Source organism: Bubalus kerabau, chromosome 16 (genome assembly GCF_029407905.1).
Source record: "Bubalus kerabau isolate K-KA32 ecotype Philippines breed swamp buffalo chromosome 16, PCC_UOA_SB_1v2, whole genome shotgun sequence".
Classification (NCBI taxonomy): Eukaryota; Metazoa; Chordata; class Mammalia; order Artiodactyla; family Bovidae; genus Bubalus; species Bubalus kerabau.
The window spans coordinates 62,623,846-63,200,561 of record NC_073639.1 but is presented as its reverse complement, the minus strand read 5'-3'; the positions used below and the strand labels follow the sequence as shown (position 1 = coordinate 63,200,561).

Below are 576,716 nucleotides of genomic sequence, written 5' to 3'. Positions count from 1 at the left end.
AGAGTCAGACACGACTTATTGACTAAACGACAACAATGAAATATTTATACCAGTGTACACATATCCAGCAGCAGCAGCAGCAACACATATCCAATAGTTATAAAAGCTAACCCAGAGGTGATACTGTGCATCAGGCACTTGCTGTTTTATTTGTTTGAATTCATTTAATCCTCACAATCACCCCGACCAGGTAGGGACATTTTTTTATCTCCATTTTCCAGATGAGGAAACTGAGGCACAGAGATTAAGTGACTGCCCAAGATGATAAAGTTGACACATGGCAGAGTTAGCCTTCAAACCAGGTGGTCTGGTTTCACATCTGTGACCTTAATCACAGAGCACCCCAGCCTCCCCATCACTGGCCAACTCACTGCTTTCCTGAGAGTTTATCTGAACACAGTTTTGTTTAGTACAGCATGATAGGATACAAGCGTACATGAACACACACACACACACACACACACACACACACACACACCAGTCAAGCACATTTAGCTGTGCTTCATGGCTCAGCAAATTACCTAAGTCCTTTCCATTTAAGGCACACAATTCAGTTGGGTTCAAGACCCCATACCTGAGAGGGTGCACCCTTCTTGTAAACCTCAGGAGGAAGACCGGAGAAGCTCCATAAGTTCCGGGGTGGGGCAGTGACCCTTATGCTCTTGGACGGAGGGTAGGGTAAGCAACCTATTCATATTTTATAAGTTTGTTTAATGGAGCTTTATTTTGGGGGTTTATGTATTTTTAAAGACCATACAGCTTAGACTGATGGAGATGCAATGTTGATTCTCCTCTGAAAGCCAGAGAGCTAGAGGAAGCTCAGCTCTTCTGGGCCCAAGGAAGGACAGGGAATAGTCGCAAATGGATAAATGCCCATCAGAAGGAAACTGGTTAAATAAATTATGTTCATCCCCATAATGGAATGTATGCAGCTGTTAAAAAGAATGAGCTCAGGCTATAGGTCCTGTCAAGGAAGGGTGTTCGTGATATACAGCTAAGGAAAAAAGACAAGTTGCAAACCACTGGGGATAATATGACGCTATCTGGTGATAGGAAATTGTGATGGGTGTGTTGTGCTTGCGTAATAATCGCTAAGGATATGGACCCTGGTCGAACCAGCTGGAATTTACATCCCAATTCTATTACTTCCTAGCTTCATAACCCTCGATTTTCTTAACCTCTCTGAGCACCAGATCTTTCACCTGTAAAATAAAGAGAAATCGTACTACCCATCCAATCCATGATGTGGTGTGAGGGTGAAATGAGAAATGGATGGAAGAGATTTACATTGGCTTGGCACACAAAGCACTCAAAAAGTGCTTCTAAGATTATGATGATGATATTTAGAAGGTCCATAAGGAAACCTAGCAAATTTTTCATAGTGTTCACCCCTGGAAAACAGGATCGATGAGAGCAAGGCTCTTACTGTTTACATCACACATTGTAATTCTATCATATTTGAATTTCTATCATGTATATATTTGACTTTTCTCATTAAAATACAATAAAGTGGAGTTTTGTTTATTAACGAATAAAGCTGATTGCTCTCCTGAAAGAAATCATAGGACTCCTGAAGTTTTCAATTGGCTCATTCCTGGTGAGCTGCTCGTGTTATGGCCGCAGTCCTGGGACAAGTCTTCTCTGTGAGGTAGAGAATAACAGTGAGTCTTCCTGAATTGCTTAGGTGGGAATCAGCAAGGTCGTTTGCAAACTCCCAAGACATAGATGTTGGCAGTAAAATCTGCCCTAACTTGATTGCTACAGTCCCCTTATTTCAGTTCAATCCAAGTGCTCTAAACAGATAAAGCTGAGCCAGGTGAGCAAACCTACAAAAGTACAGGGGCTTTGAGAAGAAATCAAATAGCAGCAATAATTTCTCAAATCCTTAAAAGTGTCAGGCATGATGCTAGATACTTCTGTACCATCTCATGTCATCTCTCATAGAAACCCTTTATGGTAAGTACTGATTGATCCCCTGTTTTACAAATGACACAGTAAAGGCTCAGAGAGTTGAAGACACTTGCTCAAGGACTCACAGCTGAGAGCATCAAAGCCAGAATTTAATTTGATGCCTACCTGGACACAAAAAGAAATGGACTTCCCTGGTGGCTCAGACAGTAAAGCGTCTGTCTCCAATGCGGGAAACCCGGGTTCAAGTCCTGGGTTGGGAAGATGCCCTGGAGAAGGAAATGGCAATCCACTGCAGTACTATTGCCTGGAAAATCCCATGGACAGAGGAGCCTGGTAGGCTACAGTCTATGCGGTCGCAAAGAGTCGGACACGACTGAGCAACTTCACTTTCACTTTTGGCCACAAAATCTAAGCCTTCCAGGGTCCACAACCTGTGTACTCTGTCAGAGGGAAAATGGATGGACTCTTAGATGGTCAGTTAAGACCTAGACACCCTCTACTATATAAATAATACCAAAGATGAGTATAAAATATTTCATGTTCACAAACTCTCTTGAAACTTTATGCCGGCTCAAATTCATTGATTCTGGGATCCCATTCTGTTTTGTTTTATGTCATGGTGATAAGTGTTTTGCAAGAAAAGAGTTTGAAGTTCTAGTGATTTTAGAAATTTCTATTGGTTTTGTTGAGCACGTTTCCTTATTGCAAGACTTGTCGAAATCGTTGCTGTGCCAAGTATGTTTGATTATCCAAGAAGGCATGACTGAGTACAGTGTTACCCAGACTTACTGGTCACAGAACACTTGAAATCCTTTTCCTTATGAAGCATCTCCCAGAGCAGAATTCACTTTGGAAAATGCTATCCCAAACCAGACATGCCTTCTTTTTTTCTTGCTTGCTTTTCCAAGCATGTTAAAAACACAGAAAAGTTTTAAAACATTTAAATCTAAGCCCCAAAGAAAAATGATACATGTCTCTCCTCATATCATCCCTGTGCCTTCAAAGATCCTGTGTCCAAGATCCTTAGACATACATCTGAATATAAGAGAACTCCAAATGTAATGTAACCCTACCTATAAGATGAGCCTATGCTTCTCCCAACAGGAAAATCTAAAACTAATTTTTAATTATATTAAAATTTAATTATTAAATTGTTAATAATTAAAATTTAATTATACCTTTAACTTAATTGTATATATATGGGCTTATATATATACATGTATGTATATGTATATACATATTTGTATGTGTGTGTATATATATACACAAGCATATATATATATATATATAGGCTTCCCAGGTGGCTCAGTGGTAAAGAATCCACCTAGGAGGATTCCAATGTAGGAGATGCAAGAGATGTGGGTTCAATCCCTGGGTCAGGAAGATCCCCTGAAGTAGGACATGGCAACCCACTCTAGTATTCTTGCCTGTAAAATCCCATCGACAGAGGAACCTGGCGGGCCACAATCCATGGGGTCACAAAGAGTTGGACATGACTGAGAGATTGAGCATGCATACATGCACATTTATATATATATATAAAAATTATATATAATATATATTATATATATAACATATATTATAAATTATATTATATATATATATATATATATATATATATGCTGCTTAGTTGCTTCAGTCATGTCCAACTCTGTGTGACCCTATGGACTGTAGCCCACCAGGCTCCTCTGTCCATGGAATTCTCTAGGCAAGAATACTAGAATGGGTTGCTTTGCCCTCCTCCAGGAGATCTTCCCGACCCAGGGATCAAACCCAGGTATCCTGCATTGGCAGGCAGATTCTTTACCACTGAGCCACCAGGGAGGTCCATATATATATATACACACACACACATAAACATATATATATAACTTGACTTTACAACTTTTAAGGATTAGATGGAGTCAAATGTTCATACTTATCATAGGTGGCTGGATGGCATCACTGACTCGATGGACGTGAGTCTCAGTGAACTCCGGGAGTTGGTGATGGACAGGGAGGCCTGGCGTGCTGCGATTCATGGGGTCGCAAAGAGTCGGACACGACTGAGCGACTGATCTAATCTGATCTGATCTGAATGTCAAATAATGTTGATGTAGACAATTTACTTTCTCCCACTCTCTCATACCATGAAACAATTTCATTTAAGCTCTTTGCCTGCATCTTTGTCTTAAGAAAGTCCCTTTTAGTGCTTCCCTGGTGGCCCAGTGGTAAAGAATCTGCCTGCCAATGCAGGAGACACAGGTTCGATCCCTGGTCCGGAGAGATCCCACATGCAGCAGAGCAACTAAGCCCAGGCACCACAACTACTGAGCCTGTGCTCTAGAGCCTGGGAGCCACAGCTACTGAGCCCATGAGCCACAACTCCTGAAGGCCGCATGCCCTAGAGCCTGTGCTCTGGCACAAGAGAAGCCAAAGCCCCAAGAAGCCTGAACACCACGACTAGAGAGTGATCCCCGCTTGCCGCAACTAGAGAAAAGCCTGTGCAGTAACAAAGACCCAGCACCGTAAAAAATAAATAAACTTTTTTTTTTTAAGTAACCATTCTCTTTTAAAAAAAATAAAAGAAAGCCCCTTCGTGTACCATCTCACACAGTGTTCAGCTAAATTACATTCACTTCAGCCCAAGTCATTTAGAATCGCAGCCACTTTAAACCTATGCAACGTGCCATCCCTGGAAATGTTACTCCAGACCATAAGTACTGGTACAGATAACATGGTGACAGTCAGGACAGTTGTGTTTTCCCCTCATTCATCTTGTAGGTGTCTCAACATGACCTCTGTGATACCACTACTTTCAGAGTTGTTTGTAAAGTCAGCTTTGGAAGGCTGGTTTACATGGACATCAAACACTGGCATCCCTGAGTCATAGCTCCTGGAATTGCTGTTACATCTTTTTGGTTCTGACAGGTGAATGCTGGAATCTTCCAAAGACCCAGCTTTGGTGTCCAAGTCATTCTTAAACAGGGCTTTGCTAGTCTAAATAAAATCGTTGCAGGAGTGTCCCGTCATGTAACACACTTTGCAAGGACCTAAGTGTCTGCAGCATTTTCTCCCCTACGGCGTCGATATGGGAAGAACCTCTCATGTTATAGTTGGGCAGGTGCCGTGGATACAAAGGAAAGTTGTTGTTTTAGTCACTAAGTCATGTCTGACCCTTTGCAACTCCACGGACTGTCGCCTGCCAGGCTCCTCTGTCCATTCTTATCTCTGGGATTCCCCAGGCAAGAATATTGGAATGGGTTGCCATACCCTCCCTCAGGGGTTCTTCCCAACCCAGGGACTGAACCTTCATCTGTTGCATTGGCAGGCAGATTCTTTACTGCTGAGGCACGTGGGAAGCCCTTTATACAGGAAAGACCTCCCCTCTAAATGGAAGGCTGTGCTCTGTCAGCAATGAGCGGCTTAAGCACAAGCTATGCACCCCAGCTTGAGAAGGAGTCAGGCCAGATATGGCATGGGCCTCTTTCTGCCCAGGACCAGGAAGAGTGAGGGCAAGAGAGGAAAAATTATTGACCTAGGGAGAGCATTCAATTGCAACCTCATGAGTAAATGGGCCATTTATCCCCCAGTCCGGAGCTCCTTGAAAAGGTGACCGTCCATCAATCCCTCGTCCGAGCTGCCCCTTGATGAGCTGTTCTATCAATGGGCTAATTTAGCTGATTACAGAGGAATTTGAGAGGAACGGGCCGCCAGAGCCTGGGTCTGGGCCAGCAGTGCATTAAGTCCACCAGTGTCTCCATCAGCCCCCACTTGGGACCGATAGGGGCGTCTTATTCCTGAAAACATGTCCCATCTGATGGGCTTTCTTTAAATTCAGCTCCAGCTTATCAGGTGCTAGGTGGAAACCCTGCTGCTACAGGGCATGGATTGTTCTGTCCTCCAAGTCCTTGATGGGGTAGGACAGCCTCTGGGACCAATGCCAGGCTATTCTCGGCTGCTGGTCAGCAGCGTGTCAACGCCCAGCTCCATAGGATGGAAGTGCAGGGAGAGATGCAGAGGCCCAGGTTGGACTGTCCTTGCTCCTTTACCCCTCTGACTTTTTACAGCACACAAGGTTTAGAAAATGCCCCCACCATCCTCCAACACAGGGGAAACTAAACTCACATACAGGAGGAATAGGTACACAACCACGCTGGGAATCCCTCCACTCCTTCCAAAAGGGATCACCTTCAATTGCCTCTAAAATTTCCTACCATTCCCATCTTTGAATTAAAGTATTGCCCCATTCAAATATTCCACTTAAAATATGGAGTTGTTAGCCATTTACACTTTAGTATGATGTAGCCCCTAATAGTTTCCCTAATGGCTCAGTTGGTAAAGAATCCACCTGCAATGCAGGAGACCCCAGTTTGATTCCTGGGTTGGGAAGATCCGCTGGAGAAGGGATAGGCTACCCACTCCAGTATTCTTGGGCTTCCCTTATGGCTAAGCTGGTAAAGAATCCACCTGCAATGTGGGAGACCTGGGTATGATCCCTGGGTTGGGAAGATCCCCTGGAAAAGGGAAAGGCTGCCCACTCCAGTATTCTGACCTGGAGAGTTCCATGGACTCTATAGTCCTTGGGGTCTCAAAGAGTTAGACACGACTGAGTGACTCTCTACACTATGATTTAACCTGCCCACTCTTATTTAAGGTTCAGAGAACAGGACATACAAGGATATGTCCAGAAGATAGAAATCTTAGATAGTTGGAAATCTAGAAAGGAGGGCTGAGGGTTGCTATATGGAAGAATATTAAGGCATTTAATTCTCTGCACAGTTGGGTCACAACAGGTTTCGATGGAGGGGGCAGTTCAGTCAGTTCTGTTCAGTCGCTCAGTTGTGCCCGACTCTTTGCGACCCCATGAATCACAGCACGCCAGGCCTCCCTGTCCATCACCAACTCCCGGAGTTCACTCAAACTCACGTCCATCAAGTCGGTGATGCCATCCAGCCATCTCATCCTCTGTCATCCCCTTCTCCTCCTGCCCCCAATCCCTCCCAGCATCAGAATCTTTTCCAATGAGTCAACTCTTCGCATGAGGTGGCCAAAGTACTGGAGTTTCAGCTTCAGCATCATTCCTTCCAAAGAAATCCCAGGGCTGATCTTCAGAATGGACTGGTTGGATCTCCTTGCGGTCCAAAGGACTCTCAAGAGTCTTCTCCAATACCACAGTTCAAAAACATCAATTCTTCAGCACTCAGCCTTCTTCACAGTCCAATTCTCACATCCATACATGACCACTGGAAAAACCATAGCCTTGACTAGACAGACCTTTGTTGGCAAAGGGAGGTACTAAAAGAGGAGGAAAAAAGGACCCTAGCTCTTTGACTGAGAGGGATCCCAAATTCAGAAAACCATGAACCTTCCTGCTCAAACTTCTATTTAAAGGAATAAGAGCACAGGCTCACAGAAGTAGCTATAACATGACTTGAGTATCATTCATTTCTATTAAGGAGGGTCTGAAACGACCCTCTCCCTTTCAGTGGACCTTCCTATTAGGACTGTGTTGATACACAAGTAATCCCCCTTGTTTATTTCTCCAACTCAAAACCCAAGCCCTTTTGTATTATGCAGAAATCATTTTGTGGCAAGTGACAGAAATCGAATTGAAAAGTTCTGGTGTTAAATAAGATGGTCAGGGTGAGTCTCACTGAGAAGGTGATACCTGAGCAAAGACTTGAAGAAGGTGGGTGAGGGGGTGAGGAGGTGGGGAGAACGGTGTTCCAGATGGGAGAAAGCAGCCAGCATCAAGGTCCTGGGCAGGGAATGTGTCTGGTATAGTCAGATACGCCAAGGAACGCAGTGTGGCTGAAGAAGAGTAAGCAAGAAGCTGGACAGAGAAGAAACAAGGAATCAGATCCCATAGGAGCTTGTGACCATTCTAAGGACGTAAGCGCGTGAAATGACTACCACAGCTTAGCCCAGAGAAGAGTCCAAGAAGTGGAAGAGTGGTGACAAAGACAGCGATCAAGATGCTGGTGCTGATGGCAAAGATGCTAATGCTAATGGTGAAGATGCCGAGGTGGCGATGATGGCCGTGACGACCGCGATGTGATGTGATGTGGCACCCAGCCGCCCAGCAACAGCATCCTGGCTTCACACAGACATACTCGCACCTTTCTGAGCTGTGCTGAGGATTTCCAAATTAACACAGGCAATTTGCACTTTGAACCCATGCTGAGAAAATTGCTGTGTCAACACAGGGTTTTCCTGCCACCAAGAGTCTTTATCAAGTGCCTGACACCATTATCACCGAGAGGTCACCAGGTGGCACCCATTAGCAGGGCTCACACTTGTTCTGCTCGCACCTCTCTGTTCTTCATTTCCTCCTGATATCGGCAGAAATTCCCTGAATCCAACTAACTGCCCCAGTGGATATCGTGTATTCCTCACGCATGGCCTTTTGCCCAGACCAAGTGGATCATATCACAGGGTAATAATATGTGGTGTGTGGGTCCAAATTATCTGCATGTTATTAACAATCACTGACAAGGCTCCAGGCTATCGGTATGGACATCAACTAACTGAGCGCCTGCCTCACCCTGACTCTTGACTCCTGGAAGCCATTCCAAAGTGTAACTAATCCTTCTCAGACGCCCAGCGCCCCAGCGGAGTGGTACCACAGCACTGCTTGTTCAGAAAGGGGTTTTCCCAACATTTCCAGCGCATGGACACACACACGTGGGAGGCTGTTGAGCTATCCTTTGAGAACGTCTCCTCCCCTTACCTGTGACCTGGCTAAGTGTGCTCCTCCTTTCACCTACACTCATTTCCCAGGGACTTCCCTGGTGGTCCAGTGGTTAAGCATTCACCTCCCAAGGCAGAGGGTGTGGGTTTGACTCCTGGTCTGGGAGCTAAGAACCCACCTGCCTCACAGCCGAATAAACCAAGTTATAAAGCAGAAACAACATAACAAATTCTAGAAAGACGTTAAAAATGGTCCACTTTGCGGGGGGGTGGTGGGAAGAACATATCTTAAAAAAAATTTTTTTAAGAAATTCATTTCCCAAATCCATTGTGGCAGAAAGTCCCTTTTTGAAATTTAAACATGGAATTATCAAACTATTCAGCTTCCCAGACGGCACAAGTGGTAAAGAATCAGCCTGCCAATGCAGGAGACACAGGAGACGTGAGTTGAATCCCTGTGTTGGGAAGATCCCCTGGAGGAGGAAATGGCAAGCCACTCCAGTATTCTTGCCTAGGAAATCCCATGGACAGAAGAGCCTGGCAGGCTACAGTCCATAGGGTTGCAAAGAGTCAGACATGACTGAGCACATACCTACATATCAAATTATTCAGCATGTTCCAAACACCTTTAGGAAGGTCCAGACTTCTTAGAACACTGGCAAGGCTCCCCATGACTTGGCCTCTGCCTTCCTCTCCTGCTTCATCTCCCACCAGGCTGAGAATGCAAGAGCTTCGGTACATACACTTCCCTATTGTCCAGGCCATTCAGGTCTCACGAGTCCTCCTCCTCCACAAATCCTCTGCAGAACTCCTCAGCCTGGCAGGGGCCCCTGCCCTGTGTGCCTGGGTAACCAGTCCAGAATCCCATGTCGGCTCTTACCACCTGTCCTCTTGTGTTTGGAAGACACTTTCCCATCTGCCAGGTGTCCCGTCTCATTCACCCGTGGGTCTCCATCTCTGAGGAAGGGGTCTACTTGCAGCAGATGCTCTATAACTGCCTGTTGCTTGAACAGCAGAACTGGTCGTGTGTTTAGTCAATTCCCTCCTCACCTTGCCTTCTGAAGCACATGCAGATGTACCGTCCACAGGACACAGTAGCAGGCTGGTTCGGCAGTCCTGGGTCCAGATCTCCACTCCATAACTTATCAGCCGTGACTTCGGGTAAGTCAACTTTTCTAGTCCCAGTTTTCCTGTCTCTAAAAGGGAAGGGAAACACTTCTTACAGCTACACGGAGGATTTTTTTTTTAATTTATGAGTTTTCTTTCTTTCTTTCTTTTTCACGGTGCTTGGGTCTTCGTTGCTGCATAGGCTTTTCTCTAGTTGCAGCAAGTAGGGAGTACTCTTCCTAGCGGTGCACAAGCTTCTCATTGCGGGGCCTTCTCTTGTTGCAGAGCACAAGCTCTAGGTTGCGTGGGCTTCAGTAGCTGCAGTTCCCAGGCTCTAGAGCACAGGCTCAACTCTTGCGGTACATGGACTTAGTTGCTCCTCAGCATGTGGGATCTTCCCAGAACAGGGATCAAACCTGTGTCTCCTGCATTGGCAGGCAGACTCTTTACCACTGAGCCACCAGGGAAGCCCTACACTGAGGATTAAATAAGATATTCTACTGAGTATTCAAGAAGTGCTAATAATCACTATTATTATATTCTCCATAATCGATGAAGGGGGTCACCGTATCCTCAAAGCTAGAGATTCTTGTCTATTTGTTCACTGATATACCCGAGGCACCTACCATGGTACCTGACACATAGTAGGTATTCAACAAACATTTGTTGAATGAATAAATAAGCTAGTCTTGATAGACTGAAGGACAAATTCCCTGTATCCCTGTAATCTTTGGATTCACACATAGGATTCTCAGGGCTTCCCAAGTAGCTCAGTGGGTAAAGAAGCTGTCCTCATTGCAGGAGATGCATTTGACCCCTGGGTTGGGAAAATCCCCTGGAGGAGGGCATGGCAACCCACTCCAATGTTCTTGCCTGGAGAATCCCAGGGACAGAGGAGCCTGTCAGGCTCTTGTCCATGGGGTCACAAAGAGTCAGACACAACTGAAATGACTGACAGGTACAATTAGGGGTAGAATTCTCAAGATGTCTTTTTCCTATTCCCAGAGGTTCTAGTTTGGCAGGGCATGGATGAAACCCGGAAACCCAAATTTGAATGGGTTCCTCATGATCACCCCAATCTCTATCAGTTCAGAAACCTCAGAGCTACATGATTTACGTCTCCATCACCTCCCCCTCTTTCTCAGCTCATCCCCTGTTCCTTTCCAATTGCAGTCATCTGACAGTCCACTCTTAGTCGCAGTAATGATCATTGCGCTGGGGCTGATATTACTTGTGTCGGACACAGAGACCCAGCAGAGGCTTTTAAGTGAATACTTGGTAACAGAACAATCAAGTTAAAAGAGCAGTGTGACGCAGAGCATGAAATAGGAAAGTCTCGTGGCCAATTGATTTGGACCACACTTATGGGTTTGTGAAATGAATTTCATTTTCTGGACCAAATGGAAGCCCATCTTATAAATCACTGCCGCTCTTAGAGATTAATAAAGGAAACAGGCTTGATTAAGAATTCAGAGCATTGGTCCCATTGCAGATTTATAGACCCAGAGGTCTTGCCACAGGGATTTCCCACCTGTTGTCATTTAGGAAGATTAACCCTAGGGCTTCAAGCTAAAACCTTCAGGCCCAAGCCCTCCTGGGACAGTAAAGGTCGATTCTAGGAAACGCATTTCTCCATGTACTTCCAACCCTTCCCAGAAATGAACTAGTTATGTGGCCTCTGACATAACGTTCTCTGGGATTTTTCCTAGATTCTGGACAGGTGGGGAATTTGATTTAATGTCTTTCTGCACATCTGCTCAAACTTGGCAGAACAAGGTTGAGTCGAGATTTAAAAATAAAAGCAACAAGAGTAAAAGGTGTTTAGGGGAATCAACTAAATGCAAAATAATCCCCATTAGCCCCAGTGTTTGCACACTCTTTGTGTAGGAAGGTTTACAATGAGTGCTGAGGCATTTAGTGTCCAAGACTATCTTTGGTATTCCTTATCTGTCAAAGCCTGTCTGTGCTGTGTGCTCAAGTCATGTCTGACACTCTGCAACCCCACGGACTGTAGCCTGCCAGGCTCCTCTGTCCATGGGGTTCTCCAGGGTTGCCATTTACTTCTCCAGGGGATCTTCCCAACCCAGGGATCGAACCCGTGTCCCCTGCATCGGCAGGCGAATTCTTTACCACTAGAAGCCTGTTTACTCAAGACCAAAAAGAGATGAATTCATGAAACGGATGTAGGGGAGGGCACGGGACCATACTAACAAGCTTTTGGGGACAGAATCAACTCCTGTTATTCTAGCGAAATGTCCTGATTTGAGAACCAGTACTTGTAATAAGTGTGCTCTGCACATAGGAAGTCACGCTAGTTTGACATACATTTTACTCTATAATATTTGGAGCCCTGGTGGTTTACCCTGCAGCAAAAGTTAGAAATCAGGAAGATGTCCATACCAGTGAAAAGGGAACACAAGAGAGGCTTTTGAGGTGCTGAGAATGTTTCATTTCTTGATCTAGGTGTGTTCAGTTTGTGACTTTTTCTCAAGCTGTACACTTAAGATGTTCACTTTTCTGATATTTTTTATATTCAATAAAAAGCTAAACATTTAAAAAGTAGCACAAGGCTGTTGGAACCAAACGAGTATGTCTGATGCTTCTGCAGGGTTCTGACCGGTTACTTAAGTCAAAACAGCAGTGAAGAAGCCTTCTGTATAATTTGTTTCATTCATTCACACATTCTTGCACTCATTCATTCAATAGATGCTATGTGCCTACTCTGTTTATTCAACATGATTCTGTTTTACCTTCTTCAGGAAATTTGTCATTATCAAAAATTATCTTATCATTTATTTGTTTCATTTACCTTTATACCATCTGTCTCTGCTCCAATAGAATGCAACCTTATGAGAGCAGGAACCCCAGAGCCTAGGAAGTGCCTGGCACATAGTAAACACTCAGTGAATATTGGTCAGTTTCCCAAATGAGAGAATCAAAGTAGTGCCTTTAGCTCTGGAGTATCCAACTCAAATCTCTATGGTAGCACTAAATCACATGGTTATTTTAAGCCAGTGAAAATCGCTGCTAAGACCTCTCTGGTGGTCCCAAGGCCGGGAAGATCCCACAAGCCTCAGGGCAACTAAGCCCGTGCACCACAACTACTCAGCCCAATGCAGCCAAAATAACTTGTTTTCCAAAAAGGAATATGTGTGTGTGTGTGTGTGTGTGTGTGTATTAATTTTTAATAATTTTTTCTCGCTAAGTCGTGTTCAACTCTTTGGGACCTCATGAACTATAACCCACCAGGCTCCTCTGTCCACGGAATTTTCCAGGCAAGAATACTGAAGTGAGTAGCCGTTTCCTTCTCCAGGGGATCTTCCTGACCCAGGGATCGAACCCAAGTCTCCTGTGACTCCTGCATTGTAGGCAGATTCTTTACCACTAGCGCCACCTGGGAAACCCTGTGTGTGTGTGTGTGTGTGTGTGTGTGTGTGTGTGTTTCTTTAACAATTAAAAAAAAAAAAAGACCACAATGAGATCTCACCTCATGGATGATAGGGTGAGTATCAACAAAAAGACAAGACTAGAAAAATGCTAGTAAGGATGTGGAGAAAAAGGAATCCTTTTGCACAGTTGGTGGGAATGTAAACTGATGTAGCCACTATAGAAGACAGTACAGAATTTCCTTAAAAAAATTAAAAACAGAACTACCAAATTCTGGGTATATATCCAAAGGAATTGAAATCAGGATCTCAAATAGATACCTGCATTCCTGTGTTGATTGCAGCATTATCCACAACAGCCAAGACACAGAAGAACTTAAATGTCCATTAGCAGATGACTGGATACAGAAAATATGACATATACATGTTGTTGTGTGGTCACTAACTTGTGTCTGACTCTTGTGACCCCCGTGGACTGTAGCCTGCCAGGCTCCTCTGTCGATGGGATTTTCCAGGCAAGAATACTGGAGTGGGTTGCCATTTCCTTCTCCAGGGGATCTTCCCAACCCAGGGATCAAACCTGCATCTCCTGCATTGACAGATGGATTCTTTACCATTGAGCCACCAGGGAAGTCCCAGCTTATACAGACAATAGAATACTATCCAGCCTTTGAAAAGAAAGAAATCCATTCTGCCATTTTCAACAACGTGGATGAACCCAGAGGACATTATGGAAAGTGAAATAAGCCAGACACAGAAGAACAAATACTGCCTGATCTCACTTATATGTAGAATCTGAAGTAGTCAGACTCAGAGAAACAATGATGCTGACCAAGGCTGGGGGAGGGGAAACAGAGAGGTGATGCTCATATGGTACAAAGCTTCAGTGATTACAGTTAATGACACTGTATTGTATAATTCAAATTTTGCTAAGAGGATAGATCCTATGCTGAGTGTTTGAAACTTCTGAAGATGATGGATATGATTATAGCATTGATTATGGGGATGGCTTCATGGGTACCTAGTTATCTCCAGACTCATCAAGTTGTACAACAAAAAGGTACAGCTTCATGTATGTCGATCAAACCTGAATAAAGTGGTGGGGTTTCTTTGTTATTGTTTTTTTATACTGTGCCTCTTGCCACATGGGATCCTATCTCCCCAACCCATGTCCCCTTCAGTGGAAGTGCAGAGTCTTACCCATTGGACTGCCGGGGAAGTCCCAAAGTAGTTTTAATAAAAGAAGTGAGATGGGAAAAAGTGGATGCTCACTGCATACACTAGCTGTTACTTGGAACTTCCCAGCATGCCGCTTAAGTCTGGATGTTCGCTGGCCCAATTTGGGGATGTATGTGCTGCTACTCTTCTCTATTGTTTCTATTTCTCTTTTCTTCTAATGATTGCATACTGAAATTAAGTTAAATATTAAAACAAGATGAAATCATTGTTAATGCTTTAAAAAGGAAAACAGCCAAGTGACCTTCAGGGTAGAAGCTAGAATATAAAATCACAGACTAGCTTCTGAGGACCCTAGGGCCTCTTCCACCAAGAAGTCCTCCTGAATTCTCCTTATATTCCCAGAATAAGTCCTTTTACCTCACATTAGCCTAAGTCAGAATCTGTTCAAGCCAAGCATTATTATCAACTGAATTTTGTCTCCCTGTCCCTCCCCCATTTCCTACTCAAAGCCTTAACCCCCAACTAAGGGAATTAAAAAGTGAAAGTGTTAGTCACTCAGTTGTGTCGGACTCTTTGTGACCCCATGGACTGTAGCTCACCAGGCTCCTCTGTCCATGGAATTCTCCAGGCAAGAATACTGGAATGGTATCCATTCCCTTTTCTGGTAGATCTACCCAACCCAGGGATTGAACCCAGGTCTTCTGCATTGCAGGCAGATTCTTTACTGTTTGAGCCACGAGCTTTTAAGGGAGGAATTAAGACTAAATGAGATCATAAGGGTGGGGCCTTCACCCCATAGAGCTGGTGTCTTTACAAGAAAAGGAAGAGACTGCAGTGCTCTCTCTCTGGGTGCACACACAGGGAAAAGGCCCCGGGAGGACATAGCAGGCAGGTGCCACCTGCAAGCCAAGGAGAAGAGTCTCACTAGGAACCCACCCTGCTGCTCTGGGCTTTGATCTCGGGCTCAAGCCTCCAGAACTGTTTGAAAATAAATTTCTGTTTTGTAAGCCACCGTGTCCAGAGTATCTCGTTACAGCAGTCCAGGCAGGCTTACACACCAGGTGACTCTGGTTTTGTGGTTTTCAATTATGCATATTAGCTGAGGCTCCACTAACACCGACGTACCACAAGAGGTCCTCATGGGAGCAGACTTTATTGGCCCTTTAAGAGGAATTCCGGGACCTCCCTGGTGGTCCATTGGTTAAGAATCTGCCTGCCAGTGCAGGGGACGTGGGTCAATCCCTGGTCCAAGAACTAAGGTCCCATATGCCATGGGGCAACTAAAGCCCACGCACCACAACGACTAAGCCCATGAGCTCAGGAGCCCTTGTGCTGCAAATGCTGAAGCCCATGCCACAGCTGGAGAGTCCGTGAGCCTCAGCCAAAGATCTCACCCCACTTGACACAACTAAGATCTAATGCAGCAAATTAATATTTCTCAAAAAAAGAGTAATTCACCATCAGTACATTAGCAGATGTCCCATAATCCTGCTACGGGTGATCAGAGTGGGTTGCTAAAAGCAGCATAAACATCGTCAGTATTTACTTTCCTCTGGATCATTCATTCCTCCAACAAACATTTATTGAGCACCAACTGCATACCCAGGGCTTCCCTGGTGGCTCAATGGTAAAGAAGGCGCCTGCAATGCAAGAGACATGGGTTCCATCCCTGGGTAGGGAAGATCCCCTGGACGAGGAAATGGCAAACCACTCCAGTATTCTTGCCTGAGAAATCCCATGGACAGAGGAGTCTGGTGGGCTACCATGCACAGTGTCACAAAGAGTCAGACGTGACTTAACGACCAAATAACACAACGTGACACAAAACTGCGTATCTAGCAGCGTGCTAGGCCCTGGCGACGCAACAGTAAATGAAGCACAGCAAATCCTGCTGTTGAGGGGCTGATGGTCTAGTGGACAGAGATAGAAAATAAACAAGTGAGTGAGACCATGTCCAGGAGTGATAAGGGCTCTGAAGGAAATAAAATAGTGTGGCTCACAATGAGCCTGAAAGAACTGTAGGGGCCAGTCAACAGGAAGACCTGAAGACAGAACGTTTCAAGAAGGGGGTACAGGGACTTACTGGAGGGCCCAGTGGCTAAGACTTCACACTCCCAATGCAGGGGACCTGAGTTCAATCCCCTGGTCAGAGAACTAGATTCCAACCTCCTACTTCACATGCCGAAACTAAAGAAAGATCCCACGTGCCACAGCTAAGACCTAGTGCAGTCAAATAAATAAATATTAAAAAAAAAAAAAACAGTCTCCTTACTTTAAAAAAATGGGTGGGGGGTGAGTATGACTTCAAACACCCTGAGACAGAAATAAGGACATGTGAAACCTCTCAAGCCAAAACTTAAAATCATCACTGGGCTTGAAAAAAAGAACTCAGTGCTCAGTACCTATTTGTTGCTTGAACAGAAGAACCATTCATCTGTTTAGTCCCATGCCATCCTTACTTTCCCCACCCAAGCCATTGAAAATATACCAGAAGTCCCTAGAGCACTGTAGCAGGCTGGTCCAGCAGACTTGGGTTTGAGATCCTACCCTATTTCTTGAGTTTGCCTGGTGGCTCAGTGGTAAAGAATTTGCCTGCAATGCAGGAGACTCGGATTTGATCCCTGGATCAGAAGATCCCCTGGAGAAGGGAATGACTACCCATTCCAGTACTCGTGCCTGGAGAATCCCATGGACAGAGGAGCCTGGCAGGCTACAGTCCATGGGGTTGCAAAGAATTGGACACAACTGAGCAACTAACACTTTTGCTTTCACTTTTCCATTTCTTAGGGTCTAGTATACTTGCAAGAGTGGGGAGGACCATGTTTATCTAGATGGATGCCCTTTATTCAAAGCTTACCCAACCTTGATATTCAAAGTCCTCAGACCAGCAGCACCGGCATCATGTGGGAGTTTATTAAAAGTGTAGCCTCCCTGGTCCCACTCAGATGTACAGAGTCAGAACCTGCTTTTTTAAAACAGATCTGCGTGACCATTATAGGTTGAGACTCATTGCTCTATGAAACACTCTGTACCCATCATTTAATTCCATCCTTGGAAGAAAGACATTAAAAGATATGGACCCATAGGCAAAATATGACTACGTCATCCTCCCCCTCATCTTTGACTCATGGTAATTCTTTTAATAGCCCAGAGAAATATTAAATGACCATGTGGACTGCAGAGGTACAACTCAGGAGAAAGACATGGATCTGAAAAGGGCTTGGAAGGAAGGAAACTCAGAAATATTTGACCTTTGTTTTCTGTTCAGTTTATTCCTGAAATCAGAGTCAAAAGGGGACAATCAAAGGAAATCAGAGTCAAATTCCCCTGAGAACAGCCCAAACCACACAGCCACACTGAGTCATGACTAGCATGGGTTACACACAGCTTCACACTGAGTCATGACTAGCATGGGTTACACACAGCTTCAGCATCTCCAGGCCTTCAGGAACAGAAGCCTGTCTTCCCCGAGGAATCAGGTTGGGATACCTGGGAGTCAGTGTTATCTTTGGTGGGGAGGAAGCCCTGGAATTTGATTGGACGCAGCTGGTGCAGCCAGGGGTCATTTACCCGGAAAATTAGGGCTGTCTTGCTTACACAGCCCTAAGTGGGGAAAGTGCAGGGTTGGTTGAAATGGCTTCAGCATCCATGGGACAAATTAAAAGGCAAAGAGAAGAATATAATCTATAATTCACGAGGCCAACCAGAGCAGGAGAACTATAACAGAAGGAAAAGTACCCGCACATGCAGGATGGGCTCCGTCGCCCAAACATCTTTGGGGAAATGATTATGATTGTTCTGTACGGGAAGGAAAAATGTTTCCAAGAATCAGTGAAGATTCTTATTCAGAAATGTCCATAAGCTGGCGTAAGAGATGGGACAGGAAGGATCTGAGTATCTATTTTACAGAGCATTTAAAGGTGCTGATGGCATGATCAATTACTCAGGCCATTTTCTAATTTGAAGAGCATCATGCACGAGGCAGATACTTCCATGCCCACCCCTCGATTCCCTCCTCCCAGGTCAATTGATTCTGCTCACCCTCCAGCAGCAGATCAGGAGACAAAGGGGGTGAACCCTGCCTTAGAGTTGCTCACAGAAGTTCAAAGGCCACCCTTGCCCACCCTCCCTCCCTGTCACTGCATTGAGATGGGAAGCTGCGAGGGAGGAACATACATACCCTACCCCCAAGGTCACAGGAGTGGAAAACCAAACCCTAAACAGTACAGATTCCCATACAGATTTAATTGAGAGTCCTCTAGACCAAAAGTCAGCAAACATTTTCTGTAAAGGCCCAGATAGTAAATATTTAAGACTGCAAATCATAAGGTCTCTGTAGCAACCACCCAACTCTGCTAAGGGTGGCATGAAAGCAGCCGTAAATGATGTTTTGAGAAATGAGTGTGGGTTATTCCAATAAAACTTTATTGACAAAAACAAGCAGTGGGCCAGATTGGACCCATGGGCCAGAGTTTACCAACCCATGATCTAGAACAATTTGGTCCTGTCTTCTCATTTTACAGATGGAAAAACCAAGGCTCAAGGGGGAAATGACTTGCCCAAAGCCACACACCTAGATCAAGACAGAGCATAAGCTGAAAGCTTAAAATGTTGACTGCACCTTTTAAAACTCTCTCCACTGTACTAGATGGTCCCTTCCTCCCTTCCCTCCTGACTTCTTCCTTTTATTATGTGCAAAACAACTAGGGATATGGTACACAAACACACAGTACATGCATTCATGCCTCCAGCCTAGTGTTATACTGAGAAACCAGTTTAAAAATAAGCTTACTTTCAGAAGTAGCCTTAAGTGCATGCTGATTTGTAATTATTAATATTCTAAAGCCACTGCAATTAAAGTATTAGAATAGTGCTGACCTGGAGCATGCAAAGCATCAAAAGATGCTTGCACCTCAGAAGAAAAACTATGACCAACCTAGACAACATACTAAAAAGCAGAGACATTACTTCGCCAACAAAGGTCCATCTAGTCAAAGCTATGGTTTTTCCAGTAGTCATGTATGGATGTGAAAGCTGGACTATAAAGAAAGCTGAGCACTGAAGAATTGCAATGCTTTTGAACTGTGGTGTTGGAGAAGATGCTTGAGAGTCCCTTGGACGCAAGGAGATCAAACCAGTCCACCCTAAAGAAAATCAGTCCTGAATATTCATTGGAAGGACTGATGCTGAAGCTGAAACTACAATACTTTGGCCACCTGATGGGAAGATCTGACTCATTTGAAAAGACCCTGATGCTGGGAAAGATTGAAGGCAGGAGGGAAAGGGGACGACAGAGAATGAGCTGGTTGGAGGGCATCACCAACTCGATGGACATGAGTTTGAGCAAGCTCCAGGAGTTGGTGATGGACAGGGAAGCCTGGCATGCTGCAGTCCATGGGGTCATAAAGAGTCAGACACGATTGAGCGACTAAACTGAACTGGAGTGTGCAATACTCTTAGAAATGTATTTTCTCTTTTCACAGGTATGTTTGCTGCTTAGAAAACTAATCATGCTCATTGAAGGGGAAAAAAAAGCTCTTCAATGTAAATAACAGATGGAAGGAGAAATTGCCCATTATCTTGTTATTCACAGATATCTACATTAGCAATTTGATGTATATTTTACTTTTCTATATAGACATGGATATATATGTGTGTATATACATATGAGGAGCTTCCCAGGTTGCACTAGTGAATCTGCCTGCGAAATGCAGGAGACATAAGCAACACAGGTTCGATCCTTGAGTTGGGAAGATCCTCTGGAGAAGGACATGGCAATCCACTCTAGTATTCTTGCCTGGAGAATCCCATGGACAGAGGAGCCTAGCAGGCTACAATCCATAGGGTCACAAAGAGTCAGACACTACTGAAGTGACTTAGCATGCAGGCACACACACACACACACACACACACACTCACACATATATATATGCACACAGATATATGTATACACACACATACATATATATATACATATATATGTATATATATATGTATATATGTATATAAGTCTCCTTCCATCTTATATATATAAGTTGCTCAATCGTGTCCAACTCTTTGCGACCCCGTGGACTATAGCCCACCAGGCTCCTCTGTCCATGGGATTCTCCAGGCAAGAATACTGGACTGAGTTGCCATTTCCTTCTCCAGGGGATCTTCCCAACCCAGGGATCTAACCCAGGTCTCCTGCATTGCAGGCAGACACTTTATCCTCTGAGCCACCAGGGAAGCCATATATACATATACACACACACACACACACATATATACATACACACACATGTGGGTATGTGTGTGTATGTATATGACGGGGGTTAGGAGGGTGGTAACAGAAATGAGATCTTTCTAAGGGTACCACTCTGCACAGGTATAATATTGCTTCTATGGTAAAATGCCTATTCATTTCCATCCACTGAGTTACCGTAAATTTTTGAAACACAGCCCATTCATGAGTTGGCATTTATCTGGATCTCTCAAGAGCTTGAGGGGCCTCAGATGGAATGGTGGTGATGGTGGTGGGTGGAAAGAAGCAGGAAGACCCACGGAGATGCTCACCATTTTAGGAAAGGTGAAAGGTGAAGGTAGTCGGCTAATCCTTGAGTGTTTAATTTTTTAACAAGTTGCCTAATGAGCTCACTGTTTAGGATGACTTTGATGGTCCAGAAATAAGCATGCCACCATTACTAGAGGGTAACTTTTCCAAAGATCCAGACCAAAGAGCATCTAAAGCTAAACAATCCATGGCAGGGAAATATTTGGAATGGGCCTCCAGGGAATGTACTGAGGGTTTGTTTGTTTTTTTAACCTTCTCCATCTCAGATTTATGAATCTGACAAGCAAGTAAAACATGAGACCCTCTTAGTCTAGGGGACTCAGGGTTGTGACATATAAAACCCCATGAGCTCAGAGGTTCCCTCCTCTTTGAATGGTGCCTCAGGTCAACATAAATCATCCATGTCCTGACCCAATTCAAACACAACCATTTTCTGAAGCTGGTGAGGGGAGGGCTTCATGATCCACATTGATTAATTCCATTTATCTATTTTGGAGCCCTGGCTCTACACAAGCAGAGTCATTTAGGGTTTTTTCAGTTGTAAATGTGCCTGCATGCTCAGTCATTGAGTCGTGTCTGACTCTTTGTGACCCCATGGACTGTAGCCCACCAAGCTCCTCTGTCTATGAGATTTCCCAGGGAAGAATACTAGAGTGGGTTGTCATTTACTTCTCCAGGGGATCTTCCTGACCCAGGAACTGAACCTGCATCTCCTGCATTGGCAGGCAGATTCTTTACCACTGAGCCACCAGTGAAGCCCTCAGCTGTAAGGAGCAGATGCCACCTCTGGATTCTGTAACCAAAGCAGGACCTTCTTAGAAGATTACTGGATAGATCACAAAGCCTAAAGATAGGACTCAGCAAAGACAAGAAGCAGAGACTGTGTCCCAAAGCAGGAACTTATGATGACACTCTTCAAGGCATCACAGTTTGGATGAATCAGCTCCAACCATTTCTACTCCTTGCACCAATCTATTCAAGACTTCAATTTTCCAGACATCACAGCTGATCCTTCTTTCTGGTTCTCATGCTAACCCTGTGACTCAGGGAAGATGGAACTTTGATTGACATGCCCACCCATGGGAGAGGTGTAGCTTCCCCAAAGCAAAACCAGACAGATATTACTGGAGAGAAAGGTGAATGGATGCCAAGTCAGTGGAATTCACAGATGTCTGCCCCTGCAGGGGATATGCCAGGGCTCACAGCTGAAATGGACAGCATCAGAGGAGCTTACAGTGCACATGGTTGATTGTCCCTTCATATCCTAGTCTACGATAATGTGATCACTCACCTAGAGCCAGACATCCTGGAATGCAAAGTCAGATGGGCCTTAGGAAGCATCACTATGAACAAAGCTAGTGGAGGTGATGGAACTCCAGTTGAGCTATTTCAAATCCTAAAAGACAATGTTGTAAAAGTGCTGCACTCAATATGCCAGCAAATTTGGAAAACTCAGCAGTGGCCACAGGACTGGAAAAGGTCAGTTTTCATTCCAATCCCAAAGAAAGGCAATGCCAAAGAGTGTTCAAACTACCACACAATTGCACTCATCTCACACGCTAGCAAAGTAATGCTCAAAATTCTCCAAGCCAGGCTTGAACAGTATGTGAACCGAGAACTTCCAGATGGTCAAGCTGGATTTAGAAAAGGCAGAGGAACCAGAGATCAAACTGCCAACATCCGATGGATCATCAAAAAAGCAAGAACGTTCCAGAAAAATATCTATTTCTGCTTTATAGACTACTCCAAAGCCTTTGACTGTGTGGATCACAACAAACTGTGGAAAATTCTTAAAGAGATGGAAATACCAGACCACCTGACCTGCCTCCTGAGAAATCTGTATACAGGTCAAGAAGCAACAGTTAGAACTGGACATGGAACAATAGACTGGTTCCAAATTGGGAAAGGAGTACATCAAGGCTGTATATTGTCACCCTGCTTATTTAACTTATATGCAGAGTACACCATGTGAAATGCCAGGCTGGATGAAGCACAAGCTGGAATCAAGATTGCCAAGAGAAATATCAATAACCTCAGATATGCAGATGACATCACCCTTATGGCAAAAAGTGAAGAAGAACTAAAGAGCCTCTTGATGAAAGTGAAAGAGGAGAGTGAAAAAGCTGGCTTAAAACTCAACATTCAGAAAGCTAAGCTCATGGCATCTGGTCCCATCACTTCATGGCAAATAGATGGGGAAACAAAGGAAACAGTGAGAGACTTTGTTTTGGGGGGCTCCAGAATCACTACAGATGGTGACTGCAGCCATGAAATTAAAACATGCTTGCTCCTTGGAAGAAAAAGCTTCCAAACTAGACAGCATATTAAAAAGCAGAGACATTACTTTGCCAACAAAGGTCTGTCTAGTCAAAGCTATGGTTTTTCCAGGAGTCATGTAGGGATGTGAGAGTTGAACTATAAAGAAAGCTGAGTGCCGAAGAATTGATGCTTTTAAACTGTGGTGTTACTGAGAAGACCCTTGAGAGTCCCTTGGACTGCAAGGAGATCCAACCAGTCAATCCTAAAGGAAATCAGTCCTGAATATTCACTGGAAGGACTGATGCTAAAGCTGAAACTCCAATACCTTGGTCACCTGATGTGAAAAACTGACTCATTGGAAAAGACCCTGATGCTGGGAAAGATTGAAGGTGGGAGGAGAAAGGGACGACAGAGGATGAGATGGTTGGATGGCATCACCAACTTGATGGACATGAGTTTGACTAGGCTCCGGGAGTTGGTGATAGACAGGGAAGCCTGGCGTGCTGCAGTCCATGGGATCACAAAGAGCCAGACACGACTGAGTGACTGAACCGAACTGAACTGAATCCTAGTCTACCCTTCTTCCTCAGGCACATGTTGCCTAGGGGTAGGAGGGGAGGGAATGACTTGAAAGTGGCCTTTTAAGTCCCAAGAGCAATTAAGGGACTTAATGGAGATCCAGTGGTTATGAATCCATCTTCCAATGCAGGGGACATGGGTTCAATCCCTGGTCAGGGCACTAGATCCTGCATACTGCAATGAAGACCTGGCTCAGCCACATAAATGGATAAATAAAATATGTTTTTAAATGTCACTTAGAGACATTTTAAGACAGAAGACAGTCAGTCTTCTCTGATTACCCAGGCTAATTAGCTCCCCTACCTCTACCCTTATACTCATTGTACCCCCTGTTCAATGTAAAATGTACATTTTAAGACATTTAGGAGGTAGTCAGTCTTCTCTGATTCCCCAAGCTATGTAGCCCCTCCACCCCCATACTCATTGTACATGTGCCTTCCCTCTGTAGCACTTCAAAGCTCAAATCGATGATTTGTTTTATATTTATCTCCCACCACCAGGTTAAGTCCCATGGTGTAGGGACTGTACCACCATCTTTATATATCATTTCTGGTGATCAGCACATATTACGACCTCCACCCATATTTGTCCAATGAATGAATCAGTCACAAACTAGTCACAAACAGTGTTGTATGAAGTTTACAGGCTCAGGTTTCAGAGGCAGATGCACGAGGTGTGAATTCCACCTCTACTCCTTCCCAGAGGAATGCTCTCAGTCTACGACTCAGTCTTCCCCTCTGTAAAATGGGAATAATAACATTACCTCCTTCCTCAGGGTGTCCAGCAAGTTAATGCACATGGAAAATGTACAACTTGCCCAGGGCAGGGCAATTACACAATAACATTAGTCCTTCAGGCAGGAAACACCAAAATAAGCATAGGAATGATTTTTCAGCGACAAAAAGTATGTTGCTTTTACTAACTTTCAAGGCAATGCTCTCTCACATCTCACAAGGTCTTGGGCCCCGGTCTCCTTTTATCCCTGCATTTTGTATTTCTGGTTGGTTTGGCCATGCTTCTCCCTGGAATGCAATTTCACACGGTGTGGGAAGAGATGATGTTCCTTGAAACTTCCGCCCTGTGGCTGTCCCGAGAGGACTCAGAGATACAAAGACAGATATGGCTCTGTTCAAAACCTGTTTTGAACATTCGTTGCACATACTTCAAAAACCCTGGTCCCTTGGACTTCTCACCCATTTACTCTTGGCAGAAAGCAGTTTCCTGCTTCTGTGACATTAAGGCTTTCAAGCTTAGGGGGAAAAGCTTTTTGGACAACAAACAGCCCTTTAAAAAACAATATTTTGATGAGTTAAGTGTAAATGAATCAGAAACACATGGATTAAGCTTCTCTTGATGTACACATGGGTTTAATAATTATCGGAGGTGGGGGAGAAGGGAAATGGGGCTGGAAAAGCCGTGTCTTGGGTTTTATCAAATCTAAAATGTTTGAGAAGTAATTCAAGACATTCTGCACACCCCCAAATGTAGCCAGATTTTCCGATTCCACTTCCAAGGAGCCACACCGGATCTTTCTAGTAATGATCTGAGTGTTCCAAAGCGCCAGGTTTTTGCGGCTCTGATTGGCCGGGCATGAAGCTATGATTTATGAGACCATGCAAAGATTTATATATTGCCATTATAAAAAATCCCTTCCAAACTGAACGGTACCCAAATGCAGCTTTATAAATATCTTTCCTGTTAGAAGCCTCCTTTCTATTCACAAAACTCTCCTTCTTTGCTTTTTTCCTCCCCCCAGCACCCCCTTAAGCCACAGATTCCCCCATGAGGTCTCAGGCCAATGAAGAGAGAGGGAATTAATTTTACCACGGCTGAAACGTGTTTCGCTTTGGATTGAGTTTTAAATGACTTGGGTCCATATAAGCTGCGGGTCATAAGAAGGTTATAGCTAAAGGGCTCATAAGTTAGGTGAAGGGTGGAAGGGCTGGAATTTTATAAATGCTTATTGCTTTCATAAAAAGAAAAGCGAAGTTGTGTTCGTGACGAACACAGCCAAACACTCAATACATCAGGGCTCGCTGTTTCCTAGAGGAAATGTCCTTCGCTGGTTTGGCCGGCTTCTGTCATCCTCCACTTCAATGACGTCATTAGCATTGGGTGAGTAACTTTTTCCACATGGCACCCTCCATGGGTCCATCCCCCAAATAAATTTTGAGTTACTCATAGCTCAGAGGTACTCTGAATTGCATGGCTTAATGGGCAGCAGGGAGGTGGGTGAAAAGTGGTGGAGGGAAGGACTTTCTGATTTTCTAATTCAGTATCCCATAGGTCTTGTTTCCAATGATGGGTTCACAAGCCCCATCCACCATGGAGTACAGAAGTTATCAGGAAAAGAAGTAACAGAGTCAAATCAGCATGGGTTTCAGAGGCGGGTACGTGATTGCAAAGTTGGCAGAGTTGGCTGATTTATCAAATACAATATATAGGGGCCACTGACCCAATAGTGCTGTGTAGGAGAGCCGTTGCTCAAGAAACCTAAGTCATCTGTGTTAGTCAGCCATGCCACAGCAGTGCCGCATAACAAAATATCCCAAAATTCAGTAGATGGTAAGGACAATCAGGTATTCCTATGTTTTCACATCAGTGAGTTGAACACAATCAGCAGAGATAATATAGACTTCAGCCTCCAGATTCTGACCATGGGCTCCAGGCTGTGAGGCCATATATGCTTGGTCATGTCTGTCTCTTTGTGACCCCATGGACTGTAGGCCACCAGGCACCTCTGTCCATGGGGTTCTTCAGGCAAGAATACTGAAGTGGATTGCCATTTCCTTCTCCAGGGGATCTTCCCAACCCAGGGATCAAACCTACATCTCCTGCATTGGCAGGTGGATTCTTTACCACTGAGCCATGAGCCTGTGAACTGAGGTCAAATCTGTTTCAAGTGTCTTTCATCTTCCTTGTACCAGTGGTCACTCAGATCATGTGGCCTTCACCACATGTCACATTCCAGAGCTCAGATCTGCAATTCATTCTCAGATATAATATTTTTCAGATATTCTTGTGTCTATAATTCATGGTTTTCCTCTTCTGTAAGACAGGGTAATCTGATCTCCCCTGCACACCTCAGATGGTTGTCACCTGAAGTCCAAATGACCAAACAGTTGGGAAAGCATGTATACTTCATGAAGGCAGATTTTTATTCTTTATTTATGCTGTATCTGCAATCCCTAGAACAGAGCCTAACACATAGTAGATGCTAATACATATTTGTATAATAATAATGAAGTTGAAACCCAAGCCATGTCTTCTAGAATCCCACTGGAGTGGATTGATAGCCCCATCTACCTAATAATGGGGTGGATTGTACAAACTGAAATTTCCCTGAGGCTATAGTCATTAGATCTGCCTTATTAATAGACTATGCATTCAGGATTGGTCATTTCATAAATTGAGTCATGATGGTGATGGTGAGTGACAGTAACAGAATCATATCATCCTCTAGAAAGAATAGAAACCCAACTCTAGTTCCACCAAAAAGGGGTGGGGAAGATTGGGATTGACATACATACACTACTGATACTATGTATAAAATAGATAACTAATGAGAACCTACTGGATAGCACAGGGAACTCTACTCAGTGCTCTGTGGTGACCTAAATAGTAAGGAAACCCAAAAACGAGGTGATATATGTATACATATAGCTGAAGCACTTTGCTGTACAGTAGAAACTAACACAACATTGCAAAGCAACTGTACTCCAATAAATGCTTTTAAATAAATGATTTTTTTTTTAATGAGATGAGGGATGTATTGTTCCACCTAACCAAAAATTCCATGTCAGGTCAGGCAAATTAAAACAAGGACCCAGGAATTAAAACAAGCACCCAGCTGCTCTCCATCTTTCCATTCTGTCTTGGAAAGTGACAGCTTAAGATGGTGTTAGTTCACTGCTGGACTTCTGAGCAAGACCCTGTGATGCTCAAAAAGCATGGTTGCCAATGGCTCATTCTGAGGAAGTAAGAGCATCTCCACTGGGCACCCCTGCAGAAGGGGAAGGAACCCTAATCTTCAGAAACCCAATCAGATGACTTCCCACACTTCACATGCTCTGATTGGTTAGATATTCAACCCTGAGCCAATGACTACAGTCTGGATAGAGACCTGCTCATTTCTTGTGCAAGTTGGACCTGGGAGTTGGGTGTCAGGGACATCCCACCTGTGCTCAGTCGCACAGTCATATCTGACTCTTTGTAACCCCATGGACTGTAGCCCACCAAGCTCCTCTGTCCATGGGATTTCCCAGGCAAGAGTACTGGAGTGGGTTGCCATTTCCCTTTCCAGGGGATATTCCTGACCCAGGGATCGAACTTGTGCCTCCTGCATATCTGTATTGCAGGCAGATTCTTTACCATTTGAGCCATCAGAGAACCCCTCCCACCAAAACCTTGTGGCTGAAAGGAATAAATACCTGCAGAGAGAAACTCTAGGTAGTGCTAGTGGGGAAAGAGTGGCCTGAATCCTGGTATATTCCATAGATGTCACCACTTCACAGTCAGGTTACCTTTTCACAATTTCAAAAGCTCTTTCCCACACATGGTTCCTATGGAACCCTACAAAGGCTCTGTAAGGGACATAATAAAGTTATTTGGCTCTGGCATTTCCCACAGTGCTCCCCAAGAGGGCATCCATCTCTTCTCAACTCTGCATTTGTCAACATAACATTGGGCGTCAGAATTAGCCATGGTGGGATATTTACCTGGAATGGGAAAAAGCTACAAATCATGACCTTTTTTATTTTTTCATACCCACCAAGAGGATCAGAGAAGGATCTGTTTAGCATCCCCAGTCAATCCTCCACTCCACCTCCATAACAGGCTTCAGAAGACACAAATCTGATTAAGGCATTCCTTATCAATCCTTAGCTAATTTGCCTTCAAATAATCTTTCCAGATTCATTCCCTTATTTATCCTTTGAGCTCCAAGCATAACAAGTCATTCCCTATTCCTTAAAATACCAGGTGCTGTCTCAGCTCTATGATTTTGCACGTTGCTCCCTCTGTCAGAACATCTTTGCCACCATTCTTCACCTGGTGGACTCCTACTCCTCCATCAAGACCCAACTCAAATACTCCCATACTTTGCAAGCTCCAAGCAGAGCTGGTCAATTGTTCTCTGGAGTCCCATTTCACCTCTACTCCGAGACTTGTCATTGCAAACTTAATTACTCATTTACACATGTGTCACCCTCCTAAAAGACTGACTATTTTGGTTCCCTGTTGTCTTCCAAAGTCTTGCACAGAGCCTCACATACAGTAGGTCATTCCAAAATAATCCTCAAATTAACAATAGATAAATGGCAAAACCAATACAATATTGTAAAGTAAAATAAATTAATTAATTACACATACGTATTTATCAGCCATTATGTGTCAGACTCTAGACTTTGTGACGGTGACCAAACATGGTCCCTGACCTCAAAAAGCTCAGATGAGGCAAATAAGCAAATAAGATAGAGACCTAGCCTAATCATCATGACATCCCTCCCACCTAGCCTCTATTATGTGCTGAACATCTGTTTGTGGTAAGAATGACAAGTCAAACTCTTTTTTTTTGGCCGATTGGAGCCAGTGGGAGAGCATTCTTGACTCAGCTGTCATATGTAATACACCAGCGTCACCCAACACTATTAAGCATCCTTGCGGTATAAATACAAAACAGGTTACAGACACGCGGACCTTGATGTCTGGGAGCCAGCATGAAACGAATGACATCAACCCTCAGCAAATAGGAAAGAACAAACAAGCAGAGAAAGAGCTGCATGCTTCTCGGGGAGACAGAATGGGTGGCACTGACTTGTGATGGGATCAGAGTACAGGGACACAGAGTACCAGGAACTCCGGCCAGCTGCCCTATTGGGGTGGGAGAAACAGCATGAGTCACCACCTCGGTCACACTCGAAACTCTAAGGAGTGTCTGGGGTAAGAGGTGTGTAAGGCACGGAGATGATAATTAGCCACAGCCAACATTTTTCTTTTGGAGAGCTGTTGTATGCACCAGGCATTGTTCTGAGCATTCTCTCTACCAGGTCACTGAATACCCACAGTTAGCCTGATATGAATATTCACTTGATACAGGTTAAAAAGTTGAGCCTCAGAAGTGTTAAGTCACATGCCTAAGATTGCCCAGCCAGTAAACTAGAGGGCTGGATTTCCAACTCAGATTCTGTTGATTACTGAACCTGATTTTTCGCCATAGCTTCACACTAATTCAGAGAAGTTAGCCAAGAATATGGAGAAGGCAATGGCACCCCCTCCAGTACTCTTGCTTGGAAAATCCCATGGATGGAGGTGCCTGGTAGGCTGTAGTCCATGGGGTCGTGAAGAGTCGGACATGACTGAGAGGCTTCACTTTCACTTTTCACTTTCATGCATCGGAAAAGGAAATGGCAACCCCCTCCAGTGTTCTTGCCTGGAGACTTCCAGGGACGGGGGAGCCTGGTGGGCTGCCGTCTTTGGGGTTGCACAGCGTCGGACACGACTGAAGCAACTTAGTAGCAGTAGCAGCAGCCAAAAATATAAGACAAGATTTGACCCTCTTCTGCCAAGAGTGATCAAGTCTGGGCCAAGTGTGTGTAAAAGTTTGTGAATCAGTCAACCTTCAGTTTATTCTTGACTCTGAAGACCCTTTGCTTGGCCTTTCACATGCTCCTGTTCCTCGTCCTCACTGATGTTTTTTTCTCCTTTATTTCTGGGCTATTGAGGGAGTAGATAAAAGAAAAGATTCTAAAATCCTAAAGGGAGAAAAATCTACAATATAAATCCATAGCCTGAACAGATGGCCGGGGTAGACTATCTTGTCTGCCTCTTTGTTCAGGATCGTTTGGGGAGTGACCTTTATTGTATGGCAGAGTCCTGGAAAGACAGAAATGACCCCTCCATCTGAGTTGCTGAGAGGGTTATTTACAAAGGTTTAGCAGATCAGGGAGAATCTATGAGGGACAATGTAGTACCCAGGGGCTGAGCACAGCTGGGAAGCATTCCTACCCTGGTTCTCAAGAGGGAAGGGGGGAAATGGTTACTAGAACCTGAAAGAAAACTGTAGATGAGGCAGCCTTGATTAAGAACAGAGTGTTGGTGGAGGGCCATGATCAACCTGGCAGGAGGAACCTGGATTATAAACACTCTGAGCTCCACCTCTCCAAAACCAACACACACCTCATGCTGGTTACTCCCAACAGCTGAATTCAGTCCAGAATGCAGATAACCCTACTGACACAGTCCAGTTGGAACAGCTTCCCAGGAAGAGAATGTGGATCTGGAAGGACTAACGGAAAAAAACAAACAAACAAAAAAGGCACACCCGCTTTATGAACTCAGTCTCCTAGAGGCGGAGCCCAAAACTCACTTCCCAGCTTCCCTTGCAGCTAGAACCTGATCATGTGGCCCAGCCTTTCAATCAGATGTGTTCAGGTGTGATTTCCATGGGGCTGAACGGGGATGGCCTGGAATGCATTCTGACATGTGGCCTCCAGTGGGACCAGTGACAGCTGTCTTTGTGGTGGTGTTTTCAGTATTGTTCGTGGGGCACTTTGCCCAGGTCTAGTGTAGCAACCTAGGAGTACAATCCAAATGGTACAGGTTTTAAGCTTTATTTTCTGTCCTGGAAATTCAGTGAAATTTCTGATATCCTCAACACAATCCTTTTCTGCCTAAACTAAAGTGGATGCTGTTGCTGACAACCATAAGCTCAGACTGATGCACTTCTCTTCTCCAGAATATTCTATGGCTCCCTCTTGCCCTTGAAGTGCTAAACCCCTTCACAGGATTCTCCAGAACTCAGATCAAATCCAACTTATGTTACAAGCCTGAATAAAATCCTCTCTACAATCCCACCTTCCCCTCAAGTGCCTCTCCAGTCACAAGCTCCCTGCCTCGGTGCCTCCATAAAGGGTCACTCCCTCCCTGCCTGCCTAAATCACCATTTTCCCTCCTCCTTATTTAAAAAATTCAGTCTTTGAGAATGCAGCACAGTCACCTCCTCCATGAAGCCTTCCCATCCAGCTTCTAGGAAGATTTTGTGATCCTTTCTCTGTGCTCCTTCAGGGCTGGACTGACATGTCTACTGACATTCTTATTAAACTTTCATGTGTCAATCTGCTCCCAGTGAGGATGGGAAAAGGGTCTGTGTCTTAGAGTCTGTCATAATTTCCAAGGACTGTCAAAACAAATTACCACAAACTGGGTGACTTAACAGAAACCAGATAGTCTCTCACGATTCTAGAGGCCAGAAGGCAAAAATCAAGGTGTCTACAGGGTCTGTTCCTTCCAGAGGCTCAGTAAATACTTCTCTCTCTCTTTAGTTGCTAAGTCGTGTCCAACTCCTCCAACCCCATGGACTGTAGCCTGCCAGGATCCTCTGCCCATGGGATTCTCCAAGCAAGAATACTGGAGTAGGTTGCCATGTCCTTCTCCAGGGGATGGGGTGGCGGCAAGAACACTGGAGTGGGTTCCATTCCCTTCTCCAGGAGATCTTCCCGACCCAGGGATTGAACCCAGGTCTCCCGCATTGTAGGCAGATGCTTTACCATCTGAACCACCAGGTAAGTTCAGTAAATGCTTAGACAGGGTAAATGAGGGAATGGAGTAGATGGAAATTTTCCTTGTGGATCAAAACTCAGTGTCTCCTACCAACATTCCCTTTCCTTCATCCATGCCCTCGTCCCACTTCTCCACCAGGGACCAGTCAAGTGTATAGAGCATCTGTCAGGAGAGAAGGCAGCTGCATGTCTATTTCTCCTGCCCCCACCTCCAACAGCACCCACCAACTCTTTTTTTGTATTGTTATTATTGTTCAGTAGCTCAGTCATGTCCAACTCTTTGCAACTCCATGGACTGCAGCACGCCAGGCTTCCTCATCCTTCACCAACTCCCAGAGCTTGCTCAAACTCATGTCCATTGAGTTGGTGATGCCATCCAACCATCTCATCCTGTCATCCCCTTCTCCTCCTGCCTTCAGTCTTTCCCAGCATCAGGGTCTTTTCCAATGAATCAGTTCTTCATATCAGGTGGCCAAAGTATTGGAGCTTCAGCATCAGTCCTTCCAATGAATATTCAGGGTTGATTTCCTTTAGGCTTGACTGGTTTGATCTCCTTGCTATCCAAGGGACTCTCGGGGGTTAACCTTATTTCTTTTTTACTTTATTTTTGACGGCACTGGGTCCTCGTTGCTGCACATGGGCGTTCTCTATGGCGACGAGCAGGGGCTACTCTCTGGTTGCGGTGCATGGACTTCTTACCGCAGTGGCTTCTCTTGCTGCGGAGCACAGGCTCTAGGGTGTGCCGGCTTCTGTAGCTGAGGCTCCCAGGCTCCAGAGTGCAGTCTCAGTAGCTGTGGTGCTCTGGCTTAGTCACCCCTTGGCATGTGGGATCTTCCGACCAGGGATCAAACTAGCGTCCCCTGCATTGGCAGACAGATTCTTAACCATTGAACCACCAGGGAAGTCCCCCTTCACCAACTCTTGAAGTCGAATGTTTTTATCGTTGGTGAATCCAGCCAGGCAAATAGGGTTGGCAGAAATTTCCCTTTCATTCCTAGACTATCTAATTTCCATGTTTCCCAGCTTTACTGAGGCATAATTGACACATAAAAATTGTATATATTTAAGGTGTAAAATATGATGTTTAGATACATGATATGTTATGAAATAATCACCATAGATACATGTGTATGTTATGAAATAATCACCACAATTAAGATAGCCATCACTTTACTCACCTAGTTACTAATTTCTTTCACTTCTGTGTTGTGTGATGAGCACACTCAGGATCTACAGATTTATTCTCTTAGCAAATTTCAAGTATACAGTACAGGCCTGTCAATTCTAATCATCAGGTGGTACATTAGGTCTTCAGAACATATTCATCTTGCATAACTGAAATTTTGGAGTGGGCAAAAGGATTTGCAAACCATCTATCTGATAAGGGGTTAGTATCCAAAATGTATATAAGAAATACATACAACCCCAAAACAAACACACACACACAAAAATCATCATCATTATCTGATTAAAGAAACAGGCACAGAGATGGAATAGATGTTTCCCCAAACAAGAAGTGCACATGGCCAACAAGTATATGATAAGGTGCTCAACATCACTTATCATCAGGAAAATGCAAATCAAGCCACAAGACATTATCTCACATCTGTTAGGATGGCTGCTATCAAAAAGACAGGAGATCTCTGGGCTTTCTATTTTGTTCCATTGATCTATATTTCTGTCTTTGTGCCAGTACCATACTGTCTTGATAACTGTGGCTTTGTAGTAGAGCACATATGGACACCTTATCTTTGACAAAGGAGGCAAGAATATACAATGGATTAAAGACAATCTCTTTAACAAGTGGTGCTGGGAAATCTGGTCAACCACTTGTAAAAGAATGAAACTAGAACACTTTCTAACACCATACACAAAAATAAACTCAAAATGGATTAAAGATCTCAACGTAAGACCAGAAACTATAAAACTCCTAGAGGAGAACATAGGCAAAACACTCTCTGACATACATCACAGCAGGATCCTCTATGACCCACCTCCCAGAATATTGGAAATAAAAGCAAAAATAAACAAATGGGACCTAATTAACCTTAAAAGCTTCTGCACATCAAAGGAAACTATTAGCAAGGTGAAAAGACAGCCTTCAGAATGGGAGAAGATAATAGCAAATGAAGCAGCTGACAACTAATCTCGAGAATATACAAGCAACTCCTACAGCTCAATTCCAGAAAAATAAATGACCCAATCAAAAAAATGGGCCAAAGAACTAAATAGACATTTCTCCAAAGAAGACATACAGATGGCTCACAAACACATGAAAAGATGCTCAACATCACTCATTATCAGAGAAATGCAAATCAAAACCACTATAAGGTACCATTTCACACCAGTCAGAATGGCTGCAATCCAAAAGTCTACAAGTAATAAATGCTGGAGAGGGTGTGGAGAAAAGGGAACCCTCTTCCACTGTTGGTGGGAATGCAAACTAGTATAGCCACTATGGAGAACAGTGTGGAGATTCCTTAAAAAACTGGAAATAGAACTGCCTTATGATCCAGCAATCCCACTGTTGGGCATACACACTGAGGAAACCAGTAGGGAAAGAGACACGTGTACCCCAATGTTCATCGCAGCACTGTTTATAATAGCCAGGACATGGAAGCAACCTAGATGTCCATCAGCAGATGAATGGATAAGAAAGCCATGGTACATATACACAATGGAGTATTACTCAGCCATTAAAAAGAATACATTTGAATCAGTTCTAATGAGGTGGATGAAACTGGAGCCTATTATACAGAGTGAAGTCTGCCAGAAAGAAAAACACCAATACAGTATACTAACGCATATATATGGAATTTAGAAAGATGGTAACAATAACCCTGTGTACGAGACAGCAAAAGAGACACTGATGTATAGAACAGTCTTATGGACTCTGTGAGAGAGGGAGAGGGCGGGAAGATTTGGGAGAATGGCATTGAAACATGTAAAATATCATGTATGAAACGAGTTGCCAGTCCAGGTTCGATGCACGATACTGGATGCTTGGGGCTGGTGCACTGGGACGACCCAGAGGAATGGAATGGGGAGGGAGGAGGGAGGAGGGTTCAGGATGGGGAACACATGTATACCTGTGGCGGGTTCATTTTGATATTTGGCAAAACTAATACAATTATGTAAAGTTTAAAAATAAAATAAAATTAAATAATAATAAAAAAAAAAAAGACAGGAGATAAGAGTTGGTGAGGGCGTGGAGAAAAGGAACCCTTGTGCACCGTTGGCGGGAATGTGAAGTGGTGCAACCTCCATGGAGAGCAGTATGGCAGTTCCTCTGATTTCTTTCGCACTTCTGGGCAAGCGATTGCCTTGGTATAAACAGAGTGTTCTCACGAGAGGTAACCTCAGCACTTCCCTTCACCACCCTTCTGTTCCAGCCAAAAATGCCCCCATAATGGTGTCCATCTGGGAGAGGAAGTAAGAAAGAAGGAGGCAGCTGGGGATGTGAAGGAAGTTAGAGTGTGGAGACAGCAGCAGCTCAGACACACACCTAGTGAATGACTGGACCAGGCTGTAAGGTGGAGACCAGAGAAAGAATGAATCTAAATGCAAAGTCAAGTTTCTTCTCTCTCGCTCAAAAATTAAGAATCTATGCTTGACTCAGACAACTTCATGCAAAAAAGAGAAGTCAAAAGCAAGCCAGAGGCCCCAGGTCTCTGGTAAAGGAAGCTCACCACCACTCTAAGCTTTCTAAGGAACAATCCTTGTAGCACGTGTCAGTTAAATGCATGGGCTTTGGAGTTAGTCCCATCTGGTGGTGATTCTCTGCTCCAGCACTTGGCAGAGATGTTGTACTGGGTTAAATACCAGTGCCTCCAAATCTATGTCTACTTGGAACCCCAGAATGTAATTTTGTTTGCAATAAGGATCATTGTAGAGGTAATTAAGGTAAGGATAGCAGGATAAAACCATCCTGAATCTGGGTGAACCATCTATCCAATGAAGGGTGCCCTTATACAGGAAAGAAAAGAGAAGACACACAGAGGAACCCAGAGGAGAAGGCCGGCTGAAGACAGAGGTGGAAGCGGGTGTGATGAGTCTTCAGCTCAGAGAATGCCAGGCATCACTAGAAACCAGAGAGACAAGGAAGGATCTTCCCCACAGCCCACAGAGAGAACTGTGACTCTGCTGACCCCTTGACTTTGAACTTTTCACCTTCAGAATTTAAACAATTTCTGCTGTGTTAAGCCACCAAGTTTGGTGATCCGAAAATCCAATAACAGATGTGATGCCAGGCAAGCCATTTTATTTCTCCTCTCTAAGCCTCTGTGTTTCTCATCTTTAAAATGGGTACAATAGAGGATTTCCCTTGTGGTCCAGTGTTTAAGACTTGGCCTTCCAATGCAGAGGGTGCAGGTTCGATCTCTGCTTGGGAAACTAAGATCCCACATGCCTCCCGGCCAAAAAACCAAAACATAAAACAGAAGCAATCTTGTAACAAATTCAGTAAAGACTTTAAAAATGGTCCATGTCAAAAAAAATCTATAACAAAAAGGAAAAAATGGAAACCAAGAACAGTGTTTAAAAAAATAAAATGGGTACAATAGTAACATGAGGCTGTCTTCAGGGACGAGGTCTTTACAATTCTTACAAGCTCATCAACTACAGAGGGGAAACCCATGAACAGACTATCTCCACACCTTGAGACAATTGTCTAGCACAGATATAGAGAAGAAGAGAGAGCAATGTATGTATCATTTTTGTGAATCAGTTCCAGACATCAGAGGGGCGAGCTGGAAAGGGCAGGATAAAAGCAGAGAAGACCTCAGATGATGTGGAGAGAAAAGGGACCCCAGAGATAGGCAGGAGAAAAAAAAAAAAAAGGATCATGCTCCTTCTGGTGCTTCTAAGAGGGCCTAAGACACAGTACTTCATCTCTCTGAGCCAGTTTGTTTTTCCATAAAATGGGGATAATAATAGAATCCCTCTTGCAATATTTTTCTGAGGATAAAATGACAGTTGGTATAGCAAGTCCTTAAGACAATGCCTGGTATTCATTCATTCATTCCACACATAACTCTTGGACCCAGATTTGGGCCAGGCACCAGGCAAGTAAGAAGCACCCAGTAAATTCTATCTGTTGTTGTTATTGTTATTGGGTGAGCTGGGAACATCTGTGTTGGTCAAGGGCTTCCCTGACTGTGAAAGAAGGATGAGAAGGGACTAGCCATTTTCCTCTGCCTCAATCCCAATCAGCCTTCAAATGTTCTCCTCGGCACCCTGCTGAAGTACCCATCCATCAGCAAAGATTTTTCAGGACCACAGAGGACTGGGGGTAAAATTGTCCCACCCCTGCACATGGACATCTGCCCTGAGGACACAGCCCTCGCCTCCCAGAAATGCAACAGGAGTGATGGAACAGCCATAAATCTCACACGTGACTTCAAGTTAATCAGTCATGCCGCTCAGCTGAGAAACAGGACGCAGGGACTTCGCAAGTTCCCTTGTGCCCTCAGACCCATGAAGAAAGATCATTTCATTTGTTCATTCATTTGTTCCTTCTTTCAGGAGAGGGGACTGATGAAGGCCAAGAGCTTAAGAATAATATGTAGGAGTTAAGCAGGCCAGGAGGGAAGTGGGAAAGTGTTCCAGGCAGTGGGAATAGCTGGTGCAAAGCCCTGTGGTTACAGGGAGGATTGCTGGAGGGTAGAGAAGGAGGAGGGCTATGGAGAGGAATAAGAGCTGGAAGGAGGCAGCAGGCTTGTAAAGTTAATGCTATATCTCAGCTCCATTTCACAGGTAAGAATCCAGATGTCCTTGACCTGTCTTAACTTAGGACTTTTGGTTTTTTCTTTGCTTGCTTCCATAATCAAAGGGAAGATAAGGAGAGATCTTGGAAAGGAGATTGGAATAAGGATGGACATGCATGGCTTAAGCACATCTCCCCTCCTCCATCCCAGACAAGCTGATGGGCCAGAATATTATTATCACTTTGCCTTTACACAGCACTTTTGCTTTTCTTTTTAGTTTATTTTGTTTTAGGGTGTTTTGGGTTTTTGTTTTTGTTTTTGTTTTTTTTTGGTGGTGGGCAGGGAGGGTTTACTGCTCCAGCCAGCATGTGAGATCTTAGGTCCCCTACCAGGGATCAAACAGAGCCTTAACCCTCTGGAGCACTGGGGAAGTGCCACACTTATGCTTTTCTATCTGTGATTTCCTTCAGTTGTCAAAGTAAGAATTATTATCCCCATTTTCCTGGAAGGGAAACTGAAGCAATGAAAAGTGAAATGTCTTGCTCTGAAGCAGAGGGCTCCTGGGGCTGAAGCCAGGGTTGAACTCCACTTTTCTGACTCCTAATCCAGCGGCCTCCAACTGCGCCTCTTGGGCAGCCATCTGTCTTTTCCCCACTTGTCTCATGCCAGACACCATCCCGTGCTGAGCCTGTTCTCACAAACACGTGGGTGACCCTGGAAGAGAACATCTTCATTCGGAGCCTAATTAACTCTAATCTGATTCCCACTCTCACTTTTCAAGTGGCAAAGGTTAAAAAATGAATAAATAATTGGCAGGAATTTCATTTTCAAGTACCTCTCTGTGGATCACGATGCATATTTTCATCCTCATTCCCATACTTTTCACACCTGTAATGTTAGCCAAGTTTAGCCTTATGTCGCTGAGCCTCCTTTTGTAAAAAGACCACTTGCCTGAGAATCACATGAAAAACACAAGTGGAGACCTGGACGCCACCCCTGGTGAATAGACTATGGTCTGCAGAGTTAGACTTTACTGTTGCTGTAAGGATGATCAGAGCCATAAATGAGCTTTCCTGAAGAATGTCCCTCATAAAGAGTCAAGGGCAAAGATTTCGCTGGTAGTCCAGCAGTTAAGAATCTGCCTTGCAATGCAAGGGCCATGGGTATGATTCCCAATCCAGTAACTAAGATTCCACATGCTGATGGGATCTGTAGGGAGATCAACTAAGTCCAGTTGCCTCATAGGTTCCGAATGAAGATGTTCTCTTCCAGGGTCACCCACGTGTTTGTGAGAACAGTCTCAGCACGGGATGGTGTCTGGCATGAGACAAGTGGGGAAAAGACAGATGGCTGCCCAAGAGGCGCAGTTGGAGGCCGCTGGATTAGGAGTCAGAAAAGTGGAGTTCAACCCTGGCTTCAGCCCCAGGAGCCCTCTGCTTCAGAGCAAGACATTTCACTTTTCATTGCTTCAGTTTCCCTTCCAGGAAAAAGGGGAGGCAAGTGAGCCTGCGAGCTCTGGAACCCATGAGCCACAATTGGAGAGTGTGCGAGGCAAAATGAAAGATCTCATGTGCTGCAAGCAACAAAGAGCCGACACAGCCAAATAAATAAACATTAAAAAAAATAAAGTGTCAAAAATACTCAAGTCACAAGGCAAGGCATCAAGCCATTTTGGAAAGACCCTTAGCAAACAAGCTTTGGGAAAACAACCACAGAAAATCAATTATCTGATGAACTATTGATTAATCACAGGGGAAGATATATATGAACTTAAATTATCTGGGAGTGTTCTGCTCAAACGGCTTCTAAGTGAGCAGACAGACAGATGTCTGCTGAAATATTCCATGTGGCCACCTCTTCCCTGTGATCATACTTCAAGGATGCTGTGTTTCCATTAGACACCTCAGCTCTCCTGGCTATGAAAAGAAAAATGGAGTTAACAACTCCCGTTTATTGAGCACTTATTCTTCCCAGATACCATGCTGGCGGTTACACGTTGCATTGGCAAAAAAGTTCATTCGAGATCCATACCATCTTGCAGAAAAACTCAAACGAACTTTTCAGTCAACCCAACACTTTAACATATGTTACATCTCACATAAGCATCATGTCAATCCTCTGTAGTGTATATTCCTATTACCCGCACTTTACAGATAAGAACACTGAGGTTGGTTAAGCCATTCGCCCAAGTGGCAGAGGCAGGTTTGGAACCTTGGGCTGTTTGAGCCTACATTCTTAGAGCATTTTGCTCAATAGCCCCACGGATTGACATCCAAGCCCTTTCCAGATCTCAGAATTTCTGAGTTCTCAGGTGTAACCCCACCCTTATCCTTGCTTCCTGGAAACCCTCTCATACACATTATTCTTTCATAGGTCAGTCTTGGCAGCCCCAGGCAGGGTCAGGGGACAGGCAGGTCAGGAAAGTTGAGTTACTCGGCTATAAATTCTCATCTCTGACACACCCCTTAACTGCTTATCTTTGGAAAACGTGACCTGGGATAAGCCTGGGGGATGGCAACCCAAGTCATAAAGCAGATGGCCGGGGACACTGGGTGTCTGGGCGATGCTCCTGAAATTCTAGCCAGGTGATAGCAGCAGAGCAGCCCACTCTCCCCTCCCCCTGCCAAATGACCTGACCCAGAGAGACGCCACAGGGAAGTCACCAGAGATCTTCTCTCATCTGTCCCCATTCTTGCCAGATCCCCTCTGAGCCCTTACCTCATCGTGTCTGTCCTTCACCCTCTGATGTGTTTCAGATGTGTGAATATGATATGAAAGCTCCGATTTCAAAGCCTCTGTGGACCGAGGCTCCAGCCTCTTGGGCCCCAGGCTCTTCATTAAGATCCTTTCCCATGGATGGATGGATGGATGGAACCATCACATATCACCGCAATGGGGCCATCTTCCCAAAGGTCTCCATCATTCTGACAGAAAGGGCACCAGAAACCCCTCTCTTCAGAGTAAGGCTGGTGGAAGAAAGCTGGGGAAAAGATTAACCTCCAGCTAAACCCAGGAATGGGGCTTCCCTGGTGACTCAGTAGGAAAGAATCCACCTGCCAAGGCAGGAGATGCAGGTTCGATCCCTGAGTCAGGAAAATCCCCTGAAGAAGGAAATGGCAACCCACTCCAGTATTGCTGCCTGAAAAAATCCCATGGACAGAGGAGCCTGGTGGGCTACAGTCCATCAGGTCACGAAAGAGTCGGACACGACTTGGCGACTAAACAACAGCAACAACCCAGGGATGAGCAACCAGAAAGCTCAAATGACCACACACTGGGGTGAGGTGTGGGGAAGAGTGCCCAGGGAGCCTACAATCACTGGAGACTGCTTTCCAACAGCAGTATCTTGGGCAGGACTCCTCAGCCTCAGTTGTGCACCATCAACATGTGGGAAGAGCTTCTTAAATATCATTGCTTGGATCAACCCTGGTGACTCTGGTTCAACTGGTCAAAAGTCAGACTTGGATGTTAGCAGTTGTAATTGTGTTTTTTCTCTAAGTTCCTTAGGAGACTGTGTTAATTCTCTATTGCTGTATAACAAATTATCACAAATGTAGGGACTCAAAAAAGACACATGCGTTGTCTCTTAGTTTCTGTGGGTCAGGAATCTGAGCATGACTCAGTTGGAGCCTCTGCTTCAGTTTCTCTCAGGAGGCAACCAGGAGTGTGGTCTCATCTGAAGGCTCGACTGGGGAAGGATCCATTCTCGAGCTCCTGTGCCATGGGCAGGATCCAATTTCTGGCAGGTTGTAGGACTGATAATCTCAGTTCCTTACTGGTAAGTGGGACCAGTCAAATCTGTATTTCTCATGCTTTAAAAAAGCCTATAAATCTCCCAGGGACCTTGCAAAAATTTAGATACTAGCTGGTGCCTGGAACTCTGCATTTCTTTCAAAGTCCCATGTGATAGGCATGCTGCTGGTCCTCAGATATTTAGGAGCAGCAAGGATTCAAGGAGTGTCATAGGCCCATGCAGATGTTTTTAAGGTCCAATTCCTACCTCCTCTTTAGCATCATTATAGTTAAGGTGCCATACCCAGATATTGTAAAGCTTAAAGCTGAATCCCCTAGCACATTGGATTAACCAGAATCTCATATTCAGTAATGCATCATTGAACACATCTCCTATTTCCAGTCAACTGAGGTAGTCCCCAGACCCTAATGATTTGGCTTCTGAGATTTCACTTTATAGATGAAAAGAGTTGATACATGTAAATACATACACATAATGTATTACACAGTGGAACTCCAATGATGTTACAGAAACATAATTTTTACTCTCAACCACCTAGAAGCGAAAAAAGACAAAACTTGGAAATAAAGAGAACAAACGTTGAGTTCCCACTACAGATTCTTTCAATTAAAAACAGCCAGTGCATGTGTGCATGCTAAGTCGCTTCAGTTGTGCACAGTGCAATGGACTGTAGCCCCCCAGGCTCCTCTGTCCATGGGATTCTCCAGGCAAGAGCACTGGAGTGGTTGCCGTGCCCTCCTCCAGGGGATCTTCCCAACCCGGGGACTGAATCCGAGTCTCTTACATCTCCTGCATTGGCAGGCACGTTGTTTACCACTAGTGCCACCTGGGAAGCCCTAAAAAACATCCAGTGCCCTAAAATTGAAAAAAGAAATTAAACTTGTTGTTTTTTTTTTAATTAAAAAAAGAAAAAGAAAGAGACTTCCCTGGTGGTCCAGTGGTTGAGACTCCAAGCTTCCAATGAGGGTGTCATGGGTTCAGGTCCTGGTTGGGGAAGTAAGATCTCCCATGCCATGAAGTATGGCCAAAAAAAAATTTTTTTAATTAAAAAAAAAAATAGATAAAAACATTCAGTGCCCTATTTTCTTGATTCTGAAAAAAAAATATTCTGAAATCCAAATATGCATTAAAACTGATGTGTACAGTTGATACAGTGATGTTCTTGTTTCCCTAAAACATGGCTAAAACTTGATTATATTATGATTTTAATTTCGTGGCCGCAGTCACCATCCAATCATCTCGGAAGTCTCCCTGCCTCCACATTTGCACCCTTCCCTCCATCCACTCAGTGCTTTCTTGGTGGCTCAGTGGTAGAGAATCTGCCTCAATGCAGGGGACCCGGGTTCAATCCTGGGTTGGGAAGAGCTCCTGGAGGAGGGCATGACAACCCACTCCAGTGTTCTTACCTGGAGAATCCCATGGACAGAGGAGCCTGGCGGGCTACAGTCCATAGAGTTGCACAGACTCAGACATGACTGAAGTGACTTAGCAGCAGCAACAGCAGTCTATCCACTCAGCAAAGCCACCAGAGTGGGCCTCATCCTTTATAAGGATGAGGTAAGTCGGATCAGATCCCTCCTCTAAGCACATCCCTGCCATAGGTCCTGTCTCACTCAAAGTAGAATGCAGAGTCCTTACTGCTGTCTGCTATGTAACCAGGTCCCTCGACCTCTGACTTTGTCTTCCTCCCCACCTCCCGTCACTCACTCTGCTCCAGCCTTTTGGCTCTCCTGGCTGTTCCCTGAATATGCCGAGCACAGCCCACCCCAGCGCCTTTGCACTTTTTGCATTTGCACATCCTTCTGCCTGAAACACCCTAGTACAATATTCGCATGTCTCACTTTCCTCACTTCCTCCACATCTCCACCCAAATGGCACCTTATCAGAGAGGTCTTCTAGGACTACCCTGCTTATGAAGACCCAGTATCCTACCCTAATTGACTTTATAGTATTGGGTTGGTCAGAAAGTTTCTTCAGGTTTTACCACGAGATGTTACAGAAAAACCCAAACGAACTTTTTGGAAAATCAGATACTATCCTTTGCTTCTCATCTGACTCCCCAAAGCAGAAGGTAGATCCCCCGAGATGAGGGCCTTTGCTTACTGCTGTGTCGTCTCCATCTAAATACTGCCTGGACGACACTTGGAAGTCAAATACTTTTAGAAGAAATGATATGATAAATATGATCTTTAAAAAAAAGAAAACTTCTCTATAACATAGTTAAGCAAAAATTGCTAACAGTGACAGATTTTATTTTCTTGGGCTCCAAAATCACTGCGGACTGTGACTGCAGCCGCGAAATTAAAAGACACTTGCTCCTCAGAAGAAAAGCTATGACAAACCTAATAGGTATATTAAAAAGCAGACATCACTTTGCCAACAAAGGTCTGTCTAGTCAAAGCTATGGTTTTTCCAGTAGTCGTGTATGGATGAGAGAGTTGGACCATAAAGAAGGCTAAGCACCAAAGAATTGATGCTTTCAAATTGTGGTGCTGGAGAAGACTCTTGAGAGTCCCTTGGACCACAAGGAGATCAAACCAGTCAATCCTAAAGGAAATCAACCCTGAATATTCATTGGAAGGAATGACGCTGAAGCTGAAGCTCCAATACTTTGGCCACCCAATGGGAAGTGCCAACTCATTGGAAAAGACCCTGATACTGGGAAAGATTGAAGGCAGGAGGAGAAGAGGGCAACAGAGGATGAGATGGTTGGATGGCATTTCTGACTCAACGGACATGAGTTTGAGCAAACCCCAGGAGATGGCGAAGGACAGGAAAGTCTGGCGTGCTGCAGTTCATGAGGTCACAAAGAGTCAGACATGACTAAGCGACTGAACAACAAATGAATAAAAGCTATTTATGACTATAAAGAGGAGAAATAGTATCATTTCAACATGCAATCAAGTGAAAAATAATAGAGATTTTACATGTTATATCATTTATGAGTCACATGCATTGCACTTAGCCCATCTCAGTTCGGACCACCCACACTTTATGTGCTTGATGGCCATGTATGGCCGGTGGATGCTGTATTGGACAACACAGGTTGTCCTGGATGCAAATTCTCCTGCATGACTGTCATCTGAGATCAAGATAATTCTCAACCCGGCAATCCCTTCCCTCTCCCCACGGAAAGCTCCCGTGTGTCCAGCTCCCTGTAGCTTTGTAGAACCACAGAGGAGTCTCTCCTGGCATTCCACCTGGGATAGGACAAGCTGAGCCCAGCCCAAGCATGCAGAAGGAGACAATGAGAGCATGGGTACCATGAGGTCAGCACCCTCTGCCAACTCTGCTCCCAGGAAGATTGCCCTGCCCTGCATTTCTGTGCCCTTCCTTATGTCTGTCTTCTTCCTCTGGGTCAACATCAAGTGAGGAACACAGACCAGCAGAGAAGGCATTGAGTATAAATATATAGGTGCTTATAGCGGAGTGGTGGGGACTGTGGCTAACTAGAGCCACGTGCCCCGTCGGAAAGGGCTGCCTCTGCTCACCTTCTACCAATCTTGCTGGCAATCAGGACATGAGCCCAGAGTGGCTAGGTTGCCCATCTTTTTAGGCTGAGAGGTTAAGATTATTAAATGTGATCTGATATTTAGTGTTGGATCAATAGATCTTTTTTTTAGCAGACTTCATTTTTTTAGAACAGCTTTTTTAATAATTTTTTTAAATTTAACATTTCGGTACTGGCTGGGCTGGGTCTTTGTTGCTGCGTGGGCTTTCCTCTCGTTGCGGAGCACGGCTTTCTCACTGTGCTGGCGTTTCCTTGAGCTGGCTTCTCTCGTTGCTGAGCACAGGCTCCAGGGCGTGCAGGCTCCAGCAGCAGTTGTGGCACGCGGGCTGAGTTGTCTGCTGCGTTTGGGAACTTGCTGGACCAGGGATCAAACCTGTGTCTCCTGCATTGACAGGCGGATTCTTTACCACTGAGCCACCAGGGAAGCCCTTTCAGAACAGTTTTAACAACTTGTTGACCAGAGACATATTAATACATCTTTTGTTACTGAATGTTATTCACCAGAGACGTTTCGATATTCACTTACTTAACAAATCACTAAGGCCACAGGCGTTAGTTTCTGCAGAAATCCCCTGGCCAATAATGTGTTACGTTCACAGCAATAGTGAGCAGAAGGCACAGAGGCTTCCTATATAACCCCCCTAACTCCCTCACACACACAGCCTCACCCATTCCCAGCATCCCCACCAGAGGGGGACATTTGTTACGAGCCATGAAATACACTGACTCACCATCATCACCCAAGTCCACAGTAGACACGCTGTGGGTTTGGACAAGTGTATAATGACAGGTATCCACTATGACAGGATCATACAGGGTAGTTTTGCTGCCCTAAAAATCCTCCATGCTCCACCTGCTCATCCCTGGTCAAAAGACTTAACACACCAAATTTAACTATTTCATCTCTAAAATCTGTCAACTGTGCCCTTGACTGTTGCTGGACCTCTTTTGAGTCATTCATGTACCAAATATTTATTGAGTGTCTACTCTGAGCTTGGTCTGTATGCAGGCGATCTGGGTAACATTTCAGCTCCTGCCTTCCAGCAACTTACAGGTTGTCAGAAGAGCCAGGCTAGAAAAGCCACAATGACAATTGTGAAACAATCTTGGGATCCTGATGACGGGCTGAACAAGACTTGGGGGTCAGGAAGGCTGCCTGGAGGAAGTGACATCTGAGGTTAGAACTGAGGATGCATGGAAAGAAGGGGATTGCAGGGGGAAGAAACAGATGTGAAAAGTCCTGGAGCAGAAGGGGAGAGGGGTTAAGTAAACATAGGGCTGAACGAGACAGAGAAATTAGTGGGATCTTCCTGCTGGTCCAGGGGTGAAGAATCCTCCTGCCAATGCAGGGGACACGGGTTCGATTCCCGGTCTACATGCCACACGGGGCAGCTAAGCCCGTGAGCCACACATACTGAGCCTGCACTCTGCCGCCCATGCTCTGCAACAAGAGAAGCCACCGCAACGAGAAGCCTGCACGCTGCAACAAGAGAGGAGCCCTCACTCGCCACAACTAGAGAAAAGTCAGCAGGCAGCAACGAAAAACCCAGCACAGCCAAAAATAAACAAATAAATCAATAAATAAAATAAAAAAGAAACCGATGGCATAGAGCATCATTTCTAGCATGTAGCCTGCTAGGAAGCCCCCGTTGCTGGCTGCTGTGATGAGGAAAGCCATAGACATTCTGCCAGTGCCTAAACTGTCCCTGACACTTCCAAATGCAGGGGGCTCTTTCTGCTTTAATCCACAGAATTAGCTTCTGGCCCCACCACTGCCATTCCCTGAATTGCTGGAGGGCAAAGGTCAATGCATTAAGCAGGGCCGATTAATACCCAGCCGTAAATCCCACGAGCACCATTTAAACAACAGTAATATTTCACATGGGATTGCTCCAGACATCGATCAGCCCATCTTCGGGAGGGTGCGTGTTGTGTCCTGGGCCGGCTGTGTTTACGAGGCTCGCCAAGCCCTCCTGGGCAGCGCCCCCCACACATCGCCCTTTGATCAGGGAAATCCAATAGCTGAGGTCTGGGCTTTATGGGCAAGCAAGTCTAGATTAAGGGAATTAACCACAGTTGATCACAATTAATAAAACGGTGCCTGGGCCCCACCGCAGCGTGGCCCTGGGGGACAGGTTGGGAGGGGGGAGCGGGTGGAATAACCACCTGGGATCCCACCCAAAGGCCACCACTTCTAGCCTCCTCCCAGAGCTGCCCATACAAGGACACTGAGAGAGAGAGTGTGTGTATGCACGTATGTGTGTATTTCACCCAAACACTTCCGTATATTTTATTTTCCTATTCTCAACTTCCTCGCACCAACTTCAGTCTGAAATTTCCTGGAGAAACAGGGACCCTGAGACAATCAATTCATTCATTTCTCCATACAGTCATTCCTTCATCAAATATTTAGGATGAATAGATGTGGCTGGCACTGTTGTGAGCTGAATTATGTTCCCCAAAGGATATGTCTAAATCCTAACCCCATTTACCTGTGAATGTGAGTTAATTTAGAAATAGGGGGAGCTCTCTTCCCTGGAGGTCCAGTGTGTAAGACTCTGCACTCCCAATTCAGGAGGCATGGGTTCAATCCCTGGTTGAGGAACTAAGATCCCACATGCCACACAGTGGCAAAAAAAAAAAAAATAGAAATGGGGTCTTTGCAGATGTCATCAGGTTAAGATGAAGGAATACTGGATCAGGGTGAGCCCTAAATCCAATGACTGCTGCCCTTCGAGGAAGACGGACACCCAGGGGTGAGGCCACGGGACAAGGGAGGCAGAGATTGGAGTGATGCAGCCACAAACCAAGAAAGGCGAAGCATCATTGGTGACACTGGCCGCTGGGTCAGAAGCAATGGACTGATTCCTCCTCGGAGGTCACCAGAGGGAACCAGCCTTGATGACTGGTTTAGATGCCTGACTTGCTGCATCGTGAGGGAATACATCTCTGCGTTTCAGTTTGTGGTGACTTGTTACAGCAGCCCCAGGACATGAGAACAGGCATCATGGTCTTAGCGATGAGTCAACCAGACCCAGCCTCTGCCCACAGGAGCCTCCAGTGTCCCTGGGAGACAGATAAAGATGAGGCCATTAAAACGCAATGTGGTGAGTTCTGGGAAAGAGAAAGCCCAGAGCTATCTGGTGGGCAGAGGAGGGGCACTGAGCATGGAGGAACCTGGGCACCCTCTCACATGTGCACTGTGCTCAGCCGCTACCTGGGCACCCTCTCGTGTATGCACTGTGCTCAGCTGCTACCTGGGCACCCTCTCATATGTGCACTGTGCTCAGCCTCTAGGTTGTGTCCAACTCCTGGCAACCCCATGGACTGGAGCCCACTGGGCTCCTCTGTCCATGGGATTCCTCAGGCAAGAATACTAGAGTGTGTGGTCATTTCCTTCTCCAGGGGATTCTCCTGACCCACGGATCAAACCTTCGTCTACTGAATTGGCAGGCAGATTCTTTACCACTGAGCTATCTGTGAAGCCCTTAAAGTGCACTAAGACAAGTCAAACACATTATCCAGTCTGCAATCACGGAGCACAGACCTCCCTGGAATAACATAGAGTGCAGTCATGTCCAGAACAGGGTAGGGACACCTGGAAGGAAGTCCCGATTGAGGAGGTAAATTTTGAGCTGGGGCGTGAAGCAGGTAATTTCAAAAACACAAAAGCAATAATCGCAAGACTGAGCATTTACTGAGTGCCCACTGTATGCAGCAATCACCTTGCAGAGGGCTTTCCAAATGGCTAGCTCTTTTTTTTCCTAACTTTTTACTTTATATTGGAATATAGCCGATTAAGAATGTTGTGATGGTTTCAGGAGGACAGCAAAGGGACTCAGCCATACTTACACATGTGTCCATTCTCCCCCAAACTCCCCTCCCATCCAGGCTGCCACATAACATTGAGCAGAGTTCCCTGTGCTATACAGTAGGTCCTTATTGGTTATCCATTTTAATTATAACAGTGTCTGCATGCTGATCCCACACTCCCTATCTCATCACCCTTTCTCCTCCCTCCAACCCCCACCATTTGACCATAAGTCAAATGGCTACCTCTTTTAATCCACCCGACAGGCTGTGGGTAGTCCTGCCACACCCAGTGGCCAGATGAGGAGTCTGGGCTGAAGGTAGGTGACCTCATAAGGTCACACAGCTCTTCAGTGGCACAGCTGGGCTAAAAGCTCAGTTATGTCTTAACCTAAAGTCCATGCATTTAATCACCCACGCCATGCCCTGCCTCCTCTTCTTTTTCCTGAGTTTTGAACCAGAGGGTGAGGGAGGGAGAATCTAGGAGAAGAAATGCAAATCAGGCAGCAGTTAAGCCTCTGTTTAATTAAGGAGGGTAGTGGGGAGAAGGGAACCCTGACCTCACACCACCATGATATGACAGCATCCCAGTATCTCCCATGAAAGAGGTACCAAGCTCATCTATCAGCACCAGGTGGACCAGGTGGGAAAATAAACCCCAGCCGTCAATTCATATGGGCTTCCCTGGTGGCTCAGACAATAGAGAATCTGCCTGCAGTGCAGGAGAACTGGGTTCAATCTCTGGGTCAGGAAGATCTCCTGAAGAAGGGCATGGCAACTTACTCCAGTATTCTCGCCTGAAGAATCCCCATGGACAGAGGAGCCTGGTGGGGTTCATGGGGGTCAGAAAGAGCCGGGCATGATGGAATGACTAACACCACCCATCAATTCATGTGTCCCATCCTCTTTAAAGGAGATCCATTCTGGGGTCTGAGAAGCAGGAGAGACATCAACTCTTCAAGACCAGTCTGATGCTTTGGAAACAACCCCAATATTCTAGAAAGATCAATGGAGGAAAGTCTGCCCACCATGGGCCCTTGCCCCTCCCCTCCTTCTCTGTTCCTACTGCACACATCATGACTGCAGGTTTATTTGAAAGTTGAAAGTGTTAGTTGCTCAGTCGTGTCCAACTCATTGCGACCCCATGGACTGTAACCCACCAGGCTCCTCTGTCCATGGAATTTTATAGACAAAAATACTGGAGTGGTTTGCCATTCGCTTCTCCAAGAGATCTTCCTGACCCAGGGATCGAACCTGGGTCTCCTACATTGCAGGCAGTTTCTTTACTGTCTGAGCCACCAGGGAAGCCATAAGGAAATTAGTGAGGTGTAGTAAGCATCCCTAAAGATGGCCACATCTTAATTCCCAGGACCTGTGACTCTGCTATGCTTCCATGGCAAGGGGGGATTCGGGTAGTGGGTAGAATTATGGCTGTTGCCCAACTGACGGTAACATACCCTGGCTTATCCAGGTGGACCCAGTGTAATCAGGGGATGTAAAGGGAGGTGAGCAGGAGGAAGAAGAGTCAGTTTCAAAGTGATATGATATAAAAGGCTCAACCAGCCAGTGTTGCTTTGAACATGGAAGGGGCCACGAGCTAAGGAATGAGGGCAGCCTCAGGCAACTAGAGAAGGCAAACAAATGAATCCTTCCCTAGAGCTTCCAGAAGGACCACAGCCCTGCTGACACCTTGATTTTATTTATTTTAAAACTTATTTATTTTTATTTATTTATTTGGCTGCACCAGGTCTTCATTGCAGCATGCGGGATCTTTAGTTGCAGCATTCAGACTCTTAGTTGCAGCATGTGGGGTCCAGTTCCCTGACCAGGGATTGAACCCAGGTCCCCCACATTGGGAGCTCAGAGTCTTAGCCACTGGACCACCAGGGAAGTCCCTGATACCTTGATTTCAGCTCAGAGAGACCACGTCTGACCTCCAAAGCTGCACATCCTGAGAACCCGGAGCAGTGCTTCAGGCATAGGAGCTGCTCAGTAATGACCTGTGAGTCACTTAGACCCCTCTTTCTTCCCATCTTGCTAAATATTACCACTTTCTGCACCAGCACTTATTCTAGAAACCAGGTCTTCACGAGCGTCCCCTGCTCAGTGCTGTCGAGGCCCCCACCTCAGCAGTGCTTCTGTTCATCCCCTCCTCTACATTTCCCTGCCCGTATGCTAGTTAAGACTCTCAGCACATCTCGTCTGGAGTACTGCAACGGCCTCATGGTTAATTTCATGTGTCAACATGGCTAGACTATGATACCCAGATATTTGGTCAGACGTATGTCAGTTCATATGTCACCATAAAGGCATCTTAAAAAAAATGAGATTACCATTTAAATCTAGATGTAGAGAATGGATTTGTGAACATACCAGGGGAAAGAGAGGGTGGAATGAACTGAGAGAGTAGCATTGATATACATATAAACACTACCATGTGTAAAATAGCTAGCTAGTGAAGATGGAAGGGGCCACGAGCTAAGGAATGGTTGGACAACATTGTGAATGCACTCCATGTTACTTAACTACATATTGAAACTCGTTAAAGTGTTCAATTTTATGGTATGTATATTTTAGCAGAATAATTAAAAAAAAAAGAAATACAGTTGTGAAGAGTTGCTGTATAGCACATAGAGCTCAGCTCGGTGCTCTGTGACAAGCTAGAGAGGTGGAATAGGGGGTGATAGGAGGGAGCTGTATGTGTATATACATATGGCTGATTCACATCGTTGTACAGCAGAAACTAATACAACATTGTAAAACAAGTATCTGCCAATTAAAGAAGTAAAAGAAGAATTTAAATATGAAATTACCATATGATCCAGCAATTCCACCTCTAGATATAGACCCAAAAGAATTGAAAACAGGAACTCGAACAGATATTTGTACATCCTCGTTTCTACCAGCATTATTCATAATAGCCACAAGGTGGAAACAACCCAAATGCTCATCAGATGATGAAAAAACACGAACAAAATGTGGTATCCATTAATACATACCATGCAGCATTATTCAACCTTTCAAAGGAAGGAAATCCCACCGCATGCTGCCACATGGATGTACCTTGAAGACATTATGCTGAATGAAACGAGCCAGACACCAAAGGACAAGCATTGCACAATCCCACTCATATGACCCCAAATAGTCAAATTTATGGAGACTAGTGGTGGCTGCCAGGGACTGGGGGAGAGGGGAATGGGGAGTTACTGTTTTCAGAGTATGGAGTTACAGTTTGAGATGACAGACGGTGATGATGGTTGGACAACATTGTGAATGCACTCCATGTTACTTAACTACATATTGAAACTCGTTAAAGTGTTCAATTTTATGGTATGTATATTTTAGCAGAATAATTTTTAAAAAAAGAAATACAGTTGTATCTAATTTCCTTACCATTTCAGCCACTGGAAAGGCCCTAGTCTCCATGTCAAGGCAGAAGAATAAGTTTGCCAGAGGACACATAAAGAAGAAATCATTCCAGGCAGAAGTGAGGCAAGGAAGAAAAACCACTCTGCCCAAGTCATGGAGCAATTTTCATTTTCTTCTGTTGTTGCCACTCATGTTTTCAATTTTCTTAAATTGCTACATCTCTGGATTTTCAAATGTCAGAGGCAGAAGTTTTCTCCCCATGCAGAATCTCCCAGAACCCTGTCGTCAAATTATACACTGGACAATAATGCCGCTAACATTCATCTATGTCACCGATGAACAACATGTTTTATAGCAACTAGTCTTTTTTCAAAAATGCAACTTTAGGCTAAAGGACATAGACTTGGCCAAGGGAGTGGAAAAAGAAGCAAGCAGAAAGGGAAATGTTTTTCAAAGAGCTTTAAAGATGGGGAGAAAGCGATATTGGTGAGAAAACGTGAATTCTGTGGGAGGAAAACAGTGTAGTTTAAAGGACAGTACGGATTTACCCACTGTCATAGGCAAAGGGGAGAAGGGCTGGGGATACACGTTGCAGAATTTAGCACAGTCATACAAGTAAAAAACTGACTACCATTACATAGACTTAGGGCTTCCCCGGGAGCTTAGCGGTAAAATATCTGCCTGCAATGCAGGAGACACAGGAGACTCAGGTTCGATCCCTGAGTTGGGAAGATCCCCTGGAGGAGGGCATGGCAACCCACTTCAGTGTTCTTGCCTGGAGAATCCCACAGGCAGAGGAGCCTGGTGGACAGGATCTGGTCCAAGGGATCCCAAAGAGTCGAACACGACTGAAGCAACTGAGCACACACGTGCGCACACACAGACTTAGGTAGTATGTAATTTTTTGACTCTTCCTCTTTATGCTTCCAAATCAAGGAGCCAGTGTGATCCAAGTTGTGATACGAAACAGCAGGAATCTCATCAATGAGGGCTCTACCCTCTTGACCTCATCACCTCCCAAGGGCCTCATTTCATCATACCATCACCTATGGGTGGAGGCAATAAGTTCCAATCTGGGAATTTGGAGAGGGACACAAACATTCAGACCATAGCAGAGGGAAAGACAGCCAGTACATAGAGGAACTTCCCTGGTGGTTCAGCGACTGAGACTCCACACTCCCAACGCAGGGGACCAGGGTTCCATCCCTGGTCAGGGAACTAGAGCCCACATGCCACAACCAAGAGTAAAACAGGCTACAACAAAAGATCCCAAATGCTGCAACTAAGATCCAGTGCAGCAATAATAAAATTTGAAAAGCACGTTATATGGGGTGCAACATCTTAATAGACAGGAATTTCATTTGGAGATGATGAGAATGTTTTGGAACTAAAAAGAGGTTGGGCCACTGAATCATTCAGTTTAAAATGGGTAATTTATGTTATACGAATTTTGTCTCATTTTTGAAGCAAATGATCAAACCAACCACACTGTGGATAATTTAATCTCTTAATTACTTAAACTCAGTGCAGAACTTAATCTTGCTGGAGAAACTTGAGCTCCACATACATCAGTTATCTCCCCCATGCAGTGAGGGACCTGGGGCATCAATTTTCAGTCCAGGGTTGAGAACACTCCCTCTTGGGGATGTTATTTCCTTTTTTATTTTTCTTAATTAAAATTTTTTTTTAATTTTATATTGGCATATAGCCGATTAACAATGTGATAGTTTCAGCCACAGCACAGGGACTCAACCATACATGTATCCATTCTCCCCCAAACTCCCCTCCCATCCAGGCTGCCACATAACATGGAACAGAGTTCCCTGTGCTATACAGTAAGTCCTCGTTGGTTATCCACTAAATATAGCAGTTCCAGCCGGCAATGGGAATAGCAAAATAAGAGCGCTCCAGCTGGTGGCGCTGAAGAGAACAAAGTGCAGGGTCATGGGTGGAACAGGTGTCCACAGTGGCACCTGTGCCAAAGGTGTTGCTAGCAACATCCTTGATTTTTTTTTTTTTTTTGCCCGCTGTATTACATTTCATTGTTTGCAAACACCTCACGCCTTTCGTCCACTCTATCACCCATGGGCATTTAGTTTGTTTCTAGCCATTATTGTAAACAGTAGCTGAGAACATTCTTATTTCTCCTGGACATCCCTGCAGGATAAAAATTACTAGGTCAGGGGATCATGAATTTTCAATGTGAGATGATGACACGAAGCTGTTTTTCAAAGCACTTGCACTGATTTGCATTCCCTCTGCACCTCACATCCTTTCTAACCCTGACTTGTCAGATTTTTTAAAATATTTTACCAAACAGATGAATGTAAAATACTATCTCATTCTGGTCTTGATGTGCCTGACAGTTAATTGTTGTACAATCTCTCTTCATGTATTTATTAGCCACATATATCCTTCATTTAAAATATCTGTGTATTTTGCCCATTTTTCTATTGGGTTGTTGAGCTATACTCATTGATTTCTAAAAAATTCTTTACATATGCTTGATAATACTCTGCTTTGTGAGTTGTGTGTATTGCATTTTCTCCCAGTTGGTAATGTATCTTTCACCCTTTAACCTTTTAAAGTGTCTGTTGAGAGCAAAATTCTTGATTTTAACAGTGAAATTTATTCATCTTCTTTGTTTTTTTTTTTTAAAAACTAAATATCTGACAACAGGGAACTGATAAGTAAATATGGTATGCCCATGCAATGGGATATTGTATAGCTATAAAAAATTATTTTGTTAAAAAATATTTTTTGAAACAGAAAGATGTTTGCAATTTAATATTAAATCAAAAAGCAGTATGTATAACAAGATCTCACAGTATGTTTTTGTTAAGTTTGATAATTTACCATGTTGACAAAGTTGTGAGCTGATAAGCTGTCTCATTCATTACTGATGGATGGTGTACATTGATACAATCTCTAGGAAATGCAACTTGGCAATGTCTATCTAAAATTTTAATGTATGTATAATTTTTAATATTCATTTTCATTTATTTATTTGGCTGTGCTGGTCTTAGTTGTGACTTGTGGAATCTTTAGTTGCAGCATGTGGGATCTAGTTCCAGGGATTGAACCCAGACCTCCTGTACTGGGAGCCCAGAGTCTTAGCCACTGGACCACCAGGGAAGTCCCAAAGATGGTATCTATCATACCCAATTTAGAGAAAACTGAGGCTCAGACAAGGTTAAGTCCATCAGGGCTCCTCACCCAGCTTTGCAGAGCATACATGGGGGCCTCCTGGAGCAGTAGTGCCTGACCACAGGTTCTGTCGCCAAATGAAATGAGATCAAATCCTGGCTCGACCTCGTTCTCTGTAGGAGCAAGTTGCTTAGGCTCTCTGTGCCTCAGTTTCTGCATCTATAAAATAGGAGCAATGAAAGCACTGCCTCCTAGAATTATGAAGATGAGATACGCTCAGACGTGTTCACTGCTGCAGCCAGTGAGCCTTTTAAAAACATATATCAGATCACATCACTCTTCCACTCAAAGCCTTTCATAGGCTCCTATCTCACTTGGAATAAAAGCCAAAATCCTTACAATGAAGGGCCAGTTATCTCCCTCTCTGGTCTCATCCTTTAACTCACTCATCACTTTAACTCAGTCAACCAGCTTCCTGGTGGTGCCTCCGACACACCCAACTCCTCCCTGCCTGCAGGCCCTTGGACACTTTTTTCCCTCTGCCAGGAGGACTCTTCCCATAATACCCACTTCGGATCTTACTCAAGTGTCCCTTTTCGAGCCCATCCTTCCTGACCCCCTACCTCCTTATCCTGCTGGGTTCTCTCTCCCTGGCACTTGTCACCACCACATATCTGTTCATTGGTGTCTTGTCCTTAAAGATAAACCTGATGGAGGCAGGTATGTCCTCTGTTTCATTCATCACTGCATCCCGGACACTTAGAACAGGATCTCTCATCCTTGGGGCCCCTGGTAAAGAATAGTTCTTGCAAAAGGTGGGAGGGAAGGGTGTTTCAGGCAAAGGGGCAAAGCTTGCACAAAAGCTAGACCATGGGGGACAGTGCATGACCTCAGCAGGGAGACATGGACGGTTCCTTTAACCTGGCTCCACCACCTTGAAATGGAAAATGGCCTCTGAGCACCAGCAGCAGCTCAGATGTGTTGATCTCTTAGAATCCAAATCCTTCTTTCGTTCTTTCCTGGGGCTGCTGCTGCCTTAGTCTCCAGCCCCCAAGGCTAGAGGTATAGCCGGTACTCCCAACCAGCAGTGTAGGGAATCTTGGGAGGACCTGTAGCTAACAGAATGAGAGGGAGACATTGGGGGATGGGGGAGGCCTCCCTGGAGCAAAGCCTCCTAGTGGAACATTGTCAGCTCATAACAAATACACAGAAAAAAAAAAAATAGGATGGCCAAATTCATTTGGGTTTGTCAGTACAATGTTGCGCTAAACCCAGACGACCTTTTTGGCCCACCTATTATATATATATATATATATATATATATAGGAAAAGGCCTGCATCTCTTCTACGCCTTTAAGAAAGACACCTTTGGACTCAGGCTGGAGGTCTCAGCAGGAAACCAACACACACAGAAGGGTGGTCCAGCCAGATAAATAGACATTTATTAAGGTACTTGTCTCCGCAGCAGGAAACCAGCATGCGGGTCGGAACCTTCCCTCCCTAAAAGAGCAGGCATCTTTAAGAGAAAGCAGGGAAGAAAGCTTGATTTGAAACACTTGTCTCCAGATGGGACCAGTAAAAACAGCGGCTCTCAACCTGGATTCAAACCTCGCAGGAAAAGTAAGTGCAATGAATGGTTTCCTAGAACCTCCCAGGGCAGAAAGACAGGCCTTCTCCAGGCCACCAGGCTGGGTACACAGCCTGAGCCTCCATTCCACACAGCTTCCTCTGACTTTCTGGCTGGGGCTAAAATGATAGCCCCGCAGCACACTTTGTTTCTGCAAAGGGAGGTTGTCTGTGAAATGGAGCCAAGACGAGGTCTGAACAGGGAATTCCTGGCCCCAGTGCATCCAGGAGGGGACCTCTCCAAGAGCCAGGTTGCCTCGCGCACTGGTGCTTACCTATCTTGAAAGCTTCATGCTCTCTCCTTCCACAGAGCCAGGCAGACTTTTCTCATTTCGTCTGGAACATTCTCAACATTCTCTCCTGACCACCTCCACTACCTCCACCACCACCACCTCATCTTTTAGACCTCAGTCCACCAGGGAAGCTTCCTCTGATCACTATGACAACTCAGATGCTGTGTAACGGGCTCTCCTGTACCTGCCCTGTCTCCACAATGTACACTGTCCATGCTTATCACAGCGGACATTTCACACCTGATGCAGGTGTGACCATTAATTGCCACGCTCACCATGAGGACCACAGTGCCTGACACATAGTAGGCCCTCAATTAATATCTGTTTGATGAATAAATAAATGGACCCTGGAGGGAAAAAAATGTGAGTATACCTTAGGTAAGTGTCCAAACCCTTGATTGTATGCCTCAATGAGCAAATGAAAGAATGAATGAATGAGAGATGACTAAGAGAATGAATGAATGAGTGAGTGGATGGATGAGAGAATGAATGAGCCAAAGAACGCATGACAGATGAATGAATGAGTGAATGAGAATGAATGGGTGCGTGAATGAATGAGTGACTAAATGAGTGAATGAGTACGTAAAAGACTGAGAAGGAATAGTGATGGTTCCCTCAGGGATCACCCAAGGATTCCCATGTTTTTTCTGTCTTTCCTTTAGGTAGTAGAGTTTGGGATGAATATGACTCTAACCAAAACCTCTAAGAGAAGGAGGTCATTTCTCCAAGGGGCACCTGGTTTGGGGGCTTCCAGGCAGAAGCTGATCCCCAAGGGGCATCTCTGTCCCTGACCCCTTTCACCTTCCCTTGTTCTGATCTTTATGGGGCCGTCTGCCTTTTAGCATCAAAGGAGACAGCAGGCCCGTGATTTGTCCCACAACCGCTCTATAAAAATGTAATTACCCAATAACCCGCTGTCTGCAAAACAAGCCATCTTCCTGTTTCTTCTCCCATAAAAAGCATTTGACAGCCCTGTTCTATCAGCTTATAAAACCTGGAGAGAGTTGACTTAGCCCTCTCTGGAATGAAAACCCTCAAGGCGGGGGAGCGTCCAAAGTGGGGAGAAACAACACCTCTGATCTCCTAGGCAGTCTGCTGCAAAGTCTGTTGGAGGCTTCTAGGGAAGGCAAGGGAAGGAAGTCATTGTGACCTGATCTGGGACTGGACAGTGCCAGACTCGCCTAGAAAGGATGGGGGGTGGGGCTCGGAAATGCTAAGAACCCAGGCCTGCCACAAGCAGCACCCTCAGAGCTTTCTGGAAGGTCATGCCTCCATTTAATCACTCCACAAACACGGCTCAGGAGCCTACTACACACTGGGCAATAGGCGAGACCCTGAGGGTTCAGTACACCATGTCATTCGAGAAACTCATATCTATAAATATGTATTTGTCTATGGAGCACTTTGATCTAAATGGATTGACGTGCAAAAGGTGGGTAGAGTCCAGCATTACCTGGATGAGGCAGGTTATAAAACAGTAAGGAGGGGACTTCCCTGGTGGTCCAGTAGTTAAGAATCCACCTTGCAATACAGGAGACATGGGTTTGATCCTTGGTCAGGGAACTAAGATCCCACATGCCATGGGGCAACTAGAGAGACTGCATGTCACAAAAGAGCCCAATGCTCAGCAACTAGAGAAAGCCCACGTGCCAAAACAAATACCCAGTGCAGTGTGGCTCCATCTAGATTATCTGTGTGTTAGTCACTCAGTTGTGTCCAACCTTTTGCAACCTATGGACTAGAGTCTGCCAGGCTCCTCTGTCCATGGGATATCCGAGGCAAGAATACTGGAGTGGGTGCTCATTCCCTTCTCCAGGGAAGCTTCTCTACCCAGGGATCAAACCCAGGTCTCCTGCATTGCAGACAGACGCTTTACCATCTGAGCCATCAGGGGAAATAATGGAATCTGAGGAAAGCGTTGATACAATTGTTCTTTATCTTGATTGGGGGAGCTATGCCACAGATTGAATTGCATCCCCTGAAAGACATGTCCAAGTCCTAGCCCACAGTACCTGTGACTATGATCTTATTTGGAAATAGAGTCTTTACAGATGTAATTAAGACAAGGATCAAGAAAGATCATCCTGGATTAGGGATGGTCCTAAATCCAATAAGCATGTACTCAGAAGAGGACAGGAAAGGAGATTTGACACACACAGAAAAGGCCATGGGAAGACAGAGGCAGATATTGGAGGGATGCAGCCACAAACTAAGAAACACCCAGAGCTGGAAGAGGAAGGAAGGATCCTCCCTGGAGCCTTCAGAGAGCGCTCATGCTTGTGTGCCTGCTCCCATGTGCTCAATTGTTTCCAACTCTTTGCGACCTCATGGACTGCAGCACACCAGGCTTTCCCGTCCTTCACTATTCTGTCTCCTGGAGCTTGCTCAAACTCATGTCCATTGAGTCAGTGATGCCATCCCACCATCTTATCCTCTGTCGCCCTTTTCTCCTCCTGACCTCAGCCTTTCCCAGCATCAGGTCTTTTCATTAGTCAAGGGAAATGCAAATCAAAATCACAGTGAGATACCACTTCACACCTACTAGGATGGCTATTACCAAAAGGAAAACAAAAATAACAAGTGTTGGTAAAAATGCAGAGAAATCAGAGCCCCCATGTGTTAATAGTGAGAATATTAAATGGTGCAGCCATTGTGAAAAAATAGTTTGGTTGTTTCTCCAAGAGTTAAACATAGAATTACTATATAATCAAGCAGCTCCACTCCTAAATATATGCATGATAGAACTGAAAACAGAGGCCCAAACAGATACTTGTACATCAATGTTTACAGTAGCATTGTTCACAAAAGTCAAAAGGTGGAAACAACCCAAGTGTCCATCAACAGATGAACGGATAAACTCACCTACAATGAAATATTATCCAGCCTTAAAAACAAATGACGTTTTGACACCTTACTCCTTGGAAGGAAAGTTATGACCAACCTAGATAGCGTATTCAAAAGCAGAGACATTACTTTGCCAACAAAGGTTCATCTAGTCAAGGCTATGGTTCTTCCAGTGGCCATGTATGGATGTGAGAGCTGGACTGTGAAGAAAGCTGAGCGCTGAAGAATTGATGCTTTTGAACTGTGGTGTTGGAGAAGACTCTTGAGAGTCCCTTAGACTGCAAGGAGATCCAACCAGTCCATTCTGAAGGAGACCAGCCCTGGGATTTCTTTGGAAGAACTGATGCTGAAGCTGAAACTCCAGTACTTTGGGCACCTCATGCAAAGAGTTGACTCATTGGAAAAGACTCTGATGCTGGGAGAGATTGGGGGCAGGAGGAGAAGGGGACAACAGAGGATGAGATGGCTGGATGGCATCACTGACTCGATGGACGTGAGTCTGAGTGAACTCCAGGAGTTGGTGATGGACAGGGAGGCCTGGCGTGCTGTGATTCATGGGGTCGCAAAGAGTCGGACATGACTGAGCGACTGATCTGATCTGACCACATAGAGGAACTTGAAAATATGATGATTAATAAAAGAGGTGAAGCACAAAAGGACAAATATTATATGATTTGGCTTATACGAATTATCCAGAACAGAAAAATTCATAAAGATAGGAAGTAGAATAGAGGTTGCCAGGAGTTGAGGGGAGTAAGAGTTAGTGTTTAATAGGTATAGAGTTTCTGTTTGGGATGATGAAAAAGTTCTGAAAACTGATAGTGGTAATGGTTGTACAATATTTTAAATGTACTTAATGTCACTGAATTATATACTTAAAATGATAAATTTTATGTTATCTATCTTATATATATATATATATATATAATATTTCTTTTAAAAAATAGGAGAGATGCCTAGATGCTACTGAGGACTGGAGTGGTTTTTCTTTTCTTTCTTTTTTTTTTTTTTTGCTTTCTTCTTTATACTTTATGGTATTTTCAATACTTGGTTTACATGAATATATAATGTATGAAGAATTCACAATCTGGTTGGGAAATAGATTAGGAAGTCAGCTATTATGGTACATGGTCATATACACACAGAGTTGGGGCATATGAATCAGATTGTGGGAATGCCATGGAAGAGTCTCCAGAGAGAGGGCAATAAGCAGGAATGAGCCAGGCAAAGAAGTGTAGTGGAGAAGAGAGGGTGTTCCAGTGGAAAACTGATATTGGAAATGCAAAAGACTGCCTAGTTTGATTCTTGGCCTGGCTACCTACTTGCTGTGTGTCATTGGGTCAGTTGATTAATGTCTCTGTGCTTCAGTTTCCTCTTCTGTAAAACAAGGCTCTATCATTGTGCTTACCTCATATGGTGTGGTGAGAATTGAATTAATACATGTAAAGCAATTATAACAGAATCCAGCATATGGTAAAGACAATGTAAGCATTAGACTTTTTTTTTAATGACTGTAAAGGACATGAAATTTCTGAAAATAGTATAAAAGAGAAATGGAGTGGCTAAAGGAGCCTGGGAAAAATGCAATGTAAGAATTATCTTCAGTGAAATGTAAAGCAAATAAAGCCTTGGGGGAAAAGAAACAAAGGGAAATCACAAATCTGAAAATAAAGTATCTCATGATGATGGGATTACATTTTGGACCAAGATATTTATAGCTAAGAAAATTGAGTTAAAATGGGTTTGGACTACGTGAAAAGATGCTGAAAATGTATAAAGGAGTCAGGCTTGAAAGGCTGAATATAAGTCAGCCTCTTTGTTAGAGAAAGCTCCACTGTATTCAACATTTGGAATTGATGACTTGGTGGTTTCCTTTGGGGGAGAAAACATCTAGACATTTCCTGGTAAGTCTTCCTTCCTACCCCCCCTTGCTCTCAACGACCTTCTCTGTCAGCATAATGTCCCAGCTTGAGCATTGATGGGTGTGCGTATGTTGATGATATACAGGATATTAACAGTTTGGAGGCTCAGATCAGTGTCTGCCATCTTCATGAAGATGCAAGCAATTCTACTGCCTAAGGACCCCTTACAGTCACAAATCACCATTCAATGAATTCCAGGATTTCAAAGCTGTGGCATAAATTTCCAAGCCAGAAGAGCAGTGTGGAAGCTTTAAGTGCTGGGTTTCAACCCTCCAGACTCCCTGGAACCACTGTCTGGGGTTCTGGCAGCATCAATGTGGCCCTTTCATCCTTCCAGGGGATATGGATAGTGTGTTAAGCCAATGAGAGACAGACAGCATGTGGTCTGTGAGTGGAAGCCACATCATGTACTTCAAGGCTCTTGGACTCTCTTTGAAATTCTGAATGGCAAATCTCTGCCCCTCACTCCTCTGCATAATCATCTTTTAGATGGGTACAGCAGTGTTTTATTCTGGCACAGAATGAAAGGTCTTAAAGTCTTTGAGGGAAGGAGGCCTGGGTCAGTTTAAGTTCATAAATATTGGGACTTCATTTCACATTTAAGGGAAAGGGTTGGGAACACCCCTTTATCCATTAGCAATACATTCAGCTTCAAGTCATAGACTATTTCACCACAGTGCCTTAAATTAATAGGCATTCATTTTTCTTACACAGCAAGAATTCAGGGGAAATCGGTGACATACTCTGATTCAGCAGCTCAATCAATGTTTTGACAAAAGAGCTGCCACAGCTCCAGCCACCACATCTAAATTTAAGACAGGAAAAAAAAAGAAGAAGAAGAAGAGGGGGAAGGCACCACATGTGCCCCCTTTTTCTAGGAGAATAAGGTTTTCCCCAGACTCTCTTGCAACAGACCTTTTGGGTAAAACTGGGCCACATTCCCTCCAGCTATAAAGAAAACTGGGAAAGAAGGAACAGAACTTAGAATGATTATGATCCAGAGCCTGGGTCTGAACTCACTAGTCATCATTGTACTGCCTTCACAGACTGGTAGAGACAATGAAATGAAATGATCTATAATAATAATATACAATGATCTACTGGCGCTGTGCTTGGCACACAGTGTATTAAACAACTGATAACTAGTACTCAAATTCTGAATTTCTGAAGTTCATTTCATGTCTTCTTTAAGTCTTCTTGGCCCAGGCTGTCTTTGGACCCAGCCATGCCAACTAAACAATCTCTAATAAGCACTTTGAGATGTCCAAGATCAAAATATGCCAGAGGTCTGTTCCTTCTTTTTCCTTTCTACACAAATCAGGAAGTACCTAGACTAACATCTAACAACCTGTACATGAAGAAATACATAAAAGAGTGATGAGAAGTTTAATTCAAAATAGAGAAAGACAACGCACCCCCCAGATCTCTTAAAAACCATGGCTGTCGGGGACACCTTGAAATTAGACTCCGAGACTTTCTGCCTGGTTTGAACTATACATTTCTCAGGTGATGGAATTGGGAACATGTGTCTTGGTTCATCATCTGGGGCTTTGCAACCTCCTTGGGCCAAGTCTGGCGTGCTGCAGTCCATGGCGTGGCAAAGCATTGGACACAACTGAGCAACTGAACTGAACTGGGCCAAGTCGATAAGAGGAGTTATTTAAGTGACTTTGTATTCCATACCTAGGAGAGAGACAGAGGAACAGAGGAGGAGGAGAAGAAAAAGGAGGAGAAGGAGAAGAAGGAGGAGAAGGAAGATAAGGAGAAGAAAAAGGAGGAGGAACAGGAGGAGAAAGAGATTGAGCACATGTGTGGGGGAGGGGGGATGAGCAAGCAGAAATGGACCTTTGCCTAGAACCCGTGGTAGGCGTGGGGGTGTGTCTGGTATCTAATTTCTGTTGACATGTGCAGGAGAAGCACATGTGTGACCTGTCCTGGGAGGAGGTCAGAATGACCCACAAACAGCTGAACATTCCTGATCATTCCATTTTCAATCCAGGGGTTGTTTCCAGGAGCTCAGTAACTTCTGCCCTGCTCCACAGTGCCCCCCCAACCCCCAACAGTCATGACCTCCTATGCACCCACTTCCAGCACCTCTCCCTGCCCATGGGAGAGCTCACTCAGACATCAAGAGGTGGTCCAAAGGACCAGGAGGTGGGGGCGGGGGTGTAACACTGCAGGACTCAGAAGGTGACACTAGACGGCTTACTCAGAAGAAATGGAATCTGTCCTCCCAGGACAGGCACCACTCACTCAGAGGCCATGAGCCACCGGGTATAATTAGACTAAAGCCCCAGCAACAGGCTGCGTGCCCCGTTCATGTCAGGACCCTATTCCTGGCATGTGTTTCTGGTGCATAGGTATTTCTGGCGTTATCTGATCACTGATCCAGGGGACCCTCCCAGCAGAGAAGGGGTTGGCAGTGTGCTTTCTGGCAGTTGTTGTGTTTTTTTTTTGGCCATGGGCATGGCCATAACCATAATTCTAGGAAAACTAATAATAATAACAACAAATAGTTCATAGTAACAATTGATGAGGAGAATTGAAATAATGATATTACAATCATAATGACCACCTTTGGAGGAGAGATTTTGTGACAGGTACTTGGCAAGGTATAGGTACTCAGTCGCTCGGTGGTGTCTGACTTTTTGCAACCCCATGGACTGTTGACTGCCAGTCTCCTCTGTCCATGGGATTCTCCAGACAAGAATACTGGAGTAGGTTGCCATTTCCTCTTCCAGGGGATCTTCCCAACACAGGGATCGAACCTGTGTTTCTTGTGTCTCCTGTACTGGCAAGTGGATTCTTTACCACTGAGTCACCTCGAAGCTCTGGCAAGGTATCGGGTTGGCCAAGAAGTTCATTTGAGTTTTTCCATACAAACGTACGTAAAAATCCAAATGAATTTTGGCCAACCCAATATTTAACCCATGTCATCTCATTGAACCCACCCAAAAAACCCCCTGAGGGAGGTAATATCCTCATTTTCCAGATGATGATAGAGAGGCAGGAATTGAACTCAGGTTTTCTGGACTTTCGAGCACAGATTCTTTTTTTTTAATTAATTTTTATTGGAGTATAGTTGTTGATTTACAATGTTGTCCTAGTTTCTGCTATACAGCAAAGTGACTCAGTTACACATAACATATATCCATTCTTTTTAAAATTCTTTTCCCATATAGATCATTACAGAATATTGAGTAGAATACCCTGTGCTATATAGTAGGTTATTTATTTTTAATTGTAGGCTAAATACTTTTACAATGTTGTGGTGGTTTTTGCCATCAGTCAGTTCAGTTCAGCCACCCAGTCATGTCTGACTCTTTGCAAACCCATGAACAGCAGCACGACAGGCCTCCCTGTCCATCACTAACTCCTGGAGTCCACCCAAACCCACGTCCATCAAGTCGATGATGCCATCCAACCATCTCATCCTCTGTCGTCCCCTTCTCCTCCTGCCCTCAATCTTTGCCAGCATCAGGGTCTTTTCCAATGAGTCAGCTCTTCGCATCAGGTGGCCAAAGTATTGGAGTTTCAGCCTCAACATCGGACTTTCCAATGAACACCCAGGACTGATCTCCTTTAGGATGGACTGGTTGGATTTCCTTGAAGTCCAAGGGACTCTCAAGAGTCTTCTCCAACACCATGAATCAGCCATAGGTGTACATGTGTTCCCCATCCTGACCCTCCCTCCCACCTCTCTCCCCATCCCATCCCTCAGGGTCATCCCAGTGCACCAGGCCTGAGCACCCTGCCTCATGCATCGAACCTGAACTGGCAATCTATTTCACATATGATAATAGACATGTTTCAAAGCTATTCTCTCAAATCATGCCACCCTTGCCTTCTCCCACAGAGTCCAACAGTCTGTTCTTTACATCTGTGTCTCTTTTGCTATCTTGCATATAGGGTCATCATTACCATCTTTCTAAATTCCATATATATGCATTAATATACTGTATTGGTGTTTTTCTTTCTGACTTACTTCACTGTGTATAATAGGCTCCAGTTTCATCCACCTCATTAGAACTGATTCAAATGCATTCTTTTTAATAGCTGAGTAATATTGCATTGTGTAAATATACCACAACTTTCTTATCCACTCGTCTGCCGATGGACATCTAGGTTGCTTCCACATCCTGGCTATTGTAAACAGCAAGCACAGATTCTTAACTGCTATGTTCTATTGACAGATGACGGCTTTCAAAATATGCTGCTATTCTTCCAGTTTGAGAGTGTGTTCCAAATTCCAACCTAGGATTCTGAGAACTGGCTTTGCTGGATTCTAACCCAAAATTACTAGCCTTTTATCCTCTGCTTGGAGGCAGCCTTGCATACATGGTGGTAAGCAGTAGGAGAAAGTTTAAAAGGAAAATTGGGCCCTGATCTTGGGAGGCATTAAATAAGGTGCGTGATAAAGACACTCAAACAAACTGAGCTGGTTTCTCTTTTTATGTATGTATTTCTGAACATCCTTCTCTGAGTCCAATTTTTGTAACAAGCCTCATATGCAAGTACTGGGACCCACGGAGTATTTACTAAGTCCTTGTTGGACACGGTGGACTTCTCAGGTGGCCCAATGGTGAAGAATTCACCTGCCAATGCAGGAGATGCAAGAGATGCAGGTTCAATCCCTAGGTCAGGAGGATCCTCATGGAGTAAGAAATGGCAACCCACTCCAGTATTCTTGCCCAGAAAATTCCATGGACAGAGGAGCCTGGCAGGCTACAATCCATTGGGTTGCAAAAAGTCAGACTCGACTGAGCATACACTGGACACGGCAGGTGCTATAAGCACTCTATAAAATGCAGGCAGAGTCCAAGGAATGACTGTCTAGGATGATCGAATCATCGTAAGATAGCAAACAGTTTCCCTACACAATGCAAAGATGCTCATCACTGCCTGCACTTCTTTTTTAATTTTTTTGGCCACACTGCATAGCACATGGTAACCTAGTTCCCCTACCAGGGATCAAACCCCTGTCCCCTGCAGTAGAAGCAAGGAGTCCCAACCACTGGACCACCAAGGAAGCCCCTGCACTTCTAATAGCTACAAATCGCTGTTTTGTAGTGCCTGAAGCAAGGCAGGTGAGTGGAAAAAGCAGATAATCTCATCTCTCAGGGTTTAGCATCCACAACCTTCCCACCTGTTCACGAAACAAACTTTCTCTGCATCTTCTTCCTGCTCTGAATGCATATCCTTAAGGGGAGAATGAACTGCCCTCCCCCATAACTTCAGAACCATCCGTGTCACTGGGGGCAGAGGTGCGCGTGGAGCCTGACAGTCTTCTCCGATGGGTCCCAGCCTGATCCCTCTTATGTCAGAATGCCTTGTTTACCCATTAGTGGAGCATTGGACACCAGCAGCAGACAGGCTGGCTCCAGGGCATTTAAAAGGTCACGAATTGAGAGCCCAGGAAGGCAATCAGCTGGGATTCTGATCAACAGAGCTTCCAGAGATGAGCATCATTTCCTAAATGCACCAACGATGTGCTTTGTCCTAGAGGAGAAGGGGACCCATCAGTCAGAGGTGAGCCTCTCTAGGAAATTATCTTTCTTGATAGCCCTCCTTGGCTAATAACCCAGGGGCGCCTGAATCACTTTGACCTTGGGGAAACTGAGATAATGGCCTTGGGGGAATTTTCTTGGTAAAACCACTGCCTTGGAGAAACTGAGGCAGTAAAACTAAGTCTGACTCGTAATCCTCATACAGCTAGCAAGAACCTACTATAGAGCACATGGAGCTCAGCTCAACACTCTGTGATGACGAAGAGAGGAGGAAAGGGCAGGAGTGGGAGGGAGGCTCAAGAGGGAGGGGATATATATGCACTTGTGCCTGATTCATGGTGTTGTACAGCACAAACTAACACAACATTGTAAAGCAATTATATTTCAATTTTTAAAAAAGAATAATCTCTAATCCCAAACAGTTGAAATAATAAGGACTTAGACATAACAAGCACAGCTCTTATAAATCACTTGCAAGCATGGACCTAGTGGTAAAGAACCCACCTGCCAATGCCGTAGACATAAGAGTTTGATCCCTGGGTTGGGAAGATCCCCTGGAGGGGGTCATGGCAACCCACTCCAGTATTCTTTCCTGGAGAATCCCACAGACAGAGGAGCCTGGCAGGCTACAGTCCATAGAGTTGCAGAGTCAGACACAACTGAAGTGACTTAGCATGCATGCACCAAACATTCTTGCTGAGCTCTCTTGGTGTATTCTCTCATTTAATATAAAAGCCCTAAGAGGTACTTACTTTTATTGCTATGTTACAGGTAATGCTAGAGAGGTTAAGTGACTCACCCAAAGTTAGTCAGCTAGTTAGGTGGTGGAGTTGGAATTTGAACCCAGGTCTCTAAATCTAGGTTGGCCTCATCCAACCTAGAAGGGAGAAAATGGATGGAATCTAGCAGATAGGAATTATAAAGTGTTAGGACAGAGAGCTTTGTTTGTTGTTTTAGACGCTAAGTCATCTTCGACTCTTTCGTGACCCCAGGGACTATAGTCCACTAGGCTTCTCTGTCCATGGGATTTTCCAGGCAAGAATACTGATGAGAGTTGCCACGCCCTTCTCCAGGGGATCTTCCCCACCCAGGGATCAAACCTGTGTCTCCTGCACTGGCAGGTGGATTCTTTACCGCTGAGCCACCTGGGGAGCCCAGCACAGAGAGCTTGGTGAGGCCCAAATTGGAAAGAAATGGTATTTTTGTTCATTGTTTGTTTTTCCCAGCACAGTGCAGGTCAGAAAGTGCCCTGACAGGCTGAACTGGTCAGACTGGGGGTAATGGTATGATGGACATAGCAGATAAATGCTGATTCACCACTTAAATGTTTTATAGCTAGTAGAAAACACAGGGAGGGAAACTTGTTGGCTAGTATCCTAGAAGAAACTCTCCTTATTTCATATTAATAGATGTGGAAACTGAGACACAGATGGAAATTGTCCTGACTTAAATGTAGACTGGGATTATTGATTTTCTGGTTGCTAGAACACTCCTTTTTCAAATAACAACAGTAATAGCCATAATAACAATAAAGGCAGCCCACAATTTTCTGTGTGCTTCGCATGTGTCAGGCTCTGTGCTAAGCATTTTATATACCTATAAATAACAGCATTCTGCAAACTTCGTCACAGCCTCACAAGTAAGGTCTAAGGCTCAGAGAGGTTGAGTCAACTGCCCAAATCACACAGTTAGTAAATGGCAGAAATAAGATTTTAAAATGTAGACAGCTTGACTCCAGAATCTGAGGTATTTTCTGTTTTTTTTTTTTTAATTGTTTGGTCACACCATGCAAAATGTAGGATCTTAGTTCCCCAACTAGGGATCAAACCTGTTCCCCCTGCACTGGAAGCACAGAGTCTTAACTACTGGACCACCAAGAAAGTCCCCGGAATCTGAATTTTTAAAAACTCTTTGACTCTGCTTCTTTATAAAATAGCATTCATCAACAAATATTGATGGAGCCCCCATAGGATTCTGGATGAGTGACAGGTTCTGTCTCTCCTCCATGAACTCACCACTTCATCAGAGAAACAGATTCATATGTAGAGAATTGAATACAGTATAAAATGCTTCAATGAGGGGACTTCCCAGGAAGTCCAGTGGTTACGACTCCGCACTACAATGCGGGAAGCACGTCTGAGCGCCAGTCAGGGAACTAAGAACATGCACAGGGGTCTAAGGCCCCACATGCCGCGTGGTACTGTCAAGAAAAAGAAAAAAGAAACAGAAACGGTGGGCAGTTATAGGAGTTACCCCTGAGAACACACTTCCCACATGCATGACATCTTGTTACTAAGTCCAGGCTCGCTCTGCTCATCACACAAGATGCCAGCAAATCCGAGAGATGAGAGGCTGAGGCAAGGAATATGCAGAAAGCTTAGCATAAGAAGCTTGACTAAGAAGATGGCAGACTAATGTCTCAAAATAACCATCTTGTTGGGGTCTTGACACCAGGTTCTTTTATGGATCAGAGATGGGGGGTATGTGAAAAAAACAAAGTAAAAAGGCCATTTAATCTTGCAAATATCTCCTAGAACGGCAAGCTTCAGGCAAGGGGATGTGTTAATTTCTTCATTCCTGCCATCTACAGGTGGAAAGGCTTCTCAACAAAGCCTCTTTAGTTAACAGTCAGGCAGAGGGGCAAGATTCTCTGAGGCAGGCCATTATGTATGATTATAATAACAAAAGCAGTTTAAAAAAGGGTGGGGGGTTAAAATCAAAGAAACAGATCTAGCATGGAAGAGTCAAAATTGACTCTTCCCTGTTACAATCTCTTGATCCTCACAACACACCCTGACGAAGCTATCTCCATAGAAGGACATATGATTTGCTCAAAGTCACCCAACTGGTAATGCAAGGAGCCAAGATTCAAACTTGGGATAACTGACCCCAGTGCTAAGGAAAGTTCCTGACCACCATGCCATAAAAGTGTACAGGATCCCTCCAGGAAAGCATTCATCAAGGTAAGGCAGACTTTCCATTGGCCCATAGCTTTGTTGTCCGAAAGTTATGGTCAGCTTGGAGAAGGCAATGGCAACCCACTCCAGTACTCTTGCCTGGAAAATCCCATGGACAGAGGAGCCTGGTAGGCTGCAGTCCATGGGGTCGCTAAGAGTCAGGCACAACAGAGTGACTTCACTTTCACTTTTCACTTTCATGCATTGGAGAAGGAAATGGCAACCCACTCCAGTGTTCTTGCCTGGAGAATCCCAGGGACGGGGGAGCCTGGTGGGCTGCCGTCTACGGGGTCGCACAGAGTCAGACACGACTGAAGCGACTTAGCAGCAGCAGCAGCATGGTCAACTACTTCCTCTCAGAATGCAGTTCAAATCAACAAAACCCTAGGCTTCAGGAAACACTCCATTTTATAGGACAGACCTTGTCCTTTAAAGGACACCTTCCCTTCAAGGTGTTTATAAATTCAAGGCCATTTTTGGACTCATGCATTTGAGGAAACCCTGGTGGCTCAGATGGTAAAGAGTCTACCTTCAATGCAGAAGATGCAGGAGACACAGATTTAATCTCTGGGTCGGGAAGATCCCCTGGAGGAGGAGATGGCAACCCACTCCAATATTCTTGCCTGGAGAATCTCATGGACAGAGGAGCCTGGTGGGCTACAACGCATAGAGTTGCAAAAAGTTGGACATGACTGAAGTGACTTAGCCCAGCACAGCACATATCATGAAGGGGTTTCACAAGACCAAGTTTAAACTTGGTTCTCAAAATAGATTCACCTCTCCAATAAACCAATTCAGAATATAAACCAGTCTTGTTTAGGTAGCAGCAACCTGCATTTGTCCTGAAGACACAGTTTTTCCATATATTTTCCATATATTCACTCAAACAAATGTTTTATTAATTGCTGGCAACGTGATAGGCATTGTGATAGGCACTGGTGAACACATGTTTTTAAAAGATAGAACTTAAAGTATCAGCAAAACAAGCGCACCAAAAAATTAAGAGGAAAAATTTTTGAGTATTTCATGTTTTATATCCCCCCCAAAAAACCATACAAGTAATCATAATAGCAAAAATTGAATTTAAGGCAATCATAATGTTTTCAGTACTCTAGGTCTCCAACTAGTTCCAAGAAAAAGACGTTAGTCCCTAGTCTTTATGGAGCTGCATGAAATATATGTAGAAAATGTTTGAGCATGGTCATTTTTGAGTCAGACAGGACTTGGTTCAAATCCCATTTCTGCTACTTTCCAACTATATGATTTTGGACAAGATCCTTAAATCATGAGTCTTGTTTTCTTCATCTATAAAATGTGAATAGTAACAACTTGCTCTTAGAGTTGTTATATGGATTTCGTAAAGTGATGTCAATAAAGTGTATAGTCTAAATCAATATAAATGGAACCTCTTTTATGAGACCTTTCTTATCCATGGTTCTATTAGGTATCTATTTGTGCATAACAAATCATAAATGTAGTGTCTTAAAACAATGCACACTTATTACCTCACAGTGTCTGCACATCAGGAATTCAGGCATAATTTACCTAGGTTCCCTCTTTTCCAATCTCTCACAAGCTTGAAATCTAAGTACTGGCCAAGGTTGGAGTCCCATCTGAAAGCTCAATTGGAGAAGGTTTTTCTTCCAAACTTACTTATGTTGCTGTTGTCAGGATTTAGTTCCTTCTGGGCTATTGGACTGAAAGCGTCAGTTCGCAGCTGGCTGTTAACCAGAAGACACCCTCAGTTCCTTGTTACATGGATCTCCCCAACATGGCACGTTGCTTCATCAAAGCCAGCCAGGGAGAGAGTCTGAGCAGGACAGAGTTTACAATCTTAAATAATACAATCATGGAAGTTACATCCCATCACGTTTCCTATTTTACCTTGGTTAGAAACAAGTCATAGGTCTTGCCCATCCTCCAGGGGAGGGAATTACACAAGAGGTGGGAGTTCAGGCTGAGGGAGTGGTGGGGGGCGGCAGGGGGGTGGGGAGGGGGCGGGTGGTGCCGTGGGAACCTTTTAGAAACTGTCTGCCACACCAGCTGACATTTCTCTCACCTTCAGCAGAGGTTCCTACTACTGGTGTCCTGCTTGAAATTAGGTGGTGTCAAACAGAACTCAGGACACCTTTGAACCCAAGTTATATTTATTCATCCAGCAAATATTTACTGAATATCTACTTATTCAACTCTACTGGTCTAGACATTGGATATACTGTTTAAAAAACTGTTTAGAAAATAAAAAACAGGTAAAATCTCTGTCTTCATGAAACATACTATATTGGCAGAACAGGGAGGAGGGTTACAGAACACTCTCTGCACTATCAATAATTTATCATATGTGACTCAAGTGTAAAGTTTAAACATAAAATTTGAAATCCATGGTTTATTTCCAGAGAATTGCTTTAAAATGTTTATTGACAATTGCAGTAACCATTGCCTCGGCAGAACAAGGTCTCTCCAAAAAGAAATTAATTTTTAAATAACTGGAAACCTTAACTCATGCTAATTACATGAGCACATACATTTGTTACAGCTCATTGAAATGCCACAACTAGAATGTGCGCATGTTATTGCATGTAAATTATAGCCCATTAAATAAATAAATAAAAATTCGTTTCAGAAAAAACTACCTAAGAAGTGCCTTGCCTGATGAAAGATTTTTCTAAATTGGCAGGATCATCAATAGACCACACATTATCAGAAAATATTGATTATAACCTATAATTCATCATTTTCCTGAAATGAAAGTAAGAAAATACATTTTTTACATTACGAATATAGAGCAATTTGCAATTATATATATCTTTATTTTACAGCTCATCTACCCATTAACAGAGGACCAAGTCTTCCATGATTGTAATTAAATTCAGTCATCTTTGCTATTTTGCTGACTTTTCAGTTATTAAAAAACACATCACACACAAAATTTTTTATTTTGTTGTTATGAGTTGTATATGTCAAGATGGGACCCCATGGAGGCGGGGGGGGGATAAATTGAAAGACTGGGAATCCCATATAAAATATATAACTAATAAGGGCATACTGTATAGCACTCTACTCAATATTCTGTAATGCCCTATATGGGAAAGAATCTTAAAAAGAGTGGCTATATGTGTACATATAACTGATTCAATTTGCTGTACACCTGAAACTAACACAACATTGTATTGGGTTGGCCAAAAAGTTCATTTGGTTAGTGAATATGTTGTTCAATAAAGTTCTCGGTGAAAATGAAAAATATGTCTTTTATTTTTACTTAAAACCAAACAAACTTTTTGACCAACCCAATAAATCAACTATACTCCAATAAAAAAAAAAAATTTTTTTTAAGGGACCCCAGAACATATTTTATTTTAACAGTTTTTTAAAGTACATTACAACATGTAAATTTTAGCCTTTTGGGTATGTGGGTCTCCCTATGTCCTCTTGCCCTGGGTCTCAGAAATGTCCAGGGCAAGCCTGCCAAGGGGCTCAGCTTCCAGCTCTGAAGGTCACACAAGAGCGATGGTTGAAAGTGAAACCAGAAGAATCACTACATGAAATCCAGCCATGCCCCTACACAGCTGTGTGACCTGGGCAAGGCCCCTGCCACTTAGAGCCTCAGTTTCTTTACCTGTACAATGGGGCTAACAACAAAATAATCTAGTAGAGATGGTGGGAGAGGTAAATTAGATAATGGTTTGTCAACCAGTTAAGCACTGGACCTGGTGAAAATGAGAAAGCCCCTGGCCTTTCTTTAAAAAAAAAAAAAAAAAAAAAAAAAACATCCTTTTGGGGGTTTGTGGTGGGGCAAATCTGGGAGTCAAAGAGTTTAGAGAAGTGGGAATGATTATGGGATAATATTCCCAGATGGTGCAGTGGTAAAAAGTCCACTTTTTCGATCCCTGGGTTTGATCCCTGGGTCGGAAAGATCCCTTGGAGAAGGAAATGGCAACCTGCTTCAGTGTTCTTGCTTGGAGAATTCCATGGACAGAGGAGCCTGGCAGGTGATAGTCCATGTGGTTGCAGAGGGTCGAACATGACATTCAAGGCAGAGGTAAGCAGTCTTTAGTGAGAACTAAGAAATAATTGGGGCTTAGCTCTACCCATGGTTCAGAGAATGACTCAATGTAAGTGTGATTCCCATGGGGCCCAGGCCCACCTGGGGACTCAGGAAAACTGCATCACACACACTGGTGGCCACTAGCCCCTCCTAGGAAGCTTACCAAAATGCTGACTCCAGGGGCCCACCCCCCAAAAGTCTGATTTAGTAGGTCCTTGGGATGGGGTCCCAAGACTGATTTTTTTTTTTTTTTAACAAGTATCTGCTTGTAAAATTACAAGCATTGTTTTCAGGGCAATTGCAAGAATCCCTGCCCTTCTCAGGTTCTAAGTGACCCTTATTCATGTCACCCTTTAAAAATATGCATACTCGGTAATCAGAACACCCGCACCCCTCAAACTCCTGCATCTACCCAAGAGGGGCAGGAAGCCACAGGAGATAGCTTCTCCACCTCTGGCTAAGATCAAGCTGCATATCAGACCAGTGCATTGGAACCACCAGCCTTGGCAATCATGGTACATAGAAGAGCAAGAGATGAAAGCAAGCTGAGAACACAGGGCCTGGAGTAGGGGGGAACAACTTCTGTAAAGAACCAAACAGTATATAAGTTCCCTGGTGGTCCAGAGGTTAGAGCTCCGTGCTTCCAGTGCAGGAGTCATAGGTTTGATCCCTGGTTGGGGAACTAAGATCCCACCTGTGGCATGGTGCAGTCAAAAGGGGGGAAAAAAGGACCAAATGGTATGTATTTCAGCTCCACAGGCCAGACAGTCACAAAGGCGATGCACAAGCAGCCACAGGCAACACACATACAAATGGGTGTGGCCAGTTTCCAATAAAACTTTATTTACAAAACAGGCAGTGGGCCAGATTTGGCCCATGGGCCATAAGCTTACCAACCCAGGATCCAGATTCAAATGGAATATCTGTGAAATCCCAGCTGCGCTGTGCTGTGTGTCCTTGTATAAGTTACCTAACTTCTCTGAGCCTCAGTCTCCCCGTGTGAAATTCAGCAGAATAAGAGTACCAGATCCACAGTGTTGGTGTGAGAATCCTCACATTTTAAATACAAAGTATTTCACATCATTCTGGGAACTCAGTATACCGGGATAAAAGTCAGCTGTTAACTACTGTCTGGTCTAGAATGAGCGAGGCTCCATCCCTTCCCAGCTGGGTGACCTCATGCAGGTGATATAACCTCTCTGTGCCTGAGTTTCCTGGATATAAAATAGGAATAAAAACAGTTGTGAGAATTAAATGAGACAATTAATGCAAAATGCTTAGAAGAATGCCTGTAAAAAAAAAAAGCACAACTGGAAAGTTAGCTTATTATTGTGTTATAATATGATAAATTATAAATTATTATTTTGTTATTATGTTTCTTACAGAGAAGAGATTGAATCAACAGAGTAAGGGGGAAAGTTCCTTTATAGCAAAGAAAAGATCACCAAGATTCTTGCCTTTCCCAAAAGCTATTAAGACTTGAGGCTTTAGCCAAAGACACTGAGTGTAAAAATGTCTTTCTTTGCACCCACAGGTCAGCCAGAAGACAGCCACACTGAAACCAGCAGACTTGAAGCTGAATTGTATTTACCACACTTAGCTTTGCCTCTAAATTCCTACTAAAGATGAAACACAATATCTAGAACCTTCGTGGGAGCTTTGAGACAAAGCTATGGGATGAGATGGGAGGGGTATTTTAATGAAAACCCCCCAGATTGTTTTTACCTGGTTTTAATCTTAGTTTCACATTTCTTCTATCCTTTATTTAGTCTCTAGAATTTGCCATCAGCTTGTCAAAGACCAGTGATGCCTCTTCAAATATATTCTCTTTTGTAATTTATATATCGAATATATGAAGGTCTCTTTGGCTGGGGGTTTTCCCAACACACACAGAAGCCAACTCAATTAACTTTCCTTAAGGAAATTCCACCGCCTTTGAGAAAAACAGTTCTTGATCCTCTCCTCTGGGCTGCTGCTCCAACACATACACACACACAGACACACACACACACACACACACACACACACAAACACACAAACGCAAGTCCAAACAGCACTAAAGTAATTAAAGCAGCTGGGATTGATTGGGGTTCTGAGTGACCTTTTGGTAACTTACCTACGCCTGCCATTTAGAGAAAGAATAATTTATGATGCAAGTCGAAGTGCAGAAAACCAAGGCAGACAGAAAGAGAATTCTGATTAGCCAAGAGGGGTGAACTGTCAGGAAGGGGCCCCAGAGCCCCTTGTCAAAATAGGGAACAAAAGCAGTAAATGTCCAGGTTCGCCCAGACACAGACGCCTGCGGTTCCCAGGGTGAGTCTGCTCTTCTGGTTTGGAGAATCCAAGAAGTTCAGGGTTGGGAAGGTCTTAAAGGTCTCACTCAGCCCACTCATTTGAAAAATGAGGAAACTGAGGCTCGGGGTAGAGGCTGACTCACTCCAGATTTGACTGTAGGTCATCTGCCTGTCGGATGCTACGAGTTTCCCACTTTATCTGGACCAATGTATTCAAACCAGAGGGATCTTCAAATTCCAAAATGCCCTTTACTTGTAAATTATAAATAAGTTCGCGATTCAGATCACAAATTAAAATTGCAGAAAGCAAGCGCGACAACACATGGATTATTTTCTGCTTTGTTCACTACTGTACCCAGCACCTAGATTAACAGCTGCCATGAGGAAAATAATGTATTTCTCTAGAATGAGCTTTCAGGAGCCACCTTTCCTGGATTCAACAGATGAACGTAGGGCTGGGGCAGCTCTGTATCCAAAGTGCTACCCATTTGAGGGTCAGGAAAACAGAAGATCTAGATGCCACAGTATTGCAGCTGCATTAAGACTATTCCATAGCCTCTCCACCAGCAGTCCCACAGGCAGGAATGGCCACTGATGAAATCTGTGCCGCTACGAGAATAGATCAAACGGCTGAGACTCTCCTTAATGAACTCCCACCAGTGCCCCGCCTTGGCTTCGGCTGTTACTTTCACCTGAGAAATGCTTCGCTGGCCTCTGAGTCTTTACATCTCACCCACACTTTAAAATCCAGCTTGTAGGACTTCCCTGGTGGTCCAGTGGTTAAGACTTTGTGCTTTCAATCCAGGGGGTGTGGGTTCGATCCCTGGTCCAGGACCTAAGAGCCTCCATGCCATGTGGCATGGTCAAAAAGTAAAAATGTAAAATTAAACCCAGCTCATGTGCTACCTCCTCCAGGAAGCTTTCTTTTCTTTTTCCTACACAGAAGCAAACCTTCCCTCTTTTGAGCTAACTTCCACACATCTTTTGGGACTTTGTTTAAATGTTACTTTGTCAGGGAAACCTTCTCTGACTTTCTGGATAAGGTTAGATTTTCTTACTTCTTATACTTTTACTATCACAGCACTGATTGTGCTTTCTTTATTATCTGTCTTTCCCCTTTGGATAGTAAGTGTCTTGAGAAGAGAGATCATTTCTGCTCTCTTCCACCATGTGTATTCCTAGAACCTAGCACAGTGCCTTAACCACAGGAGGCATGAACAAACTGAAGGATGGATGGATGGATCAATGAATGGTTGAATGAATCAATCAATGAATGAATCAACATATGAATCACTTACATATTATTATCCAACCTCTAGCATGCTGTTGAATTTACTTCTCAAAGACAGAAGAATGCAGTGGTTAAAAGCGTGGTTTCCAACAGACTCATAAACACAGAGAACAGCCCTGTGGTGGCCAAGGGGACGAGGGTAGGAGAGGAATGGAGCGGGAGTGTGGATTAGCAGAGGCCAACTATTATTACAGAATGGATAAACAAGGTCCTATGGTATAGCACAGGGAACCACATTCAATATCCAGTGATCAACCATAATGGAAATGAACATGAAAAAGAATGTAAATATGCATGGCTGAATCACTTGGCTGTACAGTAGAAATTAGCACAGCACTATAAGTCAACTGGAGAAGGCAATGGCACCCCACTCCAGTACTCTTGCCTGGAAAATCCCATGGATGGAGGAGCCTGGTGGGCAGCAGTCCATGGGGTCGCTAAGAGTCGGACACGACTGAGCGACTTCACTTTCACTTTTCACTTCCATGCATTGGAGAAGGAAATGGCAACCCACTCCAGTGTTCTTGCCTGGAGAATCCCAGGAACGGGGGAGCCTGGTAGGCTGCCGTCTATGGGGTCGCACAGAGTCGGACACGACTGAAGTGACTTAGCAGCAGCAGTAAGTCAACTATACTTCAATAAAATTTTTAAAACTGTGTTTTCTAGAGTGAGGCTGCCTGAGACCAAATTTTAACTTCATTTACCTGCATGATGTGGAAGAAGCTCCTTCACACTTCTGAGCCTCAGTTTCCCCATCTCTAAAGGAGAACCATTGTACTGCCCACACCTCATAGGACTGTTGTGGGTTTAAATGAGATCATGCATGTGAAGTGCTCGGCGCATCACAAGTACTCGGGAAACGTTAGCTTTATTGTTCTGATAACTCTTTTGGAAAGAGTTGTCAAATTCATCTTTGTAAGGCCCAGTACCTGGCAGATACACACGTTTGGGTCTCAAAAAGACTGAACACTTACATGGATATTTTAAACCTCTCTGCCAGGACACTTCAAAACTCTGAGAATGTCAAATATGTCAGCTACATGGAAGGAAGCTAAAGGAAAATGACAGCTAAATGTAATCCCTGACCCTGGACTGGGTCCTAGAAGAATGCTGTAAAGAACATCCTTGGGTCCACTGACAGAGCTGATCTACAGATGAAGACAAGATGAAGGTACTGTATAAATGCTAAATTCTCTGAAGTCGACAGCTGTAATGTGGTTACATGAGGCTATCCACATTCTTATACGCTGAAATATTTAGGGGTAAAAAACCTTGATATATGCAACTTACTCTTACATGGTTCAGAAAAATTATACACATTTGAGAGAAAAGGAAAAAGCAGAGTAAAATACAAGTGACTCCAGCTAAAGGAAGGATACACTTCATGCTGTTTTTGTTCTTGAAATTTTTCAACAAGTTTGAAATTCTTTCCAGACGGAATGAGTTTTGCAAATTATGGAATGAATCTGGAATCACCAGATTACAGTTCTGGATTTTCAAATAATATTATAAAAACAATCTAGTAAACTAATAATCTCCAGGCTTCCCAGGTAGTGCTAATGGTAAAGAATCTGCCTGCCATTGCAGGGGGAGATATGAGAGATCTGGATTTTCGATCCCTGGGTCGGCAAGGTCCCCTGAAGGAGGGGATGGAAACCCACTCCAGTATTCTTGCCTGGAGAATCCCATGGACAGAGGAGCCTCATGGGCTACAGTTCACAGAGTTGCAAAGAGTCGGACACGACTGAAGTGACTTAGCACACGACTCAAACTAATCTCAGCAGATAAGCCTGCAGAGGAGGCAAACACTCGACTCCCCAACCCTTTCTCAGGGCAGACATTACTAATCAAGATGGCATCCTTAATTAGTAAATCCACACACAACCTCAGAATCCTCAACACAGCTACCAAGCAAATAAAACAACTCCCTGGATGAAATAACCATGGACTTGACCTCCTTCCGAGAGCTTTCTGTTCTAATCAGGGACTCATCAGACTTCAAAGCCTTTCTAGTGGAGGCACCATAGCCCCTGGAACATCTAGATGGATAATCTACAAAGTACCACTCAAAATCTTCTATACGTTATTCCCATCGAAACCTAGGATTTTACTTTGGTAAATTTACTAAGGCTCTATGTGGTCGGAAGATTCTAGCAGTCAGATTTCTTCGTGTCTGAATAGCATCTCTCTAAGGCCTTCCCAGGTGGCACTACCAGCGGTAAAGAACCCGCCTGCCAATTCAGGAGACATAAGAGATGCGGGTTTGATCCTCAGGCTGGGAAGATCCCCTGGAGGAGGGCATGGCAACCCCTCCAGTATTCTTGCCTGGAGAATCCCATGGACAGAGGAGCCTGGCGGGCTACAGTCCACAGGGTCACAGAGTCAGATATGACTGAAGCGACTTAGCACACATGCACACCATCTCTTCAAACACACCTTCCAACTTGAGAAGTCACTTTAACCTCCATGCACCTCAGTCTCCCCATCTACAAAAAGGAACATACAATAACCCTCCAGGCTGTTATGAGGACTGGCTAAGGTAATGATTGTGAACATCTTATACCCTTTACAGCTAAATTATATGATTACAGTCATGGTGATTAACCACATCATCATCCTTCCATCTTTTTCTGCTCTCCAATTACCACCCCCCCCCCCACCCCAGTTAATGGAGTCCTGTTTCTCTTTAGAAAGTAGAAAACAGCCTCTTCCCCAAACATCTCCAGCCTGGATTCTTCAACAACCCATGGAGCGCTCCTGCCTTGAACCTGAACCATGCCTGAGTTTCGAGAGAGCAGTTATGTGTCCATTTTCTTCGATTATCAGTGAAAGGTTAAGTGCCCCGGGCCTTAGCTCCCAGATATCCATCTAGGTTTTCCATTATGAGCGGAGGTAGACCAACCGGATCTGTGAGTTTCATTCTCTGGCCCTGGGCTCTCCAGCTAATAGAACCTCAGCCACTCTCTTGAAGGTAAAGCTTTATCTCCGGGCAAAGCCAACCAATTTAAATGGCACTCACAGCTCAGGCCCGCATGTTCATGGGCTCTGAGTACTCCAAGGAGCCAGAGCAATAAAATCTATTAGGTCTCCTTTGTCCCATCTTGTTGTGAACTTATAAGAAAAAGCCACTAAGAGGATCAGTACCCAGAAAAACCTTCATAATTGTGGCTTCTATGCAGCGAATGAGGACAATTACCAAGGCAACCGGCCAATCATTCTGGTTAAGGGCAGAGGGAGTTTGTTCCAGAAGAGGCTGTTTCGAACCTCTATGGCACTGTAATCAGAGAGTAACCAACATTTTAAAAGGCCCTTGTGTAAAAACAGGAGGAACAGCAGGGGAGGAAAAGAAGGGAGGGGGGGAAGAAATTAATTTCCTCTTATTTCCTGCCTGCCTCATTGATTGCAGTCCAAAGGCAAAATGATGCACTCACCCTGGTGCACCTGGGGCCACAGGGGCTGACAGCCAAGCCCGCGATGCTGTCTGATTTTATGCATGCGTTTATTTACTTCTTTTCCCCTCTGGATCTGGCACCTGCAGTGTCGATCTCAAGACAGGTGCAGCCAGGGTGTCGGTAAGAATTACCAAAAAAGGTATGGAGCTTCTTTCAGTACCTTCTGGTCCCGTGAGAATAAAAACAGTAGCCCATCCTTCCTGACCCTGCCTCCATCACCTCAGTTGCTGATTTTGGCAGATCATTTTGTGATGAAAGTTGTTTTGCTCAGCAGAGTGTCTCCTATGAGTTTATGTTGGAAATCAGGGGAAATTGGGAAAACTCTAGATGCTTTTCCATCTTGGGGACTCTGGAGATTTTAGCTGATACTGAATTGGGGACTGACTTTTCCTGCTGGGCCATGCGAGGCTACTGGGATGGTTGAGGACGTGGGTGAGAATATATCTTTGGTCTACAGTCTCTGTGTTCTCAGCTCTGTGTCCCTATGATTCCTCCCTGCCTCCAACCCTCCCAGCCATAGGCAGTGACACACTAGATAACCTGCCCCGTGTTGCTCATCTTCCTGGTAGGACTAGCAAAGCCATCCAATGAAACAAGAGGCTATCTTTTCCATTAGTGAGCCCCCATGGTGTGAGGTGTGAAAGAGAGGTGTGCCCCATTGAAAAAAGTCCCTGATTCACTCAATAAACACAGGCCAGGCACTATTCTCTTAGCACCATGTAGGAAATCATTTCCTTGTTTCTCCCCAACTAGCAGAGTCTATCATTCTAGTTACACTGAGATAACAGTAATGAAAACAACAGGAGTATAATAATATGACCCCAGCAACAGGTGAATTGAACATTTGCCCTTATGTCACGATCTCCCTTAAGCCTCTAGGATATTATGGCATCAGTCAGGGTCCCAGCAGGAAATAAGTGGCACATTCAAAGGGTTTAACTGATGAGGGTTTAATAAAGGGTCTCTCTTTTTTGTAGATGTACAGCCATGTTTTTCCCCCCAGCTTTATTGAGATGCAATTGACGTGTGCATGTGTGTGTATGCTCAGTCGCTGAGTGTGACTCTTTGTGATCCTATGCACTGTAGCCCTTCAGGATCCTCTGTCCATGGGATTCTCCAGACAAGAATACTGGAGTGGGTGGCCATGCCCTCCTCCAGGAGATCTTTCTGACCCAGGGATTGAACCTGTGTCACCTGCATTGCAAGCAGATTCTTCACCCACTGAGCCACCAGGGAGCCCAAATGACATGTAACATTGAATAAATTTAAGGTGTACAAAGTGTTGATTTGAGACATTTATATATGGCAGTAAGATAACCACCACTACTGGCTTCCCTAACAGCTCCTTCATGTCACATACTAACCATTTCCTTTTTGTGGTGAGAACATGTAAGATCTCCTCTCTTAGCAAATTACAAGTACATAATACAGTGTTGATAAGTTCTGGTACTCTAATAAAGGGGTCTATTTTCACAGGTGTGAACAGGGTTAAAGGAATCAGCAAAGGATATTTAAATTCCTGGGGTCAGCCTTGGGTGGGGAGCTGTTACCACCTGCAGCCAAATGAAGGGGCATAGGGTTCCCAGGTGAAGGACATGGGAGAGAGGCCCCCCAAGAGGAGCTGGAGAAATAGAATAGCCCAATCATTCCCTCCCTCCTGACCTCCAGTCTTTCTCCAATGATTCCCACTGGCCAATCAGTTGAGGTTGAATCAATCACCAACAGCCAGTAAGTTAATCAATCATGACTATTTAGTGGAGCCTTCTTAAAAGCCCAAAAAGGAAGAGGTTGAGAGCTTCCTTGCTGTGGAACCAAAACACATCCAAGTGCCATTTGTGCTCGGCTCCAAGTCCCAGGAGGCCAGAAGCCTCTTTTTCAGTATCTTGCCCTATGAATCTTTTCCATTAGGCTGTTCCTGAGTTGTTTTATAATAAACTAGAATCATAAACTGTACAGTCAAAGCTATGGTTTTTCCAGTAGTCATGTATGGATGTGAGAGTTGGACCATTAAGAAGGCTGAGCGATGAAGAATTGATGCTTCTAAACTGTGGTGCTGGAGAAGACTCTTGAGAGTCCCTTGGACTGCAAGATCAAACCAGTCAATTCTAAAAGAAATCAACCCTGAATATTCATTGGAAGGACTGGTGCTGAAGCTGAAGCCCCAATACTTTGGCCACCTGATGTGAATAACCAACTCATTGCAAAAGACCCTGATGCTAGATAAGACTGAAGGCAAGAGGAGAAATGGGGGGTGACAGAGGATGAGATGGTTAGATGGCATCACCAACTCAATGGACATGAGTTTGAGCCAACTCTGGAAGATAGAGAAGGAAAGGGAAACCTGGCTTGCTGCAGTCCATGGGGTCACAAAGAGTTGGACACGACTTAGTGATTAAACAACATTAATAAACTGGTAATCTAGTGAATTCATGGATTCCTTGAGTTCTGTAAGCTATTCTAGCAAATTTAATTGAGCCCAAGAAATGGGTCAACTGGAACCTTCCATCTGTAGCCAGTGGGTCAGAAGGACGTCTGAACCTGGGCTTGCGATTGGATTGGTGTGTAAAGTCTTGCACGACTGAGCCTTTGTTTTTTTTTTTTAATATTTATGTATTGATTTAGCTGTGCTGGGACTTAGTTTCAGTTGCAGCATGTGGGATCTAGTTCCCTGACCAGAGATCGAACCCTGGTCTCCTGCATTGGGAACACGGAGTCTTAGCCACTGGACCACCAGGGAAATCCTAGGACTGAGCTCTTTACCTGTGAAATCTGATTCTATCTCCACAAAGTTAGTGTCAGGATTGAGCTGACAACCTGCTGGTGTCTGAGAATTGCTTGTTGGTGCCGGAAAGTTGAATTTGGGTCCAGAAACCTAATTTAGTTGGGATACTATTAGATGATACTATGGCCAGAGGATTCAGGAATATTGGAACCCTGTCCCAGACCATATGAGGTCCTGAGGCAATTCCATGCGAGGGATGGACACATGGAAGGTGAATTTGGAGACTGACACTAAATTCTCATGCATAACTCAAATTATCCCGGGGGCTCATGGAAAGACCCATTGGTAACAACAGCCCTGGAGCTTCCCTAGTGGCTCAGTGGTAAAGAAACCACCTGCCAATGTAGGAGACAAAGGTTTAATCCCTGGGTTGGGAAGATCCCCTGGAGAAGGAAAGGGCAACCCACTCCAATATTCTTGCATGGGAAATCCCATAGAGGAGCCTGGAGGGCTGCAGTCCACGGGGTTGCAAAAAAGTTGGACATGACTTAGTGACTAAACAACAACCACCATAGCCTTAGAACAAAAGCAGACCAGAGCTTTTTTTCATTTATTTCATTCCCTACATTTAAACTTACATTTCAGCATCACCACTTTTTTTAATTGAAGGACAATTGCTTTACAATGTTGTGTTAATTTTTGCTGAACAACGTGAATCAGCTACATGTATACATTTCTCCCCTCCCTCTTGAGCCTCCCTCCCACCCACCCCCCCAATCAGTCATCACAGAGTACCGAGCTGAGCTCCCTAAGCACCTCCACTTTTAATGCAGGGGTTCACCTTTTATTTCCCACCTGGATGATCACAACAGTCTTCTAATTGGGCTTCCTGTGCATTTTCCCTGAACTTTCTCTAATGTTGTTTGCTACTGCTTTCTTGACATCTTTATTGAGGTACTGACAAATAAAGATGGTATATGGTATATGATTTGATGTCTGATATATGAATAATTATGAAAATAACTGCCACAATTAAGCTAATTAACATACTTCTGGTTGTGTGTGTGTGTGCTGAGAACATTTAAAGATCTACTACTTGGCAAATTTTAAGCATACTATACATTTTTATAATTGGAGGATAATTGCTGTACATCGTGGCATTGTTTCTTTTGCACAACATGAACCAGCTATAAGTATACATATGTCCCTCCTTCTTGAGCTTTCTATCACCCCCATCCCATCCGTCTAGGTCATCAAAGAAAACTGGGCTGAGCTCCCTGTGTTATATCACCTTCCCACTAGCTGTCTATTTTACACATGGTCGTGTATGTACATCAATGCTACTCTCTCAATTCATCCCCCCCTCTCCTTCCCCCACTGTGTCCATAAGTCCATTCTCTACCTCTGCATCTCTATTCCTGCCCTACAAATAGGTTAATCAGTACCATTTTCCTTGGTTCCAAATGCACGGATTAATATATGGTATCGATATTATTAACCAAAGTCATCCTGCTGTACATTAGATCTCTAGAACTTACTCATCTTGCATAATTGGAACTTTGTACCCTTAGACCATTGACCACATTTTTCCCTCCCCCACCCCTGGTAACAACCATCTTTTACAATTTCCATGAGTTTGACTATTTTAGGTTCCACATGTGAGTTCATGGCTTATTACCCTTAGCATAATGTCCTCATGATCTGCTTTGCCTAATAGAAAATGGTTAGGAATGACATTTGGGGGTCCAGCTTCCACATTCATCCCCTGGGGACCCAGCACCATGCGGCAAAGACGCTGGTCCAGAATGCTGGAGGGAGAGAACACACAGAGAACCGAGACCCCCGTCTAAGAGCCACACCAATGGCCAGTTGTGTAAATGAAGTCCCCTCAGACATTCTGGCCCCAGCCGCACTCTCAGCAGATTGCAGCCGTATGAATGACCCTAGCCCACAACCCCACAGAGAAGAGGTATGTGGTCCTAGCACAGCCCTGGGAAAGTCACAAAATTGCGAGCTAAAAAACAGTTGCTGTTTAAGCCACTATCTCTTGTTTACAGCGAGAGATAACTGAAATAGTGCCTTTTAAATATCCATCCCCCAAGAAAGAGTTCTCCAGTCCAATGGACTGGAACCTGAATTATGCAAATCAGTGATGCCCATCCCTGAGGTGGAGTAAAAGGGAAGGGAAGGGGGGTGGGAGAACCCTTCTTGTAGAAAGGGACAGAAGGACCAAACCTTTCATCTTTCAAAGTCCTGATATGTGGGTGTAGTTGTCCTACAAGCCAGTAAAAGCAGTTCACATGAGCTGTTGAGTTTTTTATTGTATCAAAATACACATAACATAAAATTTAGCATTCTAACCATTTCAAGGTGTACATTTCAGCAACGTTAGGCACATTCACCATGCTGTGTGACCATCACCACTACTCAGTGCCCAAACAGAAACCCCACAGTTATTAAGCAATCATTCCTCACTCTCTCTTCCCCTCAACCCAAGATAACTACTTACCTACTTTCTGTCTATGGATTTACCCATTTGGAACATTTCATATAAATGGAAACATGCAATATAATGATCTTTTTTGTGTCTGGCTTCTATCACTTAGAATGATGCTTTCAAGATTCAGCCATGTTGTAGCATGTATCATTACATCATTCCTTTTTGTGGCTGTATAATACTACTTTGCATGGATAGGCCACATTTTATTTACCTTTTCATCCACGGATGGACATTTGGGTTGTTTCCACCCTTTAGCTTTATCATACAAATTTTGAACTAATTCAGTAGTTGTCAACCAAGGGTCCTTGTGATCCACCCTCAAGGGGACATTTGGTCCCGTCTGGAGACACTCCTGATTGTCAAAAATGAGGCAAGGTGCTACTAACATCTACTGAACAGAAGCCAGAGATGCTGGTCAATGTCCCACGATTCACAGGACAGCCCCACCACGAGAATGCTGCTGCTGCTCTGACTATTCAGTTGCTCAGTCGTGTCTGACTCTCCTTGATCCTAAGGACTGTAGCCCACCAGGCTTTTCTGTCCATGAGATTTTCCAGGCAAGAATACCAGAGTGGGTTGCCAATTTCCTCCTCAAGGGGATCTTCCCAATCCAGGGACTGAACCCACATCAACTGCATTGCAGGTGGATTCTTTACTGCTGAGCCATCAGGGAAGCCCTCACCACAAGAATACTCAAGACACAAATGTCCCCAGTGCTGTGGCAGAGAGACCCTGCCCTAATCCAACCTCTCCCAGCCACCACGGAGGTATAGGGACTATGCCACACTTTCCATTTAGTGTGGATTCTTTCAGAGCCCTCTTCCAATAAATGATCAACCTTCTCTCCTTCCCATCCCAGAATTCACAGCCTGGTGACCAGTTTAGAAATGTGAGATTCTTTTTTAACACCCACTATTTCCAAGAGGGAAATCAAAACAAAACCCTCGAAATCAATTTGCAGGAAAAAAAAAAAATAAAAGGATATTTCTGATGTTTTTCTAAGCTTTTCATCCTTTTTAAAAACAGGGGGTCAAGTGGCAACTGAAGAATAAAAGCAAGTGTTCAAAAGCATGAGCGACCAAAAGTCCACAGAAAATCAAAACAAACCCAGCTCTCAGTGTGCGTAATTACGGGTACAACCCAGTAATGAAAGCTTTATTGGTTTAATGTGATTCCATCAAGTACCAAAAAGCGGGAAGGAGTGGGAGAAAGAAAGAAAATGGATATGAAAGAGCAGAGGGAGGGAGGAGACATGAAAGAGGAATACGAGGGAGCAGAGAGGGTGAAACTAGGAGGCACTGGTAATTAAACTGCACGTTCCGGGTGTTGGACCAGCATTTATTCAAAGGAGCAGCAGGGACAGACCTGAACACCTTCCCCAAAATGTGCACCTCTTCATTCAACCAACAGATCACCTGCCAATGCTGTGCTTGACCCTGGTTTCGGTAGGGGGGATCCAGCAATGAATAAATTGGACAAAAACCCTGCTGCTTCCCCCTGGAGCTTACATTCAAGCAGGGAAAACAGCCATTCAATGAAATAGTAGGTGTGGGCCTCCCTGGCAGTCCCGTGGTTAGGCCTGTGCACTTCCACTGCTGGGGGCCCAGGTTTGACCCCTGATCAGGGAACTAAGATCCTAAAAGCCACATGGTATGGTCAAAATAAAACAACAACAACAACAACAACAAAAAAAAAGAAAAGTAAGTAAAATACATTGTACTTTTGCAGAAAAAAACAATAAAGCAGGGGGAGGGGACAGGAAGCACCAGGGATGGGGGAGATGCTGGAATTTTAGAGCAGGTAGCCAAGGAGGGGGTGATAATTTTTTTTGACCATGCCACATGGCATGTGGAATCCAGTTGTCTGATTAGGGATCAAACTCATAACCCCTGCAGTGGAAGCACAGGGTCTCAACCACTGGACCACCAGGGAAGTTCCAGGAAGGGGTGATAGATGGCAAAGATCTGAAGGAAGTGAAGGAGTAAGCCAAGGACAGATTTAGGGAAAGATCATTCCAGGTCGGGGGAAAGGATGTGCAAATGTCCTGGAGTGAGATGTGCCTGTGGAGGAAGAGTGAAGGGGTTAGTGTTGGGACAGAGCAGCGGGGAGGCCAGTGGGAGACAGGTCAGAGCCCAGGAGACCTCAATGGGCACAGGAAGGTCTTTGTTTTTCCCCTGAGTGAGAAGTGGGCCCTGGGTGGGGGCAGGGGGTTAGACATAAGATTACTGTCATAGGAATTAGCATGAGGCACCAAGGGAGTGGCTGGTCCTGGGAGGGTCAGTTCCTCCAGGGTCAGCAAGAGCCCAGATATAGCATCAGGAAATAAAAACATACTTAATACAGGGTGACCCATATCCAAGGACTGATCCATGCAGGAGTGTGAAGGTCTGGGTCTCCCATTTTCGTTGCTGTATAGTATTCCTTAGCACAAATGTACCCAAATTCCCATTCTTCTTTAATGGACTTTGAGTCAATAGGCTGTTAGCAAAAATAATTTCTCCAAATGGCTAAAAAACACATGAAATATTCTCAATATCATTAGTTCCCAGGGAAATTCTAGTTAAAATCAAAATGGGATGCTGCTGCTGCTGCTGCTAAGTCGCTTCAGTCGTGTCTGACTCTGTGCAACCCCATAGATGGCAGCCCACCAGGCTCCCCCGTCCCTGGGATTCTCCAGGCAAGAACACTGGAGTGGGTTGCCATTTCCTTCTCCAATGCATGAAAGTGAAAAGTGAAAGTGAAGTCGCTCAGTCATGTCCAACTCCTAGCAACCCCATGGACTGAAGCCTACCAGGCTCCTCTGTCCATGGGATTTTCCAGGCAAGAGTACTGGAGTGGGGTGCCATTGCCTTCTCCGAAAATGGGATACTAATATATACCAACCAGAATGGCTAATATTAAAAGTTGGAAAATACCAAGTGTTGGTGAGGATGTGGTCCCACAGTATTCCTCTTTCATCAAACCAAGCTGTGTGGTAACTGTGTTCCCCAAAACCAAAGGAAACCAAGAACCACAGCAATTGATTACAGATTTCAAATCAACCAATTAGCTCTTCAGTATAATCACAGACAGCAGGCAAATTCACTAGCCCTCCCTCCTAAGCCCCTCATCCAGCCTGCTGTTCCCTGTTAAGGCTATAAACCCAACCACAGTTGAATGTTGTTGTTGTTGTTAGGTTGCTAAGTCGTGTCTGACTCTCTGTGACCCCATGGACTGCAGCACACCCATCTCCCATAGTTCACTAAATTCATGTGCATTGCGTCAGTGGTGCCCTCTAACCATCTCATCCTCTGTTGCCTCCTTCTCCTCTTGCTCTCAATCTTTCCCAACATCAGGGTCTTTTGCACTGACTCATCAGCTCTTTGCATCAGGTGGCCAAAGTCTAGGAGCTTCAGCTTCACCATCAGTCCTTTCAATGAATATTCAGGATTGGTTTCCTTTAGGATCAACTGGTTTGATCTCCTTGCAGGCCGAGGGACTCTGAAGTGTTTTCTCCAGCCCAATTCAAAACCATCAATTCTTCAGCACTCAGCCTTCTTCATGATCCAACTCTCACATCCATACATGACTACTGGAAAAACTATAACTTTGACTAGACAGACCTTTTTGGCAAAGTGATGTCTCTGTGTTTGAATATGCTGTCTAGGTTTGTCATAGCTTTCCTTTCAAGGAGCAAGTGTCTTTTAATTTCGTGGCTGCAGTCACCATCTGCAGTGATTTTGGAGCTCAAGAAAATAAAATTTGTCACTTCTCCTTTTTCCCTTCTATTTGCCATGAAGTGATAGAACCAGATGCCATGATCTTAGTTTTTTTCATGTTGAGTTTTAAGCCAGTTTTTTCATTCTCCTCTTCCACCCTCATCAAAAGGCTCTCAACACCAAACCAAAGGGGCAAAGATGGATATGCCATCTCTGACATAACTGTATGCTTGAACCTTGAGGCTGGAGAGCCAGCGGGCACGTGGACAGTCATCTCTCTTTGACATATTGCCTGAATGCAGGTCTGGTTGTTTTGATAGGCTTTCAAAAAATAAAAATTATAATCTAAAAGGTTACAGTGATGGATATTGAAATCCAAACCCTAAAAGCCTTCTGACTATGGTGTTCCAGGTGGCTCCGAGATATTTTTTTTTCCTTCTTTTTAATCTAAATCATGTTCTCAGACAGCACAGAGCCTGGTATAAATTCTCTTCTGCACTAATCTTTTATATACTTTTATGCTTGTCTGAGATGATTGAACATGACTCATTCATGGTTCTGTTTTCCACCACCGCTGGTCTCTTCCAGTCGGCAACATCTGGTTTTTTGCAGTAAAAGTTTCCCTTTGTCTGTCACATAACTCTGCGGTGTTCTGAGGAGAAGAGGAGTCTACACCAGGGGCTGGTCAAGTGCCAGGAACTGCCATGGATGATAGCAGGGCCGGGATCATCTCTACTATTTATTGATGGTGATATGAAACTGAAAGTCGGCTGAATAAAAACTGTCAGCTCTACAGTGTAGACTGATAGATTTCAACCTTTTATAGAGAGAGAGAGAGAGAGGGTTTTTGCTGTAAATCCTTTTTTTCAAACAAAATTTCAATAAAATTGTGAAAAGAGTTCCTGTTCTGGGGGAGACACACCCTCCCCTTCACTCTCAAGACAAGCCATGAAGCCCCTTCTCTGAGACGCCAGTGCTCCCAAGAGATTCTCAAAAGCCACTGTGCAAAGCAGGTTCACAGCATAGTTCTGGTTACCATAGGTTATTGCCAGGTGATCTTGATTTTTTTCCCCTGCTTTTTCTATATTTTAAATGCTCTACAATGAACATTTATAACTCCATCATCATAAAATAAATTGGAACATCTTAAAAAACTGGTATCGTTTGATACTCCTTAAACATACCCCATAAAGCATCAAGTCAGTCTCTGGCAATCGGTTTGTAAGTATAATAACCAAGTGGTAAATACATGCCAGGTACTGTTCTTGGCATAGAAGATACAGTGGTGAATACTGAGAGAGCAGCTGACTCCAAAGGTCTGACAGTTTAACAGCAGGAAGACAGATGCAGGAGGCTTCTGCCCGGCATGACTCCCCAGCAACTCACTTAAAGAATTCCCTGTGACTTGGAATTCTCTGGGTCTAGAGACCCTAGTACTCAGAGGGAGGCTCAGTAATAATCCCAGGACTCAACAGTAATCCCACTCAACTCAAATCTATGGCTGCTTCCTGGTCACTTTGTGGAATTCACACCAGTCCTCCAGAAGGCAGAGAAATCAGCATGCTGGCATGGGTCACTGACCTTGATCATCATCAGGAGAGAGGGCTGTAGCACAATGGAATTTTTATGTTTTTTGTTTTTGTTTTTTAGTCACTAAATTGTATCCAACTCTTGTGACCCCATGGACAGTATAACCCATCAGGCTCTTCTGTCCATGTGATTCTCCAGGCCAAGAATACTGGAGTGGGTTGCCATTCCCTCCTCCAAGGGATCTTCTAGACACAGGGATTGAACCCATGCCTCCTGCATTGGCAGGTGGATTCTTTTATCTCTGAGCCACCGGGGAAGCCCAACACAATGGAGATAGGGAGGTAATTGCTTGTGTTTGGCAGTTTGCTAGGGCATCTCCTGTTGTCCCCATGCCTAGGAGTAACTGAACATGGATAATACAGCCACCCCGGCCTGATAAGGATGGGGTCACCATGGGCTCAGACTCCTCCAGGATGAGGATCTGAGTCACCCCACCAGGCCAGCTGCTCAGACCAGAAGAGGGAGAGGGGAACCTGGAATGAACAGTGAGTGGGAGGAAGATGATGAGTGTTTGACATGGAAATACTCATGCATGTGATGGTTGATGACATGGAAACACTTGTCCATGGGATGGTTGATAACATGAAACCATCTGCAACAGTGGGGACTCTCATCCAGCCCACTTCCCCTCCTCTTAGAAATGTCTCCAGGAATTTGTGACCAGAGTCCTGGAGAAACTCCACCTAGATGAAATGAATGTATGTGAGAAGCGAATGGCTCCAAAGGGTGGATTGTAGCAGACAATGTTGGTGTCCTATCCGAACCCTCCCAGCTGGACTGTGCACCCATTCCCCCAGCTGCACTGTTGTTGGCTGAATATAACTCAGAGCTGACTCATTCTCCATATAATTGGCCAAAATGAAACCACCTCTTCCAGGAGGCTAAGCTATCCTTCTGTAGGGGAGGCTGGCATGCTGGTACAAAAGCCCATAATGGGGTACCAATTCCATGGAGCAACTTACGTTCCAGATCATGAACTCTTTATTGCAAAATTCAGAGTTAAATTGAAGAAAGTAGGGGAAACCACTAGGCCATCCAGGTATGACCTAAATCAAATCCCTTATGATTATACAGTGAAAGTGACAAATAGACTCAAGAGATTAGATCTGATAGAGTGCCTGAAGAACTATGGACAGAGGTTCGTAACATTGTACAGGGCAGTGATCAAGATCATCCCCAAGAAGAAGAAATGCAAAAAAGCAAAATGGCTGTCTAAGGAGGCCTTACAAATAGCTGAGAAAAGAAGAGAAGCTAAAGGCAAAGGAATAACAGAGATATACCCATCTGAATGCAGAGTTCCAAAGAATAGCAAGGAGAGATAAGAAAGGCTTCCTCAGTGATCGAAAGAAGTAGAGGAAAACAATAGAATGAGAAAGACTAGAGATCTCTTCAAGAAAATGAGAGATAACAAGGGAGCATTTCATGCAAAGATGGACACAATAAAGAATACAATATACAACAAAGAAGAGAAACAGTACGGACCTAACAAAAACAGAAGCAATTAAGAAGAGGTGGCAAAACACACAGAAAAACTACACAAAACAGATCTTATCGACCTAGGTAACCACAATAGTGTGATCACTCACCTAGAGTCACACATCCTGGAGTGCGCAGTCAAGTGGGCCTTAGGAACTATCACTACAAACAAAGCTAGTGGAGGTGATGGAATTTCAGCTGAGCTATTTCAAATCCTAAAAGATGATGCTGTGAAAGTGCTGCACTCAAAATGCCAGCAAGTCTGGAAAACTCAGCAGTGGCCACAGGACTGGAAAAGGTCAGTTTTCATTCTAATCTCAAAGAAGGGCAATGCCAAAGAATGTTCAAATTACCGCACAATTATACTCATTTTACATGCTAGCAAAGTAATGCTCAAAATTCTCCAAGCTAGGCTTCAACAGTATGTGAACTGAGAACTTCCAGATGTTCAAGCTGGATTTAGAAAAGGGAGATGAACCAGAGATCAAATACCCAATATCTGTTGGATCATAGAAAAAGCAAGAGAATTCCAGAAAAACATCTACTTCTGCTTCATTGACTATGTTAAAGTCTTTGACTGTGGGAATCACAACAAACTGTGAAAAAGTTTTAAAGAGATGGGAATATCAGACCACCTTACCTCCTGAGAAACCTGTATGTAGGTCAAGAAGCAGCAGTTAGAACTGGACATGGAACAATGAAATGGTCCAAAGTTGGGAAAGGATTACATCAAGGCTGTATATTGTAACCCAGCTTATTTAACTTATATGAAGAGTACATCATGCGAAATGCCAGGCTGGATGAAGCATAAGCTGAAATCAAGATTGCCAGGAGAAATATCAATAACCTCAGATATGCAGATGACACCACCCTTATGGCAGAAAGCGAAGAGGAACTAAAGAGCCTTGTGATAAAAGTAAAAGAGGAGAGTGAAAAAGATGGCTTAAAACTCAACGTTCAAAAAGCTAAGATCATAGCATCCAGTCCCATCACTTCATGACAAATAGATGGGGAAAAAATGGAAACAGTGACAAGAGTTTACTTTCTTGGGCTCCAAAATCACTGCAGATGGTGACTGCAGCCATGAAATTAAAAGACGCTTGCTCCTTGGAAGAAAAGCAGTGACAAACCTAGACAGCATATTAAAAAGCAGAGACATTACTTTGCCAACAAAGATCCGTCTAGTCAAAGCTATGGTTTTTCCAGTAGTCATCTATGGATGTGAGAGTTGAACCATCAAGAAGGCTGATTGCCAAAGAATTGATGCTTTTGAACTGTGCTGCTAGAGAAGACTCAAGAGTCCCTTGGAATGCAAGGAGATCAAACCAGTCAATCCTAAAGGAAATCAGTCCTGAATATTCATTGGAAGGATTGATCTGAAGCTCCAATATTTTCGCCACTTGATGTGAAGAACCAACTCATTGAAAAAGACCCTGATGATGAGAAAGATCTAAGGCAGGAGGAGAAGGGGATGACAGAGGACAAGATGGTTTTATGGCATCACCAACTCAATGGACATGAGTTGAGCAAGCTCCAGGAGATGATGAAGGACAGGGAGCCTGGTGTACTGCAGTCCATGGGGTTGCAAAGAGTCAGATACGACTGAGTGACTGAACAACAATTGAGGTTTCTTTTTTCAAACATTTATCCAGTTGAAAAGACTTTCCTTTCCTAATGGAATTGGGGCATTTGCTAAAAATTGTGTCTGTGTGAATTTGGCTTCTGTTGCATTGATCTATTTGTCTATCCCTGAGGTCATACTCTTGCTTAGATTTTTTTCCCCCTGACTTACCATCTTCCCCTCATGCCTCATCTCCTAAGAGAACTCTCTTAATAAATTGGTTGGCTAACATTCCCATCACAGGCTCCATTTTCAGGGAACTAGATTTAAGATTGCAACAGACATGCAGGTTAATTGTCAAATGAGATACTTCCAGGTGCTAATCAGTACTGGGAATAAGTTAAATATGGTAATACTGCAGTGAAGGACTGGCTTGCCTGTGGAAAGCTAGTTTAGCAAAGGTGTCTCTGAGAAAGTGACATTTAAGTCAAGTCCTGAGTCATGACAACATAAGTGGATGGTTGAAAGGCAAGGAAAATAATCACTGGAGCCAAGAAGGTCTAGGAACTGAGAGGGAAGAGTGTTGAATGTTGATCTTCAATGTCATGGCTGAAGCCAGAAGCATGATGGTCAGAGAAGTGGTAGAAACTGGGGCAGAGAAGAAGCTGCCAAGCCAGGCAAGAGTTTATTGAAAAGCCCTTCATATTAGCTGGGAGTTTTGATGAGGGAAGGAGTAGAGATCATTTCAAAGTGTCAGTCGTGCGGGAGGGAGGCTCAAGAGGGAGGGGATTTATGTATACATATAGCTGATTCACGTTGTACAACAGACAACACAACATTGTAAAGCAATTATCCTCCAATTAAAAAAAGATTTTAATGTTTTTAAGTGTCAGTGGAAAGCAAAGAGTACACCCACCACATCTGCAGGTACTGAGTTCTCCAGGAGCTGGGAGAAACTCACAATCTCCCTGAAGAGGGCTGTAGGGGAAGGTGTCCTTAGGGACAAGATATGCAGCCAAGATGCATATGGAGAAAGAATTTGATCAGAATTTGAACTTGAGCATGTAGCAGAATCAAGTGGAGGATTTGCTAAAACACAGATTTCTGGGTCCCACCCCAGGGTTTCTGGTTCAGAAGGCTTGAGGTAGGGACCCAAGAATGTGTATTTCTAACAAGTTCCCAGGTGACGCTGATGATGGGAGACCAAGGACCACTCTTTGAGACCCACTGGCTCAGACAATACCACGTCAGGAGACAGATAGTGGCTCAGCATTGGCAAGACCACGGACTGTTTTTGTTAACAAAGTTTTATTAGCACACGGCCACGCCCATTTGCTCACGTGTCATCTGCAGCTGCTTTCCCGGTTTAGGGGCCGAGATGAGTAGTTGCAACAGAGGCTGTGTGACCTGCAAAGCCAAATATATTTATTAATACAACTCTGGCTCTTCATAGAAAAAGTTGGCTGATCTCCATTCTGTTTTATCACTAGACTTCTGGAGTTTCTTGATGGTGTGCCTGGAGAAGAAAGGCAACAAAGTACCCCAGATAAGGGTCATGATCTTTTGTAACCTAATCTTTCCTGTTCTCTTCGAAACGGTAGGTCTGTACTCTTAAAGATTATTTAACTATCTTTTTTAGTGACCTTCCAGTTAGAACTGGGGGCTTCTCTGGTTGGCTCAGTTGGTAAAGAATCTGCCTGCAATGCAGGAGACCAGGGCTCAATCCCTGGGTCACGAAGGTCCTCTGGAGCAGGAAATGGCAACCCACTCTAGTATGCCTGCCTGAGATATCCCATAGATAAAGGAGCCTGGCAGGCTCCAGTCCATGGAGTCGCAAGAGTTGGACAAAACTGAGCGACTAACACTCACTCACTCAGTTGGAACTGAGATATATGTTTTCAATCCACCAAGGTAATGATATGGATTTTTAATAGAAGTATCTATGGGCCCATCAGACATGAGTCTTTACAAAACTCTAAGATGTAAAGAAATGCCTCTACAGAGAGAGTTGAACACATTGAGGTGGGGGGCTTCCCTCTTTACCTGGACCACCATCTGAACTGCTGTCAATTCATAATGAAGACTTTAGGTGTCTGGAGCAAAATGAGAAGAGAAAGAAAATTTTTCTTTTTAAAATGAAGCTAATCATGCTTATTGTCCTTTCTTCTGAAAGCGTTTTCCAAATGTTTTGGTGTTAAAAATGTACTTTCTTAAAAAAAAAAAAAATGTATGAATGGTGGTTTTTAAACAGCAGCTTTTGTTAAATTTTTCTAGTACCTGCCAAACAGAGAAGGCAATGGCACCCCACTCCAGTACTCTTGACTGGAAAATCCCATGGACAGAGGAACCTGGAAGGCTGCAGTCCATGGGGTGGCTGAGGGTCAGACACGACTGAGCGACTTCACTTTCACTTTTCACTTTCATGCATTGGAGAAGGAAATGGCAACCCACTCCAGTGTTCTTGCCTGGAGAATTCCAGGGACGGCGGAGCCTGGTGGGCTGCCGTCTATGGGATCGCAGAATCGGACACAACTGAAGCGACTTAGCAGCAGCAGTACCTGCCAAAACAGAGTTGACACCTAACATTAGTCCAGGGCTCAGATGGCAAAGAATCTGCATGCAAGGCAGGAGACCCAGGTTCAATTTCTAGGTTAAGAAGAGCCCCTGGAGAAAGGAATGGCTACCCACTCCAGTATTCCTGCCTGGAGAACCCAAGGATAGAGGAGCCTGGTGGGTTACAGTCCATGGGGTCACAAAGAACCAGACACTACTGAGGGAGGGACACTTTCACATTAATTCATCTGATTTTTCAGGAATTCCACTGATCCGTAAAATACCAAAGCGTGAGAAACAGTATACTAAGATACTATAGCAGAACTGCAGTGCATGTCACCTCCTTTGCCCACACCCTAGTACATTACATTGAGTGGGATTCTAAGGTCTGTCTGATCTCACAGGAAAGTGTGCAATGATCGATTGATTAGTGCTGTCTGCACAGGTGCAGGAAGTCAGCCTGAAGCCTGGGCTGCCTTCACCTGCCACCTTTAACGAACACCATTATCAGCAAATACACATTTCTAGATCTGATCTTGAGATCCAAGAGGTTCCATGAGCACAAAGCGTACAGCTTGCTCGTAAACATGCCCTAAGACAATAAGAGGGAAATTGGGTGTAGCCACTAATACCCCCCACAGCTCATTTAAAGACCCCAGAGATGGCCTCAAAAAATAGAAGCAATCGAGTTATCATAAAGCAGATCCCACTTCCCCAGAGGAACAATGTTATACTTGGTGCACCCAGCTGATGACTGGGTCCCAAGCAAACCAGAACAGGACACAAAGTGGAACCGTACCTACACAATGATAACGCAAATAACATCTAAGATCTTTTTAACTCCCACCCTCACTGCTCTGCCGAAGAACCAAGTTTTGCCCCATTAGGAACGATGTTGCCCTCTTTCCATGAGCATGCACGGACTAGACTAGGTTACGAGCAATTTAAAAGAATCTGCCTCCTTCAGGGAGAGACACGGATGACTGAGAGTCAGGGAAGGGAGGGAGATTCACTTTATTTATCTTTGGAGCCCTTTGAACTGTCTACGTATATTGCCTATTCACTAATAAGTTTCCAAAACTTAAAACCGTCACCACTATCATTTCTTAAGAGAAAGCGTGTTTTCTAACCATGAAAAATAAAAGGACACCACCACAGAATATAAGATCATCTTTTTCCACAAAGAAGGGGTGGCAACTTAACACGGACTAAGAAATAAAACATGCAGTATAGTTTCATGTTTTGTTCAAATGCAAAAATAGAAACTTTCATTTTGCAATATACATTACATATAATTGTCTTAATAGAAGGTTGTTTTATGGGGGGAACACTTGGTGATATATTTTGAAGTTAAACTCACCTAATTTCTTCCAGCCAATTATTTTCATATTGTTGACTGAAAAGCCGCTTTCCCCTATGAATGTAGAAAACACCCACAGCACCTTCACTGATCTTTCAGATCTTAACTATTTTGGGCAAAGCCAGAAAAATTCAGGAACCAGGCCTATAGGTTTCTGGCTATTTCTCCTGACTTCTCACTGCAGAGTCATTTAGAAAAAACAGTGGCTACAGGTGTGAGTCGAAGAAGGCAATGGCACTCCACTCCAGTACTCTTGCCTGGAAAATCCCATGGATTGAGGAGCCTGGTAGGCTATAGTCCATGGGGTTGCTAAAAGCTGGGCACAACTGAAGCGACTTAGCAGCAGCAGCACAGGGGTGAGTTCCAACCAGCAAGTTTTACAAATGAATACACAATTTTTCAACTAAATAGTCTATTAAAAAAAAAAAAACTAACCTACTAGCAGGCACTTTAAAGCCTATGAAAGTCTAAAAAGAGCCACGTGAAGTACATCCTATAGGACCCACTTCCCAAAGGAAACGATGAAAGCTCAGAGCAGTTAAGTGACTTGCCCAGGAACACACAGCATGAAAGCAGTAAAGAAAAATTCAAACCCAGCTCAGCCAGACAGCCAGGCTTACCCACTCAGAATGCATGTAGCTGGTGTTCACTCATGGCTGGCTCCCTTCTTGAACTTCTACTCCCAGTGGGTCCTGCCAGGAGTCTGCCAACTGAGGGAGAGAGCAGACAGTCAAGACACACAGGCCTGGAACTGTTGGGGCTGGGAGTAGGGTTGGACACTGGCCCTCGGACTTGGCACTGCTTCCAGTACATGGCCGGAGTCCAGTTGGGCTTCTCCATAAATACAATCCCCAGTCAGGCCCCCTGGTCCAGGTACAAGTGAACTTCAACCTAAAGGAACGACTTGGGAGACACCAGGCCCCATGGGCCTGAAGAGCAGAAAAGGCCTCTGAGGATACATGCATTCAAAACCCACTAGGCCAGGCCCCGTGTACCACTCCCTCCTCCCAGCCCCAAGCCTGGAAACCATTTCTTAAATATTCAAACATGGCCTCTAAGCTGGGAGATTAACTGAGACGCAGCCTTCTTATCGCAGGTAGGACTTTCAGAGGCCCTCCTGGTAGAACCGTAACAGGATCCCTCCAGGAGGGGAACTAATCACCCTGAAAGCTTCTGAGCGTGGAGGGGAGGCAGGAGCAGAGAGTCTGCCCCACCCGGGCCAGCCTCATCCCCGCAGTGACCCACATACAGAGAAGAAACCTACCTGCCGCAAGACTGGGCCCCAGCCTCCCCGAATGTGCAGAACCCAGAGCTGTGGACATGAGACGCAAGCGATAGCCAGACCCATTTCATAGATGGGGTTCATCGAGTCACACTCAGAAAGCCCTCCAGGGCCCAGGACACCCAGGGTCCTCTTGCAGTTGTCCTAACCAGCATAGCCGGCCCATCTGAAGGATGCTCCAGGTGCATGCTGGAAGCAGAAGGTTACAGTCAGGAGTTCTGTGAGTCAGTAGCTTGAATTCAGCCTCAGCAATTGTTCTCCTGGCGGTTTTTTGTTTTTTACAGCCCAGATTGTGGGCATTCTTTGAAAGCCCACATGCTTGGGTTATCATGCAATGCAGGTAACTGGAAGAATTTGAACTTTAGAACCCCAAACACCTGGGGCAGGGTCTCAGCGCCTTAGGAACCGACTAGCTTCAGGTGCTTGATTAAGTCACGTGACTGCTTGGCCCCTATCCTCATCTCCTGAGTTAAAGTGAGAAAGGACCCCTCCCTACCAGCGAGGCTGCTCCAAGGATTAAAAGAAACAAACAATTGTAAATCAAATGCATGGCCTTGCTGAAGGGCAGGGTGGCTGATGAAACTGACACAGGGGTCATTTTCAGGCAGGTCCCCTCTACCGGATTGTGAGTCCTGCTAAGGCAGGGTCTGGTGCTCAGTGAATTCTAATTGAAGGAAATCAACACAGAGGTATTAACAACTGCCTTTCTCATCTTCTGTTGCCAACAGCAGAATAAACATTCTCTTCAGGGGAGCCAGAAGAATAGATACTCACCCGGGCGTTGCCCTTCAGAAACCAGTGGCATCATGGAACCTAAGCTGCTATTCTAATCAATACCTCTTTTTTTTTTTTTTAAACTCAAAAGATCTAAAGCCTGTATTTTTCCTATGTCCGTCTTTTTTAAAAGTTCTTTTTAGTTGCAGGATAATTACAATATTGTGTTGGTCTCTGCCATACATCAACAAGGATCAGCTATAGGTATACATATGTCCCCTCCCTCCGGAGACTCCCTCCCCCCTCCCACCTCATCCCACCCCTCTAAGTTGTCACTGAGCCCTGGTTTGAATTCCTTGAGTCATACAGCAAATTCCCACTGGCCATCTATTTTACAAATGCTAGTGTATATGTTCGGAGAAGGCAATGGCATCCCACTCCAGTACTTTTGCCTAGAAAATCCCATGGACGGAGGAGCCTGGTAGGCTGCAGTCCATGGGGTCGCTAGAGTCGGACACGACTGAGCGACTTCACTTTCAATTTTCACTTTCATGCACTGGAGAAGGAAATGGCAACCCACTCCAGTGTTCTTGCCTGGAGAATCCCAGGGACGGGGAAGCCTAGTGGGCTGCCATCTATGGGGTCGCACAGAGTCGGACACGACTGAAGTGACCTAGCGGCAGCAGCAGCAGCAGTGTATATGTTTCCATGCTACTCTCTCCATTTGTACCACCCTCTCCTTCCTTGGGCTTCCCTGGTAGCTCAGCTGGTAAAGAATCCACCTGCAATGAGGGAGACGTGGGTTTGATCCCTGGGTTGGGAAGATCCCCTGGAGAAGGGAAAGGTACCCACTCCAGCATTCTGGCCTGGAGAATTCCACGGACTGTATAGTCCATGGGGTCACAAAGAGTCAGACATGACTGAGCGACTTTCACTTTTTCCTTCCTAAGCAACCCCTGCTGTGTCCATAAGTCTGTTCTCTATGTCTGCGTCTCCATTGCATCTTTTTTTAACTTTTTATTTTGTATTGGGGTATAGCCAATTTAAAATGTGATTGTCTCAATTAAACAGCAAAGGGACTCAGCCATACATATACTTATATGCATTCTGCCCCAAACTCCCCTCCCATAATCAATACCTTCTATCACAAGAGGTACACAGGGGCCAACTGGCGGAGGCAATGGTTTTTTTCATAATAATCCCCAATTTCCCAATGAAACAGACACTGTGTCATCTCCACGAGTTTGCCCAAGCCCTATCCTGCTCTGGGAGTCTAGCCCATCCTTCCAGACTCAGTTCAGGTGCTTCCTGCCCAGTGAAGCTTCCCTACAGAGGAGGGACCCTCCCTCTGGCTCCGGACATGCTGACCTTCTCTGCTCTGGGCCGAGACACAAGTTCCAGACACACAGACCTGGTTCCCATCTGCTCTGGGTGACTGGGCAAACCACTTGATGCCCCAGAGGCTTGAGATTCCTGAAAAAATTCCCTAGAGCTACTGTAGACCTTAAACAAAAATATGTAAAGCACAAGACCTGGTACCTTAGGTACCCCTTCGATTAATGGGAGTTGTTATTTTTACTGTGGACAAGGCCCATTTTCTCCAACTAAACACCCACTCCCCAACAGACACACACACGTGCACCCCTCTAAACATGGGGTGCTCTGCTTGCCCTGGTTGGTAAATGGCTGGTGATGTAAGACAGCAGACAATGAATATCACACGCTCTCTCTCTCAAGCACCTACCATGTGCAAGAATCGCACAAGGAGAAAAACGGGAATAAAGGAATGAGTTGGGGTCTGGACATGAGCGAGGCCGATTTGCAGGGAGAACAGGATTTGTCAGCTTCAGGAAACAGGACCAAGCTCTGAATCACCAATCTACAGAACTTCCCTGAGTCCGAGGCTTCCTCATCTGTAAGCATGTTCTAGGATCCACACCGTGTGAGCATTAAACATCCCGCATAAAGAGCTAACACAGAGAAAATGTAAAAAATGTTAGTATTTATAAATGTGCTTGTTATTAGTGGTAATAAACCCCAGGAGGTATTATCACTGCGTACCTTGAAGTCAAGGGAGAAAAAAAGTGATGAAAGGAACCCAGGGCTTTGGGCTCTCCTTCTGTCTTCAAACAGAGCAAGGACCTGGGCTGGGAAGAGTTGTGTGTGCTCAGTTAGGGTGTGCTCAACTGCAGGTCACAGACTAGATCACCTTAAACAACCAAGTACAATTTCCCACCTATCAAGTCCAGAGCAGGCTGCCGGGGTTCGCGAGCTCAGGGAGGCCAAAGTTCTGGATCAATATCACTGCAACTCTCTAGTCCTCTATTCCTAGACTCAGCTCCACGGTAGCCCTCGCCTGCCAGCCTCCAAAAGCAGTGGGGGTGGGGGAAGGGACATTTCCCGGAACCCCCCACAGTCCCAGAGCTGCCATCAGGTCCCGCTGACCAGAACTGGATCACGTCGGTACCCAGAAGCCAAGGATACCTAGGCAACGGGACTGGGTTTACCGTGACTACGCAGAGTCTCGCGATATTTCATCCCTGGGGCTGGGCCCAGCTTCCCTGCAAACTTGACACGCCCCTTTTTTTCCCGCAAGTGAAGAGGTTCTGTTAGCAGGAGCATCAAGGAAGAGGTTGGCAGTGCCCAACACCTGGATGTACACATGGAAAGAGCAAAAGGCGGGGGCAGAGAGGATCCTGTCCCCAGTGCCCCCAGGAACTGAAGGTCAGTCAGAGCCTCAGGTGAGACTTATAAGATGCTTACTGTGTTCCAGGTCCACATGCCTGACACAGTAGGGGGTACAGGAGACCTGACTCCTGCCCCTAAAAGGACAATAAGGTCAAGTCACAACTACAAGACATGCCCACAGCTGTCTAAAGAGTGGACCCTTCGATGGCTCCAGGCTGGTTGATTGTGTAGGTCTCAGTGTCCCGGGTCTGCAGAGTAAGGCCAGGGTGGCGGAAGAGGCAAGGGGGTCAGCCAGTGCCAGCGCAGAGAGGGTCAGTGAGCCCAGCCAAGAGCCTGTTCCCCACACTGAGAACACTTACTTCTATGAAATGTCAGGGTTTGCCCCGGATGCTGGGCACAGAGGGAGGAGCCCTCGGCCCTGGCCTTCATGAGCTCACAGCCTTCCTGCACCTCACTCGTTTCTGTACCCCAAGTACATGATAACAACAGCAACAGTAAATGCATATCATTTGCTGTAAACCAAGCCCCACTTTGAGCACTTCACAGGTATAATCTCAGTTGGTCAGACAACCACCCTATGAGGAGGTACAGTTAAGGTCCACATGTAATAAATGAGGAAACTGAGGCAGAAGACATTACATACCTAGAAAAGCAGTGGGATGAGAGCAATGTGAGTGAGAAGCAGGAATTCTAGTTCCAGTCTTGGCTCAGCCACAGACGTTCTGTGTGAGCCAGGAAGGCTGTCTCTGGACCTCAGCTTTTCTGCCTGTAAAAGGAATGATGCTCCATGAGCCAGAAGGTTCTGAGCAGGGGTTCTTGAACTTTGCTGCCCAGTAGAAACACTTGGGATCTTCCAAAACTCTGATACCTTCATCAGATCACAGGTCAATTAAGTCAGGAAGTCTGGGCATGAGAGCCAGGAATCTGCGATTTCTTGTTTTGCTTCATTTTTAAGTCATCAGGTGATTCCTACTTGCAGCCAAGTCTGGGGACAAGGATGATGATTTCCTGGCATCCTGTGAGAACGCACAAGGATGGCCTGGTACAGAATGAAGACTGAGCCACAATTAAATATCCAGAATGGTCAAATCCATAGAGACAGAAAGCAGATCAGTTGCTGCTGGGGGCTGGGAGGAGGGAGAATAGACTGTTCACTGGGTCCGAGTTTCTAAAAGGAAATGGAAATGTTCCGGCCCTAGATCCAGGTGGTGGTTGCACAACATTGTGAAGGTACTAAATGCCACTGAATTGCACACTTCAAAATGCTAAATTTTGTAATGTATATTTTACCACACACACACACAGAAAGGTTGAAAATGAATACAAATTCAACTAAAAATATGGTGTGTCTCTCAGAAGGTCAGAACTTTGTGCACAAGCAAGGGAAGGAACAAGGTCAGAGCTGTCTCTGCAGGCAGACCTGAATTCAAATCCCTAGTCTGCGACTTGCTAAGTGGATGCTGTGTGACCCTGAACAAGTGACCTCACCTCTCTGATGCTCTTTCAGGCCTCCTCTGTAAAATGGAGGTAAGAAAACTACTGACCTCAGAGAGCTATGCTGAGGCTGGAATGGGACATGTACACAACATAGTGCTTGATGAATGAAAATTATTACTCAGAATCACAGGAAAGCACTTCAGGGATTTGGCAAAGACAGAGAATGCTGGGGCCCAGAGAGGGAAGGGACTTGAGCAGAGTCACCCAGTGGGGATGAGAGCCAAGGAGCACGAACATCCGGGTGCCAGCCTGGCCACCTCCCTCCACCCGCGGGGCCAGGGAGCCTGACTCACCTGGTCCCCAGGCGCGGGGCGGGGCTGCCAGCTCTCACCTGGCGCTGCAGGCGGCCCGCACCCGCCACCCGCCTTTCATCTCCCCTCCTCGTGGCTCCGGGCGCCGCTTTCCCAATTGTCCAGGTGACGCCAGAGCCCGGGCTCTTGGCTTCCGCGGGGGGCGGGGCGGGCAGGTGAGGCCGCCACCAGGTGAGGCCGCCCCGCGGGAGGCCCGCCCACCGCACCGCCTCGCCTCCTCCCGGTCTGTGGCGACATCTGCTGGCCGTCTCTGGAGGGACACAACCTCTGCTCTGATTTCTGCTTCAATTCAGATTCAGTTCAGTTCAGTCTCTCAGTCTTGTCTGACTCCTCGCGACCCCATGAGGAGGCCAGGCCTCCCTGTCCATCACCAACTCCCGAAGTTCACCCAAACTCGTGCATCGAGTCGGTGATGCCATCCAGCCATCTCATCCTCTGTCATCCCCTTCTCCTCCTGCCCCAATCCCTCCCAGCATCAGGGTCTTTTCCAATGAATCAGCTCTTCGCATGAGGTGGCCAAAGTATTGGAGTTTCAGCTTCAGCATCAGTCCTTCCAATTAACACCCAGGACTGATCTCCTTTAGAATGGACTGGCTGGATCTCCTACCATCCAAGGGACTCTCAAGAGTCTTCTCCAACACCACAGTTCAAAAGCATCGATTCTTCGGTGCTCAGCTTTCTTCACAGTAATCCCCATTAATCCCTGAGCACCTCCTAGGGGCCCCGCACGGTGTTAGGTGTCTAGGATTCGCACCATCCCATGTCTCCAGGAATCTTAGACTACTGAAAGTTCAGATGCAGAGAAGACAAAGAAAAACTCGCAAGTTGTAATCATTCTTTGCTCAGATACAGAATAACATTAGTTGGGGAGGTACCAGCTCATCCTCTCTGAGGAGATGTCCGTGGGAAGACTTAAAAGAAACCCAGAAAATCTCAGGGAAAGGAAGTGAAAGTAGTCCAGGCATAGGAAGACACCTGGCCTTTTAAAGGTGAAAAGCCCAGAGGCTGGAACACCATGGCTGTGGTATGAAGTAGGCAGAGATCAGATGAGACCTTCTATCTATACTCTCAGTGTTCCCACGGGAAAACTAGGCCCCGGGAAAAGGACTTTCCCTCTTAACAGAGTGAGGCAGTGACAGCCAAGCCTGGAGGACTCTTAGGCTCCACCACCCTCTCCAGCCTGGACTGCTATTGGTATCCAAGGATCCATTCAAACACTTCTTGAGCAGTTATTTGTGTGCCAAAGACTGTGCTAAGCATTAAGAACAAAGTAGTAAATGAGACATATTCCTTGAGATCCTCCTAATCTAGTGAGGGCATCAAATCTGTCTAGGATGGTTAGACAAGGTTCTCTCTCCCTGACAACATACAAACCCAAAGGAATGAATCTCTAACGGTAGAAATCTGGGACAAGTAGAGGCCAGTAGAGGAGGTATCTCGGCACTCTCTAAAGCATACCATAGGAACAAATCATTTTAATCCATCCCTAGCCCCAGGTTTTTTGTTTGATTGTTTTTGGCAGAAGGGATACAGTAGGTCAGAGGGATGGAGTCAGGATACACAGCTGGACCTCTTCTGAGATCAAAATCCTTGTGGTAGATTCAGCTCAGGGAATGTGTTAGTAATAGGAATTCACCCCCAGGTTCCCAGAGGAGAGAACTTGCGCTCAGAATTCTGTGAGAGGGTCCTTATTACATACCGGGTGGTCAGGCTGATGGGCTAGTGTGATCCACGCCCTCCTCCTCTTCATTGTCATCGTCTGGAATGATCATCATTGGCACTATTGAGAATTTACTCCCAACCAGCTTCCAGTCCTTGGTTTATTAAACCAAAGGAGGTTTATTAATCACCACTGCTGTCCCAGCATTCATTTGAGGTTGGGACAGGCTCAGAAAGGTGAAAGCCACCTTTCAACAGCTCACAGAAGAGGCAGGTTGGTGTTTAAGCAAAGTATTTCAACCTGGTGTGATAAAGTGATTGCAACAGTGGTAATTTCCACTTGGGAGGAAGGACAGAAGGCCGTGGATTCACTCTGCCTGGAGAGGTCTTAAGAGGGAAGTCCTACTGAACCTTGAAAACCTTCATCTGAATCTCCAGTCCCGTGGTTCTCAGGCTGTGGTCCTGAAGCAGCAGCATTTTCACCACTCAGGCACTTTGTTAAAACTGGGGTGGGTCCCAGTGATCTGTGTTTTAGCAGCCCTGAAGGTGATTTTGATGCTCCCTGAAGACAGAACCTCTGCGTGAGGCAGAAAGACGCAGCACGCCTGCGTGCTCAGTTGCTTCAGTTATGTCGGACTCTTTGAGACCCTATGGACTGTAGCCTACCAGGCTCCTCTGTCCATGGGATTCTTCAAGCAAGAAAGAATACTGGAGTTGGTTGCCATGCCCTCCTCCAGGGGCTCCTCCCGACCCGGGGATCAAACTCACATCTTCCTGTGTCTTCTGCATTGCAGGCAAATTCTTTACCCACTGAGCCACCTGGGAAACCACCTGGGAAGAGGCAGAGGAGCCTATAAATTGGTGTCTTCAACAAGGGAACACTACTAAAGTTGAAATTACTAATTATTTTCACCCAGCTTTTACATTCCTTTTTATTTCTTTTGTCTCAGAATATTGTCTCATCTTAATTCTACATGTGTATCTGTTCTCATAGACTGTCAGGACCACACCAAAAAGAACAAGTGTGGTCAAATAGGGGACTGAATGACCAGTCATTAACTTGGGACACTCCTGTTACAGCATTGAAATTATCACATCCCATAAGACCTTTAAGTCATGGACAAACCAAGACAGTGGGTCATCTTAAGTAGGAATTTATAGTTGTGCCTTACTGTGACTAAGTATCAAACAACCCAAACACTGAGAGTATTGAATTATAATGTTGGCAACCTTTTTACGCCAGTCCTAATCCCAAATTCAATTGTGTAATCTTCATCATAATCATCTTCATGGCTTCTGATCCACTTTAACAAAACTCATAGGCAAAATGTTACACACTTCATTTTTATGACTCAGGAGTATCCTTAAAACTTGACCATAAGGTCGAAAATGTACATTCTATGGTAGAGCGATTCTGCTTTTAGGAGAAACTTCTAGAGAAATTAGGTGGAAGAAAAGTTAATTGGTATGTTGGTAGTCAGTGTCTTGAGAGATCCTTTTGCAGTGAGATATGGAAACAATGTAAGTTATCATCAGGAGAATGGACCATCACATGGTACCAAAAAACAAATGAATCAAAGTTATGTATTTTAATTCAGCAGGACCCTAGGGGGCAATCCCAGGACAGACCCCTCCCCCAAATCCTCTGCTTTAGCTCCTCTCTTAAGTACCTACATAACAGTACCTGATGCATATTTCCTGGGTAGTTTTTCATCTCCTAAAACCCGCCACCACATGGAAGAAATTAAGGACTTGAAGATCACGAGCACGTAGCCCTCGACCTTCTGGCCCTTCAGGATTGGTCACAATCAACCAATCAGAGAATTGTCGGGAGCTGATCAGGTACCCTGGGACGCCCCTCCCTCACCTGGTCTTTTCTAAATGATTTGCTGGAAGCCTGGAGCTCAAGGAGCTCGAGGAGCTGGGGGGGGGGGGGGGGGGGGGGGGGGGGGGCGGGTTTACCACGAGCCACCTGTCCTCCCTGCGTAAAGCTATACTTTCCTTCACTACAACCAGGTGTCAACGGCTTGGCTTTTACTGAGCATGAGCGAGGAGTCCGTGGAGGCCTGTCTCGCGTGGATTCCTCGCGCGTGGACGCCTCGCCTGTGGTGTGTCAGAACCCGCAGCGGCGGCGGCGTCTCCCGGGACCTAGCCAGCGGCTGGCTGAGAACCTTTGCCTCCAAGTCACCCCCAGAACTGGCCGGCGGGCGTCCCTGGCCCTTGGCACTTCGGAGTTTAGAGGTGATGGAAATGAGGCCCTCGTAGTGGCCGACCGAGACGTCTTCGGTGAGTAATGGCGCTCGAGTATGATGACGCCCGGGTACCCAGCGCCATAACGTTGGTCTTGCCTGAGGTAGAACTTAACTTGGGTCTTTCCCCCCTTGGACTTTCCTTCAGCCTCATCTCTGATGGGACTGAGGTTCTACCTCTCTGGGGCTAGGAAACTTTGACCCTGAGAGACCGTTTGGCATTGCGGTAGATTTCACAACACCTGCGGTGAAGAGTTAATTATGGGTATTCAGATCTCTGTTTTCCATCTTAAAATCCCCCTACGGGTGAACTTTGCGAAACTGGGAGAACTTCAGCTATGCTATCAGAAATGAAAGACAGTGATGTTTTTGTTGTCAGCACTGTGGGTCTCAGTTCTCCTTGAGATCTGGAGAACAGAGGCTTCAGCCGTTCTGCTATCATATCAAAGTGAGCATTTTCCATAGCTTTGGCTTTTATTAATATCTTGGGGGGAGAGGGGGTGTGTGTTTCCATACCTAAGTCAAAATCCTGTTCTCTCGTCCTGGTTTTGCTGAAATTGAGGCATGTGATTCTGAGCAAATGATAGATATATTCTTTTCTATAACTTGTTTGTTTCAATTGAATTGGGTGTTTGGAAACTGGGGGAACGTTTCTGAAAATGGTCAAGGTGGCCGGACAGTTTGTAAGGAGGAAGCTGCATTTCTCTTGTGTCTTTGAGATGAATATATCGGCCTGGAACCTCAGGAACTTACCTAGTAATCTGTGTTCCTGAGGCTGAAGAAAAATATATATTTTAAACTCAAGCAGAAAAATTGAAATCCCTGGTTCTGTCTTGATGTATTTGTAAAAATTAACTTGTAAAAATGCTCTATTTGAGTTAAAAGTAAGTGCTTACACAATACTGCTAAGTATAAAAGATGCTAGCCAGAAAAATTGCAGGTTCACTTGGTCTAGGAAATATGTAATATCTAATTAGTATCTGGTATTGTCGCTTCTTGGCCTTTTGGCTAAGATATAGTGTAATATCTGGTATTGAAGCCAGTATAAGTTTGGTAGAATCAATACAGACATATATTTTGTTCTACCAAAATCCCATGGATGGAGGAGCCTGGTGGGCAGCAGTCCATGGGGTCGCTAAGAGTCGGACACGAATGAGCAACTTCACTTTCACTTTTCACTTTCATGCATTGGAGAAGGAAATGGCAACCCACTCCAGTGTTCTTGCCTGGAGAATCCCAGGGACGCCGGAGCCTGGTGGGCTGCCTTCTCTGGGGTCGCACATAGTCGGACACAACTGAAGCGACTTAGCAGTAGCAGCAGATTACTGAGGATAGATAAATTTGTTACTTTTGTTGCAATTTGTCAACAGAAAGAAACATTTAATTACCTTGTATGATGAAATTCTTATATGTAAATTACATGCAAATAAAATAACAGCTTTTGGGTGAACTTTTTACAAATAATTGTTTTAGGAATGTCTACTTAAAAATGATTTCTCTAGATAATGTGGTAACTTGAAATTTCAGAGTTGTGCTAAATTAAGTTAAATAATGGAAGTTTATTTTATAGTTAAGTCATTAGCAAGCAAAATTAATGAAACATTAATAACTGGATGTTGGCTTCCCTTTACAGAGAAACTAAATGTGTTTAGGACTATTACTACATGGTGCCACTGAGATGTTTTCTATTAAAAGCACATGTTTTTAGAGATTATTATTGGTATTTGTTTGCCAAACTACAGAATGCTAATGTAAATGTTTATAAATACTTCTTGGTTTTCACTAGAGATTAAGACTCGTAAGAGTTGATTCTAATTTAAATATGTAATTAAAGCGGTTAGAATAATAAAGGAAACACTTCAGTATACAGTAGGAAAATAGGATATATGTTTTAAGTAAAAGAAGGTATGAGGAAAGGAATTGCATCTTGTTAAGAAAAAGAAAGGGATTTGGTTCTGGAGCTGGTTGTTTCTAGATCGGGAAAAAAATAAAGGACAAAGCTAAGATGGATACAGAAAGCTGTGGAAGGTTTGTGGAAAGGGAGTCCTGAAAAAGGAGTTTTATGAATGGTCAGGCTGAGATTATATTAAACTAAGTAAATGGATTTTATTAAAAGTAGGCTGGTACAGGACTAGATTTTGTTCCTCTCTTGAGAGAACAAGTTTACTTAGAATGCTGATTTTGATAACAGATTGTGTGAATTTCCTTGCCTTTAAGTGATCTGTATTTGCTTTTCTTAAATTGAAGAATAGTTGATTTACAATGTTGTGTTAGTTTCTGGTGTACAGCAAAGTAATTGTTTTGTGTATATATACACACACACATACATATGCACATATATCTTTTTCATAGTCTTTTCCAATGGTTTGTTACAGGATATTGAATTTAATTCCTTGGGCTATACAGTAGGACCTTGTTGTTTATATACTAGTATCTGTTTATATGTAGTTTGTATTTGCTAATCTCAAACTCCTAATTTATCCCTCCCCTCACCCCCTTCCCCCTTTGGTATCCATAAATTTGTTTTCTATGTCTGAGTCTGTTTTGGTGGTAAATAAGTGCATTTGTATCATATTTTAGATTCTACATATAAGTGATATGGTATTTGTCTTTCTTTTCCTGACTTCAGTCGCTCAGTCATGTCTGACTCTTTGCAACCCCATGAATTGCAGCATGCCAGGCCTCCCTGTCTATCACCAACTCCCGGAGTTCACTCAAACTCACATCCATCGAGTCAGTGATGCCATCCAGCCATCTCATCCTCTGTCATCCCCTTCTCCTCCTGCCCCCAATCCCTCCCAGCATCAGAGTCTTTTCCAATGAGTCAACTCTTCGCATGAGGTGGCCAAAGTACTGGAGTTTCAGCTTTAGCATCAGTCCTTCCAATGAACACCCAGGACTGCTCTCCTTTAGGATGGACTGGTTGGATCTCCTTGCAGTGCAAGGGACTCTCGAGAGTCTTCTCCAACACCACAGTTCAAAAGCATCAATTCTTCGGCGCTCAGCTTTCTTCACAGTCCAACTCTCACATCCATACATGACCACTGGAAAAACCATAGCCTTGACTAGATGGACCTTTGTTGGCAAAGTAATGTCTCTGCTTTTGAATATGCTATCTAGGTTGGTCATAACTTTCCTTCAAGGAGTAAGCGTCTTTTAATTTCATGGCTGCAATCACCATCTGCAGTGACTTCACTTAGGTCCATTCATGTTGCTACAAATGGCATTATTTCATTTTTATGGCTGAACAGTACCCTTATATATATATAATATATATTATTTATATACATATATCACAGCCCCTTTATCCATTAAATTGTTAATGGACTTTTAGATTTCTTCCTTGCCTTGGCCATTGTAAATAGTGCTGCTGCAAATATTGCAGTACATGTATTTTTTTTTAATTAGAGTTTTCTCTGGGTATCTACACAGGCATGGGATTGCAGGATCATATGGTATTTCTATTTTTCTATTTTTAGTTTTTAAAGGAACCTCTATACTGTTTTCCATAATGAATCAATTTTCACTCCCAACAATGTACGAGGATTCCCTTTGCTATATATACCCTCTCCAGCATTTTTATTTGTAAACTTTTTAATGATGGCCATTCTGACCAGTGTGACATGATAACCTCATTATAGTTTCGATTTGCATTTCTCTCAGTGATGTTGAGCGTCTTTGCATGTTCCTATTGGCTATGTCTTCTTTGGAGAAATATCTATTCAGTTTTCTGCCCATTTTTTATTGGGTTGTTTGCTTCTTGTTATGGAGTTATATGAGCTATTTCTGTATTTTAGAAGTTAAGCCCTTGTCAGTTGCATTATTTGCAAATATTTCCTCCCGTTCCATAGACTATTTCATTTTGTTTAGGGTTTCCTTTGCTGTTCAAAACCTTAAAATTTGATTAGGTCCCATTTGTTTTTGTTTGCTTCTGTTTCTGTTGCCTTAGAGACTGACGTAAGGAAACATTGCTGCAATTTGTGTCACTGTTTTGCCTATGTTCTCTCCTAGGAGTTCTGTGGTGTCATGTCTTTCAAGCCATTTGGAGTTTATTTTTGGGCTCGGTATGAGGTTGCGTTCTAACTTCATTGATTTACATGTGACTGTCCAGCTTTCCCATCACCACTTGCTGAAGAGACTGTCTTTTCTCTGTTGTATATTGTTGCCCTTTGTTGAAGGTTAATTGACCATAGATGTGCTGACTTATTTCTGGGCTCTCTGTTCCGTTCTATTGAGCTACATGTCTGTTTTTGTGCCCAAAATACCATGTTTTTTTGATTAATATTGCTCTGTAGTATTGTCTGAAGTCTGGGATAGTTATGCCTACAACTTTGTTCTTTTTCCTGAGTATTGGTTTGGCACTTCTGGGTCTTTTACAGTTCCATATAAATTTTAGGATTATTCTACCTAGAGCCAGACATCCTGGAATGTGAAGTCAAGTGGGCCTTAGAAAGCATCACTACGAACAAAGCTAGTGGAGGTGATGGAATTCCAGTTGAGCTATTCCAAATCCTGAAAGATGATGCTGTGAAAGTGCTGCACTCAATATGCCGGCAAATTTGGAAAACTCAGCAGTGGCCACAGGACTGGAAAAGGTCAGTTTTCATTCCAATCCCAAAGAAAGGCAATGCCAAAGAATGCTCAAACTACCACACAATTGCACTCATCTCACACGCTAGTAAAGTAATGCTCAAAATTCTCCAAGCCAGGCTTCAGCAATATGTGAACCATGAACTTCCAGACGTTCAAGCTGGTTTTAGAAAAGGCAGAGGAACCAGAGATCAAATTGCCAACATCCGCTGGATCATGGAAAAAGCAAGAGAGTTCCAGAAAAGCATCTATTTCTGCTTTATTGACTATGCCAAAGCCTTTGACTGTGTGGATCACATAAACTGTGGAAAATTCTGAAAGAGATGGGAATACTAGACCAGCTGATCTGCCTCTTGAGAAACCTATATGCAGGTCAGGAAGCAACAGTTCGAACTGGACATGGAACAACAGACTGGTTCCAAATAGGAAAAGGAATACGTCAAGGCTGTATATTGTCACCCTGTTTATTTAACTTCTATGCAGAGTACATCATGAGAAACGCTGGACTGGAAGAAGCACAAGCTGGGATCAAGATTGCCAGGAGAAATATCAATAACCTCAGATATGCAGATGACACCACCCTTATGGCAGAAAGTGAAGAGGAACTCAAAAGCCTCTTGATGAAAGTGAAAGGGGAGAGTGAAAAAGTTGGCTTAAAGCTCAACATTCAGAAAACAAAGATCATGGCATCCGGTCCCATCACTTCATGGGAAATAGATGGGAAAACAGTGGGAACAGTGTCAGACTTTATTTTTCTGGGCTCCAAAATCGCTGCAGATGGTGACTGCAGCCATGAAATTAAAAGACACTTACTCCTTGTAAGGAAAGTTATGACCAACCTAGATAGCATATTCAAAAGCAGAGACATTACTTTGCCAACAAAGGTTCATCTAGTCAAGGCTATGGTTTTTCCTGTGGTCATGGATGGATGTGAGAGTTGAACTGTGAAGAAGGTTGAGCGCTGAAGAACTGATGCTTTTGAACTGTGGTGTTGGAGAAGACTCTTGAGAGTCCCTTGGACTGCAAGGAGATCCAACCAGTCCATTCTGAAGGAGATCAGCCCTGGGGTTTCTTTGGAAGGAATGATGCTGAAGCTGAAACTCCAGTACTTTGGCCACCTCATGCGAAGAGTTGACTCATTGGAAAAGACTCTGATGCTGGGAGGGATCGGGGGCAGGAGGAGAAGGGGATGACAGAGGATGAGATGGCTGGATGGCATCACTGACTCGATGGACATGAGTCTCAGTGAACTCCGGGAGTTGGTGATGGACAGGGAGGCCTGGCGTGCTGTGATTCATGGGGTCGCAAAGAGTCGGACACGACTGAGCGACTGATCTGATCTGATTTCTGTGAAAAATCTCATGGGGAATTTAATAGGGATTGCATTAAGTCTGTAGTTTGATTTGGGTTGTGTGGCCATTTCAATAATGTTAATTTTTCTAGTCCGAGAGCACGGGATACCTTTCCATTTCTTTGCATCATCTTCAGTTTCCTTAATAAGTGCTTTTCTTCTAATTCTTGGCATGTAAGTCTTTCAACTCCTTGGTCAGGTTTATTCCTAAGTATTTTTATGCAATTTTAAAAAGAATTTTTTTTTAATTGGAGTATGGTTGCTTTACAATGTTGTGTTAGTTTCTGCTGTACAGCAAAGTGAATCGGCTATATATATATATATCCCCCTTTCTTGACTTCCTTCCCATTTAGGTCGTGACAGTGCATTGAGTAGAGGTCCCTGTGCTATACAGTAGGTTCTTACTTGTTATCTATTTTATACATGGTGGTGTATATATGTCAGTCCCAATCTCCCAATTCATCCCACCTGCCTTTCCCCCTTGAGAGCCATACATTTGCTTTATACATCTGTTTCTACTCTGCTTTGTAAATAAGATCATCTATACCAATTTTTTTTCTGATTCCACATATATGCAGTAATACGATACTTGTTTTTCTCTTTCTGACTTCACCCTGTATGACAGTCTGTCTATATCTCTACAAATGACCCAATTTCATTCCTTTTTATGGTTGAATAATAATATCCCATTATATATATATATACACACACACACACACACCCCACATCTTCTTTCTCCGTTCCTCTGTTGATGGACATTTAGGCTGTTTCCATGTTCTAGTTATTGTAAATAGTGTTGCAGTGAGCATTGGGGTGCATATCTTTTTGAATTAATGGTTTTCTCTCAGTATATGCCTAGTAATGGGATTGCTGGGTCAGATGATAGTTCTATTTTTAGTTTTTTAAGGAACCTCCATATTCTTCTCCATGATGGCTGTATCAAATTACATTCCCACCAACAGTGCAAGAGGGCTCCCTTTTCTCCACGCCCTCTCCAGCATTTATTGTCTGTAGATTTTGTGATTACGGCCAATCTGACCAGTGTGAGGTGATACCTCACTGTAGTTTTGTTTTGCATTTCTCTAGTAATTAGTAATGTTGAGCTTCTTTTCATGTGTTTTTTGGCCATCTGTATGTCTTCTTTGGAAAAATGTCTATTTGGGTCTTCCACCCAGTTTTTGATTGAGTTGTGTTTTTTTATATTGAGCTGTTTGTATATTTTGGAGATTAACCCTGTTTCAGTTGCTTCGTTTTCAAGTATTTTCTCCCATTCTGCGTGTTCTCTTTTTGTTTATGATTTCCCTTGCTGTTCAAAAAGCTTTTAATTTTAGTTAGGTCCCATTTGTTTGTTTTTATTTTTATTCTCATTACTCTAGGACTGCAGTCCCCAACCTTTTGGCACCAGGGACTGGTGTCATGGAAGACAATTTTTCCATGGACTGGGGAGGAGGGTTCTAGTTTCACCTGCCATTCAACTCCTGCAGCCCAGGTCCCCTAACACCCAGTGTTGGCGACCCCTCCTATAGGAGATGAGCCAAAGAACAGCTTGCTGAAATTTATGTCAAAGTGTGTTCTGCCTGTTTTCCTCTAAGACTTTTATAGGGTCTGGCCTTACATTTAGGTTTTTAATCCATTTTGAGTTTACTTTTGTGTATGGTGTTAGAGTGTTCTAATTTCATTCTTTTACATGTAGCTATCTAATTTTCCCAGCACCACTTATTGAAGAGACTGTCTTCTCCGTTGTGTATTCTGGCCTCCTTTGTCATAGATTAGGTGACTGTAGGTTTGTGGATTTATTTCTGGATTTTGTATCCTGTTCCATTGATCCATATTTCTTTTTTTGTATAGAAATATAGTACAGTCTGAAGTCAGGGAATATAGTCTGAGGTCAGGGAGCCTGATTCCTGCAGCTCCATTTTTTTGTTTTTTTCTCAAGATTGCTTTTGCTATTTGAGGTTTTTTGTGTTCCATACAAATAATAAAATTTTTTGTTCTAGTACTGTGAAAAAATGCCATTAGTAATTTGATAAGGGGGCTTCCTAGGTGGCTCGGTGGTAAAGAATCCACCTTCCAATGCAGTAGACTTGGGTTCAATCCCTGGGTCAGAAAGATCCCCTGGAAAAGGAAATGGTAACTCACTCCAGCATTCTTGCCTGGGAAATCCCATGGACAGAGGAGCCTGATGGGCTACAATCCATAGGGTCGCAAAGAGTCGGACACAACTTTTTAGCGACTAGATGACAATAACAATTTGATATGGATTGCTTTGAATCTGTAAATTGCTTTTGGTAGCATAATATTGATATCTATTTGTATTGTCTTTGATTTCTCTCATCATATCTTAGTTTTCTGTGCACAGGTCTTTTGCCTCTTTAGGTTTATTCCTAGGTATTTTATTCCAATGGTAAATGGGATGGTTTCCTTAATTTCTCTTTCTGATCTTTCATTATTAGTGTATAGGAATGCAAGAGATTTCTGTGTATTAATTTTGTATCCTGAGACTTTACTAAATTCATTGATTATCTCTAGTAGTTTTCTGATGGCATCTTTAGGATTTTCTATTAGGTTGGTATAAAAGTAATTGCAGTTTCAGACCATAAATTTTAAGTCATTATAACTAGGCCCAAACACATCTTTATTAATCAAGATAGGAACCATTACAATCAACACATTTTTGCCAACAAGAAATAAGACTTCTCATTCCTATAGCATAAAAGTCCATGCTTCGGGATTCGATGAACTCTTGGTTGGTTGTGGAAGCATTTTCCCTGAAAAAAGTTGTCAAGATTCTTGTAGAAGTGGTAATCGGTTGGTGAGAGGTCAGGTGAATATGATAGATGAGGGAAAACGTCATAGCCTAATTTGTTCAACTTTTGAAAAGTTGTTGCGTGACGTGTGGTCAGGTGTGGTGGTGGAGAAGAACTGAGCCCTTTCTGTTGACCAGTGTTGCTGCAGGCCTTGCGGTTTTCAGTGCCTCTCATTGATTTGCTGAGTATACTTCTCTCAGATGTATGGTTTCACTGGGATTTAGAAAACTGTAGGATCAGACTACCAGTGACCATGACCTTTTTTTGGTGCAAGTTTGGCTTTGGGAAGTGTTTTGGAGCTTATTGTCAGTCCAGCTACTGAGCTGGTCATTGCCAGTTGTGATATAAAACCCACTTTTCATCACAGTCCAATCAAGAAACGGTTCGTTGTTGCATAGAGTAAGAGACGATGATATTTCAAAATGATGATTTTTTTTTGAATAGCATTTGGCTCATGAGATACTCACTTATCAAGCTTTTTCAACTTTCCAGTTTGCTTCAGATGCTAAACAATCATAGAATGGTTGATGTTGATTTCTTTGGCAACTTCTCGTGTAGTTGTAGGAGGATCAGCTTCCATGATTGCTTTCAGTTGCTCACTGTCACCTTCCATGGCCAGCCACTATGCTGCTCACCTTCAAGGCTCTTGTCTCCCTTGCAAAACTTCTTGAACCACCACTGTGCTGTATGTTCATTAGCAGTTCTGGGCCAAATGCCTTGTTGATGTTGCGAGTTGTCTCTGCTGCTTTACAACCCATTTTGAACTAAATAAGAAAATTGATTTTTATCTAACATTTCCATAGTCTAAAATAAATATGAAATAAACAGCAAGTAGTAAGTCTTTAGCAAAAAACATAAAGCAAGAAATGTGCATTAAAATCATATGTAACATAACCATATTTATTGAGATTGTGTCCCAATATCAAGAGCAAATTTCAACAAAAACCATAGTTATGTTTACACCAACCTACTATGTGTAGTATCATGTTATCTGCACTTCTTCAGTGCTAGTTTGGATTCCTTTTATTTCTGTTTCTTCTCAGATCGCCATGGCTAGGACTTCCAAAACTACAGTGAATAACAGTGGCTAGAGTGGGCATCTTTGTCTTTTTTCTGATTTTATAGGAAATGCTTTCAATTTTTCACCATTGAGAATAATGTATGCTGTGGGTTTGTCATATATGGCCTTTATTATGTTGAGGTAGTTTCCCTCTATGCCCACTTTCTAGACTTTTTTTTTTTATCATAAATCAGTGAATTTTGTTGAAAGCTTTTTATGCATCTATTGAGGTGATCATATGGTTTTTATTCTTCAGTTTGTTAATAGGGTGTATGACATTGCTATTGTGTATATTGAAGAATCCTTGCATCCCTGGGATAAATCTCACTTGATATATGATTCTTTTACTGTGTTGGTGGATTCTGTTTGCTAGTATTTTCGTGAGGATTTTTGCATCTCTTTTCATCAGTGATACTGGCCTGAAATTTTCTTTGTAATATCTTTGTCTGGTTTTGGTATCAGGGTAATGGTGGCCTCATATGAATTTGAGAGTGTGCCTCCCTCTGCAATTCTTTGGAAGAGTTTGAGAAGGACAGGTTAGCTCTTCTCTAAATGTTTGATAGAATTTTCCTGTGAAACCATCTGGTCCTGGACTTTTGTTTGTTGGAAGATTTTTAATCACAGTTTCCATTTCATTACTTGTGATTGATCTGTTCATATTTTCTATTTCTTTCTGATTCAGTCTTAGAAGGTTGTACCTTTCTAAGAGTTTGTTTGTTTCTTCCAGGTTGTCCATTTTATTGGCATACAGTTGCTTGTGGTAGTCTCTTATCCTGTGTTAAAGGGATTTTTTTTTAACTGTTTATTTTCTGATATTTCGTTAGTGTAAAGGAATGCAAAAGATTTCTTTATGTTAATCTTGTGTCCTGCTTTGCTGAATTCATTTATTCTAGTAGTTGTTGTGTGGAGTCTTTAGGGTTTTCTGTATATAGTATTGCCTTATCTGCATATGATGACAGTTTTACCTCTTCCATTCCAATTTGCAGTCCTTTTTATTTCTTCTTGTCTGATTACTGTGCCTAGGACTTCCAATACTATGTTGAATAGAAGTGGTGAGAGTGTGCATACCAGTCTTTTCCAGATTTTACCGGAAGGTTTTCAGCTTTTCACTGTTGAGCATGTGGGTTTGTCATAAAAATTTATCATGTTGAGATATGTTCCCTCAATACTCATTTTTGGTAAGAGTTTTTATTATGAGTGGATGTTGAATTTTATCAAATGCTTTTTCCTGCATCTATTGAGATGATCAAGTGGTTTTTGTCTTTTCCTTTGTTCGTGTGGTTTATCACATTGATTTGCACATGTTGAACAATCCTTGTGACCTTGGGATGAATTTAACTTGATTGTATGACTTTTAATTTTATGTATTGTTGGATGTGGTTTGCTAATACTTGAGATTTTTGCATCTATATTCATCAAAGATATTGGCCTGTAATTTTCTATTTGGGTAATATCTTTGGTGTTAGTATCAGGATGATGGTGGCTTCATAGAATGACTTGCAGAGTGTTCCCTCCTCTTGAATCTTTTGGAAGAGTTTGAAAGGATCAGTATAAATTTTTTATATGTTTGGTAGAATTCCCCAGTAAAGCCATCTGGTCCTGGACTTTTCTTTAACAGATCCTCTTTCACTTCTAGTAATTGGTCTGTTCAAATTATCTGTTTTTCTTCTTTCAGTTTTTGGTTGTATGTTTCTAAGAAATATTTCCATTTCTTCCAGGTTGTCCAGTTTGTCCTCATATACTTGCTCACAGTGTAGTACTTGTTATTTCTCGTCTTTCATTTCTTATTTTGCTTCTTAGGCTCCTCTTGCCTCTCTTCTTGGTGAGTCTGAGCAAGGATTGTTGATTTTGTTTATTCTTTCAAAGAACTAGCTCTTGGGTTTATTTCCTTTTTTTTTTTTTTCAGTCTTGATTTTATTTCTTCTCTGATATTTAGTATTTCCTTCCTTATGCTGACTTTGGGTTTTGTTTATTCTTTTTCCAGTTCTTTTAAGTGGTAGTTTAGGTTTTATGAGATTTTTCTTGTTTGCTGAGAAAGGCCCATATGGGTATGAATATCCTCTAAGGACTGCTGCTGCCAATAAATTTTGTATGGTAGTGTTTTCATTGTCAAATTTATCTCAAGGTATTTTTAAATTTTCATCTTTTACTCCCTCATTGACCCATAAAACTCTTCATTTTATAGATGAGAAAGCTGTGTCTCAGGGTGAAAGGGTTTAGCTCAGACCAGGTGCTAATACTACACTGGGAACATCATGCTGATTGATTCTGCTAAAATCTCTTGCCTAAGGTGAGAGACAACTTACTGCACCTCCCACCTGCTGCCACCCAAAGCCAGATGCCGTGTATTGCAGGTCCCTCTTAGATTCTGGAGGCAACAAGAACACGTCTGAGTGAGCTCCTTATCCACCTACAGAGCCACTCAGAAGGCTTCCAGCTTCAGTGGGAACCAGAGCAGAGAAAGGCTCTGCAGAGCGTCCAGGATACAGCACGAGCTGCTGACAAGCCAGGTCCATGGTCTGGTGGACACACCAGTGCAGCAGAGGTTGCGCAGAAGAGGGAAAGAACACTCCCTGGATATTGTGGACTCCTTATACCGCTGAACTGGCAAAGGAAACGAGTTAATTTACTGACAGAGGTTGATCCCTATTAGCAAGTGAAAATTAATAGGGATCAGTTTGAAGTGGGTGGCTTCAGTTCAGTGAGAGTAAGGAAGATGGTGTAACAAGGGTTTGGGTCACAACCACCAAATAAAGAACCGCCAGCAGCTGGCTGAGAGTGGAGGAAACACAGAATGAGGGGTGGAAGGGAGGATGGCAGCCTCACGACCACAATTCAGAAACAAGGATATAAGGACTTCGTATATTTTCTTTAGCTATGTTATAGGGATGTGTTTATTTTTATATACTAACAATTATAGTTTCCTCCTTCCCATTATTTTACACATGACTGTTGGAAATTAAGTTTATGATTTAGCCATTAGGGACTAGAATATTCAGCAGCACTGTGACTGAATTTCAGGGGTAATGTGTATATTATTTAATCAGCATAGATTCAGTGACCCTTGAAACTGTGCATCCTGTCAATTTGGAAAAAAGAGTGAGAATTTATTTGTAAGAAGCATGGCTGTATCTTTTTTCAGATAAGAACATAAAGTTAATCAATTGTATATAAAATTGTGTAAACAGGGTACATATGGAAGCTGAATCATGGAAGGAAGAGACTGTGTTTTCAATTTATTGCCTCTAGTTCTAAATGCACCCTTTTTTGCCTGCTCTGTAGAGAGGAATCCGAGCTTCTAAACCCTTTTCCTTTCCCACATGGCACAATGTTACGTGTTGCCAGCAGAGGGCGCTAGAGAGACACTGAAGGAGGAAGGTTCTAGTGCTGATGGGTTGTTTACCAGGTTTCTCCTGCGCGCCCTCCAGTGGCCGACTGCTGCTGTGCGCAGCAGTCAGCAGCATCTAGGCTCCCTTCACTTCCAACCCGATCCGCAGGGCACTTTCTGAATGGAGTGCCTCCAGGGAGACCCCACCCTATAATCGCTTTCCATGACACCCTGGGAGGAGCGTCCACTGTGGTCCACCAGCCAGCAGGTGAACCACAGCCATGTCCTCCCAACAAAGCCTGGATCTCAGCCCTATTGGGGGACCTGGGTATGGGAGTCTCTTGGGAGGTCTACCTCCGCCCTAGGGGGAGGAGCTGCTCCTTAGGGCTGCTCTTCCTGGATCTTTAGATGTCTGTACTTCTTATTCAGTTCATGCTAACAACTTAGGGCAAATTCAGACTGCCTGTGAGGAAGGGGGACTACCCGGCGCCTCTCAGGACTGTCCCCCCTCCCCTTCCCCCTCCTGTTTTCTTTGCCTCTGACTATCCCCCCACCACTGTTTCTCATCTGTTCCTCTCCGTCCCCTTCTCCTTCCTCCTCTTCCTTGTCTTATCACCACCCACCCTCCCTCTTGGAAAAGTAAGCAGCTCAGATTTTTGTGCACTTAAGATGACTATTGCTTCAGAGCCTGGCAGAGGGCTCCTCTCTTTCCCTGTGATGACCCACCAAGAAGGGGTGGGCAGAGGCACAGGGCAGTCACAAAGGGCTGCATGGTCACCGCCCCAGCCAAGAGGCCCACACAGCACTGGCCTCCCTTCAGGCACTTCCTGACACCTGCCTCTGCAGAACTCCTTCAGTGAATGTGGATTGAAAGATCTACACAGAAAAATCTGAGATCTCCAACCTGAAAACTGAACGTATGAAATGCACAACCAGACTTCAAACTGGCTAAATCCCCTCTCCAGGCCTCAGTTTTCACATATGTAAAATGGGGAGGACTTTCTTTTCTTCACATAATTTTATCTTTATCTTAAATATTTATTTATTTGGCCTTGCCTGGTCTTAGTTGCAGCATGTGGGATCTAGTTCCTTCACCAGGGACCAAACCCAGGTCCTCTGATTAGGAGTGTGGTGTCTTAGCCATTGGACCACCAGGGAAGTCACCTTCAGATAGTTTTACCTATTTAAAAGGTTTGTAGAAAGTTTCTCTGTTCCAGATACCATTCTAAGCACTGTATATTGCTGCTGCTGCTGCTGCTGCTAAGTCGCTTCAGTCGTGTCCAACTCTGTGCGACCCCAGAGACGGCAGCCCACCAGGCTCCCCCGTCCCTGGGATTCTCCAGGCAAGAACACTGGAGTGGGTTGCCATTTCCTTCTCCAATGCATGAAAGTGAAAAGTGAAAGTGAAGTTGCTCAATCGTGCCCAACCCTCAGCGACCCCATGGACTGCAGCCTTCCAGGCTCCTCCATCCATGGGATTTTCCAGGCAAGAGTACTGGAGTGGGGTGCTATTTCCTTCTCCACTGTATATTGATACATATTAATTGAATCAATATAACAAGCCAACACAGAGAAGCCAACAGCACCGCACTCCAGTACTCTTGCCTGGAAAATCCCATGGACAGAGGAGCCTGGTAAGCTGCGGTCCATGGGGTCGCTAAGAGTCGGACACGACTGAGTGACTTCACTTTCACTTTTCACTTTCATGCATTGGAGCAGGACATGGCAACCCACTCCAGTGTTCTTGCCTGGAGAATCCCAGGGATGGGGGAGCCTGGTGGGCTGCCGTCTATGGGGTCGCACAGAGTCAGACACGACTGAAGCGACTTAGCAGCAGCAACAAGCCAACAAGGGAGGGACTATTCTTCCCATTTTATAAGCATGTCTATGACACATTAATGAGGAAACAAAACCAGTGTTTAAAAGTGTATGTGAACATGACATTTACTATTAAACCTGAAAGGGTTAAGCCCCACCTTGTTAAAAATCATAATCTCAAGGATGAAGGTGTTGAATGCAAACACCGTCACTTTCAAACTAGGCTCTGGTGATGTTTGACTATAATTGGCATACAAGCATTTTGTAATAAGACAGATATTTCCAATCTGAATAATGAATGCATGAAATGCACAAACAGACTTAAGGCTGGCCAGGTCCTCTCTCCAGGCCTCAGTATTCCCATCTGTAAAATGGAAATGGCCTCTTCTTCGTGTTTTATGTATTTAACAAAGATTTGTAGAAACAGTGTCTTTGTGCCAGGTGCCATTCTAAACACTTTGATTCGGTTAATACGTATAATCCTTACAACAAGCTAATGAAAGAGGGGCAATTATTCTTCCCATTTTATAGATGGAGGAACTGAGGCACAGAGAGATTGAGTGACTTGGCCAAGCTTACCTAGCTAATAAATGCCAGAGCTAGGATTTGAACTCAAGCAGTCAGGCTCCAGAGCCTTGCTATCATACAGTGTAGCAAAGAGTTGGTGAGAATGTATGTGAAATGCTTTTCATGTAATGTGTCACCCAATACTTGTGGAAGGTGAGAGGTGCTTCTTAGACTCTGCCTGCAGCGTGTGCTCCCCACATCCCCCTAGAGTAGTCCCTGGCCCATAAAAGCCTCAGAACCCAACTGCTGGGTTAATGAATGTGCACATGAACAAACCCACAGATGCCTGGACCATCACCTTACTTCTCTAAGCATATTTCGCATGGCAGCATCTAGTCCAGGAGCTAGGACATAGTAAGGCTAAGGGATAAATGGGTGGAGAGAGCATTTGGGACACAAGTAGGGCATCAGGAAATGACTGGCTTACAGCAGGATGGTTATTCTTCTGTTTCCTTAAAGCCACACTCTGACTCTTCTGGGAGCTCCAAGCAGGCAGGGACCCTAGCCCAGGGCCTGGCACACAGTAAGTGCTCAGGAATGGGTGAAGAACAAATGGCTGAGAGTGGGGCCTGAGGGAACAGAGGGAATCAGAGCTGGGTGAGCCTCTGTCCTGAGAGCTCAGGCAGGATGACCCCAAGGTGCCAGCCTGCAGCCTCCGTGGGCAGCTCAGCATGGTGCCTGGCCATGCGTGTCCTGGGAGAGAGGAGGCAGGATCTGCTCTGTGAGGGGAGGAACATGGAGAGGAAGGAGCCGAGGGGGTGGCGAGAGCCCAAGTCCAAGCAGGGCTGGGAGGAAGCCTGCTGGCTGTCAGCTGTGGGTCTGCAGCCAAGAAGAACTTCCCTCACATTGTCTTCATGGGGCCCCTCCTAGGCTCCTGAAAGAACATACATGCAGCACCCCTAGAATCCGCCTTCCACACCCACAGCCCCAACATCCACCCTCTAAGGTAAGTGCACCCCAGGAAGAATCTCTCCCTTCCTGAAGTCCCCAGAGACAGAATTAAAATCAAGCCTTCCTTCTCCCTGTTCACCAGGACCTGTCCACTTCCCCTCCCCTCATGGAACCAGATCCCTTTCAGCCTCCCTCCACCTCCTGCGCTCCTGGAGAGCAGGCTCCCATTACTCATTCTCACAAACGTCCCCATGCTGCCAAGAACGTGAGTGTCTAATTGTGCGGTTCTAGACATGCCCATTAGAGCTGGGCTGTTAATTGTGCTGTTCCAGTGTCTTCTGTGTTCTTACTTATTATACAGCTGTCAACTGCTAAGAGGCCTGTGAAAATCTTCCACTGTCATTGTGCACTTGGGCCGTGTGATGTGCACCCAAGTTGGAAATGATTGTAGCTTCCAGTGAATTGAGTCTTAACATTACATTGTAAGCCTCTTCTTTTCTGACAGTGCTCTTTGCCATAAAGGCTATTTGGCTGGATATGAATATAGTCATATAAGCTTGCTAGTATTTGCCAGGCGTGTGTGTATTATGTACATTATCCTTGAACTTTGACGTGCCTTGTAGGTTTAGCTGCATCTTCTATAAACAGTTTATAGCTGACTTTTATTTTTGTTTTTCATCCAATAAGATACGGCTTCTTCTTGTTATTCCTAATATACTTAGATTTATTGTAATTGCTGATATATTTTAATCTATATCTACCATCTTCTGTTTGCACTTTTTTCTGTTTTTCCTATGCACTTCTTTTTTTCTTTTTCTGTCTTCAACTTGACAGTTTTCTGTTTCTTTTATTTTTCATGTTGGAAGCTATACATTCTGGCCCTTTACTATTGATTTTTAATTTTTCTCCATGGCTTCTAGCTAATTGTGGGTAACTGAGTTAATATGTATACCTTCCTCTCTAGCAATACAAAGATTTAGATCACTTTTATTCAGATTATCCTGGGGTAGGTTTTATTTCCAAATGGTTTTATAACCTCAAAGTACTCTATCATTTTTTTATAACTTGTACATTTTGATTTACCCATATTTATGGATTTCTCTTCACCTCTTCTTGCTATGGTCCATGCTTCCTCCTGCATTTGTTTTCCTTCTTCCTAAAGGATGTGCCTCAGTATTTCTGTGTCTCAGGTAATGATTAAAGCTGTTCTTTTGTCTGTTTGAAAATATCTACTTCAGCTCTCATTCTTCACTTGATAGTTTCCCTGGGTATAGAGTTCTGGGTTGTCAGTTACTACGTTCTCAGCACTTTGCAAACGACTTTTATCCTCTGTTGTTGCTATTGAGACATGTGATGTCAGGACTTCCTTGCCAATCTTTTGTTTCAATTAAGGTTGTTTCTTTTGCTCTGTGTTCTGCAGTTGTATTATGATGTGGATTTATTTTTATTTATCCTTCTTGGTTTTTATATATGATCCAAAATTTCTAGGTATTTTGTAAACAGGGGGTTTGGGGTTTGGTGGTTCAGAGTCTAGCGGGGGTGGATCCAGAATCCCTCCTGGAGGAGCCCGTGTGTCCCCAGCACTGCCTGGCCCAGAGCACACAGGCAGCTCGGGCAGGACAGGGTGCAGTCAGAAAGATCCCAGCCTCAGCTCTCAAGGGAGCCAGGCCTTCAGTTAGCGCCCTGGGAGCAGGACATCAGGGTGGGAATAACTGACACAAGTAAGTAAGATCACTTGATAGACACTCAGTGATGCTTCCTCTGGAAGGGGATTCTCCTGACTGAGAGCAGAGAGAGGGAAGAACTCCTGCCTGAGGTACTGAGAGAACAGGGATGGACTAGGGGAGGACCCCCCTTGGGGAGCACACAGTCCAACAAAGCAGGGCTGCTCTATGTAACCGGGAAGACGAGTCTCCCAAGTGCCCGCCCCCTGCAGTTGTTAGCGAACATGCACCCTAGTGGTAGGTGGTGCCTAGGCTGGTGCTCAGCAGCAGCAACACACTGATGAAGCACTCTTCATAGCTACAAATTGATTTCATCCTCACAACAGGCTACTGAGCCCCCCATTTAAACGTGGAGAAACTGAGGCTCAGAGGGCAAATAGTGTAACTTCTCTGTGCCTTAGTTTCTTCTTCTGTCCTGTGGGATAATAATGGTGACAACCTCGATGGGCTGGTGTGAGAATGAAATGAGTTGATGTCTATGAAGTATGTTCTGTAGAGCAGGAGAAGATAATAGGTGTTAGTGATGAATATTATCCACCTCACCCCAGAATCCAGCCTTCTCTTGGCCCCTCCCCACCCTCCACACAATGTCCTGTATCACTGTCTTCATTACATTTATCCCTGTATGAAATTACACATTCATTCACTTGTGTGCCTGTTTACTGTGTCTTCCCCATAGATTCGGTGTGCCATGGGGACAGAGCCTCATGTTCGTTCACTCTGTCCCTGACAAGGTGGCACTCCATAGATGTTTCTGAGTCTGAGAGTAACTAAGCAACTGATGGAGCCTGGATTTCAAGGAATCCCCAGTTAACCTAGATCCATGGGCCAGCCACTCACTCTGACCCATAGAAAGTGGCCTCTGAAATGCACATCCCTGGTCAGCCACAGCCACACTGAGAGTCAGTGTTAACCCATGCAGCTCTCTCTCCTCCAAGGGCATCCTCATCCCTGGGCTACATTTATTTTCTGCTTCTGGTACTCTCTGTTTGGATCTCTTTATAACACCTGTTGGCAATTATTGATTCCCTGCACAGCTGGGGAAGGTTCTCATAGGCAGAAACTAAATCAGTCATCTCTGAGTCTCCAGCACGTGCCAGGTATCTAGACGGTATTGGAATGAAGGACAGAATATTGGATGACACCAGGAAAGGGTCACCAGATATAAGACACCAAGTTAAAACTGACTTCCCTGGGGGCTCAGTGGTTAGGACTCCATGCTTCTGCTCCAGGGGGCATAGAAAGGAACTAAGATCCTGGGTGTCATGTGTCACAGTTTAAAAAGGCAAAATGAATTCTGATGTATATTTTTAGTATTAGTATGGCCCAAGTATGGCATGGGATATACTTAAATGGAAAACCATTTTTTTGGTTCTCTGAAATTCAAATTTAACTTGATAGCCTGTACTTCCATTTGCAAATTGTAGCAATCTTATAGGAGAGGCACATGCAAGGGACAGGAAGGGGAGACAGGTCAAACGTGCCTGTGGGGCTGGGCTTGCTGGGGAGGTGGGCACAGCCAGCAATGCAGCCGCAAGATCAGTGGATTCTAAAGTGTGACCTCCAAGTATCTGATCAAGAAAGGTGGCCAGGGCTTCCTTTCAACCCCTCTGCCTCTGGCCTTGTGAAGGGACAGTCAGGGCTACTCAGGGAGTGTGGCTGGGGAAGAGAAGTGGGATATCAGGAGGATCACTCTGGAGAAGGGGGATGCTCTCGTTTTGTCGTCTGGACCTCTCAGCGGGTCATATCCCAGGTCCTCAGGAAAGGCATGTCAGCTGAAAATACACACCCCCTAAGGCCAGCTCCACCCTGCCTTCCCCAAAGTAACCACATGCTTCAGGCATCAGCAGGGGTGTGACACATTGCATTCATTATGAGGAAACCTCCACACCTTACACAATTCAAAAATAAATACTCTCATGCATTTCTACATATTTGGACAGATTTTCAAATTTAACTTCATTAGGTAATTTTCAAACATGCATTAAAGTAGACAGAAGAATGTAACAGTCACCCATGTATTTGTCACATGATTTCACAATTATCAAAATTTTGCCACCCTCCTTATACTGATATTTATACCCTCACCCTTGCCCCACAAGCACACACTTACTTCCTTTGTGAGTTTTCTTAAAGCAGGTCTCAGACATCATATAATTTTATCCAGTTTACAATTCTAAGGGGTTTACAAAAACACCACAGTTTCTCATGAGTGTTGTAATCCCATTTTACACATGTGCAAACTGAGGCCTAGAGAGCTGAAGTTCTTGTCCAAAGTGACAAGGAAATGGTGGGGTTGGCACCAAGCCATCAGGACCCCCGAACCTGAGACTCCCCTTCCTCCATGAGGCCCCCCAACCAGCCCTCCTCCTTTCCCCCATGGCAGGGCTCCCAAGTCAGACTTTGATCTCTGCCAGGGCCAAATTCCAGGCAGAGGTCTGGCTAGCCAGCTCAGGCAAGGCGATTGATGGGGTGCTGATGATGTCAGGGTTTACAGACAAGAGCCGGGCTGGCCCAAGCCAGGCTGCTGAGGGCCGATTGTCAACCGTGATGGGAACCAGACACCTCAGCCCCCTGGGGCCTGGAGGAGAAGGTACAGGGCCAGGAGAGGGCCTGGGGGTTTCTCACCCTGCAGCAGCCACAGACTCGAGAGTACGCGTCAAGTGGGATCAGATGGTCTCTGTTCCTCAAGGAGCTCAGGGAGGCCCTGGGGGTGTCAGGGGTGTCCTGAACCTCCTCCACGTGGGATCTAGCGGGAAGGGCTCTCGACTCAGAGTCCAGTGTTGGCCTCTGAAAATGACCTCAGACCCTCTTTCCCTCTCTGGGCCTCAGTCCGCTCGCCAATAACAAAAGAAGCTGAGACTAGATCAGGGGTCAGCACACGTTTCCCATAAAGGGCCAAATACTTCAGCTTTAGGAACCACACAGCCTTTACTGTAGCTACCAGGTTCTGCCACTGTAGCCTGAAAACTGCCAGAGATGAGACCTAATGGAGTGGGCATGGCTGTGTTCCAATAAAGCTTTATTTACAAAAAGAGGTAGAGGGCCACATTTGCCCTCCAGCTGTAGTTGGCTGACCTATGGACTAGCCAGTCACTAAAGGCACTTTGATGGGCTTCTTCGATAGCTCAATTGGTAAAGAATCTGCCTGCAATGCAGGAGACACGGGTTTGATTCCTGGGTTGGGAAGATCTGCCACAGAAGGGATAGGTTACCCACTCCAGTATTCTTGGGCTTCTCTTGTGGCTCAACTGGTAAAGAATCCACCTGCAATGTGGGAGACCTGGGTTTGATCCCTGAGTTGGGACGATCCCCTGGAAAAGGGATAGGCTACCCACCCTAGTATTCTGGCCTGGAGAATTCCATGGACTATAGAGTCCATGGGATCGCAAAGAGTTGGACGCGACTGAGCAACTTTCACTTTCACTTTCAAAGGCACTTTGAACTCTGAAAAATATGTACATCAGAGATTAGGGTTGACAAACTCCTATGCTTACAGGAGCCGGGCAGATAATGTGGATGAAGCAAAAGCCAGTGGAAGGCATTCAGGAGTGCTGAGGACAAGCAAAAACTACAGGCTGTGCCCTGATGAGAGGAGATGGCCTGGGGTGCTCCCTGCTTTAGCCAGTTGTTGCCAGGTGGAGACCAACTTACTCCCAAATATAAACGATTATTCAAAAGATGCTGGAAATCTGCTTGTTAAAAAATGTGAGTTGCCCCATTTTGAAAGGTTGGTTACAAACTCAAACTTGTAAGAAACATAGCGTGGCCACAATCCCATCACACTGTGTGCCATGTTTGGCCCAAGGGCCACCTTTTGCCCTTCTTTCAGATCCTCCCCTCACCTCCCCACCTCCTGCAGACACCGGGTTAGTGTTTGCAGAAGCACAGAGACTGTTTTGGGGACTCACCTCGGTGGACTGGTGTTTTCACCCAGCCTTGGACACATACAGGCTAATGGGAAAGTAAGAAATACTGATAAGGAAAGAACCCTGGCTCAGTCATGGGCCTTCATCCCTTGGGGCCTGGACCAGAGAATCTCCTGGGGAAGCAGCTCTGCTGCTGGCCTAGAACCAGTCATCTGCAAGGCTTTCCATCTGAGATGGGGGAGCACCGAGGCTTCTCCTCTTGGCGGGAAGCAGGCAAGGCTGTCACCCCAGCCACTTGCCCTGACGTCCCCCATGGCCACCGGCTCAGCCTTGGAGGTGTGTCCCTCTGTACCGGCTCTCCAGGAAGGCCCACATTGCTCTGGTCCATCGTTTTCCTGGCTGACACAGAAGGGGCCACGTTGCCAGCCTATGGGTGTTTTATTGCCAACTGTCTCAAAGGCAACATCCAGCCAAGATGTGCAACTCTAGAAGAGCTGTGAGAGGCAGGGGACCATGGGCAGAGACTTGGGGCTAGGCTGGGATGGGGTTGTTTAGCTTGGGGCCTATTGGCCTGGGAGCCATAAAAAATGCTAATTAATCTTCCTGCTGGTCTCAGGGGATAAAGCTAGAGCCAGAAATGAGTCTGGCGCTATGAAGACTTCAGAAAGATACACAGAAGCTCTGCCCGTGTGAGCTGAGGAGAAAACAAGACACCTGCCATCTCCCTCCAGAGCCATCCAGTGGGGTCTGTCTTCTCAGCCACCTTTGAAAATCAGGTTTACTGAGGTATCATTTATTTTTTAAAAATACACCCACTTTGGTGAAGCTGCTGTAGAAAACAGAAGGGAGCTTCCCTAAAAAACTATAAACAGAATGACCATGCCAGTTAGAAATCTCACTTCTGGGTATGAACCCCCAAAACTGAAAGCAGAGTGTCAAAGGGACACTCGTGGCCATGTTCAAAGCCACATTATTCACAGTAGCCAAAGGTGGAAGCACCCCACCCGCCCATGAATGGACCAGCAGAGTATGGTCTATTCCAACAATGGAATGTTCAGATCAGTCAGTTCAGTCACTCAGTTGTGCCCGACTCTTTGCAACCCCATGGACCGCAGCACGTCAGACCTCCCTGGCCATCACCAACTCCCAGAGTTTACTCAAACTCATGTCCATCGAGTCAGTGATGCCATCCAACCCTCTCATCCTCTGTCTTCCCCCTCTCCTCCCACCTTCAATCTTTTCCAGCATCAGAGTCTTTTCCAATGAGTCAACTCTTCGCATGAGGTGGCCAAAGTATTGGAGTTTCAGCTTCAGCATCAGTCCTTCCCATGAATATTCAGGACTGATTTCCTTTAGGATGGACTGGTTGGATCTCCTTGCAGTCCAAGGGACTCTCAAGAGTCTTCTCAAACACTACAGTTGAAAAGCATCGATTCTTTGGCGCTCAGCTTTCTTTGTAGTCCAACTCTCACATCCATATATGACTATGGAAAAACCATAGCTTTGACTAGTCGGACCTCTGTTGGCAAAGTAATATCTCTGTTTCTTAATATGCTGTCTAGAATAGAGGGTTGCTGGTGCTATGCTGCTAAGTCACTTCAGTTGTGTCCGACTCTGTGCGACCCCATAGATGGCAGCCCACCAGGCTCCCCCATCCCTGGGACTCTCCAGGCAAGAACACTGGAGTGGGTTGCCATTTCCTTCTCCAATGCATGAAAGTGAAAAGTGAAAGTGAAGTCGCTCAGTCGTATCCGACCCTCAGCAACCCCATGGACTGCAGCCTTCCAGGCTCCTCCGTCCATGGGATTTTCCAGGCAAGAGAGTGTTACCCAACCTTAAAAAGGTTAAAAAGGTTTTAAGATTACTCAAACCTTAAAAGGAAGGAGATCCTGACATATGTACCACCTGCACAGACTTTGACGACATCATGCTCAGTGACTTAAGCCAGACACAGAAAGACAAATACTGTACAAGTCCAAGTGTATGAGGTTCCTAGAGGAGTCGTATTCATAGAGACAGAAAGTCAATGGTGGTGACCAGAGGCAGGAGGGGGAGGGAGAGTGGGGAGGTGTTGGTTCATGGGGGCAGAGTTTCCGCTTGCAAAATGGAAAAGTTCTGGAGATCAGTTGTTAGCAAACTGTGAATATAATGCTGCTGCTGCTGCTAAGTCACTTCAGTCGTGTCCGACTCTGTGTGACCCCATAGACAGCAGTCCACCAGGCTCCCCCGTCCCTGGGATTCTCCAGGCAAGAACACTGGAGTGGGTTGCCATTTCCTTCTCCAATGCATGAAAGTGAAAAGTGGAAGTGAAGTCGCTCAGTCGTGTCCGACTCCTAGCGACCCCATGGACCGCAGCCTACCTGGCTCCTCCGTCCATGGGATTTTCCAGGCAAGAGTACTGGAGTGGGGTGCCATTGCCTTCTCCGTGAATATACTGAGCACTACTTAAGAGTGGTAAGGTGATAAGTTTTATGTTGTACCTTTTTTTTCCTACAGTTAAACTTTAGCATTTTAAATGATGCACCCATTTCATGTGTACTGTTCCTTGGGCCTCACTGTAGTCTAAGGTGGTTTTAAACTTTTTGCTGAATGAAAGTCTAATTTAAAGGAAATGATTCCCCCCATCCCCCAGATCTGGGCCAAGTCTAACCCTCTGTGGCTACAAGGAACTGCTCCTACCTAGACTTCTAATCTGTCTGTGGGAGGGGACAGGAGGGAACCAGGGAAAGACATTTACTTTGGCTTCTTGATTTCTAATCAGCTGCCCAGGGATTGAAAGTAGCAGTATGAACCACTGGGTCAACAGACACACCCAGACAAACACAGCCCCCAAACACACCCACACCCAGACACACACCCCCCCCCCAGACACACACCCACACACTCCCCAGACACACACCCACACACACCCCAGACACAGCAACCCCCCTTGGCAGCTGCCCAGCCTGAGCACACTCCCCCATGTGCTGTAAATTTGCCAGATAGGAGCCAGGCTGCTCTTGAAAACCACCCCACGCTGGTCCTTGGGTGTTGCCGAGAGTTGGTCCCCTGGGGCTGTTCACCCCAGTGAGAACTTCCCTGGAGAGTGAACTCAGATCAGCCTCCTTGACTTCTCCCTTCATACCCTCCTCCCAGCCAGCCTTGAAGACCTTTGACTTTTGCCAGTAAAGAGAGGTCTGTAAATATCGCCCCCTGGTGGCACATCTGGGACAAAACAAAAATATGTTGGTGCTTTTGTGTTTCATTGAATTCATTTAATTCCAAATATTTGAGGGGGGGGGGATCATGACAGTGGAGAAAGCCAGAAGACACCTTAACGAAGTGATCAGATTCACGTCACCTTCCAGAGGACAGGGGGATAACATGTACCCCTGACGATGGCTGTCTCAGGTATTCTTACCCCTCAAATCCCATTACTTTTGCAACTTCTTCATGATCCTAAATTATTTCAAATTTATTCCAAAATTTCAAAGTTATTTCAACATTAAAAGTTAGTGTGGGCTTCCCTGGTGGCTCAGTGGTTAAGAATCTACCTACTGTTGCAGGAGACATGGGTTTGATCACTGGTCCCGGAAGATCCCACATGATGCACAGCAAGGAAGCCTGTGCCCCACAATTATTTTTTTTAATTGAAGGATAACTGCTTTATAGTGTTGCGTTGGTTTCTGCCATACATCAACATCAATCAGCCGTAGGTACAGAACTACTGAGCCTGTGCTCTAGAGCCTGGGAACTGCAACTACTGAGCTCATTCACCACAACTACTGAGGCTCGCACACCCTAGAAGCCCTGCTCTAGAGCGAGAGAAGCCACCACCACGAGAAGCCTGCACAGGGCAACATAGGGTAGTCCCTGCTTGCTGCACCTAGAGGCCAAAGACCCAGCACAGCCAAAAATAAAAGAAATAAAATTATTTTTTTAAAATAGAGTGTTTGTGGGCCTTCTTGCTTATGTGGAAGGCACTGATCTTTAAACTGGGGATATCTGCCTTCGTGGAACTTATGTTTTCATAGGAGAGAAAACACACAAACAAACCCAGCAGTTGCATCTGTGTCAAATGAAAGGGCTGGAAAGCAAAGTAAGGAAAGACAAAGGGTCGCGGGGAGCTGGTGGCTGGGGGTCAGGGGTGAGCTTTCCGTGGAGATACTCAGTTTCAGGGCCCCAAGTGGCTTAGGGGAGGCCCCATAAACTCCTTCATTAGTGAGTACTGTCGTTTGTTAGATCACATGAGTGCCGTGGATGAGAAGGGGGTGCGTGTGTTTTTTAAGGGCTTCCCTGGAGGCTCAGCTGGTAAAGAATTCAACTGCAATGCAGGAGACCCTGGTTTGATTCCTGGGTCGGGAAGATCCCCTGGAGAAGGAATAGGCTACCCACTCAGGTGTTCTTGGGCTTCCCTGGTGGTCAGACGGTAAAGAATCTACCTGTAATGTGGGAGACCTGGGTTTGAGCCCTGGTTTGGGAAGATCCCCTGGAGGAGGGCATGGCAACTCTCTCCAGTATTCTTGCCTGGAAAATCCCATGGACGGAGGAGCCTGGCGGGCTACAGCCCATGGGGTCGCAAAGAGTCGGACATGACTGAGCAACTAAGCACAGTGCTCTTTAAACAGCTGGTGTGTGACACAGACCTTACTAGGCAAGTGGTGGGTGAGCAGAGGCCTGGAGGGAAAGGTCTGAGAGTTTCTGGTGCCAGAAACAGGACGCGCAAAGGTCCAGCGGTGGGCTTCTCACAACACTGAGCACAATGGGACACTCGGTGTTACCCATGGACTTAATTCCTTTCTCTGCCCTCCTACAAGGGGCACACAAGTCTGCTTACTGCTGTGTCCTCAGCCGCCTGGCACATAGTGAGCTCGGGGATGATAATCTGCTGAATTAATGCATGTGTTTATGGAAGAGCTCGCCCTGACCCTTCACCCCTAACCCTTGTCCTTGCTTTTTTTGCTTTCCGGTTCTTACTGTTGACATAGATGCGACTACTGGGCTGGTATGTGTGTTTTCTCTACTTTAAGAACGTAAGTTCCATGAAGGCAGGTATCTCCAGTTTAAAGATCAGTGCCTTCCACATGTGCAGAAGGTCTCACAAACACTGTAATATTTATTTTGAAATACTTTTGTATCTTGGAAAATTTTTTGAAATAATTTAGGGTCACAGAAAAGTTGCAAAAAGTAGGGATTCAAGCATTAAGGATACCTGAGAAAGGAGGTACTCTACTCAGTGTATCACGTCGGAGATATATGACGTCCCCCTGTCCTCTGGAAGGTGATGTGGACCTGATCACTTGGTTAAGGTGTCTTCCAGCTTTCTCCACTGTCATGATTTCCCCCCTCAGATACTTGGAATTAAATGAATTCAATGAAATACGAAGGCACCAACATATTTTTGTTATGTCCCAAATATTCCACCAGGGGGCGACCTTCAGCTACCAATGTTCACAAGCAAAAGGCAGGGAGTTTGAGAACTAAAGGTCAAGGCTGGGGGCGGGGGGCGGGGCGGTTGGTGAGTGGAGGGTTAGCTGACGGAGGCTAGCCTGAGTTTGCTTTCCCAGGGGAGCCCTCACGGGTGAACAGCCCCAGGGGACACACTACCGGCTACACGCTAGGGCCAGTTGGAATAGTTGGGGTGGTTTTCAGGAACAGCCTGGCTCCTACTTGGCAAATTTATAGCACACAGAGGAGTGAGCCCAGGCTGGACAGCTGCCATGGGGGTTGATGTGTCTGGGTGTTGGGTGTGTGGGGGTGTGTGTGTGTGTGTCTGGGTGGGTATGCGTGTGTCTGTCGAGCCAGTGGTTCATGCTGCGACTTTCAATCCCTTTGCAGCTGATTAGAAGTTAAGAAGCAGAAGTAAACGTCTCTCCCTGGCTCCCTCCTAATCCCTCCCACAGACAGAAGTCCAGGTAGGAACAGCTCCTTGCAGCCGCAGAGAGTTAGACTTGGCGAAGATCCTGGGCAGGGGTGGGGAGAAGATAAGTTCCTTTAAATTAGACTTTCATTGGGCAAAAAGTTTAAAACCACCTTAGACTGCAGTGAGTGAGGTATAAGGGGCTTTATGAATGAGGGCATGCCCAAGGAGCTCCACACATGAAATGCGTGCATCATTTAAAATGTTGAAGTTTAATTGTAGGAAAAAAGGCACAACGTAGAACTCACCACCTTACCACTTTTCCATAGTGCTCAGTATATTCACGGTTTGCTAACAGCTGATCTCCAGAACTTTTCCATTTTGCAAGTGGTCACTCTGCCCCCATGAAACAACACCTCCCCACTCTCCCTCCCTCTCCTGCCCCTGGTCCCCACCATCTTACTTTCTGTCTCTCTGAATCCACCTCCTCTAGGAACCTCGTATATGTGGACTCATACAGTATTTGTCTTTCTGTGTCTGGCGTAAGTCACTGAGCATAATGTCCTCAAGGTCTGTCCGGGTGGTGTGTTTGTCAGGATCGCCTTCCTTTTTAAGGCTGAGCAACATTCCATTGTTAGAACGGACAGTACTCTGTTAGGCCATTCATGGGCACATGGGGTGCTTCCGCCTTTGGCTACTGTGCATAAATGCGGCTTTGAACTTGGCCATGAGTGTCTCTTGACTCTGCTTTCAGTTCTTGACGGTCAATACCTAGATGTGGGATTACTTGTCATTCTCTTCATAGTTTTTTAGGGAAGCTCCCTCCTGTTTTCCACAGCAGCCACACCAAAATGGGTGTATTTTTTAAAATAAATGATACTTCAGTAAACCTGATTTTCAAAGGCAGCTGAGAAGACAGACCCCACTGGATGACTCTGGAGGGAAGATGGCAGGTGTCTTGTTTTCTCCTCAGGTCACACAGGCAGAGCTTCTGTGTGTCTTTCCCCGGTCCGCATAGCTCCAGACTCATTTCTGGCTCTAATTTTATTCCCTGAGACCAGTGGGAAGAATAATCAGCATTTTTTATGGCTCCTAGGCCTATAGGCTACCCTCCCCACTCCAAAAAATAAACACCTCCATTCCGGCCAAGCTCCAAGTCTCTGCCCATGGTCCCCTGCCTCTCACAGCTCTTCTAGAGTTGCATGTCTTGGCTGGATGTTGCCTTTGAGACAGTTGGCAACGAGACACCAATAGGCTGGCAACGTGGCCCCTTTCGTGCCAGCCAGGAAAATGGCAATGGACCAGAGCAATGCGGGCCTTCTTGGGGAGCCAGCGCAGAGAGACACACCTCCAAGGCTGAGCTGGTGGCCATCAGGGATGTCAGGGCAAGTGGCCGGGGGTGACAGCCTTGCCTGCTTCCCGCCAAGGGAAGCCTCGGTGCTCCCCCATCTCAGACAGAGAGCCTTGCAGATGACTGGTTCTAGGCCAGCAGCAGACCTGCTTCCCCAGGAGATTCTCTGGTCCAGGCCCCAAGGGATGAAGGCCCATGACTGAGCCAGGGTTCTTTCCTTATCAGTATTTCTTACTTTCCCATTAGCCTGTATGTGTCCAAGGCTGGGCGAAAACACCAGTCCACCAAGGTGAGCCCCCAAAACAGTCTCTGTGCTTCTGCAAACACTAACCCGGTGTCTGCAGGAGGTGGGGAGGTGGGGGGAGGATCTGAAAGAAGGGCAGAGTTTGCAGAGGGTGGCCCTTGGGCCAAATACAGCACGTGGCCAGTGTGATGGGATTGTGGCCACCCTGTTTCTTACAAGTTTGAGTTTGTAACCAACCTTTCAAAATGGGGCAGCTCACATTTTTTAACAAGCAGATTTCCAGCATGTTTTGAATAATCACTTATATTTGGTATCCACTTGGTATAAATTGGCCGAAGAAGGGAGTACCCCAGGCCATCTCTTCTAGTCAGGGCACAGCCTGACTAGTTTCCCTGCAGTCCTCACCACTCCCTAATGCCTTCCACTGGCGTTGCTTCATCCACATGATCTGCGCTGTGGACCCCAATCTGACTTGCACATTTTGCAGAGTTCACATCACCTGTAGTGACTGGCTACTCCACAGGTTAACCAACTACAGCTGGAGGGCAAATGTGGCCCTCTACCTCTTTTTGTAATTAAAGCTTTATTGGAACACAGCCATGCCCACTCCATTAGATCTCATCTCTGGCAGTTTTCAGGCTACAGTGGCAGAACCTGGTAGCTACAGTAAAGGCTGTGTGGTTCCTAAAGCTGAAGTATTTGGCCCTTTATGGGAAACGTGTGCTGACCCCTGATCTAGTCTCAGCTTCTTTTGTTATTGGTGAGCGGACTGAGGCCCAGAGAGGGAAAGAGGGTCTGAGGTCATTTTCAGAGGCCAACACTGGACTCTGAGTCGAGAGCCCTTCCCGCTAGATCCCACGTGGAGGAGGTTCAGGACACCCCTGACACCCCCAGGGCCTCCCTGAGCTCCTTGAGGAACAGAGACCATCTGATCCCACTTGACGCGTACTCTCGAGTCTGTGGCTGCTGCAGGGTGAGAAACCCCCAGGCCCTCTCCTGGCCCCGCACCTTCTCCTCCAGGCCCCAGGGGGCTGAGGTGTCTGGTTCCCATCACGGTTGACAATCGGCCCTCAGCAGCCTGGCCTGGGCCAGCCCGGCTCTTGTCTGTAAACCCTGACATCATCAGCACCCCATCAATCGCCTTGCCTGAGCTGGCTAGCCAGACCTCTGCCTGGAATTTGGCCCTGGCAGAGATCAAAGTCTGACTTGGGAGCCCTGCCATGGGGGAAAGGAGGAGGGCTGGTTGGGGGGCCTCATGGAGGAAGGGGAGTCTCAGGTTCAGGGCTCTTGACGGCTTGGTGCCAGTCTACTGTGCCCCTCTCACTTTGGACAAGAACTTCAGCTCTCTAGGCCTCAGTTTGCACATGTGTAAATTGGAATTACAGCACCCATGAAACTGGTGGGTCTGAAAACCCCTTAGAATGTAAAGCTGGATAAGACGATGTCTCAGATTTAAGAATACTCAAAGGGGAATTAAATGTGTGCTGTGGGGAAGTGGAGAAGACATAAATAAAATGAGGTTGGCAAAGCAATAATCACTAAATCTGAGTGAAGACTATGTGGGTGATCATTACACTTTTCTGTTTTGTGGATGTTTGAAAATTTCCTAAAGAGTTCAATTTAAAAATTCTGTATAGGGCTTCCCTGGTGACTCAGTGATAAAGAATCCACCTGCCAGTGCAGGAGACAAGGGTTCGATCCCTGGGTCAGGAAGATCCTGCGTGCTGCAGAGCAGCTAAGCCTCTGTGCACCACAGCTATTGAGCCTGTGCTCTAGAGCCCAGGCGCTGCAACTACTGAAGGCTGCATGGACCCTAGAATCTGTGCTCTGCAACAGGAGAAGCCACCACAATGAGAAGCCCACACAGCGCAACTAGAGAGGAGCCCCAACTTCACCACAACCAGAGAAAAGTCCATGCATAACAGTGAAGACCCGGCACAGCCATAAATAAATAAAATTATTTTTAAAAATCTGTATAAATCTGTAGCAATGTATGAGATAGTTTTTTGTTTGTTTTTCAGTTGGGGAAAGTAGCAGGGTTCCCTGGTGATAAAATGTCTTACACCCCTGCTGATGTCTGAAGCCCGTGGTTAGCGTGGGGAAGGCAGAGTGGAGCCGGCCTTGGAGGTGTGTGTTTTCCCCTGACGCACGTTTGTTAAGGACCTGGTATATACTAGAGGCTGAGAGTGCCAGGTGATGAGATGAGAGTGTCCACCTTCTCCAGAGTGATCTGCCCAGCACTCCCTGAGCCGCCCTTCCTAAACATGCCCTGACTGTCCCTCAGGAGACCAGGGGTGGGGGGTCAGCCCATGCCCTCAGCTACCTTCCATGGCCAGATATTACGAGGCCGCAGTTGATAACCATCTTGCTGCCGCACTGCCGGCTGTGCCCACCTCCCCAGCAAGCCCAGCCCTGCAGGCACGTTTGACCTCTGTCACCCCTTCCTGTCCTTTGCAGGTGATTCTGCTATAAAATTACTAGATTTAGCAAATGGAAACACAGGATGTCCAGTTAAATTTGAATTTCAGAGAACCAATAGATGATTTTTAGTGTAAGTTTATAGCATACCATATTTTGTTGTTGTTCAGTCTCTCAGTCGTGTCCGATTCTTTGTGACCCCATGGACTGCAGCACACCAGGGACTTCACCACCCTGCCCTTCACCATCTCCCGGAGTTTGCTCCAAACTCGTGTCCATTGAGTCGGTGATGCCATACAACCATCTCATCCTCTGTTGCCCCCTTCTCCTCCTGCTCTCAATCTTTCCTAGCATCAGGGTCTTTTCCAATGAGTTGACTCTTCACGTCACATGACCAAAGAATTGGAGCTTCAGCTTGAGCATTAGTCCTTCCAATGAATATTCAGGACTGATTTCCTTTAGGATTGACTGGTTTGATCTTGCTGTCCAAGGGACTCTCAAGAGTCTTCTCCAGCACCACAGTTTGAAAGCATCAATTCTTCGGTGCTCAGCCTTCTTTATGGCCCAACTCTCACATCCATATGTGACTATTGGAAAAACCATAGCTTCGAATATACGGACCTTTGTCAACAAAGTGATGTCTCTGTTTTTTAACATGCTACCTAGATTTGTCATAACTTTTCTTCCAAGGAGCAAACATCCTTTAATTTCATGTCTGCAGTCACCGTCCACAGTGATTTTGGAGCTAAGAAAATAAAGTCTGTCACTGTTTCCATTTTCCGCATCTATTTGCCATGAAGTGATGGAACCAGACGCCATGATCTTCATGTTTGTAATGTTGAGTTTTAAGCCACCTTTTTCACTGTTCTCTTTCCGTTTCATCAAGAAGCTCTCTAGTTCATCACTTTTGGCTATTAGGATTGTTATCACATGCATATCTGAGGTTAATGATCTTTCTCCCAGCAATCATGATTCCAGCTTGTGATTCATCCAGCCTGGCCTTTTACATGATGTACTTTGCATATAAGTTAAATAAGCAGGGTGACAATATACAGCCTTGACGTGCTCCTTTCCTGATTTTGAACCAGTTTGTTGTTTGTCCAATTCTGTTTCTTCTTGACCTGCATACAGGTTTCTCGGGAGACAGGTGAGGTGGTCTGGTATTCCCATCTCTTTAAGAATTTTCCGCAGTTGTTGTGATCCACATAGTCAAAGGCTTTAACATAGTCAGTGAAGCAGAAGTAGATGTTTTTCTGGAAGTCTCTTCCTTTTTCTATGAACTAACAGATGCTGGCAATTTGATCTCTGGTTCCTCTGCCTTTTCTGAATCCAGCTTGTGTATTTGGAAGTTCTCTGTTCACACACTTGAAGCCTAGCTTAAAGGAGTTTGAGCCTTACTCTGCTAGCATGTGAAATGAGTGCAATTGTGCAGTGGTTTGAATATTCTTTGGCATTGTCCTTCTTTGAGATTAGAATGAAAACTGACTTTTTCAGTCCTGTGGCCACTGCTGAGCTTTCCAAACTTGCTGGCATATTGAGTGTAGGACTTTAACAGCATGATCTTTCAGGATTTTAAAAAGTCCAATTGGAATTCCATTACCTCCATTAGCTTTGTTTATAATAATGCTTCCTAAGGCCCATTTGATTTCACACTCTGGGATGTCCAGCTTTAGGCGAGTGGCCACACCACTGTGGTTACCTAAGTCATTAAGACCTTTTTTCTGTACAGTTTTTCTGTGTATTCTTGCCACCTCTTCTTAATCTCTTATCCTTCTGTTAGTTGCTTATAATTTCTGTCCTTTATTGTTCCCATCCTTGCATGAAATATTTTCTTGATATCTCCAGTTTTCTTGAAGAGATCTCGAGTCTTTCCCATTCCATTGTTTTGCTCTATTTCTTTGCATTGTTCACTTAAGAAGGGTTTCTTATCTCCCCTTGCTGTTCTTTGGAATTCAGCATTCAGTTGGGTATATCTTATCCTTTCTCCTTTGCCTTTCACTTCTCTTCTTTTCTCAACTATTTGTAAGGCTTCTTCAGACAACCATTTTGCCTTCTTGTATTTCTTTTTCTTTGGGATGATATTGTTCACCACCTCCTGTACAATGTTATGAACCTCTGTCCATAGTTCTTCAGCCACTCTATCATATCTAATCCCTTGAATCTATTTGTCACTTCCACTGTATAATCATAAGGGTTTTGATTTATGGCCTAGTGCTTTTCCCTACTTTTTTCAGTTTAAGTCTGAATTTTGCAATAAGGAGCTCATGATATAAGACACAGTTAACTCTAGGTCTTGTTTTTGCTGACTGTTTAGAGCTTTTCCATCTTCATCTGCAAAGAATAAAATCAATCTGATTTCAGACATGCTTATACTAAAAAATATCCATCATTTATCTGAAATTCAATTTTTTTCCATACCAGGTGACATATGGGATCATAGTTCCCCTTCATGTCCCCTGCAGTGGAAGCATGGAGTCTTAACCACTGAGCGCCCAGGGAAGTCAGTTTTAAATAGGGGTATTATATCTGGTGTCCCTTTCCTGGTGTCATCCAATAATCTGTCCTTCCTTCCAACACTATCCAGATACCTGACATATGCCAGAGACACAGAGATTACTGACTTAGTTCCTGCCTATGAGAACCTTCCCTGGCTGTACAGGGAATCAATAATTGCCAACAAGTGTTTAAAATAGAGGTCTAAGCAGAGAGTATTAGAAGCAAAAAATGAAAGTAGCCCGGTAGACATTTCTCCAAAGAAGACATAGACATTTCTCCAAAGAAGACATACAGATGGCTAACAAACACATGAAAAGATGCTCAACATCACTCATTATCAGAGAAATGCAAATCAAAACCACTATGAGGTACCATTTCACACCCGTCAGAATGGCTGCGATTCAAAAGTCTACAAGTAATAAATGCTGGAGAGGGTGTGGAGAAAAGGGAACCCTCTTACACTGTTGGTGGGAATGCAAACTAGTACAGCCACTATGGAGAACAGTGTGGAGATTCCTTAAAAAACTGGAAATAGACCTGCCTTATGATCCAGCAATCCCACTGCTGGGCATACACACTGAGGAAACCAGAAGGGAAAGAGACACGTGTACCCCAATGTTCATCGCAGCACTGTTTATAATAGCCAGGACATGGAAGCAACCTAGATGTCCATCAGCAGATGAATGGATAAGAAAGCTGTGGTACATTTACACAATGGAGTATTATTCAGCCATTAAAAAGAATACATTTGAATCAGTTCTAATGAGGTGGATGAAACTGGAGCCTATTATACAGAGTGAAGTAAGCCAGAAAGAAAAACACCAATACAGTATACTAACGCATATATATGGAATTTAGAAAGATGGTAACAATAACCCTGTGTATGAGACAGCAAAAGAGACACTGATGTATAGAACAGTCTTATGGACTCTGTGGGAGAGGGAGAGGGTGGGAAGATTTGGGAGAATGGCATTGAAACATGTAAAATATCATGTATGAAACGAGTTGCCAGTCCAGGTTCGATGCACAATACTGGATGCTTGGGGCTGGTGCACTGGGATGACCCAGAGGGATGGAATGGGGAGGGAGGAGGGAGGAGGGTTCAGGATGGGGAACACATGTATACCTGTGGCGGATTCATTTTGATATTTGGCAAAACTAATACAGTTATGTAAAGTTTAAAAATAAAATAAAATTTAAAAAAAAAAAAAAAAAGAAAGTAGCCCGGGGATGAGGATGCCCTTGGAGGAGACAGAGCTGCATGGGGTGACACTGACTCTAGATGGAGCTGTAATTGACCAGGGATGTGCATTTCACAGGCTGCTTTCTGTGGGTCAGAGTGGGTGGCTGGCCTGTGGATGTAGGTTAATCAGCAGTTCCTTGAAATCCAGGCTCCATCAATTGCTTAGTTACTCTGAGACTCAGAAACAGCTATGGAGTGCCATCTTGTCAGGGACACCGAGTGAATGAACAGGTGAGGTCTTGTCCCCGTGGCACAAGGGATCAATGGGGAAGACACAGAAAACAGGCACATTGGTAAATGAATGTGGGCTTTCACGCAAGATAAGTGCTATGAATAAAATGATACAGGACACTGTGGTGGAAGGTGTTGAGGGTCTGAGGGGAGGGCTGGATTCTAGGGTGAAGTGGATAATATTCATCACTAACATTTTAACATTCCTTTTACTATTTCCTCCTGTATTCTTGCCTGGAAAATCCCATGGATGGAGGAGCCTGGTAGACTATGGTCCATGGGGTCACAAAGAGTCAGACACGACTGAGTGACTTCACTTTCACTTTTCACTTTTCCTACTCCTCCGAATGCTCTTCATAGATGAACTCATTTTATTCTTACACCAGCCCAAAGAGGTTGTAACCGTTATTATCCCATATGACAGATGAAGAAACAGAGGCACAGAGAAATTACACTATTTGCCCTCTGAACCTCAGCTTCCCCATCTTTAATGGGAGGCTCAGTAGACTGCTGTGAGGATGAAATCAATTTGTAACTATGAAGAGTGCTTCATGGGTGCATCACTGCTGCTGAGAACCAGCCTATGCACCAACCATCTATCACGTGGATACATGTTTGCTAACAATTGGGGGAAAAGTGAAAGTGAAGTCACTCAGTCATGTCCCACTTTTTGTGACCCCATGGACTATAGCCTACCAGGCTCCTCCATCCATGGGATTTTCCAGGCAAGAGTACAGGAGGAAATAGTAAAAGGAATGTTAAAAATGTTAGTGATGAATATTATCCACTTCACCCCAGAACCAGCCCTCCCCTCAGGCCCTCAGCACCTTCCACCAACAGGCTTCCACTTGGGAGCCTCCTTGGCTTCCCTGTTACATTAGAGCAGCCTGCCTTGTTGGACTGTGAACTCCCAAAAGGGTGTCCTCACTTCATCTATCCCTGTTCCCTCAGCATCTGGACCAGCATAGGCATGTTGCAGGAATTCTTCTCTCTCTCTGGTTTCAGTCATGGAGAATCCTCTTCCAAGAGAAGCATCACTGAGTGTCTATCAAGTGATCTTACTTATTTGTGTCAGTTATTCCCACCCTGATGTCTTGCTCCCAGGGCACTAACTGAACATCAGCCTCCCTTGAGAGCTGAGGCTGGGCTCTTTCTGATTCCACCCTGTCCTGCCCAAGCTGCCTGTGGGCTCTGGGCCAGGCAGTGCTGGGGATACACAGGCTCCTCCAAGAGAGATTCTGGCTTCCCCTCCCTCTGCTATCCCAGAGAAGGGAATGTCAACCCACTCCAGTATTCTTGCCTGGAGAATTCCATGGACAGAGGAGCCTTGTGAGTTAAAGTCCATGGGGTTGCAAAGAGTTGGACATGACTGAGTGACTAACACACACACCGTACTGTACTGTGGACTATCAAACCAAAAACCCCTGTATTTACAAAATACCTAAAAAGTTTGCATCGTATGTAAAAAACAAGCAGGATAAATAAAAATAAATCCACATTGTAATACAACTGTAGAACACAGAGCCAAAGAAACAACCTTAATCAATGAAAAGATCACCAAGGAAGGACTGACATCACACATCTCAGCAGCAACAACAGAGGATAAAAGTCACCATCTGCAAAATGCTGAGAACACAGTAACTGACAACCCCAAATTCTATACCCAGTGAGACTATCATGTGAAGAAGGAGAACTGAAGTAGATGTTTTTATTTTCAAATAGACAAAAGAAACGCTTTAATCGTCACCTGAAATGCTGAAATAACTGCTGGGGCATATCCTTTAGGAAGAAGGAAAACAAATGCAGGAGGAAACATGGATCATAGGAAGAAGAGGTGACGAGAAAGCAGTAAATATACGGGCAAATCAAAATGCACAAATTAGAGAAAACAGCGACAGTGTGCTGAGGTTGTAAAACCATGCAGAAGTAAACCCTTCATGGGATTATCTGAATTAAAGTGCTCTAAATCTTTGTATTACTGGAGATATGTATTGATATTAACAAACTTAGTTACCCACAGTTATCTTGAAGCCAGGGGGAAAAAATCTTGAATTTCAGTGTCAACATTAAAATAATTGAGCAAAATACACAGCTTCAGTACTCTTGCCTGGAAAATCCCATGGACGGAGGAGCCTGGTAGGCTGCAGTCCATGGGGTCACGAAGAGTCGGACACAACTGAGCGACTTCCCTTTCGTTTTTCACTTTCATGCATTGGAGAAGGAAATGGCAACCCACTCCAGTGTGCTTGCCTGGAGAATCCCAGGGATGGGGGAGCCTGGTGGGCGGCCGTCTATGGGGTCACAGAGTCAGACATGACTGAAGCAACTTAGCAGCAGCAGCAAAGGACAAAAAGAGGACATAGAGAAAACTCAGTCAATCCAGTAGAGGGAAGAAAAAAGAAATATATAGAAAAGACATGAAAGTAGCACAAAAAGATGGTAGATATAGATTCAGTTATATCAGCAGTCACAGTACATCTAAGTTTATCAGTAACAGCAATAAGAAACCATGTCTTATTGGGTGAAGAACAAAAATAATAGTCAACTGTTCATTGTTTATAGAAGATGCAGCTACAACTATAAGGGCACAAAAAGATTAGAAATGCAAGGACTAATCTGGCAAACACTAAGAGCAAACTTGCATGACTATATTCATATCCAACCAAAAAGACTTTATCTCAAAGAGCACTGTCAGAAAGGAGGCTTACAATGTAATGTTAAGACTTAATTCACTGGAAGCTATAATTATTTCAAACTTGAGTGCACTTAACATCCCCAATCCACAATGACAGTGGAAGATTTTCACAGGCCTCTCAGCAGTTGACAGCTGTGTAATAAGGAAGTAAGAAAACAGAAGACACTGGAACAACACAGTTAACAGCCCAGCTCTAATGGACGTGTCTCGAGCCACACAGTTACAGATGCGTGTTCTTGGCAGCAGAGGGACATTTGTGGAAATGAATGAGACTCTGCTCCCCAGGTGGGCAGAAGGCGGAAGGAGGCTGAACGGCATCCAGGTCCAGGAGAGGAGGCGAGGTGCGCAGAGCCTGGGCAAACAAGAAGGAAGGCTGGATTGTTTTGTCTTCATATATATATTTTATTGAAGTACAGTTGATTTACAGTGTTTCAGGAGCACAGCAAGGTGATTCAGTTTTTATATACATACATATATTATTTTTGAAATTATTTTCCATATAGGTTATTACAAGATATTGACTGTATTTTCTTGTGCTATACAGTAAACCTTTGTTGCTTGATACATACCTATTTTTTTAAATTAGAAATCGAGCATTCTATTTATATCAAGTCAACAAGTGGCATCAAAATGTCATACATTTTTTAGTTCGGCAAAAATTCATAGTTTTTCTAAAATATATATTATACATATTACTTAGTTCAGTTCAGTCACTCAGTCATGTCTGACTCTTTGTGACCCCATGAATCACAGCACGCCAGGCCTCCCTGTCCATCACCAACTCCCAGAGTTCACCCAAACCCACGTCCATCGAGTCGGTGATGCCATCCAGCCATCTCATCCTCTGTCGTCCCCTTCTCCTCCTGCCCTCAACCCCTCCCAGCATCAGGGTCTTTTCCAATGAGTCAACTCTTTGCATGAGGTGGCCAAAGTACTGGAGTTTCAGCTTCAGCATCAGTCCTTCCAATGAACACCCAAGACTGGTCGCCTTTAGGATGGACTGGTTGGATCTCCTTGCAGTGCAAGGGACCCACAAGAGTCTTCTCCAACACCACAATTCAAAAGCATCAATTTTCGGTGCTCAGCTTTCTTCACAGTCCAACTCTCACATCCATACATGACCACTGGAAAAACCATAGCTTTGACTAGACGGACCTTTGTTGGCAAAGTAATATCTCTGCTTTTCAATATACTATCTAGGTTGGTCATAACTATCCTTCCAAGGAGTAAGCGTCTTTTAATTTCATGGCTGCAATCACCATCTGCAGTGATTTTGGAGCACCAAAAAATAAAGTCTGACACTGTTTCCACCGTTTCCCCATCTATTTGCCATGAAGTGATGGGACCAGATGCCATGATCTTTGTTTTCTGCATGTTGAGCTTTAAGCCAACTTTTTCACTCTCCCCTTTCACTTTCATCAAGAGGCTTTTTAGTTCCTCTTCACTTTCTGCCATAAGGGTGGTGTCATCTGCATATCTGAGGTTATTGATATTTCTCCCGGCAATCTTGATCCCAGCTTGTGCTTCTTCCAGCCCAGCGTTTCTCATGATGTACTCTGCATGTAAGTTAAATAAGCAGGGTGACAATATACAGCCTTGACGTACTCTGTTTCCTATTTGGAACCAGTCTGTTGTTCCATGTCCAGTTCGAACTGTTGCTTCCTGACCTGCATATAGGTTTCTCAAGAGGCAGGTCAGGTGGTCTGGTATTCCCATCTCTTTCAGAATTTTCCACAGTTTATCGTGATCCACACAGTCAAAGGCTTTGGCATGGTCAATAAAGCAGAAATAGATGTTTTTCTGGAACTCTCTTGCTTTTTCCATGATCCAGCGGATGTTGGCAATTTGATCTCTGGTTCCTCTGCCTTTTCTAAAACCAGCTTGAACGTCTGGAATTTCACGGTTCACATACTGCTGAAGCCTGGCTTGGAGAATTTTGAGCATCATTTTACTAGCATGTGAGATGAATGCAATTGTGTGGTAGTTTGAGCATTCTTTGGCATTGCCTTTCTTTGGGATTGGAATGAAAACTGACCTTTTCCAGTTCTGTGGCCACTGCTGAGTTTTCCAAATGTGCTGGCATATTGAGTGCAGCACTTTCACAGCATCATCTTCCAGGATTTGAAATAGCTCAACTCGAATTCTATCACCTCCAAAGCTTTGTTCATAGTGATGCTTTCTAAGGTCCACTTGACTTTACATTCCAGGATGTCTGGCTCTAGGTGAGTGATCACACCATCGTGATTATCTGGGTCGTGAAGCTCTTTTTTGTACAGTTCTTCTGTGTATTCTTGCCACCTCTTCTTAATATCTTCTGCTTCTGTTAGGTCAATACTATTTCTGTCCTTTATCGAGCCCATCTTAGCATGAAATGTTCCCTGGTATCTTTAATTTTCTTGAAGAGATCTCTAGTCTTTCCCATTCTGTTGTTTTCCTCTATTTCTTTGCACTGATCACTGAGGAAGGCTTTCTTATCAGTACTTGGATGCAATCTCAAAAACAACAGAATGATCTCTCTTCCTTTCCAAGGCAAACCATTCAATATCATAGTAATCCAAGCCTATGCCCCAACCAGTAACGCTGAAGAGGCTGAAGTTGAACGGTTCTATGAAGACCTACAAGACCTTTTAGAACTAACACCCAAAAAAGATGTCCTTTTCATTATAGGGGACTGGAATGCAAAAGTAGGAAGTCAAGAAACACCTGGAGTAAGAGGCAAATTTGGCCTTGGAGTACAGAATGAAGCAGGACAAAGGCTAATAGGGTTTTGCCAAGAGAATGCACTGGTCATAATAAACACTCTCGTCCAACAACACAAGAGAAGACTCTACACATGGACATCACCAGATGGTCAACACCGAAATCAGATCGATTATATTCTTTACAGCCAAAGATGGAGAAGCTGTATACAGTCAGCAAAAACAAGACCAGGAGCTGACTGTGGCTCAGATCATGAACTCCTTATTGCCAAATTCAGACTTAAATTGAAGAAAGTGGGGAAAATGATTAGACCATTCAGGTATGACCTAAATCAAATCCCTTATGATTATACAGTGGAAGTGAGAAATAGATTTAAGGGACTAGATCTGATAGACAGAGTGTCTGATGAACTATGGACGGAGATTCATGACAGTGTACAGGAGACAGGGATCGGGACCATCCCCAAGGAAAAGAAATGCAAACAAGCAAAATGGCTATCTGAGGAGGCCTTACAAATGGCTGTGAAAAGAAGAGAAGTGAAAAGCAAAGGAGAAAAGGAAAGATATAAGTATTACTTATATATATGTATGCAAAAATTTTCTATGTTTAATAAAGGCTTGAGAGAGAACATAAAAAGAAGAGATGTAGATATTGGAAAACATAAACTAAATGAAATGGGAGCACTGAATATGAAATAGAAAAAGTGAAGCAAACTAGATAAAAGTAAAAGATCATCATGTAGTGCAGTTGTTTTTAAACATGACTTGCTCATTAGAAACATATCTGGAGCTCTGGAGGAAAAAAGGCAATGCCTGGGCATTTGAATATTTCAAAAAAATTCAAGATAATTCTGATATGCATCTGAATTTTAAAAAGTGATTACAGGTTTGTCTATTAAATCCTAGTTTTGACAATACAGAGTTCTATTTTTCTGCTGACTTATCATGGGACAATGGTATTAAATGAGTAATAGTTACTTAATCACAATAGTAAAAGATGTTATCAGTTTTCACAGTCAATAGCCAGACAAAAAATAAAAGATAATTACTATTGTAAGCCATAATAGGAACATGATTAACTTAACAATATAAAATAATTGCATACAATTTGGGGGATCAAGCAGAATGATGTGGTAAGTGCAAGTGTATACAAGAATATGTTTTGATCAGACTGCTCAGCTAGTTTCTGTCTTTTGGTTGGTGCATTTAATCCACTTACATTTAAGGTAATTATCAATATGTATGATCCTATTACCATTTTAATTGTTTTGGATTTATTTTTTGTAGGTCTTTTCCTTCTCTTATGTTTCCTGTCTAGAAAAGTTCCTTTAGCATTTGTTGTAAAGCTGGTTTGGTGGTGCTGAATTCTTTTGCTTGTCTGGAAAGCTTTTGATTTCTCCATCAAATCTGAATCAGAGTTTTGCTATGTAGTATTCTTGGTTATAGGGCTTCTCTGATAGCTCAGTTGGTAAAGGATCTGCCTGCAATGTGGGAGACCTGGGTTTGATCCCTGGGTTGGGAAGATCCCCTGAGGAAGGGAAAGGCTACCCACTTCAGTATTCTGGGCCTGGGGAGTTCCCTGGGATCGCAAAGAGTCAGACATGACTCAGCGACTTTCACTTCGATTCATTCTTGGCTGTAGATTCTTCCTTTTCATAATTTTAAATATATTATGCCATTCCCTTCTGGCTTGTAGAGTTTCTGTTGAGAAATCACCTGATAGCCTGATGGAATTTTCCTTATATGTTATTTATCATTTCCCACTTGTTGCTTTTAATATTTTTCTTTGTCTTCAATTTTTGTCAGTTTGATGTGTTCCTCCTTGGGTTTACCCCATCTGGGACTGACTCTGTGCTTTCTGGATGTGGTTGACTATTTCCTTTCCCATATTAGGGAAGTTTTCATCTTTTATCTCTTCAAATATTTCCTCAGGTCCTTTCTCTCTCTCCTCTCCTTCTGGGACTCCTGTAATGCAAATGTTGGTGCACTTAATGTTGTCCCAGAGGTCTCTTAGGCTGTCTTCATTTCTTTTCATTCTTTTTTCTTTATTCTGTTCTGCAGTGATTTCTAACATTCTGTCCTGCAGGTCATTTACCTATTCTTGTTGTTGTTCAGTTGCTCAGTTGTGTCTGACTCTCTGCGACCCCATGGACTGTAGCATGCCAGGCTTTTCTGTCCTTCACCATCCCCCAAAGTTTGCTCAAACTCCTGTCCATTGAGTAGGTGATGCCATCTAACCATCTCATCCTCTGTCATCCCCTTCTCCTCCTGCTCTCAGTCTTTCCCAGCGTGAGGGTCTTTTCCAGTCAGTCAGCTCTTCACATCAGATGGACAAAGTATTGGAGCTTCAGCAGCAATCCTTCCATTGACTATTCAGGGTTGATTTCCTTTAGGATTGACTGGTTTGATCTCCTTGCTGTCCATGGGACTGTCAAGAGTCTTCTCTGGCACCATAGTTCGAAGGCACCAATTCTTCAGTGCTCAGCTTTTTTTATGGTCCAACTCTCACATCCATACATGACTATTGGAAAAACCATAGCTTTGACTATGTGGACCTTTGTTGCCAAAGTAATGTCTCTGCTTTTTAATACAATGTCTAGGTTTGTCATTGCTTTTCTTCCAAGGAGCAAGCATCCTTTAATTTCACGGCTGCAGTCACCATCTGCAGTGATTTTGGAGCCCAAGAAAATAAAGTCTGTCACTGTTTTCACTGTTTCTCCATCTATTTGCCATGAGGTGATGGGACCAGATGCCATGATTTTCGTTTTTTGAATGTTGAGTTTTAAGCCAGCTTTTTCACTCTCCTCTTTTACTTTCACAAGAGGCTGTTTAGTTCCTCTTTGCTTTCTGCCATAAGGGTGGTGTCATCTGCATATCTGAGGTTATTGATATTTCTCCTGGCAGTCTTGATTCCAGCTTGTGATTTATCCAGCCCGTATGTACTCTGTATGGTAGTTATATAAGCAGAGTGACAATATACAGCGTTGATGTACTCCTTCCCCAGTTTTGAACCAGTTTGTTGTTCTGTGTCCAGTTCTAACTGTTGCTTCTTGGTCTACTTACAGATTTCTCAGGAGACTGGTAAGAAAGTAAGGTGGTCTGGTATTCCCATGTCTTTAGGAATTTTCCATACTTTGTTGTGATACACACAGTCAAAGGCTTTAGCATAGTCAATGAAGCAGAAGTAGATGTTTTTCTGGAATTCTCTTGCTTTTTCTATGATCCAACAGATGTTGGCAATTTGATCTTTGGTTCCTCTGCCTGTTGTTCTGCCTCACTATTCTCACTTATGCTGTTGATTCCTTCTCGTGTATTATTCATCTCTGTTTGCTTGTTCTTTAGTTCTTATAGCTCTTTGGTAAACATTTCTTTCATCTTCTCCACTGTTTTCCCTAGATCCCGGATCATCTTCACTGAAGAAGTGAAGTGAAGTTGCTCAGTTGTGTCCGACTCTTTGCGACCCCGTGGACTGTAGCCTACCAGGCTCCTCTGTCCACAGAATTCTCCAGGCAAGAATACTGGAATGGGTTGCCATTTCCTTCTCCAAAAATATTTCTTTGAGCCCCCCCTTTTTTTTGCGGGGGGGGGGGGGGCAAGAATACTGGAGTGGGTTGCTATTCCCTTCTCCAGGAGAGCTTCCTGACCCAATAATTGAACCTGGGTCTCCCCCACTGTAGGCAGACGCTTTACCGTCTGAGCCACCAAGGAAGTCGAAAATTGCTTATCTCCACTTCATTTAGTTGTTTTTCTGGGGTTTTATCTTGTCCCTTCATCTGGAACATAACTGTGCTTTTTCATAGTGAGTAACTTTCTGTAATATGGTTATTGTTTTAGCTGCTGTGGGATAGTGGTTCGTCTTTCTTATTCTGTCTGCCCTCTGATCAGTGAGGCTAAAAGGCTTGTGTAAGCTTCCTGATGGAGGTGACTGGCTATGGGAGAAACTGAATCTTGCTCTGGTGGGTAGGGCCTTGCTCAGTAAAGCTTTAATCCAGTTATCTGCTGATGGGTAGGGTTGCACTCCCTCGCTGGTAGCTGTTTGGCCTGCTTTATGGTAGGTGGTGAACTCCAAAGGGGACCTTCCCAGCCACTGCTGCCAGTGCCCCTGTCGGCGCAGGAGGCCCTCCAACATCAGCAGGGAGTTTTGGTTCAGTCTCCTGTGGGGTCACTGCTCCTTTCCTCTGGATCTTGGTGCAGGCAAGATTTTGTTTGTGCCCCCCAAGGGTAGGATCTGTTTCTCCTAGTCCTGTGGAAGTCCTGTAATCAAATCCCACTGGCCCACTGGCCTGTGTCGACTGAAACAAAGATGTACAACTTAAGAGTTGTGAGTTAAGTTTTATTTGGGGCAAAATGAGAACTGCAGCCGGGAGGCAGCATCTCAGATAGCTTGTGGAGTCTGCGCCAAAGCCGCAGTGGGGGGAAGTCAATATGTAAGGTTTTGATGAAAGGGGAGTTCAATACCATGAAGCACTCATTTTACAAAAGGTTTCTGTTAGTCATGAGAATCTGATGTCACCATGAAGGGATTTACTGCTTCTCTAGATATGAGGAGATGCAAGGATTGAGATCACAAAATCTGTTCCTAAAAACATCCAACTATCTAAAACCAGCCCCACCAGATTCCCTGGAGCACAGAGTGCCTCACTCCACCCTGAACCCTCAGGGGTTGTTGGAGGTCAGCAGCTATAGCAGCATGGGGTTCAGTCTCCATAGAGGCAGATGGCAAATGCCTTTGTTGTTCAATTGTTGGCAGTGCTCTTGGTAAGTGCCAATTTGTAGTTGACACCTGCAAGGCCAGATTCCCTGGGGATTCCCGACCCTCTGTTGGATCCGCAGGCTGGGAATCCCGACATGTGGTTCAGAACCTTCACAACGATGGGAGAACTTCTTTGGTATTATTGTTCTCAGTTTGTTACCATACCACCCAGTGGGTATGGAATTTCAGTTTATTATGATTGTGCCCCTCCTACCCTCTCACTGTGGCTGCTTCTTTGTGTTTGGACATGGATATCTATTTTTTCGGTGGGTTCCAGCATCCAGCATCCTCCATGGAAAAGAAATGCAAAAAAGCAAAATGGCTGTCTGAGGAGGCCTTACAAATAGCTGTGAAAAGAAGAGAAGCAAAAAGCAAAGGAGAAAAGGAAAGAGATAAGCATCTGAATGCAGAGTTCCAAAGAATAGCAAGGAGAGATAAGAAAGCCTTCCTCAACAATCAATGCAAAGAAATAGAGGAAAACAACAGAATGGGAAAGACTAGAAATCTCTTCAAGAAATTAGAGATACGAAGGGAACATTTCATGCAAAGATGGGCTCAATAAAGGACAGAAATGGTATGGACCTAACAGAAGCAGAAGATATTAAGAAGAGGTGGCAAGAATACACAGAAGAACTGTACAGAAAAGAGCCTCACGACCCAGATAATCACGATGGTGTGATCACTCACCTAGAGCTAGACATCCTGGAATGTAAAGTCAAGTGGGCCTTAGAAAACATCACTATGAACAAAGCTAGTTAGTGGAGGTGATGGAATTCGAGTTGAGCTATTTCAAATCCTGGAAGATGATGCTGTGAAAGTGCTGCACTCAATATGCCAGCACATTTGGAAAACTCAGCAGTGGCCACAGGACTGGAAAAGGTCAGTTTTCATTCCAATCCCAAAGAAAGGCAATGCCAAAGAATGCTCAAACTACCGCACAATTGCACTCATCTCACATGCTAGTAAAGTGATGCTCAAAATTCTCCAAGCCAGGCTTCAGCAGTACGTGAACCGTGAAATTCCAGATGTTCACGCTGGTTTTAGAAAAGGCAGAGGAACCAGAGATCAAATTGCCAACATCCGCTGGATCATGGAAAAAGCAAGAGAGTTCCAGAAAAACATCTATTTCTGCTTTATTGACCATGCCAAAGCCTTTGACTGTGTGGATCACAATAAACTGTGGAAAATTCTGAAAGAGATGGGAATACCAGACCACCTGACCTGCCTCTTGAGAAACCTATATGCAGGTCAGGAAGCAACAGTTCGAACTGGACATGGAACAACAGACTGGTTCCAAATAGGAAACAGAGTACGTCAAGGCTGTATATTGTCACCCTGCTTATTTAACTTCTATGCAGAGTACATCATGAGAAACGCTGGGCTGGAAGAAGCACAAGCTGGGATCAAGATTGCCGGGAGAAATATCAATAACCTCAGATATGCAGATGACACCACCCTTATGGCAGAAAGTGAAGAGGAACTAAAAAGCCTCTTGATGAAAGTGAAAGGGGAGAGTGAAAAAGTTGGCTTAAAGCTCAACATGCAGAAAACAAAGATCATGGCATCTGGTCCCATCACTTCATGGCAAATAGATGGGGAAACGGTGGAAACAGTGTCAGACTTTATTTTTGGGGGCTCCAGAATCACTGCAGATGGTGATTGTAGCCATGAAATTAAAAGACGCTTACTCCTTGGAAGGATAGTTATGACCAACCTAGATAGTATATTGAAAAGCAGAGATATTACTTTGCCAACAAAGGTCCGTCTAGTCAAGGCTATGGTTTTTTCCAGTGGTCATGTATGGATGTGAGAGTTGGACTGTGAAGAAAGCTGAGCACCGAAAATTGATGCTTTTGAACTGTGGTGTTGGAGAAGACTCTTGTGGGTCCCTTGCACTGCAAGGAGATCCAACCAGTCCATCCTAAAGGCGACCAGTCCTGGGTGTTCATTGGAGGGACTGATGCTGAAGCTGAAACTCCAGTACTTTGGCCACCTCATGTGAAGAGTTGACTCATTGGAAAAGACCCTGATGCTGGGAGGGGTTGGCGGCAGGAGAAGGGGACAACAGAGGATGAGATGGCTGGATGGCATCACCGACTCGATGGACATGAGTTTGAGTGAACTCTGGGAGTTGGTGATGGACAGGGAGCCCTGGTGCGCTGATTCATGGGGTTGCAAAGAGTCGGACACGACTGAGCAACTGAACTGAGCCTCCTCCTATTGATGGTTGTTCAACAGCTAGTTACAGTTTTGGTGCTCTCATACGAGGAGATGAGTGCACGTCCTTCTACTGTTCCATCTTGGAAGGCTGGGTTTTTAATTCTGCCTCTGGGGGCTTCAGGCAGGGAGAGACACTCTCTGGGGTGCAGATACTTGTAGGGTGGGTGTTGGAGTTTTTTTGGGGAAGGAGGACTTTGGGTGGGAGCCTGCATGTATTTTCCTCCAGAAACCTTTTCCTTGAGGTCAGGAATCTGTTTTCTGGAGGAAACTGGGAGGAGGTCCCCCCAAAAGACATGGTGGGGGGAAGCTCTTGGCCTCAGTCCCACAGGTGACAGCCAGCAGGCTTCTTCTCCAGCCACCCCCTCAGCTCCTCCAGTAGGGTTGAGGTAGACCCCCACACACCCAGGGCCCCCAACAGGGCTGAGATCCAGACTTTGTTTTCTGAAGGGCATGGTCATGGTTCACCAGATGGCAGAGAAGTGCTAGGGTGCCATGCTGGTGAAACAGGCCAGAAACCTGCCCCTCCCAGGGTGCCAGGGGTCTTCCTGGAGGCGCTCTGTAAGCGGAAGCTGCCCTGCGGAGAGGGCTGTTGGTGGAGGGAGCCTCTGGGTGCTGCTGACTGCCCTGCACTGCAGCAGCCGGCCACTGGAGGGCGCACAGGGGAAGCCTGGTGAGCAACCCATCGGCTCCAGGAAGAGCCCTGTCCTCCTGCAGTGTCTCCAGCGCCCTCTGCTGGCAACATTGAACATTGTGCCATGTGGGTGGCTCACTGGGTAAAGGGTTTGCCTGCAGTGTAGGAGACATGGGTTCAATCCCTGTGTCAGGAAGATCCCCTGGAGAAGGAAACGGCAACCCACTCCGGTATTCTTGCCTGGAAGGTTCCATGGACAGAGGAGCCTGGTGGGCTACAGTCCACGGGGTCACAAAGAGTCAGACCCAACTGAGTGACTAACACTTTCACTTCATGTGGGAAAGGAAAATGATTAAGAAGCTCAGATTCCTCTCCATAGTGCAGGCAAAACTGGGTGCATTTAGAACTAGAAGAAATAAATTGAAAACAGCACAGTCTCTTCCTTCCATGATTCAGCTTCCACAGGTACCCTGCCTCCACATTGTAATTTTATATACAACAAACAACTTTATGTTCCTGTCTGATACAGCCGTGCTTCTTACAAGTAAATTCTTGCTCTTCAAAATGAGGAGATGCACAGTTTCAAAGGTCAGTGAATCTATACAGACTAATCACATACACATCACCCTGAAATTCAGCCACAGTGTCACTGAATATTCTAGTCCCCAAAGGCTAAAGTTTAAACGTATCGGCCAACAATCATGTGTAAAATAATAGGAAGAAAGAAAAAGACGACGGTTAGCATATAAAAACACACACATCCCTATAACACAGCAATAGAAAATATACCAAGTCCTTACAGCCTTGTTTCTGCAGTCGTGGTCGTGAGGCTCACTGATACGTACAGCTTCACCCTTCCACCTCTCATTTTCTCTTTTCCCTACTCTCAGCTGGAACTCCAGCTGTTGGAGGTTCTTTACTTGGTGGTTGTGACCCAAACCTTCATTTCTGAGTTTTTTGAGTCCTCAACCACCCTGACATTGTTGGCTGCCGTGTTTCTCTACCCACCTTCACTGTCTGGCGTGGAAATGCTGGGGTCCACAGTACCCAGGGGGTGGCCTCCTTTCCCACTTCCATGCAGCCTCTGCTGCACTGGTGTGTCCACCAGACCATGGACCCTGGCTGTCAGCAGCTTGTGCTGTAGCCTGGACGCTCTGCAGAGCCTTCCCCTGCTCTGGTCCCCACTGAAGCTGGCAGCCCTCGGGTGGCTCTGGACATGGGTAAGGAGCTCACTCAGACATTGCCTCCAGAATCTAACAGGGCCCGCCGCACATGGCATCTGGCTTTGGGTGGTAGAGGGTGGGAGGTGCAGTAACTTGACTTTCACCTTGGGCGAGAGATCTCCACACATTCCAGATCACTGTGCCCCAGACTCCTTACCGAGGAGGGGTCCCTGAATGTTTGTGGTGGTTGTCTTCTCTCTCTCCTGTTTGTATGACTTTTGAAAGCATTTCAGACCTTGCTACTTCCTGCTCAGTAGAGCCGATCAGCATGATGTTCTCAATGTCGTAAACCAGGAGTATCAAGGTCTCTGTGGGCTTTATTAGGGCAGAGAACTGGAGAATTGGGGCATAAAAGGTTGAAGACATTGCAACTGGAAAATTTTTCTCAGCATTTTGTGTTGTTATTTAATCACAATTCAGTCACTCAGTCGTGTCTGACTCTTTGTGACCCCATGGACTGAAGCATGCCAGGCTTCCCTGTCCATCACCAACTCCTGGAGCTTACTCAAACTCATGTCCATAGTGTCGGTGATGCCATCCAACCATCTCATCCTCTGTCGTCCCCTTCTCCTCCTGCCTTCAATCTTTCCCAGCATCAGGGTCTTTTACAGGGAGTCAGTTCTTTGTATCAGGTGGCCAAAGTATTGGAGTTTCATCTTCAGCATTGGTCCTTCCAATGAATATTCAGGACTGATCTCCTTTAGGATGGACTGGTTGGATCTCCTTCTAGTCCAAGGGACTCTCAAGAGTCTTCTTCAATGCCACAGTTCAAAAGCATCAGTTCTTCAGTGCTCAGCTTTCTTTATAGTCCAACTCTCACATCCATACATGACTACTGGAAAAACCATAGCTTTGACTAGACAGACCTTTGTTGGCAAAGTAATGTCTCTGCTTTTTAATACGCTGTCTAGCTTGGTCATAGCTTTTCTTCCAAAGACCAAGTCACAGTAAAGCACATATATAAATGCCTGCTAATGATGACTATCCTGGCTTGCCCAAAACTTAAAGGTGTTCTAGAACATGGGCCTTTTACTGTTAAAACAGGACTGTCCCATGCAACTCAATGGTTAGTCACTTTATCCCCTGTTTGACCACCCTTGTTCTTTTTGGTGTGGTCCTGACAGTCTGTGAGAACAAATGCACTCGTAGAAGTAAAAGGGAATGTAAAAGCTGGGTGAAAAGAAAAATCAGGGGTTTCAACTTCAGTACTGTTCCCAGACCCTGGGGTCATGGGAAATTGTCTTGATGCTTAATGAAAACACCTATTTAGAGTCTTCTTTGGTCTTTCTGCCTCACGCAGAGGTTCTGTCTTCAGGGCACATCAGAATCACCTGCAGGGCTGTTAAAATGCAGATCACTGGGACCCTCCCCAGAGTTGCAGATTCAGAATCTGCAGTTCTAACAAAGTGCCTGAGTGGTGGAAATGCTGCTGCTTCGGACCACACTCTGAGAACCGCAGGACTGGAGATTCAGATGAAGGTTTTCAAGGTTCGGTAGGACTTCCCTCTTAAGACCTCTCCAGGCAGGGTGAATCCACGGCCTCCTGTGTTCCCCCCAAGTGGAAATTACCAGCTGGCAGCACTTTTGTGGCACTTTTGTGACACTTTTGTGACACTGTGTTGAGATGACGCTTCAGCATCAACCTGCCTCTTCTGTGAGTTGTTCAAGGGTGGCTTTCACCTTTCTGAGCCTGTCCCAACCTCAAATGAATGCTGGGACAGCAGTGGTGATTAATAAACCTCCTTTGGTTTAATAAACCAAGGACTGGAAGCTGGTTGGGAGTAAATTCTCAATAGTGCCAATGATGATCATTCCAGACGATGACGATGAAGAGGCGGCGGCCGTGGGTCACACTAGCCCATCAGCCTGACTGCCCCGTATGTAATAAGGACCCTCTCGCAGAATTCTGAGCACAAGTTCTCTCCTCTGGGAACCTGGGGGTGAACTCCTATTACTAACACATTCCCTGAGCTGAATCTACCACAAGGATTTTGGTATCTCAGAGGAGATTCAGCTGTGTAACCTGACTGCATCCCTCTCTGATCTAATGTTTCAATTCTGTGAAAACCTGGGGCTAAGGATTGATTAAAATGATTTGTTCCTATGGTATGCTTTCGAGAGTGCTGAGATACCTCCTCTACTGGCCTCTCCTTGTCCCAGATTTCTACTATTAGAGATTCATTCCTCTGGATTTGTCTCTTGTGGGGGAGGGAGAACCTTGTCTAACCATCCTAGACAGGTTTGATGCCCTCACTAAATTAGGAGGATCTCAAGGAATATGTCTCATTTACCACTATGTTCTTAATGCTTAGCACAGTCTTTGACACATAAATAACTGCTCAAGAAGTGTTTGTTGAATGAATGAATGGATCCTTGGATACCAATAGCAATTGAGACTGGAGAGAGTGGTGGAACCTGGAGAGAGCTCTGGGCTTAGTCCTCCAGGCTTGGCTGTCACTGCCTCACTCTGTTAAGAGGGAAAGTCCTTTTCCCGGGGCCTAGTTTTCCCGTGGGAACACTGAGAGTATAGATAGACGGTCTCATCTGATCTCTGCCTACTTCATACCACAGCCATGGTGTTCCAGCCTCTGGGCTTTTCACCTGTAAAAGGCCAGGTGTCTTCCTATGCCTGGACTACTTTCACTTTCTTTTCCTGAGATTTTCTGGGTTTCTTTTAAGCCTTCCCACGGACATCTCCTCAGAGAGGATGGGCTGGTACCTCCCCAACTAATGTTATTCTGTATCTGAGCAAAGAATGATTGCAACTTGCGAGTTTTTCTTTGTCTTCTCTGCATCTGAGCTTTCAGGTAGTCTGAGATTCCTGGAGACATGGGATGGTGCGAATCCTAGACACCTAACACCGTGCGGGGCCCCTAGGAGGTGCTCAGGGATTAATGGGGATTAATCTGAATTGAAGCAGAAATCAGAGCAGAGGTTGTGTCCCTCCGGGGACGGCCAGCAGATGTCGCCACAGACCGGGAGGCGGCGAGGCGGTGCGGTGGGCGGGCCTCCCGCGGGGCGGCCTCACCTGGTGGCGGCCTCACCTGCCCGCCCCGCCCCCCGCGGAAGCCAAGAGCCTGGGCTCTGGCGTCACCTGGGCAATTGGGAAAGCGGCGCCCGGAGCCACGAGGAGGGGAGATGAAAGGCGGGTGGCGGGTGGGGGCCGCCTGCAGCGCCAGGTGAGAGCCGGCAGCCCCGCCCCGCGCCTGGGGACCAGGTGAGTCAGGCTCCCTGGCCCCGCGGGTGGAGGGAGGTGGCCAGGCTGGCACCCGGATGCCAGTGCTCCTTGGCTCTCTTCCCCATTGGGTGACTCTGCTCAAGTCCCTTCCCTGTCTGGGCCCCCCGTTCTTGGTCTTGTCAGATCCCTGAGGTGCGTTCCTGTGGTTCTGCGTAATAATGACTTTGACTCTTTAAGCAATGTGTGGCGTGCATTTCCCATTTGAGCTTCAACACAGCTCTCTCCACCTGGGTTCCATCCCTGGGTTGGGAAGATCCCCTGGAGAAGGGAACGACTACCCACTCCAGTGTTCTGGCCTGGAGAATTTCATGGACTATATAGTCCATGGGGTTGCAAGGAGTAGGACAGGACTGAGCAACTTTCACTTTCCATAACTCTCTGAGCTTGGTAGTTTTCTTATGTCCATTTTACAGAGGCCAGAGAGAGGATCAGAGGTGAGGTCGCTTGCTCAGGGTCGCACAGCATCCACTTCGCAAGTTGCAGACTAGAAATTTGAGCCCAGAGTCCGAGTTCTGATGCTGTTCCTCCCCTTGCTTGCTCACCCTGTGAGAGAGAGACCCTATTGTATTTTCACAATTCTATATCAATGTATATCAAGAAAAAAATTTTTTTACATATCCACTCTTTAAAAAACTCTTTTCTAGGACTTCCCTGGTGATCCAGTTGTTAAGAATCCACATGCTCATGCAAGGGACACAGGTTCAGTCCCTGGTCAGGGAATTAAGATCTCACACGCTTCGGGGCAACTAAGCCTGAGTGCTCTTGAGCTCATGCTTTGCACGAGAAGCTACCACAGTGAGAAGCCTGAGCGCCACCACTAGAGGGCAGCCCTGCTCGCTACCGCTGGAGAAGCTGCACACGGCGGCAAACACCCAGCACAGCCAAAACAAGTGAACGGGAGAAAATGCTTTTCCACGTGGGTCATTACAGAGTATGGAGAAGAGTTCCCTGTGCTCTACATTTTCCCTGGTGGCTCAGACAATAAAGAATCAGCCTGCAACGCAGGACATCCGGGTTAGATCCCTGGGCTAGGAAGATGCCCTGGAAAGGGGAATGCCTTCCCACTCCAGTATTCTTGCCTCTAGAGTTCCCATGGACAGAGGAGCCTGGCAGGCCACAGTCCATGGGGTCGCAAAGAGTAGGACTTAACTGAGCAATGAATACTTTCAACTTTTTCACCTTCAGTGTGTATATGTCGATCCTAATCTCCAAATGTTTACCTCCCCTGCCATTCCCCTTTCCCCCTGGAACCATAAGATTTTTTCCCTACATCTGTGACGCTATTTCTGTTTTGTAAATAATTTCATTTGTACCGTTTTTTTTTTTAAGATTCCGCATAACACCCTATTTTGGTTGAATTACTTTTTATTTACTCTCAATGCCCTCACCTCTCCCACCCCCTCACTGCTTTTGGAGGCTGGCAGGCCAGGGCCACCTCGGAGCTGAGTCCAGGCATTGAGGTCTAAGAGAGTTGCAGTGATATTGATCCAGAACCTTGGCCTCCCTGAGCTCACAAACAACCCTGGACTGGACTTGTGAGGTGGGAGATTACTACTGACTTGGTTGTTTAAGGCCGGCTAGTCTATGACCTGCTGCTGGGCACATCCTAACTGAGAGAACTCTTCCCAGAAGGGAGAGCACAAGGGCCAGCGTTCCTTTCATCACTTTTTTCACGCTTCACTTCACAGCACCCAGTGCTGTGCCTTCTGGGGCTGAGGGCCACTGTTTAGTGCCTGTTGAGGGTGTTCATTGGAGGGACTGATGCTGAGGCTGAAACTCCAGTACTTTGGCCACCTCATGCGAAGAGTTGACTCATTGGAAAAGACTCTGATGCTGGGAGGGATTGGGGGCAGGAGGAGAAGGGGACGACAGAGGATGAGATGGCTGGATGGCATCACCGACTCGATGGACGTGAGTCTGAGTGAACTCCGGGAGTTGGTGATGGACAGGGAGGCCTGGTGTGCTGCGATTCATGGGGTCACAAGGAGTCGGACGCGACTGAACTGAACTTTTTTTTAACACTTTCTCTGTGTTAATACTTTATGTGGGTTGGTTTTTTTTATTGGACAATTATTGCTGTACAGTATTTTGTTGGTTTCTGCCGTACATCAGCATGAACCAGCCACAGGTATACATATCGATTGTCTCATCTGTTGCTCACAGAATCCCACGACGTGAATCCTGGAACTTGTTTACAGATGAGGAAGCCTGGGACTCGGGGAAGACCTGAAGCTTGATGGTTGAGAGCTTGGTCCTGTTTCCCTTGCAAATCCTCAGCCTCCCTCACGTCCAGACACCCCAGCTCATCCCTTTATCCCCATGTTTCTCATTGTGTGATTCTTGCTCACAGTATATGCTTGATAAGAGGCAACGTGGAGTTCTAAAGTTCAAATTCTTTGTTATCTCATTCTGCCTTTAGGGTGATAACCCAGGCATGTGGGCTTCCAAAGGATGCCTGTGCTCTGAGCAACAAATGCCAGGAGGATTGCCCTGGTTGAGTTCAAGCTACCGACAGTTCAACTACTGACTCACAAAACCCCTGACTCTCTAACCATCCTTGTCCAGCACGCACCTGGAGCATCCTTCAGATGGGACGGTAGGCCAGCCGTGCTGGATTGGACAACTGCAAGAGGACCCTGGGCATCCCGGGCTTTGGAGGGCTTACTGAGCATGATTTGATGAACCCCATCTGTGAAATGGGCCTGGCTATCGCTTGCGTCTCATGTCTTCAGCTCTGGGTTCTGCACGTTCGAGGAGGCTGGGGCCCAGTCTTGCAGCAGGTAGGTTTCTTCCCTGTATGTGGGTCACTGCGGGGATGAGGCTGGCCCGGGTGGGGCAGACTCTCTGCTCCTGCCTCCCCTCCATGCTCAGAAGCTTTCAGGGTGATTAGTTCCCCTCCTGGAGGGATCCTGTTACGGTTCTACCAGGAGGGCCTCTGAAAGTCCTACCTGCGATAAGAAGGCTGCGTCTTGGTTAATCTCCCAGCTTAGAGGCCATGTTTGAATATTTAAGAAATGGTTTCCAGGCTTGGGGCTGGGAGGAGGGGAGTGGTACACGGGGCCTGGCGTAGTGGGTTTTGAAGGCATGTATCCTCAGAGGCCTTTTCTGCTCTTCAAGCTCGTGGGGCCTGGTGTCTCCCGAGTTGTTTCTTTAGATTGACATTCACTTGTAGCTGGACTAGGGGGCCTGACAGGGGCTATATTTACGAGAAGCTCAGCTGGACGCGGGCCATGTGCTGCAAGCAGCGCCAAGTCTGAGTGCGGGCCAGTGTCCAATCCTGTTCCCAGCCTGAACGCGCCCAGGCCTGTGTCTCTTGACTGTCTCCTCTCTCCCTCAGCTGGCAGACTCCTGGCAGGACTCACTGGGAGTAGAAATTTGAAGGGAGTCAGCCCTGAGTGAGCTGACCATATGCATGCATTCTGAGTATGCCTGGCCATCTGGCTGACCTGGGTTTGAGTTTGTTTTTACTCCTGTCCTGCTGTGTGATCCTGGTCAAGTCACTTAATTGCTCTGAGTTTTAATTGTCTCCTTTGTGAAGTGGGTTCTGTATTATGTACTTCACATGGCAATTTTCAAACCTTAGGTTGTTTAAGTGCCTGGAATAGGTTAGTTTTGTTTTTTTAATAAATTAGTTGAAGAAATATATATTCACCGTCTTGCTGATGGGAACTCACACCTGTAGCCATTCTTTTTCTTTTTCTTTTCAAGTCCCCAAAGGGATAAGGCATAAGAAATAGCCAGAGACTGGCTGAGAACAGGCTGTTTCTGAATTTTTCTAGCTTTGTCCTGAATAGTTAAATTTATGAAAGATCAGTGAAGACACTGTGGGTGTTTCCCACATTCATAGGGGAAAGCAGATTTTCAGTCAATGATATCAAAATAATTGGCCAGAGTAAATTACATGAGTTTTACTTCTGTACCTCACCACACTTGGATCTGCTTACCCGTGAGCAGTAAATCCCATCTACTGACACCTGGTGGTCGTGACGGAAAGTGCAGCTTTAGTGTAAAGGTGCCAATAGAAGGCAGGCAGGTGGTCCCCCAAACCCTGAGCTCCCTGAAGGCTTTCAGCAAAGCCCTTTAGGAGTTGAGGTGAGGGAGGGGCTTCCCGGGTCTGTGATCAAGTCGTGCACAATTCTGTTACTGGTTGAGGTGAACAGTCCTTAGACACCAGAAGGTCAAGGACTACATACTCATGATCATAAAGTCGTTAAATTCTTCCATTTGGTGGTTTTAAGAGCTGAAAAATAACTCAGGAGATATGCATCAGATACTGTTATCCAGGCACTTCACAGAGGAGCTAAAGCAGAAGATATAGGGGAGGGGTCTGTCCCCAGGAAGGCCCCATAGGGTCCTTCTGAGTTAAAATACGTATAGCTTTGGTTCATTTAGTTTTGGGTAAATGAACGTGATGATCCAGTCTCCTGTTGACAACTTATGTGTTTTCCTAATTTACCTCCCCACTCACGCTATCCGCTTTGGTAACCATCAGTTTGTTTTCTGTGTCTGTGAGTCTGTTTCTGTTTGATAAATAAGTTCATTTGTATCATTTTTTTCAGATTCCACATATAAGTGATATCGTGTGAAATTTGTCTTCCTCTCTGTGACTTACTTTGCTTAGTATGACAACCTCCAGGTCCATCCATGTTGTTGCAAATGGCATTATTTCATTCTTTTTTATGGCTGGGTAATATTTTATTGTTTATTGTGATCCACACAGTCAAGGCTTTGGCATAGTCAATAAAGCAGAAATAGATGTTTTTCTGGAACTCTCTTGCTTTTTCCATGATCCAGCAGATGTTGGCAATGTGATCTCTGGTTCCTCTGCTTTTTCTAAAACCAGCTTGAACATGTGGAAGTATATGGTTCACGTATTGCTGAAGCCTGGCTTGGAGAATTTTGAGCATTACTTTGCTAGCGTGTGAGATGAGTGTAATTGTGCGGTAGCTTGAGCATTCTTTGGCATTGCCTTTCTTTGGGATTGGAATGAAAACTGACCTTTTCCAGTCCTGTGGCCACTGCTGAGTTTTCCAAATTTGCTGGCATATTGAGTGCAACACTTTCACAGCATCATCTTTCAGGATTTGAAATAGCTCAACTGGAATTCCATCACTTCCACTAGCTTTGTTCATAGTGATGCTTTCTAAGGCCCACTTGACTTCACATTCCAGGATTACCTGGCCTCTTGAGAAATCTGTATGCAGGTCAGGAAGCAACAGTTAGAACTGGACATGGAACAACAGACTGGTTACAAATAGGAAACGGAGTATGTCAAGGCTGTATATTGTCACCCTGCTTATTTAACTTCTATGCAGAGTACATCATGAGAAACGCTGGGCTGGAAGAAGCACAAGCTGGGATCAAGATTGCCAGGAGAAATATCAATAACCTCAGATATGCAGATGACACCACCCTTATGGCAGAAAGTGAAGAGGAACTAAAAAGCCTCTTGATGAAAGTGAAAGGGGAGGGTGAAAAAGTTGGCTTAAAGCTCAACATTCAGAAAACAAAGATCATGGCATCCGGTCCCATCACTTCATGGGAAATAGATGGGGAAACAGTGTCAGACTTTATTTTTTTGGGCTCCAAAATCACTGCAGATGGTGACTTCAGCCATGAAATTAAAAGACGCTTACTCCTTGGAAGGAAAGTTATGACCAACCTAGATAGCATATTCAAAAGCAGAGATATTACTTTGCCAACAAAGGTCTGTCTAGTCAAGGCTATGGTTTTTCCTGTGGTCATGTATGGATGTGAGAGTTGAACTGTGAAGAAGGCTGAGCGCTGAAGAATTGATGCTTTTGAACTGTGGTGTTGGAGAAGACTCTTGAGAGTCCCTTGGACTGCAAGGAGATCCAACCAGTCCATTCTGAAGGAGATCAGCCCTGGGGTTTCTTTGGAAGGAATGATGCTAAAGCTGAAACTCCAGTACTTTGGCCACCTCATGCGAAGAGTTGACTCATTGGAAAAGACTCTGATGCTGGGAGGGATTGGGGGCAGGAGGAGAAGGGGATGACAGAGGATGAGATGGCTGGATGGCATCACTGACTCGATGGACGTGAGTCTGAGTGAACTCCAGGAGTTGGTGATGGACAGGGAGGCCTGGCGTGCTGCAATTCACGGGGTCGCCAAGAGTCGGACATGACTGAGCGACTGAACTGAACTGAATTGGAGTATTTTATTGTATCCATGCTGCTGCTGCTGCTAAGTCACTTCAGTCGTGTCCGACTCTGTGCGACCCCATAGACGGCAGCCCACCAGGCTCCCCCGTCCCTGGGATTCTCCAGGCAAGAACACTGGAGTGGGTTGCCATTTCCTCCTTCAATGCATGAAAGTGAAAAGTGAAAGTGAAGTCGCTCAGTCGTGTCCGACTCTTAGCGACCCCATGGACTGCAGCCCACCAGGCTCCTCCATCCATGGGACTTTCCAGGCAACAGTGCTGGAGTGGGGTGCCATTGCCTTTCCATTGTATCCATACCACATCTTATTGATCCATTCATCTACTGATGGACATTCAGGTTGCTTCCACGTCTTGGCTAGTGTAAATAGTGCTGTAATGAACATCGAGGTGCATGTATCTTTTCAAATTACAGTTTTATTCAGATATATGCCCAGGAGTGTGATTGCTGGATCATGTGTCAACTCTATTTTTAGTTTTTTAAGGAACCTCCACATATTTTCCATAGTGCTGCACCAATTTGTATTACCACCGGCTGTATAGGAGGGTTCCCTTTTCTCCACACCCTCTTCAGCATTTATGATTTGGAGACATTTTGAAGATGGCCATTCTAGCTGGTTTGAGGTGATGCCTTATTGTAGTTTTGATTTGCGTTTCTCTAATAATTAGCAGTGGTGAGTGTCTTTTCATGTGCCTGTTGTCCATCTGTATGTCTTCTTTGGAGAAATATCTACCTAGGTCTTCTGCTCAATTTTATTAGGTTCTTTGTTTCTGCCTTTTTTTTTTTTTTTTTAATTAGGCTGTATGAGCTGTTTGTATATTTTGGAAATTAACGCCTTGTCAGTAGCATCATTTTCCAGTGATGCTCGGTCTGTAGGTTGTCATTTCATTTTGTTAATGGTTCCTTTGCTGTGCAAAAGTTTTTAAGTTTAATTAGGTCCCATTTGTTTATTTTTTGTCTTTACTTCCATTACTGTAGGAGATGGGTCCCCCAAAATATTGCTGTGTTTTGTGTCAGTGTTCTGCTTACATTTTCCTCTAAGGAGTTTGGTCGTATCCGGTCTTACCTTTGGGTCTTCAATCCATGTGAGCTTATTTTGTATATGGTGCTAGACGACGTCCTGGTTTTGTTATTTCACATGTAGCTGCCCAGTTTTCCCAGCACCAGTTATTGAGGAGACTGTCTTTTCTCCATGTGTATACATGCCTCCTTTGTTGTGGATTAATTGATCACAGTGTGTGAGTTTATTTCTGGGCTTTCTGTCATTCCATTGATCTATGTCTGTTTTTGTGCCAGAACCACACTCCTTTGATTACTGTAGATTTGTAGTATACTTGAAGTCAGGGAGAGTGATTCCTCCAGCTCTGTTCTTCTTTCTCAAATTTGTTTTTGGTTTTCAGGGTCTTTTCTGTTTCCATACAGATTAAAATTTTGTTTTAGTCCTGTGAAAAATGCGATCGGTTATCTGGTAGGGATTGCCTTGAATCTGTAGATTGTTTTGGGTAGTATGAACATTTTTACAATATTGAGTCTTCCAATCCAAGAAATTAAGGGATTCTCCAGTCCCTTTATTTTCTGATATTCTGTTGATAGTGTATAGAAATGTAACAGATTTCTGAACATGAAGTTTGTATGCAGCAACTTTACTGCATTTATTGATGAGCTCTATTGGTTTTCGGTTGTATCTTTAGGATTTCCTATGTATAGCATCGTGTCATCTGCGAGCAGTGACAGTTTCGCTTCTTTTCCAGTTTAGATCCCCTTTCTTTTTCTTCTGATTGCTGTGACTGCGGCTAAGTCGCTTCAGTCGTGTCCGACTCTGTGCGACCCCAGAGACGGCAGCCCACCAGGCTCCCCCGTCCTGGGATTCTCCAGGCAAGAACACTGGAGTGGGTTGCCATTTCCTTCTCCAATGCAGGAAAGTGAAAAGTGAAAGTGAAGTCGCTCAGTCGTGTCCGACTCTTGTCGACCCCATGGACTGCAGCCCACCAGACTCCTCCATCCATGGGATTTTCCAGGCAAGAGTATTGGAGTGGGGTGCCATTAGGACTTCCAAATCTGTGTTGAATAAAAGTGGTGAAGGCACGTATCTTTGATTTGTTTATGATCTTAGAGGAAAACCTTTCAGCTTTTCAGCATTGAAAATGATGTTAGCTGTGGGTTTGTCATATATGGCTTTTATTCTGTTGAGGTTGAGTCCCTTTATGCCCAATTCCTGAAGAAATTTTATCATAAATGGATGTTGAATTTTGCTTTTTCTGCATCTATTGAGATGATCTTACAGCTTTTATTCTTCAGGTTGTTGATGTGGTATAACACATAGATTTTAAGAATATCGAAAAATCTTTGCATCTCTGGGATAAATCCCACTTGATCATGGTGTATGATCTTTTTAATGTATTGCTAGAGTAAGTTTGTTAGTATCTTGTTGAGAATTTTTGCATCTATCCTCATCAGTGATATTGCCTGTAATTTGCTTTTTTGTGTGATATATCTTTGTCTGGTTTTGGTATCAGGGTGGCTTCATAAAATGAATTCAGAAATATTTCTTCCTCTGTAATTTTTTTGGAATAGTTTCAGAAGCAGAAGTATTAAGTTTTTCTGTAAACGTTGGGTAGAATTCAACTGTCAAGGCCGCTGGTCCTGGACTTTGGCTTGTTGGGAGTTTTTAAATTACTAATTCCATTTCAGTACTGGTAATTGGTCTGCTCATATTTTCTACTTCTTCCTGGGTCAGTCTTGGGAGATTATACCCACCTGTGAGCTTGTCCATTTCTTCCAGGTTGTCCACTTTATTGGCACACGGTTGCCTGTGGTCGTCTCTTACCCTTTATGTTTCTGTGGTGTCAGTTGTTACTTCTACTTGGTCATTTCTGGTTTTATTGGTTTGGGCCCTCTCCCTTTTTCCCCTGATGAGTCTGGCTAAAGGTTTATCAATTTTCTTTATCTTTTCAAAGAACCATCCCTTAGTTCCATTGATTTCTTTTTTTTTTTTTTTTTTAATCTCTATTTCATTTATTTCTGCTCTGATATTTATGATTTCTTCCTTATATTAACTCTGGATTCTGTTTGTTCTTTCTGTAGCTGCTTTCGGTGTAAGATTAGGTGCTAAGTTGAGATTTACCTTGTTTCCTGAGGAAAACATGTCACTGTGAACTTTCCTCTTACAGCTGCTCTCACTGTAGCCTAGAGGTTTTAGATCGTCAGGTTTTTGTTTGTGTTTGTCTGTCGATACTTTCCGATTTGCTCTTTGCTTACTTCAGTGATCACTGGTTGTTTAGTAGCCTGTGGTTTAGCAGCCTCTGTGTGTGTGTGTGTGTGTGTTTTTTTTTTTCCTTGCTGTTGTTTTCTTTGTAGACATCTAGCCTCATAGAGTTGTGGTTGTAAGAGGTACTTGATATGATTTCAGTTTTCTTAAATGTACCAAGGCTTGCTTTGTGGCCCAGAGTTTGATCTGTCATAGAGAGTGTTCCATGTGCATTTTAAAAGAATATATATTCTGTTGCTTTTAGATGGAATGCTCTATAAATATCAGTTCAACTGTTCTGATATCATTTAATGCCTGTGTTTCCTTTTTGCTTTTCTGTCTGGCGTAACTGCCCATTGATATAAGTGTGTTGTTCAAGTCCCCACTATTATTGTTACTGTCATTTTCTCCTTTAATGTCTGTTAACATTTACCTTATACATTGAGATGATCCTATGTTGGGTACATATATATTTATAATTGTTATATTTTCTTCTTGGGTTGATTCTTTAATCATTGTGTAATGATTCTTTAATCACTGCCTCTTGTAATAGTCTTTATTTTAAAGTCTATTTTGTCTGATTAAATATTACATCTCTGGCTTTCTTTTGATTTCCATTTGCATAGACTATCTTTTTCCATGCCCTCACTTTCAGTCTATATGTGTCTCTAGATCTAAAGGGAGTCTCTTGTAGGCAGCAAATATATGACTTAGTCTGTCTTTTGGTTGGAGCATTTAGACTATTTACATTTAAGGTAATTGTTGATATGTGTGTTCCTATTGCCATTTTGTTAATTGTTTTGGATTTTTTGATGTGGACCATTTTAAAAGTCTTTATAGAATTTGTTACAATATTGTTTGTTTTCTGTTTTGGTTTTTGGCTGCAAGATACATGGGATCTTACTCTCTGAACAGGGATTGAACCCATACCCCCTGTGTCAGAAGGTAAAGTCTTAACCACCAGGGAGGCCCCTGGATTTGCTTTTATAGGTCTTTCCCCCTGCTTCCTTTGTTCTTTTCTCATTTGATGACAATTTTTAGTGTTATCTTTGGATTCCTTTTGCTTTTGTCTGTTTTTTGTTTTGTAGTTACCATGTGGTTTTTGTATAGGAGACTTTATTTAGATGTGCTTGTTTTAAGTTGATAATCTCTTAATTTCAGACACATTTTAGATACACTGCATTTGTAATCTCCTCTCATGATTACTATTTTTGTTTTTGTATTTTACATCTAATCATTTTCTGTATCCCTTAACTGCTTGTTTGTGGACACAAATGATTTTACCCCTTTTGTCTTTTAACCTCCCTACTAGCTTTGTGCATGGATGACCTGCTACCTTTATTGTATGTTTGCCTTTACCGGTGAGCCTTTCTATTTTGTAATTTTCTTGTTTCTAGTTGTGGCCTTTTCTTTTCTGCCTAGAAAATTCCTTTGGCATTTGCTGTAAAGCTGGTTTGGTGATGCTGAATTTTTTTGGCTTTGCTCATCTGTAAAGCTTTTGATTTCTCCATCAAATATGACTAGATCCTTGCTGAGTCGAGTATTCTTAGTTGTATGTAGTTTTTTTCTCTTTCATCACTTTAAAAGCCTTATGGGAATTCCCTCACCCAGAAGTGCTCCAGGTACCTCCTTCACCCCACAGATCTGAGGGCTTCAACGCCAGCGACTGAGGAGCAGACCCTGAGCCCCAACAAGGGCTGTGACAACCGCAGAACAAAGAGGAGGCCTTGCCGACGCCCGGCGCAGGCTCTGGTCCCCACACCACCGGCCACACCCCCTCTCAAGGGGTGATGCCCAGCACACACTGAGGACGGACACGGACACTAAAAACAGCCTTTGCACCAAAAGTATTAGACTCCCACAAGCTACACAGGGATGACCCACAGGAAGAGCAGCCCTCCAAGACCACAGTAGATGGCTGTCTCTTCTAAACCCAAAGAAATATAAGTAAAATGAAGAAATAAACCCATACACATATGATCAACTAATCTTTGACAAAGGTGGCAGTATATACAAGGGCTTCCCTGGTGGCTCAGATGGTAGAGAATCTGCCTGCAATGCAGGAGACCCAGGTTCGATCCCTGGGTTGGGAAGATCCCTGGAGAAGGGAATGGCAACCCACTCCAGTACTCTTGCCTGGAGAATCCTATGGACAGAGGAGCCTGGTGGGCTGCAGTCCACGGGGTCACAAAGAGTCAGACACGACTGAGTGACTAACACTTGCACGTTCATATACAATGGAGAAAAGATAGTCCCTTCAGCGAGTGGTATTGGGAAAGCTAAATCTACAGTGATACCCATTTCTCTAGTTTAGCCATTTTACCTGTGGTTTAATTATTCCAAATGTAGCCAGTACTTTGAAATAGCACAGCATTTGGGAGGTCGCTTAGATTTTTTTTCTTTAATGTGGACCAATTTTTTTGTCTTTATTGAATTTTTTCAGTATGGCTTTTTTTCTATGTTTTGGTTCTCTGGCCACAAGTCATGTGGAATCTTAGCTCGCTGACTAGGGATTGAACCCCCACCCCCTTGGCTGGAAGGTGATGTCTTAGCCACAGGACCACTGGCAAAGTCCCTGGGAGGTCACTTTAAAACAGTTTTATTTTTGTTTTCCGCTGACCCCTTAAATTTATTCTACAGTTACAGTTATTCCCTTGCTCCTAGATAGAATTTAGGGGAGGCCTCATAACTTCTCTGGTCACTATTAGGTAATGGTAAGTGTTCTGGTCCCTTTAAGTTACAAAACATAGGGACTTCCCTGGCAGTCCAGTGGTTACAACTCCACGCTGTCAATATAGGGGGTGCAGGTTTGATCCCTGGTCAGGGAATTGAGATCCCGCTTGCCTCATGGCATGGCCAAAAAAAAAAAAAAAACCAGTAACAAAACACACTCTGGGCAGGCATTTGAATCTCACTGTCATGGAATGCTTCTGTGAGTTCTTTGGAGACTTGCCAGCCCATAATGGAGGTCCCTCCCTGGGTTTCTCTGATATGGCAAAAGTATCGTTCACAAAGCTGGATAGCTGCATGCCCACAAATGAAGTTAGAACCCACCCTAGCACCAACACAAAACCAGTCTCAAAAGGGCTTAAAGACATAAATGTAAGACATGACACCATAAAACTCCTGACACCATGACACCATAAAACAGAGAACATAGGCAAAAATTCTCTGACTGGTAGCATAAATCATACCACTGTTTTCTTAGGTCAGTCTCTTAAGGCAATAGAAAAAAAAGCAAAAATAAATGGGATCTAATTAAACTTCTAGGCTTTTGCACAGCAAAGGAAACCATACCCAAAATGAAAAGACAGATGACCGAAAGGGAGAAAATATTTGCAAATGATGCAACTGACAAGAGCTTAACTTCCAAACGATACATACAGTTGATGTAACTCAGTAACAAAAACCCAAAGGATTCAGTCAAAAAAGAAGGCCGAAGACCTAAATAGATATTTCTCCAAAGAAGATAGACAGATGGCCAACAGCACATGAAAAGATGTTCAACATCACTAATTATGAGAAATGCAAATGAAAACTGCAGCCAGGTATCACAGCACCGACTCGATGGACGTGAGTTTGAGCAAGCTCTAGGAGCTGCTGATGGACAGGGAAGCCTGGCGTGCCGCAGTCTACGGGGTTGCAGAATCGGACATGACTGAGTGACTGAACTGAACCGATCACCTCATACCAGTCAGTGCCCATCATTAAAAAGTCTACAAATGACAAATGCTGTGGAGGATGTGGAGGAACGAGAAGCTCTCCTACACTGTTGGTAGGAATGTAAATGGGTATAACCACCATGGAAAACAGTATGGAAGTGCCTTTAAAAACTGAAAGTAGAATTATCATATGATCTTGCAATCCCAGTCCTGGGTATATATCTAGAGAAAACTGTAGTTTGAAAATATACATGTACCTCCATGTTCATGGGCTTCCCTGGTAGCTCAGATGGTAAAGAATCTGCCTGCATTGCACAGACCTGGATTCAATCCCTGGGTTGGGAAGATCCCCTTGAGGAGGGCTTGGCAACTCGCATATTCTTGCCTGGAGAATCCCCATGGGCAGAGGAGCCTGGGGGGCTACCGTTCATGGGATTGCACAGTCGGACACAACTGAGTGACTAGGCACACCATGCCATAGCAGCACTGTTTACAGTAGCCAAGACATGTTCAGTCAGTCAGTCATGGCCTACTCTTTGGGCCCCCGTGGACTATAGCACGCCAGGCTTTCCTGACCTTCACTATCTCCTGGAGTTCGCTCAAACTCATGTCCGTTGTGTTGATGATGCCATCCAGCCGACTCATCCTCTGTCGCCCCCTTCTCCTCCTGCCTTTAATCTTTCCCAGCGTCAGGGTCTTTTCCAATGAGTCAGCTCTTCACATCAGGTGGCCAGAGTATTGGAGCTTCAGCATCAGTCCTTCCAATGAACAGTCAGGGTTGATCTCCTTTAGGGTAGACTGGTTTGATCTTGCAGTCCAAGGGACTCTCAAGAGTTTTCTCCAGCACCACAGTTTGAAATCATCAGTTCTTCGGTGCTCAGCTTTCTTTATGGTCCAACTCTCACATCTGTATACGACCACTGGAAAAACCATAGCTTTGACTAGACGGACCTTTGTTGGCAAAGTGACGTCTCTGCTTTTGAATACACTGGGCAGTTTGTCCTGACTTTTATTCTAAGGAGCAGGTGTCTTTTAATTTCATGGCTGCAGTCATCGTCTGCAGTGATTTTGGAGCCCAAGAAAATAAAGTCTCTCATTGTTTCAATTGTTTCCCCATCTATTTTCCATGAAGTGATGGAACCAGATGCCATGATCTTAGTTTTTTGAATGTTGAGTTTTAAGCCAGCTTTTTCATTCTCTTCTTTCACCTTCATCAACAGGCTCTTTAGTTCTTCTTCACTTTCTGCCTGTAAGGTTGGTGTCATTTGCCTATCTGCGGTTACTGACGTTTTCCCCAGCAATCTTGATTCCAGCTTGAGCTTCATCTATCCCAGCATTCCACATGATGTACCCTGCATATAAATTAATAAGCAGGGTGACAATATACAGCCTTGACATACTCTTTTCCCAATTTGGAACCAGTCTGTTGTTCTATGTCCAGTTCTAACTGTTGTTTCTTGACCTGCATACAGATTTCTCAGGAGGCAGGTCAGGTGGTTTGGTATTCCCATCTCTCTAAAAATTTTCCACAGTTTGTTGTGATCCACACAGTCAAGGCCTAGTCAATGAAGCAAAAGTAGATGTTTTTCTGGAGTTCCCTTGCTTTTTCTATGATCCAAGAAATGTTGGCAATTTGATCTCTGGTTCCTCTGCCTTTTTAAAATTCAGCTTGTACATCTGTAATTTCTTAGTTCACATACTATTGAAGCCTAGCTTGAAGGATTTTGAGCATTACCTTACTGGCATGTTTTGAAATGAGTGCAATTGTGTGGTAGTACGAACATTCTTTGGCATTGTCTGTCTTTGGGATTGGAATGAAAACTGACTTTTCCAGTCCTGTGGCCACTGCTGAGTTTTCCAAATTTGCTGGCATATTGAGTGCAGTATTTTAACAGCATCTTCTTTCAGGATTTTAAAAAGTCCAGTTGGAATTCCATCACCTCCACTAGCTTTGTTCATAGTAATGCTTCCTAAGGCCCACTTCACTTTGCATTCCAGGATGTCTGGCTCTAGGTGAGTGGCCACACCACTGTGGTTACCTAAGTCATTAAGTCCTTTTTCTGTACTATTTTTCTGTGTATTCTTGCCATTATTTCTTGGTATCTTCTCCTTCTGTTGGGTCCTTACCATTTCTGTCCTTTATTGTGCCCATCCTTGCATGAAATGTTCCCTTGGTGTCTCTAATTTTCTTGGAGAGATCTGTAATCTTTCTCATTCTATTGTTTTCCTCTAATATTTTTGCATTGTTCACTTAGGAAGGCTTTCTTATCTCTCCTTGATATTCTTTGGAACTGTGCATTCATATGGGTGTGTTTTTCCTTTTCTCCTTTGCCTTTCGCTTCTCTTCTTTTCTCAACTGGTTGTAAGCCCTCCTCAGACAACCATTTTGGAAGAAACCTAAATATCCATCAACACAAATAAGTATTACTCAGCTATTAAAAAGAACAAAATAATGCTATTTGCAGCAACCTGGATGGACCTAGAGATTATCATACTAAGCAAAGTTAGAGAAAGACAAATATCATGTGATATCACTTAATCACTTATATGTGAAATCTAAAATATGATATAAGTGAACCATTTACAAAACAGACTCACAGACTTAGAAAAGAAACTCTGGTTGTCAAAGGGGAAAGTGGAAGGAAGAGAGATAAATTAGGGGTTTGGGATTAACATATACACATTACAAGATATAAAACAAACAATAAGGACTTACTGTATGGAACAGGGAACTATGTTCAATATCCAGTAATAAACCATAATGGGAAGAACATATATACACACACACACACACACGTATGTATACACATATATGGAGCTTCCCAGGTAGCGCTGGTGGTAAAGAATCCACCTGCCAATGCAGGAGACACAAGAGACACGGGTTCAATGGCTGGGTCAGGAAGATCCCAGAGGAGGAAATGGCAACCTGCTCCAGTATTCTTGCCTGGAAAATTCCATGGACATATAATATATAACTGAATCGCTCTGCTATATTACCAGAAACTGAACATTGTAAATTACATATCCTTTGTTTAAAGAAGATTCCAAACTGGAGACAGGACTGGGTTTGCCCATTGCCCAGACTGGTTTGGGGAGTGCATTTCTCTGCGGGGCTCTTTTAGAGGCTGGTCCACTCTATGTCACAGATGCTGGCCGCCTCGGTGCTTAGGATATGGGAGCGCGGGGGTTATCTCTTCACCCCCTAGCACAGGGCCTGGCACCTGAGAGGCACCGAGTATCTGTTGACAGAATCCTCAAATTCCTTCTGCAGATGTGTTACCGTTCTGTGAAGTGGCTTCTGCCTTTGCTATGGAGAGAAGCGTGTAACTAAGGGAGCTGCTCAAACCTGCAGGGCAGTATCCAAGGGAAAGGGGGACAAAGACAGACAAAAATTCTGCTCTGATTCACAGGTCTCCACAGGGCCTGGGAGATGCATACAGCTGCGTGAGTCTTGAGAGAACAGGATGGAGGTGGAGTTAGGACTCGTGGTTAAGGAAGGATTTTTTTTTTTTAGATGGGTACATGTAGATAAGTGCATTGTGAATGTTTGTGGATTGTTGTAAGGCAGTCACTAACTGAAAACTAAGGTTTCTCTTCAAAATGTTTTTAAAGATAAAAACAATTGAGTTCATACACAAAAAGGTTAAACTGAAAAGAGCAAGGAAGCAAACAAATCATATGTGCATTTTTAAGAACTGGTTGACAGGTCAAAGGGCAGCACAGACCAGGAAATGCAAATGGTAGAAATGGCGCTGTTGAAAGGAGATTGTAATTCTATGAAGCAATGAGCCGCCGTGACTTGTATGAAGAGCAACTAACACAGAAAGACAAAGGTGGGAAATAAATGGTCGGTCAAAGATAGAACCAGAATTCCAACTAAAGGAAATAGGGTTGGTAATATTCATACCAAAGGATAATTTAAAGTGAAAAATCTATGCAGAATTCATTATACAGAGATAAATTATATAACAGATACATCATAAACCTTTATGCAGCAATAATGTAGGGTAGAGGGAAAAAAGGACAGCCAAATTGCAGTGGGACATTTAACTCCTACTATCTGGACATCAACTGAGGTCCAGACAGAAGATATAGAAAATATATTGATACTTGAGACAGAATTAATCCATCTCAAATCTTACATTCTGGCACTGTACTGTCCAGTGGGATAGTAAGTGTGTGACTTGGAAATGTGAACATGGCTGAGGGGACTAATTTTTAAATTTTATTTTCATTAAAATTTAAAACCTGAAGCAGCTTACAATTTTTTGGTTAAATTCAGCCTGTTTTGATACAATTGTATTTTCTTTAACCACTGAAAATTTAGCATCCAAATTAGATACACTGTAAACAAAATATTGAATTTTGAAGACTTAACTGCAAAAATAAGAATGCTAAATATCTGATAACTTTTATTTCACATTGAAATATAAAAATTTAGCTATATGGAGTTAAAGAAAAATATTATTCAAAGTAATATCCCCTGTTGTCTTCACTTTTTAAATGTGGCTACTAGAAATTATAAAACTACATTTATGTGGCTCACGTTATATTTCTGTTGTGTTAGTTACTCAGTCTTGTCCAACTCTTTGTAATCCCGTGGATTGTAGCCCACCAGACTTCTCTGTCCATGGAATTCTTCTTTTTTTAATTACTTTAATTGGAGGGTAATTACAATGTTGTGATGATTTCTGCTGTACATCAGTGTGTATCGGCCATAGGTATACACGTGTCCCTGCATCCTGAACCCCCTCCCACCTTATCCCTCCAGGCTGTCACGGAGCACCGGCTTTGGGTGCCCTGCACCATACATTAAACTCCCACAGGCTGTCTGCTTTACGTATAGTGATGTATGTGTGTGTGTGTTAGTCACTCAGTCGTGTCCGACTCTTTGCGACCCCATGGACTGTAGCTGGCCAGGCTCCTCTGTCCCTGGGATTCTCCGGGCAAGAACACTGGAGTGGCTTGCCATTCCCTTCTCCAGGGGATCTTCCCAACCCAGGGATCAAACCTGGGTCTCCCAGATGGCAGGCAGAGTCTTTACCATCTGAGCCAACAGGGAAGCCCAGTAATGTCTATGTTTCATTGCTATTGTCTCAAGTCATCTCACCCTCTCCTCCTTCCACTGAGTCTAAAAATCTGTTCTTTGTCCATGTAATTCTCCAGGCAAGAATACTGGCGTGGGCAGCCATTCCTTTTCCAGGGGCTCTGAGGGACAGAGCTGAATAGGACACACCTTGTTTTGAAGGTTTTGGAGACTGTTTGCAAAACCCAGTCATTATTAGATTATGTGTAGTAAGAGAAAATTACAGTCCAAGAGACTTGAAATCCAAAGAGAACTTTCCTTTATTTAAAAAAAAGCAGATCCAAAAAGAAAGAAAACATCCAAGTCTAAAAATAAAAATGAAAACATTAAACATCAAAACCTGTAGGATGCAGTCAGCTTTAACATAGTCCCAGAGCAGTCATTTTTATCCCTTTAAGGATCAGATACCGCTGAGAATCTGATACAATAGATCCCCGCCCTAGAAAAAATGCAAACACAAAGAATTTTGCTTGTAACTCCAGGAGGCCCACACACATCCAGAAGCCCCTAGGCTGTAAGCGCCTGTACCATCAAAACAGAAAATAAATTAACTAAGCAGGCAATTAAGATTCAAGGAAAATAAAACCCTCAAGGAAACTAGGAAAGGGAACAAGATTAAAAGCCAGGATAAATAACAGCAGAATTGTTAAATCCATGAGCTATTTCTTTGGAAAAAATCAAAACTAAAAAACAGCAACTGCTAGAATAATCCATCAAGAAAGGAAAAAGAAAAAAATGCATAAACAGAAATGAGAAGGACCATACATTACCCAAAACAGCAGGTTCAAAATTAAGGGAATACTGTGCACAATTGCATAGTAGTAATATGTTGGAAAACTCAATTTTTTCCCTGTAAAAATTCAAATTTCCAAAATTGGCATAAGAAATAGAAAACCTAAATCAATAACAGAAAAATAAAAGGAATTCTTCTATTTTCTAGTATATAAAATATATATTTTCTGCTCCTCCAAAAAGCAGCAGCAGGTGGTGAATTTGCTGGTAAATTTCAGTTTTGATGTGTAATTCATTCCACTCTTTCAACAAACGTTTCCCGTGTGCCTACTCACAGCATTAGTATATAGTCAGCCCAATCTAAGGTCGTTTTTGTCATTTTAAGTAAACTCTCCTGTTCACAGAAATGACTGGAAAGTCATTAGTTCATCCCATGAGAAAAAAAATGACCTTGATTCCTAGACCTGATAGGGAGATAAATTCCTAAGTTTTATAGTGGTAAGAGGTCAACAGGAAAAAAAAAACAAAACCTGGCGGGTGCACATAGATAAAACTACATAAACATTCTCTTCTACAATTAAAAATCACACACTTAAAGGAGGCAGATAGTAAATGATTTTATATATTAAATAACATAAATTAGTAAGAGCTCCATCAAGCCTCTAAGTAAACAAGATTTAAGTAAGAGAAGCTAACTTGTAAATGCTTTCTGAAAAGTGTTGGAGCTCAAATTAAGTAAGACAATGACCATCTTACATGTTAAATGGATGACCCTCCCACAGCAAACATTTCCAAGTCAGCCCTCTCATCTTAGCTCTGGCAGGGCCAGTTCTCCTGAATATCATGTGGTTTTATGAAACAGGTAAATTGAAACCTGCTTAATTTGCAAGCAAGGAGACAAAGGCATAAAATAGGGAGCACTGGCCAGAGAGATGCTGAAAGGGGCTGTTAATTTCAACATGTCTGCCTGTTCTGAGGTGTGGGTGATTTTAAACACACCGCGACACACCTGCTTAGACTCCAATCTGAGCAGAGCACCAAGTTGCAGCCCGGATAAACGCTGTTTCTAGATTACTAAAACATTCTTTCCACACCTCCCTGCTTGCCTTAAAAAGAAAAAAGTGAGACTGACCCAGTGTCTGTCTGCATCTGCATCTTCTAGGTAACTAATGTTCACTGAGGAAAATAACCGTAACAGAGAAAAATCAATACTTCAGTCTTGCCAAGCTTTCTTCCTCAACTTTTATTCTTACCTGCTTTATTACTTTGTTCTGACTAGAAGCAGTTAAGTGCCAAAAAAAAAATCTTTTTTTAAAGTTGACCTGAGAATTTCAAGTGAAGTGGTGGGACTTGGTAAATCTGGTTCCAAGCAGAGTTAAGACGCCCAGGGCAACTGTTGCAACCCTGTAATTACCCGACATAACGGAATTTTCTGATGGTGTCTCATTAGGTATTAATGACATGAACTAATTCCTGGTAGAGTGACCTTTCCTTTTTGTCAAGGGGATATAAACAAACTAATCATTTAACACCAAGATAATGTAATACATGAAAATCGCATCTTGTTACTACTGTAGCAAGAGATACATTCAAAAGGGAAAGAAATCTTTATAGAACGGCTGGTGTTGTGTAGATGACAAGGAACAAAATCTGTTTCCAGTATGTCTCACACACTCAGACACCAAGTCTTATGACAGATCTGTCCTTAAGAACTATTGACAAACTGCACTTTTTTATAAAGACTTTTCGTGAGCTCTTTGATACCAGTTGGGAACAAATTCCTGGCCCCAAAACAGGGGCCAGGACATAAAACTATTGGATGGCATGGTTTGGGGGGAATGAACTGGTTTAAGCAGAATCTGAGCAGAGCAAATGCCTGGAGGCAAATGGCTGGAATGGCAGGTCAGACTCACCTACACGGAATCTGCAAAATGAATGAATTTGATAGTTTTTTCTGTCTTAGAGATTTCGCTACTGTTGATGTTGGTATGGCTAATAATGTTATGAAAACAGAGTTCCTAGTATAAATAAAGTCAGCATTCATTGGTTGTTGGATTAAGTGCCATCGGATGTATGAGCACAGAACCCAAGAAAATGAATTGGTTGGAAAAATACCACCTAGTTCTGATTTTTACAGGGACACAGCAACAGTTGGACTGACCCGAATTCACAGAATCTACGACGTGTGCAGTTGTCAGTGCTTTTTGGCCAGGGGCGTGTCCAAGAGGGCTGGGAACTAGGTATAAAGCCGTGGTAACTGGACAGGACAGAGATCAACATTATCTGTTAACCGCAACGGTCTCCCTTTTCTCAGCCTTCCACACTAGTACAACTGTAGTAACAGACACAGCTTTTCCGCTGGTATGGAGCTGCCCTCAACTCAATCGCGGAGGAAATAACTGAGGCTCAACAGTGGCAACAGTTTTATCTATAGGTTCAGAGTTAGAACAGTGTATATTGCCCATGAGCTGGAGGAAGATTAAAGGCAAGGTCTTTCAACTTACTCAGATTTTGACAGTAGGCTCTGCCAAGTCCTGGTGTTAAAACTACTAGCAAGCGCTTCTGCCCCGATGGTGGTTTCTCCTACGGAAAGGATCCAAGGAGAGCACAAGGCAGTGGGGCCATGCAGTCAGTGAGTGTCTTGTTCGTATGTGTGTTGGGGGCACACAACTGTCATCAGCCTGTGTGCTGGGAAAACAGTCGAGTTGGAGCTGCTGTTTCTAAGGAACAACAAAAGGGAACTGGCTGAGCCCATGGAGAGAGAGGAGCAGAAAACAGACTTGTAGTCCAGGACCGACTGCAGCCTTAAGAGCTGGAAGACAGTAGATCACTGTTAGAGCGATCCACTCAAAACAGTGAAGGAAAAACACCAGAGCTCCAATTCCAAAGCTGTGTATGTGTGCTCATTCTAAACCCTGCTCCCTGAGTGCACTTGTATCCTGGAGTATGTGAGAACTGTGACAGCCAGCAGATGTGGTCGGGGCAGTAAAACCTGACGCTGGAAGGTCGAGCCTGGCTCCTGGTCAAGGACTGTTCAATCCATAGTGCGTAACACCTTTTGAATAGGCGTAATCATTTTTATTACAAAAGCAGGATGGAAGGGGGAAAAAAAGCCACTCAATGTTTCAGTAATTCAATAATTTATTCCTCTAAAAAAGTGTGTAAAAGTATATAGCTCTCATTCACAAGGTATATATGAATGACATTTAAAATGGAGGCTTTTTAGTATTGTTTCTTTTATCAAAGTCTTTTAGTGTACTGTACCAGCGCTATACTGTAGTTTTTTTAAATGAACTTCACATATTTTTGTATTCTTTCAAATTGTTTGCTATATATAAAAGAAGCTCACTGCAAAATGCTTGAAGGAAAAAGGAAACAAAAGAAATTCAGAACTTCCCAGAAATGTACAGCTTTTACATTTAAAAAAAGGTTCTGAAATATACATACAAGCATGCTGGACAAACCCACCCCTCTCCCCTCCCCATGTCCCCTCTTTAGTTCAAACCAAGGTAAGAGTTCTGATTTCTGCAGAATTTCCAAAATTAAAAATAAAAAAAAAATAAAATAAGTTCTCACTCTGTAGCAAATCCAGGGCTTGTACATTTCAGATTAATTCAGTAAAAAACTCACAAGTAAAATAATGCATATTTAAGGGAAATATTATACAGACTTTTTCACACAGAAGTACATAATAAGATTTTTTTAAAATCTATTGCCATTCATTTATTTTTGCACAAAAACGTATAAATATGTCACCAGCTTTTTCTTAACTTAAAAAACTTAAATAAAAGACACCAGATGAAAACTACCCTTTGCTGCCTTTTTTTTTTTTTAAGTTTTTGTAGGGGTTTTTTAGTTTTTTGTGTTTTTTTCTTTTTTTGCTGAGAATTGGGTTTCTAGGGAAGAAAAGCCCCTGCATTAAAAACAGCCCATTAAAAAAAAAAATTCAAAGTTCTGATGAATTCTGGGAAAAAAAGCAACCCCAAAGTGGTAAAAGATTACAAATATCTACTTTACAATTTGTCTTCTCACCAAGATAATTTTATACAAGTTTACAATCTTCATCATCTTATGCTCTTCAAAAGGCCTTGAGAATTTTTCCTTTCTGATTAAGAAAAAATAGCACTGCAATATTTTTAAAGTCAATTTTACACTGTACACATTAGATACAAATGGTTTGATATATCAGATTTTTTAACCTATACATTGCGAAAGTCAACCCCTCCCCCTCAATTGGTGGTACAGAGAACAAAATTATCCATTTACAAGTGATTTCTCTGCTTTCACATTCCCACCACACATTTTTTTTTAATGTTTTAAACGTTAGATTATTTCAAGAAAAATACTTTTACAAAATCATCAGTTATTAATTTTTTTTTTTTTTTTTTGTTAATAACCAGAGTATGGAAGTTTCTTGGAAGAACTTTTAAAATCTGCATGATTCTCTCTACAGGTGACTAGAACTCTACAGCCTGACCAGAGTGGCTCACGGGAGGCAAGCCCACACCCACTGCCCTCAGACAGAAACGCACAGCAAGGTAGGGGGTAGAGACGGGGTCTTCAGGACACCGGCTCAGGCCTGGGATGAGGAGTCATAAAATACTTCAGTTAGCCTTAATGCTTTAAAAAGGCATGTTTGTTTGTTTTTAAAAAGTTCCACCACAAAGGCTCAACTTCAAGTACTAATTTAATGGTTATGTTGTAATATTTCTTTGAAATAATATTCCTATGGTCCAGAAAAAATTCACCATATTTATAACTGATGTTATGAATGAACACTTTTGATTGTGATATGTACATGAGTCCCTTTTGATCTAATGAGAGGAGAGACCTGGCTTTCAGTAAGAATTCACTAGAAAATATGTTTCCACTGTGCCTATATAAAACTAACGAAGGTACTTGCCTCCACGGCTCTGGGGGAGCCTACCTGCCTTCTGTGTAAAAACGTCCTTCATGAAACGCTGGCCACTTCCAATAAGGAACATGGCAGAATGTTTACCCAGTTTGTTCTCAACAAAACCTACTGCTGGGTGGTTTGAATATATTATTACTTTGTAGGCATGATCCTCCCCAATTTGTATTCACTCCTTTTCCAGCTTCTAGGACAGAGGTATGTAGTCAAAGAATCCTATGGTGGATCTGAGTTGGGTTTTAGCTACTGTACCTGGTCCTCTCGAATTAAAAAAATAAAAATAAAAGAAAGTCACATGACAGAACAACCTAAAATAAATAAACAAAACGAAGACGTCTCCAGACCGCTTGTATCCACACACAGGTATAAAGTCAACCAAAGCACTCACGCCAGTCTAGATGGGAGCACGAGGGAGACAGAAACCCTATGATGAAATCATGCCCTTGAGCTGGTTCTTATTTTTCAAAAGTCCCAGATTATGGAGTTCAGGTAACCCACAGGCCATACACCAGGAACTGGAGGGTTTCCTCGAGGGCTACACTGCCCATGTTAAACAGAGACTGAAAACACAGACTCTTGTGCAAAAGGACACCGTCTCTTCTATTTCCCTCTTAAAAACCAACAGAAAAACTTCCTGTGGCCCAGTGGTTGGGGCTGCACACACTGTAACACTGGCTGAAAGTCACTGCTCGTGGAAGCTTCCAGGTCCATGAGAGGAGTGTCAGCGAGTCACTCTGGTACTGAACACCGCAGAAATGACATGTGCCTGCTGAGAAGGAATCACAGTGCGGGACTGTGCCGAGTGGTCTCCAAAGGAGGAAGTGGGGTATTTCAGAGTGTCGCAGGTTCCTTGGACTGAGGTTGCAGGGAGGAGGAACTGAGCCAGAGAGAACAAGTGCTTTTCCAATTAGAGTATGTTCATGATGGCATTGTACAACTGAGTGAGCACCACAAAGTGGACGGGAAGGCAGGAGGTACGGTCCTGGGTGGCCGGATTGCACGTGAGCCACGACAGAGCGTTGTACTGCTCCAAAACAAACCTGCCGGAGAGAACACACAGGTCAGGTGCCGGCGGCCGCAGGGGGAAGGCGTGACCTCGTTCTGTAAGCGGTCCCGTGCCCTACAGGCGCTCCTGTCCTGACTCCCCTTCCTTCCAAACCTGCACTGTCCGATATGGCAGCCACCGCCCCTCATCAACTCAGACACGGTATATGCAGAGAACAGACTCGGGGTTTTAGGGACTATTTAAAAAAGCAGAGAAAATAGCTCATGACTATTTTTACATTGATTACCATTCAAATGATACTATTTATATGATCATTATCATATATTTTTATATATTACTAAAATTCCGAAATTTTTCTAGTAGCCATATTAAGATGGTAATTATGTGACTCACTTCTATTGGATGGTGTTGCTCTAGAGGCTCTGGAAGCCAAAATCATGTAGATTAGGTTCTTGCTTTAATTATAATTTTCAAATCATTTAAGAGTTAGGAAACATTAGAAAAAGCTTGCATATCTTCTCAAGGTATATGAAGCATGTTTATAGCTCGCTAAAGTGCAAGAGAATTCTGAGAGGTATTTCCCAACCATGGAATTTGTTTTACTTTATTTATATAATCTATGTCAGGGAGGGTAGAAAATGTGTTCAAAGTCAAGTGCTTTAAGCTTCAGACGTGGTTTTCTACCTCTCCACGCCTAATCTGATCCACTTTCATCACCATGACTGCTCACGTGAGCTGGTGCTCACGCCCAGCTACCGGTGTGACGACGTCTGCTGCCCTGTCTGTCTGTCTTTCTGTCCAAGGCATGCTTTGGACGGATGTGGTTTCTCACTGGCTAATCCGACAGTGCTCCACTGCACAAAAGGTAACATCTCTTCCACAAACACCACATTTTACTCGTTTTTCCAAGGTGTTTTTCATTAAAACATATAATTTCAAACTGTACTGCTATGTTGTCTAGGTCTGAATCTACCTTAAAACATCAGAGGTGGTTTTGGAGTCAAGAGGATGTGGAACCCGCTGAGAATTCCTGGCGGGGAGAAGTTCATCCGTCTGTGCTACAGAAATGTGGTGATGCAGCGAAGCCTGGTAAAAGAACAGAGAATGTTACTGTTCGGGCCTAGTCAACTTGGGAAGGAAGCCCACGTCTGCCAGCAGCAGATACTGTCTAAAGTCCCTTAGGAGTCAGGGCTTCTGTAAGTCCCTGGATTCAAGCTGCTCAGTAACCCCAAGGTGATTCCAAATAACTCCATATCCTAGAATAGAGAGAGGGAAAAAGCTATTTTTGCAAATGCCCTACAAATAATTAAATAGTGTCCCTCTACAGGTTTTAATCTGCAGAGGCCCACCGTCTGGGTGTGGCTGATGGTGTCACTGTGATCCTCTCTCCTGACCTCCGTGCTCCATCACTGGTGTGCTGCCCTTCCAGCGTCACGTCCAGAGGCACGCGCTATCCCACCTGAAGCACCATGCCAGAGCCCTGGGTTCAGCAGGTACCAGCATGTTCTATCTACTATGAAGTTCCCCATCAATCTTTAACATAAGGGTTTTAGCATAGTTTTGCTTTATTAATCTTGAAATATTTAAAGCAGAGGCCACATAAATGCTTGATTCTCCTTCAAAAGGTGACTTATTTTAAATGTTTTCTTTTCCAGCACAACTATGAACCCATAGACTTAGCAGTCTGTTGCCACCACTGTTCACTCTAATGACCAAATGAGTGATCCCATCCCTGGGCAATGGGAACCCCTCCAAGTTGGCTCTTGGTTCTTTGAAAAGACTCGAATAATCTTTGGTAATAACTTCCATGCTTTTAGGCATGAAAAGATGTCTCAGGACATCATGAATTTCTTACTTTAGTCCTGGAATCAGTCATTCCTTAGAGAACTCTTATTCTTTTGAATGGTAAGTGGTGTTGAGAAATCATACATGTGTCAAGAAAGGTGTTTATTGCTACTAAGCTATCATCTCTAAGTCTTTTCAGTAAACAGAGCTTAAAAATGTATATTTCTTTAAGAGAGGAAAAGATAATTCTAACTGATAGTAAAGATTATGGATTTTTAATATAAATTCTTTGATTTCATAATACTGTGTTAAAGACATCAGGAAAAGAAAACTGTTTTGGTTTTAACCATCCAGGTGTATGTGTGTGTATCACGTGGATTCCTCTGTGGTGGGGCTTCTGCATCAGAAGGGGAATGCCACAGTCCTCCCGAAAGAGTATGATATTCAACATCTGCATTTTTGCTAATCTATGGATTTCTTCTAGGTTCTTTCACCCAAAGTGAAGTGAGAGATCTTTTGCTTTTAACTTTAATTTGGAGTAAAAATTTCCAAGAAATATACAGGAAAGGCATGCATAAACATAGGGTTTTTAGCTCACTGCTGCCCTACTCTAAAAAAGAAAGCTGGCCCCCACAAAGGGGAGGAGGAGGACAAGCAGTCATTACTGACCTTCCCCTCCCCAGCGTAACTTCCCTGACAGCAGTAATCCTATACAGAACCACGGGGCGACCTGAGGTCTCCTCCCTGGGGAAATGTCATTCCTCTGTGACATGGTTTTGGGTTCCTCTCCTAAATTCTGCTCTCTGCCTCTAGCTGTAAGTAAAACAGCCTCAGACTTCAAGTAGACACGAGAGAATCAGGGAACAAATTTTGCGTGTTAAGTCATTCATCCCCCCCGCCCCCCACCAAAACTTCAAACATGACACCAAACCAACCTTTAGGAAGAGGGGACACTGGTTCTGAGCCTGGGGACATGATGACCAAAACCACTGGGGGAGATTCTCGGCTTTGGCGGTTGACACAAAATACCCAAGGGCTAGAGGCTGCTGTTTCAGCTCCTCGGGCGCTTCCCTAGAAAGAAGACGCTCACCCTGGCTCTGAAAGACAAAGTCCCAAAGCGTGATCAGCATTTATCACCAAAGAAAGCTTTCTGTAAAATCTTTTCAAAAGAAATCCATATAACTGCCATGCACACTAGTTTCAGGTGTGCCACATGACGGCTCTAATTGTGGGAGATCATCACGTAAGTCTAGTGAACATCCCCATACACAGAGCTGAATGGTTTTTCTTTTGATGAGAACGTTAAAAAAAAAATCTACGCGTAGCAACTATCAAATATACAATATGGTGTTTTTAAATGATTTATTTCTGGCTGTGGAGCACAGGCCGAGCTGTCCCGCGGCACGTCCTCCTGGACCAGGGATGGACTCTGTGCCCCTGTATTGGCAAGCGGATTCTTAACCACTGGACCACCAGGGAAGTCCCTACAATATGGTATTAACTCTGCATTATTACATCTGCAGACACTTCTTGTGTAACTGGAAGTTCGTCCTCTGACACCGTCACCCAGGTTTCACCAGTTCACGGTGCGCACTGTAGTGACTAAGCTGGCAGCACCTCCCAGAGATGAACTGATGGGGAGAGGGCAGCAGGGGAGGCAGTGCCTGCCGCACGCGGACATCTGGTGAGGTACATACATAAAACTAACATCAGCCAAGTAAACAGACTTATTTTCTCTGCTTCCTTTTCTGCAGAACATAAAATCTGCTCCGTGGCATTATTAGATAATAAACTAAAAATGGAAGGAGTGGACTCTGACAGCTGAAGGCGCCGCACCACCACACCCATCTGTTCTTTCCCCTGCAGTCACCCAAAAACACACGCCTGACTGTCCACTGTCAACAGGTCGTAACAACTCAAGGGTCTCTGACCTGCCAGCAGTGGGAGGTCTGCTCCTGAAGAAGTCTTGTTTCAATTTACAGCAATCCCAGGAGTAAGAGATTTTTGTGAGAGCCTTACTGGGCGTTTTTGTTTTTGTTTTTTTGTAATTGACATTTTCCTCATCTTTGACTCTCTTAGCTAGCTTCAAGAGTTGAAAATGTACCTTTTATGCAAGCAATGATAAGTAATTCATTTGTTCTCAAAAGCCTTCTGTTTCAAAGAAAAAGAAAAAACCCTCAACTACTACCCCAAGTTGTAGCAATTCTGAGTTACTTAAGAAAAACTAACTGCAACTTTGAATGCTTTCTCCTGTTGTAGCCTCTTAACTGAATATCAAAGAAGGGTTAATGGTTCAGAAGGAGGAAATGCTGAAAGCCCGTCCGAGTTACCTAGCTGCAGGCGTTCAGGAGTGGAAAAGGCCACCTGACCAGCTTCAGCACAGAACTGTTTGAAGTGTGACATTCAATGGCTTGAGGCACCAACCAAGGGAGAAAAGACAGCACACCTCTGCTTCTCACAAAACTAACATTATACTTCAGTTACCAATTCTTTGTTAATGGACAGGCTGAATTACAACAACCAGTACTGGTAGATAGTTGCTAGTATTTCCATTTCACAGTTAAGGTAACTATGGCTGAGAAAAGTAGAGTAAACTTGTCTAAGGTCGCACAAGCTAGTGAGCTGTAACTCAGAGCAGTGTTTATCAACCTCCAGGGCACACACTCCTAGCTGCAGTGCTACCGGCCTCGAGAATCACAGTTATCCTAATTAAAACCACTCAATGTAAAAGTTGTGTTCTTGGTCCCCATCACAACAATCTCCAGTGAACCAATAAATTGTCATTAACTGGCAAATGCTTGAGGAGGAAGTCAAGACACTTACAATCTCTTCCTCCAGAAGGGAAAATTAGGGGGCAGGCAGTAACATGAAGGCAGACTACTGAGTTGCCGTTCCTTGGTCTCATCTGCTCTGTAACTAAAGTTTTCCATCTTCTCTTCTCTTGATTGTCCTTCAGTGAACTCAGGGCTGGCAATAAAAGTCCCACCTGACAGAAACCTAAGTCCTTTAAGAACATCTTTGTGTCTAAATGAGGGTAAACAGATTGCTTTTACTTGTCCAGTTTGAGGTATTGGACAGCTATTTTTCTGTGTCCAACCCCTCAGTCTCTTAGTATTTTAAGTATAAGACCAGGATAAGGCATGCATCACCTAGCTTTATGGCAGAACCTTTAATGCTTCAATCTTCTGCTAGTTAACCTCTAATATCCCTAGGATATTTAAAGATGAAACTAGTTGTAAGCTCTGTTTTGTCCCTTAATACTCTGGCATTAACGTGGACACGTCTCCTGTGGGCTCTTCCCATTCCTGCAGGCTGGCTACACAGGAGGTCGGACTGCCTAAAAAAGGTGGCAAAACACAGACCAAGACAAGGGAGGCCTCTTTCCGAATAACCATCAACAGTGTGTCCTTCAGTTAACACCGTTATTCTGCATGTTGAATAAGCAGGATTATTGAACTAGTCTCTGAAAAGCTGCTGTTTTGGCAAAAATATTACAATTAACTGGGAAACGGCAAGCAACCAAAATTAATTTTTGCTCAGAAAACAATTGCATAAAACTCTGACAGCTGTAATGGACTATTCTTCTGATTAAACACAGTCATCAGGAATGGTAATACATTTCTTTAGAATTCCTGCCTTTGCTCAAAATGAAACAACAGAGCCACACTGACTTCACTTGTATCAGGACCACCGGGAGGAAAGGCGGATGTGGTAACAGAGGTCAGCACCTCTAGGGGCCTTCCCTCAAGGCTGCGGTGGGTTTAAACGTGCCAAGTTTCCCAAGTCATGCTTACCCGACTGTGCTGAAAGTGAGAGCCCACGCCGATTCCAGAAGGAGAGCCTGGGGAGGGGACTGGGGAGGAGTTGGGAGAGGAATGGAGATTCCCAGTCATTAATATGCCAATATCATTGTCCATATCATCTGGGAATGGAAGGTCAACAAACATGTCATCTAGAGGGGAGAGAGAAAAACACAAAAATTAAAAAGCTCATCCACAGCCCCGACTTAAAGCAAAACACAGTTTGTTGGCCTAGGGCTGTTCTAGGTATGTATCATTAACCACTTAGACTTAATGTGTGCCCTTTGGGTTCAAGGTGCTGCAAATAAGCCTTTCATTGTGTCCTGTCTCTAGTGATCTCCTAGTGTGAAGTATGCACAGAATGGAGAAATAACATAAAACTCCAGCCTCCAAAGGCACATAAAAGATGGCAAAACAGCTAAAGAAGCAATTTAATTATTAAACAAAATTAAAACTGACGCCATCCAAGAAAACAGCACACTCCATCTATATATCCAATTAGCATCTAAAAACACTTAAGGCTGAATTAATGCATGCTAATAGGTGTGAACTTGGCCTGAAACTGGAGGCCTCTTACACCAGCAGATCAAAGCACACTGATTTCCCTACGAAATCCTCTCCTATATCATAGAAGTAAGGCACACACACAGTAGAGAACCTGGAAAGTATAAAATGGGAAGCCTAGTCACCAAGAACAGTTCCGCTGGTTCTGTTTCTGTATTATGACACCACGATCATGCTACACATCTTACCTGTGTGCATACATGCAGGGTGATAGCCTTTTACCCTCCCCATTTAACGGGAGGAAATGCTGTGAAAAATTCCTCAAAAAACACTGTAAATGGCTGTGTAATATTGAGCATTTTACAGTTTTTTTAACAAATGCTTTAAGATATTCAAACCAAGAATATCTATTAAGAATCATTAACTAAGGAGTTGTTTCAGAGCGAATTAGATGCTATCTGACTACTGCCCAGTAGTCTTCACCCATTTCAAACCAGCTAAGAAATATTCATTGAAAAAGTGACATCACAGCACACAATCAGATACTTTCTGCCTTTCATTTAATGAAAAACAGGAGAAAGTGAACTACCCAAGAGAGGAAAGTGTTTATATGGCCTTGGCAATAGTATAAATGAAATCCTCAAGACCGAAAAGATTCTTAGCCCTTCAGTTCCCTCATGCTCTATAAGCTGTTCATTACAACACAGAAGAACCCGCCGCAGTGCAGTGACTCCTTGCTATAGCACGGCATTTTGGTGAAGGAGTCGAGCTGCACTGTGCCCACTCACCATTGTTGGGGCTAAACCCATCTTCATTGGGATAGTTGGCTGGAGCCACCTGGATGGTTGACGATGTTGGGAACACCAAGATGTGTGTACAGGAAGCATCTTGAGGGGTGTTAAGCTGAGATGACTGCATGTTCAGTGCAGTACTTCGACCAAAAACAGAGCCCATTGTGACAGCATCTTAAAAGGCAGGGAAAAGGTATTCATTCCTTTTGTGTAGCAGTGAACAACTCCAGAAATACATTTTAAGAGGACCTGAGCTGGACTGATATGAGTCTGACACAAGTGCTATGATGGACACACATTTAAAGTTGAGCCCATTTGTTTAAATATTTTCAAGAAACTGACTCAGAGCATTTACCCATAGCCCAAGCCAGATTTCACATTAGGAAAGTTAAGATAAAATTGGACTGAGCCAACCAAGTATGATTTAATTAAATAAGTATTTCTAAAAATAAAACCTTCTATACTCCTGTGATTGCTAATAATTTATAAAGGACTGTTCTCCCAACAGCGCAATTCTGTAGAAATGATACCATTCAACTAAAAATTGTTAAAATGCATATTTATTGAATGCACACTATATGCTAGATTCTTTACTAAATCTTTACTCACCTCATTCAATCATCAAAGCCAACATCATGAGGTAAGAACTACTACCCCATGTCATAAGGAGGACAGAGCACAAAGAAATGATGTAACCTGCCCAAAAGGCCGGGGTCAGGCAAATAATTCGCCATGACTCTAAGAGCTCTCGATCACACTCAGGACTCAGGCTCTCTCCCAAGTGATGGTTAACAGATAATAAAGTCACAAACCACTCCCTTGGAAGAGACCAAACGGTTTCCACTTTTGAGCCTTGAGTACAATTGTTTTTCATAAAGATACAATCTATATTTGTGTGTGAACTTCAGAATAAATGGACTGAAGTACTCTGATACCTAATTAAGAAAACTGACAAGAGAGTTACCTGGCATCACTACAAAGGAGCCCTGGGGCTCCATGGCAACCAGGCAGGCACTAAGGATAGAAGGCGAGTCTGCGGCAGAGATTCCACACATCCGGCACACGTCCTTGAGCCGTTTACTGATTGTCTGTAGTGAACATTCTCCGAGGAGGATACTCCAATCTGGAATCAAATACCACAGTCTCACACAGTCTTTGAAATGCATACTGATGTGAGCTTTGAGTGTTTTACCAGTTCTGCCTGATAATTGAATTTCCAGGATTGGGCCCTAAAGGGAATATGTCTTTATACAGGTTCCCCTCCTTGCTACAAAGAAAATGTTACTTGACCTCGATTACACTTCATTAACAAGGGAACAAAGGCCTACCATTATGGAGGCTGAGGTCACGTGGGGGCCCAGCACAGACGCAGGCAGATGTGCACATACTTTCTGTTGGGGATACCAGTCTATTCTGCCCTTTCTCCTTCTCCAGGCCTGGTTCTTTCACACCCTCATGGATACTTTTCCTCAGAAGAGAGCACAGCTGGGGGCGAACCTCAGTTTGGTTTACTGCTCTAGGTTGGTGGTTTCATCAAAGGTGAGCAGCAGAAGGAACCAAGGGGACCCTTTCCTGGCATGCCCCGAACAGCTGGTAAGCAATGGGTGCAAGTAACATGCTCCAGATAACGCCACATTAGCTGTTCAGATTAAAAAGGTGGCACAAATTTTCTATTGTTTGTTTCTTGCCCCCAAACAAAGGCAGGATATCTCATCACAGAACTGTGGAGGGTGATGTTACTCTGGGAATTGAAGAGCACTTGGCCCTCCCTTTATTCTGACCCTGGACACACAGGAGCCCATCAGTGTGACGTGAGTGCAGCTGTACACTGTCACACCCCAGAGGCAACACCACTCCACCTCTCCACTGCCACATGCTGCTCTCCCTTAAAAAGTTTAAAAAACCCCAAAACATTCACGAAAATTTCATACTCCCAATGAACAGTGAACAGAAGTGGCTGAAATAAAAAGGGTCAAGGAACATGGAGGAGGTTGTATGTTGAAAAAACCACAGAAAAACCCAAGAGATGTGAATTCAGTATTTAAAAACCAAATAAGAAAGAAAAGCCAGTATGATTCTTTTTATCACAAACACCGTGGTGATAAAGAACAGAGATTCACAAAACTGAAATCTGTGGACCCGTATCTGCTACTGCTCCACAGAAATGCAAAGTGGTGCAGAGCTCGGTTCCCCAAAGGAAGAAACTCGTGTCCTGGACACTAGGCTGTTTCCTGTGTTTACTCCTTGAAGGTACATTTTCTCTCAGTCTTTTGATGGAGCTCTTGGTCATACTTGTGTCCCTTCTAAAAAATCATACAAGGGAGGGCAACAGCTCTAATAATTCTCCAAAACACCAGATAACTAGACTACTAGGCTATACTTTCATCCCCTCTACTTCTTTTCTATTATATTCTAACTTTTCCCAAGGGTTAAGAGTAGCTTAAAGCCTTTAAGAAGTAAGATTGACTAAAAGGTATACTATGAGAGAAGATAGGAATTCTGACATAAATGAAATGATGAATCCCCTAATGAATTAGACCTCCAGGCTACTGATACATTCATTATAAGTATAATATTCTTTTAAAAATGAAAAGTGATATTTTTCTCTTGGCCTAGAGTATGATTTAATAATAATAATAAAAAACTCTGTATAAGAAGATTCCTAAACAAACACTTAATACATATTATATATTTGTATAAACTGCTGTTAAACCCTAATAATTAACCCCTCTGGGCACTTGATACAAGACGAGTTATCTCCATATCAGGGGGTTTATTTCAGGGTTTCCCCAAATACCTGATATAAATTTCACGTAAAGAAATACTATGCACACTCCAATACAAGGGTCCGCAAGGCCAGGTCGTGCCCACCACCTGATGTCAGCAAGGTCTCTGGGAACACAGCCATGCCCACTCAAGGGGGTACTGTCTGGCTATTCTGACAGTACAATAGAACAGCTGGGTTGCTCAACAGTGACCAGCTAGCCTGCCCGGTCCAAAATATTTACTATCTGCCCCTTTACAAAGAAAGTTTGCCAACTCTGCCCTAATATACACATGAAACATGAAAACTACCAGGCTAATTTGTGACACATGCTTGCTTTTGCACACACCTTAGAAAAAATTCACATCTATATGCGTATACTGGACTTTTTATAGATATGCCATTGATAGGCCTTAAAAAAAGATAATCTAGGCCTGTTCAAATAAAACTCTACAAGTAGCTCCACGAGGATAATCAATGAGCTGGGCTCAATGTCAGGCAAGGCAGCTGCCAGTGGTCAGTGGTGTTACACGGCACTTATTTTTATTCCTTTGTTGTATTTCTTATATTCCTTATAAGTTGGGGGATTCAACTTTAAAAAAAAAAAAAACAAACAAAAAAAAACACCTGTTCTCTTAAATTTCCAGACCACAGACTATCAGACAGTGGTGATGTTTTATAAAGACGGTTCAAATTTGCAACTACTTGTCCTTGTCAACAAGGATTATCTTGTTATCACGCCACTGAAACAATACAATCTCCTCACCATCAACCATCAAAAACAAACAAGCAAATGCAAGTAAAGGCTGTATATGACGTTTACTATCATCCATAATCTGATATAAAATTTTCCAGGTAAAACTGACTTGTTTAAAAAAAAAAAAACAAAAACCACTTGTTCTTCTCACTGACTCAATACACAAATGTTAGAAATTCTAATTTAGTGTCACTTTTATAGATTAATATAAAGAATTATTTTTCTGCTAGGTTCAATATTTAAAATTTTCTTTGTAAATGATTCTGTTGCTAATAAAAAGTCTAAAAATCACAAGTTTACCCCGTACATTTAAAAGAATCAGAAAATATAACCTGCTCTATCTACTCTTACTCCCAACTTTACTGTTTCCTCCCTCAGCTTAGTTAATGATGTTAGCTCAGCCCTCTTCCTCTCCTTTGCTTCAGGAATTTCTCACCTTTGAGTTCCCCGTGGCCTAGACGCCCGAGTCGCCCGATCACAACTCTCCAGGGCAGAGATGTCATCTGGACAATACCGACGCACCATTCCCACAACTTCTGTAATCCGATCTTACGTGCAGATACTTTACTCCTCCGTGACCTCAAATAAATGGAAAAGGGTCCCCAAATGAGTCACAGCTATTACTCAGTATGACAAAACCAAGAAAATTCCAAAGAACCCACCCACATGGTACCCACTGCATTTAGGTGGGAGAGTTAGAAATATCCATTAGCTGAGAAAAGGCACAGTGTCAGTTTCCATGCACCATGAACACCAAGGCTCCTCACCTGTTTGGTAAAGCAATATTTACAACACAAGTTTCTAATAATTCTCCATGGAGATCAGTGCAGGAAGCCAAAAGCCAGCGCTGGTCGTGAGACAGACAATAGCCCACAAAGAGCACGTTGTATTTCTGGCTCGCTTCACCGAGTGTCTCTCCCGGCTCTGTCTGCTTGTCTTTGATTGGGGCCAATATAAAAGGAGGGGAGTAAAGCTGGATCGGGCTGGGCCGCTGAAATAAGAATCAAAATCAGAATCAGTAACAACACAGAGCAACTCAATTCGGTGTTCACAACAAACCCCATATAGCACTGAGGGAAACCAACAGGGAGAAATGACAACAGACTGCACCCCGACTAGTCCTATAAATAAATAATGATACAAAAAGACTGTATAAGTCACATGAGCTAGGGAACTCAAGCCAGTATTTCTTTATGAAAATAAATAATTGGCCCAACTTAGTCATTAGGAAAGTCATTAGGAAAGTCATTAGGATTAAAACTACTATATACCCACCAGAATGTCTGAAATGCAAAAGACAGACAACATCAAGTACTCATGAGAACAGGGTGACTAGAACTCTCTCTCACTGCTGGTATATGATGTGCTTTGGGAAAGTATTGACAACAGCCTTAAAAGCGGAACAAACATGTACCCTCTGATCCCCACCCCACAAATGCACATATATGCTGACAAAGGACAGGTATAAGCATGTTCATAACAGTATCCATTTTAATAGCTCAGAAAAAGGCACACAAAACTAACAAGCCATGTGGGATGTGTTACTTCTACCTTCTGATCAGCAAGATGTTTGTGGAAGCAGGAAAAAAGAATTCCAAAAAGAAATGGAGCAACCAGAAAAAAGATGAGTTAATGTTTGCAAATGCAGAAGAAGAATTTTTCTACGAGAAGACAATCCTGAAATTCAACTACTCGGTGCAGGAGGAGAGTGACACGTGTCTGGGAGGCCGATGGTCCTTTGATGATGTACCAATGAAGCCCCTGCAAACTGTGATGTTAATTCCAAGCAACAAAATGAATGAAATTATGGAAAAACTGAAAGAACATCTGTCTGTCTAACCCATCTCCCATGGACCATGGTGGGCTTGCTTCTGTTCAATTACCAGAAGACTTGGTGGAGGCTTACTTAAAAACTCATGATTTTATTCAGATGAAGGTCCTCTTAGAAAAAGTAGGGTTCTGTCACCCGTGTCTGTGACACATTTACAAAATATCTTTGCTTTTTAAAATTTTGGTCAAGTTAAGAATGGCTGCTTAAAAACTTTTCTAGTAATAAGAAAAATATGGAGTAGTAATTTAAAGAACTCAATAAAAACTTCTACTTTTAGTTTTTAAATTAAAAAAAAAAAAAAAAAAAGCTCAGAAGAGAAAACAACCTAAATAACCATCAATAGTAACATGGATGCTAAGCTGTGATAAAATTACACAAGCAGGGCATTAAATGCCAAGAGAATGAAAAAACCATCACAGGCGACAAAATGGGTAATTCTCAGCACTGAATCAAAGTCACACAAAAGACTGTAAATTATAATTCCATTTATATAAAAGCCAAAAAATGGGCAAAATTACACTGTTACAAGTCAAAATAGTGATTACCACTGGAGTGACTAGAAGGGATGTTAGAGATGGATGCTTGTTATGCTTTATTTCTGGCTCTTAGTTACATAATATTTTTACTTATAGAAATTCAGTAAGCAGTACACTTATTGACTATGCCAAAGCCTTTGACTGTGTGGATCACAATAAACTGTGGAAAATTCTGAAAGAGATGGGAATACCAGACCACCTGACCTGCCTCTTGAGAAACCTGTATGCAGGTCAGGAAGCAACAGTTAGAACTGGACATGGAACAACAGACTGGTTCCAAATAGGAAAAGGAGTACGTCAAGGCTGTATATTGTCACCCTGCTTATTTAACTTATATGCAGAGTACATCATGAGAAACGCTGGGCTGGAGGAAGCACAAGCTGGAATCAAGATTGCCGGGAGAAATATCAATCACCTCAGATATGCAGATGACAGCACCCTTATGGCAGAAAGTGAAGAAGAACTAAAGAGCCTCTTGATGAAAGTGAAAGAGGAGAGTGAAAAAGTGGGCTTAAAGCTCAACATTCAGAAAACAAAGATCATGGCATCCGGTTCCATCACTTCATGGCAAATGGATGGGGAAACAGTGACTGACTTTATTTTTCTGGGCTCCAAAATCACTGCAGATGGTGATTACACTGATGAAATTAAAAGACGCTTGCTCCTTGGCAGGAAAGTTATGACCAACCTAGATAGCATATTAAAAAGCAGAGACATTACTTTGTCCAGAAAGGTCCGTCTAGTCAAGGCTATGGTTTTTCCAGTGGTCATGTATGGATGTGAGAGTTGGACTGTGAAAAAAGCTGAGCACCTAAGAATTGATGCTTTTGAACTGTGGTGTTGGAGAAGACTCTTGAGAGTCCCTTGGACTGCAAGGAGATCCAACCAGTCCATTCTGAAGGAGATCAGCCCTGGGATTTCTTAGGAAGGACTGATGCTAAAGCTGAAACTCCAGTACTTTGGGCACCTCATGCAAAGAGTTGACTCATTGGAAAAGACTCTGATGCTGGGAGGGATTGGGGGCAGGAGGAGAAGGGGACGACAGAGGATGAGATGGCTGGATGGCATCACCGACTCGATGGACGTGGGTTTGGGTGAACTCCGGGAGTTTGTGATGGACGGAGGCCTGGCGTGCTGCGGTTCATGGGGTCGCAGAGAGTCGGACACGACTGAGCGACTGAACTGAACACTTAAGACTGGGCACTTTTCAGTATGTATATTATACTTTACTATGTGTATGTGTGTGCAGTTTAAGAAATCAAAGCATTAGCTGTTACCGAAGACAAATATTTTAGATAGACTGTGGTGAAATTTAACCTTTTTGTTTACAGCTATTACATACATATCGGTATTTAGTAGACTACAGCAGGGGTCAGCAAACTTCTGTAAAGGACTGGACAGCAAACACTTTAGGCCTTGCAAGTCTCTTTCACATAATCCTCTCTTTGTAAAACTGTAACCATCACTCCCATCTGACTGCTCATACACATGCAGGCTGCAGGCTGGGTTTAGCCCACAGTCAGAGCTGCCAGCCCATGAACTACAGCATAATAAACAGTAATAATGCAATTACAGAATTTTGAAGTTAAAGGAGACTTTAGAGATAATTTAACCGAATTCCTTTATTTCAGGGATACAAAGATATTCAACAATTTGTTCAAGTTTTAAACCTAACCTTATCACTGATCCATTCACTCTCCACAGACCTGGAAATTTCACACCAGAAAAACCAAAAACACATAGCCACATAAAAACTCATACACAACTATTTAGAGCAGCATTAGTCAAGGAAATGGCAACCCACTCCAGTGTTCTTGCCTGGAGAATCCCAGGGACGGGGGAGCCTGGTGGGCTGCCGTCTATGGAGTTGCACAGAGTCGGACACGACTGAAGCGACTTAGCAGTAGCAGTCACAACAGCCAGAAAGTGGAAAAGTCCACACGTCCATCCACTAATGGGATAAACAAGTTGTGGTCCATCCATATAATGGAGCATTATTTAGCCAAAGAAGAAGTGCCATATGTGCTATGACATGGAGGAACCTTGAAAACATGATGTTAAGTGCAAGAAGCCAGACATAAAAACTTACATGTGGGATGATTTCATTTATATAAAACACCCAGAACAGGCAACCCTACAGAGACAGCAAGTGGGATCGTGGCTCCAGGAGCTTGCATAAGGCTGTGCCACTGCAGAAACTGCGAATCCCTGGAAGCAGAGGACTGGCATCTCGCTCACCGCTGCATAGTCGACACCTAACACAGAGTCTGGCAGCAGACACTCAGCTCCAGCCACGGAGTGAAAGTGAAATTCTACCCGCAGACTGAGGGAGAGGCCACGCCTAGCGGTGAGCCAGGACCCTCACGCAAGGGAAGACTCAGAGACCTCAGCAAGTATTCATGATGTTTGGTTCTTAGGTTTTTAATTAAGTCAAACAATTGATTTCTCTCTTCCTGTTCCAAAGCAAAAGGAAAGCATATTTTTGCAATTTATTTTCATCTGAGCCTTACTTTGTCTCATGAACTCTCACGGTGTTCTGCCAGTACGTTATATAATCTTTTAAAACATTACATAATGCCTTGGGATATCTTAATATAGGTAGTCAGCCTTTACTCACTTCTATGAAAATGCAGACTGCTATTAGCTGTCACTTGAAATTGTGGTAGCTTCTTATGAAAGCATAAGGAATGACTGCATCTGAATTGTACAATAACCACAAGAGGTAAAGAACTAAAAGATTTAAAATGTATACAGAAAGGACAAACTCTTGATTTCCAGACACAAATAAGAAGTAGAAACGGATTTATTACAATTCTAGAAAAAGCTAGTAGAGAAAATAGATGACTTGCTCACCAAAGTAAAAAAAAAACACAAACTCAACAAACTAACCTAGAATTGCCAAAGACAGAACTTTTCTATAACCCCAGAGTTGGATGTAAGCTGTCAGCTAAGCAGTTCCTTTCCCTGGGACCAAGCTGACTTGAACCAGGTTACAACAAATGCGGTATTAAGTAGTACATCATTTTTTTTTTTTAGTTTTCCAGAAAAACATTACCGACTAAAACTAGCTATTTTGGGTATCAAGTTCTCTAACAGTAAAGCATTGTTTGCTGGCTCTTATTAATGGCTAATTTTTCATGCAAAAGTTGTGGAATTGATTTTTGAAGGCTTTGAAAGTCCTCAACACTGCCCTGTACATCTATCTTCAGGAAAAGACGATTTAGTAAAACAAGAGCAGTATACAACTCTTGTTTAAAGCACGTTTGCCTTGGTGTTTTGGAGGTACACATTTGTGGAAGATAGGGTTAGGAAGATGGAGAGAAAACACATTCATCCACACACACAAGCACAGAGACCAGGGAAAGAGAAAGCATCAGAAGGAGAGGGGTCCGTGTGGAGTGAACACACACAACAGCTGCTCCAGGAGGAAAGAGCTGGGGGAGGTGGAGGTAGAGAGTGATTCGAGACACAGATCAGCTTCCAAAACTAATGAGCAAAATAAACATAGGAAAGCTGAACATTAGTAAGTAAAGTAAAAAGGATAAGCGTATTGTTGCCTTAGGTGTTACATCAAGAAAAAAGCAGGAGTTTGCTTGCCTCCTTTCTCAAAAAATTATACAAGTTCAGAGAAGTTATCTCCTCTATTTCAACTTAAGGATTAGAGAAATCTACCACTCTTATATAAAGGGAGAAGACAGAACAAGCAAGTAATTCTCCTGGCTTGCATCTTTAGTATAAAAGCAGTCTTTGCCAATTTCTGCCCTGCTGCTGCCTACCTCCGGGTTCTTGAGAGTCATCTCAATGCTGGCGGCAGGCCCGAATCCTGTGAGGGATTTAATGTGGATCTGTGTAGGCAGAGGTCGCCTGCACTGGCAGTACACTGAAAATGCCATGGACTTCAAGTATTGAATGTAGAAAACTTGCTCATCCTTCATTGTCTGCAGCATGTACTGGCAAGGCACAATCTACAGACACAAATACAAACAAGACTGGAAACAGATCTAACATGCTAACAGGCAGCTGGAAAATGAAACGGCATGCATTCTTTATTTGAATGGGGGAAGCAACTTTAGTCTTAAAATACAGAAATGCCAAACAATATAATTCAATCTTAATTCCTTTCAGTGACACAAAGTCTTATATTACAACTAACAGCAGTTTAAGAAGGGGTGTCACTCTGCTAGGCAAGTTACACTGTCACTTAGAAATTACCCTGTTCCCATTTTAAGGATAAATTCTCAATTTATTGTTGCTATGCCCTCAAATTTTAAAACTTGCTTTAAAATATATTTCTCAGTTCTTACACTTAATATGCATGGCATCACTGGAATTACTGTCTAATCATGTGAGATACAAACTTCGATGAAAAACTATCAACAGACTACACCAGGAGCTTTAAATTAATTCTATAGAAATGACTTGAGTTAAAAGGGACAGTAATACAAAAATCTAAACACCCATCATTTTTCACCTATTAAATTATAAACTTAAAAAATTATTACACTATGAAGCTGGTAAAGGTGCAGTGAAAATGAGCATGCTCATTCACTCCTGAGAGAACTGTAAATAACTATAACCTTTTGGGAAAGGAATCTGGCGTTATTTATCAGTATCTTTATCTAAGAATCCATTTTAAGAAATACTTGAAATGTAAACGAGAGATTACACATAAAGATGTTTATTCTGGCAGTATTCATTTATTTACTAGTCACACTATGCAGTTTTCGGGACCCTAGTTCCCCAACCAGGGGCTGAACCTGGCCCTGGCATTGAAAGCACAGAATCCCAACCACTAGCCTGCCAAAACAGTGAAACGGTAGAAAAAAATTACATGAAAACATGGTCTCAATTGTGTAAACAAACACAGAAAGGAGGTTAGAGAAACATCAAAATACTAACTAACAATGTCTGAATCTAAAAGGTAGAATTAAGAATAATTTTTTTTCTGTTTTCATATACATACAGTTAAAAAAAATGTATTCACATTCATAAAAACAACAAAGTAAATAAACTTGCAGTTAGTTACCTGGAGAATGAAAGAATTTCTCATATGCTCAGGTAAATTATCCAGCATTTCTGTGTAGCAGCGCATTAAACTCAACAGCCAAAAGTTTCCGGAAGTGGAGTCTTCCTCCGCAGTGTACGTGAAGGGGTCCACCATGTAGATGACGACAGCCGGAGGGTAGGCTTGGCTGTCTGCAGAGTCGGGCTCCGTGGGAATGCCTATTCTCTCCCTTTCTGTAACACTGTACACAGAGCCACTTATGAGACGTGCAACATAAATTATAAAAAATACATCAACTCCAGAGCAGACCGACTCCCTGGACAGAGATTACAGAGTAAATGCAACATCAACAGGGAACAAAATGAAGGCAAACCCAATCAGTCAGCACCAAGATAGATGGAAAATGACAATGTGCTTCTCTAAAATGGGAGATCTCTTTTCACCGCCATGGTTTCCTTCTACAAGGATGTTTTATAATGCTGTTATGTTAATACGAAGAGGTTGAAAGTGAAAATGTTAGTCACTCAGTCGTGTCGGACTCTTTGTCCAACTGTAGCCCACCAGGCTCCTCTGTCCATGGGATTCTCCAGGCAAGAATACTGGAGGGGTTGCCATTCCCTTCTCCAGGGCATCATCCCAACCCAGGGATCAAACCTGGGTCTCCTGCGTTGCAGGCAGATTCTGTACCATTTGAGCCACCAGAGAAATATTATTCATATAGTATTAATAGTAATATTAATTACACTAAGTATATTAATTAGTAAGTACATACTATTATACTAGTAATAGAATAATTACTAGTAAGTTTATAAGAAGTTCTCAAATTTCTTAACACTGAACTATAGACTGACAGGTGTTACCTTCTTTGGGGAAGAACAGAAATACAGTGCTTCACTAGGTTTAGAGACGCATGAAGTTGAGGGGGCTGGGGCACAGAGGAAGGGTAGCCCAGGGGTCCAAGCCGAGGCCACTCGGCTCGGTCAGAGTACTGTACCTTTCCTGTCCGTCCTGGGAGGGCTGCGAGGAGCTCTGCCCAGGCTCGGTGTCTCCAGCGCAGCCCAGGCTCCCTTGCGTTCTCTCTGCAGCGTTGGCCCCAGTGCTGGGGTTCTGCCCCCCAACACTACCGCTGAATCCTGAGGAAGAGGTAGTGCTGATCTGGTTGATGATGGGAGCAGAGGCCGATGTGGAGACTGGGGGCCCGGAAGAGCCAGAGGCTGAACTGCTTGCAGCCGGGTTCAGAGAACTGCCGTTGGAGGTGGGATTAAACGCACTGCCCGCCGAGGGCGTGGCCGAGCCTGGATTTGAAGCTAAAGGCCCAGCGCTCCCAGGTGGCACTTGCGCCTGTGCTGCTGCTGGTGGGGTCTGGTACTTAGGTGGTATCAACAGGCTGCTGTCGAGCTGCAGAGTGGCCAGATAAGGTGCTGAAAGAGGACACACAGAGAAGTGACTTCAGGGACGTCCTGCAGGTCTGGCTGATGCAGACACTCAGAACAGTCACTTTCTAAAGAGCTATGCTTCCAGGCTGCAATACTCTGGTTCTGACACCCAAAATGCTATCTCCACACTGAAACACAAGCTTGTAGATAAACAGGGAATAAACATGGGGCCACGTATTATAAATTCTGCAAGAGCCTTATTTGGAGAACAGAAGAAAAAGGACAAAACCAATCATTTTCCTTTCAGACCAATTCCACACACCTTCACTAAAAACTGAGAGGCCATGTATTCTCAGACATCATGGTATATTATGCTCCTATGTGTTTAACGCCTTATAAGCTACGTCTAAGATTCTCTTGATAATCTGGGTTAAAATTAACCAGTTAATACCAAATCATGCTGCTACATTTTTGAAATGTGGAGTAAATTAGATATGACTTCTTTAGGCTACTTTAAATTGCTTTTCAAGAATATACATGCACATATATAAAACTAACATTTAACTACTTAGAACAAAAAGATTGTGCACTCAGCCGCGTACAATTCTTTGTGACCCTATGGACGGTAGCCCGTCAGGCTCCTCTGTCCATGGGATTTTTTCAGGTAAGAATGGGGGAAGGGGGAAACAATCTGCTAGTCTACATCTCAAATTTGACTTTGTCACGTAAATCTCCATTTACCTAGGTGATGGCGGCAAACTTGCGCATAAAGTTTGAGTCTGGAATGATTGTCACTCTCCTCGCTGCCCCACGGCTGGCTGAACCACTCGCTCACGAGCTCTTCCGTCAGCTTCTGCGCCACAGTCCTCCCCACGCGCATGATCCCGTCGCGCAGCACTTTGCAGATGGGCTTGTGCTGCCCGAGTCGGCACATCTGACAGAACACAGTAGACCCCACTCAGAACAGGGACCCTCCCTCCTCAGAGCGCACCGTCAGCCACTGAGATGCCTGACATACACATGGAGGCATCTTCCTTCTTCGCTCAGCGTTTCCACGTGCAACCAGACCAGTAATGTATTTGAATCTGCTCTCCCGTCTTTCCAAACCCTGGACCAGCCTCTCTAAGGAAAAATGTTCTTTCTGAAGAAAAAAATAAATGCTTGTTCACCCCAAGCACCTCCTCCCCAACAAGGGAACACTGCTGAGCGCTACCTGACTGCTAATGGTCAAATAAAGAGCCGGATTCCTGCCTATGAAGGCTGACGGAGACATATGTCCACTGAAATCTCTTAAGTAATCCCTACTCTGGATGTTCTCCCATAGGATAACACTAACATTTTATGGGCCATCTGCTACACTGCTACATTTGGAGATCCCCAAGAGCAGAGGCCACTAAAGCAGTAGACATGCTGACCACTTTTTAAAAGTAAATAGTTGTTTTAGCACAATGAGATCCTATTATTAACCTCCAGAACATTAAAGGGGTGCTTATGGTAAAGAATGAATACAATATATCTGCAAAAAGTAAGCTACTTAACTACATGTTCACTGGCAGGAGAGCCCATATAACTAGCCCATATTAGAGTTGATGAACAGAAGGCTTACCAAACCCCTAAAAAATCCTCTAGTGTACACTCCTCTGAAGCAGGTATACATTACTGCCAAAAGAGCAATTCTGAAGTGATCGGGTAATCCTTTTATGTTCTGTTAACTTATGCTGAGAGCTTCATTTAAAAGGATGACTGGGCTTTAAAATTGCTTAGACAAGTTTTCTGCATTAGGGTAATTGTGATTCAGTATTATTATGCATCATGGACCATGCACTGTTTAGAAATTACTGTTTCCAAGGATTTCCTTTGGTGGCTTAATTGATGCCATTATTTCAGACATAAGCACCTTCTCTTTTCTCTGAAGCAACATGTAAATTTACTATTTCATGTGTACTCATACATTTATAGATGGTCAATTTCTGTTATGGAATATTTTTGAAATTCAACTTGGCATCTTATTTAATAAACATTTTGGTAATGCTTATATTATGTCACAGCTCCAAACACTTTATAAGCATTAATTTCATTTACTCTCATCAAATATGAAGATTAATTGGGAGTATAAGGTACAGAAACTTTAGTGTATATGTACTTTAGCAGAAGAAATATACACTAACTCTTTAAAGACAGGTATGATTCTAATTTTTCAAAAGTAACAGGACTTTATATACTAAATATACAAAATTATCTAACATTACTAGGGTTATTACATTATTAATCTGTACCAAAACTGAGTTTAAGATGTTTAAATAAAACATAACAGGGACATGAGTCACTAAACTTCTATGTGATTCAGGAATTTTCCAGCTAAACACTTTTATACTGTTTTCAGGAACTCCCCCCACCCCCAAGAGTAGATGTATTTTCTTTTTGTGAAGTTCTTCTGAACAACCACTAACCCCCGGTGAGTAATCCTTTTAAACTCAAGCACATAAACGGGGGAAAAAAACAGCTAGTAAGACTGGTAAAGGAAAATCTTTTCAATCTAATAAAATATAAAGCTATGATGGGAAAACAATGTACTTCCTGAAAAACTTGCAACTTATCCTTTTCTTCATCCTCCAACTATGTGCAAATTTTCCTGGAGATCTATTTTGAAGATATTTATCCTTTAAAATTTAGCCACAACTAGAAACAATCCGAGGCCCTGCATCATACAGACGACTTTCACCTCTCGTGTCTCTCTCACCTCATATACAGCGCTCAAGTCCCTGAAGAAAGTTTTGGCTCCTTCGAGCAAGGCCTCGTTTTCTGGACACACCACAATATAGGCAACATCACGGTGGCCCCCGTATGGGTCCAACAACAGCCTCTCCCAAAACGGCAAGGAGAACGGCGAGATGGTGAGGAAGTCCTTGTCGTAGCCTACCAGCAGGGTGGGGATGGGCAGTGGCTCAGGAGACTCTTCAGAACCTAAAACAAGACTGCAGCTTAGGAAAGCTCTTGCGGGTCCGTTTCCCGCTACCTCCACAACTGCGCATTCTCTGGCGATTCGTCTTAATTCTGGCATCGGACATTTTATTGTAGGCTGACATGATACTCTTAAAAGTAGTCTTCAAATCCTCTAATTAAATGGCCCCTGATGAAGAACTTTAATTAAATGAGTCAGAACATGCTTATAAAGGTTCAGTGAATGCAGAGCAGAGCAGGTTAGTGTTAGTTCTCTGAACAAAACTATCTACCTGCCTCTAAGACAGGCACTATGGTCCTGACTACAAAGAAGCTGTCAGAACTAGTTCAGAGGTTCACCCAGATGAAACGGCAGTGAGGACTGGAAGACGAGATTCTAACAAATAGTCTAGTTAGGCATTATTTGCCCCACTGACCTTGATTATGCCAAAGGCATTAAGAAATAAGTTATCTCCAAAACTGACTATTGGAAAACAGGGAGATTATAAAATGTAGTAGTCAGGAGGGAAAAGATTCTATTTTGTCAGCAAAGGAAGACTTGACAGTAACTAAAGCTGCTCTTTTCACAGAAGAAAAAAATCCGAAAGAACGTCACAAGGGAGAAAGGTCTACCGTAGGTTCCCCGTCCTGCCATCTTGTGGAACTGCTGCCAGGTGAGTGGCCCCTGCACGTGCTGGATGTTCTCCCAGGTCCTGCCCGTGCGCTTCTTCTGGATGGCGTCCTGGAGGAAGGGCTGCAGGGACAGCAGCGTACGGACCACGTCCTGGGAGGACAGCATGCTGATGTCCAGCACTGCAAGGAAAGCGACACAACAGGACCCGTCAAGGCGGGCGGGCACGGCCTCAGCGACAGGCCCTGACAGAGATGGCACCAGCAGGAGAGACTCTAAAATACTTAGTAAATAATAAATTTTATTATTATTGGAAATAATAAAAGGGGAAATAAAGTTATTCTATATAATCAAGGCTAACTATAGAACTGCCTAAAAGTGGAAAGGTAAATAGGTCTGATTTTTTAAATCCATACAGACCTGTTTCCAAGGGTATTCACAAGAAAAGAGAGCTGCAAAAATTTCTTAATGATTGCTTCATAATTACTTTTAGTTTCTTAATTACTTTTCAAAAAATTATTTATTTCCGTATGGCTATGCTGGGTCTCTGTCGCCGTGTGCAGGCTTCTTGTTGCAGTGAACAGGAGGCTGCTCTCCAGTTGCAGTGGGGGCTTCTCACTGCAGTGGCATCTCACTGTGGTGGCGTGCAGGCTCCGAGTACAGGCTCAGCAGCTGCGGCGCACCGGCCTAGTGGCCCCACGGCAGGTAGGATCTTCCTGGACTAGGGTCAAACCCGAGTCCCTGCACTGGAGGTGGATTCTTAACCACTAGATCACCAGGGAAGTCCAGTTAATTACTTTTGTTTACAAGTATCAATGTTTATCTGATTATATGATAAGTGGGAAAAGGAATTTAAAAAGAAGCTTAGAACAGCTGGAGAGTCACGGTTTCATAACACACATTCTTCCTGCTAGCAGGACTCCTTAACCTCGAACACGAAAACCTCTGAAACTCTCCCCAAACTGCACATGCATGCATGAACACAGGTGTATTTTTTTCCCAGGGGGGAGAGGGTACATAGTGCTCATCAAATTCCCTAAAAGATCTGAAGGAAGCAGCACTGAAGTTGGAGGTGGTCAGCTATGCGCCTGCAGAGCGGGGGCCTCGAGACCTTTCCTTGCTCTCACTTCCCCGGCTGGCGAGGACGGCGGCACACACGGAAACCTGTGACCTATTTACCAACTGAGCCTGGGACACACGGTGCTGAAGGGTCTGGAGACATTCTCAGGGGCGCCCTCAAATCAAAACACAGGCTGCAAATCCATGGCACAGAGATTTTGTTTTCATTTTTCAATCTGAAATGGACTTCTCAGGAAATTTCATACACAAATCTGGATTTCCAGCTTCTCTTGAAAAACTGGAAAACGATCTGACAACCCTGGGGCTGAGACCACCGCATTGCTAGAGGACCACCATCTAGAGTCGAGGAGGTGCCTCTTTCAGGCAGTTTTTGACACCCCTGCTCTGCTGCCTGCCTGAGACTGAAGCAGAATTAACCTCCTTTATCTTCAAGCCTGTGCTTCTTTTCTTCTTACAGTAAAGAAAAAAGTAAAGTACTTCTTGTACCCATGGTTCTATCTAATGTAGGAAAATGACAAACCAAGAGAGTTACAGGTTAAAGAAAAATAAAAGCAGAGGCAATTCTTTGTGAACTCTATTCCTATGCATGCAGAATAGGGTACTGTGGAAAGACACTGCTTTTTTGCAAAGCTGGCTCTCCACATCATTTGTTTACATGATCTGTCTGGTACTTTCAGCATCTGAATTTAGAACCCACGTCTCATCTGCAATATAACATGCTATTCTTCATATCCAAAGATGACACTACTTATCCACCCACCCAGACTGCTTTTCTATCTGAAGGCCACTATCTAATAAAAGAAACCACGTAAGATAATCACCCATAATTCTTTAGGGCAAAGACTTTAATTCATAAATTCATGCAGCAGCCATTAATCCAAGGCTTGCTAAGTATAAGGCATTGTACTTAAACCTTAAGGAGTTACAAAAATGAGTATAACCCTTGAAATCTTTTCTCAGGTGTCTCTACCTCCCAGAAGTCTCCTTGCTTACATAACCTTCTCCTCTGCAAGACTGAGGACGATTCCAAAAGTAGGGTCCATGTGTCTTCCATCCATAGAATCCCTCCAGCTTGGCCTCTGCTCCCACAAACAGCTCTCACTGTGGTCAAAAGACCTGTTTAATACTTATCTTAAAAGCCTGGCTTACTGAATGCCTGCTGACCACTCTCTTTGTGGAGCTTGGTTACACAGCAGAATGCAGTAAAGCTCTAAGTCAGGCCCTCCTCTGGCTCCACACCTGCTTCCTCCTCAATGAGGCCTCCTCCTTCACCACGCCCTGACCTGGGCTATCATCCCTGTGCCGTCCACTCCCCTTCCCCTGAGCTCCATGCCATAAAGTCCCAAGTGTCCACCTGGACATCTCAAAGGAGATCTTTAAAACTTACTTCCCAAACTCAATTATGACCTTTAGACCTAGTCTTTCCCCAGAACACTCATTTTTGACCAACATGCCACTGTCTGTCCAGGTGTACAAGTCACAAACCTGGGTGTCTTCCTTAATCTCTCTCTCTCTCTCTGATCCCCAAAACCCAACGCGTTACCAAGTCCTGCCATAATACCTCCCAAACGGCCCCTGACTGTTCCCACTTCTTGTCCATCTCCTGTGCTGGGACACTAAGCCAAGCTACTGGTTCTTCATCTGCGGCAGGAACTTCTCAGTGTCCTTCAACCCCCTCTTGCCGTTTTCTAATCCTCAGTCCGCGTTCCAGTCAGAGTCCACTGTTTCTGAGTACACAAATCTGATGGCAGTGTCACTTCATAACCCATCAAGGACTTGTTAAAACTGAAGACCCAGGGCCCAGCGTGTTCCCAAAGGCTCTTGATAATCTAGCCCTGCTGGCCTCTGGGCTCGTCTGAAGGCCCCGCACCCTACTTAACTCTGGCCCTGCACACTCGCCACTCCTGCCCTCAGTTAACCTGTACCCAGCGTTGCAATCTCGAATATCACTGCTTCTTCAAGCAGTGTCCTCTGACACCCCATGCTTTCATCACTTACAATGGTTTGCAGTTATATGCTTATTTGTTTAATTATGTGATTCATGTCATTTTCCAAAATAGATTAGAAAGTCCCTGAGGGCAGGTACCTTGTCTCTTTCATTCACCACTTTCTCCCCCAGGACACATCACAGCATAGATAAGAGAGTGAATAAAGAAAAGGAAGAGTCAGGTGCTCAGCACTCTTAGAGCCAAACTCCAAAAACGTTTATCACCTGGAGTTTTTAAGACAGTGACATCCCCAGGAGCCCCAACATAAAGTAAAACGTGATTACTGTCACCAGAGACGTAAAATACTGGAAAATCAGAGGAAAGAGAAAGTACTCTGTAAATGGACAGAAGGCTTCCTGGAAGAAGTATCATGGAAACTTGACCCAGAAGGGTGTGCAGATTATCAGTCTGTATAATCTAGATCAGGGCCCCCCAATCCCTGGGCCACAGACAAGTACCAGTCCGCGGCCTGTTAGGAACTGGGCTGCACAGCAGGTGAGAGCCGGGCAAGCGAGTGAAGCTTCATCTGTATTTAGTCACTCCCCATCACTCATATCCTCCTGGTCGGTGGAAAAATTGTCTCCCATGAAACCGGTCCCAGATGCCAAAAAGGATAGGGACCGCTGATCCCGATGACTTTTATCCCACAACGTAATTACTCTTCTCCAAATGTGTTTCAACATGAAACATTTCCCCATCCTTAAATTTCGAATTTCAAGATAGCTCTCACTTCAGTTGTGTCTATTTTTTAAGAAATAAAACTTAAAATTTTGTCACATAAAGTAAGGCAAGTGTGCGAGTTATCGTCATGCCGAGACAGTTCTCAAAGTAAATCTGTATTCCGGGAAACCTACCATTGCTGTGAGGCCAGGAGTGCACAGTGGCGCTTCTCACCAGGGCTTCATCCACTTTGCCACCCGTGGGATTATCCACATACTGCCGACCCTGCTCCAAGGCATTAAAACATTCCGTCCAGTAATCATTATTATCTGCCTGCACCCGGTCGTAACTCCAGCTCACGCAGGGAAGGGTCTGGCGGCTGCTGGAGGAAATGTAGTCTAGGAAACTCAGTGAAGCAAAAGGCTGTGTGTGTTGGTTCTGCAAGAGGAGGAGAAGGCTTATCGGTGGCTCCTGGGGTTTTCTGGCTCCTTCCATGTGAGGAAGGAAGGTGGTCTGACACATCATTAGGCGCCTTTCAGCAGCCTGACCAATGTCAGAATTCTTCCCAAAAATATCCAACTCATCTTCCAGGAAGAGTCCCGAATTGTAACCAAGTTTGCGATTCATGATCGCACTAAACCCACAGGTGCAGCGGTACTGGTCCTCGTTGGAAGAATCGGGGATGTAGAGCCCGACATCCGCCCCTTTGATGTTCATGTTGCAGGCACAGATGCAACAGCTGTCAAAGTTTCTGTCTTTAAAGATATTCATTACGGAATCCGAAAGAATCAGGGTGACATAGAGACTGTGGGCTTCGGGGATTGGCTGCATGGTGGCAGGCTCCACAGAATTGAGAGGCCGAGTGGTAGAGGGGGTAGAGGCTGGTGAGCCCTGGTCGGTGCTGTCATACTTCACAGAGCCCTGACCACTGGCAGTGCCCCCTCCTCTGGGAGTTCTTGGTGTCCTGGGGGTTCGTGGTGTGGGGACAGAGAAGCGAGGGGTTGCTGGGGATGGTAAAACTCCTGCTCCACTGTTGCTGGCTGGGGCAGCGCTGTTGAGCGTCACCGGCGTGTTCATCTGTGGCGTGTTCAGATAATCTGGATCTGCCAGGCTCCCGACACTAGGCACATTGCTGCAAGAGAGATGGCACCTCGTGAGAACAGGGGGCAGGACACGGGTGCCAGACACACGCCTCAGCACCCCAGCCCGGCCCGGCCATTTCTTATTTATGCATGCTATTGCTTGGTTTATTTGGTTTTCTTTTCTTTCTTTTTTTTTTTTTTTAAGGATTCAAAGGAGTCAGTGCAGTGTGTGGAAAAGCAAGCAGCAAGGTATGAAGAATAATTCAATATAGCAGTGCCCTTCCACTTAGTCCACACTTCAGTAAGCCTCCTCTTCATCTTTTGAGGAAACTTTGGCTATTTTTAACAAGAAAACATGATGCTGCGTTTGGACAAAGTAGTTCTGAAAAACTCTAACTACTAAATAGAACTTTAACACATGAGTTCAGATGCCAAATTAGCTAGAAGACCATAGATGAAATTCCCATCTAATTTGCAATTACAATTTTGTCCTTTTTTGAGACTGAAAGTCTGCCAGTGTACTTGTTCTCTGAGGCTATAATCTACATATGATTCTACAGTAGTTATAATCAAACGCACATGAAAATTTAACATTTTTCTAGTTTCCAAAAAACGCAGTCCTATCTAGCTAGCATTTTTATTGTAATGAGTGACCATGAGGGAATTCTATTTGAGGAACCCATTGGCCAGTCATATATTACAATTAATACAAATGTTACACATGCTGCCAAGAGGACTTGGTCTTAATTAGGTCTGTGCATGTAAGTATACATGCCACATCAAAGTGTCCCAACTGCTAATAGGCTTCTGCGGTAGGCAACTGCAGTTCATTTTCTATTTTCCATACACCATGCAAAACAGCACCATGATTTTGAATTCCCAGAGACAATCACACTGTGCTGTTTTCTTATAAGCAGTGACTTCTGTCTGGAATAGCCACAAAGAAAACAAAACAGTGTCCATGATTTTGTAATAAAAGTTCTTATTGTAATAAAATGTTCTTGATATACATTCTTAGAGGTACCCATAAAACAGATTGGGATCACTCTTTCCAATTAGAAGGTATCAAAAGAAATAATATTTTTTAAATGCTTAAAATTCTTCTATTAATACTGTGCTTAAACTAATGTTCCTCCAATAAAGTACATATTCATTCACTTATAATTTGAAAGAAGAATGTCATAAAGTAATGGCTCTTTGAACCATTTTCTTTTGATTTTCAATTAGCTATGCCTAACCTACCAACCTGAAAATCCAAATCAGGCTCTGCAAAGAAATGTTCAATCTGAGGCACAGTGGTGTCTTTGAGTACAGATAACGAGTGACCCAGAAACCCTGATCAGCAATCACTGCTATCTCAGAGAACAAAATAGTAAGTGTGTAATAATGATCTTTACTCTAATTGGACTCCTTTCAAATTTTCCTGTTCAACAAAACTCTAAAATGATAATGCAGTTCAGATCAGAAAAGGAACTACAACGATTAACTGCAAACCTAAATAATTAAATTGCTCCCGAGGCAGTAAAATGGTTTATTGTGTATAGGAACCTGACTTTTCCCATTCAAGAAAAATGAACTGAGGACCAACCAACCCCATGCTAGTTGCTGGGTATGCAACAGTGAAAAAAAAAAAAAAGAGGAAGGAAAGTCAGTGCATGGCAAGTATGAGAGGCATCAAGAGAGTGCTGGTGTGTTCTGTTAATAAAGCGGGAGGACTTCCCTGCAGCTCAAACAGTAAAGAATCCGCCTGCGATGCAGGAGACCAGGGTTCAATCCCTGGGTCGGGAAGAGGCTCTAGAGACAGGAATGGCAACCCACTCCAGTATTCTTGCTTGGAGAAGTCCATGGACAGAGAAGCCTGGAGGGCTACAATTCGTGGGGTTGCAAAGAGACACGACTGAGCAACTAATACACACACACACAGAGACACAATGACACACCCACACACACACACACAGTGACACACCCACACACACACAGACACCCACACCCACACCCACACCGAGTGAAGGAGACCACAGCAGGACGACTTCCCACAGTCCACAACTGTGCAGTCCAGGAAGTAAGGGAACCACCAGCCCCATGTGCTGCACTTAAATGCAGTCTTGGTCTCAACGAGCCACATGCTCAGCTACAACACGAGGTGGTAGGTGCCACACTGGAAGGTACAGGTACGCTTATTTCATCCCAGAGGGTTCTGTTAACAGCGCCAGTTTCGAATACCAAGAATCTCTGGGGTGGCAGACAACAGATTTAACAGATCTAAACAATGATCTACATTATCTGTTACAGAAACTATCATGCAGCAAAGGGTGTGTTGCTGTTTTGAGGAGCTTGTGTGTGTAAGAGGCTAGGCGGTGGAACGGCTTCTGAGGCGGCTGCACCGCTCGTGCTCAGCACACTAAGCCCTGGGGTGCAGTCGCTGCAGCCGTGCGCGCCAGTCTGAGATGAAACAAGCTGGGACACAACTGGAGAACGGCAGCCGAGGATAAGCCAGGCCCTGCGCTACAGCGTGCTTCTGGGCACACACTTTCATACTACTGGTGGCATGCTGCTTCCACAACCATTAGTTCTCAGAGCATTTCAAAAATCTTGTGCCTGAAACTCCATTTTAAACAGAAGAAGACCTAGGTAGAAGGATCCCTTAAGGTCATACAGACACTAAACAAAAAAGGCAGGAATTCGAGTCCTGTGACTCCATGTACTTCTCCAAGTCTAAGGTTCTTTTAAAGTACTTCGCTGTCAGTTTCTCATTCCAATATAGACTTTACACAAACATAGGCATACAGCCTGCTTATAAAATTAAAGTTGATTTCATTAAGATGATTTCTATACAAGGTCACGAAAGTGGCCCACAAACTGGACCTACAGTATAAATTTGTCTTAGCTTTTAGAATGTAACTCTGAATTAACTGTCAACAACTTTTTCTTTGGCGGGGGGAGGCGCGCCACACGTCTTGCAGGATTTTAGTTCCCTGACCAAGGATTGAACCCAGGCCATTCACAGTGAAAGTGCCGATTCCTAACCACTGGACTGCCAGGGAATTCCCAACTATCAACATTTCAAAAAGGAAATGTACATTAAAATCTCTCACATTCCTGCCTGAACAACTCCCTAAGGTTGAATAGCAAAAAGAAAAGCAAAAAGAAAAAAATAAACGTCCCTTTAAAGGGGGCAATACACACTCAAACCGTTTACTGATGGCCCCACTCGCCCCACTGTCCCCACAGTGACACTGGGTGTCAGGAGCGGCCAGTATTTTGCTCTGCCCAGTCCACTCCATCCACATATTGCTTACTTGGTCCTGACAGACATTTGAGTTTGTGGCCTTTTACTTTAAAGCATTTACATTATGTCATTAAGAAATTATCAATCAAAGGGAAAACTAATTCTGCACTGTTGAAGTCAGAATGACAGGATGAACTATGTACAAGCTATGATAAATACTTCCTTTTCCCTCCCTGTATCATGGCACCGTTCTATTGCTGCTTTCTTGTATGACAAAGGGTCAGCAACAGAAAGTAGCATATGAATACTTAACCTTAAAGTGCCTTAAGTAAACACATCTGAAATCCTCAAAGTACGTATTAAGGAGTACTTACCACCGTCACCCTAAAAATATTACCCACTCCAATCTACTGCTTGGTTCTGTGACAGACACTGATTTGACACTGAATGACCATAAACACCATGGTTCTCTACACAAATAACCTCAATTTTCCCATATATATGAAATTTAGTTTAGAAAATAATATTTTCAACACAAAAGAATATGCACAAAAACATGAATGGCCGATAAAGTTTCAAATGAAATGCTGTCATCATGTAAAGTAAATACTTAGGTTAAATGATAGAAATCCTATTAAATATGGCAGCCGACTTGACACAATCCCAGCACATACTTGTAGCCATCTCTAATGAAAGTGGCCGCAGGTGGCATGGGCAGTTGTTCAATTTTAGGAGGGATTGCCCATGAAGGCCGAAACAGACAGGCATCAGGAATCTTCAGAGGTAGCAGGCATTGGCTGGGCAACATCTTCAGTGGAGCAAACATGGAGGATCCCACAAAAGGCTGAAAAGTTGGAACTTTGTGCACGTACGAAAAGTCCTGTGACAACAAAGTGGGGTTGGTGATCAAGCTGGTAAACAACTCGAGGACATACCATAATAGCAATAAAAATGACTGAATTCACTATTTCTCTTATCTGATTAATGGAAAAATGTGAATGCCAACATTTAAATTAATCAAAAGACACTAATTAATACGCCAAGTGACATACCACATGATCTAATCCAGAGAACCCTTAGGAATGTATGTATATATTGCATACAGACAGTACTATTTTAAAGAAGTTGTAGAAAAATGTGCTTTAAAATCACCCTGTCTTTGTATGGGCTTCCCAGGTGGCGTGAGTGGTAAAGAGTCCGTCTGCTAATGCAGGAGATGTGAGAGATGTGGGTTCGATCCCTGGGTATTCTTGCCTGGAGAATCTCATGGACAGAGGAGCCTGATGGGCTGTGGTTTATGGGGCTGCACAGAGTTGGACATGACTGAAGAGTCTGAGCATGCATGCATGTCTGTGTACAGTAATATCCCGGCAATTACCTTTACTTCCTCTGGCTTGGGACTTCCTAATCCATCTTCCACTTCCATCTTGAATTCAGTGAGCTGTGTTGAAACCATACTGACCATCGGGCTTTCCATCATGCCTAATGCTGTCACTGTCTCTGAGCTGATCCCATCTTTATAATTCATCACAGGAGAAAATGCGGGGTGCTGTTCCAAAGAAGGAGGGGTGGGGAACATCCTCTGCAGGTCTGCAACTGCTAAAAATAAATAAATAAATAAGTAAAATTTTTAACGGGCCTGACTTCTTTAAAAAAAAAATCCCAGTTCATAATCAGGCCCTCTAGCTGGCATCAGAAATAATGTTAACTGAATGGGCATATCTGTTACATAATAGAGTACTAATAACGGAAGTTCCTAAGAAGTCCATCAGCAGAAAATTAGCCTTTGCTGAATCTTTACCACTGTCCTCTTGACGCTTTATAATTTGGCTTCACATTAATTATGTGAACAAAGTCTACATAAACATAATTTTTCCCCCCTTCTAACAACTGATACCCTGAAAAATCTAAGGAAATGAAACTTCATAGTCAGGATTAAGAAGAATCATACCTAGAACAAAAGACAATTTATTGAAAATCAACTGGGAAAAAATTGTCTTTTAAGTAATATTTAGAACAGTGATTCTCAACCTTTTTTAAAAAAAATCATTGTTATATACCTGAGGTTAACCATCATTTCCAGTGTCTCTTTAAGGCACTGATTCTTAGAGTAGTAGTGTATGGAATGAAATGCAAGTTGTGGTTATGAAATCTGGCCACTAGGGGGTGTCATGTACAGCAAATGTATTTGCATATTTGGAGGCCCAAGTTTAAACCAGTGATCTGGAAACATATCTAACTCCCCAGTTCTCAACCACACTGCTCTTTCTAGCAACTTCAACATTTAAACAGTAACTACTGTCTATGTAATTTACTGTAACTACTGAACAGATGTTAACACGACTTACAGCACTGAATCAGAACTTAATAAAGAATAGCTGCCCTGTGCTCACGCCTGAGGCAGAGCGGCAGTGGGCTGGTCCCCCACTCAGGTGGTCCCACCACAGCGCTGCTGTGTCCTGGGCACTTCCTCCCTCCAGGCCTAGCTCCTTCATCTAGAAGGAAAGGCTTGACTAGGAGTGTGGTTCTCATTAGGCTTGCTTTCTTCCCTTTGTTTATGGAGGGAGGGGAAAGCCTCCACCCTATGGAGCAGAGAAGGGTGAGAACCTCTGGATTAAATGATTTTTACCATGTTTCCTAGTTAATTATATAATTCTGAATAATTTACCTTCTCTTGGCCTCAGGGACCAACAAGGGGAGAAAAAGGCCAATAGGCAGGGTTTCAGATTTCAACTTTTACTTCCATTAGAGAAGCTCCACTTCTATTTAACTTTTATAATAGAATTCTGTATAAGATTTCATTTGACAAAACAGTACCTGCTGCTGCTATGGCAAAAAAGTTAAAAAGAGAGAAAAGAAGAAGAAAACCTATTGTAAAACTCCCAAGATGATCTTCATGTTACTTTCTTGCTGTAACAGTATTTGACCCGAAGATCATATAACAATTCACGGTATTAGGGATACAAGCCAAGCCAGAAACTATCATAGAACCACCGGAGAGATTATATAGTTCATAAGTCCTGCAGCTGAAAAACAGGTCTTCAGATGCAGCAGCAACCAAATCAATACATCTTTTTAAAAATAAGACTAAATACTTTAATACAGAAAAATAGGTTATTCTTGAAATATATTCATCACCTTTAATTTTTGGTCCCTATTCCTTTTCCCAAGCCAAGGAGCAGCTACTGTTCAATGTAAATATAAAATTAATTTGTAAGTAGAGTATTTTAAAACACATGTCTGCTTCATCAAATCTTCAAACTCCTATTATATTACAGAACTTAATTAACAAAGCAGATATTTGGAAAATAATGAGACTATATAAATTCACTTTGAGTTAAAATGACAATGAACTTAAACACAGCCCTTTCCTAACTTATTAAGTATTCAAGCTATGGTACAAAATGTTATCCCAAAATTATTTTATTCAATTTGTTTTCAAATTTTCTCTGAGAAATGTAAAAAAGGCATTTGCCATTTAGGGCTCCTCAATTTTTTCGATGCTACCGAACAGTTATATATCTCAGTTTTCAAAGCCTCAGCCACCTTGATCGTTTTTGTCAAAGGTAAGAGGTAACACAGACCAAAAGTATGGATAAAATGATTTTTCATTTGCCAGAGATTTATGTTAGAAAGCAGTCTTCACCATTCTCATTATGAGCTATTCATCAGGAAGACTCGTAACCTCTCTATAGCTTTAATTTCCTCATCTACAAAATGGGAATAGTATCTCCCTCATATTTTCTGTGCACGTTAAATGAGATAAGGTATGCACAGAAATGAACAGTTTGCCAGGTCCATCTAAACACTCAGAAAGTAGGGAGAGTCAGTAATAATTAGTCCTCCCTCCTAATTTTGGTTTGATTAGAAAAAGATGGAAAAGGCTCTTCAGTCACAGGAAATTCCTGAAATGACCCTAGAAAGTTTTGAGATGAAAAACAGGGAACTGGACTCAAAGTAGGTAAGGCAGAAAGAAAACAGAAACCTAGAGAAACATTCTGGTCCTCTAAAGTAGAAAAATATTGCCTGTAGTAGAACTGCCTGTTCAATTTTCTTCCCATAAAATGACCAGAGTGAGTGTGGGAACAGCTACCAGGGAGGACTGGAGTTTACAAGTCTTGCCCACAAAGCTCCACTTAGTCATCCCTGCCTGTCCTCAAGACCTGCTGCACCTCAGCAGGAACTCACCAGTCAGGGCACTCTCTACTTCCTACCCTGTATATCAAGTATTTATGCAGAAGACCGAAGCCTTCCAACAGAAGCATCATCACTAAGATTAATTTCTCAGTATTCGTCCCTTACAAATAGTAAGCACTCTTGTGGAATAAAAAGACAATTCAAAAGTCCGACTCTTTCATTTTGCCTCCTCAAAGTCTCATACTTCAAACTGACATGCTTTCCAAGATAATTCATAAGTGACTGGTTTATAATAAAACCTAAGAGAAATGTTTCATTTTAATTAATGTAACAATACTTACTTAACACAGACTTGATGCTAAATTAACTCTGTTACTATATGTTGATTTCTTCATTATTACATATGCAAATGAGTAATTATGGACCTATGCTGTGCAATGCAGGACCCACTAGCCACATGGCCATGGAGCATTCAAAAAGGGGGCCCCATCCATCCTGAGATACGCTTGTGTGTAAAAGGTACCCTGGATTCCACAGAGTTAATACAAAAATGGAATATAAAAATCTCAGTATTTTTATGCTGATGACATAAAAATGACGTATTGGATACACTGAGTTAAATAAAATATACTATTAAAATTAACTTCACAGGGTTCTTTTTACTCTTGAATGCAACTAACAGAAAATTTAAAATTACCTTATGTGGCTCTCATTTGTGGCTTCCCTTGTACTTGTGTTGGATGGTGCTGCTATTCTAGACATTAAATGCTATGTCTTTCCACTTCGATGTACAATAAGCTACTGTAGAAATTAAGAGCTTTTTGCCATGCTATTTTCATTCTCATCTTTGAAGGAAATACTATGTATATGTCCCCCCCACACATGCACACATACTCTGACATGTTAATCAGGTCCTCTGACTCTTTATCTGTGTTTTCCTGATGCCAATATTTTTGCAATATTTCAAATTTATTAATTCTTATATCCTGTACTTTATCATAAAATTCTGAGTAGCTTCTTATTGAAGCAATTCCTTTTGGAACAGAAATGAGAGAAAAAAGAGAGAGCACACCATATTCTTTACTGGCAATGACACTAACCAGCAGGTTGGTTTGTGAGCGAATGATCTTGGACAAGTTTTCAGACATTTTAACATCTAACATGATTACATATCAGAGTGTCAAAAAAAGCACAGCAACTGGTTAAATGCAAGGGAAGAATTCATTCATCTGCCTTATTCCAGATGAATCTACTTTAATAATGTTTCTTTTAATCTGTGAGTTTCATGTTTGTAAAATTCTGCAGTGCAGAGTAATAAAAAAAGAAAAATGTTTAATTAAAAAAACTACAGCAACTGGCTGGCTATCATTATTCATTTTCATACATGTCATGCTTGAGAAAGCTTTGCATATTTTAAAAAGCTATGGATCCACTAAAGCTGTCAAAATCCAATCTCTGTATACTTCACACTTCTACATTTGAGTAAATCAGCAGTACATTTATAGGTTCATAAAACTTTTTGACTCATCCCTATGACATGGTGGTTTTTCCCCTCAATTTGTTCTCATTACCAGCTGAAGTTAATGAGAAGGTATTAAAGAATGATTTGCAATGGAATTGTGTTTCGATTCCAGAGTACCCATATAAGCAACCTTGACTTTCTTCTCTCTTGTAGAATAATATTTCTTAGGAAAAAAAAGGAAGTTTCTTGTCCGCATACATAATAAAACTAGTTGATATCTTTAACGAAACACAAATCTTCAATATCAATCAGAAAAAGGACCAGAGAAAACAAATATTCATTACCCTTGTATGAATTAAATTTATGAACATGGAAACATTCTACACAAGCCCTTACGCCAGAATGTCGCTCTGAAAACCACTGCGCAGCATCTACCCTGCTGGGAGAGGACCAGGAGAAAAACAAACCGAAACACGTGTTTCATAGTTTAAACCTTGAAAGTTAATTTGAAAACAAAAGAATTTAAATTTAAATGGGTCTCTTAGCTACCTGCCACACTAGGAATACCAATATATACAAGTTTTAATTTATTTTCAGTATTCTGTTAAAATGAGAAAAAAAAAAGGAGGGGACTCAGATGAGGCACTGAGGATGAGAACATTATGCATATATCATGAGCAGTGAGCTGAAGCTCACTGCTTTTCTTACTTGGTGGATAAGGAACAGCAGCTCTTCCATCCTTCCCAAGAGGTCGGTCTTCTGTCCCAACTGTAGGCATTTTTGATGAGCGCAGTGCAGGTGACACAGCCTAAGAAGAGATTATTAATTATTAAAACCGAGCAGCACATTTGTATATAAGCAGGGCGGTAGTTAGCTATTGCTTAGAGTGCATGGCTATTGATATTTTAAAGACACACTTCCTTACAAATTTTCACCAGGTGAACGTCTAGAAATACTAGCGGACAGTGACACAGAAGAGATGACTACAACCTTATCAAGTATGAGAAACGAACTGACTGGGTCTTCTTGTCATGGGTCAGGGGAGAGCAGACTGCCAGCTGAGCAGAGCTCCCAGACCTTGGGCCAATTCCCTCTCCAAGGTCATGAGAGAAGCAGTTTCAGGGACACAATAATCACATCAAGGGGGTGCCTCCAAGTAGTAACTGGTCGCCAGTCTGGTTTTCCTTCTGTTTGGAAGCAGGCAGCTAAAAGAGATGACCTCAAGCCCTCCCAAGCTATTCCTCTTATTTTTCACCACACACACACACACACACACACACACATGAAAGATACTTCCTATTCCTATTTCTTGGGCTTCCCAGGTGGCTCAAGTGGTAAAGAATCCACCCGCCAGGTAAAGAATCCACCTGCCATTGTGGGAGATGCAAGAGATGCAGGTTCAACCTCTCGGTTGGGAAGATCCCCTGGAGAAGGAAATGGCAACCCATTCCAGCATTCTTGCCTGGGAAATTCCATGAACAGAGGAGCCTGGTGGGCTACAGTCTGTGGGGTCACAAAGAGTCGGACACAACTTAGTGACTGAGCACACACATTCCTACTTCTACAATTACTATTCACCTTCATGGAAAAAAAAACCCTTACCTCATAAAATTATTGAAATGTATATTCAATACATTTGAAGAAGGTTTTTCCTTGATTTGCCAAGTTCAGTTCAGTCACTCAGTCATGTCCGACTCTTTCTGACCCCATGAACGACAGGACACCAGGCCTCCCTGTCCATCACCAATACTTGGAGTTTACTCAAACTCATGTCCACTGAGTCGCTGATGCCATCCAACCATCTCATCCTCTGTCGTTCCCTTCTCCTCCTGCCCTCAATCTTTCCCAGCATCAGGGTCTTTTCAAATGAGTCAGCTCTTCACATCAGGTGGCCAAAGGATTGGAGTTTCAGCTTCAATATCAGTCCTTCCAATGAACACTCAGGACTGATTTTCTTTAGGATGGACTGGTTGGATCTTTCTGCAGTCCAAGGGCCTTTCAAAAGTCTTCTCCAACATCACAGTTCAAAAGTAACAATTCTTCGGCACTCAGCTTTCTTTATAGTCCAACTCTCATATCTATACATGACTACTGGAAAAACCACAGCCTTAGCTAGATAGACCTTTGTTGGCAAAATAATGTCTCTGCTTTTTAATATGCTATCTAACTTTCAGTCATAACTTTCCTTCCAAGGAGTAAGCATCTTTTAATTTCATGGTTGCAGTCATCATCTGCAGTGATGTTGGAGCCCCCAAAAATAGTCTGCCACTGTTTTCTCATCTACGTGCCATGAAGTGATGGGGACCAGATGCCACGATCTTTGTTTTCTGAATATTGAGCTTTAAGCCAACTTTTTCACTCTCCTCTTTCATCAGGAGGCTCTTTAGTTCTTCACTTTCTGCCATAAGGGTGGTGTCATCTGAACATCTGAGGTTATTGATATTTCTCCCAGCAATCTTGATTCCAGTTTGTGCTTCATCCAGTCCAGCATTTCTCATGATGTACTCTGCATACAAGTTAAATAAGCAGGGTGACAATATACAGCCTTGACGTACTCCATTTCCTATTTGGAACCAGTCTGTTGTTCCATGTCCAGTTCTAACTGTTGCTTCCTGACCTGCATACAAATTTCTCAGGGGGCAGGTCAGGTGGTCTGGTATTTCCATCTCTTTCAGAATTTTCCACAGTTTATTGTGATCCACACAGTCAAAGGCTTTGGCATAGTCAATAAAGCAAAAATAGATGTTTTTCTGTAACTCTCTAGCTTTTTCGATGATCCAGCGGATGTTGGCAATTTGATCTCTGGTTCCTCTGCCTTTTCTAAAACCAGCTTGAACGTCTGGAAGTTCACAGTTGACATATTGCTGAAGCCTGGCTTGGAGAATTTTGAGCATTACTTTACTAGCGTGTGAGATGAGTGCAATTGTGTGGTAGTTTGAGCATTCTTTGGCATTGCCTTTCTTTGGGATTGGAACAAAAACGGACCTTTTCCAGTCCTGTGGCCACTGCTGAGTTTTCCAAATTTGCTGGCATATTGAGTGCAGCACTTTCATAGCATCATCTTTTAGGATTTGAAATAGCTCAACTGGAATTCCACCACCTCCACTAGCTTTGTTCATAGTGATGCTTCCTAAGGCCCACTTGACTTCATATTCCAGGATGTCTGGCTCTAGGTGAGTGATCACATCATCATGATTATCTGGGTTGTGAAGATCTCTTTTGTACAGTTCTTCTGTGTATTCTTGCCGCCTCTCCTTAATATCTTGTGCTTTTGTTAGGTCCATACCATTTCTGTCCTTTATCAAGCCCATTTTTGCATGAAACGTTCCCTTGGTATCTCTAATTTTCTGGACGAGACCTCTAGTCATTCCCATTCAACTGTTTTCCTCCATTTCTTTGCACTGATCACTGAAGAAGGCTTTCTTAGCTCTCCTTGCTATTCTTTGGAACTCTGCATTCAAACGGGTATATCTTTCCTTTTCTCCTTTGCTTTTTGCTTCTCTTCTTTTCACAGCTATTTGTAAGGCCTCCTCAGACAGCCATTTTGCTTTTTTGCATTTCTTTTTCTTGGGGATGGTCTTGATTCCTGTCTCCTGTACAATATCACAAACCTCCGTCCATAGTTCATCAGGCACTCTGTCTATCAGATCTGGTCCCTTAAATCTATTTCTCACTTTCACTTTGTAACTGTAAGCGATTTGATTTAGGTCATACCTGAATGGTCTAGTGGTTTTACCTACTTTCTTCAATTTAAGTCTGAATTTGGCAATAAGGAGTTCATGATCTGAGCCACAGTCAGCTCCCAAATCAAGTCCCTTAATAGGCAAGATTATCTTTAAGAATGCAAATGAATTGAATGCAAGATAAAGCAAAAAAAAAAAAAATTCTCACAAATAGAAGGCCTTTTATTTATGTTCACTTACTTAATGGAGAATCCCCATGGACAGAGGAGCTTGGAAGGCTACAGTCCATGAGGTCTCAAAGAGTTGGACATGACTGAGCCACTAAATACACATTCAATGTTATAGAGTTGAAATGTGAAACTGAAGTCTGTGAGGTGAAAACCCAGACAACAGTCTCCCAATTCCAGTTACTAATAAGATGAATTAGCAAAATGATCCTAAGGTAAACTGTTCTTTTGATTAAATGTCAGGCCAGAAGTCAGAGTAGAAACAACCGTTCCAGAGAAATGAAAATCAGATTAAAAACTGTCCAATTCTCCTTTGTATATTAACACTACTAAAATATATTCAAAAAAACAGAGTAAACATCTCTTCATTTAGTCAGTAATTCATAATTTATACCGCGAGTAAGGATGATGGTTCAGAGCAGAGATGAAAACCACTAGGGATGCTGGCTATGAACAGAAACTGGGCGACTCTACAAAGCTTGGTTTTTTCTTTCCTTACATCTCTCTTTCTACTTCTTTTTAATTCCTTTACTTTTCACACTTTCTTCTCACCACCACCAAACCAAAGCATCTGAACTAACCCTCACTGACACCACTCCTAGATAATATATGGCTTTACAGACACAATTAGGTACAAAATGGATCTCCAATGCCTGGGTCAAAGAATAAGGATGCGTCATTTCTTCTAACAGTGTTTTTCACATTGCCACGTCCTTTTCTTCATGCAGCCACTCCCTGAATTTAGGTCCTCGTTTTTCAATCCAACAAGTTACCACATAGTACTCTTGCTTTCCATGTATCAGACTGATGTAAAACAGTACCCACTTCTACCAGGTCAGCTCCCCACTCAGCAGCCTTCAGAAGAGCACATTACCTGTAAAGTCTGAGGTCCAAAGCTCGAAGTGTGGCGAAGTACCTCCCCAGCCCCAGCAATCTTTACCCCCAACTCAGGAAACAGATCAATGTGCTCACTATCCCACAAGGCCCCAGCTAGTTCATTCTCTTTGCTGAACCAAGACTCCTTCCAGGCTCAAACACACATTCCTCCCCTGCCTCTCACTAACCAAGTCTTTCCACATTTCAAGTCAATTTCATTTTTTGAGGTCATGATTATCCCATCTGCTAAGTACTTGGGTTTCTCAGGTGGCACTAATAGTAAAGAACCAACCTGCCAATGCAGGATCAAGACGAGGGTTCAATCCCTGGTCACCGAGATCCTCTGGAGGAGGGCATGACAACCCACTCCAGTATTCTTGCATGGAGAATCCCACGGACAGAGGAGCCTCATGGGTTACAGTCCATGGAGTCAGAAAGAAGTACTTAGAATACTACTGGTGTACAGTGTCTGTTAACCAGATATATTTTATTTTAAAGTAAGAATGGGCTTTAGAAACCTGATTCCTATTTAACCTCCAAGCCTTTACTTAAACACTGCTTGCCTGTTGCTTCGTACTTGAACAGGTAGCATCTTTAGATTCAGATAAATTACTGCACTCACAAGGCCAAGTATATTTTAAACTATTTATATGCTATTTCTCCTAAAGTCTGTGAGCACCTCAAGCTTAAGACTGGTAATTTAATTTTATCTATAAACCTGGAGAACTGATCATTAAATAATTAACAAATATCACGTCAACTGGATGGATGGGAAAGTAAATATATAAATGAAAGAAAGTAGACTAATACTTTGACTTCACTGAAGAGCAGGCCTATCTTACTCATCTCTAGGTCCCCCAGAGATAACAGGGGCACTTCTGTTTACACAAAGATACAGGCTTAGTTAGGATGATGACAGCACACGTTTCCTGGCTCAGCTCAGCTGTTCTCCAGAGAATTATAAATTCTCATCTGTCACTTTAATCATATGATGTGCTGTGCTGTGCTTAGTCGCTCAGTCATGTCTGACTCTTTGCAACCCCATGGATTGTAGCCCACCAGGCTCCTCTGTCCAGTGGGCACTCTGCAGGCAAGAATACTGGAGTGGGTTGCCATGCCCTCCTCCAGGGGATCTTCCCAACCCAGGGATCGAACCCAGGTCTCCCGCACTGCAGGCGGATTCTTTACCATCTGAGCTACCAGGAAAGCCCAAGAATACTACAGTGGGTATCCTATCCCTTCTCCAGAGGGTCTTCCTGAGCCAGGAATCAAACCAGGGTCTCCCACATCGTAGGTGGATTCTTTACCAGCTGAGCTACCAGGAAGTCCAATCACATGATACCTTGTATTATTTAATGTCTACGTGTATAAATTCTATTTCCTGACTATGATGTCATAATCCTAGAAAGTATAAATCATATTTGTAATTATCTCTCTAAATGCTGACTATTCTATGACATAAAGTTCAATATGGTAAAATTCAAAAAGTTCAGTATGCCCCACTCAGTTCAGTTCAGTCGCTCGGTCGTGTCCAACTCTTTGCGACCCCATGAATTGCAGCACGCCAGGCCTCCCTGTCCATCACCAACTCCCGGAGTTCACTGAGACTCACATCCATCGAGTCAGTGATGCCATCCAGCCATCTCATCCTCTGTCGTCCCCTTCGCCTCCTGCCCCCAATCCCTCCCAGCATCAGAGTCTTTTCCAATGAGTCAACTCTTTGCATGAGGTGGCCCAAGTACTGGAATTTCAGCTTTAGCATCATTCCTTCCAAAGAAATCCCAGGGCTGATCTCCTTCAGAATGGACTAGTTGGATCTCTGCAGTCCAAGGGACACTCAAGAGTATTCTCCAACACCACAGTTCAAAAGCATCAATTCTTCGGCTCTCAGCCTTCTTCACAGTCCAACTCTCACATCCATACATGACCACTGGAAAAACCATAGCCTTGACTAGACGGACCTTTGTTGGCAAAGTAATGTCTCTGCTTTTCAATATGCTATCTAGGTTGGTCATAACTTTTCTTCCAAGGAGTAAGTGTCTTTTAATTTCATGGCTGTAGTCACCATCTGCAGTGATTTTGGAGCCCCCAAAATAAAGTCTGACACTGTTTCCACTGTTTCCCCATCCATTTCCCATGAAGTGATGGGACCAGATGCCATGATCTTTGTTTTCTGAATGTTGAGCGTTAAGCCAACTTTCATGCCCCACTACATGGGTATTATTTTTAAAATCTAAGCTAAAGGGACTACATAATACATTCCTGTTAGTCTCATATTGAGGAGTATAAAAAAAAAAAGAAAGATTTTAATATTTACAACAGGAATAACACTAATGGAAAAAAGCCATCAACAAACAAAACCCAAGGGTTATTATTAGAGACTATACTAACAAGTTTCAGATTCCTTTCAAGGTACACAAACATTCTTGAAGAATATTTAGAACCTGAAATATGAGCTCCCAATTCAGTAGACCAAACTATAAAGAAATACTGGAACACTAAGTCCAGCCACTGAAGTGCATTTTTGTGTGTGTGTAGCTACTGCAGACTCACCCCAAGTTCGTCGTCATCAGAATTATCAAAGATGTTGTCTAAGTCATGAAGGGAAGGTGCCAAGTCTGTCACCTGTGTGAGGCTACTGGAGCCTGCCCTGCCAGCAGCGTTGTCCTGCCGGACATCTGTGGGAAGGAGGCAAAAGGCACCGAATGAGCAGCTTCCTCAAAGGAGAAGGGGTGAGGAGAGGGCAGTGAGCAAGCCCTGCCTGCCAACTGCTTCCTTACGCTGTCAGTCAAATCGAGATACAATTAGTGCCAAATACACTTATCAGTTTTGAAAGAACTGAAAAACAAACTATGAAAATATATTACAGATGAGGTCAAATCACTGCTATTACAATCAGCACATAATGTTAAATAGAGAAGCATCTTCCTCGCATTTATTTTAGCAACAGTCCAAGTGAGGCAAATAATCAGTGTACACACCTGTTTTAGTAGAACTGAAAAGGGACATGGCATTTTTCCCTTCAGGCACCGGCGTGGAATGACCTGGTGTAGTGACATCCTTGGTACCAAATCCATCCTCTGACTGTGTAATAAATTCAGCCAAACAAAACACATGAACAGCAACCCAAAGTGTGGAATATGAGGGAGAACACAAAGAATTAGAGGGCAGAATGGAACTTGTTATGAGCACAAGTGTGATAAACCATGGTCTATGCAACCAAAGGAAATAAAAGATATGTCCTCGTCCCTGATTTTAAACTGAAACCAAAAACTCCCACACTTGCCCCTCAATCTGAGTCAATCAGGATTTTATGCCTCAACAGTACTGGTGGGGTTTGATCACAGACCTGCCACGGTGTTAAAAGCTGCCTTTAACATATTTTGGAGGCTGAATTATGCTTCAAGCTTTCTGGATCTAGATAGGTGTAAGAAGTATTCTCTTGAACTATACTGGTCTCCTTTCATTCTCTTATTTCCTCTGTTCTTAAGAATATTTCTTTAAATGGCCCAGTATTTTAGAATGGTTTAAAATTTAAGGCTAAAGACAGCAGACACCCCCAGTACTCATTTTTGAGATACTGAAACCAGTAAAATTATACTGACACAGTCTTGGAGTAGTGATGATATTAATTCAGAGAAATATAGAGGTAAAGCGCTTAACACAGTAAACAGTGAGCGCCTGATAAATGGTAGATACTGTCACCAATATTCTTCCTTACATTTTGGAATAATAATTAAAAAGAAATAAGCAGGGAGCATAGGCCAACAAGAATTAGCATATGAGAGGAAACATGCACTGTACAAGCTACAGCCTGGAAGCTGTGAGGCTTCATTTATGTTCAGCTGACTTTTGAACAAAGGTGAGCCATGACATAAAGAGGAACGATACGCTGTTCGATACAGTAGTACCAAGAGCATGAATATGGGGACAGAGCAATCAGGCAAGACTATCTCAAACATTCTGCCTCAAAGTCTTCCCACACGTGTTGTACTGACATAGACTGAAGCCCACTCCTGGCTGGCCTCTCTCTCTGTTATGCGGTACCTTATTCTTTTTTAGGGACTCTTTCTCTGTCCCTGGTTTGCATTTCTTGTTTGCAGTAAAGATGTATTTTATGTCGCCATCCTCGAAAGTATATGGGTCGTTGACTTCTCCCAAGCTGTCTCCAGGTTGTTGTGACAGAGGCAATGGGTCAAGAAAGTGGAGGGGCTGCATCTGGGGCTGCTTGTCTTGCCAGACTTTAAACCGTTTGTTAGGTTGTGCTAAGAGTCTGGAAGGGGAAATGAATAACGATTTAAGCAAGAAATAGTAAAAAGACCAGACTTTTTTTTTTAAGCAACATTTGTGATTTAAAAGCATTTGGAAGCTTAAACTTAACAACAACAAAACTAAAAAATTCACCTTCAAGTGACTCTGAGAGACTATATTCACAATTAAATAAATCTTAGTAGCCTTTGTCAAGGCCATACACTTTTGTCTCTGATTCCATTGATTTCACTTAACAGCAGAGACGGGCTCTGGGGACAGACTGCCTGGGCACAAATTCCATCCATGTCATTTACTAACTGCATGACCCCAGTTTCTTTCTCAGCTATGAAATTAAAGGTGGCGATATGGCTGTGGTGAAGATGACATGAGATAATCTGTATAAACTGTTTAGAGTAACAGGTTGCTCAATAACACTCTGAAGTATTACTACTAGATGCATGATATACACGTGAAAGCATGCAAAGCCTTCTAAGTGTCAACACACAAGAAGGCACTGACTGCAATATGGAAAGTCCCACAAAGCTATATTCTTTGATGAACAAACACCAGACCAAAAATGAATAAATTCCAGTAAGGTAATCTTACAACGAAACCTTTATAGGCCAGCATTTAAATAATGACACATATGATAAATATCACATTGGATAAAGCATTTGACTTTTAAACCCTTTCCAGATGCAGAGTCTAGAATGGTGAAAAGAGCTCTTCAATTTTGGATCTGAAGGCCCTGATTCCTGGGAACCTTGGCCTTCTGTGGGTGGTCAGGGGGTGGGGTGGAGGATCGCCTTACCTTTGCAATGCAGTGCTCTCTGAGGTTACCTCCGTTTTGGCGTCGCACCTCTCACCCTGGAGCTCTGGAGGCCGGAACTCAGCATCATCAACGGATGGTAGATGGTAACTGTGCCACCACTTATCTGATGACTCTGGGTTCGAGGGCCTGATCCCACAATATAAGGCGGTCTCACTGACCTCTGCCGTGAGAGGCACTCTTTGGCCTACGAGGACTGTCCGGTCATCCAGAGCAGACAACTGCTGGAGTTCGAGCCCATTTCCATAGAGGGCTGGATTCACAGGGACAGAGGGTGGGTCCAAACTCTCTGCTTCCTGACCTCGTGGCTGAGGGCTGAGTGTTGGCGGCAGAGGGGAAATAGGGGAGTGAGGTGAATCCATAGGATTCAGATTCATTTGCTTGCTTGTATTTCTGGAAGGCACGGCCATTTGCTTATCATACTTCCTACTGCTAGCCACCTCTAAGGAGGAGTCTATCCCTGCCAAGCCTAGCTTCTGTCCCGGTGGATCTTGTTCCATGCATAACTCTTCGGCCACAGACGGCCTGTGATGAAATGGTATCAAGGGTCTCTTTTGTAGCTTGTCTCCCTTGTCCTGTCTTTCTGTTGTTTTGTGCTTAGAAGAAGCAGGAGGTGGTAAAGATGAAGATGACGATGGTCCTGCACTGAACCCTGGCTGTGATATTGTGGGAGGCCGACTGGGGCCTACCGCACAACGTTTTAAAAGTTTATGCCTGAAACGAGAATGAAAATGAAGTAAGTAAATACACAGGTGAATATAACTATACCATTCTAATACTACAGAAGAGAAGCCTCTGACCAGGTTACACCTTTTCAAGAACATGTTATACACACTAATACATCCAAATGGACTCTAGGTGTTAAACATATTGATAATGACTAAAAACTGCAACACACTCTGATAAGAAAGGATGAACCCATTGCATGTCAAGTAGATAAGAGTTGAACCTTAAGAAATATTCGTTAACATGCCTCTAACTGCTACAAAAATACTAATTTGAAAATTCCCAAATCTTTCAAATTTGGTGAGGGCCTCAGACTATCTATTCACATGGTATTTTAAAACCAAGACCATTTGTCAAGAAAGGCAGCAAAATAAAGCTTCCAATCTCTATTTTACAACACCCAACTAACTCCAACAGAGAATGGTTTATAAAAGCTTACAGTGCTGTAAATCAGGAACAAGATAACTATGCAATTCTCCCACAAAGTGTGAAACTAAGGGTCAGTTTTAAGAATATTTAATAGGATAAATATACTAAGAGCCTTATATGCTACTATTATTCAAGAAAGAAGGGATAAAAGACAACTTTGGATCTTACAGAAATGTGCTAAAATGAGACAGAAGTAAAAAGGTCGTGAGTGAATATGAAAACAATACACACATATACAAATGCATCTGTCCCATCTAAGTAAGGGCAGCATGTCTGCTCACAACCTAACACACTTCTTGGCAGGCATGGGTGTGAGAAACTGCTCAATAAGGGCCTACTAGATAATGCTAAGGTTTAATCTGCACAAAAAAGTTATACAGCAGGTCAGCCAGTTCCTCCCAATATATAAATCATTCCCAGGAAAAACGTAAGCTCTCCTGCCAGTGTATCAGTAACTCTCTGAGGCCACTAGGGTGGCATTAAATTACTGTTGCATTGCACTAAACGATGCCCTAGTGGGCAGTAAAATGGATTTGTGTGGCATAATGGGATGGTTTAGTGGGACAGCAGGATGGCCACCCTGCCCCATAAGACCATTAAATAGTGTGAGGAGTGGACCATCCCATAATGGGTTCGGTAATCCTGCAGTAGATAATCTGAAAACACTCTTAGAGCCAAAGTCTTAGCTACTCTTAAAAAAAATCCTGACTTTGAAGAAGTCAGTAGCTTAAAGCTACTGTCAAAAAGGCAAAAACTGGACTTTAAATCTCCAGTACCACACTGAGAGATGAATGTCTCACCTGAAAATATCTCAATTATATCTTCTAAGGGTGCTTATTTTAAGACCTAAGCTCTGAAAGTCTTTTACATAAAACTTTTTGATGTGGATTTTCTCCAAGACCATTTAACCACACTGATCTTTTGAGATAGATATTTTATAGTAGCCTTTTCAAAGTAAGGACTTTGTGCAAAGTGGATCATCTTATAAAGTCATTTTCTTCTACTGCATTTAGCAACTTAGCTACGTTGTGGAACCTTCAGAATAAGGATACACCAGTAAGGAACAGACCATCACTGCACATCTGTGAGTGGGTATGGGACCTCCCTGAAGCTGGCAGCAGGACCATCAGGCTCACAAGGCTAACTATGTGGCAGAAGCTGGGCCAAAGAGTGTAGAAACATATGGTGACTAAATGAATAAGGAAAGCAGAATGACTGTAACAGACATTTCAAAGGAAGTCAGTGTGAAATGCAATGATAAAGCTGATCTAGAAAATTAAGGAAAATAAATGACAGTTCTAGGACGAGGAGGAGAAAACTGACAGAAATGACTGCAACAGGGTACCTGGTTTGATGTCCATACTAAGGGTATATCTTAAAAGCACTTTGCAAAATACAAGACTTGAGTACATGTGAGGAGTCAGGTGCAGAGATAAATATTTAGAAGTCAATGGAATGGAATGCATTTTTACAAATAAGATCTGAAGGGTATAAGAATTTGGTGAGGAGAGAGAACAGTACCTCCAGAGGACAAAAGAAAAAGAGTTATTTATTTACACTTCAGGTAAAAATAATTCAAGGTACTGAATAAAAATGTGATAGAAATCAGTAAAAGGGTTATTTTAAAAAGTGAAAAAATCTAGATTAAGAAAAAAAGCAGGAAAAAATAAGAGGAATGCACAAGTGAAGTTAAATACACTAGAATTTTTATCCTATGTACTTTCTAAAGGTGGACCATAACCTGGCTGTAAGCTGTTTAGAAGTCAATGTTATTAGGAAAATACCTTTTTCCCCGAATAATCACATGATTAACACTGGCCTAGAGATGAAAGCAGACCAGGCATTCAGCTGGTATACCATTCCTATCCTGGGACTAGAGAGATTCTCATCAGCTCAGAGAAAGGACCCTTAATGAGCAAAGAATATCACCGAAAATATACTCCTTGAAAAATCAATCAAGGGTTTCAGTAGGTACTTAAAACAGCATCTCTCAACAAAAAGCTGACTACCAAGGCAGAGCTTGATAAAAGAGAATCAACTTATAGGAAAGAGGAGGGGGGACAGGAAGAACCTGTTAAAACTTTTGCCAATGTGTATAAACAAACATGTGCACACACATGTATGTGCTTGCAGAGATTTCTGGGCATCGTGACCTCACCCTACCCTGAAGCCAATTCATATATGCCACATTAAGAACCCCGTGGTCTCAACTAGAGAAATGGATAGCCAACTTCCAAGTACACTTATCTCAACTGACCTTGTATAAGCATTGAGCAGTATCAAATGGAAGAAAAGCCACTCTAAGTTGCTAAGAGAATATTCAGAAAATAATTTGGGTTTCTACTCAAATATCTAAATGAATGAGCAACAATTCTGGCTTTCCTCAGATATTATTACCACATATCTACTTCAGTCATCAAAAAACACCAGCACCAACAAGAAAAATTTTCTCTGGAAGGTCTATTTAATCCAAGTTCTATTAATTCAAACCAACTTGCTTGATATTTATCTCAACTTTATAATTAAGAGTAACTAAATAAACTCATTTAAATGGCAAGAGATTGTCTTGTTAAACTGATGCCTTTAGTTCTAAAGAAGTTATCCTGAAGAAATCTGTGGGAGCTATTTGTTAACAGGGTCAGTTGTCTAAAAAGGCTCATTCTGAGTCCCAATAATAAAACTGTATCCTCTACATAGAAACAAAACAAAACAACAGCAAGCTTTTTTTCTAGCACTGGAAGTAGAAGGTTTATAAAGAAAACAAAGCAAAATGACGTGGAAGAAGTGGTCTGAGAGACCAGGAGACAACCAACAAAATGTACTATGATTCTGTCCAATTCTATCCGATTACTGCTCTGCCTCGGCCCCTACCTACCTAGAGCAAGAACAGCTGACTCTTTGGGTTGGATCCACAAAATCCCAAGTAGCAGGATTGTTAGCAGGCTCTTCTTCAAGAGTTGGAGTGGACATTTGGCTCCTCCTAAAAAAGGTTAAAATATGTGGTTTGTATAAACATGAGATAATATTCATACCTCTGGGGAGGAAAAGGATGTTAGAAAGACATGAATACATCTTACACAGTAACAGTATCCTGCTGATAGACAGTTTAGAGCAACCCAAGGTGTAGGGTTGGGCGGCAGAGGGGAAGTCAACTACTCTGTGCACCAGAAGGAAAATCAGATTCAAAATATTTTTATTTAAGATCAATATACATTTTAACATGGGTGGCACAGATAGCAATGAAAACACTATCTGGCACTATTAGCAGCGATTTTTTAAAAAGTCACCTAAATTCTGGAGAGACAACCTAAATCTTTAAAAATTATCTTTTCATAGCATCTATGAATCATATACCCTCAGACAGATTATTTTTTGGTTCTGTTTGTTTTGCTTTCTTTGTTAGACAGACTGTTTAAATCACTCTGAAAACATCTACATTTACTAGCATTTAAGGGCAGCACTCCATGTATATAATGTGAACCAAAATACAAGAATCAAAGATGTCTCCTACATAATAACTGGAAGCTAAAAGACATCTATTGCTGCATAAATAGGAACACTGGGCAGTCCCCCTGCACTGTGGATCCTTCTACAGCTGATGCTGCAGCTCACTGATGGCTCTGCAGGGGCTCTGCTTGCTCTCCACCCTCCCCTGCCTTTCTGGGCGTCTCACTTCCCCGTGCAGTGCTGCTGATAGAAGGGCTCTGATCTGTTAAGAATTAGTGGAAAGGTTAGTGGTGATAAAAATCAAAGATGCTAAATTGAAAGAAAAAGAAAATGTTAACGTGGAAATTGTTGAGGCATTGCAGACAGAAATGAAAATATCTGTACCAATAATTCTAAAAGAAAGGACCATTTTTAAGCAAACAGAGCTACCTTTTAAATTCTAGAACATGACATGATTTCCAACTGCAATTATTTTAGATTCTTTTCTACTAAATCTTTAGTAGCCTATTCTATATGTGTTAGTCGCTCAGTCGTGTCTGACTCTTTGCAACTCCATGGACTGCAGCCCGCCAGACTCCTCTGTCCATGGAATTCTCCAGGCAAGAATACTGGAGTGGGTTGCCATTCCCTTCTCCAGGGATCGTCCCAACTCAGGGATCGAGCCTTGGTCTCCTACATGACAGGCAGATTCTTTACCGTCTAAGCTACCATTCTAGAGCCACTAACTGGGAGATAAATATATAGTATGAATTTGTTAAAAACTAGGTCCGAGGGCTGAAGGACAGCTCTTTAATGTGTATATATAAAGCTTTGAAGAGTAATCACTTAAGAAACACTGACTTAACTTCTAAATGAGTCCTTTGGAATTACTGACAAAAATGTCCATATTTGTTCTGCTCCAGAGAATCAAGACTCATTATTTGTATCTGTCAAAAAGGTGGACATCTCAGTCATATCAAAACATGTGAAAATATGCTGAATATGTTTACAAATTCTTGATAAGTGAAAAAGTGTTTACTGACTACTGTCTGACATTATCATCCATGCAATTAAAATAATATCTCGTCTTAGAATCAATTCCTGCTCTTTTCCAAAAATATGTTAAGGAAGGAGGGAAGGAGGTCAGAGGGGATAATCAGGAGAGAGGTGGACAAGAAAGGGAAGTTGGGTAGAGGAAGAAGAGAATTTCCCTGAATCCAGAAACAGAAGCACAGCAGCTACTAAACACTTCTCTAACTCTCATCTGTTTAGTTGAGAAATACACTGTCAATTAAAACATGGCAATGAAGGTCATTTTCCTTTGTAAATAGTGAACACTCATTAGTAGGTATACAGGGAAAAACCATACCCACAACTATTCTCCTGATATTCAGGGTGAATCTCCAAGTCAGCTGTGCTAAAAAATGTCAGATGAATACCATGACAATCTTGAGATGATAAAGAACTTCACAATTTTCCTGGACCAGCAAATTATTCTAACATCTTTGCTTTGAATTTCACCCTATTATGAACAGAAAGATGAGCTAACAGTGCAACGACCCCCTCAGGGTTCGGTCATGATGGAGCTGTATGACTGATCTTCATGTAGTAATAAAAGGCATGTCAGGCAGATCACCACCCAGACAGAAGGAAAGCGCATACTTGGACTGGGTTCTGTTGAGGATGCATTCCTTCCAGACTCGATGGACCATGTGATTGTGGAGTTTTGGAGGAATCTTCCCCGATCTCTTTGGACTGTGCATAGTTAGCATCCCCCCGTCCTGGGTGCCCAGGTGGCTGACAGCACTCTGCGCACCTCCACTCTCACCTGGGAAGGAAAAGACAGTTTGGAAGGTCAGAAGTTTCTGAAAAGGCCTCCTAGTGCACAGACTGCTCAGGGGATCTTCCCGACCCAGGGATCAAACGTGGGTCTCCGGCATTGCAGCCAGATTCTTTACCGTCTGAGCCACCAGGGCAGCCCCTCATTCATTTAACATAGACATCTGACTGCTGAAACGGATCATGGCAGCTTTGCTGCTACCCCTGACAATAACGCTGTCCACAGCTATGAGTAGATCTGCGTCAGTATAGCTTTCAGTCACGTCAATACCCACACTCACATACCCTCAATGGCATATCCATCAGGAGGCGTTCCTACTCAGAGGTTTTGGAGATGACTTACACAGGAGGATTCAAACACGACAATGTTAAAGACATAAACATGCATGGACTGTCTGAGTTTTTAAATCTCAATGCAGTAAATGAGTTTCAAGACAGAAGAAAACAGTAGAGGGAGCTTTATGCTCAAGCAGCTAAAAGGCTGCGAAGCAATTGCACACAGTGCCTGGGTAGGAGAGAGAAATCCTTAACAAGGTCAAATTTCAAATCTGCATGTGGCACTGTTCATCCTTGTGCCTGACACCACCTATGCAAGCTAATACTAAAAAAATGAGAGACTGACTCAACATTTTATATCAGAGGATTAGAAATTCACTGGTTTCTAATATTTCCACTTAAGAGTTTCCAACTGTACTTGGTATGCGATACATTTTCGGTGCCATGCATGCTAAGTCGCTCTGTCACGTCCCACTCTTGGCGACCTGATGGACTGCAGCCCACCAGGCTCCCCTGTCCACGGGATTCTCCAGGCAAGAACACTGGAGTGGGCTGCCACTTCCTCCTTCAGGGCCATTTTCTATTATGCCTACTCTAACTGTTGATAAGATTAGTTATTGGTTGTAAATATTTTACTACTTTCATCTCATACAAGACAAATAATGAAGTCAATTTCCAGTATTAAATTCTGATTCGATTACTTTTATCTATTTGATTTCATAAACATATTGAGGGTTTTATTCCTGATAGAATTATGATGCAAAATATCTCAAATGAAATAATTTTGAAGTGCTCTGGAATCCTTCACTTTCATGTGAAAAAGAAAGAAGCAACCTAATATTACAAACTAATATTTCTTGGTATCAATGCAAAACCACCATTGTATGGAACTGACTGGTTAGTCTCAGCTCCACTTTTTTTTTTTTTTTAATAAAGCAAACCCCAATGCTTACATTCTTAGGAACTGAAGCTTTCTTGTTCCCCAGAAAAGTACTGTTATAATATATAAATGAGATAAATTAACAGAGACAAGAAATTTGATCTTTCACTGCTATCTTTTAATCTTAAAAGTTCTCTAACTTGGCTCACAGGACAAAATATTTCATTTTGACTTTACAATGGATTTTCAAATGCCTATTATAAAACTAGGCAAAGTAGCGCAACAAACAGAAGTAGAGAGCATAGCCCTTTGACCCCAAACACTCAACAGTATAGCCAAACAGACTATCAGTCCATGGTATCATAAGGGAATTATTTATGACCAAAACAGGAGAGGTTGTGGGGAAAGACAGCCAGACTCTTTTCTGATTGAAGGTAGGTTAATGTTTTTCAGTAGCTTTTAATGATTTAACTAAAATGTGGGTGGTATCTTATATGGAATTAAATGAGACTTGTATTACATGTTGTTAAATGCATATTCAATGCTTCTCAAATTATCTCCATAAACAGAAGAGGCAAGCTGATCTATCTATTCACATAAGTCAGAACTCTGGCCCTCCCAGGTCCCGTGCCAATCTAGGAGACTCTTGGCCATTTTAAGAGGCAAAGTAACCCCCTTTGTCCTATGCCCAGGAAAGCATGGCAGTGTTCAACATCATTCAAGTGCAGAGTGATGAGGCTGAGCAGGATTCTCACAGATGGAGCATTAGGAGTCCTAAGCTGTAATTTGATGTTATGATGTATAAAGCTGGACAAATTAATTTTATGACAAATACATCAGTCACTCTCATTCAGTGTTTCTGTTTTAGGAAATAAGGAGACATCAAGAGATTTATTTACCCAGGGTGTAGCACAATGATATACAGAGTTAGAGGGGAAGAAATCTAAAGATCTATAGTTGTAAAAGTACATACCTGAAATCCACCAGAATAAAACATTTTTTTCTGAACTATGAATTTAAGAGTTCTGAACTAACCAAAGGTCAAGGCATCATGCCCACAGCAGGCCTTCAATTTTAAGCTGAACACAAATTTTACTAAATACCAGGCAAAACAGTAACAAATGTAAACAAAAATTGATGACTTCTGTAGTTTGTTAAAAATCCAAACTTGCATATGAAATATGATTAACATTTTTCAAAATACTGACAATTCTAGACTTATTAATATATCTTCTCTATGGTGTTATTATAATTATAAAAAGACTATACAAGGGTTTTTCTGCTTTTTCAGTTCAAATGTAGTTTTAATAAAAATCAACTGATGGTGAATCATTTCACAAGGGATCATCCAAATTCTCTGCTCTACTGTACTCAGAGCTGGATGTAGTACATTTTTTCACCATCTTAGCAACTACAAGGCTCTTAAAAACAAAGGCTAGGAATTTCCTGGCAGTCCAATGGTTAGGACTCTGTGCTTCTATTGCAAGGGGTACAGGTTCAATCCCTGGTGGCAGAACTAAGATTCTGTAAGCTGTGTAGGCCAGCCAAAGCAACCCCCCAAAACCCCAAACCCCTAAGGTTACAAGTTCATTTCTATGTCCCTCACACAATATCTGAGTTATTCCTTCCAGATAACTTAATGTGTGTGCTATGTTGCTTCAGCTGTGTCCGATTCTTTGTGACCTTACGGACTTAGCCCGCCAGGCTCCCCTGTCCACAGGATTCTCCAGGCAAGAACACTGGAGTGGGTTGCCATGCCCTCCTTCAGGGGATCTTCCCAACCCAGGGATCGAACCCACGTTTCTTACATCCCCCTGCATTGGCAGGCGGATTCTTTGCCACTAGCGCCGCATGGGAAGCTGATAACAATACTGTGTGTTAAAACTGGAGTTCTGAGCACTTCTTTGAATTCTTGTACTACTGTTTGTATATTGCTTTGCTGTTTATCAAACACTGTCAGGTACATGATCTAACATGTATAACAGTCCTGGAAACTATATAGAATTTAACAGAGAAGGAAACTGGTGTTCAAAACAAGTAAAAGAATTAAATAAGGTCACTCACGTAGTAAAAACTAAAGCTAGGTTTTAAAAGGTGTGTTCAATTACAAAGTCTATACTTTCCCCCAATATGTCATTTAACCATGCACATTTACTGAATGTCACTACATGTCAAGCACTATGCCAGCAATTTTTAAATACTGCCTTATTTCATTCTCATGAAAATTACCACGTGATGAACATGTATCGTGCTTGATAGTCTGTTTTCAAAGTTTAGAGGACAAGACTTCGTTTACTGATGTTCCTGCCAATATGGCCCACATTAAATACCTATAAATAATCTTACTTTAGCTCAAGTGTGATGATTATCCTTTTCTTAGTGACCATATTTTCAATTAAAATGAAGTCAACTATAACAACAACAAAGTTAATACAGAATATTTACTACTCGACAAAGGAAACATCTTCCCAATTTAAATAATTTCTGAATTTTCTCAAGAAGGAAGAATCTTGAAATGGGCAAATTTTTCAAGTTAATTAATATCTGTCATTAGTGTAGACAGATTATTGAAAGGACAAAGCATTTATTCAGAGCTCTTGGATGTCAGACTATCTTTATAATAAGAAAAGAGAATTCACCCAAGACTTGTCCCTGTCTAGCAACAGCCAATTGGACAAGCACATCAACTATTCTCTGATTTAGTGTTTTTCACCACATCTCATCTCCTGATTGCATGTGTGTGCATGCATGCACATCAATGTAAAAGGTAGATGCATGTGTAGAATTGAAGAGAAACAACAAACATGTTTAACTGGAGTAAAGACGAACAGACACAATTAAAATTCTGAAGCACATCAATTGTTTACAATTCTCCTTCTCTATTTTGTAAAATCCCACATTAGTCTATTTCCATCTCTTCCACCAGGAATTTCTCCGTGTGTTTTCTCATCTGTTCATGTAGCAGGGGTGCTACATGACTTTCTGGGATCTATTCCCCCCAGGATGTTCCTGGATCGTACTCACCCATGACAGCCTGTTCTGGAGAAGTGGGAGGGGTGAGAGGCATCCCGCAGTTACTCGGGTCCTTCACGCTCCCAAGCCCCTGCTGCCCAACGGTAATATGGCCCCCGGTACTGGCCACACTCTGAGGAACTGGGATGTCATTCTGAGAGATCAGCACAAAAGCTGAAGGATAAACCATCCGAACACCACCTGTGAGGAGAGCGAACAAGAGAACAGGCCTGAGAAAAAGGTCACGCCAGACTGCCAAATTTATTATTCCAGTGGTCAGAGTCAAAGCTCACTGGTGAAAATGAGACTCTCATTAGGTACTGCCAAAAGTGATAGGTTCCATCCTTTCATAAGTTAATAGCTATTTAAACATGTGTTCCAACATTATCATAATAGCATTTGGAATACAGGGACCATTGGTGCTTCAGGCAAGATAACTACTCAGCAAATACCACTGTGTCAAGAGAATTCAAAAAGATGGGGAAATTATGGAGATTATTTTTGATGAATCTGAATGATTATCTTTTTAAATTAAGCAAGATGAAGAAGATAGAATTAAGCTCTTCAGGCAAAACATTTTCTCTTACCAACAATTACTTCTACTGCCACGGGGAAATCATCATCATATCCCAACTCTTCCTCTTCTTTCATTTCTTCTTTCTTTTTCAGCACCATTGGGTAGAAATACTGCCATTCCTCTATCAACTTACGGGTGGCTGGGTCTGACATCTTGTATGCTTGGCCTGTTAGCGTGCCGTTTAAGCCATAAGGACTTACCAGTACTAAAGCAGACAGGAGAAACATGTGTTACACATCAGAGTAATAATTCCTACTTAAGTGTAATGCTACATACACGGCAGTTTTAGGGTGAGGCACATTATCATTTGACGTATACTGCTCTTTATTTCTTAACTCCTTTTTAAGTGTAATTTTAAAAAATTTCTAATTTTAGTACTTTTTATATGCCTCTCAACTCAAATCAATTTTTGAAGGAAATCAAATGGGAGGAGATATAATTAACATGATCAGACAAGTACATCAACATACAATATATAAGCTATCTATACATAAGCTATCTACCCATTATCTATCTATACATTAAAGCATATAAACATCAGTTTGGTAATAGCTCATACAGTGTGAATACTGAATCTTCCATGACAGAAGACCATTCAATACATATATCCTGAAACCAGCCTGGGACTTGAACGCTCTCCCTATGATTTCCTGAGACTTCCTAAATATTTGAGGTAATTTAAAAATAATACATAAATAAAATGTCTATTGGCAGAAAAGTCTTAATGTACCAAATTTGAAACATAATGTTATGTATAATTTCAGTTACAACTATTTTAGAGGTATGCTGATTAAACAACTCTAAAATAAAATTTATTTTACGTAAAGTAAAGGACTTAAAAAGTTTTTTTCTCTTACTCTTTCACTGTTTGACCTTGATGTCATTTTCACTGAGCTAGACACAAAAATGCAGTTAACATAACACTGTATAACTCAGTTCTTATTCTCACAGTGAGTATTTCGACATTTCAAATAACACTTTTCTAGGGATAAAAGTAACTTTTCCTTAATCCTGATTTATAAAAACAAATCTCAGCATAAGCATTAACTGGGAGGTCCTTTTGGGAGACACTTTTTTTCTTAACTGCTGGATGATATATCACATCAATCAAGACAGAGATGGTTAAAGACATCACATATTTCGTGTTGCCTTCTGCTACTCTGTAGGGATACAAATGGAGAAATACTGATCTAAGCAACACAGCTAATCAAGGGCAATTTTCCTGTTTTAACACTTCTAAGAAATCCCCACATCAATATGATTAATTATGTTCACTATAATTGCCTATATACCAACACCTGCCCTAAGAATGTACCTTCTCTACACCAATCAGGGGAAATAAGCAGGATGCTGCTGCTGCTGCTGCTAAGTCGCTTCAGTCGTGTCCGACTCTGTGCGACCACACAGATGGCAGCCCACCAGGCTCCGCCGTCCCTGGGATTCTCCAGGCAAGAACACTGGAATGGGTTGCCATTTCCTTCTCCAATGCATGAAAGTGAAAAGTGAAAGTGAAGTTGCTCGGTCGTGTCCGACTCTTAGCGACCCCATGGACTGCAGCCTACCAGGCTCCTCCGTCCATGGGATTTTCCAGGCAAGAGTACTGGAGTGGGGTGCCATTGCCTTCTCCGAATAAGCAGGATAATGCCCCACAAAGTCTTCCATGATTCGAGATATTAGTAACAAACCAGTAATATTTAAAGTAAGTAGTCTACAGGGACCAAGAATGGCCAATATTATCTTTCCCAACTTAGAAGCTTAGTCATCTTTTCTCATGACTAGTAATTCCTTTTGTTACTTTAAGTAAATGCTTTTATTTTGCTCCACAAAATCTAAAGTCAGATGATCCTCAGCACTTTCAGAGTCAAGAAAACATAGTGTTTAAATAATCCTGACAATCCACAAAATGAGCATATTGTACAACTCAAGTGTACAGTTTGAGAACTGGGCTGTTTTGAATAATATAGCAATTCATACATAAAACATCCAAAAAACTACAGAATAATAAAGTACACAGTTTAAAATGTGTTGCTAGATGGAGGAAAATGCAGCCAATAATCAGGACAAAATTACATGAGGTTCAATGTTCTTTTTTACCCAAAAAAAAAAAAAAAAAAAAAAGTCTTAACAATCTTTAGGGCAAGAAAAAGCTGCATGTTTCATCAAATTAACTTACAATCATTTGTATAAGACCAAAAACCAATATAAATAATATGGAGGCTAAACACTCATTTGACTATTATATCAATAAAATACTTCAGTCAATTTTATTAAAAATATTTTTTAAATTACATTTTGTGATATACTAAGGCTATTTCAACCAGGCACCTCTAGAATTGATAAGATTAAACTAAAAAAAAAAATGTTTCTGTATGGTTCAATTTAATATTATAACATTTAAAAACAGTTATTCATAGAAAATTATGAATTCCAAAGACAAAACCAAAGCTTTAGAATATATAGCTAGAAAAAAAGAAACGTGTTATTTTGGTGATATCTAGGTAATTAGTTGAGCATTCATGAAAATATGAATGTAAGTTAAATTACAACCAAATATCTACAACAAATGTAGTCTAAAATTAAAAGAAAATAAGGTATTAATAAAGAAACTACAGACTATACAACTCCAGGAATTTGATTTTGGTTAAAGTTTCAAAGAGTACAAAGCTTAATAGTAACTCTCTGATAGTCATTACAGTCCTAAAACCATAGGTCAAAGAAAACAAGGAAAACCTTTAACTTATAAGATTTTTGATCTTCAGGAAATCCTCCACACTTTATTCTTCGACACACTTAAGACCATGTTGTAGCTGAGGGAAGCTTTCAGTAAAAAAATGAGCAAGCTATCATCATTTACTTGTGGTCTTCCCTTTCTTCTTCAGAAACTAACCCTTCCTGCTTAGCTCAACACGTCCATTTCAGGTACTACCTCATTCCATGAAACTTCACTGGGCAAGGCGGCTATCCACCAGGTAGGGAGTGGTGGAGAGGAAGAACATCATTGTTTACTTACCTTGAAATGGTGCAGGTGAAGACTGAGCCATGTGGATATGCTCCTCATTGATCAAATAAATTGGCTGGTGTTGGGCAATCTCCACACTTGTGCATACATTACTTTCCCCGTGAAGAAAGAATGTGAACGCACAGGACAAATGCTCACTAGAAAAAGACAAAATGAGAAACTCAGCTCTACATTTTGGTGGGAAATAATTAGGTGCTAGACACAGGAACACAGACGGGACACAGCTTTACTTTATCAAGCATCCACCACAGCCTGCCCTGGATGATATTAACAAGCACAAACTTTCCATCGCTGTGGACAAATAAAAACGGTAATTAAAGATGCCAGATAAATAGAAAGTTAGGTCTCACTGCAAAACTGGAAATGACTGTGCAGAACGCTTTCTGCTTCCTTTGCACAGATTCTCCAACTATAAGCTCCCAAGGACAGGAAAAGAATAACGTTTTTCTACCTTCTTGTGTATTACTATATCTGAACTGGCTTTTAAGTGACTAGGAATGATGACAAAGTAGTTTTGCTTGTGTTTGGTATGACATAACAGTAAGATCAAATTTACAATCTTATACCATTACAACAAGGCTATTAAACTTATTGATCTAAAGATAGCAATTAAGAACACTACTACATGTAAATTTCCAATATACAACTGCTAAGATAATATGTTTCTAAATAGACTGGTGATTGATTATATTTAATTTTCACAATTTACCTCTGATCACAAAATTTTATTAACGCATTCCACTTCTCCATTTTCCACACAATTTGCTAAAAATTGAAAAAATGATGTGTCTTGGAGAAAAATAATTTCAAAATTACTACAGTGGCACATTCTTTCAAAGTCGTTAACTTTGGCCTTAAGTCACCCATAACATCTCCATTTCTCAGGACAGCTTATAAGAACATTTGCCTGATGAACCAAAATCACTATATTCTAAGCAACCACCATTTGAAAACTCATCTTCCAAGATTTCCTTCTTTTCAAAAGTTCTCTAAAATATTATAAAGTATATTTTGAGTACCACTCAAAAAATTAAAATTTAAGTAAAAAATTATAATGATTTTGGAAAACTGAAATAAAAATGACAACATTTTCACTCTATTCCTACAGGGAAACATATATTAATATAGTCTTCCTTTACAAGTACGTTGCAATGATCTGAGAAAATTTTGTGTTTTACTCAAATGTGCAGCTTCCTCAATAGGACAGACACAGCTAGACTTGATATTTGGGTATTTAGCACAACAGAGTAATCGTAAGATAATAAATTTAAACTTCTCTTTAGCACCTTATGTCTAAGTTTCAAGTTCACCAAGAGGAAACAATGCATGTAATTTAAATGTATACAAGTATACAGAAGTGTCAACCATGTGCTGTCCTTCATTTATGGAAACGACACTGAACACATAGCATCCCCCAAGCACAACATTATTTCAGGCATGTAAACCACCAACCTACACATCAACTGACTGTGGATTGGTCGTTTTCGTTTGTAAAATCCAGTAGAGAAGGAGGATCTGACATATCCCTCTCATGCTTATTAACCCATGCAGTCATCCGAATATTTATAAGGCCCCTGGTGAGAGTTACAGATTCTGAGTACAGCTCTTCTACTGAATCCCAACTGTGCATGAACACAAACACAACCTACCTTTGTCTATCAATCAGGAAGTCAGAATGGTACAAGAAGTCTGAACAGTGACAATGAGTAAAATATGGTTCATGTCCTCAAGGAGAGTATAAACTAAGGCTGACATAAATGCTTATCAGTACAATAAAGTCAAGTACAGAAACAGAAAACCAAAATGCCATGGGAAGGCTAAAGTGTACTGATTTTTTCAATTTGGAAGTCCAAATGCTGCAAAGAAGATGAAATCAGATGAAAGTTTGATTTTAGTATAGAGAAAAGAAAAAGTAAGAGAGGGAATGTGAGGCAAGGAATCGATGTAGTTGAGAACAGGATATAGCTTAGAAATTCTAAAAGGAGGAGAGACAGGACGTGATGGGAAAGGAAAAAGAAGTCTGAAAAAAAGAAGTCAGAGGTCACCCTTGAGACAACCAAAAGTCTTGCCATGTGAAAAATAGCAGGGAGCCAATTAAAGGTTTGGTTTTTAAAAGTTGGCTCAATCTAAAGAATCGAGATAAAAACCTCAAAATAGAATTCAATTTGAATTTGCTATGTTCCAAAAGAGGCTCAGAGGTTAAAGCATCTGCCTGCAATGCGGGAGACCTGGGTTCGATCCCTGGGCCAGGAAGATCCCCTGGAGAAGGAAACAGCAACCCACTCCAGTGTTCTTGCCTGGAGAATCCCATGGATAGGGGAGCCTCGTGGGCTATAGTCCACGGGGTCGCAAAGAGTCAGACATGACTGAGCGACTTCACTTCACTTCACAAAAGACACAGAGCAACACAAATGAAAACAGTAGGAAGTGAATCAGTGACCTATTTTCTATATTGATAACTTTCAAAAACTAATTTTTTTTTTTTTCTAAAGAGACAAAACTACACAAGAAAAACAACAAGTTATGGGGGAAATAGAACAGAAGCCACCAGTAACTACATAATGTTTTGTAAGTTACTTCACTGTTCTGATCACAGCTTCCTCATATGTCAAGTCAGATGCTGGCACAAACTGCTGCCCCTTCACCCCAAGAAATTCTCATTTAGAAGGTCTAGAATGAGCCCCAAGAATCTGCATTTCCATCCAATTCTCAGTGCTGCTGCTGCTACTCCTAGCTTAAGGTTCATGCTTCGAGAATCACTGAATTTTATGGCAAATAAATCCTTTTCAGCTATAAAATTCTTTTTTTTTTCCCCCTAAGATTACAAGAAACAAGAGGGCAAGGAGGACAATACTGATGACCTAAGGAGACTTTTGCCACTTCTAAGACTACACAGATAAAACTTACAGCATTGCCTGTAATAGTTAACAACTACAGACAGACAAAATGCCCATTTGTAAAGGACTGGTTAACTAAACTAAGATACATGCCTACAAAATAATACTGTGTAACCACTTAAAAGAAAATACTGATACATAAAAACCTACCACATAAACCCATAAAAGATGAGGAAAAAAACAAGGTACAAAATTGCTGTGAATCATATACACCCATCTGTATAAAAATGCAAGACTGGGGAGAAAAATATATGCACACACAATCTGCTTACCCTGGCATAAAATTTCTCTGGAAGGATTCACTTTAAAAACCTAATAATTTTGGCTGCCTTTGGGGAATGCAGTGGTATGACTAGGGGATAAAGTAAGAATTCTCAATACTCTTTTCTACTTTTTGAATGTGGGGCCAGGGGTCACACAGAAGGTAATGGAGGCAGGATCTGAAGGAAGCCCCCGCCTCCCATCCTGTGCAGTGCCTGCTGGCCCAACTAGAGGAACCCAGTCTTTCATCTCACCACATTTGGCTCTTAGTTGAAGCCTGCTGAGATCATCTTTGATTCTGAGTCTGTTATCTAACATGCTGGATATTTAATCAGCAAGCATCAATATCTTTATCCATGTCAGTGCTAAAAATGGTGACTGAGACTATACTGAGGAAAGAATCCTGAGTCACTTTATCAGGTAATTTTCCAGTTACAAATGCTCCCAAGTGCTGCCACTCATGTACAGTTTCTTGTCTACAAAGGACGCTCTGACAGATTACTATGTCAAGTGTCTTTATACAATGCAGACACGTAACAACTACCATATTGCCCTGATCTAGAAACCTGCCTAAAAGCCAAATTCAGGTTGTCTGATATACAAGTTAACTCGCCTCATTTTACAGATGAGAAGATAAGGATAAAAAGTATGGCCTGCAAATGCCATTCTTAGAAGCACAGCTGGAATTAGACTTGAAATTTAGGGATCCTTCCTCTCCTTTTCACCATACACCTGTCTGCTGTTGCACTCACCTCACTCTCCCCCAGAACGCTAGAGGACTACAGCTTTCCTTTTCTCTGTGAAGGGACTCCCATACTCTCTGCCACTCAGGAGTAGTCTTGATTTCCACAGCTTTACCTGCTTTTCACTAGAGCACACTACTCTGTTAGGGCTCCCTTATCTTTCTCCCTCTATTGACTAAGGTCAAATAATCAACATGTAAATAAAATGATTAGTATAATAGTAGCACTACTACTGATATCACTAAATAACCTATCCATAAATAACTCTGGTGTTATGAAGAAGACAACTGTAGGGTGAATTTGGAAATGCAGGTATAATTTATTCACTATCAAAAAGATAAAGATCATCTGAATGGCTGAAAAATACTAAATCCATCTACGTAATACTTAGACCAGACATGCAAAATTAAACCACACCCATGGACCTCACCAGATGGTCAACACTGAAATCAGACTGATTATAGTCTTTGCAGCCAAAGATGGAGAAGCTCTATATAGTCAGCAAAAACAAGACCAGGAGCTTACTGTGGCTCCCATCATGAACTCCTTATTGCCAAATTCAGACTTAAATTAAAGAAAGTGGGGAAAACCACTAGACCATTCAGGTATGACCTAAATCAAATCCCTTCTGATTATACAGTGGAAGTGAGAAATAGATTTAAGGGACCAGATCTGATAGACAGAGTGTCTGATGAACTATGGACAGAGGTTCATGACATTGTACAGGAGACAGGGATCAAGACCATCCCCAAGAAAAAGAAATGCAAAAAAGCAAAATGGCTGTCTGAGGAGGCCTTACAAATAGCTGTGAAAAGAGAAGAAGCAAAAAGCAAAGGAGAAAAGGAAAGATACACCTATTTGAATGCAGAGTTCCAAAGAATAGCAAGGAGAGATAAGAAAGCCTTCCTCAGTGATCAATGCAAAGAATACAGGAAAGCAATAGAATGGGAAAAACTAGAGATCTCTTCCAGAAAATGAGATACCAAGGGAACATTTCATGCAAAGATGGGCTCGCTCAATAAAGGACAGAAATGGTACGGACCTAACAGAAGCAGAAGATAGTAAGGAGGGGTGGCAAGAATACACAGATGAACTGTACAAAAAAGATCTTCACGACCCAGATAATCTCGATGGTATGATCACTCACCTAGAGCCAGACATCCTGGAATATGAAGTCAAGTGGGCCTTAGGATGCATAACTATGAACAAAGTTAGTGGAAGTGGTGGAATTCCAATTGAGCTATTTCAAATCCTAAATGATGATGCTGTTAAAGTGCTGCGCTCAATATGCCAGCAAATTTGGAAAACTCAGCAGCGGCCACAGGACTGGAAAAGGTCAGTTTTCATTCCAATCCCAAAGAAAGGCAATGCCAAAGAATGCTCAAACTACTGCACAATTGCACTCATCTCACATGCTAGTAAAGTAATGCTCAAAATTCTCCAAGCCAGGCTTCAGCAATTCGTGAACCGTGAACTTCCAGACGTTCAAACTGGTTTTAGAAAAGGCAGAGGAACCAGAGATCAAACTGCCAACATCTGCTGGATAATCGAAAAAGCAAGAGAGTTCTAGAAAAACATCTATTTCTGCTTTATTGACTATGCCAAAGCCTCTGACTGTGTGGATCACAATAAACTGTGGAAAATTCTGAAAGAGATGGGAAAACCAGACCACCTGACCTTCCTCTTGAGAAACCTGTATGCAGGTCAAGAAGCAACAGTTAGAACTGGACATGGAACAACAGACTGGTTCCAAACAGGAAAAGGAGTACGTCAAGGCTGTATATTGTCACCCTGCTTATTTAACTTCTATGCAGAGTACATCAAGAGAAACGCTGGGCTGGAAGAAGCACAAGCTGGAATCAAGATTGCTGGGAGAAATATCAATAACCTCAGATATTCAGATGACACCACCCTTATGACAGAAAGTGAAGAAGATCTAAAGAGCCTCTTGATGAAAGTGAAAGAGAAGACTGAAAAGCTGGCTTAAAGCTCAACATTCAGAAAACGAAGATTATGGCATCCGGTCCTGTCACTTCGTGGCAAATAGATGGGGAAACAGTGGAAACAGTGGCTGACTTTATGTTTTTGGGCTCCAAAATCACTGCAGAAGGTGACTGCAGCCATGAAATTAAAAGACGCTTACTCCTTGGAAGGAAAGTTATGACCAACCTAGATAGCATATTCAAAAGCAGAGACACTACTTTGCCAACAAAGGTCTGTCTAGTTAAGGCTATGGTTTTTCCAGTGGTCATGTATGGATGTGAGAGTTGGACTGTGAAGAAGGCTGAGCACTGAATAATTGATGTTTTTGAACTGTGGTGTTGGAGAAGACTCTTGAGAGTCCCTTGGACTGCAAGGAGATCCAACCAGTCCATCCTAAAGGAGATCAGTCCTGGGTGTTCATTGGAAGGTCTGATGCTGAAGCTGAAACTCCAATACTTTGGCCACCTGATACAAAGAGCTGACTCATTTGAAAAGACCCTGATGCTGGGAAAGATTGAGGGCAGGAGGAGAAGGGGACAACAGAGGATGAGATGGTTGGATGGCATCACAGACTCAATGGAGCTGAGTTTGGGTAAACTCCAGGAGTTGGTGATGGACAGGGAGGCCTGGTGTGCTGTGGTTCATGGGGTCACAAAGAGTTGGACACAACTGAGCAACTGAACTGAACAAAAAATAGTAGAAAATGATACTGCAGGCGAATACAAATAAAAATAAAGCTGGTATAGAAATAGTAGTAAACAGTACATTTTTAAAATGTAGGTTCATCATTATAGAATAATGAACAGAGAAATTCACTAAGAAATTAAAACAATCTTGAGTGTGCATGTACACAGCCATATGGTACACAATATAACTTAGAAATATATAAAGAAAAAATGGCAGAATTACAAGGAGAAACTGACATATCTTTAACTGATAAGTATTTCAATATACTTTTTTCAGTATTTAATAAGCAAATTACTTAGAATACCAAAAAAAAAGACAAAAGTATATAAACAAGTATATATGTTGGCTTTTAAGAAATAAATAATCTGTTCTTTTCCAGGGACACATAGAAGACGTACAAAAAAGGACTGGGAACTAGGACACAAGACAAATCCAAAGTTTCAAAGAATTGATATCACACAGACTATACATTCTTTAATCAGTGCAATTTATTTAGAAATCAACAGTTTTTGCCTTTTTTTTTTTAAGGTTAAAATAAAATCCCTTTGTTTGGAAACTTGAATACGCACTCCCTAAATAATTCATGGGTTACAGAGGAAATCACAATGGAAATCACAAAATGTTTAAAACTGAATGACAACAAAAGTAATACATGTCAAAATCAGAGAGAGACAGTGCTTAGAGAGTAATTTATATCCTCATATGCCTAAAAGAGGGTCTTAAAATAAATGAGATAAGCCTTCAAATCAAGAAGTTGAAAGGGGCAACAACAAAAAACAAGTCAACTCAATGAAACTAGAAGGCTGAAAATAATGACAAAAACACAAAAACTTGAGGTGGGGGTAGAAGAGAGGTAACAGAAATGATTAACAAAATGAAACTTGTTCTGTGAGCACCTTAAAAGAAGACAACCCACTAAGCCAACTGATTTGAGGAAGGGAAGTGGACAGATGCCTGTGCAGCAAGGAGGGAGGGGTACCATCACACAGTCCTGAAAACCAAGAGGAGGAAGCACCCCTGAGGCACTGACCACTCGGCGTCAAGACTAGACGCTTACTGCAAAGGCTCTGCTGCTTCCTACACCTCTGCTGCTGTGCATGCTTTTCTTTCATCTAGAATAAACTTCTCCCATCCTTCCTCACCTAATTCCTTCTCATCTTTTCCAAGAAATCATCTTTAAAAGTCCCAGAACTGGCAAAATGCACCCAAACTACTCTGTATATATCTCGGCCAAAGCTTCTCAATGCTTGTTAAGTTTTACGTCTAGTGCACCTAACTTTTTTGAGGACAAAAGTCAAGTTTTATCTATCATTTTGTATTCTCACACTTAACATGGTGCTTGGAGTGGGAAGATGCTGCATTAATCACTTGCGCTTGTGATACTTTGTACCTTTCCTCTAAAATTTTCTGGCATTTTATTTGGAGAGTCTGAAATAACCATGGAATTCTGAGTCATGAGACAGAGAAGAACAAGAGGGAAAGGGGGAAAGGGAAAAAAAGCACAAAAACCCTGTGATTTTCCAGTCAAGAATACATTAGGGGAAACCTACCCCTGGTCTTGAGAATCTCTGACAATCTCTCCATCTGGTCTTCTAAAGGGAACCTGCTTGGGGGTATCACCGACAGCTGTGGAGTATAACATGGTATGACTCTCACTGGGACCCAAGACAGTGTATATTTTGCACATCTCACTTACATTTCTGTAACTCCACATTATTTCCTACTCTGTCACTCTCCTTAAATCCCATCTTTCAAAGTCCAATATCACTTCTACTTTTTCCATATAAGTTCTTTTACATGGCCTTATACAAAGGCCTACCCACTCGTGTTCTTGCTTGGAGAATCCCAGGGATGGGGGAGCCTGGTGGCTGCCATCTGTGGGATCACACAGAGTCGGACACGACTGAAGTGACTTAGCAGCAGCAGCATACAAAGGCCTTCTCATATAAGCTCTTTTCACAGAGACCTCTTTATTCTCTGCCACTAAGAGTATTTACCTCTTGTTTGGCACCCATATTATCAAAAGAACTCATTTAATTAACAAGTATTTACTAAGCACATCTATCTATCTTGTATCAAACACTATGCTGGACTTAGCCATGTAGAAATAAGACCAGAATCAGCCCTTGGGTTATTTTATGTTTTTTAAGCAAAGCACCAAAAAACTTTAAAAGGGAATAGAAATTTGAAGACGAAGAAATTCTGGTAGGATGCCCTCAGTTAAAATTGTGTACTTGAATGTTAGAGTTCTCAAGAAAGGGCCAGCATCATTACATGATGCTTCAGGCAAGAATTCTGGAGTGAGATGCCATTCCCTCCTTCAGAGGATCTTGACCCAGGGATCAAGCCCATGTCTCCTGCATTACGGGCAGATTCTTTACGGCTGAGCCACTGGGGAAACCCATCCAATGATTCCATCATCCACCTTATTTCTTTCACAAGACTTTGTCATAATTTGCAATTGGTTATTTTGATGGTCTCCCTCATCATAAAATAAGGTCCCCAAAAGGAGGAACCATGTCTGTCCCACTGTCCTCTGCATCCTCAGCATCTAGACATGTAAGACTTAGTAGTCAATGCACGGCTAAATGCAGTTTTAGTCATAACCAAAGAGTACTTTTCTTTTAGCAAGTTCCATCACGGGGAGAACAAGAAAAACTGATGTGCACAATGAATATTTTTTAAGTGGGAAGATTAATTATTATTAATAGGAGGGGAATGTAATTTCCAATAATAGGAAAACAAGCAACTTTAAAAACTGTTTACTTTGCAAATATAAGGGGTTGGTGTAGGTTGCATCTGTGTTGTTGAGAAAAGACTTGCAAAAATGCAAAAAAGGAAGAACTATCTTCCAGATCATTTTACTCTTAGAATATTCTAAATCTTAAGAACAATTTTTTTTCACTTCTTACACTGAGTTTTCAGAATGCAAGTATTACATGTGCTTTCAAAATGCATTATGAATATTAATCAACTCCTGTTCTTTTCAGGGTGTAAAAGTGTTTTGATAACAGATTCACAATGCAGAATGCATTTAGATAATTTCACCTAAATGCTTTTTGTGTTATGAACTTATTATCTTAAAATTTTCCAAGTTGTCATTAACCAAATCTCTTGCAAGAGGTAATTTGCCTCACTCTATAGATCCTCATTTGGGAATAGTTCGCTAATGTTACTTTATCATTTTCTTTTCTTAAAAATATACCATTTACTTTGTCAGCCTTCACAAAGACTATGGTGAATCCTTTGCTTGTTGGCATACTGACCTTTCTCTTATTGAACAGTTCTTAACTTTCATCTCCTTTTTACAAGATGATGACACTATAATATTCAAATAAGAGTTGATCAAATTATTTTATAAAATCCTGAGATCCTTTCACCAATTCATGTATCTTCCCTTTAAATTAGAAGTTAAACCTGATTACAAAAGCAATGAAAATGTCCTAAAAAGTTAATGGCACATAATTTAAATAACAAAAAACAGGAGTACTTGCATTATAACTGTTAAATTATCAAGTACAACATTATGAATAATCACCCTGCTAAAAAATAGTTAACCATTAAATTGTTTGAAAACAAAATTGCCTCAATGAACAATTTTTCTTCACAAAGGTATATACATTTGTGATGCACAGGTATATATTTATGTAATACATACACATGTGCATAAATTTATAAACATACACACATGCACACGTACACGAGAAATTAAATCAGTGAGCTCTATGACCATTCCCTTCTACCCTGCCAAACCTCAAAGCCCAGTTGGTCCTTGGCAGTAAATTCAGCATGGGAGTGGTACAGTAATTCTTCCCCATCACAAGGTACTGCTCCTGGTCTTGCAGTGGTAACAGAGCAGCAGCACCTCTTGCACTGATGCAACAACAGTGGCCCAGTGGCCTACAAGACTGAATGTTCCTCCCTGGGTGCCTCACTAGGAGCAAATGCAGTGTGGAGGCTCTGACTCAGTATGTCTTTGATCCAAAGGCAGGAAGAGTGTGACAGGTTCTCATCCTGATGGTACAAACTAGATAAGGTAATTATCAAGATGCCAAAATTGACATAACAGTTACTCTAGTCAGTGAAGTGTGCTTGAAGAAGCTGGTATACACAATATTTGAGGAGACTTACGAAAGCTGTCTTATTTAAACTCTCTCTTGAGGTTACTAAACTAAGCCAGATTATCTAGTCTCAATCACTGGACAACCCTTGGAAAATTCAATGGGAGTGTGCCTGGCAGAGAATACAGATTAAAGTGACATTTATACTAGGGAGCTCATAACTACTACAGCACTTTTACTGCTCACTTTAAGACACACTTGGATTCTTTTCTGTTTTATTAAGTATAAAACAAAACCTTTAATCCATTTTTTCGTTACTTTAAAAGACAGTAACAAAGTGGGGGAAGGGGGGAAGGTAGAGTAATGGAAGAGTATAGGGAACCATAGACATTTTCTACCATTTTTCTCATTAAATATTGATACCAATTAGGCATTATATATTGCTAAGAAAAAGGCTGAACTGACACTAAAATAGCTAAGACATATATATATATAAATATGTGTGTGTGTGTGTGTGTGTGTGTGTGTGTGTGTCTGAGATCATAAACCAGCCTTTCCCTGTTGCTCCTTACTGCTAAACTGAAATGCTATTTCTTCCCAAAGTACAAAATACATGTGAATGGTACCTCTTAAAATCAGTGACTGTTTGCTTATATTTTACACAAATGTCCAACCACTATGACAGATTCTGCTGCTGGAGGAGGAGTCTGAGTGGCAGACATGGTGGAGTTCTTGCCAGCTTGAAAGAAACATAGGGACAGACCTCTGACATCTGTCCAGATTCCCACAAGCAGCTCACAGTGGGAGAAACGACCTGCCAGAAAGCATAAAGCAGATGGGAATTCCACTATGCCATTCATCAGGTGAACAACAGCAAGTAGGACTTTACCTATGTGATCAAACAAAAAAACCAAAAAAAGAGAGAGAGAGAGAGAATAAAAATAGAAAGAAAATTATTAATTAATAAGTGCTAGGCAAACAGGGCTTTCCAGGTGGCTCAGTGGTAAAGAATATGCCTGCCAAGCAGGAGACTCAGATTTGGTCCCTGGGTCAGGAAGATCCCCTGGAGAAGGAAATGACAAGCCTCTCCAGTATTCTTGCTTGGGAAAGTCAATGGACAGAGGAGCCTGGTGGGCTACAGTCCGTGGGGTCACAAAAAGTCTGACATGACTTAGCGACTCAACAGCAACAGCAGCAGCCAGGTATATGGCCTTTCTGCTGTCACAGAGTGTCATTTTTCCATACTCCATTACTACACTTTCCATCACTTACGAGTATCAACCCTCACTAGTTTTTCCTGCCTCATTATAATGATCATATGCAAACTACCTTAAATACTTCCAGAACAAGATGAGGCAGGTAAAAGAGACAAGGATCCACGTTGAGATTTTGCTTCTCTCTCATACCCCAATTCTATTTAAGGAACTGATAGTACTACAGAGTTAAGTTATAGTATGTATGTAACAGGAGCTAATACTTAAAGAAACAGTATGATGAAATTATTTTGTCTCTACTTACAATGACAGTTTTAGTCATATTTTAAAGACATTGTCTACGATAAACAAAACAAGAGAAACATCTAACTTCTTATATCGCTCTAATTCACATCTAGCAGCTGACACTCAATGTGGCTTGGCAAGTTCTTTAAAAGGTTTTCCAACATTTGGCATTAGCCAACCAGAGAGCAGAGTCTTTTATAATCAGCACTGCTGCAAAATGTCTCACTCACCAGTACTCAAAGGAGGTCACAGATTTCCTAGCTAAAGGAAAATAAAATTGGAGCTGACACTTCCTTGGTAGAATGCTGTTATCAGCAAGAATTTATCCTCCATACTCTTCCCATGCCACAGGCCTACACCAGAAGCTACGTTTTCCTTTTCTTTAATCAAAACACAGTGCAGCCTTTAATCACCAGCACTGCTTGCCATCCCAACTCCCCTATCCCTAACACAAGAAAAATAAATCTGCTGGCTAGAACCAACAAAAATAAACATAAGATGCTTCTACATTTTTCTTACAATCTAGTTAAGACTACGAAGTCAAAGAGAGCTACAAGTTTTGTGATATGTTTAACAAATTCCAAACAGAATTAACTTTGATTCTTAACAGTTGAAAACAATTTCTCCTAAAATTCAGCAGTGATGATATACAAAGAAAAGTAGATATTGGAACTAACAGAGTCGTTAGTTGCTGTAAATAAGGATGACATTAGCATCTCACTTAAGAGCAACAGAAAACACAAGATCCTTCAGGTGATGGATGGAGCACCTAAAAAGTTAGTGTATACTCCAGACACCCAGTAGTATTCATTCTTCAAACTAGTCTACTATATACAGTAGCTACATAAGCAGTTATTTAATGACAGTGATATACATTCAGTCATCAACAAAAATCTGAATGCTTAAAATTATGGATGTTTCTTCCTTTCCTTTTTTTTTAGAGTACCAATTTGCAAAAGGTTTAGAGGGAAAAAAAATTCTGATATAGAATCTCCTTTCATTATCAAGAATCATTTGCTCAGGCAACTTTTGGTTTATTTGTTAATTCTACAAATACACAAGCATTGCTCAAAAATGCCAGGTGTACCACAGTGAAGAAGGCCTATAGTCCTGACTCCCACAGAGCTGAAATTCTAGAAGCTAGGGCAATCAGACAGTTTAAAAGTTTTTCTAAAAGATAATTTTGAGACAAAAAGCCACAAAGAAAACAAAGTAAGATGGCTGTGTTTAACAGTGGCAGTGGACAGAGGAAGGGGAGAAGCGATGACGCGTTAGATGGGAGGCAGCAGTGGGTAAGGGAGAGGTCTTCTTTGAAGAAAGGCAAATGAGAAGTCAGCCCTGGTGAGACATGAGAGAGAGAAGTTTAGGTAGATGGTCATACAAAAGCCGGAAGTACAGAAACAAGCTTACTGTATTTGGGGAACAGAATGGCTTGCTGTGTGCTACGTCACTTCAGCGGGGTCCGACACTCTTTGTGACCCTACGGACTGTAGCCTGTCAGGCTCCTCTGTCCACGGAATCCTCCAGGCAAGAATACTGGAGTGGGTTGCTATGCTCTCCTCCAGGGGATCTTCCCAACTCAGGGATCAAACCTGCATTTCTTACATCTCCTGCAATGGCAGGGTTCTTTACCACCACCTTGGAGGTAAGTACAAAATGAGATCAAATAGGTGAGCAGGGGCTGGATCATATAAAGCTTTCAATACTGAGAAGGGGCATGGATTTTATTCTAAATACACTGATAAACCCTGCAGGATTTTAAGCAAAGGAATTACCATGGTCTCATTTATATTTCAAAAGGATCACTTTTAGTTACTTTCTTGATAATTGGTTATGAAGGAGATACAGGAAGACCAGCTGAAGGCTGGTTTAGAGAAAGGTATGGTTGAGAGTAGGTTGGCAGCAGTGAAGACTTAGGGGGACATGGATTTAAAATCTATTTCAAAAATGCGGCCAACAGCACATGTAGACAGGCACCCTATGAAGAAGGTGGATGCATCAATAAGGAAGGAGGTACGATCGAGATATCACATGTGAAAGATGTTCCTTAACGACAGCAGTTAAAGCCAAGGGGATAAGTGAAAGCACATAGGTCTGAGTTTGAAAGAGTCCAGATACAGAAAAAGTAACGCAATTCAACTTCTGTTCTGACATCCTCAGGTTCTTTCATGGGGGGTGGGGGGGAGTGGGGGAAAGGCTACCATGTTTTTAGTAAGACAGTATGTGAGGCATATGTTTTAATGATCTTTCTCCAAACAGTAGGTGAAGAGAAAATAGAAAGCTATAGTGTACTTTTCTTAATTTTTGTTTGTTTTGACGAGAGACGCTCCCCCATACTCCGCCTGCACATACTCACTCCAATTTAGGGTTTAATGAATTTAACTGAATCAAACTATTCCATTTAAATTTTCTCCTTTCAAAATCACCTTTAAAAACAGATTACTAAGTTTAGTAATAAAATTAACTGAAAACAAATAATGAAGTTATAAAATACTATTTGATTCAAATTATCATCTGAATATCAAGTTTTTCTATTTAGTAATCACACCTAGAATCTAACATCACAATATTAAGTAACAATAAATGAAGTAATCGCACAACCTATTTTACATTAAATTTGGAGATTTCCACTGAAAGTAATTTTCCCCTTTCATTATGCTAATAAAAGTGAGGGAGAAATGTGTTAGTTATCGTTTTTCTATAGATCAGGCTGGGTCACCCACTCAAAACACAAGACTCCATCACGTCTAGCACTCTCTCACTGAATGACTTTGACACAGTATTATTTACTGACTTTAAACATGTATCAGGACTGGAAACTACCTAAACTCCCATCAAGAATAGAAGAGATAAATCAACCCAGGCATAGTCACACAATGGAGTACTCTACAGCAATCAGAATAAGTGGTCTACAACTGCACATACAACCTGAATAACTAAAACAACGTTGACCAAGAGAAGACAGAAACAAAAAGATATCTATGTAGGATTCTATTTATATGAAATGTGAAGACACACTAAACCGCTGGAACAAGTGCTCATGCTTGGAGGGGAGAGGCAGCGCCTGGAAAGGAGAATGAGGGAGGTTTTCGGGCTGCTAGTAACATCTATTTCCTGTGCAGGAGCAGGGGTGTGTGTGTGCACGTGCACACGTGTGCGCATGTGTGTTAGGCGCTCAGTCATGTCCGACTCTTTGCAACCCCATGGACTGTATGAACTCAATTTGGAAAAACTCACTGAGCTTTATACACTTACGATATATGTACTTTTTGTACTGTATATTATATACATCAATAAAAAGTTATACACATGAAATATGAAAGATATATAGCAAAATGTTAATATTCTGGACCTCATCAGATTAAATGAGTTGTAAAAGCATGAGTATTTATCTTATTGACTATGATATATAGAATAATGATTTCCCAAATATTGTGTTCTAATCTCCAGGCTACAGATGATTAAGGTTACTAATCAAATAACCTTAAAATAGGGAGATTATCTGGGATTATCCGGTGGGCCCAATGTAATTACAAGAGTCTTTAATTTATTGTTCAAAGAGTCAGAAGAGTCAAGGTCAGAAAGACCCAACAAGCCACCGCTGGCTTTGACAGCAGAAGGGACTCACAAACCAAGGCATGTGGGCAGCCTCCGAGGCTGGAAAATGCAAAGAAACAGATTTGCCCTGAAGGCAAATCAAGAAGGAATTCAACCATGCCAACATCTTAGTTTTAGTCTAGTGAGACCTGTTTCAGACTTCTGATTTCCAGAACTGAAAAGATAATAAATCTGTAAATAGAATGTTCAGTTTAATTCTGGATGCCACATTTTAAAAGGATATTAAGTAAACTGGAGCACACTCAAAAGAGAAGAACCAAAAGCACTTAAAACCACCCAACATAACAATAATCGAAGGAAATGGAGATATTTAACAAAGAGATAAGACAATCTAAGGAAGAAATACAATGAAACACAAGCCACAGTTAAGCATAAAATGTTATGAAACCTATTTTGTTTAGTATGATATTTGATAATGATTGCTGCAACAGTATGTGCTATCCTCAATTGTGGCAAATATCAATTTCACACACTGGTCAAAATTTCATGGTATACCAGAGAACTCAGGTACAGTGGTCAAGCACCATTGATAGACACTACAGAAAAAGAGATTTCAATTCAATATGAAGACTTTCTAACTGGGTTTTTTAAATAAAAAATGGCTTACAAGAAGGGTAATATGTTTGCTTCCCTGGTGGCTCAGATGGTGAAGAATCTGCCTTCAATGCAGGAGACCTGGGTTCGATCCCTGGGTTGGGAAGATCCCCTGGAGAAGGGAAAGGCTACCCGCTCCAGTATTCTGGCCTGGAAAATTCCACGGACTATTCTATGGGGTTGCAAAGAGTCGGACACAACTGAGCGACTTTCACCATTATGTCTGCTATACCTAATGGTGTGGTGGAGGAAATTCAAGCATAATGAAAAGGGAAAGGAACAGGATGATCTTCAATGGTGCCTTCAATTCTCAGATTCTGATAATTCTACAATTTGATTCTCAGGTAAGTTGTGCCTATTTTAAAATATCCCATATGGGATGATTACTCAGAAGCAGAATACTGAAAGACAAAGCACATCAAATTATAAGAGAAAGATGTATTCAGACAGGGTAAAGAGAAGTATCTCGAAGACACCATTCCTGAAGCTTGAAATGTATACTGCTAGTGAAGTCACAAATACAAACTTTAAAAAAAAATTTTTTTAACTCAAGTATAGTTGATTTACAATGTTGTGTTAGTTTTAGGTATACAGCAAAGTGGTCCGGCTACATGTGTTTCTTTTTCAAATTCTTTTCCATTATAGGCTATTACAAGATCCTAAATACAGTACAGTTCCCTGTGCTAGACAGTAGGCCCTTGTTGTTTATGTATTTTATATATAGTGGTATGTACATGTTAACCCCAAACCCCTATGAATTCTCAATCCAGTCAGGCAAACCAAACTGTTCTGCTCTCCTTTTGTAACCAGGATTACTTTTTGAAAGCAGAGCTTACATGAATACCTATTTATTAAAGCATTATAACAGAGGTGAATAAACACAGATTTATTCTCCCTGGAAAGGAGACATGAGGCTGATGCGATAACCTTCAAGAACAGCATCCTGTCAGACTGAAGTATCAGCTTGTGAGTCAGAATGAGAAAAATCAATATCAGTTGAATAGAAAGTTACACAAAATAAGGAAAACTTTCACTGGCGATAGTGCCATTACACTGCTTACCCTCAAAAGCTGACATCTCAGTTCAATTCTCCCAAGGATAATGGGTTGTATATACCCTGTTGCGGGTGTGTTAGTCGCTCGGTCACGTCCAACTCTGTGACCCCATAGACTGTAGCTCGCCAGGCTCCTCTGTCCATGGAATTCTCTAGGCAAGAACACTGGAGTGGGCTGCCATTTCCTTCTCCAGGGGATCTTTTCTACCCAGGGATCAAACCCTGGTCTCCTAAATTGCAGGCAGATTCTTTATCATCTGAGCTACCAGGGAAGCTCATTTACCCTGTTAGCCAAAGTCCATCTTGAACAATGTACTCACAGAAAGTAAACTTTTAAATTTCTTATTCAGTAACAACTCCTAATGCCTGGGGTTATCACTGGTAAGAGTTCTTAGAAATAGTCTTTCCCTGGAGATACTTTCAGCGACCCTGGAAGAATTACCACCTTAAAACTCAATGGATGGTTCCATCCCTCTCCCCTTTTAATCATTATACGCTGAATCCCCTATGCATCAATTAAGCACACAATAGAGTGCAGTACATAAAACCACAATAAGCAATACAGAAAAAAGGATTAAAGCCATGAAAAATGTATTAATTTATTCTATGCAATGCACTTGTAATTCTCCCACTTTCAGTCAAGATCACAGTACAGTTTAATAGTCTGGTTCAGGGACCAATTAATCCTTTTATATTTAAATCAATCACTAACTCCTCTCCGAATAATTTAGCTTCTACATGCTGCCTCCCATTTGATGTCTTTGGGGAAAGAGCACAGTTAACACTATGTGGCACATTAATCATGTTTGGTAATAGAAAAAGAAATGCATTACCAGAGAAATCTCTTACGGAAAGCAGAACATGCTCTGAAACATGTTAGCATAATCAGTGTAAGTGTCGTCATTTTCTTAATTAAAGCAGGCAAGTTAAACCTGGAGCCAAGAATGCACCCTTCAGCTGCCTTTTCAAGGTATGTGTAATGCATGTATCTGTTTATTTTGATTATGTATAAAATCTATATCCAGACACAAAACCACTCTATACAGCCCCTCCCCCCAACTGCTATCAGATTGCTCTCTTCCCTTCCAACCAAAATCAGAATGACCTGATGATGCTCAAACAGTGGGAAAGGGGAAAAGTAAAAGAAAACCATGTACCTTATTCAAACTGGTCTGTGTTTGGCACCATGCCACAAAGCTCTGTCCTCTTCCTTGAGTAACTCTGAAGCCTAATTAACAGGGTTAATCCAATGCCATAGTCATGTGTTGCCTAAATTCCTTACCACTGTATGTAAAGAAGCTGTCCATATTTAAGAATATTTCTCTAAATAAATGCGGCAAGAAAGCATTAAGAGTTCATGTGACTTAGAATTCTACTTACTTTGACCAACAGCAAGAGAAGGAAGTGCGCCTTTTCTTTCCTGGATCTTCCTTGCCACAAGAATAATTTTGTATTCTAGTGGCCACACCATGCATTGCAAGCAAATGCAGGGTTTAGTTTCAGAAGTTCCAAAGCAAATATAAGTACTTTTCAAAGGGTCCATAAGTGAGTATTTTCAAAAAAATTTAACCGATTAACTTTAGATATAGATCCAGAAGTGAAAAAAAGTGGAGTCTGTATCTTGGCATAATCTAAACGCAGTGCTGACTCAGGAGCTCTGCCAGGTCAAACAACTCCCGAGAGAGGAAAGCACACAGTCAATGTTAGCTCTGTGTTCACTTCACACCAACACAGAGAAACCAAATGGTAAAAGTTTAAGGTCAGGTCTGTAATACTAGGAGGAGGAATAATTTTAAAAGGGGCCATGATATACGTGGTAATCTGAACTTGAAGAGCACACACCATCTACAGAAAGAAATTCAAAAGCCTGGCTACATTAACTGTCACACTGAAGACTTACTTCGCTGGCTATGTGAACTGTGACAATCTCTGAGACTTTGTTTGACAACTATGACCTACAAATAATCATCAGGTGGAAAAAGAATGATTGTCATTACTCTCTAATCCCTAGAATAGTCACATCAAAGAAACATTTATTAATAGAAAGAACACAAGTCCTTGGTCTCTTTTTCATCTAGGAATGGAACAGAGCACTACTAATCAAGATTAAACAAGTGAACAAAAGCTCATCATCAAAAACCATCATCTTGGCCCTAGAATATGAAGTCACACCAGCCAACAAGCTACCATCAGCAGGACGTGTCTGTCTTAAGTTTGAGTTCATGGTGGCTGGGATTCACTCACAGTCCTCTCTGTCTAGTTTCCTCTTGCTAAGCAAGAATTGAATTCCTCTGTCTTGTGCCACAGACAGAGAGGTTATAAGAGACCCTCCAGATTACTTAAAAAAGGAAATCCCAGCAGTTAAATTCAAGGGAGAAAAACCTTCTGTATGTATTTCGGCAAAATGCACTCTTATTCTCAGTGACTCTCAGATGGTGAATCTCAACAGGTAAAATGCTACATGCTTTCTGGATTCAGTTCAGGAGACTGTTTGAAAGAAGATCATAAAACGCTAGACAGTCTTTTTGAACACTGATGTACCTTTCTTTTCTCTTCTCTATTTTTAATCTAGTTGTCCTAATTCTGGGCCTAAATAGCACTGATACCCTCTGGCTGAGACAGCAAGTGAAAACCTTACCACATCCCCAGAGGGCTCCTTTGTCAGGTCAGGCCCCATCCGAGCTGCTCTGGACAATTCCCTCCCAATCCTGGCAGCAGAGGTTGCACAGCTCCTACATGGGGATCACAAGTACTTCTTAAGAGCCCCAGGTGTGATAGCTTCTCTCCCTTTACCAGGCTGTGCAGACTTAGGACTATGGACAGTCATTATTGAAATCTACAATGTGACACAAAGAATGAGGCACTGCATATTTGGTGTTCTATAAATCTTATATTGAACATCATTTGATTAAAATCAAGATACCAGACTGTCAAATAAATAACCCAGTAAGTATTATGACTATCAAAGAGGATTCAAGTTGAAAGTTACTATTATACCAGCAGTCATCTTTAGGCAAGTTACCAGTAAAAATGGAAAAGAAGCATTTTAATGCAACAAAACTATTAATGCAGAAACAAGCTTTTAACCAGTCTTTCAAAATCACCAATAACAAGATATAGTAGGTAATCAATAAAAGTTAGGTGACTGAATGGTGATATTTCTAGGTCAATATATTATAAAATCTACTCTGGAAGAGACTTTTGCAGGTTTATAAAACATCTTAGTTGTAAAACTAATATTAAAATTCAACCATTTTACTCTGTTTATTCTCTAACATACCATATCTAAATCAAATATGATAGGCTGCTTTATAGTTCTCACACAAGGAAAAGAATTCCTGATTCTTCTCTTATTTTCAGAAGTTGAATCAGTTAATTTTAAATAGTCATTGTTAAACACACACACACACACACACACACACACACACACATTGAGTTATCTATATGAAAGGCCTTGAATTCTCCTCCACTGACTCATTAAAAACACACACACACACGAAATTGTTAACACTGTGATGCAAAATCCAAGCCAACGGCAAATAATTCTACCTCCCAAAATAACAGCTGGAATGGCCATTTAAAAGATACTTAATATCTGTAATGCATTTATCTTATATTCCATTATCTTCTCTGATAAATGAATCTGAATAATTCAACAAATACAACTCCAATAGTACTTCATATATGAGTATTTTAACAGTATGTATGGAATAACACAGGAAAATGTAATTAAATATTTTCATAAGGAAATTTTTAGTTTTTTAGGAATCTGTACTATTTATTTTTTATTTTTAAGGCTTTATTGAAGTATACTTCCATGTGTGGCTTACAATGCTGTGTTACAACAAGGTGACTCAGTTATACACACATATATATGTGTGTGTGTGTGTGTGTGTATACATATATACACTCTCATATTCTTTTCTATTATGGTTTATCATAGATATTGAATATAGATCCCTATGCTATACAGTAGGACCTCGTTATTCATCCATCCTATATACACTAGTTTGCATCTGCTAATCTCAAATTCCCAACCCTTTCCTCTCAACCCCCAATCCTCTTTGGCAATCACATGTCCGTTCTCTACGTCTGTGAGCCTGTTTCTGTTTCATAGGTATGTTCATTTGTGCTGTATTTTAGACTCCGCATGTAAGTGATATCATATGGTGTCTTTCTCTTTCATAAAGAAATTTTTAATAGCAGAGAAAATCAGTATAATATTTCTCTTCCGTTTCCATCTGTGTACAGTGAATTAAACATTCTTTTTAAAAAGAAAACTGAAAATGCATTCCTTTCCTCAGACACAAGGAGGACAAGCACCCTACTGACAAGGACATAAAAAAATTAAAGATAAAATTATTGAGCTAGCTGTTTTACAAATTTATAGAAAAATATTGAAGGGGGGTCGGAAATCTGCTGCTTTCATTTTATTCAGTAAGTGGATTTCCTTTAGTCAACAAATCTGCCTAGCTTAGCTACATGCAACAAGTGATATGTTCTTGATAATCAATATAAATTAAGTTAAAATAATGTCAGTGATTAAAAACACAAAATTAAAGGAACTAGATTAAGATAATGGGGAGCGAGATGCTGACAGCAGTAACACCATGCAGAGACAGCTCAAGGATGTTCTCCAGGGTCTCTGAGCCAGTTCTAGGGATCTCACTAGTAGCTCCTGTCCCACTCTTTCCTCTAGCAAAGTCTTCCTGATCAAACCCCAGGGCTCAATACTAGAACTCTTACCCTGTCCTTCTATCTGAATACCCTTCACATTTTATGAGAGACTCGACAGTTAGAAGCAGGGTTCTGGTCTCCCCTCTTGCTTTCTCTTTCAACAGTATAGAAAGGCTACACGGTATTAAGGAAAAGGGAAGCTTAACTATAACATTTATGGAATGTGTTTTTATTCAGGTTAGTTTTCACTTGGTTTTATGAGAAACCTGCAGAACACCTGTACTTGCAAAGATGCGTTACTTCTACTTGTTCCACTTAAAACCTCATTTACTACCGTCTAAAAAATCTGGGGACAGAAACTTGGCAGAGAATAAAAAAATCCCTGACTAGCACTAGTTATAACGGTGGACAGGGAATCAAGGGTAGAAACAGTCATGAGGGCAGCTCCCCAGAAACCACTGTACATCATCCTGGGCTGAGTGAGGGCTGGGTACCCAACCCAGCCTTGCCAATCCAGTTTCCTTCCTAACACCTGAAACTGCGATAGAGCGAGTTCTCATCTCTCCAGTAGATCGCACCTATTAGAACTGGTAGCCCTGAGATTTGTATGTGATCATTTCAGGGTAAGGGGTATGAGTAAGGTACAGGAAAAGGATAGGGAGTCAAAGTATCAAAAGGTTAATGCAGGATCTCAGAGTGAAGTGATGAAAACTTAAGATCAGAATATGACAGTGAAAATGAAAATGAAATACATTTTATAGGGAGACAAACCAAGAAGTATAAGTCTGTGAGACCATAATGGTCACATTCTTCCATTGGTAATGTTTAAGACATAAACCAATTTATAAATCAGAAAGAATCTTCGTCTTTTTAAATATCCAGGAAAATTAGTTTTCTGCAGAAAAATGAGCTGAGTTATCCACATCTTACTTGCAGTCTTTTCTTATGCCTTCTAACTGGGAGGTGGGACAGGGCATCAAGTTACAGACAGCCATTACTATTAGAGATTTCTATTTTTAAAATTGCTGTTTTCTAATAACTTTTTTTTTTAAGACAATGATACTTACATCATCTCTACTTAGCCTTGTTCCCAAGGAAACAGCTAACTCTCAAAATCAGACCCTGCATAATTATTTGACTACAAAGAAAGTATGTTACGATGAGACATTGCACTTTGGCAGAATGAAAATGACCAGCTTGGTTTTGCCTTCATATCAAGCAAGTCTCTGATTTTCATACAGAGAGCAAAACTTTCTACCCGGCATATGCTAACAGGACCAGGTTACATTACTTAACATGTTCTCAAGTGTGGAATGCTACTATTTTCAGTGGCATTCTATTCTAGATTAAAACAAAGATGTAACTGAAACCACTTTTATTTTTAGATACTAGCGACTGACTCTTTTTGAAGAAACTCAGCTTTGAAGTCATTCTATTAAAGTGTAAGTAGAGATAACTGCTCATAAACCATCACAGATGAACATATTTCCCATGACCAAAAGCTCAAAATTAAAATGACTTGAATTTTAAAAAGTTTATACAATTTAAATTAGTAAAAGAACCTAACATCAACAAAGCATAAATCTTCTTGAATAGACTACATAATTTCTAATAATATAACTGAATCTCCTACCTTTTATAACCAGCCCTTTTCTAGAGAAAGCATTTAAAATGTTGGTGTAGCCAAAGAAAGAGAGATACATGAATCATTTGCAGATTTATGTGGGGCTTTTTTTGATTAAAGATTTAGAAATATTTAAACTAGGCAGGTCTACTAAGTCACTTCAGTCGTTGAATCTAAAAATACAACATGCATGGACATTTTGCCCAAAATATGCAAATGGTAAAGGAAAGCTGGTTAATTAAAAACTCAGCCTCATTTACCACTATATGGAACAAACTAAAATACACATTAAGAAAAGACCTGGGAGACAGAACCTTACTGAAAGTGCACGCATCCAGGGCCCTTCCATATGGGGAGAAATGGTTCTGAGAGAATAATGAAGGGCCTGATGACAGCATTTCAGATGTGACAACTGAGGTTCATGATGATGGCCCCACATCCTCCGGGAACAATTAAATATATTCTGGATATTCTGATTACAAAGAGAATTAGGGAACATATTTGAGATTTACACTAAAAAGAAGAAAATGAACAAGGAATTTCAAGAGAGAAAGAAAGGGAAAGTGAAAGGAAGAAAGGGGAGAGCAGAAAAAGGAAATAAAAAAAGGAAATCCCTGGAGAATAAAATTCTAGCACAGGATTTTTCAAACAGTAAGGGTCATGAAACCAATTTCTTCATGTTGTTCAATGGCTAAGTCATATCCTACTCTTTGTGACCCCATGAACTGCAGCATGCCAGGCTTCCCTGTCCTTCACTATCTCCCTGAGTTTGCTCAAACTCATGTCCATTGAGTCAAGTGATACCATCCAACCATCTCATCCTCTTGTCTAAATTGAAACCAATTTAGTGGATTTCAATCAAAATCTTTTTAACTAAATATAACAGAATAGAAAGTGTAATAGAATTCCAGACTTGTTTTAAGAAAGGGAGAGACACAAACACATACATGCTGACCGCAATATAAGATTCATTTCTTGGAACGTAGTTAAGAATAATTAAAAGTTCCTTGAAAGATCAAATATTATGGTAAACCTCAACAGAACATCCAAATAACATGAAGATTTTTCATTATATTGGCCTTTGAAACAAAATGCTGTCAAAGCCCCAAAGGATAATTCACAACGAGATTCTTCTAGGTCTAATTCCTTGAAAGTTAAAATTTTGACTCTGGGAGTTCAGTAACTCCTTTATGATACAAGAGACAGCACTGTTTTCCTAATGCTGGTATCCCAGCATGCCAGGACAATATATGCACTTAGAAAATAATTGTGAAGATGCACAAAATCTGAAAATAGTGTAACAATTTCATTAAAAGTTTATCAGACAAGTCTGCACATGCTATAAAACTTCTCTGTGTAAACACAGAATAGGCACATCAAGACAAGAACTCTCTATCAACTAAATTTATCTACTGAATGGGAAATCAAGAACCAACATCACTGAGACATTCTAATACACCGGTGGCAAGAAGCCAAGCCTGGTTAATACAAAAGCAGTAAATTTAAAGACTTCTCTCTCTGAATTAAAAGCACATCATAGTTAGAAGATGGCAATTCTTTTTTTTTTTCCATTAAATAGTTATGCAAGCTCCATTTATATATATCCAAATTCACTTGTTCTAAACTTATAGTTCAAGAAATATTCATTCTTAAAACTTAATAAAATACTAGCCTTTAAAATACTTAACAGTATACTTTAAAAACATTCTGCACAAAACTGTATGCATGAAAAACACACATAAAAGTACCTAAATCAGCATTGTTTTAAAGTCCAATCCCAAAAGATAGGTTATTTGTGATTCTTCAACATCATAAGCAATTCCCACAGAATAAAAATTATGAAAAAATATTATATAATACCAAGAAACAGAAGACATATTTTGCTAAGATAAAATAGTAGAATCCAATTAGTATTGCATTTAAATATTTTTTTTAATCCAGAAATACAGTTTTACTCTCCCAGTAAGGGGAATAAATCATCCGTATGATCTCTATGATTCTAAAATCATAATTGAAAAATTAATTCTAATTAATCTAGATATTAACTCTGTCATTAAGGAGTAAAAGCTGGCTATATGGTCACATGCAAAGAGTAATGATAAATGGCAACACCTTTTATCAAAAGAGATAATCCCTAAGGAGCCATGATAATTGACATGAAGGCAAGAAACAAGGTGAACCACAGCCATATTTCTAGCATCTAAAGAGGTGTATGTTGAGAAATCACTTGCCAAAAAACCACAATCAAATGACAGCCTGCCGCTCAATTTAACAGCAGCAGTCAACTGGTTTTCTGTTATTGAAGTCTAAAGTATATCATGTGCTTAACTAACTTTCAAAAGCACACTTCATATGGCTGAGAAGCAGAATGACTGTTTCTTGGGGTAAATGTCTTTCATAGTGTGAAGGAGTCATTAGGGGGCAAGGATTAGAATTCAAAGCCTTGAGTGACTTGTCTTTTGTGAGCTCAAAGAGAAGACCTGATACACAGGACAGAGAAACAAAAAGGTCAGGCTGAAAGGATGATGAAAGAGTTTAGAAATACAAAGGTTGAGAGTAAGGAGTGTTGTTAGGTCCAATATTACTGGTAGTGGGTCTTACTAGGACAAAACCTCGATTTTGGATGCATAAAGCCATCTGTTTGGTTCTGCAAGAGACAGAGCCTTAAAGTATTTAATAAATGGGAAAACTACTCCAAGATTTTACTGAGTTTTGATGAAAAAATTAATTCTTCATTATCCATTGAGAAAAATGCTTTGGTGTCATTCTAAAATAGTATTAAATCAACTGTGATCTTTGTAGGGAAAAAAGCTGGAAAGCATCATTCACTCTTTAAGCTACCCAGTTAATAACAAAAATTACTAGTCATGTGCTGGACTCTGGTTTGCATTATACGATTTTGACAAATTACTCCAATCTTATTTTGCTTTATCTAATATTAAAACCTGGCTATACATTCCATCTCTAAGACATATTTAGAGACTGGGAAGAGAGAGCAGAGGGAAATGGTTTGGAGTGCAGAGGAGAAGCAAAACAAGTAGGAAAAATTAACAAGAAAGAATTTTCAAGAATAACTGATATATGAATAATTGAGAGTTTAATGTCTTTTAATTAAATGAGAAACTCAAACATATTTCAACAAAGCAATGGGCAATGTAATGAATAATGTTAGGTAAAACCTCATCTTTAGTATCTTACAAAAGCAACAGAAAAACCTAAGGAATTTTCTACAATCCATTATTCCACTTATTAGGCAAATATCTATCTTCAAGAAAGGTTTACAGAAAAGTTCTCCATGTGTCATGCAGTATGTAAAACAAAACTACAGTACTAGAGTTTCTTAAAGAGTAAAAGTCATTTTTTATTGGGTGACTTGTAAATTCTTAGAAAGGAACACAACTAGGGAGTTAAAAATATGAGTAAAACAATCTCTATCCTTAAGCAAATTATACTCTAGGAGAAAATTAAGTATAATAGATGGTACAGATAAATACCAGAGGACAAGTATAGGTTTCTCTAAAACACCAAAAACAATTCTTCTACCTGTGGGAATCCAGAGGTGATGTGGAGGACTTAGGACTAAGGCTGAGCCCAAAGAATTTTCAGTGAGATAATGTGAGACTGAAAGCTTACGAAGGAAGTCACTGCAGGAAAGGAAATACTAATAAATAGCTAATGTTTACTGAGTGCTCACTTTGGCAAGCACTGCTCTAAGGGCTTTATTATCTCCTTAAAATCTCACAGTTAACTCTGAGACAGGCATTATGTTATTATCGCTATTTTGAAGTGATAAGAAAACAGAGATACAGAGTTAGGGTAACTTGCCCATGGTCACATCATTTGTCAAGAGTAGGGCCATCTTTCAAATTCAAATCTGACTTCACCAAAGCACTGTACTCTCAAAAGCATTGAACTTTACAACCTTAACTAAAATGGCATGACAAAAAGTAGCTTTCATACATATCTTAATAGCTAGACATGTCAATATATATTGTCAAGTTGAAATTCTTTTAAAATAACACAACTATCAGTAAAAAGTTCACAGACACCAAAATGGTTAAAACAGACAATTCCAAGTGCTGACAGATGCAGAAAAACAGAAAATTTCATACCCTACAGATGGGACTCTATATTGGCAAAGTCACTTTTGGGAAACTGCTCGACAGTATCTATTAATATTAAAGGTGAACATCTGTAGGTCCTCAGTTAACACACCGTTAAGTGTAAGGATCAGTTCCACCTACTGCTGGTGATGATAAACTCAAAGTCTAATAACTACATTTGTTTTCTATGAATTCCCCACATAGCAATGACATAAAGAGGAGAATCATTATGAGATTCTCTAAGATTCTTTAAGAAATTACATTCTATCTCATCATAAATGATTGCATAATTAAAAGATAAAATTAATATCTTGGGTACTAATTCAAATTGCACCTAATGATCCTAGAGAAATGAATTACTAGAGATAAAAGATAAATCTTGCTTGGGTTTCTGATCTTTATTTCTATCCTTAAAAATTAACAGACCTCTTTAATTTGTCTTTCTAACTTGGCCGATTTACTAAAATCAGGAGTATGCTGCAGTTACTTACATGTATTTGGTTACTGTATTTCCTCCACAACTAACACAAATAGTAAAAGAGCAAACGGTTCTGGTAAAGCAATAAAAAGTCTTTTTTTTGTTTGTTTGTTTTTTTACTGTTTCCTACAATTAAATATATAACTGTAAAACAAAGTTAACCTAGAAGCAGAAGTGACCATCGGGAGAATCTCTGGAGAAAAGTAATAAGAGTGATTTAACAGAAAATGAAGCTGGCTAACACCTGAAGGATTAATGGCAGTAGATTATTCCAAGTTGCTCAGACACACAGCCTATAAAATAAAGCCTACGAGGCAGTCAAGAGTCCCAAAGAGATTACATTTAATAATCCTCCTGAAATGGCAGACAGAGGAACATTTTACACACAAGTGTGGTGTCTGTGATGTCAAGGATGACAAAGACAGTAGCAGTAAACCCGAGAAGCCAAATCTCCAGCACCCAAACTCCAAAGTGCTCTCTGCCTTTATTTTGTGCAGCAGAGCTCATTAGCTGTCTTAAATGAGTATTCAGTATTCACATGCTATCCAGAGTTGCATACCATCTCTGCCATCAGCCTTGTCATCAGCACTTAAATTCTAGGTAGTGACCTAATAAAAGAAGATGTAGCATTCTGTTTATGAGATATTGGTGACTTCTCTTCTGCCGCTGGATAAGCTTAGTCTATCCTACACTCAGACTAATGGTCCTTATTACAATCTCTGAAACAGTTTACACATGGAGATAGTCCAAAAGTAAATTTCAATACTTTTACATTCACCTGGAAAAATATGATCACAACTATTAAAGATAACTCTGAGGTCAAAATATGCCCTGCTTTTCAAAAATTTGATATTCAAAGTATCTAAATTTAGGAAGGAGACTTCGGTTTTGTTTTTAAAAAGCTCTGATGGTTACAAAAGGAAACTTTACAGGCTTATTTTAAATCACTCAGCTATCTATATCTAGCACATTTATAAATAGGATTCAGTTCATTAAAATGTATTTTTTAAAATGTATTATTGCATATGTTTCTTGATCCAGTGTCTTAACGCATACTGAAATAACTATCATTTAGTCAAGGACTCATCTAGAACTTCACTAATTTTTCTTATCTCTGGCAAGATACATAACAGAAAAGTTTTTAAGCCTTTTAAATTACTAAAATAAATCAATTATAGCCACTCAAAAGACATACATTATATTTTCTTCCTGACTAAGAATTCAGCTAGCACCCTTACCCTGAGAAGTGGCAATTATTTCCTACTGGACAAGTTCTAAAGAAAAGGTATCAGCTTCTGATTTGAGGCCCACATTCTTCTTAGCTGATCTGATTTCTCATTTTAAGAAGTGAACAAGGACATAAAGAAAATACACCTTCATTTGTTTACTTTCAACCTAAGCAATGTTAAACTTCTAAAATTCAAAAATACTATTTCCCTCATATATATCCTGGAGATAGGTCTATATAATTATTGTGCTCACATGTCTGCATAAGTAGCAAAATTAAAACAAATGTTGAGATTATTGAAAGTACAAAAGAAGTTTATACAACAGCATGAATTGGCAATAAGACCTTTCACTTTTTCATGTCTACAATGGAAAAGAAACAGACCACAGGTTAAGGTGGTATCTTGTTGGCCATCTATATAGCTATTTTTAACTCCCCAAATATTTTTAAGGTCATCAAAAGAAATAGAAATCTTTCCTTCAGAAGTTGCTAATAACTGTTTTTAATCAGTGTTGCTAGAAAAAGTATACCATCCTATAGGGAAAGCTGAACTAAAAACAATGTAGCCTACTGTAAGACGACAGCACTTTAAAGTACACAGTAGTTTATGGACTTCCAAATTTAATATTTATGTATTCTCAAATATTATTATATTCCTCCATTCCCCCTCAGTAACATTCTAAAACATCAGTAGTTTTTCATCCCTTTTAGTAGAATGACTTACAGCCACAAATGTAAAATACAAATACATTAATTAAGGATCTTAATATGGTAAAAGTATATACAGTTGTTTCTAACAAGAAGCTGTTATGCTTATACAGACATGTGAAATAATCATCTCCACTTACAAGTTTATGTTAAATAGAAATGTGCTATTATTTTTACCATAAAAAAGTTGTTACAGAAGTCATCAATGTCATAATTATCACCTTAAACAAAACATCTGAAAAGTCTTTGTCTTTTCTCAACTGTGAGGCAAAATAACCCCTGCAAATACTATATAATTTCTCACATGAAATTCATATATTTTGAGAGAAAAGTAAAGTAAGTTCAAGATATTTCCTATAGATTCCCCCAGGAAACAGTCCAGGATCACCCTCTTTCAACTTGGAGCACGTATCTATCTGCGGTATCATTAACGGTATCTGGAATTGTGCCAAATAGGCAAATTTCTAATAAGCCTCAAATTTTTAAAAATTGTTTTATTTTGAAAAATTTAAAAGAGAACAGGTAGAAGGATAGCAATCAAGTACATTTTTTTTTTTTTCAGATCGGATTAAGTGGCCAAGAAGTGTCACTTTGTATTAAATATGCTTAGTATTTTAAAATCTGAGAAATATTGTAAGGTCTGAGATATTAAAAAGCAACCATATATACACCAATATTTTGATAATTTAACTACAAAATACATTTATTAGATTGCACTGGGGGAAAAGATTCTAGATTAAACCATATCTTAAGTATACACACATCAACACAAATGACACTGGTTTTATGGAGCTTTGACTTTTGCAAAATTATTAATTCACTGAAGATAAACAGCAGGGAAGCACAGAGACGAGAAGAAAGTTAAAGTGTCATCTTTAAGATGAGGAAGTGGAAGCTGAGGACAGGGGCGTAAGAGCATCTGTGTCTCCTGTTATTCTCCACTGTGTGCTTTCCTTCCTGTTCCATCTCTGAGGCTCAGCTAACATTTACAAGCATGCTAACTACTAACTCAAAGCCTTTTTGTCACAAAAAGAATATAAGTTACTTTTTTCATCTTCAATTTAAAAAATTATAATTTTAAAGAAATTTGGGGAAAAGGTTTCTTTCTTTCCATTTAAGTCATGAGACACCTATTTCTAAAACTTTCACTTTTGTTCTAAATTAAAATTCTACCTTCTAAAGTTGTCCACATCAACATTTTTGGCCCAGATGCATTTTTTTTTTTTAATTTTAACATACACTGTAGTTAAACATGTCTATTTAAATGCAAGGCTATATACAATCAATTCTCAATTGTTCAGCACTAAGAAAGGCAATGTCAGAGTGTCTCACAATTGGGCAGGACCGAGTTCAAAAGTGATCCATTATTAACTGTCTCAAGTTAATTAACCTCTCTATTTCAGTTTTCAATGTTCTAAAATAGAGATGATAAAGCACAGCTCACAGAGATACAAACATTAAACAAGATGTGATCACACTCTGGATATAACAGTTATTGACTAGAAAGGAAAATCCACTCCAGAATCCAAATAACAAGGTATCACACAAGCCGCATCCAAACACTGATACCTTAAATCAATTCTGTGCCACTGGTTTTTTAAACTCTTCTGAGCAATACTGGGGCTTCCCTGGTGGCTCAGAGGTTAAAGCGTCTGCCTGCAATGCGGGAGACCTGGGTTCGATCCCTGGGTCGGGAAGATCCCCTGGAGAAGGAAATGGCAACCCACTCCAGTATTCTTGCCTAGAGAATCCCATGGATGGAGGAGCCTGGTGGGCTACAGTCCACGGGGTCGCAAAGAGTTGGACACGACTGAGCGACTTCACTTCCATTTTCACTTTCTGAGCAATACTGCCTTTCTTTCATACCAAATGTTATAGCACATGCCGATCTACTTCAAAAAGCAAAGATCAGAGTGGCCTAGGCTGCACTGAAGGCTGTTTTCACTCAGATGGCCTCACAGTCCTGCATACCACACAAAGTCCCAGAGCTCTTCAGACTCCCTACCAGAGAACTGCTCCCTCTATGCCAGTCAAGCCTGCGTACACGATGTCCCATATAGAAAGTGGACACACTTTGTGCCTTTCCTGCCTTCTTGCAAAATACTGGCTCCTCCACTTTATTATCTACTTTATTCCTCAAAATAAGCTCAAGATTGTTCCACAGGCTCTATAAGACAGTCCAGAACAAAATCCTCTCTCTGAACACGAACTATTCTTCCTGTCCATTCTTCCAGATGAGGGTCCACTCATCTGGATCCTCGGAGCAGCACTTTGGTATTACTTAACTCAGGGCACCTGTCTTCTCTGCAGAACTAGTCGCACTCACAAGGTATGTGTGAGCCCCTGACAGTCCTGAAGAGAGCCCTGCAGATCACTTTTTTGTATTACTAAAAGGCAGAGTGTGCTCTGAGAAATGGTGGGGTGGGAAGAGTCATTTCAATTATGCAATGTTTGGGATTATTTAAGCTACAGACTCTGACTTAGATAAATTAACATCAGTAGAGCCCAAGATTAATCAGGCAAAAGCCTTTTTTAACTGCTACCATTAAAAAAAACTGACTGGAATATACCCATTTAAAACTGTACTACACACATACACACACTTAGTGCTGTTAACTGTGGTACTGCTATGTTATTAACACAAACATACAAATAGCAGTATTTACTTCTTATGGAGAGAGGTTAATTTGATTAAACTTCTCTGCTCTTAAAATCTTTGAAATTTGGTGCCCCGGATGTCTGGAGCATGAGTGCCTGGGGAAGAGAGCGTGATTGAGAAAGCAAGAGGATCGACAGCTTAGTTACGTCTTAGACTGAGAAGGGCGTTCCCAGGGTCTCTCTAGTACTCAAGCTTGTCTAACAGAGGGCTGCTTCGGCGAAGGCAGACAAGGAAGACTGCTTAAACACACAACAAAGCAACTGAGCCTTCCACAGCACTAAGCTGCCAAGAGAGCAGATTCCTCTCCTCACAGCTCCTCAATCTGACACTGCTTCAGCACTGAGATTCACCACACCAGTGCATGGTCAAGCTCCACTTTACAGGGCGCTGTTCAATTATAAACAGGGTGAGGACAGGGGCCACATCAGTTCTTCCATTGTTAAAAGGCCTCACATCCATCATAATGTGTGGCATACAGCAGGCTCTTTAAAAAGGGGGGTTTGGGATGGGAATCTATGTATATGTACACATACATGCTGAGTATAATAAATGGATGGCAAGAATAAAGAAAAGCGCTTTCATGCTCACCATCACATCATACTTATTTTTTTTTTAACAATATGACCTGAAGACAGAGTTTTAAAATTACGTTAAATATAAGATATCACATTAATAAATTTCCTGCAAGGCTGGATGACATGTAGAATATTTAATATTATTTCTGACCAGGTCTAAGCTTTACTTATAAACAGTTTTTAAGAGTCTGAAGAAAACATGATTGCAATACAGTAGAATCTCCTGCATTCTGGCAGCACATCAAAAACCTGTCCCAACAGGCCTAACGCTGCATGGTCAGCGAAGAGGAAAAGTGAAAGGAGTCTTCTACTTTGCTGCTTCTCTGAAAAGGGAATCACATTAGGCCATTAAGTAGTCAGATACATTATTTTATTGCTTGCAAAACCCCTGGGTAATAAAGAATGAGTACAAATTGCCACAGGCAGTTTTGGAGGAAAAACAGAACTGTGCAAAACAATGACAGCTGCTCCCCGCAGCACTGGACGACTGCAGTAAAGAAAACAGGCCATCGGCTGCAGTCTTTCTGCTCAAGTGGAGCGCGCGTCCATGTGCTAGAAGGGGCTACATGAGCACCTGATTCTGCAGGAGCCGGGTGCATGGCACAGGGAAGAGAAGGGTGGGAAGAGGCAGATGTAGTTTGTAAAGGCAACCACAAGTCAGAGTCAGTCACACACATACATTTCCAATCTCTTCTCAGTAAGACGACCGTGGGCAGCCACCATGTAAAAAAAGCACATGCCCCTGGGAAACACGTAAGTAAAAAGGTCAATACTCTTTATTGAGGGGAACATTAATATTTTCCCATGGAAATACTAAGACATAAAAATAAAGAAGGATATTTCTTCAACATGGTCTATGATCTAAGGAAATAATTTCCAGGCAAAGAAAACCAATTTGTGTCAGATCTCGTATGGGGAAATAGCAAGAATGAGTGATTTATTTTCATGGGGTTCAGAGACTAAAACTGGACTCTTCAACCTTGCCTAAAAGATGTTATAAAATATCAGATTTATTTCTAAAAACCACTGCTTTACTTTAACCTCTTTATTGTGCTATTTTTAAGTACTGTGTGAGACCTTTATTTTACACACTACTATACTGTCAAACTTTTAGAAAAAATTACAAGAACTCTTCAGTATTATGGTAATAAAAATGCAAGAGCTTTGCTTTTAATTATAGAATCTCATTACAAAATCATGAAACAGTTTTATCTGTAACAAAATAGAGAAAACCCTTATTTATGAATTTTCAACTTTCAAATTTTCATTGAAAAGAAGAAAAATCTCTAGTGCAAAGGAATCAACTATACCAGCGACCAACAGATGGCACAGGTGGTCACAAGCAGCTACTTCAGATTCTGCTCTTTCAACTGAGCAGGTTCATGCTCAGTGTCACGAAGTTTTGATAAGATGACTAACCCTATGATGTTTAACAAGCAAAACAGCAGCACAAAGAAAAAATGCGTGGTCAACAGAAATGAAACCTGAGATCATTTCTAAATCTAAAAGTGATGAGGAAATGATAAGGTCAGGACTTCCCTGGTGGTCCAGTGGTAGGACTCAGCACTTACACTGCTGGGGGCCTGGGTTTGATCCCTAGTCAGGGAACTAAGATTCTGCAAGGCTGTGTCATGTGGCCAACACAATACTGAAATGTGTGCTACAAAACATATCCACACAATACTGAAATGCGTGCTACAACAACATAGTTCTCTATGATACCTATTTTGATCATCCAATCACAGTTTACCTGCTTCAATAATTCTAAACCGGTCCACATCAGTGCGCCTTGGGAAAAGACACTTGGATAGCACTTATACTGCCAACAGGCACCTGGTAACACTGGCAGGAAATTGCAGGAGAGGGAAAATTCGAAAAAACCATTTTGACTACATACTCCTATCAGCTAAATAAATAAATGAGCCGACATCACCAATATGGAGCTATTCATTTACTTTCTAATTTTCCACACTTAACTGTATTTCATTGATTGTAAGATATGATAAATTGTAGGTACTGTTATTTTACTAACGCTAAGGAATAAAAAGCACTAATTACAATTATTAAGTAAGAAGTACCACAATTTGAGATGTTAAGATGGTGGTGAGGGGGAGGAGATGCATTTTAGAGCCAAAGAAGTGTAGGGAGTGACTAGCACTTGATGTGTTGTGTAAGATCTAAAAACTCCAGGAAATACTGAAGCAAAGTTAAGACTGGCATGTTGCAGTCCATGGGGTCACAAAGAGTCAGACATGACTGAACAACAACAAAATATCCACTAAGGTGGAATTTTTAATAGAAAGGGAGAAAAGACACAAAGTAACATTTTTATTCATGCACTTTAACAGATTTGTCTTCTGTTTGGAGATCCGGATCAGAATACAGGATGAAAGGACGCTGGCAGAAGATGAGGTGAGATCTCAACAAATGGTTACTGAATGAAGAAGCAGATGTTTTATCTCCTCTACTGGGTTTATTACACATCACATGAACACAATCTGTGATGAACTCAACAAGAAGAAAGGAGAAAAAGCAGACGACAAATATTTCTCGTGAATTACCACCCCTCTTAACTTCTTCATTCAGTTCAGTTGCTCAGTGGTGTCCAATCTCTTCATTAGAGTAATATAACCATAGGGGTAAAGAGCACAGACTTCAGAGCCGAACAACTCTGGGTTTGCAGCATGACTATCTGTGCCACTCATTATGAAAATAACTACAGACACCTCAGTGCTCTCACCTATAAAATGAAGGTAACAGTTCTTATATCACAGGATTAAAATGGGGGATTAAATGAGAAAATGCACACAAAGCTTTTAGCAAATTCTCAGAACTCAGCAAGACTCAATGTATGACAACATAGGGATCATTTATTCAAATTAATTTCATCTTTTAAATTACTTTAGATTATCTGAGGTGAGAGATGCAAAGATGGTATCTGAAAGTATTTGACTTAAACATCAGTCTTATTCACCAAGACCATGTTTAGATGTCCCTCTAACACAAATATTCATGGGATGAATCCTGAAACCAAAATCCATTTTTACCTATAAATCTGAGGGAAAATCAAATTAGGGATAATGGCACCAAAAATCATATACTGCCTTCTTATTTAACACCAGGACAGCACTGAGGAGTGCTCTGGGCCTCAGATGTGTCTGACAACTGACAACAGAAATGGGAACAGCAAAGAACTCTCTCAACAACACAAAGCCAGAAGAATCTCCCCAAAACAGCAAGGCTCATTTTAACAAGATCTGGTTTTCTTAACAAGTGCCTTTGACACAAATACTAGTTTAAGTAAGAATGTATTGATAACCTGCCCTATAAGAATATATTCTACTGATGACCAATTTTCAAACATTAACATTGTCAAATATAAACACTCCTGACACATGGTTTAGAATTTCCGAAATGGTCAACTAAAGAGTTCCACCTTGGCATAAACCCAAAGGTGGATGGCAAAATACTGACAATGTTTGTGGTAAGCAGGAATCACTGGCCTATAAATTTGTTTCCTGACTCCCACTGCCTCTGTTTATTACCTTAGGACTGGCAATAGCTTTTCTCAGAGTAAGAAATCCGAGTTCTACATACAAACTTGAATTGACTTTCCACATATGCTTTTCAGAATGTCAGTGCTTTGGATTCAAACTCTTAAACGTTACATTTTAAGGACACTCAGTCTGTGCCCTCTCTAGGACAGTGAGGATTCTAACCTGAAATAATACCTATCACTGCTATGCACAACCATATACATGCTAGCATGGGCATCACCTTTAATGTACTCATGGTAGCCCACATTTAAAAAAAAAAAAGCATACGTTTCCAAGATATAAAAATCTAATAGGGAGGAAAAAGACAGGCCCTCAATTTGAAGTTCACAACCAAAGAGCTCTGGGTGTAACAAGGGAACCTGGGCACAAGAGCCAAGGTACTCAAGAGAATGCAGCACTCATGACCTGGTCCATGCGAATGACAAAGATGCTGCTTCTAAAAGTGACTGAGAAAAACTCAAGGTCCAAGGGATATGGAGGGTCTACTTTATTTGAAGATCTGACATCTTCCCATTGCAACAGCTCATCAAGTGGATACCTCTTAACAGTCAGAAACTAGTGGCAGAAATGAATAACACCAAAGGAATCCAGAACAACTTTATTAAAGCTGATACTTGGAACCAAGACTTGTTGGCCAAACACATCCCTCATTTAAAACAAGCCTAGCCTTTGTCTTTTTTCCTGAAAGATGATATCCACCCTGGCTTCCTTCACTCAAGTCCTGACAAGTTTTTCCTTCTTTTGGCCTGGGCTCCGGATTTCCAACCTGCAGGTGAACTGCCTGGTCCAGTGGTAAAACCCTGCATGTCCCAAATTCTTGCTCTGGCTACCCAGTCTTAACACAGAATCCACCAAAGTCAAAGGCACTGAGGTAAGAGCAGAGATATGGGAGAGCAGGAAGTATGAAGGCAGGCTCAAAGCCCAGCCCCTTTAACTTGCTGGCTGTCCAACTTTGAGTGGGTTACTTAACCTTACTGCACCTTAGGTTTTTCCATCCATAAACCAAGGGTAATTATTACCTAATAGGATTATTATCAGAATTAAGTAATCTTTGAAAAAATGCTTATAAAAGCAGTACACAGTACTACTTTAACCAGTAAGTGCTAAGATATTATTTCCATTTATATATTTTACATAACAAGAGGCTCACTGGGGGTAAAAATACTGCAAGAATAGCATGTGTTTCTTATTTAGCCAGCTTTACAAAAAATAAAAACTGGTTAATATCAATTATATCTCAATAAAACTGGGAGAAAATTTAAAGAAATAAAAACTATAACAGGATCATTCATTGATTTTTCTATCCACCTATCATCCACTGACTTATAGAAATCCTGAACAAAAGACTGGGCCCTGTGCTTAACTCACTAGTCATCAGTCAGCCAAGTATAAGTCAAATACCATCAAACAGGGATGGAAGGGGCGAGGGGGAACTTCCTGGCCACAAAAAATAACTTTAGGAATCCATCACCTCTTGCTATCTTTCATTCACAGGCCTCACAGAATCTGGGCCAGGTATCATTCTGTCTCATACCTTCATTTACAGATAAAGAAACTGGTATCCAGCAAGATTTGTATAGGACTTTTATCATTATTAATGTTATTTTATATGAATGCAAGCATCATACACATTTGGTATTCTTGATTACTTAGAAGCACATGTTCAATACTAAATGAAATCTCAATGTGAGTGAAAATATAAATCCATATTCAAACAAATATTTTTGCTGAGCTATTGAAAATTAGGGGAGGTCCCAGTTATTGGTCAAACATAAATAATACAACTAGAAACAACAATGGAAAAAAAATCTTCCCATAACACTGTTTGCCAGAAATGGTATTACTAGGTGAAAGATAACATGAATTTTACAGTTCTTGTTTTGCAGTACAATATCACGATCTAGAAAGACTGGATTCATTAACATTTTTTTTAAAGCGCTGCAGTAAATAAGTGTGGAGGCAACCCTTAAGTGTCACCAGCCTTGGTTTTGTCCATTTTATTTTTGCTTCATTAATATATATGAATGTATACTTCCCATTTATTTCCATCTGCATTTATTTGGGGCTTCCCTGGTGGCTCAGCAGTAAAGATCTGCTTGCAATGCAAGAGGTGCAGGTTCAATTCCTGGGTCAGAGAGATCCCTGGCAGGCTGCATGCAGTCCATGGGGTTGCAAGAGTGTTTTAATAGGATGGGTGAACAAAACACTTCTCTTGCAAACTTTGCCTTCAAGATTATTGTAAAGACTGACTGGAACTGAGTCTTTGTTTCATAAAAAATGGCTGTTTTTTTAATCTATTAACCATTTGCACAGAGAAGGGTCTAATTAATGTGTTCATTTTCAGTATTTCCTAGATATTATACTTGATATATTTATCATTATCAGACTGTTGCTATTATTTTTATTAGTAATGCTGGTTTCCAAGTACTTTTTGAAAAATTTTTAATATAACTACCAAAATACATATAAATTATTATTGGTTCAATAGGATTTTTTTTTAAGCTTCATTTTAAAGTACAGCCAAAATAAATAAGGTTTTTTGGTGTATTTATGCTCAATGAGCATGTTTCATTTCACATTTGACTTCAGTGCCTATATTTTGATTAGCAGTTTCAAGTTTTTTCCATATTAACATACACACCTTTCTCAATTTATTATGTTTATCTTCTCAATAATTTTATTTCACTCAAACAAGTACTTGTTAAATTCATATACAGCTGACTCTATTCTAAATTATGTATCTTACTTTTTTTAGGGAGGGTGGGTGGGTAGGAGAGTAGTTGATGGGTACTAAGTATCATAAAATTTAAACAACTGTTACTTTTTTCATGACTTAGAAACAGGTAATACAATCCCCCATATGCCCTTTTTACCCATTAGAACCAGGCCTGATTATTTTTTCACGCATACTTGACTATAATTACGTCAAGTTTTACATAGCATAAGCATCAGTCACTTTTGATAGGACGCATTAAAGGCTAAACTAGATAAAATCACTGCCAGGGGACATGTCCAAATGCAAGGGCTATTATAAAACAGGTACTTATAATTCCAACGCACATTTCTGGACAGCCCAGAATTTAAATCTCAGAGCCCCAATCACTAGTTGTGTGACCTTAGGCAAAGCACATATCTCTCTGAGCTTTACTCTTCACATCTGCAAGATAATCATCTATCTCTCTGTAAAGGTTATTATGAGGATTAAATGAATGTTCATTTGACTAGTAAATAAATGTTAGGCACACTTCTAAGCACTTTATAAGTATTAACTCATTTAATTTTCGTAACAATCCTGTGGTGTAGGAACAACAATTACCTTTCTTTTACAGATCAACTGGAAAAAAAGACATTAAGTAACTTTACTCACCTAAGGTCACACCACTGGTGAGCGGGAAACCTAGGGTTTGAATCCAGGCAGTCTGACCTCAAAGTAGGCACTCAAGTACCGCACTAAAGTGCCCCTCAAAACACTGAAAGCACTTGCCCGGCACCCAGCATAATAGTCAGAAGGATGATAAAGCACACCGTGCAAGGCCGGGCACAGAGCGCACAGTCCCCCAGAGGCCCAAAGGTGGCTGAGGGCCACAGTGTTAAGACGACATATAAAATACACAAGTACTCCAAGATTAAACTTATACCCAGTACAGAAATCTCTAAAAATACAAATTAGTAACACTGCTTTAAGAACGTAAAAAGCAGTGAACTGTATTAGAAATCACTCTCCGCCACTGAGAGCCTAGTTTTTTCTCTTAACATTGTTAAATGAATCTTACAAATAACTAGCAGTTGAAACTTGGTATATGTGTGTGTGTGTGTATATATATATAGTGGGTTATATAGTGAGTAGCCATTTCTTTCTCCAGGGTATCTTCCCAATCCAGGGATAGAACCTGTGTCTCTTGCACTGCAGGCCGATTCTTCACCTGCTAAGCCACTGGGGAACCCCCAAGAAATACAAGGGTAGGAAGAAGAAAACAACAATCACTAGTACTTCAATATCATCATATACAGTTTGAGATAAATATTTAATTTTCCGATGATGACAGCTATAATACTTTCTTTCAATTCTGAAAAAAGATGAAATTTCATGAACTAAACTAATGTAAAGGTGCTTCAAGACAGAAATGTTCTTCAATTGAGAAAGAAACATTAACTCCACTTACAATTGTTTTATATAAAGAATGCTTTCTCCACTCTTTATGCTTAACGTAAATTAAGTTCAGTCAACGGACATGACTGACTGAATCCAACTAACTAAAATGGTTTCTAAAACAATTTAAATAAGTTTCTATAAAATCTGAGTCACATGTTGAGAAAGTGATTACTAATTAATGACAAACGCTGGAAATAAAATTCATCCTCTTTCATTGTATAGATGACACCAAATCACTCATTTGGTGTTGCTCTAGCGTAGTATGTTTCAGCTTGGTTCCATATATGCTAATGAATTAGAAGAAAAAAGGAACTTCTGTTCTTCTAAATTGGGTACCCTATGAAAAACAACTTTCAGGCAGAGCCAATACTATTCAGATGGATACCTATTCAAAAGGCATTTATTTACACTTTCAGTATACTAACATCAACAGTCCTCATAAGCGAGCCTTCAAATTCCAAGCCCTGTACTAGCTAGCAAAGGGCAAGGAAAGTAGTGTTGAAACATATTCAAGTAAACTGCCCTTTCCCTACCATACTCAGAACAATACTTTTACACAAATCAAACAAAACTCTTACACAATATTTCTGGGTTTTCTACCATAATAAAGGCTTAATTTGATATGATTTTTTTCTTACTCTAATTTACAGGACAAGTAAGACTCAACATACCTTTCAATTCTCCAAACTAGTAATAATTAAGTTTTAATATTTAAAATAATCTTTTTAAGTATCTTTTTTTGCCATTTTAAATCTATTAATCAAATCAGTGAGCTCAAATAAATCCAATTAGTTAAAGGCACTCCAACTGTGGTAAATCAGCATTCACATCAGTTTTGGGAAGCAATTCCTTATATTTCAGGAAACTTAAAACTTTTAGGTTTTCAGCTTTTATATCTCATTTGATTTAACATTAAGCTAGCACTGGTTTTTATTATATGTTCAAATAGGTTTCTAAGCAAGCTATTGATCTGCTATTTGAAGAATAAGCAGGCTTGCCATCCTGCAGATACTTTTGTTGACTGCAAATACTTTTGATACATCCTGCAGTCGTGTCCAACTCTTTGCGACCCCATGGACTGTAGCCTATCAGGCTCCTCCGTCCATGGGATTTTCCAGGCAAGAGTGCTGGAGTGGATTGCCATTTCCTTCTCCAGAGGATCTTCCCGACCCAGGAATCGAACCTGGGTCTCCCACACTGCAAGCAGACACTTTACTGTCTGAGCCACCAGGAAGATCGAGATACTTTTGTTAACGAGCCTTAACGCCCTGTTTTTAACTGTACTTGTTTAAACACAAGGAATATTTTCGTTTTATTTCATATACAGTGACAAAACAAGGCAAGGATTCTTCATATGAATGAATTTTATAAAACTGTAGAGTTCCCTTAAACTTCACATATGTTTACATACCCATGGCTGATTGCACACTATTTCATATTATACTATGTCAAGGTAACTGGCAGATATGATTCCTGCCAAATCTTGCCCAGTAAGCACTATTTCACACGGGCCATGCTCTGTCCCCTGACACTACACCATCAGCAGCAGCACCACTTAAATTCCAATCAGTTTCCTGCCTCAAACTTCATACTCCAATTTCCAGCCATACCCTTCCCCCTGCCCCGGGTATGAGGGGGACTATTGGCTCATAAAATTAGCTCACTCAAGTATGCAGAACAGAGCTGTAATCTGATATGAAATGTGTGGGAACCTGGTTCCATCTTGCAACATAACATAATTTTAAAATTGCCCTTTAACTGGAGGAAATGGATTAATAGGAAATTTGGCACTTGAGTGGACCAAACATTGCAGGAGGCCCAAGTAGATTCTTGTCTGCTGGGAAAGGTGGTCAGGACCAACACAATAGCTTTTGAGTATGAAGAAAAACAACTTGATTCTCTGAGAGCAGAATGAAACTAAAATTAAAATCATACGCATTTACTATGGAAAAGTTCTTAAAAATAACAACCCCCTCACTTTTTTAATGAACTGTAATGAAAAATTACTTTATTTAAATACAAATATTCTAGTATCTGTTGCGTGCCGGGAGGTTGATGGATTGGATTTTTTAAAGCAACTCCTTTAGAACACATATGAAACACACCTGCTATGATACACAGTTCACTTTTAAGCCTATAAAATGAATTGAGAGGCAGTGGGAAGAACAGAAATCTAAAGGTTGGAACCACTTACTGGAATTAAACACTATGGAGCTCTGTGCAAATTACTTAACCTCTTATTTAAAAAGCTAAGGGGACTTTCTTACCTCACAGGTTCCTCCAACTCCAGTCACATAACAAACCAGATTCTTTTATTAAAAAGTAGCATTAAGTAGTTTCAAAGTCCACACTTGGAAGCTGGGAAACTGGATTAAAATGTAAAGTGTTTTTTCTTAATTTTATGGTAAATTAAATAAAAATTACTAGTACAGAGATACAATATTAGAGTCCTCTGAATAAAATTCTGAAAGAATACCTAAGAGACCATTCACAGGGACTACCTCTTACGAGTCTGGGAGCAAAACAGCTGAAGAGGGAGGTTTTTGTTGCCTTCTACACTACCTAATTTTTCCTAGAGCATTTATTACTTTTATAATTTTTTTGAACCTCCAATTTTTAAAAAACTCAGGAGCACTTAAATCATTGCAGGCTATGTAACACAGAAGAAAGCACAAGGAACTACAGACGGGGAGAAAAGATTACTAGTCTGCCTCTGTCTAGCTCTGTGACCTTGGGAAATATATTTGAGTTACAACATTATAGCTTTCTTATGAAAACAAGAATGAGACTGCTCAGTGTGTTACTATCCCACTGGACTCAATTTTATATTAACTGGTCTTAGGTTACTTTTCTCTCATTTAGCCATTAAGTGTGTCCATCAAACGGTGAAATAACAGCAGGACCTAAACAAAAGTAAGACAGAGTGCAAATTAATTTCCCTATAATAAAAATAATTAACAGCCCCCCGCCCAAATCTAACAGAGTTCTGAAAATGTTTAATTTGCGGAAAAGAAAAGAAGGTATAAAAGATATACTTGGTGAAAACCCAAAATCTATTACTGACAAAGGTGAATAAATATACACTTGGACCTAGACCTGAATGTTTTATTAGAATGCTTTCCAAACATATGCTAGAAAAGTAATTAAATTTAAAAATTATTATCAATCACATAAATTACAACTCTGCTGGAGTTAGGATATTGTCTTGTTTCTTAACTGACTGATGGTCATACTTTCTGTCTATAAATATTAACCCAATTATTGATTTCCCTAAAGATGGATCTGAATGCATGAAATTATTCTTTGTAGTTTAACATTCGCCCTCTTAACAGAGAAAACTAAGGTTTGTTATTTTATTGTCCTTCTCAGCTTCACGTGACCAATACAAGGGTTAGGTGGTTATCAGGCAGCTTTCTCAAAACTTCCTACTAACATGCATCTCTTTATTGTACTTTTTCCCCGTTACACACCTCTTGAATAAAACATATTGTTAAATATTAAAACTTAAAGTTTTCCTAAGCATTTAACCTATGCTCAATTTTTAAGCTTTGAAAGAATGCTGCTTTTTCTCACACCTCATCTAATACATAAATGAGGGAACGGTAACAATTTTCTCCTCCGAAATTCTAAATTTGGCTAAATGCCACAAATAAAGTGTATTCTTAAATTACTATTAAGCACCAGTCACTGAATATTTAGGCAAAACTTCAAAAGACGGGTAGAAACTCACCTCTCTGTACCCCTGATCTCTATTCCTTTGACCCAAGGATTCAAAGTGATACCTAGAAAGACTTCCAGTTTGACAGTGCTAGGGGAAGAAGCAAACCAGGTGATGACCACAAGGGAGCCCTCAACTGAGCAGCTTGCACCTTAGACCCTTAGGCCAAGTGCCCAACCAATGCCCAAGGCCTGGAAACTCTTTCTTCCTTCTAAATATGCATTTAAATGTCCTACTTGGGCTTTATAGTGCAAGCAAGGTCTGTAAAAGAAAAGCAAGATTAGGAATCTCCTTCAAAACCTTGAACACTGTCATCTGTCTTTTCTTGTGTTCCTTCTCCACAAAATAGTTTTCCATTGTCTGCAGTTAGCCCAGGAGGTAAAAAGCGAAATCATTTGGTTTTTGTTTGTTCTTTATGACGTCACACCTAACAGTAAGCCTGTATACTTTTTATCTTTCTCTAACTTTTTTCATTTTTTGAAGGAAGATAGTACTTATTCTTTGTTTGTTGAAATCATGGGCAAGAGCCCTGGGAAAACAGAAATCCCGCTGTGCCCTGGTCCCAGTCTAGTCTTGCTCACCACCACTCCTTACAGGCTGAGGAATGCTGGTGTTGTTAGTCACTAAGTCGTCTCCGACTCTGTGTGACCCTATGGACCATAGCCCACTAGGATCCTCTGTCCATGGGATTCTCCAGGCAAGAATACTGGAGGGGTTGCCATTTCCTTCTCTAGGGGATCTTTCTGACCCAGGGATCGAACCTGTGTCTCCTGCTTGGCAGGCGAGTTCTTTACCACTGAGCCACAATAATAAGACACAAGGACCCAGCAAGCAGTTTGCAGAAAGGTCCTGCCCTTCTCCTGGCACTTTTTAACTCTGTTACTAAAATTCTCTAGGTCTCCACGATCTCATCTGTAAAACCAAGGTAAATCACACAAAGCTCCAAGTATGTAGTGAAGACTGGAAATAATTTATGTACAACATTTAGCACAGTATCTCAATGAATAATATTCCTAGCTTACAAATATTAGCTCCCTTTCCTTCCAACTTGAAGTTTTGCTACTGAATATCTCTATCTTGGTTGGCTTTTTATTCTACCATTTCAATTTGACTATGAGAACACATCCAAGCCTATACTGCGGACTCCGGGAAGCATGACTGCCTTTCTGCTGATGCCTTCTCTTTGAGTCTGAAGTAGATGCCAATTGATTAAACCCACACAGAGAGGCCAAAGTGGCACCAGGGAGCGCTATAAAGAAATCCCTGTTAATTCTATAATAAGGCTTAGATGCCTCTCAATTGCAATAATGTGAGACATTGATAGATTCAAAAAAAATTTATCATGAGCAGTAAGAGCCTGCAGGTTGTAAATGCTAAAATCCTTGGCAAGAGAGAAAATAAGACAATACAAAAGGCACTAACTAAAAACAGTCCCAGACTACGTTAATAAAATCTGCAGAAGCAAGGAGTCAAGAGCAAGAGGGAAAAGTTATAGATGAATCTCCATAACTCAGTGGCCAGTTTGGACTGAGCCATCAAAAGAAGCTTGGTATTTCTGTTTAAGATCTTTAATTCTCAGGACAATGTTTACTGGTGGCTCTTTTGCAATTCTTAAATTCTAACAACTACTTTAATTATTTAGACATTACTAAAATGGCGTTTAAGTCTCTTATCTGTACTCACGAACTATTACAAGTAATCAAAGCTTCATTAATGTAGAAATCTGCCATGGTTTTAAACTTGCTATTTTGATGTTATGCTCTTTCAAAGAACATATCCTTAGCCCACATTCATTCACCAAAATAAATAAAAATCCCAAATCTATCATTGTGGCTTAAGGACAGAACAGTGTCTACAGGCAAAATTCATTTGTGGCTCAGCTCTCTACCAAAAATGAACACCTAGACAGTTTCTTAGTACAAGCACATAAATTCAGTGATACACAGATCCTGCAAAGCAATTCATCATCTTTTCTACATCTTGGGCCCACAACAGAGAAATGTCATAAAAGAACTTCTATGTAACTGTCATGATCACTTGAGGTCTCCTATTAGAAATTATCTCTTATCTTCCACCATACCTTCCTCTTGAGATGTCAAGTCTTTGCTTAAGACACCACTGGGATATGTCTCCTTGCTATTTTCCTCTCCACGATTGTACCCCAAGTCACCCAAACCTCAGATCTGACAAAATACAGTTAATTTCATGAATCTTTTCTCTCCACTAGAACCCACATCAGTATCTTACAATTTTCCCCTTTAGTGCTTAATATTTCACAAACCAAGACACCAATTATATATAGTGTCTTATCTCTAATTGCTTTAAGTGTTTATATCTTGCCTTCCTGACAATAGTAAGATCTTTGGAAGGACTTTGTCAAGTTATTTTATTCATGTTGACCAAACACCAAAACCAAACCATTAAAACAACAACAACAAACTGTTAGAAAAGCTTTTCAGAGAACACAGATAACAAAGTAAACAAATCCTGAAAGTAGTAAACTTCCTATATAGTCCCACAGGTACATACTTGGATTGATCTTCAATACATCATTACTATAAAGTAAAATAAAGCGATGGAACAATGGGTAGGTTGCGTGCACCATGTGGTATACTATGTGTATAGAAAAGGGAAATAAACATACACACTGTGTATCTGCATAAACTAATCTCTGGAAAGACAGAAAGAACCTGGGGGCTTCCCTGGTGGCTCAGATGGTAAAGAATCTGTCTCCAATGTAGGAGACCAGGGTTTGATCCCTGGGTTGGGAAGATCCTCTGGAGAAGGGAATGGCAACCCACTCCAGTATTCTTGCCTGGAGAATTGCATGGACAGAGGAACCTGGTGGGCTACAGTCCCGGGGGTTACAAAGAGTCAGACACAACTGAACAACCAACATTTTCATGTTTTTCCAGGTTCAACATGATTTAACACTAGGAGAAAAACTGACTGGGCAGTAAGTGGAGGAGATATTTTCAGTTATGTAATTTTGTGCTGTTTAAATTTTACACTATATACATTTATTTCCCATTCTACACAATAATTTAAATAGGATAAAATAGCTTTTCGGTTAAAGAGAAAACACTATCAGATATGTGCATTTTAGTGAATTATCATGAGAATTAAAATGCTATGCTGTGCATGAGATTTATTATGATACAGACACATACAAAATCATCTCTTGGGTATCCATGGAGATTCTAAATTCTAGCCCCTATATTAACTCTGTAATTAGATAAATATTTACCTCAAAAAATTTATTTACAATGATCACTCCTACAGTAAAGGTATAATCATTAACCTTACTAGTGAAGTCAGCATGAAAAACTGAGGAAAAATAATGGTTGTGAAACTAGAAATGCCTAGACCTGAATCCTCGACTTTCTAGCTATGTGGCTTCCCAGCCAATCACTTTAGCCTATCCAGTCGGCAAATTTCCTTTTAAGGGCAGAGGTCTTCAAATTTAGGTACCAGGGCCAACTACATCCCATTGTAACTGAGAGTGGGGGTTCAGCTGCTTGCCTCTGGAAGGTCAATAAAGAGGCCAGTTGGTGAAAAGAAGAGTTTGCTTTATTTCAGAGGGTGGCAACCAGCAGGAGAGCAGACTCCTGTCCAGCGGCTAACTTCCCACCACTGACAATCGGTGGGCAAGAGCTTTTACAGACAGAGCGAGGCGGCAACATGTAGAAACAGCACCATTAGCTCTGACAGTCATCTTGAAATTGGTTTCTTTGAGGCCATTTCTTGGAATTAGGGTAGCTTACGTCTTGACCAGAGTCTGGTCATCATGTAAACTTCCACCTAGTGGGGATTTTAATACTTATAAGACAGCTCAAAGGACATGGCTCAGAATATTATCTATAACCCCTGAGGTCCTTGACTTTGCTCATTAGGTCTCCTTTGATGATTTTTCTTTGTTTCTCCATTTTCTCACTTCTTGGATTAAACTTATTCTTTGGATAAATTTTTCCACAGACAAAAGGCAAGCTGGGGATATGAGTGGGGTGAAGGTAGGGGAGGACCATTAGGTCCTGCTCCACTTCATGGTCACCTATTGTTTTGTAAATAAAGTTTTACTGGAACAGTCTATTGCCTATTTGCTAACATATTGTCTATGGCTGCTTTTCCAGTGCAGTGTGGGATGTGACTAGTTTTGACAGAAACCATATGCCCTTCAAAGCTGAAAATATTTACTATGTGCAGGAAAAGTTTACCTGCCCCAGCCTAAGAATAAAATACAGACAAACCACATCTTTGTTGAAATTTTTTTAAAGTGCAGGAATGCTAAGCAGGCAGCAGGTCAAAACTACTTTCAAAATAACATGAAGACATTATCCTTTTCACTCTGATTTTCTCCAAGTGCAAAATGGAGTTTTCCAGAGACTACACGGTGTTTTATGTCACAACAAACTATAAGCAGAAGCAGACACAAGAATACAGCTGTTTTCCCTTAAGCCAGACTTTAAAGAGAGTCACAAAAACAGTGCCACTCTTCTAACTAAATATTTTCATCTTTTAAAAAGTGTTATTTTAGTTTAAAAAAAGAGTTATTTGTGTTAACATATAATGGGCTTGTTACTGTTATTTTTTAAATTTATAAACATTTTAACTTTTCAGGTTTTATTTCTTTAAATACTGAAAAGTATAACCCAATAAACAAAAGCTCTATTGGGTGTTCAATAACGTTCACAGGTGTTGTGAAGTCAAAAAGTTCAAGAAACTGCTATACTATAGCTCAAATGTATCACAGCGCCATGATTAACTGGCCTACTAGAACAGTCTATACACTGGGCATTGACTGAGGATAAACACGAGGTAGTTTATTAATCATGGACAGTACCAGGAAAATCAATGGCACCACCACCATTCTGTGCAAGTTGTTTTTGAAAGAAAATTTGACAATTCGCAATAGAAGCTCCTTGGAGTACTTTTTAAAGAAATTTATTCAAAATTCTGAAATAAGGTCAATGGAAGACAGGTTGTCCTTACAATACTGTATCAGGAAAATAGCTAATCCAAGGATTAGCTAGTGTCTCAGTTCCTCGACTATGTACCCAACACCCTCAGAACACTGCGGCAAATTCACACAGATGTGCCGGGATATTTTAGATTGGCAAGGCCAGGGGAATAAAGTGACATCTGTTGGACTCTACACAAACCACTAGCTCAAGGCAGTCTACAGTCTCAATATTACACTATACTGCATTCATGGCAATAAAGTCAGATCTGTAGGGACAGGAAGTAAGAGCAGTGACAGCCAACCTGACTCCAAGGTCTGGGAAGCTGCATGGTGCTCAACAGACACATGTGTCCTATTTATAAGCAATGTGAGGTAAGAAAAAAAATAAATTTTCTTCTTTCAATTTATGTACATTATTTGTTCAAATAGCTACTAAGTTGTAGGTGCATATATACCAATTAATTTTCTAGAAAAAGCTAGCTACTCAAATGATCTCTGAATTGGTTTTCACATGTTACTTGTTCTTTCACTAATTAATGAGTTGATTAAAATATATGGCATTTATTCATTTTATATTTGCAGTAGAGTCCAAATTTTACCTATCATTCTTCACTCCATGTCAAATATTCTTATCTAGATCATTCTTCTCACTTCAAGCTACATAAGTGATAAATGTGTTTAAGAAGGAAAAAGAATAGAAAACAACTGTCCCCTTTTTGGCACCCTTATGAGGAACAATAGGGAAAAAAGCGAAGTAAAAAGCAAGTGCAAAAATATGTTTCTAGAAGGTTTGACAGATGCCTATTCAAGCAAGGGGAAAATTCGGGAAGTATCTACTACTTTTAATTCATGCTTTATATAAATAATACAACTTCAACATATATGTGCTTAGTCACTCAGTAGCGCCCAACTCTTTGCAACCCCACGGACTGTAGCCCACCAGGCTCCTCTATCCATGGGTATTCTCCAGGCAAGAATACTGGAGTAGGTTGCCATGCCCTTCTCCAAGGGATCTTCCTAACCCAGGGATCAAACTCAGGTCTCCTACATTGCATGTGGATTCTTTACCATCTGAGCTACCAGGGAAGCCTTCTGATGTATCAGTTCAGTTCCATTCAGTTGCTCAGTCGTGTCTGACTCTTTGTGACCCCATGAATCGCAGCACACCAGGCCTCCCTGTCCATCACCAACTCCTGGAGTTTACTCAAACTCACATCCATCCAGTCAGTGATGCCATCCAGCCATCTCATCCTCTGTCGTCCCCTTCTCCTCCTGCCCCCAATCCCTCCCAGCATCAGAGTCTTAATCCAATGAGTCAACTATTCCCACCAGGTGGCCAAAGTACTGGAGTTTCAGCTTTAGCATTACTCCTTCCAAAGAAATCCCAGGGCTGATCTCCTTCAGAATGGACTGGTTGGATCTCCTTGCAGTCTAAGGGACTCTCAAGAGTCTTCTCCAACACCACAGTTCAAAAGCATCAATTCTTCGGCGCTCAGCTTTCTTCACAGTCCAACTCTCACATCCATACATGACTACTAGAAAAACCACAGCCTTGACTAGACGGACCTTTGTTGGCAAAGTAATGTCTCTGCCTTTGAATATGCTATCTAGGTTGGTCATAACTTTCCTTCCAAGGATACAAACAATATTAAATAATCTGAAAATGGAAAAATAAAATGATACACAATGCTATTCCTGAATTATGATCATTTAATTCTGAAAAGCTGAAAGGTTTCATTCATAATACAGTGAAGAGTATATACAGTGCTCTAAGAATCTAGGAAACTTATGAAATAGGTTTTAAATAACCTGTCAATCCATTCATTCATATTAATTATCTCCCACTTAGTCCCCAAAACAACCAATATATAGACATCAATATACCCTTATTATTATTCCTACTCAGAGGTTGGGGGGGGGGGGGTGTGAAATAAGAACAGAAACTCAGGATACAGCAAGTGGATCATTTTGACTATGTACACTAACAGCATAACCAGGAGTCATAACACAGTCCTAAACTTCTGTCATTTATGTCCAAAGGAGCAGTCTATTGGATGGTAGATGCAGGCCCATCAGTAGCACTTTTAATAATGTATATATTTGTGCATCCAATTCCTGAAAAAAAATCACATGTACACGAAGTTCTAATTCCTGAACTCAATACTGATGATTCTGAATCTTTACATGGTAGGTCAGGATGACTGGTCCTTACTCAGCTGCCTCATCCTGTCTGATATCATCCTCACATCAACTCCAACCTGGCGGCTCAGGGACTTCAGCTGCTTCTGAAAATATCTGATGTGTTCAAAGGAGTTACAGGAGCACTACATGAATCCTTAAAAGAGATCAGATATACAATGTGCCAATGGCCCAACTGAAGGCTTCTTCTCTATGATATATATACTTGGAGGAATTAAAAGAGCTCTGAAACTTGGGAAGCTTAGTTTACAGTAAATCAAAGCACAAATACAGAATGCTTTGTTCCACAGCAGCTACAGAACATACCCTGTATTGTACTTCAAACAGAGTCAAATGATACTTCGACTGAAGCATCCTCTGGTTTGAAAAGCACTTAGCAAGTACTTTATTGAGTCTTTCCTGGGTATTTTTAACTGCATATATTTCTAAGGGTTGGGGTAAAGGGAGGCCTTGTCATTATTAGGGTCCTTTATTAGTGCCATTATTAGTAATCTATCTTTTTGAACCTACAAAACATGCACAAAGTGATCAAGGTTAATACAAAAGAGTACATGTTTAATTTAGCACGTGAACATAATCATGTGTCTCAAACCAGTAAAGTTTTTAGAGACCAGGTAAAGGAAAGGCTACAGGGATAAAGTCAAAAAGTAAAAGCATATAATCCCATTTTTTTCTATTTTCACAAACTGGGTATTTAAGGGCTATCACAATGTCTTATTTCTTTCCTAAAAAACTCTAGTTGAAATCAAGGCCTAGAAATAGTCAAGGATCCAACAAATCTTTAGGAGAAGAAAGTGGTCATTTCAGGGATGTGAACCATACACTGATATAAAGCTTAACTTTTAGATCCTGAAATTATAAATAAGAAACAAAGTGGCATGCTTACACTGAAACTGATGTAATACTTTAAAGTCCACTGAGACAAAGCTCAAAATTCTCCAGCTAACAGTCCAATTTTCTCCTTCAGTGAAACGTACCTTCTACAGTCTTTTTTTTTTTTTTTTTTTTTAAAAACAATTCACCTAACAGAGAAATACCTGAGTCAACTGTCTTCAATTACATATACTAAGATGAGATGTTTCTTTGTTTTCTTACATTTTCAGTACCAGATAAACTCAGCAAACAACACTGGGTCAATTTCAGTGGTACATAATAATGCTTCAAATGTTCCCCATCAAGGTTCTTTCTAGGCTCTTCTGTGTGCAACCAACTAGAAAAGCCTCCTTTTTTCTATGAGGTCTGTTAAGAACTCAAAACATGTTAAGTCTGTTTACACTAGCAGAATTGCAACTCACAGGCCAGCAACAGGTGGCAAAGTCCAACAGGGTAAAGTCTGCTTTCTACTTACGGAATACTTAAACTAAAGTAACCATCATAAAGAGAGCCCAACTGCTCAAACCTGAAACATGAACAAATCACTAAATAATATTGAGAAAAGACTCATGCAAAACTGACAATTATAAGAAACAAATGTTTTAACCCATTTATAAAAGGTAATAGTTTAAAATGGGAATGTAATCTTAAAAACTTTGATATTTTGTTTTACATTAAATCAATTTTAAGACATCATTTTTTAATGGATTCTCATCTTAGTACAAATTCAAGAGAAAAATAAAAAATTTTAAATAAAACACACACACACACACACACACACACACCAAGAATAGTAAAAACATACTATTGATAAATACTGAGGTAAAATGTCAGGAAGAAAAAACAGCTAGAAAAGTTGCCTCAGGGGAGCAGCTCAAAGAAGAGAGATCAAAGTTAACTTGAGTTGCCAGAGAAGACAGAAGCAGGGTGGCAGGGTGGAGGAAGAACGGGAACAAAAGAGAAAAGGAGTTGAAACCATACTACCAGGAACTGGGAAGGGCAACTCTGTCTGGACAAAAGGCTTCTTCTGGGGAACAAGAATGCCAGATAAAACTCGGGTAACACCCTAAACACTGACACCACATTGTGGTCTTATACGGGAGCACCTCACCAAAAGCAGTCCAACAGAAGGACACAAAGGGTATCAGAAACATGAGCAGCTGGAAGTCAGAAGATCCAGACAGGCCGAAGACTGTAACAACAGACCAGACCTGAACAGTCCAACGGAAGCTTCACAGTTAACATAATTTAAGATTTCATCTGAACACTCACAGCTTCCATATTCTTTAGCCATAAATATTGAGTTATAATACCTCAAACTTACACAACTATTAAGGAAACCCTACATGAGAAATAACTCACATTCTGTCAGGTTCTCAGATAGAAACCTAACACCTTTGAAGAACCACACTTAATAAAAGCTTCATTTTTATAATGCCCTATGTCCTCTAACAGTCCAAATACATCAAAGAAGTAAACCAACTACTTATAAATCCCACTGGTACCTAAAATTTCTTCTCCCCTCTTGCTAATCTCATTATGAACATTATTACTGCAACTAACACAAACCCTTTCTCTAGACACATTCTTGAAAACTTTCAGACCTTTTGGAACAGTAATCAAATCCCTTGAATTGGTAAATAAAGGAGTTACTTCCTGCTTACAGCCAAAACAGAAACACAATGAAAACAGTATGTTCCTGGTGGTAGACAAAGAAGGCAGAAAAGATATACATGCATATGTGTGTGTGTGTGTGTGTACATACACTGAGGACTTGCCCAGATTCTACAATCTCCCTGGAAACATTTTAGAAATAATAATGCTAAAACTAAAGTCCACAGGATTCAGTAAGTCCCACAAAGTCAGATAATTAATGGGAGACCATCTATATTTCTGGATGGAGCAGTGATCAAGGATAGCTCTGTTTCCAGCTTAGTTTCGGTCCTCTAGCAGGAATTAAAACAATGCTATTCACAAAACCTCTTCAATGTATATATATGTTCAACTATATATCTATATGTATACAGATATATAGGTATATTTTTAAGGAAAAATCCACCTGCAATACAGGAGACATGAGTTCAATCCCTGAGTCAGGAAGATCCCTTGGAGAAGGGCATGGTGACCCACTCCACTATTCTTGCCTGGAGAATCCCATGGACAGAGGAGCCTGGCGGCTACAGTCCACAGGGTTGCAAAGAGTTGGACATGACTGAAGAGACTTAGCACAACACATCTCTTACTGTAGGGTGTTTAAAATCCATTTTGAAACTGGACAGTATATATTTAAACTGTGAAAACCCATTACTGATATTCAGGATATAAGTTTTTATTGTGTACTTTTTAGACTACTAATAGGACAAAATACAAAAACCAACATTGATGATTGCCTTTTGGTTATTTTAAAAAAAAAAGGAAAGTAATTTTTAAAAAGTGAACAAGCTACTTCCGGTTGAGCCAGTCTTTCAATTTAACACTCTAAGCATCATGTCTGTGAAAGTACAAAGCAGAGTGCGTGGTATATGAAGGATACTTTTAAGAAGGATAGACAGTATCACTAAGACTCATCAGAGGCTCTTATTAAATGTCTCCTCCCTTCCTAGTAATAGATCCAACAGTTTACCACTGTGCAGATACCTGTGACAAAATATAGCAAGAAGTCTACATTCCTATCTTCATTTCAACTCCCATTTATAACTTAGGCTACCACAACCTGAAATTCACTTCAATGAAACTGCTCATGTCATGTCCATCATGACTGCCTAACTACCTTTTAGAATGTATTTTATATGTCCTCACTAGTAGAGACAGCTGATTAATCTTGACACTTTAGAAATTCATGACTTTGGTGATACCAAACCCCTTGGGTCTGTCTCCTTTCTCACTGACCTTCCCTAGTCTCCTTTATGTATCCCTTTTCTCTACCCATCCTGTAAATGCAGACGCTCCCCAGGACTCTAATCTCATCTTCTCACTTTTCACACAATTCTCAAATTCAACAGACATAATACATAGTACCTTCTGATATATCTTCCATCAGATAAGCTAGCGGAAAATGACTACATATTTTATAGATCCACCAAAAGCAAACAAAAAATATGGTAAAATTATTATGTATGATTAATACATCCAAATTGTCCCATTACTTTTCTAAATTAATTTCCCATCATAAATTCTTAAAGGCACCATACACGTGCAAATTAAATTTATAAGGAAAATTACAAGGCTATCACTAATGACCTTATTTTTCTGGACACCAATAAGAGATTCTCATTACTTTTCACAATGAAGTGCCTGTTTAAATATTTGCTTACCCTCTAGTGAGATCCCTTTCCCTGAATTTTTATCTCTGCATCTCAAGAGGCAAACACAGATGACTGGGGCTATAATATAAGGAAAGTACAGGAAAGAGGAAGATGGCAAGGAAAACAAGAAGAGGTGAAGAGACAGGGGAGGGTGAGGAAAGAAAGGGAAGGAAAGTTTTAAAGTGCTAAAGAATATTGGTACCTCAAAACATTCTATCCTGTTACACAGAAACTGCTTTTTGCTACTAAAATCAAAGGACAAGTACATCTCTTGCACATTAGGTAATATAAGAACATAAAAAGGAAGTTACAGAAATAATCCCAGGCTTAAGGGTCAGGAAAATATCCAGATGAGATGGCACAAAAGCACTCAGAGTAATACACTTCCAATTGTGTACGTGCATGTGCATCCGCTAACAACACACACAAGGGTAATTAAAATATCTGAAAACACGTGAGGCTACTTGGAGCATTACACAAGAGCAGGGCAGGTTTGCCCATGAGGAAGAGATGGCAAATTAATTCAAAAAAATGCACTGGCAAGTTCGTATTTGTGTTAACTCAGCTACCATAAATTTGATACCAGGAAAGATCAAAGAGCCAAATTGCTATTGGGGACAATCAATTATTCTGTTAAAAATGGCATTCAAAGACTAAGGAATATAAACTTCAAATTCTGTGGCAGTCAAATGTGGGCTGAAACTAGACTAAAGTAGAAGACAGACATCTTTCCAATAGAAAGAACCTCCCCCACTGGATAATTTTTACGTTATCTTAAAAGAACATTTTTTTACTGGTTTGTTTTTAAGAATACTCTGGAAGCTAAGGCTTTTTCAAGTTCAACATGCCTTAGAAATCAGAAATTTTATTTGTTTGATGTCAGCTGTCACAACTTTTTAGGACAAAGCCAAGTTCTCTTTCCTACTGATTATATTTCCAAGAATGAGTAACAAGAGATACACTACTATAGCAAAAACAAAAAATGATATAAATTTCTTTTATCTTCCTGGACCTGCCTGGTCAAATCTGTGTGTGTAAATTTATACACATATATAATTTTTCTTTAATTATCCTGAACATCATCTCGTATCAAACTTTGAGAACTCTAATTTCAGAGTCCTTTAACAAATAACTTATTTTTACTATCAATACAGAGAGAAATGATAGCTCAAAAAAAATATATTATTAATCGAACTCATGAAACCTAGTCATCAATATATTCTTTTTGTCGCCACTATTAACAGTTATTTTAGCTTACTTAAAATATGCAGTGTGTTAAGTGGTGCTTTTGATCTAAAAGTATCTATATGCTAGTATCAGTTTACTTAATATTTAGAATATTATTGTTTACAGTATGTTCTTTTTATTTGGGTCTAATGATATCAAATTAGGGAATTCCTAAAAATATTAATTTGTACATACAATGTATTTAGCATTTGCAGCAAATTTTCCTCTCCATTGGTATTAAACTGGTATGTACTAAAAAAAAGGAAAAAGAACAAGAAGCTTAAAGAAGATTAATTTGTTCTTCTTATTTCTCAACTAAATTATAAACTAGTCATATAAATTAACTCATTTAATCTTCACAATAATCCTCTAAGATATCATTATCAATTCAATAACAGCAAAAAATATAAGTTCAACTCAGAAAAACTAAACAACTTTTATAAAAGCAAATAACTTGTAAAAAGAGGTGTAGGATGTGATACTAACTCTTCTAATCCTAAATGATCTCCCCTACAGCACTACCCTATCCACCCAAAATGACTTAAGCACTGAGATTCTATTCAACATCCAACAAGATACTTTATTTTCCACTCAGAGAACAAGAGTGAAAAAGTCATTACCCCTAATAAAGTTTTATTATACCATATGCCAAATTTTTTAATAGAATCTTTGCTTTGAAATGTTTTCTAATCGTTAACACCTTCCAAAATAGCTTTTTAAAAGTATCAATATTTCTACACGAAAAGCTGCACAAGATTCAACCACAACTATAAAGTCTCAAAATAATAAAATAATTTACACTGCTCAGAAATCAATAGCCTCCCAGGTACACAAAATCAGATATCCAAACATATTACATGTATTATTTACATCTGGTTTGCTCAAGTTAGGAAGACTCTGAGTATCTAAATACAGTATAAAGATATACAAGCTATAAAAGAAGTACATCTGACTGTTAAACATTATTTTTTATATTAAAATAGTAATTGCTACTCCTTCAACCACTCCTATTTCTACATTTAGCTACAATAGCTACTCCTATTTCTACATTTCCTCTTCATCCACAAATTCCTCACAAATCATCACACAAATATCTGTACCTTTTGGTCAAAACTTTCAGGACTGGCTCAGTTAATTTATCAGAGACCAGTTGTGAGAATGTACACTGAGCATGGAGAGGCGCGCTAAGGATGGCAAAGGAGAACCTTGCACTAAAGCAAGACCATGCATCACCATTCAGACTCTCCAACAATAAAAGCCCAAACTTTAACCAGCAGGAAAGTTAAGTCCTCTATAAATTTAAAGAAAAAGCTAAGATGAATTATGTCCATGAAACATTCATCAGTTAGACAAAATCAATAAAAATAAAAGGAAAATGAAGTTCCTCTCCATCATTCAAAGCATCTGTAAACAGAATCACACCCAGACACATTAGTACCTTTTTTCTAAAAATCATTATCCTTTTTCAGGCAAACTTTGACACCCACAATACCTACTACCTACTTAAACACAATTTTAAATAAATGCTAAGTGTACTAAAAGGGGGGAAATATTTCAAGGAAGTTAATGATGATTTGGCAAAAAGAAAAAGAAAAGTCAATCCCTAATTTATCTGATTTGAAAAATCCCAATTTTCATAAATTAGGTTTAGTTAATAAGGAGATTCCACAACCATTTAAATCAAAGCTTTATGACATACAGATTGGAGAGAAGGCTGGTATTATCAGAAGATGAGGCAGAGTAGCCAACTGAAATTCTGGCCAACTAACCAAACAACTGAACCTTCCACAAGGGCTTCAAGAGCTCCTGTCTACAGCCACTAGCTGGTACCCTTAGCTTAGGACAACTTCAAAGATAGTAAAATAGAATCAAGACTGTGTCCTCAGTTCTATAAAAATGAAATAATCACCAACCTCCCATTAAATTCACACTGTGTTCAAAGGAAACTGAGATAAATATTAGATTTTGATGGTTTTGGATTTTGATTCTGGCTTGATTGATCTAAAATTCCATGTTTGTTTAGTATCAAAGACTGCCTTTAAAGCCTTGCATATGATACATGATGGTTAAAAGTTTAGGACTGTTTAGATAAGTAATTCCCAGTCCTGGTCTGGCAACTATCAAGAACGTGTTGACCAACTTTTAAGGGGATCAAACAATTCTAAAAAAACTGTCACCATTTTAATTCACTTGACTATTGATGTAAAGTTATGCCACATAACACTTTAAGGAATAAAGATAAATTAGAATAATGAGAATAACAAAATAGAGTAATTCAATTCCAAAGAGTGTGGCTATAAGGAAATCAGACATGGGTTACCAATAATTTTTCTAGCTGAATTTAATATTCCACAAAAACTTAGTAATAGAGTATTTAATAAAATGTGATCCAGGAATCTGTTTCAAACATCTAAACTATTAACATTATTGGAAAGTAAATAAAAGCTGCTTCCTCCATTCATCTCTTCTCCAAAGATAGTTGCAGTCAAGCAAAAAAAACCAAAAGACCAAAAGCAATGCAAAGACTCACCTTTTGTTGACTGGCTTTTCATCTTTTTCATAGGGTCGGACAAACCATTTCCCAATCCTAACGAAGTTCTTATCCATTAGGCACCTACAATAATTATATCAAGAATACAGTTTTAATAACAAATTAGCAAGTCACTGAATCAATAATCAGATAAGATCCACCACTGAAAATAAAACCATTACCAATTAAATTGGCAAAATGTTTTCTCATCACTTAAAATTTTTACACTATACTAAACTGAAAGAACTTTCTGACTTTGGGCACAGACTTTCATTATATATTATTCTTACACATTAAAAAAAAAAGAATTAAGTTGAAAAATTCCTGAAGCATTTTACACTTCTGAATTACTTCAAGTTCAATCACACCTCTGTGTGACTTTAATTCTTCTGTGATCAAGAATGTTGGGAATACATACAGCATTTCTTATGAATACCTCAGAGAAATTCTTCCAAGTGTCTGATGCCCTTTTTTCCAAGTTTTAATGCTGGACTTGCTTGGTGTGTGGCAGTCAATTCTTTAGCAGGGATTTTGGTAACAAAAGCATACCAGAGCCTCTTTTTTTTTTTTTTTTTTTTTAATTAGAGGCTAATTACTTTACAATATTGTATTGGTTTTGCCATACATCAACATGAATCCGCCACAGGTGTACACGTGTTCTCTTCAACCAGGTACTTTCCTTTTGTAGATATGGTAAAGCACTTCATTATGGCTTTGCCAAAACAAACAAACAAACAAACAGAGGAACTGCAGTCATTTCTTCACTAATGAATATTTGCTTTCTTCATATCTAAATTGTGCCCTGCTTCAGTTTTCACACCACTTTATGTACATTATTTTCCCATGTCAAGTCACAGGGTACTCCTTCTGAAGACATGTTAATGGCAACTGAACTCAACTAATACCAAAAATGCATACAATTCAACCGAAGTGACAACAATACAGATAGCTATGAGCGAGTTCACTGGAATACAGGCAGATGGCAACTATATCATAACTGCCACCCAGTCAACTGTGAGCTGCCATCATTTGTAAAGAATATCCCTGATTTTGAAAATATAAAAATGTGGGAGAGAATGTGCATTTTGAAATTGATGAAATACAGTAATCTCTAACACTATTCAATGAAATGATACATATTTTGTAAGAAAACCTGTCAGAAAGGAAGATGTAATTCTTCTATACAAGGTTGTACCCACCAGCAAAAGAGCTGCACAGCAATTCTTTATTGAATATTCAGGCAATTCTGCACGTGGCTTTTGCCTCTGTAATTCCCACTCCATCAAGGAGGATGGAAACAATTCAAACCTTCACCAAACTCATTACAGATTAGATGCCTTAGTAAATGGCAATAGTTTCTGTTGGCCACAATGTAACTCCCTGTGGGCAGAGCCAATTTAAAACAGTGTTGCATCAAAAAGCCACTGGCTTCAACTAGCATTATTTTGAAAACTATTTCTACAACAAACTTCCTTAATTTACAATGAAAAAAAAAAAATCATTTTCAAAGTAACCAGACTGTTCTAAGATTATAAATAAACTTGCTTTTTAGGATTAAAGACTGTATGACTCCATTAAAGTTAGAATAGAAATTGAGGAAAACCCATAAGATGAAAGTGCTCAAGAAGCAAAACTAAAAAATAAAATTAACAGTTTATTCTCTAGTTAAGGGACTTAATTGCATTTTTTAGGTAGATGACATATATCCTGTCACATTCATGCAATTCTTTATTCATTTTTAAAGTCCAAGTTTATCTTGTAATTGATTAATGTTTCTTTATTCTCCAAAAGCTATTACTAAATTGAAGGTATATCTTAAAATCAATAATGGAAAGCAACAGGACATGTACAGAGTCACACCAAACATTAAACACTGTCTTCTACTGACACTCATCCTCACTTACTAAATACCATTTTTAAATACTATATTCATTAGCTTATAAGTCTTAAAGGTCAGAATTCAAAAAACCCATTTGTTCAATAACAGAGAAAACATGAATTTACAGTTTATGGAAAGAAAAAACTCCAAGGCTTTTGACAGTATAACATCTCTCATTAAAGAGGACAACGTGTAGTCTGTTTCAAAACCCTTGCCCTTCTATGAAGTAAAAGCAACAACTTCTATTCACAATTTTCATTCCAGCACAAATGAGGGACTGGAGTGGAGGAGCAGCAATGCACAGCCCAGGACAAAGGCAAAAGGCAAAAAGCTAATGAAAATGCTGAGGGTCTACTCTGTGCTAATACATCTCCTGGAGTTTCCACTACAGATCATATTTCTTTGTCAGGCAATGTCAACAAAAGATTATTACCACTGATACACAAAACAGCCATGGAAAGAACTGCTCCTTCAATCCAAAAACATCTGGTTCCAAATCAGAGTCATAAATGACTTATGTGATTTTTCAACCAATAACCAGTGTCTACGTGATCAGTGATTTTCCTCGCACTGGAAGGAAAACATGAGAATGCACAGTTGCACTGGATGAAGCCATGTTTTTAATACTGTTCTAGATCTGTGACTGCCTGCCTGCCTGACTTCTGCATAAGGGAGCTATCACAAGTAACCCTGTCACCAGTGATGTGACAGAACGTTAGCAAAGTCACCAAGTACCTCAGAGAAGGCTGGGACCAAATGAGTGAAGATGCTGAATGTGCTCCCTCTCTATCCTCTGACTCCCAACTCAATAGAGAAGTACAGACATGCTGTTAGATGTAGAGATGGGTAAAGAAGTTTCTTTTTAGTCAATGAACAGGTTAAAAGAACTCAGCAACTATCATTATTAATTTTTATACTCCACAATCTCTTAAATCTCCACTATGGCTGATCCAAAAAACAAACAATCTCTCTCACACACACACACACTCTCTCTCTCTCTCTCATAAACACACACAGTGATACACATGAATCCTTCAAGACTAAGCAGTACAGAAAGTATTTCCATCTGGAGTCTTGTGCTTTATGCTATGGGAGGAACTGTGAGAAGACATGTGGCTCTGCTAAGAAAGAGAGTTCTGCCACCTGACTGATACCTGGAACTATGCTGGCTCAGTAGCAGATAATATATTGAGATACTAATAAGTCCTTGCTTCTCAATCATTTTGGGGTCATTATTCATGTAATATACTTTGTATATTTGGAGTTATGATATGCAATATGCTTTATGTTCTGCTCAAAAGTAATAGGTGCTCAATAAGTATGTCAGAAATGAATGCTATACGCTGAGTATTTTCCTATTCACAGTTTAATACTGAAACTCCTCTTGTTTGTAACCACTAATCAGGGGCAACCTCACATTGTTATTTGAATTTTCTTGTGTGTATGTGTTTGGGGCAAATATATATATTTCATTTCCTTATAGCCCATCACAACTCACTCCAGACTAAAATCATAGTGGATACTCAATATGTGGAAAATTAGATCAGATCAGATCAGATCAGTCGCTCAGTCGTGTCCGACTCTTTGCGACCCCATGAATTGCAGCACGCCAGGCCTCCCTGTCCAGTGTTAACAAATGTTTAGGAATACTGGCACTAGTATTCATATGCTTTAATTATACCTGAAGAACAAAATTAAGCTTTTTTTTTTTTAAAGAGAGAGAATGCTGTGCTATGGCTCAGCTGTGTCGGACTCTTTGCAACCCCATGGACTGTAGCCTGCCAGGCTTCTCTGTCCATGGGACTTCCCAGGCAAGAATACTGGACAGGGTTGCCATTTCCTTCTCCAGGGGGTCCTCCCAACCCAGGGATCGAACCCTTGTCTACTGCGTCTCCTGCACTGGCAGGTGGATTCTTTACCACTGGACCATCTGGGATATCCCAAAAGAGATAATGCTAAGATATAAAAACTACAGTATATCAGAAATACAATTTCCCTCTTTTATACCGTATTAACTTTTATTCTTTTTGAGAGACAAAATTTATATTTAAGTTGACAAATATGTAAACCTAGAGATATACCTCATCTGCCAAAAACTGCTTTAAATCAACGTTACAAATAGTGCTAAGAATTTCTATCAGTTAACCCTGGCTATCCACTCAGTAATCCCACTCATTATTGTTGAGATTTAAAAAATTACCTTACTACTAAAATATGACAAAATTCTGTAAAGTAGTACAACAATGTCTTAAAAGATCACAATGTGCTTTCAGATTTATAAAGTGTTCTGTAAGTAATATTCTAGCTAAGTATTTCTTTTTGGAAATAATCCCAAGTCCCCTACTACCTCCCTAAAAATCACTATTTCAAGAAGAGAAGAAACAGGAGCCAAAAAATAAAAAAGAAATCCAGTTGTGCGTTTGTGTACACATGATTCTGCATCATGCCAAATGGTTCTAAATAATTACATTAATTGACTACAAGAACAACCTGACTCTGAAGTTGGCAAGCCCCAATCTCTAATCCCACAACCACGGGCAGACTTGACGTAAGATCACAAGAGCCACAGCGGTAACCACAGCATAAATCAGCAATCCATTTCCCAGGTAGGATAGCTGGGAGGTTTAGAAGGGAGCCAACACTGGCTGCTGCTCCTTCTGAGCCCTCATATTCCATAGGTACTATAGCTTTCCTAGATATACAAGTCCAAGCATAGCATTCCTCCACCACATCCTCAACTGAACTGCCCCTTCGTGCAATCTACTTACAGGGCTGTTCAAATACACCAAATTTTATGTAACTTCATACCTCACCAGCATTAGTCTTCACCTCAGCAGCCCAATCTATATCAAACATGTATGCAAAGAAGTATTTTCCCAAGAAACTGCAGTGCTCCCAATTCCCAACTAAATAAAAGAAACCCCATTTTTGTGACTCCATGGACTGTAACCTGCCAGGCTCCTCCATCCATGAGATTTCCCAGGCAAGAATACTGGATGGGCACCTATTCCCTTCTCCAGGGGAGCTTCCCGACGCAGGGATTGAACCCAGATCTCCTGCATTGCAGGTGGATTCTTAACCATCCGAGCCACCAGAGAAGCCCAATTTAAGGTTAAAGAAATCTTTTTCAACGGATCCCTTCTATCTTTCGGGTTCCTACTGTGCCCGAGTGGATGCTGTCTCCTCCAACCAAGTAATCCCTATTATTTACATCCTCTCCAAAATCTCTGTAAGGCTAAGGCCTTTTGTAGGACTGGCCTAACCTGAAAAGCCCATTCTACAATAGTTTCGAACATTTAGTGTCTGATCCCACTCTCTAACCACACAAATAATAGTAATACATTTATATTTAAAATTTAAAGTCTTAATCCTTTCCCAGTCCTAAAAATATTAATAAATATTTTAGGTCTAAAGCCTTAGGTCTAAAGCCTCATCTTTCTACTTGTTTTAAAGAACTCTACACTGCAGCAATTCAATAAAATGAGAATTTATTAGTCATTTCCTGCTCTAATTACATTTATTACCCCAGGGCCCTCAAGGTTGCAGTGTTACATCACCATTTCTTCAACTAAGGCTGTACTACTCACTATCCTCTACTGAATGTATTTATCATTTTGAAATATATTTATCATTTTGAATTACCATGTCCAAGGACCTTGCTCATCTGCCCTCTGATAATCACCTCTACTGGATCACAATACCATAGGGTATTGAAAGCTACTAATTTACAAATGCAATGTTTTTTTTATCATATAATTCTAATCCTCTCCATGTTATTTTTAATGTCCTTTTCCAAATTGAGTATCTTCACTTAAAATACCAACTCTTGGCAAACTTAGAAGCGCCAGACCAAAGGCAATTTTACAGCTGTGTTATAAACTTCCATGGGGGGAATATGCCAACAACCATTAAAAAAGCAGCACCAATGGATGACTCGGAAGAGCCATTATGTTTTACAAAAATCAAATACCCACAGATTAAAGTCTCCCTAAGTAAGCATGGGGGCTTCCCAGGTGGCTCAGTGGCAAAGAATCCTCCTGCCCATGCAGGAGACTCAGCTTTGACCCCTTAGTCGGGAAGATCCCCTGGAGAAGGAAATGGCAACCCACTCCAGTATTCTTGCCTGGACAGTTCCATGGACAGAGAAGCATGGTGGGCTGCAGTCCATGGGATCAAAACAGAGTCGGATATGGTTTAGTGACTAAACACCACCAAGAAGTAAGCGTGGACTAGACAGAGCACAATGGCATCAAAAGACCCATGTAATCTTCAACTGTGTGCAAACCAATGATCTGCATTTTAGAGGAGGGAAGGGGGCGGGATGGGGGTGGGGAAGAGGGGAGAAAACCCAAAAAAAACCCTTTCCATCAAAATCAGCTGTGTTTAATTCTAAAAGCTTAAGAAAATTAAAATTAAAGTATACTACCACATATACCCACACATAATTGCAATTTGACAGCATCATGGCAGGATTTTAAGTATGTCTTCAAAGCTACAAAAGCAAGATTTTCCTAAGTCCCATATATGGTGCAAATCACTGAGGCAATAATAAAAACTCTGGGTGATATGAACTACACACATTTCCTGAATTTGTTTTAAAAGCTTTTCAATCAAATGCTTCACTTCATTTAAACAGTTACTTGGGAAGGTATGGTACATTATGGAAACTAGACAAATTATAAGAGCAACAGCCATTATATCTGTAATATTAAAAATGCCAAAATGAAGAAACGTCTGAAAAAAGACTACAAGTTTTTGTTTTCCAAAATTTATTCACAGCTAAAGTACTTTAGTACTTTTCTATGAATGAGGAGTGTGAGACAACCTAAACCTAAAATACAAAGTGTAACCTTTGACAAGTTCATTAGAAATACATACAGAAACCCTTATGAAGTGGCAAAGACTGATTAAGAACAGTTTGAAACAGAGCATTACTTTAAAAGAGAGTGAGCAGGCACAAAAAGGTGAGGTACAGTGGAGTCAAGTCAAACTGGCAGAGATTCTATAGGAATAAAAAAAATTAATGGTATTTTATTATTCTAGTCATTTTGCCAAAAGGGATAACTGCACATTAAGAAAACAAGCAGCACACTTTCTCAGAAAGGAGGAAAAATAACAATGATTGTATGATATAAAACTTAGAAGGCCTACATACTTTCAGGTACTGAAATTGACTCAGAAATCACAGGTGAAGAAAATACCAAAAGAAGCCAACATGGTCAAAGGTTTTAAAAACATGTACACATACACCAATAGTTGTGTTTCAGAAACGTATCTGGTTTTAGTAATATAACTAGCACCTGTTTGGAGGATAATTCTTGGAGAAGAGCTTAATTAAGAGACATGGTAGACTGTATCCTTTTCCCAGTATGTGCTACCCTTTCCTTTCCACTGACATCAAGCTTGGCCGTGGGACTTTGATACCTCTCAGTGATAGTTAATACTTTCTCACTCACTGACTTTAAGCTTGGTGGTAAATGTCCTAGTCAATGAAATATAAGCAGAAATGCCATGTACCACTTCTGAACAGAGGCTTCAATGGTCTATTACGTATTTTGCCATTGCTCTTTGCTCTTTACCAGGAGTCTTTGACAAGGGGTGCCCCAACCGTATAATTCCTGCCTGGAGGGAAGAGGATACAAAGAAGGGCTGTAGTAAACGACTCACAATGGACAAGAAGCGTGAGCAAAAAATGAACTTCAACTGTCAGAAGCCAGTAAGGCTTTCAGATCTTTCGTTACTGCAGTGTAACTGAGTCTAACCTGATTGACTGAAGTTGTTGCTGCTGTTGTTCAGTTACTGAGTTATGTCTGACTCCGTGCAACCCCATGGACTGCAGCACACCAGGCTTCCCTGTATTTCACCATCTCCTAGAGTTTTGCTCAGATTGACTAGAGAGGCCACTGCAATACTTCATGAAACACCCGTGAAGTCTTAAATTAGGCCAGTAGCAATACAAAATGAAGAGAATTGGACTGACTAGAGGAAAACCTAAAAGGCTGAAGGAAAGGATGAGGATATATATAGTAAAAAATATATAAGGATATATAGTAAAGAACCACAAACAGAAAAAATAATTAACTCTGTGTGTGCACGCTAAATTGCTTCAGTCACGCCTGACTCTTTGCGACGCTATGGAATGTAGCCTGCCAGGCTCCTCTGCACATGGAATTCTCCAGGCAAGAATACTAGAGTGGGTTGCCATGCCCTCCTCCACGGGATCTTCCCGACTCAGGGGTTGAACCTGTGTGTCCTGTGATTCCTGCATCACAGGCAGATTCTTTACCACTGAGCCACCGGGGAAGCTCCAAATTAACTCAGGGGACCAAGCTAGTGAACAGGCCACTACAGGGAAGCTGGACTGATGAATTATATACAACCCTCAATGAACAGAATCAAGATCATGAAAAGAAAATTACAGGGATACAGATTTCTACTCAGCATAAGAAACTTTGTAACAGTGAGTACTCAGAAGATAAAAAGAATTCCCTTGGGCAGCGAGGCTCACATAATCACAAGTACTCAAGGAAAGGACAGATGACCACATTAACAAGGATATTATAGAATGGAATTCCATAATTAGCTGGGTAAATAGACTATTAATGTTGTGTCCAACTGTAGCAACAGTAACATCAATACTTCTGTTAGCTAATATTAATAGCAGTTAACCATTTATTGAGCTCTTTTAACAAGAAAGTTACTGTGCTGAGGAAACCAGCCCTTCACCCTTTTATAGGTAAGGAATAGGAATTCAGGTGACTTAAATCGTCTGCCCATGTCATATATAATTGGCAAAGCCAAGACCCAAAATATCTGAAGACAGGCAAGAGATGGACTTTGAGAAATGGGTGCCATTGGAAAGACATATAAAATTTCAGATATGTTAGCTCCTGTCTGACGCCTTGATGGAAAATGCTCTACAGTAAGCAGTAGTGAGGTGGGTTTTGTTTTTTTTTTCTGTTTGTCTTTTTTAATACAGATGACACAGGCCAAATATATACAACATACTGTATGCAAATACAGAAAAGTTACAGGAGAAATGAGTAAATGAAAGATTTACTCAAGAGTAAATGAAAAATATTTGAAGTCAAATTACCTTAGAATTTAAAATCTAAGGAGTTCCCTGGTGGTCTAATGCTTAGGATTTAGTACTTTCACTATTGTGGCTGGATTCAATCCCTGGTAGGGTAAATGAGATCTCACAGACTGTGCAGCACAGCCCAAAAAAAAAAAAAAAAAAAAAAAAGATTAAGAAAATCTCTACATAGTATCACTCTAGTATTATCTAAGCACTTATCAACAGTAACAAGGAATGAACTGATCTCACTCTATGTGAAGTTTACAATGGGACCTTAATATCTGTAATGAAATTATGTTTTATGCATCACTGCGGTGACCCATCATTCTGTACATACTAGCAACCATATAGAAGATCCATTTATATGACTACTGCTAAGCTGTGACAGCTTCTCAAAATAGTTAATGGAATTACTTTTTAATTAAACAGTTTTGTATGTTAAAAAAATTAAGAGAAGAAATAAATTGTAGGAGCTTTGTTAAAATGCAAACTGAAGGGAAAAAATGGTTCAGGAAGCACAAGTACCCTTCAAGTGATACATTCTTTGATGATGCATTTCAATAACTTCAGTTTTGGCTTTCATGCTAGAAACTCTAAACATACTCAACCTGGGAAACAAGTCAATCTTATCTCAATAGAAATGGAGAGACAATCTCATCAAAACAGAAAGTCAATCTTCTCTAAATAGAAATGGAGCCCTGGTGGTCTAGTGGCTAGGACTCCATGTTCCCAATGCAGGGGGCCAGGGTTCAACCCAGATGCAGCAACTAAAGAGTTTTGTGTGCCTGCCGCAAAGACTTGTTGAATAAACAACTTAAAAAAAAAAAAAAGATGTAACAGAAAATTGTTCAGAATAAGATAGTGAACTGTATTTCAACAAATTTAGGTTGTAAAGAGAGAAGTAAGTTACAGCAAGTGGTCTAAGCTATGAGAAGAACAAAAGGGCAAGTATGTATTGGCCAACCCAGCTTCTGCTGACAATGAATAAAGACAGCTAAAAACAACCATGCAAAATGCTTCCCTGTCTCATGAGTAGGGTAATTTTCATTCACAGAGCACAGTTAAAGTTTGATGAAAAGAGAACATTATTTTAAAGGACAAAAAACTATTACAAATTTTCAAAAGAATCTCAACTCATCCATTCTAATAGTAGGAAGGGAGCCAAACAGCATAATTATTCATTATTTTCTCAAAGAAACACTGTTTTCTTTGCTTCAAAATAAACTTATATTAGGATCCAAATCAAAATATGCCAAATAATACTTTATGGGGAAAAGGAATTAAAAATTACTGAAAACAGGTCACGTATTAAGTGGAAGGCATCATATACATTATCTAACAAAAAGTCAAAATGCATAGTTCAGTTCAGTTCAGTCGCTCAGTCATGTCTGACTCTTTGCAACCCCATGAACTGCAGCACGCCAGGACTCCCTGTCCATCACCAACTCCTGGAGTTCACTCAAACTCATGTCCATAAAGTCAGTGATGCCATCCAGCCATCTCATCCTCTGTTGTCCCCCTTTCCTCCTGCCCCCAATCCCTCTCAGCATCAGAGTCTTTCCCAATGAGTCAACTCTTCGCATGAGGTGGCCAAAGTACTGGAGTTTCATCCTCTATTTAATTTAAAGGGAATTAACTAAGACTTAAGAGAGGTCAAGGCAACTGTCCAAGTAACAAACCCTGAAACCAAACCAAGATCTAACCCAAATTTCTTCAGAACTCAAGCTTTATTACGTCATACTGCATATGACACAATTAAGTTTCTTATAAAATAAGGAAGTTATTTCAAACTGACCTAGACTACATTTTCTAAGCAGTTATATTGTAGCACTATAACCCTAGATAATAGCTGAGATAAAAACAAAGGTACTAAAACGCCCTTTCAGTTTTGATCACCTAAAAGAACTATATATAAACTCGGGGAAAGAAATACAAAGTTTTTCCCATAGAAATTCTTAAATAGCCCATTCTTTCTCTTCTCTCTCTCCCCTTAAAACACCATCCAGAGCCTGGGACATACTCTTACATGGAAGTAAAGAAGTGCTCAAATGAGGAGGACAGGTCAAAAAACCACAGGAGCCATCACGAAGGGACTTCCCCCAGACAAATCCAGAAGAACTTACACATCAAATTAAATGATAATAATAAACTATAATTCATTGAATAACCAGGAACCCCTTTTTTTCCAAAATTATAAAGATAAAAAGATTAAGTGAGACAGATAAATGCATAAATCTATGGAAGAAACTGAAAATCTTTTCCTTACAAAAGAATGCCAACTAAATAAAAATAGAAGGAATGGTACATTTGAAAATTAACATCAGAGTCACATAGTAATAAATGATATACAAGAACCACCAATAAAGCTTAAACAAGTGATTTAGATTTTGATAACGAAAAGGAACATTACACAATTGTATCTGATCACACGAAATGCTGGGATGGATGGCTCACAAGCTGGAATCAAGACCGCCGGGATATATATCAACAACTTCAGATATGCACATGATACCATTTTAATGGCAGAAAGTTACAGGAGAGTGAAAAAGATGGCTTAAAACTCAAGATTAAAAAACAAAGATGATGGAATCTGGTCCCATCACTTCATGGCAAACAGATAGGGAAAAAGAGGAAACAGGGTCAGATTTCATTTTCTTGGGCTCAGAAATCACTGCAGACAATGACTGCAGCCATGAAATTAAAAGACTCTTGCTCCTTGGAAGAACAGCTAAGACAAACCTAGACAGTGTATTAAAAAGCAGACATCACTTTGCCAACAAAGATCTGTATAGTCCAAGCTGTGGTTTTTCCAGTAGCCATGTATGGATGTGAGAGTTGGACCATAAAGAAGACTGAATACCCAAGAATTGATGTTTTCCAACTGTGGTGCTGGAGAAGGCTCTTGAGAGTCCCTTGGACTGCAAGGAGATCCAACCAGTCAAACCTAAAGGAAATCAACCCTGAATATTCACTGGAAGGAATGGTGCTGAAGCTGAAACTCCAATACTTTGGCCACCTGATACGAAGAACCAACTCACTGGAGAAGAACGTGGCAGTGGGAAAGACTGAGGGCAATGGGAGAAGGGGGCGGCAGAGGATGACATGGGTGGATGGCATCACTGACTTGATGGACATGAGTCTGAGCAAACTCAAGGAGACAGTGAAGGACAGAGAATCCTAGCATACTTTCAGGGGGTTGCAAATAGTCGGACACGACTTAGCAAGTGAACAACAATAACATTGGATCTGGCCACAAATTACTTATTAATTTCAAAGACAGAAATAAGGATCATAGTTAACAAGTCCTTTTCTATGGTGTCACTACTGAAAAAGTATACAGTAAATCTAATCATGAGGAAAATATCTCAAATTGAGAGACATTATATAAAACATATGGCCTGAATCCATCCAAATGTCAATGATGACCCCAAGGGGAAAAAAAAAGGAAAAGTTAAGGAACTCTTCCAGATTTTAAAATGACCTCAGAACTAAATATAATGAATGATTAAGGGCTAATCTTGGGGAGGCATGTGGGAGAGAGGTTAAGCTAAAAAGAACATAACTGGGACAGATGATAACAGCTGAGTTGAACTACAGATTAGATAATGGTATTTTATCAATGTTATATTTCCTATGGGCTTACATGAGAGGATGTCCTTGTCCTTAGGAAATGTATGCCTAAATACTTCAGAGTTATAAAAAATGAATCTCAACTGTGCAAATGACGTTTCAGGGAATAAATCTGAATGCACTCATGTGCACGTACAACACACACTGAGTGCAAAGTTGGGGGTGGGTGAGAGGGTGAGGAATCACATGAAATATAAAGCAAATTGGGCAAAAGAGAAACTGTAAGTGAATCTATGTAAAAGGATATATGGAGTTCTCTGGGCTATTTCTAAAAATTCCATAAGTCTGAAATTATATCAATATTTAAAAAAACCGAGAAGTTTATATAAAATTTCATAAAGTTGTATGTGAAATGTTTTGAGAGCTACAGGAACCTTCTGAGTATCTAGCATTACACTAGGGTGTCAAAACCACCATGCTGCCGCTCCTTCTCTTACCTTTCTAACAGATTGTGGATCGCTTTGAAGAGCAGCGTCCGACATTCATAGGAAAGGCCATTTTCCCAGAGTCCTTCTTCCACAACTGAAAACAAAACAAAACAAAGCAAAACAAAAAAATGAACCAGTAAGCAGGGCATCCAAATAAAAATAAAAGAAACTTTAAAAATATTTTTCTAAAGCAAAGTTAATGAGTTAATTTAAGTAGATGAACTTACATTGAAACAGAAAATAAGTTCAATCCTTGCCAAAAGTCATAAAATACTTATGTACAGAGGGAATAATGTCTCAATTTTAAAGTTACTGAAACATGGGCATGGCACATCCCCCTCACACAAAGGTCTTACCAACCTGCCTCTGCAAAGTCTGAAACCATCCAAAAATCTCAAATTACTCTTTCTACCTAATAGTGTCTCAAAGATTAATTTTACTGAGGTTCTACTTAAAATAACAAAATGGCACAGATTAATACAAAGGTAATCATGCGTATTTTCAGAGAGAAAACCAAAAAAGAAAATCCAAAAAAAAGGGACATTACACCAATTTCTCTAAATGTTTTGAAAGCAGGTATCTGAATAGGATTTTTAAAACATGGTTTTAGGGAGAATGTCAGAAAATTAAATCTTACTATAACATCAAATTCATTTCCTGAACTCATAATTTCATTAATGTTTAACATTTGGCGAAGTTTTAATATGTTTAATATTTGCCTTTGAAATATGCTGCAGGATCACTTGAAGAGCCGCAAGGACCTTTAACACCAGAGAATCCAACAGACCAACAATATACCTCATGCATTCCTAACATTCTTTTCATATGTAAAAACTATAAAATGCCTGAGAGAAGATAGCTAATTTTCTTCTAAATTACATTAGTTCATTTCAACACAGCAAAATATTCAAAGGATGCAGACAACATTTGCAGATGAAAATTTTCCTCTCCCTTTTTAACATGCTGTCTTGACAAAAGTACTCACCGGAGAAAATTGTAACAGAATTAAAACACATGTTAAATCCACAATGTACTTTTCATGCATTTACCGCACCAACTATCTTTCAAATTGCATCTCCTCATTCTCCAATTAGAATTTGAAAAAGTATACTTACATTTGGGGGTTTTTCTCTATAGGACTTTTTTTTTAAATGATAAAACTGTATAAATATTTCTTTTCTTGGGATGTCAGGTAATTTTTTTATCTTCCTATGTAGCTTATCATGACCTACCGAATTTTTCCAAATTAACCTCTGACAAGAGACATTTTATATTATTTCTAACTAGATAAATGGAAATAAAAGTACAGCAAATAAACATTCCCCCTAGCAACAGACTATCTCTGCTCAGGACAAAACATCCAAATGTTTTCTACAGTCCTGTAAAGGCATCATGAATCTCTACTTTGACACATTCATCTTTGGGGTTGAGCTTTTCTGAGTGAGAAAGCAAGCTAATATATTTCAATGAAAGGAACACCCCATATTAATTTGCTCTTCTTTCCTAACATAAGCTAAAAATTCCTAAAACTTAATAACAAAGCCCAGCTCTTCTGAATTACTCTTCAAAGCAGTCACTGGTTTCAGCTTTTTCTATAGTCTTTAGTGCCACAAAGAGTGTTGATGATGCAGTATTTATGAAAAAAGTATCCTATTCGTCCTTCCAAGATTTTCTTCCAAGTTGGTGGCACCTATTCTGCACATTAAAAACACAGGAACTTTTATAATTAAAACCTTCACACATACTTTAGTGTAGAATAATAGGCCTCAAATAAATTCCAACACCAAATTATCAACAGTGTCATTTGCTTCAACCACACTGCTTTCCTTTTTCTCTTTTTTCCTTGATATATTTTTGAAGTACACCCCACTCCAAAGTACTTCAGTATATATAAAATTTGAATCTAAACAAGGTCTATCAATTGCCTGTGAAGTTGTATCTCTTAAGACTCCTTAATCTCAACATCTCATCTCCTTTTTTCAAACATGGCATTTATTTATTGAAGAAACCAAGTTAGTTGTTTTATAGAATACCTTGCATTCACATCTGATTGTTTCCTCATCATATTCTTTAATGATGGCACTACTTTGATCTTAACAGAAGATGTCAAAGGAAAGCTCTCAGACAACAAGCAGAGCTCTATTTCTTCCTCAAAAGATCCTCAAATACTTTGTTAACTGAAATGTGGAAGGGTTATAGCTGTCTGGTCATGCACTGTGGAATACTAAACAAGTTTTTGCATGCCAACTACATCACTGTGCTATGATGCACAGTGATCTTATCCTGATTTCAAGAATTTTTAAAATAGGCCTTAGAAATTTTTCTTCGAAAAAAATGTTAGAAGAGCAATTACAGCACACCTACACCTAACATCATACTGTTAAAACACTGAGTGTTTCTCCTAATATAAAAAACAAAGCAAGGCTGTCTGCTCTGATCAGTCTTCTTCCACTTTACAGTGGAAGTCTCAGCCAGTACAAGAGAGTAAGTACCAGGCATACTAACTGCAACAGAAGAAATGATCTTTATACAGATGACATGACTATTAGAAAATCCTAAAGGATCAACAAAGAAGAGCTACTAGAACCAAAACTGAGTTTAAGTTAGTTAAGGTCAACAGACACAAAATAATCATATTTCTATACAATACAATGAATAATTAGAAATTTTTAATAATTTGAGTACTATTTACAATAGCACCAAATCCCATGAAATTCTTAGGTATAAATCTTATAATTGGGAGACTAACACTACCTAACTTTCAGGTTAACTATAAAGCTAGAATAAATAAGACAATATGGTACTACAGAGAGGACAGATATACATACAGATCAACAGAACAGAAGTCAGTCCAGATATAGACCCACAAATATACCGTCAACTGATTTCCAACACAGCTTGCAAAGGCAGTTCTGTGAAGAAAACAGTCTTTTCAACAGATGATGCTAGGATTAATGAATATCCCGATACAAAAAAATTGAGCCTCAAACCCTACCTCACACCATATAGAAAACCTCAAAATGGATCATAAAACAAAATGCAAAACCTAAAACTATAAAACTGTGAAAATATAGGAGAAACCTAAGATATCACCCATTAGAATGGCTTGAAAGAAAAACTGCAAATCCTAAGTGCTAGTGAGCATATAGGTAACTAGAACTGTCCTATACTGCTAATGGAAATGCAATATTAGTAAAGTCACTTTGCAAAAGCGGACTGGCAATTTTTCAGAAGTTAAACATATGCTTTATATACAGCTTAGTAATATCCCTCCTAAGTATATATGCACGTGGAATAAGAACTTAGGTTTACATGAAAAACTGTAGCAATTTTTTTTGCCCCCATAGTTGACAAAAACTAGAAACTACCCAAATGCCTCTCAACTGGGGAATGGTCAAACAGTGGAAAATCCATACACCGAGATACCATTCAGAAATAAAATGAACTACTGATACACCTAAAACATGAACGAATGTCATTCAAGTGTTAGCTGCTCAGTCGTGTCTGACTCTTTGTGACCCCATGGACTATAGCCCGCCAGGCTCTTCTGTCCATGTAATTCTTCAGGCAAGAATACTGGAGTGGGTTGCCATTTCCTACTCCATCTGATACACCTAAAACATGAATGACTGTCATTAAGCTAAATGGAGAAAGTCACACTTAAAAGGCCACATGCCATATGATTTCACTGGGTGACATTCTTGCAAAGGCAAACTTGAGGTAACGTGAACCGCTCAGTGGTTTCCAGGGATGGGGTGGTGAGAGGAGGCCTCATAACATAAGGACATGAGAAAGTGGGGCAAGGGGCATGGAGGTTGGGTTGGGGGTGTTTCTGGAATATGCTTATATTGATTTTTAAAATACATTTTTAGTGTTGAAAATGAGAACAGAGTGTGAATTAAAAGAACTCCTACTCTAAATATGTATTCTAAGCATAATTGTTTTTATTCAAAGGATTGTGTCTATTTGATTAACCTAAATTATTAAAAGCAAAAAACAGTTGTAAACAAAGAGAGACCACAGACCCAACCACAGTAGTCCTCCCAAACAACATAATATACTATTATCTATAGTATGTACTCTATGTTAATAACTATAAATAATACAAAGAGAGAGTCTCTTTCCTGGCTCAGTCCAAAAAGAATCTGCCTGCAGTGTAGGAGACTTGGGTTTGATTCCTGGATCGTGAAGATCCTCTAGAGAAGGAAATGGCAACCCACTCCAGTATTCTTGCCTGGAGAATCCCATGGACAGAGAGGCCTGGCCGACTACAGTCCATGGGGAAGCAAGAGACGGACACAACTTAGCAATTAACCCACCATCATACCAAGAGAAGAAAATAATTCAGAAAGATGCTTTTGCTTTTTAAATATTAAAAATATGAAAAAGTATCTTTATTAATATTATTAATTAATTAAATTTTCATGTCTCCCTCATACAGTATAACAAAATTTAGGAACAAATGTAATAAAATAACAGGGAAGAAAGTAATAACATGAAATAAAACAGATCCCTCCACATTAAGCTCTTGTTTAAGAAATGTATACTAAAGCTGAAACAATAATAGAAAATTATGAATTATCCTATAAGTTAACCAGTAAATTTTTAAATATAAGTCAGTAAAGGTAATTAAAATGGATACAGTGTTTGAACTTCATATAAACATTTAAGTTTCATAAGTCATATGATTTATTGCAGATTTCAAAGCAGTCAATAATTTACTAGAAGTCAGCAACTGTGATCAAAGATTAACCACTGTAATAAAAACCATCAATATAAGCTATGGGTTTAAGGATAATGCATTAATATACTAACCCTTTTAATTAACTATTTATATATACCCAATAAACTTGTAGAAAGGAACATTAAGTCAGAACATGCTTTATTTCTATCAATTTCACATACAGAATTTTCAGAAATACAAGAGTGATCAATCTCTAAAACTCCAAAAGAAGCAAAATCTAGAATGACATTTTTGGAGTCTGGTAATAGATATTTGGCCAATAATCACTGGCCAACCGTTCTTGGCTATAAATCAGGAATGCTCTCAAAAATCAAACAGACTTTGAAAACCACTGTGAGGCAAAATTACTTTAAATACTTTTCAAATCTGCTATTGAATGCTGAAAGTCTTTTCTTTTAAAACACTAACAGGAAAGCAAAATAACTTAAACAGTCAAGGTTAGTTTTCTATTCAGAAAACAATCTTTCTCATTTAATTGAGGCTTCATGTACCCAGTGTGAACCAAGCACTCCATCAGTGCATGCAGATGCAGGGGAAGGGTCCTCTTTTCACAACACTGAGACAGAGTGAAAGGACACGCAGCGTTCCTTTTTCTCACTCAATACCTGACTTCTCCCCATCACTGCAAGCTGCTTACTACATGAACTCTGGCTGGGAACAAAGATGGTCAGTCACCCCTAACAGGAGACGAAAATGCTGATTCTCCTACAAGTGGGACAAGGATCCGTAAGCTAAATGCTAGGTGCTCCTACACCATAATCTTGACCCTAGATCTTGGGACACAAAAGGGAGTGGATAGAAAGAACTTTCTGTCAGCACTAAAAACAGAGGCTGCAAGATTAAGTTTCCTGAGGTACTGTAGCATCAAGGGCTTGGTGGTGATAACATAGTTTTCTCAGACCACATATTCAGCTCTGATCCTAAAAGACAATACTCAGTATTCTCTTACCCAACTCCTCTTCTTAGTTTGCAGCTAAAAACACTGACCAATATACTTTATTCTAATCTTCATTTGAGAAAACTAAGGCTTAAAAAATAAACTTCCTGATGGTCACATAATAAATTAAAAAATCTGGTGTTAAATGTATCTATACTCAACAGGACTTCCCTGGTGGCTCAGACGGTAAAGCATCTGCAGGAGACCCGGATTCAATCCCTGGGACGGGAAGATCTCCTGGAGAAGGAAATGGTAACCCACTCCAGTATTCTTGCCTGGTGGGCTACAAACCACGGAGTCACAAAGAGTTGGACACGACTGAGTGACTTCACTTTCACACTCAACAGCTAATGGGATCAAATCATTTTGTATCTACTTTTATAAACAACCAAGTATACAACTTATTCCATTAATTAAACTCCTGAAGGGAAGCAATTTATTTTCGTAACTGCACTGACTAGGACATCTCAGATATTCATAAACCTGTTTTAAATTGACTTGTTAGTATGTGTGTACACATCTTTCAAATTTCATTGGAATTCGTTTCAATCTAAAATCTTCTTATATCTAACAAAGAGGATTAGCAGCAAAGATGGGATTCAAATCCAAGTTTTCTGACTAATGCCCAATGCTCTTTCTACTATTACACCACACTTCTCCATAAGTTTTTTTTGTTAAACTGCCCCACCCCAGCTTTTATTCTCATGCCAAGTAGAAAGGCAAACTTCACACTTAAATTTCCCCTTGGATCCATAATTTGCACCTTAAATTAATGTTTTCTAAATAACTGTAAAGTAACCTTTTCAAAGGTTAAGCAAAACTGAAAGTGTTTCTGCAATCTATTTGTACAGATCCATGATAAAGTCAAAGAAAATCACAGATTTTTTAAATTAATATATCTGACACACCCTCCACCCAAGGTAAAATTTAAACCAGTACTTCATTTATTTTATATTGTGATTTTCCAAAAAGTATTCTTTTTTTGAGGGGGGGCGGTGGGGGCGCTGGCAGACGGAGGAGTTAAAAAGTAGCTAGTGTAGGTTAAGATGCTATAAATGACATGAGGTGCATTTACTACTTAATTCTCTATTTCCCTTCCAATTGGACTGAGAAGAAAAGCCAACTGCCAAGAAGTTTTACAAGAAGGTAGGCAGATGCTAGGCCCTATCCTTAAGAAACCTACAATCTCCCCAGGGCACACTGTCTTCATCTTAAAAAAAAAAAAAAAAAAAAAAGCCTAATTCTTTTGATCTTTCAAGTTTCAACTTAAAATGCTTATTAACTCCTTAAGAATATAAATTATCAAGAAGACTGTCTCTACAGAATACATTTACTCTATATAATGGAAATTTGTTTCTAAAACTTTGTTAACAGTCTCAGGAAATAAAAGCAACAAAAGAAGTAAAATGAATGCACCAAAAATGAATGGCAAAACTCAACCAAAATACATTCCTAAATTAAAACATGCTCTTGATGTTTCGTGGTCGATTAAAGCCAGACTGAAACTGAAAAATAAAATTAAGTACAACCATAACTGCCTACTTACAAAGACAATTTTGGCACTAAAGTTATCTAACTTAAATTGCAAAAGCTATAATCAGAATTTGTTCAAATGGCTGTTACTTAACCTTTTTTAATATACTAATCCTCATAATCCAATATTTAAACTGTAAAACTATTATATAAATGTTTTCTTTTAGTGGAGAGACAGTGTTTTAGAAGCAAAAATTTAAATAGCAGTAATCACTGCTTAGCTCACAAATATTTTTTTTAAATCATCACAAATTGTACTACAAATTCTTTCAACTTTGCTAAACATGGTTCCTTGCAGAATTAATAAGCTTCTTTGAAAGAAAAATCATATAAAACGTTCAGGGGGAAAAAAGTCAATACGGCAAAATATCAAAGCAGCATATACTTCAATGATTTTGTGTTTCCCAGCAGAGATCACGGAAAGATATCTCTTCCAATTCGACAAATGAAACTGACATACTTTACTTGAAGGGGGAAAAATGGGAGGAGGGAGAATGGAATAGGGTAAGGGAGGAGCATAAAAACTGTGAAACCTTCAAGAAATTCAAGCTCATGCTTTTAGAATTCAGGTCACCCTGCCTTATACAGTTTAAAAGTAGAATTACTTTCAAAGAATACATATTTCCTCAGAGCTATGATACATATTTCCTTTTAATGTATCATATTGCAGCAACAGCTGAAATGAACGTCTAGACATCAAAAACACTTCTTACTCCCACCTACTGCTTTTTTACCTCAGGCATCAAAACTAATGAAACCTATTATCCAGAACATTGAGTTCAGTAACCACATTGGCCACTGCAAATACCGGAGGGGGGAGGGGCACTTTCCAGGGATGGCACTCCTGATTCAGCCATTAAAATTACTGAAAATCAAATTGTGCGCCAAACTCCAGAAATACAAACAGATTAAAGCAAGGCACATGAAACGAGAAGATTATTTCCCAGTTAGATTTCAGAGGCAAAATGATAAACATAATACAGCTCTGAATCCAGAATTTATAATTTTCGCACCGTCTTTGTGGTCAAACCTTTATCTGCAATACATAAAAAAGCCCGCTAGATGTTTTTTTGTTTCTCTTTTTTTTTTTAATTAAATCTACTACCTAGGAATTATACTTAGCAAACATAATAACATTTAACAATTTATCATTTATCCATTTAAAGGGTTGCAATAAATATTTTCAAGATAAATAGATGGAGATTTTTGAAGTATCTGCTGTTTCTTTTTCTAAATTGGGGTAGAGCTGATTTACAGTGTCTTCTTAAAACTGACTTATAAAAAAACTGAGTAACAAAGTAGCATAATGCTACATTAATTCTGAAATATAGCACAATACCCATAAAAAATCCAATTACATACAACACTATTGATTGATCACAGTTATGCTGCCATCGATTGCCTTGTAAAATCTATATTTGAAGTCATTAATAACTAAATGGACTGACTTATTACTTATATAAAATTCAACCCACCTAGAGCTCTGATTTCCCTGAATTGTTCATGGATGTAGAATACTTGCTATCACTTAACAAATCTATGTTGAAATGGATTTTAACTTTCCCAATGTCAATTAATCAATCAAATAAGAATTTGAGATATATGGTACATATCAAAATGGTCCATTTGTTTCGACCTATTTGCCACTTTACATGATGACAAACACTGACAAAATTCATCAGACAGAAGCACAGCTGTAATTAAAAATTTTAACAGTATAATGTCTAACTAAGGAATCTCTAACAGCATGAGTTCTCTGCCAGTTGCAGGATAACCAGAATTTTAATGACGGTTTCTACACACCACTGAAGCAGTTGAGACATGACCTAAGTTAGCATTTCAATGGATCACAGGACTCCATGTAAAGCCACTAAACTTTAAATTGAAGGAGACCATAAAACTAAATTTCTAGATCAATTGAACAAGACCTTCAAAAAACAACTGCTACAGAAAACAGTCAGGCTGCTGTGCTACTTTAATAGCTACACAATGAAAAAAAATCTTGCACAATGGCTGTTACTGACTTCGAAGAACTAAACTTGCCCCCATTTTTTACTCCTTTCAAAGATTTTTAACTAATTATTAATTTTTATCCTTTCAAGCTATTAATATGCTCTTAATTTTATAATACACATAAACAAACAAAGGCCTAGAGGAACAGCCACTGAAATTAATAGAATAATTATTATTTTCTTTTTTACCTCTTTGTGTATGTTAGCATTCTTCTTTAATGAACATGTTACTTTTAAAAAGAGACATATCTGAAATAGATTTTTTAAATGTCTACTGTTGTTTATTAAAGAGCAGTATATTTAAAAAAAAAAAAAAAAGCTACATGCTCATAAATTACAAGAAAGGTAACATCCTCAGGACAGGAATCGCCACAAGATAAATTAAATTTTGAAAAAGGAAAATCAGACATATGATTCAGTTAGAATATACATTTAAATCCATCAATACTGCAAAACGAACATTTTATAAACTTTCTCTAAGACAATGACTTTAATGAAGATGACTCAACTATTGATTTCAACATTGGCAAAACTGAGCAGTAAAAATTAAAAATATTTCCTTCCACTCTTCAGAAACAACCTGATTTGAAACACAAACACACACCCACCCCCACCAGACTGCACGAGCGCGCGCACACACACCCACCCACCCACCCACCCACACACACACACACACCAGACTGCTACTAAAATTTTAACAGAGCAAGTCTCCAAATTGCCTTTTACACTAAAGCTCAAACAGTTGTCTGTCACTGCTATTACAGTGAGTAATCCTTGCAGCTGTAAGTGTTTGAAAGGCAGCTGTCTCATTGGCATTCTCTCCCCACCCCCACTCATCCAGCATTTCTGTTCTTGCTACAATAATCTTAAAGAGCATTTTACAGGAGGCTTAGCCCTGGCTGAGGGCACTCTACGGCGTGACCGAGAGAACATGGAAACACGATTCATTAGACACGCCTGGAGTGATAACAATGGTGCTGCTTCTTGCTGCCTTTCATTTCGTACATCAGGCTGAGACTAATGCATTCTCGTTACACAACAAGCACATTTATAGACAGGAAAAAACTGTAATCACCTTTGATTAAGAGACAGCATATTTTTCCTATATGAGCCGCCAGCCATACTGACAGCGTAATTATTTTTTAACTGACAGGTTAAAATAGCAAATGTAGCAAAAATAACATCTGCCCAAAAGAGACAGAGAGATGACTACTATAAAGACTTCATACACAAAGGTTTCTTAGACCAGGCTCAGTGCCATACTCTTGAGAACTGATGGGTACCTGGGCTTATATTTAAGCTACACAGTCTATGAGAAATAGAACAGGCCATTTAAGCAATCTCAATCTATACACCCAATTCTTTATAGGTAAAAATTACAGAATTTCGTTGGTCACTTTATCTGTAATTATTACTGACCTCCTTTCTACTTCTTTCACCACAGTACTACAAAATTCAACAGTACTATTAATCTTCTTCTCATTTTCCATTATACAAAATAATTTATCCTTTTACATAAAATGCTAGCCCAAAACAGAAAATCTGCTTTCTATCCAACTGTAACATCAAAAAAGTGTAATTCTGATTAAAAACAGGGATATAGAATAATTATTTTCTATCACCCAGCTTCCTCAATCACTGCACCCAATAAAGGTTTGAATTGTACATACAAAAGAATATAAAAGACCTAATTTAAACTGAAAAAAGTCGTAAACCACATTACATTGACAATATGTAAAGTCAATTTTCTTACAAGATTTCTTACTTCTTCACATACCCATTCACTTGCAGTCTTTTGTGGTTCATGCATATATGTTGCTTACTTATTACTTATGGGGAGCTTGGTAGTTTAAATATTTATTAGCCAGAAATTAAAAGATTATACATTAAACAAAAATATTGCAAAGTATTTTTTCAAGGTTAGCAGACTGCATAATTAAGCATTTTTTAAAAGATGTTTAGTTTCTCTTTTAAGCTTTCTATAATACACCTCTATTTTACACTAAGAATGTGCTACAAAACTACCAAAACAATTTGTACATGTGAACATTTGCTAAAACATTAAGGAACCAAAAGTGAGCATATAACTGAAAAGGTCTGGTTCACAAAACTTTTGAGTTCTAAAAACAGCTTTAAAAAAAAAAAAAAAAGGTTGTGTAGAGCAAATGAGTTTTTGTAAAGCAGTAAAATGTTTAAGTAATGTTTAGCTGCTGGATTATAGGTTTGCTGACCTGTGCCTCTACCACACCAAGCTAGAAACTAGGAAATATGCTGTTCATCTTTGATGTGTCTGTAAGAGGACCACTGAACTCTAACATTTAAACACAGTGTGCTTTGAAGAGAAGTCTGATGTGCATCAGAGTATATCAGAATTACATAAGTTTAAAAATTTTATCATCTGGAATAAAATAACATCTACTACAGAAGGTAACAATCATACAATTTCTATTCTACAGGTGCCCAAGTCTCGTCTCTCTTATTTTGGTCTCTCTTAATTATTTTTAAAAAATCAGTATAAATGAATTCTTACTTTAATAAATAACCTGCTGTTTTACATTGGAGAAGGCAATGGCACCCCAGTCCAGTACTCTTGCCTGGAAAATCCCATGGACGGAGGGGCCTGGTGGGCTGCAGTCCATGGGGTCGCTAGGAGTTGGACACGACTGAGCGACTTCACTTTCATGCATTGGAGAATGAAATGGCAACCCACTCCAGTGTTCTTGCCTGGAGAATCCCAGGGACGGGGGAGCCTGGTGGGCTGCTGTCTATGGGGTCGCACAGAGTCGGACACGACTGAAGCTACTTAGCAGCAGCAGCTGTTTTACATATACATTTCCATTATATTAATCTGGCTCTTAGAAGGATCTCAAATCATTATTTTCACTTTTAAAAGCAGGCCCGTGTAAGTCTGCCCTGAAGTCTTCAAAGTTAGTTTATGCTTTAAAAAAAATTTTTAAACAACCTATCAGAAAGCATTAAAAGCATCCCAAAACTTTAAATTCAAACATACACAGAAAGATGTTGCCTTTTCCCAAAACTTTTAACAAACTTTTAAACAGTTTCCAACTCATAAGCAAAAAATTTATAGATGATCTAAGCACTCCAACAGAGCCAACATTCTACTTCATGTAGGTGTTTCAACACTACAAGATTCCTTTCCAGTAACAAGATTCAAATACAAAAACTTGCAAGCGCTTTGGGAAATGAAGATCAGTTATTTACCCAGCGGTGTGAGTGAGTTCAATCCTATTTTCTTTCTAAACTTGGCCAGAATGGCATTTTGATTGGAGGGTAGGGCAACCCAGTAATTTTGGATCGGGCACAATCTGGAGCTGGGAAGGGCTGAGTAGGTTCAATAACACACGAGGCAGTGGTTTAGTCCCTGTGATTCTGGGAGGACGCTGTCCCACGAAAGAGCCCCAACAAGTCTCTAATCTTTTCCATCTCCACATTAAAAAAGTAGTACGGCTAGAGTTTTATACGGATATAAATAATGGAGTTCTGCTACCGAGGATTCATTTGAAAACATAAATAAGTACAAAGAGTTTGCAAAGAGGACAGAACTTGCAAACCACTGGAAAAGGAAACGGAGTAAACAGGACCAGAAACCCACAAAGGCTACTCTCCAGCACTACACTCCCTGGCGCCACAGCTTTTTTCACACTTATCTGCACTGAGTGTTTCCAGCCCTCCAACTCCATGATTCTAAGGATGAGTGCTAGCATATGAGGCAGCCTGCCAAGACAAAGTGTGAGGGCTTCAAATACAGAGTCAAGTCCTACCCAATGTCACAAAACCCAGTATGCAACTCAACACTAAAGTTAAGGATTACTGGTTAATAGACTATACAGACTAGCCTTAGAATTTATCAACCAGTTAGGCTTTTCACAGGGGGGGGAAAAAAGTATGTTTCTTTCAAATTATTAACTTACAGATGGCCTTTCTGAAAACACAGTATTAATATTTACTTCGTCAACTGGTGTTTGTCCATGATGAATCTCCTTTCCAGTTTTTAAAACCTGCTATTATAAAGTACAATTAAAAGTTACCATAATGACCATTTATCACTGAAGGGAAAAGAAGAGAGTTTTGATAATGAAAAACAAACTCAAAAAGCTTTTGGAGTGCGGGTAAAATTTCTCAGGAGCTATATATTAGATGTTTTTGTAGAATAATTCATTTATCTTGAATGTAATTCTCTATCATAGCTCACAATTTTAAAGTATGTGTTCAACTATGCTCCTAAAACATAAAAAATATATATGGAATAAAGAAGATTAAATTTTAATTGCATATATACTATAATCACAACTTTTAAGAATGCATGTCCAAATATCTTAAAATGGAATAAAAGAACATAGTCATTGCTATAAATTTTAAATTTAAGTACACACTTGCAGGCATACTCAGTTGCGTCCAACTCTTTGTGACCCCAATCAGGCTCCTCTGTTCATGGGATTTCCCAGGCAAGAAACAGTACTGGAGCAGGTTGCCATTTCCCACTCCAGGGGATCTTCCCAGGCCAGGGCTCCAACCCAAGTCTCTTGTGTCTCCTATGCTGGCAGACAGATTCTTTACCACTGCGCCACTTGGGAAGCCCAAGTACATGGATACGCTCCTTAAAATAAAAGTAAATATCTTAACTAAAATATGCATTCCTAAAGGGCTTAGCAAATCAAATATTTATCAGATAATAAAGAAAATAGCCTAAAAATAAAATGCAGTAAACATGGAACAGATATTATCTGGACAAAACATAAACTAACACTTTGTTGGGCTTCCCAGGTGGCGCTAGTGGTAAAGACCCTGCCTGCCAACGCAGGAGACCTAAGAGACTGGGGTTCCATCCCTGGGTCCTGAAGATCCCCTGGAGGAAGGCATGGCATATACTCTGTAAAGTACATATACTGTTGTTACGTTTCCTTTACAATGCAGCTTCATCAAGAAGCAAAAACTTCTAAACCGCTCTCATTGTTTTCACTCTTGGTATTCTAAGCCCACTTTTCGTGATAAAGCCAAGGTGATCTTTCCAAAACTTAAATCACACCATTGCGTTCTTCTGTTTCAAACTCTACTCCAATGGCTTCACGTGACATTAATAATCTATTTAAGCTCATTACCACAGCCTACAAAGTTCCATCTGATCTCATCTCTAACTATCTCTTTCATCTCCCATGAGCTTACCAGTTTCAACACCACTGACCTTCTGTTTCTGCAACAAGGGAGGTTGGAGGTTTTTGCCCTTACTTTCCCCTGGGACTGCATGTCTGGCTGGGTTCAGATCTCAAATCTCAACCCAAAATGTCATTTCCTCCCACAAGCTTTTTGCTAAATAACCCCCTTACCTAAAGTACCCCTATCCTTTCCTAGTCACTCATTTTTTCACCATTTGCACTGTAACACATGATCATATGAAATTATTCATTCATTTACTGTCTTTTATCCACACAGAACAATGCCACTTCCAAAATGCACAAGGGGAATGTCAATACTTGTGTACTTACGATATCATACACTGTGACCTCAAAAAACCCAACACATTCAGAACTTCTCTGTTGGCGCAGTGGATAAGAATCCGCTTGCCGATGCAGGAACACAGGTTCGAACCCTGGTCTGGGAAGGTCCCACATGCTGACGAGTAACTAAGTCCATGTGCCACAACTACTGAGACTGTGCCCTACAGCCCACAAGCCCCAACTTCTAAGCCTGCATGCCCCAACTACTAAAGCTCGAGCACCGAGAACGTATGCTCTGCAGCGAGAAGCCACCACAATGAGAAGTTCACCAATGAGCCCTCACACTTCAACAAAGAGTAGCCCCAGCTCGCTTCAACTAGAGAAAGCCTACGTTAAGCAACAAAGACCCAGCCCAGCCCAAAATAAACAAATAAATAAAATTACTTTAAAAATAAAAACATTCAAAGTGGAACAAAAGGCAACCCATCACCCAAAGACAATTTAATGTCACTCAGCTTTTCAGACAAGGGAATTATATACAATATGGTAGCACGGTATAGAATGAGTCTAAGGTTTTTAACACTATGCATAACAGACACTTTCATAGAACGCTTATCTTTATTTCTACTGATGATTTAAGGCAAGTTGTACACATTCTAAGAGTTGTGGTTTTATACAGTTTCCATGGAAACCAAATAGGGTCATAATTAAAGCACAAAAACATTTCTAAAGAATCAAGTATAAATGAAAGATGTGATGCAAATAAGATTTTATATGAACCCATGATCATTAACAAGATTAGAATGACTAACGAGAAGGATTCTTGAGGGGAAAAATCAATTGAATTAAGTTAAATTACAATGCTTTAAAATAATGGCAATAAACTATCACAATTTAAAGCAGTTCATATAAGGACGTGAGCCTATATGTTTTTTGTGTTAAAATCAGATAACTCTAAGTTATAAAACTTCCACCCCAATAAGGAACATTTAGAAACAAAATTAACTCATCATCTTTCCTCAGCATAACTGATGCTAGTAATCAACTATAGATGGTTGCTATTAGTATTGTTATTATTAATAAGGACTCTTTGTCACTATAAATTTATAATGTCCTCTAATTTCTATCAGTCATATTCATCAAATTTAGAAAATAAAGTTACACAATTATTTAGCAACCTTAAATTCACATTATATGTTGATATAACTATATATAAACGTGTTAATTGTTTCGGTCTATAAGGTATAAGCCAAAAGTCTCTCTATAGTTATCTGAGCTACATCTGTAAAGGCCACGGGAACATGTTTTTTTTTTTGGGGGGGGGGGTGCGGGGGCGGGAAAGAATGCAAAAAAAATTTTTTTTGGTAGAAAAATACCAAATTTTTGGTATTTTGGTAGAATCCATTTCTCTGTAAGTTTTGGCAATGTTATACGGTTTTCTGAAGTTACCTTCAGTAGCATTATTCTCAACCTACCCCTGGTTTATTCATGGACACCAAATTTTGTGATTCTCAAACAAAATTTTAACTAAATTTTTAAGTATAACTTAACCACTTTACCAATAGTAAATTCTCAATTTGAGAGATGATATTTAAAAGATTTCTTTTATCTATTTGAAGATAATTCAAATATTACACTTTGAGCTAGTTATTAAAAATCCCATTTTCCGCAGAGATGTTTACAAATGAAGGTACATAGAGAAGAAACTGAAACACAATGGCTCTTTTAAATTGACTAGACAACTATTCACTGTTCACATTCATTTTGTATCTTGCAGTCTGGAAAAACTAAGGCTCCTTTTAACTTTCAATTAGTCATATGCTGTCCTGTTTAATTTTTTTCTCTGACCATTTTGCCCTTTTGAAGGTGAACTCAAATTAAGTCAAAAACATATAATACACGACAGTAATTTGGAAGTGGATTTCTGCCTCCCCAAACCAGACATTATGCCTTGCCAAGGGAAAAACTGTATAAATAAGACTATTCACAAGATAGGAAGCATAAGCACATGCCCATTTACCTTCAGGGTAGTCACTGAAACTTCAAAGCACCATGAAAGGCAGCATCAATGCTTTTGTCTAAAGGATCTCAGAAAATGTAAGTGATCTTGGTTTCATAAATATCTAAGACTTTTCAGGAAACAAACAGGTTTCTTAAATTCACAAGAAACTGCCTAAACATCTCTTATTAGCAATGAAAATCACAACCTCTTTCCTTGAAGGTGATCATACTTACATAAGTTTAAGGGGAAAAAAATTTTTTGGCCACAATGGAATAACAGAAAAATGTTTTTACACTTGCTTTACTTTAGTTCAGGTTAAAAACAACTATTTTAAAAATAGAACTCCAGATTGTGCAGTTTCAATTTTCCACTGCTCATTTTCTATGACAATCTGACCAAGAATTTCCCTGGTGAGGAAAGATGATGATATTTGAAACCTTATTTTCAGCAAAATATCAGATTACATATCCAGTTTTTTCTGAAAACACTAATGAAAAGGTAATGATATAATAAACTGAAAGTTGGTTTTAGAAATGAGCAAGTGAAGCTCATCTAAAGGCCAGAAAGGACTTTCTGGAAAGAATGATAAGCATCTTGGAATCTCACAACTCGCACACACTGAGCTCCAATCTGCAGCCATTTCCCTCTGAGCCAATGCACTTGATGGGTGTGATAACAGATGGATCACTATATCTGCCAACTTCCTGTGATGTACTGTATGGGGACTGATAATTTAGTGACTACAGAAGTCCTACAACAGACAATGCAAGCAATCCTGGCATTCGGTAAGTAGCTGCATGCAGTCCTTTGACAGTCTGTAGGTGTTGAATATATGCGGATCATTGTACAATGTAAGCTCTCTGCAAGTATCTACGCCATCTTGAAAAAAGGAAGAAATTAAACACTGGGCAAGCTAAGAACTAAACAGAACAAACAGGAAAGAACAAATATACTTAAAGCAACACTTTTTACTTAAAAAATATGAAAACCATATATTGCTCAAAAAGTTATTAGAGCCTCATGACCAGGTTAACTAGAAATATATGTATACACATTGTGGGCCTAATTTTCAGGTTTCACAACCAGGGTGATACTGAAGTTTGTGTCAAATAATTCCTTGCTGTAGGGAGCTGTCCTGTGCATTATCCCTGGTTAATGGATGGTTAGCATCACCCCTGGCCTCTACCCAGTAGATGGCAACAGCACCCTACCCCCCAGTGGTGACAACCAAAAACGTATCTAAACACTGCTAAATGTCCCCTGGGGGACAACACCACCACCTCGTTGAGAAGACAGTCTACAAATGCTGCTGCTGCTACTGCTGCTAAGTCGCTTCAGTTGTGTCCGACTGTGTGCGACCCCATAGACGGCAGCCCACCAGGCTCCCCCGTCCCTGGGGTTCTCCAGGCAAGAACACTGGAGTGGGTTGCCATTTCCCTTCTCCAATGCGTGAAAGTGAAGTTGCTCAGTCGTGTCCGACCCTCAGCGACCCCATGGACTGCAGCCTTCCAGGCTCCTCCATCCATGGGATTTTCCAGGCAGGAGTACTGGAGTGGGGTTTCAATTCTAATGTTTACTTTGGAGTGGAGGGAGAGAATACAAGGAAAGCGGAGTGTTTATTCATGGAAAGCATACACAAAATACTTAAACATAATCTATATAGTGTGGATCCGCTAAGCACATATTACGATGAAGAGGAAAGGCCATCTAGAGATTTGGTGGCTAAATTGTTCACCAGGTTATGAAGGGAAATGAAAAGGCAACTTCCATTAACAAGTATGAGAAGTGTATTCTCTCTGCAAAACAGGAAGAAAATCATAGCTCTGATACAACACTATATACAAATGATACTGACAGTACTTTCGTCACAAATCCTCCTCAAATAAATTCTTCATTATGTCGGGCACCGATTTACAGAATTGTCAACTTTAACAGATGCTCAGAGATGAAACTCTCCAGGTTTCACGTTCTGGTTAAAAAAGTCGTATCTGTGCACACACACACAAATGTGTGTGCATGTATATAGTCAAAATCCAAGTGTAGACACATTTGAAAAACATGGGTACTGAATTCAGTATGACCATCTTATTTTACTTGTACATCACTGGAACCTGCCAAACGTACTCAAGTTATTTGGGAGAGGATTAGTTTGTCATTTTTGCGGCACCTCTAATGTAATGCTCTTCTCTAAGTCTAAAGCACAAAATCTCTTTTAAAATATTATTTTATGATACTACACAATATTAGCACTTGGAGTAAAGTCCTATAATCAAATTAAGGATGCTATTTGCACAAGGAAATGCAGTTTTCTTTCTCCTCATTTTCTGTCTGCCTACTTTTTCTGCAATTTCACTACTGAGCAAAAAAGGAGGACTAAAAGTGGGGGTGGGGTAGAGGGATGATGAGAGGAACAGACTAACCAGGGGAAATGAACTCAACATTACTTACTGCTGCTGCTGCTAAGTCGCCTCAGTCATGTCCAACTCTGTGCGACCCCATAGACAGCAGCCCACCAGGCTCCCCCGTCCCTGGGATTCTCAAGGCAATCACACTGGAGTGGGTTGCCATTTCCTTCTCCAATGCATCAAAGTGAAAAGTGAAAATGAAGTCACTCAGTCGTGTCCGACCCTCAGGGACCCCATGGACTGCAGCCTTCCAGGCTCCTCCGTCCATGGGATTTTCCAGGCAAGAGTACTGGAGTGGGGTGCCATTGCCTTCTCCGACATTACTTACTACACAGTTGCAATTCTTTGATTAGGAATGAATTTTTGAAACTAGAGATTTTTGAAAACGATGAGTAAGCTGGATTTACTAATGATAATATTGCCACAAAAAGAAAACTCCTTGGTAATTTGAAAGGAGGACATGAGTGAAGGGGCAACTTTTCCCTCAACTAGCAGAGGCCATTAACAATAATGAACAAAACCAGAATTGATTTCTGGCAGGTCACTACACAAGCAGTCTTTGGTTTCAAATTCTTGAAGGGCATCCATAAAACATAGCACTTTACCCTGGAACACTCACCCTGCCAGTCAGCACTGCCTTAAAGTCCAACCCTCGGCTTCCCTCTACAAATGCAAAGGCTCAATCTAAGAGTAGAAACAGGAACTCCTAACAAGGTGGGAAATGCATAAGCATGGAGAAGCACTTGATCCAGGATGACTACAGACCAAGCTGGTAGTGAAACTCATGCTCTGCTCAAAACTGGCTCCAAGATCATGCGACCCTCAGATACAGACAGACAGGCCCTCAACACCACAGCTCACCCAGCCAGATACCATGTGTTTTCCAAAGATGGCTGACACAATATATTCCGTCCTGTGCTGTGCTTAGTCACTCAGCCATGTCCAACTCTTTGCAACCCATGGACTGGTAGCCCATCAGGCTCCTCTGTCCATGGGGATGCTCCAGGCAAGAATACTGGAGTGGATTGCCATGCCCTCCTCCAGGGGATCTTCCCAACCCAGAGATCAAACCCAGGTCTCCCACATTGCAGGTGGATTCTTTACATCTGAGCCACCAGGAAAGCCCAAGAATATTGGAGTGGGTAGCATATCCCTTCTCCAGCGGATCCTCCTGACCCAGGAATCGAACCAGGGGCCTTCCACTTACAGGCAGATTCTTTACCAGCTGAGCTGTTCTTTTTACATTGTGACACTGTCACTCTTCTCATCAAGTAATAGGGAGTACGTCACCTCCCCTAAATCTAGATGGCTCTCTGTGAGTGCCTCAACACACAAAATTTGGCCAGAGTGACACTATGCTAGTCTCCGGGTTCAAAGCTTCAAAAACTGGCAGTCTCCATGTCCTGCCTCTTGGAATGCTCATTTTTAGAATCCAACCACCTAGCTGTATGGAAACCCAGTTCACATGGAGAAGCCACAGGTGGCTGTTCTGGCTATCTTGGCTGAAGTTCTAGCCAATAGATAGCACCAGCCACCGGCTATGTAAGAAAGATATCCCCAGAGACTATCAGGTCCTTGCCACAGAGTCACTTTTAGTCTTGGAGTCATACTGGGAGTCCTCAGACATCCTGGAGCACAAACTAGTAGCCCCTGTTATGTCTGGAGTTCTGAGCCACAGAATCAATGGGTATAAAAAAATAGCTGGGTTTGTGGGGGGTTTTTTGCCATTAAATAACTTATCCAGTGCAATCAGCATCCTAGGCAGAGTAGATTCAGTACTTCATTCACAAAAACAAAGCTCTTACAGTACTCACCCTAGTCTTGCTATATAACATGATCTGGATGATTTATTGCTGGGCGACAAATCATTAAGGTAGCATACTGACAGTGAAAATATTAGATTTTAAAGGTTCTGATTTCATTACCAAGTACAATATAAACAAAGATGTAGAGATTCAGTGAAACAAAATAGGAAATTTGTAATTTACAGTATTACATATTAATATAGGACATTTTTATGAGAAATATTATGATGTAATGGAACACTGGGGTGGTATTCAGACAGATGAGTAAAGACACAGCCAGGCAATTCTAGCACCCAGCCATTCAGGTGTTCCAGTTCTCCCAGCTGAGGCCCCAGACACCATGACTCAGAGGTAAAACCGATCTACTATATGCCCTGCCCAAATTATTGATCAAAGAATCTGTGAGCATTTTAAAGTTAAAAAAAAAAAAAGGTTATTGTTTACACCACCAAGTAGAGGGTGGTTTGTTATGCAGCAGCAGATAACTGGAGCAAATGATAAGGGGAAGCCCACTACAAGGAGGTAGCAGAGGTAGCATTTGTTATGAGAAACAAATGCTATCAGGCAGTCAGGCTAATGAGCATGTTAAGAAAAAGCTGTCCCAAAAGGGAGAACGAGTATTAAGTCCTAAAGCAGGAAGGAACCTGGAGGCATGAGAGACGTCAAGCACGTGGCAAAGGCTAGATGATGCAGAATTTTGTACGCCTTGATGAGTTATTCAGAAATTATCTTCACTGTACAAGGAAGTCACTGTAATGCTTTAAGTAAGACATTCTTTCAAAGATCCCTTTGGCTGCTGTGTTTCCTGATGTTAAATGTGGAAATTAAACTAAACACCATGATTCCTTTAGGTCTACCATGCATACACTCAGTGTCTCTCAAAACTGGGTCTCTAGAAAACCCTTAAGTTCTCTACAAAATTAAATAATCTTTTAAAATTAATGTTTATTTGGGTCAACTGAATGCCACCACACAATTTCTGTGTGCATGCATTTACACCTGTAAGTCCTCCATTGAGGTCTAATGAGAAAAGTACAAGACTTAGTCTATGTGTGTATATACACTCACATACAAATGCGCTAGATGTAGTCACACCACATGAGGGCCTAATGAAGCTCCAGGAAACTGTGCAAAGGAAAGTTTTACACAAGTTCCAGCAGGAGGAATTGGTGGAAGAACTGAGTCATCACACCATTCACAAAACAGGCAAGCCAAAATTAACAGATCTCTTTCAAAACAGACAGTACCAAACTCTTACAGAAAGTTATATTCAAGTAAACATCAGGTAGCATAAAATGCTATGATGTTACTCTGTATTTTTACTGGTCATATAGTTTTGATGGTTACATTTAACCCGTAAAATTTTTACAGTTTAAGGTTTTATAATTATATATGCTATAAGGGATTTATTTTTGAATTAGTCACGCTGTCTCTAAAATCATAATAAAATGCTGCCATACATAATGTATGAATGTATTATACATCTGTGACTTTCACATCATTCAGTAGACACATGTTATATGTTCATTTTCATCAACATTTTATTTTCCTGAATAAACTTAAGATCCCAGCTGATCTATGTCAATTATTTTAAGTTAGCATAAATAGAAGGGAACTGAGGTAAATCAATGGCAAATAACCAATAGTTATTTTGAAATAATTCTGTGTTTTAAGAAAATAGTCTTCTCCTTCCAATATGTCTCTACTTGACTAAATATTTTTCATTCTTCAAAGTCTAATTCAAGTACCACCTCTCTGTATAAACATCCCAGACCACTCCAGCACAAATACTTTTCAGTACCTCTAAACTCCCACATAATGTCTACACCACACCTCGGCATGCTTCCTAACACTGTTAGCTATTCCCTGCATTTCTGTCGCTAAGATGGCTGATGAGGAGATGACAATGTTGCCACAGGTGCTATGATGATGGTGACGATGGCAGCAGCTATCATTCACTAGGTGATAATTTACATTCCAGGCACAAAATTCACTCTGTGGTAATCTCCATCTTACGGATAAGGAAACTGAGGTTAACAGTAATTATGTAATCGTCTCAAGGCCACAAGAACTAATGAAGGAACCATAATTCAAAAATTCTGACTTGATTAACCAGAGTTAATCAAAGCATGGGCCTTTGAAATATCAGAGTCATAGGAGTGTGTGTGTTAGAAATTCTCAGGTACCCCAAATTACACTAACGTCTCAGGGAAATGGTCTTGAGAATCTAGTAACAAGCTTCCCAAGTACATTCTTATATATGTTGAAGATTAAGAAACACAATGCACCCAAATAGCACTGGGTGCCTCCATTTAGACTATTTTTTGAGTCTACAAACATTCTGAAATAGCTCTCCTTTGAGTAAAGAATACAGACAAGAATAAGCCATTAAAATTTTATAGCTGTTAAAGTCTAAAAAGATCTACTTACAAAAGACACAATTGCAATTATTAAATTTTATAAAACATAATCCCCATTCTATAGGTATGTATAGCCTACACTTAGAAAACAGTAATAATTTTCATGGTTTTCAAGTATTCTTTTTAAACATAAAGGTTTGCTGGTGGTGTTCATATAAAGCCTGGAAGAGCTGAGTTCAGGATAGAGACTGGATAGCAATGACATAGAAGGCTGACAGGGAAAAGACTATAAAGAAAGGGAAAGAACCAAAGATTCCTTGAGTGGTTCCTGTTGTCTGTCAACCCCCTAATCTGCAGGAAAAGCAAAGGCCAAGCTAGAATGCTCCCAGAGCTACAGTGTCTTTTCAGAATTTTATGATTCAGTGAGGCAGTTGCTGAGTTAAACTACTGTCTTCCTATACCAAAGATCTGTCTTTGTCCATCAGGATGGATCTGGGGAAGGTCAGCTTACACATGTCTGACCTTGGTCAAGTCGTATGTCTTCAAAATACATCTGCAATATTGTGACCTATCAGAAAGATGTGAAAGGTGTGAAAATTTTATTCTATAGTATTTCCTTCATTCTGTTCTGTTTAACCAATGATCTAAGGCACTACAGTTAAAGGTGTCTTAAGACAACTAAAATCTCTGCCTTAGGATGTTTTATTACATAAGAAAAGAGGAAAGAACCAATATTTTCAAATCAAACTACCCTTAAATGCCCACTTTATTAGTAACTACTGAAAATCAGAGCAATTAATACATTTGATTAATGGAGGACACCACAAAACCATAATATAGTTGAGAAATATTTCTGATTCTCTGAATCTACCATTGCCACCTTAGTGTTAACAGAGGTCAAGAAATGAGTGGGCTACAGATGACAAACTGAGCTTCTGATATGCCAGCCTCTCACGCTGTTTAACCAAGGGCCTTTGAACCAAGATCATAGAGCATATTTCTCAAATTTTAACCCAGCCAGCATTTCAAAGTTTGAAAACCAGGAACTTATATAGTGTCCTATATTTTACCTATTTTATCTATTACATAAACTAAAAGATAAATCACAAGGTGATTCAATGATGGATTGGTGAAAACTTGGTAGGTTTTCCAAACTACACTCAGCAGGAAACAATGAATCATAATGCAGATTCTTTTTTCAAATAAAGACATCATGATATCTAGAGAAAACACTGATTTTCAGCAGTCAGTATTATAATTCCACCAAGGGGTCCCAGTTCATAAGTGAAATAGTTTGTCATGTAAAGTCAAACCTAAAATTCTTTCTTATACCTACTCATTTTTTTTTAAAAGAAGAGATAAATGACTCTCCTACAAGTTACCACAATGTGTTGTTTTTTTAAAAAATATCTTTCCAATCTGGTTTTAAACTCCTTAAGGGTAGAGAATGTGTCTTTTATCTCCTTTGTTTCATAGAGTAGGTAGGACAAGGTAGGAGAAGGCAATGGCACCCCACTCCAGTACTCTTGCCTGGAAAATCCCATGGACAGAGGAGCCTGGTGGGCTGCAGTGCATGGGGTCCCTGAGGGTCAGACACGACTGAAAGACTTCACTTTCACTTTTCACTTTCCTGCATTGGAGAAAGAAATGGCAGCCCACTCCAGTGTTCTTGCCTGGAGAATCCCAGAGACGGAGGAGCTTGGTGGGCTGCTGTCTGTGGGGTCGCACAGAGTCGAACACGACTGAAGCGACTTAGCAGCAGCAGGACAAGGTAATATGTGCTTGCTGAGCATTTACTAGATGAATCGCTGGATGTGAACTGTTCCAGTTTCCAAGGCAGATAGGACATTTAAGTGTACTTTCAATTTTAAGTGTACTTTCTTTTTATAACTTGCCTAGGAACAAAATTATCTGAAGAGGAAAATTTGCATAAAGTGAGCAAAAAGCATATCCTCCTTTTTTTCGCCAGCATACTCTGTCCTCCTCATCTCGCTTTATCTTCCTCCAGAGCACTTACCACCATCTGACATGCTATATATTTACATGTGTACATTGTCTGATTCCTTATCCCATCTCCTACTAGAATGTAAGCTTAATGAAAGCAAAGATTTCTATGCTTTGTTTCAAAGCTATATCCCCAGGGCTCAGAACATTCCCTGGTATACTGTAAACATTCAATAAGTATCTGTCAAATCCATCTTCAGAGTTCCTTAATGGTGAATGAACTCTTTTTGTTTCTTCCAGCAGCATCTTTAGAGCTCTGATTTGATACTAACAAATGAGTAAGTCTTCTGGATATGCTATATGCATGTAAACAAAAATTATTTCATCCCTTATGAAATATTGATATCTTTGAGGTGTTATATATATATATATAGCAGGTACCTGAAGAAAGGCATATTTAAGATAGCAAGCCATCACATACTCATTTAATCACAAAAAATGATCCAGAAAAGCAGACAATTATTAAAATTGGTTTAAGACCATAACCTTCAATTACAATTGGTCATCCCTCATGTTAAATATCTCTCATGCAGCAGCAAAAGCCTGATTCAGCCCTGACTTGAAGAGTATCACAGTACCAATGCTATTCCTGTAACTTCTTAAATTATTTCAGTGGGGGGTGGGGGGGGGGGGTTCTAACTAACATTATTCCTAAGCAGCAAGAAAAATGTCTAAAATGACATAATCATAACATTTTATCTAATTAAATTTTAAATGTCTACTCGCTTTGCTTGACTGTTAAGCTGCAGGTACTATAGGTACTACAAGGTCTGTCTCCTTCAATCACGAATTATTTCATTATTTGCTTACTCAAAAGAACAAAAAACAAAATCTGTTCCCTGTCCAATAGAACATAATAATCATGACTGCAGAGAGATGACAGGGCTGAGCACAACAAATAAATATTTGTTCAACTGAATTCAATACAGAGATCAAGATGCCAATAAAACTAATCTTCAATCTACAACCTTATTTCTAGAGAATTCAATTATCATATTAAAGATCCATACCAGGAACTTAATAGGAAAGCAATTAAGTAAGCCTCAATTAATCTGTTAACATTCTGTTTCAAACCAATATTAAAGCTATACATAACCAGTTATTGTAATTACATAAATGAAGGGCTATAAACATTAGGTGGCAGCAGCAGTACACTGTACTCTAATCCTGAAATTGATCTTTTTATACCTTCATATATAGAAATCTGATCCATAATTGGGGCTACACAAATAGACTCACAGATAAAATGTGCAAAAGGAACTGAAAACACAATAACAAAACACAGTATCTCTTAGTATCTAGATTCCTCAAATTATTCTTTAATAAAATAATTGAGCAATTTCAAAAAGCAATTTCCTATAAACATACTTAAATTTTTGTTTTATATTGGTTCTCTCATAATCTACATCCAAGCAGCCAACTCCTACCTTCAAAACTGTATGTACAATATGACCACTTATCACCATACCAATCAAATCCAAGCCACCATCAGCATTCACCTAGATCATTACAACCACTTCCTTGCCTCTGCACTGTCCCTCCCCATCCCAGCCCCAACCAATCTGCTCTCCACAGGGTAGCTAGAGGGATCCTTTAAAGGTCACCTCATGCCTCTGCTCAGAACCCTTCAATGGCTTCCCAACTCAGAGGAAAGCCCTACTTTGTCTTCAATACTCTATGTGGATGCACCCCACCCCCATGCACGCCCTACCCCAACTTCACCCCTACTCCTCTTCACACTCACTCGGCTCCAGGCACACTCATCCTTCATCAGGTCAACAAGCACTCTCCACCTCAAGAGCCTTTGCGTTTACTCTTCTCCCTTCCTGGTATGCTCTTCTGACAGTCATGCCCCCAGTTTTTCCCACACATCTCCGTCAGATGCCACTGTAATCAGTGAGACTTTCTGCTGATCACTCTATTTAAAATAGCAGCTATGTTTCTTACTGCTTCACTTTTCTCCCAGACACTAATCAGCATCTGACACACTTTATATTTTGTGTTCCTTTACTATCTCCTCTAGAAATTGAAAGCCACAACAATCAACATTTCAGTATGTTTTCTTCATTGTTTGGTCCAGAGCTGTAAACAGTACCAGGTACGTAAGTAGTGGCAGTCAACTATTTTAAACTATTTGACTCCTGTTGTCAAACAAGCTTATAGCAATAATTTTACAGCTGGTTCTTAGTTAAGACGTACAACTGCCTGGAAAGTTCAAGAGTACTATTGGTTTATTTACTATTTTTAAGTTCAAGTATGCATAATTCGAGTCTGTGTATGTATAAAAATGAAGTGATACTTTTTAAATACATACATTTTTAAAGCAGTAAGAACTTGAGTCAAATGTGTTGCAGTGACCTAATGAATTATTTTTATGTTAATATTTTCTTTAAAATACAATATACTGATAAGTTCAAATTACATATATATTTTAAATAACTATTTTTAGTGTCTTCAAATATTAAGTTCTTCCACTCAAATCAAACAGGTGAATTCAAAATTGCCTGTTACATTTTTAATCTTATCTACTGACAAGCTTTGTGGCTTCAGGCTCTGCTGGTTTCAGGAAGAGAAAGAATTACAGGTTTGCTCTCCACTAAATGACTCTATAATCGGTGCTGATTGCTTAATTCTGAACTACATCAGTAGCTAACCACTGATTATGAAATGCCTGGATCTAGTTTATTTTCTTTACTGTTTACATTCTGTAGAATAAACATTTGAGCAAGAGATGGAAATACTAAAGAACCTCAAGGAATTTTCTTTATACCTATAATATACCTTTAAAACTCTCACATGCCCTTTGCTAGGATGATCAGTATTATAGCTAACCTCTTAAGCGACTCTGAAAGCATCTCAACACATACGTGAGCGAGTCATCACTGTCCCTTATTAATTGTAATATGTGGCAAGGGCTTTTTTCACATAGCATACTTGTACATGTTCCAAAGAAAAGGTTACAAAATTGCCCAGAAAAGGTTCTTGTTTTTGTTTTGCTTTGTTGCTGTGCAGAGTAGGGAAGCAGGAGAGGAATGGTAACACAGAATGAATAGAAATCAGAAATTTAACAAATATGGAATACTTTCTTCTTTCTGTGTCAAACTAAAGGAGGTTACCTGCTCCTTTGCCATAACAATGTATGCAGAAAATTATCATGCCACAATTTACGCACATAACAAGTAAAATGCAACACAAAATTATTTCTTGGTCATAAATTAACTAAAAAGAAACAAAAGATAACCAGAGCCATGGGAATTCAGGTATACCCATGACTGCTTGAGGAGAAGACAATGGCACCCCACTCCAGTACTCTTGCCTGGAAAATCCCATGCATGGAGGAGCCTGGTGGGCTGCAGTCCATGGGGTCGCTAGGAGTCGGACACGACTGAGCGACTTCACTTTCCCTTTTCACTTTCATGCATTGGAGAAGGAAATGGCAGCCCACTCCAGTGTTCTTGCCTGGAGAATCCCAGGGACGGGGGAGCCTGGTGGGCTGCCGTCTATGGGGTTGCACAGAGTCGGACACGACTGAAGCGACTTAGCAGCAGCAGCAGCAGCCTGACTGCTTGAAGGCTGGCTTAGAAAGATCTCAATTAATTACAAATAGGTTGTGTTCCAAAATGTAATTTGTAAATTCACTAACCTGGAATTCAAAACTGTTCTCTCGTAAGAACAGTGTTAAATATAGCAGTTAGGTTCCCAGTTTGTCCATAACAGCTGACACTACCTTAATTTACACTTCCTCTAAAGAGTTAATTCACCTCCATTACTCTTCTCTGGGACCCCTTTCTTCTAAAAGGTTTTAATTGTACATTAATTGACTTTTGTAGTCTAAGCTAGACATCACCACTTTATATGCTTTATATATATTCCTATGAAAACAAGAAAACTGCAGGCCAAGGCAAAAAAAAAAAAAGGAAGAGTGACTGAGAATACTTTCTGTCCTTCATGTATCTGGAAAGGGCTAGACCCTGATGAGTTTGTTCGCCTTCATCAACAGGATAGATTAATGTTACAAATCCTAAACCATGTAAAATGAGTATACAAAACCTGTTTTCAAGCAAAAAAAAAATCACAGTACTTTCTACCTTTATAAAATCAGGTTATTGATTGGCTAAAAGAGACCATACACACACACACACACATACATACTTCCTTAAAATTCCCAATTATTTAGCCAATGCTATAGAACTTAATAAAAGCCAGGTGGTTAGACAGAACCACAGAAAAGGCACATATGCAGCTTATCTTTGCTTTGGCTTTTCCTCTACCCGTGGGTTCCACATGCCACACACTAGCAAGAATCCTGACTGAACTGAGAAATTCTTGCTATTGCACTGTCCCAAAGGCTTAACATTTGGAAGTACTCACTCCATGATTCCACATAAAGTAATGCTTGAAAATCAGCGTTCTTCATTCCTAAATCAAACTTAGCAGCAAAAGGGCCACATCCTCATATAGGGTAAGGAAGCAAAGTTGCTGTCCAAGCATTCCCCCAAATTCCCCTATCTCCTGCTGTCCTGAAGGGCTTCCCTGGTGACTCAGGTGGTAAAGAATCTGCCTGCAATGCAGGAGACCTGGGTTCTATCCCTGGGTCAGGAAGATCCCCTGGAGAAGGGAATGGCAAACCACTCCAGCATTCTTGCCTGGAAAATTCCATGGACAGATGAGCCCAGTGGGCTACAATCCATGGTGTCACAAAGAGTTGGATGCAACTGAGTGACTTTCACTTACTCCATTGTCCTGAAGAGCTTGGCTCCCCTACTGTCCAACTCTAAGGCAGATTTCAGATACCTTTTCTGAAATTCTGGGTGATTCTGACTTAGATATGAGGATCTCTGTCCCAAATCTATTCTTCAATTAAAAAAGAAAAAAATGTGTTTTTTTCCCCCTTTAATCAGAGAGCCTACCCCAAAACATGGAACTTTGGCTCAAAGCAGTCTCAATATAAATTCTTTATACTAAAAATCAATTTGGCTAATAGCTCACCTACTGAACTTTTCATCATGAACTCATAGCCACTATGAATGAATGTTCTCTAAAACTCCAACTACTTCATGGAGAGACTTTTTAAGGATTCAGTTCAGTTCAGTTGCTCAGTCGTGTCCAACTCTTTGTGACGCCATGAACCACAGCACACCAGGCCTCCCTGTCCATCACCAACTCCTGGAGTTCACCCAAACCCATGTCCATCCAGTCAGTGATGCCATCGAACCATCTCATCTTCTGTCGTTCCCTTCTCCTCCTGCCCTCAATCTTTCCCAGCATCAGGGTCTTACTGAGATAATATCTAAAAGTACCTAAAACTGTCTCCAGCAGAGGGTAAATGTTCCATAAAAGATTATGGTAGTCTGTGCACGTAAGCAGTCTGACTGCTAAAGGTAATACATTCAACAGATTTAATTATTTGCTACCTAATAATCAACAACTATGCTACAGTGCTTTCAAGCAGCAATTCATGGCATCACCATAGCATTTCTGCCGTATGGCTGCTCCACTTAATTCACCCCATACCACTTACAAAGGTAATTACATGTGTCTATGTGCCTAACAAAACAGCAGTGCAGGGCACAAGGTTGTTGTCAGTACACTAACTTCATATTATGATCCCATTACCTCCACATGGCCATTTAAATAAAACTGGCTTATCAAAATTATCCTCTTCAAATCAATCAATTACTGGTGTGGTTTTTTTTCTTTCCATAAGACGGCTCTATAGTGCTTAGTTCTCTAAAATCATTCAAAACAATTCCTGGATTGGATTGTAACAGCTGCATTTATTGAGAACAATCAACGTTATACCATGTGGGAGATAGCCAACATACTCAAAATATCCAAATGAAGCACTGGAAATCATTTGCTCCAGTTCGGTTATGCTATTCATTTTCATATTTGGGTTCCAAATAAGTTGAGCAAAAAAAATCTTGACTGTATTTCCACAGGTGATTCTTTATTGAAACATAACAAAGATGTTCCATTTTTAAAATAAATTGTGATGGGCAACGAAAAGGGGATACTGTACAATAATGTGGAATGGAAGAGACTGTGGGGCAAGCAAAATGAAACACTACCAACCACACCAAAAGCTGGTCTTCATCCAAAGAAGGTGAAGTTGTGCAGATGGTGGGATTGGAAGGGAGTTCTCTACTATGAGCTCCTTCCGGAAAACCAAACAACTAATTTCAACAAATACTGCTCCCAATGAGACCAACTGAAAGATGCACTCGACAAAAAATGCCCAGAATTAGTCAACAGAAAACGCATAATCTTCCATCAGTATAATGCAAGACCGCATGTTTCTTTGATGTCAGGCCAAAAACTGTTACTGTCTGGCTGGGAAATTCTGATTCATCCACTGTATTCAGCAGACATTGCACCACTGGATTTCCATTTATTTTGGTCTTTAAAAAATTCTCTTAATGGAAAAAGTTTTAATTCTTTGCAAGACTGTATAATGCCCCTGGAGCAGTTCTTTGCTCAAAAAGATAAAAAGTTTTGGCAAGACAGAATTATGAAGTTGCCTAAAAAATGGCAGAAAGTATTGGAACAAAATGGTGAATACTTTGCTCAGTAAAGTTCTTGGTGAAAATTTAAGTTTCTTTTAGTTTTACTTAAAAACCAACCCAAGACTATCCATTGTGGCTAACCCCATACAATCCACCTCATACCAAATAGGGGAGACAAATTTCTGAAAGACAAAGTGCTCTTTAGAGGAGACGGAAGGAAGTTTAGTTATTCTGTGTCTCCTGGTACACTGTTTGATATGACAATGCTAACGTTAACCAAATCAATGGTCTAAATGGCAGATGAAAACTGTCCAAAGGAATCCTGACACTTAACCTCTGTGGACATCAGTATGCTTCAAGAGTTCCTTATCATAGGCTGACAAACCACCAAGATGGATTTCTTAGAACAGAGTCTCAGGATAGCTGGATCTTTAAAGGCCCCTTCCAGTCCTGAAGTTCTAAGTTCTTTCCTACTACTATATGGCTTTCAGAGTAAAGAGCATATAGTAGTTTCTGAGTAACTGTTGCAACTTTACCAATTAGCCTAAGCCTAGTGAGGGAAAATTTTTTAAATTCCCCATATAATAATGTTTTAATATCATGCTACAGGTTATCTGCAATATCTAAACAAATCAACAAACAAGAAAAATTGAATCCCTTCCTATCTGTGACAAGAAATATTTAAAAACTGTGTTAACGACAATTAAGCAGTCCCTTGGAACATGCAGGTTCGCACCATCAACCCTTGATGCAGTGGAAAATCTGCATCCAGGGTTCCACATCCCTGAATTCCACCAAGAGTGCACTGTATAGTACTGTTGCATCTACTCTGGGACCTATGGAGTTCAAACCCACATTCAAGTCAATTGTACTTTAAATTTTTAAGAAATCTTCTAAGTAGCCCCAACTCAAGAAGAGTGAGAAAGGCACAGACCAAAATATCAAATGTACATCTATGACAACAAAGACAATCACCTGTCAAGTATCTGTGGTATGCAGTTTACTTGCAAGAAGGAACTACTGGAGCTGTAACGATAATTATACCCCTGGGCTCATGCCTGCAAAGATGACAGGAGACATATATTCACTTAACATTCAACAAATATATGTATCTTTGCTGACTATTATGTACCCTTGGCTGTGCAGCATGCAGGGACTTCTCCGACCCAGAGATAGAACTTGTGCCCCCTGAAGTGAAAGCAGAGTCCTAACCACTGGACTGCCAGGGAACTCCCACAACCAATATTCAGTATGCAAAAATCTGTGTTTAGTTAGAAATGCTGGGGGCGAGGGCGGTGCGGGGGAGGTCCGCAGGGGTGCTAACCCACTGTATTAGTTTTTGCCGGGTTTTGCAAAGGAAAAAAAAAGGAAAGGAATGGAGGGAGGGAGGGAAGGAGGGAGGGAGGAAGAAAAGAAAAAAAAGCAGGGAGCCAAATCAAAAACTTATCAGAAACTGTTTTGCTTTTCTTCTTACAATTTTAAGGACCAGCCATATTTCTGAAGCCCTGATATCTCTTACTATTCCACGTTCAAACAGCACCTCACTTCAGTATGTGCTAAGTCGCTTCAGTTGTGTCCAACTCTTTGTGACCCCACGGACTGCAGCCTGCCAGGCTCCTCTGTCCATGGGATTGTCTAGGCAAGAACACTGGAGTGGGCTGCCATGTCCTCCTCCAGGGGATCTTTCCCATCTAGGGATCAAACACACATTCTTGTGTTTCTTGCACTAACAGGTGGGTTCTTTACCACTAGAGCCACTATAGTGTCCAATTTGACATTATATTGGATCAAAGCATCTAGTTTTCCTCATGGCCTGCGTAAACTGCTGATCGTTAAACTTAGAACTGCCAGAGAGCTCTATCTTATCAGACTCTTCACATCATGAGTAGTTGTTACCAGTATCAATAAAATATAAAACAGAACTGTTTTCCTGTGACTGCTATCCTGGCTGAACACAATCCCTGTAAAAGGTATGGGGAAACAAGTCCACACCTGGAAATCTTCACCAGACAACAGAGCCCTTTCTGACTGAAGAAGGCAATCTTGCACTGATGAATCTGCCTCATAAGTCTTAATAGCAAGTTAAAATCACAGAATGCCAGTGGGGGGAGCAATTAAGATAAGCACAGATACAAAGATTTAGTCTTCTCCCACTAATTGGTAGAACAGGGGTTATAGGATAGCTTTTATAGGATGAAAAAGGATAATAAAATTGTCTTTTTTCCAGGGGGGATGGGGGGAGGGTAACTCAGAGAGGTATGACATTTCCTTCATTTTGGTTTCTAACATATCCATAGTGACATAAAAAGATGCCCTTATCTCCCTTGAATTGTATAATATACCAATTAAGTATATACATAAGCATATACATTTAATAAACGCACATATGGAGATATTTAGCTGTCAAAAAAATGGCTCGAACTGCAAAAATCTTTCAAAGACCTAATTGGAATCAGAGCTGACGTTGAGAGTGCTGCTATACCAGTACGGCCCTAAGCCAAACCTCTTGTTCTGGCTGACCATGCAGACTGTGTCACTGGACATTAATTTCACACAACACGCAACCACCACCAAGTGTAGCCCTCTTGTGTCTGCCTAAGGCCAGATCCTACCTTTCCTCACAGGAGAGTAGATTATCAACATACTCAAAATACTGCAACGAAATCTTGGAAAGAAACCAGGAGGACAAAAAGTCACTTCTGTTCTTCTTAAAGTCTAGATATTGTCATCATTCAGTAAATCAAAGTTCTATAATGAGGTGAGAAAGCCTTAATTCGCCAGGCCAGCATTCCAAATCTCCCAAGCATCCATCTTGGTCTTGTCTTCCGCTTACTGAATACACCTCTGTTCTCCAGCTTTTAAATTCCCCTACCTGCTTCCTAAACGCGCTCCATTGACACGCAGAGTTATTATTTCTGGAGTCTCCCACTGTACTCAAACACACTGCATTTCCTAACTTTTACTGTTATCTGTGTAGGATTCTAAAGCTAGGAAGATAGTGAAAACTTACCTTATTAATGGATACTTTAGAATAATGGAAAAAATATAAGCTTTGGAATTAGACAGGGCTTGATTTGAAACCCAGATCTGCTGCTTCTTGGTTGTATAGTTTCAGGCAGATCATTTATTTCTCTCAGTAGGTTTCCTCTTCTGTAAATACAATCTATAATATATCACTACCAGTTATTCAAAGAATTAGAGCCAGTGTATGTAAAGCATATGGCATTATACTAGGCACATAGTAAGGACCTAATACATGGCAGTTATTATTGTCATTCAATTTTGTACACCCCTTCACTCCATTCTCAAAGGTCCATCACATCGCCTTAGTGTTTTTTTAAAAAATGAGAAAATTAAAATGACAGAGAATAAACTAGACCCACAATTTCATCTTAACCAGGCTTGATGCAACCAAAATCATGGGGAGGTGTGGGTGGGGTACTGTTTAATTCTAACACTGTTATTCAAAAGAAATGTGTAAGTGGTCTCCATGAAGATGCCAATTTTCATATAACTGGTTAAGAGATCAGACATGTCTTAAGCTACTATAGAAATGTCAGAAATGTTAAATGCTTTAAGTGAAAGTGTTTCTTTACGTTCTATCTTTAAATTGCTTCTTTGATGAAAAAGAAAATTATTTTAAAAGGTATCATGAAGAGACCACATTAAGCAGGGGGTGAGGACAGAGATTTAACAATAAACTCATACAATGGAACTCCTCTGTTGCACTGCCTGTAGGAAAATACGGGAGTGCTGTATGTATCCCATGGAGAGGCCTGAACCTGAGCAACAGGAAGCCACGTTACAACAGACCTCACTGCAGAAACAAACCTAGAGCAAGTTTTGGAAAACCAGAATTAACCATCATATCAGTAAAATGATGCCTTCTGTCAACAGTGGCTATGGAAATGGAGCAAATCAATGGATGTTGATTGTTAAGATTCCCAAAGGTGATGGTAAATACAAAAACACAGGAAAGCAGAGGATAATGTAGCTCTCTAAGTTATATCCTAAATCTAAAAATTAGGTATTTCCTAAATTTGAAAGATATTCAATTCAAATACATCAGTGCTCAACTTCTATTCCCTATGCTTTCTCACCTCTATACTTCCATTTATTTTCTTCAGTTTGTCCAAGATGTCTGAAAGATAAATTCTGCTTCTTTGGATCACTCAAAGATCCATTTCTTCCCGCTCCCCTACACATTCAATTAGAAGTGCCCCCACCACCACCACAATCTCTTCAGCATTTTCACCTACCCGGATTTGTAGGACTTTCTTGCTGCCTATGACATGGAAATATCTTTTGTTTCACCGATTCTCTCTTCCCCACTGGATTATAAACTCATTGGGGTCAGAATGTTCTTATAAAGCCCCAAAGAGTTGTAAAAGAATAAATATTTTCAGAAAATGTTTGTTGAATGAAAGGTATTAAAAGGTAATTTTTTCAAAGTCTGGAATTATTTTTAGCATAATCACATTCTAGCAGATTTGCATTACTGTTTCCATATCTAAGCAAACTTAAATAATAATAATGGTTCCTATCGTGCTAATATAAAGTGAAAAAAGTGAAAGTGAAAGTCACTTAGTCTGTCCCACTCTTTGGGACCCCATGGATATATACAGCCCATGGAATTCTCCAGGAAAGAATACTGGAGTGAGTAGCCTATCTCTTTTCCAGCAGATCTTCCTGACCCAGGAATTGAACCAGGATCTCCTGCTTTGCAGGCGGATTCTTTACCAACTGAGGTATCAGGAAAGCCCAAGGAGCTAATAAAAAGGTATTATTTTGTGGATTTGGCAGAGGGGCGAAAACAGATGATTAAAGGGTCAAATTCTGTATTCAGATAAAGTTGCTCTAACTTTTGGCATATGTCTACTACTCAAAGAAATGCAAGACACAATTTAATAACATTTTATACAACACCTTGGAGGCTTCCTATACATTTGCCCTCTCTGCTTCCCACTTCCTCTGCACTGGGGCCTCAGAAAGCAAAAGAGATCCTGAGTCGAACTTGGAGTCACAGGACCCAGTCTTTGCAAAACCCAAACAAATAGAGAAACACGAGCAGGAGATAAAGGTTGAGAGCTGTTCAACAACTGAAAACAAATGTAAGAAAAATACTAAATGAAACGCGTGAATACTGCAGTGTGGTTATAAGAAAATATTAAAAAAAAAAAAAAAAGAATCATAATGAAATAATATATAGAACTTGTTTTAAATTTTTCAACCAAAAAAATGATGAAGCAAATATGGCAAAACACTCTTTTGAAGTGTTCAGTATAATATTTTATCTAGCTTTTCATATATTTCAAACTCTTCATAATAAAAACTAAAAAGAATTTTAAAAACTTGAAAAAAATATTGAGCTGTGAAGTGTGGATTCTGGTCCCAGCTAGGTCATGTACTGATGGGAAAGATAAGTAAAGTAAACCTCTGTGAGTCTGAGTTCTTCATCTGTCAATACTACTAAGCTTAAGAGTTATTTCAGGATTAAATGAGAATGTAACATAATGAGGGCAGTGCCATCACACAGTAATTACACCATATAGGTTAGCTACTATTATTGTTAGTATTCCTGCTGGAAAGTGCAATAACCTAGTTAAACAGTTTTATTTTCCCGCTATATACAGAACTTACTGCTGATGGCAGCAGGGGTACCGGGAGGAAAAGATCAACTGTCTTTCTCTGGTCCGATATTTGTAAAGAAACTACAGTGGCAGCTAAAAGCCACAAAATTAAACAAAGAAAGGAGGAAGCTAAAGCACCACCTCCCTCAGCAAGAGAAGACCTAGAGCTTACTATGGTGACTGACAGCTGCCACAAATCCCCACTGCCACGAACTCCACCTCCACAAACACAGAACTGGAAGCAATCAAGCTTTGTGAAACAGAGTAATCTGACATGGCATTAACAATAAAAATCAGTTGCTATTCATACAATAAAAAATTAAAGGTAAGAGTTATGTACACTTAAAAGGCCAAGAGCACGTTAAATTCACTCTCCTAGAAGAAATGACGGTCAAGATTCCAATGGGATATGCACACGGGAAGCAAATGATTTCTCTCAAAAGAAAGAAAAGACACATCAGCTTCTACTTCAACCCATTCCCCCTACTGCAGAAAAATTTTGTAAGCAAACAGAAAAACCTTCTAACTTAAATATGCAAAGGTTATATTTAGCTTAATCCTTCCTTTTGCACTTAGAATATACTTGCCCATGAGGACACTGAAGACTTACACCATGGCCTCACAGGTTCCTTTCTTCCCCAAACTGACAACATTCAGATAAAAAGAAACAATCCCTTCATTAAAAATAGAAAACAGAAAAGACCGTAATACATATCAATGTCAGTGAAAGGAAATTCAATGAAGAGTAGACCTAACACAGCAACAAGAAGAAAAGTCATTGCTGCCCGGAGCATTTCTTATAGCAATAGCAGAAATAGTGATGATGTTCACATTAACAGCTTATATTTAGTCTTCTAAGCTAAGTGCTGTGCTAAGTGATTTCCTTGCATTAACTCATATAATCCTCAAATTCAACAAAGTATTATGACTTTAATTCCCCACTTTGCAAATGAAGATGAAATTTAGTGGTTTTGCCAAAGGTCATACAGCCAGCATCTATAAGAGATGGGATTTGAACCTGGGTCTAACACCAAAGCCCATGCTGTTAATTAGTGAGACACAGGCTCTCTTGAATGGATTCCTACAGCTGCCATAAGCCTGGAGCTATGACTCTGGTATTGCCAAGGCCAATTAGAGGCACTGACAATGATAAACCACAGTCATCTTGCCACCTTCCAATTAAAAAAAAAAAAAGATGTTAAAAACTAATTCTAGTAAGTATACTTTAAAAAGTTCTTTTTGTTTTTTTACCATTAGTTCCATGCAAAACACTTACTTTTCCCATGTTGTGAGCTTAAATTCACCTTATTCAGAAACTTCGGTTTACAATGATTCATTTTCTTGTGCTTTCAGATAAGTAAAGCACTATTGTACTAAGAATGAAAATTGAGCCGATAATGATTAAAAGAGGTACCGGTAATTCAACAAAATAACATGAAAAGTATCAACATAGCATAAAATATACCCACCCCACTTTTACTTTGTAAAACCTATGAAAAGGGGTAGATATTTAACCCCATCCACAGAAAGTAAGTACCCAAATTTTAAAAGTCATATTTTTTTAAAAAATTACTTTTTCAGGCTCTGAATACTTCCAAATCCCAAATGTATTTTAAATTAATAAAATTTAATGAAGGAAGCCCAATGGGGTAGATAAAGCAAATATACCACAGTTAAGTCACAATATGTATATCTCATGTTTGTTCATGAAAAATGTTCACAGCTGAAATACTGTGATCTTTTGATCACTGCCTATTAGTACTATGGACAGTGCTAGGGTTCATTCCACAACTGGGAAAACATTTTGCCAAACGTCTTAAACAAGTATCTGGTTCATATTTATCTATGACCACGATTTTAAAAACTAACTTGAAACTGCTGACATATTAAGTATTCTTATTGGTTCTATTCATAGAATTTTTTTTGTTCTTCAAAACACAAAACCATAAATATATTGCTTCTTGGTTCCAAGTATTCATTCTTTCATTTTAACAAAATAAAGATACATAACTATACACATCAATTGTATGAATATACAGTATATATTTAAATGATTAAAATAGCAAGTTAACAAGCAGAATTTAACCATTTCCACTACTGTATATGTAAATGAATTTTTTACTCAACTCAATAGAGGAAAAATATCTGCATGTCAATTATTTCCATGTTTCTACAGACAATTCATTCTAGAATGCTTTTTTCTTAAGTCTTTTATTCAGTATAAGAACTTTTCTTCATTCTGTTATTGTAAAACTGTCATGATCTCATTTCTCAAAAAAGAAAGTAATATCCGTTAAGTCTGTATTACTATTAGCCACGTTAAGGTTCAAGTTCACCGACTTTAGTTGTGTTTTTGCAATGGTCCTAAATATCTCTCCAACTATATGATGAACGTCCTCTAGCAAAAATAAGTTTTAACTTTTCACTAAAGCATGTATTATACCTAATATTTGAGTACATCTGTTAAGATGCCATTTTTTGTCTCCAAATTAACTAATGAAAGAATAGTGAATTAAAGGCAGTGTTAGTCGCTCAGTCATTCTGACTCTTTGCAGCCCCACAAACTGTAGCCTGCCAGGCTTCTCTGTCCATCGGATTCTCCAGGCAAGAATACTGGAGTGGGCTGCCATTCCCTTCTCCAGAATTAAAGGCAGCAAAGAATAAAAGCGAAGTGTATCCAATGCCTAAGAAAAAGCTTTAATAGTCCAAAATTAAATTCAATACATCTGAGGGGAGAAAAGTGATGCTCACTGCAAATCAAACAACACTGGTAAGTACACTGCAGGCCAGGTTTCCAAGCACCAGCCACCCCCTTATACACCAATACCAAAGTGTCAAAAGTATAAAGAACAAATATATGTGTATGTATGCAGAAGCAATAAGGAGAGGTAAGTCAGATTTAGTTATTTAAACCAATGCATGTTATTAACTCTGAGAATCTGAAAGAAAGAGAAATAGAGAATATATGTGACTCACTGTAAGAGAGAACGTTCATAAAAAATTTAGCATTTGCAAATACAAAGAAATACTTAAAACAACAAAATGACAGACATAAATTAGAGATGAAATGGAGTAAGAAGAAAAAGAAGAGATAAGAAGCCAAATTATTGCTTATGTAATTAGCATTTTGATGATGTTGATAATGGCTAAAAGATACTGGACATTATCTTGTTTATTAATTTCCATAACCCTCAAGGTAATACTATTAATATCTCCATATTACAGATGGGGATACTGAGGCACATAAAGCTAAAGTAACATTTCCAAGATCACATGGTTAACAAGCGGTTCATTTGGATATAAATGTTTTCCTATTCTGTAAGAAACCCAGAAATTTAGAAGAAATGGTTCATGTCAATCACCAAACAATAGTCTTTAACATCTCATTTCTCTTTGGAAACCAAAAAAAAAAAAATTCAGTTTCACCTTCCTCTAACACAACTTTCTAGGAAATAATTTTCTTTATTGAGTTTTCTCTAAGTTTTAAAAGAAGGGCAGCGTTAAGAGTTGAAGGTCTATAGTGTTAAGCTTCTTAAAATAAATAAATTAATTCTTTTTCCTGCATCACTGAATACAACAGGGTCAAAATAGGGGCTCTGGGATTTTTATGTCCAACAAATGAAGGTCCCAGTCTCAAAGCTTACATAGACATTACAAAAAATGTTTCAGTGGTAAGCGTTTATTTTCGTATTGGCTGTCTGCCCAGAGAATACCAGAGTACATTTTAACCAAGTAGACAGAAAACAAAGTGGGACAGATTTGAACTCTACTAAACCTACTAAGATCTATGTACCACCACAATATAATTTTCTCTCGTTACTTTTAATATATAGTTAGACTAGGGAAGTGACCAGGTTAATTTTTTTAAGTTCAATAATTCATATCTGATCATTTTACCTTACAGTCCATGTTCTTACATACTTTAAAGTTATATTTTAATTGAATTTCGGAGATTTAAGGGAAAAAAGGCACTAAACCAACAATGGTATCTTGTTTTGTAAGGTAACATCTGTGAAAAGGATATAACATTAAAAGAGCACACAGGCTTATTTAACTGTCTGCAAAGAATCAGAAAGGTTGCATTGTGTTTGTGAATACATATAAATATGTATAGTTATCTATAGATCTTACGTGCAGCATGTATACATTTAATTCCATAATACCAGCTTTTTTCGCTTTTTAAATTAAATCTTGAACTTTATGCTAACCAGTTCTCAAGAGGAAAGAATTATAAATGTGCCACATCCTGTTCTTTATTTCAAAGTGTCAGCGTGAAATAATAAAGAGCTAATGTGGTCCTAACGATTACTGTACATTTCATTAAAATTTCATCTCTTTGTCCCATTTAAGGACTCACGACATGCTTCTGGCCATATGGAGTCAGTTACACAGACTCTGATTTCGTCTCCATAAACATTACTTCACTACTTGCACAGGAACAAAAATAAAATAAACTAAGAAATAATTTACACCATTTTTATAGCCAAGTTTTCCAATGATTCCATTACAATTCAAATCATCAATGTATCATGAGGTCAAATTTCATTACAATGAAATCAATGGAAATTTCAAATTTTTCACAAAGGAATACAGAAATCCAAAATTAAGTATTCATTAGCTTACACTTTAAGTAACAACTAATTTTTAGCTTTTTTAAAACTGTTATGACGTATGTGAACATACATTTTCATGTTGCTGAATGAAACAAACTTGGTCAATACAGTTAATACGAACCATGAAAGCATCACAGTAGCAACCACACTTCCTCTCTAAAGGTTGGCAAGCGTTACAGCAGCCTCCAGAAGCACTGTGGCACAGCAGGTCACAGCGCAGAGAAAGAGCACCGGGAGCCGAGAGCCTGCCCCTACTCCTTTACATGGAACTGGACAAGCCATCTCCCTCCCTGGACCTTGGTTCTCACTGGTAGGAAGAGACAGAACTAGATACTTCATTTGCAAACTTTTAAAGCAGAATCCTGGCTACAATTATGCCACCAGAATAAGAGAGATAGAACGAGACCTGCACCGAACTCTCTCCAGGAGCAACTCATGAGGCAGTGCCAAGCAAGCACCTAGGGCCTCAGCAGAGTGCAGTCAGAAATCTGGGGCAGTTGAAAATACTTATTCTTGCTCAAACACTTTGCAGCACTTAACTCCCAAATGCTTTGTGCTGAGATTAAACTAACACAACCACATGCATTGCTGCTCCCAAAAATATCAATCAGAAACTGGATAAAGCAATTACATTCAATAAATAATTACTGAATATCCACCAGGAGGCAGATCCTGAGGATTAGTGGCAAATAAGACATAGTCCCTCCCTGAAAAAGAGCCTTGCAAACTATAGGAGAGACAGGTACAACCAAGTATAATATAAACAGGCAAAATACTGTGGCAGCAGCAGTGCGCTACTAAGACACATAGGAGGTCAGTTTACGCAAACTGGCGATGTCAGGCAAGGACGGTCAGAAAAAACTGCATATAAGCTAACAAACCAAATGTATACATCATAAATGACAGTGTCCTAACTCCAGTGGATTTACTCACTTTTCTAACCACTCCTCCAAGTCTCCCCCTTACGCCCTACACGTTCCAACCTTCTCACCCTTACTCTGCTGTTCTCAGTAAAACTGACAATGGTTATGTCCATGTAAGCACTTCTTTTAAGGACAATAATATGCTTTCAAGACTGAGTGCTTTATGGAAACATCCACATGGGTGTGAGTTAACACAAGAGATGTGTGGAGGTGTAAGGTGCATGGTTATTTTTATAAAATCTGTCCATGAATTACTACTGAGGGTAAGGGCCATAACTTTATCCTAAATATATTAAGGTTCAAAGATATTCCGAAAGTTTCAATGTCATCACAGGTATTAACCTAACATAGAAGTTAATTAACCAATGTTTTGAAAAGATCTGAGTCAGTATTATATATAAACTATGAGATCTTTTTCAGAATCAATAAAATCACATGTCTCCAAATAACCCTATTAGGGAAGTAATATAATTTGATTAATTTGCTATCTTGACCTTCAATTTTTATATTTAATTCCTTACAAAGTATAGTTTGGGGCAAGTGTTTTCTTCCATTTTTCTCTTTTACAACATCTTAACATTTTAATTAATGAAAAAATTCAAGTTCAATTGGCCATTAAAGTCTTATGAAATCAATTCCTTTTCAATGCAAAATACAACATTTTACAACTCTCAGTAACAAATATGAAAAAGCTGCTTAATATATACTTGCAAAAAATTTTTTTTTAATTCATAAAGGTTTAAGTATAATAGAAGACACCCAAAGCAGGTATTTACTATCAATAAGCTAATTATAATCAGCTCAGTTCAGTCATTCAGTCGTGTCCGACTCTTTGTGACCCCATGGACTGCAGCACACCAGGCCTCCCTGTCCATCACCAACTCCCCAAGCTTACTCAAATTCATGTCCATCGAGTCAGTGATGCCATCCAGCCATCTCATCCTCTGTCATCCCCTTCTCCTCTTGCCTTCAGTCTTTTCCAGCAACAGGGTCTTTTCCAGTGAGTCAGTTCTTCACATCAGGTGGCCAAAGTATTGGAGCTTCAGCTTCAACATCAGTCCTACCAATGAGTATTCAGGACTGATTTCCTTTAGGATGAACTGGTTGGATCTCCTTGCTATCCAAGGGACTCTCAAGAGTCTTCTCAAACACTACAGTTCTAAAGCATCAATTCTTCAGCGCTCAGCTTTCTTTATACTCCAACTCTCACATCCATACATGACTACTGGGAAAACCATAGCTTTGACTAGATGGACCTTTGTTGTCAAAGTAATGTCTCTGCTTTTTAATATGCTGTCTAGGTTGGTCAGAGCTTTTCTTTCAAGAAGCAAGCGTCTTTTAATTTCATGGCTGCAGTCACCATCTGCAGTGATTTTGGAGCCCCAAAAATAAAGTCTCTCATTGTTGCCATTGTTTCCCCATCTATTTGCTATGAACTGATAGGACCAGATGCCATGATCTTCATTTTCTGAATGTTGAGTTTTAAGCCAACTTTTTCACTCTCCTCTTTCACTTTCATCAAGAGGCTCTTGGGTTTTTCTTCGCTTTCTGCCATTAGGGTGGTATCATCTGCGTATCTGAGGTTACACAGATATTTCTCCCAGCAATCTTGATTCCAGCTTGTGCTTCATCCAACCTGGCATTTCTCATGATGTACTCTGCATATAAGTTAAATAAGCAGAGTGACAATATACAGCCTTAATGTACTCCTTTCCCGATCTGGAACCAATCTATTGTTCCATGTCCAGTTCTAACTGTTGCTTCTTGACCTGCATGCAGATTTCTCAGGAGGCAGGTCAGGTGGTCTGATATTCCCATCTCTTAAAGAATTCTCCACAGTTTGTTGTTGTCCACACAGTCAAAGGCTTTGGCATAGTCAATAAAGCAGTAGTAGATGTTTTTCTGGAACTCTCTTGCTTTTTCGATGAACCAGCGGATGTTGGCTACTTGATCTCTGGTTCTTCTGCCTTTTCTAAATCCAGCTTCAACATCTGGAAGTTCACAGTTCACATACTGTGCCTGGCTTGGAGAATTTTGAGCATTACTTTGCTAGCGTGTGAGATGAGTACAATTGTGCAGTAGTTTGAGCATTCTTTGGCATTGCTTTCTTTGGGAGTGAAATGAAAACTGATTTTTCCAGTCCTGTGGCCACTGCTGAGTTTTCCAAATTTGCTGGCATATTGAGTGCAGCACTTTCACAGCATCATCTTTCAGGATTTGAAATAGCTCAACTGGAATTCCATTACCTCCACGATCTTTGTTCGTAGTGATGCTTCCTAAGGCCCACTTGACTTCGCATTCCAGGATGTCTAGCTCTATGTGAGTGATCACACCACTGTGATTATGCGTCATGAAGATCTTTTTTGTATAGTTCTTCTGTGTATTCTTGCCACCTCTTCTTAATATCTTCTGCTTCTGTTAGGTCCATACCATTTCTGTCCTTTATTGTGCCCAACTATGCATGAAATTTTCCCTTGGTATCTCTAACTTTTGTGAAGAGATCTCTAGTCTTTCCCATTCTATTGCTTTCCTCTATTTCTTTGCACTGATCACTGAAGAATGCTTTCTTATCTCTCCTTGCTATTCTTTGGAACTCTGTATTCAAATGGGTATTTCTTTTCTCCTTTGCCTTTAGCGTCTCTTCTTTTCTCAGCTACTAATTATAATATCACCCTTATTAATGAAAAATATATATTAAATCCAAAATACTCATTAACTACACCTCTCTTTATATAATAAATATTTGTGATAACTGCATTGTTTATAAGGTGAATAAATTTTAAATGTACATGGAAAGGGTTTTTACAAAGATTCACAATAAAGGTTTTCTAAATAAAAAAAGTACATACATATAACACACAATACTTGCTTAGAGGTGAATTAACCTGAAATTGTATTTTTAAAACTTTTATAAAACAGACTAATATAAACTGACTTTCCAGTAATATCTTCAAGTTGGCAGGCCTTGGCTTCCCTGGTGGCTCATAGGTTAAAGCGTCTTCCTGGAATGCAGGAGACCCGGGTTCGATCCCCGGGTTGGGAAGATCCCCTGGAGAAGGCAATGGCACCCCACTCCAGTACTCCTGCCTGGAGAATCCCATGGAGGGAGGAGCCTGGTGGGCTACAGTCCCATGGGGTTGCAGAGAGTCGGACACGACTGAGGGACTTCACTGGCAGGCCTTTAGCAGTAATGAGACACACAATAGCAATGCATTTTCAAAGCCTATAATATCACAAGAATAAAACAATGATTGTTTCAACCACAGAAGGCATCACATGATAAAAGAAGTAAAACTGAAACTCTTGGGGAAGGGGGAAAAACACTTTAAACTACAACGGCAAGTTGGCCTATGTAATACTGATCATAAAACTTTACATATTTAAAAAGATATAGGTCCACTCACAGATTCCTAAATTATACTGGGTTCAAATATTGTGGGTGAGCTTACTTCATGGGGACCTACTTGCTGCTCCTTGTCCATGTCCTTCTTCTCCTATCTGCACTATGTGCCAAGGCACATAACCATGTACATCAAGAAAAAGAATTAAATCATTTCTCCCACTCAGTTTTACCTTTATTACTTCAGAGATTGGCCCCCAAAAAAGTATTTAATATTCTCAGACCATTCACTCATGAGCTGAACCCACCTGTCGATAAACAATTCAACTTTCTCAATCAAAATCCTATGTACACAAAAGAAAACAAATTCAACAACAAAAAGAGACTTAGGAACAGAGCAGTAAAATATGAAGGAGAAACACTTTTTGTTTATTTAACTGCAACAGAAGCTGCTGCAGCTGCAAAGAGCCTCTTCTGACTGATGTGACATGAGTCCCTACATTTTAAAACAAGACACTTTGAACAGATGGCTATTTGGCTAAAGTCTTCAGGCATTATCTCCCACTCTCAGTCACATTTGCCAAAGAAGAGGGCAGTAGGTTTCTGCTGTAGCTTCAGTATTTGTACACTGACAATTACACACAGGACCACAGCTTAGTGATAAATAACTGCTACCATAATTTACATCTGTAAGGGTGTAAACTAGTTTCAAAGACACAGCAAGAAGCAAAACAGTAAAACCTAGGTAACGAATTCATTTAAGTGCCTTAAATGTAGGCTACAGCTAACACAATTCAAAGACTATTCTCTACTAATAAGTGTTTCAACTTATGGTTACTTTTAGTCATTTGTTTATGTCAGAAGTTTATGCTGCCACAGTAATGACTAGCAGAATGTGTAACTGGAATATAAACCAATTAAGGATCACCTTATACTCATACATTTTTAATCAGTCTCCCAAAAGCACATTACAATGCATGCTTACGAATACTAGCCTTCATATAGCTGCTTTCGGATTATATCTGTGTTAATAATCCAAAGAAACAAGCAGCCATCTGCACTGGTGCTGCAGGAAAACAGTGGGATAAATAACATCCAAGCTTCTAACGCAATAACGTGCTAGAAACTGCCTCGGAAAGGGGGCTTACAGCAATTTTAAAAAACCAACAACAACAAAAAAAGAAGGCATCATCACTTCCTTGGCAGACTATACAAGTTTCCTGAGCAGAATGTCCGTGCCTGCCCTCTTTTTGGTCACATCCTCTTCTATCCACCTTGCACACTAAATTCTGCCCCAAGTCACACCTTTCCTTTCTCAATCCTCATCTGCACACATTCCCTCAGCGCCCCCACTTCCAATTCTTGCTTAAAATATGTAACACCGATTCTCCTAGTTCTTAGGATAAGTCCTTATCCTGTCTGGAGAGCCATCTGTAACCCGGCTGTGCCTGGTCTGCGCCCACTGACACTCAGATCTATCTCATCTGATAACACTCTCTCAGGCACTTTCTCTGCTACAGCCACACTGGTCTTCCATTCCTGCAATACACAGAGCTTCCTGCTACCAAGGGCTGCTGTCACATCTGCCACAGAAATACTGTCACTCCTCTCTTCATCCACTTCAAGTCTACTCTACCTTCACATTGCAGTTCAAACACCACTTTCTCAGACAACTGATTTTCTTTTATTAAGTCCCGTACTATCTACATAGCACCATACAATCCAGTCTGTACTTATGGCAGTTGTGATTTTTTTTGTGTGTATTTATGTGACTTTACTTTGGAGAAGGAAATGGCAACCCACTCCAGTGTTCTTGCCTGGAGAATCCCAGGGACGGGGAAGCCTGGTGGGCTGCTGTCTATGGGGTCGCACAGAGTCGGACACGACTGAAGCAACTTAGCAGCAGCAGCAGCAGCATGTGACTTTACTAATGCCTACATCTCCCCAACGGTTTAAATTCAAAGACTGCAAAAGTTCAAGTGTGTCTGCATCCACCACTATACTCCCCAGTGCTTACAGCACAGTGACTGGTACAAACTGAGCAATTAATAACTGCTGAGTGAGGGAGTGAAAACAGGTGATTAAAAAATCAGTATACATCTTTCAGTAAGAAAATTTATTACCACATTTTTCAGTTGCAATCCCACAACAATTTACTTTCACTGAATTGGAAATTTGGCAAAACTCCTCTTTAGGGATCAAATTTTTCATCCTTTGACTTCGAGCATGAAGATAAAATTCTTCATATATAAACCCATGAATTTACATCATAAAAATAAGAAGCTATTCTAGAATTAAATCTTTAAAAACTAGACTGTGCTTCAGAGAGACAAAGGATTAAAGATGAATTTATAAAAATAAAGAAATGGATAGGAAAAGGGGTAGAAAAGAAAACTCAAAGTAAAGCAACTTCCTGAAGGGAATAAAATGGTTTATAGAATATATTTTAATTCACTAAGATAAAAAGTTAGATAAAAAGATACTAGGGTTGAAATTTTTGGCAAGAAAGGAATAATATCATTTTTTATACATAAAAGGATCCCTTAAAAGAAGGCAGATTAAACAACTGATTTTTTTTTTTTTAATTTTAATTTGGGAAGCAGATTAGATGCCAGCCTGTTAAGGATGTAATACTTTAATATAAAAGTGTCATAATCAACAGCCCAGCAGATACTGTATAATTCATTTTTCCTCATTGTAGTTATACTGATTTAGGATGTGGAGGTTTAATTTTTCCCCATAATATTTACACTTCTTAAAATCTTGTTCTCTAAGTAAGGGCCATCACTTACAAGTACTTGTTTTATGTAGAGATTATTCTGAAGTGTCAAGAGATCAATTCATCATATTATGTGTATTCCCTTACAACACAATTTACTAGAGAGACTTGACTACACAATGTCAAATAGTAACCAATTTTAAACTTAGCTACCTTAAAAAACACTGTGTTACAGCCATGTAGACATTCCAGTGTGTTCCTTCCTCACCTATATTTTTATTTCCTTGACTTCCTTATTCATTATTGCTTCATTGCTAACATTTCCTTTTGATGTGTATTGATCACACTAATAGCTATAATACTGCTTTTTGTGCCTGGAACTGATGGACTGTATTTTATAAAAATCCATATGAATTGACCGACAAGCTTATTTAATGATGTTTATTCAAAGGAATGACATTTTCTAGACATTTTCACCACATTTAAAATATTCAAGATAAAATACATGTTAGCTTTTTAAATATATATATATATATAAAACTTAGAAAATCTTCTAACAAATTCACCACATGTAAATTTTCACAGACCATCTAAGCTACATGTACCAAGTCTATCACCAATATCTATTAAGACAATCTGATCTTGTGCTACACACCTGTTGGAAGTATAAAATTGAAGATCTTTATGTGAATGTAGTTCTTTAAGTTCAAAATGAAGACATTTTTATTCCTACATATAAAATCCTAAATGTGATTAAATTAGTTTTATCTAAAAATTTAACTGAATTAGTCATGAGGACAAATAAGAGTACTAAACAGAAGTAACACACCTCTTTAACTCCTAGAATAGTACCTGGTGCTTAAGAAACATTTTCTAAGTGAATGAACAAATAAACAGCACAAATCTTTGTGATGAGAAACTATTAGGCTCCTCCCCTCACGTATTTCCTGGCCTCCAATCTGAAGGAAGGTGAGAAAATTAAACCTGTCTTAAATGTGAGTAACCCCAAAGCCTATAGAATCCAACCAAGTCTACAAAAACAACTGTTTAATCCCGCAAGATACTCCTGGAAGTCACGCTGTTTTATAAATTTCCAAGATGCAAACTAAAATTAGAATTTTCTTCTTCAACAAGCCTAAAAAGACAGTCATCTGATTAAACAATTCCAACAATGATTGTAGGAGGGAGTAAAAAAAAAAAAAAAAAAGTGCCAGGCCTAGGCGTATAATACAGACTCTGAAATACTTTTTAAAAGAACATGATCCAAATGGAAGCCCACCAGATGCTACAGACAAGGTCGGGGGTGGGGGTGGAGGTGGGACGGGGGGAACACTCTCTGAAATGAAAGACAATAAGAAGCGTAAGTTGCCTAAAGGAGCCTTCAAAATGTGACAGGACTAAGATGTCTGGTGAGCTGAATCAAAGTGATCAGAGTTTGGCCTTAGAAAAACATTACAGCACTGAATCAATTATGAGACAATGGGGTTTGGGGGAATATATACGTATTTATATAAAAAAAAAATATATATATATATATTTTTTTTTTTTAAGAATTTAAAAGGAGCCTGTACAGAACAGAAACATGGTAAACAACAGACACTAGACAGCAGAGGTGCTCACTACTGCGCAGCAGGGACACAGTATAACACGTCCCAGAAAACATTCAATTCCTTTATCTCATGTTCACCAAGCAATCCTTTAACACTGCTAATTTAGTTTCCCAGGTACCAAGACACAATGAAAAAGCATGTTGGAGAGCAATGAGCTTTCCCAATTCACTCCATTGTCAATTAACTGACAAGCACTGCGGATTATAAATCAACTTCTTTCTGAAAATGTCTCAGGTCCCCAGAGCTGGATCATACCTAGGCAAACTGATGAAAATATAAAGCTGAAGTCATGCACCAAGAGTAATGGATCCCTTTATACTTATATATCATCACACAATATATTATTCATAGGAAAAATAACTATAGTCACCAAAATTAGTTGAGTAAAGGGGTGCTGATTTTCATTATTAATAGAAGACAACTGAATTGCTGATCTGCTTCTAAATGCAATACATTGTAATATGCTGTCTTGGTTAAAGTTTACCAAAAAAAATCCAACTCCATGCAAATAGGTACTTGGAGAAGAAAGGAATAACATTTTAATAATCCTTAGAATTAGCTGTGTTATACCAAAAGCTGATAAATGGTAGCTTCTAAACATTAGTACAATCTAAAAACCTGTATCAATGAACTTTCCATCATCTGTCACATTAAAACCCCACTGTTTGCCTTGCCCTCTAAATGGACCTGTTAACTCAATGCATGATTTTGTAATATCATGCACTGATTGTCTGGAAAATACTCGTTCTGAGTTATGCAGATCTTCTATCTGCTGACATATTTTACCATTAAGTGAAGTCACTCAGTCGTGTCTTACTGTTTGTGACCCCATGGACTGTAGCCCACCAGGCTCCTCCATCCATGGGATTTTCCAGGCAAGAATACTGGAGTGGGTTACCATTACCATACAATATCCAAATATAAAATCACACTTACTGTTATCTCCAAAGATCTCATCAGAAAAATCTTTAGGTATTGGGAACCTAAGAAAACACAGTAGCTGATAGAAGTTTTCAAACTATAATTTTCACATGAAATCACAAATTTGATAATAAGCAACAAATACATCAGTCTTCCTTGACAAGCTCACTTCAAGTTCATTTTGGAGAAAATATCTGCCTAATACCTAGGTCTGAAACTATAGTTTGTCAGTTGCCCTTTGAAAACCAAGAAAGCAGCTGGTTTAACACAAAATTCAGATAACTGCACAAATGCTTCCCCCTGAGATAACTACCCTGAGCATAAGTGTCTGACGTATGTATATGCTTGTTAGTTTTCCTCATAGGATATTAAAAAGACACATACTCAAGGGTTAAGATTTAATACAGTTAATAATTTTTATGTCTTGATCAGTGACACTTAAATATAAGGTACTGTCTTCTTTGAATGTGTGGCAATGAAGAATAAAACAATGACAACTAATACAGTTTGATACCTCTGCCTTAATTTCATAAGGCACCTGCAGTTTGACACACCATTGCTTTTGCACCATCGGCGCGAATTTCAACACAGTGAAAAAGGCAAATATTACAAAAATTGTTTTCAGTTCCTGAAAGAGACTAAAGGACTCCCTCTCACCCCTGTGACTGCATACCACATTTGAAACTGATGGATTATAAATCAACTTCTATGGGCTGTTGAGTAAGCATCTAAAAAACTTGCACTGCAAAGGCTTGTTGTTGTCGTTCAGTCGCCAAGTCGTGGAAAGCCCTGTTAGAGATAGCCAAATGGCTTCTCTCCCAGAGATTTGTTTTTGCTGGGAAGATGGAGGCTCCCTACCTAATGAGACAATGGATTTATAATAATCTCTATTCTTATACTAAGTTAAATCTGTAGTCCTATAACTTACATCCACTTCTTGGAAAATAATACAAAATAATTTTTTGTTTACAACAGAGACTATTTTATAAGTCTCTAAAAGTCCAACATGTGTTTTCTGTTTCCTCTTTAGGCTAAATATATCTAATTGCTATAACCATTCCTAGTATGACATGGTCCCCAGACTTAGCCCCATCCCAACCAACCCTTCTGTCCTGTCACGGCTCCAGTTTTCAAAGTCCTTAGAATGAAGCTTTCCAACATGAGCATCTAATTTCAGACATCTCTGATGAAGAAAGAGCAGTAAAACTACTCAAGTACCCTGACCTGAATACAATGCTTATATCAAGACAGACTAGGTATCATGTAAACTTCACTAGACACAGACCAAAATATCCAGCTTCTTTTCTTTTACTCGCAATACTGTCAAGCCCCAGCTCCTCCATCTATACCTGTCAATCTGCTTTTTTAAAACCTTAATGCAGGGTTTCACCTTTATCCTTATTACATTTTATCCTGTCAATCAGATATGCTGACCAAAGATAAACTTTTGAAAACTCTCAACTTATTATTTTTTAAATCAGCTTTAAGCAGATTTTATAAATATGACTTTTCTCATTATCCAAAATTTCCGTTGTTTTTGTTTCTAAATTAACAAGTGCTTAATAAGACAAAAAACCACAGGCAAAGTCCAGGGACATAAAACTGCAGAATCTCCTTCTGGGCCATGAAAGACTCAATCAAGACCCACTTGGGTATAAGTTCCCCAACACATATCCCTAGTTTGCACAGAGGTTAAAATTGTGTACAGCTGCTTACCTCTAAGTCCATGACTCAAGAAAAGGACCAAAGAGTTCCTTTCTAAAATTAAAGAATCACATTTTCAGATGTAAAAACTTCAGTCAGATACCAGTGATCTTCTCCCTTCACTTTCAATGAGAAAGGTCATAACAAAGTGCAACTGCATCATGAGTAACTAGTGACATCATTACCAAAAAGATCCTTCTGCCATATATTCCAGACAAGTAAATATATCTGAAAGAACATCTTCCAGTTCTTATTCTCTAGAAATGAGAAACCTCCAGCTTTCAATAAATGGCCACAGAAAATGAAAGTACATTTTATAGAATTTAGGTAATCTTCTACTCCCTACTAGCTACTTTATCTGGAATACTAAGCATCTACCCCAAGGCAAAAAAGCATACTAAAAAAAAGATCTGAAGTCAAAAACTTCTAGAGCCTTAGCTTCACCACCTTAAAACTGAGTGGTCACGAGCCTTCACTTCACATCTGTGTAACCCTGAATATGTACTGGAACTTCAGTAGACTCAGAACACTTCATACATCATAGCATAACTGTTAAGAATAATAATTGAGGTAACATACAGGAAGATGCCTCATAAACTGTCTAGCACAAAGGAAAATTTCAATATACATGAGTTTCCATCCCTCTTGACACAGTGTCTTCCAAGCAATAAGCATTTCCTCATTATGCTTCCTTCCAAATCATTTAAGGCAAAAAACAAGTGTTCTTCTGAGCTTGCATAGAAGACAACAGTTGTCTCTCCCAGTCCCAGAGCTAACAGCTTTTATAGACAGCATTACAGACTGTGATGTAACTGATCAGAAAATATGCCTTGCTCATCTTTGGAGACAGGGGCATGGCACACTAGAAGCAAAGAAAAAGAAAAAAGAAGTTTGCCAAACTAGTGATCCTCAACCTAAGAAACTCTCACCCACAGAAAAAAGTACGGATTCAAAGTGAATTTTTTTCAATCAAAAGCACCTATCATGTTTTTAAAAACATGAATCTAAGATCTCAAAATAAGAACTGCAACGGTTAAACGTAACTTGGCTAACCATGGCACTGTAGGTGTTCTTTGAATGTCATTATCTTCACATACAGCAATAAAACCACTACAAGCAGAGAGAACAACAAAGTCAAGAAACTATGTCACCATGATTCAGAAACATAGGACTGTCTTATTTTAACATGGCAGGATACAGGGTAGTAAAAGAGGTATTTTAAATATAGTATGATAAAACACATATATGCTATAATAAAAAGTACACATCCTGTTTCATAGTTTGTCTCTGTCTTCCCTTGAAAGCATGACAAGACAATTTAATCAGAGATGTTTAATATACTACATTTCCTTTCCTTGACTCCCTTACAGAGTGTTAGATATCAAGATACGAGAAATGTGAGATGCAAAGAAATTGGTAAATGTTTCTAAATATTGGCCCAATGACTGACAAAATATCACCCATACAACCAACTCTATTATCATTTCCACCTCACCAAATTAACAAAACCAAATTTATCAGTATCACACAATTTGTATTACAGGAATCAAAAGGAAAAAGGACTATCTATATAAGGGGTCAACTAAGAGAATAATCCTATGAAGGCTACCCACTCCAGTATTTTGGCCTGGAGAATTCTATGGACTGTATAGTCCATGAGGTTGCAAAGAGTCAGACACAACTGAGAGACCTTCACTTTCACACTATATATGAGAAAGAGGAAGAATGGCAAAGCTAGGATGACCCAGTGCAAACACTTACATTAAATGTGAGAACAATACTCCATATTTGCAGGTAAAGGTTAACCAAAGTTCTACACTACATAAATGGACAAGATAATAACCTGAAGAGATGAAGGTTTTTTACTGGCTAAGCAAAAACATTTCAGCTACAAGTATACAAATTAGAAACAATCACCCCATAATATAAAACTTTTTACATAATTTACATCCACTTTTATAGTTATTCATCTGTATTCCCAATATGATTCTTATTTTCCCCGTGTCTAAGTACTTAGAAACAGTAGTTTGACTTAAATCTCAGACATTTCACATGAAAATTTCTCAAGTATAATTTTAAAATTTCATCTTATATTGACATTATTAATTTGGTACCCAACCACACTATTCTTACTACATTTAATAGGCCTCTTTCATTACTGATTATCTCCCTGCATAGTTAATTTTGTATTATTAAAAACACACCAAAATATAAACCTATCATATAAAAAAAAGTAGCACATTAAAAGAGTACATTATCACATTTAGAACTCAGTGTCCAAAATAATATTTACTAACAGCAACTTGAATTTTACGACAACAATTATTTCACTGAAATGTCCAAAGCAAAATTCTTAACATAGATTACAGAATTTTCAGAGTTAACTCTACAGATTTGTGTTACATTTCTGATGGCCAGATGTTATACTCCTCTATGGTACTCAACCAAATACTTTGATAACAGAGTATTTTGTACTGAAATATTTATACAATTTGACAAATTATCCTAATTTCACAGTTAGGAAGACCTAAAGTCTTAACGACTTGCAGAGCTAACTGTTCTTTGAGACTGACCTACAAAGCTATATGTAATAAATAATTCTGAAAATTAAAGTCAAAATTGGAGCTAAATTCAACTATGTATCTATGGAAAGCTATGCAGTCATTTGAAAGAAAAAATATCAGTTTCCCTACTGTTAGAAGTATCCAATATACAAACTAAAGAACATGAATATATTTTTATTAATACCAAAACAACGCTGTAATCCTGTGATACATTAATACCATTCTTAACCACTCCTTCGGAGAAGGCAATGGCAACCCACTCCAGTACTCTTGCCTGGAAAATCCAATGGACTGAGGAGCCTGGTAGGCTGCAGTCGATGGGGTCGCGAGGGGTCGCGAAGAGTCGGACTGAGCGACTTCACTTTCACTTTTCACTTTCATGCATTGGAGAAGGAAATGGTAACCCACTCCAGTGTTCTTGCCTGGAGAATCCCAGGGACGGGGGAGCCGGGTGGGCTGCCATCTATGGGGTCACACAGGGTCGGACACGACTGAAGCGACTTAGCAGCAGCACCAGCAGCAACCACCCCTTACCTTGTCTTCACCTCTTTTGTACAGAATAACGTCCTTCCTGATTGATCACCTACTGAGTCTCTCACCAAAGGTGTATCCTAATCAGCCTTGCAGTATGCAGCACGTATTAGGAATTCCAAACTTTGGGGGCTCAATCACTCAATATTCACTCCTAAGATATCCTCATTACTTAGCATTTGAAAGGGAGTGTGAAATGAGAAAAAAATCTAACATCTTTTTGTTAAGTGGGTTCTAAATTAATATAAAGAACTTATTGCAGACTATACAGTTTTGCTCTATAAGCAAAGCAATCTATATCAGAAAGAATTTTTGTGAAGTGAATTAATATTCTGCACTACCCATTTTAAAGTATACTTATTTTCTCCACGGAATATGCACTTTGAAAATACATACATAAATTGTTTGTATAAAAGGGGAACACTGAAAGCAGAACAGTTATTCAAAATGGAAAGGTAATGAGTAATTATGGTTTTGCTTCTTAGGTCCAAAATTGTTTAAGAAGTTCTTCCCATACAGGATGCTCAGGGCTGGTGCACTGGGATGACCCAGAGGGATGGTATGGGGAGGGAGGTGGGAGGGGGGCTCAGGATGGGGAACACGTGTACACCTGTGGCGGATTCATGTTAATGTATGGCAAAACCAATACAATACTGTAAACTAATTAGCTTCCAATTAAAATAAATAAATTTATATTAAAAATAAATAAAAATTAAAAAAGATTTAAAATCTCCAGTTACTTATGTGTGTATATGTACATGATGTTTTTACAAAGAGAGCAGTTTCATGTCAAGAAGTAGTGGAGACTTTTTCTTAACTCATATTGTAAAATAGAATTTTAATATAAAACTCATTTGGCCTGTATTTAAACTCAGAGAAACTGTTGATGCAGATAAAAAATAATATTGTGTATATGGGTTAAGGATAAGTGGGAAGGTTTCTCAAGGTCCAACAGTCATGTCAAGTAATGGGGACATTCATGTACCTGAGCAGGACACAAACTGCTTCTAAAATGTTACAGGAGAGTACAGTAGAAGAAAGAAAAGGGAGAAGGAAGGAGAAACCAAAAAGATTCAGGACAAAATCCTCAAGTACAGTAGAGATGATATGGCCATCTCCATGGAACACTCACTCACTGCAGAATTAGCAGTTGCTTACCCGGCTACCACCAGCTGTATTTTGAATCTATATGCATAGCTATTGAAAAGACTTTAAGTAATTACCTGAAAGGGTTGTTGTAAAAGATGCCAATGACACAACAGTAAGCACCAGTTAAAAGATGCTGGTCATATCTCATAACTGTCAACATTCTTTACTTGAGTATCTCTATAATCTAAGTGATTTCCTTCATGGCGTTCTTCATTCCAAACTGCTAGCTGGAACAACTTTTTAGGATTTCACCTCAGTCTCTGTGGCTTGACCACACTGCCTTGGTCATAAAACTCCAAGCTAGTGCAGTTTACAACAGAAGACTCTATTATTGCCTATCAGTGCAATGAAACTCAAGAAAGTGGAGAAGAAAGCAAGCCAAGAAAGTGAGGCTCAACAGAAGGCAAGGACAGAAATATTTTCTGAATAGAACAAATGGTTAGATGTGCCCAAAGTCAAATCAAAAAGAATGAGAACTTCATTTTTTAAATAAGTCGACTGGATATACATAGAAAAATATGACTTGTTGAATAAGTCTATAAAGATTACAGCTGACCATGTCAGGCTGAAGTGTTACTGGGATTGTATCTTGATTGATCAGGATAAATTTCTAAAATGCCAGTGTTGCAGTGTCAACCACCACAGAACAAAGACAAAACTACAGAAACAGCCACCTGCCTGCCATTTGTTCTTTCTCTCATGACTTGACTTTCCACTTCAATAGAGAAAGTAACTGGAAAATAATTTCCACAGATGCAGAACTCCACCTCTACCCAAATGCCAGAACCTCAGTCCCTCTTCTATTACCATAAATCACTGGTACTCAACCTGAGGCAATTCTGACCTCTAAGGTCAAAGTTTTTGATTGTCAAGACTGAGCAACTAGTGAATCAAGGCCCAAGACGTGGCTTAACATCTTACAGTGCCCAGGACAGCCCTCTAAAGGAAGAATTATACAGCCCAAAACGTCGTCAGTGCCAAGGTTGAGAAACCGACACAGATGGATTATCCAGGCTGCTAACAAGTCCCTAAGAAGATGCCCTAGACCCCATCCCCCTCACCTACTGTAAGACACAGGTTCAGTAATTCTAAGTATCACTATTACATCAATTTGTGTGCAAGAAAAGGTAGAATCTTAATTAAGGGGATCCAAAAGAAATTTATTTATAGTAATATATATTTTAAGCTGTCTTCAGCACTAATCAAACCTAAAGGGCTAATCAAAACTGTAGCAGTTCCTCCTTACCATATAATTACAATGTTTATATGTAGAAAACAACTTCTAAAAAAACTTGGAAAGGAGTTCCTTGTTAAATAGAAACATACCTTGAAATTTTATCTAAATATACCATTTATGAACATTTTCTTTTTTAAGGGAAAAAAAAGGTATAATCTAACTTCTTAAAAAATTCTCATTCAAGCATTTGGTCCTCTGTTTGAGATTACACATGACATCACCTAAACCTAAAATTCCTTTGCACATCATCCAACTGGAATCTGGCACCAGCAATTTAGACAACAAGAATATAAAAACACTCATGTTATCACAAATTACACTGGAAAACAATAATTTCTTTAAAGGAAGCCAAAGTTTTAACTAAAATAATGTTTGTGAGTTGGAACAAAAGGGGGGGGATGTATTTCTACAGATTATGCCTTCAAAAAAACGGAATACTAGGAGAATCTCAAAATAAACTTTTTTTGGGGGGGTGGGGGGAGGGCGGGAGGCGGGGCGGGGAGGCCGTGGTTAATGCACCCTTACTACCTTCCCTGGTGGCTCAGAGGTTAAAGTGTCTGCCTGCAATGTGGGAGACCTGGGTTCAATCCCTGGGTTGGGAAGATCCCCTGGAGAAGGAAATGGCAACACACTCTAGTATTCTTGCCTGGAGAATCCCATGGACGGAAGAGCCTGGTGGGCTGCAGTCCATGGGGTTGCAAAGAGCAGGACACGACTGAGTGACTTCACTTCACTTTCTTTACTACCAGTAGTAAGGCCTAAAATCATAATTCAAATTGGTATTACCACAGTGAACTTCAGGCAACTGGAAAACCGTGGAGTTCATAACCCACAGGTCCCACCACCTTTCTTGTCCCTCATTCTCATGCCTTCTCCTAGGTGAAATTCCGTGGTCGCTCATTATAGTCACTGTGCATGAACCTTCAACTGCCTTGGCCCTTTCTCATGTCCTTGTACACTCTGACACAACTCCAGTTAAATCCAACTCTCCACCTAATCAGTGCCTCAACCTACAGTTGAATGTGACTACATGAAACCCAAACCCACACAAACTGGTGATACTTTAAATTCAAAACCACAACTTAAGTGGGCTCCTGCCATCATGCAGAGAATTAAATCACTTTTCCAGAGGCCCTTCACTTTACTGCTCGCGCAAGACTAACCCTTTTCTTCTTTGCCCTCTACAAGCCTCTCTTCCTCTATCTTTGCTCTCAAGTGATGACCTTGCTTCTTTTTTCAATGATAGTTAAAAACCACTGAAGGAGAAATTCCACATTCCTCATCTACCACCTACTGCATCTGTACTCATCAATTCTTATCTCCTCTCTTATTACACAGATATGTCTTTGCTCTTATCTAAAGCCACCTCTCACTTCTGCACTTTTCCCCATTTCCTATGGCTTACTGAAGAACACTGCTCCAGCAAATTCTATCTATCCTCTCTGCTTATCCTCTATTCTACCTGTCAATTTCTCATTCTCTACTGTATTATTCCTGACATACAAAGCAAATAAAAAACAGAAGGGAGAAACAGAGAGACATAGATACCTTCTCATGAAATCCTGGTCAGTGTTCAAGGACTATCCCCTTTAGAAAGTGCCTTCTCCCTTAAAGTTCCAGCAAAGCACCATCAGAGCACTTTGATCACCCTGCTAACATGCTGCTCCTCAAATACAAAGATACACGTTTGTTGCCCTTCTTGAGATTTCAAGTTCCCTGAGATGTGTGAATGTTCAGCAAAGGAAGGAAGGAGGGAATTTTTGCATATATTTCTTGCAGTTTACAAATCTGAAAAAACATTACCAAAAACCTGTTGAGAGAAAAGTTGATTTAAACCAATGTATTACAAGCACTTTAAAAAGGTCCAGAGAAGGATTTGAACTTAATGGGACTCCACAAGTGACAACAGTTTGTAACACACCTGTTTGGGTGTAAATATTAGGAAATAAGTTCACGGTGGTTAAAGTGGCTATGCAGATTCTGACTGTGCTAAAACCTGAGATTTTCACAAACCCTGCTGTGAACAATTAAATATTTTAATAAACTTCTTAAATGAAACATCACCTATGAGCAACTGTTCAGTTCACAGATACTTAAATATAGGACTGGTGGGCTAAATTTTTAAATGCACATTTTAAAATCTCAATCTGTAAAAACTGAGTTAATGCATAAAGTGGTATCATAAAGCATACCAAATAAAATGACTAAATACCACTAAGGAGGACATTTGATTTTTAAAATATCAAATTTTAAATTTCTGAACACCACCTAATAAATTCCTGAACTGTCAATTCCTAGCATTTATAAACAAATATGTACTTTAGTACTAAGACCTTTAAGTTAATTCTATAATACAAGCAAAACAACCACTAAGGTGAAATGTCAATTTTCAACTATAAGATAAATACTCCAATATGTTCACAATCTCTGAAAGTTTATTCATAGGAGTCAATGAAATTAAACAGCACTACTTTTTAGTGTGTGGGGAAGGGGAAATTAAGATCAGATTCTTTCTTAAATGGGTTATAAATTCTCCATGTGTTAAAAAAAACAACAAAAAAAGAAACGTGTGTGTGAAGAAGATGAACAACAACAAAACAACAGAGTCCCTGGGAAATAGAACTCTCCTTGAGATAACTGGTGAGGACAAACTCCAAAGTTTGAACATTACACCAGGCAGAAACCAGAGAAGTTCTAAACACTTTACAAACCACCATTCCAACCACCCTTAAGCCTCATTTCAGGATTACTGCTGACAGTTTAACCTCACTGTTGCACTGCTTCAGTGATGAGTCCAAAGAAATGACAAATATGGGGTTTCAGCAAATGTACTCTTCACGGGCTATAGAGAACACACTGGAGAAGTCTGCTCAACATTCAGAAAGTCAGAGCCCCTCTGGTAAGGTTGCCACAATCTTTAGTTAAACCTTAAACTTTTAGAATAATTACAATCAATCTGAGGTCAAATATGGTGAACAATATTCTCCTATTAAATAACAAAAACTAACAAAAGTAAATTAACAATTACAGAATATGGATGGTATGCAAAACAGTTTTCAAAAGTGCACAAATGGAAACTGAATACTTTCAGGAAATGTGGAGTTTGTATAACAAAGAAGAGAGGGATGTTTTCAGCGAAGTGGCAACTAGCCAACCTCTCATTTTGAATCAAATCTGTCACTGAAATGAGGTTTTCCAGGAAGCAATAAGAATAATAAAACTTTAGGCTTCAAAGAAACTCAGCTTAAGAAAAAACTATGTGACAAATACTCAAAACGTCAGTAAAGTAACAATAAATCATTTATTCAACTTGAAATCTGAACAATTTCCGGAAATGTCAATTAAACCAGATCTCCATTTAAGCAGCAAGTCTGAACTACTTTTCTGATGTCAAACATTCACACACACACACACACACACACACACACACACACAAAATCAATAAAAATCATTATTTTGATTTAAATCACATATCTATAAAACATAACTATTTATCACTTGGTTTTTCACTTGGCACTGTTGGTTTTTCAAAACAACTAAAAGTCACTATTATTAAAGTTTTAATACTGTGTAAAGTTTACTTGACAACCACTACCAAATATTTATGACCCATGCCTGTTAGAAACAGCACTGTACATGGCAATGGGATTTCACACCTTTAGGAATATCATCCTAGTTAGTGTCTATGATGTTGAGGAATCCCAAAAGGCCCAAGAGAAGCAAGCACACCCAAAAGATTTGTTTTATATTATCAGCAGGAAATTTTATCACCAAGAAATTTTAACATACAAACATTTTTATTCTTGAAGTGTCTCATCTGATAAAAAACTGTTGAAGACTGGCATAATTTCAATCAAACTCTGAATAACTACACAATCTGTACTCTACAAAGTAGTGAGCAGAAAGTAGTAAATTGCTCTGGGCACAATAAAGGACAGAAATGGTATGCACCTAGCAGAAGCAGAAGATATTAAGAAGAGGTGGCAAGAATACACAGAAGAACTGTACAAAAAAGATCTTCACGACCAAGATAATCACGCTGGTGTGATCACTCACCTAGAGCCAGATATCCTGTAGTGTGAAGTTAAGTGGGCCTTAGGAAGCATCACTACAAACAAAGCTAGTGGAGGTGATGGAATTCCAGTTGAGCTATTTCAAATCCTAAAAGATGGTGCTGTGAAAGTGCTGCACTCAATATGGCAACAAAGTTGGAAAACTCAGCAGTGGCCACAGGACTGGAAAAGGTCCGTTTTCATTCCAATCCCAAAGAAAGGCAATGCCAAAGAATGTTCAAACCACCGCACAATTGCACTCATCTCACATACGGGGTCGTACCGAGTCGGACACGACTGAAGCGACTTAGCAGCAGCAGCAATGCGCGAAATTCTCCAAGCCAGGCTTCAACAATACGTGAACCATGAACTTCAAGATGTTCAAGCTGGATTTAGAAGACAGAGGAACTAGAAATAAAATTGCCAACATCATTGAAAGAGCAGGAGAGTTCCAGAAAAACATCTATTTCTGCTTTCTTGACTACGCCAAAGCCTTTGACTGTGTGGATCACGATAACCTGTGGAAAATTCTTCAAGAGATGGGAATACCAAACCACCTTATCTGCCTCCTGAGAAATCTGTATGCGGGTCAAGAAGCAACAGTTAGAACTGGACGTGGAATGACAGACTGGTTCCAAATTGGGAAAGGAGTACGTCAAGGCTGTATATTGTCACCCTGCTTATTTAACTTGTATACAGAGTGCATCATGTGAAATACTGGGCTGGATGAAGCACAAACTGCAATCAAGATTGCTGGGAGAAATATCAATAACCTCAGATATACAGATGCTGCTGCTGCTGCTGTTGCTAAGTCGCTTCAGTTGTGTCCAACTCTGTGCAACCCCATAGATGGCAGCCCACTAGGCTCCTCTGTCCCTGGGATTCTCCAGGCAAGAATACTGGAGTGGGTCGCCATTTCCTTCTCCAATGCATGAAAGTGAAAAGTGAAAAGTGAAGTCACTCAGTCGTGCCTGACTCTTAGCGACCCCATGAACTGCAGCCTAACAGGCTCCTCTGTCCATGGGATTTTCCAGGCAAGAGTACTGGAGTGGGTTGCCATTGCCTTCTCCAAGATATACAGATGACACCACCCTAATGGCAAAAAGTGAAGAACTAAAGAGCCTCTAGATGAAAGTGAAAGAGGAGAGTGAAAAAGTTGCCTTAAAGCTCAGCATTCAGAAAACTAAGATCATGGCATCTGGCCCCATCACTTCATGGCAAACAGATGGGGAAACGATGGAAACAGTGACAGACTTTATTTTCTTGGGCTCCAAAATCACTGCAGATGGTGACTGCAGCCATGAAATTAAAAGACACTTGCTTCTCAGAAGAAAAGCTATGACCAACCTAGTCAGCATATTAAACTTTGCCAACAAAGGTCTGTCTAGTTAAGGCTATGGTTTTTCCAGTAGTCATGTATGGATGTAAGAAAGCTGAGTGCCTTTGAACTGTGGTGTTGGAGAAGACTCTTGGGACTCTCTTGGACTGCAAGAGATCCAACCAGTCAATCCTTAAAGGAAATGACTGGAAGGACTGATGCTGAAGCTCCAATACTTTGGCCACCTGATGCGAAGAACTGGCTCACTGGGATGCTGGGAAAGATTGAAGGCAGGAGGAGAAGGGGATGACAGAGAATGAGATGGCTGGATGGCATCACTGACTCGATGCACATGAGTTTGAGTAAACTCCATGAGCTGGTGATGGACAGGGAAGCCTGGCGTGATGCAGTCAATAGGGCTGCAGGGAGTCGGACCCAACTGAGAAATTGAACTGAACTGAGTACCTTATGATAATCAACAGGATAGCTGATCTTGACATCTAACAACATTCAGGGTCTAAAGTTCTAAAGCATACCAAGCAAGCCTCTTGGTAATCTGGTCCCATCCCATCTTTTTGATCTATTTCCTATTATTTCTGGCCCAGATACTTATTACAAAAATACCAAATTTTGTGGCCACATGTTTTTCTTTCTCTATGCCTTTATTCATTGTATTCTCTTCCCCTGAAATAAATAAATTCTCTTCATTTCAGCATCACATCCCTCTTTCAGCACTTCCTCCTCCACAAAACATTCCCACTTCTCCCAAGCAGCAATAATCTCTTTTGAATTACCATAGCCATAATTATTTCCTAAGCATCATTTTTCATATACCATTATACTTAATATGTTTCTCTCCCCTACTTGACAGACTGTCCTGTGACCAAATCACACCTGCTGAATAAAAACCATCAGTGTGCCATAGATCACAAAGCCAGAAGAGATCTGGTATCAGGTGAACAGAAAAAAACAAAGTCTTCCCACTCACCTGTATTTTAATTCCTGTTTAGCAGCTTTATTGCTTAGCAAATTGTTTTCTGAGGAAAAATTTATGTGGGTCCAATAAGTTAAAAGTTAGATTATCTCACTTGGTTGTCAAAGAAATCCTAAATTAGTTATGTGAAACTAACCCATTATACAGCTGAGGAAATGAAAGCCTGTGATTAAGTAACCCATTTCAAGGTCATTACAGCAAGGAGCTGGAAAAGCTGGTACTACAGTCCAAGCTTTGTGATACTTGGTTTACTGCTTTGTTCACGACACTACCCCCGCTCTGGATAATCACAGCAAAGCTAAAATACAGAACTTAGCATAGAGGCAGACGAACTAAAGAGCCACTTTTATAGTCTTCTCTAGCTCTAAGAGTCCACATCCAAGGTATCTATGATAGATTTGGCTCCTGCTGTTATGTGTTTCCCAAATCCACACTTTGCCATTCAAAAGTCTACTACTACTACTACTACTACTACTAAGTCGCTTCAGTCGTGTTCGACTCTGTGCGACCCCATGGACTGCAGCCTACCAGGCTTCTCCGTCCATGGGATTCTCCAGGCAACAACACTGGAGTGGGTTGCCATTTCCTTCTCCAATGCATGAAAGTGTCTAACCCTAACTAATCTGGCCCATGTTTTCTACCGCTCTCCCAAACAAACTTTCAGCTCCCCACAGCTGCTTACTGCTACGCCACATAGAGCACATGCAAATACTCACTGCTTTGTGCTCAGGCCGCTATCACATTCCTATGTACACTTGTGCTAATCTTTTGTGTTCTCCAGGCAAACTGCCCTAATGACTCCAGCTCACAGATTTTAGCCTATTACTTATGAGATCACATTACACGTTTTATTATAAGTGCTCTCAGTTCTCTACAGAAGTCAGTATAAAGTGGTTAAAACCAAAGACCCAGAGCCAGATGCCCTCCTCTTCCACTTACGTGTCTTCTGGGAGTTCTTAACATCTCTACGCCTCAGTTTCCCCATGTATAAACAGGAAATCTTAGTATAGTCTCTACCACACAGTAATGATATGATAAAATGAGTTAATACAAAAAAAAAGTGCTTTGAATAACACCCAACATGGAGATAATGCTTCAAAGTTAGTAGCTATATTGCCATTTCTTCAAGTACCACAGTTAGTTTTATCTCCTCAGAACTATTTAACTATTCCACAATGCTAGACACATATTGTTTCATTTGTAAGTTATATTTTAATAACATGCTTTTAAGTCTTTCCCCAAAAAAATCAATTTATGTTTTCTGAGATATCTTTCATAAGGCAAACCAGTACATGTGAAAAACTTATTTTTATAATATAGAAAATATAACTATGGTAATCATAGGGGATTAATAGAGGTAAATATCCACTCCATTAAATCTGGAACTCTGTACTGATTCAACAGTTCCATTCATTTAATCAAACACCATGCAAACTATTAAGAGTTCCTTCTGACTTTAACAGCTAATTTCTGAGAGAAAAAGCAAGTGCCTGCTAAAAGATCTTAATAATCCACAGGGCCTGGAGAGTACTGCCTTTTTTTCTTTTTCTTTTTAAAGTTAAAAAAGGCTTTTCCTCTCAACAGAAATCAATGAAAAGCCTCTTGAACACAGCAAGACGATAAGGTTGATTTTAGCTACAATGTAAGTCACTACAGAATTTCAGAGCGCCAATAATGGTGTCACTTTTCTCATTCACTGGACTTATTCCTATTTTTTCAGTACTACAATAGTCTGTGCAACGTTATGAACTCCTCACCAGTGTTACATTTCACATAACATAATTAACAAATTATATATTAAAAAAAAAAAATCACTGTCCTGTCACAGCTGCTATTATTAGTCCTGAAAGGAAATTCTAAACATGAAGGGAAAAAAACTGTATTATGACCAATGAGGCCAATTTTACATCTCTAAAACCATATATTTTGAGTAGTTTGAGGATAGCTAAGTATTCATGTTTTTTAAAAAGTAAAGAGGGGGAAAAATCTGTGCCCATATTATTCAAGGATCCTCAATTTTAAACAACCATAAAAAAGATGAAAATAGCTGTGGAAACAGATGATTTGAATTTAAATTTTACATAGCCAGCAAGTGATACAGATGCCAAGCAGCTAAGTAAAACAGAAAATAAGTCCCTATCGAGTGAAAGGGGAAACCATTCACTTATATTCATTTTTAATTAAGCATTTCACTTTGAGATAACTGTATATTCACATGCAGTTATAATAATAATAATAAAAAATACCAAAGATCTCATGTACCATTTATCCAGGGTCCCCAATGCTAAGCACTCACAAAACTATTACATAATATCACAATTAAGACACTGACACTGACACATCAAGAGAGAGAACATTTCCACCACCACAGGATCCCTCATGCTCCCACTTTTATAGCCACACTAGCTTTAGCCCTCTCCCACCCTGACCTAAACTCCTGGCAAACACTTATCTGTTCTCTACATCTACAACTAAGTCAAGAATGCTAGATAAATGGAATCAGACAGTATGTATTAACTTTCAGGGTTTGCTTTTTCACTCAGCGTAATTTTCTGGAGATTCATCCAGGTGGCTGTAGCAACAGTTTACTCCTTTCGATTGAACTGTAGTATTCCATTGCGGAACGGCTATATCACAGTTTGACCTTTTTTCCACATATTGAGGGATATCTGAGTTGTTTCCAATTTGGAACTTTTTATGAATAAAGCAGCTATTTGCTTATAGCTATACATGTAAAAACCTGTTTTTATGTGAACAGACATTTTCATATATCGGGGATAAATGCCCAAGAGTACAGTCCCTGAGTTGTACAGTACCTGTACATTTAGTTTAAGAAACCATCCTGACAGGATTAGAAAGGTGACCCACTCAGGAACTCTCTACACAGTGGTGCAGAAGAGCAGTCAGTGCTGTGCTGGCATTAATCCCAGGAACCACGAGCAGCAGTGGGGCACCACCAATCTAATACGAGCACAGGTGCTTCGTGACAAATGTTACTAGAATGTTCAACTGCATAATGTTCTAGCACTGTATTCTGAAAGACATTAATTTATTAAATAAACTGTATATATTAAAAAAAAAAAAAAAAAAAAGGTAACCATCCAGCTATTTTCTATAGTGGCTTTGTGTACTATTTCAAAATCCCACCAGAAACATGTAAGTAATCGTTTCTTCACATCCTCCCCAGCATTTGATGTTGTCACTATTTTTCACTTTAGCCACTACGGTAGGTATGTAAGTAATGACTGATCATAATTTTAATCTGGATTTCCTTAATGGTTAATGATGCTGAAAAGCTTGTAATACGCCTTGTATATTTGTCTCAACAAGTCTTTTGGCCATTTTCTTCTATATTAACTATTTGGTTTTTTACAACTGAGCTTTGAGAAATCTGTACATATTTTAGACTAGGTCTTTGTCGAATATAGGGTTTGCTAAGACTTTTCTCACATTTCAGCTTTTCATCCTCTCAAAGGGGTTTTCTGCAAAGCATAAGTTTTTAAAATAAATAATCAATTTGTTAATTTTTCCTTTTATAAACTGTGCTTTTGCTATTGGCTCTAAAAACTCCTAGATCATAGAAATTTTCATACTCATTGTTTTTTCTAAACGTTCTATAGTTTTACATTCAATGCCTGTGGTTCATGGAGTCTTTTTTTTTTTTGGTATAAGGTATGAGACTTGGGTCAAGGTAATTTTTTTGGTTGTTTTTGGATGTTTAATTACTTCACTACCAATGGTTGAAAAGGTGTATGAATTTTCAGCATATGAGACCTATACACTTTTTGTTAAGATTTTGGGGGCAATTATAAATGGTACTGGATTTTCAGTTTTGTTTTATTCACAGGTTCATTGCTAATATATAGAAATAAAAATGATTTCTATGTTTACCTTGTATCCTGTGATCTTGAACTCACTTTTTCTAGACTTACTGGTCTTTTTTCTTTTTTTGGTAGATTCCTTGGAATTTTCTACAAAAACCATTTTATCCACGAACAGGGACAGTTTTATTTCTTTCTGATCTGCCTCTTCTTTCTTTTTCTTGCCTTACTGTACTGGCTAGAACATCAACGTTAAAGTGAGTAAGAATGGTTAAAGCAGACAACCTGGCCTTGTTCCTGATCTTGGGGGAGGGGCAGAAGTATTCAGTCTTTCATTATTAAATATAATGTGAGCTGTTCGTTTATGTAGATGCTCTTTACAAAGATGAGGAAATTCCCCCATTGCTATTTTTCTAAGAGTTTTTATCATAAATGAATATTAATTTCTAGACTTGAGTTTGTCACAATTTTCAAAGGGAAATGATGAAGAAGTTGCTCTGAATTAATCAACTGTTTGCTCTTTAAGTATGAAGTTTGTGAACAGAGAAAATTGCTCACTACATCAAGTCTGAATTAAACTGCATTTCTTTTTACTATATAAACATATACCTTACATCAACAGCTTCAAGTCCTTCCCCCCAACCCTAGGAAGCAATCCAAAAACATGATCATTTGGGCAACATGCAACAATCTAATACTTTTTGTTGAAATAATTAATCAAAACTAAGTACTGCTTTGCTTTCCATGTTCTTAAAAGTCCACTTTTTTTCCAGCATAAAAAGTGATGTACTATTTTAAACATATAAAAACAACACAATTTGACCTTGTCAATGGAAATATGAGTGGTTTTCTTATCCTGGGATGTTTCTGCTGCTACCTTGAAAATCACAGCTTAGCTCAGTCAAGTAACAGTCATTCCCTGTCAAATACCTAAAACAAAACTCTATCCTCTAATCACTATTTATCTAGTGTTAAACAGCAATGGTACTCTCAAGGAGCACCACTCAAGGATCAGTGGTGAAACACTAATCAAACTCTGAATTTAAACATCCATTTGCTTTTAACTCAATTTTAAAACTGAGAATTTTAAGAGCATAGAAATCTACGTTTAATTTAAACTATAGCATCAGAATTTAAAAGCCCAATTATTTCAAATCACCAATGGACTATCAAAGGGAAGACAAAGGAGAAGCAAACACACCCAAAGTATTAATAATCTGCACCTACCTAAAACTGTTCTCATTTCCTTAGTCTTAATAATGGCAATAAATACAAAAAAGTAGTTAAAACAACTATGATAAAATAGTTTACATTCAAATGCTAGAAAAGCAAATACAATTATTAAGTTAAGGTTTCTTAAAAGTTTTACATCCAAAGCCAAAAAGAATACTAAGCTTACAGGGCTATGGAAGCATTGTGGCTAGTGCCTCTGTAGAACCAGCCCCCTCCACATACTCCTCTCAGTGAAGACACCCCACTCGTAATCTACCATAGCCAGGCACTTCTGCACTCCAAATGACAGAGCATAACAAAACACCTTTTAAACCAAGTATACCAAAATTTCAAAACTGCTAGTATAGTTGGAGAAAATTTAACTCTCTAATTATCTATGCTAGTTATGTTTGCTTTAAATATAAATGAAGTAAACAGGATTTCTACCCGCATAATTTAAAAGAGTGAAAAAAGGAAGCAGAAGAAAACAGAAATACAAATGCAAAAACAAAACTGAGAAAAACAGAAATGAAAATTAATAGAATATACCACTAGTAAAAGGTTTTACTGTGTATGATTTCATAGGACTTATTCTGAAAATGCAGAACTGTTCTTAAGTCACATAAGATATCTTAAGTTACATAATATATATTGGGGACCCAAATACACCAGTGTTAAATTTGTATTACAAACCTACTCAGGAAGTGAGTGGATAGTTCAATATTCTTCAATTTCCAGGACAGTGTGACAAGAACAAGTAAAGCAAACAAGAAAAACTAGTCTCTTTCTTTATACTTCACCACTAAATTAAACAAACCATGTAAAAACTAATTTCTTTTTAAAACAACCAGAAGTATTTTTCGATGTAAATATTAAAGTATGATATTGCCGGTATTTTCTCTTAGAACCTAAATTCCTAAACCTAAAATTTAAATAAGGATAAATATCAACTGGAAATGTCTATATATTAATTTATCATTTTAAGAATAACTTGAAATGTGAGCCATCTCTCTCTTAAAAAAAAAAAACTCAAGTAGTATATAATTAAATACATTATGAAATCTAGTCAAGATGAAGACTTAGCATTAAATAGAAATTTCAGGAAAATCCAGCCCCTCCCAATCACCAATATACCCCCAAAAGACAGGCAAAAATTCCTAATTCCTCATAATCAGAGTCCCCAAATTAAAGGAAAAGGCACAAAGAAATGAAAATCACATGTATGCCTCAGAAGGAAAGCACCATAGTGCTGCTGCTGCTAAGTCGCTTCAGTCATGTCCGACTCTGTGCGACCCCAGAGACGACAGCCCACCAGGCTCCCCCGTCCCTGGGATTCTCCAGGCAAGAACACTGGAGTGGGTTGCCATTTCCTTCTCCAACCATGGTACTAGCCAGTGACAATTAGAAACTGCCTCTAGTCCAAAGGAGAAATACAATCCAGGGAACTGATTACTTGACAGATGTATCAAAAATCGGAATATTAAAGGAGAGTTTGTTCTGTATTCCACTTTTTAACAGAGAGAGACATAAATGACAAGGTAGAGAGAAGGAAAAAGGAAGGGAAAGAGAAGGAAGAAAATCCTGTCTGTAGCCACACCTCTATTTTTTTAAAGTACAGGATGATTTCTAATCATTAGAGGGATAATAAAAATCACACATTTTAAGACTACTTCATCTACAAATTTTTAACCCATCTGATCAAATTCACTTTCACCACATTGATAAGTACTTCAAAAATATAAAGCCCACAAAGTAAAATAAATTTTGGCTGAACTACAGAAGGACAAAAATTTGTACCTTACAGAATACAAAAAGATTCAGAAGATTGTTTAAAAAAAAAAAAATTAAAGGAGTATTAAATATAAAGTATGACTGGGAATGTAATAAACTAGAATCCATTCTAATTTTTCAATTAATTTAGTTATTCTTAAAGTAATAAATCTCAGGACTTTCAGTCAAGCAGACATCATAAATAACTCTGAAAACCCATTCTGCTCCAAATATATAGCAATGATAAGATAAAATAGACAAATTTAAAAGGCATGAATACACTTAAAAAAAAAAAAAAAAAAAAAAGACAAACACCATGACAAAGAAACACATAAGAGTAAGAGGGATTTAAGCTGTGAGCCTCCTGGGCTCTTGTTTTAGAAGGTAACAACAGAGGCCCAGATTTCAGATTCTGTGAGCAAAGAAATAAAAATGGCCCACTCAAGACTAGAGCCTAGAGCTGAAATTGGGCTGAAAAAAAACTGCTGGTAATAGCTGCCCCGGGATAAGTAAGTTGTGGGCATGTAAGTGTGGCTTCTACACTGAGTGCCTAGGAAAGTGAGACTATCCAACTTGACACATAGGACCTAAGCCACACCATCTAGTTGACCGACCGGCTAATGGAACAAAGATATACAGAGCATCAGGGGTGGGCAGTCATCTGGTTTTGGATTGGGGGATGGGGGAAGGGACAGTAGGAAGAACCAGTTAAGAACACCTGCAAAACCACTAGATAAGAAGAGTAAGAAAAGACAGGGGGCTGGGGGCGGGTAGTGACTTCTTGACAGTCAAGTTGTACCATGACATATGAAGAAAACTAGTAAAAAAGACAGTCCACAAATACAGCAACTGAAGTACTTAATTCCTCCAAACAAAACAAAATCAGGAAATACACCTGAAAAATAGATGTTTGATAGTTCCTAAAAGATAAATATTAGAAAACATAAAATTTCTTTTATAAAAGGAAAAAAGTCAAAGACAAGCAAAACCTAAACAAGAATAGGCGGAAATGAGATAATCAGGTAAAAAATTAAGTTTATAAGTTTTAAATAAGTAATGAAATTAAAAATTCAACAGACAAGAGAAAGTTTAAACTGGGAAAGCTGAAAAGGAATTCATGAACTAGACGATAATAATGAGGGATGTAACAGAGAGTTTTAAAAAATATATACTATGAAGTATAGATACATAGGTTTCAAAATGTATTTAATAGCAGTTTCAGAACAAGCAACAGTAAGATATTAACCTTCTATTAGTAGAAAAAAGAAAAATCACAATGAATCATACAGTATTCCAGACAGATGAATAGTTTTCATATAAAAAATATTCACAAAGGGTACATTTTAAACTAAAGTACAGTCTTTCAAACAGCAGGGGAAAAAATACTAACAATTCATCTGCTGCTACTGCTAAGTCACTCCAGTCGTGTCCGACTCTGTGCGACCCCATAGACGGCAGCCCACCAGGCTCCCCAGTCCCTGGGATTCTCCAGGCAAGAACACTGGAGTGGGTTGCCATTTCCTTCTCCAATGCATGAAAGTGAAAAGTGAAAGTGAAGTCGCTCAGTCGTGTTCGACTCCTCGCGACCCCATGGACTGCAGCCTCCCAGGCTCCTCCAACTCATCTAACCTAATTTTAAAACTATATTTTGAAAGTTGACAAGATGTAATAAACAAAAAAGTTCCACTCACCCAGTCTTCATTTGCAACCCAATAGTCCTCCAAGTTCAGTTTCTACACTCAGAGAAATGAGGCACCATATGAGAGTGCTTTGCTTGTCAAAGTGTAGTAATAAAAATTGTGATTGGGATAGAAGAGTAATAGAATAGTAGATTATACAACTGAATAATAACTGATTTCCGAAAATTTCTCATTTACTCAAATCACATATATCAACAAAAAGCAAAAACTAGTGCTATCAACAATAAATTATTCAAGCAAAAGTATCTATTAAATTTCCCCTCTAAGTTTAAAACAAGTTGTCATAAAACCTCTAATGCTGACAATGGGGCCTGCATTTACACTAAAGTTTTTGGTAGTTCAGCTATCTACAAGGCTGAAGAATTTGACAGTTTTACCTGAAAAGGTTAAGATACACAATGGTTAAAGCTAAGATACACAACTGGTTAAAGCTCTGTGTGTTTTAGCAGGATGACTAGATTAATAAAAAGTGAATTAATTTTATCATTATACAAACATGGATTCAATCATCTACACTAATCACTTATTTTGATGGAAATATGTATTTAGGAATCATTCAGAGATAAACAGAGTAGTTGAAGACTACACAAGAAAGAAACACAAACTATAGATAGAACATCAGTGTCTTCATCAAGACAAAGCATATTCTTTGCTGGTGATAAACAGTTTATTCACTTCACTTTAGTCTAAAACTCCACCCAGGTGATGCATAAAACTACTCCAGCGGATAAAAATACAGCAGCAGACATGCAGCCTGACTGCAAACACGGAACTGTGTACGCAGCAGAGTGCCTGGCCTTGCTAACGAGAAAAGTTCAGGCATTTCTATGGTCTGACAGTAGAGAAACACTCCATGCGCTTTCTCAGTTATCTATAAATGTCAGTAGCCCTCTGGCTCACTGCCATAAGGAGCTCTTATCTCTGTTCTCTGCTTTATCTCTTTGTCCATTCTTCAGTCATTTAGCACAACCACTACTCTATTTTCATCAGTAAGATGTTCTTCTGCAACAAAAATGGAAGCTCCAACTGCTTCAAAAGCAGTTACTCACCAGCTGCTAGCTAAAATCATGAAAATTAGAAAGCAACACTTTGTGGCTTTTTTAATCAAAGGAGCATAACATTTCAAATTGACATTTACCACCCAGCAATCCACCCTCTTTTATAGTAAGCCAAATACATATACACACACATATATGTATTAAAACGTTCACATAAAAGCAATCACTCGGATAAAAATTTTATAGACTTAACACTTACTTAGAAAATGTCTATGAAATCACAAACTCATTAACAGTAAGAAATAACATCAACAGTGTTTATTTAAGTATGACAGATAACCAAAATACGAGCTGTTATTTATTACTTTCCTTCCACACACCAAAAACCCAATAATTTTTTACTGAATGTAAAAAAGAAAAAAAAAGAAAGTATCTCAACCTTTCTTCTGCTTAGGTCTGAACTGTATAATCAATCTAACATTACATCCTGGCTTCATTCTGCCCTTTCCTCCCCGCTGACATAAAATTCTCTGTCGAGTGACCTAAGAGTATTCAATGTATCCTGTGTGTGTCCATTTACTAAAAAAAAAGAAAATAGAAAAGATAAAAACATGCCTTTCTTATATTGTACAGTCTGCTTGAGTAGCTTTTCCTTCCTCTTCTAAAGGATACTATTCTTTTTTTAAAGGCAGTAGCTCCATCCAGTTTTGCTAAGTTTTCATCAATAGGCAAACAGAATAAACTGCTTTCTTCCTGTGATCCCATACAGAATTTTAGGCCTGCCTCTTTACATTGAGACTTGTCTGACAACTCTGCTCCCCAGGTTGAGGGCAAGCAGAGTTTTGCAACTGGAAAAGACCCTGAGCAGCAGTTCCTGTTGTCATAAATTAGAGCATGATAGCTACCTCTTTTTCAGCGGCAATCATTCTGCCTAACACCTCCTCTAGCTAAAAGTTTCTTCAAGGCAGGGCCTCAAGAAACGTCTCTTACCACATAGAGACTGTAGCTCTCCACATAACAACCATGCAAAAACTGCTTGGTGAATAATGAAAATTGAATCTATAAACACACTTTGAGAAAACTAGTACAATGAGTTACAGTTATTGTGTTAGATAAAGACACAGATGCCAAGCAATGTAAGATCTTACAAATACAATTACACAAAGTCACTGTCTCTACTACGTCCCTCTAAGCCTTATTACCCACCCTCTCTATCCCTAGGAACCATTAAAATGTAGATATTTACAGCCCGACACACTGATTCAGGACTGTAAGGTATGTACAGGTTGGTGTCTGATCCACTCAGAGAACTTATGATCTTCTTCTCTGATGTTCCTTCTGTTTGCTCTAAGCATCTGATATCAGCCTCCTCCAGAATTCCCTTCCTTCTCCAGTCCCATATGTCTCTCCATCTCTTCTACCTTCTCTTACAGATCAACTTGTACATCAGAGGACTGACCCATTTTACACAATGCTAGTCGGCCAGGGAAACACATTTTATTCCATGCAGTAAAGCAAGCTTTGATCTTTAAATAGACTTTATATACATAATCTCAGGCATTTCTGCCTAAGAAATTGGAGAAGAGAGTTCACACAAAAGTGGTACAGGCTTCATGCACACTTTATTTTATGTCAAGTAGCTTCCTACAGCAATATCCTCATCTGCAGTAAACACTAAGGTCTTATTTAGGAGCGCTAAATTGTGTCACCCTTGAGGCTTACAGAAGCTCATCTGACTTTTAAACATTGTCTATTATAAAAAAGTTTCATCCAACGCCTAAATTTCTACTTTCACTAAGTGTAAAAACAATAGCACTAAAGCACTTTCAGGAAAACAGTTCCCATTTTGCTAAACAATCATCAAACTTTAAGACTGAGACTACATCGGTTCAGTTCAGTCCATTCACTCAGTCATGTCCGACTCTTTGCAACCCCATGGACTGCAGCACAGGCCTCCCTGTCCATCACCAACTTCTGGAGTTTACTCAAACTCATGTGCACTGAGTCGGTGATGCCATCCAACCATCTCATCCTGTCGTCCCCTTCTCCTTCTGCCTTCAATCTTTCCCAGCATCAGGGTCTTTTCCAACGAGTCAGCTTTTCGCATCAGGTGGCCAAAGTATTGAAGTTTCAGTTTCAGAATCAGTCCTTCCAATGAAAATTCAGGACTGATTTCCTTTAGGATGGACTGGTTGGCTCTCCTTGCAGTCTAAGGGACTCTTTAAGAGTCCTCTCTAACACCACAGTTCAAAAGCATCAATTCTTCGGTGATCACCTTTCTTTATAATCCAACTCTCACATCCATACATGATTAATGGAAAAACCACAACCTTGACTAGACGGACCTTTGTTGGACCTTTGTTGGCAAAGTAATGTCTCTGCTTTTTAATAAGCTGTCTAGGTTGGTCATAGTTTTCCTTCCAAGGAATAAGCATCTTTTAATTGCATGGCTGAAGTCACCATCTGCAGTGATTTTGGAGCCCAGAAAAATAAAGTCTGCCACTGTTTCCACATCTATGTGCCATGAAGTGATGGGACCAGATGCCATGATCTTTGCTTTCTGAATGTTGAGCTTTAAGCCAACTTTTTCACTCTCCTCTTTCACTTTCATCAAGAGGTTCTTTAAATCTTCTTCACTTTCTTCCATAAGGGTGGTGTCATCTGCATATCTGAGGTTATTGATACTTCTCCCGGCAATCTTGATTCCAACTTCTGCTTTATCCAGCCCAACATTTCACATGATGTACTCTGCATACAAGTTAAATAAGCAGGGTGACAATATACAGCCTTGATGTACTCCTTTTCCTATTTGGAACCAGTCTGTCATTCCATGTCCAGTTCTAACTGTTGCTTCCTGATCTGTATACAGACTTCTCAAGAGGCAGGTCAGGTGGTCTGGTATTCCCATCTCTTGAAGAATTTTCCACAGTTTGTTGTGATCCACACAAAGGCTTTGGCATAATCAATAAAGCAGAAATAGATGTTTTTCTGGAACTCTCTTGCTTTTTCGATGATCCAGTGATGTTGGCAATTTGATCTCTGGTTCCTCTGCCTTTTCTAAAACCAGCTTGAACATCTGGTCACAGTTCACGTATTACTGAAGCCTGGCTTGGAGAATTTTGAGCATTAGTTTGCTAGCGTGTGAGATGAGTCCAATCGTGTGGTAGTTTGAACATTCTCTGGCATTGCCTTTCTTTGGAATTGGAATGAAAACTGACCTTTTCCAGTCCTGTGGCCACTGCTGAGTTTTCCAACTTTGCTGGCATATTGAGTGCAGCACTTTCACACACCATCTATTAGGATTTGAAAGAGCTCAACTGGAATTCCATCACCTCCACTAGCTTGTTCGTAGTGATGCCTCCTAAGGCCCACTTGACTTTGCATTCCAGGATGTCTGGCTCTAGGTGAGTGATCACACCATCGAGACTGCCTACTTACACACTTTGGGGGTGGGGAAGGTGGGGAAATGTCAAACCTGTACCAAGAGAAATAATATTTTGATCCAGTATCAAATTCTACTCTTCTCCACATTCCCACAAAGAAATGTATCTACCCTAACACCATACTTCTCACATTTAAGAAGCTAATCAACTAAAACTATTAACTTCATACAGTAATCAATAAAAAAGGCAAATTATCATCTCAAGAAAATAATTTCAAGTTCAAGCTTATAATATGAGCATTCTCTCGCCTTCTCTCTCTTTTTGGCCACACTGCACAGCTTGTGGGGTCTTAGCTCCCCAACCAGGGATTGAACCTGGGCCCCCAGCAATGAAAGCACTGAGTCCTAACCACTGGAGGGGCAGGGAATTCCCTACATGAGCATTTTCTATCCTAGACTGTGTCTTCTATGTAAAATAATTTAAATCCGCAAAGAGCCAAAATTCTTTGTTATGGTTGAAATAAAGGAGGAAAAACAAACATTTTAAGCAGCCTGTTAAAAAATTCATATATAATTAAAATCACTTACCAACATAAAAGTTTGTTTGATAAAATGACACCAATCCTCTGCCTTTTTAAACAGTCTTATTTCCTTCTTAGACCATGAAAAAAGGAATAATGGCCATGTAGTAGTCATTCAACATTTCCAAAGCACTTTTATACTTTCTACAATGTTAACAATTCAATATAATTTAGCCACCGTTCTTATCATAGGCTGCAAAAATGATGCTATTCCAAGACATCAATTATATTCACAATAAATTATCACATTTATTAGAACAACAGCATGTATAGTTCAAAATAATTTGAACCATCAAGAGAAACAAAGAAAATAATCTTTCCCACCAAATCTAAATTTTAAAACTCTTGGGAATTCATTCAACTAAAAACTGTTCAACTACTGCTGAAATACTTAGTCAATACTATGCGAACAGTGTTCATAATACATATGGAGACTGCCCTCAATGAGTCTACAGTCCGCTGGGAGGGAGCATGAAACACATGATAACACAATGATACATATGAAGCACGCTTCAAAGACAGTACCCTCACTGAACCTCACCTTCCTATTAATGAATTTTAATTGTCTTAATGAGTAAATGTTATTGATAAAATTAAAGAACATTAGTCAGCAAGTTGAAATTTTACAATAAAGGGCTGGAGGTAGATAACACCATAAAAGTTCCTGTCACACAGTAGATACGATGGCTATTGTTCCTGTAACTTAAAAACGGAGTGGGGAACACAAGTAGGCCCAGCCTCTGAGTTTAAAAGAAATCCAATTCAGAGAAAAGGTTACAAAAGAAGAGCAGTCATTCTCAAGATAAATTAATAAACATTCAAGCTAGCCTTGAAGCACTGGCAAAATTCTAAACTGTAAACGAAAACTACACAAAGGCTGCTGACTCCACCAAACACAACAGCACACATCCACTGGTTTGACGGACAGGCCCCTGTGGCTTGTCATATGAAGAGTATCTGACTCTACCTAAGTCTCAATTTTCTCTAAGGCATTCTATACCTACATTGAAAATATCATTTGGAAATATTACGCACAGAAAGTATCAAGGAAAGAACGTCACAAAATGAAATCAGATAAGCCCATTGTTAATACCATACAATCTATCATATGAACTTTCATGATCAAATGCATCCAAATAACGGCTGTAAAAACCAAGAAACCCTGAGATGGATAGCTTTCCTTCTCTGGAAAAAACTGGATGAACAAGGAAAAATAATAAAAACAGATAATAAGGCAGGGAAAGAAAAATAATACATGTGTAGATCAACATATTTTATTTAAAAGTGACTCAAATGTTCAATGAGTATAAAATCTGTATATAAAAAAGGTAACTTTGGTCCATAGTCAACAACATGATTAATGTACTTAATAACAGAGGTCAAACAAAGGACATCAACCAGGAAGCAATGTACTTCAGGGGATCTGCCCTAGGGAGCTCCACCTCCCTACAACTGTACAGTTTTAGAAGTATGTGCATAGGTGGTTTTCCTAGACCACCCAAAGCTTTCCGCAGATCTCAAATGCATAAATGACCTAAAAAAGCTAAGAGTTACTCATCTAAGACTGTAAGTTTCCAACATTCTCAATATTAATTTTCCTTCACAATGAACAACAATAAGAAAACAAGTTAAACGCTTAAGAATAAGGTTAAAACAAGCTATCATAAAACTCAGTGGAAATTTTTTTACAGCATAAGAGAAATACACTGTATTCTCTTTGTAAGTTGTAAATTTGGAAATTTAAAGTTTTATGACACTAAACTAGCTTCACAAAACAGATGTTGTTGCCTATGCCATTTAATCAATTCAAGTCACATTCCTAGAAGACAATATAGCCATCTGATGAGTTCAGCGTCAATGGAATGAGCCAAATCCACACAACAGCATTTTACAAAAATAATCAGTGGTTTAAAGCAGGGCATGTGCAAAATTCCTGAAATAACACATACATAATTCACTGCCAAACTGAGATCAATTCAAAATCTGCAGAGGCAAGAAGCATTATTACGGCTCTGAAACCCATATTCAGTAAGGCTGTGTTCAGAAAAGTTTCATTTCAATTTCAAGAAAGTAAATGACTAGAGAAGTTCAATAATGATTTTGGCAGATATCAGTAACCCTCGTTCAAAGCAGAAAAATTTTACACAGCTCAAGATTCTTTAAAAGATAAAGAAAAGCACCAATTTATAGAACCTGAGTCTGAATTTAGGGATGAAATGTCACCTACTTGAGAAATATAACACTGCATCCTCTCAAATATTACAGCCATCTAGACAACAGAAGCAAAAGAGCACAATGTTAAAGGAAGGAGAAAGCACAGCCTTATTAGAGGTCAGGCTGTCATTCTGGCTCTGCCACCAGCAAACTGTAAGGCAAGTTAACTTTACCCCTTTATGCCTTGGTTCACTCAACAAAGTATTACCAAACTGAATCCAATACCACGTAAAAAAAAAGATCACACACGATCACGTGGCATTCATCCCAAGTTCACAAGGATGGTTCAACACATGCAAACCAATCAATGTGATATACCACATAAACAAAAGACAAAAACCACATGGTCATCTCAATACGTGCAGGAAAAGCATGTGACAAAATTCAACATCCATTCATGATAAAAATTCTTGCCAAAGTGGGTATGGAGGAAATGTATCTCAAAACAATAGAAGTTATTTATGGCAAACCCACAGAGAATGCAATACCAGTGGTGAAAAGTGGAGAGTCTTCCTGCTAAAATCTGGAACAAAACAAGGATGCCCACTCTCATCACATCTCTTCAACATAGTATTGTAAATCCTAGCCACAGTAATCAGATAAGAAAAAGAACAAAAGGTATCCAGATTGAAAGGAAAGAGGTAAAACTGTCATTACATGCCAATGATACAATATGATATACAGAATACCCTAAGAACTCCGGGAGTTGGTGATGGACAGGGAGGCCTGGCATGCTGCAATTCATGGGGTCGCAGAGTCAGACACAACTGAGCAACTGAACTGAACTGAAAGACTCCATACAAAAACTACTAGAACTGATAAATGATGAATTCAACAGAGTGGCAGGACACAAGATTAATATACAGAAATTGGCTGCATTTCTTCACACAAGCAATGAAATATCAGAAAAGGAATGTTTAAAAAAAAAAAAGTAACTTTTAAAATAACAGTCTCCAAAATAAAATACTTAGGAATAAACCTCATCAAGGAGGTAGAAGACTCATACACTGAGAACTGTAAAACATTAATTAAGGAAACTGAGGGGGTGTGCTCACTCAGTTGTGTCCAACTCTTTGCAACCCTCTGGACTGTAGCCGGCCAGGCTCCTCTGTCCATGAGATTCTCCCAGCAAGAATACTGGGATGGGTGCCATTTCCTCCTCCAGGGGATCTTCCTGACCCAGGGGCTGAACCTGCATCTCTCACATATTCTGCACTGACAGGTAGATTCTTTACCATTAGTGCCACCTGGGAAGCCCAAGGAAACTGAAGTGATTCAAAGAAATGGAAAGATATCCCATGCTCTTGGACTGTAAGAATTAATACTGTCAAAGTGGCCATACCACCCAAAGCAGTCTACAGATTTACTGCAATCAATATCAAATTACCCATGACCTTTTACAAAGAACTAGAAGAAATAATCCTAAAATGCATATGGAACCATAAAAGACCCAGAATTGCCAAAGTAATCCTGAGAAAAAAAAAAAAAAAAGCAGGAGGTATAACCATCCCATGCTTCAGACAATACGATAAAGCTATGAGAATCAAAACAGCATGATATTTATACAAAAACAGACAAATGGATCAATGGGACAGAATAGAGCCCAGAAATAAACCCACACAGTCAATTAATCTTTAACAACAGGGGCAGGAATATATAACGGTAAAGAGTCTCTTCAGCAAATGGAGTTCTACACCCACATGTCAATCAATGAGGTGAGAACACACTCACCATACACAAACATAAACTCAAAATGGCTTAAAGACCTCAACCTAAGACCTGACACTATAAAACTCCTAGAACAGAGGCCAAACATTCTCTGACATAAATCACACCAATGTTTTCTTAACATTAGTCTTCCAAGGCAACAGAAATAAAAACAAAAATAAACAAATAGGTAATCAAATTTACAACCTTTTTCACAACAAAGGAAACCATAAACAAAATGAAAGACAACCAACAGAATGGGAGAAAATACTTGCAAACAATGGCAACTACCAAGAGCTTAATTTCCCGAATATACAATACAAAGGGCTCATGCAACTGGACGACAACAACAAAAACAACCTCATCAAAAAAGAAGACAGAAGACCTAAACAGACATTTCTCCAAAAAAGAAATAGAGATGGCCAATAGGCCCATGAAAAGATGCTCAACACTACTAATCATTAGAGAAATGCTAATCAAAACTACAATGAAATATCACCTCACGCTGGCCAAAATGACCATAATTTTAAAATCTACAAATAACAAATGCTGGAGAGGGTGAGGAGAAAAGGAAACCCTCCTATACTCCTGGTAGGGATGTAAATTGGTGCATCCCCTATTGAAAACAGTATGGAGGTTCCCCAGAAAACTAAAAAGAGAATTATCATATGATCCAGCAATCCCACTCCTGATCATCATGTGTGTGCACTCAGTTGCATCTGACTCTGTGACCCCATGGCCTATAGATCACCAGGCTCCTCTGTCCATGGGATTTCCCAGGCAAGATTACTAGAATGGGTTGCCCTTTCCTTCTCCAGAGAATCTTCCTGACCCAGGGATCAAACCTGCTTCTCCTCCACTGGCAGATGTGTTACTACTGAGCCACCATGGACTACTACTCAGCCATAAAAAAGAATGAAATAATGCCATCTGCAGCAACCTGGATGCAGCTAGAGATTATTATACTAAGTGAAGCTAGAAAGAGACAAATATTGTATGGCATCACTTATGTGTGACGCAAACGGAACCTAACGATGAAATAGAAACAGAATCAGGACACAGAAAATAGACTGTTAGTTGCCAATGGAATGAGCTGTGGGAGAGCGATGGACTAAGAGTTTGGGACTACAGATGCAAACTAGTACACACAGGATTGATAAACAAGCTCCTACTGTACAGCACAGGGAACTAGATTCAATATCCTGTGATAAACCATACTGGAAAAGAATATGAAAAAGAATGTATATATAACTGAGTTGCTCTGCTGTACAGCAGAAACACAACACTGTAATTCAACTACACTTCAATAAAAATAAATTTAAAACAAATAAATAAACTGCCTGAAGCTGTGATGCCCAAGGAACCTCTTAATCTCCCCTAACAACCACCAACCCTTAACCACCCCACAGGCTCAAGCTTTCCTTAAAAGACAATTTTAATGCTTTGCTGCTGCTAAGTCACTTCAGTCATGTCCAACTCTGTGTGACTCCATAGACGGCAGCCCACCAGGCTCCCCCATCCCTGGGATTCTCCAGGCAAGAACACTGGAGTGGGTTGCCATTTCCTTCTCCAATGCATGAAAGTGAAAAGTGAAACTGAAGTCGCTCAGTCGTGTTCGACCCTCAGCGACCCCATGGACTGCAGCCCACCAACCAGGCTCCTCCTCCACCAAAATCCCTCCATGGGATTTTCCAGGCAAGAGTACTGGAGTGGGGTGCCATTGCCTTCTCCGATGCTTTAGGAAAATTTAAATTCCTTCTCACAAAAGGCATGGCAGTAAACACAAGAGTTCTAAAAAATGTAAAAACATCTGGCAAAAGAAGAACAGAAGAAAGAAATTACAAAGATTTACAAAGGCACTGCTGTTCAGGACCCAATGCTAAACATACCTGGAAACCAGAGCAATGAACTTTGCTAAAACTTTTCAGATCTGATTCATGACTGCTTTCCACAGAAATCTATGTAGAACCTGTAGCCTGAGTTTCCTCACCTGCTAAGTCGTATGTATGTCTAGGGGATGGGAGTGAGTATGCACTGAAATCAGCAGCTTTCAAAACATGTTCCTCTGAACTCTCAGGTCCTGTGAAACTGCCTCACAGGTCTCAGGACAAATGTCTTCACACCACCTTCAAGCAGGCAACCCAGTTGTACTGCTTTATGGTAGGATCTGGTTTTACATTAAGGAAAAATCACGTAAGGATTCCATGTAAGATTCTTACAACTAAATTCTGATTATAAATGTTGGCAAGTGATACACAAAATAAATGATTCTTAAAGCTCTGACACTCTATGATTTGATGGCTATCATTTTGAAATGGAATTTAACAGTAAAATGCGATTTGCTTTACAGAAACTTGCTTGTGCTACAGATTCAATGACAGATTACATCTATTTAATACTATATTTATCCCCACCTCAGGACAAAGGTAACATCTAAAATGTTATCTTCATGAAGTTTTAGAGGGAAATACCAGAAAACTGACAAGAAAGTCAGATACAGAAATGCATGTAGCTTAATTCATCCACGTCTCTTGTAAGAACTTTAATGTGATTACATTCATAAATCCCTGCAATTCAATTACTGCTAAACTTAGTGTTAACTTACAAATGAGTTGCTTTAAATTTCTTCAAAGAAAACCCAAATATGAAAGGAAGAATATACAGAAATTCCCTGGCACTGACAGATTTAAAGTTTTTTGTTTCAACTAGTCAAGAGGCAAAGGAAGGGCCACCGTCATGTAGTAAACTGCATTTTGCAAAGGCTAGACTGTGAACTGCTGGCACAGTGAGACTGGTGAAAGGGAGCAGTCATTTCACTTGCAAACAAGCTTCACTAGTGGACTGTTTATGATTTTTTTGCTATTGTTTATTTCCTTCTACCTGTTGTCAGAAATACAGTAACTTTCCTGAAGCTATTGTTTTAAAAGTTGCTTTTTTGTTTTAATCAAAAACAGACACAAAAATAAAAACCAGCCAATTGCTAGAGCTGGTGGTAGATGTGAAGAGGGCCAAGGAATGACTAGGGTTAGCCAAAAATACAAGAGGAGGAAAGACTCAGACTTAGGAAGTGAACCAGTGACCCACAGGCTCAGTTAGAAATAAGAAAAAGCCATCTGCAGGAGTATTTTTGGTGAGTGGACCAGGCAGGACAAAAATTATATTTTATGGAGGAAAATTCTATGTCATAATGGTATATTAAAAAAAAAAAAAAAAAGTAGGACTTTTTTTTGAAGAAGACTTCAAGATGTACCTCTCTCAAATAGATTTTATGGACCACAATCTTAAAATCTGTCTACTTTGACAGAGAAGAGAACTTAACAGAAACTAACTTAGCATAAAACCCTAGTGATTTGGACCAGCTGTTCAAGAGTCACGAGCAGCCAGATGTAAAGTGAATTGCTGCACTCTGCTATCACCTACAATAAGGACCTGAAAGGGCCTTCCTGATGAGGAAAGACTGCTGTCTCAGGAGCCATGCTGCAGACGGCTCAAACCAGCTCTCCTGGTAGACCTCTTTTTCAGTGTAGATGGATGTTCTGAGTCCCAAATGAAAACATGTAGCCAAAAACCTTGTCTCTAGTATGTGTCCTGGAGTCTGACTGCTGCCATAACTTTTAACATAGAACCCTGCTGCATTCCCCACTAAATGCTCTCCTAGTTACAACCCATTTCTTTCCATCTTACTTTCCACTACGTATATCTTTCTTTGGTCCACCCCTTCTTTGTTTTAACCCACTGTATTTCCTATACCTGGCTGCTGCTCTTAATCCCAAACTTCCCTCGTCTTGTGTGTGTGGATCCCAGCTTGCTATCTTACTTTCATAAACTAATCCAGTCAGGGTCCAAGACAAATTGGCAGCAGACAAGACATGATCCCTTTCGGAATATATGAAAGGGCTAAGATGAAAGAATAGGCATAACGTCATTGACAAGAGAAAGGAACGGTGTGCACTAACGTGGTGATCACAGCTGGTGCTCACTCACAAACACCAGTTCCTTGCCGTCTCCTCTCATGGTGACCCTAGGACACTGTCCAGGATTGGAAAGGGACAGCCCTCACTCTCAACAGCACGTGGCCTCCAACAATAGCCCAGTCACAAAAAGGACCCAGAAGCCATCTCGCACAGGCTTTTACTGACTGAAAATAAGACAAAGCAACATCAAGAAGGATGACAACTGCAACTGACTGAAACAATCTGTTTAAATCCTTGAGTTAAAAACATTCAAAAATAAAAACTCACAGGTCAGTTCCTGAAGAACAGTTGACTATCCCTCCTTAAACTAAAGAATTTTCTTCAAATACTAGTCATATTACCCCTGCCGTTTCAGTAATAACTCTAATAAGATTTAAATGTTCTATTCATAGGGAAATGGAAGCAAAACTAATCTGCATACTCTGCATGAAGAGTAAAGCAACAGAAAAAAAACAAAAAGAAGAAATAGCATTATCTGGTCAAAGCCGTGATATAAAAGATGGAAATGTTAAACCCCTCTCCCTCCACAAGAGTCACAATGTGTATTTTATGCATCCCAATCAGCATTTTTGTATATATATGTCCTGACTTTTAAATCTATGCAAGAATCATCAATGATTGAGTAGAGTTCTGAGAATCTCATGGTTTTTTAAATTGCCAACACTTTAGGTACCTATTACCAGCGGACTTTAAATACTGCAAGGATACAGAGCGGACAAGATTTGGAAGTTTCTGATTCTAGAGGATAAATTACAAACCAAGGAGATAAACTACTATGTTCAACATCATTTAATAACTTCTATTTTGGACTAAACCAGAACCCTAAGGCCACACTGAGGAAATATTTTTAAACTGTCCCCAGAAAAATCACACAAGCTAGAGTTTATTCCTCTTGAACTTTATGGTTTTGCTTTAAAAAAAAAAAAAAAACTACTACAAAAACTGTGCCACATTATTGACCTCAGGACATTTCTGATGCCTTGTCTAGCTACAACCAAGACCATCTCACACTTTTTTCAAACTGTGACTCAAAGGAAAAAAAAATCACTCTTTACTCAGTTTACATAACTGGAGTTATCCTCTACCATGCTTTCCTTCCTAAGTATTTGTCTTAATATTCCTCATTGCTTCCTATCAACTGCTGAGCAAGTAGTCAGATAACTATTAGGGCCAACCTCCTACCACAGTGAGGTTTGTTCCAGACCTACTTACATGGTCCCAAAGCCAAAATAAAACCAAGATAATACTTCCTCAAATGATACAGAGTCCTCCAACTGTGGTAAGCCCTGAAGATTTTCAAGCGGTTCTACTATAATCTGGGCTCTTAATGCTAATAACACTTTACCATGGAATAACCAAAATGATGGCTCCTCCTGAAATACTCTTCTAAAAAAACACTAGGAAAGTTAAAACAATTCTAAAAACTCTAAAAAAGTTAACTATTTTTCCCCTAAATTTCTCTAATGTTTTGGGCAGTCAACTGCCACAAACTACACTAAGCCAATTTGAGTGAAGAAAAATTCAACTGCTTTTCCTTCCCATTTCAACTTACATACTACATGAGATACAGCAGCTTGGGAGGGAGGGCAGGCAGGTTCAGACTAGAGAATAAGGCTTTTAAGTATGATGAGTTAGCAGAGGCACCTCAAAATGAATTCCAATCACCCCAAAAGCAGACAGACATTCTCTAAAAGACACTCAAAGGATCAGAATCTTCAGCGAAATCATTTAAGGACAGAGTGAAAGCGAGACTATACATGGGGGTCTTCAGCTACACAGAAGGACAGGAGACTGCTTTGAAATACTGCCACATTTACATTCTCAAGCAAGTCAGAAAAATTACAAAGCACACGGGATGAATAACACTCTTACTTCTCCCAAACCTCTGAGGGCATTTAATCAATGCTTTTTGAGTGAATTGCCTTCTTTTATGCAAAAGCTGAAATAAGGTGGCCAACAGGGTGGCCACAGAGGGCAACTAAGCACGTACCACAGCTCCTTAAATTTCTTTCTACCATTTCTCCAACACAGAATAAACATCCCCAAATCAGTCTTAGAAGGTTACCAACATATACTCACATAACATTTCTGTAACGGTATAGTTTAGCCCTAAAGTGTAACCACAGGTCTTTCTGGGAAAATGTGTACGTTCTGTACAGCACCTGATATTCTGTTCACAAAGGGACAACGAAAAAGCCACCAAAGATTCTAAAATCCGAAACTGGCACAATTGTATCTACCACATTTATATCTGCCCACAAGCAGAAATGCACAAAAATAAGCCTCCATAAATCATGCCTGGGTTTAGGAAAAATGTAAACTGGCAAGATCACAAAGAAAGAAACCTCTAACTAAAGCTAATGCAAATGGAGAGGCATTTATAAATGAAAGCTCATCAGGAGATCAAGATAAATCATGTGAAAAGGAGATGCTGAAAAGCACTGTTAGGTTTACCACCTGAAGCTGTCAACTTGAAGAGCCTAGGAAAATCATCAAGAAAACTAATTCCCTGCATAGTAATAAGCTCAACACCATTTCAAAAAGGAAGTAAGGGAAGAAAGAGAAGGACAGAAGAAGTTTTCCTTAAGTCCTCCCAGGCCAAGGGACTTAAGGAAAACTTCCGGACACTCTTATTAAAACTCCCAGGCAGATGAGGAAAAACTTTCTACCACATTCCTGCTCACTGGTCTTCTGTAAGAACAACTTTAGTGCCTCCTCAAGGTGCTATTTCTGCCCTTTCCAACCACTGCTGGTTTTCCCCCATAGCAGAACTGCTAATCAAACCTTCCATAGAGATGAAAAGGTCTCCACTATCCAACAGGGTGGCCATGTAGGACAACTAAGCACCTGTAATGTGTCATGTGACAGAGGATCTGAGTTTTTCATTTTATTTAATATTAATTTAAATTAAACAGTCACAGGTGAAGTGGCTGCCATGCCAAATAATGCAACTCCAGAGTCAAAGTAATTTGATACTTTATTGTTGAAAAAAGTTTTACTGATAAAAATGTACCTTTTAAGGTGGCTGATCGATTCAAAAAGGTGTATAAACTCAGGGGAAAAAAAAATTTTTTTTTCTTGAATACATTCCTGTACATATCAGTCACACAGGGTCCTCTCTACTGAAAGGCAGGCATATTCCAAAACTGCTCTATTTATACTTTAAGACAGCCAAATTTTGGAGTTAGGAATAATTTTTATGACATGCACGAAAGGTAAGTAACAGAAGAAATACAGTACAAAAATAAACCTAGAAAGTTCCAAAATTTTTCTTAGTTTAACCTTTTTAAAAATAAAAGTAGCAGGAATTCCCTGACAGTCCAGTGGCTGGGACTCAACACTTCCTGCCAGGGGCGGGGTCGGGCAGGGTTTAATTCCAGGTGGGAAAACTAAGATCCCCTAAGCCGTGGTGCAGCCAAAAAAAAGTAGCTACTTATCACAGGTCCCAAACTACTAATCACTACATCCCTATTAAAAAGTTTCTTTCTCAATTACTACTGTATCATATTTAAATCTTACATGTATCATATTTTAACCTTTGATTACATTCAATTTTAAAACTTCGTTATACATGACTGTGTTAGGTAGCATTTCCTAAGAATAATGTGACATATTCTTATAAAGCAACATGAAAACAGGACTATAGTAGCTCAATAAATAATTACTGAAATAAGTTAAAATAATGAAAAACAGCCTTTTAAAATGCTAAGTATATATGTACCATTTTCCCTGAGGAAGCCAAATCTACTAATCATATTATACCTCTGTAATTAAATCTTAAAGTTTGCAAATAACCTCCTCTTAGAAACCCATGAGATTAAGCTGCTAATTGTTTAATAATGATATTAAGTTAATTTTTATAAATTATTAAAATTGATACTATTATTACTTCCCTACTTGAATAAATATAACTCAAGAAGAATACATTTTGTCATGGGAAACCATCAAAACTTCTAAGAACCAGAGAATCTGACCCCACAATTTTCTGGTCTTTTCAGCAGAGTGTACTATGATGCTATTTCTTATAACTTGGTTTTTCTACTAGAAAGAGATTTTTTAAGCCGAACAATTACAGATAGTTAAAATTATTCCATAAATATAGTACATATGGAGCATGTTAAACAAAATCTAGTTTTCCAATTTAACATGGTATTCAAACTTCACTTCCTGCAGCTCATATAGCCAAAACAAACACACATACACACAACTTTAACCAGCCTAAGCAAAACACATGTACAGAAAACAAAATCAAATATGTTCTGCCCTAATGATCAAATTATACTTAAAAAAAAGGCTTTCTATAATATCAGGAAACTCAAGTGATTCCTAAAAATACATAGTTCTTATAGACAACGAAACTACTGCAGAAAGGACACTGAGAGAATTACAACATACATTATCACCTTCCTTTTGAAACTAAAAATCCCAGTACAATCTCAGAAAGTCAAGAGTAACGCTCAAGGCAACTCCTTGACATGCTGCCATTAGATCAAGCAGACTGTCTTCTGAGATGTTGCTATGGCAATCAGCGATGGCTATCCTAAAAAGAAAAAAGCAACTACCACCGTTAATTATAGTCTCAATACTAGCATCCAAAAACAAATCCAATACTGGAAGAAAAAGCATGTTGTAAATGAAGCACAAAGCCCACTGTTCCCATCATTTGTGTGGCCTGATGAACTTTTACAGTTTAAATTTTACTTTTCAATAAACCAAGTAGGTTTTCTTCCCACCAATTAATTCCCCTTCACAAGGATGCAGGGACCAATGGACTGAGAGATGGACAGCAAAAGAGGAGGAAAGGGAGACCTCCCAGCTATATAAAAACAACCTCTGCTTCCAAATCAAAGGCAAAAGCAAGTATGGGAGGCAAATATTTTAGAACTAAAAAATAAACACTAAAATTATTTGCAAGTTTCTCCTGGAGTACAGGTTATTTTCCCTAACATTTTGCAACTATTCTTCCAAATTCCTAAATTTGATGCTTCTGATTTATTTGTACATAATGATCACTACCAAACAAAAGATCCTTTATTTCAAAGGGTACTGGTGAAGACTAAATTTAGTTACAAGGTAGAAAAAGCCAAGAAAAGCTCATTAGCCCAGAATTTAAAGTTTGTATCTAGGAAACAAAGCATTACATCCATCCTGTATAGTTCCATCGGTTACCCCTGCCCCACCTCAACACCCCTTAAGGGCAAACAAAAACAAAACCTGAGGTATCTTTTATGTCACAGAGTAAAATGTAGGATTCCTTAGTGATGTGAACAACTCTACTAGAGACAAAGTTCTGATTTCCCCGCCCCCGAATCAACAGATCAGGTTAAATAACAACTACATAATATAATATCCTCCTGCCAGTATGTTGCAGTCATGGTAACAACACAACAGCAAAATACTAAGCTGTTTCTTTCCCATCTGACTCATCTTGTTATGTAATAACTCAATTCTGAGAGTCAAGAGCCATTTAATGAAACTGGAATTACTTACAAAGAAGCCATCTATCTTCTCTTAAGACTGTCAAATGATCTTAAAAAAAAAAAAACCAAGGGAAAAGGAAAAATAGCTTTGCAATATCTATTTCAAAGGTGTGAAGCTAGATCAAATATTTTCAAAATATTAACTAAAAACTGAACCCCAAATCAAAATTTCAATATTTATATTTGTCCCAAATCTGGATTAAATGTAAGTAGTACTAAAATTTCCCCCTATTCAGGCATCCACAATATCTAAGGAAAACATGGTTTCCAGAAACAGTTTCTTTCTCTTGGTTTCCTATCAAACAACTTAAATAGGCATAAGTAAAAATGGTTAGCTCAAATCACTTTATTCAATTTGTGAAAAAAGTAAATACAACAGCCCAGTTCATATTATATCTAAAACCTTTGGAGGGAAAAAAAAAAAAACCACACACAACTTTTAATCTAACTCATTGTGATTTCTATAAAGTGACCCCAAAGTATACTTGGTTAGCTTAGCTCTGCACTACTTTATCACCAAAAAATATCCTCATACATAATAATTTTTGCTGCCCAATAGATAATGTCTTTATTGGACTGACCAACTATATTTAGGCTGCCTCATTTGAAAATGTATACCCACCAATCTAGCCTCATAAAACTATCAAATAGTGTATCCTAATATTTCAGGGGCACTCTTAATTTTACAAATTATCAAAATCTACATAAAAATTTCAAAGGGTATCATTATATATGTACAAACTGAATAATAAATTAATTTTTTAAGTGTGCCAATAAAAACATTTCAGGGGCAGGGGGTGGTTTAAAATATTTTATTTTTCCTTTAGCTATGCTCAATAGTATATTATAATACAATCTTTGTTCTCTTTCACCCACAAATGATGTTGTCTATGAAAATCAATACTGCTTCGTTCTTTCAGAAATGACAAAATCATGTTTACAGGCTCTTCTTCTCAGCAGTCTTACAGAAATCTGTCACCTTGCATTCCATATAACTCCCAGTGGCTTTGCCCGTTGTCTAAGAGATGAAGCCAAGGAAGCCTCGCACAATCTGATTCCTATCTATCTTCCAGCCTCAACCACCCTCCCCTATCCAGTCACCTCTTCTACCACATATTCTACAAGCCCTGAACATTTGCAGTTAACTCAACCTCAATTCAACTTCTCCTGCCCTGTTAAAATACAAAAACTTAAAGAGTGCTGAGATCATATCTCACTTTTAGATCCACAATGCTTAACTAAGTATTTAGCAGAGAGGAACAAATCAACAAATTAAAACACACATAAATTCAATATTAAGAAATCAAAAAGCCAGATTAAAATACACAAAAATGCTATTTAATGGCTCTCGGATATCACCAAGGATGATGGAACAGACTCCTAATATTCTCCTTGCCACCAACTTCCTTGCTCCAATTTATGTAACACATTGCAGTCAGATTAATCCTTCTAACTGCTCTGCATTCTGAAGAGATCCTGCTAATGGTCTACTGAATGGTGCTAATTGCCTTAACCCACTATTCAAGGTCCCCTATTATTTGAACTACCTTTCCAACCTTATTTCTTGCTCTTTTCCTTATCACTCCCTTCTCAATCAGTTCAGTTCAGTTCAGTCACTCAGTCGTGTCTGACTCTTTGCGACCCCATGGACTGTAGCACACCAGGCTTCCCTGTCCATCACCAACTCCTGGAGCTTGCTCAAACTCATGTCCATCAAGCTGGTGATGCCATCCAACCATCTTATCCTATGTCGTCACCTTCTCCTCCTGCCCTCAATCTTTCCCAGCATCAGGGTCTTTTCCAATCAGTCAGTTCTTCTCAACAGCCAAGCTGAAATTCCAGCTATGACCAAAACTTCTCTACTGTGCTTTTGTCCTTGGTTAATCACTTTCACTAGATTAGCTTCTCTTCTTCCAGCCCCTGAAAGGCACATGTCCAAAATCAACTTTCTAAAACGTTTTTTTTTTTTAACTGGTCAACGTAAGTAGCACACAGCCATGAATCCATCCTCTTGCATTCCATACTCAACAAACATCCCATTCAATTTAAGAGAATTACAGCTGGTAGCTTGAGAGACAGTAACAGTAGCAAAGACCAACATGCTATTTCTATATCTGATTTCACACTGAAAATCCCCAATAAAGATGTACCTAACTAGCAAGGACATATGATATGTGGAATACATAAAAACATGTCATAAATAATATATGACAGCAAAGTTGATAATAAGGACAGGAAACTTTCGGCAAAATCCCGTTCGTCTTCCACATGAAGAAAGTTTTAATATTCTGACATTTTTAACAAACCTAGCAACTTGGGAAGTCTTAACCTTTAGCTTTACAGAATATTCATTGAAGACACTCATTCAATTGGCTTGAAATGTCTTCTCTCACCCTCTGAAAGTTGTTACAATCCAAAAAGACACTGCAACATATGAACAAGTCTAAGAAGCTGCTTGGGCACCCATCTATCTAGATAAAAATATAACAACCTATGTAGGAAAGAAGCAGGAACCCAGTGAGAGAAGTTGAGTTTTTACAACCTTCTGTCTTTTGCTATTAAATAAGCAACACAGAAAGACAATTCGGGAATGTAGGAGAAGATAAATAACTAAGCAACTTTTTAACTGCAAATCCAGCTGTCTTGAATCCTAACTACACATCTCTTGAGTTTCAAACATAAAATCAGTCAAGTTTTACCACCCTGCTCCCACAGGGAAAAAAAACTTCATGTCTAGCTTATCTTTCTATCATCTCAAGATAATAGCATCCTACAAAAGAACTGCCTAAACATTTTTAACAGAAGAAACAAATCCCTTATGTCACAAGAGGAACAGGACACTTGGAGGAGGAAAAGAACATGAACAGAGCAGAAGTACTACCCATATCAGAGCATTTATAACACTGTACTGAGTACTTATCTAACTGTCCCACAAAGAATAAATCTGAGAGATCAAGAAGTGAGTTGTTCAGCTTACCAGTGAATGCCAAATATCTAGCACATTATCTGGCCCATGTTCATACATGAAGATTGAACAAACAAAAAGCAAAAGTAAAGAAAACCCACTCAAACCTCATGAGTTCCTGAGAATTGTATCAAAATAAGATGATCTAAACTCAAATTTTCATTAATTAAATTCTTGGAAAATGAACAACAAATTATGTATGTATGGAAGGCAATAACCATGTCATCCCCAGCACACAGGACAGTACCGAGCACTCAACAAATGTTTGTTGAAATGAATTCCATACTTTCCTCCTCCTCCAAGTATAAGAAATATAAAGAGATTTACTAAAATAACTATCTAATTAGCCTTTTTATAATTGAATCTTTGCTGGGTCATTTTAGGAGATACATAATTTTATTTTAATCCAGTGGTATATGGTGATCAAATTTACCTCAAATAACACTTTTTTTTTAAAAGCTAAAATAAAAGAATAAAAGATGGGATTTTACTTTTTTTCCTAACTTTCCTTAATAGTGCCCTTGATCTTAACCTGAATCTATTCTATAAGCTAAAAAAGTCTCTTTAAATCTATTATTCAGTACATTGGGCAATTACTATCCACTCAATATTACTTCCCTGGTGGCTCAGACAGTAAAGCCACAATGTCTGCCTACAATGTGGGAGACTCCGGTTCTATCCCTGGTTTAGGAAGATCCTCTGGAGAAGGAAATGGCAACCCACTCCAGTACTCTTGCCTGGAAAATCCCATGGACAGAGGAGCGTGGTAGGCTACAATCCATGGGGTCCCAAAGAGTTGGACACGACTGAGCTATTGAACTGAACTGAACTGAACTGAAATATAACCAAGTCAGGATTAGTTTTTACTCTGCTCAAAATATCAGGCACTTGAAGACAGACAACTCCTGCAATGCCAACAATTATAATCATGTCAACTAGCCAACATTTATAACAAAAACATGCTTTTTATATCCAACAGGCCTTTATCCTAACTCTGGAATTCACCGTTTGGTACTCTGTGTACTTTTTGGCATTTTCCAGAAATTCAGTCTCCAGAAAACAGTTTCATACTTAACACACCAGGATTTTTTTTATGACATTAACACCACACTTCTGAGAAAATAATGAAGTTGTTAAACACTCTCTAATATCAAATTTCTTCTCTAAATAACCCAAGACAAAATTCAGTGGAGTACTTACCAACATTTTGCAAAGCAGTTAAAACTAGCAGTTAAATATTCTAATGCTGGTTTTAGCAAAGAACTGACTACATTTAGAATTCAATGGTAATTTTAATTTTCTTCACTACTTTCAGAAATCAAAAAGCCCACAAAGGATGACTTTAAAGACTTTCTTAATTATAAAAGGAACACAAATGAGTTGGATAGATAATTTTTAAATGATCGAAACAAATGTATACCTCAAGAATTTACATCATAGTTCTTATAAGTTAGAAAGAAAGTATCATTGGATACTTAAAGCATAATAGTTAATTCCATACATCATTTTAGTTAACTCAAAATATTCTGGAAGAATATTAATAATAAGAGATGGAATTTATTCTTTTCCTATATATAACTGTACTGGTTTTTAATTTATATTGAATTTTAAAAATATATAATCAAGGAAAATGAAATAAAACATTTAAACATGAAAAATGAAACTTAAATTATATTTATGTTATTAATGTAGTACATATTTCTGCCACATTATAAACTTAAGATAGATCAGCATTACAAATATAAAAATGATTAAATAAATTTATTTCAGAAGAAAATAAATTCTACACCCAACTCATTCATTTCATGAACCTTTAAATGATCTTTAGCACTTCTTAAAGAGAAATATATAAATATGCAGACTGATTCATTTTTATGTTCATAATGTGACCCCAATTAAAATCCCAAGATAGCCAACAAACCAAACTTTCAAAAGCATTTATCTACTGTACATCAATTGTAGTTTAAATTCTGTAATTTCACATTACATCATTTCCAAGGCAAAATAATTTTAAGAACAAAATGTTAACAGCAAAATTGAACCACAGTTATTCAAGAAATACTCAACCTTCTAAGGCCTAAAGATTGGATTCCAGAAAACTCTTGTTAAATTAAGTTCAGCTGCCAAACATCTTTTCATGTGAAACATCACAAATATCTGTAAAGCCACCTATGTAGACTAAAACTATAATATATGGATTAACTTTGCTGTGTTAGTGCTGTTATAAACTGATGAATCTTTTCACAAAACACATATTCAATAATCATAAAAATCTGAATTATTGTTCCAATGATTATTTTTCCAAACTCTATTTTCTTCTACTAGAGACTTTCAAGAGAAAACTACGAACTCATTATTTACAAAGGTGACTTCCGTATTTCCCACTTCTTTCAGCAGGACACCTAAATACACAGATTGATTAAAGCAGACTATGACCAAAGGTTTTTTTGGTTTGATATACCTAGACTGCTGCTGCTGCTGCTAAGTCGATTCAGTCATGTCCGACTCTATCCAACCCCACAGACGGGCAGCCCACCAGGCTCCCCCGTCCCTGGGATTCTCCAGGCAAGAACACTGGAGTGGGTTGCCATTTCCTTCTCCAATGCATGAAAGTGAAAAGTAAAAGTGAAGTTGCTCAGTCGTGTCTGACTCTTCGTGACCCCATGGACTGCAGCCTACCAGGTTTGTCCATCCATGGGATAGTCCAGACAAGAGGACTGGAGTGGGGTGCCATTGCCTTCTCTGATACCTAGACTGGCAGAGGTTAAATTTTATAGTCCATACACACAAGAGTTAATCAACCAAATAAGATGCCAGGTAAACTCTGGGGCACAACACTTAACCTTAGGAAAACTAAAAAGCTGGAAAAAGCTATGTAACTCTGCTATTTAAATAAAGCATCTCAACTACTAAACAACGGAACTAAAAAATTCAGTGGTTAGTTCACAGTCCCTATAGTGTTCAACTAGTTAAATTAACAGTCTCAAAATGGTAAAGACTGCTGTTTATTTCATAACTATTAAATCTGTTCCACATAATAAATAAAACTGAATTAAAAAAAAAAGACAACGTATAAAAACATATCAACAAACTCTGAAATCTTTCCCTTAAATCATTCAAGTTAAGATATAAAAAGAATGAATGAATTCAGAATCATCTTCCACTGCAAGATTGATCATTAAGCACCCAGCATGATGCCTGGCACATAAACAAGTGAACTATAAATATTTGATTGTTGTCTGGTTCCTACTTTCAACATATAATTATTTCAAGCCATCATTTATTTTTGGTTTATTACTACTATAAAATTAGAAACAATAAGCATAAATAAAAACTACTCTGCAAATAAAAAAACAAAATGTGGAAAGAAAAATAGGCTTATTATGGCATGTAACATGAATCTGTAGTAATCCTTGTTAATCAAATATTCCTGCCAATTGTCTATATGCAACAGTCAATAAAAAGTCGAAAACACTCTGGTCAATAAATAATTCACATACACCATACACTTACCATAATTTTCAAGGATCAGATCACCATCCCTATTTAGAACAATATGGAATACAATTTTAATTTTTTTTTTCTAAAATCCCTTCAGCACAGGCCTAAGTATTATCAACCATCCTTGTACTGTCAAACCCAAAAAAACAATTATGAGACAACTTTTTGAAAAATCAAATGGCTACATGTTAATTTAACTAAGATGACACAGACAATGTCAGGTGAAAAAGAATTCAAATTTTATCTACAGGCAGAAATTATGACCAAAACTATGAATTATAAAATAAGTTCATAAAGATTTAAATATTTTCAAAGCAGAGTTCATTAAAGGAAAAGTATGACTATGAAAAGCATTGATTTACACAGCACTTAAAATCTATGAACTTTCCCTAGTTGCTTCATGTTGTATCATAAAGTAAAGCTGTAATTCCCATAGTATAGACAAGAATAAGTCAAAGCAAATTTAAATGACTTGTCTCTAATGAGACAAGTATCACAAGAAGAGACAAGTTGTGAACATTCAAAATTTTTTTTAGTTTACTTATCATACTTACGGTCTCTACCTCTATAAAGATAAAAAATAATAAAAGAATGCTCAATTTCTTCCTGGCCTCTGCTACATTTTGGATATGTGAGAGTGAACAGGAGGGAGTAATTCACAACCCATGACCTATACTTCTGCTGAATGCCAGCTGAGCTAAGGTGACAAATGGAAACAGAGTTGTAATGGTTCCTAGCCAAGAAGGTGTGATTTGCTGAAGATGGAAGGGTTCTTCAAGCATTCTCTGTGAGACAGGGCTGCATTTCATGTGTGGTCAAATGGAATTTCAATTAACACAGGAAATGTAGGTATATATGCAAGTACATTTACAAGCATCTTTGGAGGGACAGATCAACTTTGTGAATAGTTTTCGAAAAATGCCATTTTAGAATTACAGAACTAATTAAGTAACAACTTGCTATCTCAAATGTTTAGAAAATAGAACCAAAAGGCTCTTTCTAACAAAAGAACAAAAGATATATATTGACACACACACACAAAGTCTGTCAAGGATTTCACTGAAAATGTTTGCCTAATAGTATACTAACTCATTTTATCATGTAGTCTATAGACATATTTAAAGAGGTCAGTAATTAAGGATTTCAGAGTAAGAAAGCTCAGTGAAAGCTTTCAATCTGATTCTATAGGAAAATATGCAGTTTACCAGTGAGCATCTCAGCCAAGCAATCTTAGCTAATGATTTCTACATAGCAAATATGAACTCTAAGATTGGGCTGGCGATTTATAACATAGAGAGGACAGCCAAGGTCATTCAATCTGTGACATAGTTATAAGTTAACAAGGCTTCTGACACATAAATATCATTAAGCACTTTAATCCAATAAACAGTGCTCTTCCAAAGCCCCTGTTCTACATGACACAAGCTTTTTTCCCACTGCCCAATACTTGCTATCTACGAATGAATAAAATAATTTATGGAAAATAATTCAATTCAATTAAGTTTAATAAAACCTTTAAAATTAAACTATGAAAAGCAATAACTCCCCCCAAAAATGAAGAAAATTATACTACTGTCTTCTTAATTTGGACTTAAAAGAGAAATTAATGCAGCAAGAAAATCTTTCAAATGTGGTCATATACTTTCTTTACATGTCTTCTGCAAGAGCATGTTTTCCTATGTGATCCAGAATACTACAAGGACTTCATAGTGTGCAATGGTGCTAGACTGATAATCTTCATACAAACTTCTCTTGCACTCATTCATTTACTAATTAACTTATCCTCTAAATATGTGCCGGGAATTACGTTGGTCCTGAAGTTACAACAATGGGCAAAGTCAGATGCAGGTCTTACCCCCAGCACATTTCACAGCCTACAGGGAGCTTCCCATCTCATCCTATCCAAAAATTCCCCAAATCCCCAACTACCTATTAAGTCCAAACTCCTCAGCCTAGTATTTAAGCTCCATCACCATCAGGCACAAGCACGCAGTTTCAATCAACTTATCTTTAACTCTTTCCCCACAGATACTGCAAACTTTCCTACTCTATATCTTTGCATGTGCAATTTCATATACCTGAAATGTTCTTGCCATGACACAGTCATATACCCAAATTCTACCCACTCTTTAAAGTTCAGCTTAAGAATCAATTGTTCCTCAAAGTGCTGCCTCTTTCCAAATAACTCCAATAAGACTGTGTGTGTTCCTCTCAGGACATTTGCAATAATGCTCTAGGTACATGTGTTGTGTCCCCTATTAAGAGTGTCTGTTTCTGAAGAACACAGTATGTTTCTGATTCATTTCATATTCTGTACAGCACCTAAAATAATGCAGACTCAATAAATATCTGCTGGCTAAATACATGGTGGTAACTCTAAATATTAAAGATCATTAAAGAGCAAAAATCCTTTACAAAGCTGAAAGGATGCTTTAAAAACATCCTTTTGTACGTTATTTTACTGCTGTTACAAAATACCATAAATTGAAACATGAGGGCAATTGAGCTGAATCAGTATTCCAGGACATCCGAGGAAGATATTCTTGCCCAAGTATATTCTACCTCATTGCCCAACCATGCTGTGCATCAAACTGATATCTGTGCACATCAGGACTAATCACAGAGAGTGCTTCATTTAAGTCATTTAACCCTTTTATTGGTAAAATTTGCTTTGAAAAATTGTAAGTCACTCAGTCGTGTCCAACTCTTTGCGAGCCTATGGACTATAGCCCACCAGGCTCCTCTGTCAATGGGGATTCTCCAGGCCAGAAAACTGGAGTGGGCAGCCAGTCCCTTCTCCAAGGGATCTTCCCTACCCAAGGATCGAACCCAGGTCTCTGACACTGCAGGCGGATTCTTTACCATCTGAGTTACCAATGGCTTATGCTTATTAAGAATGGGTTTAAGGGCTCTGGCTATCTGAGTTCTGGTTAATGAAACCTTTTCTATAGCAACCAGGTATGTGTTCCAACCCCAGATGTGCTACTGGAATCAAGGGCTCCTCCTTGTTATACTCTTCATGAAACCAAGAAACAGCCTGATAAATGTCTCCATAAAAGTCACTGCCAACAAATGTTCCTTCCTTCCTAAACAGAGTTGCATGTAATTTGTCCAAGAATGCCAAGGCAGGCGCCCTTTCCATTATTAATATCTGCTAGGCTACTTTTAAAATAAGTTAAAAATACACTGCCTAAAACTGAACTGACAGTATCCAAATTTTTCTCCTTTAGACTAAATATATTTCAATGTGAATAATCTGCCCTCTTATAAATAGCAAACATCAAAGCTGCTTACATTTAAACAAGCCCAAGATTACCAGTGAAAAAATAATCTTAATGAAGAGACCTCATCTTGATGATGTTCACACTTTCCTTCTTCAGGCAGTCACTCTACAAATATTTACTTATCTCCAACTGAAGGCATAGAATAAGCCTTCAAGAAGATGAGCAAAAAGTCTTACCTCCCCCTAAGGCTAGTAGGCTAGTAAAGCCATAAATAAAGCTAATGTTTTAATGAAATATATTTTGCATATGACATTATATTAAATATGAGGAAGGGGTTTTTCATGACAAATCTGTGACTGCGCTACCTTTCAACTTACCACTGTATACACACAATCCTTTTCAACACAAAGCACTCTATCCAATTTTTAATCTTAATATTTAATTTGTTTTAAGTCAAGCCAGTTTTGCTGTATGATCAACTGCAAACCACAGGTATTATTCTACCACAACAGCATGGCAACTGGCTCATATTCAATTACACTATCACAGCACACACACACACACAAAACTAACTGTATGATCATGTGCCTACTGCAGAAGGCCTTTTAAGCTCAATCCTAGGTGGGCCTCAAGAGGATAATGCTTATTCTGTTGAAGTTACAGACAAATCATAGTACAACAGAGCCAGGATCAAAACGAGACCCAACTATACCAAGAGTACATTTAATCAATATTGGGTTTATAAGAAATAGGTATGTGGCCCAGTACTTGTGGGAAATTGTACAGAAATATGTACACAGATGAAGCAGTAAAGAGAATTACTGAACACTTACTAGCCATAATGATATTCAATGAAAAACTCCTCAGGTAGCATCAGGACAATTTTAGGCATGAAATATTTAAAGCAACAGAATCCAATTTCATAATTCTCTAGTGCTTAAAACATTTCTAAACCTTTGAGATCTTTTGGGAGGAGGGAGGAAAGAAGCATATACTATGTGTTATTTCTGCCATTAAAACATTTTTTATACAGAACAAAAAATTTTAGCTCCTAACTGAATCATTTTGCTGTTCATCTGAAACACTGCAAATTAACTATATTCCAATATAAGATACAAATTCAATTTAATTTTTAAAAATACTAATAAATAAATAAAGTCAAAAAAACATAAGCCCTATGTCCAGAATTAAGCAAGTCAGTGCTCTATCTGTTAAGTTCAGAAAATAGATTTTATTAGATACATAGATAATAGAACTCTAATAGTTTATTTTAAATGAAATGGTAGAAGTGAATTACTCTATGAGTAAATCACACAGTTTATGTTACATAGAGCTTTAGAGACAATAATGGTTTTAATTAAGGTATAAAGTATGGATCTGAGTTCCATTACAACTAGTGATATGACTAGGTCATGGACTTTTATAAGCATCCATTTCCCTGTGGGTGTGCTAACTTAAATGTATGAATGGACAGGACACTCAAGGAGTCCTCTCAATGATGAACCACGAAGATTCAGCCCCACTTTCTTCCTTCCTTTAAAAAACCTAGTTTTATTTTAGAGACTTCTAATTTTACCTTCTATATAAAACACTTCAAACGGTAAGACTGACTGAATATGTCAGCAAAGGATTTGCTTGTAAAGTGTGTAGCAAAAAGTGTTTTGTTCTCTAATGTGTAATTTCATATCTACATCACTCAATTTTAATCTCCAAATACGTATTTTTTCTTGAATTAATTAGGCCTTTAAATTAACTTTTTCTCCAATTTAGCACATTTTAATTTCTTAGATCAATCTCTCTGAACAAGAGATAAAGAAATTGCTTTACTGGACAAAGAAATCTTTATAGTACTTTAATGCATAGGAACCTATTTTAAATCTTAAAAGTATTCTATTAAAATAGAACAAGATTTTGAACTGTGTTCATCACTAAAACTACTTACGTATCAAGCAAAAAGAAAAAAACAAAAGCTGGAATACACCGAGAAAGTTTACCTACTTTTAGGTTAATTTGCAACCCTACTTGTGGTGGTGATTTTAACACCTCATTACTGGGGAGTTTTATTCAGGTTTACTTTATAGAGTAGGTAATTTTATATATAATGCTTATACATACTTACCAAAATATAAATCTACACACACACACACATACTCTGCAAATCAAATGATTTAACTTTTCCCTAAAGCAACCATCTTTAAAGTATAATTTTTCTTACCGTTTAATTTTCATATCATTAGAACATAAGTCCTTTACATGCTATTTCACTACAATCTCTATATAAATGTCTCATTTTTCATAGAAAAAACTAATTACATGGTTCAGTAAGTTGCCTGTGGTAACACATCGATTTTATTTACATTCAAAAATTAGACTTCAGCTTATTCTCTCAATTTCAAGCACATTTAGCTTAATAATTCTGTCTAATCCATTACATATTTTCCTATTCTTCATGTGAAAGAATTCTGAAATCTTAACCATCATTTTACAATATAAATTAATTGCTTACCAAAGTCTTAATAAGTATTTTACTTTCTCTTTTAAGAATGTATAATTTTCTATTAAATCTTTCAGTAATTACACATTAGAATCACTTGTATAATCATACAATGAAAACTATTACTATTTTATAGTTTTTTAGCAAGCTAATTCTTTCGAAACAAAACACAGTGAAAACAAGGAATACTTACTTTATAACTACTCAGAACTAGCTACCATTTACCACTCGGTTCATGTTTTCCATCAAAGTGTTTGCTTCTTTTGAAACATAAAGTATTTTTCTATTATCCTCCACAAAGCAAATATGAAAATTAAAGTAACATTTACTTTTCAGATACACTGTGTTAACAATCTCAAGAATTATTAGTGCCATGTAATGAAATCTCCATATAAATGTTGATACATAAAATATTAATATTAGAAATCTAGAATGTTGTAGAATGGTATAATTCACTTGTTTTCAAAAACATCAGATTTATACACTTGAAGAATAAATAAATGCAAACAATGTGAAAAAAGCTTTTTCAATCTAGCCAGAGATTAATTTTAATGAATCATAAATGAACTATCAATAATGACAAAACAGATATGAAAACAGAGTGGAAAGTCAGGGATCAGAAGAAATATCTTTGGAAGAAATTTTCAAACTAAATGACGTTTTACCTGATTTCATTCCTATTAATTTTATATGTAAAGGTGTCATTACGTTCAGAGAAAGCAATTCTTTTTCATTGCAACTGAGAATAAATCCATTTACAATGTTGACTAAAATTCATTTCATTTAGTCTAAGATAATCAGAAATCACCAAAACCCAACTGAAAATTCACACTGTTAAGATACACATACATGGTAATACATTCCTGTGTAGACATACTTCATTGTCTATGATTTTATGAAAATTCAATGCCAACACTTCTCTTTTTAGTATTCTAAGCAATAAGTGGCTATTAATTTTCAGAGTTTGGCTTGATCAACATAATTTGCCTTTGCGAGCTCTTGAATGTTTTTCATCCTTTCTTCTCTCCTCTGCCTGCCCCCCATCTTTCTCATGACTTCAGAACAATCTTCATTTGAACTTTTAACTGCTTTTGTAAAAGCAGATGATTCAAGAAGTATTCTGTTTTTAAACAGGCTCAGGTTCTTCCTCAAGCCAGAGTGAAAAGTTATGGGGGAAAATAACAACCACACTCTCAAAGTTTTGCCCCAAACTTAACAGTTACAAAAGTAGGAGGGCATCTTTACACTGGATATTTACACCTCACTGAGAATCAAAAACAGAAATAATAATGCCTTAACTAGGTTTAAGTCTTCTCACATCACCAAATAATTCAAAATTTCAAGTGTATTTATTACAAATCAACCTTATGAAAGGATAAACCATGCTATGTTAGAATCATTTAAGAGGTTTTTCATTCATTCATTCAATGAACGTTATTAAGCACATATACAACTAATCTGTGTAAGATACTTCTTCTGGACCAGGAGTTCTTTGGGTCAAGCCATCTCCAATCCCTAGAAGTCTGTGCTTGTTCTTTGTACGATTTTGGGACTCAAAGATTGCATGTCCTTTCCCATTACTGACTAACAGGCAATGAAATGACCAAACAATTGTGTTTATAAAATGATTCTGTTTGGTAAATAAGAAGTCAATTTAGCATAATATATTATTCTCTAAAAATCAAACTGAAAAATGTGGCAAAGAATTTAGTCAAGCAAAAACAGCCAAGTTATAATAAAATAAAACCGGCAAAAACTATCAATATAAAGTTCAGTACATAGTCATTGGTATTTTTTAATTTAAATCTGTATCCTAAACTAAAAACATTTAATAACTCAATTCAGAATAAAATAATATATTACAATATTATGGTCTTCCTGCCCATACTCAATATCTTATATATAATCTTTCTAATTATCTCTTTCTTGATCAGAAACCTGTAACAATTCCTCAAAATCTATCAGATTAAGTCCTTGCTTCAGTGAACTCAACACTATGGCCCACCTCCCCACTTTTTGTTTCCCCCAACTATCTCACTCATATCCCACATTCTGGGCAAGCCTGCCTCTTCCACAGTTCATTCACTGCCTGAAGGCCCATTTATAGAGGCTACTTTCCCTGACTAGGGCAAATTCCATTGCAACCTATGTAACAGATGTATCCTGTAAGACACCGCAAGCCTCACAGCCTCTGGGCTTCACCCCTATCTCCCTATCTCTTTCCCTGAAGTCACATCTGGTACTTCTGCGAGATCCCTAACTTAAACATTTGGAGCTTACTCCACTATATCATCATTATGGACTCATTTAGCTGCTTCCCCAGTAAGACTGTGAGCTCCTTAAAGACGAGGATTCATTTTTACACATCCAGGGCTGATCACAGCTCTTGCCTAATAGAGACTGAATAAACAGACCAGAAACCAAGGTTTCTCACTAGGACTCACAGTGTTCTTGTGAAAACTTTATAGAACACTTATTTATGCATTAGTCCTGGAATTGATGGCTTCCCTGGTGGCTCAGACGGTAAAGAATCCGCCTGCAATGCAGGATACCTGGGTTCAATCCCTCGGCTGGGAAGATCCCCTGGAGGAGGACATGGCAACCCACTCCAGTATTCTTGCCTGGAGAATCCCATGGACAGAGGAGCCTGGCGGGCTACAGTCCATGAGGTCGCAAAGAGTTGGACACGAATAAGCGACTCAGCACAGCACACACCTGGAATTGAATGTTTGCTAATGTGGAAAACAGTCAATCTACTGTATTTCTCTTATATACTTACAGTGTTCCCTGCATTATACATATTTGTGTGCCTGTCTTATACCCTTTTCAGACTATAATTTATCAAGGGTAGAGATTTCAAAGCCCTATAATTGGACCTGCTGATACAGGTACTTAGAGATGGACACAAGGAAGGAAATACTTGTATATTCAGTATTCAGCCAGTGTCCTTCGATACCTCTATGTGGAAAAGGCAGTAAAGTTACAAATCTACATTACAGGGATCCAACAGAGTCAAATCTTAAAGTTCTGACCTCTTTATAACATAATTTAAGGTTTGTTATGAAATTCTGTTTACAGACTCTATCGAGACAAATTTCCTATGAATAGGAACATCTTCACTGCTCTCAAGCAGTTTACTATTCTCAGTTATTCGACATTAACAAACTCAAAAATGATTACTTCAATCTAAAAGTATACTTTAAAAAACTAGTATTTGACAAACATCAGCAAATACTGAATGTTATACCACATAGACCAACTGCCAAAATGTCTTCATTTTAACGTCTGAGTCAATCGCTGGTACTGGAGCAGCAGCAGCAGTCACAATTCTAGATTAGCTTGCTCTCTGTGCTGTTCTGAGTACTTAAACTTTTTTTATTCTTGTAACCCAGTTTAGAGTGAGGAAACTGAAGCACGAATAAGGTAAATAACTAGACCAAAGATACGGATCAAGCAAGTCAATAAGCAGGGATTCAAACCCAAGCCTCTGAACCACTATGCTATACAATATAAACAACAACTCCCTGAACAAGAGCCCAAAAGTGTTTATCCGAGTGACAGGGACCAGTTATAAACGTATTTTAGTCTTCTCATCGACTATTTCATAGGTATTTTAAGCATTTGAACAAAAAATGTAATATAAAACTATGTGTAGCCTACAGGATTGTTCTCCTTCTGCATATACTTAAATACAATGCTTTGTGACATTTCTTAGTAGAATGCTATTTGGGCTTAACTGTAAAAACAAAGGTAAATGCCTAATAGCATAACTAAAAAGCATTTGAAAGGACAGTAAAATGTCCCTTAAAAATAGAGAATGCTACAAATAATGGTACCATTATCTTAATATTAAAGGACCCTGACAAAATTTACTTTAGTCAAAATGGAATCATTCTTACACATACTAGAGAATGAAACAGATTGCAAGTATCTTAAATTTGTGTGACTGCCATTACAATACTCCCCTGGTATCCTTTTTTCATGATTGCTCTACATGTCATATTCTCCCTCACTTGAAACAAAGCAGTCTTCATGTCACTCATTTTTCTAATTAAGTTTCCTATATTTCCTAATATTAGTTGAAACGTGAAACTACTCTTTGCAACCACTTTTACCTACAGAAAAGATCATTTGCCTTGATCTAATAACTTTCACACTTTCAACATATTAAAAAGAGTAGATGTACTTAACAAAGTTATGACTGTTTCATCACGCTAATACTTCCCTGGTGACATACCAAAAAATAAACAGTTTACACTGTTTTCAGACTCAATAGGGAAGAAAATTAAAAGGCAATCATTCTCAGGCGAAAACATTCATAAGACACCGTTAAGTGAAAAGGGCTGAGTTAAAAAACAGTATGATACCACTTTCATTTATACACAGAAACACCAAACATTAAAACTCTGCTTTAGACTTCAGGATTCTTGTTTTTTTGTTTTCTTCCTTTGGCAGTTCTGTTTTCCTAACTTTCTAATTAAAGTGTAATATTTCTGTAATTTATAAAACGATCTAAAAGAATTTAATCTTAAATATTTACCACAAAAAACACTTAAAACATGAACAAATGTACATAGGCAATCTATAGCAACTATAAAATATTCAAACAGGCTACATCTTTTCGTTAACACAGTAACAAAATTCATGAGAAATAGCACAGTAACTTAGGAAGTTATTTCTAAAAACACTAACCATGTGCCTTTTTGGTATGGATAAATAACTTTATACATCAACTAAATAAGCTTAAGTAACAGTTGGGCTTGGTTTCATCTTCATTATAAAATGAATATTTGTGTTGCTAACAGTAAAGACCAGACCAAAAAGTTAAAACATAAAGGATCAACAGGGAAAAAGAAAGAGAACGAGACTGAGTCAGAAACAATCACGGAAAATGAAGGGGAAAGAAATGGGAAAAAAAAAAACAAAAAAAAAACTATATTCCTCTACCACGTGTGCAAAATACTGTGAAAGAAGAAAAAGATATGCTTTGATACTTAAATGGACAAAAATAAATGCTATCTTTTAGGAGGTATTTTATTTTAAAAACTCTGATTAAACAGAAACCAGATGTTTAAAACTAATTTTACCTGAGTTCACTGCAAACTACATGTAATAAGCTTTGAGATGTACATAATTCTGAGATTTTGCTGACTAACCAGCTAGGTAAGCAATCTTACCCAGAATAGACTCTTATATATATATAAACCAAATACTCTAAACTATGGGAGAAAGGTTTGAGCTGAACAAATGGACCATAAAGTAAACAGCTCAATTAGTCCACTGTGATTTACTGCCCTCTGGCTGTTGTGGCAGGAGATATCACAGATAAAAAAAGTGGCCTTAAAGAAAAGCGAGGAAGGTGTCAAGCAGAAGATGGCAGGAAATCCTTTAGGGAAATTTAGATGCTTTAAAATAGATCCTCAGATACATTAAAATTAGTTTTACTCCTTCCTATAAAAAAAATTAAATATACGCAGTAACAAAACATTTCAAACACTAACCAAAATTTTCCAACCACAAATTAATAAGAGTAATTTAGACATTATAACGGAGAAGGCAATGGCACCCCACTCCAGTACTCTTGCCTGGAAAATCCCATGGCTGGAGGAGCCTGGTGGGCTGCAGTCCATGGGGTCGCTAAGAGTCGGACACGACTGAGCGACTTCACTTTCACTTTTCACTTTCATGCATTGGAGAAGGAAACGGCAATCCACTCCAGTGTTCTTGGCTGGAGAATCCCAGGGACGGGGGAGCCTGGTGGGCTACCATCTATGGGGTCGCACAGAGTCGGACACGACTGAAGCGACTTAGCAGCAGCAGCAGCAGACATTATAAATGCTGGCTCTAGGAGACTAAGTCCAAAAGAGTTAATGACCTATCCGAACTAAAAATCAGAATTAGCCCTGATTTAGAAAAATTCTTTAACATACTAGACAAAAACATTTAAGGAAAGAGGTAAAAAAGTTTTACTAGAAATTCAAAGAATATCAATAAAATTTCCTCTGGTTATAAATTGGTGGTAAATACAAAAAGTATCGATAGCTCAGAAAAATCAAAGTCTTATATTAATTCAAAATTTCCAGATATCAGAGGTAATCTGAAGTTAAACATTAGGCAGCATTAGAGCAAATAATTCCTGGAATCACCTACTTACATAAAAAGCAGGAACAAAACACAGGAAAACTTGCTACATCAAAACCAGAGTAGATTCTTTACGTAAATCTTTCTGTAAATATACTATGTAATGACACCTCATAGTTCTGTCCAATAAGGCTTGCACTAGGTTTCTATTATCACTTTACAATTTTCCACCAGAGTTCAGCTGGCAAAAACTGTAACAGCACGAGTCCAAAAAGAAAAAAAAAATTCTTTTCATTTCACTGACTTGCTAATAACTCACATTTCACGATCATTTTAATACAGTAGATCTTAGCCTCAATTCCAACCCAAACACCCAGGGGACACTATACTTTAATAGAGTGGCTCTCAAGGTACTGAGTCCTAGTATGAATGGGAAAGAATCTGGAAAAAAAAAAAAAAAAAAACAGGGGTGGAAAGAAGAGGGGTGAGAGTAAAGAGGTTCCTTTGACACAAATCCATTAAACACTTGGATTTTTCTTCTTAGCAAGTCTTAATAACCTTTTCAGAATTTACCACTATTCAAAACATATATAATGCAGATAGTTTTTAAGAAAAACAAAAACAAAAAACTTACCCTGTAGTTCATGATGTATTACACCCACTAGATTGGGTTCGTCTCCCCACCAGAATATCCATAACTCTTTGCAATCTGGTTTGACATCACGGCGCCATACACACAGCAAGTTGGCTTGGAGACAGCGGATGAAACTTAACAGGATTGGATCATCTTGGGCTGGGGCTGAAATTATGGGTCCACAGTCCCCGTGCCCTCCAAAATTGTACCTACGCCATTTGATTCCTGTGAGTTCAGCCTGGAAAAAGAAAATAACAATTTTGACTGTTTTCTTCACATAAAGAACACTAAAAACAGGCTTCAATACAGAAAAATAAATCTGCTAAAAATAATATTTACAAATTTCTGTCAATCCTTGATTTTTTTTTAAGGGGGTAAAAAGTTCATTTCTTCCTATCAAGATTTCTACATACATTATATATCAAAATACAGCAAAAAAGTAATCATTTCCTGTTGAACCATTTTTTACCTATTATTTACTATAAAGTCCCTATACATAAAACTTTCTATATTATTATTCCTTATTTAACTCATAAATTACATTTAGAAATCAAGAGTCTGTAGAACTGAAATAATTTCTTTCAAAGAATTTCCTCAATTTCATCCCATCCAGAAACTATAGTTTAAATCTTTTTTAATTGGGGAAATACAATGCAGTAACATAGTACTTCATTATGAAAGCCAAAATAACCTGCTAATAAACTAATGGAATGTTATCGGCAATTTATTCCTGCTATTTAGTGTGTGGCACACAGAAAAGCTTTCCTTCTATAACAATTCCCTAGTGCAGTTTGGTCTTTTGTTTTTAAAACACATTTTGAAACATAGTAACTTTAAACCAGCTGAGAGCAGATCCTCTATCTTTGATCTGTCTTGTGAATTTGTATTCTAAAATTTCTTAACTATTAAGTTTAAAAAGAACGAAGTTTCAAGGATGTTTCAACACAAACAAAAGCTGAATTCCTTACTTGACTAGGAACTACAACTATGTATTCAAAACTGATAGTAAAACTTATTCATAACATAATTCTGTACCAGAGTCCATGTATCCCTTGCATTTAACCCTTACTCATATTCCCCCTCCTCACACCACTCCCAACCACCAAGTTAGTAATTTTTGTCAAGAAGTTGCTTTTTGAAAAACAAGTACCACAGGTGAGAAAAATAACTGTTACCTTCTACTAACATAACTAAAACAAGCTGAAGTCCTAAACAACCACTATAAAGAACATCTCCAAGAAAAAATTATCAGTTTTCTTCAATCCCCAAAAAAGCATCACTAAAAAAAATGATTCCAAAAATACAAACACCCAAACTAGAACTGTCTGAAATTCACTCATTTTTCCTTTCACAGTATGAGATGTGGAAATCTAATCTTTAATGAAAATTCTCAGTAAAACCTGGTATTGGCATCATTTAGGCTTTCTCTTTGGACCACTTGGTTTTTCCTCCAACTATTCTGGCCAAGGAAAAGGTTCACACAAAAAAGTAAACTAATCACACAAGAAATAATTATTTTCCATTATCATATGAGAAATAATTATCAGCATCATACTTTCCTGTTTTTCTGTACATAAACATTTTGAAGTTTACATGTTTTCATATCCTTTTTCATTTACTATAAATATTTTTTATATTACTAATTACCATTCAAAAATAATTAATATTTTCATCCTATTCACTGCTTGGAGAAAACAATTTATTCAATAACAACTGGACAGTCTTCATTTTTCTCACTATTATAATTATTATAACTGGAGAACATCCTTGAACATTATTTTCCTCAGTTATTTCCTTAGGAGAGATTGTTTGATGCAGAATTACCAAAGACTACAAATATTTTAGTCTTTGGTAAACTCACAAAAGCATGCTACCATATTGCTTTTCAGTAGTCTCGTCAACACAAATAACCTCCTCCCAAACTGCCTATCTTTAAAAACTCCTATCAGTTTAATAAAATGGTGTGTCCTTGTACTAACTGGTAGTCCTCATTTCACTTAGAGAAAATCATCATATATTTGATCTGATTGGAGCCAGTTTTCCTGGGTTTGACTTCCAGCTCTGTACTTATTAGCTGGAGGTAGAAGTATCCAGCAAATCATTTAATCTTGGTCTCTCAGTTCCCTTACAAGTAAAATGAGAATAATGGTATTCAGAATTGATCAAATGAGTTAGTGTACACAGACAATGCTTAGGACAGTGCCTGGCACAGGGCCAAAAACATAAACGCTACTGCTGTCATTACCAGTATAGTTGTACTGCTTCCCTTTAGTTGTCTGTGTTTTCTGTCATATAGATTTGTTTCTTCAAATAAAAGCAATATGTATGTATCTGTTTATGTTTTAATCAGAAAGCCAAAGATCAAGCTTTAAATATGTATCAAAAAAGGTATCTAAATAAAAAGACTAAGTGGGAGCAATTGAAATCAGAAAAGTAGAAGACTTGTTCAATCACTCAGTCGTGCCCAACTCTGTGACCCCATGGGCTATAACCAGCCAGGCTCCCCTGTCCATGGGATTTGGGGGTTGCCATTTCCTCTTCCAGGGGATCCTCCCAACCCAGTGATTGAACCTACATCTCCTGCACTGCAGACAGATTCTTTCCCACTAGAAGACTAACTTTTCTTTCATCACGTAAACAAGCATTCTATGCCCAAGGATCCTGAGGAAGTGAGGGGAGAGGGAGGTAAGGGGGGGAATGAAAATATACCAATGAATGCTAAGCACTCAACAGTCCATCAGGTCACAAAGAATCAGACACAACTGACAGACTAACACTAATGTTTACACTAAACGTATTTAAAGGGTTAGAAAATTTAAATATATCAGATATTTAAACATCAGGTGAGTCAGTTCCCAAGAACATCTACGAACCGCAATTTACTCACGAAAATCTACGAACCGCAATTTACTCACAAGAATACTTTCACCTGTAACATCCAATACGGCTCGGCAGACAAAAATATTTGGCTTTGATTCAGGAAAACGGTTTCCTAATCCTAGCACTTCCACTAACTTCCTATCAGTGCTTCTATGGTCTCAGTGGTAAAAGAAAGCCGCTGCCACCTGCTCTCTATCTTTATGGAGTTGTTCTAGCAAGTGATATAATACAAATGCAAGTGACATTACTTCAAAGCTACAAACTTAATCTCTTTATAACTAATTCAGCCAGAAGTACTAAAAATGTCCAGTCATTTAAAAACAATTTATCCCTTTACCTTAAAGCTAAATATCACTATACCAATCTTTAATGGAAAATTTAACAATGAAACACCATTAAAGCCTAACATATATCTAAGTATAAAATGAATGTTCAAAGATTTAGCTTTACATTTTGAATTAGTGATGGACAGGGAGGCCTGGCGTGCTGCGATTCATGGGGTCGCAAAGAGTCGGACACGACTGAGCGACTGAACTGAACTGACTGAACTGAAGAGGAAAAATGATTGAAACACTTTGTCCATGAAAACAAAATTTTGTCATGGATGTAGATTCAATTACACTATTAAAATATGTCCTTACATGCCATGATCATGTTTATAGTTAAAAATCAATTCCACACAAAGGTCTGTTGACCCCATTTCTGACAAATGTGTATCTCCAAGACTCAATATTCTTGAGGCAATCCTTTAAAATATTTCTAGATGCAAACTGTCCCCAAAATGAAACTATTTCTCACTGTCAAAGATAAACAATCCATATTTATACTTAAGATTGTTGTTGTTCAGTCGCTAAGTCGTGTCCAACTCTTGTGACCCCATGGACTATAGCCCACCAGGCTCCTCTGTCATTGGAATTCTCCAGGCAAGAGTACTGGTGTGGGTTGCCATTTCCTTCTCCAGGGGATCTTCCCGACCCAGGGATCAAACCTGCATCTCCTGCGTTGGCAGTTGGATTCTTTACCACCGAGCCACCAGAGACTCCCTAAGCTTAAGATTACATAGTGTTAAAAATATAGAATCAAAAGTATAAATATATAAATATTTTTATTCATCACCTACTTAATACCAGGCACCACAGCAGGGTCTTCACATAGAATTTCTAATATGAGGCCCCATACTAGGCTTCATATGTAATTTCTACATGTGAGGCCTTCATATGTAATCTCTAATCTTGGCCAACAGCTAAAGAAATTAGAAGTCAGAAAAATTAAATAATTCTTCCATAACCACACAGGTAGCAACTGGCAAATCCCAAACATAACTGAATTTAAAGCATGAATTCTTTCTACTCTGCCATAATGTTTCATAGGGCTAATGGTAACAAGTAACCCTAGAGGATTATAAAATAGTACAAAGAAACTGTCATCAACTCAAGTTAGCAATGACAAGAGCTCATGGCCATACATTCTAATTTAAGAAAGTTCATGAATCTTTCTTCACTCTTCCTGAGTTATTAAGAAAACTAGTCTAAGACTGCTCACTACACCATCTCATAAATAGAAGAGACTAATTTCACTCAGATAATTACATACTCCTGTACACATTACCACTGTAAGACCATAACCACACAAGCTAATTCTTAGGGTATGTATAACAAACCAAGAAAATAACTACTCTAATAGTAACAGAGACTGGAGGGAAGTTTTCTCAGCAATGGCTAGTATCAGCTGCATAGGTCGTCAAGGTCCTTGGCGAACTGAACTTAACCAGAAGAGACTCTCCTAGCCAAAACAGTAGCTCAATTCAGAATGGTTCTAACTAAATTGCAACAGAATCAGGATAACTGCATTTTCTTATGACATGAATGTATTTAAAGAAAATTTATATTGACTCTTACCATCCTAATCTTTAGGTACTAATGTAAGAAGTGAGCTGATAAATTTTCCCACTGGAGGTCACTTATTTGCACTGACCCACTGCAATCAGATCCCTTGTGACCAACATACATCAATACTCGCAAAGTGGCTCTCCAAAGTTAACTGTATTCAGAGGTCACGGAATAGAGTAAAACTAATGCAACTTGACGGAGAAGGCAATGGCACCCCACTCCAGTACTCTTGCCTGGAAAATCCCATGGACGGAGGAGCCTGGTGGGCTGCAGTCCACTGGGTCGCTGAGGGTCAAACACGACTGAGTGACTTCACTTTCCCTTTTCACTTTCATGCATTGGAGAAGGAAATGGCAACCCACTCCAGTGTTCTTGCCTGGAGAATCCCAGGGACGGGGGAGCCTGGTGGGCTACCATCTATGGGGTCGCACAGAGTCGGACACGACTGAAGCGACTTAGCAAGCAAGCAGTGTAACTTGAGAAGAATGAACCCCAGGTATATTATGGAAAGAACACTGGCTGCAGGTCAGGGGACCGAGGCTCTGGTACTAGTTTTTCAACTATTTAGCTAAATGGTATCAGGAAATCTCCATCTTAGGGCACCTTGGCAAGGTGATACGGTTGACCTAGATACTATAAAGAGCTCATGTCTCTTGACCCAAGCTAATTACATCCCACTCACAAAGGTGACTTGTAAATGAAACTGACCCTCATTAGAGACATTTGAATTTTCAAGAAATAGTTGAAATAAAGATTTCTCAAACTACAGAACAAGCAGCTTAATATCAATCCTTGGCAGGATTCTAGGATGATCTGTAGAAAAGGCAGATGTGATCATCTGGGACTAATGTGAGTACGTGAGGAAATTTCAAGTCTGCCTCACACCACTTCCTCCTGTGATAGGGTTACTACACTAGCAGATCAGAAAAATACAGCTAACAAACACATGAAGTCACCTCTCAACTGAGTCAAAGGAAAGAAAAAAGTTAGGATAATAGAAAACGTCTGTTAAAACATAACTAATCAGCTCCAGGTAAAGATGGCAGAACAAATACACACATCTGCTTTTGCTCGCTCTTAAATCCCTCAAAAAACCCAGTAAAGAAGTTTGTTTTTTTGTTTTGTTCCCTTAAATCATAAAATCACAACAGCAGGTAGCAGAGATGAGAGCATCCAGATTTTTAAAGCTAAGTAGCCAATGCTCAAGAGGTCAGGAGCCTTGTAATACCTAAGAAAACTGAATCTGGGCTGTGGAGAAAGCAAAGCTACAACCCGGTTTACACACAACGATAAACACAGGTACAGTCGTCCCTCAATATCCATGGGGGATTGGTTCCAGGACACTCCACAAATTATCAAAATCTGTGGATGCTCAAGTAGTTTAAATAAATGGTGCAGAATTTGCATTTACCCTATGCATATCATTTAACCTATGCATATCATTATCAAAGAACTAAAAGGGCTCTTACAAATTTTAAAACAATGATGCCAGAAACGATAAAACATCCAGAAAAGGGCTGGAAGATAAAGTTTCTCCCAGAAAGTAAAGCAAATAAAAATAAATAAATAAAAATAGGAGGGTGGGGGGAGATAAAACTAAAGGATCAGCCCAGGAAGTTCAAAACCAAATAAAAGAGCTTTCACAAAGGGAAAACACAGAAAATGAAAGAGGAAATGACCAATAAAATGATTCAAGAAAATTTTGAGGGGTGAAGAGGTAAGCGTGGGGACAAAGGAAGAATGCAAATTTCCAGATTGAAAGGGACTCACAGAAACCGTATTACTGTAAACTTTCAACACACTGCAGACAAAGAGAAGCGCCTCAAAGCTCCCATATAGTAAAAAGGGGTCAGGAATCAGAAGGATTTCTGACTTCTCAACAGTAATACTAGAAGCAAAAAGGCAATGGTGTAATATCTCCAAAATTCTAAAGAAAAAGTATTCCAAACTAAACATCTATGCCGATCTAAATTATCTATGAAGTGTAAAAGCAGAATACATTTTAGAATATGCAATGTGTTTTTTTAAAAAATAAAAGGCACCCTTTCTTAGGAAGCTACTGGAGGCATACTCCATGAAAAGGAGGGAATAAACCCTAAGTAGCCATGAGATTTAGGAAATAGATTCAACATGGGAGGGAGCAAACGAAGCCCTAAGATTACAGGAAATAATCAGATGATCCCAGGTTGTGAACTGTGCACCAGTTAGAGGGCAACCAATCCAGATTATAAGAGGTCAGATGGCTCCAGGGAAGACCCTGTCACAAATCTGGAACTGACAGAACACCGGATATTTGAAAGTCTTTTAAACGGAGATTCAAATATTAGGCAAAAGGTTTGGTGATGAATTAGTCAAAAATACATAGAAAAGTAAACAGTCCAAAAGCAAGCAAACAAAATCCAGATAATTACCATCTTCGAGTTACACAGAAAAGAAAAAGTAATCAGAGTTTACTCGATGGCTCTGCCATATATTAACATAATCAAGTGAATGTTAACACTGAATACTGAGCTAACCAAAATTACAATACAGCTATTTTGGTGAAATGGAAGGATGGAAAAGGCATATTTGCTTAGTAGGCGGGAGACAGAATAAGCTAAATCTTGATTTTCAACAGTGGAAGGTTCAGAATTTTAAAACCTGAAAGTAATTATAAACAGTATTTAGAAACATTTAAAAATTAAGATAATGAACAAAAGTAGATGAACACGTATGTCTCCGGAGAGGGTAAAACAGGGGCCAGGAGTAAGGGAATGCTATTCACTAAACCTAGGAATTCCCTGGAGATCCAGTGGTTAGGACTGACTGTTATCACTGTCAGGCCCGGGTTCAAATCCTGGTTGGGACACTAAGACCTCACAAGCAGTGTGGTGCAGTTAAAAGAACAATAAAAACCTTGTAGAACTATTTGATTCTTTAACCATGTCAGAGTACAATTCTGTTCTAAAATTTAAAAAAACACTAATCAAAATGTAGCAAAATATTTAATACATACAAAAAGTTAAAACTCATTTTGAGAACTCACTTATACATTTTTACAGACTGATTTTAGGCAAATTCTTAAGCTTAAGAACAACTTAATATCCCATGAATTGTGTTGCAAAGCCAAAAACTTATTTGACTGGGGGTTAAGATAACTGTTGTTATCTGTTTCTTCTCTCCATTTTTAGACTATTAAAACTCTAGGTGGGCAGAGACATGCTTCCAGCTGCATGCTCCCTCCCATCTAGCTCCGCTCAAACTCTTCCTGCTCCAAGACAAGAGGTTTGCCAGGGATCACCTCCACAGAGGCAAGGAGCACAACAGGGCACTGGGCCTCTCATCTGACTCTCATCCAACATGGTATTTTCATGTTGTGAGAAACGCAGTACGGTAACTCCCTCCATACAATAAGTTGTATGTCAAACATGCTTTCTAACACATACATACCTTTGCTGACTCATAATAACTTTTCCCTTCAACTGTAACTTTCTTCCCAGCCCTCAGTTTACCAACACTAATTCAAAAATATAAAGATTTTAAAAATGGAGTGTAGCATGAGTGGAAAGGGGTGTTTTATTTGACAATGACCTAAACACAAACAATGTGAAGTAACTTATTTTAAAAGTTACTGCCATCCTAAGCTACATTGATAAAAGTATAGTATCTAGATCCTACATAACAGATTTTAAGAGTCACTAGTCAATCCTGCTTTCAACTCCTAGCTCCTTAGTTTGAGAAAAATCTAGATAAGGTGCAACAAATTAACAGATTAGGATGAGGAAATCAAAGCATGTCATATGGCTAGAAGTTATATGGCCTCATGTTCCAATTCTTTGAATCGAATAAATAGCAGAAAGAAAATAAACCCACAGCTGAATTAAGTTGAATGAAGTTAAGAGGGTGAATAAATTTGAAAAATCTTCAAATTTAGTCACAAAGAAGACTGATATAGGAAAGATGAAATCAATTTGCTCAGAACTGACCCAAGTAGTAGCAGACAATCAAATGGAAAAACTAAAACAACAACGAGAGCTCACTGAAGAAAACAGCCCTGACTGGCATCCCTGAGAATCACAGACACGGGCTTAGCAAGAAGCTGGTCAATAGACGCGGCTTCCAACATCAAAGAGCTGGTTAAACAGTATGATTTTATAAGGTTCCTTTCAAACATGAAATACGTATCTCCTCCCTTTCAAGCATAAGACTTCGTAACTCTAATATCATTTGTATCTCAGTCAAGTAGCTCAGGGGGTAGCAAACTAGGGCCTGCAGGTAGGCCACTTATTTTGTAAATTAAGTTTTATTAGTACACAACCACACCACGTATTGTCTATGGCTGGTTCCACAGTACAACCACACTGTTCAGCCTGAAGTAATGAACTCTCTGGTTCTCTAAGGAAAAGTCTGCTCATCCCTAAACTAGGATAATATACACTGGCAAATATGACACTTAAAATATAAAATAAGAAGCACCAGAATTATCCTCCCACCATAAACAATCAGAAAACCAGACCAAAAAAAAAAAAAGGAAACTGGTTTCAGATACTGGACGGCAGACAACACAAAGGTAGAATCTCTGAGGTAAAGAAAACCAATGAAGCAGGTCCTACAGAGTCTACGGTAACTAGAATATATTAAAGTAGATCACCAGAAAAGAGAGAGTTTATGCAGGAAAAGAGCTCCAGAGATCTGACAGGGTCTCTTCTGAGGCTGTTCCTAAATACCAAGTTGCACATTTAAACAAAATTCAACAGGTGCCAGGCAACCAGGGAGTTCAGTGAACTCAGAGCAATATAAACCAAAAGAAAAAAGAAAATCAAAATATATACAATCAAACATCTGAAAACCAGAGATAAAAAGGAAAATCTTCTGCAATGACAGGCAGGTTCTTTACCACTAGTGCCACCTGGGAAGCCCCAAAAAGAAAAATCTTAAAAGCTGTCAAGAGGGGAAAAAAGAAACACATTACATAAGCAGAAGCAAACAATATTTACAACAGACTGCTCAAAAGAAAATATGCAAGTAGAAAATAATGGAACTTGGGACTTCCCCAGTAGTCCAGTACTTAAGAATATGCTCTTCCCATGGGTTCAATCCCTGGTTGGTTAACTGGGATCCCACATGCGACACTGTTAAAAAGCAAACAAACAAACAAAAAAAAACCAACAACGGAACAAGCTGAAAGAAAAAAAATCTCCACTCCTATAACTCTAGATCAAGCACAAATCTTTCAAAAATGAAGGTAAAATACTTATTTTTTTTTTTAGATCAACTTCTGCCAATGGAATTGTACTTTAATAAATGTAACTACAATAAACGCTTTTTAAAAAGTTCTTCTGCTACAAGGAAAATTTATCAGATGGAAACCTAGATCTACACAAAAGAATAACAAGCACCAGAAACAGTCAATATATAAATATAAATCATGTATTCTCATTTTGAAATTTCCTGAAAAGCTAATTAACTGTTATTGCAAAAATAATGGATCATGGACTGGATACTGGATATAGAAAAAAAATTTAAAACAGAACAAAGGCCAGAAGGAGAAAGTGGATATACAGTGTTCCATTAACATAAATGAAAAAAATGCACTATTTAGAGGCAACCTGTAATAAGCTAAAGATGCATATTATAAACCCTTAACCAGTTCTTAAAAACTAAAGAAGCATATCTAATAATGAAGACAATATGGACTCATTCCAAAACAAAAAAAAAGTACTCAAAATAACCCAAAAGTGAAAGTGAAGTTGTACAGTCGTGTCTGACTCTTTGCGACCCCGTGGACTGTAGCCCCCCAGGCTCCTCCGTCCATGGGATTTCTTCAGGCAAGAATACTGGAGTGGGTTGCCATTTCCTTCTCCAAGAAAATAACCCCAAAACAAGGAGAAAAAGAAAGAAAATGGATGCAACAGACAGGAAAAAAGCCAAAATAGCTCATTTAAACCCAATCATATCAATATAATTATACAATTAAAAGACACCAATTCTCAGAGTGGATAAAATATTTAAAGGCCCAACTATATACTGCTCACAAGAAAAGCACTTGAAGAGTGAAACGACATAAAAAGGTGTATCAGGCAAGCATAACTTCTAAGAAAACCAAGTGACTACATTAATACCAAAGTTGACTCCAAAAGGACTATTACTAGGACTAGAGAGAGAAATTTTATAATGAGAAAATGGCAATTCTTCAAGAAGACATAAATCCCAAATGTGCAGGTATCTAATAACAAAACTTCAAAATAAATGAACCACAATATAGATATATATATACATCTAAAAGGAGAAATTGACAAATCCAGAATTATAATTGGAGACTTCAACAGGCCTCCTCTCAGCAACTGATAAAACAAGTAGACAGAAAATCAATAAGGATATAGAAAAACATGAACACTATCAACCAACATAACCAAACTGACATTTATAAAACATTACAACTCAACAAAAGACTACACATTTTTTTTTCAAATGCACATGGAACATTCACCAAGAGAAACCATATGCTGGGCTATAAAATAAATATCAATGTATTTTCAAAAGCTGAAATCTCTGAACAGAATTAAATTAGAAATTAACGAAGTATCTCCAATGCTCCCCTACCCCACAAATAACTTTTAAATAATGCACAGGAACACCTCCTGCCAAAAAAAAAACACAAGGGAAACTAGAAAATATTTTGAACTGATTATGACAACAAAATATACTGAAATATGAGGGCTACAAGTAAAACAGTGCTCAAAGAGAAATCTGTAGCATTATATATTCACATCAGAAAGGAAGAAATGTATAGAACTGCTCTAAGCTTCTTCCTCCGGAAGTTAGAAAAGGTGTAAATTAAATAAAATGCAAACTGACAGAAATAATAAAGCAAAGAAATAAATGAATTATAAAACAGACTAACAACAGACAAATCCAATAAAATGAAAAGCTGGTTATTTTAAAAGATCAATAAGATTGACAAACTTCTCACTAGGTTAATCAAGAGAGGTAAAAAAAGACAAATTACCATTATCAGGAATGAAAGATGAGAAATTACTCCACATCGTAATGACACTGTAAAGATAATGGAATTACTATAAACAACAGTATGTCAATAGTTAAAACTACTTAAATGGACTTCTTTGCAACAATTACAAAAGTAACACACACACAAAGACCTAAATAGCCCTTTATTAAGAAGTGGAATTCATAAATTAAAATCTTCCCTAAAAGAGTTCTCTAAGGTAAGATGGCTTCACTAATAAATTCTATTCAAACATCTAAGGAAGCAATACCACCAGTTCTACACAAACTTTAAAAAAACAGAGGGACTACTTATCAATTCATTTTTAGGAGACCAACATTACTAAGACCAAAGATGTTACAAGAAAAGAAATCTACATGTCAATATCTTTCATGATCATAGATTTAAAAATCAGTAACAAAATATTGGCAAATCAAATCCAACATTATATAAAAATGATAATACAGGAGTTTATTTTGGGTATTACACTTAGTAGCATTAGTTTGAAAATCCATCAATGTAATTTCAGTCAAGTTTAGTTCAAAACTCATCAATAAAATACCCCATATTAACAAAACTTGTGATCAACCCAACAGATACAGAGAAAACATTATACAAAATTCAACACCAATTCATAGCAAAAAGATTAAGCAAACAAGAATTAAAGGAAACTCTTGCAACTTGATGTACATTCTTAATACATTTCTATTCAACTTTGAACTATAGATCCCTCCCAATCAATGCAATAAATAAAGCAAGGAAAAGAAAAGGCATACAGATTAGAAAGGTGTAACACATCATTTTTATTCACAGACAACAGCATCATTTACATTTAAAAAGATACAGGGACTTCAGAAGAGCTACTAAAATTAATACAGTTGACCTTCAACAAACACAGGTTTGAACTGTGCAAGTCCACTAAAATGCAGATTTTTTTAATACTACAGCACTACATGATTCGTGGTTAGCTGAATCTGTGGATGCAGAACTGGGGATATGGAGGAACCATGGGTATGTTATAACTGACTATAAGTTATATTCAGATTTTCAACTATGGGGATGGTTGCTTCCTATAACCTCCATATTGTTAAAGGCTCAACTGCAATTGAATTTAGGGAATTTACAGTGTGTGGGATAAATATTGGGCTTCCCAGGCGGCTCAATGACAAAGAACCCGCCTGCCAATGCAGGAGACATAAGAGACGCAAGTTCGATCCCTGGGTCTGGAAGATCCCCTGGAGACGGGCATGGCAACCCACTCCAGTAGTCTTGCTTGAAGAATTCCATGGACAGAGAGAGAAGCCTGGCAGGTTACAGTCCACAGGGACACAAAGAGTCGGACACAACTGAAGCAACTTAGCATGCATGCACAGGATAAATATACAAAAGTTAACTATACTCTATCAATACACACTGCTGCTGCTAAGTCGCTTCAGTCGTGTCCGACTCTGTGCGACCCCAGAGACAGCAGCCCACCAGGCTCCCCCGTCCCTGGGATTCTCCAGCCAAGAACACTGGAGTGGGTTGCCATTTCCTTCTCCAATGCATGAAAGTGAAAAGTGAAAGTGAAGTCGCTCAGTCGTGTCCGACTCCTAGCGACCCCCTGGACTGCAGCCCACCAGGATCCTTCATCCATGGGATTTTCCAGGCAAGAGTACTGGAGTGGGGTGCCACTGCCTTCTCCGATCAATACACACTAGCAGTGAACCAGAAAAGGCAATAGCACCCCACTCCAATACTCTTGCCTGGAAAATCCCACGGACAGAGGAGCCTAGAGGGCTGCAGTCCATGGGATCGCTGAGGGTCGGACACGACTGAGCGACTTCACTTTGACTTTTCACTTTCATGCATTGGAGAAGGAAATGGCAACCTACTCCAGTGTTCTTGCCTGGAGAATCCCAGGGACGGGGGAGCCTGGTAGGCTGCCGTCTATGGGGTCGCACAGAGTCGGACACGATTGAAGCGACTTAGCAGCAGCAGCAGCAGTGAACAATTTAAAAATAATATTTAAAAAGCAACGCCACTTATAACAGCATTGAAAAATATGAACTACTCAGAGATATATCTGGTAACATATGTTACAGACCTGTACACCAAAAACTACAAAAAAAAATGCTAAGAGAAATTAAAGATCTAAAGAAATGGAGAGCTAGAACATGTTTATGGATTAGAACATCTAAAACTGTTAACCTGTCAATTCTCCCCAAGTTGATCTACAGAGTCAACCAGACATCAATCAAATCCCTGCAGTTTTTCTTAATAAATTAACAGATTGATTCTAAAACTTATATTGAAATGCAAAGTACTCAGGAGAGCCAAAACAATTTTGAAAAAGAACAAAGTTGGGAATTAATCTTGATTTCAAGATACACAGCAAGATTTCAATAATCATGACTGTGTGCTAGCAGCAGAAGTAGGCAGATCAAAGGAACAGAACATAGGGAATTCCCTGACAGTCCAGTAGTCAGGACTCCTCTCTTTCACTGCCAAGGGCCCGGGTTCGACCCCTGGTTGGGGAATTAAAATCCTACAAGCCACGCTACACACATACATTCAATACAGTCAATAGATTTTTGATAGGGATAGGGAAAAACATAAGTCTTTTCAACAAACAATGCTGGAATAACTAGATATCCCATGAGCAAAAAGAACTTCAACCCTTACCTCACACCACACAAAAAATTAACTCAAAATGGATCACTTAACCACAGACCTAAATCTAATAAAAAACACTAGGATACCTCTGGAAGAAATCATAAGAGAAAATCTTTGCTACTCTGGAATAGCAATTAGAACTCATACATAGCTGGCTGCAATGTAAAATGGCACAACCACCTTTTTAAAATTGAGCAGTACTTAATAAAGTGAAATCTGTATTTCCCATATGATTCAGCAAGTGCACTCCTGGATGTTTACAGAAATAAAAACATATGCACCACATAAAAACCAGTACCTGAAAGTTCATAATCATCAATAAATGAATGGATAAGCAAATTGTGGTGTATCAATACACAGAACTACAACTTAGCACTAAAAAGGAATTATCTACTTAAACAATATGAAGCCACACAAAGGAGACTATATACTATGCGATTCCATTCATAAAATATCCTAGAAAAGGCAAAATGAGTCTACAGTAACAGAAGATCAGTGGTTGCCTGGAGGTGGGGGATGGTTTCACTGACTACACATTCATCAAAACTCATAAATCCGTACTGCTTAAGATGGGTAATATTTTACTGTATGTAAACTATACCTCAATAAAGATAATAAAAAATGTATGTATTAAATGAAAGAACCTACTTTAAAAAATTTCTCAAAGAAAAAAAATCTATTTTTAATGTAGCCAAAGTAACCATATTGTGTATCTCCAATATAAATGAATCTTTTACAAAGTATACAATATTTTCAAAAAATATTATTTTATAATAAGTTATTTTCAATTATTAACATTTTCATATAGTTATTTTCATGCCTAACTATATCAGGACACTGATTAATGATTTATATTTATTAAACTTAACTAAAAGAGAACTCATGAAATATCTGGGAACTATTTAATGAAGTTCATTAGTGACATTGGGATGATTTCTTATCCAACTGCAGTAAGACTATAAATAAAAAATTTACGTTACTTTCTCTGTATATCAGAGATTGTTAGCTGCCTACCCAAGCATGAATGGCTCCTCCCTCCACAGTCACACACACTCCAGTGCTGGGGAAACAATGTGCTCACTTGAAGAACTACATTTCCCAGCCTCCCTGAGGTTAAGTATGGCCAGATGTGTTGTAAAGAACTTCCCAGAAGTTTCCTTTAAAAGGAGGGGTGTGGCCCTCCTACAGTTCCTTCTCCTTCCTATCTAGAATGTCACCAGGATGATTAGAGTTTGAGAAGCCATCTTGGACAATATGCTACTTGTGATAAACTAGAGATGATGGAATAACAAGAACGGGCCGAGCCTGGGTCCCTCGATGACTGAGAAAAGTAACCAGCCAGTTCTAATGCTGCCTCCAGGTTGCATGTATGCAAAAGGAAACTTCTACCTTGTTTAAGCTATTTTTATTTTTAAATAAGCAAATGATTATGTTACTATAATAAATCATTTCTGATGAGCATTTCAGCAACTGGTTTTTCATTTTCAAAAAAATTTTTTGTGAGATGATGAGTTTTTTTGAGACTATACAGTTACCTAGGTTTTTATCTTGCCCAGTCATTGACCAAAACAATAAACCACCCTAATTTTTCAATTGATTTCTCTATTTGGAATAAAGTAGTCTAGGAGAAAAAAAAAAAAACCTGCCTATCTGTGGGAAGAAATTTTAAGCTGCGTTATTACTCCATTAATCTCTGATGAAACTTTTTAAAAATGTAAACTGTGTTATCACTCCATTAATCTCAGGCAAATCTATATGCTCCAGTGACTTCTACCTTCATGCTTATGCTAAATTATATGGTCTACACTGTTAATTTTTAAAAGGCTCAGGAAAGAAAGAGACCAATAATGTCTGAAATAGCTAGGAAGAGCTTCACAAAAACTCTAAAAGGATTTAGATAAGAAAAGAAAGGAGCACACAACACAACGCACCAGGTTAAATGCTCAGGCTTTTAAGTCAGTGACTCAGCTCATGACTAGCTGGCTGTGTGACCTAAGGCGAGTCACTAGAATCTCGCTTCAGTTTTCTTATCTGAAAAATGGGAACAGTAGTATCTATCTCATCAGGATCTTGATGAGAAAATTTATGCAGCTGGCAAGAAGTTAAGCAATTCCAGGCATTCAGTAAGCACTTTTAGAGCAAAAGCTCTGACATGAGAATGTGTGCAACATGTGAAGATCTAACCTGAAATAAAGATGCCTGTTAGTGAATGGTTGGAAATTTTAAATAGAAAAAGAAAACAGAAGGCTTTCTAGAGATTAAATGCTTTTGAAAAATAAGAAAATTCACAAAATATGTATACCCGTTTGTATAAAAGCATTCTCATAACCTCATTAGAAATAAAGAAACTGCAAATTTAAATACTGATATATTTTCTGCTCAGAGTATAAAAATTTAAATAAGTTTCCCAATAGGTGAGGATAGAGGAATTGGGCATTTACATTATTGCCCAAGGAAATATAAACTGACACATCTTTCTGAAGAATTTATGGTTATAACTATCAAAAATGCATAACTACTTGTTAATGAAAAAACTGAATTGTAATATTTCTCACAGTTGATGGTTAAATAAACTGTACATCCAATCCTGTGAAACATGATACAACCGCTTAAAAAAATAACAACAGTGAGGTATATCTAAATTTACCTGGCAGCAAAATATTTACTCGAAAATATTTTGAGACTTTGATTCTATGACTTTAATATTTTTTAAATGTTAAGTTGAAACATATGTTGCAGGGAAAATGGGAGAATTAGCCCCCACCTGTAATTTTTTTAACTACATATACGACCATCTTCAATAGAATGCATAAACTGTGGTACAAGAGTAAATGATAATTGCACATTGTCGGAACATAGTATTAAATAAAAAGGTAAGTTGCAAACGAATATAGTTCATAAAAAGTTCCAAAACCCAAAACTATATATGTGTGTATATATATATCACACACTAAATTCACATGATAAAAATAAAATACAGAATAGTTACCTCTGAAGGGATAGAAAAGAGAATGGAAAGCAATCACAGGACTTCACAAACGATAAGATGTTCTTTTTCTTACTCTGGTTATTAGGTACATGGGTGTTCAATATATCATGACTGTTTGTACCTTACGTACGATTTATACATGCTATTATCTAATGGAAACAATTTTGAAACTGCAAGTTTATAAGCACACAAACATTTTTAAAAAACCCAGAATGATAAAAAGTAAACTAACCTGGAATGATAAAAACTAAACAACTGGTAGTTACCCCTACATGGGGAAGGGGAACCTCCTGTTAACAATATTGAATTATTAACTTATAAAATTAATTAAATTTATAAAATACTCTTCTCTTTCAAATTATAATTATGAAAATGGTAACCACATGGAAAATATGTTAGTGCATACAGCTGAATAAAGAACTGTATTTACCCTGTGATGATATCTGTTTTTCAAAAATTGCACGTTAACAAGAATAAAAAGTTGTGTGTGTCTAACACACAGAGATCTAACGGTGTGTCTGGATTATGTAGGCACTTTATGCAGTTTAAATTTCTTGGAAGTTTTATTTCTTGGAAATATTTTGTATTTCATTAGTACGACCTCACTTGGAGAGAAATTACAGAAAAATGCAACTGCAAGAAAGCCAACTCTCCACCTCCAGGGTAGCCAAGTTAAAAATCTACCGCATGGGAAAGCTGAATGAATTACAGCCAATTGACAATGGATAGCACATGCTGTGCCCGTAAGTGCACTCAAAACAACTGGAGAGGATCCCCACCACAGCAAGGAGATTACATCAAAAGGTTCTGAAGTGCATATGTACATTTTAGCGCTTAACTGAGAACTGGTGCTGCCAAGTAAAAGTGCAGCCGGCTAGGGAAAGCTCCAGAGCACAGGGAGTCCAGGAATGTGCTGAAAAAGGAAAGGGGTAGAAAGGGGATGGGCAGAAAGTGAGGGACGAAGGGAAAACTTTTCCCAACATGTGAGGTGGAAATCTGACGTGGCATAACAATGATACTCTTATCTATAAAAATATTGTCCAACCAGAAACCTAAGTTCTGAGGGAAGAACAGGATGATAGGAATGAAAATTTAAAGGAACCAAAAATCAGAATAAAGAAGAAGTGTCAAAGATACACGCTGTTTTCTGGTCTTTACAACTGTCCTCTTAGTTTATCCACTGTGCCAGTTCCTAAAAACCGGCAGCTTCCACAAAGGCAAGAAGAAAAACAGGCGTAAAAGTCTTTTTCATCCTCCTACCAATAATATCACTAATATGAAATTAATATAAAGAAAGCCTTTAAATCTTAATATAAATAAAACCTTTAAATAAAAAGACTAAGTGAAAACCACCCAGAGCAGATTCACAGAGGGAAAATGTGACCTGTTTTCTGAGCTCACCACTATTAAGAGCAGAAGCATCACGTAGCAAATGCCGGTCAAGCCACTGCTGCCGGGGTACACCCCACCTATTTCCTTTCTGTCAGAGTTTCTCCACACCCATTTCTGATCATAAACATTTCAAGAGCTCTTCCCCTACCAAAATATTCTTCATTACCACCTACAAACAACCACCATTCACCACCCACACCCCTCCACCCAGCTACCAGCCTTGCCTTCTCTTCCTTCCCCACCTTTTTAATTCACCCCTCCTTGCTCCTAAATCTTATTCTCTATTTAAGAGAGAACTCTTGTTCCCACTGCCTCAAGTCTTTTCTGAAAATAGGCAGGTTATAAAGGCTAATGTTTGTTTTTCCTTTTTCCCCACTATCTCTTATCTTTCTGCCCCCAGCTCTTGTCCATAATTAATTTTAAAACTGTGACTTCCACAGGGCATAATTTAATAGCAAGAACTCAGGCTCAGTGAATACTTTCACATACATATATGACTATGATCAAAGCATAGCTCTTTTTAACAACTATAGCTCATGGATGCCGCTAACAGTTCTTGGTGTTGTATAAACAAGAACACAAATGCTATAAAACCAAGAATATCTGTTTGCCATTTGATTCCTCTCCTATGACAAAATTTGGTAACCAACTTCTGTCAATTCTACCTCCAAAATATTACTTGATACCATTTCTTTCTCTTCATTCCTACTGACCCTGCATAATTTCTCAGATCTAGACTATTCTAAGAGCCTTCTCTCTGCCTTTGGGGTTTCTTCGCTATTATAGCTGACACTACACAGAACCCACATGAGTTTTCTCTCTGAAACATAAATCTGGTCAGGTCATTATTCTCCTCAGTAGCCTTCAGGCACTCCCCTGTGCATACAGAATAAACTTCCAGCTCCTTCATGTCATCCAATATAGCATCAAACATCATCTTTCAGGATTGTCTCCTATCTATTATAAGCATTAAATAAAAATAAGTAAACTCAACAAAAGAACAATTTCCAAGGGTATCTAGAAACAAATTCTTAATGTATTATGTATGTAATTATTTATGTAACTGATAAATTTATTTATCTCAACCACATACTATTACCGCCAAACTCAACTTTTACAAAATAGCTAAAATAAAGTTCTATCCACCTAATGTGTTAAAACTGAATTTCACTATTTCAAATATTTTTATTTTCAATTCCAATATTAAAATGTAAGGCGGACAACAAGGATTCTAAAATCAACAGTTATCTTTTAAATGAATGTTAACACATATCGACAGATTTCTCAGTTTTCTGGAATTTGTTAAAGTCAGCTCTTGGAGTTGTTAACAGTGTATCACATCTACCATATGAGAAAGTTTGACAACAAAGTCTAAGTCACTTTAGAAGATAAGCACCTACCTTACTGAATCCCATTTGTTTTCCATCTAGACTATTTCTTGAGTTCACCATATAAACTATCAAACCAGGCTACTCATCTTAACACAGTTGTTAGAAAAGTTTCCTAAAAACAAGTACTTGTTTTTCAAATCAAATTTATAAAATTTACTAAAAAAGACAGTTCATTAGCTTACACACAGCAAAGGCTGGGTTCTCATGAGAATCATTCTGCTGTGTAATTAAGTGTTGTAGGAGCTTGCAGACAGACTCAAGAACCGCACCATCTGTCTGGGTTGCAAAGCGCGGTTTTACCATGATATCACCAAACAGCAACAAAAAATTATTTTCATACATATCTCAAGTAATTTACAGACAACTAAAGAATTTGTCTATTTGGGATCACAACACTTGATTCAATCCATACCCATGATAACACTTTGTTATGTAAACCATTACTCTTTGAAAAATGTTTTTAGTAACTTAGACTTATAGACTTAGTTTTTAGTAACTTAGAAGGTAAACATTTATGGTCTTCAGTAGCTACAATGTAGATTTATGCTCTGGTATAAATTCTAAATGTTAAACTGTTCAGGTGTTAAATACATCTGTAAAATTTAAAAGTGCCTGTTATTTGTTTAGAATAATATCATTTAAAATCTATCCCAAATATCTACAAATCTAGGATTACACTGCCACACTTTTTGACAGGATTTCAATTCTCATTTTTTAATGTGAAAAGTATTTTTTAAAGAGAAATTATTATAAATAAAATCATCTATGTAACATGAAAACCATAGGAATAAAGCTGATTGAGAAAACTCTCATGATATTCCTGAATTCAAAAGCAGAAAATAATCCTTGCCTCTGCAACTCAATCTAAATAATACAGGCATGCCTGCCACAGATCAAACATCCTCTGTACCACCTCCTCTAACACTGAATGTTAAGGCAGACCGTGAGAAAGTAAAATCCTAAATACGCACATAAGTGCTAATCTTTGCTGCCTCGTGTCCAATTCTTTGTGACCCCATGGACTGTACCCCCACAAAGCTCCTCTGTCCATGGGATTCTCCAGGCAAGAATACTGGAGTGGGGGGCCATTTCCTTCTCCAGGGGATCTTCCCAACCCAGGGATCAAACCCAGGTCCCTCACATTACAGGTGGATTGTTTACCGTCTGAACCACCAAGGAAGCCCATAGTTGACTACGTGGGCAGCCTCAAATGAGTAAAGCAACACTAAGTGGACAAAGGTAAGTTACTTTGGTTTCACAGGCCAAACTTTCTGTTAAAACCTAAAGAAATTGTCTCAATGGGATACTTTATTTATCCTAAGGCTTTTCTTTACAATTACTTCCATTTAGCCAAAATTGAGGAGGCTGCCGACATGGCTCAGTGTTAAAGAATCTGCCTGCTAATGCAAGAGACACGGGTTCAAACCCTGGGTAAGGAAGATCCCCTGGGGAAGTAAATGGCAACCCACTCCAATATTCTTGCCTAGGAAATTCCATGGACAGAGGAGCCTGGTGGGTTACAGTCCATGGGATCGCAAAAGAGTCAGACACAACTTAGCAACTAAACAAGAAGCCAAAAATGAAGCTCAGGAGGATGCTGACGTTTGCTAGACAGACACAGAGCACAACTTACAATTCTACTCCTCCTCTTCTGATAATCTGCCTTGATCCCCAGAGAGCAAAAATGGCACTCCCAATATCTAGTCCAATCAAGGGACCACTAAATCCACCTCCACTGAAACTGTACTGAAACAAACACACTGCAGCACCAGACAGAGAACCTCGAAGGCAACTGTACAAGCAAGGAAGGAGCTCTTGGCATATATGCATAATGTATGCAATCCAGTACAGCTGGCCCTTGAACTGCCTGCCCTGAAGAGTGGAAAATTCATGTGTAACTTCACAGTCAGCTCTCCTTATCCATGGAACTCAATCCATGGAGCAGGTCACATAATACTGTAGTATTTATTTATTGAAATACACCTAAATATAAATGGACCCATGCAATTCAACCCCATGTTGTTCAAGGGTCAACTGTATAGCCAAAAGCAGAGTTCTTCACAGGACTTTTGCTCAACACCAGTAAAACCCCCATCAGAAGGTACTAAATTACTGACATAAGCAATAATTTACAGCAAAAAGCAGAACCAAGAGAAGAGAAAAGACACTGACCAAAGAAGTATACTTTAAAATAAGACTTTTCAGGACAGCTGACTAAACTGTCTCTAAAAGAAATTCCAAAGGAAAAAGACAAAAAGATACTAGACAATGGCATCAATATCTGATCCATTTCAAAGGAAACGCTTCTCATTTGGGCAGATGTGTTCTAGTTCTAGTGTGACTAGCTCAAAATTAGTTTTGTAATTGTGAAGTGTACAACCAAAGGAAGTGACATTTGACCTACTTAAAACAACTATTAAAGAAAAATAAAAACAAAAATGGTTGATAGTAATAAGAACATCAAGTAAAATGCAAAATTTTTAACTAAAAAAATTTTTACATGTTTATCCAGGCTCAAGCTCAGTATCTTTTAGTCTTTGAACTTAAAAAGCACTCAAGCTACAACTGAGATTGTCCCACTGCCTTCACACTTACTCATTTCCTACACCCTCACAGCTTTTATTTCTCAGGTGTCTTCCTCTTTTCCCAGTGCTAACCCCATCACCTGGGTTCTTAATACCATCCCCAGCCTGATTGTTTCATTGATTATCAACTACTCTCGTATCTTTCATTTTTCTTTCCATCTCTCTACTACAGTTGCTCCTAACCTACAAATACAAATGAGGCTCTGGCCTTCTGAAAAACTGCCTTCATCTACCTTTCAGTCTCTTACCCTTCCCACTCCCATATCACCGCTTGTTTCACAATCAAGTTTCTTCAACTGCGAAGTTGCTTTTTGCAAGCTGCTGTAATTCAGGTTCTACCCTCAATAAGCATATGTAATGATTTCAACCAAGTACCAAGCTGCCCAAACAGGAAACTTCCTCATCTTCCTCTCCTTAACTCTTTCCTTCAAGGTCCACCACAACTGTCTTTGAAAATTACAATTATTCCTTCTTTATTATTTTTATATCAGATAAAGCAAATTACATTGTCTACTGAAAACACTTTAACATATATATTCATGACTTGAATGTCTAGGCTTCATGAGAAGTAATTCTAGACCAAAATCTAATTTGTTTTAAATGCACAAAATTTAAAGAATGATAGGTTACACGGCTCAACAATTCCAATTTGTCTATGTAAGAGAGCAATCCTAGAAAGGCTTTTAAACATATTATTAAATGTAATACCATTTAACACACTTGTTTTTCCTCAATTCATTTCTCATAATAGTTTCTATATCATCTTGGATTATCTCCCACTTTTAGATTCATATCCCATCTGCTCATTTAAGATTCACGTCTGTCCAGTTTCTGAAATATTTGTCACTTTAGTCATTAGCATTTTGCGTAATATAGCACTGTTTTTTAAAGTTCAAAACTGAATTATTTTAGAAAACTGATTATTTTAACATCACCACTTCTTAACCTAAATCAGTCTGCCCACACTTCAAATTTTCCACCTAACAAAAAGCAGATTTCAGTAAGTTTTTGTACTGTTTTTTAAAAGGGAACCAAGACCATAGATTAGAAGTGCTCTCCTATATACCACTTAGGAAATATTCTCAAGGACAGACAGAGTTGACAACTGAGCTTCCAAAGAATATGCAAGCTTTCCATCCCCCTCTAAGAAGCCATATCCATCGATTCCTTCAAGACCCAGTTTAAAATTCCCAAGGTTTCCTGGTTGAGTTACTATGCTCCCTGTTCACGCTGCTCTCCCTCTCCACTTACCATATACAATCTTATAGAAACTAAATAAAAATAGTATATGCAGGTCTTTATCCTACATATCAAACCCTTTGTTTAGTCGCTAAGCCAGCTGTCTCGGACTCTTTTGCGACCCCATGGACTATAGACCGCCAGGCTCCTCTGTCCATGGGATTTCCAAGGAAAGAAAACTGGAGTGGGTTGCCGTTTCGCTCCAGGGGATCTTCCTCCAGGGGATCTTCCAACTCACATCTCCTGTATTACATGCATATTCTTTACTACTATTTTACTACTATTCCCTAGGGAAGCTCATTAGCCCTTCTGTAAACCCAAGCCAGATTTCAAGCATTTCTGATGTATGTACATTATTTGAAAATAAATTATATACATCCTAAATTTCTCAAGCATCTGTTGTTCAGTCGCTTAGTCGTGTCCGACTCTTTGCAACATGGACTGCAGCACACCAGGCTTCCCGGTCCTTAACCGTTAACATTCAAAAAAATTGTCTAAATACTTTATTAGTTACCCCATCCAATCTCACCCTCAATTCCCTTTGCCCTTCACTGAGGCTCATAAGTGCTCATTTATCACATAACATAGCAAGTAGAAAAGATTGTCTTTAAGGGTGAATGAAGGAAAAGAGAGAAGGGAAAAGCTAAAGCACAAAGATGACATCACAGAACCTGTTACTACTCCCTACATTTTAGGGAGGATGTCAGCAAAGAGGAAGCAGCAGCAGATACCCTCAGAAAGGAAAGGGACTATCTGCTTAAATCCTTGTTCCAAAACTGTTCTTCCCATTGGGGAGAGGCCACCCTCACCTCTCCATGCCCTCTTCAAGACTCTCTTTCAGACAGCTATCCTCTCCTACCCTTCAAACATGCCCCCGAGTCTGGGTGGGCCTCATTCCCACTGCCTGGAGCTAAGATGGGTTTTAGGGAGGGCCTGCTCTGACAGCCAGCACTATAAGCAGAGGAAAGGTACTCCTAATAACCTAAACTTTCCCATAAAAATGCTCACATAAATATCTGAGTTCTATAATACAAGTAATTAAGTACAATACAATAGGCTTACTATCATTTGTAGCGACAGAATTAAGGGTAGGTTTTATTTAAAAGCAAACTTACGAACAAATTAACTTTTTCTAATATTTAGAATGCTGGAGACCACTACATGTAAAATTCTACACTTTGGATAAAAACTTAGGACACTGTTCATAATCAACATGACCAAGACTAAAACTACAGACTGGGGCAGAGGGGCTTTCCTTCCTTCAACAAGGTCTAAATATTTTTAGATGTCGCCACATTATTAAATGGAAAATAGAAACTGACTGGCAGTTGAGGATATATACTTTGTTCAAAACAAAGTAAGGGTTATGACATGTGTGTCACACTAAAATGTGATTTAGTCTTTAAAAAGAAAAAGATATTTATTAAGTACTATTTCTGACATTCCCTGAGACAAATCTCAAAATGTTAATAGAACTGCTATTTAAAGTTCAAAGAGCACTCTGGAGCTGCCAAGGAATTAATAGCTTAAACTACCAAATAAGAGTCACAGTTCAATCTCCAGTCTCAGCCAGTCAGAGCTCAGGGTTGGCATAGCAGAATCACCCAGCTTATTAAAGACACACTGTGCAACCTGAGACTCATATACACAAATGAAAAGCTGTGACATCTAAAGATGGCTCATTTATAAAGAAAGACACAAGAACAATTTAATCTTCTGCTCCCCTCAAAAAGCACAAATTCAACATAACTGCCATACTTAAAACAAGTAATTTTGCTGTTCCACTTCCTGGTTAACGGTCTAGGGTTACTCTATAACTTGAGTTGTAATTTGCCAGAAGACTCTTACTATTAAAAAACATTATCTAGTCGTCCAAAGTGCTTTCCTTAAAAGATACTCAAAATGATTTCTCACAAACTCCTGTATTTCCATCAAGTTTATAGGAGAAAATGAGGCACAGAACCATTATGTGACCAACCAGATTTAGTCACTAGTTTTTAAAAAAAAGGCGGGGGGGGGGGGGTGGTGGAGGGGGGGAGTTGAATACCACTCAACTTTCCCTATTACCAGTTTACTACCATTTTACTGAGCTCATAGAAAGTTATCTTATAACTGAAGATTAAGCAAAAGCCTTCTTACAGGATACCTCTTAGAGAATGAAAATGGAGGAATTTTGGATCAAACCTCAAATAAAATCTCCAACAGGTTCCAAAATCTATTAGATTGCTACCACCTTACACAAAATCTAAATAGGAACCAAATTCCTACTCCTTTGGGATATAAGCATGCATCTCTTGATCAGCTGGAAATTTTTAAGAAAGATTTTCTAGAACTCATCTAAAATATTACCAAACAACAGTACATACAGCCTAAACAATGTATGTTCAGCACACAGAGCTGAACAGCTAAATAAACTTCAAAAATAACAACAACATGGTGTGATCAGGGCCTAAATGGGTAATGAGAACTCCCTTACGAAACAAGGTGGGGAAGAGAATAGTTGTCCAGTCATTCATTCCTTCAACTGAGTTAACAGCATTTAACTATGAAGGGAATGCAAAGATGGCTTAGACAGGGTCACTGCCCTACGGAAGTTCATATGATTATCAGAGGTAGACAGAGGAGGTAGATGGAAGGAGCAAGAGTGACAAGTTCAATCTGTGGGAGTCAAGGAAATCTTCACAGGGGGATGACATTTGACCTACTTAAAGATGATGAGGACTGTGCCAAACATATACGTGTGCAATAAAACTAGGAGCTGGTTTCTGAGCTGGACATACGTATGTTTTTCCTTATTTCTCTTCAGGACATTATTACTCAATCCTGTGAACTGCCAACACAAAATGCTTTTTCACACCTATTTTACTCTTTTGAATACCTTACTTATTAGCTCTCAAATTAAGCACAGATGGACTGTGGGAACTTTATGTGTCATGCAAAAATATTTCCTCAGAAATACATCAATGATGGGAGCGAGGGGAAGGATCATGGTTTTCATGCAACTTAATATGTTTTATGTGAACAATCTTTGTAATTTCCACTAGTATTATAAAGAATTCTGTGCATAATTAATGATATATTTTATTTGAAACAAATCATTTCTTCAAATTTAATACCAAATGTCTTAAATATATCCAGTTAATGTAGTGATTTAATACAAATCAAGACAATTATTACAGTAAAGAGATCTAGCAAAGATTGAGAAAACATGTTTACCTGAAAATTTACCTAATTCTCTTTATCTTCCTTTTCATTTTTTAAATTACAAATTTAAACAATGTAAAATAAAGGCACAAGTAAAATTTTAAAACAATCAACTCAGGATGTTCCTTTAACAGTAATGGAATTTCACTGTACTTGGAAAAAGTACAAAATGCCGAAAGCTGTCAACCAGGGCTCTGTGCTATTTCACAGTAGTAGAAATACAGCTTTAATAAGACTACCACAATTTATCTAGAATGAGAAAATAAACATTCAGAAATATACATAATAAACTATAGAGTATGGAAATGCCAATGGCGTAAACATTCTCCCTTGGACACCATTGATTCTTCTAATTCTCATCTAGAAAGAACAACAACAACAAAAAAACCATCTTTCTTGACTAGAATCCAAATGTACTCTAAGACATTTTATTAGCTTAAAAAAGGAAAACAACTTTATTCCAACAAACATAACTAAAACATGTTAATACAAATGCAAGTAAAAGAGGAGTTCCTAAAAGAAAACTATGATAGCCAATTTATGACAACAGAATACAATCTATAGTACAGATGATTTCAAAAATTAAGTACAAAACAAAGTAGTGCGGTGGGGGAGCTGCCTCTAACATAAACACCAATCACATATTAAAAGCATTTAAAACTATTTTTGTTTAAACTAAAACAAAGATAGAAAACCATGCTGATGTACATAAGTGACTTTATACTCAACAAAAATTGAGCACACATACATATTTCATTCATGCAAATGAACATGAATTTACAATTCCTCGTTTATGTTAATATTTACCAAGATTAATGGAAAATCATCTCCCCTATGTAATGAAGTGAATTCCCCCAACAGAACAAAGCTAACACCTTCAAATCTTTCGAATAAACAATGAAAGCACATACTATAAAAGGAAATTATCTGAACTGGACAGAAGTTAAATGACTCAAGAGAGAAGGAGTCCGAAATTCCAGTACACATTACAACCGTTGATTCATTAATTCCAAATCTCTAAACCAGTTCTATGAAACAAAAATGTGTGCCTGCCAATTTTTTAACTACCCCCCACAGCACATTTTTACACTACCTACCTAATTACCTCATTTTGCAATGCACTAAATGCAATTTCTTGAAATAGCAATGTTTACACAATGACAAAATAGAAATTCTGGTAGCCACAACACACACTCTGTAAAGCAAGTTAGCACATAACACATTTTAAATAAAGGACAATAAAAGAAATGCCACGGAAACTCTTTTTCTCCATTTCTAATAAATGGCTGCAATGCACAGCTCAGTAGTAATGTCTAATATTCAATCGTATTACTAATTCTCATAAACTTTGTCTAATCTCTCACAGTAGCTAACTTCTGTGAAATAAATATATCATCCACTTTCAAAACAACAATAAATCAGTACCTTCTACTACTATTTCAAAGGAGAAGATTATGCTTTTCCTCTACTGAAAACAAATTAAACCATTCAGAAAAATATCTAGTCTAGGAATTCCCAAGCGGTCCAGGGGTTAGGACTCTCTTCCAGTACTTGGGTTTGATCCCTGGTCTGGGAACTAAGATCCAAGCCGCCAAAAATAAAACAATCTAGTCTATCTCTGAATCAAACTTTGAGAAAAAGTTGAATTATTTCAAAAAATCCAGATAAATAACCTTAATACTATTTACACTGAATTTCACCTCAATTTTAAATAACTTAAACATTACTATAGAATATGCCTATCTTTTGTCAATATATAATACATAGACTATAGTATAAAGTGGGGACAGAGTATTTTTCTTATTAATCTCAAGAGCAGAGAAGACCTTTGAAAATGTTTGATGAATACAATTAATTCAGAATTAACTAGGCTAAATTAGCCCGTGAACAAAAAAGATGAATCTTTCCATGCCTAATTAATATAATCCACTACTATAACTTAATTTTATTTAAAGAATGCCTTAAAAGGCTGTTTTTCCCCAAAATGCCTAATACAGTCATGAAAAAAATGACCAAAATATTCCAAAGAAAGTGCTAAACTACATAAGCACCTGGCATAAACTCACCACTCATTGTCCTAAGGCACCCCCTGCCTTTATTCTCACAAAGCAGCAGCCGCAACCTAACTTCCTCTCAATGAACTAACTCTTCAAGCAATAACACAGCAACATATTTTGTAGCATACAAGTCCTGCGTACATTATTTTCTCTTTAAAATTATGAACTCATCACACGTACAAATGGCTCTTTAAAACGGTCCAGTAAACTGCTATGCTATGCCTTAAATTGCTGTCTATTATGTACTTAAAAATATTTACTAGCAATTGGAGGTTAATACAGCAACTACTACCGGGTAAGCAATTATTGCTATTAAAAATATATAAATATCATTAAACAAAATGAACCATCATGAAAAACAGATGCTTCACGTGTAAATACTAACACTGGAAACTCGGATAAAAAAATACTCTATATAAAGTATTGGCGTTTGAGAAAATTAATCATTCCTTCTTCCTCATTTTCAATTGATGGTCCTCCCCATCTGGTTCTAACTCAAAAGAACAAATCTCAAAGTTTCTACAACTATCTTCCCTCTCTGCAAAAAAATAAAAATAAATCTCAAGAAAAAAGAAAGCAGGTCAATGACAGATTACTGTAAAATCTTCAAATATTGAATGAATGGTCCTTAATAGGAATTATGTACTAATGTGTATTTCAATTTAGGAAGGAAGAATTTGATACCATCCCCCAACTACCCCATAATTAGGAAGATTCTATGCAAATAAAACAACAAGAATGTGGGGCATACATAACTAAGAATTAAACTGCCCTGTGTCAAAGAGTATATACTTTTATGAAGTATATATATATACTTTATGAAGGACATAAAACCACTTTTCTCTGTATCATCTTGAATAAGAAACAGAAAGAAACAAAAGTAAAGATATACTTACATCTGGAAATTATAATATGTCTTTCCACAAGGGTGAGTTGACATCCCATAGGGCATTGGTACTCTCTCCAAAAGGGCAGATTTAACACACTTAACTGAATTATAACTGAGTGAATACGTAACAAGAGTCTCCCGGAAATGTGATGGACAGCATGAGAAAACAGTTCTGAGTCACAAAGGCACAGTCAGGCAAGCATTTAATGCAGTAGCTACAAATCTCACAACTGCAAGAATAACCCATATCGTGTATGCACAATGGCATTTTTCACATGTTAGGAAAAGGAGCAGGGCTGACAAAGAATTTAGGAAATATGACGATGCCATGCAGTAGAATATCAGAAGACAAAGTAAGTAAAGGACTAACAAAAATCTTTAAGGCACCTGACTGCACAAATCAACTCCGGCTAAGCCAGGTGAACACCTTGAGGTAACAGAAAGTGGGTGGGTCATTAATGTGGTACAGAACTTTATCAGCTCTAGCTTACATTTCAATCCACATTAATAAGAGTATTTAGGTAAATTCTCTATAAGCAATACTTTTCTCTGCTCAAAAAAACTACAGGTCAAAAAGAAAACTATATGCTAATATTATATACTAAGAGTTTTTATAATACATGCTTTATTTTGAACAGGTGATGATTTTATCTCCTTTGGAATTAATTATTCTATACAATGTATTTTAGGCAACATATTTTTGATATTCCAGGTTGCTGCTGTATCTGATTTTCAAGAAAATGCTCAATTTGGAGCAAGAAAAATTTACAGTATCAGCAGCTCTTTAACGGATTTGCAATTTTTTAATAACCAGCTATCCAACCTCCATCTATAAGAGAATACAGACATTCCATAGTCTTTCAAAAAAAAAAGCATTTCTGCATTTCAAAGTTCCTACCTAAAGAATAATTCGGTTTAAAAAAAAGTATACTCAAAAATCAATTCCTGGTTTAAGAACAAACCTTTAGAAAGTTAGAAAGCACAGAATTATACAAATTGTTTCTCTCCTACAAATTGTATACTCTCCTACAAATTGTTTCTCCAGAACATTTAAACATCTTTAGAAACATTATCATTCTTACTTAAGCTTTAAAAAAGAAAAAAAAAAAAAAGGATAAAAAAGGAAATGATATATACTAAAGACTGGCTACACATATATTTTCATTCCTACATGAAAGGTACTGTATACAAAATAGCCACATATATACAAGCCATTATCAGTCAGCATGATATATGGTAATTTGGGGGAATCTCTCCTCACTAACACTGATCTATTTGGTCATTTTAATTTCCTGATAAAGTGTCAACGCGGTCACCAGTCACCAAACAAAAACCATTTAAATACCCCTTAGTCAATGTTTGCTAACCTATGGAAGTCCCTGAGAATCTGAGTGATACTAAATGAGAGACTGAGAGAAGAAAAGAGGCAAGGGGAAGTTATCACAGGACTGAAAGGGAGAATCACAACTTGTAACTGAATTTTAAGATTAAATATCCAAATAAAAACGTTGGGAGGAAAAAAACTGACCTGCTGTTACTACAGTAAAAGCACAGATACTATGTCACTCGGTCTCAGAAGGTAAAAATCGCTTGTCTTCATTTTTTTTAGTCTGCATAATGAAATATATTTAATAAAGCTTCCTATTTGAAAAGTTGGCAAGAATTTGTATTTCTCCACTAGTCTCAAAGGGGAAAAAAAAAAAGCATCTATGCTACCCATAATTAAATGTAACTAATTACAATTTGAACACTAAATTATGTATCCAGTGTAAACAAAGATTAAGAGGAAATAAAGCTCTATGTACAGGAGAGGTTACGGAAAACAATTTCCAAAATACATCTTCTCTAAAGGCAGTCCCCCCAAAAGGGTACACCACTTAAACAAAGTTAGGTTTTTTAAAGTCTAAATTAAACAAACCGTTCAGCCAATTTTCCAATTATATTCCACGCTTGAAACATAATTGCCTTACATCTGTTTACAAACCTTTGCTCAATATTTAAACAAATTCGTAGTCTCCCGGGCACATAGCTATACATACAGTTACTCATGCACAAAGCACATATTTAAAGACCACGCACTGCAATTATTAGTCTAAACGCCAGGTTTAACAACGTGAATGTTTTCAGAGCTAGGTAATACGACCCAATTAAAAAAAAAAGCAAAGATGGCATTTACCACCAAATGTCACTGCCACCGCCAGGAAAGAGTTGCTGGAACCCTATACATTTTTAATTTCGATGAATCTAGACGCCGTCGTCGAATGCCAGGCTTCCAGGAGAACAATTGACACCCTAACTGCTTCAAGATTAAGGCAGGCGATTCAAATCCGAAGGAAAAGTTGTCAATTATCAGAGAGAGAGCGCGAGAGAGGCGAAGGCAGATAAAAGCGATGTTATCAAACCGCCCAGCTTGTTGCTTTGTGTGTGTGTGTGTGTGTGGATTCGTTGTGAGCAGCGAGAAAACAGTTTTTAAAAGACACAGGAGGAGAGAAAGAAAAAAAAGCTTTCTCCACCTTCCGTCGGCTCGGTGCAATGGCTTTAAGGCTCTCCAGCGTAGTAAGCCCCGAGAGGCAGGCGGTTGTCGATGTTTACAATCGCCGGAGCTTCGGGTGCAAGAGTCCTTTACTGACACAATCGCATTCAATCAACTGTTTTCGGGCGAAATTGCAGGTGTCATTATGGAATTTTTTAAAAAATTCAAAAGGCGGGCGGGCGGGCGGGCAGCCGATCCGACACAAGGGGAAAAAAAAGCTGCTTATCGCAGGCGCGGGCAACACAAGGCAAAAGCCTTCCACATTTAGGAGGGGAAAAGAGGGGGAAAGGGAGGGGAAGGGGAGTGCGACTGCAACAGAGGGTGGGCGTTCGAAGTGCGACCCAGAATCCGCAGCTTTGAGACTTCCACATGCAAATTCCACGCCGAGCGCCGCGCTCACAAATGATTTTTAAAGAGCCAAATAAACACTGGATGGGATCCAAGGCGAGGGAGAGACGATCCAAAAGGGGGAGAATCGGCAAGAGCAGAACGGCGGGGAGAGGCGAGGGAGGGGCGAAGTCCCGGCGGCGGGAGGAGAAAGTTGGTCGGCGGCGGAGGTCGACCCCCCCACACCCCACGGCACAGCCCCCTCCCCGCAGCCCGGCTACTCACCAGCGAGAAGAGGTTGGAGTGACAATCCTCCAGGCTCGCCCCGTTCGCCACCCAGTTCGCTGCCGCAGTCATGATCCTCCGCGAGCCCGGCCGCCAGAGCGGGGCATGTCGGAGCGAGGCGTCCGAGGCGAGGCCGGGCCGGGCGGCGGCGCCTCGCCGGGGAGCGTGGGGCGGCCCGGCCGCCGCCGCCGCCGGGGGAGGGCGCGAGGGCCGGCGGGCGGGCGGGAGGCGCCGCGGCGACGCCGCGCCGGGGGCGGCGGGCCCGGGCCGGCGGGGGGGTCCGCGGCGGCCGCGCGGCTCCTTCCTGCTCGGGCGGCGGCGGCGGCTGCTCCCGCGGCGGCGGGGGGCGCTGTCCGCGCGGCCCGGCGCCCTCCCCGCCTCTCAGGGCCGCCGCTGCCTCCCGGGCCGGCGCTGCGGGCCGGCCGCCGCCTCCGCCTTCCCTGTTCCTCAGCCGCCGCCGCCGCTGCCGCCGCCGCCTTGTTTATCTCCAGCCACCGACTCCCCCTCAGCCCCCGCCGGCGCGTGAGGGGAGGCGAGCCCTGGAGTCGCCGCCGCCGCTTCGGAGCCGCCGCCGCCGCGGAGCGCGAACTCGCGAAGGGGGGGGTGCGGACGAAGCCAGCGGGCGACCCCGGCAGCCGAGCGACGTCCCCTCCTTCCTCTTCCTCCCCCACCCCCCCCTCCTCCCCAGTCAGCCTCGCTTCTCCTCCCTCCCCGGGCTCGCTCGCTCTGACAGCAATGGCGGCCGCCGACCGCGGCTCGGCCCGCCATTGGCTGGCGCCTTGTCACGTGACGGGCGCCGGCCGCACGGGGGGGGGGAAATAGAGGGGACGGGGGAGGGGCCGGAGCGGCAGCCGCGGCTGTTCGCTGGCGGCGCTGCTGAGCCGAGTGCGGCTGGATTCTCCCGCGGAGAGAGGGAGGGAGACGGAGACAGAGAGGGAGAGAAAGAAGTGCGGGCGGTGCGGCTCGGAGGCGGGCGGGCGGGCGGGCGGGCAGTCAGCCGCCGAGCCGGCAGCCCCGCGCCCCGCCCCCTCGGGTGCACGAATCTTTGCTGGGCGCGACCGCGAGCCCCGGGAACGCCCGTGGCCGTAGCTGTGGAGGGCTCGGGGCCCCTTGCCTGTGCCCTCGATCGCCCCGGCCGACTGGGTGGCAGAGGCCCGCCATGGGCCAGACAGCAGATCCAAGTGCTTCGGAGTGTCTCCTCGAGGTGTCACTCCGTGGTCCGCGTTTTGCAGATGAGAAAACTGAAGCACAAAGAGCTTAAGACACTTACCCGAGGTCACTCAGCTGGGAAGAGGAGGGGGTGGGATTCGAACCCCTGAGCTCAGGCACACAGCGAAGCGAAGCTCTTGCATTAAGATTTTTAAGCCTAGCCCAGAAAGTGCTTACTGTGTACCATGCACTATGCACTGAATCCAGAAATGCCTTTTAAGCCCTTACTCGTAGGTGCTGTGTGCATGCATGCATTGCAGAAATGCTTTCTAACCTCTTGCTTTGTGCCAGGATATAAATATAAGTATTTTTTAAACTACCAGACACTACTAGGCTGGATTTGGAGCAGACCTTCCCTCCTGGCTCCATTCAGTCAATAACCAACATTTCCCAAGCATAACAGCGTGGGAGTCCAGAAAAATAACAGTATGAGGAGGCTCTCTATCAGACCTCAGAGCCCATGCTCCCCACGAAGGTGGGAAGGAGATAACTTCTTCATTAACAAGCCCGCAAACGTGGAATGGTGGATTGGATTAAAACAGGGACAAATGGAAAACAAGAAAGAAGCAATGTAATAAAAGGAGAACAGTATTAGATATATGAATTGAGCTTTGGAATTACCACAAATTACTGCTAAAGCAAAACTCAGTAGCATGTTATAATGTGTATTATCATGACTGACACTATGGTATAACGAATGTACCTACATTATTTCACATAGTCCTCAGAACAACCGCATTAAGATAATTATCCTTAGACTGTAAGTCAAAGCTCAGAAGTGCAGTGACACCTCCAAGCTCTCCAGCTAGTGAGCGGCTCAAGCCCAGGTTTATCTGGCTTCAGAGCCCAAGCCTGAGTCCAGAAGGTTCTGTCAACAAGTGCCTATAGATGACTCTGGCACCCATGGTTGTATTACCTTGTCACCACAGTTTAACTCTCTGAGCCTCATTTCCCAGTCTGTCAGAAAGAGATCCCAGTTGCTGACCCACTGACTTCAGACCAATTTCATGCATTTCTATTAAGATGTATTGATGAAAATGGGGGAAAAAGAGCACTTTTTCAACATGCATGATGTTACTTGGGTCTGAGCAATCAGAGTGATGGTCTGTCATATCCAGGTGTGTTTCTATGCCAGGAGGCTTTCATCTTACATAACTGGTCAACAAATTCTCATTCTTCAGTAAGTTTTTTTTTTTAAAGTCTCCCAAAGCAACCTAATTGAAAAATGATAAAAGGACATGGACAGTTTACAGAGTAGGAAAGACATATTGCTCTTAAATATATTAAAAAGATGTTCAACCTCACTTGTTGCAATGGACAGAGTGTTTGTGTTTCCCTAAAATTAATCTGCTGAAACTTTCATTCCCAGTGTGATGGTATGTGGAGATAGAGCTTTTGGCAGGTAATTAGGTCACAAGGGTGTAGCCCTTATGATTGCAGTAGTGCCCTTGTAAGAAGAGACAGCAAAGACGTCCAGCCTTCAAACTCTCTCCCTCCCTCCTTCTTTCTCTTTCTCTCCCTGCCTACTTTGCCCTCCCCCACCTCAACTGGCTCTGCCCTGTGAAGACAAAAACCAAGAAAAGCATTCTTACCAGAAACCAAATTGGCTAGCACCTTGATCTTAGACTTACCAACCTCCAGAACTGTGACAAATAAATTTCTCTTTTATTTCTTTAAGCAAGTCAGTCTATGGTAATTTGTTGGAGCGGCCCAACAAGCGGACTGAGACACTCATCATAAGAAAAACAGAAATTAAAGCTATAATAAGTATTGACAATATTTTAAAAGCTTAGGCAACTGTGAAGGGAAGCAGAACTCGTACACGCTGTCAGTGGGAATATAAATTAGCACTGCAGCTTTGGGTGTCAATTTGGAAAAGAGCAAAATTTATAATGCACCTTCCGTTTGACCTAGCAATTCTGCACAGATGTGTAAAGACCTAGAGCAAGGATGTGAACTAAAGCCTCTTTGTAGAAAGCAACTTCCATGTCCATCATTTGGGGAGTAGTGAGCAGTATAATTTAATTCCATGCAGCCGTTAAAAATAATGAGTTAGCACTATGTATACTGATACAGAATAATCTCAAAAAGAGATTATTAATTGAGATATCCCTGGAAGGTTGCACCAGAGACAATGGTAATATCAGTTTTCTCTGGGGATAGAGAGAGTAGGGAGAGAAATCACTTTTCACTGTTTTGCATTTTTTTAGCCAAATGTGTATATTACCTATTCAATACAGTAAGTTTTAAACAACACAAATCAATAGATAAAATTGAAATCAAATTTTGCAATCAAATAAAAATAAATAGAAAGCAAATAAAGCAAATTGGGAGGAAAAAAAAAAGGAAAGAAAACCTCATCTAGGGAGATCTCTTCGGCTGTCAAAGCGAAAGCCCCAGAGTGGAAAAGAAAAGGCCAGAAGTGCAGTGTGCAATTGCCCCAGCAACATGAGTAACAGAAAGAGGACCCAAGAGAACTGGGTTCTAGTCTCAAGTGGGCCCCTGAGCAGCCCTGTTATCTTAGACAAGCCACTCGACCTCTCTGGGCGTTTCCTCCTGTGTGAAAAGGCAGCCCAGGTGATCCTCCATGCTAAGTCATTTCTAGCAATGAAACCCTTTGACTCTGCACTGTAGAGATGACTGATAAATATCTGCAGAGCCCTTAATAGAGAAAGCAATGGGAGTTGATGGAGAGCCTCAGGAGATAAAATCAAAACAAAACAAAGCCATGCTGGTGACTAGGCCGCAGCAAGACACCAGGCACTTCTGAGTCCAGTTCCCCATGTGGGGTGCTCATTAGAAGCATCCTCGTTCATGACGTTCATGAGTTTCCCTCTTTGTGAAAATGCCTAACTGCCCAGGCAGGAAATGGATGGGCCCCTCTGCACAAGTCTCAGGTCCTATTCTAAGAATGACAGGTTAGTTCCCTTTCATGGTTACCAAATGTCATGGCAGAGAGAAAATGGAAGCAAAAACCTGACCGGAGGAGGAACCACCCCGTTAGAAAGACCACAGGAAGCCGCCACAGCTGCAGGGTGGGAGTATTTTGTCGGAGTTAAGAAGACGGCTTCAGAGTAAGACACACCTGGGTTGCAATCTCTGCTCAAAAGCGGGTCACTTAACCCCTGTTCCATGAGTTGACCTCCCAGAGCGATAGCACAGAGAGAGATCTTAGCACAGTGATCAATAAATCACAACAATCACAAGTCACTTGTCTATCCTTGTACAACGGAATGTGGCATCCAGTCACATCACTTGGAGGTTTTTTCCCTTTAACCTTAGTTTCATTGGATGTAGTTTATCGTAAATAACAAAAGTAATAAAATGCTAGCTGTAACAGGTTAAACAGCATGGGAGCATGCCAAGGAAAATCTCTACCACTGAGATCACCAAACTCAACCAAATTATTAGGAGTCCTTATTCGGCTTCCTCCAAGATCATACCAGATCATATTGGTTAGCCCAATAAAGTTCCTTCAGTTTTTAAGTAAAAATAAAAGACACATTTTTCATTTTCTCCAAGAACTTAGATCAACAACGTATTCACTGTTTTGTTCCAATACCTTCTGCTATTTTTTAGGCAACTTCATAATTCCATCTTCCCCAAACTTTTTATCTCATTGAGCAAAGAACTGCTCCAGGTGTCTTTTACAGTCTTCCAGGGAATTGAAATTTTTTCCATTAAAAGAATTTTGTAAAGACTGAAATAAATGGAAATTTGAAGGTGCAATGTCTGATGAATACAGTGAATGAATCAGAACTTCCCAGCCAAGCTGTAGCAGTTTTGGCCTGGTCATCAAAGAAATGTTTGGTCTTGAGTTATCCTGATGGAAGATTATGTGTTTTCTGTTAACTAATTCCAGAAGATTTTCGTTGAGTGATGCTCTCAGTTGGTCTCACTGGGAGCAGTACTTGTTGGAATGAATCGTCTGGTTTTCTGGAAGGAGCTCATACTAGAAGACTCCCATCCAGTCCCACCATATGCACAACCTCACCTTCTTTGCATGAATATCGGCCTTTGGTGTGGTTGGTGGTGGTTCATTTTGCTTGCCCCACAATCTCTTCCATTCCCCGTTATTGTACAATATCCACTTCTCGTTACCCGTCACAATTTGTTTTAAAAACAGAACATTTTCATTACATTTCAGTAGGGAATCACGTGTGAAAATATGGTCAAGACATGGGTTCAATCCCTGGGTCAGGAAGATCCCCTGGAGAAGGAAATGGCCACTCACTCCAGTATTCTTGCCTGGAAAATTCCAAGGACAGAGGAGCCTGGCAGGATACAGTCCATGAGGTCTCAAAGAGTTGGACACGACTGAACAACTGGGCACACATGCACACAGATATGTGGGACCCAAACATCACAGTAATTAACATAACCAAGCTGGTGCAGGGCTTCCCTGGTGGCTCAGATGGTAAAGTGTCTGTCTGCAATGCAGAAGACACAGGCTCGATCCCTGGTTTGGGAAGATCCCCTGGAGAAGGAAATGGCAGCCCACTCCAGTACTCTTGCCTGGAAAATCCCATGGACGGTGGAGCCTGGTAGGCTACTGTCCATGGGGTCACAAAGAGTCGGACATGACTGAGCGACTTCACTTCACTTCTTCACTTCACTTCAAGCTGGTGCAAATGATTTTCAACGCTTGATTTGGATATTTTGAGTATATTGGCTATCTCCTGCATGGTATAATATTGATTGTTCTCAATTAATGTCTTGATTTGGTTGCTATCAACTTCAGCTGGTTTACCGGAACTGGTGTGTCATCCAGCAAGAAATCTCCAGCGCCAAACTTTGCAAACCACTTTTGATACATTTGACCAAGTCACAGCACCTTCTTCATACACTGCACAAATCTTTTTTTTTTTTTTTTTTGGTGGGGGGAGGGGGGTTCAGTTGCGTTTTTAACCTTTCTTAAAACAATAAAGAATACTATGCCAAAAATGTTGCTTTTCTTCTTCCATCTTCAATATTAAAATGGCTACCCAAAAATTCACCATTTTTGATAAGTTTTTTTAATGCACACTGATAGAACAGCTATAATGATACAATGTAATAAAACTGTTTCAAATGAAGTTAGATAACTAAGCATTACTACAGCCATCATACAGAAAAAAAAAACAAATTAAACTTTTAGCCGACCCAGTACAATTTAAACACACATTCCTAAGAGGATTTTTTTGTTTGTTTTTTACGAAAATGGGATCATGTCACATATATTACTTTGCAAGCTGCTTTTTTTTCACTTAACAATTTATCACAAATATACCCCTAGGCCTATATATCTAGATCCAACTCAGTCTTTTATTAGTTGTATAGTGTTTCATAGAACACCTGTGCCATAATTTATCCAATTATTCCACTATTTCTGAACCTTCGGGTGGTTTTCAGTTTTTTTTCCTACTCTAAATAAGGATGCAGTAAATATCCTCATCCATATTTCCTTATGAAGTGACACTTTTATTTCTGTAGAATAAAGTCCCCAAAATAGGATTGCTTTTTTATTGTTAATAAATACAGCCGGAAGACTTTCCCCAAAGACTGTAGCAATCCACACTCCCTCAAGCAATAAGGGAAGACAGTATACTTCCTCACCACTCTGCCAGCATTTGCATGTTGCCAGTCTTTTTAAATTTTTGCCAACCCCACAGTGAAAAATGGTGTCGTTGTTGTCTGGATTTGCTTTCTCAAACTTCAGCGAGGCAGATCGGCTCTTGGGTCTCTGGACCCTTTGCATTTCTTGCTGAGGGTTTTTTTTTTTTATGCTACTCTCAAGTCAACAGCTGAGACGAAGGAGAACCAAAAGTAGTCTCAAGGAGACCAGCCAGGGGTTGGGCTCAGTGACAAAACACGAGTCTTGGGTCCCTCTCACCTGGTGTGGACAAGGCCGTTCGTTCCGTAATTCCATAAAGATGTTTCTAGATGCTTCCATGTGGCATGCCTATCCTTTTCATTCCTTCACTTTCATAATTCAATTTTTAAGTTGAGGTTTTTAAGTTCCCTCTGAGAGAATTGTCTTATACCAATCAAGCTGGGCTGCCTTGGGCAATAACAGCTCTGCTCATAACCACCAAGGATTTCCTAATTGTTCCAACCTCTCCCCTAAGACCGTGCAAAGAATGAAGTAAAAACAATAGCCGTCGTTGCTGGTTCCGAGCGTGGCTTGAGGTCTGGGGAAGGGCAAGAACATCAGTGCTGGGCCAGACCCCAGCTCTGTCTTGGACTCTCTTGAGCTGTTGGCCAGTGACTTGACCTTTCTGTACCTCAGTTTCCTCATCCCTAAAGCGGGGTCGTCCTTGTGTCTGCCTCTTAGAGCCACTGTGAGTATTCAGTGCGTGCACACAAAGCACTTGGCACCCACGCGACACATAATAGGTGTTCAATAAATATCAGTGACTCTTCAGACCCAGAGCTTTTATAAAATGTAGGTGGAGACAGAACTCCAACAAACACCACCAAAGAGATCATTTAAGCAATGATTTGAGTTTTTAAAAATCCCAATGAGCTTAAATTAACTGTACTTGGTGGCATTTTACCTACACCTACATACAAAGGACTCTTGCTTCTGGTAATGTGGATTTTTGAATGAATTTAGCAAACCACGATAAAGCGCTTTCAAATAGCCAATAATAAGGAAGTGTGTGAAGGTTCCCTGAAATCTTTGACTACTCTGCCTCTTGACCCAAAACAAGTGACCACATTCATAAAATTTCGGCCTCCGCTACGTTTACATGTTACAGGCTATGACCATGGCAGGTGGTGAAATATATCATGTGAAACTAAATTCTGTTTCCTCTGGATGGACCCACATACACACACACACACTCTCTCTCTCACTCTTTCTCTCACAGTCTGAACGTCCTTGCTTACAACAGCCAATTCTGGTTTGAGGCTGAACAAAATCGTCTTTAAGAGAAGAGGGTGTTCAAGAGGTGGATTCTGTAACTTTTCCTCTCCAGGGCTGTGCAAGTGTGAATTCAGTGCTCACAAGAGAGGCTCACAGTCAGGCTGTGCTCTGGGAGGGGAGATGCCAACTTCTCTGGCAATTTTGCCAGCCCATCTCAGCCTTTCTGCTTTCTTGTACTCCAGGCCAGACCCAAGCGTCCAGGGGTTTTGTAAGGAAGACAAACATCTTTTCGCTGGTGGCCTGAATCAGGGACTTCAGCCGAAGTCTGGATAGGTGAAAAGGCAACTGATCGAGCCACCCAGGCCATGTGATGCTGCTTTTTGAGAAGCGGCATCCAGGTCCTGTCACGTTAGACAAAGGCCACGATCCTCCAGGCACCCTACCCGTTCCCTCCAAACTGCCGGGCACTTTCCGTTCCCAGCCTGAGAGGACACTTTGCCTGCTCCCTGGCACAGGTGTGCGGGCTGCCTGCTGGCTGGGTCCCTGCCTGGAGCCCAGATCTTGCTTTCTGCAACAGATCATTTTATTTAAAGGCAACCCTTGGAAAGAGCATGGTCCTCACTCCAGCAGCACTTTGGAGGCAATAAAAAAACGCCATGTGTGAAACTTGAGTCATCACTTTGTCTTCATGTGGCCTCAGTGACCGGTTCACGGGGCTCCTCCTGTCACCTGGGTTATGGGTTCCCGGCAACGATGAGGCAAGCAGCTCATCTCTCCAGCTTGAGTCTCAGTTTCTCCTTTTTAAAATGGGCTGCCAACCTCTCAGGACGCTGGTGAGTTATAATCAATTGTGGTTTTTTTTTTAATTGCTCACACAATTTCTCAATTTTCAAATGTGCTGACTGCAATAGTCTGTCGAGGATGGAAATGGAGTACATCCAGAGTTGCTCTGTTGCTGCTGTCGGTACAGATCGCTTCCCCAAGGAAATAAATTACATTTCATTCTCTATATATTGTTTACTTTATAGTCTCTTGATCTTACTTTGCTGACTTCTTGTTGTAGATTTTTCGGTAGCTTGGTTCCCACTTAATCACAACAGCTTCTGTAAATGTTAGCGAGTTGTGTTATGGGGATTTGCTACCGGCGTTTCACAACGGTTGCTGAACATAGAAGCCCCTTCTTTATTCTACCAAAAATGCCTCGGTAAATATTCCCTTCACTTAAAAAAAAAAAAATAGACCCTTAAAATGATTTTCCAACGAGCGGACTTTATTTCATGTTCGCCATGCAATAACTCAAAGCATATTTTGCATGGTTCTGTATTTGTGGTTTTATGAAGAGGTCACTGTTTACACAGCATGTGCACCCCGATGAGCCGGTTCATTATAATCTAATCAGCCACTTCCCAAGATCACAGTGGAAGACAGGCTTTCTCCTCCCTAGCAGAACTGTGTGGTGCAGCCAGAAAAACCAGCCATTTACTCGGTTACAACCCTCCTTACTGTACCACCTTTTCAGGAGGGTGCTATCTTCCAGATGTGTTTATGGAGCTCATTTTATGCCAGATATCTACTTGCCACAACTATCTTGAGGTAGGTTTTATCCCAGTCTACATTTTATAAGTGACACAGCTGAGCCTCAGAGAGGTGAAGTGGCTTGTCTGAGGTCACACAGCTTAGAGGAGCCAGACAGGATCTGAAGCTTGGCCACTGCTGCCTTCTGTACTCAGATGAGGTGAGAAGACTTCCCATGCTTAGACACCCTCTGCCTCTTATCTAGGCTTCTTGTCTTCTTCATCAGCCCCACGTGCCTCCCCAAAAATGTTCCAAGGGGGTCTGGAGAAATACAGCGCTGCCACTCACCAACCATCTGCTCTCTGAGCCTCAGTCTTCTCATCCATAATGTAGGCATAATTATCCTGGCCTCGCTGGAAGAGTTGGTAATAATAATAACAACAACAAACACGGACGTATGTGCGGAGCACATCCCTTATCCCAGGCACAGAGCCAGGTACTTAACACCATGAGCTTGTTTAATCCTCCTGTGAAAGAGACACTATTATCATCCCATTTTGCAGATGGGGAAAATGAAGAATGAGATTAAAAATTTCAGAATGTGCCACCACCAAGTCTAAGCCACTGGCCACTCTGCTGTCACTCCTTCACCCCACCCTCACTGTGTTCTCTTTTTCACACAGCAGTTGGAAGGAGTCTAACTAAACCTAAGTCAGATCAAGGTCATTCCTCTCTCCAAACCCTTCCATGACTCCCACCTCATTCAAGGTAAAAGCCAAATGCTCCTTCACCGTCTGCAGGGCCCTGTGTGCCCTGGCCTCTTGCTCTCTTGCCAGTGCCCCTGCGCACACTTGGCCACAGGCCTGTGACCTCCCTGGGGCTCTTCTCACAGATGCAACCGCAGGGCCCTGGCCCTTGCAGGTCTCTCTGCTCCTCAGCTCAGTGGTCCCCATAGTGATAAGATCCCCTTGGGCCTCTGTACCTAAGACGGGGTGCCTCATCCCTGCCTCTGGCACCCCTCACTCTGTTCAGTTTTCTCTTAGCATCTAAAACCCCCTGACTTATATTTGCTTTCATATATTTTTGCCTGTCTCCCCCTCCCCCTATTAGAACATCAGGTGATAGAATATAAGGGCTTTTTTTTCCTCTTCTTTGTTCACTGCCACATCCCCAGTGCCTGGAACATTGTTGGTATTTAATAAATGTTTGTTAAATGAATTACAAAATAACATTAAGTGGTAAGTGTTTGGTCTGTGTCTGGCACAGAGCAAGTGTCAAAAAATGGCTGTTACTATAAGAGGTGTTAAACCACCTTGGGCCACGGACAGTTCTCCACAACAGGAGGACAAGGGTCATGCCAGCCCTGAGCCTCATTCCACCTCCATTCAGAAAACTTAGTCCCGTGGGAACTGCTGAAGGGCCATCTCCCCCTAGGAGCAGCTTAGAGGGGACAGCAGCCGTTCCTCGCCTGAAAGTAGGGTGGGGGTCCCAAGCCAAAGAGAAGGGCATCCCCCAGGCTTCTCAGGCTCTGCGAAGTCATACTATATCTTTGACACCTTGAGTGGACAACTGCCCTCCAGAGCCAAAATTAGGGTCACGTGATGTGCCTGAGCCTCTCAGGTGAGTTCTGTGCCTCCCCGCAGTAGCCTGGCCAGCACGGAGGACTAAATTTTGTATCACAGTTTGATTCTCCCTGTAATTTTGCAAGTAACACTTGCCCTATAAAATATTCAAACATCAAAGATATGTGTAATTTAGAAAATGAAATACCCCTTTCCCCAACCCAGATAACTTACTGTTAATAATTTGGCATGATGGATATTCATCTAGAATTTTTTTCCAAAGCATATTCTACCATTATTATTATTATTACTTACAAAGATGGGATCATATTGTATGCACCTTTTGCACTTCAGTTTTTCCTCTTAGTCAGGTTTACTGAGGTATGACTTACATATAGTAAAATTCACTGGTCTTAGCGTAGCGTTCTTAGGATTCTCAACAAAACATCATCAGTTCTGTAAGCATCACCACAATAAAGACTTAACACAGGGACTTTCCTGGTGGTCCAGTGGCTAAGACTCCAAACTCCCAATGCAGGGGGCCCAGGTTTGATCCCTGGTCAAGGAAATAGATCCCACATGCTGCAACTAAGAGTTTACACGCCTCAACTAAAAATGCAAGAGTGCCACAACTAAGGCCCACTGCAGCCAAATGAACTTATTCATAAGTGGGTTTTTTTTAAAGACTTAATACAGTTCTAACATCCTCTGAAATTCGCTTGTGCCCCTTTGGAATCAATCCCTTCCTTCACGCTTTGTTCCTGGTAATGACTAAACTGTTCTCTGTCCCTAAATTTTACCTTTGCCAGAATGTCATATGAATGAAAATAGTGAGTATGTGGCCCTCCACTAAACACGATCCATTTTGTTGCATGAATTAGCCTCTCCTTATTTTTTATTGTATATGATATTCCGTTGTAGAGCTGTACCAGGTTTTGTTTAACCACTCATCAGTTGAAGGACATAGGGTTGTTTCCATTTTGGGGGTGACTACAAATAAAGTCACTATAAAGAGTCACACACAAGTTTTGGGGTGAACAGAAGTTTTCATTTCTCTTGAGTAAATACTCAGGAGTGGGATGGTTGAACTATAAATAACTTTACAAGAAAATGCCAAACTATTTTCCAAAGTGGCTTTTCCACGCTCCTTGCTTTTTTGTAAGCTCTATGAGGCCAAGGACATTGTCTCCTTTCTTTACTCCTGCATCCTCTGCCTAGAGCAGTGCCTGGAACTTAGGAGGTGCTTGAGAAATGTGTGGAGGATGAAAGAACCCCAAGCCTGCAAGACCTCCCTCCACCTGCAGAAACGTAGAACCACATCATTAACCCACCAGGGGCAACACCATGAATGGTGCTGCCTGGCTGTCTCACGTGTCTCTGCTAGTCCTCTCACTGTGAGTCCTTGGTACCCTCCAGTTTTTTCACTTTAAGACAAGGCTACATTTCTTTGCAAGCTTGTGTGTGAGTTTCCCATTAAAACAAATTCCTAGAAGTAGAATTGCTGAGTCAAAGTTTATGAAAGATCACAACTTTCATAGATTCTGCAAAAAGGTTATGCCAATTTATACCTTTGCCGAGAGTGGAGGAGAGAGCCTGCTTCGGGAGATAACGCGCTTTGCCGCAGCCTCACCTACACTGATGATGGTCACTTGGGATAAATACGTTAAATCTATGTTGCTGGAGGTCTCGGGGTCATCAAGATCAGGGCTTCCCAGATTTTTGGATTTCACATGTGGGTACACTCTCCAGAAAGAATGGTGGAGATCCATGCAAGACTGCTAGCTTCTTGTTTGGCTAAGCAAAGGCAACAACAACAGAAAAATCAAGACTGAAACAAACCTATCTATAAAACATAGTACCACCTCCTGTGGTGTCATAAATAAAAGGACAGTTTTCCCCATTGAAAAATTGGAAAGGCAAACATGGAGAATAAAATCAATCTAATTGTAATCCGGTTGGACTTGTTTTTGTTTTTGTTTTCTGATTTCACTGTGAATTGGGGAAAAGAATGTAGCCTGGGTCTTGCAGATGAGTTTGGATGGGAGCCTGGTTAATGCCAGCAGGCCTGCGTAGGTGACCCTGCAAGGGCTTTAAATGAGAACAACAAAAGATAGTTGGGAAAAAAATAAAAGGAAATTGAAAGGGGGGAAGAAATGAAAGTGTTACAATTAGTTAATTGGGCTCAGTTCTTGTGGTTGTAGCTTTATCTCCCCCACTGTGCATGGAGTTCTTCTCCACATCAAAGACCATTGATCGCCTGGAGAATTGGAACCACTGTTTATGGAGTGCTTTGAAGATGTAAAGTACTGTTTAAATGCTAAGTATTATTATTATTATTACTTTAAATTTTAAATACCTTTTTTTTTTCGTGCTGATGGGAATTTTTCATATGTTTGCCATTTTTATTTTATGCTGAAAGGGAACTTGTCTGTTAAATCACACCTCTATTCAGGCTGGGGTGGGGCAAGCACTCCGACATACCTTTGGAATATGGAACTGAATTCACCGTTCTGTCCTTGTAAATTGTGTTCTCTGGGAAGATGAACGCTGTCAATCCGATGCTGTCAGTTTATGTAAGAACATGTCTCGAGATCTAATTGAAATACAGTCTCTTTCCAGGCAGGGTTGATAGAGTTATCACATTACAGATTTTATTTGACTCTGCATCTCAATTCATTCCTTTGTATAGTTTCCAGATTTCTTCATAAAACAGAATTAGACACAGTCTTGACATTAGAATTTCACGAAGAAGCAATCAAATCCAAATTACTTCGAAGAAGGAAAGGACTATAAAAGTGACTAAACAAAATGAAAGGGAAAAAACCTTCTGGAGGGCCCTAGCTCATGAATTAATTTTCTGATTTGGTCCTTGGGACAAGTCCAACTTAATTTAGGAGGTTGCCTGACTTAAAAACATGAAGAAAGACTTTTGCATCTGTGGCTACTAAGGACTTAAAGATAAATATTGTAAAGTTTGAAAGTTTTGTTTACTTTTCACCCTCGCAATTTTTTTTTTTTTTTTGGCATAGAACTCAAGACAGTATCCCTCTCATGTGTTCACCGTGTGCTAATAGATTTTTTTTTTTTTTTGAGCATTAATGGGGAATTTTTTAAATTAAAAAGTCATCAGAGCTTAAATGAATCATCCGGCATAAAACTTGGATCCAGAATGAAACACAGTCATTGGGTCTTTGCAATTTCCTATGGTAACCAAAGACCAAACTGTGTTTTAAAAACTCTTCTAGTAATGAGATTCACAAGAGGTCTCAAGTTACTAAGTGGCTTTGAGCCTCTTTTGAAACCGAAGTAAAGGAAAATCTCATTAATTTGAACTGTGCTAATAATGGAATTTGTTATAAGTCAGCCTGGCCTAAGCTGCAGTTTACCTTTGGTCTACCTGTGAAGAAAACTTTACAGAGTAATCATGTTAAGAAGGTTGTGTAAAGAGTGTCTCATGTCTTTAAAGGAATAAACCGTTTTAAGGCTTTTAGCACCTCGTCTTACCCAAAGAAATTCCTGCCAAATCCAGATGAGTTTTAAATGTTGATTAGAGCAGCTGGGAAGTAATACTACTTGGGAACTCTTTCTTTGTCAAATTCTCCTCTGTACTCAAAAGAAAGAAAGGTTCATTTTGTTTAAGGATTCTAAACAGGCCCTTTAATGTAGACAGATCTCTTAACCTGCCCTTCATACATACTGTCATGAATGAATGAGGTTTTATTGAAGCAGTAGCAAAGATCTGTAATTACAACCACCAACAAAGGAAGGAATTCAATAAAATGCTTTTTTCCATGACACTTATATGTGTCAGGCCGTGTGCAGCACTTTTTAATTTCTTCATGCGGTGCCTGGTAACTAAATAGGTTCTTACTAGATGGTCACATTTACTATTAAGTAATCTGTGTCTTCTTCCAGTTACAGGAGGACATTAACACTTGTTGACCTCATGGCTCTCAGTGGATGGATAAAGGACAGTTAAAGGAAAAGGAGGAAAATATACGTAAAGAAATAGATAACAGATGATAGATAAGGATGGATGAGGGCTTCTCGGGTGACACTAGTGGACCTGCCTGCCAGTGGACGTAGATGTGAGAGACACAGGTTGGATCCCTGGGTTGGGAAGATCCCCTGGAGGAGGGTATGGCAACCCACGCCAGTATTCTTGCCTGCAGAATCCCTTAGACAGAGGAGCCTGGCAGGCTGCAGTCCATGGGGTAACAGAGAGTTGGACACGACTGAGTGCCTTAGCCTGCACACATGCAGGGATGGATGGAGAGATAAACACATGGATGGATGGATGGATGGATGGATAGATGTACACAAAGCAAATAAACAAGAAGTGGCACTTTGGGCACGCTAGCCCGATGTCAGTGAATGGGTCTCTCCATCCAGTCAAGAACTGTGGCAAGGCACAGTTGAGAGGTGGCCATGTACCAAGAATGACACAGCCCTTCTGGCGATTACAGCAAGCTGGCTTAGGAGTCTGTATCTGGTGCTCCTCCGGTGAGGTTCCAAGGTCTTATTAAACTCCATTCAGTAATTTCCCTATCAGACAGATAAGGGGGTCATTATAAGTGCTTTCACTATTAAGTGTAAATGCTGTGATGAATATCCTTACAAATAGGCTCACTTCTAAAGGAAGTGAATAGATAGGTAGATAAATGATAGATGATAGGTAGACAGATAGGTAGATAGGAGGGAATAAAGAAGGAAGGAAATAAACAACCAAAGAAACAACTGAATAAATGAATTATGCTATGTCCTTACAAGAGAATACTACTCAGCAATAAAAAGGAATGAAGTATTGATACACAGCAACATGGATGAATCTAAAATTATCTATGCCAAGTGAGCTTTTCATAGCTTCAGTTTTCTTATCTGTGAAATGGGAATAGTAAGTAGTGTTGTCCACAGAGTGCCCGTGAAACAAAGGCATGAGAGGCTAAGCACACTGCGTGGCACGCAGCAGGTGCCGAGTGAGAGCTAATTTCATTTTAGTTTTTATATAGTAGTGAGGATGTGAAGAGCTTGGACTCTGGATTCAGGCTGATCCAAATTCAAACCCCAGATAATTGCCCCTGGGCAAGTGACTTAATTTCTCCAAGCTCCAGTTTCCTCCTCTGTAAACGAGAAGTGATGCCAACACACTGGTCAGCAGTCTGGCAGGAAACAGAGGGCACAATGAAATGGAGTAATCTGAGGTGAGTTTAATATTAATAAATTATTTGCACAGTTGTGGGCAGGGTTTGGGGAGACCAAGGCAGAGTGCAATACCTGGGGATAGCAGAGGAAGGCGCTATTCCTGTCTTGGGTCTATAGGAGCAAGGAGAAGGGTTAATTCCAGAACTTGGAAAGGGGAGCTGTATGGAGAGAATCACCCAAAGGAGCCAGCCTATAGCCACGCAGCAAGGACGAGTCTGGAGGGGTGGGAGTGGGAATTACTGGCCCCAGTTCATTGCCTTTCTTCCTCTTTTCTTCTTGTGCAAATCCTATCAGAGGCCAGAGTGCATGGGAGCTGACTGGTGCCATCCACCCAGGTCAGCCTCCTGGGCTCAGAGCAAGGGTAAAGGGGGGCCAGCAGACCTAGAGGGGCAAAGAGATGAAATACAATAGGCAAAGGTCCCACCTCATAGGATCAGTAGGATGAACTGAGTTCATGTCCGTAAGGCATTTGCACATAATGAGGCTTTGCAGTCCATGCTTACCCCAGAACCCACTCCAGCCTGGGTTCTTGAGGTTGGTGCCAGGCCAGCCTTTACCCAACCTACAGTGCTGGGAATGCAACTGGGCTGATCTACTGCTACATTCTGTGTTTACTTAGAGAAAACTTGGCAGCTGAGAGCAAGAAGAGGTTGATTGTGGTTTTCTGCAACAGCTGGGGGGTGGAGGGGAGGTGGAGAGAGGGGAGCTGGAATCTATTAGGACGCCTGAAAACCAAGAGACCCCAGAGCCCAGGAATCTGAGAAGAGTCCAGGTCGAGGGCCGAATCGGCTTGCATTCTCTTTGCCAAGGGGGCTGTGGATTTCGGGGGCTGAGCAGCAAGCCCTGGGACCTCATCCCCACGGGGCCGGGCCATGGAACAGCCCCCTGTGCTGGCCACGTGGAATGTGCCACTCTTGGAACTGAGGCTTTTGCTTTTCAAAATTGGCTTGTAAATCTCTGTATAGTTTTCAGGGTTTGGGAATTTTATTTTATCTGGATTAAAGTCATGTTCTGCTTTGGCATCGGAAGGCGTTTATGACTGTTAAAACAAGAAATGAAAAATATAGGCCTGGAATCGGCAAGGCTGCCTCCTGCCAGACTCCTAGGGATTTGTCTTGGGGGCCAGGTTGAAGGTTTTCTGCCCCTTCCCCTGCCTGCTCTGGTCTTCCTTGGTCAAGCTGGAGCTGACTGAATCCAAGCACCGAATACAATGCAGGGAGAGTCCATCAAGAACACCTCTCTTTTTCCTTCGGTGAACTTTACCACTTTCGCCTCCTTCTGGTTCCACCTCCCCTCACAGCACACCCTCTTCTAGGTCATTGTTTAAGGACTTTCTCACTGTCACTGTCACTTGGCTTCGCTTGATCTAGGGGGCAGATAGCTTAAGACTTTTGCTTCATCATTTTGGGATAACTTTGAACTCCCCAAATCGCAATTTTGGGCAAGATTGAAATAACTGCAATTCCAGCTTCTTTGGCCTACTTTGCCATCTTCTCTGTTCCCTCTGCCTTTTAAAACACACACACACACGCACACATAATTCTTTCCTAATGGCAAAGGTTATAGATGCTTCACGAAGAACACTTGAAATGCAAAGAAAAGCACCCACGGGGGGAAAGAAAGCAAAAAATCACGACAGAAAGTCACTTAAGCTTTTGGCAAAGATTGTTCTAGTATTTTTCCCCTTCTCCATTTATCTAAAATTTATCTGTTTTAAAAGTACCACAATGTGCAATCTTGTCTCCCGTATCGTCACTTATATGTTGGGAGAATCTTTGTATTCCTACAGATAATGTGTTGTATTTTATGACAGTAACAACAATGATTGCCATTTATTAAGCACTGTGGTTTAGAACTCAGCCTTTGTAGACAGAGAGATTTGGGTTCCAATCTCAGCTCAGTCAATGTCTAGCTGCGTCTTTGGGCAAGTTACTTAATCTTGCTGGGCGTAAGTAGGTGTTAATATATAGTAAGTGTTCAATAAGTTCCAGTTCATATTCCTATGGCTGTGTTCAGCAGTGATCCATATAAGACATTTGTCTGTGTTTTTCTTTTCATGAGAGTGTTACATGCAGCATTCTCTCTAAATCAGAACTTTGCGTTCCACAGCATTTGTTTCACGGTAAGCAGCTAGCTGATTTTCAACTTCTATCTTCCCTCAAGAACACGCGACAAAATTGGCAGTCTGTAGTATGCAAAAATTCACCCAGAAATGGGAGAGAGGGACATTTGCACAAGCTGGGTTGTGTCTACAGAATTAGAAGGCACATTTGGACTAATTTTAGTGCTAAAAATTGGAAACATTGGAATCATGCTTCATAGGGAAGGCAAATTCTCAAAAGTGGTGAAAGGAACCCTCAGGAAGGTTTGAATTGGGTACCATCCCCTCAAGGTTTGGGCATCAGCCCAAGCTGTACACAGGTCTCGGTTTGTCTGGGAGTTGAAAGGTGCAGGCGGGAAAGAGTTAACCGTCCTTCCAGCCTTCAGGTTAGCAGTGACCAGGGAGGTCTCCTTCACGTGCCTCTTCATTGTCTTGGCTTTCCTGGCTATCTGCTGTCCATTGTGTGGCCATAGATAATTTTGATCCTGTGACCGGGCAGTTGCTGTGTTGGGGCCCGCTGGTATTTTGTCCTTTGAGATTTCTGAGAGGCACGGGCCTCTGTGATTGGCCTCACGTGGGCAAAAGCTGCACACAACTCACTTTGTATCTGAGGAGCCGGAGCGGGGGCCTTACTCCTTTTTTGTCGCAGCCAATCAGGCTGGGGCTGAGAATTTATGAGATGAGGGGGAACCACTGGAAGAAAGACGCCCTTGTCTGCGGGCCTGGCCATTGCTCACTGCTGCACGTGGGGTGGCTGGGAGGGGGTGGGCCGGCAACCCTGGGGATGGATGGAGAAAGAAAGAAATCTGAGCAACCAGGGTCAGGAGTCTTTCTGGGAGCAGGAAAGAAAACTGAGCAGGTTGCCTTGCAGGTGGGGAGCCAGAGCCCTCCCCATGGGTCAGGGAGGAGTAGGAACATCGCATCTGCCTGCAGACCCCATTCCTCCACAAGGGCAGAACCAGAGAGGCGAGGTCGAATCGCTTCTAGAATCAATCCCGCCAGCCAGTAGCCTAGACACAGTAATATCTCCATGGAGGCTTCTCGTCTTGTACAGCTTCTCGTCTTGCTGGCCTTATACCTTTTGGCTTCTGATCTCTGAACCTCCGTTTCTTCATCTCTTAAAGGAGGTGGTTGGTTAATCACAATCCCTTGCTCATGGGACTTTGGGAGAAATGTGTGGAACGCATTCAGTACAGCTCCTGGTATGAAGTCAGTGCTGAATAAGTAGAAGCTATTATTAATGATGATATATTTGGTTTCAGAAGAGAGTAGTCTGTTTTCATGAAAGCTCAAATTAAAGTTCATTCATTCACTGGTTCTTTCATTCACTGGTTCAGGTGATCAGTAAAGACTGATCAGGGCCTTCTACCTGCTGGTTATTCTACTGGAGGTGATGATAGTAGCTAACACTTGCTTGGGGCTGACTCTGAGTTAGGCTCTACTGCCAACCCTTCATATATATTAACTCACACAGGCTTCACAAGCAGACCATTGGGTGGGAACAGTTTCTAATATCTGAAAGTAGAGTGTTCCTACAACACTTTGTAAGCCAAGATTGTTTAAAGCAAAGAAGCGATTACTTTAGGATACATCTTGCTCAGCAAAAAGCAGAGACATCACTTTGCTGACAAAGGTCCATATAGTCAAAGCTATGGTTTTTCCAGTAGTCATGTACAGATGTGAGAGCTGGACAATAAAGAAAGCTGAGCACCGAAGAACTGATGCTTTCAAACTGTGGTGCTGGAGAAGATTCTCGAGAGTCCCTTGAACAGCGAGGAAATCAAACCAGTCAATCCTAAAGGAAATCGTCCCTGAATACTCATTGGAAGGACTGATGCTGAAGCTGAAGTTCCCATACATTGGCCTCTTGATGCCAAGAGCCAACTCATTGGAAAAGACCCTGATGCTGGGAAAGATTGAGGGCAGGAGGAGAAAGGGGCAACAGAATATGAGATGGTTGGATGGCATCACTGACTCAATGGACATGAGTTTGAGCAAACTCCAGGAGATAGTGAAGGACAGAGAAGCCCGGCGTGCTGCAGTCCATGGGTCACAAAGAGTCGGACATGACTGAGTGACTGAACAACATCTTGTTCACGTGGACTTCCCTGGGAGCTCATCAGTAAAGAATCTACCTGCCAATGAGAGAGACTCAAGTTCAATCCCTGGGTCAGGAAGATCCTATAGAGAAGGAAATGATAACCCACTCCAGTATTCTTGCCTGGGAAATCCCATGGACAGAGGAGTCTTGGATACAACTGAGCAACTGAGCACACATGCACATCTTGCTCACAAATTCACAGAATGAATTGAAATAAAGCGCAGATGCTCACACAGTTCAACACTGTGGCAACTTGATGCTGAGATGCCAAGGGTAGTTTCTGGAGAAGAAAATTGGAGCTGCCACTGCTGCTGCTTGGGGGCACCTGTTGCCTCTACAAACAACCAAACAGCAAAACAAACAGTGAACACTATTTTGGCTTTTAGCCTTTTTTCTGTAAAAGTGAAAGTCCTCTTCACATTTCTTTCAGTTACTGATGTACTGATGGGTGCTGGTGTGGGTCTTTGGTAAAAGTGAAGTGGTGTGAAGCAAACTTCTGATAAGCAGGGGACACCTGTGTTGAGAAAATGAATTTGGTCAAGATCACAGAGCTAGTAAGATTAGAAGCTGAGATTTGAACTAACGTCTGCCCGCCTCTCAAGTATGTGCCTTAAACACTCTGTCAGCTCTAAACTAAGAAAACAACACATGACTCCGGCCCCACCCCCTCAGGGCTGTTCTGTCCACTAAAACTTTCTGCAATGATAGAAATATTTGCTATCTGTGCTGTCCATGGCTACTGAGGATTTGACATGCAGCTAATGCAACTGAGGAACTGGATGTTAAAGGTTTTGTTTTAATTTGTATTCATTTCAATGTAGATTTATATAGCCACAGTTGGCTGGTGGCCATTGTATTAACCAGGACGGTTCTACGAATTCAGAGTCTAGATGAAGCCATTTGTGTTAATCAGGGCAGTAAGTGTTATGCTATCCATTCAGTTCAGTTCAGTCGCTCAGTCGTGTCCAACTCTTTGCAACCCTGTGGACTGTAGCACGCCAGGCTTCCCTGTCCATCACCAACTCCCGGAGCTTGCTCAGACTCAAGTCCATCAAGTCGGTGATGCCATCCAACCATTTCATCCTCTGTCATCCCCTTCTCCTCCTGCCTTCAATCTTTCCCAGCATCAGGGTCTTTTCCAATGAGTCAGTTCTTTGCATCAGGTGGCCAAAGTATTGGAGTTTTAGCTTCAGCATCAGTCCCTCCAATGAATATTCAGGACTGATTTCCTTTAGGATGGACTGATTTGATCTCCTTGCAGTCCAAGAGACTCTCAAGAGTTTTCGCCAACACCACAGTTCAAAAGCATCAATTCTTCGGTGCTCAGCTTTCTTTATAGTCCAACTCTCACATTCATACATGACTACTGGAAAAACCATAGCTTTGACTAGATGGACCCTATGGCTCTGCCCAAGTTCCAAGGGCATAGGGAAGTCAGCATTGTTGTGGGGTGGGGGCCTGTGCCCAGGTCAGGGGAGGCTTTCCTGAGAAAAATCTTCTCTGAGCCAAGTCTGGAGGAAGGAGGAGCTGGCAGGAGGGGAGGTATTCGCAAATATACCCACATAGGCTGGGTTTCACAATACAGATGGTGCTCAGTCAGGACTTTGGTGGAGACTGAAACCTGTAATCAAGACTCAGGGTCTTCTCTGAGCTACAGGACAACCAGAGCTTCCCCCTGAAGGATGAAAGAATATTGGATTCAAGAATCTGTTCACTGTGTTGTTGTTGTTTTTCTTCAGTTTACAGGTATCAGCTTGTGTTTGGCTTCTAACCATCACCTCTCTGAGGATGTGAAAACACCAGGAAAACAAATCTGAAAGATTCACCAGCTCATCAGAATGCTTTGTCAATATGTGAAGCTAAATGTCCAAGAATCGTGAGCCAGCTGTAGGCAGACAAAAGGAGTAGTAATAATAATAAGGATAATGATGATAATAATGAAAAACAGTTACCACTTATTAAGACACTTACTTTGTGCCAGACCCAATCTTAAGTGCTTTCGTGTATTGATCGTCTCACACAATTTTACAATCTATTCTCTACATGGCAGGAGAGTGGCCTTTTTAAGACATAAACTCTAAATCAGATCATGCTAGTCTGTGGCTAAAAACCCTTAAGTGGCTCCCCATTATATTTAGAATGAAATCAAAGTTTCTGGCCCCAGCCTGCCAGGCTTATCCCCTGCCTACTTCTCCCCGTCTGCTTCCACCTATGCACCGAGCTCCAGACACATAAGAACACTCTCTGGTATAAAGCGCTAAGCTATTGTCTGCCCCAGGACAAAATTCACCCTTACCCTCCACTAGAATGAATGTGCCGGCAGAGAACAAGGACTTTGTTTCTTTGCTCACTATTGCATCATTAGCTCCTACGACGGTAAGAACTCAATAAAAATATGTAATTGAAAACATTTCAATCCTATATACTAGGCATTATTATTCTCATGTAACAGATGAAGAAATTGAAGGTCGGAGTGGTTCATTTGCTCGAAGCCACACGGTTTGTGAGTTTCTGACTCCGTAGCTGGAGGAATCTGTCCATTTCCTCATCAGCCAGCCGTGCCGAGGCTGCACACCTACCCCTGGAGGACAAGCATCCTTCAAGTTGTGGTTTTCATCCTTTCACTCTGCAAACAGTTCTGGTTTGCCTCACTTAGTCCTTTATTGCCTGGACCTGTCTATATAATAAGAAACCCTAGCCTGCATAACAACCCAGTTTTCTTCTGGCTTTTACTTTATGTTTTTCTCTGATCATAAAAATGAGTATTGGAGACAGACTGGAAAATATAAGGAAAACATATAAAGAAGCTGGGGGAAAAAACCACTCATGACTGCACAACCCAGAAGCAAATGGGTTAACGCTTTGATTTCTTGATTGCCAATCTTTTCTATGGTCCTGATCTCATTATCTGTATGTAATTTTGTGTCCTGCTTCTATCCCTTAACACTCTATCTTCAGAATGTTCTCAAGGCATTGCAAAGTTTTCGTAAGCATTAAAGCTAATGGTTGCATAATACTCCTTAGGTACACTCAATTGACTCAATCATATTTTTTAATGGGGGGGGGGTGAGATTCCCTTTTCTTATCTTGCAAAGTTAGTGAGCCAAAAATAGGGCTTAAATGTAAGGAGGCATATATTACAATTATGATTTAAATATAAAGAAATGCTTGGACAATTATGTTTCCCTTTTGAGATCAGACAAAGGAACATTTGGGCTTCCCTGGTGATTCAATGGTTAAGAATCCACCTTGCGATGCAAGGGACACTGGTTTGATCCCTGGTCCAGGAAAATCTCACATGCCACAGGGCAACTGAGCCTGTGCACCACAACTACTAAGCCCGTGCTCTGTAGCCCACAAGCTTCAACTATTGAGCCCATGAGCCACAACTGCTAAAAGCCCGCGTGCCCTAATACCTGTGCTCTGCAGCAAGAGAAAGGGCTTCCCTGGTGGCTCAGATTGTAAAAGAATTTGCCTGCAATGTGGAAGACCCAGGTTCCATTCCCAGGTTAGGAAGATCCGCTGGAGAAGGAAATGGCAACCCACTCCAGTATTCTTGTATGGAGAATTTCATGGACAGAGGAGCCTGGTGGGCTGCAGTCCATGGGGTCGCAAAACAATGAGAAGCCCTTGCACCACAACAAGAGAGTAGGCCCCCCTCACCACAACTAGAGAAAGCCTGCATGCAACAATGAAGAAGCAGCACAGACAAAAATAAATACTTTTTTTTTTTAAAGAAAAAGGCACATTTGTATGCCATCAGAATAATTATTGCTATTATTTTATCATTTCCTGAGATTTCATAGTATATTAAACTTGCAGATATTCCAGAGAAAATTGTGGATTATACCTAAATGTCTTTACCCAAAGTAAATGTTTTAGGGGTGTTTTGACTCTTGGGAAAATCCCTTTGGTTGCCTCGTCAGGGATACTTTCTTAGCCGCTAATCCTTCCCATGATGGGATCCGAACGGTAAAGAACCCATCCTCCTGCCAATACAGGAGATGTAAGAGACACGGGTTCAATCCCTGGGTCAGGAAGATCCCCTGGAGAAGGGCATAGCAACCACCCCAATATTCTTGCCTGGAGAATCCCATGGACAGACCAGCCTGGCGGGCTACAGTCCATAGGGTCACAAAGAGTCGGACACGACTTAAGTGACTTAGCACGTAGCACAGCTTTTTAAAATATAGCCATTGGCAAGGCCCTCGTCTTGCTGGTGATTTCCATGGGGGCCACGTGACCCCATTCTAGCGACTGAGACCGTGAAGGTGGGGAAAACTCTCCTTGCTCCAGGAGGTACAGTGAAAAATGGCTGGGATTCTAGAGGCCAGAAACCAGGGTTCAAGGTCTAGTGTTAGGGCCTAACCATGTCACGTGCGTTTGGTCACGTCACTTCTCTTCCCTGCAGAATGAGGATCATAGTCCTTGCCTCAGAGAACTGTGAAGGTCAAATGAGGCATCTGACAGGGAGGGTGTGTAGTAAACTCAAAAAAGCCATAAAGTTGTTTGGAATGCTTATGATCCAATGAGTTATGACCACAGTGGCTATTTAAAAAGACTTAAAGGTCAGTAGAGCCCATGTTCTCCAGCTCAAATCTTTAAAAGACTTGCTCTTGTTATAAGACGTTATATATAAACCAGATTAGCGGGTCCTCTGCTTGTCATAAATTCATGGGGATTTGAAAGAGTGGGTGGGGTAGGCTGTGCTGGTTGCCTACCCAGTGTCCATGTCCTACTTTGCTCTGTCCTAACAAAAGATTTGTTGGGGTCAGGCATTCGCCTTGTCCCCATTCAGAACGTGACTCAGGGCGAACTGACTCCACCCCCAGCTGCAGGGGTGGGCCTGATTGGTCAAAGAGTAGTCCCTCTTCTTGCCAGTGATTGGGTCCGTAGGGACCACGTGACCCCATTCTAGCGACTGAGACCTTGAGTGTGGGGAAACATCTCCTTGCTCCTAACAATTTATGACCGGAAAGGAGAGAGTTTTGTTTTCCTCTGGATGCCCTACCTTGAACTCTGGTCGCCATCTTGCTATCAGAATGGGGGATGAAGGCAACACGGACAGGGGAGGGGTCCAGAGAATGATGCTGGATGTGTTAATAATAACAACAATAATAATAATAGCAGCAAACACTTTTTGAGCATTTAGAGCTTTACAGGTACTATTCTAAATGTATTATAGGCTTTAGCTTAGGGGGGCAGCTGCACCTATTTTGATGGCCAGTGAACCTAAGAACGGTTTTTATATTTTCTAATGATTAAAGAAAAAAATCAAAAGAACAGTATTTCACAACATATGAAATTACGTAAAGTTCAACTTTCAGTGTCCATAAATAAAATTTCATTGGGCCACACTCATGCCCACTCATTTATCTGTTGTCTACCATTGCATTCATGCTATAACAGCAGCGTTGAGTGGGTGGGCAGAAACTACCAATTACCTTGCCAAGAGCAAAGCCTAAAGTATTTACTGCCTGGTCCTTTATAAAGTTTGCCTGCCCTTGCTTTAGCACAGACAACAGTACTATATGAGTCAGCGTACTATTTCTAGCCAATTTTTAACAGATGAGAAAAATGTGGCTCAGAGAGGTTAAGTAATTTGCCCAAGGTCACACAGCTATTAAGAGCGGGACTTGAGATTCACTACCAAACAGTCTCGCTCTAGAGCCAGTGTTCTTAACCTTTTTGGGAAAGAACCTGTATTCGCGATGACATTGTTGAGATGTTGAGTCAACCAACCCCAAGCCTGCCTCCCTTGGGATTTCCAGATTGAAGAGGTACTGTGTTAGCAAAACCAGTTTGAGACTGTGTTTCTGTTCTTTGCAGGTGAAAGCCTCCCAGCTAATGCCATGAGGAAGCACCTTAAAGAGGTAAGGGCAGAAACAGAAGGCAAGCTCTTTGGACCAACTGCTTTCTTTCCTCAGTCAAGAGAGTAAAAGCTTTCTTTCTCTAGGCAGTTCAAGTCACCACAAGTTCTTCCCTTTAAAAGGGATTATGAAGGAAATCCTATTTTAGGATTGCTGCTGCTTTTGGCAATCTGCAATATTAGCCTGATGAGGAATTACACTCGCTAATAAAATATCTCAAGTCGGGCTGAGTCTAATTGTTGCGAGTGCTGGTTGTAAAAGCCTGTCACAAGGACTTCTATGCCAGCGCATCCCTCGCTTGGCTACAGCCCATGTGGAAAATCAATTTCCTCTAAATGTTTGAAGAATGGCACAGAAGGACCTGATTTCTTTTCCCTCTGCTGGAGTCAATCTGGAGATAGTGAGCCTATGAGATGAGTGAAAATAGCTATGATTACAAGACGCAGGGTAGAATGCCAAGTTGAGCAAAGCCTGATCACAAGCTCTGAGTTCTAGACTTTATGTCCTGAGACCGCAGACAATTACATTTGTGTCCCAAATCAACATGATCTTGAAAAGTCACAGAACAGAAAGGATCTGACTTCAGCCCAGCTATTTCACTTCTAGGAATCTCTCCCACTGAAAAACTCCTATAAGTAGGCAAGAATATACAAACAGGGTGTTCCTCACAACCTCCTTTGTGAGGGTGAAAAACTGGAGGTAATATAATTATCTGACAAGAGGAGACTGGTTAATTAAAGGGTGGTATTTCCAGGCTATGTACCCATTAAGAAGAAACAGATAAATCCATATGTATTCATGTGGAAAGATCTTTGTGATATGGTATTGAGTGGAAAAAAAGAAAGCTGAAGACCAGTGTGTGTAGTATAAGTTTGTTTTGGTTTAAAAAATGTGCACATTTATATGCAGATGCTTGTACATATAGAAAAAGGTATGAAGGGATACACACCAGCTTATAGATGGTGGTGGCCAAACCCAGAAAGTGGGAATAGTGCAGATGAGAGGGAAAATGTTCCTTCTATATTATTGAGATTTTTTACAAGAGTGTATGAGTTTGACAATGATAAAGGAAATAAAGAGTTGACTTTCTGGCATGTATGAATAACACTGTACTCACCACCATTTCTGAGGGTGCAGAAAATCAGCCTCAATTCCACAGCACTTACCATCCAATCAAGTCACAGATGTAAGTCTGTTACATAGCCTAATCTGACAGGTCATAGCTCCTCTTAGTTTATAGTTGTCCCAAAGAGACTTCAACCTTAGCTACCTGCCTGTCAAATCAGAACCAACCCAAAATGTCCTGCTACCGAGGCCAGGATTTAAAGACTTACTTTAAAAATCAATGGCAAAAGATATGTAACATAAAATGTACTATTTTAACCATTTTCAAGTATACAATTCAGTGGCATTGGGTACATTCACAGTGTTACGCAACCGCCAGCACTGTGTGGTTCCAGAACTTTCTCATTACTCCAAAAAGAAACTTCAGGGACTTCCCTGGTGGTCCAGTGGTTAAGAATCTGCCTTCAAATGCAGGGGATGCTGGTTCGATCCCTTGTCAGGAAACTAAGATACCCGTGGGGTAACTAAGCTTTCCTGCTGCAACTAGAGAGCGCATGCTGCAATGAAAGATCCGATATGACGGAATGAAGATCCTATGTGCTGCAACTGAGAAGTGATGCAGCCAAATAAATAATTTTTTTGAAAAAGGAAACCTCATACACATTAGCAGTCACTCTCCACTCCCCTCTGCCCAACCCCTCTGAAACCACTAACCTGCTTCCTGTCTCTGTGGATTTGCCTATTCTAGACATTTCATACAAATGGAAGCATACCACATGTGGCTTTCTGTGTCTGGTTTCTTTCATGTAACATGATGTTTTCAAGGTTCGTCCATGTTGTAGCCTGTATCAGTACTTCATTCATTTTTATGGCTAATATTCCATTGTATGGATAGACCACAATTTATGTGTTCATCAGTTGATCCACATTTTAGATGTTTTTATCTTTTAGATATTATGAATAATATTATGAACATTTCCCATACATATTTTTGTGAGCACCTGTTTTCTACTCTTTTGTGTATACACACAGGAATGGAATTGTGGGGTGATATAGTTAACCTTATCAAGATTTGCTTTTAAAATCTCATAGAAAAAAAATAAAATAAAATAAAATCTCATAGAGCTTCCTTGACCATAGAGGACATAGCCTAAATGGGAAAAACTTCCCCTAAGTTCTCCTAAGTTTCTGTATCATGTCCCCTGAGTCTAGGCAGTTAAGTACATAGATGAAGATAATTACTATGTAATTACCTTATCTATGCTTTAAAAACCATCTGCTAAGATCTCACTTCTAGGATATTCCAAATATTGCTATCACATGAGCATTTGGGGAACTGTTATTCAAAGTACATGAAACAAATGGTTAACCCAGGATTTCCCATGAAAGTTTCACTTTCTGTTACCACTTGTGGAAATTCAATAGTTCTAACTATTACTAAGCACAATGGCACTAACTTTGAATTGCTGAAACACCAGACCAAGTGAACAGGATCTTGAAATGGGCTTTTGCTCAGTGGTAGCTTGCAATTATCAGTGTATCTTAAAATGGGCTTAACTTGGGATCAGTACCAAGTTGGGATTAACTAACCATAGCAGTTAAGTTGCTTTGGGACAGTAGGACCTGGATTCAAGTCCTGACTCTGCCATTAACTAACTTACCCTGGGAAAGTCACTTAACCCTTCTGGGTCCCCCGGTTCTCTCCTCTATAATATGGCTATAGGACATACTTCATGGCTTATTCAACAAACATTTATTCTACACCTATACAAGCATTTACTGACCAAAACACAGCAGTCCCTGGTCTTGTGGGGTGAGGCAAAAAATAAACATAACTAAAAGTAATTATGAGGTAGTTAGATGGTGATACATTTTATGAGGAAAAAATAGACCAGGAGGGCTGTGGGAGGGTCTGCATTTTAAATAGTGTGGTCAGAATAAGCCTCCCTAAGAAGGTGACATTTGAACAAAGACTTGAAGGAAGAAAGAGGATAAGTCATGTGGGTAACTGGGAGGAAAAGGAACAGGTGTGCAAAGGCCCCAAGGCAGGAATGTTCTCTCACATTCATAGAAAGTTGAGGAGACTGACTGGTATGCCGGGCCCAGTGTGCATTTTGTGCATTTGGGGGAGAACAAAAGAAGCTGATTTTGTGGGCTTTTGGGGAAGGACTTTGGATTTTACTCTGAGAGAGAAAAGGAACCCTAGTAGGCTTTTGACTTGAGATGACTTCTACCTCAAAAACATAATTTAATCTGCTCTGTTGAAAGTAAAGCACAGAGAGACAGGGGCAGCAGCAGGCAGATCAGTTAGGTGCATCCTGCAGTAATGCAGGTGAGACAAGGTGGTGGCGTGGAGATGAGAAATGGCAGGGCTCGGAATACATTCTGAAGGCAGAGCCAACACAATTTCCTATCGGGAGGATTAAATAAGATAATGCAGGCAAAGCTCTCATCACAGAGCCTGCATGTAGTTAATACAAAATAATGGTAGCCACCTTTATTATCAAAGTGGGCTCCCTTGTAGGGCAGATTAGCAGCTAAAAAGAAGTGAGCAGACTTGCGTTGTAGTCCAGTGGTTAATAATCTGCCCACCAATGCTGGGGACATGGGTTTGATCCCTGGTTCCGGAAGATCCCACATGCCAAGGGGCAGCTAAGTCTGTGAGTCACAACTGCTGAGCCCACGTGCCCTAGAGCCTGTGCTCCTCAACAAGAGAATCCATGTCAAATGAGAAGTCCGTGCACTTCGACTAAAGAGTAGCCCTCTACTCGCTGCAAAGAGAAAGCTCACACGTAGCAACACAGACCCGGTGCAGCCAGAAATAAGTAAATAAAAAGAAAGTGAGCAAAAGAGACCATATTCAGTTTCCAGTGTGATTTGCAGTGAGTCATAAGGCCACCAAAGGTAAGGAGGCGTTGACACAATGAAGACAAGGACTTCTGGACCTTCCAGAGAACTGGAAAACCCAGAGCAACAAAAACTGACATAATTTAGGCCAAAAATAGAGATTTTAGATCTCAAGTTTTTCAGATAATCACAAAAGCTTCCTTTTCAATGCAGTGGTAAAGAATCTGCCTGCCAATGCAGGGGTTGCTAGAGACTCAGGTTCAATCCCTGGGTCGGGAAGATCCCCTGGAGGAGGAAATGGCAACCTGCTTCAGTATTCTTGCCTGGAGAATCCCATGAAAAGAGGTACCTGGTGGGCTATACTCCATGGGGTGGCAAAGAGTCGGACATGACTGAGCACACATGCACACATAGTGTGTGGAAGGCAACATCAGTCGGGGGAAAATCTTTGTTTCTAGATTGCCTCGCTTTGGAAATATTTACTGGTGCCATCGTTGCAGCCCAGGTATTTAATTTGGGGTTTTTGATTGAATGCCCAGCTCTAGAATTCCTTTCAGGAAGAAAAGCCAATTGCCAGGAGACAACTGGATTCCTTGCAGCTCACCTTCTCTTTGTTCCAAATTTCAGAGACGAGATGAAAGGTCGTTCTGAGACTGATAAAGATGGATTTTTCCAAGGGGGATGCCAGCATTGCTCCTCGAGCCTCTGGTAATTACGTCTCCTGGAAGCCCTCTGCCAGCCTCTTCCCATCAGACATCTGGCCCCAGCAGGAAGAAACGGGGACCAAGGCACTTATTTTGGTTTTGACATCGGCAAAGGAAGGCTGATTAAATTCATCATGAGAGCAGATGAAAAGCTACCAAACAGTATCTCCCTTGTTGCATCACCTGCATTTCTAGATCAGGCAAAGGTCTTGCTTCCTTTTTTTTTAAATTTTACTCTGGATTAAGGTGTGATTTTTTTTTACAGTTAATTAATTAGAAGATAATAATGCCAGTGAGCTTATTGTTAATTATTTGTATCTGTACTTAATATTTATAAGTGTGCTCAGTTCTTGTGAGCTAACATTTGGCTTGTCAGATGTGTTAGTCATTGTAATTAATTGAGCCCATGTATGTTAAGCGTCTGTCTACAATGTGGGAGACCCAGGTTTGATCCCTGGGCTGGGAAGATCCCCTGGAGAAGGAAATGGCAACCCGCTCCAGTATTCTGGCCTGGAGAATCCCATGGACAGAGGAACCTAGTAGGCTACAGTTCATGGGGTCGCAAAGAGTCAGACACAACTGAGCGACTTCTCTATATCCCTGTATGTTCACTGGGTAGATTTCTAGGAATAGCAGTAGATATGAAATGTCTTCACTGCCCTGAACTTATCTTGATTTTTTGTTGTTTTTTTTTTTTGACCACACTGCATTGCCTGTGAGATCTTAGTTCCCCGACCAGGGATTGAACCTGCACCCCCTGCAGTGGAAGCATGGAGTCTTAACCACTAGAGCACCAGGGAAGTCCCCTGCACTAGATAGAGAAAAACTCTGGAGGTCGGATCCTTTGGGTGATGTTCATTCTTTACCTATCAGGCCTCTCTCCTCATTCCTCTTGAGATGGTCTTTTCTGTAAGACTCTCCACATCCTCTCTCTTGTGACTCCCCTCTCCTCCTCCATTTCCTTTGTACCACCAGGCCCAGCTGCCTTGCTTGTGGGGGTCTGGTGCAAAATAAAAATATGGATCCCATTGGTCAGAAATGATGAGGAATGTCAAGACGGTGACAGCAGAGTATTAAACCCAATGTGCGGCCCTGGTGACTGCGTAGGTCACACGCCATTGAAACTGGCTCTGCATGCCGTGGTCGCCTTTTGCTTTTTCCCAAAAGGCATCTTCCCACCAGAAAGCACCCCATCCCTCTTCTCTACAGCTGAAACAGGGCACAGCACCCAGGAGGGGCTCGAGAAATGAGTAAAAGATTTTCCAAATGCAAGCCTGAGAAAAGCAGAGCATAATCATGGAGCTCTCCTGTTTTCCTCTGGATGGGTTGGTATTGATGTAGAGGTGATGGTCACAGAGGGTAAGTGTTAATTGCTCAATCGTGTCTGATTCTGTGCGACCCCATGCACTGTAGCCCGTGAGGCTCCTCTGTCCATGGGTTTTCCAGGCAAGAATACTGGAGTGGGCAGTTTTCCAGGGGATCTACCCTGACTCAGGGAGCAAATTGCAGGCAGATTCTTTACCATCTGAGCCACCAGGCAAAGCCATGGTGGTGGTGGGGGTGGGAGGTGGTTGAGGTAAACATTTGTCAAAACTCATCAAACTAGACTTCAGAGGACTGCACTGCACTGAGGATCATTGCACGTCAATTAAATGGGCCTAAAATAACCCCCAATGCTCCACATTACCCTCAAGACAATCTTGTTTTTGTCATACAAGGTCCTTCCTCAGGGGGCTGTTCATTGTTTTTCAGTCCCACCTCCAGCACTTCTGGGCTCCCTATTTCCTAGCTGTGCTGGCTGCCTGCTCCTCCACGCCCTTCCTACTCAACAGCTTCCCAGTGGCCCAGGAGTAAAAAGTCAAATACTAACAACCAGTATGGCATCAGCACCACCAGGTAAGGACTGAGGAGCTGAAGTGGAGTCCTGGAGCTTCCTGCTGTGCCAGGTATTAACCTTGTCTTCTCTGCATTATGGGAAGGGGATGGAGGCCCAGAGAAGAGAGGGTGAGGTGGAAGGTATGCGGTGGGCTGCAGGCACTGGCTATTTATCCATCAATACAAAGGTTGGAAGGAAAGCTCTGACAAACCTAGACAGTGTATTAAAAAGCAAAGACATCACTGTGCCTGCAAAGACCCATATAGTCAAAGCTATGGTTTTTCCAGTAGTCATGTACAGATGTGAGAGCTGGATCATAAAGAAGGCTGAGCACCAAAGAATTGATGCTTTCAAATTGTGGTACTGGAGAAGACTCTTGAGAGTTCCTTGGACTGCAAGGAGATCAAACCAGTCAATCCTAAAGGAGATCAAGGAAACCAACCCTGAATATCCACTGGAAGGACTGATGCTGAAGTTGAAGCTCTAATACTTTGGCCACCTGATGCAAAGAGCTGACTTACTGGAAAAGACCCTGATGCTGGGAAAGATTGAAGGCAAAAGGAAAAGGAGGCAGCAGAGGATGAGATGGTTGGACAGCATCACTGACCCAATGGACATGAATTTGAACAAACTCTGGGAGACAGTGAAAGACAAGGTAGCCTGACATGCTGCAGTCCATGGGGTCACCAAGAGTCACACACAACTTAGCAACCGAACGACAACAAAGGTAGTCAAATATATGACCTGACATAGCCAGGCTCCTGAACATCAACCCACTGCCTAAAATGAGGGCTAGGTCTTTCTTCTCTGTCAACACTTTCCTCTTCCTCCTTCAAGTCTCAGCTTATGGGTTTTCTCCTCCAGGAAGTCTTCCCTGAACCCATATTCTCTCTTGACCTCTCCTTCCATAGCATTTACCACACTGTCCTAGATGAATTTACATCTGTCTTCTCCAGCTCTTTAAGGCTGAGTCAGTGTCTTCCTAGTTCCAAAGTCCAATAAGGTGCTGGACACAGACACCTGGGTACACACATGAGTGAAGGGTTTTCTTTTGGCTTTCCTGGTGCATGGTGCAGACACAGATAAACTCGTATGGAGGGATGTGTGAGTAATGTCCCCCATACCTTATCTATCATTCCTTTAATCGAGGCAGTGGGGAGTCTTGGGACATGGGTTTGGAGAGAATGTATTGCTGCAGCTAAAAGGTCTCAGACTGTGGTCTCAGGCAACCCAGAGAGATCTTAGCCCTTGCTGGCAGGCATGCACAGGCAAGCGACTTGACCTTCCTGAGCATCAGATCGGGTCAGTATTGCTCTGACTTCACAGGGTTATTGAGAAGCTCAAAGGCAATAATACCTGCAGAACACTTAGCCTTCAGCAGCTCTGACTCAAAGAGAAGTTGGATCTTGTTCACCAGGGGGCCTGAATCGGTGACTGTGGTCACTGGACAACAGGAAAAGAGGTCATCTGCCATTTGTAGCTGTCTCGAATAAGCAGCTCTGATTTTTGCCTTCCATGAGCTACCCAGTCTCCTGGGTCAGGCAATTGCACAACAAAAGTGAACTTTTCTCTGCAATAAGAATATAACTATTGGCAGATGTCACTGAACCAAAATCTGGAAGACAATAAAAATGGGCATTTTCTTGTGGGCCTCCAACTTCCTGTTTCTCTGCAGGAAGACCCCCAATTTCAGCCCCGAGAGAGAGAAGAGAGTGATCCTCAATCATAAAAATCAAGAGAGAAACCAATGCATTGATTGCCTTCCCAATCAAAACGCCTTGTTTTCTGCCTTTCTGAATATTCCACCCAAGAATAATTCTTGGCTAAAACATGGCATAAATTGTCCCATTGCCCCATGCTTCCACCTCCTTCCAAACCACGGTCTCCCAACAAATCCTGAATTCCCAAGAAAAGGCAGTTTTGCATCCTGCCTGAGAACTAAGACTCCAGAGTCAGACAGAGTGGAGTTCAGTCCTCCCCTTACTGGTTCCTGGCTGTGAAATCTTAGTCAAGGTTCTTAACCTCTCATAGTTTTTTTTCCTACCCTGTTCGGTGAGGAAAGAACAGTGTCTATATGGTGGAGTTTCTGTGAGGACTAAGTGACACTAAGTGGCAGAACTTGGTGAGTTTTCATGAAGTATTGGTTGTTGTTATACTCATTGTTTTAAAGAGAGGATATGGGATGGCAAAAATATTTTAAATGCTTATAATAAGCCCTGCAGACCTGCAAAATTTGGGAGACTCTCATTTTATAAATCATCTCATCATCTCCCGATGTGGTAGGAAAGATTTAGAATCAGTTCCTTGGAATCTGGGAATGTGATCTCACTGGAAAAAGAATCTTTGCTGATGTAATTTAGTTAAGCATCTTGAGATAAGAAGATGCGAAGGGGTCCTAAGTCCAATACAAATGTCCTTAGAAGAGAAGGGGAGGAGACCTGTATGAAGGCCATGCGGGGACAGAGGCAGAGATTAGAGTGATACAGTCACAAGCCAAGGAATGCCAGCGACTACTCAGACAGGGAAGGATTCGCCCCTGGAACCTTCAGAGGGGGCAGGAGCATGGCCTTGCCAACATCTTCGTTTCTGGCCTCCAGAACTGTGGGAGAATACACTTCTGTTGTTTTAAGCACCCTGTTTGCAATAACTTGTTACAGCCGCCCCAGAAACTAACACATCTTATGGCATCTTTAACAGGGAATTCAATACCTTGCCTCACAGTGTTCTAAGAATAAAGAAGGTGATGCTGCAGGTTTGCTGCCTTGGGAGTTTTGTTAGAAGCCAGCATGGAGCCCTCACAGCCTGATCGTTGAGAGCAGGCAGACTTTGGTTCAAATTCCAGCTTCCCTTTTAATTGCTGTTCAGTCTTGGGCAGGTGACTCAACCTCTCTGAACTTCAGTTTCTTCATAGGTAAAATAGGAATTGTTGTTCAGTTGCTCAGTCATGTCTGACTCTTTGCGACCCCATGGACTGTGGCACACCAGGCTTCCTTGTCCTTCACTATCTCCTGGAGTTTGCTCAAATTCATCTTCATTGAGTTGGTGATACTACCTAACCATCTCATCCTCTACTGCCCCCTTCTCCTTTTGCCAGGCTTCATTGAGTTATGCAATCCCCATTGCCAACAACAAGGCTGTGATCCATGAAGGGGAAAATAAGAGTGGTAATATTCTTTTTGAGTTAAATAAAAAACTCAAAAAGTTTTTTATTTAACTCAGATGACCATTATATCTACTACTGCGGGCAGGAATCCCTTAGAAGAAATGGAGTAGCCATCATGGTCAACAAAAGAGTCCAAAACGCAGTACTTGGATGCAATCTCAAAAACAACAGAATGATCTCTGTTCGTTTCCAAGGCAAACCATTCAATATCACAGTAATCCAAGTCTATGCCCCAACCAGTAACACTGAAGAAGCTGAAGTTGAATGGTTCTATGAAGACCTACAAGACCTTTTAGAACTAACACCCAAAAAAGATGTCCTTTTCATTATAGGGGACTGGAATGCAAAAGTAGGAAGTCAAGAAACACCTGGAGTAAGAGACAAATTTGGCCTTGGAATACGGAATGAAGCAGGGCAAAGACTAATAGAGTTTTGCCAAGAAAATGCACTGGTCATAGCAAACACCCTCTTCCAACAACACAAGAGAAGACTCTATACATGGACATCACCAGATGGTCAATACTGAAATCAGATTGATTATATTCTTTGCAGCCAAAGATGGAGAAGCTCTATACAGTCAACAAAAACAAGACCAGGAGCTGACTGTGGCTCAGATCATGAACTCCTTACTACCAAATTCAGACTTAAATTGAAGAAAGTAGGGAAAACCACTAGACCATTCAGGTATGACCTAAATCAAATCCCTTATGATTATACAGTGGAAGTGAGATTTAAGGGCCTAGATCTGATAGATAGAGTGCCTGATGAACTATGGACAGAGGTTCGTGACATTGTACAGGAGACAGGGATCAAGACCATCCCCATGGAAAAGAAATGCAAAAAAGCAAAATGGCTGTCTGAGGAGGCCTTACGAATAGCTGTGAAAAGAAGAGAAGCGAAAAGCAAAGGAGAAAAGGAAAGATATAAGCATCTGAATGCAGAGTTCCAAAGAATAGCAAGGAGAGATAAGAAAGCCTTCCTCAGCGACCAATGCAAAGAAATAGAGGAAAACAACAGAATGGGAAAGACTAGAGATCTCTTCAAGAAAATTAGAGACACCAAGGGAACATTTCATGCAAAGATGGGCTCGATAAAGGAGAGAAATGGTATGGTCCTAACAGAAGTAGAAGATATTAAGAAGAGGTGGCAGGAATACACAGAAGAACTGTACAAAAAAGAGCTTCACAACCAAGATAATCATGATGGTGTGATCACTCACCTAGAGCCAGACATCCTGGAATGTGAAGTCAAGTGGGCCTTAGAAAGCATCACTACGAACAAAGCTAGTGGAGGTGATGGAATTCCAGTGGAGCTATTTCAAATCCTGGAAGATGATGCTGTGAAAGTGCTGCACTCAATATGCCAGCAAATTTGGAAAACTCAGCAGTGGCCACAGGACTGGTAAAGGTCAGTTTTCATTCCAATCCCAAAGAAAGGCAATGCCAAAGAATGCTCAAACTACCGTACAATTGCACTCATCTCACATGCTAGTAAAGTAATGCTCAAAATTCTCCAAGCCAGGCTTCAGTAATATGTGAACTGTGAACTTCCAGATGTTCAAGCTGGTTTTAGAAAAGGCAGAGGAACCAGAGATCAAATTGCCAACATCCACTGGATCTTCAAAAAAGCAAGAGAGTTCCAGAAAAATATCTAATTCTGCTTTATTGACTATGCCAAAGCCTTTGACTGTGTGGATCACAATGAACTGTGGAAAATTCTTCAAGAGATGGGAATACCAGACCACCTGACCTGCCTCTTGAGAAACCTATATGCAGGTCAGGAAGCAACAGTTAGAACTGGACATGGAACAACAGACTGGTTCCAAATAGGAAAAGGAGTACATCAAGGCTGTATATTGTCACCCTGCTTATTTAACTTCTCTACAGAGTACATCATGAGAAACGCTGGGCTGGAAGAAGCACAAGCTGGGATCAAGATTGCCGGGAGAAATATCAATAACCTCAAATATGCAGATGACACCACCCTTATGGCAGAAAGTGAGGAGGAACTTAAAAGCCTCTTGATGAAAGTGAAAGAGGAGAGTGAAAAAGTTGGCTTAAAGCTCAACATTCAGAAAACGAAGATCATGGCATCCGGTCCCCTCACTTCATGAGAAATAGATGGGAAAACAGTGGAAACAGTGTCAGATTTTATTTTTGGGGGCTCTGAAATCACTGCAGATGGTGATTGCAGCCATGAAATTAAAAGACGCTTACTCCTTGGAAGGAAAGTTATGACCAACCTAGATAGCATATTGAAAAGCAGAGACTTTACTTTGCCAACAAAGGTCCATCTAGTCAAGGCTATGGTTTTTCCAGTGGTCATGTATGGATGTGAGAGTTGGACTGTGAAGAAAGCTGAGCGCCGAAGAATTGATGCTTTTGAACTGTGGTGTTGGAGAAGACTCTTGAGAGTCCCTTGGACTGCAAGGAGAGCCAACCAGTCCATTCTGAAGGAGATCAGCCCTGGGATTTCTTTGGAAGGAATGATGCTAAAGCTGAAACTCCAGTACTTTGGCCACCTCATGTGAAGAGTTGACTCATTGGAAAAGACTCTGATGCTGGGAGGGATTGGGGGAGGAGGAGAAGGAGATGACAGAGGATGAGATGGCTGGATGGCATCACTAACTCGATGGACGTGAGTCTGAGTGAACTCCGGGAGTTGGTGATGGACAGGGAGGCCTGGTGTGCTGTGATTCATGGGGTTGCAAAGAGTCGGACACGACTGAGCAACTGAACTGAACTGAACTGAACTGAATATCCTTTTTAAAGAAATATTTTATTATTTTTTGGCTGCACCATGTGGCATGCAGGATTTTAGTTCCCCAACCAGGGATTGAACCCATGCCCCTTGCAGTGGAAGTAGAATCTTCACCTCTGGACCGCCAGGGAAGTCCCTGGAGTAGTGATATCCTTATATCATGCAATAATGGGATGATTCAGAAAATACATCCGAGGTGCCTGGTATGCAGAAAATGCGACAATGACTCTTTGGGGGAAATCCATCTAGCTTCTCACACACGTGGCAAGATGCTGATGTGGTTATGGAGTGACTATGTCCATGGGGAGCACACAAAACTAAATGGCATCATGAATGGGCTGACCCTGTGGTCATTCCTGGTTAGCACAGCTAGAAGGAAGGACTTGGCTGTCTCAAGGTGCCTCGTGAGACAGCCCACACTCAGACCTCCTGGTTTATTGTTCCTGCTGAAATCAGAGGGGACAGAAGCCTTGAAAGCCAGCCCCAAGTGTTGCTCTGTGTCTGCCAGGAACCTTCTAAAGGTGATGACTTTTAAACAGGCAGTGTCGATTCCAAGGCCGGTCCTGCTTCCTCAGTGTGTCTGTGTTCAGAAGGCCCCACCATCCGTGACCCTCCTACTTACTTCCTAGAAGGGGCACATCCTTTCCACTCAGTTAAAAGGACATTTTTTCCAATGAAAGCGGGTCATATTTCAAGTTGCATTGCCAAGGTATTGGGAGCCAGTAAAAGGGGGCATTTAACACCGTATTTATTTTGACTGGCAAAACAGGTCATGGCTGTAAAAGAAACAGCTCTTGAGAAGGAGGCAGCCTCGCCGACTCTGGGCTCACTCTTCCTACCCACACACACACTGTTTAAAGCATTCCAGCGCTGCTGCCAACCTTCCTGGCAGTGCTCTTATTTCTTTACATGTATGTTGCATTCCATCTGTTTAATGTGCTCTCTGTGCCATTCGTGGATTTTGGCAAGGCCTGGTGAGGTGGCATGGCATGCTGAAGCTTGTTCTAAGCAAAATGGGGCACAAGGCAGAGGGAGGTTGGAGACTGATGAAGGGGTCCTGTTTCCCCTTTAACTCGGGTGTGGGGGGCAGCACCTGGAGTTGCAAAGACTGAGGGGGAGTCGCAGAGCAGCTTTTTCTCCAGATGTGGTTGAATCACGTGCATGCCGCTACAGCAGTTCACCCTTCGTGGGGATTTTGGGGTGTACTTTTACAGTTTCTGATATGGGGCCAGAAAAATTAAAGTGATGGAGGAGGGTAACTGTGGGGAAGTTGACTCGTGCTCATGAATCTGGGATTCCACCTGGAAATCTTCTAAAGCGAAGCCAGAAAATGCCAACACCTGGATCCAGTGGACCCAAGGCCTGAAGAAAACTGAACTCCATCTTTACATTATTCTCAAGAACCATTAAGTACTTGGTTGGAGAAGCTGAGGAGACGTGCTGTGATTTGGATCCTATTTCATCCACTTGGAAGACAGGAAAGCCAGGTTTATGTACCGCCAAAACATCTGGTGAATTCAGCTAAAGAGAAAACTCACCACTCCAGTTGCGGGGTGGGGTGGTGGAGGTGGGGACAAACCCTTTAGAAACAGTTGTTGGGTATTGGGTGACCAAAAAACATCCTGTCAATTGACTCAAATGTTCACTTTTCCATTGGTTCCTGTCGAGTCCAACTCTTGAGAATGAGGAAACGATGAAGATTCTGGGCAGAGAAACAAAGATTGGGGGGTTTAAAAGACACAGAAAAAAGACACATTAAGAAAAAGTTTGAGTGCACATTTTTTTTTTTTTTTTGAGTCCAGCCAAGAGTGTGAACAGAATCCCCGTGTTAAGAAATGGAATTACTCACCTGAATCAGGAGAGATGACATGGTAAAGGAAAAAAATAAGATCCAGCCTCCTAATAAGAAACAGCCACATGTGGAATAAAATTAGTGCGAATTGTGTAATCCCAGTTGGCCAGTTGTAAGAACAGGGAGGAGGAGAAAGGAGGACGGGGAACATGTTTCAGATGTGATTCAACAGGTCCTGGAGCCTGTCCTGACCCTCTGGGGTGGAATTTCTGACTCCCTTCTCTGCCTTGACTCAGAATAGGAAACCGTATCCTGACCGCGCGTTTCTTTTTATAGAATTAAACTTTCTTGCCAACTTCCTCTGGAGCACAGGATCATCCCTCTTCGCCTCTAAACAATACGCCAATCATCGGATGGAAGTGAGGGTTGGGGGGGGGGTGGTGGGTACTGACCTGTTTGCACCAAACATAACCCAGACCCTGAGCAGAAGACAAACAACGGGAACGGAGCTTGGCTTTCATACCCGGCCTGGTAAATACAACATGTTCTTACAGGTTGGAAAACCGTCTGGCTCATCTTTTGTACTTTCTCTTCTTTCTCCCACTTCTTCTAACTTGGATCTCATCAGTCAGCTTTGACGTGGGCCAAGTTCATGTTTGCCAGATACTGAGTGGATAATGGATGGTTTGTAAGATTAGTAATAGGTTAGAGATGAGGAGTCAGGCAGCCAAGTGTATACTGGATGTGTGTGTTGAGATGACTTCTCCCAGTTTCCCATCCAGCCCTGAGAAGGGCTGGCCATGTGCACCCAGCTGGCCATGTGCGGAGGGGATTGAGGGGGGTGGGGACAGGATCCCTTGGTTTCCGTCCATTCGGTCGCCATATTTGCACTGGGGTGCAAGACTCCCAGGATACTCTCTTGCCTTGGCCAATCAGTTAGTGGAGGTCATTTCTTGGGGTATAAGATATACTGAGGCTTGAGAGGCCAAAAGGGACATTAACAGAATGCAAAGTGTTTAGTAGTCCCTCATTAAAAATGGATTTTGTTTTCAATGCTTTTGAGGAGGGAACAGTGAAGTTGGAAACTGTGCTTGTAATTGGGAGCAGGTCTCCTGCCAGATTCTAACAGCTTCAAGGGATATCCAGTTTTAGGTTTACAGTACTACATTCTGGCTCATTGAAATTGCATCTAAACGTTGCCAGAATGTGTCATAAACTACAAAATCTGTACAGAAATGTATCGACATAATGGCTCTGTAACCTTAAATCAGAGGGCTTGGGGAGCAGCATTTGTTCCCAGCAGGATCCTTCTTGCTTTGTCTCATGTCAGACTTGGGGCGCCTGGGACAATTATCATTCATGGGATTCCAACTCTGGTCTGACCAGTTCCTCGGCTCTTAGGACACCATGCTAAAGGACTCTAGATATAATGCGTCTTCTTTCAGCTCCTCCATTGACCAAGCTCCCTCCAATCTCTGAGCCTTTGCTAGTGATAGTCCCGCTGTCAGGAACCCTATTTTCCTGGTTGATCCCCAATCCAGCCCTCAATTTACAGGCTCATTTTTCATGGAAGCCTTCCCTGACCCCTCAGCGTGGGTTCCTTTGTAGCTGTTTTAGTCCATCTGGGGCTTGTTGTTGTTCAGTCTCTCAGTTGTGTCTAATTCTTTGTGGCCCCATGGACTACAGCATGCCAGGTTTCCCTGTCCTTTACCATCTCCCTGAGTTTGCTCAAACTAATGTCTATTGACTCAGTGATACCATCCAACCACCTCATCCTCTGTCACTCATTTCCCTTCCTGCCCTCAATCCTTCCCAGTACCAGGGTCTTTTCCAATGAGCTGGCTCTTCACATCAGGTGGCCAAAGTATTGGAGCTTCAGCTTCGGTCTTTTCAAAGAATATTCAGAGTTGATTTCTTTTACTGGTTTGACTGGTTTGATCTTTCTGTCCAAGGGGTCTCAAGAGTCTTCTCCATCACCACATTTTGAAAGCATTTGGGGCTGTTATAACAAAAATGCCATAGGCTGGTGGCTGAAACAACAGACATTTATTTCACACAGTTCTGGAGGCCAGGAAATCCAAGATCAAGGCAGAGTCAGTGTCTGGTGAGAAGTGAACCCTCACCATATCCTCAAACAATGTCCTCAAACATGGTCCCAAACACCATGCCACGTCCTCAAACAATAGAGGGTGTGAGGGGGCTTTCTGGGGGTCTCTTTTGTAAGGGCACTAATCCTGCTCATAAGGACTCTGCCTTCATGACCTAATTGCCTCCTGCCTTCATGACCCCACCTCCTGAGACCTTCACATTGGGGGTTAGGATTTCAGCGTATATCAAGACTGTCACTTAAAACTTCTGTTTCATGTCTGATTAGAGCTGCAACTTCTCATACTATAACTGGGTGCACACAGATCTCCTGAGGTGGTGTCAACATGCAGAGTCTGATTTAGCTGACCTGGGGTGGGGCCTGAGTGTCTGCGTTTCTAATAAGCTCCCAGGTGACGCTGATGCCGCTGGTCCATGGACCATACCCTGAGAGCAATGGTACCGACCTCTCTCACTCATGGTTCCAGGAGAGAAGAAAATCTGACAGAAAATGAGTTGAGCTTCTGTTTTCTCATTTCTCCTAAGGATGGTGCTTAACTAGAAGCATTGACTAGAAGTGAGTTCCTTACACATCTTGTCTGCATTAAGGTTAGGCTTTTCAACTTCCATTCGGTTGACATTTGGGCTAAGGGGCTGTGTATCATGGGATGTTTAGCAGCATTCCTGGCCTCTACCCATCGGATGCCAGTAGCACCCTCCCGCAATTGTGACATCCAAAAAGGTCTCCAGACATTGCCCAAGAACTCCTGTCTTAGGACTTTAGGGCATCTTTCTCTGGCATGCCCAGCTGAGAAAAGTGGAAAATCAAAGAGAGTGTTTTGTTCATGGCTATAGGCCCATTGTCTAGCACAATGCTCTCTATATGGCAGGCCTTCAATATGTGTTGATTGACTGACTGAATGAATGAATGAAAATGAACTTTCAGATCCTGCTTGGCTGGTGGGTGAACAGAACTGCCTTTACACAGCCTCCAACCTCCTCCACTCCTTTCTCCCCCTCAAAATACAGTACAACTTAGTGGGCCAGTTGTCATCCAAGGCACAATTTTTCTAAATGTAGCATTTTTCAAAGTAAATATCCTTTTGAAAAAAATATAAAGAAAGATTCTCATTTGAGATCTGTTTTTAAATGTCTCCAATGACTAAAATCCTCTTAAAGTAAGTACCCAGAGAGTTGCATTTGCTTAAAGAAAAGACAATGCCATTTTTAGTCTCAAGTATAGAAAGTACTTGACAACCATATATTTTTTTTTGCATGACTGTCCATAATATTTAAATGAAGATTATAAAATGGTAGAATTAATTTTGGTTCTAGATTGTTTCTAAAACTCCATCTCAGACTGAAGACTTATAGATAAAGTAACATCAGGAACTTATTTGAAAAAAAATTCCTAAAGTAAAAACACAAAGAATTTGAGGGAAAAAAACAGCAGTTATAAGGATTGGAGGGGAGAGGAGAGGTAATTTTATACAATTTCAAGAGGAAAACTGCAAATAAAAATAATCTGCACCTTACTCAAAAACTACAGACTGGGGTTCTATTAAGAAAAGAGGTGAATTCATTCAATTTGCTTGTTTCTACGTACTCAGAGACTTCAAGTTTTTAAACCATATTGCTATGGAGAAAGCAAAGCTGACCTCTCTCTCTTCTCTTTCAAACCTTTGGTCAACTAGGCTTTGGAGCACTGAAGAGGTTTCTGGAAAAGGATACAGTGGTGGCGACATTCCATGCTCTTCAAGTGTTATTCTTTTTCACTTAGCAAAGGCAAAAAATCTTTTTTTTTATCTTATGTGCTTACTCTGAAATCCACTGGTAGTGGCTGTATGTGTGGTTTGGGGAAAAGAGTCATTGATTGGTAATGTGTGCTGTAGGCAGAGGAGTGGAGAGTAGAGGTGAATCAGCTGTGTATTTGCCATTTCTGGATCCTGGTATGGTCTTCTCTATCATAGGTGTTTTAGGAAAAGAAGGACATCAAGGAGAAGGCCCTGCCCATCTGAGAATAATGTGCATCACTCTGTGTCACAGAGACACACCAAGACAATGTTTCAAATCAAGAAATCTCCTGAGACAGAGTGACACAGAAATGCACTCTGGGGGCACATTTCCCTTTCTCCTCTGGATATATGGAAGAGTATACCATATGCATGTCCTCCCTCTCAGGGCTAGGATGGCCAGGACATTGCCTTTCCCCCATCCAGTTACCCTACATTTGACTCTGTCACCGTGACACCATATGCTGCCAAAACCACACATCCTCCTTCCTTGGAAAAGGGCCTTTTCGTAAGACTTATTAAGTCTGAATATTAATCATATTCATCATTATTCAGTCTGCCTGCTGTCCATAATATTTAAATGAAGGAAAATTTAAAAATGGAAAAAGACAAGTTTAGGATTTTCAAGACACTGATGAGTAAGAAATGATGGGGAAGAAAGCAACAGTGACTGTAAAAAAAGAAACATCTTAGAGTGAAAAAAAAAAAAGAATCCACAAATAGACTCAACTTTCAATATTAGTCTTTATTTAAAAAATAAGGGGAAGGATGATTAAAGAGATGAATTCACTTTTGAATAGAGTCCAAATGACTTAAGAATTATTTGGATTCAAATATTTCAGTTGGACAGGGAATGATATTAGAGTTATGTGATACATTAGGGGCTAAAATGAAATGGAAATATTTCTTTTGTTTAAAAGCAATTTTCTGGCCTTTGTGGTCCTTGAGAATTTCCTAGGTTGTAAGTGCCAACTACCATCCCCCAGCTTTGCTTTGGACACATGGACTCCTAGTTCAGATCCACTCTGTTTTGGGGGGGAAATGGAGTCTGTGTTTGTAAGAGCTCCTTCTTAAAATCATGTGGCTATGAGGAAGGCTTTCCACAGAGAGTTGAGAGGTCAGTAATTTTGAATCCAAATTATGAAGTTTTGATAATCATGATATAGCAGGATCACATCTGAATTGTGATTCAGAACCTCCCCTCATGGAAGATAGCCACATGAGGTCTGTCCCCGGTGAGTGGGGCTGAAGTGGAAATTCCAGTTTGGGAAGACAGGAGGCAGGTGGCCCAGCAGGTCTCCAGCCACATTTCAAAAAACAGTGTGTATGTGATAGAACCCAGCAAGCAAGATGCAACTATACACTCACCAAGTATTTGTTAAGCACCTACTTTGTGCCAGGCCCTGAACTAAGAGCTCTGACATATGGCATCCCATTAAACTCCCACCACCCAGCCCCAACCCTTGACAAGCAGACCATCCAAGCAGACTCCACCCATCTCTCTCTCATTCCTAATTTGATAGTTAGCTTACAGCGGGGTTTCTCAACCTCAGCACTAGTGGCATTTTAGGCTGTGTGGGTCTTTGTTTTGGGACACTGCCCTGGGCACTGCAGGATATTTAGTAGCATCCCTGGCTGCTGCCCGCTGGTGCCAGTATCATACCCCATCCTACTTATGACAGTGCCTTTCTAGACATTGCCAAATGTCCTCTGGGAGAGGAAAAACTGGCCCCAGTTGAGACCCTCTTCTTTGGACACAGAATGGTTTGAATCCTCAGGCAATTGTAGGTAAACTTTCCTTTTATTCTGTCTAATGGTCTGACTCAGTGGTTCTCAAACCCGAGTTGTTTGTATATAATACCATATATACCCTACTTTATGGGCAGGTCATTTTCAAGTGTACCTTGACCCCATCCTTTTTTGCCTTATGTGCTGACATGAGAACCTAAAACCTCTTAAATTTAACACCCCCAGTCTCCTGAAGAGCCCTGCAGTGATCACAAAGATCTTTCCAGGACAGAATCTCTCTTATGCCCAGGCTTTTCCATGGAGCCAATGGTGATAACTGCCATTGCTGAACACTCCCCATGGTGTCCCACCATCTCACTAAATCCTCATGTTTACACCATTTCTGCCCTATTTCAAGAGGAGACACTGAAGCTCACACAGGGCAAATCACTTGCCCCAAATTCCACAGCTAGTAAATGGTAGAGCCCATTTGATGCCAAGCTGTATGACTTTTCAATAGAAAATACAATATGCACAGCATACACTCAATAACTGTTAGTGACTGTTTACTAGTGGGAAACAAATCTGTGTAATTTCATCACGAATAGTCATTCAGAATTCTTTCCCTGAGCTGAAGAAGCCTGATAGGATTGCCCAATCCTCCCACCATCCCAGCTAGCAAGGATAGGGCTTTTCAGAATGTATATATATATATACATACACCTCAAATTGTGTTTCTCTTCTGCAACACAAAACAGAAACTACCCAAACATGCATTAACTAACTGTCAAAACAGATTATTTCCTTTGGAACTACAAAAAGACTGGAGTGTTGGCTGGTTCTACAGAGTAACTCACCATCATACTTGCCACACCACAGTATCATTACACATTTCTACTATATTTTCCCACATGGCTGAGTGCTTCTTGACGTCAAGGACTGACTTACTCATCATCACTAGACCCTGGTCCCATACTACAACTGTAGAGCTAGTGAATAACACATGAATACCCTTTTTAACTTAACATGCATATTTTATCTCCATTCTCTCAGTAACTGTGGGTGGTATATATTTTCAAGAGCCTCTTTTTCATAGGAAGAGACTAAAGTTGAAGGAGATAAAGTGACCAGTAACAAGGTCACCCTGTGGAAAATTGTGGACTCAAGTCTCATGCTTTGAACTCCAGATCTTATGCTTTTTACAAAGAGGGCTTTCAAGGTCAAGATGGGTTGGGATCCCCAGGTCCTAGCCTTGACCCCGATGTCTAACATTTCTGAACTGTCTTACTATGAAGCAAATTAAATATAGGGAAATTGCCTCCTATAAGCCTTTAATGTTCATGGATTCAGACACACAGTCTTGTGAAGAGAAAGAACAATGTAACAAGTACAGGTGGTTCCTATAGCAGGATATGGGATGAAGGCTTATCCAGGGTGACTTTTGGGTGGGACCTGAGAGAATGGCCAATCCCTTGATTCATGAGTTTCTTCTTACGTGTGGCCTTTGGCTGTCCAGTGTTTATAAATGTTTTTAAAGTATTTAAGGGTCAGCATTTTTCATACAACCTGACTCCTAAATACAAAGATACTGCTTTATCTGGTACTCAACCAAAGAATAATGTGGGATAAACTGACTGGGCAGAACTTACTAGATTGAGAGATGGTCTACAGGTGACCAACATGGCTGCTTCCAAAGGCATTTTTGAGGGATCACCAAACATGTTGATTCTTGACCCCAAGATATACCTGAGAATTACTGGGACAACATCAAAATCAGATCTTATACAAGAGATCTATGAAGATATAAAACAAGAAAGAAAGACAACTTGGACATCTTTTTTGAGTTCTAGACATTTTTCTTTGACGTTCTATATTTTTAGCCCTATTTCACAGATGAAAAACTGAAGTATATAGAGATTCTGTACTTTGCCCAAGAATGTAGCTAGAAGGTGACAGAATCAGTATTTGAACCTCAGTAGTCCAGGCCCCCTACACTAAACCACATTCCTATCTCCCCAACTAGACAGTCATCTCCAGGGGCCTTAGACTGGAGTTTCTCATCTTTCTGTCTCCTTCAAACCTGACGCTATCTTGTAAACACTAGGAACTCAGTAAAGCTTGTTTTGATATGAATCAACCTCTTAGATTGTTGACTGGCCTTTAAAATTTTTTGATAAGGGAAAAAGAACCATTACCCAGGAGGCTCAGTGGTAAAGAATCCTCCTGCCAATGCAGGAGACTCAGGTCAGATCTCTGAGTCAGGAAGATCCCCTGGAGAAGGAAATGGCAAGCTACTCCAGTGTTCTTGTCTGGGAAATGCCATGGACAGAGGAGCCTGGTGGGCTACATACAGTCCATGGGGTTGCAAACAGTCAGACAAGACTGAGCACACATGCATGCACCCAGGAGCTCAACATTTTAAGCAATCTATAGCTTGGTAATCACACCAAAAGGAGTGGAAACCAGGTGATGAAATGAAATATAAATAGAATCAACATTATCTGCAAAGCACTATTATAATGTATAACAGTGGCTTGTCTGCTCTCTATAGAAAACACAACCTGTTTGCAATGTTTTGTTTGTGTTACTGTTTCTGTTAGTATGAAAGGATTACAGATAAAGAATTAAATATTTTAGTGAGAATTCTATTAATCGGGGAAGGAGTTGAATGTGGACCTATATTAGTGCTAACTCTGAAAAAGGCTTTCCAAAGCCTGATTGTGTGTGGGGGGTAGCAGGGGAAAGGCTTAGCCTACTCAAGACAACTGTTTTTAAGTAAGTTGACAACCACTTTGCCGGGGTTCCTTTAATGAGCTAATTATAAAGGGCTCTTAGGTGTTCACTGCAGCCAGTCCTAGAGGAGCTCTACTTAAGAAACACTGAATGAGTCATTAGCACCTGAAATACTATAAACACTATAGACTCTTAGAGCATATAATGAAATGAATGTATCTACCACTTCACAGTAATCTGGTGAAGTCAGGACTTTTTCAGTTGCAAGCAACAGAAAACTAACTCCAATTGGCTTAAACAGAAAGGAATGTTTGTTAACATTAGGCAGAGCTGAACCCTCGTGCTTAAAGGGATGTCAGCAGGAATCTAACTTTATCCGTTTCTTGCCTTTTCATCCTTTGTGTTCGCTCCATTCTCAAGCAAGCCTAAATGATGTTGAACCATTCCCGACATTTTCAGCCTTACATCCCAGTGGAAAGACAGCACTCTTAATATCAGCACTTCTGCCAAAAATCCCAGGGCTAAGATTCTTTGTCTCTGACTGGTGTAGCTTGGGTCATATGCCCATCCCTGAGCCAATCCCAGTGGCCAGAACAACACTGTACTCTTATTAGTCAGGACCGGGTCATGCCTACCTCTAAAGCCAATACATGGCCAGGCCCACCTTGAGCCACAAGGATCTAGGGGAAGGGACCATTTTCCCAGAGAAATATCTGAATTCTGATGCCAATGTGGGCAGGGGTACAGAGCAGGTGGATGCTGGAGCAGGCAAAACCAATGAACGTTGGAACCTTCTCTCTAAATTATCTCCAACAAGCAAGGTGTTACCAGGCAGGAGAACTTTACAGGTGTTGTTTAGATATTTGCTCAGATATCTGAGGTTTAAAACATGACCTGTATTGGCTACATTATTTTGGAAATGTTTTTCTGCAAGTTGTACTCACCCACATGGCTTGAAGTTTTGGGGGTTTTCTGTCTTTCTGTTTGTGTTTTTTTTTTCTAATTCTTGGAACTAGTCCTTAAAAAAAAGAGGAACAGAAATGCCACAAAATGATTCAAAACAGACAACTCTGAGAGCAGACAGAGATGGCAAATTAACACACTGTTGACATTCCTCCTGTCCTGATGACATTTCTTATGTTGAATAATATTCTCACGGCTCCTTTTTGCCTCTCCATTTTTATGTTAATAACCGTGTTTCAAGTTACAAAAGCAGTAACAACCTAACTCAGGAAGAATTGAGCACATCCGGAAAGCACCACGGTGGGCACATACACACATATACCCACATACCATCACCCACCATTTTAGTTGGAAACATTTATTTAATAAGTACCTTGCCCTTGGTATAATCCAGAAACCATCCTAGCCCCATGTCAAAGATGAGGAAGCTGAGGCTTACAGTGTTCAAGCTGGTAAGTGGTGGACCTGGGAACAGAACTCATGTCTGTCTTATCTCCAAGCCCTCATCCTTACCCACCTCTGTTACTCCTCCATTCTATCATATTACCCAAAGATCTCCAAAATTAACCTTACAAAGATGACATGATGTTCATAATGTTTTACAGCTTGCCTTTTCATATACCACATTCTCCCATGTTATTTAATATGCTTCTATGCAGGTTTTTTTTTGGATTGTATTGAATCTGTCATATGGACATGCCATAATTTACTCAACTAATCCCTGATTATTGGATATTCAATTTAGTTCTAATTTTTCAGTATTATATTAATGCTACAGTGAGCCACCTTGGAGGAACATTTTTTGCATACATATCTGATTGTGTCCTTATGACAGATTCCTAGAAGTTCTGGATCAAAGGGATTGGGTATTTTTAGTGCTTTAGTGTATTGCCAAGTTGTTCTTTAGGAAGGCAGGCCCAGTGTACAATTCCACAGTAACAGATGAGTTTCTGCTTTTCCACTCTTTGCCACTTATGCCTCTTCCTCTGAGATTACCAGTCATTAGTTAATTGTGCCTCCCACCCTCCGAAATGGGGAACAGTGCTCCTACTCAGTCACAAAGTCGTGTCTGACTCTTTGCGACCCCATGGACTGTAGCCCGTGAGACTCCTCTGTCTGTGGAATTTCCCAGGCAAGAATACTGGAATGTGCTGCCATTTCCTCCTCCAGGGGATCTTCCCAACCCAGGTCTCCTGCGCCTCCTGTATTGGCAGGCTGTGCCACCTGGGAAGCCCAACTGGGAACAGGGGCCTTTTCAAAGTATAAATCATTTAATAATATTCAAATGGTTAAATGCAAATGCAGTGGTAAAAAATTGTCAGTGATCATTTGCATCCCTATCATTGTTACTGCCTACATTGGGAAAGTTCATAACCTTTCTTCCCCAGCCCTTGGGACTGGATCTGCAGCCTTGGCACAGGATTCTGGCTGGTACCATGAAAACAACTCTTGGTCCAAGTCAGGAATCACGCACTGATTTCAGTGAAGGAGGCTATGAGGCTGACCTGCCATCATGATCCTTGTTTATGACTCTGTCTTTTGACATGAGCCCAACTTCCCTTCCTCTGGAGATAACCATGCTGCTTTGGGGAACCACTGTCCGTTGTTTGTGCCCCATGGCGGGTCCTGATTGGACCTGCCCTGGGCCTGTAATGTAGCTGGCCTCAGAACACAAGCGAATCAGACGTCTTTCAGAGATTTGAACTTGAAACACTAAAACAACTGAAGGCCAGTGGAGAGTAGTTGAGTCCATTAGAGGGAAGGAGGGGGCTTGGGAGGGAAGATCTGAAGCTCAGGATTCCACGGCTCCATGTCAAGCAGAGGCTTGGAACACCAGAGTAGTGCTCAATATGTGTTTGCTGTCAAATGAATGAACGGGTTTGCTTACAGTGATTTTTTTTTTTTTTTTCTACTCAGTTCAGCACTCTTTCCTCCTTTTTTCTGACAACACCTCTGATGGGTAATTCTAAAGCGTCCTTCTAGTGGGAGGAAGGCAGCCTCCACTATGTGTGAGTTGACACTGTCCCCTGGACCCACCTGAGCTGGGAGGTGAAGTATACCCCTTTAGCCCTTAGGACCTCTCCATGGTGTGTCGCCAACATTCTTTTCCTTCTATACCCACGCTCCCCCCTGGCTTATTTCCATTCCCAGGATGGGCTCTGTACTTTCCATCCTTTGTGCATTTTCTGTTTCTCAAGTCTAGCCTACTTCTCCCTCCTTCTCTCCCTATCGATCCTACAAGCCCAGCACAAAGGTCACCAAACTTTTCCTGCTCTGCCCTATTTGATTTTCTTCAAAGCACTGGTCAGGACCTAAGACTCCCTCACTTCTTTAGGTGATTATGGTCTGTCTTCCTGGCCATGAGGTGCCTGGCATGAGATCTTGTCTTTCCTATCCCCAGCTGCACCCCCAGCTCTTAGACCAGAGCCTCGGACACTGTCAGGGCTCAAAAAACCTGTCTCGACTGACCTAGCCTTAGGGATATTGCCTAAGCAAGGCCACCCAGGAGTTGGACTCTTGAATAGAGGGTGGGCACCTGCTTCCCAGGTGGCTCAAGTGGTAAAGAACCAGTCTGCCAATGCAGGAGATGCTAAAGATAAGGGTTCGATCTCTGGGTTGGGAAGATCCCCTGGAGAAGGAAATGACAACACACTCAGCATTCTTGCCTGGAGAATCCCATGGACAGAGGAGCCTGGCGGGTTCCAGTCCCTGGGGTCGCAAAGAGTTGGATGCAACTGAGCATGAGCACGAGGGGAAAGGGGATCTGCCGAGTCATCTGTTGGTTACGCGTCATGGCCAAGGGCCTCAGGTCTGCTTCAGTACACCCTTTTCCTAGGACCCAGAGGTTCATCTCTTCTTTAATTCCAGAGCTACCCCCACAACCTTCCAATCAATTATTTATTTGCCCATGTGGCTGTTTCTGCTCCTTGCCATCCCAAAACCCTAACCACATACTGATCTCCCTAACTAAGGTTCATTTACTATTTTCATCCTCAGCAGAGGATGAAGCTGAGGCATGGGCTTGCCCCCACATCCCAGAGACAGCATCACTTGTGGGCTTTGAGGAGCTTTTCCTGAGTTCCTGTTGAATGTGGCCGATCAACAGCCAACTCAGAACAAGATGGGGCCCCTTCACTGTTTTCTGAGTGCCCACACTGTTGTTGGCAGCCTGACCTCTGCCTGGTAATGAAGAAGTGACTGTCATTCTCAGGAAGCAAAGGGGCAGGTAGGAGATGTTGCATGCCATCTGGAAAGGTGAGGACTGAGTTTGTTCCTCAGCGGCTTCCATAACTGAAGGAAACACAAAACCAAGGCCCTCTCTTTTTGGGCTTGGGTTCCTTCTGGCTCCCACACCTATCACAGTCTGTCTGATGTTCTGGGTCCACGTGCCCTTACAAAGAGTCGGACATGACTGAACACAAGTACAAGGGGAAAGGGGTCCTGCCAAGTCATCTGGTGGTCAGATGCTCCTATCCACTCTGATTGGACTCCATACAGAATTTATGACATAATGTTGGGCTGATTTCTTGACCTGCCATCTGTCAAGACCCGTCATTCATTTATCAAATATTTATTGAGCACCTACTATGCATGGCCCTATTCTGGATAAATCAGATCCCTGCCTTGTCAAACTTACAGATCAGATCACATCAGATCAGTCGCTCAGTCGTGTCCAACTCTTTGCGACCCCATGAATCGCAGCACGCCAGGCCTCCCTGTCCATCACCAACTCCTGGAGTTCACTCAGACTCACGTCCATCGAGTCAGTGATGCCATCCAGCCATCTCATCCTCTGTCGTCCCCTTCTCCTCCTGCCCCCAATCCCTCCCAGCATCAGAGTCTTTTCCAATGAGTCAACTCTTCACATGAAGTGGCCAAAGTACTGGAGTTTCAGCTTTAGCATCATTCCTTCCAAAGAAATCCCAGGGCTGATCTCCTTCAGAATGGACTGGTTGGATCTCCTTGCAGTCCAAGGGACTCTCAAGAGTCTTCTCCAACACCACAGTTCAAAAGCATCAATTCTTTGGCGCTCAGGCTTCTTCACAGTCCAACTCTCACATCCATACATGACCACAGGAAAAACCATAGCCTTGACTAGATGGACTTTTGTTGGCAAAGTAATGTCTCTGCTTTTGAATATGCTATTTAGGTTGCTCATAACTTTCCTTCCAAGGAGTAAGCGTCTTTTAATTTCATGGCTGCAGTCACCATCTGCAGTGATTTTGGAGCCCAAAAAAATAAAGTCTGACACTGTTTCCACTGTTTCCCCATCTATTTCCTATGAAGTGATGGGACCGGATGCCATGATCTTCGTTTTCTGAATGTTGAGCTTTAAGCCAACTTTTTCACTCTCCACTTTCACTTTCATCAAGAGGCTTTTTAGTTCTTCACAACAGGAGGAATAAATAATAAGTAATAGATAACAATAAATGAGTAAATCCTCTAGTATATTAAAGGGTTATAAATAGACCTTTCTTTCTCCAGAAGAAAAAGTAGAGCCAGGTAAGGGTCTGAGGAAGAAGTAGAAAGGCTGGTTACAGTTTTAACCAGATTATGGGCATACCTCGAGATGTGAGGTCAGTTCTGCATCATCATAATAAAGTGAAGGTGGCAATAAAGCAAGTCACATGAAGTTTTTGGCTTCCCAGAGCATATAAGAGTTATGTTCACACTACGCTGTAACCTATTAAGTATGATGTCAGCATGATGTCAAAAACCAATTACATACTCTAAGGTACTTTAGTGCTAAAAAATGCTAACTGTCATCTGAACCTTCAGTGAGTTTTTGCCATAGTCACATCAAAGGTCACCACAGAACACCATAACAAATATAGTAATGAAAATGTTTGGAATATTGCTATACCAAATGTGACAGAGATACAAAGTATGCCAATGCTATTGGGAAAAATGGCGCCTATAGACTTGCTTAATTAAGAGTTGCCATAAACCTTGAATTTGTAAAAAAAAAAAAAGCAAGATCTGTGAATCTCTATAAAGTCAAGCACAATAAAAGGTCTCAGTGAAGCACAATAAAAGGCCTGTACTCAGTGGTGGCCTCACTAAGGAAGAACTGGAGGAAAGAATGGCTGGGTCACATGGATGCCAGGGTCCAGGGCGGGGAGAAGGGTTTTGCAGGTCCAGGGACCACCAAGTGCAACATCCCTAAGTGAGGAGTTTTAGAACCCAGTAGATTGGGGTTCCAATCTCTAATGCTCTTTCTCTCTGTTCAAGCTCGGGAAAGTTAATTAACCTCTCTGAGTCTCAGAATGCTTATAGGAAAAATGGAGATAAAAAATGAGATAATACCCGAAAAGCAGGTTGAACAGGGCTAATTATCAGTAACTGCGATGAACAGGCCCTGCCCGATCCCAGAGATGTGGAAATAACTACAGGATAGTCCGAGGTAGCAGCGGGCAGTAAAGTGTGATGATTAAGAGCATCAGCTGTCATTTAGTAGTCCTGTGACCTTGGGCTAGTTTATGTAACCTCAGTCTCCTCTGTTGTAAGTGGGATAATAATAGCAGCGACATCAGGCAGTCATTGTGAGGAATCAGTGAGCGAATCCTGGAACGTGCTCAGGAGGTGGGCTTGGCTCTGAAGAAGCACTCGGTGAATGGCAGCTATTTTTTGGCTGAAACCATGGGGAGAGAGGCATTCTTTTCTCCGTAGGATTGCTAAACTGGTAGAATGTGAGCCGGGAGCTGCTGGGGACCATCGGTGGGAGGTCTTCCCTGCAAAGGAAGCCAACCCAGGGAAAGCAGAGCTGAAGGGTGGACAGAAAGGGACTTCTGACAACTAAAAAAAAAAAAAAAGTAACTTTAAAAATTAACCCAAAAAACTTACTGTCAGGGGCTTGCACCATACACACATTCAGCTTATGCAAATCCAATCTGCCTTGGTGCAAGTTGGTTGCTTGCCTTGGTGATGCAGTCCTCAGGAAGCAAAGGGCCAGGCAGGAGGGGTTAGGTGCCAGCTGGAAAGGTAAGGACTGAGTTTGTCCCTTGGTGGCCTGTAGCTGAGCAGGGGGGATGGGGTGGGGGCTCCAAGCCAAGCACCCCCATCTTTCTCCCTTCTGGTTCCCAGCCATCCCAGTGTCTAGCACCTTTGGATGCCCTTTTTAGACCCTCTCAAAATCTCACCAACTTGCACATTAAACAGTTAAGAGAAGGCCTAACAACAAAAAGCCATGATGACTTATTCTCTGCTTTGAAAGGATTTTTTTTTTTCATTGCACTAGTGTTGAAAATCCAGTCATATGTCTATATGTGGGAGGTATTGTTTATTCATTCAATGGATAACTCCAGCTGCAGTCTGGACACGCGGGCCCTCGCTGTGACTCTGGAGCCCAACTCCGCCCCCGCCGCCCAGCCCCCAGACCTCGGCTGCCTACAGGTCACAGCGGAGTCGTCCTCACTTGGTGACCCCCAGCCCACTGAGAGGGTCCACCGCTCCCTCCTGAGGGCCACGACCTTGTCCTGAAAGCAAGTAACACATACATCCGTGGATTTCCAGCTTTATGTGTGACTAAGTGTCACTTTCTAGGAAACTACTGAGTTACTACAATTCACTAGTCATAACTAAAATTAGTATGTTACTAGGGTTTACCGAGAACTCAGCTGCAGCATTCTTCTTGGAAGGCTGGCTCCTGCTCCGTGCTTCCCAAACTTGTAGAACTCCTACTACACAAATTGGAAAGGGAACTGGGGATGGAGACTGAATGGTCTTCGGCCACACCTAAGTTAACCAAAAGGGGCAAAACAGCTTGAGAGCTACTGTTCTAGGATCTGGAAATTCAGAAATCTCCTCTCTGGGGTGCTTTAGTGACCCCCGCCCCAAACACATTTCAATAGCCCTGACATTTCCAATTGCCTCTACATCAATAGTGATTGCACACATTTAAACCACAATGAGTTACCCACAGAACACATTTTAGACCAGTATCCATAAATAAAATTCTAGTTCTGACCTCCAGATGCCTAAAGAACTCCATCATACATTTAATATATATTCATTAAGACTTTAAAATAGGGACTTCCCCAGTGGTCCAGTGGTTAAGAATCCACCTACCAATGCAGGGGACATGGATTTGATCCCTGGTCTGGGAAGATCCCACATGCGGCAGGGCAACTAAGCCTGAGCACCACAACTACTGAACCTGCACGCTTAGAGCCGGTGATCCACAACAAGTGAAGCCATGCAATGAAAACCCCAGGCACCACAACTAGAGAGTAACCCCCTGCTCACCACAACTAGAGAAAGCCTTCCCACAGTGACAAAGATCCAGTGCAGCCAAAAAAAAATTTTTTTAAGACTTTATCAGGCGTGGGTTAGTTCTGGGGCATGCCGTGAAATAAAATCTGTCGCATTCCCTGTCTGCATTAAGCTTACAGTCTGGTCAGAAAAAGACATGACACAAGCAAACAGCAAAGCAATTATATAATTCCAGGGGTTTAAAATACTAAACAAGGTACTGAGAATAGCAGGGGAGGCCCTATTTAAACACTGTGATCAAGGATGGTGTTATCAGCCAGGCTTCTGTGATTGCAAGCAATAGAAAACGATGCTGGAATGTGGTTGCAAAAATGTGAGATGACCCACAGATACAATGGAAAACCGGACAAGGTGCTGGAAGAACAGGAACCAGGGAAATGCTGGGAATCTTGGGCACAAGAGGAATGAGATATCTTAAATACCTCAGACAGGAGGTATCATGGCCAACCATTTCCTATTCTTAGTTCACATGAGTCAAGGGCCCCTCCCTTGCTGGAGAAGTAGTGGAAAGCCAGGACACCTTGACTGACAGCTGTTCCAAGACCACGTGGAACAGGGGGAGGGAAACAGGGGGTCCCGTGGCGGGTCCCATTGGCTCGCCAGACCAATATACTTCTCCACCTCCTTCCCTTCTGCATGTTTCCATTGTCAAGGCTGATATAACCTAATTCCTCGCCTTCCACACCTTCCTTGCAGGAATAGGTGGCCACATATATGACACAGGTCTGGCCAATAAGACAAGCTGCTGAGGGTGGCGGGGAGAGGGTTCTGGAAAAGCTTTTTGTTTTTGAATAAAAGGGACAGAAGTTACCAATAGCACCACTTCTCTCTTCTTCCTGGTTGGAATGTGGGAAAAAAACAGCTTGGAATGTTAGCCACCAGCCTTCTTATAGACCACAAGAGCAAGCCCAAGGGAAGTACGGAGATACTGGTCAGGATATTACTGTGTTGCCAAACTCTGAAATCACTTGAGATCTTGCTTTGTGAGAAAAATAAACCACCTTTTTTTTTTTTAAAGCTACTGTTTGTCAGGCATTCTTTTGTTACTTGCAGCCAACTGTATTTTCAGCAGATTGTGGTAGATTGTACTACTGTTCCCCAACCATTGGCTTCCTTCCCTATAGCAAGCTTATACACTCTTGTTCACGGATGTGTAAACTGCAACCACCCCCCCCCGAAAAGTTGGTCTATCCTTCCCCATCTTGACAGACTGGGACATGTGACTTACTTAAGCCAATGGCACATCAGCAGATATGCCTGACATTCACATGCCAAGTCTGAGTTAATAGCTTTAAGAGAGAGTGTGGAGAATTCTCTGGTGGTCCAGTGACTAAGACTCTGTGCTCCCAATACGGGGTGGGGGGCCGGGCTGGGAAAGGGTTTGATCTCTGATCAGAGAACTAGATCCCACATGCCACAACTAAGAGCTTGCATGTCAAAACTAGACAGCTTGTATGCCACAACTAAGACTGGGCAAAATAAATATTTTTTGAAAATATAAACACTTCTTTAAAAAAAAGAGAGAGTGTACATTTTTAGTTGTTACCTGCTGTTTGCCATCAACCACCAGGTAACTTGTCCCAGAGAGTGGCTTCTCCTTCAGCTTGAATCACGGAATGAGAGATACACGGAGCTGGAGCTGCAGTGGCTAAAAGGTGCCATACAAGAAATAAACGTTTGTTGCAGTGATCCACAATGTTTGGGGCTGTTTGTTACTCTGACGAAGCTGACCAAAACACTGTATGATGTTTGTACCCGCCCCACCCCCACCCCCGCCCCCGCCAAAACTGGTATGGATGTTGGGCAGGCAAAATTACTAGGTTATCAACTATTGAAGACCTTGCTGAGGAAGTGGCAAGAAAAGCTGAGGCCTAAAGCCTGCAAAATAATCATCTAGTCAAAGAACCAGGGGAAGTATTCTAGGTCAGAGAATCACGTGCTCAAAGACCTGAAGTAGAAAAGTGCTTGGCTTTTTTAAAAATTGGAAGAAGGTCAGCATGGCTGGAACATCCTCATTCTTACTCCTTAATCTGTGTCTCTTTTCTCTATTTTTAAGCCTTTAGCTTGGACTCGTGTTTCTAGTGCCCCTTGGACTTGCTGACCCAACTCAGATTCACTCTCCTTGACCATCCACCTCTCTAAGGATTCAGCTTGCAGTCATTTCTGGCTCATCCCACTCTTAGCTCTTTGGGGTATCCTTCTTGCCCACTCCAACTGTGACCCCATGAAGCAAACCCTAGACTGAATCCAGTGGAGGCCCTCTGGAAACACACGGCCAAGCATCAGACAAGGTAGACTTTCTTCCCATCTCACTACCCAGGCTCATTTTGTGGGGCTCCAATCCGGCCCCAGGGAAGGAGAAATCCTTCCACATATCTCTTAATTGGTGGCCACACACAGCTCATTAAGCTTAATTAATGAGCCTTTATCAACTTATTTTTGATGCCTTGGTGGAAAGTTGAATTCTACGTGCAGGCTGGGAAAACAGATGGATGGGTGTGTCTGATGGTTCTCAGTGGTAGGTTGAATTCCTGGTGGGCACTCATTGGATCTTCAGTTTAAAACAGTCAAAATCCCAAGCTTACTAAAAAAATCTGCTCCTAAATCCTATGAAACAGATCCATTTTAAGATACCTGCCTGCCCACAGGTCCTATTGCTGAGGTCCTGCCTGCCCCCAGGAGGCCCTGGAATGCTTCCCGGAGGCTTTCTGTTTCTCAGGAAGCTTCTCGGTTCTTTATTGATTCTCTGTCCTTGGTTTCTGACAGAATTGTGTCTTTACAATAAATTTTGTCTTACTTGGGGGAGACTGAGCAGGTTTCTGTTTCGTCCAACTCAGGATGTTCAGCCTAGACCACCTGCTTTCAATTTTGCCCTAAGCTGTGTTATCTGGTAGAGACCAGAGTGTCATTATCTGGAGAAGGGCTGTCTGCCCATCTTCAATTGATCCTTTGGGAGAAAGTTTGGCTTTTTTCATAGTGGAGTCAAGGTGACCCTAGCAAGAGGATGTGGAGACTGAAATGGAAACATGACATTGGAGGCTGATAGAGGAATGGAAGATTCTGGTGGTGCTTCTAGAATTTAGAAACTGGGGTGACTGGGGGCCCTACTTCAGCCTTGCAAACATGTTTGGTTGGGTTGAAACTATGATTTTTAAACATTTGAGTGTAAATGCTTTCAGGCAGGAATGCACTTAATTTTTTTTTTTTTTTATGTGGGCCATTTTAAAAGTCTTTATTGAATTTGTTACAATATTGCTTCTGTTTTATGTTTTGTTTTTTCTTGGCTGCAAGGCATGTGGTATCTTAGCTCCCTGACCAGGGATTGAACCCTTACCTCCTGCATTGGAAGGCTGATTCTGAACCACTGAACCACCAGGGAATTCCCATGAGTGCACTTTTTTGTTCACCATAGTTCTCTCTCACCACTTCCTATTGTATTCTACCCAAATGTTTCCTTCACTTCAAGTCATATTATTAATACTTGTCTGGCTTCAGCTAATTGAGATTATCATCTGTGCTTTATGTAAAAAGCCTGGTGAAGAACAGTTAGTAGGACTCTATCTTTCAATTCAACCCTGACTTCACACTTGAAATCTTTCCACCAGAGTCCCTCCCGCTTTATCAGCCTCTGTTCATCATTTTCATATATCTAATGTGTTCAAGAGTTACGTGCAAACCTGCACTGAAAGTAAAAGGAGCGTCTCACATTGTTTTGGACTCAAAAACAGAGAACTAATAGTTCTTACCAGTTTGCTGAAGCTTGAGGAGGAAAATAACCTCGGGTATCCCTTTAGAAGGGAGAGGGCTTTCAGTGGGAATCATTTCTGCCTCTGGGACCATCTGACTTCTCATGGGAGGAAAAACCAAAAATACGTCTCTAAAGAGTTGGGGGGGTGGGGTGGGACACACTCTGGGACTGCCATGATGGGGAAGTCCAGTCCAGGGCAGTGCTGAAGGCAGGGGGCAATGGTAAGAGACTCTTCGGCTGCATTCCCCAGCTCAGCCTGAACTTTCGACCCCATTGTCTACTCTAATTACTGGAACCAGCAGGATTAATTCCTCGACCTACTTTCCAGTTCTTTTTGCTGCCACAGAGCGATAAGGCCTCACTGGGTTTCTCTCTGTCATTTTAATGCAGCAGAACTCGCTGAGAAGTTACATGTGAACTCGAATTTGAACTAAAGGAGCATCTCATTTTTTGAACTGAAGAAAGGGACTCAGGATAGCTCCTTTTAAGCTGATTCTGACATTCGGCTTCTCTAAAGTTACTCAACAAAGAGCAATCAAACACAGGAAAAAATTCCCTACTTTGAGAATAATTGGAGATAGAGCTAAAAACAAGGTATCATTTTATATGTCCTAAATTAGAGTAAGATTTAACCTAATAATAAGTGCTGGTGAGGTTGTTAGAAATCTATACGTTCACAAGTTGCTAGCTGGCAAAATTTTATAATATGGCAATATATAGCAGGGGCCATTAAAAACATTGCTGTCCATTGATCCAGTAATCTCATTCCTGGGAAGTTATCCAAAGGAAGTGGTTCAAAAGAAGGAAAAAGCTGTATACATAGACCTTCCCAGCAGCATAGAGACAGAGGGTAGCAAAATAACCTGTGGGCTGGCTGGCAAGTCTATGGACCAAATTCAGCCTAAGACCTGCTAAGAACTGTTTTTATATGACCAACAAGCTAAAAATGTTTTTCTGGGTTTTTTTTAAAGAATTATGAAAAGATTGTTAAAGCAAACAAACAAAGGATATGTGAAGTGCTGACCCTGGAGGAGGAGAAAACTGGATGAAGACTATAAAACAAGGAGAAATGTTTATAATACATTAAACTTTGCAAAATATAAATGGGATGCTTGCCATGGTACCAATCATGTAAAAATTTGTCATGCCATACAGACAGGAAGAGAATGCAAAAAAATGAAATCTGTTGTTTGGGAGTCATTTCAAAGGTTTATTTGTCTTAAAAGAATTCCTTCTTATTGGTTAATTATTTTTTTTTTTGAAGGATAATTTCTTTACAGAATTTTGCTGTTTGTTTTTTTTTTAAAGCATTCCTTCTTATTGGAAACAGCCCAGATGTTCACGGGGAGGGAGTTAATTGTGTAAATGCTATTTCCTTATGATGGAGTACTATGCAGCAAGCAATAATGATACTGTGGGTCTGCTTTTACTGAGATGGAAAGGTACTTAAGATGTATGTTGAATGAAAACACATGTTTTACAGCAGTTTGTGCAGTGTGCGCTCATTTATATATGGGCACACCTCATTTTATTGCACTTTGGTCTATTGTGCCTTGCAGATATTACAGTATTGGACAAATTCAAGGTATGTGCAACCCTGAGTGGAGCAAGTGTATCAGCGCTATTTTTCCAGTAGCATTCTCTCACTTTGTGTCTCTGTGTCACAGGTTGGTGATTCTAGCGATATTTCAAGTTTTTGATTATTTTTTATATTTGTTGTGGTGATCAGTGAACTCTGATGTTACCGTTGCAAAAAGACTGACTTGCTGAAGCCTCAGATGATAGTTAACATTTATTTAACAATAAAGTATTTTCTTTTTTTTTTTTTTGGCCACATAAGGCAGGTAGGATCTTAGTTTCTGGACCAGGGATTGAGACTGTGCTCCCTGCAGTGGAAGCACAGAGTCTTAACCATTGGACCACCAGGCAAGTCCCAATAAAATATTCTTAAGTTAAAGTATGTACCTTGTTTTATTTAGACATTATGCTATTGCACACTTAATAGACTACAGTATAGTATAAACAACTTTTATAAGTACTGGACAAACTGAAAACTGCATGAGACTCGTTTTATAGTGATACTAGCTTTATCTCGATGATCTTGGAACTGAACCCAAAGTATGTCACCTTTATATCTCTGTCTATAAGGGTGGAGAACAATCTGGAAAGACAGACATTGAATATGTTTATAGCAGTTATTTTGAGGTGATGGGATTTGTGGCAAGCTTTTTTTCCTTTTACTATTAGAAGGTTTAGGGTTTTTTTTAGTTTTTACAAGGATCATTTATTATTTTTAGAATCAGAAGGTATTTTCATAAAAATTAAAGAATGTTGTGAAGGGCTTCCCTGGTGACTCTGGTAAAGAATCCGCCTGCCAATGCAGGAGAAATGGGTTCCATCCCTGATCTGGAAAAATCCCACATGATGAGCAGCAACTTAAGCCCATGCACCACAATTACTAAGCCCACTCTCTAGAGCCCAGGAGCCACAACTACTGAGGCCGGAGCACCCGAGAGCCTGTGCTCTGCAACGAGAGAAGCCACCGCAGTGAGAAGACTGCACACTATTAACTGAAGAATAGCACCCGCTGTCTGCAACTAGAGAAAGCCCACATGCAGCAGCGAAGACCCAGCACAGTCAATAAATAAATAAGTAAAATTATATTTTTAAAATGTTGGTAAAATGTTTTTACAGTAGAAAAAGAAAAATGTGCCATTTACAATGCTGCCGACGTTACAGGAATCTAAGCAAAAGTGCCCCTCTGGGCTGCTGGCTGCCTTGTCACACCGTGTCCACCTTAAATGCTGCATCCCCCAGCCCGAGGCTCTCTGACACAGACTGAGGTCACCAGGGGACTGAGGCTGTTGCTTTGGGTTCGAAATTTAAAGTGACACCAAAAAAATCTCAGTAGTCACAATAAATATTTTAATCCCATTTTTTTTCAGAAATTAAAATTAATGGGGAAAAATCCATAATGAACAAAATATTAACATTTTAAATAAGGTCAGTATGACTGATTTTCCTTTTGCCTCAGGCCACCATATTGCTTGGTACACCACACTTTTACTGATCCTGTCCTTATTTAAAATGCTGATATTTTATTCATTATGGATTGTAGAGCATCGTTTTTATTTTTAGAAATATCATATTGGGCTTCCCTGGTGGTCCAGTGGTGAAGAATCTGCCTGCCAATGTAGGGGACACAGGTTCAATCCTTGCTAGGGGAATATCCCACATGCCAAGTAGCAATTGAGCCCACACAATGCACTATTGAAGCCCATGTGCCTAGAGCCTGTCCTCCTCAACAAGAGAAGCCACTGCAATGAGAGGCCTGCATACAACTCGAGCGTAGCTCCTGCTCACCACAACTGAAGTCCACAGGCAGCAACAAATTCCCAGTGCAGCCAAAGATAAATCAATAAATCTTTAAAAAGTATCGTATTAAAATATCACTTATCTTGATCCTGAATTTTTTGGCACCTCCTTAAATGTACTGAAAAGCATCGAATTGTGCATTCAAAAGATGTTTAAAATATATAAATTATATCTCAGTGCAGCTGTTTAAAAACTATTTGTGGCAACTGAAATTTAAATTTTATGTGATTTTCACATATCACAAAATTATTCTTTTGATTTCACTCCTCCAATTCACAGGTGTATAAACTTTCTTAGTTAGTGGGTGATACAAAAGGAGGTGACTGTCCCAATTTCGCCCACGGACCCTAATTTTCTGACTCCTGAGTTAAAACATGGGAAGTGCTTGACATGGAGCCTGACAAGCAATAGTTTAAGCTTGAAAGGAGTTCACTGGCCTCTGAATCTGTTTCTTCTGATAGAGGATGGGCTCACGCTAGCCCATACCTATAGTATTAATACTTATAATACCTGGGAGTAAGTTGAGGGGATGGAGAAGGCAATGGCACCCCACTTGAGTACTCTTGCCTGGAAAATCCCATGGATGGACGAGGCTGGTAGTCTGTAGTCCATGGGGTCACTGAGGGTTGGACATGACTGAGTGACTTCACTTTCACTTTTCACTTTCATGCATTGGAGAAGGAAATGGCAACCCACTCCAGTGTTCTTGCCTGGAGAATCCCAGGGACGGGGGAGTTTGGTGGGCTGCTGTCTATGGGGTCGCACAGAGTCGGACACGACTGAAGTGACTTAGCAGCAGCAGCAGCAGCAAGTTGAGGGAATACAGGCTATGCACCTAGAATAGAATTTCCTTTTGGGGTGTTAAGATTGAGTTTCCTTACATAACCAGGAGCAGGGCTGCTGAGTGAGGCCCCAGGCAGCTCCCTCTGGAGGCCTAGGGGGTGCTGGGCCAGCTGCAGTCACTACTTTTCTTCTCATCACTCCTTGGTCTCGTCCTCCCTTCCATAGTCCCCACTTCCCACTCATATTTCTCAGCAGAGTTTGTAATGACTGTCCAAGCAGCCGCCACCTAGCAGCTTATCTGCTTCATTACTGCATGACAGGGCCGTAAAACTGCAGATAACCCTGGCTCTCTGGGCAGGAGGGCGGCTGCCTTATCAGACACCAGCTACAATAATTAACCATGCGGGGAAATAAAAACAAGTATCAGACAGTGGATGCCTCATACGTGACCTAAAGCCCCTTACTCCACAGAGACTATGGGCTCTGCTGTTTCCTTATGGCTCTGATGCTGTTCTCACTGCAGTTTTCCTGAAATTTCCATCACCTGAGCTCCTGTTCCAGCTGCCTGTGACTTCTGAGTTGAAAACCTCATGTCTTAACCTCTCGTTTATCATTCCCTTCTATCTAGCTTTTCATGCTCCCTTATTCTTCCACTTCAATTTGTCACAGCAGACCATCAAGGAGGAAAATGGACTAATGAAGCCTCCATCATGGACTTTTTGAGTGGATTAAATGAGACAACATACATGAAGGGCCTGGCTTGACGCCTGGCACACAGTGGGTCTTGGTGAACAACTGTTAGTATCATTTCAGTAGATATGTGTTAAAGAGCAGTGCCTAGGATTTGCAGGCCTATCCTCATTTCCAGGGGTACAGACTGTCGATGGGTCAAATTTCATCACCCCAAATTGCCCTATCAGAATGGTTTGTAATCAATTTCATTCATTCATTTATTCAACACTGAGGGGCTTCTGTACCATGTTAACTAATTTGAATTCTTCTGTAGGCATTGGAAGCATTGGCATTGAAAAAAGGCAATGGACTTATCAAAACTGTGTAAATGAACATTTAAGCTCTAAGCACTCTTCTAGACAAGAGTGGTATGGTTCCTGTCCTCAAAGAGCTTAAAGTTGAGATGTGCAGCCAGGCACACAATGCAAGTAACTTGCAGGAAAGAGGAATAAGTTCAGCCTAAAGGTTGAGCTATAGCTTCTTCCTGTAGGGGGAAGAGTGTGAGTTGCCTTTGAAGGAAAAATGGCCAGGGGGGTGGGGAGGTGAGTGGGGAGTGACCCAGATGTGAAGGGGTCTTGGTCATCTGAACACCAACACAAGGGAAAAGCAGAGATGGTCCTTGTGATTTCAGCATATTATTACACGAGCAGCTCCTTCTTAAATGTACTTTGAAAAGTTTGCTAGGTTCCTAGCTTATTTTAGGAAACTAGTTCTGACATGACTGAGCCACTCAACTAACAGCACAATTTCTGTTTGGTGAAAAGATAGATGCACACGTGTTTAGCTGTTGTAATGGTTTTGGTTAGTCAGTGCCAAAGGTGGTCCTGGTGGGTTGAATAGGATTGATCATAGACAAGCTTTCTGGTCAGAGCCAAGAGCACCAATCGAAAGCATCAAGTCATGAGTGTCTGGGGTCTAGAGTCAGGTCACCAGGCAGGTTGAGCAACTGAGAACTCAGGAGCTGGCAGTAAGGCTAGGACTGGAACACGGAGAAGCTGGCTGCCCCTTTCTTAAGCCAGAAACATGATGTGGATTCCTGAGTGGAGGAAGAAGTGCCTCCTATCCAACCTGGCAGGCTGGGGCATGTCAAGGCCAGAGGAATGGGTCTCCAGCTGAGATAATAAGGGCTCATATACCCTGACACTTGATTGTATCTGGGACTTCCACTCCACTGCATGCCCTGTTTCCTCACTAGACCTGGCATTTTGTTTCTCTGATTCTTTCTCGTGAGGTGTTATTTTTATAACCTTCTTCCTTTACTCACTTGCTGCTAAGAATAAGGTAGAAAGATGAGAGGGCAGGAGGCTTAAAACTCCAAGGGGCTGTGGCTCCTTCTCCCCACTGCCCCTCCACCCCACCCCATGCATAAACATTTGCTGAGTGAGCGACTGAATGCACCAATGAGCGGGTCCTGCAGATTCCATCCTGCTACTATCTGTGCTAATCCATAATCATTTCTATTTGACTTTGGAATGCATTATGTAATTTGAATTCTGCAAATTTACCTTCCTAATTAGGTTCTTCTTTGGCTAACACAGAAATTACTTTGCACAGATTGAGTGATGGTGGGGGAATGTTTGCTAGGTGTTGGGATCATTAGGTAGATAATCCATATATTGGCAGTCAAGAGCTGTCTATATCAGGAAGGTCAACTTGATTGATATTTGAGGCATGGGGAGTGTGTGTGTGTGTGTGTGTGTGTGTGTGTGCGTGCGCACATGAGCCTGGTGTTCTGTTTCTGTATTAGCCAATCCATGGAAACTGGGTCTACTTAAAGCCCTACCTTCCAGCTCAGTCTTCGTCTAAACTTTCTGTCCTGTCCTGTCACTGTTCTGAGAATGATGAGATTGCTCACAGCTTCAAAGCTCCAGAAAGGACTGTGATTACACCTGGTCCTGCTCACGCTTCACGACCTCAATGCCAGGGACTAGGTTCCCAGGTTAGTACATTAGATGCTGGGATACTGCCTTATCTAACCCCTGCTTGCCCAGTGCATATAAGGATGAATGAATGGATGGGCTGGATGGACAAACTCTTTATACAATAGGTCCCCAGTCTCAAATCTTGGTTCTCCAGGAACAATTGCTGATGTATTGACTTCTGTGCCATCCACCCACCTGGATATCCACTGACTGACCCTTCTGTTTGAACTGGGGCTGGGCTTTACTTGGACTTTGATTACTAGAATCTACTTTCCCCTGGAAAGTATCCCAAGTGCCCAGCCCAGCTGGCGATTCTTGGCCCCGTGTGCCTGGGTTTAGGATGCCTGGTCCCTGAGCTTGTTTCAGTGTTTAGACATTTGATGGGGCCTAACCTGGCCACGTGCCTTTAAGCTGGCAGGTCTCACCCCAGCCACATGGCCAGTATTCAATACAAATGGACCACTGACACTGTCAACTCACTCACAGCCTTTGTCCTGGATCATTTGCCTTGACTAGCTAGCTTGCCTTTTGTTCCTAACATCCTCTAGGTATATCTAGCCCCTAGATTAACCTTCAGATTGATTTATGCTTCCATATTGGCTGTGATCTCATAATTCCCTCCTGAGCAATGGGTCACACTTGACTTCCTACCCCAGAATTGTGTCACTGAGCTCTGCCTTTTCTCCTCAATGAAGGTTCATGCCAATCCCTTTGATTACATCACTGTTGGCAGCTTTGGGTTAACATTTGGCCAAATCCGGGACTCTATATCCATGGCATCTTGTAGCCTTCTCTCTCCTGGGTCTATCCAGCTTCGGGAATGACAGCAGGATATCTACACCTGTGGATCTGCTTACAATCCCAACACCAGCCTTGCCTGATCTCTCTTGGCAGCTTTCCTTCATCAAACATGTATCAAATACCTACTATGTGTCAGGCACTGTACCAGGCCCAAGGGATTTAATTGCATCCTAGACATAGTCATTACATGCATCCTAGATGCAGTCATTACATGCAAGCCTCTCAGGGAGACAGACATGTAAACAGGCAACTGCAATGTAGCTTGTCAAGAGCCAGAACAGAAGGAAGAGAGCTCTGTGAACCATCACAGCACCTCTCAACAAGAAGTCGTAACTAGAACAAAGGAGATGAAAATGGTGCCAGACGCCAAGTGAGTGCCAAAGGAAACCCTAAGGAATTGCTGCCCCAGAGTTCTCCACCCTGGAAACCAGAGCCACTTCCTCCTCTGGGGAGAGGCACTGATGGTCCAAGAATGGCAACCACCAATGCCAGGTGAGTTGGCCTGATGACTGGGCTCTGGAGGGCAAGCCAGGCATACTCCCCACAGAGGGAGACTTTATTGAGCCTCCCCTCTCCAAAGAAGTATTGCTCCAAAGCAAATGTGGTGCTTCTGCCTAAAAGGAAAGTGCTGGAAAAATTACTGAAAACACAATGATGTTCAATTCTGTCTCCAAGATAATGGGGACAGGGCTTTGAAAGAGCTCTTTGATTCTAAGAAAAAAAAAATTAGAAGGAAGCTGAGCATTTGTCTCTGTGAGATGAGAAACCAAGAGACAATGCAGTATGGAAGTCCTGGGGTCAGACCATGTCAAAGAAAAGAGCAAAACAAATGCCATAAAAATAAGGTTTGTTCCCCTCTCCCCCACATGCCTATTCTTAGCTGATACTCACAGCATGGCATCTGGAAATCTGAACTCACTAATTTGAACTGTGTGAGGAGAGACAGTCTAAACGAGTAAGTGGTTCAAATGTTAGAATTTATTTGGAAAGAAATGATTCAATTATCTGGAAGAAAGTATGATGCCAAAAAAGCAATGTCAGGAAGTGGGGGAGGGGGTCTCCTTAAACAAATATATGATGTTCATTTGTTAAAACAGAATTGTGTTCATGAAATGATGCCTGAGGTCCTCAAGAAAGTGCTTGCCCTTCCTCTTCTTGTCTGGATGGGCTTCCCCTACATCATATGACCTGCTTTGTTGAGACGACATTCACTCTACTCTTCCCCTTAGAACAGGAGGTGGACAATGTGTAGGGAGAGAAGCTTCTCAATAAAGAAAGGGCCCCAAATGCCTCCCCTCTTATACTTGTTACTCTGTTAATTTCCTTGTCAAAACCCGGTGGGATTTAAAGCAAAAGGATTTTATTAGGGGAAAGGTCCATGTGAGAAAAAACAGGGAGGAAGCCATGGAAGTTAGGAGGATTATCAGACCCCCAGTGAAGAGGAGAGGAAAGGCAGGTCTTGTGGGAAGCAACCTAGACTGTCACGCAATCTGAGGAAGATTCACTGGGCCAGGCCCATGGGTCGCAGCTGCTGTGCTCATTCACTGGCTGGGAGCAGCAGCCCTGGGGGGGTCAGAGCCAGCACTGGGGCCCTCGATCAACTGCAAGTCCTGTGGTAAGAGGTCCTCAAGGCACATTATCATGCTTGCTTCACCTCTCTGTAGTTAGGGTGGCTCCAGTTTCAAGTTTAGATCTGTGAATGTCTGGACTAGGGGCTTCTGCTTTTGGGTATGACAGGCAAATGGAGAGAGAAGGTTTGCATGCTAAAATATTTCAGGGACTCCCCTGGCGGACCAGTTGGTTAAGACTCTGCGCTTCCAATGCAGGAGATGTGGGTTCAATCTCTGATCAGAGAACAAAGATCCCATATGCTATGTGACACAGCGAAAAATAAAATATTTCAGCTGCTGAGATATTTCAATAGTTTGTGAAGATCATTGGGGTAAATATTTAAAAAATTAAGGCAGAGCTTCTCAAGGGTAGTCCTCTTCTGGCAGAAAACACCTGTTTAAAAGTCTTTATTTCTGCCCAAATCTGTTGAATTAAAACCTTAGGGGTTGAGAACCAGAGGTCTAATAGATGCCATATTTATAGACAGTACAAAGTAAAGAAAAGCTTGTTTGAGGTTATTTACACCAGATCCAAATTAAATGATACCTAAATGAAATATGACCATATTTTAACATCAGTCTTCCTCCTTTTTCCTTGCCACTAGTAGCTACATACACCCTTCTGCTTCAGATTCCTTCTGTTTTCCAAGTCCTCCCTTCAGATAGCTAAGGGGAGGGGGGGAGTTAAGAACATTCTCAGAAAACTGGGCTTCAGAGAAAGCAGTAAGATTACTCAATTGTTTCACTCTTGTTAATTTGAGGGTCTTAAATTATGCATGTTGTTGTGCTCATATTTGCATGTTCAATTCACATGCCTGAGCTACCAGTCAGCAAGATAAAAATCAAGCACAATAATTTAAGTAACCTGGGTCTGATTTCTCCTCATCCAAATTTCAGGGCTAACCGTCTTTGAGACAAAGAATAGATAATTAAATCACTTGGGAAATGCAGGAGGCGTGCTGGTGGGGTCAAGAAAGGAAAGCACAGGTCACGGAGCCAACTCCTGCCTCCATCCCTTGCCAACGCTTTCTCCTTCCATGCCCCGCTGGATTTCATAACCTCTATAAGGTCGCTTTCCCAGAAGGGACTGACTGCCTTGATTCCAATCCTTAAACCTAGCCAGGCAGGGAGGCCAGAAGTGGAGTTTGTCCTCTGTCTGACGTGGGTAACCTTGAATATAGAGAAACCACCACAATAGGACGGTCCTGAAATTTGAACCAATGCGAGCAAATATGCAGATTAGGAAGTTGGAGCCACTCGTCCATTGGCGGATTGCTCATGTGACGTCACAAAGGCCCAGCCCAAAAGTGGCCAGAAGTGCTGTTGGCAAGTTTCTGGGCAAGTTGCAAAGTTTTTAATAAATTATTATTATTATTACTATTTGTATATGTGAGCCCCTTAAAAAAAAAAATCAGCTGGTCCTATTTTCCTGAATTTCCTGTGTTAGAGAAAAGTGTTCATGTACTAGCCAGAGCTGAAGGACTCAGGGCCGAAGAGCATTTTGTTCTGTGTGGTGGCTCTGTCCCTTTACTTAGGGCTGACTTGGTGTTTTGAACAAAAATGACATGAGGGAAAGCTGTGAATTCCAAATGAGCCATGGGGACTTTACGAACCTCTGCAGCTTAGTGATGTCTGAGAAGCCCCAGCCTGACCTAAAGTCTATGAGCCAGCTCAGTGGAAATCTTTGGCTGCAATCTTGATGCCAAGGCTCAAGAAATGCAGGCATAGGAGCTTGGGGCCTCCCTGACTTCCCCTACCTCTCTTTGCCAGGTTCAAGGCAAAGATAGAAGCAAGTTCTCTGACTTGTGAGCTTCTAGCAGTTGGCCCCTCAATGCGAGGTTCCCAATTTCAATACCTCTGAAGAGTTGAAGTCTGTTAGAAAGGAGGGAGAAAGCTTATGTAGAGAATAACAAAATAGGTATAACTGCTAGCTTCACACACCCTGAAAGCTTGTTTTTCCCAAACAACTGTCCTTGAAATGTCTGGCAGCTCCTATGACGCTATTTGGTCTCCTAGAGCCACTAGGAATTTTTCCAACATCTCTCACCACAGGAACCCCTCCTCCCCAAATTGGCACAGGCGGGAGATGTAACACAGCTGAAACGTTTCATGGGAGTTGGGGGAGGCACTCTGTGTTGTTTGGTTTGTCCAGATACCATTTTATCTCCTGGGAATAGCATCCATTTCCCCCCCCCTACTCCCTTGGGGGAATCATCCCATCATTGCTGTGAGTCTTTGTTTGGATTAAGAGGGAGCCCCACCCCGCAACTGTAGAGACCGGAATGTGTCCCAGGCCTGGCTGACCTGTATGTCCCATTGTCCTGGCTACACTGGGATCAGGACTGAGCATGTCATGCGCGTGTGGTCAATCCAGGGACTTTGATAGGAACTTTGTGACAGTAGGTGCTCTCTTTTTGCACTGAGATTGCTAACCTGACAGAGCGCAACCATGGAGTTGATGGTGACCATCTTCGCCCTTACAAAGAAAGAAGCCATTCAACAAGGAAGTCAATACCAAAAAAAAAAAAAAAAAAAAAGAGCTAAAAGAGAGAGAGAGATTTCTGATAATGTTGTTTGAACACCTGGATCCAGCTGTGCCTGAAACTAGAAATGGGAAATTTTAGTTAATGGAGCCAATATATTTTCCTTTTGGTATAAGTCAGATAAGGTTGAGTGTCTGTTAACTTGGTAAAAAGAATCCTCACTTAGATATACAATCACCGGGTAAGGCTTACTCTTACATCTCAAGGATGGTTTAGGGCTAGATTAGTCCCCTTCCTGTGTGGTTTCTTCCTGGTTCCTTCTGCTTAGCTGGGGGCAGGGCGGTGGGGTTGATTTGATGACATATAGGAGATAGATAGAGGAAACTGGTTATTCTGGAGTGGTACAGCACAAGGATCAAATGAAGGATACTGGGGTCATATTAGGGCTGGGAAACTAACATCACCTCACTGAACCCCACTTCTCTCATCTGTAACATGGGGAGAGCGAAGGTCTCTCCCTGCTGTGTCGCTGTTCTATGCACAGCATCTGGTGCATAGTAAATGCTCAAGAAATAGCAGCCATTAGCTAATTCTAGACAATCAACACAGAAAAGATGGGCTTTTCCCCCCAGCCTCCGGTACAATGCGGGAACAAGGGAAGGGAGGGCTCTGAAAGCCTTCACTGCAGTTCTAACCAACAATTCAGAGCTTCTGTTGACACTGCCAGCCACAAGCACCTGCTAAGCGGGCAGCGTGCACCTGCCACCTGCCACTCCAAGAAGAGATTCCTATCCAGCCAGAGCAGGCGGCCTCCCTTCTAGGCCAGATCTTGGCTGTGTGTGGAGTCTGCAAGCCCGCCCACCTGTTCTGAAACCCCAGCTGGGCTCCGTCCTTCACTTGTCCCACCTCCCACCCCCCACCTTCCTTCCTTGATCCCACGCCTTCCACGTTGTTGGCACTGTGCTAGGATTCACAGAGTGTGCAAGGAAAGAAACCTGCATCAGTAAAGCACCTCCCACCTGCCACACAATTGCTTTGCTTATCTGTCGGTCTCATGAACCTGAGAGTTGTGTTAAACACACCCATTTCACAGAGGCACGAACTGAGAGCACTTCCCGCCATGGGTGATGGAGTCAAGATCTGAATCCTGGCATGTTTCTTCAAAGCCCATATTCTTCTCTTTCTTCTCACAGGCTGCCTACCACAACAGAGTGTAGATGGAGGCAAGATGTCACATTAAAAAATGTAGTGTGCAATTGCACTTGTGGTACTTTATCTCAGGAAACGAAAGCCAAAGTTCACATAGAAACCTGTACATGAACGTCTACTGGGGCTTAATTCAGAGTTACTAAAAACTAGAAACAACCTAAATGTCCCTCAGTTAGAGGATGGGTTAAAAAAAATCTGTGGTACATCCATACTATGGAATATTATTCAGTAACAGAAAGGAATGAAGAACTCGCATGCATCTTGAGTGAAAAAAGCCAGTCTCAAAAGTTTGCATACTGTAGGATTTCATTTATGTAACATTTTCAAAATAACAAAAGGGAGAATAGATTAGCAGTTGCCAGGGACTGGGGGAGAGGAGTTGTAGCTACACAAGGATAGCATGAGGGAGCTTTGTGGTGACAGAATATTTCTTTATCTTGATTGCGATGATGTTTACACAGATCTGCATGTGTTAAAACTGCATAGAAATGTCCACATGCAGGACACCGGAAACCAGCAAGATCTGAATAACTGGTCAACTCTATCAATGCCAATTCCTGGTTTGTATATTACACTATAGTTATGCAAGATATTCTCCTTGGGGGGAATTGGGTAAGGGTACATGGATCTTCCTTGTCCTTTTACTTCTTTTTTGAAACTTCCTATGAATCTATAAAAATTAAAATTTTTTCCCTTAAGTTAAAATAACATAATTCCTAGTACAGAATAAATGCTCAGTAAATAGTTGGTATAAATACTACTAGGATTGTGGCTCTTATGTAGCCATATGCATGGAGTAGGGAGACAGATATGTTAACAATTGACTCAAATACAGAAGACAGAAAGCAGAGATGTGCAATAGAAACATACTCAGAGCCATATACATAGTTAAATTCTTTCTAGTAGCCGCATCCAAAAGGAAAAATGGAATAGATGAAATTATTCAGATGAAATTAACTTTAATAAGATAGTTTATCTAACCCAATATACCCCAAACAGTATCATTTCAACATGTAATCAAGATAAATATTAGTGAGATATTTTACTTTTTATTTTTTGGTACAACATCTTTGAAATCTGTGTGTAAGTAATCAGCTATACCCCAAAACAAAATAAAAAGTTCAAAAGAAAAAAAAAATAAAAAGTTTAAAGTAAAAAAAATCTGTGTATTAAGTATAACACATCTCAATTCAGACACTAAATTTTCATTGAAAATACTTGATCTGTATTTAGATTTTATAATTTATGGTTGAAAAACTAGATTCACATGCCCAAGTTGTTCCAAACATACTTAGTTTTCCAATAACTGAATGCAATATTAGTTTTTTAACTTAAATTTAAACTAATTAAAATTAAGTTATTTTAATTAAGAATTCTGTCATTCAGTTGCACTAGCGGCTGCCTTTGGCTACTGTGTTGAGCAATGCAGGTAGAAAGGGGTGTGGGCTAGACAGAGGATTCCAGGTAAGACTTTAGGGAAGTGATGCATTTGAGCCAGGCCTCAAAGGATCAGTATGATTTTCACAGGGAGGGAATATGTCAAGAACACAAATCACATGGACAAAAGTAGGCAAATTCTTCTGGTTGCCCACTCAATATCTATACCCACTTTCCTTAGTGACCTAACTTTGTTTTTTGTTAAGTGGCAACAGACCAACTAAAAAAATCTACATTTCCCAGCTTCCTTTGCAGATTGTTGTTGTTCGGTTGTGTCGACTTTTTGTGACCCCATGGACTGTAGCAAGCCAGGCTTCCTTGTCCTTCACTATCACTTAGAGTTTGCTTAAACTTGTGTCCAGATATACAAGCCATTTCTGATAAACAGTATGTGGAAAACAGTTGGGTAGAGCTTTCAGGAAAGCTTTTTAAAAAAGGGTCAACTCAGCCGCTGTACCCTTTTGCTTTTTTCTCTTCCTCTTTCTGCATGCCTGGAATGAAGACATGATGGCTGGAGTTGCACCATTGATTTTGTGACCTTGATAATGGCAACCATAAACCAAGGATAAATGAGAAAAAACATGAACATGGGAACTGATGATTTTGAGGACATAGTATGCCAGTCCTGGACTTCTTTTTAAGTGAGAAGAAAATAAACCCCTATTTCTTTAAAAACCACTGTTATTTTATGTCTCTGTTACCAGTAGCTGGGGCTTTTCAGGTGGCACTAGTGGTAAAGAACCTGCCTGCCAATGCAGGAGACTTAAGAGACGTAAGAGACCCCCTGGGTTGGGAGGATCCCCTAGAGGAGGGCATGGCAATTCACTCCAGTATTCTTGCCTGGAGAATCCCTTGGACAGAAGAGCCAGGCAGGCTACAGTCCACAGGGTTGCAAAGAGTCAGACATGACCGAAGCGACTTAGCATGCACACCAGCAGCCAAGCACAATTCCTAACCAATATAAGGTGTGAGTGGAGAAGGGAATGGCAATCCACTCCAGTAGTCTTGCCTGGAGAATCCCATGGACAGAGGAGCCTGATGGGCTACAGTCCATCGGGTCGCAAAGAGTCGGACACAACTGAGCGACTAAACCACCACCACCACAAGGTGTGAGAGTGATGGGAGAAAAGCAAATAGTTTGGTACAATTGGTATTTCGTAAAACCATCCTGGGAAAATTATTTACATATTGAGTACTGCTTCACAGAGCTTAAGAAGTATAATTTACCTAATCATTGCTGCAATAAAATTGTGTTAATGAGGAAACTGAGACACAGGGAGAATTAAGCAATTTAGTCAAGGTTGCAGAGCTGACAGGTAGTGAATCTGGGCTTCAAGTCCAGGCAGTGTGTCCAAAGGGCTGCTGTCTTGGACAAAAGTAAAGGAATTCTGTCTGAATAACATGAAGGAGCTCAGACTAGGTTTGGACACATGGACCTTGGCCTAGATGTTCAGAGCCTTCAGGCCCCTGTGGGTCTCTGAATACCAACCTCAGCTCATCTGTTTGGATGTGCCAGGCTGTGTCCCTCTACTTGACTGCACCCAGACTCTGGGCCACGCCTCTGAGATTTGCTTACTCCTTCAAAGTGTGCTATGTAGCCTCAGGGAGATGACCTCTTGGCTGAATATCATATTCTCTGATTTTCTCCCAAGCTTTCTGACCCAGCAGGGAGCTCCCTCATTTTTACCCCAAGTACACTGGCTTCCCCCGGGGGCCCCACAGCATCAGAGGTTGCAGGGAGCCTCACTGGGGCTGATGCTCATAGGTACGCCAGGCCAGAGGTTCAAAGCTAATGTCTCTTCTGATTGGCAGGTGGCCATACTTGTGCTGGTTATTAAAGACATGTAATAATGCCCTTGCTTGGGCTAAAAACTCTGCGTCTTCACAGCTATGGGATCTTGGAAAAGTCACTTCACCTCTGAGTTTTAACATGCTCATCTATAAAGTGGGACTATAATACCTCCTGTGATCAATGAGGCTGCAAGATCAGATTAGGCCTGTAAAGAACTCACCTAGCTCCTTGACAGGGCTGGGTAACTGGTAGTTACTATTATCCTGCTAGAGATGTCTCAGCTCAAGAGTCCACAGGTCAGCGTTATTGCTTCCTGGGTCTTGAACTTGAAGTAGGGAGCATCTTTGATAGCGAACAACTGCAACCTCCCGGCTCTGAGCCTCAGTTGGTAGGTAATGTGGAAGGAATGCTGGTCCTGTTTTTAGATGATCTGGGGTCTCATCCTAGCTCAGGTCTGATGTGGGACAAGCTGCCACTAAGATCTCTGTGCAGTCTTCAGTGGGAAGATTGTAGACAAAGACCCACAGGGGGCCAGGTGGGCTGTGCAGATGGGAGAAGTGGTGTGGGGGGTTGGGTTTCAGATACAAGGAGAGGGGGCAAAGGTAGTAGGGATGAGGCAGGGGTGGAGAGGTTCCTGTCTTAGAGTAGGCCAGTTCTACTGGCCTAGAGTCACTAGCAACTTCATGAAGGGAAGGGAGGTAGAATATGAACATCTATTAAGCTCCTACTCTATACCAAACTCTCTCTATATTATCTTATGTAATTTTAATAACACAGTTCAAGGAAGGCATTTTAATCCCCATTTTATAAAGACAGAGATTAAGGCCAAAAGAGGGAAATGACTTTCCCATGAGTCACACAGCTGGAGGCAGCTGAACTGCCATTCAAACCCAGGCCTGACTGTCCAGAGCGGGGGTCTTTTTGATTCCTTGAAAAATGCCATTTGGGGGTTTCCTTCTGAGGGTGCTGCTCCTCTGACTGAAACTTCCCCAACTCCTGTCTGCTTTCCAGGCCAGCTCCTCATCCTGCAGGCTTCTGTTTAAACATCACCCTTTGGGGAGGCCTTCCCTGAACACTCCCTGCCCTGGGGCCCCGAACAGGCCACACCTGCCCAAGTTAGCCTCTCTCACTGAGCTGTTCCCTGCGTCACAAGGCACAATCACTTATTAACTTTTTGTTTGCTTCCTTTATCTAGACAAAGGCTTTACTCCCAAGGAGCTTACATTGACATGGAGAAGAAAGACACGGAACCCAGAAACCAATAGTTATCCAGGATGGCGATAAGTGCTGAGAAGAAATGAAAACTAGGCAACAGGCTGGAAAGTGACAGAGAGGGAAAGGGAAATTTAGAGTGGGGGTTGTCAGGGAGGGCTTCCTGGGGAGGTGATATTTTCAATGAGATCTGAGAAGTGAAAAGGAGTGAGTCATATGAAAATCCAGGAAAGTTAGCTCCAGGCAGAGGGAAAAGTAAGTACAAAGGCCCTGGGGTGGGAATGAGTTTGATGTGTTCAAGAAGTAAAAGAAAGCCAAGTGGCTAGAGGTTGGCAGTCCCAGGGAGGGTGACAGGAGATGAGACAAGGCCAAGGGCCAGATCATAAAAGGCCTTAGAGGCTGAGCTAAGGAGTTGGTTCATTGCTTGGTTAGTCTCCCACCTAGGCTATGAGCTCTACAAGTGCAGGGCCCTTGCTCACCACTATATGCCAAGACTCTAGCCCAGTGCTTGGCACATGGCAGATGCTCAGTAAATACTGTCTGAGTCAATGAACAAATGTGTTCACATACTGCCTTCTACACTCAACACCTTCTCTCTGTGTATTTTACCATCTCTTTCCCCCAGGCTTCCTGTTTTCTCCTTGCTGTCCCCTTCACCCTAAGCCCCAGCTTTGAGAATGTACCCTAATCATGTGAGATTATTTACCCACAAAGGCTCAGGGGTCCCCCTTTCAAGAAGGCCTGTATTTGCATAGTGCATTGCAGAAAGTGAAAGTGTTAGTCACTCAGTCGCGTTCGACTTTTTGCAACCACGTGGACTGTACTTCAACAGGCTCCTCTGTCCATGGAATTCTCCAGGCAAGAATACTGAAACCATTCCCTTCTCCAGGGGAGCTTCCTGACCCAGAGACTGAATCCAGGTCTGCATTGCAGACGGATTCTTTACCATCTGAGCCACCAGGGAAGCCCATTTCAGAAAGCTCCCTCCAAATCTGATGGCATCAAATGGTGGGATTTCAGGCCCATATGTGTCTGTGTCTACTTGGAAGTCCTAGTTGCCCCCTCAGATCAGTGCAAGAAGGCGACCCCAACCACCAGCTGCTAGGAAACTCGGTCACATCAATAATTCCTATGCCTAGCTCTTACACCAGTGCCCGAGGGAGCGGGAAGTTAATTAGCTTTGCTGGAAAGGGCCTGTGAAATGTGTGGGACTCTGCAGACTTGAGAACCCTTCACACTCCAGGCACAGCTCTGCATTCCAGCCCCAGCCCGGGCTCACTAGGCCAGATCTTACACCTGTTCATGGTGTGGGGTGGTATTTACAGACAGTAGACACTCGTGGGTCAGCGGGAGGACAGGGATGGGGCCACCCCTGTGCCGCATTTGAGTTGTCGCAGAGTTAACTTAATGATGAAACAATCACCATTCATTCTCCCTTCTCCTGGGAGTGCAAATGGCTTTATAAACACCAGGCCTAGGGGGAACGTGGGGAGGCGGGGTAAGCGGTTTACCTTGGGTGGGGAGTGAACCTTCAGTCCATTAAGGGGAGTCTGAGAGCAGAAGTTAATGGTCCCTCCAGGCCTGGAAGTTAATTCGGCCTTGAAAAGAGTTCTCAAAATCCATTTGCCTACCACTTTGGCCCACACTGATCTCCACGCCCTGCCTATGCCTCCTCGTAACCTCTCCACTCACTGTTCCTTGGTCTGATTTTCTCCAAGATGCTGGCCCAGGAAGTCACTGACCTTAGATTGGGTTTCTCAAAGTGGGGAGTACCTTCCTTCTGTACGCAGCACAGATGATGTAATGTGGGTGAAACGCTTGCCTCTGGTCCAGAATTTAAGGTGCTGACAAAAAATTCAGTCATCAAGATAAAATAAGCACAAGCAATATTAGAAGAATTAAGATTCATGAAAAATATCTATGATGAACAAAATAACAAAATTTATAATTAGTTCAGGATCTTATTCTCACTCACTCGGACCCTTGCTCAAATGACCTTGACCCTCATTGGCATGACCTTGACCCTCACTCATCTCCCTATAACCCTGATGCAAGATGATCTTAGATGGCCCGCATGTGAACTTTCAAAATTTTAATACACACTTTTTTTTTTTAATTACAGCAAGTGATGCCAGCTTTCTAGTCATGGTAGGGATATACCATTTCTCTTTTAGAAAAAAATAGTTTTATTTATTTATTTTTGGCTGTGCTGGGTCTTCATTTCTGCGTGGGCTTTTCTCTAGTTGCAGTGAGGGGGGCTGCTCTCTAGTTATGGTGCTCGGGTTTCTTATTGGGATGGTGGTTTCTCTTGTTGTGGAGCATGGACTCTAGGGCCTCTCGGTCTTCAGTAGTTTCAGCATGTGGCTCAGAAGTTGCAGCTACTGGGCTCTAGAGCACTGGCTCAAGAGTTGTGGTGCACAGAGTAATTTGCTCTGAGGCATATGGGGTCTTCCTGGATCAGGGCTTGAACCAGTATCTCCTGCATTGGTAGGCACTGAGCCACCAGGGAAGCCCCAATTTCTCTTTAAAAATACATTGATTTTAACAAATAATTTAAAGAAATTTATTGAGTAAATAATAGGATGGGGCCAAGGTCCTGGTGGGGGGATATTTGGTCAAAAGCGTCATCTGTGATCCTGCCGAAGGCAGGGCCAAACTAACCTTCTCTTCTGTTCTTTGTTGTATGAAGGTAACTTCTGATTTATAGCAGGAGCTTAAGAAAAAGAGAATGGGCCTTATTGGAAGGGTGGCTTCGACAGTCACCAAGTCCAGCTGAACCTCATACTCCTCACCTCTTGAATGGGGCTTACAACATTTGCCCCAAAGGGCTGTGAGGTTTATAGGAGATGACTATAATGTGCTCAGCGGGGATCAACAGGGCCACACCTTGATTTTTTGTGGGCTCCTTTCCTGGAGAAGGGAATGGCTACCCACTCAGGATTCTTGTCTGGAGAATTCCATGGACAGAGGAGCCTGGCAGGCTGCAGTCCATGGGGTCGCAAAGAGTCAGACACGACTGAGTGACTAACATTTTCCCCATTAAAAATGCTAAAAGTTATTTTTTATATCTGCATAGTTATAAAGATAAATGCAATCCACTTTAATTATTAACACATTCACCTTTATACCAACACAGTCAAGGTATGCATCTTGCTTATTTCAAGAAGTATTTTGGTGGGTGTGGGGGGACTCCTGAAAGTACCATGTCCACAGGCCTTGTGCCTGCTGTGCTAGATGGAGAGGCCAGCGCTGGGCACAACAGACAAGCACTTACTCTTTTAATCTTCACAGTGCCACAAAGCAGGCATTACTAGCTCCATTTTATGGATGATGAAAAGAAAGTCCAGAGAGGTTCAGCAACTTGCTCAAGGTCACACAGCCCCTGAGTAGCAGGGCAGAGGTCTGAATACAGATTCCTCTGATTCTGGAGTCTGCCACGCTGCCATGCCCCAGGAAGTGAGCGAGTCTGGAAGGCTGCCAACATGAGCGGCTGTGTCCCTTGGTAATGGAAATTGTGATTACATTTGGGGCCGGCTCCTGCAAGGCCTGCAAGGTGGAGGCCATCTACAGGAGGAACCCAGTTCTCCTGGCCCCTTGGTTGCCTGCTAGTTTGGGAAGGGGCTGGGCAACACGCGCAGGCTGGCTGCTTGAGAGTCTCTGGGCATTTAAGCTGCCACCCTTAGGCAGCGAGACGTGCTCAGGGCCTCTGAGACTCTGAGGACCAGACTCTAGCAGACTGGGCTGCAATTTGCTTCACAACTCTGTGTTCTTGAAAAGGACAAAGAAAAAGAGAAGAGGAACTTTGGACGCAGACCAAAGCCACTCAGGTTTTCCGCTGTGTCTTCTTGCAGGCTCCTCAATGAGGAGGGCCTGACAAGTGTCACCTGAACAAGGGGTCAGAGCCATTCCCCTCCACACACGCGACACTGCAAGTTTAAACAATTGTGGCTTGAGACAAAGATCCTCCCAGGGAAGGAAAATCTAACCGAGTTTGCAGTTTCTAGCTCCGGCACTTCTTGAATTATACATGGGCAAAACCCCCTTGAAGGCTGCTTTTTAAGCCGTTGAGGGGAAGGCATGTAATTTTGGTCTCTGGCATTCTGCTAGAACACTTGCTGAAAGTGGGGGCCCCTCCCCAGCCAAGTGGCGTTTGCCTCGAAACCAACTGGGGGACGTTTGACGCCTCAAATAGCTTCAAGCTGCCAGCTGAAAGGATGCTGAGGGAATCGGTTTTCTCTTTGCCACAGGCTTGTCTCCTTAGGGGCCTCTGTCCCTTGGAGGCTTTTGCCTTGCCATGGCAGCTGTGAAACTGACCACAGACATCCTCCTCCTTTCTGGCTGGGAAGACGGACAAGTGCTATATTCTTCTGGAAGGGAAGGCAGGGGGCTGGGTGGGGGTCTGCAAGGTGCAGCAGGTCCAGCCAGGCCCATTCCAGTGTCCTCTGGGAGATGGCAGCTCCAGGTCCAGACCGCCCTGACATTACACTGGGTCCAGAAAAATGGCGCTGTTTCTGGTCCCTGTAATCGGGCAAACTGTCTCCAGTGATCTGCAACTGCAAAATGCAGCCTAAAAGAAGGGGGTTCCCAGCATTCTTCTCCCACGGGGGATTGCCCCAGGACAGTGGACAAGGGCATTTGAGGATTCTAAGTTGACTGGGATCATTTGGGTCATTGGTGGCTTAAAGTGAGGGCCCTGGTGACAGTCCTGGGGTTTAGAATGGCTCTTTGTAACTTATTAGCTGTGTGAACCTGAGGTTACTGCACCTCTGGGACCCTCAGTTCTCCTGACTGTAGAATGGGCTGATTATCTACTTCAAAGCATTGCTATACAAATGAAATGCATGCTGTGTGCCTTTAACACAGAAGTAGGGCAGATTTGAAAAAAAGTGAAAGTGTTAGTCACTCAGTTATGTCTTTTTGTGACCCCATGGACTGTAGCTCACCAGGCTCCTCTGTCCATGGGATTCTCCAGGCAAGAATAGTGGAGTGGGTAGCCATTCCCTTCTCCAGGGGATCTTCCTGACCCAGGGATCACACCCAGGTCTCCTGTATTTGCAAGCAGATTCTTTACCATTTGAGCCATCAGGAAAGCCACCAGAAATGGTAGCTATCATGATCATCTGCATGCTGAAGATAAGCAAATGACAAGTGGTGTTAGTTCCCATTGGTAATTCAGAGGGTGTGTGTGTGTGTGTGTGCACGTGCATGTATGCATATGTGAGTGCCTGTTCCCTGAGTGTGAATATGTGTGTTTGTGCATTCGTGAATAGGCTCCAAGCAAAGGTCAGGGGAAGCGTGTTCTTGTTCCTAGACTGGAAACTTGAGAAGGGCAAATACTTCATTATTTAGATTCAAAAGCTACTCATTAGACGAGACTCGGGCACTTAGAAAGAAGAGCTGACCTACAAGTGTAAAATGTTATTATAAGTAATGACAATGATTATAGGATGAGGGTTGAACGGAGAGAGGGAGCCGGAGAGGTTAATGTCCATTAACTACAACGAATTAGGAGATGGTGCTTCTGCAGACACTTCTGGGTGAAACCTAACGGTCTGTTTATTTACCTCACGGGGAGCTCTTAGCACATCAAAAAGGTATTTAAAACACCCCCCCCCACCTCCCCCCTCCCGCCAACAATTAGCTTTAGGAAGAAGAGTAAATATGGACACAATTTATCACTCCAAGAGAGCCCTGCTATCAGAGACAGATGCCGTCAGTTAAATAAAACAGACACTAAGACTTGCCAGAAAGATCAACCCAGAAGCAATTTGCTCATTTGCTGATCATCAGTGGACAGTAGGATTTTGGGGGCCCATCAACAATTCATGTCTTTATGCTGATTTTTGTAACCTGAATTACATGTTTCTTTTTGCATCCGGTGGGGGAAGGAAGACTCAGGAATGGGTTGAGGTGATTTCAGCGGCTTTGTCCATCTGTGATTTTAAAATGTAATAGAAAGAAGTTGAACACTGAAAGAGTTACAAGATTGGGACTTCATTGTAGACGGTCCAGTCATCCCGATTTGCCCGGGACTGAGAGGTTTCAGTGCTAGAGCCAGGAGAGGGTTGGTCACACCATTTATATCCCCTTCCCGGGGTTCCCAAGTGTGAGTATTGGTCAGTCCCAGTCAGAGTAATAGTGGGCAGAAGCTGGCTTGCGGCTTTCCCGTTAGAAATTCTACCTCCCCCCATATGGTGAAACAGACTGTGAACCCATTAGCAGCAGGAATGTGGGGTCACGTGGGACGAGTGCAGGGGAGCTGCACACACCGAGGTAAACGTGCAGGGAGACCTCTGATAGGTGAAGGCGCGGGGGCCCAAAAGCTGATCTCGTACAGATTGCTTCTAACTTCCCAGAGAACTCTTGATGGAAAATTGCAGAGCCCGGTGACACTTTGCAGATTCCAGAGTTTCTGCCCTCCCCACCCCTGTCAACAGGTATCCGATCATGTTTTATAAACCAGGACAAGAATGCACACTAGATACTCAAAGTGCACATCATTCTATCATTTCAGCTGCTCCCACTGCTTCTGAGATTTTTGTATATAAATATCTCTGTGTGTGCGTTTGTGTGTACATTTCTTGACATATTTACGAAGTCCCAGTTTGCCAACCTTCAGGGCATAATGCAAGAACTATTTTTCATCCTAATCTTCTGTAATGACATGTTTTATTATACTATTTCAGCTGTTTCCATTGCTTTTGCTGTTTCATGTTTTATGTATTTTAACTAATGCTTTAATTTTAGGACGTTGTGCCCTAAGGTGGTTTCACAAAGGCTCACTTTGGAAAAGCAATGGGGATTCACAGAGATGGCCGTTGGAGGCTCTACCCACACACAGCACGGCACAGAAGAAAGAGGGTCCGAACACAGGGCAGGAAGCAGACACACTGGAAGGCAGACTGTGCAGGTCAGTAGCTTAGGGGCCTAGCATCCATAACACCAAAATGTAAGGGGAGCTTGTGTTCGCCTAGGGCTTCTGCCCCATTTGGCACCTGCGAACCCCCTGGGTTCTGGACAAAGCAGGATGGTCGGTCACCCTACCAAGATGGTGGGTTTGATGCTTGAATATCCTGGTTCTTAGCAGGAGGGGGGCTTTTGGTGTGACACAGAAAGAGCCTGGAGTTTGGAATGTGCTCTTCTTAGTTTCAAACCCCAGCTCCGCCCATGCTTTAATAGTCGTTTGAATCTGAGGAAGTCACTTAAGCCCTCACTAAGCCTCAGTTTCCTCATCTGGAAAATGGGGCTGGGAAAGCATATTGTGCAGAAGTGCTATTAGGGATGGAGGAAGTGATGTGTGATCTACATCTGGTACATCATCTCCTGGTTCCCTGATCTCACAGTGAGGGAGCCACAGCAAATGCTCAAAATCCACGTCCCATGGCAGGCCACCACCCAGACCTCCCAGACTTGGGCACCGTGTCCCCACAGCCTGTGCAAACCCATTGGCAGTGGGGGCTAAGGAGTACAAGAGGCATAATAAAAACGGTAATAATTATAATATAATAATTATAAAACAGTACATTTTTAGTTTGCCAGGCTCCTCTGTCCATGGAATTCTCCAGGCAAGAAAACTGTAGTGGTTGCCATTCCCTTTTCCAGGAGGTCTTCCCAATCCAGGGATTGAACCCAAATCTCCTGCGTTCTTTACCGTCTGAGCCACCAGGGAAGCTCCATAATGGTAATAATTACAATTACAAAACAGTATATTTATATTATAAAATACTTTATCATCATAAAATATTACAGTAATCATGGTGATACTAAGATGGCTTCTGTTTACTAAGTGCTAGCTATGTGCCAGGCAAGCCCTGTGTTACACATTGCCCTTCCTCATCCCATGTACTCTCCCGCCAGGACAGCTGCTGGGTAGGTGAGATCATAACTCCCATTTTGCAGATGAGGAAATGGAGACCCAGAGAGATGAAGACATTTACCAAAGACTACATAGCAAGCAAATGTTCAGTGGGGCACTGGGAGCCACATCGGGGGTACTCCAATGTCCATGCTTTTTAGCATAAGGCCCTGGAAGAAAAGCTATGACAAACCTAGACAGCATATTGAAAAGCAGAGACATCACTTTTCTGACAAAGGTTCATATAGTCAGAACTATGGGATTTCCAGTAGTCACGTACGGATGAGAGTTGGACCATAAAGAAGGCCGTGCACTGAAGAATTGATGCTTTTGAACTGTGGTGTTGGAGAAGACTCTTGAAAGTCCCTTGGACAACAAGGAGCTCAAACCAGTCAAGCCTAAAGGAAACTGATCCTGAAAATTCATTGGAAGGACTGATGCTGAAGCTGAGGCTCCAATACTTTGGCCACTTGAAGTGAAGAGCCAACTCTTTGGAAAAGACCCTTATGCTGGGAAAGATTGACGGCAGGAGGAGAAAAGGGATGGCAGAGGATGAGATGGTTGGATGGCATCACCAGCTCAGTGGACACGAGTTTGAGCAAACTCTGAGGGATAGTGAAGGAGAGGGAGGCCTGTTGTGCTACAGTCCCTGGGGTCACAAAGAGTTGGACATGACTTAGCTACTGAACAACAACCTGCAGCCTCCTTGTCTAGAAGGAGTGCAGAATCAGTCAGGGTTTTAAGGCACTGAGAAGAAATGGAGAGGAAAGGTCAGTGGGCAGAGCTGAGAAGCCCTTCTGTTGTCGGGCCTCAAACACACACTCCAGCCTGGAACAATCCCAAGGTAGGGCAGGGGCAGGAGCCTGATATTTGACACCTGCCTTTCTCATCCCCCTTTCTCACCTGTACCCACTGCATATCCACAGCCCACCCACCTGTCTCTGGGCCTATGCATGTAAGTGTGGTCCGTGAGCATAGAACATACATGTATGACTTTTAGCTCTCGGAAAACTCCTATTCACCCTGCAATGCCCAGCTCCTTCATGTCCAGGCCCGTGTCTCTTTAGATTCCCACTAGTGGCTTCTTTACTGACTTAATGGTAGCATCTGCTCGTGCCTGACATGAAATGATGGAAAGTTGGTGGGAAGTTCGTTGGTCAAAGTCTCTGCTGTCTTGCTCACCCTATCTAGATGACAATAAGCCAACATGTTTCAGACCCTGACAATGTGCTACCACACTGAGTTTAATTAATGGGGTCCCAGAAGCATCATCACTTCTATTTTCTAGATGATGGGTAAGCAAACTACAGCCCCTAGGCTAGCTGCCTGCTTTTGTAAATAAAGTTGTACTAGACACAGCTACCCTTGCTCATTTATGTGTGTCCTCGGCTGCTTTCACACTACAGCAACAAGGTTGAATAGTTGCCGCAGAGACCGAACAGCCTGCAAAGATGTTTACTATCTGATCCTTTGCAGAAAAAGTATGCTGGCCTCTGTAAATCAACGTGAAGACCTGAGGTTCAGAGAGACTTAGCAACTTGCCCCAGTTCACTCGGCCAGCCAAGGGCAGCCCTGGGGCTCAAACCTGAAACCCCAGCCTTCAAGGTGGTGCTCTTTCTATGCCCCAAATGCTATCCTGGCTTTCTTCCAAGTCCTCCTCCAAAGACGTCCTCAGGTGCTCAGCATCAGACCACATAGCGGAGGCTCCCTCCTGCTTGGGTTGGGGGCCAAGTGCAGCGGCTGATCACAGAGTCACCTGGACTCAGGTGTGAGCACTTTAAGGCACATTGGGGCCCAGAAAAATGGAAGTGGGCTAGAGAAGATCTTTTTTTTTTTTTTTTTTTTTTACAGGATGAAAATACACTTGATAAAGAACCTCACCTCACCTGCCGACTCATTTCCCAAGCACTTTACAGATAAACCCGTGATGCTAAATGAATCAGTCTCTGCTTAGCTGCTCTGCTGTTTCCAGTTTCAGAGGGGCCAGACCCAGCACAGCTTGCAAGTGGCAGGGCCTTCCTTGGGTCTGGAGACCGCCCCTCAAAGGAGGAGACAAAACTCCTTCCCACGTCCCACAGCCAAGATCCTCTATGTCCCCCTCCCCTGCGCCCCAACCAGCACCCACCTTCCCCATTTCAACCCTGCAGCCTCCCCATCCCTGCGTCTCCAGGGGTCTGCTTCCCCACCCAGCCCTGGGAGCTCTGTTTCAACTGAGATACAATTACAGATCACAGTCCTTTCCTTCCTCCCTTTTTCTTCTTAATAAAACTGTTTTGTGTCTCCACCACCCCCCCTTCCTGCATTCCTCCCATCTTAGTCTTCCCCTCTCCCCCTCCTGTAGGAAATGTCTTGGATTCTCTCACTGGGGTGTAATGGTTAAATTGCTACCAGCTGATTAAACAGCAGAAGTTGAAGCTATAATCCTTGGTGTTCAGGAACCCGGGGAAGCAGAGACGAGGGCCCTGACCTGCTTAGCCCCCCTGACCCCCTGCCATGGGCCCGCCCTATCTTTGCTCTTTTCATTTGTCCCAGGCTGATAGAATCCTGGGGCGGGGGGCGGGGTATGGAATAGGGCTGGGGGAGGAAAAGGAGAGGAGAGGCAGAGACAGGGGAGGGAGGGAGGTGATGCCTCCCCAGCCCTGGCCCAACCTCGAGGAATGTCTGTTCCCACCTCTGTCCCTTCTCTGCCCCCCAACAAGCCACACACACACACACACACACACAAACCGACACATACACATACAGACATTCTCACATACACACATGCTCACACACACCCAGACCCCCAAGCCACACACATACCCTCAGACACACACACACTCACATGCACATGCGGACATTCTCACATACACACACTCATGCTCACACACACCCAGACCCCTAGTCACACACATTCACACACTCTCACCCAGGCACTTTCTCACTCTCTGCAGAAGGCAGACCAGGTGAAGGAGAGGACCCACCTGCCTTGCCCCTCCCTCCTCCAGGGAACACTGTCTCCCCACCTGCCCCACCCAGGAAAGGATGGGGAAGACAGAGAAGAGTGAGCTGGGATGGAGGGTCAGGGGAGAGGGAGGAGGAGAGCTTTTTGGTGATGGGCCCACTCAGGTTGGACCCAGGCTCTGCAGGAGCCCGGGGGTTTCGGGACAGCCCTTCTTCGATCTTCTCTGAGCCTTGTTTGCTAACTGGGGGTGACAGCCACCTCACAAGGCAGCTATGAGGATGAAGCAAGTGAATACAAAGCATCATGCCCAGCCCATCACAAAGCCTGTCTCATCTCAGATGGCCTGGGCTGAGGGCTGGGGTGCAGGGCAATCGTCGTAACCTCAAATACATAACCTTCAAATACATTCACCCCCTACCCCCACCTGCTGGCAAGTAAAGCTGTGTGCCCCTGGGCTCCTTACGGGACCCCTCTGGCCCTCAGCTCTTCCCCTGCAAATTGCCATTGCCATGCTCTCCTCACGGGCCTGTGACAACCGGATGTGACCCTGCACTAGCCGTGCCAGGTTCCCAGTGGCCAGGGACCCCTCAAGGGTATCTCTCTGTTATGGGTGGTGTGGTTACAAGTGACGTGGTTGTGAACTCAACCTCTGGGCGGAGAAGAGTAGGAGGCAGCGAGCCTCCTTGGGAAAGTTGATTTCCATGGAAAGTGCAGTTCAGATGAGGGGAGGATCCGGCCTAGACTCACCCTCCCCCACACTTCCTCAGAAATCAGGAGAGCCCCAGGGTGAAGAGGGAACTGGCTACCAGCACAGGGAATGTCTGCCCCTCTGTCCAAATACCCTTGGAAGCGACCTTTCTCTTCCTTTGGGGGAAAGAAAAGCCTCTGTCTTAGGGTTCTCCAGAGAAACAAACTCTCTTTCTGGAGACACATGTCTCTGCCATTGTATCTATATAGGTAGTTCTGTATAGAGAGATATAGATATGAAATAGATATCCTATATGTAGGATAGACATAATATGTTATTGTTGTTTAGTCACAAAGTCATATCCGACTCTTTGTGACTCCATGGACTGTAGCCTGGCAGGCTCCTCTGCCCATAGGATTTTCCAGACAAGAATACTAGAGTGGGTTGCCATTTCCTTCTTCAGGGGATCTTCCCAACCCAGGGATCGAACCTGTGTCTCCTGCATTGGAAGGTGGATTCTTTAGCACTGAGCCACCAGGGAAGCCTATACATGATATAGATCAATCCATATATAGCCAGCCAGCCTTCCTTACCTGCGGACTTCACATTCCTGGATACAGAGGGTTGCTTGTATTCACTGTGCTATGCCACCAACAAAGATGGGTGTTTTTTTTGTTGTTGTTTTTTTGCCTGGACTCAAACCTGGGCCGTGGTAGCTAAAGCCCAGAAGCCTAACCAGTAGGCCACCAGGAAACGCACACATTTGAAATTTGTATCTGTTGGAACCAAGCCCCACATATACCAACGGACATTCATAAATATAGATCTGAGATAGATGTCACATAACCTACATCTATCTATATCTATCTATCTATTGAGAGGGAGAGAAAGAGATGTATTCCAAGAATTCGGCTTGCACAATTACAGAGGATGAGAAGTCCCACAGCCCGCCATCTGTCAGCTGGAAACCTGGGAGAGCTGGTGGTGTAAGTTCCAGTCCAATCACAGGAGAAAACTGCGTCCAACTCAAAAACTAGCAGGCAAAGAGTGAATTCTCTCTTCCTCTGTCTTTTTGTTTTATTCAGTCCTTCAAGGGATTGGATATGGAAGGGCCATCTGCTTTACTCAGTCTACCCATCCGATGCTAATCTCATCCTTAAACATCTCAGAGACACACCCAGAAAGTGCTTAACCAGGTATGTGGGCACCCTGTGGCCTCAGCAAGTTGACACATGAAATTGACCATCACAGCCTCCAAGTCGGGGAGTAGGAGAGAGTGGAGGAGAAGGCTCCTCGAGGGCTGAGGGTCGGGCCCATTTCTGTGCAGTGGGGGTGATTAGTGTCCCCCCAAACCCACCCCCCAAAAGGGACATATCTGCAGGGGAGGGATGTGGTGAAAGATGGAAGAGAAGGCAAGCGCTGGCTTCCTCTGCTGCCAGCTCACAGGTAGCTGTGCTGAGGGAGGTCCAAGAGATAGAACCTGCTGTCTCAGGGGTTCTTTCCTAGGCTGAGAGTCCCTGGTGAGGTGGGGTGGGGTCTGAAAATTGCACCGGTGTAATTATGGGAGAAAGAAACTCTGGTCACAGCTGGTTTGACCAGAACACTCTTCCTGCGTAGGACCTGCCCTGAACTTGGTGTGTGCAATAAGCTACTAAACCTGGCTGTTTACCTAGAGGCAGGGCTGAGGCAGGTGCCCAGGGCTCAGAATTCAAGGAGGCACTTGCTCACGGAGTCATGCCAGGGCCCAGCCCCACAGTGGCATGATCATGAGCCTGAGTGCCTTTTTACATTTTGCCTGGTGCTTGCCTCACCCCTGTCCTGCCCTGCCCCCAGGGGTAGGTAACTTTTCAGAGAAACAGGGGGCATTCTTGGCTACTGGCAGCAAGTGGGCTTTGGAGCCACAGAGATCTGGGTTTCAATCCTGGCTTTAGCTGCTTACCAGCTGGGTGACCATGGATGGGTCTATTCTCTTATTTGAACTCAGTTTTCTCATCTATAAAATGGGTATGATACATTAAAACCTACCTCAGGGGCTGTGGTGGGGATTAAATGAGAGTCTGCCCAAGAAGTGCCTGACACTCAAGACTATTGTTACAATATTTGCAGCTTGGAAAGAGGAAGTTGGGGGGTAGCAATGGGAGTACCGGCTGCATCTGGAGGCAGATCAAAGGTGGCCAGCCAAGCTGATGAGCCGGTTGGGTGTACCTTCAGAGTGAACGATAACTGGTCATTTCTTGTTTAAGAAAAACCCGGGCTCAGACTGGAATAGCAAGGCAGCCCGCGCGTGCAGCTCTTTAGGAATCTTCACAGCCCTTTACAGGAGTCGCACTTCCCTGCCTCTTCCTCCTGTCTGGAGTGGAGCCGTGATGCTCCTGTGGGCACCACCTCCTGGTGGGGGGCGCTGAAGACAACAGTCTCAACTCCCCACAGTTTCAGCTCTGAGGACGTGAGCTGGTCACCTCCTGGTGTCCTGGTGCTTCTGTCAGAGACACAGAGGACATTGGGCTGGGTCCCTGGCGATAAGGACAGGTTGGGTTGAGCAACCGCATCTGTTCCTTATCCGGGCGACCAATCTTTTCTGAAGTGCAGCTCTGGCTGATGCCCTGCAGCGCGGGGGAGGTTCTTACTCCCACCACCCGTGAGTTCACAATTCTCCAGGCGGACGGTAGTGGGCTGCGAGGCCCCACAACTGCCAACTGCCCCGCAAGGAAGGCAGACAGGGCCTCACATCATTGACCTGCTCTCACTTTTCAAGCTCATTGATTTGCCCTCTTGACCCTTGTTCCCAGAGAGAGAGAGGAGAGACTTACATCCCAAGCAAGGAGCAGGCCCAAAGTTCCTATATGGGTTGGTTTGTTTTTTTTTTTCTTTTAAGGGTGGGGCTGCTCATCAGCCTGAAGCAAACCCCTCCCAACCTTCCAGCTTAAACTACAGCCCTTGCTTGCTTGCTTGCACCTGGCTTGAACCCAGCTCCTTAATCTGTCCCTCTGCTAGGGCTCCCAACACAATGACGTTCACGATGGTTTGTGGAAAAACTGTCTCCCACAAAATCAGTCCCTGGTGCCAAAAAGGCTGGGGACCGCTGCCCTGGGGTATAAACTCTGAAAGAGCAGAGAGACACGGCTATTATTTTTTCAAAAGAAATTATATAAACTTACAATTAAATAAATAAATTCTATTAATAACAAAGGAAGTAAGTATTCAGAACTCCTCACTTGATCAATTGACTGCATTATTCTACTATCTATGCTATAGAGATTATTTCCGTCTATTACTTCTATATGGTGAAGATACTATATGGTATTTGCTACTGTACCTCTGTCTGCACATCTTTTCCCAACTCTGCATTCAGTGAACTCATATTGGTAGCTTGAAACTGGCCACAGTGAGAGTCTTTGCACCACAGCAATTGGCAAATGCTGCAAATCAGAGTTTTCCTTCTGGAAGACAATTATCAGATATTTACCTGCGCACCAGTGGTCACAACCTTTGTGGTAGGTATTAATCATTTCCCTTGAACAGATGAAGCAGTTGAGGCTCAGAAATGCTAAATGATGTGCCCAAGGCCAACTGCTAGGAAGTGATGGGGCTAGGGTAAGATCCAAGTTCATGCCATTTCCCCTGTCAGGATACACCTTCATGTCTCCTGAAGACAGGGAAAAAAAAAAAAAATCCAGAAGCTCGCTTTTTTCCAACTTACCTGATCTCCAGCTGCTGCCTTGTCTTTGGTGAACGCCAGCCATGCAGAAGACCTCTGATTCAGAGAAGAGTGGTAGATAAATCCTTGGCCTGAGAAGAAGGGAGAGAAACAGACAAAAAAGACAAGGTCAGGGGCTTCCCTGGTGACTCAATGGTAAAGAATCCACCTGCCAATGCAGGAGACACAGGCTCGACCCCTTATCTAGGAAGATTCCACGTGCCACTGAGCAACTAAGTCCGTGCACCGCAACTACCAAGCACAGGCCCTAGAGCCCGTGAGAAACAAGGACTGAGGCCCACACACCTCGAGCCTGTGCTCTGCAACGACAGAAGCCACCTGGGTGAGAACACTCACCACAACGAGAGAGTAGCCCCCTGCTCACCACTAGAGGAAATCCCGTGTGCAGTTTTGAAGACCATGCACGGCCAAAAATTAATAAATAAATAAATAATAATAAAGAAGCAAGGTCAGGTTTTTAACAGACTGAAATCACATTCCACTCACCTAAGCCTTCAAGATGGAGAAGGCAATGGCACCCCACTCCAGTACTCTTGCCTGGAAAATCCCATGGACGGAGGAGCTTGGTAGGCTGCCGTCCGTGGGGTCGCTAAGAGTCATACATGACTGAGCGACTTCACTTTCACTTTTCACTTTCATGCATTGGAGAGGGAAATGGCACCCCACTCCAGTGTTCTTGCCTGGAGAATCCCAGGGACGGGGTAGCCTGATGGGCTGCCGTCTATGGGGTCGCACGGAGTCGGACACGACTGAAGCGACTTAGCAGCAGCACCAGCAAGCCTTCAAGAGCTAGTGCTAGGTTGGTCAATTAAAAGTCATTTCATCTCTAGAGTCCCTTTGAGGGTTATTTAAAGAAGACTTAACAATTAATCTCTCACTTATCCCAAGAACAAAACAAGCTTTCCCACCTCCAATCTAGCCACTCTTTTCAAAATGGAGAGGTGTGGTGTTAAATTAATGTTATTAATTGTGGATTGCAATCGCAGAACTCTGTGGACCTGGCATGGTGTATTGCATCTTTCAGTTACACGTGTATTTTAATGTAGACTCAAGGTCCCTCTTGTGAAAGAATCATGAGCTCAGCAAATAGTAGAAAAACCTGACACTCATCGGTTGGTAAATATCATTTGTTCTGTCTCTGGGAGGGCAGAGACCTTGGCCCGGGTGCCCTGGAGAGATTGGATCCTTACTCCTGAGAATTATATCATCGAAGGCAAGCCCGTACTAAATGGCTAGAGAACAGTGAGAGAGGAAATGCAGATGCTAAACAAATCTGGAGGGCAACTCAACGACTATTAGCCGAGAGAGGAAACCTCAAACGACACTTAGAAATCATTCATATATACTTTCAAATTAGCAAAGTTAGCAAGGAAGGAAATAACTCCAGTGGAGGTCAACGCTGGGTAGGATTTGGTGAACCAGACATTTTTCATTCAGGGTAAATAGTACAACCTTCTAGAAACAAGCCAAGTAGATAACGCTTATCCTGAACTTTGTGTTCACTACAAATGTCCTCAGTTGTTTTGCAGAGGCCTTTGCTACTTTGTCCATCTTGGACATGGAAATCACAACCATTTGTTAACTTAATCACAGAGGTGACATCTCATCACTTTTGCTGTATTCTGCTGATTAGAAGTCAGTCTTTAGGTTCAACCCTCAGGAGGAGGGAATTATACAAAGGTGTGAACAACAAGAGATAAGGATCACGGGGTGGGGTGAGGGGGTAAGAAGGGATCTTGGAAGTCTGTCTACCACACACTTGTACAAGCCAGAGGTGAAATCAGCTCCTCTTGAACTATGGTGGGTAGAGAGTGGAGGGAGAAATCTTCCCAAGAAATATTGGGATGCTTTTACCAGGAGAAGGGTAAGTTTATATAATTTGTACAATAGTTTGCTATTTATTTAACAAGGGGCCAAGAGGCACATGGTCCCTCTCACCAAGAGGCACATGGTACCTCCCACTACTGTCAGGGCTCAACAGTGTCATCAGAGATCCTAGGTTATTTCCACTTTTTTACTCTCCCAGTTTCAGAATATCAATACTGTCTGTCCTCATGGTTCCAAGACAACTTGCCACAGCACCAGACATCACAGCCTCATCTGACAGTGTCAGATACAGGAGGAGAGAAAAAGGGGAAGAGAGAAATTATTCTTAGGTAATTCTTTTTCCTTTGGGAAAGAAAATCTTTCCAAGACCACCCTCCCACAAGACTTCCTATTACATCTGTTTGAGTAGAACTAGGTCACCTTCCCATCTCTAAACCAATCATTGGCAAAGAGAAATAATACTGTGTTTTGTTTTTTCTTTCCCTCAATTTAGGCATGACCCATTACTGGACACGCAGAGTCAGACACAACTGAGCACACACGCATGCACATTACTGGACCTAGACATATTGCTTTCTGAACAACATCAGGGGAATTTATTACGAAAGAAAAAAGAAGGGGTCATTGTTGAGTGACCAAGAAGAGTGTCCATGACAGTAATGATGATTATCCTAGGCATGTTTTTCTGGCTACCTATAATCCACCAAGTCCTGGACTAAGCATTTCATATGCATTATCTCATTCGATCTTTGCAACCACCCTATGAGACACGTTCTACCTGGTACTCATTTTTTATGGGTTGAATTATGTCCTCTCCAAATTCGTATGCTAAAGTCCTACTCCCCCCCCACCTTACCCCATCAAATACCTCAGAATGTGACCTTGCTTGGGTCATTGCAGGGATAGTTAAGATGATGTAATTAGGGTGGACCCTTATCCAATATGACTGGTGTCTTTTGCAAAAGGGGAAATTTGGACACTGAGAGAAGGAAGGCAACAGGAAGAGGTGCAGGAAGAAGATGGCCATCTAAAGAGAGAGACTTCGGACGGATCCTTTCCTACACAGCTCGCAGAAGCAAGCAGCCGCCGTCACTTTGATTTCCAGCTTCTAGCTTCCAGAACCATGAGATGATAAATCTCTGTTGTTTAAGCCACACAGTTTGCAGTACTTTGCTACGGCAGCCTTAGCAAACAAAGATACCATTTTCACAGAGTAATGGCTGGGAAAGTTAGGTGAATTTCCCAAGCACTCATTCCAACCCAGGTCTCTCTGACCACAAAGCCCATGGTCCTAACCACAAATCCTGTATCCTGCAGGAATGGGGAGCTGGAGAAGGTTTGAGTGGCCCAATGGAGCCACGTTTCGGGTGGAACATCATCACTGCAGAGATCAAAAAGTTCCTTTTCGTGTCTATTGTCAATCTCTTTTATTCCAGGCTCACAGCCTCTGGCCTGGTTTTTAGGAGACAGGCAGAACCCCTCCAAGAGGCCTCCTCATAAAACCCCCTGTGTGGACAAGAAGCAGGTAATTAAGTCCCTTCCTTTCTAGGACCTGTGGTCTTGGTCTTTGATCTTTCCTCGCTCTGCCCTGAAGCTTCCTTGGCCAATGAAGGAGGTGTGAGCAGGGTGTGAGAATGGCAGGGCGAGGGCGAGTGTCTAAGGGGCCCCGGGACTCACCCAGAGCCAGGGGGATAGGGAAGGTGTGCTGGCTGGAGGCCTGACCTGCCACACATGATGTGGCCATGGCGACCCCCATCTACCCAGCCAGGGGCTGACGATGCTGTATCTAGCCTCCTTCTTTGCTCCTGAGATCCAAAGTCACCCGATAGTTTGGCATCTCTATGTACCTCCCTGCCTTCAAAAATGCATACATTTTGGTTAAAAAAAAAAAAAAAAAACATAGAGAGAGAGAGAGTGAGAGACTGAGAGCTGCTTCTTTTATCTCCAGTCATTACAAAGCTCCTCTTCCCATCCCAACCCTGGCCCCGGGGCCGCCTCCCTCACCATTCTCTACTCAGTTTGCAAGGCTGTTATTTCTGCCAAATGAGTCACTGATGTGGGAAAGTTAATTTATTTTGGCAGACTTCATCACAGCTCTGAGAAATGGACTGTGCACTTATTGCTGCAGAAGACACAGGTTATTGTGATGATTCATTCATTCCTCTCTGCTGTCTTTCATTCATTCATTCCCAGAGCACATGACCATCACTCTCACAGATACACATGGGCAGACTCACGGATTGTTTTCTATCTCAGGGAGTAGATATGAGGCTTACATGAGGTCACGTATGTAAAAGGATTAAATAATAATAATAATTATAATAATAGCTAATCCTCATTTGAGCACTTATGTGTCAAACTGCAAGCTAAGTTTGCTTTTTTTAAAATAAATATGGCAATAAATCAAGCAGGCTTTATTTAATGCCTTTAATCCTGTTGCTGCTATCTGGGGCAGAGATGATGATTATCTTCATTTTGGAGATTCAGAGACTGAAGCTCAAAGGGGTCAAGGTGACCTGGTCACAGTCATTACATGTCTCATAAGTGGCAAAGGGAAGTCACGTCCAGCTCCATCTTATCATGATCCACATTTATAAGGTGTTGGCCACGTGGCAGGTACTGGACTTACAACATGCTTCTCCGCTCCCTGTCCTCTTGGTTTTTCACAGGAACTGTGACATAGGGACTGTGATTAGCATCTCTGTTTTACAGCTGAGCAAACCTCGTTTTGGAGAAGCAGGGCAAGTTGCCTGAGGAGGCATGGCTATTACCCAGAAGAGCTGGGCAGAGAGCAGGCAGTGAGTGGAAAGCAGGCAGTCTGGGCTCAGAAGATGCTTTGCCCTCACTGTGAGCCAAGAGCTTGGTGCTTAGCACATGTGTCCCGTTCTTACTGACCACACTCACCATCAGCACCATCAACACTCCTTCTGACATCTTTACATGGTCCCAGGCACATAGGTCCTGTGACAAGGCAGTGCTGTGTGCTCACCAAAACCCCATGTCTTCATTCTTTGAGACACACAGATGGACCCCAGCAGTGAATTGGGTTCATGCCACTGAATTCTGACCAATGGAATGTGTGGTAAGTGATGAGGGTCACTCCCAAGCCTGGTCCTAAAGAAAAGCCCATGATCCTCTATCTGCTGCTCAGATGCAGAGGATCCCATGGCACATTCTGAGATCCTAGGGGAGAGTGGAACCACTCAACTGGAAAATGTCCAGGTCCCTGGGTGATTGTCTGAAGACAAGCTCTTCCAACCTGAGCCATACTGGACTGTGATGTGGACCTCAACCTTTACTGGCTATTTGTTATAGCAGCTAGCCTATCCTTACTCATACAGATGTTACCGGAAGGATTTTTGATATAATGACATTCTGATCTAGGGTTTCCTTGCGAAAAGGCTCACCTCCACCAGAACTCAAGCTTCATAAAGGTAGAGTACCCTGTGTCAAGTGCAGGGCCTGACATACCTTAGATCTTCAGGAGATACATCTGGAAGTGACCAAATGGACCTCCCATCTCAGAGGTCCTTGGGCCACTGGAAAGCTTCCTGGATGAAGATGCAGGAACAAAGTCTTAATCATGCTACCTAATCCTCCATCCTTTCCCAATACTCATGCTAACTAACTACCCTTTTCCAATTCCCTGCATGTCCCTGGTAGAGTGCTGGGGAGACAACCCAAGCAGTAACATATAGAACTTGCTTGTCAAGTCTGACGTCATTCTACAAATATCAAGCTGACTTCATTCCATCCAATCTGGCTGTCAAATCTGGAAAAAGCCAAGCAGAGTGGGCTCCAAGCTGCACACACTACATTCAGATGTTTACAGAAAACCAGTGCATGAGGATTTGCTCAAAAGCTAAATTTCCTCTTAGCCAAAGCCCAGAAATACCTTTTAAACTCTGAGCAAATAAGCCAGAGAAGAAGGCATTTTCCCTCTGATGAAGCCCATAGAGCCTGGGAGATCTTCAATTTTGCAGGGAAGCAAGCTCACTGCAGAAAGGTGTGCTGCACAGTGGAGCCCTTCACCGCCCACAACCAGCCCCTTCAAGAACTTCCCCTTTAGTCCCAGAGCACATGGCATGTACGGCCACAAGCCCCAACCCTGACTTCAGGCTGTGAACAGAAGCCGTGACATGCACATTTAGGTCCACTTGGAGAGATGTTGACTTCGAATAAAATTAAAAGGAGCCATTGTTTTTTTTTTTTGTTTTTTTTTTTTAATTAACCAATCAAACAAAACCATTTCCCTATGGGGTGTTGAACTGAGTGGGATGTATACTGAACAAAGCCTGCTAGAGCTGCCATTGACATGGGGAATATTGCCTGACATTTATCAAGTTCTTAGGAGCCAAGTGATAGCTTTCTACAGAAACCTGGTTTCATCCTCACAACAAACTTCTGAGTCAGAAATGGCTGTCATTACCTCTTCTACACATGCAGAAACAGAGGGGCAGAGAGGTTAAGTCACGGGTTCAATTTCACACAGCCAGAAAGCAGCTGTCCCGGGATGCTCACTGAGCATGTCTGCAATTAGCCATGCATTAGTCCCAGCTAAAAGGCCAACTCAGCTGGGCCACATGATCTTGGGCAATGTATTCATTAAATAACTTCTCTGAGCACCTCAAGAATAGCAGTTACCTAGTTTATAAATTTAAGTGAGATGATATATGTGAACATTGCTAGAACGGTCATTGGATCTTATGGCCTTTCATCTTGCCTGTTGTTTTATTTGTAAAGTGCTATTCAGGCTTCTGGTGGTGGGAAGCAGGGGTCTGCTCCCATATCCGGATGCATCAGAGACCCTGGGGACCCAAGACCAGGAAGCAGCCAATTCCTGGGGCCTGAGTGCATTGGCAGCAGTGGGAAGAAGTAGGAAGTGACCATGGAAGGGTGAAGAGAACTTGGCGGGAAGAGCAACGAGACCTTCAAATCCAGCAGCAAAACCAGTGAAAGTGGCCCCCTAGATCCAGTGTGATGTGGCCCTATTGGGTACAGCCACAGGGGTACCCCTTCTTTCTACCTATAACAGGGAAGATGATGTATTTGATCAAGAACAAGGCAGACAGAGGAAAGCCTGTGGACCACTGGGGTGGTCAGGGCAGTGTTTGGGAGAAGGAAGGGGCCAGTTCAACAGGAAGAAATAGGCAGTCTATGAGTTTTCTGTGGCTGCTGTACCAAATGACCACAAATTGCTAGCTTAGAACACGAGAATTTTTTCTGTCTTTCAGTTCTGGAGGTCAGAAGTCTGAAATCAAGGTAGTGTCAGGCTCACACTCCTTCTGAAGGCTTGGTGGGAGGCCCCTTCCTGGCCTGTCCCAGCTGCTGGCAGCTCCAGACATTCCTTGGCTTGTGGCTTCATCACTCTAGTCTCAGCCTTTCTTTTCACCTGACCTTCTCCTCTGTGTCTCCCCACCTTCTCTTTTCTTCTCTTCTAAGGACACTTGTCATCACATTTAGGGACACCCCCCCCTTAATCGTGGATAATTTCATCTTGAGATCCTTAACTTTATTACATCTGCAAAGACCCATTTTTCAAATAAGTCACATCCACGAGTGGAAGTATCTTTTGAAGGCCACCATTCAACCTGCTACAGGCTAAGGAAATAGACGGGTTCATTTGCTCCCTAAAACTTACAATCATTAATGATTCCAAACATTAAAAAGCACAGAACATAAAATAACAGACATCCATGTACCCAGAACTCGATTTAACAGATGTTAACATTTCCCCATAATTGCTCTGATTTCTGTCTTGGAAAAGAAAAAAATATAAAACACAACAAATACATCCCTTCTTTCCCTTCTCTCATTAGAGAGAACCACAATCCTGAATTTGGTCTTACACTCTCGTGCATATTGCTATACTTTCCTTGCATGTGTATGCAACTTAAAAGAATTGATAGTATTAATTCCTGTGTGTTTTTAAAGTATTACATAAGTGCTATCACACTGTATCTCTATAAAAACCTGAGGCTTTATAAAAATACAATTTAAATATCATAAATTTCATCCTTTTAAAGTTTACAATTCAGTGAAAGTGTGAAAGTGTTAGTAGCTCAATAATGTCTAACTTTGCGACCCCATGAACTGTAGCCCAACAGGCTGCTCTGTCCAGGGAATTTTCCGGGTAAGAATACTGGAGTGAGTAGCCATTTCTTTCTCCAGGGGATCTTTCTGACCCAGGGATTGAACCCCGGTCTCCAGCATTGCAGGCAGATTCTTTACTGTCTGAGCATTCAGTGGCTTTTAGTATATTCACAGAATTGTGCAACCACCAGTTCAGTTCAGTCGCTCAGTCGTGTCCGACTCTTTGAGACCCCATGAATCGCAGCACACCAGGCCTCCCTGTCCATCACCAACTCCTGGAGTTCACTCAGACTCACGTCCATCGAGTCAGTGATGCCTGCAGCCATCTCATCCTCTGTTGTCCCCTTTTCCTCCTGCCCCCAATCCCTCCCAGCATCAGAGTCTTTTCCAATGAGTCAACTCTTTGCATGAGGTGGCCAAAGTACTGGAGCTTCAGCTTCAGCATCATTCCCTCCAAAGAACACTCAGGGCTGATCTTCTTCAGAATGGACTGGTTGGCTCTCCTTGCAGTCCAAGGGACTCTCAAGAGTCTTCTCCAACACCACAGTTCAAAAGCATCAATTCTTCAGCGCTCAGCTTTCTTCACAGCCCAACTCTCACATCCATACATGACCACTGGAAAAACCAGAGCCTTGACTAGACGGACCTTTGCTGGCAAAGAAATGTCTCTGCTTTTCAATATTCTATCTAGGTTGGTCATAACTTTTCTTCCAAGGAGTAAGCGTCTTTTAATTTCATGGCTGCAGTCACCACCTGCAGTGATTTTGGAGCCCAAAAAAATAAAGTCTGACACTGTTTCCACTGTTTCCCCATCTATTTGCCATGAAGTGATGGGACCAGATGCCATGATCTTCGTTTTCTGAATGTTGAGCTTTAAGCCAACTTTTTCACTCTCCTCTTTCACTTTCATCAAGAGGCTTTTTAGTTATCTAATTCTAGACCATTTTCGTTACCCCAGAAAGATCATCATCACACCCCTGCCTTTCTTTACCCTCCAACCTCTGACAAGCACTACTAGTCTACTTCCTGTCTCTACTAATTGGTCTATTTGAGACACTCCATTTAAATGAAATACATGTGGTTGTTGGGTATCTTTAGTTTAGCATAAAGTTATTAAAGCTTCCCTAGCAGCTCAGACAGTAAAGAATCTGCCTGCAATGCAGAAGATGCAGGAGACAGGAGTTCAGTCCCTGGGTCAGGAACATTCCCTGGAGAAGGACATGGCAACCTACTCTAGTAATCTTACCTGGAGAATCCCATGGGCAGAGGAGTCTGGCGGGCTACAGTCCATGGGGTTGAAAAGAGTTGGACATACCTGAGCAATTAAGACCAGTTTTCAAAGTTTATCTGTGTTGTACCATGCATCAATTCTTCCTTTTTATGACTGAATAATATCTTATTGTATGGAAGGACCATATTTTGCTTATCCTTACGTCATTTGATAGACATTTAGGTTGTTGCCACTTTTCGGCTATTTTATGATGTTGCTGTGAACATTCATGTACATGATTTTGTGTGGATGTATGTTTCAGTTCTCTTGGGAATGTATTTAAGAGTGAAATTACTAGGTCACACGGTAACTCTATGTTTAACTTTTTGAGGAACTGTTTAACAGTCTTCCAAAGTGGCTGTTTCATTTTGCTCTGTCCCAAGCAATGATGAGGGTTTCCAATTTCTGTGCATCCTTGCCAATATTTGTTACTGGCTATCTTTTTTATTATAGTCATCCTAGTGGGTGTGAAGTGGTTATCTCACTGAGGTTTAGATATTCATTTTTCTGATGGTAATGACACTGAGCACCTTTTCACATATTTATTGGCCATTTCTGTATTTTCAGTTGAGAAATATTTATTCAACTCTTTTCTCCTATTTAAAAAACTGCATTATTTTTCTTTTTATTGAGTGGTAAGAGTTTTTAAAAATGCATTCTGGATACAAGTCTTTTATCAGTTATATGATTTGAAAATATTTTTTTCCCTTTCTGGGGAAGAACACACAAAAATTTTAAATATTATGTCCAACTTATCTATTTTTTCCATTTGTCACTTTATTTTTTAATTTTCATGTCATTTCTAAGAAACCACCACCTAATCGAGGGTTACAAAGATTTATGCCTATATTTTCTTCTAAGAATTTTATAGTTTTAGCTCTTACATTGAGGCCTTTGATCCATTTTGGGTTAAATCCTGTAGATGGTATAAAGTAGGGTCCCAGCTTAGTGCTTACACATGTAGATGTCTTTCTTGTATGTGCCCCAGTACATATTGTGGAAAACATAGTTTTTTGGCCACTGAAGCATGTCTTGGCACCCTCGTTGAAAATCAATCAAATACAAATGTAAAGGTTGATTTCTGGACTCAATTCTATTTCATTGACCTATACGTCTCTTCATATACTAGTACCACACTGTCTTGATTATAGTAGTTTTGCAGTAGGTTTTGAAATAGGGACATGTCAGTCCTTGAAATTTGTTCTTTTTCAGGAGTTTTGGCTCTTCTAGATCTCTTGCATTTCCATCTCAATAGTAGCATCAGCTTGTCAATTTCTATGGAGAAGATGGCTTGAATTTTGATAGAGATTGCACTGAGTATTGAATTAATATTGAGATTAATCTGAGCAGTACTGCCATTGTCACAGTATTATATTATGTCTTTCAACTTATAATCATGGGGATTCTTTCAATTTACTTAGGTCTTTAATTTTTCAATGGTATTTTATAGTTTTTAATATTCAAATCTTATACTTTGGTTAAATGTATCTCTATTTCATTTTTTTATGCCATTATAAATGGAGTTGTTTCCTTAATTTTGTTTTCAGTCTGTTTATTGTTAATGTATATAAACATAATTATTATATATTGATTCTGTATCCTACAACCTTGCTTAACTCACTTTAAAGTTCTAATAATTTTTATCTTTGTTTTTTGCATTTGTGGATTCCTTATGAATTTCTACATACAAGATCATTCCATCTGCAAATAGAGATAGTTTTACATCTTCTTTTCTAATCTGGTTGCCTTTTATTTCTTCCTCTTGCTTAATTGCCCTAGCTAAAATCTCCAGCACAATGTTGAATAGAAGTGGTGACAGTGGATATCCTTGTCTTGCTTCTGATCTTAGAGAGAAATTAGTCAGTCTTTCATCATTAAGTATGAGGTTAGCTGTAGGGTTTTTCATAGATGCCCTTTATCAGATTGAGAAAGTTCCTTCTATTCCTAGTTTTTGAGTGCTTTTTTTTTCCAATCATGAAAGGATTTTGGATTTTGTCAAGTACTCTTTCTGCACCTATTGAAATGATTGTGTGATTTCTCCCCTTTAATCTATTAACATGGCACATTACATTGACTAGTTTTTTAGTATGTTGAACCAATCTTGCATTCCTGGGATAAATCCCACTTGGTCATGGTGTATGATCCATCTTATATGTTGCTGGATTTAGCTTGCTTTGTTGAGAAATTCTGCATCTATATTTACTAGAGATATTTTTACTAGACCATACTATATTTACTAGGCCGTACTACAGTATGGTCTGTAATTTTGGTGTCTTTGGTTTCAGTATCTTAGTAATACTGGCCACGGGAATGATTTGGGATGTATTCTCTCTTCTCTGACTTTTCTGGAGAGTGTGTGAAGGGAACAGTCTTAATTATCCCCTTTTAACATTTTTAAAAATTATTCTTTACATGTAGGGTAGAATTCTCCAGTGAAGCCATTTGTGCCTGGGCTTTTCTTCATCGGAAGTTTGTTTAATTACATATCAAATTCTTTAAATTTTAATGATGGTTTTTCAAAGGTCTAGCATACCGTCTCTCCTAGAGAATGTTTCATGTGCACTTGAGAAGAATGGTCACTGATGTTTTGGGGTAAAGTGTTTAATAGACACCTAAGAGGCCTGGTTGGTTTACAGTACTGTTCAAGTCTTCTATTTCTTTGTTAATCTCCTGCCTTTTGGTAAGTACTGTATTGATATCTCCAACTTTTATCACTGCATAGTCTAGTTCTCCTTGCAGTTCTGTCAGTTTTTGCTTCCTGCATTTCAGGACTCTGTTATTGCCTTGACTGAAGATTGATTATCATTATGAAATGTCCTTCTTTGTCTCAAGTACAGTTTTTTCTTAATGTCCATTCTGTCTGATATTTGTATAGCCATTCTAGTTCCCTTTTGGCATGATATACTTTCTTCCATCCTTTTATTCTCAATATGCTTGCGTCTTTGCATCTAAACTGTTTACATAAATAGCGTATAGTTGGATTTTAAAAATTCATCCTGCTCATTTTTGCTTTTGAGTGGTGTGTTTAGTTTCCTGGTGGCTCAGATGGTAAAGAATCTGCCTGCAATGAAGGAGAACTGAGTTTGATCATTGGGTCAGGAAGATTCCCCTGGAAAAGGAAATGGCTACCCACTCTAGAATTCTTGCCTGGATAATCCCATGGACAGAGGAGCCCGGTGGGCTACATGCCATGGGGTCGGGTCACAAAGAGTCATACACGACTGAGCGACTAACACTTTCACTATAAGGTAGAGTTTAATGTAATTATGGATGAGGTGTCTGTAATTTTTCTATTTGTTTTTCTATGAGTCTATGTCTTTTTCTTTAACCTCTATTCCTCTATCACTGCCTCCTTTTGTGTTAAATATACATTTTCCAGGGTACCATTTTAATTCCCTTGTTCTTTCTTTTGCTACATTTTTTTGAGTTAACTTTCTTAGTCATTGTCCTGCAATTAACACCTTCATTTAAAACATCTGCTGTTGCTGCTGCTAAGTTGCTTCAGTCGTGTTCAACTTTGTGCGAGTTCAGACTAATACCAACTTAATTTCAACAGCACACAAAAACTTTATTTCAAAATAGCTTTTTTCCTTACCCTGCCTTTGTGTTATTGCTCTCACAACACAGTACACAGAAAAACTACATCTTTCTCATTATAAGCCCACCAACACAAGTTAATAGTTATTACTTTATTCTGTTCTTTTAAATAACAAAGGAAAAGAAAAGTACTTTTATGCATTATTTTATATTTACCAATATAATTATCTTTACTTGTGCTCTTAATTGCTTTCCGGGATTCAAGTTAATGCCTAGGGTGCTTTAACGGCAACCCACTCCAGTACTCTTGCCTGGAAAATCCCATGGACGGAGGAGCCTGGTGGGCTGCAGTCCATGGGGTCGCTAAGAGTCGGACACGGCTGAGCGACTTCACTTTCGATTTTCACTCTCATGCATTGGAGAAGGAAATGGCAGCCCACTCCAGTGTTCTTGCCTGGAGAATCCCAGGGATGAGGGAGCCTGGTGGGCTGCCGTCTATGGGGTCTCACAGAGTCGGACACGACTGAAGCGACTTAGCAGCAGCAGCTTTAATTTTAACCCGAATGATTCTCTTTAGTATTTCTTGTAGAACAAGTCTCCCAGCAATAAATATGCTTCTTATCTGTCAATGTCTTCACCTTCATTTTTGAAGGATAGATATACTGGGTATGGAATCCTTTGTTCACAGTCTTCCTTTTGGAACCTTGAATATGTCATCCTGCTGCTTCCTAAACTTAATGATTTCAGATGAGAAATCCATTGTTAATCTTAATGAGGTATGAGGTAATGAGTCACTTTTCTCTGCTTTCAAGATTTTCTCCTGGTCTTCCCTTTTGACAGTTGGACTATCTGTGACATATCTGTGTCCAGATATGGGTTCTTTGAGTTTACTCTACTTGGAGTTTGTTAAGCTACTTGGATGTGCAGGTTAGTTTTTTCTTAAAACAAATTTGTGATATTATTTGAATATTCCTTCTTCCCCTTTCTCTCCTTTCTTTTGAGGACTCCCATTATACATTCAATGGTATACCACAGGTCTCTAAAGCTCTGTTCATTTATCTTCATTCATTTTTCTTTCTGTTGCTCAAACTGGATACTCTCAATTCACCTGTCCTCAAGTTTGCAAATTCTTTCTTCTGCCAACTCAAATCTGCTCAAGTTCGTCCACTGAATTTTTCTAATTATGGCATTGCACTTTTCAACTCCAGAACATCTATGTGATTCTTTGAAAAGTAATTTCTACCCCATTATTGATATCTCTATCTGGCAGTACTTCATCTCATGTGTGTGTGCGTGCTCAGTCCCTTCAGGAGTGTTCAACTCTTTATGACCCTATGGACTGTAGCCCACCAGGCTCCTCTGTCCATGGGATTCTCCAGGAAAGAATACTGGAGTAGGTTGCCATGCCCTCCTCCAGGGGATCTTCAAACCCAGGAATCAAAACCACGTCTCCTGTGTCTCCTGCATTACAGGCGGACTCTTTACCACTGAGCCACCACGGACACCCACTTCATCTCATCCTTTTCTTTTATCCTTTAGACATGGTTTCTTTTAGTTCTTTGAACATATTTAATACAGTTTATTTAAAATCTTTGTCTGGCAAGTCCAATGTCTTGGCTTCCAAAGGGACTGATTTCTGTGTATGAGCCATATATTCTGATTTTTTGAATGTCTAATATTTTTTATAGAAAACTGGACTTGTTAGTAATATGGCAACTCCAGAGATCAAACTTTCTCCCCAGGGCTTTTGCTTTTTGTTGTTGTTACTGTTTGTTTAGTGACTTTCCTGGACTTATTCTGTAAAGTCTTTAATCTTTGTTGTGCATAATCACTGAAATCTCTGCTCTGCTATCTTAGTGGTCAGTTTTTTTTATTTAACAGAGATTTTCATAAATACCTTGAACCAGTTAGTCTCCCAGTCTTTGCTGAAGGTTTATGTGTGTTGGGTTATACTTTTCATGCTCTGGCAGGCAGTTTTTCTAACTGCTTTAATCTTAACTTGTGCTTGTACACAGCTCTTCAAGGTTAGCTAGAGCTGAGCTTTAAGTGACCCACTCCAGTGTTCTTGCCTGGAGAATCCCAGGGATGGGGGAGCCTGGTGGGCTGCCGTCTATGGGGTCGCACAGAGTCGGACACAACTGAAGTGACTTAGCAGCAGCAGCAGCAAGGTATTTATGACCATACACACAGTCTTGCATGTATGCAAGACCTTCCGAATTCCCAGGTTTATATCAGAACTTTCCAAAGCCCCCTAGGGACAGTTGTTACTTTTTCTGTTGTTTGATCAGCTTCTTTTAATCCCAAATGGTAGAACTGCCTTGGGTGACTGTGATGTTAAAAAATTGCCACTGACTGTTTTTGACAAATGCTATGGAGATAGATCTGGGAGAGCTCTGAGTCAGGTCAGATAAAGACAAGACCTAAGAATGGACCTTTTCAGCAAGCCACCAGACAGGTTATATGGTGACAGTTCTCTGGGAATGGGACTTTTGGAGAGCTCTAAACCCATTTGATTCCTCTAGCAGCTGCTAGCAGGGAGAAAAGTGGGGTTAGGGTAGGTAAGTTAAAACAAGGCAAAACTCATTGTTGTCACTGAAATTCAGTCATTAAAAAATAATCTTTAGATTGTTGTAAACCTTTAATTTCCAGAGTTCTCAAAAAGTTCTTTTTGACAATTTTTTATAGTTCTCATTGCTTTTATGGAGAAGCACGATTTCAGAGGTCCTTTCTCTTCCATTCTGAAAGTGCTCCCAGTTCAGTCAGTCAGTTCAGCTGTTCAGTCGTGTCCGACTCTTTGTGACCCCATGGACTGCAGCACTCCAGGCCTCCCTGTCCATCGCCAACTCCCAGAGTTTACTCAAACTCATGTCCATTGAGTTAGTGATGCCATCCAACCATCTCATCCTCTGCCTTTCCCCTCTCCTCCTGCCTTCAATCTTTCCCAGCATCAGGGTCTTTTCAAATGAGTCAGTTCTTCACATCAGGTGGCCAAAGTATTGGAGTTTCAGCTTCAGCATCAGTCCTTCCAATGAATATTCAGGACGGATTTCCTTTAGGATGGACTGGCTGGATTTCCTTGCAGTCCAAGGGACTCTCCAGAGTCTTCTCCAACATCACAGTTCAAAGGCATCAATTATTCGGTGCTCAGCATTTTTTATAGTTCAACTCTCACATCCATACATGACCACTGGAAAAACCATAGCTTTGACTAGATGGACCTTTGTTGGCAAAGTAATGTCTCTGCTTTTTAATATACTGTCTAGGTTGGTCACAACTTTTCTTCCAGGAGCAAGCGTCTTTTAATTTCATGGCTACAGTCACCATCTGCAGTGATTTTGGAGCCCCCCAAAATAAAGTCTGTCACTATTTCCACTGTTTCCCCATCTATTTGTCACGGAGCGATGGGACCAGAGGCCATGATCTTAGTTTTCTTAATGTTGAGTTTTAAAGCCAACTTTTTCACTCTCTTCTTTCACTTTCATCAAGAGGCTCTTTAGTTCTTCTTCGCTTTCTGCCTTAAGGGTGGTGTCATCTGCATATCTGAGGTTATTGATATTTCTCCTGGAAATCCTGATTCCAGCTTGTGCTTCATCCAGCCCAGCATTTCTCATGATGTACTCTGCATAGAACTTAAATAAGCAGGGTGACAATATATAGCCTTGATGTACTTCTTTTCCCATTTGGAACCAGTCTGTTGTTCCAGGTCCAGTTCTAATTGTTGCTTCCTGACCTGCATATAGATTTCTCAAGAGGCCGGTCAGGTGGTCAGATATTCCCATCTTTTGCAGAATTTTCCACAGTTTATTGTGATCCATACAGTCAAAGGCTTTGGCATAGTCAATAAAGCAGAAATAGATGTTTTTCTGGAACTCTCTTGCTTTTTTGATGAACCAACAGAGGTTGGCAATTTGATCTCTAGTTCCTCTGCCTTTTCTAAAACCAACTTGAACATCTGGAATTTCACGGTTCATGTACTGTTGAAGCCTGGCTTGGAGAATTTTGAGCATTACTTTACTAGTGTGTGAGATGAGTGCAATTGTGTGATAGTTTAAGCATTCTTTGGCATTGCCTTTCTTTGGGATTGGAATGAAAACTGACCTTTTCCAGTCCCGTGGCCACTGCTGAGTCTTCCAAATTTACTGGCATATTGAGTGTAGCACTTTCACAGCATCATCTTCTAGGATTTGAAATAGCTCAATGGAATTTCATCACCTCCACTAGCTTTGTTCGTAGTGATGCTTTCTAAGGCCCAATTGACTTCGCATTCCAGGATGTCTGGCTCTAGGTTGGTGATCACACCATCGTGATTATCTGGGCCATGAAGATCTTTTTTGTATAGTTCTTCTGCATATTCTTGCCACCTCCTCTTAATATCTTCTGCTTCTGTTAGGTCCATACCATTTCTGTCCTTTATTGTACCCATCTTTGCATGAAATGTTCCCTTGGTATCTCTAATTTTCTTGAAGAGATCTCTAGACTTTCCCATTATATTGTTTTGCTCTATTTCTTTGCACTGATCACTGAAGAAGGCTTTCTTATCTCTTCTTGCTATTCTTTGGAACTCTGCATTCAAATGGGTATTTCTTTCCTTTTCTCCTTTGCCTTTCACTTCTCTTCTTTACACAGTTATTTGTAAGGCCTCCTCAGACAACAATTTTACTTTTTTGCATTTCTTTTCCTTGAGGATGGTCTTGATTCCTGCCTCCTGTACAATGTCATGAACCTCCATCCATAGTTCTCCAGGCACTCTACCAGATCTAATCCCTTGAATCTATTTGTCACTTCCACTGTATAATCATAAGGGATTTGATTTAGGTCATACCTGAATGGTCTAGTGGTTTTCCCCACTTTCTTCAATTTAAGTCTGAATTTGGCAACAAGGAGTTCATAGTCTGTGCCACAGTCAACTCCCAGTATTATTTTTGCTGACTGTATAGAGCTTCTCCATCTTTGGCTGCAAAGAATAAATCAATCTGATTTTGGTATTGACCATCTGGTGATGTCCATGTGTAGAGTCTTCTCTTGTGTTGTTGGAAGAGGGTGTTTGCTATGACCAGTGCATTCTTTTATATATAAAATTTGACAATCTGCTTTGTTCTCTTATAATTGCCTTTTTATATGAGACCAAATTTATTCATGTTAACTGCTGAATAGTATTCTAATTTGCAAATAAAACACCACATATTAATCTACTCTCTTAGTAAGAGATGGTTATTGTTTTCCAAATTTTGTTCTTATCAATAATACTATAATAAACATCTTTGTGCATGTCTATATGAGAACTTCTCTA

General features: G+C 41.2%; 1 protein-coding gene, 6 long non-coding RNA genes and 1 other non-coding gene across 14 annotated transcripts; 5 read left to right on the top strand and 3 right to left on the bottom strand.

Annotated features, from left to right (window-relative positions):
• The first annotated feature begins 56,100 nt into the window (after window positions 1–56,100).
• LOC129630417 (uncharacterized) lies at window positions 56,101–57,739 on the top strand. Its single transcript, XR_008703698.1, has 3 exons — window positions 56,101–56,220; window positions 56,966–57,120; window positions 57,437–57,739. It is a non-coding gene; the product is annotated as an uncharacterized LOC129630417 (long non-coding RNA).
• Window positions 57,740–95,712: 37,973 nt separating this feature from the next.
• Window positions 95,713–105,790, bottom strand: LOC129630072 (uncharacterized). Of its 2 annotated transcripts, XR_008703493.1 has the most exons (7): window positions 105,666–105,790; window positions 104,519–104,641; window positions 100,456–100,662; window positions 99,812–99,901; window positions 97,556–97,836; window positions 97,322–97,371; window positions 95,713–96,685 (listed from the first exon to the last, which is right to left on the bottom strand). It is a non-coding gene; the product is annotated as an uncharacterized LOC129630072 (long non-coding RNA). The 2 variants fall into 2 exon arrangements; XR_008703494.1 differs by lacking the exon at window positions 97,322–97,371.
• On the bottom strand, window positions 102,709–103,684 carry LOC129630074 (uncharacterized). The gene is made up of 3 exons (XR_008703497.1): window positions 103,424–103,684; window positions 103,249–103,334; window positions 102,709–103,157 (listed from the first exon to the last, which is right to left on the bottom strand). It is a non-coding gene; the product is annotated as an uncharacterized LOC129630074 (long non-coding RNA).
• Window positions 105,791–162,808: 57,018 nt separating the features above from the next.
• Window positions 162,809–164,222, top strand: LOC129630076 (uncharacterized). The gene is made up of 2 exons (XR_008703498.1): window positions 162,809–162,856; window positions 163,522–164,222. It is a non-coding gene; the product is annotated as an uncharacterized LOC129630076 (long non-coding RNA).
• A 20,684-nt stretch (window positions 164,223–184,906) lies between these two features.
• On the bottom strand, window positions 184,907–465,442 carry MED13L (mediator complex subunit 13L). 5 transcript variants are annotated; one of them, XM_055550352.1, is made up of 32 exons: window positions 465,203–465,442; window positions 431,903–432,140; window positions 321,105–321,189; window positions 308,081–308,164; window positions 305,746–305,802; window positions 248,101–248,246; window positions 245,101–245,295; window positions 244,526–244,714; window positions 240,169–240,334; window positions 237,956–238,060; window positions 233,908–234,639; window positions 232,893–233,118; window positions 231,827–231,929; window positions 231,399–231,523; window positions 224,768–224,867; window positions 219,839–220,056; window positions 219,135–219,340; window positions 214,344–215,281; window positions 210,424–210,603; window positions 209,591–209,814; window positions 207,592–207,784; window positions 206,469–206,895; window positions 205,496–205,715; window positions 204,246–204,434; window positions 198,870–199,093; window positions 198,539–198,681; window positions 195,546–195,704; window positions 194,579–194,755; window positions 193,281–193,438; window positions 190,422–190,583; window positions 188,675–188,787; window positions 184,907–187,735 (listed from the first exon to the last, which is right to left on the bottom strand). In XM_055550352.1, exons 1-32 carry the CDS (start codon window positions 465,272–465,274, stop codon window positions 187,603–187,605), a joined length of 6,687 nt encoding a protein of 2,228 aa, XP_055406327.1. In that variant the 5' UTR covers window positions 465,275–465,442; the 3' UTR covers window positions 184,907–187,602. The 5 variants fall into 5 exon arrangements, with proteins under 5 accessions (XP_055406327.1, XP_055406326.1, XP_055406328.1 ...); XM_055550351.1 differs by having other exon boundaries at window positions 219,839–220,059; window positions 465,203–465,441; XM_055550353.1 differs by lacking the exon at window positions 305,746–305,802 and having other exon boundaries at window positions 219,839–220,059; window positions 465,203–465,441.
• Window positions 188,275–192,925, top strand: LOC129630073 (uncharacterized). Of its 2 annotated transcripts, none has more exons than XR_008703496.1 (5): window positions 188,275–188,566; window positions 188,663–188,934; window positions 189,029–189,194; window positions 191,241–191,479; window positions 192,798–192,925. It is a non-coding gene; the product is annotated as an uncharacterized LOC129630073 (long non-coding RNA). The 2 variants fall into 2 exon arrangements; XR_008703495.1 differs by having other exon boundaries at window positions 189,016–189,194.
• On the top strand, window positions 283,095–283,166 carry TRNAV-UAC (transfer RNA valine (anticodon UAC)). Its single transcript has one exon. It is a non-coding gene; the product is annotated as a tRNA-Val (tRNA).
• Window positions 465,443–543,578: 78,136 nt separating the features above from the next.
• On the top strand, window positions 543,579–550,258 carry LOC129629892 (uncharacterized). Its single transcript, XR_008703374.1, has 3 exons — window positions 543,579–543,749; window positions 549,851–549,931; window positions 550,242–550,258. It is a non-coding gene; the product is annotated as an uncharacterized LOC129629892 (long non-coding RNA).
• Window positions 550,259–576,716: the final 26,458 nt, after the last annotated feature.

Coding starts and splice junctions, on each gene's coding strand:
- MED13L (XM_055550351.1), bottom strand. CDS start 465,274: ATGACTGCGGCAGCGAACTGGGTGGCGAACGGGGCGAGCCTGGAGGAT. Junction 204,435..205,495: donor GAAATTCTTTCATTCTCCAG/GTAACTAACTGC, acceptor TTGTGTCTGTAG/ATTGTGCCTTGCCAGTACAT. Junction 193,439..194,578: donor TGGGTTTAGCCCCAACAATG/GTGAGTGGGCAC, acceptor TCTCCCCTCTAG/ATGACATGTTTGTTGACCTT.